The sequence below is a fragment of the Eschrichtius robustus genome, chromosome 10 (genome assembly GCF_028021215.1).
Source record: "Eschrichtius robustus isolate mEscRob2 chromosome 10, mEscRob2.pri, whole genome shotgun sequence".
Lineage (NCBI taxonomy): Eukaryota > Metazoa > Chordata > Mammalia > Artiodactyla > Eschrichtiidae > Eschrichtius > Eschrichtius robustus.
In genome coordinates, this window is record NC_090833.1 from 110,242,409 (window position 1) to 110,819,124 (window position 576,716).

Genomic DNA, 576,716 nt, shown 5'->3' on the forward strand with positions numbered 1-576,716 from the left:
ATACACTACCAAATGTAAAACAGATAGCTAGTGGGAAGCAGCTGCATAGCACAGGGAAATCAGCTCGGTGCTTTGCGACCACCTAGAGGGGTGGGATAGGGAGGGTGGGAGGGAGGCTCAAGAGGGACGGGATATGGGGACATATGTATGCATAGGGCTGATTCACTTTGGTGTACAGCAGAAACTAACACAGTATTGTGAAGCAATTATACTCCAATAAAGATCTATTAAAAAAAAACAATTTGTGGACGTATTTGAAACCTCCATAATAATTAGTATATCTTTTCAGATAACTAACAACACAAGATAGTACAGCCTATGTGCTACCCGAGTGATGCAAGTGGTGAGTGCTATGGGGCAACCTAGGCTCAATGAATAACCCTGTTTCCTTGTGCAATCAGGGAAGGTTGCACAGACAAGATGAGTCGTGAATTGAATGGTGAAGAATAAGGTCGGAAAACCAGAGAGAATCAGGCAGGCATTCCAGTTGGTACAGACAGAGTGAAGAAAAGACACTGTCCTGCTCAGTGCTCTATTTCTGGATCGTTACATAATAGAAGAAATAAACTTCTATTTTGTTTAAACTGATGTATTTTGGGTCTTTGTTATACCAAAGAGGATGCTTAGACTGCATCCTAAAGAACATACATTGTTAGAATCTGTTGGAAAATCAGAGCATAATCACAAAAATAACACTTCAAAGCAGTGCGTGCCCAATGGGGAATATGGACAAAAGAAGACTCTCAGTGTGGAGAAGCTCAGAAGGTTTAGGAGATTCTGAAGAAAACGAAACCTTAGTGATGAAAATGGCATCACTGAAGGCAGGAATATTAATTCTCTCCTAAACCAAGCAACCAAGCAACCAACCAGCCAACCAAGTAACCAACCTCAATGTAACTTTTCTCTCAACTATTCTGGTAAATGAGATAAGAAACCCCTGTTTTATGAAAAAAGGTATTTTTTCTTTTAAAAATTAAAAAAAATTATAATAAAAGTAACACAGCCATGGGAATACTTGAGAACACTGTAATAATATGTACCATTTCAAACCAGAAGTTTAAAGAAAGTGAAAACCAGTCAACCATTACCATGAACAACAACAAAACTGCAAACATTTTTTCAATTTTTTCTAGTCTTTCTTCAGTGGGTGTGCAAGGGGAGGTGTATGCACTATTATATGTGTACTACATACTACACATATACATACTGTAGCTTTGTTGTGGTTTCTTAACATTATGTAAGTACTTCTCCTTGACATGAAAAATTCTTCTGTGTGTGTGTGTGTGTGTGTCACGTGGGATCTTAGTTCCCCGACCAGGGATGGAACCGGCGCCTAGTGCAGTGGAAGCGCAGGGTCTTAACCACTGGACTGCTGGGGAAGTCCCCAAATTCTTCAGTTCTTAATTTCATACAATCAACCACAAAACACAGAAAAAGAAAACACAGACTATTTCCTTTGACAGAAGAACGATCTTACGACCTAGAAGGGACACCTTGTAAAGCTTTCAGGAAAGGCCTGTAGAACCTACTTCGTATAATCTCATAGCAAAACCAAATAAATCGGAAGTAAAAACCGAGGCACACTACCCAGACAGAGCCCGTATTACAAAACAAACACTTTGACCGAGGTTTTAATGTTACCGGTCTGGCCATATTCTACAATACAGTAGTTCTAATCCTCCTGTCCTCAGGTTACAATCCAGACCACATGAGCACAAAGAGGTAACTAAACAACATAGAGAGGTAACTATATCCACCGGGGAGGCTGGCTCAAAGCCTTCTCATTTCCCTGGGTGCTAATCTGAAGTTCCTTCCTTCATGAGACTATCCGCCCACTTTGGCAGAACATTCGTGTAAAACCAAAATTTCACATATGCAACTCCCAAGTCACCCATCTGCCTCCACCCACCTTATTTTGGGGGTTGAAAATCTGTCACAGGAGCAAATGTTACGTCCCATGATTTGAGAGCCAAGAATGATCCAATAGAACCCTTAAGTTCACCTCAACTGCGTTAATGGGTTATCAGTGCCTTGCTCCTATTTTTCCCCCTTGTGTTTATCAGTATATTATTTCTATGTGTGTGTGCATATATATATGTATATATAAAACATTATATTGAATTATCTTCCCTATTCTTAACTTTTTGAAAATTGTGCTTAGTTTTCACTTTGGATAATCATCTTTTTGATAATTTATCATCATAATGGCTCCAGTGGAAACAGATATAGTTACTAGTTTGTAAGGTAGGTAGTCGTACAGCTTACTGGGCACACCGAGCAACTGTTAAGGAGATTGTGAAATGCGAACGAACTTTAAAGTCAAAAGCCGGGCATTATATTTTTGGCCCCTGCCGCTTCACGTACTTTATACCGCCATTGGTACACTTGTCTTCCGCCCGGGAACCTTGCACCGAAGGGGAGCAAGGAAAACTCGCAGGTGCGTCCCCGGACCCGGCCCCACGCCAGGGCGAGAACACGCCCTCGGTCCCGGCCCGCCCGGCCCGAGGCTGAGGTAATCACTCGATTCCGGTGCGGGGGCAGCACAGCCCGCCGCGCACGTGCCCCCGCTGACCCGCCCGCCCGCCGGCCGGCCAGTGCGCCCCGCTCCCGCCGCCCCGCGCCGGCCGCCCACTCCGCAGCGGCGCCTCGGCTCCCGACCGCGCCGGTCCGCCCGGCGGCCCCTTGGCCAGCCACCCGCCCATGCTCGCCGCCACCAGGACGGCCCGCCAGCTCTTCCAGAGCCTCTCCTCCGTCCGGAGAATGGGTAACTCCGCCTCCAACATCGTCAGCCCCCAGGCGGCCCTGCCGGGCCGGAAGGAGGCGATCGCCGTAGCGGGTAAGGACGCGGGCACGCACCGAGGGCGCGGTCGTCGCCGCTATGCACGCGCATCCTCTGGCCGCCGGAAGGGAGCCGGGGGCCAGCCTCGGGAGGGTCGGCAGCCGGGGTTCTGCGCAGGCGCGGAGGGCGCTGGCAGGGGAGGGGGCCAGGGGTAGCTACTCTTTCTTTGTTTGGGTTCTCACCAACTAAAACAACGCGAAACGCGTTGACTGGACCTACTACGGTGGTGTAATTCACCTACAGTGCAAATACCCCGGCGGCTTCAAACTTGGGGCGGGAAAAGCACTGACCCAATTTTCGCCCTTTCCCACGGCGTGCATCCCCTTTCTTTTTGGCACCGGCCGCTGGGATGCTGGCCACTTGCATCGGTGCTGCGGTGTTGTGTTGTCACTGGAAGCAATGGAATGGTACAGAACGATGAATACTGCAGTTTTGAAATTGTTTCTCACTTCACTGTTCTGGTTGTAGGAATTATCCTTAGGCTACCATTATCCTCCAGGACTGCCCGGTTTCCCCCAGTTGGCAGGAGCTGCCCCTGCCCCTGTGCTCCCGGGTTTGCCTGTGTGTGTCAGCCACGCAGAAGAGCTGTGCTTCCCAAACTTAAAAATAATTTTCCAATCTCATACCAATACTTCTGGAGAATATAATAAAATATAATAAAAATAAAATGCTAGAAACCACTCTTAAAAGTTTCGAAAGCTTAACTCTAATTTCTGTCTCAGCCCCTTAGAAGGTCGCAGATAGCACGTGTCCACCAACCTGAGGACCATACTTTGAGAAGTATTACCTTGGTGCATTGCTTCTCACAGTGTAGTCCCAATGATATCTTTTAAATACGCCCTTCCGGTGATACTAATGCACTCGGTAGTTTGTAAACGGCTGCCTTAGAGGTGTTGGAGGACTAAGCGGTGATTAATCTTTTACATATGGCTCGATGCCAAGATAAATCCTGCATTTACAGTTTTCTAGGGATTCTTCCATCTTTCTTTTCCTTAAAGAATTGTTGAGTATATATAGGAGGAGGTCGTTCTGAGGGTCTGTGTATCATACACAATACTCAGTATGAGAATGGAGAAGGTAGAGGTTTTTGGATTTGAGGCAGTTTGGGAACTGGTGCTGTGTGACCTGTTTCTCATTCACCTACATTAGCAGTTCTATTTCCTGTGTCCCACATCACTTCACTCCCAACTCATTGATAGCCTTAAAAAGCTTATTTTTGACTCAAATTCAGAGAATGAGTTTTGAAAAAAAAAAAAATCCCGATTATCTTTAACTGTCTCTAAATTACATAACCCCATTATCTAAACTTTATCTTGAAAGAGAATTCTCTTTTAACAAACTAGGATTCATAAATGGATATTTAAAGGCAATACTTCTCAACGCTGAACTTTCCCAGCTTGTATGAAATTTCCTCTTTACACACTACAGTGTCTGTGGTATGTCCTCCTAGACATCTAAAAACAAACAAACCAAAAACTCCTGATCAGATTTCCAAACTGGTTCAAGGTTAAAACTGACCACAATTTAGTTCTCCTTTATCTTAACCAAAGTCTTCCCACTCAATTCTTTAGTATATAAATGACACTTTTGGTAAAAGATTAACATGACAGAAACAAGCCAACGATTTCTTTTTCTATCCATCTGATAACTCTGACTGCAAAACCTCAGGACTTGGTGCTTGTCCTGGCTCTTCTGCCTTTTTATATAGCCATGCGTACATTGCTGTATCTGGACCAGTGAACTGGTTTTTTTTGGTGTAGGGCCAAGCCTATAAGGCACGTGTCCTTTTTGTTCAGCTGTTGTAACTTCCACCCCTGCAAATACTTAAATTTTAGATTGTGGCCTTTCCTATCTCTACCCCTGGTACTGCTGCCTTGACAGGTTGCCGAAGGTTCTGATTGGCCCAAGAAATGGGCAGTGTTACCTCTTTGGTGGGTTTTCAGTGGCTGTAAGATAGAAGCTTAGGGACTTAATAATATTGTTTTGAAAGTTAAATTCATCTCTACTCTAACCTCCAATCTGTTTAACAGCTTTTCACCTTTCTATATTACCTCTGTTTACGTCTGTTGTTATTTGCACCCTACCCTAAGTTAATTTATAAAGGTAACATGGTTTCAAGAAAAATACTAATGATATTTTTATTTTGTTCTAGAACAGGATGCACTAATTTAAAAAATTCATATGGAAAAATAAGCAGGAATAGTTAATGGTAACTGTAAAAGAAGAACAAAGAGGGACACCTAGCCCTTGCACATAGTAAAAGTGAAGCTTAATAATTTAAACAGTGTGGGACTGGTCCATGAATAGATAGGTCGATAGAAAGATCAGAAATTCTTAAATATGTATGAGAATGTAGCATATGATACAGGTGACATCTCAAATCAGTGGGGAAAAGATGGAATATTCAGTAAATGGTTATGGGACAGCTGAGTAGCCATATGGAAAACAAACAAACAAAAAACCAGAAAAACCCCCACCAAAGTTGGATCTGTACTTCACATCTTAAACCAGGATAAGTTCCAAAAGATATATGTTGATAATAGCTCACTCTTATTGAGTGTTTACTATATGCCGGACACTGTAGTGATTGATTTACATTTACTAATACGTTTAATCTTCACAACAACCTGAGGAGGTGGTAACTGTTACTATCCCCACTTGTAGGTGTGGAAACTGAGGCCTATAGAGTTTAGGTGGCTTATACAAGGTCATATAGCTAATAAGTAGTGGATCTGGGATATGAATATAGGCAGTTTGCCTCTAGGGTTTGTGATCTTAACTACTATATGTACTGTTTTTAGTTAAATGTATAAAATGAAATAATTTAAGGATAAGCAAGGGAGAATTCCTTTAGAAAGGAAAGCCTTTCTAACCATGACTTGAAAATCAGAAGACTTAAAAAACTGATGAATTAGATCACAACAAAATAAAAATCTTCTGCAGGCAAAAATTACCGCAAGCAAATTCAGAAGACAAACTGGGGTAAATATTTGCAACTCGTATCGTAGGTGAGGGACTAATCTCCCTAATATACACGAAGCTTCTAGAAGATAATAAGAAAACAGCAACATCCATTAGAAAAATAGACAAAGGTTATGAGCAGTTTACAGAAAGGGAAGTATAATTGGCTCTTAAACATATAAAAAGATGCTCAGCTTCATTCATAATGAGGAGAATGCAAGTACCATTTTTCATTCTTCAGACTGGCAAAAATCCAGAAATTTGATGATATACTTTGTTGGTAAATCCTTAAGGAAGAAGACACTCTTGTACATAGCTGGCAAGAATGTAAATTGGCTCAACTCTTATGGAAGGCAATTTGGCCATATCTGTCAAAAATTTAAATGCGTATACCTTTTGACCGAGGAATTCAATTCCTGGGAATTTGTCCTACAGATATACTTGCATTCGTGCCAGATGATGACTGTACCAGGTTATTCACTGCAGCTTTGCTTGCAGTAGTCAAAGACTGGAAACAACCCAAACGCCCATCAATAGGGGCTAGTTAAATAAATTATGGTTTGTCCTCACAATGAAATACGCAGCTGTAAAAAAGAACATGGAATACCTATATGAATGGGTATGGAGAGATTGCCAAGATATAGTGTTAGGTGAAAAATGCAAGGTCAGAACAGTGCTATCTGTTAACTTTTGTGTGAACAGGGAGGAAAATATAATAATATTTATGCACAAAGAAACTTTGGAAGGATAGATAAGAAAGTAATGGCCACGGAGAGGGCGATGCAGTGAGCTGATGGTGGAGGGGAGACACAGCTGGGAGACTTGACTCCGTGCTTTTTTTGAACTTTTGGTTCTTATAATGTGACTGCATTATTGAATTAAGTAACTCCACTTTGAAGATGATCTCTTTCTGCTGTTTTTAGTCTAATTGACCACCTTGCTATCATCTTTTTTCATCCCTATTTCAAGTTCTTTTTTTTCCTTCTTTTTAAATTTTGCTCTCTTTTTCATGTCAAGTTCTGTTTTTCTTCCCCAACTTGCTTTTGTAATCAAAATCCACATTTTGGCGTGATTTAAAAATCTAAATTTAGAGGGTGAAATTGGAATAAGTTAATCCAAATCATTTTACATTTCATAAATATTCATTTTTATTGAAGTGTCAATTGTGGTGGCATCATTTATACAAAGAAAAGATCCTTGGGGACAAATTCCTTCCACTATTATGTAGAAGGCATTATGTGTATTTCTTTTATTTTGAGTTATGTACATAGACTTTTAAAAGAAAATCATAGAAAACAAATTTCCTTTTAGAAAAATTTTCACCAGTGTGTGATTAACTTCTAAGTTGTAGGACACAGAGCTATTATCTCTCCTCTTTGCATCCTGTCTAAAGCTCTTTATTTTACCCTCTGTTTCAGAATCCTCAGTACTTCCCTGAAGTCCCTGGGATAAGGGTATTCCATATCTCCCACCATCTGACCGTTACCTTCCCAGCCTTTTTTCCTACTGTGCCCCTATAGAACCCCATCTTCTGGCTAGCATGTGCTTCAGTGTTTTGCCTCTGGAAACGTTCATGTGATTTTACCCAAGTGGGTTCCACACTCTAATCTTTTCATTTAGTCATTCATTAAATGTTTATTAAATGCCTGCTTGGGTAAAATATTGTGTTTTCCATACATCCTTATCCTGCTCTTCCTCAAAACTTGCCCTGCTTGAATTCCATTTCTCTTATAAACCCATCCTTTTCCTCTCCAACCTAAGCAATCCCTTTCTTCTCTACTAGACAAATAATTTTGAACTATTTTATGAATCCTTCTATCAGATCTTGCGTTGCTACTGAGGTGCTTTTTTGCTACCCAAGTTATTAAATCTCTGTCTTATTGTACTAGGGGTGGGTGGGTGTGCAGCCGTTATCACGAGACCTTTAGCGCATCAGTTAGAGGTCCAGCTCCGCCAACAGTCGGCCTGCCAGTGGTCCTCAAGGCAGACAGTGCAGTGAGAGGCCGATCGTGGCCGTTTCCCCGGAGCCCTCCAGGCCCTCCGGACTCGGGGCTGGCGGGTGAGCTGGGGGCTCGGGGACAGGGTGAGGGCTATGTCCCGCAGAGCCCCAGAGCCCTCGCCACGGCTGCCTGCTGGCCGGGCCCAGGCCTTGAGGCAGCAGCGAGCCTCTCCCCCGTCCCCACCTCTGCCACCTAACGGGGGTGGCTGTCTGCATGGGTGGCAGCCCATGGAGGCCTCAGCCACTGGAGTATACGGACACTGCCATCCAGGTAACCGCTTCAGCCAGCTTCAGTCTCTCTGTTCAAGTTTCAAAAATTGGTCCAGCTGAGATCAGTTGTCTACCCCTAGGAGGTGGCCAGAGGTCAGGGTTAAGTTGCAAGGACGTTGCACGGCATTACTTCAGGTCCACCTCTGTGGTGGGGCTATTCTCAAAGAAGGGCAGTTGTCGTGAGCTGGGAATTCACCTGATGGGTATTTGCTACAAGAGGTATTACGTTGATCCTACACAAATGATTCTCTCCAGTTTAAATGCAAAGCCTGAGGGCCGGCTAGATCCTGGGCGCCTTGCCTCCTCAGTGATGACGGCTGGGCAGGGTCTGGGGACCTGGCCCTGAGGGCGACGCCAGCTGAGATCTGCCTCTTTAGCCCGACCTGGGCACTGGCAGGAGGACCCAGACTGGGTGCTGGGCGAACACTCCCGGGCAGGGTAACCGGCCCGCGCAGGGACCCCCTCCTCTTAGCCAGGGCCTGGGCCTCGGAGGGCGGAAGTTGGGCCTTGGGACCTTGCCCTCTCTTGTCAGGGCAGAGAATAACATTTGTTTTGGTGAAGGTTTACAGGAATGTTGTGACCTGACGTGACCCAACCTCAGCAACAAAGGATCTGACACCAAGAAGTTTGCAACAGCTAACCACGCGCCTCCCTCACCTTTCCTATAAAAGGGCTTTGCTGCAAGCGTTCCGGGAGTTCGGGGTTTCTAAAGCATGGGCCGCCTGTCTCCTTGCATGGCCCTGCAGTAAACCTTTCTCTGCTCCAAACTCTGACGTTTTGGTATCGTTTGGCCTCATTGTGCGTCGGGCACACAGACTTGTGTTTGATAACATTATCTCCCCATATGAGTGTGAGCTCCCCGGAAGGATGTCTGTCCAGAGTGGGGAGCCATGTTTCACTCCTTAAAGGGTGGGGCTGGACCATGTTTGATACTTATTTTATCCTGTACTCTGGAGCGCTTCACAAGGGGTCCTGCCTGCCTGCATCAGACACCCAGTAATGTTTTGTGGATATTGGGGGAGAGTGTGGTTAATGCCTGAAAACAAAGACCAAAAAGGTGGTTTTTTTATGTGACCATCGTGTGACCAATGGTGACACAGAGAAGCTAGCAAAAACATAATATGTTTTATCCATGGGGTACATATTCTGAATTTTTTTTCCACTGGTGGTGGTGGATTTGTGCTGATTTCAGAATTCCCTCTCAGTCACTCTTGTGACCAGTGGTAAACTTCTCGACTGGCCAGGATGGATGATGGGAAGCCCCTTGTCTTCAGTCTCTGAGCAGGGACGTGCTAGGGACCTGCAGCGGCGGTGGGGAAAAGGGTGGCATGCTCAGCACAGCCTTTGGGGGGCCCCGTCCTGCTCCCCTCTGGCTCAGGGGACACAGCGAGCCCCTGTATCCGCTGGGGAGGGAGGAGAGTGACGACAGCTGGGTGAGGAACGGGAAGCTGGTTGGGTGAGGAGACTCAGCCTGTGACATGGGCCCCAAGAGAGCCAGCAGCCTCCAGGCCCTCAGCAAGGACCAGAGTGAAGGCCTCTTTGCCGAGCTTGGTCTGGCCCCTTCACAGACCCCAGTGGCCTGGGAGCCATCACCCCTGCTGCCTTGGCAGATGACCAGGCCCCTTCTCATACTACAGCAGCTGGCTGTAGCCCCTGGCATCCTGTGCCAGCTCGGATCTCGAACTCTGGCACTGTACGAAAGACTGAATTCTGCAGAAGATGGTTTCAGGGTGTCAATGTGAGGAAGAAAAGTTGTGGCTCATCCTATTCTTTCATCTTTCTTCCCTCATAAATCTGCAGTTTGTCTGAGAGTGTCAGAATATCTAATGTTTTATGAAATAGTAGCATTAGAGTACAAACTACTTCAGGGCAGGATTTTGTCTTATTCTTTGTGTCTGGAACACAGTAGGTTGACAATAAATATTTGCTGAATGACTGTTGCATATTATGTGTGAGCTCTTTGATGAGCAGGCCCCTCAAAGACATACCTGTGTTATGATACAGAATAGATAGTCAATAGCTGTTTGAATGGGTTCTAGGTACTTTCTCCATAAGCATCTTAGCTGTAGACATCTTTGCTGCAAGCATTTTTTGCTGCAGAACTAATTGGCAGTTTTGCTGTGAAAGATAAAATAACTGGTTGACAATTTTTGGTTTGACAGTTTGGTTTTAACTGGTTGAAATGCGTTAGCATTTCTTCCACTTAGTGACATTATTGATGGCTTTACTGAGCTGACAGATGACAGTGATTTGCCCCAAGAGTAGGTTTTTTAGTTTGTAACGCACTGCATTGGAGGAGGAAGAGGCTGAGGGCCTCAGAGGTGCAGGGTTGAACCCACGTTTCCCATAGAACTTTGGAAAGTCTTATCAATGGACATGTGACAACATGCTAAGAACACACAACAGAGTGGAGGCTTTCACGAGGCAACACAGAGCTCAGTTACAAACACGCATCCTAGTGTTTGGAAACTGATACCTCTCTTAATGAAGGAAGAAATTTTAGTGAAAATTTGTCTGATGCTGAACAAGGAAATGAATCAACAAGCAAGAAGAAAGTATAGAACGCAATGAGTGAAAGACTTGGAAGACGAGTTTTCAGGTATAACCCACAAAGTAAAATCAGTTATTTGAGCAGTATCGCCATGAGTCTACGCTTCTCATGTTTTATTACGTCCTTCTTAGTGTCCCTCTTTTATTTTTCATTATTTTATTATTATTATTATTTTTAAATTAATTAATTAATTAATTTATTTATTTATTTTTGGCTGTGTTGGGTCTTCGTTTCTGTGCGAGGGCTTTCTCTAGTTGCGGCGAGTGGGGGCCACTCTTCATCGCGGTGCGCGGGCCTCTCACCGTCGCGGCCTCTCCTGTTGTGGAGCACAGGCTCCAGACGCGCAGGCTCAGTAGTTGTGGCTCACGGGCCCAGTTGCTCCGCGGCATGTGGGATCCTCCCAGACCAGGGCTCAGACCCGTGTCTCCTGCATCGGCAGGCAGACTCTCAACCACTGCGCCACCAGGGAAGCCCCCTGTTTTTCATTATTATCTTTCAGGGCAAAATTGCCTTACGTCCAATTAGTTAACCCAGTGGAAACGTTTGTGGCAAAAATGCATCAGGCAACGTTGTCTCTGGCAAGAATGCTTATGATGAAAGCACTAGACACGGGTTGAGTAATGGAGAGGAGAGTAGCTCATTGAAGAAGGCAGGAAGGGCGGGAGCCTGGGGACTTGGGATTGCCACTGTTTGCTGGTTTCCGTGTTAATAGTTTTTCCTATCATACCAGCAAACTGTATTACCCAGATAGCATTTCGACAGCCAAATGGAAATGTATGTGATAAGGAGTGGGCCATGTTTGAAGAATGGAGCACCAGTCCACCCTTGGTACGTGATGGCAGCCTCCTTAGCTGTCACCTCTTCCTTCCTGGAGTTCAGGGCATCAGCCCAGGCTCGGCTGCGCAGAGCTGAGTTTTCTCCATGCTGCCCAGACCTTTGGCTACATCACATTTCTAGTAGGCCGTGGGTTTGTCATCATGGGGTAGTTCAGTCATTTTAGCTTGTGTCTATCTCCTCACCAACTTTTTTTTTTTTTAATTTTTATTTATTTATTTTATTTATGGCTGTGTTGGGTCTTCGTTTCTGTACGAGGGCTTTCTCTAATTGCGGCAAGTGGGGGCCACTCTTCGTCGCGGTGCGCGGGCCTCTCACTGTCGCGGCCTCTCTTGTTGCGGAGCACAGGCTCCAGACGCGCAGGCTCAGTAATTGTGGCTCACGGGCCCAGTTGCTCCGCGGCTTGTGGGATCCTCCCAGAGCAGGGCTCAAACCCGTGTCCCCTGCATTGGCAGGCAGACTCTCAACCACTGGGCCACCAGGGAAGCCCCTCTTCACCAACTTTTAAGCTAAGAGATGGTGAGAGGTTGGGAGAGTCTGACATCTGCCTTGTCTTTGAATAAGTGGAATTGGCGTTTGCTGGCATCACCCCTGTTGTTGCCTGCATTTTACTGCTTTACTCTTTGTACCATCTTCTCCTGGCTGGCTGGCTGGCTAGCTTCTTCCCAACCACTCTCATCTGTGCATGGCTCCTGAAAGCTAGATCTCATCTTGCAAAAGTTCCGCTTCCCATTTCCAAATTCTTAGAGGATATGTATGTCCTGCCATAACCCCAAACTCAGTTCTAAGACCAAACTTACCATTTTCCCTTCAAAACACTGGATACATATTTTAATTTCCCCATTTCTGTCGTGGCACTACTCTCCTCCAAACCTTAGGCACATTCATCTTCAATCCTTGCCTCTGTATTTAAACTGGTCCTCTTCCAGTAAGTCTTGATTGTTCCTTGCCTTCTGTATTAGTCAGGGTTTTCCAGAGAAACAGAACAATATATATATAGTATGAGGGCCTGGAGCACATGATTATGGAGGCTGAAAAGTCCAAGATCTGCTGTCTGCAGGCTGGAGGCCCAGGAGAACTGGTGATGTAATTCAGTCCAACCCTGAAAGCTGAGAACCAGGGGAGCCAATGGTGTAAGTTCCAGTCTGAGTCCTAAAGCGCGAGAACAAGGAGCATCCGATGGCAGGAGAAGATGGATGTTCCAGCTCAGACAGAGAGAGTGAATTCACCCTTCTTCCGCCTTTTAGTTCTAATCCGATTGGATTGAATGAGCACCACCCCCCCCCCCCCCATATTGGTGGGATCATCTTCTTTACTCAGTGTACCAACTCAAATGCTAATGTCTTCCGGAAGCACCTTCACAATACACACGGAAATGATGTTTTACCAGCTATCTGGGCATCCTTTAGCCCAGTCAGCTTGGCACAGAAAACTAACCATCACACTTTCCTTGTTCGCTGCTTTCAGTCTTCCCAGTCTGTCGTGAGCACCACTACGAGGCATCTGTTTAAACCTCAGATTTCTGTCACTGCTAAGAAAATAGCAGTAACTGTGTGATCTGGGTGATGACTTTCTTCATCCTGGGGTTAGACACATTCTTTGACTTGCTGCTAATCTCAGTGTTCCTGATCTCTGCTTCCACCGCTGAGGCTGACTCCTACTCTTAGTACCTTCCTCTGGGAAGCTTGCTTTTTTCCTCACAGCCCATCTCAATCTTCCTGGGCCTTTCAAGGCTAATCTCAGTTCTTCCCCTTCCGTGCTGCCTTTTTGGGGACTGTTTCAGCATAGATTGCTCTTAGAACTGGAGGCGGAGCTAGGGCTTTGAGGCCCTGTTTTACACTTTCATTCCAATGTGTCTTCTTAGGGACGTAAAGGTTGAGTTCCTTTAATGTATTTGGAGCTCAGAGATTGCCATTGTTCTCCCTTGCGTTTCCTGAACTTCTAACCTGGTTACGGTGCCCTGTGGGCATGACCAGAGCTCTTGGATTACAATGGTCAGGCTGCTTGGTCTTCTGGTAACTTCCTCTCTGGATGTCCTATCAAAGCGTTCTTCCCATTTGGTGAGATACTTGACTACTTTGATCATGATGCTGTTGAAATAAGCTGAGGCATATTAAAACTTGTAAGAGTCTATTTGAGCAAAAACTGATTCGAATTGGGCAGCATCCAATCTAGCTGAGAGAAAGGGGCTCTGAGGAGCTGTACAAAATGAAAGATCTTTATAGCCAGAAGGAAGCAGGAACAAGGAAGTTGTACTAGGCAGGGTGGTCATGGCAAGCTTACTTTTCTCTAGGGGATGGCAGGAGGTCTGTCAGGCAGATTCAACTAGTGCTCATGAGGCGATTCCTGATTGGTTCTTAAACCATTTCTCTCTCATTTCTGGGAGACCCCAAACTGTAGCCAAGGTAAATCTTGGTTTGGTGACGTGGGGCTTAGCATAAGTGACTTTATTTGGGGTCTATTTTTTGTTTGTTTTTTTGTTTTTAAACAATGCCAAATGCTTGATTTTACCTTGACCAGAAACTGCCATAGCCTCTGAACCAGCTGGGACCTCTTCTGTAAGCTGGATCGCTTCTAAAATGTTGAATAAGGTTATTGCCCTTCACAGAGAAAGACATGGTTCCTTACATTGCTGTAGGACTTCTGTACCATTTCATGAGAGCATATCTACAGAGTTTCTCAGCAGGGTATATTTCTCATCCGCTAGCTTGTTGAATAAGTGTGGTAAATTTACATTATAATAGAGCAAAGACTGGTAATAGTGAAACTGGAAGAAATGTAGAGTTACAATATGTTTTGATGACTATATTATCATTACATTTTTAAGAAATGAGGAATAAAATTCAGAAACATTGAATGTCTTCCCAGAGCATGTATATAAAATGAATTCTTTTGAAAATATTACCATGGTAAGGTAATAACGTTAGTGTTGAATTTTCCTCTGGAACTTTTTCATATTTTAGCTTTAATTTTTTTTTTTTTAATTTGTAGTTTACTCTTAGGTAATTTATAGTTTGCTTAGGTCAAACGCAATGTGAAAAATTAAAAAGCATTGTTCACACGAGGCCAAAAATTATTCTTTGGCCAACTGAAGAGAATTTGATATTTTAACAGACGTACTGCAGTTAGCAGATGAAAAGAAAACCACATTAGGGTTTGCCGAATGAATCAGCCAGCTTTCCAGTAGAGTCCCGGAGAAAACACTGCACGGCTGCAAACCTCCATTTCCTCATCTCTTCTTAAGAACCAATTCTTGAAGAGCTACGTCATCTAGCAGGAAGCCCAATGTAACAACTCCTGCTTGGTCCCTGGGGTTCCTGGCCCACCACTTAGCATTCCTCGCACACCGAGCTGTGTGCACTGGCACGAAGCAGCCACACGGAGCTGCCCGCTCCCCCCACCGAGGCTGCAGCCGGCCTGATAACAGCCCTGCTCACCAGCTCACCAGGGTCTCTCCCTGACAACCGGAGGCAGGTTGCCGGGAAACCACATCCCTCCAAGAGGAGACCCTGCACCCAACTGCCTCTGCATGTAAAAGAGGTTGGAGGAGCCCCTTGCAAATAACTTTATTTTCAGAAATTAAAAAAAATTTTTTTTTTCTTTTTCAGGATTATGCTCATCCTAAGAAGTGCTGTGGATTTATTTTGATAAATGGAATAAAAGGGAATAATTATTTTCTGGTGAAAATTAGGTGTTGGATGAGTAAGATTATATAGCTGTTTGCTGCAGTAGTTTGGGGGAAACATATAGGAATAAGCTATATAAATTTAAATATGAAGTTCCAGGGGCAAGATATGAACCAGGGGATTTACACGAATATGATGGAACTTAAGCTTTAACTATTTTGGTTCATTGAAAGCCCGATGATTATTTTTTTCAGAATAAGGAGATTGATTAAAGAGCTGAAACCTAGGTTTCTTTTTCTGTGTATGTTTGCTTTGGAACTTGTAGGATGGTTGATAAACTAAATTGATATAATTAATAAAATGAAGATTCTCTACTGTTTACTCTCTTAGAAAGGAACCAAGGGGTCTTTGCTCTCAGCCTCTGGTTTCTCTTCCCAGGAAGTCTGGTAATAGGCTATTCTCGCTGGTCCTACCCCCAGTCTTGACATGGCTTCTCTTTGCTTCAGGGCCTTTTTTACTTAAACGTTAAATTTTTATTCATATTTTTGCTCCAAGTTTGATCTGTAAGTTTTTAATCATTTTTATCCTCTTCTCCCAACTTCCCAAGTAACCACTGTCCAAAACCAAGAGAGCATTCTTCAGTGCCTTTCTCCATATCCATAAAATGATATGTAAACACTCACATTATTTATTGTTGGTATTTTATAAAAATGAATCAACTTATATTCTCTGTATCTCACTTTTCTCACTTAATAGTACATTATGGAAATATCTCCAAGTCAGCTGGTGTATCTTAACATATTCTTTTTAACAATATTAATAGGCTTAATTTTTTGGAGCAGTTTAAGGTTTACAGAGAAATTGAGTGAAAAGTACAGAGAGTTCCCATATACACATGCGCCTCCTCCCCAAGTTTCCCCTGTTGTTAACATTTTGCTTTAGATGGTACATGTTACAATTGATGAGCCAATATCAATACATAATTATTAAGTAGTCCATACTTTACATTAGGGTTCATTCTGTGTGTTTTGACAAAATGACAGGTATCCGCCATTACAGTATCATACAGAATAGTTTCGCTGACCTAAAAATCCGCGTGTTCCACCTAGTCTTCCCTCCTCCCTGATGAACCCCTGGCAACCGCTGATCTTTTTACTGTTTCCGTAGTTTTGCCTTTTCAAAAATATCGTATAGTTGGAATCATATAGTATGCAGCCTTTTCAGGTTGGCTTCTTTCACTTAGCAGTAAGCATTTAGGGTTCCTCCATATCTTGATAGCTCATTTCTTTTTAGTGCTGAATAATACTCCGTTGTATGGATTTATCACATTTTGTTTATCCATTCACCAGTTGAAGAGCATCTTGGTTGCTTCCAAGTTTTGGCAGTTATGAATAAAGTTACTGTAAACATTCTTCTATAGGTTTTCATGTGAACATAAGTTTTTAACTCCTTTGGGTGAATACCACGGAGCACAATTGCTGGATCATATGGTAAGAGTATGTTCAGTTTTGTAAGAAGCTGCCAAACTGTGTTCCAAAGTGGACCATTTCACATTCTCATCACCAGTGAATAAGATTCCTGTTGATTCACATCCTTGTCAGTATTTGGTTTAGTCAGTGTTTTAAATTTTAGCCATTCTAAAGGTATGAAGTTGTATTTCATTGTTGTTTTAATTTGCAATTCCTTAATGACATATTGATGGACATCTTTGCACATGCTTATTCATCATCTGTATATCTTCTTTGGTGAAGTATCTGTTTATGTCTTTTGCCTACTTTTTAATTGGATTTTTAATTTTCTTATTGTTGAGTTTTAAGAGTTCTTTTTATATTTTGGATAGCAGTCCTTTATCAGATATGTATTTTGCAAATATTTTCTTCCAGACTGTGGCCTGTCTTCTTATACTCTTGACAGTGTCTTTTGCAGAGCAGACATTTTAAATTTTAATGAAGCCCAGCTTATCAATTTTTTCTTTCATGGATCACATTTTTGGTGTAGTATCTAAAAATTCGTTTCCAAATCTAAGGTCACTGGTATTTTCTCATGTTACTTTCTAGAAGCTTTATAGATTTGCATTTTAAATTTTGAGTTAATTTTTGTGAAAGATGTAAGGTCTGGGTCTAGATTATTATTATTATTATTTTTTTGCATGTGAACGTCCAGTTGTTCAAGCACCATTTTCAAAAGACTATCTTTGTTCCATTGCATTGGCTTTCCTCCCTTGTCAAAGGTCAGTTGACTATATTTGTGATTGTTTCTGGGCTCTTTATTCTGTTCTGTTGATCCATTTGTCTGTTCTTTCACCATTACCACACTGTCTTGATTATGGTAGTGTTATGGTGAGTCTTGAAGTTGGGTAGGATCAGTCCTCTGTCATTATTCTTCTTCAATATTGTGTTGGCAGCTCTGGCTCTTCTGCCTCCATATGAACTTTAGAATCATTTTGTCCATATCCACGAAATAACTTGCTGGGATTTTGATTGGGATAGTGTTGAAACTATAGATCAAGTTGGGAAGACCTGACATCTTGGCAATATTGAGTCTTCCTATCCATGTGCATGGAATATCTCTACATTTATTTAGATATTCTTTGATTTCTTTCATCAGAATTTTGTAGTTTTCCCCATATAGATCTTGTACATATTTTGTTAGATTTAAACCTCAGTATTTAATTTCATTTAGTGCTGATGTAAATGGTATTATGTTTTTAAATTTCAAATTCCAGTTGTTCATTGTTGGCGTATAAGACAACATTTAACTTTAGTGTATTAATGTTATATCCTGTAACCTTACTATAATTGCTTATTAATTCTAGGAGTTTTTTTTTTTTTTTTTTCAATTCATTGAAATTTTTCTACATAGACAGTCATGTCATCTGCAAACAAAGACACCTTTATTTCTTTTTTCCCAATCTGTATACCTTTTATTTCCTTTTCTTATTGCATTAGCTAGTACTTCCAGTATGATGTTGAATAGCAGTGGTGAGAGGGGACATCCTTGCCTTATTCCTGATCTTAGTGGTAAAGCATCTAGTTTCTCACCATTAATTATCATGTTAATGTAGGTTTTTTGTACATGTTCTTTATCAGGTTGGGGAAGTTCCCCACTATGCTTAGTTTGCTGAAATTTAATATGTTGTTTTTAATGGTTGCATAATAGCTCATGGTATGTATGTACCACAGCTTATTAAAATAAACAAAGCTAATCTTTTTATCAGTTATTAAGGGTTTGGCTCCAGTAGCGCTGTAGATATGTTTATTAATCATGGTATGTGATATACATACTGTAAGCACTTACGAATACCTTCCCTGTAAATCTAGCCAAAGGAGATAAAGTTGGTGCCAGGTTATGCAATGCCTCAAAGCCAACGTAAGTAAGGAGTTTGGATCAGAATGGAAAATGGGAAAAATGTAGGTTCTGTGGTTCTCTGGGGGGAAATCAGAGGTTCAGACACACAGATGCTTACTGTCTGTCTATGAAGTATAAGCATCCTGTGGGTCTTGGATGCTTGCTAGTACAATTTGGATTGGTTTCTAGATACAGCTGGGCAGCCAGGTTGTGGAATTGTTTATTCTGAGAACTTAAAGGTCAGTTTGCATCTAGAGTTATGACCTGGTTACATTTAATGAACTGGACTACAAAGTTTTATACCTTTACTATAAACCAGGGGTTGGCAGAATATGGTCTGTGGGTCAAATTTGGCCTATAGTCTGTTTTTTTAAAAATTAAACTTTTTATTTTGAGATAATTATAGATTCACGTACAGTTGTAAAAAATAATACAGAGAGATTCTGTGTACCTTTTACCCAGTTTCCCCAATGGTAACATCTTGGAAATCTGTTGTGCACAATTAAGATATTGACAATGATAGAGTCAATATACAGAACAGTTTTGTCACCACAAGGATCCCCTGTGTTGCCCCTTTATAGCCACTCCCACCTCCTTCCTTCCCTCCCCACCCCCCATCCCTAATACCTGGCAACCACTAATCTATTCTCCATGTCTATAATTTTATCATATCAAGAATGTTATATAAATGGAATCATACAACATGTAACTTTTTGGGGTGGCTTTTTTCAGTCAACATAATTCCCTGGAGGTTTGTTGAAGTTGTTGCATGTGTCAGTGTCAATACTTTGTTCCCTTTTATTGCAGAGTAGTATCCCAGGGTATGAATGTACCACAGTTTGTGTAACCATTCACCCACTGAAAGACATCTGGATTGTTTCCAATTTTTGGCTATTATGAATAAATCTGTTATGAACATTTGTGTGCAGTTTTTTTATGTGAACATAGTTTTCATTTCTCTGCGATCAAGGCCCAAGAGTGCAATTGCTGGATCATATGGTAGTCACATGTTTATTAGTTTTATAAGAAAATGCCAGAATATTTTCCAGAGTGGTTGTACCATTTTACATTCCCATCAGCAGTGTCTGAGTGATTCAGTCTCTTCATCCTTGCCAGCATTTGATGTTGTCACCATTTTTTATTTTAGCCATTCTGATAGGTGTGTAGTGATATCTCGTCATGGTTAAAATTTTTATCTCCCTCAAGGCTAATGACGTTGAACACCTTGTCATGTGCTTTCATGTCATTTGTGTATCCTCTTCAACGAAGTGTCTTTGGTAAAATGTTAGACATTTCTGTTCGGATTATTTGCCCTTTCACTGCTCATTTTTTAAAGTTCTTTATATATTCTAAGTATTAGTTCTTTGTCAGATACGTGGCTTGCAAATATTTTCTCCTAGCCTGTAGCTTATTTTTTAATCTTCTTAGTAGAGCATTTGCAGAGTAAAAGTTTTCAATTTTGATGAGTTCCAATTTTTCAGTTCTTCCTTTTATGGATTGTGCTTTTGGTTTTAAGCCTAAGAACTCTTTGCCTAGCCTGATCCCAAAGATTTTCTCCTATTTTTTTCTGAAAGTTGTATGGTTTTACATTTTACATGTGAGTCTGTGATCCATTTTGAGTTAATTTTTGTTTAAAGTTTGAGATTTAGTTCGAGGTTCCTTTTTGTTTTTTTGGCCTATGGATATCCAATTGCTGAAGCACCATTTGTTGAAATCCTGTGTTCCAAACCTTAGGGGAAAAGCCTTCAGTCTTTCATTGTTAAGTGTGATGTTAGCTGTAGATTTTTTGCAGATGCTCATTATTGTAATTCCCCTCTATTCCTAACTTGCTGAGAGTTTTATTATAAATGAGTCTTCCACCACCCGCTTTTGTAAACAAATTTTTATTGGGACACAGACATGCTTATTGGTTCGTCTGCTGTCTATGTCTGCTTTCACAGTACAATACCGGAACTGAGTATTTGTGACAGGGATCATGTGACCCTCAAAGCCTAAAATATCTGTTATCTGGCCTTTTATAGAAAAGGTTTTCTGACTGCTGCTGTAGTTTCACGACATCTTTCTTTTGGTTCCTCCTATCTCTTGATATTGTAAGATGGTCACAAACTCTTAATTACTCTACACATGCATCTTCAGTTGCCCAAAACTTAGACCCTGAGTTGTTGGCAGTGCCCACCTCAAAAGAAAGCAGAGTATGGATGTGTGTAGATCCGGCTGACTTCCAAAGGGCTTCCCTACCGTAACGTGTCTGTATCTCTATCAGCAGTAGTATTTTGGGTAGGTCTTACCTGGTCACTGCTGTTAACTCCTTACCTTGACCATCCACCTGAACAGATTACTTGCGTTGCGCTGGCCCTTCTCTCCTGCCCAGATTCCCCGACTCTTACCGTATGTTGTCTGCGTTGCTGTGCTTGAGAGTGTTTACACGATGGGATGATCCATGACTTCAGTGGGTCTCGAAAGGGTCCAGTGGACTGTGGCCTGCGAAGCTCAGTGACTCTTTACATTGTAGATGCATATTCATCATGTTTCGCTTTTCTAAGGGAGTTTTAAAGTTTCGACAAGGTGTCGCTTCGGTTGAAAATGAGGACCTGGGTAAACGATGGCCTGAGTCCGTAAGTTAGGAGATAAGCGAATCTGTTCCTTTGATCACTGAAACGTAAACCGCTGTGGTTGTGCACTCACTGATTATTAATCCTGCACCTCTGCATACGCATTTTGGTCAGTTTCCTTCATCTGCTCTCTCTAGAACACGCCTTGACCAATAACATCAATACCTCTGTTTTTTCTCTCCACCAAGCTTCCTTTTACCCATTACCACCTCTGCCCTCAGCAGTGTCTTCTCTTACGCCCCAACACATTTGACCCTCGTCTCTTAGAACCTTGAGCATTTTTTTCTTTACTATTCACTGGGTTTGCAGTCTTATTCTTTGAAGACATCTTATATTGTTGTCGTATTGTTTAACTTTATAATACTGACTTAACTTTATATATTTCTCTATAACAGCATTTTACGTTTAGTGAGGGCTTATTTACTTATTCATATAAGTAGTATACAAATTTGTTTAAGTAGTTTATTTGTATTACAAGCTCTATACCTGTGCATGTTTATGTTACACATTAATTATTAGTTAAATGAATGAAACAATGATTAAGCTAATATTCTGTGTAGTGTTAAGTTTGCAAGTCGTCTGTTCAATAAAATCCTTTTAGTATGGTGCAGGTCAATAGATAGTAATATTAATGAACCTCCATAAATGGATGTTCTGTTTTTAACTTACCTTCCAGCACAAACTATCCCTCTTTAGAAATTTGATCATGACCGCTTGTGAGGACCCAGTGGCTGACTTTCATAATAGTTGTTAGAGGAGAGCCGAGCTCTTAGCTGCTACATTGTGATTTGTGTTTAATATTTATGGCAGAGAAGCCTCTCTGCAAATATGTAAAAATACTGGTGGGTGAAGGAAATGGTTCCCAGTGTGACAGAGGAAATATCTTAAAAAACCTGAAGTCATCTGCACTTTTCCCAAGGTTGTGTTTACATAAAAAAGGCATTGTATTATGTTCTGGAATCAAGAGATGATTTTATGATTCAACAAGTTCCACTAAGAGCTTTTGTAAGGTTATCAGTACCAGCATAACTACTACAGAGTTCACATAGCAATTTTAGTCTCTGGGTTTATTGAGTTAGCAGCATTCCTTTAGTATCATTGATATTTTTCTGCCAAGGGTACCACTTTCCTCTCTTGACTTAATACCAAGATATGGAAACTCATTTACGCTGCGGCGTACGGTGCTGGGAAATGAACGCCTGTTTATTATCTCTCTCTACAGGACCGTTCATGACCATAGGTAGATGTTTGCCACCTCGCTATCAAGAGGCAGTATTCAGAAATGTATTCGTTAGTGAGGGGCGAATTGGTTGGGTGGAAAGCACAGGCATTTAACTTTCGGACAGTGACTCTGAACTTCACTTCATGGGCTTACCAGCTGTGTGACCTTGAACAGATTTGCCCCAGTTTTCTCATTTGTAAAACGGAAACAGCGGCACCTGCCTCAAATGGATGTTTCTGGGAATAGATGAGGTCATGGGGAAAGAGCCAGTGTGATGCCCGGCTCTCGACAGATGCACAGAATGCTTCGTTCGCAGTACCATGTTCCATTGGGGACGTTTAGGGAACAGCTTCCTGCTGTGTCGCTGCCCCTGTCCTGTAACAGTGGCTGGTGGCTGTCTTATCCGCATGCTCACCAAAAGAGCTGCGGTGTGGGTCAGGGAGGCTACCCGGCCACAGGCCCGTCGTGACCCCCAGACTCAACTTCATTTCCTTTCCTGGGCCAGCCTTCCTTCCAGAAGGATTGGCGCTGGATCCACCTGTGAGGCAGGGAGGTTGATCATTACTTAAGGCCATACACCTCTCAGAGGACTTTGGGTGGCCAGCACGGGCGTGCGTGTACCCAGCCTCCACCCCCCACTCCCTGGAGATGCATCCTTCCTGACTGCCCGCTCCGGTCTCTCACAGGTGACCTGCTTTCTGGTTGACGAGCTCCCTGTCAGTAGAAGAGTTCGAGCAGAGCCTGGGTGATCCATTTATTTATTTGGCTGCACCGCACAGCATGTGGGATCTTAATTCCCCGACCAGGGGTCCAACCCATGCCCCCTGCCTTGGAAGTGCAGAGTCTTAACCACTGGACAGCCAGGGAAGTTTATTTTTTTAATTGAAGTACAGTTGATTTACAATGTTGTATTAGTCTCTGGTGTACGGCGTGGGTGACTCTTTATTGGGGTGTTTGTGGAGCGCTTGGCAGCAGTGGCGGCTGCGGTTGTTGCTGTTAAGAGTGCCTCCCAGCTCTGTGTTCCCTCTTGCAGAGGCCAGCGCCTTTCCCCAGGGTGTCTGCACACAGCTGCCCCGAAGTACGCAGCGTCAGCAGGAGAGAGAAGAGGGTCTTGGGATGGAGGGTGGTGGAATCCCAACACTTAAGAGCAGAGGAAGAAGAGCCGCTAAGGATACATTGAAAAGGTTGTTAGAGAAGAGAAAGGAGTACTCAAGAAACTGAGAGGGCAGAGGCTATGGAGAAGACAGGGTCGTCAGCCGTAACCACTGGCTTTGCTGGGAGTGGGGACGGGAGGGCAGGAGCTGGGGACTGGGGTTCGGTGGTCAGGAAGTGGAGACTAGAACGGATTCCATCTTCTCTTTCAGCAAGGTTGGCTGGAGTGGAAAGGAAATAGGGCAACAGTTAAGTTCAAAAGGGAGGTAGTTTTAAAAGATAGGAGTGACTCAAGAATGCATATATTCTTAAGGGGGAAGATATGGGAGGATGTTAGAGAAAAGATGTCCACTTAAATTTGTGCTGCTTTTTGTCATTTTACATGTGGCTTCTTATCTGCTTGACGACCACTCCTCTTTTGTTCTTTTATTTCATGGTTATTTTCCTGCTTCCTCTTCCTTCCTTACTCCCTCCATCCCTCCCTCTTTCCCCCTCTTTTCCTCTCCTCCTCTCTCCCCTTTTGAGACTTGTCTGTTAATGGACTGCTTACAATCCTGTCCTTTTAGGTATCATGAGTACCACGAGGGGTCTGGGGGTGGTGCCTTCTTTTTGTTCATTTAGGAAGAAACTCCTGTTGGCCATTGGGCCCAGCCATCCATCTGCAGCTTTGTGTTAATCCTTCCTAATGCTCTTTTCGTTGTTACTGCATGATTCGCATGTATCAAGCCACGTCTCAGGGCACTGTATTCGCCCTGTGTTGTTACTAAGTTTTTCATTTTCATGCTTAGTTCTTTGAAGGTTTTGGGATGCAAGCCCAACAGTTTTTATCAAGAACAGTGGCACAGGAAATGAAACACACAGAATAGTTTTTTGATTTAGAACTGATACAAGGCCAATGTGGGAAAACTTAGTTACCGCTTTCCAGTATTTTGTAACTGTCCTCTTTAGAGGGGGAGAGGTGAGTGCAATGAAGATGTCTCTGCAGTTTCATTACTTCCTTTCTGTTCCTCTCCTCCCCTTCTCCCTTTCCTCCTTCTCCCCTCCCTCCCTCCTCCTTCCTTCTCCTCCTCCTCTTGTCAGCCAGCATGATATTGAGTGTAATAAGCCATGCTGGAAACAGCAGTGGAAGCCGTAACATGAGAGATGCTGGGTATGGGCAGTCTTTGTAGGCATATGCTACGTACACCTGGTGCCCTGGGTGAGAGTGTATAGATAGGGTGGGTGCTGTATGCTCACCGGGGGTCATCTCCCCCTGCACCCTTGTCTAGGAGCTGCTTCAGCCCCCTTCACAGGGCTCCTGCCAGAGCTAGACTGTCTACTGTGACTGCCCTGGCACTGCTGGTTCCCTGGGGTAGGATCTGACCTTCCCAGGGCTTGGGTGCCTCTCATCTAGGGACAGGAGGTGGAAACTGCAATTATGGAGCTGACCGGGAAGCCCACCCTGCCACAGGGCCCTGGGAGGCTGTAGATTTGCTTCTCCACGGCCTCGCCCACAGACTTTGAGCATTTCCCTCCAGGCATGTGGCATGTATACATTTAGGTTTTGAGAACCAGATGAGTGGTAGAACCTGATTCAGCAATCTGGTCTGGTTCTTCTTCTTCTTCTTCTTTTTTTTTTTCTAGAAAAATAAAGCTCTCTATTAAAGTAGCATCACCAGGTAGAGCATTCCTGGCTAGAAGAGATGGTATTTGTAGAGATCCAAGCTCCTGGTATAAACTGACAGCTTTGTTGTTAAGCCCAACTATTATCGAGTATTGCATCATAAAAGCTTGACCCTTTCTTTTTTCCTACTTCAAGGAAAACTTTTACTAGTCTTCTATTTTTGCATTTCTGAAGTTAATAATCACAGGGTTTATGGCTTATACAGCGACTCCCACGAGCCAGTTAAAGCTTTTCTCGTATGGCCACTTTTGTTCTGCTCACCAAATCCAAGGTGAGAAGCCACTGCAGCCCCTCGGAGTGACCACTGAAGGTAGGCTCATGCTTTTGGGGTTTTGGCTATGCCACTAATGCGCTGTGTAACTTTGGGCAATTTACTTACCTTCTCTGGCCACAGATTGGCTTATCTATAAAAAGGGCTTGGAAGCAAAGTTCCTGGAGGTTCTTTTCTATTCACGCAAAGACTTACAGTGCTTTCTTTGCATTATGCTTACGATTTCCCCGCTTACCTTCAGAATTAATCTCCTTCCTCAGAAGCTTATTAACTCCAGCTCTGGGCCCTGCATCTTTCTTGCATAGCTGTACTTGCATTTTGCCCCTCTTCTCTTCTGTTCTTTTTTCCCCTTGAGGAAAAGGCAGAGAAAGGGAGAGAAAATGGAGCCATGCAACATGGTTGCAAATACAGTTACAATGTCTCCTGATAGCCTCTTTCTCAAGCTAGAGGAAGTTACTTTGGCAACTGTGAATCCATCTCTCTGCCTCCAAACTAACTTTATCCTTCCTTATTTTGGTGGGACAGCTTCTTACAGAGTAAAAAAATCTATATATCTGGTTTTATTCTTGAAAATTCTTAGAGACCAACCTTTTTTCCTATATCTGAATATTTGAAAGTATAGTTGAAGCAAACCCACAGGAGTTTAGAAGTACACCGTGGTTTTCTTAATGAGCAAAGTTCTTCCCACACAGACTACACGTGGACCTTGTTCTTTGCAGACTGTTGGTCCTGTAGTCGCCTGTAACTCTTGTCTCCTAAGTGTGAAATTTGTCTACAGTTTTTCCTTCCAAAGTCTAGTGTCCTCCTAATTACTGTGGCCAGGTCTTTTGCGGTGCCCATGTGGCCAGCCCTTGTCCTATAAACTGTCAGTCTGGAAAGAGAAGTAGTTAATGGGCTGCAGAGGCAGGTTGAGGTTGGGTGCTGGGGAAATGCTTGGGCAAGATGTCACAACACAGATCGAAGCAGAAGTAGCGCTGGGGCAGGATAGGGCCAGGTCAACACTGCAGGAGGTGGCAGACCTAGGTAGGGCTGTGCACAGATCCAGTCTGAGGGCAGTCCCAGGTCACCGTCAGGAAGGGGTTGATCAGGAGGCATCACCGGGGCTAGTCTGAATGAGACCATGTGTAGGGGTCCTCCTTTGAAGCTGCTGGCACCCCTTTGGTGGTCTGAACCTCGCCTAGCTGACTGTATAACTACTTGCATTTGGGGGCCTCCTTCTCTTGACTCAAACCCCAGTTCCAAACCACAGAAGTCCAAAGCCATCCTTAAGAGGCCTCTAAATTCTGGAGTGTGTGTGGGATGCTTGTGTTGTCTTGGTTACCTCTGCCTCCTGGTTCCTGCATCCCCAGGTACTCTCTCTTTTTCACACTGAATTGACCCCTTTAGCGTTATATCTACGGAACCCCACATAGCACAGGTGAGGATGTTGCAGACTTTACTGAAGGTTGGGGCAGAAGCGCTGGAGGAGGGGCTGACTGCATAGGGTAGAGCCAAGGGGTGAAAACCCTGTGCACGGTCCAGCTCCCCAGCGCCTTTGGCCAGCCCTCCAGGCTGCTTCCCAGCGCAGGGCCGAGCCTACACCTTTCTGGTTCCTCTCGCTTCCCCCACTGCTCATTCCTCACTTCTTTTTTTTCTCTTTTTATTAAGATTTTTTTGATGGGGACCATTTTTGAAGTCTTTATTGAATTTGTTACAATACTGCTTCTGTTTTGTGTTTTGGTTTTTTGGCTGCAAGGCATGTGGGATCTTAGCTCTCTGACTAGGGAGCGAACCCGCACCCCCTGCATTGGAAGGCGAAGTCTTAACCACTGGACCACCAGGAAAGTCCCTCATTCCTCACTTCTTTCAGCCTCTTTCTAAGAAAATGTAAATCTTCTCACACGGAACAGATCTAGCGCTTCTCTGTGACGTGGGTTCCAGCTAATATACAGATCTAAGGGTCTCACCTTCTCTTTCAAAAACCGTATCACGTTGTTTTCTCAGAGACCAAGGACTTTTCCCGCATTGATCTGGGATTAAATTTTGTAGTACTGGAGCTTCAACTGGCTGCCAAATGAAGTAGATTTGAGACTGTGGAGAGGGGATGGTAAAGAGCGATTGAGTCTAGAGGGCCCTTCTTCCCACTGAGGGGTATTTGTGAACCTCTTAGTCTTGTGTACATTTTATCAGTCTCCCCACCTCCCTCTGGACAGTAACATCTTTGAAGGCAAGGACTGTTTCCGCTTCATTACCTTATTGCTGTGTCGCCAGCAAGGTGCCTTGAACACAGTAGGTACTCAGTAAATACTTACCAAGCAAATAGATGGGTCAGTGTGGTGCTAATGGATGATTTAAAAAGTTAATAATTTTTTCTCTTAAGGAGTTTATAGTTCAGTCAGGAAGACAAAGATAACATAGATGAGAATAGTTAAGCCATGAACCTTGTGGCACTGATGCGAGGGTGAATTTTTTAAGAATTTGGAAGTGATTACTGTTATTTACATTCTTCGTTGTATATGTTGTATTTATTTATTTATTTTTTAAAAAATTGTTTGTCAAAACAAGTTTTAGGGCGAAGAAGTAACCTTTCAGATTTTTAAAAAGTAACTCAAGTAGAAAAAAATAATTTATATTGCTGATTAGAAAAAAAATAACAAATATATAGCTATCTGCCCTAGTTTAGCTCAATTTAAATTAAAAATAATTAAAGCACAAATAGAAAGCTTTTTAGAAACAATACTTTGTGTCTATCTTGATATTAAGGGAAATTTATATTTTATTTTATTTTATTTTTTATTTTTTTTTTAACATCTTTATTGGAGTATAATTGCTTTACAATGGTGTGTTAGTTTCTGCTTTATAACAAAGTGAATCAGTTATACATATACATATGTTCCCATATCTCTTCCCTCTTGCATCTTCCTCCCTCCCACCCTCCCTATCCCACCCCTCTAGGTGGTCACAAAGCACCGAGCTGATCTCCCTGTGCTATGCGGCTGCTTCCCCCTAGCTATCTATTTTACGTTTGGTAGTGTATATATATGTCAATGCCAGTCTCTCACTTTGTCCCAGCTTACCCTTCCCCCTCCCCATATCCTCAAGTCCATTCTCTAGTAGGTCTGTGTCTTTATTCCCGTCTTGCCACTAGGTTCTTCATGACCTTTTTTTTTTCCCTTAGATTCCATATATATGTGTTAGCATACTGTATTTGATTTTCTCTTTCTGACTTACTTCACTCTGTATGACAGACTCTAACTCCATCCACCTCACTACAAATAACTCAGTTTCGTTTCTTTTTATGGCTGAGTAATAATAAAAAGAAAATTCAGACTCCTATCCAACTTATCACTAATTCAGACACATTTTTTTTTCCAGATTAAAAACAGAAATGTAAATGCATATTTCCAGGGATTTTTAAAGTGCACCAAAGATTATGAATTTCATCTTAGCATCAGCAAATGACGATCGAGTTTTAATAAGGTATTTTGAACTTAGTACATCTAAAACTCAGGTTAGTTTTGTTTTCTGGCTAATTATTCTAATGGGGAGATATTTCCATGGAGGTATTCGGATAAAATATTGTTTTGGGGTGTGTGACACGTTTCCTTGTATTTTTAAAATCTCTTGGGTATTTTAAGGGAAATTTAATCCATCTAATTTTGATCTAATTTACTCAACAATAATGGAGAAATATTTGGTATCCAGAGAAATCTACTGATACTATTAAAGCTTTTCTCCTGGGAAATAAGAAATCATATTTTTTCAAGAGTAAATCACAAACCTACAATGTTGAATTTTTCTACTTTTTAAATGAAGCCTGAGTTTAGCATCAAATCAGTCAGTACAGATCAGTTATTTTTGTTCTTAATTTTTTTAGTCTTTCTTTTTTCATGCATAGAACATTTTCTTCAAGGAGGTTTTCTTTTTTTCTTATTCTGACAATTTTATCTGCTATCTTATTTTTTTTCAAGCAACGCTTTTGGAAGATTTAAGGTAATAAAACAATTTTGAAGTCTGTGGATGACTGGTGTCTGTGTTCAGGATATTTCAGACCTGTCAGAAGCTTGGAAATGCCATTTGAATGTGTTTCTTAATTTTAATTTTAAAACACTTTGTCTGAGAACTAGATACCAGTCCTAAATGCATATTTTGAATTTAAAAGAGGAGGTTTAGGGCAAGGTACAGCCAAATTTCCTACTCTTGAAAGACCTGAAATCCATTTACAAATTAAAAAAAGAGGTCATGATGTCACTGTTACGTTTGGAAGTGAAATGTGGAAGAACTTGGACCGTGTCAGCGTGTGAGAGGGTCTTCGGCGGCAGCCCAAGAACCTGGGGCAGGGTCTGGTGTTTCAGCCACCTGGCCGCTCTGAGACGCTGCTTCTCCAACACCTCTGCCTTCTCTCTGGGCTTGTCCTCACATCCAGGGGTGACTTCTCCTGGTCTCCTATGGACGGTGGTGTCCCCAGCTCTGCTCTTTCCGGGATAGGCTTTGCACCTCTGACTTGGGCCTTAGCCCTGTTTCCCTTCTCCACTGGAAGCCCCTGGCCGGAAGTCTGGGTGGGGGGCCCAGCTCTTGCTCCACAGCCCTCTGCTGCCCTCTGCTGCCCACAGTAAATGGCAATTAAGCCCCCAGGCCCAGCTGGCCCATGGGCTCTGATGCCTGGGCCATTGCAGTAGTCTCCTGGCCTCTCTTTCCTTTAGTTCAGCAAACAAATCATAGCCAGATAAATCTTCCTGAAATATCATTTCACATGAGAATCAGCTCAATTGTAGTGGTTAAGTTCATAGACTGGAGACAGACTGCCTGGGTTCAGTTCCAGCTCTGCCATTTATTTATTTATTTTTTTTAAAAAAATTTATTTTATTTATTTTTGGCTGTGTTGGGTCTTCGTCGCTGCGTGCGGGCTTTCTCTAGTTGTGGCAAGCGGGGGCTACTCTTTGTTGCAGTGTGCAGCCTTATTGCGGTGGCTTCTCTTGTTGCAGAGCACAGGCTCTAGGAGCACGGGCTTCAGTAGTTGTGGCACACGGGCTCAGTAGTTGTGGCTCGCGGGCTCTAGAGTGCAGGTGCAGTAGTTGTAGTGCACGGGCTTAGTTGCTCTGCGGCATGTGGGATCTTCCCAGACCAGGGATCGAACCCGTGTCCCCTGCACTGGCAGGCAGATTCTTAGCCACTGCGCCACTAGGGAAGTCCCTCTGCCATTTATTAACTATGTGACTTTGGGCAAGTTGTATGACCTTGGGCAAGTTAGTTAAGCTCTGTATGGCTCAGTTTCTTAGCCTGAAAAATGGGTTGATAATACCCTTATGAGGTAGTATTATTATTATGAGGGTTAAATGAAATAAAATGAGAAGTGTTTAGAACAGTGTCTGGCATATAGTAAATGCTAAATAAATATTAATTATTGTTATCATCCCCTCTACCCCCACTTCTAAGATTTACTGTAGACCAGCATCTTCCACAATGTGGGACTCCTAACACAGGGTGATATTAAATGGTTCAAGGGTATGGCAGTAAATGACACTGAACCACGGTGAGAAAACTATTCCTTTTTTCAACTCTCTTTCAGCTGTTCTGATTGTATCAAGGTGAAAGTGTCAGTTTGGTGTTTGAATGTTGACTGTTTCTGACCCTTCTCCAGCACTTGTTAATCTTTCTTCTTAAAAGAGATAGGCCTCCAGCTTAGAGACAGCTTCAGGCTTCCGCAATTTAGTAACACCCAATTTTACAGTATTTAGTATGTCTCGCAAATAATGCTGGTTTTCATTGTCGAGTTGTATTATAAAGTCTCCTTTAGAAATGAATCTAGGTAAAATAAGCGGGTTTAAAGAATGTTAAGCCGATAATGCACAAGTCATGCTATAATTTTAAATATGGCAAAAATCATAAACGTGGTGCCCAGATGCCTGAGGTTTGAGGAAACACCATGAGAAGGCACAGGCTTCGGGCTTCATGGTTGTCGGGACCCTTTCTGTTCTCACGGGCCTCTGTTTCAGCCAGACTGCCTCACCGATTGCTGACGCGTCTTGCTCATTCCTGCCTTTGGGTTTTTCCTCAACACTGCCCTCCAGGTTCCACTTTTCTGATTATCATTCATCCTGCAAAGGTTAGTTAAAACTAACCTCCTCTGTAAGGCCTCCCCAACACCTCACTCCCCGTCTCTCTCCTTCCTCCAGACTTCATCACGTTCATTGCCTGTTCCAGGTATTGGGCAGTCATTTTTTGATGTGTGATATCTGTTACGTCCATGTGCATCTTCTGTTTCTGCAACTGCAAGAAAGGGGCTGAGAGCTCCTTCAGGGTGGGGACAGTGTCTTGGTCAGTCTCCCCTTTGGGGCCTAATACAGTGTCTTGGATGCAGAAGATGTTGCTAAACATGTGAATTGTTTGGTGTCTGTATTGAGGTGTCATTTATATACCATAAAATTCACCTGTGCTGAGTGTACAGTTTGATGATTTTTAATAAATTGATACAGTGGTGAAACAGTCAATGCAGTTCAGGTGAAAACACTTCCATTAGCCCCCAAAGTTCTCTCCCGCCCGTTTGCCGTCGTCAATCCCCTCTCCTACCCCAGACCCACACCGCAAACGATCTGCTTTCTGTTTCTATAGGTTGCAAAGTTCTGTCTTTTAAATGTGTTTCATAGATATGGAGTCATGCTATATGTAGTCTTGTCTGGCTTCCTTCCCTTAGTACAATGTTTCTGAGGTTCGTCCGTGTTGTTGCGTGTATTAGTAATTTGTGCCTTTTTATTGTGTGGTAGTGAAAGGTAGACCGCATTTTGTTTATCCGTTCCCCACATGGTGGACTTTTGGATTGTTTCCAGTTTTTGTCTGTTAAGAATAATTCTCCAGTGAATATTCATGTGCAGGTCTTTGTGTGGACGTATGTTTTCTCACCCATAGACTTAGGGGTGGAAATTGCTGGTTCCTGTGGTGAGTATAAGTTGAACTCTTAAAGGAACTGTGAGGCTGTTTACCATTTTACGTTCCCATCACAGTGTATGAGGTTTCGATTTCCAGCATCCTTACCAGCACCTGCTGTAATCTTTTCCCCCTTAGCCTTTCTAGTGGGTGAGGGAGGATGAGTCAAGGATGACTCTTGGATTTTCAGGTTGAGCAGCTGAGCGTTTGGTATTGTCATTTAATGGAGGCTGAGAGAGGAATGAACTTTTCTGAGAAAAATCAAGATTTCTGTTTTGGCCAAGTGGACTTTGAGGTGCCTATTAACCATTCAGAGGGATTGTTAAGTAGGTAGTGGGATGTATGAGGCCACCTGTGTTCATTGGGTCTTCCTGAGTTCCTTAAGTAATGGAACCTGGAATAGTTGCTTCAGTTTTCTGTACTCTAGATATGTGTCTGATGGTCTGGACAAGTCACATAACTAACTTCTTTTGATGTCAGTTTCCTCATCTGTAAAGTAAAATAACACCTGTCTTCCTCCAAAGGTTGGATGAGTGAATGAATTAAGGAATGTGAAAGTGCTTATTATCATGATTAATGCATGATTACCTTTTGTTTATTTCACTTTTGTGTTCATGGTGGCTTCTAACCCCATATTTTGTACATAAGCAAGTGCTCAGTAAATACTGACTTAATTAATCAATGAATGCAGGTAACAACTAAGTGTATAATGTTAGAGAAGGGAGAGAGAGGAGAAATAAGAAAGAAGGAGAAAGAGAGAGGGGAGGAGAGAGGAAAGAGAGAGTGGTTATAATTTAGATTGGCTTTAGGAAGAATGGCCATCACAATTTCACATTCGAACTTTGTAGAAAGGCAATTTATCTTTTATATCATGACACCAGGAAGGAACATGGAAGAGTTAGGATTTGGGGAGATGTTTAAATAATATTTATCACGTAAAGTGTAATATTTTGTAAGTGTCTTATCTTCATACTAGACTTTAAGCTTCTTGAGGGCTGGGGTGATTTGTGATGTGCCTCTGGATTCCCCAGAGCGTTAGCTTACTTCTTCAAGCATAACGTGAACACAACAAATGTGTATAAAATGATTGAGTATACTTTTTAAACTTCTCTCTTCATTCTAACTAGACTGAAATGTATTTGACTTTTGGTTGGTGGGTAGGTGACTCTTCAGCATGTTCTTTCTTTCCCGTGTCTGTAGGATGTTGTGGACATGCTTCTCTCATAGCTGATGGATGACCTGAAATTTTACATACCAGCTGTTTACATACCAGCCCCATGACGGCAGGGGCTCCATGTCCTCAGCACACGCCTGGCACGTAGTCATTGTTCAGATAATGCTTGAGAGAGTTAGTCCTGAGTGGATGACTGTATTCAAGACTTAATGAATAGCTGGGAAGGAAGACCAGATTCATGCTCTTTGGGGTTTCAGATTATAGATCTAAAGATATAAATCTAGGGAGCAAAGGGAAGTAGGTAAATGGTCCAATAACTCAGTTTTCTATCTTGTGGACAAGGTAGATGTAATCGCTATATGGTTAGGCAGTAGCTCCCCATGACTGTCTTACATTTCAGATGACATTAGCTCATACTGTAAATATTCTGAGAGGGCTACAACCTTAGACGTTATTGTTACGTTAGCTCATTAGGGAGTATTTTCCCAGATTGGCTTAAAGTAAAGGATTTAAAATTTTTTTTTAAGGAAAAACTTCTTTGTCAAACAAAATCTGTGTGAACCCCATATACACACATCACAAAAGCAGAACTCCTCTGGTCGATGCAGGGGTGGTGCCCCGGAACCTTGCCTGTTTATCTTTTCTTTGTCCTCTGTGAAAGCCCTGCAGCATCTCCAAGGATCCCTGCAAGGAAGTTTGAAAAACCACAGGTTTAGAGGAAGTCTGTGCATTTTGACCCCCTGTTTCTTCTGCTACCCTCAGTACACTTCTGCTGAGTCTGTAGAAAGACTTAACCATGCTACTATCTGCAACCACTAACTTATAGGTTAGATAAAACTTCTGAGAATCAGTCCCTTCTGACTGTACATTCTATCTGAGAGCTTGAATCAGTAGAAGATTTTGAGGCCACCAGTGAATCAGATAAACAGTACACACATGATCAATATCTCGTGTGGGTGCAGAGAGTAGTGTCCTATTTAAGTGGGTAGCTGGGAGAGGGAACCACAAGGAGGTGGAGGAGAGGCAGGGATTAAAGGGTTGAGTCAGATCATGGGTTAGCACTGAGAAGGCCTTGGTAAGACCTCTGGGATCAGACTGCATGGGAAGAGCTAATGTATAGTGTTTCCTTTATGTAAGGGGCTGAAAGGGTTTTTGAGGGTTTACCATGGGGTATAATCATTTACAACACTCAGAAATACTGGAAAGATGGACTGCACCTTTTTTGCTTATCAAGATATAATTCACATACCATAAAATTCACCATTCTATAGTATATAATTCAGTGGTTTTTAGTATATTTACTAGGTTGTGCAACCATCACCACTAATTCCACAACATGTTCATCGCTCCAAGAGGAAACCTTGTACCTATGAGCAGCCACTCGCTGTTCTTCTCGCTGCCCAGCCCCTGGCAACCACTAGTCTTGTGTCTGTGGATTTGTCTATTCTGGACCTTTCATATAAATAGAAGCATACAATATGTGCACTTTTGTGTCTGGCTTCTTTCACTTAGCATAAATTTTTCAAAGATCATCCATGTTATAGCATGTAATAGTGCTTCATCCCTTTTTATTGCTGAATAATATTCCATTGTATGGATAGAACACATTTTGTTTACCTATTCAACAGTTGATGGACCCTTGGATTGTTTTCACTTTTTGGCTATTATGAATAATGCTGCTATGAACATTTGTGTACAAGTTTTTGTGTAGAAATATGTTTTGATCCACTGTGACAATCTCTGTCTTTTATTGGTGCATGTAGATTATTGATGTGCAAAGTGATTATTGATATAGTTGGATAAATATCTACCATATTTGTTACTATTTTCTATTTGTTGCCTTGTTTTGTGTTCCTGTTTTTGTCTTCTATTCTTTTTCCTGCCTTTTGTGGTTTTAATTGAGCATTTTGTATGATTCAGTTTTCTTGCCTTTATCAGTATATCCGTTATACAACTAGTCCAAATCCACTTTCAAATAACATCATACTCCTTCATGGGTAGTGCAAGTACCTTATAATAACAAAATAATCCTAAATCCTCCTTCCTGTCTCTTGAATCATTGCTGTCATTCATTTCACTTATATTGTACATTAGCATACATCAGCATATATACATATATGTATATACATAAGCATATATAATTGAGTACATTATTGCTATTATTTTGAACTGTTATCTGTTAGATCAGTTAAAAATAAGAACAATATAAGTTTTTATTTGACCTTCACTTGTTCCTTCTTCAGTGCTCTTCCTTTCTTTATGTAGATCCAAATTTCTAATCATGAAAGGTGTTGGGTTTTGTCAGATGCGATATAAGTGGTTTCTGTCCTTTATTAATATAGTATATTACCTTGATTGATTTTTCTCTGTTGAACCAACCTTGTATTCCTGGTGTAATCCTTTTTATGTGTTGCTACATTCAGTTTGTTAGTATTTTGTTCAGAATTTTTCATCTGTATTCATAAGGGATATTGGTCTGTAGTTCTCTTGCAGCATCTTTGTCTGATTTTCTGTATTGTTTTTCTATTCTCTATTTCATTTATTTCCACTCTAGTCTTTATTGTTTCTTCATTGGTTATTTAGGAGCATTATTTAATTTCCATATATTTGTGATTTTCCCAATCTTCTTTTCCTGTTATTGGTTTCTACTTTTATTCCACTGTGGTTGGAGAATTACTTTGTATGATTTCAGTTCCTTTAAATTTATTGAGGCTCGTTTTATGGCCTAACATATTGTCTGTCCTGAAGAGTGTTCTGTGTGCATTTGAGAAGAATGTACATTCTGTTGCTGTTGAGGACAGTATTGTATAGATGTCTGTTAGTTCTAGTTACTTTACAGTGTTGTTCAAGTCTTTTATTTCCTTGCTGAATATCTATCTAGTTATTTTATCCATTATTCAGTTGTGTACTTAAGTCTCTGACTCTTTTTGGAGAATTGTCTATTTGTTGAATTGTCTATTTCTTTAATTATTTCATTTTTTGCTTTATGCATTTTGGGGCTCTTAAGTGTATTTATGTTTATAATGGTTGTATCTTCTTGATTAACTGACCCTTTTTATCATTATAATTGTCCTTATTTTTCTCTAGTAATAATTTTTGTCTTAACATTTATTCTATCTGATCTTAGTGTAACCACTCCAGCTTCCTTTTGGTTGCTATTTGTTTGGTATATATTTTTCCATCCTTTTACTTTCAACCTATTTGTTTCTTTAAATCTAAAGTGTGTCTCTTATAGAGAGCATATAGTTGGATCATTTACTTTTATTCATTCTGCCAGTCTGTGTCTTTTAATTGGAGACTTTAGTTTATTTAAATTTAATTAAATACTAATAAGGTTGGGTTTACTTCTGCCATTTTGCAATTTTCTACATGTCTTTGTCTTTTTTGTTTCCTTGTTCTTCCATTACTGCTTTCTTCTGTGTTAAATAATATTTTTCCATGGTAACAATTTAATTCCCTTGTTGTTTTCTTAGTGATTGCTTTGGGCATTACAGTTAACGTCTTAATTTATAACAATCTAATTCAGATTAATACCAACTTAATTTCAGTAGTATATAAAAACTTTGCTCCTTTGTAGCTCTGTTCCATCCCTCCTTTATCCTCTTGTTACAAATGACATCTTCATACATTATGTGCCCATCACCATAGACTTATAATTATTGCTTTATGCTGTTGTCTTTCAAATTGGATAAAAGAAAAAAAAAGTTACAAACAAAAAACATATTTCTACTGTCTTTAACATTTGCTTCTGTGGTTACCTTTACTTGCGCTCTTTATTTCTTCATGTGGATTTGAGTTGCTGTCTAATCTCCTTTCTTTGCAGCCTGAAGGAAAAGTTCCTTTAGTATTTCTTGTAGGGCAGATCTGCTGGTGATAAACTCTGTTTTTGTTTATCCTGGAATGTCTTAATGTCTCCTTGATTTTTGAAGGAGAGTTTTGCTGACGGAATTCTTGGTGGATGGTTTTTTCCTTTCAGCACTTTGAATGTGTCATCCCACTGCCTTCTGGCCTCCATGGTTTTCAGTGAGCAGTCAGCTGTTAATCTTATGGAGGCTTCCTTGTACTTGAGTCACTTCTAGCTGCTTTCAAGATTCTCTCTTTGTCTTTAGCTTTCAACAGTTTGATGAGAAATTGCAAATCCGCCTTTACCCTGCCCATCAGTCCCTATCTGAAAGGATAGTATGGAACACTTTATTGTTAGTTAGTACTTTAATCATCTGACCCTTGTGATATCTCTGTAGCATTTCTCTCATCTATCAACTTTATGATTTAGTAGCATGTGGTTTCGTTTTTCATTATTATATTTCATAGTTTTATAGAACTTCAGAGTGATATTTATGTGACTGATCCCCATAATTCATTCACCTAACAGATTTGTTGAGCCCCTGAGTGTGAAAGGCTCCATGCAAGACTTTCAGTTTTCTTAGGTAAGTGACAAATGGTCCCGCCTGTGAGGATGACACATTTGGTTGGTAGAGGACACGTACTCAACAAATTATTATACAGTTAGCATGAAGGTGTACTGAGTATAAACAGAGTGTTTTGGCAGCGCAGAGGAGGAAATTACTGATTTTTATATTTGATAGAAGAGCAAACTAAGGATTATATAGATCAAGCAACTTAAGACCTTGAGGTTACGTAAGTTAGAAGGACTGAGCCAAGGACTAGAACCTACTATTCTGGGTTCTTCCTGTGAAACCATGTGTAGAGTTTGGCTAGTCTGTATTTTCAAGCATCAGAGGCAAAAATGATTTCTTAAGTGAAATATCAGAAAATGATTTGGTAGATGTCAGTGCTGTTGGTGCCCAGATTTGGATACCATACCCAAGTTTCCAGTTTTCAAATATATTATTTGATCCACAAAGGACAGGTACATGTGTGAAGCACAGACCAGCTGTTTTGCTTCAAAAGATGTGCATGCTACAAATAAAAATAAACAGTATTTATTTATACTTATTAATTGTACAAGTATGAATTTAGTTAACAAGTGGCTGTGTTGAAACTTGATTTCAAAATATGAAAAGATGCTTAATTTTACTCAGTCCACTCTTTTTTTCCCTTTTAATTGTGTTTTGAAAATAATTCCTTCCCCCCTTCATCTCCAGTAAAATTTTGGATAAGTACAGTTTATATTAGAGTTTCCTTGAGCATAGGAATTGCTGATCAGTCAGAACTCTGCTCTTTTCCCTTAGGATAAAGCATGACTTATTTGGGCATACAGTTTTAATTTCAGTCTGCATGCCTCCTTTTCTGTTCTCCCATGATTCTTTGCCGCAGGGCAAGGGAAAGCAAGCCTTATAAAAAGAAATACAGTGTGTGGTGCTTATTAAAGTTACATACATCTCTTCTCACAGGAGAATTTTAATTTACTGCAGGTTGTGCATATGTCGCATATGGACATTTCTAGGGAACAGATTCCTTATCGCTGAACAGCGAATGGCTTCTAGTACTCCATCATTGCTCCGGGAACATGTTAGTAATGATGATGAAAGGTAGGCTACCATGAAATCCGTAAGGTGATTTGGCAGAAGTCGATGCTGTTGGTGCCAGGATTTGGGTACCGTACCACAGTTTCCTGTTTTCAGATGTATTAATCGATCCGCAAAGGACATCTTTTGGAGACAAGAATTCCGACAGGCTGGCACAGGCTGGACCTCCGCCAAGACTGCTCGGAAGGTTGCCATACTGGGAGCAAAAGAGTGAGGGAGAAAGAGAGAGAGGGAAGGGGGAGAGAGGCAGAGGGAGAGCTGAGGAAAGAAAAAAGGCAAGACTTGGCACAGCACAGTCAAATCAGCTTCTTTTGTCTGCTTTCTCGGCTTGAGCTTCAGGAAAGAAAACCGTCCTGGGGTACAGAAAACTCAGAACTTTTGGGTGTTCAAACTTAGAAGGCTTTTTAAGTCTCTTGGGCTATTTGAAAGTGTTGGCACATACAATGACGTTTAGCCACCAGTATTAAGGGAAATAAAAGCCTTTTTCAAAATGAAGCTTCCACAGTGTCCATGCATTTGGGAAATACTGTATTTGATTTTTTGGCATGTATGATTATACTATGAGAGACAGGATTGACAATATAGAAGATGGCAAAGGCAAATTTCTAATTAGAGAGACTTAATTTTCTACAAAATAAACTTTGTTCATCAGTACAAACCTGCTTTCAAATCCAATCAGACCTCCTTCGGAATGTGTTCAGAACGTAAGTTTTTAGATTTTATTTTATATCGTTTTTTCCCATTTGTAGACATTCACTTTTTAAGGACCCTTTCTAAGATTTTATCAACACAGCCAGGAAGTCAGAGTCAAAGTTGTTTTATCCATGTGTTTAAGAAAACGTTTTCTTAAAGCAACAGCTTTTATTTCTGCTGCTTCATGCTGTCCTAACTACATCCCCCAGCAATGAGTGACAACACCGAAGACCAGAAAGGCAAGCTGAAGACACCAGACTTCGCTTGAAGGGCAAACAAGAAATGTGAGCTTGGTCATTATTTTTGTGTGTGTCTTTGCTCTGAACCAGTTTTTGGAGGTGGGTGGGGAGGTGGGTGGGGAGGTGTATGTGTCTAAAAGATGTGTGCGATTAGGGAATTCTCATTGTGAGAAGGAAATGATAAAAGGTAATTTTTATGATGTTGGCAGAAATGTCTGGGAATGGCAGAGAATAGCAATTTAAATCTTTGGGATAAGAAGTAGTGAGCTGTGTTTGAAATACTTGGAGAAAAATTCTATTGTTTTTAGCTGATTAGATTGTATAATTAAACGATGACTATAGCCTGCCTCTCTCAAAATGTTTTAAGTAGAAGGAAAATCTAGAAAGTTCATCAATTTTCTTTCCAATACTACCTGGTGTTTTACTTAGGTATATGCCTGATATCTAATTTCTCAACAATAAATACTTCCTATTAGGCCTGGTTATGGTTGGATTGTGATAGTTCTGCTCTTAAAAATCAGCATTATTATAGGAGAGGTTCACTGTAAGGCACGTACTTTTGTCGACCACCCTCATTGTCAGTGAGGATTCTGTTTCTAAAGAAGAGAGTTTGAGTGGTAGGATTAGGTTCTGACTTCCTGTAATAATATATTTTCTTTTACATTTTATATACTAAAAGAATACAGGAAGTTCATATATATTCACATAAGCACTAATCATTTTGGACAGTATAAAAGACTGCTTCAGGATCCATGCTTTTGTTTTGAGCATGTAATCATGGATCTGTGAATCCTTTGAGAAAAGAATTTATTTTGTTGTTTATAGCTTGATATTACTGTACGCCTTAGACAATGAATTGTTCTAAATGGTTTTTATGCTATTTTCATGACAACATCAGCAGTTCTGAGGATGGCATTTTAGTATATAAATACGATTTAAAAATATGTGAAATTCATTACAGGTGTTTGCATAGTCCAGCTTAAGTAGTTCCTTCAACTTTTTTACTAATCAACATTTTGATCTTCATTTTATTGAAATCACTCGATGTTCATGTGGGTTGCCAAAATGACAACCTTTGTTTTCTAAGCTTCTTTATACACCACCTCGCTGATGCTCTAAAATGGACGCCAAGACATAAAAGACATGCTGATAGGCACTGGAAGGGATGTTTGCGTGGCTGCGGTCTTCCCTTTTGAACTGATCACAGGATCATTCACGCCTACACTAAAAACCAACGATATAGGAAACAAAAGGAAAGTTCAGTAAATAAGTTTAAATTAGAGCTACATTTTAATACAGACCGTCTTATTACCAATTTATATTTACTTTCATTTACTTCTTAAACGTTTGACATAACCCCTGGTCATTTAGGTTTGCTAAACGTATAACTTCTTTTGTTTATTTAAGACTATTTTCCCTTTAAGGTAAAAGAATTATTTGTTAGAAGTTATTTCATAACTTCTTTACAGCGAACTCAGTAAGAACAAACTTATATCCAGACTATTTTATGTCCAGCTATTTTCTAACAGTATAATTAAAAATGAGTGAATTGAAAAACAAAGATATCAGAACATACCTTAAAAATAATAAATTTTTCGCTACTCGTAAAGTTACACGTTATAGTGTTTATTAGACTTAAGATTTGATAATAAATATTAGCTGTTATACCCAGTAAAGTTTCTTACTAATATATTCTCTGTGGCCTACTTGTTATATATCTTAAAGTGAAAAAAGTCCTGTATTAAGATGCTCTGTGTTATTTGGATATAATAGAGACTCTTTGTATAACCTTTTTTCAAAGGTGTGTTTAAGAAGTGGTGTTGATTACATTGTCAACACGTGCATTTAAAGTTTAATGTAATGTATTCTTCTTTACATTTAGACCTTTCATTTTACAAACACGTTGACATTTAGGTTATAAATTATTTCCAGATTAGTATTAATATTTCAAATCTTATTTTAAAGTGTGTAAATACTAGTGATATGATTGTAAGTGAACTCTATCTCAGCGTTTATTTGTTGTAGTTTGTATTACATCATATTTTGAAGTAGAGTTATTAAGACAGAAATAGATTAATATTTAACTGCTTCTTGATGCCTATTATTAAGTCCCATTTAGATATACCTGAAGATACAAGTGCATAATGCTGTAAACTAATGCAAACCTCTCAGGGGGCTTTAGTCCAACATTTTATAATGATTCACTCATTTATTCATTTATTGAACAAATGTTTATTGAGTACCCACTCAAGTATGCTAATATTTTATTGATTTTGGGTAACAGGGAAGGAAGCCACATACATGGTTGGAAGAGAGAATAGATTTCAAATAGAACCACAGAAGCCTAGGGAGAAAAGAGCACTACTGTAATGAGATTTATCTCAATAGGTTAAAGTATGTTAACTTTTGTCGTACAATATACGTATTGTAGTGTTTGTTTTAAAACAATCAGGAGATTAGTGGTAGGTAGTCAGTACAGCTGTGAGAATTCTGTTTTACCATTATTTAGGTTTTTGCACCTTATTGACCAGAAACCTTCAGTTGTTCAAGTCTTTGATGGACATGTAAAATAAGCAATTCAAATGTTGAGAGGAAGAAATTAAATAGGGAAGATTGAACCACCGGTCACATGCTAGAATTTTATATATGTCCAAGCAGGTGTCATTGAACCTTTGAAGATGTAGCTACAACATAAATAATAGTCGCTTCTTTATGAGGGATTTTTTCCCTTTCCTTTGTTTTCTTTTGTGAGAAAGAGGAAGAAGAGGAGGCCAACCCCACATCCGTAAGCCAGCATGGTCCTTAGAAAGTAAGTTTGCTAGAGGGCGGTGTACTTTAAATGGACCAATCAGTTCACGTTCTGTGTTCTCTAGTGTTTCGTTTTGTTTCAGTTTTTTCCTAAGCTTTGTTCACTAACATAAAGACTCATAGGCATAAAACATCTCGTGACGCTAGACATAGGGGAATATTTAACTTAGTGGTCTAACTTTATGCCACGCAGTTGGTCTCCAGTATGAAGAGAAGGTATAGGTTCATATTCTGAAGAGGAGATAAAAGTCCCACGAGCCAGGGAGCTGAGCTTGGAGGCGTTTGTGGTGGCCACGGCCTGTGTCAGGGCTGGTGGCCGATGGAATGGAGATGAGAAATGTTTCAGCTGCAGGTGTGCGCTGCTGAAGTCATTCTGCGAGTGTTCCCAAAGGCGCTCTGAGCCGGGCACCATGTGGGATGTAGGGGATACAAAGATAGACTCTCTCTGCCCGTAAGGGATTCATGGTCTAGTTGTGGGGAGGGGGAAGATCAGAATAACTGACAACTGTATAGCCCTTCACAGTTTACCAAAGGCTCTCACCCGTTATCTCGTTTAATCCTGGCAACAATGCCCGGCACAGGAGCCGGTGCGTAATGGCCGCCCCAGAAGGATTCGTGGAAGGAATAAGCCAGGTTGTGAACCAGTTAATTGTCTTCTTGAGTCTTATTTGATTAAGAGAATTTTTCCCCTTCATGCTTTTATCTTGAGTCTGTGTTGCTGGTCACAGGTTTAGGGGGGTGAAGTGTAGGGCTGCATTCTTCGTGACCAAGTTAGAATCCCCGTGTTTGCCACTGCAGACAATACAGAACAAGGACTTGACTGGTCACAGCGGCCCTGACCAGTCCTTCCGACCAGCCCTTCCCTCCAGCCAGCCCTCCATCGTCTCTCATTCTCCCGCTCCTAGTTTCCCCGAAGCTCCCAGAACCGTAACTTAGGCCTTGGTGGAGTGGCCTCAGCATGGAACAGACCAGCGTGAGTGTGGGAAGAAGGCTGGGGGCACTGCTGAGTGGCTGGCTTCAGTCCTGTCACTAACTTTACTAGGCGAGTGAGGGTGGATGTGGGGTCTTGGGGTTAGACTGGAATATCAGAAACAGCCAGCTTCGAGGGTGTGTGAGACATGATGAAGGGTTGCTGAGGCCAGTTCATGTTGAACAGCATCTTTCCAGGTCTTTCTCCAGGGGTGTTTTGAGGCCCAGGAGAGGGAGGGGCAGGTCAGGACCATTGTGAACAAGTGTGTACTGCAGGGGTGCGCCCTGTGCCTTGGTCGGCTAGAGGAAGGTACTAAGTCACTGCAGGTGTGAGCAGTAGCCCTGGAGAGAATGGGCATGGGTTGAGTCCAAGCTTGGAGTTGGAATAGCAGGAATGGTAGAAGGTCTGAGGGTTTGGGGTGGGGAGGGCAGCATTCCAGCATTTGATGTTGGGGTCCAGCTGGGGTAGGAGATGTGATTGGAAGAGCTCCAGAGAACATGGTGAAATAGGGAGAGATGAGTATATAGAAATTCTGGTAAAGTGAAAGAAAAGGTTCAGAGAATACTGAAGTTAGTAGTTTATTCTGCAACCCAACAGGTTGTGACTAATAATAATAATACCAACTGCAGATCCTCTCTTAGTTTGGTCATTGGTTGTGTTAAGGTGATTTTATTTCTTTAAAAGCAAGGGTAGAGAAGGAAAAAGTTTACCTGTTTGTGCTCTGTATTCCACAAGGTTATAAGAATTTGAATTCTCTCTTCTATTTTACAGTTACGAATCTCTTGGTCCTGTATAATCAGAATACCCCTAATGTATGGACTTGACGTTTTATGGAAAATATTTTGGTATTATAGTTCGGCTTTTGAGGAATTAGCCCCTCTGTAGTGATGCCATCCTTTTCATCCCATATGTCAAAACCATTTATATCTCTTTTTTCATTAGACACTGTAAGTGATTTTCCCCTCCTTGAGAAGATCAAATTGTTCTCAGACTCAGGACTGCTTTATCCTGGTGCCTTTGAAACAGTCCTTTACCATCATGGGTTAGAGGGAATGGGGTTCAGAGTCTCACCAGCCTCAGGTTGAATTTTTACTCCATTTTATACTTGTTGAACTTTGGTCAAGGTATATAAATTCAGCTTCTTCATGTATAAAACAGGGATCATGCTACCTTCCTCAAAGGCTGTTGGGAGGAGAGAGAAGGAAATATATGCAAAGCTCTTAGTGTAATGTCTGGTACATAGTAAGTACTCAGTAAAGCTTAGATATTGTTATTTTTTTAAATTGTGGTAAAAATACGTAACATAAAATTTACCATCTTAACTATCTTTAAGTGTTCAGTTTGGTGGCATTAAGTATATTCATTTGTTTTTTTTTGTGCTGTCACCACCATAATCCATCCACAGAAATATTTTCCTCTTACAAAACTGATACTCTGTACCTATGAAACAACAACTTCCTGTTCTCCCTCCTCCTAGGTCCCTGGCAACCCCCATTTTACTTTCTGTCTCTATGAATTTGACTTCTTTAGGTACTGCATGTAAGTGGTATCATACTGTATTTGTGACTGGATATTTCACTTAGCATAATGTCCTCAAGGTTCATTCATGCTGTGGCACGTGTCAGAATGTCCTTCCTTTTTAAGGCTGAATAATATTCCATTGTATATATGTACCACATTCTGTTTACCTGTTCGTTTGTCGACGGACACTTGGGTTGTTTCCACCTTTGGCTATTATGAATAGTGCTGCTTTGAGTGTGGGTGTACGAATATCTGTATGAGTCTGTGCTTTCAATTCTTTTGGGTATATACCCAGAAGTGGAATTGCTGGGTCAATAGGCAGTATTAGTCCTCACAGCAGGTTACGCTTTTGAAAAGCTTATTGTAAACTGAAATGCTGTAAGTTGAATTAGAATTTCCAGCATAGATAATGGTAAAATATTAGACTTGACTTAAGAGCTCATGACGTCTAGCTTTTTGAGGAAATAACCCAAACGCCACATTCATCATCTGTAAATTATTTTATAGTATGGAGTTTTGCATGGTGCGTTAATCAGGACAATACTCTAATGACTCACATAAAATAGTATTTGTACGTTATCACGGAATAAAAAGTCATATTTCATTTTTAACACAAAGTATTAACATTACCATTAATGCATTCTTACCATTTCTTTTGTTTTTTAATCGAAGTATAGTTGATTTACAATGTTGTGTTAGTTTTTGGTGTACAGCAAAGTGATTCAGTTATATCTATATATATCTATTCTTTTTCAGATTATTTTCCATTATAGGTTATTACAAGATATTGAATATCGTTCCCTGTGCTATACAGTAGGACCTTGTTGTTGCGTTCTTACCATTTCTTTTTAGAGATCTTTCTTTAGTCATTCTTTTAGGACAAGTCTGCTGGAAACAAGTCTCTTGGTTTTCCTTCATCTGAGAATGTCTTATGTCCCTTTTTTCCTGAAGGATATTTTTGCTGGATATAGAATTCTGGGCTAATAGCTCCCCACCCCCCCCCCCCCCCCCCAGCACTTGAAAAATGTTGTGCCACTTCCTTCTGCTTCTGTGGTTTCTGATGAGAAACTGCTGTCATTCCAGTTGTTTTCCCTTCTAGGTAAAATGTTTCCCTCTTCCTACTTTCACAATCTTTCGCTTTGTCTCTGATTTTCAAAGAGTTTGATTATGATGTGTCTTGGCATGGATTTCTTTGGATTTATCCCACGGTTCACTCAGCTTCTTGAATATGTAGGTTTATGTCTTTTGCCAAAATTTTAAGGTTTTCAGCCATAATTTCTTTTGAGTCCATTTTTAGGCCTGCCTTCTTTCTTCTTTCCTTCCTGGACTTGGATGATATGAATGATAGATTTTTTTGGTTATGGTCCTACAGGTGCTTGACACTGATCATTTTTTTTTCAGTCTGTTCTTTCTTTATTGTTCATATTGGGTAATTTCTATTGTTCGTATCTTCAGGTTCACTGATTCTTTCCTCTGTCACTCTCATTCTGCGATTGAGCCTATCTAGTGAGTTTTAATTTGTATTTTATCTGCCATTTCTTTGCTGAGACTTTCTATTTTTTCATTTGTTTAATGTGCTTGTTGAAACAGTTTTATGATAGCTGCTTTAAAATCCTTGTCAGATAATTCCAGCATCTGTGTCATTTTGGTGCTGGCATCAGTAACTGTCTTTTTCCCGTTTGGGTTGAGATTTTCCTTGTTCTTGGTATGATGAGTGATGGTGATTATACCCTGGATGTTTGGGGTGTTACTTTATAAGACTGTGGATCTTGCTTAAGTCTTCTGTTTTAATAGAACTCCTCTGACTCTCTGGCAGCAGGGAAGAGGAGGCACTCCCTCATTACTATGAGGTTGGGGTGGAAGTCCAGGTTCCTCATTGGCCTTTATTTACAGCCTGGGTGGGAGGGGTACCTTGTTACTGCTAGTGGTGTTGAAGTTCAGGTTCCCCTAGGTGATACTGTTATTTATATTGTTTTGTACTTGGTAAAATAACCTGAACAGTCCCTGAGCTGTGTATTCCTTAAATTCAGCTTATATTGTTGGTGCTACTTATGTTTGATAATTTATTTAATGATATTTAAATTCTCAAATTAGGGACTAGGTCCTCTCTAATCACTAGCTTCCCTAAGATTGGTATGTGTTTACCATGAGCACACTGAATAAAAGATTTTATGTGAAGAAACAAGATTATAGTTTCCAGTTTACTAACTTTGAAAATTTATCTTTAAAAGGAGAGAAAAGCCTGCCTGTGCAAGGTTTCCATTTTTCCTATTAATAACATGCTAGATTTTATCAGACTTCTGTAACTTATTTTTAGAAGAGGTCAGTATATTAGAAATAGAATAAATGGATATGACTGGTGGCTTTAAAAATTTCAGTGGTAAAGTATTTCATTTCATTTACTAACAACATCTGTGGTTTCGGGTAGATAATGCAGATCTTGAGGATGATGCATTTGTCTTTAGAAGAATAGATTTTCAGGGTTCTTAATGGTCACCTGAGGTAGAGTAATGACAGTACTGAAGCCCAGGACTAGATCACTTACTAAGTAGGTGATCTTGGGAAAATCTCCAGAACTATAAAAGGTTGACTTTTCTTCTCAGAAAAATGGATGTCATAATACCTAAATCAAAAAGTTGTTAAGAATATTAAATGAGGCAATATGCCTGAAAGCAATTTAACTGATAGATATTACACAAATATGAAAGATAGTTATCTAGTCAAGCTACTTCAAGCATGTGATTGATGGGTAAAGATAATGTACCTGGTTCTGTATGATTTCTAGCTCTGTGTGCCAGTAGACCATGGGTTACACATATATTTTTAAAATGCTTTAAAAAGTTTTAATTATGAAAACCTTTCAAACACACAGTTAAGTATTTAACAAAAAGAATACCCATGCACTCATTATCCAGAACTAGCAAATGCCATATTTATTTGCTTCAGGTTCTTTTTTTTTTTAAAGAGAATGAAACATTAGGGATATAAGTAAAACCTTATTCTCTCTTCCCTGAAATGGGCGTAGAACATTTCCATGCACATTTTTGTAGTATTATTGAATACATATATACTAAATAATGTACGAGAAATATACTTATATATATATAGCCATAAACAATGTAACTTGTTTTACATAATTTAAAATGTATATAAATGATTTTATACTGTTGCTATCCTTTTGCAAATGAAATTGGATATTTTTGAGATTTATCCATGTTGCTACTGTAGGTCTGATGCTGCAGAGTATTTCGTTTTAGTTTATCCATTCTTCTGTTGATGGGCATTTAATTTTTTGCCTTGTGCTGACTGTGCTATAACCGCCAACTGGCACATGCCTTTTACACACATTTGTGATCTCTAGGGGAATTACCTAGAAATGGAGCTGAGTTGCCAAATATGTCAACTTTACTCAGCATTGCCAAGTTACTCTTCAAAGCATTCATACCAGGTAACATCCCTGCACTAGGGCATCAAAGTTCTCATATCTCTATATCACCAATACTTGGCGGTATCAGACTTTGAAAATTTTATCAATCTAATGTACAAGAAATATTTTGCTGTTACTTTTGTTTGTGTTGCTGATTACTTATGAGATCGAGTATCTTTTTATGCTGACAGTCTAGATTTCCTTTTCTGTACATTCTCTCTTCATACCCTTTGTACATTTTTCTTTTGAGCTGTTTTATTCTTATTAATTTGTAGTCTATTTCATATACCTTTTTGGGGGGGTACATTTTATATACCAAAGTATATACCAATCCTTTATTATATGGGTTAAAAATATCTTCTCAATGTTTGGCTTGATTTTTAATTTTCCTTATGGTGACTTTTTAAAAATTAATTAATTAATTAATTAATTTTTGGCTGCATTGGGTCTTTGTTGCTGCGTGCGGGCTTTCTCTAGTTGCTGCGAGCAGGGCTACTGTTTCTTGCGGTGCGCAGGCTCCTCACTGCGGTGGCTTCCCTTGTTGCGGAGCACGGGCTCTAGGTGCTCGGGCTTCAGTAGTTGTGGCACACGGGCTTAGTTGCTCCGCAGCACGTGGGATCTTCCCGGACCAGGGCTCAAACCCATGTCTCCTGCATTGGCAAGTGGATTCTTAACCACTGCGCCACCAGGGAAGTCCCTATGGTGACTTTTGAAGTAAACTATTGGTATATGTTTGAAAAATTGGAATGCTTTCGGTTTTCATTTTCAAAGATGATTTTGATGATAATATTTACACCCCTTGCTTTTGGACGTGGCAGAGAGGGCTAGTGGGACGAATGTCTCTTTGAATGTTCCAGAATTTTATCCCTTTAATTAATATTTAGAGGATAAAGTTTTTATTTGTGGTGTAGATTTTTGGTCAGTGGAAATCTTTGGGCAGATTCTCAGTTCCTCAGCTCCAGTTCTTGAGTTAGTGACTGCTGGGAAGTTTTATTTTGCTGTTTGCAGAGCCTCCTAGGCCCGCCAGTAAGGTGGGCACGTTCCTGTTGCATCAGCAGCATCACCAAAGAGGAGCTCTCAGACCCTTAGAAAGCATGTTCTGTTGATCTGCTTACACTGATTTCTATACAGTGAATAATCTCGGTGCAATAAGCACTTTCTCCTTTCCCTCACCAGTCCTCTTGCTAACAAAATAACTTAATTGAGAAATTCAAACTGTTGGGGCAAGGGGGATTGAGTTGTGGCTGAGGCTCCTTGTGTATCTTTTGTGGTGCAATCAAGTAGCACTTATTCCCCAACTTTCCATAGCCACCCCGCCTAAACAAAACCCACCTAATCTCCCAAATCGCTTTGCAAAACAAAAGAACACACAGAAGGTCCAGAAACCGGGAGGACTGGGGCGGATGGTGAGTGTTGTGTGTGTGACACGCCCTCTCCTTCCCCTGCTCCTTGAGATTTACAGGGAGCTGTTTGGAGATGATGTGTCTGTTTTAAAATCTGCTTGTGAAAGTGTGCTCCCAGGGCAAGCTTGGTTGTTCAGGCCACGTGGCACCGCTGTCTGTCGGATGGTGGTTCATCCATAACTGAGGGTAAAGTTCTAGGTAGAAGTTAACAGCAATACTGGACTTGCAAATCCAGACCTTAAGGCAAGCATCCCGGCCTGGACTTTTCAGCCTTGCTTTTTTTTTTTTTTTTTTTTCCTTCCAGTTTTATTGAGATATAATTGACACTGTATCAGTTTAAGGTGTACAGCATAATGATGTGACTTACACACACCATGAGATGATTACCGCAGTAGGTTTAGTGAACGTCCGCAATCTCATACAGATACAACATCAAAGAGACAGAAAAAATATTTTTCCCTTGCGATAAGAAGTCTTAGGATTTACTCTCTCAACACCTTTAATGTGTGACATACAGTGGCGTTAATTATATTTAGCATGTTGTACGTCACATCCCCAGTACTTACTTATAACTGGAAGTTTGTGCCTTTTGACCCCCTTCATCCTGTCCCCCTCTCCCCATCGTCCCCCCACACCCACAAATCTGATCTCTTTTTCTATGATTGATTGTTTTTGAAGTATAATTGACCTACAACACTATGTTAGTTTCTGGTGTACAACACAGTGATTCAGTATTTCTATACATTTTAAAGTGATCACCACCAGACTCACCTTTCTTAAGGGCAGTGGCCACGTGCTTTGCTCAATGCATGTTTGCCTTATTACACTTGTGAGCTATTTAGTGCAGTGAATGAGCCTCCCAACAGCACAGAGGGAAGCCAGCTACATGTCCTCTCGTTGGCTAAGCTTTGACATTTCTTCCTTCTCCCACTTACTGAGTTCTTCCCTGGAATCAGCATTTGACACCAGTCACCATCTCTGTGTCACTTCTCCACTGTTTAGAAGTTTGGGGAAAACTTTAATAAAGAATATGTGAAAATAACGACTATCTTTTGTTCAGTTAGAAACTTTGTTTTCTCTACATCTACAGCCTAAGTTACTGCAACGGTGTGAGACACACACACACAGTACACACAGCACACCCGTTTCAGGCGTGCAAATTGAGGCTCAGAGAGGTGAGGTGCAGCGCCTGGCCTAGTTAACGACAACACTAGGGCTCAATCAGGTCTTCTGCCTCCAAATCCCTTGTTCATTCCATTATTTGGCATTTGTTCACTCTGTGATGGGGTCACTAGGCGGAGAGTAAGCTGCTACTATTGTGGTAGCTCTTCCATATACCACTTGGGGCTGTGTACTGAGGTTAGTCCTCTGCCCTTCATTCATTCGTTCATTCAAGCACTCAATTCATCATTCATTTAATATCTGAGTGTCTATGAGAGCTAAGCGATGAGGATACAGTAATGGATAAAACAGAAACAACACCCTCTGCCCTCATGGAGCCTGTAGTAAAGTGGTGAAGAAAGACCACAGACAAGTCAGTTCAATCAAGTGTAATGATGGGTATGACAGGAGAAGAGGGTCCTGTTTAAAAAGTCTTCTTTCCCTCTTCAAATAAAGGGAGAATAATTAATATCCATGTACTTTAAAGAACATGGACCTCTTCAGATGTGAGACTCTTCTGCCTTTTTAAAATATGACATCGAGTATGGAGCCATAAGATGAACAAAGACGTCAGAATTTTAGAATCCTAGAGGTCATTTAGTTTGCCTCCTTGTAGCCAAACCAATGGGAATCTCCTTTCTTAGCCTCCTGAGAAGCAGATCCTAGACTCTCTAGGCTGTAGTTTCCCATGCTAGACAGCACCTAGCACAGAGGTGAATGATGAATTATTCTGTGTGTCTCTGGCTCAGAACCTTCTCCACACTTAATCTCCATCTAGATTCCTTTTAATGCTTCGGAATCACAGATCAGTGTAGATGAACTTTGTTTGGCTATTTCTGGGATATGTGTTAGGAAAAGAAAAAAAAAAAAAAAAGACAACCACAAAAACGCAACTTGCAGTTTAAATAAAGAAAAATGAGTTTTACTTCCAAGAGCGCTTATGCCATTTTCTTAATGCTTATTCTTCTTTGGAGAGCTCATTATTGAACAGAGCGTGACAGTAGTTTACTGAGGTGCATGTGTCGTGTCCGGGCCAGGGGATGAGTTAGAGCACTGATAAAGGCCAGAGCAGTGGGCAGAACTGCACCTGAATTACCCCCAGATAGTTGCCAAGCTATTCTGCTTTTTTAAAGACCTCCAGAGAGCATCCCTAATCGCCTCTAGTTTCCCTTTTCTGTGTTTAATAACCTTCGCTGTCAGGAACGTCTTCCTCCTATTTAACCCAGTTTTCCCTTGCCACAGTTCAATCCCATTTCTCTTGTTGTCCTTGGTGGCGAAAGAATAGCAGGTCGTTATCTTCTGCATAGTATCCTTAATGTTCTTGAAGGGCCTGGGGAAGTTTTCCCTAAGTGGGCACTTCTCCCAGTGAAATAAACATACTCCTGTTTCCCCTCCCCGACCCCCCTTCTCTGGGGTCCTGTTTGGAGGTATAATCTCTGACATGTTGCTCTGAAGTGTCTGGTCCAAAGAGTCACATCAGGCCTGTCTCGAGACATCCGTCGATTCCGTCTTTACTCAAAGAGCAAGATCCTTGTCACCTCCTGGGCTATGCGTTCATTCGACGTGGCTGCGGTCTGTTGTCCCCCCTCCAGATGTGAGGCGTGAAGGGGGCAGAGGCTGAAGTGGACGTGACGAGGAGTTCCCCTCTCTGACTTACACCTAGAGGGAGGGACCAGAATGCTTCTTGCCCCTCCTGGTCCTTCTGATAGTCTATCGATTGTGCCTGCTGGTTTCTCTTTTCCACAAAAATGTTTTATTCTGATTGACATTTTGGTACATTTTGGATTTCCGTTGGCCTCGTCCCGAGAACAATATGGCACGTCAGTAAAGTTGGCATTATCCTGTTACCCGTGCTCTCCTCACTCTTGATTCAGTTTTACAGATGCCGCCAGGGAAGTTGGGACATAAACTTTGCTATGTAAGTGATGAGTGAAGGTGTCTTTCCCATCGGATTCTGTACAGTCCTCATGAGGGGGTGAGATTGATTTTGTATCTCCCCAGCACTCAGCAGAAATGCCCGATGCGTTTTAAACAGACTTCGTGACTCTTGGTTGGTTGTCAAGTGAGTTACTGGGAAATTGCCTTCATTTTGTGTTTTTAGGTTTCTGTCTCCTCACCCCTTCTAACCTAAACATAAAAGCAGCTCCAAGCCTTCGCCCGGCTGCCGGTGCAGGCAGCCTCCCACCTCGGCTGCCAGGCTTTTAGCAGATGAAATAAAAATCTATTTACGGCTGGTCTCTGATGGATTTCCTCCCTACCTGTGGTAGTGCTCTATCAGCAGGTGCACTGAACAGATGGAGAGGGGTTTTCATTTTCGTCAGTTCAATTAGATCAACTCTCTGGGTTCAGACCAGTACACTCCCTCCCTCGCTTAGTTTCTTCTTCTGGGCCTCAAAGTTGTTGAGCATGGCAAAACACGAATTAAGACCAGGAGGTAAAACGCATATAGCGCCTGCCTTTCAGATAAATACTTCGGCAGAGAGACCGCATTTGACATCAGATGAAAGATCGGTTTTAACCCCCTTCTTCCTAGTGCTCAACTTTATCGTTATTTAAGTTAATATTTGGAGTGCTAAAATGCTGGAGTATAAACGCTTTCTTTTTTCTTACGATGTACTTTTGGCATTTGAACTTAACACATTTTGAAATATACTGTTTTTGAGGCAACACTTTGTCTCCGATAGTTCAGTGGATATTACAGAGAATTTTAATGAGAAGCTGAAGTCGCTGATTTTACGAAGCTCATTTGATATTTTATGTCATTGACAGTTGACTTGTCCAGGATAGTGATCCCATGGTAACATGCAGTCCCAAACCAGCCTGAATGTGACCTTACCTAGCTCTGGGCTTTACCATCACCAGTCCGTGGAAGATAGGTCACCACAGTTTCTGGCTTCAACATATCCGTAAGTCCCTTCTACTTACCACGCTGGCCCCTGGTACGTTGTATCATCTCTCGTTCCCAGGATCCTAGATTTCCGTTCATTCCTGGCTCTCAGATGCAAGGCCAGCCTGACTGCCTCGTTCACAGACTTTACCGAGCTCCTGCCCGGGGCTGTGACGTTGCCTGCAACGAGGGCCACATGTCTGCCCCGTTTTGCTCCCTCAGCACCATCAAAACGATGTAGTTAATATCCACTGGAAGCTGGGTTTGAAGCAAGCAAAATTTGGCCTGCTTCAGTGTATTTTTTGTTCAGATTCTAATAGAAGCAGGTTCTCCCTCTCCCCCTCTCCCCCGCCCTCCATTTTATTTTACTCAATTCTTAATTATTTCTGGATGAGTTTTTCAAGGATATGCATTATCCAGATGTGTGGCTCATTCTCTAGGCTCTCTCCCATTTTACTGCTCACTAAGATTCATATCGGAGGGTGTCTGGAGCCAAAAAGAAATTCAGATAAGTCATTCTCACTGTTGGCTAGAAGTGAGGTGAGCAGTTTAGATAGGAGAACTGATATGAACAAGAGCCACCACTTCTCACCCGCATCATTGTCTGATGCGTCCATCTGAAGATTCCCTTTAGTTGTGTTAATATGCGCTCATATTTGGATGATAACTGAAATGTTATCTAGCAAGACCACTTCTCTGATCCTTCCACATCCTTTGCAGAATCTGCGTCAAATGACTGTCTTGGTTTTCACAGTAAAGATCTCACTTTCTCCCTGGCTGGCTGACCCATTGCAATCTTTGGTTATTCTGTTGAGCTGTGCTGCTGTGATCTTTCTTCCTATACTTTCACCTGCTGATACTCCTTTTACCTCTTGGGGTCATACAGAACAGAATCTAATTCCGACACACGGCAGCCTTTCACATCTTTGAAAAATGTCCCTCTGTATGCAACCATTTATATATGACATGATTTAGTTTCATGGCTTTCCTCTAACCTGCTCCGGCTCAGCTACCTCTTTATTATGGAGTGTCCTCAGGAGAGCGACATCTTACCCAGGTGCAGTCTGACAAGTGCCGAGAGATCCGGACCATCGCTGTGCTCGTTAGAGGTTAAGCGAGTCTGATGGCTTCCTATTTGCTTGATTTGACTCAGTAGAGCCTCTTATTCCCCCAGCAGGACAACGGGGTTTCTGCCATACCCAGGGACAGGCGGGATGTTTCTGCTCTGTGACAGATTCACTTTGATCATTTGGGCCTGGCTTCAGTCACTCCTTGGTACCCACTCCGTGGCCGTGTGATTATGGTGCATGAGTGTATGGCGAATGGTGTCGGATGGGTGCTGAATGACAAATTTGGGGCCGTCGTGAATGCTGATGTGGCCTGTGAATGTGGCTCACCCACCTCCCCGCTGGCTCCTTCCCTCACTGCAGTGCCGCACAACTGCCTGTTTCCTCTCCCACAGGACCTCTAATCTTGTCTCCTTTTAAAGACGTTGCGAAAGCCCAAACAGTAGGATGCTAGGCTCTCAACGTATATAAAATAGATCCCCAGATTGACTCCATTTATGATTTTTCCATCTTTTCTCCTGTAGTGAGTAGTGTCGTCATAGGGAGGGACCATCAGACAGGTTTTGGGGGGATTTTTCTTCATAGCATTAATGTAGCATGGCTTATTTCCAAGGGGAAGGGTATGTGGTTGGGTTGGAAGTGTCTGAATGTGGGAATGCTCGGTCTCCCCAGAAGTACCTGGCACGTGGTAGTCACTCAGTATATATTTGTTGAATGAATGAATGCAGGAGCTTTGGTTCCACGCTGTTGCCGCCATTGTTTCAAAAGCTGTTGCGCCACAAGAGTGGCAGAGTTTCCTCATTCGGGGCCTCCTGATGGGTCCCCACCTAATGACTGCACTCGGGTGGCTGTAGCATAAGGGTCTCTCAAATCTCTATTAATATGTCAAACCCCTAAGCTGTCTTAGGTGAAGCCATCTCGCTCTTAGACAAATAGTTGCCTCATGTAGATTCAGTCATACTTAATGTACATCAAATAATATTCCTTCAACAGATATTTTTTGAGTATTTACCGTGTGCCAGAGCTGGGGGGTACAGTGGAGAGCAAAATATTCAGATGTCTGTCCTCAATATAGTGGGAAAACAGACCAAATGTATATTATGTATGTGTCTCTGTGTGTGTGTAATGTACCACTACAAACTGTAAAGGCCAAGTGCAGGGTGCTGTGAGGACATTTTATTTATTAAGCTACTACTATGTGCCAGGCATTTTGCTAAGTACTAAGATTAGACAGAGCACGTATGTAAAAAAGAAAGAGAAATTTAATTAGATGTAGTTTGTCATCAGGAACTCAAAACCTAGCTGCAGAGAAATACAAACAATTATGATACCATGTGAGATGTCCTGTGAGAACTATTATGAGCAAAGAGTTACCCAAACACAGAGGTAGGAGTGACCACTTCTGTTCTGCAGTCAGATTGACATTTGAATTGGATCTTAGATGACGCGTAGAATTGCATCAAGTGTGTGTAGAAACCGGAAAGAAACATTCCAGTCAGGAAGCAGAAGCAGAGACACAGAGACAAAACTACTTGGGGTATCAGGCCTAACACACAGTCGTGTGTGGCTAGAGTATACATTGATGGGTGGAGTTCTAGACAGAGATGGTGTAGTTTGTTGAAGACCTTGCTGTACAAAGTTGGGATCCTTGCCGTGGAGGCAACGTCAGATGCAGAGGATGTAAAAGAACACTATGTGAAATGTTATAATTTGAAAATCTTAGGTTAAATGGATGATTTACTAAGAAAATAGAAATTACCAAAATTGCCTTTAGAATAGGTAGAAGAACATAAGTAGATCAAGAACAAGGAAAGAAATTGAGAAAGCCATTAAGAAATTAGGATCCAATGTGCCATTGGGATCTCACGTGGTTTTAAAAGCAAAGTGTATGAACAGAGAAGGCCTGGGTTATTTAAAATCTTCGAGAACACAGAGAAAGAAGGGAAATGTCCTTGTTCATGTTATTAGACTGGTATAATCTGTTAAGGGCAGTCAAAATAAAAGCCCAAATGAGATATTAGCAGTTTTTAAAGAGAACTTCTTTTAGTTCCTCTATGGAGCCAGTGTTGCGCTCATGCACTGTGTGTTTCACACACATTATCGTATTTAAGCCTCACATTAGTGAGGTGCATAGTCTGTGATTAAAGAGGGGAAACTGAGATTTAGTGAGTGCTCCCTGCCTCTGAGTGTACAGCTTCTTATACCTAACGTTGTGTTGGTTGTCGTTTCTTTCTTGGTCAGATTTGCCAGAAATTAGTCTGCTTTATTTTTCTTCTCGAAGACTCAGTTCTCAGTTTCATTTATTCATCCTAATAGATTTTTTCTTTCTCATTTGCATTTTGACTGTTCTAGAGAACAGTCAAAATTCATTAGTCAGTTCTGACACCTAAGTCCCAGCTTTTATCCACAATCCTAGACTGCCCCTTAATTTAAAAGAATAATTCACCACAATTAGGTAAAGTTTACTCCAGAAACACAAAGAGAGTTCCATATTAGGATAGCTAGCATTTTAATGGATCACATTAATTTGATAGAGAAGAAACTCTGTATGATCCTCCTGGTAGTTTCTCAAAGCCATTCGATTTAATTCAGCATCTACTTTTTCCTTGAAAAAAGAAACAACAGCTCTTTGTAAGTGAGATATAGAAAGTGACTTCTCTCACATGATAGAGGGTATCTACAAAGAGCCATTAGCAGTGCCATTTATTTGTTGGTGAAAAAAAAAAAGCATTCTTAGTAAAGTCACGACAAGATAAAATGCCTGCTATCACCATAGTTATTCAACCATGTTTTAGAAATTGTAGCCAATGCCATTAAACAGTATAAAGAAATAAATGCAAATATTGGAAAGGAAACAAAAACATTATTTTCAGATATAACCATCTGGAAAGCTCATGCAAAGATATTTATTGAGCATCTATTTTTTTATTTTTTATTTTTTTATTTTTAAAGCTATTTTTGGCCACACCACACGGCATGCGGGTCCACCATGTGCTAAGCTCCCTGTCTTGCAAAACTTATGATGTATTGGGGAGGACATTTAATTAAACATACAATTCCAGTATAGTGTTTTAAATTCCACGATGGAGAAGACACAAAGTACTATGGGAACTATCCTGTAGCTGGGGTTATCCGTGCCTTGGGGGATTGGGGAAGTTTTTCTGTTCTTCAGACTTGCCAGTTTATTCCTGCCTTTCACTCCTGCCATTCCCTCTGTCCAAAAGCTCTTTGCCTTGAACTTTTATGGTGGTCCCTTTGAATCACCCAGGTCTCAGCTCAGGTGTCTTCTCAGAGAGGTCACTCCCGACCACCCCGTCTAAAAGCAGCCTCTCACCCACACCAGTCACTCTTTCACATCAGTCTGTTTTGTTTTATTCACAACAGGGTCATCCCCTGCAGTGGTCTCATCTCTTTGGTACTTGTTTATTTCATTTTCCACTCCCAGCAGCTAGGATGTAGGAACATCACACGAGTGTAGGAACCTTGTTGGTCTTGTTCACTGTTGTATCTTCAGCATGGAGAAGTGTATCTTCACCTAGTATTTAGCTTACTAAATATTTGCTGAGTGAATGTGCAGGTAGAGAGGAGGTGTAGACAGCAGATGGTAATTGGCCAAGAGGACAGGGCCTGGGCCAAGTGGGGCTCTGGGTATGCTATGGACTGAATGTTTGTGTCCTTCCAAAACTCATATGTTGAAGCCGAATTCCCAGCGTGATGGGATTAGGAGGTGGTGCCTTCGGGAGGTGACTGGGTCGTGAGGTCGAGGCCTCTCCCCATGCCGTGAGGTCGGGAGGGATGCCATGGGCTGGGTTCCAGGGTTGGGTGGCCTGTCGGCTGGCCTTAACAAGGCCCCAGGTGGACTCCCTCACTGGGTGGGGTGCTGGCTGTGTTCTGCAGTCAGGTGGGGTCACTAGTTAGACTCTGTAGTCACCTCTGAGTGCGCGAGGTCGCAGGCTGTGTATCACAGGGCGGTATCACTGGTTGGACTTCGTGATTGCGCAGGGCTACGGGTTGGGTTCTGCAGCGTTCCTGTTGGGGTAGGGTAGCGGGTTGTGCTCCTGGCTGGCTGGTGCCGCTGGCTGGACTCTGTCTTTAGGCAGGGCTGCAGCAGGGCCCTGCGGTCGGAAGGGGCCTCAGGCTGTGCTGTGCAATCAGGTGGGGATGCAGGCTGTGCCCCAGTGTTGGGTGGGTAGCAGGCTGGACTTGGAGATCGGGGAGATTGCTGGCCATGTTCTGCTGTTGGGCAAGGTCACTGGCTGGCCTTTGTGGTGGGGAGGGGCCTTAGCTGTATCCTTCAGCTGGGTGGGTCTAGGGACTGTGCTCCATGGTCAAGTGGGGCCCCTGTCCAGGCTCCTTAGTCCAGTAGGGCCACAGGCTATGCTTCCCGATGGTGCATTGGCTGGGCTCCCGGCCTGGTAAGGCTGTAAGCTGTGTTAGGCAGTTGAGTAGGTCCATAGGCTGAGTGAGCTCTGCTGCAGGGCAGGGCAGTCACTGTTCAGGCTCCCTGGTTATGCGAGGCCAGAGGCTATACTTAACAATCGGGTGGGGCTGCTGGATTCTGTCCCTGCCTCACTGGGGCTGTAGGATGGGCTCTGTGGCTGCCTAGGTTCTCTGCCCAGGCTTCCTGGTTGGGTGAGAATGGAGGCTGTGTCAGCAGTTGGGCAGGGCTGCAAATTGGCTTCCCTGCCTGGGCGGGGCCGTAGAACAGGCTCCACAGCCAGTCCAGCTTATTGTCTGGTGACCCAAATCAGGTACAACTGCCAAGCAAGCTCCCTGGCCAGATGGGACCATGGCTTGGCCCTGCAGATGGGCAGAGCCGCTGGTTGAGATGTCTGGTTGGGTGCCTCTGTGAGTAGGAATGTGGTCTCCCATGATATGAGGGCTGATGGCACCATCTCTCTCTGGTCTCCAGTGGTCAAGCCCTGCAGATTACCCCAGTGATCCCCCAAGAGGTGAGACCCAAGTGGGCCTCCCAGGAACAGGAAGTGTCCTCCAATGCTGGGGGAGCTGGATGTCCACCTTGGGCTCTCTCTTTACCCCTGGAGAAACTCTAGGCCCAGGGAGCCCTCTGGGTGTGGTGGGTGTGCCAGCCAGTGGGAGGGACAATGTGGTTAGAGTGTAGCTGCACCTCCTACTCTTTTTTTTTTTTTTTTTTAAATTAATTAATTAACTTATTTTTGGCCGTGTTGGGTCTTCGTTGCTGCGCGTGGGCTTTCTCTAGTTGTGGCGAGGGGGGGCTGCTCTTCATTGTGGTGCACGGGCTTCTCACAGCGGTGGCTTCTCTTGTTGCAGAGCACAGGCTCTAGGCACGTGGGCTTCAGTAGTTGTGGTACATGGGCTCAGTAGTTGTGGCTCGTGAGCTCTAGAGCGCAGGCTCAGTAGTTGTGGCGCATGGACTTAGTTGCTCCGCGGCATGTGGGATCTTCCCGGACCAGGGCTCCAACCCGTGTCCCCTGCATTGGCAGGCAGATTCTTAACCACTGCGTCACCAGGGAAGCCCCCTACTACTCTTCTAACGTGGTCCTTCTTAGACTCTGTGGTCCAGGGGGTGCTTCAGCCTCACCCCTGGGTGCTGGGATTTTCACAATGGTGTCTTGTCTATGGTTAGTTGCTAGCTGGTCTTCTTGTGAGGGAGACTGAAGTCAGGAACAACCTGTATCTCCTTCTTGATGACGTTACTCCGGTATTGTTTATTTGTTTTACGTGGGATAGACTTGAGCTGGTTTTAGTGCTGAGGGAGAGGTTGAGGTTGAAGATACAGAAGAGGGGATGGAGGGATAGTCTTTGGAGAACTGGGATACAGAGCACAGGGATTAGCCTGAAAGAAATGCAGAAAACAGCTCTCCCCTGTGATGGGAGGGTAGGAAGAGGGAATTGGTGCAGAAAGTGAGGTTTATAATAAAGGCTTGTTGAAGGGAAGTGGGAAAGTCTTCTTTGTGATGATGTTATCTTCTAAGAGTGAATGGGAGGTGGGAGGGTTGGGTTTGAGTAAAGTAGTGCACAGGCCATTAGAAAGAGAGATCTGACTAGGAAAACATGGAAGTTAGCTGGGTACTCAGTTAAAGGTGGAAGGCCATGAATTTATAGTGACAGCAGTCTGTGGGTTCAGGTGATTCTCCCTAGAAGCGCCTAGCTGCCCATGTATATGCATGTTTTTTCAAAATTATTTTTTGTTATTTTACTGAGATATAATAAAACATATTATAAAATTCACATATTATAAAATTCTCCATTTTATACAATTCTGTGATTTCTTAGCATATTCACAAAGTTGTGCAGCTATCACCAGTATCTAATTACAGAACATTTTTATATCCTGGAAAGCAACCGTGTACCCCTTAGCTGTCATTCCTCATTCTCTGCTCCCCTCAACCCTTGGCAACAACTAGTCTTCCTGTGTCTTTGGATTTGTTTTTTCTCGACTTTTCATTGAAATGGAATCATAAAGTAAGTGGCCTTTGGTATCTGGTTGCTTTTGCTTAGCATAGTGTTTTCAAGGGTCATTCATGTTGCAGCATTTATCAGTACTTAATTCCTTTTTATGGCTGGATCATATTCCATTGAATGGATATAGCACAGTTTATTTATCCATTCATCAATGGATGGACATTTGGATTGTGTCCACTTTTTGGCTATCGTGAATAGTGCTGCTGCAAAGATCCATGGGCAAGTTGTTACATGGACATATGTATTTTCAATGATCTTGGGACTATAATTTGGAGTAGAATTGCTAAGCCACATGGCAACCTATGTTTAATTTTTTGAGGACCTTCTAAGGTCCTCACAGCAGCTGCACCATTTTACATTCCCGCCAGTAACGTACAAGGGTTCCAATTTCTCTACAGCCTTGCCAACACTTGTTACTGTCTATCTTTTTTATTGTAGCCATCCTAGTGGGTGTGAAGTGATATTTCATTTCAAGTGCATGTTGAAGGTGAGCACTTGGATCAACCCATGGCTGGGATTTTTCTAGAAGACTCCATGGAAAAAGAAAGGCTTCATGCTTGAGAGTGATGGCAAGTGGATGGTTGAAGTGATGGGCCAGGGAGCGAATTATAGAAATGTGCAGGGCTTATGGGAAGGAAACTATAAAACTTCACTAAAGAGTGTAAAGGATGCCTTGCCTTAAATTAATAAAAGGCTCAATATTGTAAAGATGTCAGTTCTCTCAAAATGAAATATAATTCCAGCAAAACTGCCAATGAAAATTTTTTGAAGGTTTTACTAAAATAGTTATAAAGTTTAACTGGAACAATAAATGCATGAGAATACCCAAGATATATTCGTAGAAAAAATATGTATTTGGAGGAAAAAAAAGGAACAATAATGACGACTTATATACCAGATGTTAAAACGTATTATAAAGTTAGTGAGCAATGTGGTTTTAGCAATGGAATAAGCCAATGGTTAGGTGGAAAAGAAGAGGAGATCCAAGTTCATATGGGGATTTATTATAAGACAAAGATGACATTGCATCATCAGAAGTGAAAGGATGGTTGATTTCATAAATGGCGTTGGGGCACTATATTAAAAAGGTAAAGTTATGCCCCTATCTCACACATTATAGCCAAATAAATTAGAGATAGATGAAAATTTATGAGAAAAAATGTATCCATTACATAAGAAGATGTATCCAGAACATTAGAAGAGAAACTTCGGCAGTTGTGTGGGGGTTACAGTTTGTGGAATGGTCGGAAGACCAGAGACACAGAGAAGGTCATGTGAGGACCCACAGGGAAGAGGGCCACGTGAAGACACATAGGGAGGATGGACCATGCGGAGGAGACACAATGGAAGGAGGCCATGTGGGGATGGAGGCACAGATTGGCGTGATGCGGCTACAAACTGGGGAGCGCCAAGGATTGCCAGGAGCCACCAGAAGCTAGGAAATCGCAAAGGAAGGATCCTTGCCTACAGCCTTCAGGAGAAGCACGGCCCTGCTGATACCTTGATTGTGAACTTCGGGCCTCCGGAACTGCGAGAGAATAAATGTGTTTGTTTAAGCCACCAAATTTGTGGTAATTTGTTACTGCAGCCCTAGGAAATGAATGCAGTGACTCTCAGATTTGGTTGGACGGAGGGAGTAGTCAGAAACATTACTGAGTTTTCTAAAAGATTAATACCAGAAGCTGTGTTTGATTATTCAGTCCTCCTAAGGAGGCCTCACACATCCACATGATGAATTTGAAGAGTCTGGACTGGTCCCAGAGGGGCAGGAACCTTGTCTTAGTCACCACTGTTTCCTCAGCATTTAGAACGGTTAGAACAGAACATAGCTGACACTCAATGACTCTTTAATGAATGAATTAATAAATGGAAGATATGCAAAAATACAGTGTGTCAATTTTTAGAACAATGAAGACACTGATTTAAAAAAAAAAAAAAATGAGGCTGTGGTGGGACAGTAGGGCCAGAATAGCTGTAGTTCCCATAGATCCTTCACCTTTCTTTAATCTGTGACCCACGGTGACAATAGAAGGAGGAGGTGTCAGTTCAGACGTGGAGCCGCTGCTGTGACCCAGTGCAGCTGAAGTAGTAACCTGGATCTCTGCTGCCATGGCACATGGCTTAAAGCCGTGTGTCCAAGAAGGAAAGAACCATCCTTGCAACCAATGACATTAAAGCCCAAGTTAGATTATAGTATTAATGTACCAAATAATAGTTCATTAATTTCATCTATTGAGTAAAAATGTATTCAGTTGACAAGCAGTTACTGAGCACTTACTGTCTGAGTACTGTGCTAGGCTCTAGGGTACAGAGATCAAAGCTATAGTCCCTGCCCTTAGGTATCTACTGTTTGTTGGGGGCTAGTGGCCAGACAACTAAACACATAATTTTGATAGAGTGTGATAACATGTCATTGTTATAAGCCTGGGATGCCACAGGAGCCTAGAGCAAGGTGTGCCAAGATACAACTAGGCATCTTAGACTTCAAAAAAGATTAAGTTCTATTTGGGCTGTATATGAGGGAAAGGCTTGGACACTGGCAAAACAGTTGGTTCATTTGCCTCGTGGAATAATACGAGAGGTGCTGAAAACACACACCTACCCCAAAGAGCTCTGGCTGAATAATGCCTGAAATTGTACCTTGGACAATTATTTTTTTGTCTTAGGCTTTCCAGGAGTCCTCTTTCAGAACACGGATTCCTCCGTAGGACTTTGTGAGGTATTCTAACCAGGCATTCCTGCTTTGTTGGGAACTGGTTTCCCGAGTTGGTTTTCAAGGGGAGAGCCAGTGACAAAGGATGGAACACAGTGAGTCTAGAGAAAAGGATGAGTCTAGAAAAAGGATGGAGGAGAGGGCTCCCTGGACCCAGAGAGAGCACTGGGCATTTAAGGATTTAAGAACTGCCAGGGAAGAGAGGAGAGAGCGCCTGGAAGGGGCACCAAAGAGAGTCTGGAAAATCCATAGCCTTCCCTTGGGCTGGGTCTGCCTGGCACTCTTTCCCAGCACTCTGGACAGCTGCAGTGTGCATGGAATGGAGAGCGTGGGCTGTTCTGTCCTGTGTGTAAGTGTGAACACATGGCTCTTCTCTTTGGGAATGGAGAAAGAGACTGGCTTTCTGTAAATGTGAGCTTCTATATTCTGGGTATTAGAATGAATCTTAGTTATTGGGATCACGTCTTTTATTAATCCAAGAAAGTGTCTTGTATATATGGATAGCCAAGTAATTTGACAGTGCCGACGTGAATAGAATCAATACCTGTACTCACCCAGTTGTCTTAAGATCGAACAAATACATTTCAGGGTTTTTGGTCGTAGTTGTGACTGTTACTTGCTGGTATTAAAATATTTTAATTTTTGATACCTTGGACTCTCTTTGCTCTGATGAACCAGCTAGAAATGGTGTCAGAAGAAACCTAAATTTTCCCTCTTTTTCAGTTGTGAATGAATCTCTGATTGCTGTGATAAAAGAAAAATCTTGGCTCCCAACTTCCTTGCTTGAATGAACATGAATGTAACATTCCATCTTGATCCGGAGAACCAAAGGCTGAATGTAAACAAACACATGCGGGCACTTCACTCAGGGGAGATGTTTAATTTTCATCAGTCAGGAAAGATGCAGACACCAAATCATAGGTGTTTACAGAATTTTAGTGAAAGTTTCTGGTGATTTTATTTTTACTGGGTTTTAACTGTCCCCCGGGGCTAAGTTGGTTGGCAGATTTGAGCTTTAACTTTAGCTTTTCTTATTCCTCACTCCTGCGTTGGAGTAATGTTTTTATTTCTTTGCCTATATAGCCTTGGCAGGTATAATCTGCCACTGCTGCACATCCTTGATTATAGGAAAGACTTTAGAAATAGTGACTCTTTCGTTCATTTATTCAGCAAACACAGACTGAGTACAAGTTATGTGTAGTGAACTATGGGAAATGCTAAGGGGAAACAAAAGTATGTAAATCCTGGGTCCAACAATGTATAAAGGACCCTGGATGACATAAATAATCACAGAAGACATATCTTCACCTCAAGTGATTTATAATCTCACGGAGGAAATAGTATAGGCCTTAATGTCTCTTCTTTCTTCAGAGACCTTCAGCAGCTCTCCGTTTTCCTCACAATCAAGTCCAGACTCTTCCACCCAGTACTCAAAGTTCTCTGCAACCTCACCCCAAACCGTCTTGATATCCTCACCTCCTACCGCACCTCCCCATACCCTGTGCTTGATCTTTCTGCCCTTTCCCCAGATTCTACGCTCTTCCCTGCTCTTGTGCCTTTGAACCTTCTGTTTTCTTTGCTTAGACTGCCCTTTTTTATTTTCACTAGCTGGTGAACTTCTACACATTCTTTCAAATAGCTCCTCTTGTGAAACTCGTATCTAATTCCCCTCTCTCCCTCCAATGGCAGGGTTGGTCTCTGGGCTTGTGCTAGGACATCTGGGCTGTAGGATCACTTTGTGTAGAAGTCTTTGGCGCCTAGAATATCGGAAGGCAATGATCCTCGGCTTTCCTGGCTCATCCTAGCCTAATTTGGCCCCCTCCAGGAGAATATCAGTCTTTATGAAGGCAGGTTCTAGAGACCCTTGAGGAGAATCCCCCTATTCCTAAGACCCCTTGAATCCCCTGTGGATGTGGAGGACCCAGAGTGTGCCTTGTAGCTCTTGTACATTTGTGTAGGCCCTTGTTCTGCTTCGTTGTAGTTCATGGTTTGTGTCTACACAAGCATTCTATAAGAGCAGATAGTGAATTACAGCTCTTAACTCCATGGAGATCCATTATCCTGGATGTTATTTCAGGTGTGTTTTTGTATCGCTGTATAATTTGTCCATAAAATGCATGTTCTCATAATAAAATATGAATGGGTGTCTGTTGAAGGAAAAGGATTTCTGATGAACAAGGTGATGACAGGACACTATTGGAGCCTGTTATTTAAGTCCTTGTTGGTCACCTTCATTCACATCTAGAGGAGGGGGTGAAGGCCATTTGGCTAATTGTGCTTTCTGTTGCAACCTCAGAGAAAGGTGATTCATCCTGTACTTGGGAGTGGTCTGCAGGGGGCTGAATGATTGAAGTGTAGAGTGACTCTAGCATAGAAAAACAGGCATGGCAAGGTATTTTCATATGTATTTGGTTCTCTGATAAGCACTCGGGTTACTGAGATGATTAATACAAAGCCTTGCCCTTTTGGAGAGAAAAACATTCAAATAAATGTGTGAAAAAGGTGTGGAGTGCTCTCATAGAGGCTTGTGCTTGATTGTTGGAGAGTATGGAGCTGTCAGTGAAGAACAGCCTTAGGGTAGAACAGGAGATGGCGTTGAGGGGAGGACTTCCCAGAATTTGGGCCTTGAGTAGAATACCGAGAACAGTAGAGTCTTGCAGTAATCTCTCTGCGTAGTGGACGAAGGGACTGTCTCGGTCAGAGTCCTGGCAGAAATACAGTCAAGGTGGATAATTGGAGAAAGCTGAATGAAGGTACTATTTACAAATGTGTGGGCAAGATGATTAAAAGCAATCAACAAGGGATGGTAGAGCCCCCCAGGAGCTAGCAGCAACTTTACCGCTCCTAGACCCAAAGGGGCAAGAGGAGGGAACAATTAAGAGGATGGAACTGGGGTTGTTGGAGAGGATCACCCTACAGGAATGTGCCCTTCAGTGCCCTTCAGGAGAGGAACATGGCCACTGCCAAATTCTGGCCTGGCAGGGAGAGACAGCCGGGGGAATACACTCCCAGCAAATCTCTATGCTGTCCAATCTCCCAGCAATGTCTCCCATTGGCCAAACTCAACTAGAAGCCACCAGTCAAGGGAGCCCATTGATGCATAGTTGGTACAGCACATGAACAGGGTAGAGAAGAATGGAGAGTGGTTCTGGAAGAGCAAACAGTATCCAGCAGAGGAACTTATTTGGCACAAATGAAAATAACATTCAGCAACACTGATGGATGGCTCTGCTCACAATTGACACCATGAATTTGTTGTTGTACCAAATAAGAAGGAGATGGACTTTTCAGTGAGCAAGGTGAGCTTTCTCGTCAATTGGAAGAGATTTACACTAAGACCTGTAATCTACCTGTTGGTTTCTGACCCTAGCACTATGGAATGTGTACAGAGGGATAGTGACACAAATGGTTAAGGACCCACCTCTCTATTTATAGCTCAATCACACCAGAAATGCATCTACAACTTTTTGGATGCTTATATATTTTAGTCAGTACTACCTCAGTTCAGTTCAGTTCAGTTCAATTCAATTACATTCAATCCAAAACATTTGCTCGACATCTATAATTTCCTTGAAACCGTGCTAGATCTGCTCAGGACACCAAAATGAGAAGGCATAGAACCTTTCTTCAGGGAGTTAGACTACAGTAGGAGAGATGATTATGTAAACAAATTATATAAATAAAGCATGAGGAATATAAAACAGGACAGTAGAACTCTCTCGACTGATTTCTCCCTAAAAGACTCACTGTATTAATTTATAAGGCTTATTCTCTCTTAAACTATTGTGGCTGATATATTGCTAGACTGAATGCTTTCGGCTGGGTGTCTGTGTCTTCATGTATCTGTACACTTCTGTAATTTGTGTGCTTTACCAAGAGTCTGCTGTGTTTGTTCCCAAACTTTTTTATGTCACTTGTGCTTGTTACTATGTTTATGCAATTTAATTATATATTAGGCAAACCAACAAAATATAAGTGCCAAAAAAGAAGGTTTAGTTTGCGTTAAAATTAAATCAAACATTTTGGGAAAAGTTAATAAAAACTGGTCACTTTAAAAAATGCCATTGAAATAGGTATGGGTAGGATAGCCCCTCGTCTCCTGAACCTGGCAGCGAGACGAACCTGGCCCCTCGTCTCCTGAACCTGGCAGCGAGGATCTCTTGACACAGATAAGTTTGTTGATGATGAGCATGATTAAGATAGTATCTTCTTGGGTTTCTAGATTTTTCTGTGAGGTAGGAGTGGGCAGTGACATGAGGGGGTGGGGGCTTGGGGAGGGTGAGGAAGGTTTGAAATAGATAATGTAGACTGTGGGAGAGGGAGCTCATTGGAGACATATGGAAAGGTGGCACTGATGGTCCGCCTGAGGCTGGAGACCATCGCATTGTCCTGGCACCAACCTAAGTGACCATGTGACCTCCTCCAGTAGTGGCCAGGAGCTGGTGTAGAAGTGGAAAAATAGATGCTTGTAGCCATCCAGGTGTGGGGTCTTGTGGGGCAGTTGTGGCAGAGGTTTAAAGGGAAAAGATGGTTGGACGTCAGGGCAAAGAGTGATGGAAGCTTTTCGTTGGGAGGCGCCATCTTCTAGTAACTCTCAAAAATGACGAACACAAAGGCGTAGAGGAGGGGCACCTGCTCTGTGTTCTCTAGGCTTTTTAGGAGACATGGACTTGTCCCCTGGGCAGCACACAGGTGTGTCTACAGGAAAGGGAATGAGCATTGTTCCAAGAACAGCTGGCCCACAGCTGTTATCATGGCCAAACTGGGAGCGTCTGCCGTGTACCCAGCACACTGTTGTTGGTGGTGTAAACAAACATGTTAAGGGCAAGGTTATTGCCCAGATGTTAATGTACGAGTTGAGCATATTAAGCACCTTCAGAGCCAAGACAGCGTCGTGAAATGCTTGAAGGAAAATGACCAGAAAAAGAAGGAAACCCAAGAGAAAGATACCTGGGTTCAACTAAAACACCAGCCTCCTCCGTCCAGAGAAGCACGGCTTGTGAGAACCGATGGAGAAGAGCCTGAACAGCTGGAACCTGTTCCTCATGAATGCCTAGCGTGATAGGTGTGCATTAAAAAAGACTTCTGAAAAAAAGTGATTTAAAAGATGAATTGTGATGTATATAGTCTTCTTAGGAATGAAGTGGATCCAGAGGATACAGTGAGGCCAAGGGGATGGAAGTCTTGATGAGGTTAGAGAGCACGTGTGATGAGAGGGGATGTTCTGTGAGGCCGTGGTCCGAGGATGGTTCACTGGCGCTTGGGATTGCAGGGATGGAGGACTTTCCGGCTTGGGTGTCGCTGGGGCGCCATGGGTGATGTAACTGAAGCAGTGGTAAAGGTCAGTGGAACTGAAGTCATCTAGGAACGCAGAGGCAAGGGACTTACAATTCGTTCTTTGGAGACAGTTGAGAGCACCTCAAATGATGCCAGGATTTGGGGTGGAGGGGTGGATGGGGAAACAGTTGGCAAAGCCATTGACAGTAGTGGGAGCAGTTCCAAGGAGGCCAGTAGGGAAGAGGCATGAACCCCAAAGGGTTTTTCACTAAGGAGGGGAATGGTGGTTTCACACTTCTGATCTCTACGTGAAAAATCAGGTCTCTTCTTCTATAAGTGAAAAACTTATGCCTGTAATTGGGCAAGGTATCTGCTCCCCTTTGAGCGGGCATCGGCCTGATATATGCGTGCATCTTAACAGAAAATCTGGAAGTGACTTTCGTGCCATATTTGGAACTAAGGCTCACTTCTTGCTCCTGTGATTCTACTTTGATATTAAATAAGTTTTCCTTTATAAGACATCAGTCAGTAAATAGAACAGAATGTATGGTTAAATAATTAAAATTACTTTCATCATTACAATTGTAATATGCCTTGCCATTTCAAACCAAATATCCACTTAGCATTCCTGAAATTTTGCAAGGGATCTATTATTCAAGGGTGCAGAGATGACTTTTTTGGTTGAGTTAAACATTTTTATGGATTAGATATGAATTCAGTAAAAATAATTGAATTAAATTGGATGGCATGAATAATTCATGACGTGTAATTTCACATCAGTTCTAGCGTAAAAATAAGGCTCTTGGTTTATGTGCTGGGAAAATGTATTTTATTATTTAGAAAGGTAGTGAACATTTATTACTTTGGAAGATAATTCACTTTATGATTAAATAGAGATATTAAATTGTAAGATTGAAAGAAAGCATACAATTCGAACTAAGGCTTTGATGCAAGTCACCACTTCCATCTGCTTGACAAAACACTAGTTGCTATGTGTTGGTTGTTAGTGATTTCAGAAGATCTGCCTCCATAGCCTTCTAGATCTTAAGGATAAGTCCAGTAATCATGCCAGAACATTCTAGGGAGTGTAAAGGCTGCCAGGTGTTTCCTTTGAAGAGCAGAGCACAACTTTCTGGCTAGGTCCGTCTTCTGGGGCTGGGCCCTCAGACCCTTGACTACACGGGAGACGTCCCTCTCCTTCGTCCTGCTTCCCTATTTGCAGGCTGAGCACCTCTCCTTTTCTGCCAGGGGAGAGCATGCAGTTGGGCCACTGGGCTGGCTCCTGCTGTGGGTAGAGAGCTGGCCTACTGCGATTTGAATCTGGTACCGCTTGGGGACAGCGTGTTAGAAAACCTGACTGTGGGAACCGTCATTCCCCTTAACGCGGAAAGTCATTAGTTAACGGCATCACTCATTCATTCAAACACATTTGCTGTGTGCGTACTCTGTGTGTAGCCCAGGATACTGGGACATCTGGGTGAACAAAGCTTGGGGAGTTCCTCACAGGGTTGGACGGGGTCGTATTGTGGGGCTGGGGGCCAGGAGTAGGGAGGCACAGATCGAAGTTTCAATAGAAAAGTGAACCTGGATAGTCCAGCACTGGGCCTGAGCCTTGAAGGGGAGTAAGGAGTTAGCTAAGAAGAAGGAGAAGGGAGCGAAGTGGGGGCATCCCAGGAGTGGGAATAACCTGCACAGTGGTACCAGGGAGAGAGGGGATCGGTCTGGACCTGCTGGTGGTTGCTGGAGGGAAGTAGCCCGGGGTGGGGTGGGGGGTGTGGTGGGAGACGAGGCTGGAGAACTTCAGGGCCGGGTCATGAAGGACCTCAGCTACCAGGCTAACGAGCTTGAACTTGGTTCTGAAAGCCAAGGGGGAGCCATTGAGTGACACTGAACGATAGATGCATTCTCTGGGCTTCAAAGTCATCTGAAAGACTCTAATGAAAGTTCTTCCTCCTAAACATTTTTGGCTGTTCAAAATATCATTTGGTCCACAAGGTATTATATCTTATAATAGACGATGCGGTATCTGCCATGATTTAATGATGACCAGATGTTCATTCCCAGAAACTGATACCAATAAGTGTCATTATTTATAGCAATGTCCCATCCTCTATTAGGTTACTAGAGCTTTTTGGCCATTTTTATAGTAAGACAGCCATTATCTCCTTCAAAAGGCCTTTGCCACAACTTGTATGATTTGAGATTAATCAAAGGGTCTGGTTTCCTACAGAACTTGGCCAAATTTGGAGGAAGCCTCTGTGTTTATATATCTTCAAAAGGAAAGAAAGGAAAATCCTGGAAATCATGCTACTTCCATACTAAGAGGACTATCCCCTACGTAGGAATCCCAGGTTCCTGTAATTAACAAATTAACAAATACTGCTGTGAGTGGAGCTGTGTCTTAGGTCGAAGTTGCTGAAGCCAGACAAAACAGAGGAAGATGACAGACAGAATGGGCTCCGTTGCCCAGTGTTTTAGTCACTTTTTCTTTTTTAAATAACTGTATTGTTTTTGTTAAATGATGCATGCTTACTCTGAATGAAGTCAAATAGCACCCCAAAATGCAAAGAACGTAAAAATCACTGAAAAATCCAGTCCCTAGAGATAACCACAGATGATACGTTGGTGAATGTGACTTCCAGACGTTGATCTAGGATTCACAGTGTTGTGTTCTTAGTCACTCACAGTTTGTAAATCCCAGAGTGCTTTGTCCCCTCTGTAGTATATCCATTGTGATTTTCTAGATTTTTTTTTTAAACTCCTCAACTTCAAAATGGAAAACTATTTTCCGTTTTATTTCTTCTCTTTACAGTGCTTGGCTTGTTTTATAAACAAAGAAATAATACACACACACACACACACACACACACACACAGTATGATGACAGGGAAGGATAAACGGAATTGTTTGTAATTATCCTTGATTTGGATAACCCACTTTTAAAAATTTATTTATTTATTTAATTTATTTATTTTTGGCTGTGTTGGGTCTTCGTTGCTGTGCGCAGGCTTTCTTTAGTTGCAGCAAGCGGGACTACTCTTTGTTGCGGTGCATGGGCTTCTCATTGCGGTGGCTTCTCTTGTGGAGCACGGGCTCTAGGCTTGCGGGCTTCAGTAGCTGTGGCTTGTGGGCTCTAGAGCGCAGGCTCAGTAGTTGAGGCACACGAGCTTGGTTGCTCGGCGGCATGTGGGATCTTCCCGGACCATGGGCTCGAACCCATGTCCCCTGAATTGTCAGGCGGATTCTTAACCACTGCGCCACCAGGGAAGCCCCAACCCACTTTTTTATTGTGGTTAAATATACATAATATAAAATTTACTGTTTAAAACATTTTAAGTGTACGGTTCAGTGGCACTAAGTGTGTTCACAATGTTGTACAGCCATCACCACTATCCATTTCTAGAACCTTTTCATCATCCCAAGTAGAAACTATGGCCATTAAACAATAACTCCCCATTTCCCCCACCCCTGAGCCCCTGGTAACCTCTGTGTTACTTTCTGTCTCTGTGAATTTGCCTATTCTAAGTCAAATAGGCAAATAAGAATCAGTGTTTGTAAGTGGAATCATGCAGTGTTTGTCCTTTTGTTTTATTTCATTTAGCATAATGTCTTCAAGGTTCATCCATGTTGTAGGATGTAACAGAATTTTATTCTGAATAATATTCCTTTGTATGTATATACCACATTTCATTGGATAACCAACCCACTTTTTGAATTTGGTTTAGAGTTCACGCTTGTGCTTAGTGGACCTTTACCAGGGTAAATTTGTTTCACAAGAGTAGATGTCACTAGATGTCACCTGGAAGGCATGGCCAGAGGGTGATATATTAAATGCTTATTCTTAGGGAGCCTTCCTGAAGCTTACTATTTAGCATTAAAACAATCAATGCAAATTTGATACTGGGTTTGAGGACACTTGTTATATTTATTGGTAAAAGAGAATTGAGTAAATTAGCAAGTATTTTAGCTAACTTGATTAAAATTCAAAAGGTTGTTAAGTAGAAGACATACATAATTTAAAAATGTCAGAGTTAGAAATTCAGATATGAAAACTGAATATTATTATCTTTATGGTGTTGTTGTAGAAATTCAAATCTTAATGTCAGATTTCTTTAAATCCATTTAATCCATTCAGGAGGAATGGATTTTTATTGCCCACGTGTGGAATGATTTCTCTTTGCATGTGGGCACGCTGCCAGCCTAGTCTTTTCGTCTAGGGCAGTGTCCCTCAAACTGGAGTGAGTCATGGACCCTTCCGTGGACTGAGGTGTGGTGGGGAAGAGGAGGAAATCAGATATATTCTTCCTCTTGATGCATTCTTCAGGAGATCTTTGAGGAATTTCTATTTTAATTCCAATGATAGTAAAACCTTAACATAAATGTATTCAGGATCATGTGGCATTACTGGATTTGCCATTTCTGATTTTTACTGTCTTTTAGTATATCCATCCGTGACTTGTATTAATTTATAATTCTTCTGAGGCATAGCTCTTGAGGCTGGTGTGGTTCCCTTAGCTAGTAGCTGAGCCTTGAAGACTCAGCATTCACCTCTCGGCTTGGCTTTGTTGTCTGTACAAGTACATTTTATGAGGGAAATTCCGCCTCTGGTGATATTCCAAATTTAGGTCAGTCTCCAGAATGGGAAGGGGTTACTGTATCTTATCTTTTTCCTTTAGACAGTGCGAAAGACCCGCTGAAAAGTTCTTTGCTCTCCAACTCTTCCTGTTTATCAGAGATACTGTTCACCACCTCACTTATTCATCCAGCAAATATTTATTAAATGTTTCCTATGCAATGGACATGTTGTAACAAATCAAATCAAAAGCTTTTTATGTTAATTATATTTACATTTATTTTTTTCCAGGACAGGAGTTGAGCAAGACATTCAGGGCTCCTCGGTAAACTTCCATATGCCTTTACTGTCAGCCCTTCTTAGGCAGCAACAATGTATTATTACATGTGCTTTTTCTAAGTCTTAATTTTCTCATTAGTTTGCAGGGGCCTTACACACCCCCAGGGGGAGAAGACTGCACTGTAACATCCCAATTCTATTCTGCGCAACCAGAGGGGCTTTGTGGCTAATTGGCGGGTTCCATCAACCAGAACGTCCTGTGCTTCTAGATTCTGGCTGCCTGAGACTGTACCTGTAAACAGACAGTCAGACACGAATTTGCTGCAGGTTCTTTCCTGCCGTGGACACGCCTTGGCGTTACAGTTACTCTGTCGTTGTTTTAGTGTGATGCTGGCTCGGCATGGCATGGTGGAGGCAGAGATGTGTAGAGGGCAGCCAGCAGGGCTTTGGCATGAACAGGCTGCCTCTCCGGGGAACACTTACTTGGCCTTAAAAGAATTAAAATATACGTCTTTCACGGTAGTTGAGAAAATTAAAGGAAATAATGTATGCGTAAAATGACGAGGTGAAGAAATGGCTGTGGCAGTAACTCAGCACAATCATTTTCCTTTGTTTGCCCGCAAGCCGCTGCCTGTTCCCCCACCCTGAGCACCAAGGAGCAGGACTTGGGGGAGGAGAGGGAGAAAGACCAGCTGAGATTTTTATCACAGAATTAGAACACAGAGTTCACTGGGTAGGACTGTGCACGTCGGAAGGGGTAGAAGTGCCGTTATTTGGAGATTTTAGGTTTTTCTCCCACCGTGCCCCCATTTTTGAGTCCCAGGAAGCTCAAGAAAAGCAAAGACACTGGCTATTAGGCAAAAATAAAGACCCTCTGTATTTGTAAATGGCAGAGTTGAATCTGTGTCCATACCTGCCCTTACCTGTGAAGGCAGCGCACACCTGGCTAGCTCACAGTCACCGGTGACAAATGTCCATTCCACTCTCCACATCTCCCGTTTCTTTATTTCGTTATCTCACTAGTGATCCATACATATGTGTAACCCATGACATAGAATATGTAGTTGCAGTGTGGATTGTAAAGCATGTGTATCCCCATTGGTCCATGCCCCAGCAGCACTCACCTCCCTCAGGAGAAGCCGGGTGACGGGAATGTTGGAGGGTGCCTTTCTGGTCATCACAATGCCTGGGGATGGCTACTGACATTATCGGGGATGCAGGACATTCAGCAGAGGGCAGGCCAGCCCCCCGCACGAGAGGACCATCCTGCCCCAAATGCCACAGCACGCCCTCTGAAAAACACTGTGTGTTTACAGTGTGGGAAGACTCCTCAGCCACTCTGCGAACTAGAGACTGTTTATAATTCTATCACAAAGGATAACCACATTGTCAGGGGAAGTGAGAGAGCCTGTGCCTCGACTGATGTATTACTTGGGTGACAATAGATTGACTACATCTTAATCTCTGCTGTGAAATTCTAGAGATGTTAATTCTGACCTATATGGGAATATTATTTCAGATATTAGGGCGTTGCTCTCACTGTTCTGTTAATATAGATATGGGTGAAATAAGGGTTGTTGCTGTTTGGATTTTTTCCCCCCCAGACATTCTTTCATTGGGAAACCATGAGATAAAAATTGGGTAGGCTTTGTGGACAAGGCATTTGACCAGAAAAATAATCTTAGCGTCACCGTGAACACATACAGAGACGGCACACACAAAGAAACTTTGGAAGGCTCTTTTGATATGACATAGGGAAACCGACAGTGCCAATAATAGCACAGGGCTATATCTCTCACAGTGCTTTTGAAGGCATAGAAAGCAAATGACAATTCCAGCAGTAGCTAAGATATATTTTGCAGTGGCTGGAAAGAAAGTGGCATTCTTATAGGAGTCCAGGAAATTGTCTTTGAGCTTTCGAAGGCACACAGAAAGCTAATGACACCTCAGAGGAATAGCGTTCTCAGGTTTCAGATGCCACAGATGCCAGCGATGCTAGAGCCAGAATATAAACCCTTTCTTATAGGGCCTTTAAGAATCCTCAGTGCGCTTTTATTAGCAGGCTGAGTGTGTATATAGAAATGTTTAATGGTCTGTGGAGCAGACTGAGCTTGTTTTTGCAAACCACAGAACTATAAGAGTTATCCGAAAGGACACCCGTTCTCCTTCCTTCCTTTGTTCCTTTGTTTCTTATTTGTCTCTTTCTCTATATAATAATAGAGCACCTATCATGTGCTGGGTGCCGTGGATACAAAGGTGAATCCAACGTGGATTTCTCTCTGCAGAAGCTTGCCATCTAACATGGGAGAAGTATGTGTGTTAATATCTACCACGCAAGGTAGAAGGCGATAACGATGCAAATAAAGCACAAATTAAATGGAAGTTTAACCACAGAAGAAATTACTTCTGGCTGATAGGATCAAAGAAAGTGACAGAGAGGAAAGAGTGGAAATGGTATTCAACCGTTTTCAAGCATACATAGGATTTGGGCAGGTAGCAGTTAGCTCGCAGGGAGAAAGAAGAGGGTGTTGTAAGGGAGGGCACCCCAACCGGTGGAAGACCACTGCAGAGGTTTGGGCAGGCGTGGTGTGAAATGGGCGGCAGCTAAGGGTTAGGAGGGTCCTGGCATATGCTTCTGACCATTCAGAGAAGGAGCCTGTATTTGCTGCTATTAATGAATGATTTGGAGTTCTGGTTCTCACATTTTGATGTGCCATAGAAATTCCTATGGAACTTGTTAAAAATTCCAGTGCCCGGGGGGGTCCCTCTGCACCTCACCGCTTAGAAGAGCTCAGGGATCCTGCCATCCCTCCTGCCGTGGCCAGCGTGGGCCCCGCAGCCAGCCACTGGAGCCCCTTGCTGTGTGTGTCACCGAGCTGGGACACAGCGCTGGGATGCCAGAGCAGGAGGGAAGTGGAAATTACTTTTTTTTTTAAGAAGTGTAATCCCCCAATCTCCTCTTAAGCAATTACAGTAACGTCTCATATTTTATTTAATTTTCTTTTAATGGAAAAACCAGTTATACTAAATGAAAGCAAATGACTGGTAAAGAAGATCTGAATGACGCCTATAAGCCTTTTATACGATTTTTTTTTTTTTATTGAGGTTTTTGGTCTCCTAATTGATGAATAAAGGGAAGATGGGGGACACTGGCATGTGTTATGTTCTATCAGGGTTCAGAGAGAGTGGAATTATTCCCACCTTGCCAATAAAATTCTCAAGGTTGATTGCTGTTTTTAATTGACCTGAGCGGTGCTTTTCAGTGAAGTGACACTAGTCCTGAGCATTCTGTAAGTAGGGAATTGTACCTGAGGAGGTGAAGTCTCCTTCTTCACAAACAAATCTGGGCTTTCAGGTTGCTTATTTGATGTCAGTGGCGGCAGATCACGCTCCACTGCGGTCCTCCCAGGCCACTGTCTGATGTTTTTGTCAGTGGGTACCCTGTAGCATCTTCGGCCCTAATTGGGCCTCTTGCCCCCAGGCCCAGGGTGTGGCTGTCATGGTGTACGTTGTGTGACCCACCCGAGTATGGAGAGCATTCTGCCAGCCAGTGAGCCCTGCACTCACGTCTGAAGCACCGAGGGCTGCTGTTCCAATAGCTTGAGTTAGAAATCCTCCGCCGTTCAGCCTGTTCCAGCCCACCTCGCCCTGCTGACACGTCCAGACAAGGCACTTCCCTGTACATGTAGAAGCCCAACCACAATCCTGTGAATACGTAATAGTAATAAGCATACTACTTAACTGTTTACCGAGGGCCTGTTGTTTGTCACAGACTGTGCTAGGGTCAGAAAGGTTAAATGGTTTACCCAGGGTCAGAAAGTAAATAGGTGGCAGAGTCAGTCCACTAAGACATGGCTTTTGACTCTCAGTCTGGATGAATCCCACACTTAGGGGAACGAGACCTTGGCCATTTACTCCCCGCCACGTGGGCTAGGATGCCGGAAGTCTCCACAGCAGGCCTGGCCTCACATAAATTGTACTTATAACAGGCGAAACGTGGGATCCTGCCTTGGAGCTGAGTCCTACAGGAGTGCTGTTTAAAAGCGTAGAACCGTCTGGCTCTCGGGGAAGCAAAGCCATACGGGCTGTTTATATTCTGAGAAGATACCCATGATCCCTGGGTCTGTGTCAGCAAGAGCTACGTTTTGAATCCTGTTTTTCACGGACTGTGTGGGGAGGGGGCGAGAGTGGTTGGAGGGGAGGGGATTACTGTTGATTGAGCACTAGCTGCCTGGGGCCGAGTGCTGTACATTCCGACCCGGCTCAGCGTGGCCTCACGACCACTGTATAAGATTCGCAGTATTCACACGTTTTAGAAGTGAGCCCCGGCTTCGGGGCTCCCCACTCAGGGAGGCGCTTCACGTGGTCCACCGCCAGGCCCCGCTTTGCTTGCTCTGGTGCTTCAATGCCAAGGTCCTGGCCATGGGCATGACTGGGTCCTAGGTTTCTCCCCTCTGACTCTCCAGGAAAGATGTGTTAGAGACACACTGTACCAGGGTCAACCGGCCTAGGTTCAGACCTGGGCTTCACTGTTTACTAACCATTCGGCCCTGAACCTATGCAAACCTTAGTTTTATTATCTCTAAAGGAGGAAAAAATACCTAAGTTATAGGATTATCATTGGGCTTCAGTGAGAAAATTGATGTGAAGTAGGATGCCCACGGTCTGGCACATGGTGAGTGCTCAAGAAATGGTGATGGCAGTTATAACTGTGATTCCTTGAGGCTGAGACTATATATCCTGACCCATAAATCCACCTCTTTGGATCCTGTCTGCAAAGAGCATATGTGATGATAAATTATAAAATGTCTTTCCCACGCCATCTGGTTTCCTGCGTTCACTCTTGTACTCTCTCTACCTTCCCGTTGTTTGGTTACAGGTGAGTTTCACAGACGGCCAGATGCAAATCTGTAGCTGTTACCATACAAGAAAACTGGCAAAAGAATAGCTTGCCACTTCCCTGGTGGTCACGAGTTGGAAAACCCAATACAACGCTTTAAATTTTTCAGCATCTCCTGTGTAGTCAGCGTTCAAACTGGAGGTAAATTCTTTTCATGGCCAGATAGTTGGTACAAAAAGGGAGTTAAGAAATTTTTTTTAAATCTTTATATAATTTTTAAAGGTTACTTTCCATTTACAGTTATTACAAACTACTGGCTGTAGTCCCCATGTTGTATAAATCATCCTTGAGCCGATCTTATACCCAGTGATTTGTACCTCCCACTCCTCCACCCCTAGATTGCCCTCCCCTCCCCACTGGTAACCACTAGTTTGTTCTATCTATGAGTCTGCTTCTCAACAAGGGAATTTTAATCGTTACCTGTGCTGGCCTTGCTCTCAAGTACCGGTGACATTGTGACATATCCATGCCTGTGTCACACACTCCAAGTCACTTTCAGGGGTCCTCTGGTTCGAGGACCCTTTTCTAAGAGGCTCATTTTTTTGCACAATCTCTGGTCTAAATTTACACACGGCCCACGGTCATTTCCTGGACAGCGGGTTAGAACTCCGAAGCCGGTGGTCCAGAAAGGGCCCGCTGCTTTAGAGAGGTCTGAGTGAAGTGCGGAGGAGGGAAGGCTTTTCCTGTGGCAGAACAGAGCAGCAAAACCAAGTGTTTGGTTGAAATATGTCTGTGATGAACCCACTTTAATTTTTGTTTAAAAATGTCGTTACATTTTCTGTTCAAATGTTTTACAAGCTGTATTCTGACTACAATGGAGGCTTTCTAAGAAACCAATCCCAAAGAACTCTTGCTGGAATATTCTGTATCCAAGGCAGGCTATAAAAGTTAGAGCTGTTGCTAAGGGAACCAACGGAGGAATTTAAATGTGTACATCTCGCTATTATATTTAAATTTCATGTAACATCTGGCCCGAGCTTTACTTTGAGGTGAAGAGGAAAACGAAGTAGGAATTATAACAGACAAAGACTAACGAGATGGGCACCATCATTTTTTTTAGCACTCTCTACCTTTTGTGTTTATATTTTACTCTTTTAATAAACAATTCGGTTTTTCTTTTTAAAAAGGTCCTAGATGTGCTCTCCCTGGAGAGGTACCCTGCCTTTCAGGCCAAGGCCCTCAACGAAGGCAGTTTCTGTTGCTGGGGGTTGCTTACCTTCAGAGAGAGGCAGAGTGATGAGGAAGAAATAGTTCTCCTGTGTTTTTACCATTGAAGCTGAAATCTCTAGAGTGAGAGAAGAAATTCCACAGTTTACTTGCTGTAATTTTTTTCTTTTTTTTTTTCGCCAGTTCCATTCTACCTAAAATGCTCTTTTGGACTCTTAAAATACTGGATAGAAAGAAGTAATTTTCTTGTGCTGAAAAATAGAGCAATTCCAACAGGTAATATTAATGATTAGTAATACTGAGTTATGACTAATATGCCGGGTATTATCCAGTTGACCCTTGGACAACGCGGGGCTTAGGGGTGCTGACCCTCTATGCGGTTGAATATCCATGTATGACTTTACAGGCGGCCCTCCACATCTGCAGTTCCACATCTGTGGATCCAACCAAGCAAACGCGGACCGTGTAGTGCTGTATTTCTATTTATTTTTTAATTTATTATTTTTAAAAATTTATTAATTTTATTTTATTTATTTATTTTTGGCTGCATTGGTCTTTGTTGCTGTGCGCGGGCTTTCTCTAGTTGCGGCGAGCGGGGGCTACTCTATAAGTTGCGGTGTGCGGGCTTCTCGTTGCGGTGGCTTCTCTTGTTGCGGAGCACGGGCTCTAGAGCATAGGCTCAGTAGTTGTGGCACACGGGCTCAGTAGTTGTGGCTCGCAGGCTCTAGAGTGCAGGCTCAGTAGTTGTGGCACATGGACTTAGTTGCTCCGCGGCATGTGGGATCTTCCTGGACCAGGGCTCGAACCTGTGTCCCCTGCATTGGCAGGCGGATTCTTAACCACTGCACCACCAGGGAAGTCCCCTGTCGTTCTGTTTAGTGGAAAAAGTCCATGTATAAGGGGACCAGCACAGTTCAAACCCGTATTAGGAATTTAATATGTATTATTGCACTTAAGTTTATACTATGATAAGACAGAGGTATGATTCATGATCCCAAGCATATAAAATGCACACCAGCTGCACAGAAGATGACAGCAATGTTCTCCACATCTGTGTGCTCCTATGCTAAAAAATATTTAGACTGAACCATATGAAATTGCTGTTTTGTGAGTAGAAAGTGTCAAATATCGGCAATTTCATGTGGTTCAACACAGCACGAGTTTCCTTGGGTTATATCTGACGTTTCACAGGCATAAAAAACGTGGGGTTTTCCACAAATGTATAACCACGCAGGAAAGAAAAAACTCTTAAAGATTCTGTCTGATAATCACGGATCTGAAGAGCTAGACAGTTCCCAGGGTTTGTGTGGTGGCCCTGCCTGGCTTTACAGAAGTGGGGTCCCGGGAGGTAAGGAGACGTGCCTTGCTGTCAGGGGTGAGTTGGTGCCGAGTGTCAGGCTGGGATGCGGGCCCATGCAGGGTCTGTAACACCTGCTCAGCCTTCCCCTATTGATTCTTAATTACAGGCCATCAAAGCTAACATTGCCGGTAATGTCTCTAACTTAGAAAGAAGTAAACTCCCTGTGGTTGGTTGTACCAGGCACAGGGTTCTAGGCAGTAGGCTGTCCTGTGGCGCAGAAACGAGTGCCGGGGAGGGAGTTCGACATCCTGTGTGGAGGTGACGGAGGATGTCAGCTGACGGTCAGGTGAGGAGGGGGCAGCTAGCCCGGAGCAGGGCCTGTGGGTGCCCTTCTGGGAGCGCCAGCGGGATGGACGGCGTGCACATGAGTGACCAGTGGTGTGTGTTAGCCTGAGAGGAAATCCGCTTCCATCTCAAATCCTTGTTGTACACTGAAGAGGGTATACACTTAGCAACCAAACGCGTCCTCTTTGCTGGGATTCCGGGTATCTCAGTAAATCATCAGTGGTGTCTTCTTCATTTTGACGCCAGCTTTAGGAGATAGCATTTCTGCCTTTATTTCCCACTTTTACTCAAAAGTATATTTTTAAAAAATTCGTTTTCCATACTTGTGTGTAAAGAAATTGTTTTATGGTTTTGTTCAATTTAGGACGTCCGAGGTGCCTGCCATTTTTCATGGCAGTCATCTGAAAGATCCTTTTGACATTCAGAAGTCAAGTGCCTTCTCTGAGAGCCAAAAAAAAATACATACTTGGAATCAGCATTTAAAAAAAAATCCTGTGCCTGTTTCATTATAAGAGGATGGTGGTATACTGGGAAATGAGAGAATTCAGTGAAAACTCATCTTATCGTAAATGAGTTAAGCCATTAGAAAGAATTGACCGTCAGCTTAATAGGAATTAGTCATGTGACATTGGAGCTAACAGTTAATGCAGCGGTTTTCAATCTTCTATAAAGTGGGAAAACTCTTCTCAGTGGACATCTTGGAACCTTATGCTTAACACAGACAGAAGCAGAGTGGCGATTGCAGAGGAGGAGGGAGACCAGAGTCTGGGCAGTGCAGCCCGCCCCTCTCTTCCTTAGGTGATCTCCTCCTCAGAAACTTGCACACCATTGTGCTAATGCATTCATTACCTAGATACAGTAATCCCGGTAAGTAAGCCTAAGTGTTATAATTTTCTAGGCATGTTTTTATACATCATTTTATTTGACTCTGGAGAACAGACAGCGAAGGCCGTCTTATCCCCGTTGTCCCCATTTTTCGTAAAAGGAAATTGATAATCAGAGAGGTTAGTAACAGGTCCAGGGCCAGACAGCTAATATGTAAGGCAGCAGCGTTTGGAATGTAGTTCTTCTGACTCTTAGTTTAGGGCTCATTTCACTGAATCATATAGGGTTGTCCGTGGGCGAAATAAAAATGCGGGCTTTCTTGAATTGGTTAAACTCTTTCTAGAATGTTTTGTTCAGTGGTGGATGGTAAACGGAGGATGTTGAGACTGGGGCGACTGGGCTATAGCCCTTCTCATCGTAGATAGAAGGAAAAGATTGTAAAAATGGACCTCGCTTTGAGAGTTCATTCGTTGGCGTGAACTGCTTTCAGTAAGTGCACGAGATGCTCAGCAAGGAGGGGTTTGAGGCCGGAAGGCTCGGGAGCCGTCACACAGGGTGTGAAAGTCACAGCGAAGGGAGAGAGAGAAGGCAGCCAGGCTTGCACTTCCCGTAGCCCCAGAGATGAGCATTCCTGGCTGAGGGAACACATGCAGCCCACCAATTTTCAAGATACAGCCTTTGTTCCTTTTTCAGGATAAAAATTAAAGGCTGCTTTCATGTTTCCACTTCTCAAATATGTCAGTTTTTTCAATGACAGCCTTTCATTCAATATAGTAGGTAATCTGAATTGTAAGAATATTGTCTATCTCCCCATGGGACCAAATTAAGCTATTTGCATTTTGAATGGAATAAAAGGCTCTAAAAACATTTTTGTTCCCCTCCTGAATCATTTTTGGAAAGAGAGGTTGCTCGCCATTGATCTATTTCATAATACTATCTGGGTAAAAGCCACTTTGCCGAAAACACACCTACCTGAATGGAACGATGCTAGCATAGAATTCAGCCCAAAGGGTGGAAAATTTAACAAGAGAGATTTGGGTTCAACCTGACAGCAGCAGCAGCAGCAGCAGCAGCAGCAAAGTCCCCACAACAACAGAGCTAGTCACCAGGAGCAGGTGGCCTTGTGGTCCCAGGCTTCCCATCCCCGGAAACGCGCAGAGGATGCACGCTGCATCCACAGTCCTGGATCAGTGGCGCGTTAGACCGCTCCGTTCTGTTGCGATCCGAGATTCTGTTATTTTAAAGGTTTTCATTGTGCTATCACTTCAGAATGAGTGCTTTGACTTTCTTGCATTTGAGTAGATGAGGCTGAAGGTTACTTAGGTTTGAGTTTCTTACGTTTCATGAATTTCTCACTTTTGGAATTTTCTCAGAAAGAATCTGAGAACATTATGATGTTAATTGGACCAGGTTTGCTAATATATTTTAAGAGCATGTAATCTGCGAATTAAAAAAAAATTGATCGGAATATTGGATCATGAAACAATAGTCTATATACTCTTTATTTTAAAAATATCATTTTTAAGTCTTGGAATGACACTGGTGTTGATAAATTTGTCCTCCTTGTAAAAAGTAGAGAGGGGCTGCTGAAAGTTGTGAAAAGTGCCTGTATTTTCTACTTATTTGCATAGGTTTTCAAAGACTTTCTATTTTTATTTTTGATTCATTTTCAGATTTCAAGTAGTTTTCCTAAATGTTTAGTTTTGCCTTTATCAGCTTTAGTCCTTAATGGTCTGTAATAAATTCATGTTTCAGCGTACTAAGGGCACAGTATTACAAGCAACAACAAAAAAAGAACAAACAAAAAGCCCCTAAGTGAACTCTTTTGTAATATATGTAATTTTTCAATTTATCTATTTTTTTAGTTTGGATTTTCTTGCCGCAGAGGTAGAGAGCACTTCTTCTGCCGTAAGTCACTGATCCACAGGAAGAATGAATCAAGGTCTACTAAGTAAAGAGAAATTTAATTTCTTTAAGAGAGAAGAGCATTCTACTTCTCTGCCTTAAAAAATAAGAACAGGGAACATAAAACTCTATTTAATAAATGCTAGAGATTAAAATTAAGAGAGATTGAGGATGAAAATAAAGAGGAAAGAGAGGGATCACAGAGAGAAACACGTATACACACACACACACACACACACACAGAGAAACAAAGGTAAAAATGAAGACCTAGAGTGAGAGTCAGAGACAAAATGGAACAGACGCCGAAAGATGAACGTACAGGGACATATACAAGGCTGGTAACCTGGAATCCTTCTTGGAGGCCAGGCAGGCAATGGTGTAACATAACGAGAGGTGTGGCAAATGCGGGGAATTGTGGAGAGCCTGTCCTGCCTTAAAGACACTCAAATCCAACAAAACAAAACATTAGGAAATCCTTCTGTCCCCTGCTGGCCACCAGGTTAGACCCCTGGGTTATGAACACCCGCAGAAATGAGAGCTAACATTTACTGAGGGCCTACTCTGTGCCAGGCCTTATTTCATGTGCCTTACTTTTAATGACTATCATCCTCCTAACATCCTTTGGAGGCGCATGCTACTGCCGTTACTCCCATTTCAAAGGTGAGGAAAGTGAGGCACAAAGAGGTTGGGGACTTACACAGCTGGTACGCAGAGGAGCTAAAGTTTGAACTCAAGGAGTCCGGCTACAGAAAGGGTTGTGTACACAAAGGAAAATCCACACAGACAGAGACGTGCAATGACACTCATATAGGCCCAGCCATCAGCCCTGTGCCTTCACCCAGCCTCATAGAAGTGCAGACTTGGAAATGGCAGAGACAAAGAAAGCATCTCGGAGAACACGCAGGAACCTTCAAGCTAGGCTTTCATGGAATAACATCCCAACCTTCTCACTTTTGCCGTGCACATAATTTGTATCATGATTTTAAAGTGGTAGGCACGGCTGTATACCTCTTAAAGGTATACAGATAAGTGGGGCCAGGGTAAAGGAGTCACCCCCGGCAAATGCCTGCCTTTTAAACAATTTTTATTTTTTTATTTTGTTTTTTGGCTGCGCAATGCAGCGTGTGGAATCGTAGTTCCCTGACCAGGGATCGAACCTGTGCCCCCTGTGGTGGAAGCGTGGCGTCTTAACCACTGGACCGCCAGGGAAGTCCCCCTGCTTTTTTTTTTTTTTAAATTTTCTTTCTTTCTTTCTTTCTTTTTGGCCGTGTTGGGTCTTCGTTTCTGTGCGAGGGCTTCCTCTAGTTGCGGCGAGCGCGGGCCGCTCTTCATCGCGGTGCGCGGGCCTCTCACTGTCGCGGCCTCTCCTGTTGCAGAGCACAAGCTCCAGACGCGCAGGCTCAGTAGTTGTGGCTCACGGGCCCAGTTGCTCCGCGGCATGTGGGATCTTCCCAGACCAGGGCTCGAACCCGTGTCCCCTGCCTTGGCAGGCAGATTCTCAACCACTGCGCCACCAGGGAAGCCCCCCTTGCTTTTTAAATTTAAAAAAAAAAATGTTTTTGATTTGTTTGCCTGTTTTGACTGAGTTTGTTAGAGATGATAAAAACTTGGCAGCGTTTTTTTTTTTTTTGCCAGGTGAAAATGGCGTTCTAGAGGATCATCATGGTTGTGTTGTACCCAGCGTGTGGTACACACTCAATAAGTGTTGAATAATCAAATCACAACGTTTAGCAGTTCTTTGACCACAGCTGCCCTCACAATTTTCAGGATGTATTTACATGCGGTATTTACTAATTATCGCAGAAACTTCTTGAGGTAAGCAAGGTAGATGTTGTTATTCCCATTTTACAGATGAGGAGACCAAGACCCTAAGGGCCAAGAGACTTGACCAAGGCTCACAGCTGGGGAGTGATGTAGCTGGTACCCAAGGGCTCTGCCTCTAAATCCAGGTTCTTTTCACAAGGCTGCACTGCTCTTCAATGATTTAAACTGAAAGCCATGGATAAATCTCGAGGAAAAAGTGTTTTCCTCTAGAGTTGTAGCGTTTCTGAAAAACGTGAAGCTCTGATTTTTTCCCCCTGTCTTGGAAGGGGGAGTAATAAATATCTGAAGTGTTTAAATTTCCTTAACCCCCCTTCAGCCTTTAACCCCCTTTTATTTACTTTTATTTTTTTAAACAGTCTGATTTTATTTTTTATTTTTATTACTATTTTTTATTTAATTTAATTTATTTATTTATTTTTGGTTGTGGTGGGTCTTCGTTGCTGCGTGCCAGCGGCGAGCGGGGGCTACGCTTCATCGCGGTGCGCGGGCTACACTTCATCGCGGTGCGTGGGCTGCTCATTGCGGTCGCTTCTCTTGTTGTGAAGCACGGGCTCTAGGCACGCGGGCTTCAGTAGTTGTGGCACGTGGGCTCAGTAGTTGTGGCTCGCGGGCTCTAGAGCGCAGGCTCAGTAGTTGTGGCGCACGAGCTTAGTTGCTCTGCGGCCTGTGTGATCTTCCCGGACCAGGGCTTGAACCCGTGTCCCCTGCATTGGCAGGCAGATTCTCAACCACTGCGCCACCAGGGAAGTCCCCTTTAACCGCTTTTAAGAGGATGTTTAGGACTATGATTTCTGTTTATTTTTAATGTCTCTCTTTTTATTCCTCTGCAATTGAAAGAGAACATTGAATTTGATGTTTTCATGCTGTAGATTTTTCCTAGGCTGTTTGATAAGATCTGTTTTATAAAGGTTCACCACCAAAATCAATTGTAGTAATAGCCACAAGAGTTTTAAAGTGATATGGACCAATGCAAATTTTTCTATTGCACAGTTTTGAAATTATGTTGAGTAGGCGTTCGAAAGCAGCATTATTTTAAAACTATGTTCTTATTTTTCAAAATCTTGATTGAAAATTAAACATCATTGGGAACAAAGGAGATACTTACCTTCTTTTTCCTGACCCTCACTCTGCTCTTTTATTTGTTCATCTCTCCTGCAAATTCAGAGAACATTGTTATTTGGAGAGGTGAATATCGTACTGGGACATGCTTCAACGCCCCCCAACTCCCTAAATCAAGGAATTAAGCATTATTTTATCAAAAGACTGATATGAAAGGAAGATTCCCTTTGCCGTAATTTTATTTTGTCCTCTCCTTTTCAGGGGAGAGAGGGGCTGCAGCGTGCTTACTTTTTTTTTGCGACATCTCCTGTGCATACATATCTATCCCCATATTATCTGAGACCAACTGAAGAGGGAACGTTTAGGAAAAAGAGAGGAAAGCTAATACAAGTTGAAAGTAAGATGCTTGCATCTTAATTTTAAGAGAACACAGAAAGCCAAATGCTTTCAGAAAAGGGCCCCTTCATGGAGTAATTTGCCTGGTATGGCATCAGTTTGTTGTATAATTTCAGCCCTGTTACTATGGAAACCTGCTTTAGTGTAGCAGTGATTGTTAATCAGGATTTGTCGTTATTCCCCTTTCATCAAGAGGCTCTATATCCTTATGGATTAAATCACAGTTCTCATTGACAATGGCATAGATCAAACATTATTGCCACACATAAAACCCTGGGCCGCTCCCTGTCATTTCCCCCCATTACTGGGAGCCTGCATGCCAGCTGAAGTGTAACTTTTACAAGGGAATCAAGGCTCCTCTTGGCTCCTCTGCTATCTGCCCTCATGACAGAATGCCAAGTAGCTGAGGAAGAGGGCTACTTTCATTTAAACTCACCCTGTGTCGACGGGAAAGGCAAGCACCACGTCATGTCTTTGCAAACCCGAGTCTGCAGACATGCAGACCCAGGCAGGAAGTTGTTTCAGCGTGACCGCCGACTTCTTCAATCCTTTTCCCGTGTTTGCACGTCGTCGTCAGGCACTTAACTGAACTCTTCTTCTTGGAGCAGCCCGCTTTCCCTTTCGTTGCCGTTGATTTTCTGGAGTCCTAGCTGCGGCCTTGCTCTAGGAAGACTGTGTCAGGATGGGGAGGCCAAGCTGCTACCCCAGTTACTATGGCTGTTCTGTGGTAAACACCGGCTGTGGCGTGACCTCTGCCCTTCCCACTGTGGAGAGTTGGGCGATGACATTATCTGGATGGGGAAGTTCACAGCCCTAAGGTAGAGTGCCCGACTTAGGAGTGCCAGGTGGCTACCATCCCTGGGCAAGTCAGCTTGCAGGAATATGGGAATGACAGAGCTCTAGCTACCCGTTGTTCTGGTTTCAGAGCCCTCACCAGCCACTGTGTGCCTTCTGATTGCTAACTGATTTGTTTGGGAGCAAGAACCTTTCAACGGTGCTGGTTCACACGTAGCCCCCGGAGCCAGTCTGCCTGGGTTCCATTTCTGGCCCTCCCATTTACTAGCTGTGTGGCCTCGGTAAGCTTTTTAACCTCTCTGAGCTTCCGTGTGTAAAATGAGGATAATAACAGCACCTCCCCCATGGTCGTGAGGATTAAATAAGCTAATGTTTGCAAGGCGCTCAGACTAGCGACTGGCACGTCATGAGTGCTGAATAGATGTTTGTACATAAATGGAAAAGAAACAACATTGTGCTTATGTGTACTCAAAATATATTCCCGATCAGATTATCCAAATATTAGTAAGGTGTTGAAAACAGGGCTCCCCTCCCCCTCTCCACTCATCCCCCACTTCCCGTGCCCTGCTTTCTCTCTTTCATCTCTGCAATGTGCCCAACCCCCAAGTATAATTCTGATTGGCTAAATTAATTCTGCAGCATCCTGCTGTGAATAATTATGTTGATCCAGTATGTATTCTGATGCCTTTTTTTCCCCCTTAGCCTAAATTATAATGTGACAATTGCAGCTCACAGCTGGCTCATCAGAGGTGGGCAGTTTGGGAATTGGCGCATCTGAATATGCTTCTCTGTTAACCCTCTGCCTTGATTGCTTAAGACAAGACATATGTAAACCCCATGATTATTGCCATTTGTTTGGACTTTGCAAAGGCTCTGCCTTCAAACATAAAGCTGCTAGGTTTGTTTTGGGGGAGGGGGCATATAGACGTCCCCTCCCTCTTTCCCCTCCCCCGCTTTCCCTTTCAGGCAATAAATAGCTGTCAGGCTTATGTCAAGGATGAAATTATAGGTGCACATGAGGCTTTGATTACATTGTTTTGGAGAGATTGCTATTAGCATACTGAAATGAAGTCTAATTTTTCACTGACGGAGCTGAGTCAAAACTCAAGTGACAGAGGCAGGGCAGACAGTGTGAGAGAAGAAAGATCCAGTCTCAGCTCCTGTTCCACATTGGGGGGGGGGGTGGGCTTCTCCTTATGGGACCAAACAATAAACACAAAATAGTTAATATGAAAAACATCTCGTTGGAAAAGTAAGGCTGACTGATCAAGGACGAAATAAGACATTTGGGTTAGATAAGGTTCTCTGTGAAATTACCGTGTGTGATTTTTCAAGTGTATTTAATCCATTTTAAGGCAGCGTTGAGATTATCCAGTCAGCCTGTGTGTTAGCTGAAGAATGTACCGTCTTGATTTTTTATTTTGCTCGCTGCCCGCGTAATTCATTTCCTCCTGCTACAGTCCCCATGCACGCATCCTCTGAACACGAACGCTTATGAGCACCCGATCTGCAGGGTGAGTGCCCTTGCTGTACTTTTGCCATTTTTATCCATTCTGATGATGTGAACACGAGGCTTGTTCATTTTCAAAATCCTTTATTTAAAGAAAAGTTCTTTGCGTGTGGTTTCCCTGAGATGTTTGAAGGACTGGTGCCTCATCTGAGGGTCGATTAATAATTATATGTGTTTTATTATCACTGTCTCTGCTCACTGTGGTGCAAATTTCTTTTTTCTGTTTTATTTATTTGTTTTGAATTTTTGGATTTTATTTATTTATTTTTATACAGCAGGTTCTTATTAGTTATCTATTTTATACACATCAGTGTATACATGTCAATCCCAATCTCCCAATTCATCCCACCACCACTAGCCCCCCTCCACCACTTTCCCCCCTTGGTATCCATACGTTTGTTCTCTACGTCTGTGTCTCTGTTTCTGCCCTGCAAACCAGTTCCTCTGTACCATTTTTCTGGGTTCCCACTGTGGTGCAAATTTAAAAATCACACACACACACATATAAACCATGTGCATGTATGTGTGTGCATATAAAGATTGTGGCATTGTAACTGGAAAGGTTATTCCATACCGTTGTTTCATTATTACTGTTATTAAAGGGAAAGAAATGGAGATTTAGTGTGGATGGGAGAAAGAAGAGGGTGTTCTTCAATTTGAAATCCTGTAACAGCGGAGAAAATGTGTAGACAGACCGTATTTTTATTTATTTGGAATATGTATTTTAAGTGCCCATCAACTGCAAGACACTGCGCTGTAGTTCTTACTTGGGGTTCAGAGGTGGATTAGAAATGGTTCCTGCGGTTCCGGAACATGTGGTCTAGACGGGGGAGAATGCTTTTGCCCACATAGCTCTAGTGGAGCCAAGAATAGTGGGGCTGGAGAGGAAGAACTGAGGTTTGCTTTGCTACCTACTGTTCAGGCGATGCCAAAGTAAATTGAAGAAGAGGAGGAATCAATGACGGTTTAATGGAGGAGATTGTATTAGAAGTACGGGAGGAATTTTAAATAGAGAAACGGAAGAAAAACCTCCCAAGCAGAGTGAAACATGTAAACTGGTGAGAGGTCTGGTTTGGCTGGAGGTTCCCACCCTGGCTATGCTTTTGCGTCACTGGAGAACTAGTAATACTGCCAGAACATGGATGGACCTAGAGATGATCATACTAAGTGAAGTAAGTCAGACAGAGAAAGATAAATATCACATGATATCGCTTATATGTGGAATCTAAAATATGACACAAATGAATTTATTTACAAAACAGAAATAGACTCACAGGCGTAGAAAACAAACTTATGGTTACCAAAGGGGGAAGGGGGGGGGGCAGGGATAAGTTGGGAATTTTGGATTAACAGATATACGCTATTATATATAAAATAGATAGACAAGGGGACTTCCCTGGCGGTCCAGTGGTTAAGACTTTGCCTTCCAACGCTGGGGGTGTGGGTTCCATCCCTGGTCAGGGAGCTAAGATCCTACGTGCCTTGCGGCCAAAAAAACCAAAACATGAAACAGAAGCAATATTGTAACAAATTCAATAAAGACTTTAAAAATGGTCCACACCAAAAAAAAAAAAAAAAAAAATAGACAACTAGAACCTACTGTATAGCACAGGGAACTATATTCAATATCTTGTAATAACCTATAATGGAAAAGAATCTTAAAAAGAATATATGTATGTAAAAAAAAAAAAGACTGCTGCCTGAAATCTATAGAGACAGAAATCTAGAAAGTAGATTAGAGGCTGCCTAGGGCAGGGGGAGCTGGGGGAAATAATAACGGATATGGGGGTTCTTTTCGGGGTGATGAAAATGTCCAAAAATGGTTGGATGGTTGCACAAATCATTAAAAAAAATCGAATTGTGTACTTTAAATGGATCAATTGTATGGTATGTGAATTATAGCTCACTAAAGTTGTTATAAAAAATAACTGCAGCCTGGTTCCCATGCTGGACCAATGAGCTCAGAAACTCGGGCGTGGCGGGTCCTCAGATGACTGTGTCAGGTCCCCCTGGGCTGCAGCATAGGGTAGACAGAGGAGCTAGCCACTGGGGGTGCAGGCTGGAAGGCTGGGTGGGCTTATCTTAGAGAGCCTTGCAGGTCCTGCTGAAAGGTTTGTGTTTCTACCAGCCAAAAGGAACCATTGACAGTTCTGAAGTAGGGCCTTGGTGCCTTTAGACTGTTCTTTAAAAAGCCGCTCACAGATATGCGGAGGATGGTTTCTGGAAGCTGGGAAGCCAGCTGAGGCTATTTTAGCTTGCCAGCAGAGAAGCACAGCAGCCCTCACCTGAGCGAGGTGGGAGAGAGGCTCTGAGGGATACGCAGTTTTCCAGGCTGTGTTTCTGGAGGGACTGGGGAACCAGGCCAGACGAGGAGGTGGAGGTACAGGGAGGGGCAGGTTTGCAAGAGAGGACACGCAGAGCTTTACCTATGCCGGACTGGAGGGAACAGCTGTCCATCCGCAGCAAATGCTCCGCAAAGAGTTGGAAATATGGCTGTGACCCCAGAGAAGAGGCTGGTCACAGAGAGTTGGGAGTCTGCAGACAGGGAGGGGCCTTGGACCATCTGCTTCCACAGTGACTCACTCACCTGGCTGTGGGCAGGAGGACCCAGCCCCTCACCACGGAGGCCTCTCCCTTGGCTGCCTGCGTGTCCTCACAGCGTGGCAGCTGGCTCCCCCCCAGAGTGAGCCACCCACGATCCAACAGGCAACCGAGCGAGGCAGAAGTAAGTCACAGCGTCTTTAGTGACCTGGTCTTGGAAGTGGCGCTCCATCGTTTCTGCAGGAAGCTGTTGTTCACACAGACCAACTGTGATGCGGGGTCGGAGGGGACTGCAGGAGGTGTGAGAACCAGGGGCCGCTGGGAGCCCCCCTGGTCTGGCTACCGCACCCCGATTCCCTGACAGTTGTAGAAGGAACAGCGTGGTCACTGACACTGAAAGCTGTGTGACGAGAAGGTCCCTCAGGTGTCAGGCAGGTACAAGCCCAGTGCGAGGAAGCCTGTGCTTCCTGGGGGCACCCCTATGTGCAGAGGCGGGAAAATAAAATGAACAGGGCCCTGTCTCTCTGGACTGTCGCTCCTGGGAGTTTATTGTCCCCCAACTCTGAAGGGCCAGCAGGGCGGAGCAGAGATTCCGGACCCCAACAGTTGTCCCCAGTGGCCGGCCACGATGCACAACTCCAAACGGAAGAAAAGTAACTTTGGAGAGACTGGAAGAGGAAGTAAGTTCTTCCATTGTCTGAAGTATTGCCACCAGTACCTCTCCGTTTTGCCACATTGCAAAGTGACTGCCACTAAAAACGCTGCCATAGCGGCTGCCAGGAAAGGCTGAGTGAGTGATCCCAGGCCGACGTCAGATCTAAGCCTGGTGAAGTAGGGTGGGAGTGGACAGAATGAATCTTTTCAGCTCTGTGGCATGTTAAGTTTTATCCCATGAAGCTGGAAAGGAGAAGTCTTTTTAGAATAAGGGTTACAGATTTATTTCCGGGGACATAGGGATGAGCTGAGCCTTCTTAAATGGTGTGGCCTCTGATCCTTTAAAATGTATGTGAAAACTTAGCCCTAGTGAAATTCACCTTATTTTTTTTTTTTTTTCTACTTTCTATACATGTTTATTCTACTTCAAGTAACAAAGCTACGAAGTTCCATGTTGAAGTTCACCCTCTTTTAATTTTGGGGTCAGGGCCGAAGAGTTTGTTCCTATTCAGAAATGAAAAGTGTTGCTTTTAAAATTAACAATAGGAATTTGTTTGTATTTAAAAAGTAGTGGGGGGCTTCCCTGGTGGCGCACTGGTTGAGAATCTGCCTGCCAATGCAGGGGCCACGGGTTCGAGCCCCGGTCTGGGAAGATCCCACATGCCGCGGAGCAACTAGGCCCGTGAGCCACAACTACTGAGCCTGCGCGTCTGGAGCCTGTGCTCCACAACAAGAGAGGCCGCGATAGTGAGAGGCCCGCACACCGCGACGAAGAGTGGCCTCCACTTGCCGCAACTAGAGAAAGCCCTCGCACAGAAACGAAGACCCAACACGGTCAAAAATAAATAAGTAAACTCCAATCTCTAAAAAAAAAAAAAAAGGTTGTTAAAAAGTAGTGGGAACTTCCCTGGTGGCGCAGTGGTTAAGATTCCGCCTGCCAATGCAGGGGACACGGGTTCGAGCCCTGGTCCGGGAAGATCCCACATGCTATGGAGCAACTAAGCCCGTGCGCCACAACTACTGAGCCCACGTGCCTCAACTATTGAAGCCCGCACACCTAGAGCCCGTGTTCCACAACAAGAGAAGCCACCGCGATGAGAAGCCCGCGCACCGCAATGAAGAGTGGCCCCCGCTCGCCGCAACTAGAGAAAGCCCGCACACAGCAACGAAGACCCAACACGGCCAAAAATAAATAAATAAATAAAAATTAAAAAAAAAATAGTTGTAGATGGAAAAGGGAGAAAGATAAGAGTGGGTCTCAGAGAGAGGGGACTCTGCGCAGTGAGGAGCCGGGGGCGGGGGCGTCCAGGAGTGCATTCATCTTCAGTAAATTGTTGTTTACACCACCTCTGTCCTGTCTGCCTTCCTAGACCCCCAGGTCCCCTTTGGTCCCTCTCCTCAACGAAAGGAGGTCTCACCTTCACTGCCACATGAACACCTCTCTAGTACTCGCTAATTTCCATTTTTTATAAAGAGACAGGAAGGCTCAGAATCTTTGAGTAGGCTAACATTTTAATACCATTGTTTGGTTTTCATTGTGATGTAGCTATGTGAGACCGGCTTTCTGTTTCTGGTCGTGGTGAGGAATTCTCTTTGGAAGATAAATGTGTATACATCTCAAAAGTGGTTTACGTGACAGGTATCACATAAATAATATTACAGCTGGCAGAAATCATGAAGGTGGCAGTGAAATGACTGAAATTTAGGAAACACCACCTTAGATCCTGTTAGTTTGGCTTCATTCGTTGAGTCACAAACAGGTTGTCCCAGGCGGCTCCAGCTGCCACAACAAAATAACACAGAATGGGAGGCTTAAACACCAAACATTGATTCCTCACAGCTCTGGAGGCTGGGAATTCCAAGGTCAGGGTGCTGGCATGGTCTGGTTCTTGGTGAGGGCCATCTTCTGGTTTGCAGACGGCTACCTTCTCACTGTGTCCTCACATGGTGCAGAGTGAGCGCTGGTCTCCTCCTCTTTAGAAGACACTCATCCCATCCTGGGGGGCCCCACCCTCAGGGCCTCATCTAAACCAAATCACCTCCCAAAGGCCGTACCAACTAATACCATCACACTGGGGGCTGGGGCTTCAACATATGAATTTTGGGGGAACGCAAACATTCAGTTTATAGGACGGGGGTTGCGGTATCTTTGTGTCATGGGAAATGGCACTCTGTAAGAAGCACTGGGGTTGGTGTCATCACATCTTAAGTGTGTGGCTACTGACAGATCATTCAGCCTCACTTTCCATGTCTCTAAAATGGTATCACAACACCTGTTCAGGACTGTTTTGAGGCACAAATGAAGTAACACTTGTGCAGGTTGCATCACTTAAGGCTGGTAAAATGCCCCTCTATTAAACTTGTTTTTTTTCATATATGCAAGATGACTGTTAGAATAAGCTATTTTATATTTTTAGAGAAGTTTGGAAAATATTTTAAAATACATTTTAGATCTAAAATCTAAATCTAAGATGCATTATGGAGTGATATCAAATTGCCATATTTTAGTTTTGTCTTCTTGATTTTCAGATGATACTATTGATACCCAGATCTAACTCCTTTTCGTGTAACTTAAGAAGGAGTTATGGACTCCCTTCCTCCCCCTCCCCCTGGCTTTTTCTATGGTTTGCTTTTCATTCTGGCCAATCATGTTCCCTTCCCCCTCAGTCTTTAACTTTATTAAACTAGGAATTTACTCACGCTTGCTCACTTGTTTTATTTTTATGTTGGAGAAGCAGTGAGTCCGGGATTGGGGTGTTCCTAAAATGTGTTTGTGTGCAACCTGGGCTGCTGTGGCCCGGGAGCGGGCAGGCCACCCTTCCTCTGCTTTGCGGAGGGTGACGGTTGGACACTGGTCTGCACCAGTAAATGGTGTCACTCCTTTCTTCCAGCTCCGTTGCCTTTGAGTTCCCACCCTGTGCTGAGAGAGGGGAGGGATGAAGGCAGAGAAACGGACCCAGGCGCAACTCAGGGCAGTTTCTCTGCTAGTATCTGGCTGCCCCTCGGGAGATGCAGCAACAGCCTCTGCAGTGCTCACGAGGTGGGGGAGCCCCAGACCACCACATAGCTGGGACTGCCAGGTATTTCTGGAACCCAGCGGGCGAAGGTGACAGGGCAGGGTCTCCCAGGAGACCTCAGTCTGTAACAGCAGTTTTGTTGATGGACAGACAGGCAGGCTGTTAAAACTGAGCCCATAGTATTCATGATTGTTTCTCATGAGTTGGGGATTTTTTTTTTTTTTTTGGTAGGGAGAGCAGTTTAAAAGAAAACACTGAGTTTTTTGCCACCTTTCTCTGTTATTTAACTCAGCCCATTGGTAAGTGCTGTAATTTTCTACTGAATGTAGTTAAACCACTATGGGAGGCTTTCCCACTCTTGGATTATGATTACTCTGCTGGGCTGGGGAAAGAGTACCCTAACGATAGAGGAATGCTTTAATACAAACGTTCAGTTTGGTACTGTGGGAATGTCGAGAGCCAACGGAAATGCAGAAAAGCTCTCTGAGTGAGTAATCGGCAAAGAGGGAAAAATGGAGCTCGATGTGGCTTTTAGGATGTCCACGGCTTCTCAAAGCTCTATTCAAATCCAAGTGAGAGGATGACACAGAGATGTTGTTAATTACATCTGTGAAGGAAGTGAAACAGTGCAACCAGCTCAGAGCAAAGACCAAAGCAACTTCAGAGAGAAAATCAGTCTTTCATATTTGTACAAATATGTGTACTTCAATGATAATTACCATAGTCATTGTTTACTATTGCTACACTATATTAATTATCTATTCAATGATAATTAAATACAGAATTCTAAACATCATCCCCAAACAAATTACCTTTTATCAATTGAAACAAACCAATTAAAAATTTCAAAATGCAACCATGTAATCAACAGCTTAATACATGTTAATTATGACCAAAATTTCAATTAATGCGTTAATATATGACCTCAAATCTCCGGGAACAAACAACAAAAAAAGCAGCCTCACATAGCAATTATGGCCCAGTTTGACTGACAGATATCTGTGAGTTTGTTTTTGTGTCTGGCTTGGTAATTTGACTTACATCAAAAAAACCCGCCTGTTCTCTGCTCTATTCTGAAGCCACTGCATAAAAAGCTCGCAGGGTTGGAAAACACAGCTCTCTTCTCTTCAGCCCCTGCATCCTGTCTTCCCGGCACTTGCACTGTCAGTTGTGTCTTTAGAGCATAGTTTCAGCTGCCCCAGGAACCCGCGGAGGGGGTAGCACAGGCTGTGATCTCTTCATTTTGCAGATGAGTAAGGTGTGGAACGGACAGGTTCATGGCACTACCTGAACACGCTGGTGTAGGTGGTGTCAGCGAGCCCTAGCTAGCGTGTTCACGTGTGAGATTGCAGGGCAGAGGGGGGACAAGACGTGGCTGGGAATGCATCGCATGCTGTTTGTTCCTGTTGGGAGCCGCCGTGAGGAAGGTTAGAAGAGGTAGGAATCACGCATGGCAGCTTGTGAGGGTGTCAGGAAGGGCCTCCTGGTAGAGGCTGGTGGATGGAAAGTGTTTGGGACAGGAACAGATGGGGAGTGGAGAACATCCTAGCAGAAGGAAGGATTGGGTCAGGATACAAGTTTGACTGGAGCTTACAATCGTTGGAAGAAAAGCAATGATGAGATAAGTGTGCCTGGGAAGATGAACATATCAATCTTATTTCTTTTTCTGCATGTGCCACTTGATGAGAAGGCCTGAAGTCAAGGATGAGGTCACTTAAAATGTTACCTGGCCTAGGGACTTCCCTGGTGGCACAGTGGTTGAGAATCTGCCTGCCAATGCAGGGCACACGGGTTCGAGCCCTGGTCCGGGAAGATCCCACATGCCGTGGAGCAGCTAAGCCCGTGCACCACAACTACTGAGCCTGCGCTCTAGAGCCCGCGAGCCACAACTACTGAGCCCACGTGCCACAACTACTGAAGCCTGCGTGCCTAGAGCCCGAGCTCTGCAACAAGAGAAGCCAGTGCAATGAGAAACCCGCGCACCGCAACGAAGAGTAGCCCCCGCTCGCCGCAACTAGGGAAAGCTTGTGCGCAGCCATGAAGACCCAACGTCGAAGACCCAATGCAGCCAAAATTAAATAAACAAATAAATAAATTTATTAAAAAAAAAAAAAGTTTACCTGGCCTTTTTATCTGACTTAAAATGTGTTAACACAACTACACAGCATCGGTGTCCCATCATTTGCCCCCTATTTCCTTGGTTTCTTATGACCAATTTATTGTGAGACTATGTTTTATTCAAAAGAAATCTGGGGGTGCTTCTAAAATAGTTCTTTTAGTATGTACATACTTCCACTCTGAAACATGGCTCACTTAACCGCACTGGCAATCTTATTATGTGAAGTTAAATTGTGAGCATATTTTTTTGTGTATTGAAGTGGAAAATCCCCCTGGAAATTCAGCAAATTGGACTTTAGCTTGAATAGGATAGATGAAGAATAGAACTCAGTATGTGTAAATAAATGTATATTTGGGTGTGTATAAAATGTTATATACATACACATACACAAACACATATGCATACATATGTGTATGTAAATAAAAAAAATTAAATTGGATTGAGTCATAAAAGTATAAATATGTCAAATATAAAATCTATTAGAGAAGGAGTTTGTTTTTATGACTCAGAAGGGAGGTGTAATAAAGAAGTATTTTTAAGACCAAGAACTAGTGTGTGTCAATTTCTTTTTGCTCAGTTCCTCGTCTTCTTGACAGGAAGATGAGTCACTGGATTTGAATCATAAGGCTGTAAAGAATGCTGGGGCAAACTTATTTCAGGCTGGATATTTGAGTGGATTGGGGAATCATCAAAACAAATATTTCTCTTCTGTTTTTCAGATTCTGTGCATCTCCTGCTGGGTACAGAAGTATCTTTAAAATAATTAATAAAGAGATCATGCCATCTGTACATTCTATAGGAGGTTGTTAATAATGAGTGGAGGAGCACGAACGCCCACTTTCATAGCAGCATTATGCATTGTGGCCAAACGGTGGCAATGCCCAGGTGTCCGTTGAACAGATCTGTACATACGATGGTATGTTATTCAGTCTGAAAAAGGAGGGACATATTGTTGTATGCTACAACATGGATGAACCGTGAGGACATTATGCTCAGTTAAATAAGCCAGTCACAAAAGGATAGATATTAGATGATTCTCCTTTTATATGAGGTACCCAGAGAAGTCAAATCCATAGAGACAGAAAGTAGAATGAGGGTTGCCAGGGGCTGGGAGGAAGGAGGAATGGGGTGTTATTGTTTATTGGGTACAGAGTTTCAGTTGTGAAGATGAGAAAGTTCTGGTGATGGTTGCACAATAGTGTGAAAGTACTGAATGTCACTGCGCTGCACACTTAAAAATGGTTAAGATGGTACATTTTATGTTGTGTGTAATTTACCGCAATTGAAAAAATGAGTGGAACATTTTATTCAGGACCTGAGAAAGCGGAAGCCTGAGAAGGTGGCGTGGCTAGATGGTTGTCTGGGATGGAAGCACCCATGAGCCACGAGGTGAGGAAAGAAGACACTGGGTCTTTCTTCCAATGAAATCATTCTTTTCACTATGTCTTCCACTTTCATTTCCCTCCTAATAACTCATCCTGGCTTTCACCTCTTCATTTACCCAAACGATCTTACTCCCTCACGTTTAGTCTTCTTTACCCTCAGTGAACACGCACACCAGTATCTTTCTTCTGCTTCAGTCTCCTAGTCTCTTTTTCCCTTTTTAAGGCATGAGACCAACCGTTGGGTAGACATCTAGTAATGATTCTTTTGGCTGAAAGTTACGGTTTTGATGTTGGTCACTTCCCAAAGCGACAGCAGCTGGTCGCACCGGTGAGGATATTGCCCACGGTCACAGAAGCACACGAAATGCATTGGCTGCTTTTCCATACTGAAAAAGTATGGAAACATCCTTGTTGCTAAGCATCCTTGCTAAACATCCTTCTGGAAGAAGCAAGTGAAACAGACTTAGAAAAAATTCGAGAAAGGGCATGAAATTGGTTTTTGAATCTTGTATTCTCAATCGCAATCTAAAATTCATTTTTTTTAGGATCAAGGTTTTAGGATGTTTCTTGTTGATGTCACTAATTAAAAATTAAGTTTAACACCATACAGAAGGAACACAGCAGTGTTGTTTTTTTTGTTTTGTTTTAATGATTTATTTATTTATTTATTTATTTATTTATTTATATTTTTGGCTGTGTTGGGTCCTCGTTTCTGTGCGAGGGCTTTCTCTAGTTGCGGCAAGCGGGGGCCACTCTTCATCGCGGTGCGCGGGCCTCTCACTGTCGCGGCCTCTCTTGTCGCGGAGCACAGGCTCCAGACGCGCAGGCTCAGTAGTTGTGGCTCACGGGCCCAGTTGCTCCGCAGCATGTGGGATCTTCCCAGACCAGGGCTCGAACCCATGTGCCCTGCATTGGCAGGCAGGCTCTCAACCACTGCACCACCAGGGAAGCCCAGCAATGGTGTTTTGACCATTTTCATGTGGGTAGTCAATGCCTTGTAGTCAAAGTTTAAATCAAAACTACTATGGTTTTGGCCTAAGAAATCTGTACTTTCAGAGATAGTCATGGAGGAGACGAAATAATAGTCTGGGATCCTCAACGCATATTATATGTTTTATTTGGTGAAAGTAGAATGCAAGGAAGGATAAGACCTGATCTTGAGGAATGAGAAATGGTCAGAGCCCACTCATTAATTAAATCTGTATGGGTGGGGACACATGCTTTCCAACCTTGCAGAGGAGTAGCTGTGTTACCAAGGTCACAGTAGATGTGGCCACCCAATTAAAAGCACTAGTTACCAAGATGCTACCAAAATGTGCTTCAGTAAGACGTAAACCTCAAGGCTATGTTTGTGTTTTATAGGAACAATAAATTCCCATTTTAAATAGAACAGTTTCACTTATTTCTTGTGAAAGAATGTTAAAGCGGGTCAGACTTATTAACTGTTTGAAGGTCATCTTAAGAAGATTACTTGTGTATTGAAAAGGTTTTTAATTTTTTTCTTGGAAATAGTGATCTATTGTTTCGATGGAAGTTGGATCCATGGTCTTTAAAAGCTCTGTAATGTTGACTCACAAAAGCTTAACATTACCTATTTAAATATCGCAGGTACTGTAAAACTTAATGTGAAAGCTAATTTTCATAGAGTTTGATTCTTATATGTATATATGTATTGGTACTATCTTAAATTCATATTTTGAGAGAACAAGTTAATTTTATGATTAATAGAATCATTGAAAAGATCTTTTTATCCCAAGCTTGCCTAAGAGCCCTATATTTAAAGAATTATACCCACACTGGATGCAGTTTAATGACAAAAGGACTTCTGTTGGTAGGGATATTGATGATGAAATTCTGAAACTGTCATGTGTTTATTTAGGAGAGAGCAAATGAGCAAATGTACTGATGTGCTGGAAACCAGAATTTCTGCTGCAGATGAGGGAGGGACACAAATATGGAGAAGGGGGAATGTAAGGAAGGGGGTCTCATGGTATTGGATTTGAGTTGAAAGTCTCAGTATGAACTCTTGTTAGACAGACAGACGCACACACACACATACACACACACACACACAAACACACACACACACGCACACACAGAGCTGTAGCTACTGAAAGAGCCTAGAAACCATGTCATGCCAGTAGTAATGAGCAACTCTAATGCCTGGGTCTTGGTTTCTAAATCCATATTCCACTGAAAGAAACCACGGGAGAGAATGCAGGCCTGAGACATTTGGTTGTGCCAGAAGCAAGAAAGTGCTAAAAGACTAGTGAGGTCATGTCAAGGGACCAGCTGAAAGGGACTCTCAGGAGCCAAACTTGGGACCGTTTCAGTATCCAAAAATTTTTTGATGGTCCTGGATTCTAACACATTACATTTGTAAAAAACAAACCCATGAGTTAGCAGTGATGAGAGAGGAGCAGGAAGGTGGGAGTAGGGAGAAGCTCTACTTAGAGAGGAAGGTTAGCTAACAAATATAGAAGGGATTATAGAATTGCAAAAATCATCATTTTGTAACACCAGTGTCATCACTGACTCAGGATGGACACTAACGCTGCTGGAAGAAAGGTCGCTGATGTTGAAGAACAGCGTGTTCTCCTGTCCTCCACGGAGCACTGAAGTGGAGAGACTGGCTGTCAGCACCTTGACCAGATGGTCAGGCTTGACATCACACATAGCGAGAGCCCCGATGTGATGGAGTGGGGGGTACACGGCTGCCGCAGGACTGGCCTGGACCCCTTTAACGATTTAATGTCCTGAAGGACAGAGGGAAGTGCAGGAGCTGTTTTCGATCAGGGAGACTGAAGAGAGATAACAGCCAACAGCAGTGAATGAAACTTGGTTGGATTCTGGATCAAACAAACAAAATAGCTATAAAGGACATTTTTGAGGCAACTGGGGAAATTTGAGTATGAACTTTATATTGGATGATGATAGTGAGTGAATATTCACTCTTTAAAAGTTGTGGTTAGATGGGAGAAGGTCCTTGTTTTTGAAGGATGACTGTTGAAGTAAATAGGGTGAAATTTCATGATGTCTTAAGCCCAATTTTGGATAGTTTAGCAAAAGGAAAACATGTGTATATATTCATATCAGAGAGAGAGAGAGAAAAAGACAGAGAGAGAGAGACAGAGACAGAGACAGAGAGAGACAGAGGGGGGCAGGGGGAGAGAGGAGGTTTGCCAGGATGTGAATAGCTGATGAATCTGGGTGAGGATATGTGGGTGTTTAATGTACTGTTGTTTCAGCATTTCTATTCTGTTACTAATGGTGTGACCCGGGGGCCTTAGTCTTCTTGACTATAATCATTGGTTGGTCTAGTTGATATCTCAGTTGGTTCAAGGAATTAAGATAGCATCATGACACTTTCAAAGAATTTTTAAAAAGATCACTGTGGCAGAAATAAGGATTGGGGGCAGGGATGATAAGGAGGGCTTGGGAGGAGAGTCATGGGAGATGGCTGCAGAGAGAGGCGGGGCTAGGTTATTAGGGGTCTGTAAGCCATCTCAGAAGTTCCAACTTAATTATAAGGGCAAGTAAAAGTTCTTGTAGGGTGTGTTTTTTTTTTTCACTTCAGAAATTTGAGAGCAATTCTCTAATATCACCAAATATTAGAGTCAGTGTCAAATTTCCCTCACATTTTCTTCAAATCAGGATCTAAAGAAGGTTCATACACTACAATTGGTGAGCAAGTCTTTCTCTCTCCCGTTCCCTCTCTCCCTCCCTCCTTTTTAATAACAGCTTTATTGAGATATAATTCACATACAGTTCACCTATTTAAAGTGTACAATAGTGGTTTTTAGTATAGTCACACAGTTGTGCAACCATCACCATGGTCAGTTTTAGAACATTTTTCATCACCCCCAAAAGAAACCCTGTACCTGTCAACAGTCATTCCTCATTCCCTCTCAAATCTCCCCCAGCCCTAGGCAAACGCCAGTCTACTTTCTGTCACTATGGATTTGTTTTCTGTGGGCATTTCATATAAATGAAATCATATAATACGTGGTCTTTCGGCTTCTTTCACTTAGCATACATTTTCACAGCTTGTCCATGCAGTAGCATATATCAGTGCTTCGCTCCTCTTATTGCTGAGTGATATTCCTTTGTACGGATATACTGCGTTTTATTTGTCCACTCATCAGTTGATGGACATTTGGGTTGTTTCTACTTTTCGTGTATTATGAATAATACTGCTGCAATCATTCATGTACAGGTTTTTGTGTCTTAAAGTTGTTTTAATTTCTCTTGGGTAAATATCTCAGAATGGAATTGCTGGGTTATGTGGTAACTATGTTTATTAAACTTTTCGAGGCATTGCCGGACTTTTTTTTTTTTTTAAGTCTGCTTACCCCTGCACCATTTTACAGTCCCACCAGCAGCGTGTTCCATCAGCAGAGGGGTCCAATTTCTCCACACCCTCCCCCAACATTTATTATTATCTGTCTTTTTTTTAAAAGCCATCTGGTGGGTGTGAAGTGGTACCTCTCTGCAGTTTTGATTTGCGTTTCGCCGATGGTCCCTCGGAGGGTTTTAAGTGGTGGAGTGACATTATCTGATATGGAAATTAGAATGTTCACTCTCACTGCGTTGTAGAAGATGGGTTAGAGGGGTAGAGGAGATAAGCAGGTGAAGCAAGCCAGGAGACAGACCAAGCTAGTGAAAATGAGGACGGTGGGAAGTGCATGGATTACAGGGCTAAGAAGTACAGGAATTTGGGATTGGTTGGATGTGGGGCTGGGGAATGCTTGCAACTGGATTCTCCTGCCTGGGCAACTGGGTAGAGTGAGATGGCGGCCGCTGATGGCAGGCACAGAGCATGGTGGAGAGGGGAAAGCGGTGGATGGCTTGAGTTTGAGGTTACGGTGGTTACTGTCGGGAGGGCAGATCAGGAGCGCTCTCTGGGCTGGACATATGCACTTGGGAATTGTTGTTTATCAGAAGTAACTCAAGACTTGGGAGTGGATGAGATTGTGAGAATGAGAAGGGGCCAGGGTTTGGACCGAGTGTGTTGTTCTAGAAACACAGAAGGGAAGGGAAGAAACATTTCAAGATGGAGCGAGTGGTCAGTACCCTTCAATGGTCGAATAAAAGAAATAACGATTAGGGCCTTCCCCAGCGGTCCAGTGGTTAAGACTCCGCCTTCCAATGCAAGGGGCGTGGGTTCTATCCCTGGTCGGGGAACTAAGATCCTACAAGCTGCAGGGTGCAGCCAAAATAAAAAAAAAAAAAAAAAAAAGAAATGACAATTAAGAATCCACTGGATTTAGCACCAAGAAAGTTGGTGGGTGTTATTTGAGTGATTAAGGAGAGGGAAGGCGAGGAGGGCCTGGGGTGTTAGTGTAACCACAGCAGGGAGTGTAGTGAGACAAGCCCTTTGGAGAACTTGGCTTTGAATGAAGGAAAAACAGAAGCTGCAGCTGGAAAGAGGTGGGTTAGTTTCTTTTTAAGTTGGGGTTTGTTGGAGAATCAGTTGATAAGCTGATGGGAAGAATCTAGCAATGAGGGAGCCGCTGAAGATACAGGAGAGAGAAGGCACCATCCATTGAGTTGGGCCCAAGGGAAGGGAAGGGGGTGGGTGGCATCCAGCATCCAGGTGTTCTGAGGCAGCAGGAAGGTGCCTTTCATTGTCACAGTTTAACCAGCAACCACAAATGTTTTGCTTTGGCATACATGTAGGCTATACTGGTCGTATAAACTACTAAGTGTTTCAAATGGTGGGTTCTGAGTATGCTGAAAGCTACTGTCTTGACAACTCAGATTAGCTGATTTCCTCTGGTGAAGCAGGTGAATCTCCTATACAAACTAGCTCCATAATCTCAGTGCAACACTATTTAACTAAATCCTTTTTTTTTTTTTTTTTTTACCATGCAACAAAACCTTTATTAACATTTTGAACAAGTTTAGCTATTACTGAAACTATCTTAAACTGGGGCAAATAGCTAGAGTGCAGAGTGGTGCCATCATTGGGCATTATGAATGCAAGACTGAATAATTAACAGCCACCCCTCAGACGGAGGACCAGGTGCAGGGTCGAATCTTTCTGGATGTTGTAATCAGAAAGAGTGCGGCCATCTTCCAGCTGTTTGCCTGCAAAGATGAGCCTCTGCTGGTCAGGGGGGATGCCTTCCTTATCCTGGATCTTGGCCTTCACATTCTCGATGGTGTCACTGGGCTCCACCTCCAGGGTGATGGTCTTGCCGGTCAGGGTCTTCACAAAGATCTGCATTTTGACCTGTGAGCGAATCCGAAGATGCTGCGAATTCAACTACGCCGAGTCACCTCCACCGCAACACAGCAGTACCCAACAATGCCACTCGCCTCTGAACCCTAAATCCTTTTTATAAAAATGGAAGCTGAATAGATGCTCTTCATTAGAAATTGAAATGAAATCTAAAATATGCACTCAAATAGGAGTCTTTCTTTTTTCTACCCCAAAATATTTGTTCTGCCTGGAGCATTTCGAATGAATTTGACAAAATTTGTGATGTATCTACTATATGGTTAAAGAAGTGCAAGGGAAACTGGAGGTGTGAGACCCTTCCCTTACCCTCAAGGAGGGGAGATGTGGAAAGGAGAGCAAGGCATTGTCTGTGCCAGGCCCCAGTCCTTGATGCTGGAGCACAGCAGTGACAAGGACAGGATGCCTGCCTTCAGAGGTCCACAGCATTCTAATGGGAGGGAGGGAGGGAGGGAAAGAGAGAGGAGGAGAGGGGGGGAGGGAGAGATACAATTATGGCTTGGCAACACAGCATCTATCAAAATTCATTATTCATTTAATTAATATTAATTGAGTGTCCACTCTGTTCCAGGTGCTGTTGTATAAGTACTGGGAATCCAGCAGGGAATAAAAGATAAAAAATTCTGCCACCATGGATTTTATATTCATCTGGGATGGGGGCACCAGACTACAAACATTAGGCAAATTATGTATTATGTTGGAAGGTTATAAAACAAGGAAAACCTAAAATCATAAGAGTGGGATTGTGCTGCGGTATAGTTGGGGGGTGGTACAGTTTTAAATAGGATGGTCGGATGAGAAGATGAGGCATTTGAGCAAAGACTTGAAGGTAGTAGGAGAGAGTGTCATGCGGGTATGTAGGGGAAGGGCATTCTAGTCAGAGAGAATGTCAGTGCAAAGGTCCTGAGGCAGGATTATGCCCAGTATGTTCAGGGAACAGTCAGAAGGCCAGTGTGGCTGGAGAGAGTGAGGGAAAGGTAGAGTAGTGGGAGATGAGTTCAAAGAGGAGATGCAAGGAGTTGGGTGGGGGAGGGATGGGGCCTGGTTATGTTGGTTACTGAAGGCCATTGTAAGGATTTTGGTGTCCACTCCGAGATAGGAACTTACTGGAGGGTTTGACCCAAGGAGTGACAGGATATGACTCAATGGCTTAAAAACATCCCCCTGGCTATTGTATTGAGAATTTACTGAACTAGAGATGGCAGAGGTGGTATCAGGGTGACCAGCTGGGAGACTAGAGCAGTCATCCTGGTGAGAGGTGATGGTGGCTTGGGCTGCTGAGGCGAGTACTGGTTGGATTCTGGATTTATTGTGAAGGTACAGCCAATGGGATTTTTTGACAGATTGGTTGTGGGGTTGAGACCCAAGGGAGGAGTCAAGAATGACCCTTGGTTGGTCACCTGATCCAGGGGAAGGAGAGTGGTGGTATTAATGAGTGAGGATGGCGACCGACCTGGAGGTTTGGGTGGAGGGTCGGGCCTGTAAGTTTCCGATGTCTGTTAGAGACCTAAGTGAGGATGCTGAGCCAGGGGTGTGGACTGAGTAGTCGGCCCGTGGGGACGAGGAGTTCAAGGCAAGGTTTGAGCCATAGATACAGACGTGGGGCACACTCCCACCCCTGCAGGCAGGGGGATGTGTCAGTTGCACATGGAACACACACCCTACAGGAAGGCAGTATTAGAAGGATGACAGAGTCAGCTCTTTAGTCCTTTTCCTCCTACTACATCACCAGGTCAGAGACAGTTTCAGGCTGGCACGGGGTCGGATGACCTCTCCATCCTTTCCAGGTCTCAGATGGAAGAATCAGGGAAGGGGCGCGAAACCTTCTGTCCTGGGGTATGTGTGGAGGGACCTTAACTCATTTCTAGAGCCTAGTGATGCTTTCCCCCTTCTAAAAACTGCACAGAAGCGCTATTCTCACTCAATACAGAATACAGTGACAGAACTGCCTTTCCTTCAATTTGTTGAAATTTGTTCCAGGATAACATCTCTGTCAAAGCTTTCTAGTAAGTAGATTTGTGTGTGTGTATGCTGGTGGGGAGACGGGAGAGAGGTTGCCTCGTGTAAGGCAGTGTTTAGTTGGCATTATCTCTTAAAATCTTATTTCCAGAAAAAATCTTGTAAACATGCTGTTTGGATTTAAATGACGGGTGGACCATATTTGAAGAAGAGGTACACTGAGAGAAAACTGCCTCCAAATACTTAACTTTTTTTTTTTTTTTCCTTAGGAGATACAGTCCTAATTTGGAGGATATTAATTCTTAATGGACATTTCGTTGTTAAATTTGGTAGAAAATGCATATAAAGTTTCCCTTGGTTTTCCCCAGGAAGACACCTTTATGACTTGAAATCTTTTAAAACCCTTAGAGACACTAGTCACTATAATGCTGAGCAGGGTGTTGAAATCAACTGCTTTTCTTTTCATTCTTTGCACTTTGTCAGTTGAAAATGTGCGAAGAAGTCCATTTGAAATTCTCTTTGGGCCACTTAATTCAGCTTCATTACAGTGGAAGTGGGATAAAAATAATATCAAACAAACCCAATAGGTGACTAGAAATACAGCTGGAGTGAATCAATGGCTTTATTTTTCCATGTCATGAATTCTGCCAGAGAAGGTCCTTTTTAGCTAAAACTGTAGACCATCTTTTACCTGTGCAGGGTTAGTTAGAGTGGAGGGGCAAATAGATTTTAGTTGTTAAAAGTGTGAATCCAAGAAGTCACTTGAATTCCAAATAAATAAATTTATAAATTCACTTACGTTCTAGAATAAATGGAAGTAATTATGACTGCATTAGTGCAGCATTAATTAACATTGCTAATTCTTTGTATGCAATTATGTCAAATAATAACACTCATAAAATGTAAATATCAAATGAATAAGAGAGGCGCCGCCCTTCTCTTTTTAACGCCACCGTATTACAGCGTCAGATTATGAACGCGAAATATCATCAAGCTTCCAGACACCTACTTTCTAAACACAGGCTGTGTGAATTCTAATGAAGACATGAATTCTGTGGTATAAATTTTCTCTGCCGCCTGGTTCAATGAGGGGCTGCCCAGCAAGCCAATAATTCCATTCCTCAGAGCATTGCTGAGAATATTTATATAATTAAATATCATCTGTTTCCCCATTTAATTCCTGGTGTCTTCTCCCCGCCCCCCCCCCCCCCCGGCTGTTTTTTCGCTGTTTCCTTGGGCAGGAATGGCCGCAGCTCTGATGGATTATCTTCATTAGCTACTTGGGGTGATGAGTCGCCGAGTAACGCTGAACTTGATTTACCGTGTGCGAAAGCCGAACCTCCTGTGGAAGCTCTAAGTAGGGCAGGTTTTATGCAGCCTTAAACTGGGGTATTTGAAGAAGAGAAAAAAAATAAAGTTGTTCTTTTAGGAAACAATTTTGGGATGTACTTTGGTCTCCCGGGACAGCCTCCTTTTATGTGATATCAATAGACTGCTGATGTTGAAAATGCTTTTTGATAAAGAAAAGGTGAATGAAGAGCATCATGTCCTACCGAGGAGAACACAGGGGGCCTGGGCTCTGAATCTGGGGGCGCTGCGGACACGAGACACAGATTCTTGGGTCTTGGGAAGCAGGGGAACTGGACTGGAGACTCTAAGGCCCCTTCCGGCAAGAACCCGGCTCCTGGGCAGGTCACCCAATCTCTCTAAGCCTCAGGCTCCGCATCGTGAAAATGGGGACACACCACTCATTGCAAGTTACTTGTTAGAGGATTGTCGTGAGGATTAAATAGGAGAACGTGCTGAGAGCAGCTGCACAGCGCCCGGCCTCCAGACAGAGGAGTGGTCTGCCGTGGAACAGGGCCCCAGTTATTCCTGTAGCTCTGAGCCAAAGCTCTCATTCGGTTTACATTTTTGGAAAGGGTGCTGGCAGAATTAGGCTTTGGGGGTGTGGTGTGTGATCTTGAGTGCGTCCTGCTATCATTATGGGTATTTAAACACCCACGGGTGCCAACATTGCTTCTCCTTTAATTCATAGGTGTCTGCTTTCTGTGAGGGCCCGGGTTCTGCTGCGAGGCCCCTGCTGCTGGGCTGGGCATGTGCTGGGTGGAGGGATGGGCAGCTGCCAGCGGCCAGCTCCCTGGAAGGGGACGGAGGGGCTTCTGTTGCGGGCCTTGTCCCCCTGTGGTGAAGGGGCATCTGGAAGGGAAATCTGCAGTGAGGATGGTTGGCCTTAAGTACCAAGTGCAAGATAAGACAGACCAAGAGAACAATTTCCTTTTATACCCCCAGGCCTGGACCCAGCAGCCTTAATCTCCCCTGTGGGTTGAGAATACAAGGTATATTCTAGCACGTGAATAATCCATTCCTAACCCTGAGGCTTCCATTGCTCTAGGAAGAGTTGCTCTCTTGGCACTGCTGCCATCTCATTGGCTGCAGGATGTTCCCGTTATTTCCATGGTTGTGCCCTGCGCTTCTTTCCCCAGAGACCTTGGAGAAGGGGAGGGAGATGGAAAGCAATGGGCTGGAGGTGGGATTTTGGGCGCGGGGGGAGGCGGGGCGGGCACAGGGGCTTCTGAAGAACAGAAAAGACGGAATGCAGAATTCAGTAGCCTCCTTGGTCAAGGCCACTTGTAAATGGCAGTAGTGCAAATGGCAAGAAAGATCTCCAGAGAGCCTGGCTGGAACCTGTGTGCGAGCACATGTATACACAGATGCACCCATAAAGTGAAGGTAATAATAGCAGCAAGGGTGGCTTATATTTATTGACCGAGTTCTATGTTTTAGACATTGTTCTAAGTACTTTATATACACCATCTCATTTACTTCTCACAACTCTCTGTGGGTAGGTACTAACATCATTCCCATTTGTAGATGGGGAAAGTGAGGCTCAGAGAGGTGTAGTGACTTGCCCAAGGTCACACAGGTGGGGAACCAGGATTCAAAGGCAGGCACTCTGAGTGGAGCTCTCACTCTCTTAACCACGACTGAAGTGTGAGTCATGAGAGTTCACAGTGTCACGGTGCCTTAGAACCAGGAGACTGGTGTGCTAAGAACCTAGGCTGAATCTTTAGGTGTTACTTAATTTCTCCAATGTAATTTCAGTTTTTTCTTGGATACAATAGTACCCACTTTACAGGGCTGCTGGGAGAAAGAAGCGAGGTCAGGTGTAGGAAACTGCTTAGTATCCTTTTAAGCAACTGCAAGTGCTTGTGCCATTTAAATTGTCATGAGGCTGATGATCCTTGAACCACAGCTGGTTATCCTGCCCTTTACCTTGGGGGGTGAGGTGTTAATGCCTTACGTAGCTGGAGAGACAAATCAGATAAAGCCAGTACGTACCTGGAAGTTGGAAGAAGTGTGAAATCAGTATGGCATTGGGTAGAAACAAAATTCTGTCGCATCCTAGTGTACTCTGAGATCAAAGGACCATCTATTTATTGATAGGAGTGAGACACAGGATGCATAATGTGGGAGCCAGAGGCGTCATCAAGGGGGAAGGTGGGCCTGGGTAAGAACCTTCAGCACATTTCCTGGGGTCTGTGTGCAGCCCTCCTGCCTGGTGTGTGGTCTGCCTGGATCTTGGACGTCTGCAGAGCCCAGAGACTTACTTCCAAGTGGAACCCTGGATGCATGTTAAGGTCACCTGGGGCTGGTATCCGTGTTGCTCCCAGTCTCCTTGCCCCCTAATTGAATCAGGCCCTCTGCCGGAGACACTGGGTCAACCTCGTGTGCTCCTAGTGTTGAGAAGCCCTGGCTGTATACACCTAACGTATGTGAAGAGGACAGGGTTACGCAGAGAAGTCAGTCTCATAATAGCTGCAAAAGAGCGGCAGAGCCAAATTCCTTAACTCCTGGTTATCAAGCCTTTTCCATTCTCCCCTTTCTTCTTCTCTCCTCTCTGTCCTCTTCCAGCATCGCCCTTGCCCCTAAGCCCCCCTCTCTCACGCTAGGAATTAAAATGTTTTGTCTGGAAATAAGCAGACTTAACAAACACGGCCGGGGCTCCTGCTGCAGCTGCGTTCAGTGTATTTGGATGCCAGCAATGCCAGCTTTCACATGGAGATTGGTGTCCAAAGGCACCTGATATCTCTGTGTCCATTTCCATTGTGCTGAACATCACGTGGAAACCAATCAAATAAAGATCTTGGGAATGAAATATTCAACGTACGATGTTATTAACATATAAAAGACTTATGGGCAAATCACTTTTAAGTATGACAAGGCTTCAAAATGTGTTTCATTTGAGTACAGGGAGAAGGATTTTGGGGGGGTTGTTTATCAGCAGTGCCATGAGGAAGGCTTATTTCTTCCCTTTAAATCTGGGTGAATATGCATGTGTGCGCTGCATGATAATAACAGTCACACAGCCAGGAGATTAGCTGAGCTTGTGCTCTAGTGATTCTCTCATGCAAATGCAGAGTGCGAAGAGCGGGCAGGGGAGGTGCGTGCAGCACCCTGTGCTTGTCTACTCCCAACCTTCGTGTTGTGCCCTAGGTGTGTGTCAGCGACATCTGAACGTGGAGCCTTGGCAAAGTTAAAAGCCTACATAGCTGGAACCTTGCATGAATGCTGATCCACTTTCTTTTATTGTGAGATGTACAAACAGAAAGAGTACATGAAATTTAATGAATAATTATGGATACCCATGGAACTACCCCATCCCCCCAAGGAAGAGAATATTGCCAGTGCCCTAGAAGAGCCCCCTATGTCCCCTGGTGTTGTTTAAGAAAACTGGGCATATAGAACGGGCACACAGGTGGCCAGGAATGGAAAAACTCTGTTAGGACTTGGCAATGCCACTTCTTGACCAAAAGATAGTTCCTTTCTTTTCTTTAGAGGATCTTTAGGAGGCAGTAGGAAGTCTGGAACCCAACTGTGAGTTTGAATCTCATCTTTGTGACCTTGGGCAAGACACTTATCCTCCATGTGCCTTAGTTTTCCTGTCTGTAAAATGGGGATAATAAAAGTGCCTATTTCACAGAATTGATGTGAGGATCAAGTGTGTTAATACATGTAAAATGCCTAAAACAGTGTCAGGTACATATATATTTATAGCTACTGCTATTACTCCTTTTGTTAATAGTCTTGGTTCTATATATTTGTGTAATTTTATGGGAATTCTCAGTCTGGCAAATAATATCAGCGTATGTAGATTGCTGTGTTATTCTGGTCTATCCACATCACTGGGGTGATATCATCCCAAGCCAGCTCAGATGTCACTGGGTAGGCCTCAGGCATGTGCATTGTTTCTCCCTCCACTCCTATGCAGAACATTGCAGCTTGGCACAAAAATAATTTCTAAGAGAATTCTAGAGCATGAATGTGATTGTTGGGAAATAGGGAGGAAAAAACTAGATATTGATTGAATAGCTAAACGGTGCCATTTAACCCTAGAGAAAAAAATCCCTGTAAGATAAGGTACTTTTAGTTCATTTTACAATTAGGAAAATGAAATTCAGAGAAATGAAGCAACTTGCTGAACCACATAGCTAGGAAGTGGTTCAGCTGGGATTCGGACACGCGTCTATTTTCAGAGACTTCGGGGGCCTGAAGCTCACTCAGTCCAATCTCCCACCCGTGCAGGAATACTTTCTTCCACATCCCTGCAAAGTGATAATCCAGGCTTTGCTTGAACAAATCATAAATTTAGAAGAGCGTGACATCTTGACTATGCTAAGTATGTATCAGTACACCTGATTTATTGTTTCCAGTCACAGGAAAGGCTAATTGACTTCAAGGCATGTATAGATATTCACGATCAAAAGATGTACAAATTATTTGCTATTAATTACTGTGTGGTATGGGCAGGATGTGAGGTGGAACCGAATACAGGGAATATTGTAAGTATACTTTTGCATTTGTATGATTTTTCTCATAACCTTCTCTCTTGGTGGCAGGAGATAGCTCTCTTATCTGGATGCTCAAATTGAGACATCAGCCGTAACAACCTATTAGGGCTTCAAAGTGCTGTAGAGAAGACAGTGGTGGAATCCTGAGTCTTTGTGGCTATCGCTGGGGACTGATGTATTCCCTCACTTCTTTATTAGCCTAACTGTCCAAAGGAAGAATTTATACAATAGGAAAACTGGCAAGAACCTTATCATATTCATCAACTTGCATTACTATGTAAATCACAGCTCTTTGCCTCAACCGTGGGATGTTAGCAGAAAGATTGATTTAGCTGTGTGTGTACCCTCTGATTTTCATCCATTTCTCAGTTTCCTGTGTTGGTGCCACTTTAGTTTATGAGAGTTTGCTTAATTCAGAAATACCCTATATGAAAATAACTGAAAATGGATCATGAACCTCAATGTAAAACATAAAACCGTCAAATTTCTTGAAGGAAACATTGGAGAAGATCTGTGTGACCTTGAGTTAGGCAAATATTGCTAATTCTTAGGACACAAAAATCACAAACTATAAAAAAAAAAACAAAACCCAAATGCTAAATTGGACTTCATAAAAAGAAATGTGTTCTTCAAAAGAAATTAAGAAAATGAAAAGATAAATCTTGCACATATTTATTCCTAATCACTTCATTTTGTTTGAGGCTGTTATAAGTGATACCTTAAGATTTTTTCACTTTCTAACTTCTCATTGTTAGTACATAAAAATTAACTTGATTTTTATGTATTGATCTTGTATCCTGAGGCCTGTTAAACTCACTTACTAGTTCTAGTAACTTTTTAGCCTATTCCTTGGTATTTTCTATGTAGTCTATCCAGTCTTCTGTGAATAATGATTTCTTCCTTTCCAATCTAAATGCATTTTATTTCTTTTTCTTACCTTATTGCACTGGTTAGGACCTCCAGCAGATGTTGAATAGGAATGGTAGAGTGGATAGCCTCACCTGGTTCTAGATCTTAGGGGAAAATTATTCACCATTAAGAATGATGCTGGCTGTTTGCTTGCTAGCATCTAGCTAGGTTTTCTGCCATATGCTTTTACTTCAGGCATCTCAATGGAGACATTGTAGCCTCCTAACTGACTTTTCCCTGATATCTTTAACATTCTGCTGAAGGGTAGTGAAAGGGAAAGGCTGGACCACATGTAGTCTAGTTAGAAAAAGCTGCTACTTGGGAGTGGGTTTTAATTTGTTTTAGAAATATTTGATCTTTCTTTCCTGTGGACCAGTGCAGGCATACTCCCGTCAGTGTGTCCTTGTTCTTTTCTCCCTCTTCTCACTAGCCCTGAAAAAACTTTGAGAGCTAACATTTTATGAGTGTTATTCCAATTTAAACCTTAGTTTTTGAAAATAGAACTTAAAGAAAATGAACAGTTCTCTACACTTCCTTATATTTGTAATAAGAATTCCTATCAACTTTTAACCCTCTAGTTTCTGTGAGAGAAAACAAGGGCCTTATATATCTTTGTTGATAATACCGTCAAGTAACTGGTATTAATGAGCAAAACTGTAAGAAGAAATATACTTTTAAAAAATAATTAATTCATTTTTGGCTGCGCTGGGCCCTCATTGCTGCACACCAGCTTTCTCTAGTTACGGCCAGCGGGGGCTACTCTTCATTGCGGTGCGCGGGCTTCTCATTGCGGTGGCTTCTCTTGTTGTGGAGCACAGGCTCTAGGTGTGCGGGCTCGGTAGTTGCGGCACATGGGCTTAGTTGCTCCGTGGCATGTGGGATCTTCCCAGACCAGGGCTCGAACCCGTGTCCCCTGCGTTGGCAGGTGGATTCTTAACCACTGCGCCACCAGGGAAGCCCCAAGAAATATACTTTTTAACTTGTCGGCGTTGTTCTTCCCCCAGTGACTAGATTGCTGCACATTTGACAGCACTGGCAGCAACAGCAAACTACTGCTATGGAATCACCCAGTTAATTAAATAAAGATTATATTACTGGGAGAAGCTAAATCATCAGCTCAACCACGTGAAAACACTTTTAAAATAATCTTAAAAATGTCTTCGCAATTTGTTTAGCTTGTAGTAGAATTTGTGCAAAGTATCAATCATTGGAATAGCTTTATAGTTCTGTTAGCAACTACTTGAAATCAGAAAGTATTTTATCTACTGTTTAGATTTTGCCAAAGCATTTCTTTTATAATGTTATTAGGTGTTGATGTGATTCTTATGGGAAGAGACAACACGGTATCTGAAGTCTGAAGTAGGCAACGGAATCAGAGGAATTTAGGTTATGGGACGGGGGTATATAGGTAATGTCCCAAATATAATGATAGTAGTAGTAGTAGTAGTAGTGGTGGTGCCGTAGTAGTAATAATAAAAATAATAATAAAGTTGAGAAACTCCCTCCCAGATTTCCACCTGGACTAGGGAGTACCCTCCAAGGTGGGTGGGGTCAGAGGGATGGAAGTACAGCAGAGCTAGGGACATACATTCTTCCCATGCTAGTGTCTGAGAAGGTGACAGGGACAAAGGCAGTGGGACCTGGGAGGAGGGGTGGCTGGAGTGACAGTCACCCTGCATGGGAGTTGATGCTGGGCTACTGAAGGAGCTCATGGGTTTCAGAATAGCAAAGGAATGACATTTTAGGAGCATTCAGAAGGTGTTGGTTGAGGTTGGAGGGACAGAATAGGCAAGAAGTGGGGCTAGGTGGAAGGCCACAGCTGCTGGACTCATTTCTGGGGTGGACTTTGAAGCCCGAGCAAAAGAGTTCGATTTTGGTCATTTGGTGGGGGTGGGGGGATAGGGAAAGAGGCAAGAGACAAGGATAACACGAAGCTTGTAGCTTGGACCACTGGTTGGATGGTAAAGTATTAACTGAGAGGCAGGGGTTAGGGAGTGTGCCAATTAAAGAACCACTTGATGGAGGGACTAGAGGATGGGCTAAAACTCGGGCTAAGGAGGCAAAAGAAATAGGCCAGTTTGGTACTGGGAATGGACGTTAGAGTGGACTTCTAGAAGAGAAGCTAGGGCCGTGGTGTTACTTGACAGGAAGAACTGGTTCACCAGAGAGGGGAAACCAAGGAGCCTTGGAGGAATAGAGTTGTATTCTACTCAGAGGCAAAGGTTATCAAGCAGCAAGAGACTCTGGATGTCTGCACTCACCTTCTCCTTAAGTGGAATCTTTTGCTCATTAATCAGGCCATACATTTCAAGCACCTATTTCCTGTGCCAGGCATAGTTGCTTTGTTACAAAGATGAATAAAAGAGTCTCCATGTTATGTGTGAGAAGGGGACAGACTGAACAGCTAATTACAAATAGAATATACCAAGTGGAAATTACCCCAACAAAGGTAGGATTAAAGGGAGCTGACATTTGAGTTGGGTCTCTAAAGAGCTTGGAAGGTGAAGGGGAGAGAGGAAGGGGAAAGAAGAACATTCTAGGCAGAAATAAAGAGTATAGAAAGGCCTTTTAAAAGAGCATACTACTTATGCAAATAGGTGAGCGTGGAGGGAGAGTTACTTTTTTCTCTCAGCAAACTCTGTCCCTCATGAGCCCTTTTTCTATGCACAGTCTTCCTTGATACAAACTGTTCTATTTAAAATATTAGTACCTTTGGTTTATGCATATGGTTTTCAGCTTTTCAGAGAGAAGGCAGTAAAATGCCAGGGCACCTCTTGAGCTGAAGGGTCTCTGTGCTTGACTATATGTCGTCTTTGTTCTCTGCCCTGTGGGAGATTAAACATGGTACCAGCAACGCCACACCTGGTACTTTGAAATCAAGAAGTCACTCTGGTGAAGAATCTGAGGGTATAGTTTAGACAAGTTGAAATGGCCACTGTCATAGCTTAACTTGGTCCAGCGAAGAGAGGGGTCAATGTCAGTAGTTGGTGTCGCCTTGTTTCTACACTGGGCCAAGTCGCCTCTCTCTGTCGCTGAACTTGAAAGAGTCACCCCTCGGCCGGGTCCAGGCATTGCCCACAAATGGAGGCTACAACTGCTCTCCAGCATCTCCCTGACACCTCAAACTGAGCCCTCCTTGGGCCCCATGCCCAGGAATCTTTCCGCTTGTCTCTTTTCTGGGCTTGCAGCCAGGCTCAACTTTTCAAGATGCTGTCTTCCAAATCCCGCCTTGATTAACTCAATCTGCAGCCCCTTCTTTGTCACTGTTTTCTTGTCACTCTTTTAGTTTTTCCTGCAGTCATCTGTGTTCATAGTCTGTCCCATTTTAGGCATTTGCATTTGCAAATGACTACATTTCCATCTAACTCACAGGAGGCGGCTTCTGTCTACTGCAGAAAGAGGCACACCTGGACTGCACAGAAAGCTGAGGAACTGGGCGAGTCGTCCCAGGTGCTGTGGGTTTGATTGCCTGGGCTCAACATCCGAGCCGAAGAGGATTAGTCTGGGCAGATTTCCAAGACAGGCGCTAAGATGGAGGACTCCCAGCCCCATGGTCGTCGACGAAAGATTTCATTTCGGGGAAAGGAGTTAGAAGCAGCTGGAGCCCTCTGCACATTACTAAGAGGGATTTGGGTACTTGTTAACGGACATATTGGTGAGGGTGTGGAGAGGTGGAAGTAGAGAGCTTGTGCCCAACCCTGTAAGAGGGGAGAGGGTGTGAGGGAATGCAGATGGCGGAGCTTATGGTGGCAGCCAGAAAAGGGAAAGCAGGCCAAGTAGTCCCAAGTAGTGCATGGGGCGTATGCGTGAGAAAAGAGATGACTAGGAGTGGACTCAGGATGGAGGAAACCCGGATTGACCAGTAGCAACCGATGTGTTCGGCGTTCATGCAGTCATTCTTTCCCACGGCGCTTCCTTCTTGGATCTTATGACCTTGTCCTGGATCTCCTCTTGCCCCCGCTGATCGCTTCTTCTCCGGGCACCTTACCAGCTCACCTCCCCCTCTTGCTCCCTTTCTTGAACTCAGACCCCAGCCCGAAGTCCTGCATTCTTCTCTGTCTTTCAGGCCCCCCATCACCTATGCTCCTAGCTTCAATTATTACCTTTGTGGCCACAGACGCCCAAATCTGTGTCTGCATTCTTGACCTCTCGTTTAATCCTGCTCCCAATCTGCATTGCTTATTGGACATTTCCACTGGCTGCCCCACTGTCATCTCCGACTCAGTGTGCTGTACTCAGACATCTAACGGGAGGAGTCCAATTAAGTGACCTCTAAGATCTCTTCCAGTTCTCAATTTCTGTGGCTTATGTCAAAAAACAAAGTCATCACCTTCACCTCTTTAAATAGCATTTTCTTCTGTTTTCTGGTTTCTGTCAGTAGAGCTAGCGTCCCCAGACTGGTAGACTGATGTTTTCTCTCTCTTCACTGCCTTGTTGATCTTGCATCTAGCTCTTCCCCTTGGGTCCACGTGGTCGCCACCAATTCTGAGCTTTTCCCTAAACATCTGATCTCTGACTCACCTGGTCTTCTGTGATCCACCCTGTTAGCCCCAGCGCCCGTCAACACTGCTTCCACCATCCATGTGACTGGGTCTTGTCTCCTATTTAGCCCTTGGTCCTGCAGCTTTTCCGTACTTATCTGGCTATACTCCAGCCACGCCAGAGTGCCTTCCACACTGCAGAAACAGGCCCTTCTCCTCCGTACCCATGAGATGATGCCACGATGGTCACAGCTCACTTCCTCCTGGAAAGCTTCCCAGCCTATATTGATCATCCCATTTTTTCCTTTGTTCTTCTAGAACTGATGATTTCTACTACACAATTTAACATGAACAATATATGTTCATTGTTTTCTATTTCAAGTATATTGGTCCTGTTTCTCTAACTTGAGCATACACTATTATCAAATCACAGTGATCATTTTTCTTGTCGTCGCCCAAATGCCAAGAATGTGAAATAGGCTCAACAAATGTTGGTTAGTTGACAAGTGATCACTGAGATTCTGGGTTGAAGAAAAATTTTAGTCTAATGAGCTTAAAACTCTGGGTGGGAAGTCTGATGGAATATACCCACCGTTTGGGGATGGTTAAAATGACTGTCTTGAATCTCTCTTCCCCTTTCTCTCCTACGTTTCTCCCATATTCCTGCCAATGGCAGTTGATCTCTTTGTCATCAATCTCATGTCCTTCCCACTCACATTAGTAGATATAATTAGTAGATACTAATTAGCAGAGTAGTATCCTGTAAACCAGATGTTTACAGGATACAGTCTAACTCTTTGTTATGGTATTTAAAACCTTCCACGATCTGGCTTCTGCCTCCCCACTTTCTCCAGCCCGACCTCATACTTCTTGCCCAGCCGTACTTAACGGTGACCCAGCCTCCACGTGGTCTCATCACTGTGCACACGTGGCATCCTCTGCCTGGAACGTTGGTAGCCCCTTTCTTCACCTGGCTTAATGCCTCTCCCTTTCAGGACTCATCTCTGGCAGGCATTCCTTCCAGAATTTTTCCGTGACTCCATCTCCTCTGGGTTAGGTGCTACAGTAGTACCCTGGTGTGGTCCAATTTCACTCTGCATATATTTCTATCAAATGTGTACCACATTGTGTTATACTAGTTGGTATACTGACTTATCTCCCTAATAGTCCTAAAGCTTCTGGCTGGTAGGGATAGTGTCTCATTAATATTTGTATCCCCAGCACCTAGCGCGGAACCTGATTTCTTGAAAAAACTGTTGAATGAATATCTGTTTTAGCTTTTTATGTTGAAGATGTTTGGTACCGTTTAGATCCAGTCCTTGTACTTAGATAAGCATCGTAACTGACGGTTGAAGGTCCTTCAAACCGGTGATGTACTCAAGGAGGCATTTTGCTTTCCCCTTTAGTCTAGGTAGACACAACTCTGTTTTGTACTTTTAATATTTACTTCTGGACTTATCACTCTATCAAGTTTATTTATATTTGATTCATTCCTTACAACTGATGTAGCAGAATGGGATAAGGCAGCAGCATTCCTTCCGTTCCGTTTTATCTCTTATCAGCATTTTGTTCTTCGCGTATAGCTTTGCCTGAGTCATCAGTGTTGGGCTAATGGACTGGAAAGGCACAAGTTGAATGGTAATTACTTACTCTGTTGCTGATAGGCCAGATGAGAATAGGACTTATTAGATCTGTAATAATGGAAATCTGTGTTTAATGCAGATCTTTTAAGCAGTTTGAAACGACCTCAAATCCATCTCTCTTTGCCATATGTTAAAATGTCACATTATGGTTTTAAAATTCAGGAAGAGAACTGAAGTTTCAGAAGAAGGCTGCCTGTGGAAAAGTTCTCAAATCTGTCCTTTCTAAAATCAGAAGGATTTGTTCATCTCAAAGCGAGCCTCCGCAGAGACCAGCCCTGTCTGAGCAGCCCCCCAGGGCAGGGCGGTTCCCGGAAGCAGACGGCCTCGGTTCACGAGGACCCAGGGACAGACAGGGTGGAGGGGAAGCAGATTTAGAGGCCCCTGGGTGGTGCCTGGGGGCCCTCCTAGAGGCATAAGGCTTGACTTCAGAGAATGTACCCAAGTCAAGAGTTCCTTAGCCTCAGTGCTCAAGGTGGGCCCCAGATCTGAATGCTCACGCTTGTGTCATTAGCCCATCTCCTGTTTCAGCTGTGGAAAACTTGAGCATTTCTACCAGTACTGATTTCTTCTTTCTCCCTCTCATGTGAAGAATAAAGACAAGAAGACGTCTGACCCAAGAAACTGCCGCGACAGGTGCTTAGAAATCATAGTCCGTCCTCTTCATTTTGCAGACCCGGAGACCTGATCAGTTACGGCAAACGGCTCACCTGAGGGCCTGGGCCATTAACGCCGCAACAGGGTGGAGGCAGAGTCTAGCCCCTGCCCAGAGGTCCTGCCGTCACTTTTATTTTACTGTTTTTTATAAATTTATTTATTTAATTTATTATTTTTGGCTGCGTTGGGTCTTTGTTGCTGCATGCAGGCTTTCTCTAGTTGCGGCAAGCAGGGGCTACTCTATAAGTTGCGGTGCGCGGGCTTCTCATTGTGGTGGCTTCTGTTTGTTGCGGAGCACGGGCTCTAGGCGCGCGGGCTCAGTAGTGGTGGCTCGTGGGCTCTAGAGCGCAGGCTCAGTAGTTGTGGTGAACGGGCTTAGTGGCTCCGTAGCATGTGGGATCTTCCCGGACCAGGGCTCGATCCTGTCTCCTGCATTGGCAGGCGGATTCTTAACCACTGCACCACCAGGGAAGCCACTGCCATCACTTTTAGAAATGTGTTCCAACAGGGCCTTTGGACCAGCCCAGCAGCTGTGTTTTCAAGTTATTTCCACTAAACTGTATCCTTCTTCTTGACTGGGAAATGGCCCTGCGTAATTTAGCTTCCTCTCTTAGAATAGAGTCTTGTCTGGAGACTTATGAATGGGGGCTGTAACCTCATCGTATTTCATAAATGAAGCAGGGTCTTAAAGGCGTTATTGTTTCTCAACAGAGACCTTAGGAGTGAGAAATGGTTCTGCAGACTGGTCCGGTTTATCATGTGCTGCTTTTCTCTTTGGTTCAGTGAGTCTCATGCCTCTTTGCAAATGGTAGATGTCCTGAGTGGTATCATTATGCTGTTGGAGAACTTGGTGCTGGTAAATTGCGACAAGCATCTATCTCTTCTGGTTTTGAAAACTTCACAGCATTCTCAGACAAAGACAGGTTGATGCTGATTCGTTGGTGAGGGATTGCTTTGGATCCTGTGACTCTAAATTACTATATACTTCAACAGCTTGATAGACCTGATATAACTGGCAAGGTACTCTGATGGATATAGTGGGGGATAAAAAATAGGATTTTCTGAACTCAAGGTGCTCGTACATACTATATTTACTTGTGTACTTTTCTTTTTATTCTTGAATTTTGATACTTTTTGTTGAAAAGTTTTTTTGAGTTCAGTGAGCTTGCTAGGTGCACATTGCTTTACAATTTTTAGCAACTCCTGCTTTGGGAGAAAATGGTCACATTTTAGTACTTACTCTAATGGCTGTAGAAATAACGGTGTGATGTGATATATCAGCATTGACTTAAAAGTTGCTCAAGTGTATTTGCCCCGTGTTTTGGTGACACGTGCACAATTAGGGAAATTTGAGGTCTTTTTTGTAACAAAGTTCTCAGCTTATATCTGATATTTGTTGATGAACTTTTTCCAGCAGTAATCTATGAACAGCCCTGAAATTTCTTAAAACCAGTCTTGGAAAGAAGAAAAGCTATGGATACCTTGGATGCATAGTTGAAAGTTCATGTTATCTGCATAGTATCTTCCTCATTTGTGAGGAGGTCTGTCTATGGCTGAGGTCGATGAGGGTTTTGAAGAACTAGAGGGAGTCTTCTGGGTCCCCAGCTGAGAAAACAGAAATAAAGAGGCAAAGAGACTTCTCCAGAATCACTTAGAACTAGGTCCAGAACCTGGGTCTCCTCACCTCTGGGCCTGTGTCCTTTCCACCACTTCACCCACTTCTTCTATTCCAGAAACATAAACAAATATTTTACATCTGATCACCTCCTAATGAGTACATCTATTCCCGAGACTGGCAAACTTTGTGATTCTATCAGAGCAAGCAATCTTATTTGTAAAGAGGCTGGCTAATTATCCATGACATTTTAACTGTCTGCCTTGTCCTTGAGCTAAGAGTGTGAAAATCAGAAGACTCAGGGGTGTATATACTTAGTTTAACACACTCTGACAGTAAAAACGAAATGAATCTTAGCTGTTCAACAACAATAACATTCCAAGCAGGAAAGTAATTTTAAAAACCTGTTAACTGCATTATTGCTAATTTGGTATCACAGGAACTACCAGAGTTGTAAGTATAGCAATGAAGATATGATAGACATATTTTATCTAAGAAAAATGAAAAAAACATACATTCACTTTGCATAGACATCGATGACAATAATGGTCATTTTAGTAACTCAGGTTTTGTTTCTTCAGTTGAAATTCAAAGTAACCCAGGGGGATAAGAAGGCTATTATGTTGAAGGATTGGGAGCTCTTGATTTTATCAAGGATTGGAACTAAGTTGAGATACTGTGGGACGTTTGACTAGGTAAAGAGGTAGGGGAGATGCCTGCTGTCTGTGACTTGAGGAGAGCAGGATGGCACCAGGATCTGTACCCAGTGCTCAGACGTGCTGCCCAATGAAAAGATTCCTCCATGTAGGCTTCTGTTTCCTGGTAATTCTGCTTTCTGTTTTTAGTAGAAGGACATATGTCTTAGTACTTACCCCTGGTTGCAGGTTTCTGGATGTCCTGTTGATTCAGGGGCATTAGAAAGCGTTAAAATCCCTTCTCCATCCCAAGCTCTGCCTTGGCCATATCCAGTTCACTTTTATGTCTGTGGTGAGTCTGTGCCCCATCCTTTGTCCATTTGTCATGGCTGCCCCCCAGGTCAGCAGTATCTTTGGTTAATTGAAAAAACTATATATTATTTTTAACTCTACAGTATTTTTATTCTATAAAATGATTATTATTTTTTGCCTGTATAGTAATGTGATGATAAGACAGGATCACCATTTATTTTTAAAAATATAGCAACATTTTCAAGTTTGAATCAATCAAATCTTGTAGGAGCTGCAAATGTTTGGATCTGCACACTGAATAGATAGCAAGGACAGAAGCCCAGGTGTTCCACTTCTCTAACTGGGGGACTCTTGGCTCTGGGAGATGGTCTCTTCACCCTTCTGGTAAAGGGATAGGGCTGAGTGGTGTCTGTGGTTACCTTCAGCTCACACAGCCCCCCATTTATAATCACAACGCTCGCTGCATCTGTGCACTTCAGTCATTCTGAAAAGAAAGAAGGTTTTGTCTTGTCTTGGCATATCTATTTTTGTTGAATGGCTGCCTTCAGCCTGGTTCTGGTATGTTCTTGTCTCGCTTTCTTCTGTGTGGACTTTCCTGGTTTCTCGTCCAGGCCCGAATATGCCACCCGGCTGATGGGACACATTAGTTAGTAACATGGGCTTGTTAAATCCTGGTTTCTCATACATGAAATGGAGCTGATGCCGACTTTGTGGGTGGCCGTGAGATATTGGCGGTAGAGCCCTTGGCACAAGGCCTGGTTCCTAGCCAATGCCTGCCTCGTTCCCTGTCCCCTCCCCCAAGGAAAGGTTTCTCTATGCAGAAATATGAACCCCTAAGTTGTGTACATTTAATATGTTTGTTTGGTTCATATCAGATACTGTTTGAAATTATTTTGTAGCTTCCTTCTGTTGAATGCATTGAACAAACGGACAGGAAACCAGATGTTTTCAGAAGACATAGGATCAAGAGTTGTGCTAACTTGCTCTGCGTGCTTCTTTAACACTTCCAAAAATTGCTGGGTTTTCGAGCCTGTCACATCCCTTCTCTTTAGCTGACTTCCTGAACTCAGTCTCTTGTTTGTGACCTCTACCTTTCCATGCTAGTCTTCCGCTATGGGCTTCGCTATCAAACTCACAGTTAATCCAGTAAATATTTATTGAACAGTAGGTGCTGTCCTAGGTACTGGGGATAAGTGAGAATAAGATGGATAATATCGACACCCCCAATAAACTCCATGCAGATGGGAGGAAGGCAGAACATAAACAGAAAGCAAATATACAATTTCTTACAGTGCTAGATGTTACAAAGTAAAATAATGCAGGAGAAGGTATGAGCAGAGAGCAGAGGGGATGCTCTTGTAGAAGGGCTGGTCAGGGAAGGCCTGCCTCTCTGTAGAGGTTGGATTTGAGTAGAAACCTGAGTGAAATGAGTGAGTCAAGCAAATATCTGCGGGAAGAATGTTCCTGGAAAGACCTTGTGAGGGTAACAATCGTGACATGTTCAAAAGACAGCCTGCAGTGTGGCTGGGTAGGGGTGAGCCCTGGGGAGAGGAAATGATGCTGGAAACCAGTCCCGGACAGGTTCCGGGGGGGCTCCGGGCCCAGGTAAAGACTGAAATGTATCCTAGACCTGATGACTAGCCTCCAGAGACTTTGAAGCTGGGGATGATGTGATTGTATTTACATTTCTTTAAGCTGAGATATAACATTGTGTGAGTTTAAAGTGTACAGTATGTTGATTTGATATATTATTGTAATTAGCTAACAACTCTATCATGTCACGTAATTATTATTTTGTGGTGAGAACAATTAAAATCTACTCTCTTGGCAACTTTGAAGTTTATAGCACCGTATTGTTGACTCTAATCTCTATACTGAGCGTTAGATCTCCAGGACTTATTTATCTCCTAGTTGCAAGTCTGTACCCTTAAACAACATTTCTCCAATTCCTCCACCCCGAGCCCCTGATAACCACCAGTTCTACTCTCTGTTTTTATGGCTCAGCTTTTTTAGATTTCACATATAAATGATATCAAAATTGTATTTACATTTAAGACTATTACTGTCTTAGTCAGTTTGGGCTGCTGTAATAAACTACCGTAGACTGGGTGGCTTAAATAACAGACATTTATTCTCCTAGTTCTGGAGGCTGGGAAGTCCAGGATCAGGTGCGGGCAGATTCAGTTCCTGGTGAAGATCTCTTCTTGGCTTACAGATAGCCACCTACCTTCTCATTGTGTCCTCACATGGGAAAGAGAGAGTAAGCTCTGGACTCTTTTCCTCTTCTTATAAGGACACTAATCCCATCACAGGGCCCCCACCCTCATGATCTCATCTAAACCTACTTACCTCCCAAAGGGCCCACCTCCAAGTGCCATCGTACTGGGGATTAAGTCTTCAACATATGAATTTGGCGGGGGTGGGGAACAAACATTCAATCTATAACAACTACACAGTTTGCTCAGTAGAGTATAGACCGGGTGGGAGAGCCCACAGAGAGGGCAAGAGTGGAATTGGCAGGCGTTTTTCTAGCAGAGGAAATTAGATGAACTAGTTGGGTAGTGACGGAGCTGATGAGATGTGGTCATTAAGCCGGTGGGACTTCCTGATGTCAGATAGAGATGGTCTTTCTAGAGCATCCGTGCCCTGGAGGCCTTGCTTCTCTCCTGTGCATCATGCTTTTGCACGGGAATGGCCTTTTTTCCGTGCCCATCTGTCTTGGTCTGACAACGTGATTGGTGTGCATTTTGTGTGGGTGTGGGTAGGGGAGATTAACGTAAGAAAATACTTTCTCTGCTCCTCAAAATATGGATATGTAGGTGAAATGCGGTGTTGCGGTGGGGAGAGGAGATACAGTTCTCTTGGCCCATGACCCCATCTACAACTTCACAGCTCTTTTCTCAGCCCCTACTCCAATTCCAGGTGATCCTTCATATGATGTAGAGAATTCCATAAGAACATCCAAAGTGAGAGGCAGAGATGCAGTCTGTCAAGACCACGGATACAAACAAAGCTATGTGGATTAGTTACCTATTGTTGTGTAATAAATTATCCCCAAACTTAGTAGCTTCGAACAACACACATCTATTATCACACAGTTTCTTTGGGTCGGGAATGTAGACATGGCTTTGCTGCATCTTCTTCTTCAGGGTCTCTCACAAGGCTGCACTCGAGATATTGGCCAAGATTGAGATCTTGTCTGAAGGCTCAACCAGGGATGGATCTGCCTTCAAGCTCACTTATGTGACGTTTGGCAGGATCCGATTCCTCAAGGGTTGTTGGGCTGAGGGCCTCAGTCCCTTGCTGGATGGAGGCTGCCCTCAGCACTTTGCTGTGTTGGTCTCTCCAGCCTGGCAGCTTGCTTCATCAAAGCATGCAGTAGAGAGAGAGTCTTCTAGCAACATGGGAATCACAGTCTTCTGTAACTTAATCACAGAAATGATATCTCCTCAGTGTTGCCGTATTCTATTAGTTAGAAGCAAGTTACTCAGGGAGAAGGGATTTCATAAATCCGTGAAGACCAAGAGGTGAGGATATTTGGGGGCCATCCTAGAGGCTGCCTGCAACAGCTGTATATTGTGGCTTCACTCAGTATATTAGAGCAGAAAGGACCTTAGAGATCATCCTGGACCCTCCTCATTTTTTATAGGTGAGGAACCTGAAACTCAAAGAGGTGAAGTGACTTACCCAAGGCCACAGCGACTCTGAGGTAGAGCTGGGACTTCTGACTTTCAACCCAATGAACTATAAGTGGGCTGTGTTTAAGCTGCCATAAGCTGGCAGATTGTGGCTTTTAAGTTTGCAGTTTCAGCCTCAAGAAGTTTTATCCTTCTGTGCATTTTAAATGCACTGCCACTGCATGGTGACCCCAGGCCTGGATCTGAATGAGATGTAAATGGCCTACCTTGGGCTTTGTTTGAAACTCAAGGCATAGGGGCTCTGCCTAAGCTTATCCAGCTTAATTCCTGTGTTTTCTATGCTTTTTCTCCCCTTTACATCAACATGTCTAAACTATATAACGTAGTTTAGAGGGAGTCTTTAAAACAACATGCTCCATGATCCAATTAGCCATCTCACCTGTTTTTAACATTTCTCTTATAGTCTCATTTAATGCTGTAGAACATCATGTTGAGAACCCTCAATTCTGTAGTTTATCTTGAACCTTAACTCTGTGTTTGCACTTAGCTCTTGAGGCTGCTTGGCTCTCTAAACTTGGCACTGTGTTGGCCCCTTGAGTCTTGGCTGTGAGTGTGTCATTTTAGGCTGTTGTCACACTAGGATGTAGGAGGCGATGGAGACAGGTTAGTTATGCTCAGGGCTAGGATTGCATGAGAACTAACAGAAGACACCTGAGGCACGTCACCTGGAACTTGCAGGGTGAAACGTGAGTGATCGGTCAGGAAGTGGGAGGTTCAGAAAATGGCTGTGGTGCTCCCTGGGATCTACTGATGAGAGCCAGGATCCTACAATAAAGAAGTCAGAGCAGTGCTTGGGAGTCTACTGAAGCATTAGTCACAGCAGACCAAAAGTCTGGGGGCTCGACACAGCAGCAATCAAGGCAGAAATGGTTTAAAGTACAGAAGTTCAGATTGAGTAAAATAACCATGCTGATGAGCGGAGAGCAAGAGCCAGGCCAATTCATAGCAGGGGTATTTGTCCCTTGGCTTTTTTCCCTTTTCTTTACTTTTTATTCTTCAGTGGAAGCTCAGACATAGATGTAGAGGCCTTGTGTCTTTTCTGCTAAGTGGAGAGGAGGAAGGTGTGGCATCAGAGGAGGCAAAACTGAGCCTGGTGCTGTTGGAATTGGTAGTGTTATTGGTGTTGGTGTTGGTGGTGATGGTGGTAGAGGTGGTATTGGTGGTGGTGCTGGTGGTGTTGGTGGTGGAGGTGATGGTGGTGGAGTTGGTGTTGGTGGTGTTGGTGGAGTTTCAGTTTCCTCACTACTCTCTGAAATGATTCCCAACCTCTAGGTCCCACCACTCCCTCCTTAGAGATTTATAGACTCCAAACCTCTTTCCATGAAGTAGAAGGAATCAGTTTCCTGTCCCTGGGAACAGCACACCTTGATAACTACGTTCTCTCTAGATGTGGAAGGTTTGCTTACTATGTTATATTTAGTGAAAATAGCAGAAAAGCCCTTATCTCTTGCCAGGCTGGGATTAAATGGCTTGGTTTACATTGGATTCTAGGGTTTTTGTTTTTTTTTTTTAATACTTCCCTCCCCTTGCCAGTTCTTTTAGAAACTGGCGAGAAAATCTTTAAAGATGAAGACATAATTAAAGAAGTATTGGAATCCTTAGATTTGTCTGCTGCTTTAAGCTTACCATGTCCATCTTCCCATACGTTTTCACCTGACCCACTTAACAACCTTGGCTGGCAGGTAGAGCAGGCATGACCCAAATTTGATGGATGAAGAGATCTAGATTCAGAAAAGTTAGGTGATATGTCAAAGGACATACACAGCTGTAGGCCATACAACTCATAATTGTATGCAGCCAAGATTCCTACCTAGGTCTTCCCGCTCCAAATCCCATGCTCAAATCACACAGAAAATAGCCAGAGTTTATCACCCAGCCTATGAACGAAGAGAAAGCAAGGATGAACCAAGGGAAAGACAGTAAATGATGTTGAATAAAACATGAGAATAACAGTTTGCATACATAGCCTTATGATTTTTATTGCAGGGCTAAAACTTGATTTTTAACTGTTCTTTCCTTGTGCCTTCTGCTTTTTCTAAATATTCCCGACATTTACCATGAAATCCTCTACCTGAAGGCTGCTGTTCTCTCCTGCATGGCCCCTGTTCCCCTCTCATCTCTGGAGATTGGCTGTGCCCTTAGTGAATGGGAATCCCCCTGTGGACAGTTGGTGATTGAGGGGGTACAGCTGGCTGCAAGGGCCGGTTCATCAGAATGCATCATGACCGGGGCCTGCCAGTTATTAGAATTCATTATAAACTATTCAGAGTCCCAGGAATCTCATTTAGTTCTCACTCAGCAGCTGGAACATGCTACCAGCTGTGGATCTAGGGTATCCCCCAAGGACTTTACCTAAGCGTGGGGGACAAATAGGTCAAATGATCTGACGATGACTGGGTGAGGGTAAAGCAGGAAAGCCTGTTTCTACCTTAGAATAGATGTTTTGCAGATGCCATTGAAGGAATTAATTAGAGCTGTGGGCACAGTTTAGCCCTTGGCCTCTGATGGACCAAGGAACACTCCAGAGTGTCCTTGGAGGTTATTGGAGAGAGGGAACAGAGAAGGGAGAGAAGTAAACAAAGGGAGAGTGAAGAGAGTTGTACATGCTACCTTTTCCATCAAGATCTGGCCCCTGATTGCCTTCTCTGTTTCAGCTGCTGTGACACTTTTCACTGAATCCTAGATGATGGCCTGAACTGACCATTCACTTATTCCTCTGGACCTTTGGGCCCTCTGTTCTCTCAATTTCAGACATTTCCTTTCTTCCCCTGTCTTGCACTTGTGGAAACCTGCTCTTTCAAGGCTCAACCCCAGCAGGCCAGGTACTTTCATGTGGATTTTCCCCTCACAATTCCAGACATGATTCCCTCTGATTTTTTTCAAGTAAGGAAATTGAAGCTCAGAGGGGTTATGTGACTTGCTCAAAGGCAACGGTTCTTGTGGGGAGTGGAGTCCTCCGGCCATGGCTTTTCCGCATAATACTGCACTTGTGTCTTACTGGTGCTCCCCTTCTTCTTGATATAATCCTGTACTGGCCCTGACTCAGTGGCGAGGTTAGCCACTTCTGACTTCTGTGCTCCTGGCCCTTCATCATGTAGCCCTTTTCCTGTATATCTACCTCTTCACTAAAGAAGGGTAAAAACCACAACCTCACACGTGGTCCTCGGGTGCTCTGCCTCTTAGAGCTTTGCCCTAGGGCAAGGGTTGGAAAACTTTCCTATGAAGGTGCGAATGGCAAATATTATAGGGTTTGCAGGCCTTACAGTCTCTGTCACAACTACTCCTCTCTGCTATTGCAGAGTGAAAGCAGCCATAAACAGATGAATGAGTGTGGTTGTGTGCCAATAAAACTTTATTTAATGACATTCAGTTTTGAATTTCATATAATTTGCATGTGTCACAAAAATTTTTTCTTCTTGATTGTTTTTCAGTCATTAAAAAAATATAAAAACTACTCTTGGTTCATGGGTCACCCCAAAACACGTGGCAGGCTTTGGCTGGTGGGCCTTAGTTTGCCAACTCTTGTTCTAGAACTAATTGGGTAGCAGTCGTTTACATTTTGGTAATATTGTCACTGTGTCGGTTCTCCCGGAAGCACTGACAGTATAAGCCTTTAACTTCAGGTGAAAGGTTTTGTCACCTCCTAAAGGGATTTTGGGCAGCTGTGGCTATGATGGTGGTGGGGTGGGAGAGGTGATGCCAGGGGGATACCTGCCTCCACATAAAAGAAGGTCAGTCCTGCTGTGCTCCTGTGTCTCCTCAGTGAAAATGGTAGATTTAAATCCTATATGTCGTTTATCTTTGAGCTTGGTATAGAGAAAAAGGTCTTGCTTTGGTTTTTGTAAAAATACCAGGCTTAGATCTTTTTGTGTGAGCTGTCATCAGTCATTGTGATTGTTGATCTTGTAAATTCAGGCTTTTTAGTGCTGGCAGAAGGATTGCTTTTGTTTCTGAACAATTTCATGCAGTGTTTCTTTCAATAGGGACTTGCATTGGATTTCAACTTTAGCTATAGTTTTCATCTCAGCTGGATTTTCAAGACATGGGCAACTGCCGTTATGCTACAGAGGAGTGCTTTGGAATCGTTTTGGTGTCAAAATAAAAAAAAATCATCACCAAGACCAATGTCAAGTGGCTTCCTCTAGGAGTTCTATGGTTTCAGGTCTTACATTCAAATCTTTAATGCATTTTGAGTTGATTTTTGTGTATGGTGTAAAATAAGGGTCCTGTATCATTCTTTTGCATGTGGCTGTCCAGTTTTTCCAATACCATTTACTGAAGATACTATCCTTTACCTAGTATATATGCCTGACTCCTTTGTTATAAATTATTTGACCACATATGTGTGGGTTTATTTCTGGGCTCTTTATTCTGTTTCATTGACCTATGTGTCTGTTTTTATGCCAATATCATACTGTGTTGATTATTAGAGCTTTTTAATGTAGTTCAAAATCAGGACATGTGATGCCTCCAGCTTTGTTCTTCTTATTCAACACTGCTTTGGTTGTTTAGGGTCTTTTGTGGTTTCCATACAAATTTTAGGATCGTTTATTCTATTTCTGTGAAAAATGCCTTTAGAATTTTGTGAGAATTGCATTGAATCTGTAGATTGCTTTGGGTAGTATGGACATTTTAGCAATATTAATTCTTCCATTTCATGATCATGAAATATCTTTCCATTGATTTGTGTCTTCTTCAGTTTCTTTCATCAATATCTTAAAGTTTTCAGTGTATGGATTTTGTTTTGGCTATTTTAAGTCTTTTGATTTTCCATATAAATTTTAGAATTAACTTGTCAATTTCTACAAAAGCTTCCTGAGGTTTTCATCAGCATCATGTTGAACTATAGATTAATTTGAGGAGAATCGACATCTTAAGGATACCAAGTCTTTCAATCCACAACCATGGTCTAGTTCTCCATTTATTTAGATATTATTTAATTCTCTCACTGTTTCATGGTACAGGTGTTATACATATTTTGTTAAAAAATCTACCTAAGTATTTCATGTTATTAGATGCCATTGTAAATAATATTACTTTTTTCATTCTATTTATTTGTGGCAACTATATAGAAATAGTTTATTTTTGATATTGTCCTAGTATTCTATGATCTTGATAAACTTAATTATTAATACAAAGAAGTTTCTTGATAGATACCTTGGGATTTTTTATTTACACAATCACGTTGTTAGCATATACAGATAGTGTTTTCTTTTTTTTTCCTTTTGGTATGCTAGGTGTAGGTTGCTTGTAGATATTCTTTATCAAATTCTCTTCCTAGTTTACTGAGAATTAAAAAAAATCATGAATAGGTGCTGAATTGTGTCAAGTGCTTTTTTAGCTTCTGTTGAGATGATCAATTTTTTTCCTGTTTGTTAATATGATGAATTACATTGATTGCATTTTTTTGAATGTTAAAACAACTTTCAATTCCTTGGATGAACCCCATTTGCCATGATTATTATACTTTTAAAATATAGTCCTGAACTAAATGTTTATTAAACATATTTATTATTTTCGAGCCTATGTTCATAAAGGGAAATTTGTCTATAGTTTTCTTTTTTTATTAAGTTTTTTCATTAATCAATTTATTTATTTATTTATTTATTTAGGCTGCGCCAGGTCTGCCTTGTGGCACGCGGGCTTCTCTAGTTTTGGTGTGCAGGCTCTAGAGCGTGTGGGCTCAGTAGTTGTGGCACGTGGGCTTAGTTGCGGTACGTGGGATCTTAGTTCCCTGACCAGGGATCGAACCTGGGCCCCCTGCATTGGGAGCACAGAGTCTTAACCACTGGACCACCTGGGAAGTCCCTGTCTATAGTTTTCTGTGTCTTTGTCTGGTTTTGTTATCAGGGTAATGCTGGACTCATAAAATCAGCTGTGAAAGTTCCCTTCTCCTCTATTTCTTTTTAAATTTTTTAACCATTAAAAAAAAAATTGAAGTATAGTTAATTTACAATGTTCTGTTAGTTTCAGGTGTACCTTCTCCTCTATTTTTGAAGGAATTTACGTAGGATTGGTATTGTCTCTTCCTTAAATGTATCTAGAATTTCCCAGTGAAACTATATGAGCCTGGAGTTTTCTATTTCAGATTTTTCCATTTCCTTTGTCAGTTTTGGTAATTTCTAGCTTTCGAGGTATGTTACTAATTTATTGCCTCTTAGCTCTGAATACATCATTCTGAATATACTCTGTGATAAAGAAATTTCTGTAGTATTTTTCCTTTACTGTGAGCATGGTGTTAAGCTGTTTCAGTAGAGGGCGCTGGGGAGACTTTGTGGAAGGAGGGAGCCTCTCCCGCTGTTTCTGGTGTGGCCTGGGTTGGCAGGCTGTGTGTGTGGGCCTCTAGTGGCGCCTGCCTCAGCCACCGGCCCAGAACTCAGTCCCTCTGTGACTTTATAGTCTTGGCCTGGTGATAACTTTTCTGCAGCCCTCTTGACAAGGAAACCAGAGCCTCTGTGCTGTCCACGTACTCTGAGTCCCTGCAGATGATCTGAGGTTCCTGCGTGCCCAGGATCCCATTGTGCACTCACGCCACTGGGTTCTGATCGCTTACATTCTGAAAGGTAGCCTGTTGTTTGCCCTGTGTCTCCAGATAAGCTCTGGCCTACAAACCCGTGAACTTCTCTGCTATCCAGTGGCTTAACTGCACCTTCTCCAAGGAAGTTGGAATCCTTCCAAGTCTGTCCTTCCTTAGGTATGTTCAGTCCTCAGATAGCATAGAGTTTCCTTAGATTATATAGTTACTTTTTAATTATGGTTAATATTCTCTATGTTAGACTTCCACTGTTTGACCTACTGTGTGGTTTCCATCTCCTGATTGGACCCAGGCCGCTACACAGGAATTTCTTGTAAGCACTACTTGGGTTGAGACTTTTTGTGATCTGTGGATTTTATCCTCATTTCAAGAAGGGTAGGAGATATTGCTATGTATTCAACTGGTATTTTTCCTCCTCCCCTCACTAACCTCACCCGCCATGTGCTTTAATCTGAGATTTAACTAAAGTGATGGGGTGGGGGAGACCAAGTGTGTGGTGAGTAATATTTCTGTAAGAACTGAAATTCAACAAACAATGAGCCAGGAACATGGTTTCCTATGTCACTGAAATGACTAGCTCAGGCTTGACCCTTCCCGTGTCTCATGGTGGTTAGCAGAGATGTTTGGAATTTCTTTTTTTTTTTTTAATTTTTTGGCTGCACCACACAGCACGTGGGATCCTAGTTCCCCAACCAGGGATTGAACCCGCACCGCCTGCATTGGAAGCGTGGAGTCTTAACCACTGGACCGCCAGGGAAGTCCCTGGAATTTCTTAATGCACAGTAAGGATCCTTCTGTTTTGCTGCTTGGAGTAGAGGTACTATGACCTTAAACTGCTATGGATGAAGTGTCCAAGGCTAATTAAAAACCAGGTTTAATGTCAGCAACAATTTTCATTTTTAGCTTTTATTTTGATTCCCATAGAAAAGGGGAAAAACTGTGTTTCTTATAGGTACCACTATGGGTAAAAATAATCCAGCTGTCTTCTTACTTCCATCTAGTCAAAGAAAAAAGCCCCCCAACTCAAGCAAACAACCAATCAAACAACCAAGCAAACAACCAAGCATAAACCCCATCAAAATACAGAAGATTTTCTCCATTGCAGTTAAGGCCTTTGGCATGAATTTAACTTTAGCTTCCCTGGGAATTTTGGAAAAACGTTTTTTTTCATTGTTTTTTTTTAAGCCCTGTGAGGCAAAGGTATAACTTCCCCAAACAAAACAGCAGGAAAAGCAACTAACAATCCTCTGGATGATGCAAACGAACAAAAATTGCCTGAATTATTGCAGAAGTGCTGAAAGCCTTATTCTGGTATTTTATACACTATTCCTAGACTTTAGGGGTTTAGGAACACCTGTTTTAGCAATCCCAGCACACTAGAGAACAAGTTGGTAGAAAACCAAAATTACATAGAGGTAGTCTCCAAGTTAGAAAGGGATCATCTTCCAGGGGTTGATTTGTAAAGCAGTTAGACTGGAAATACCTTTTTCCTTTATAAAGGTGAAAGTTCTATATAGCTTTATAAAAGATGGTTTGAGTTCCTGCCGTATAATCAGTAGTTGTCCTTTGCTAAAACTTACATTATTTCCCCTTTATTAGAACATGTTATTAGTTATCTACTGCTATATAATCAATTATCCCCAAAGGTAGCAGCTTAGAAGAACAATCATGTATTATCTGGGAGCTGGTGGGTAGGGAATCGGGGCGTGGCTTAGCTGGGTGGCCCTGAAGCCGGGCCCCGTGAAGCTGGAATCAAGATGTCAGCTGTGTTGCGTCTTCTGAAGACTCAACTTCAGGAGGATCTGTGCTCTAGCTCGCTGAGGCCTGCCAACAAGTGAGCTTGAGAGAGCAATCCTTTCCCAGCTGAGCCTTCAGATGAGACTACGGCCCCAGCCAGCACCTTGATTCCAACTTGTAGGAGACCCTGAGCCAGAACTACCCAGCTTTACATCCTCAGCTGTGATGAGACCACTGAATTTAAATTGTACTTAGCATTTGAGCAGTGAGATTTCCTCCTCTTTTGGGAGAAAAAAAGTCTCCTTTCTACAGTGATGAATAAAGTGGAGATTTCTTTCTACGGTCAAGTTAGTAGCTGGACAGGTTGGGGAAGTAGGGAAATGTTTTCTTTTGTCCAGATGTAGCTTACAGCCAACTTGGCTGGTGTGAAAGCGTGTGTTCTCAGTGTTGTAGGGTAGAACTTACAATATATTTTCGCACTGAGACAGTATCTCATAAACGGTGGTTAGAATCCTAGAAAGAGTTATATTTGAGACTCATTATAGGTTGAGTAGGCCCTTGTGGGCTAGCTCACCACCATTTATAACAGCATGTTCATGAGAAAATGGATTCTATATCCCAGATGTCCATCTCTTAAACATGCTTTTGAAATGTGACTCATTTTAAAGTTGGGGACTTGCCTGTATTTCATTAGCTCCTCTCCAGCTACCTTCCACACAATAGTTTACATTTTGAGCTATCAGCCTTTTGGGAAGATAAAGTGGCAGAAAATAGAGATGACTATAATTTACTCTTAGCACTAAGAGCCTGGCAGACCTATCAAGGCATAATTCTACTCAAAATCAGGTTTTCTGCAAGGCCTGCACTGAAGTCCCTTTATAGTTGAGTTATACCAGGTCACAGTCGTCTCCTTTTGTAGAATTCTAGGGTCTGTCTTAATCAGGTCCCTCCACAATCACTCCATAAGATTTAGTACATGAGAATGTACTAAAATGAGAAATATTCTTGGCCTGCTTTATATCCCCACCACCCCCAGCCCATATCTCTACGAAGCTGATGGCCTTCCAGCTGGGAGAGCCCATCATTCAGGCCCTGGGTGGGCTCAGTGGAAGGCTGCTTGCCTTGGCCTCCCACGTGCTTGATATTTTCAGACACGACTCTCATTTTATTCAGCAATGCTCCAGTCAGTCATTAGAGAATTCATCCCGGAATCAGCCCATCACTTGAATATCCAAGGATATGCTTGAGCCCATATTCAAGGAAGATTACCCAATAGGCTGTGCTCTGCCCTCTCTAGTCCCTGTCCCTTCATTAAGTCAGGTGACCAAAAGCATGTTTGAATAGCCACCCTGTCTCCACCGAGCTTCCCTGAGTTAAGATGTTCAGTTTTATGTCACTCTTTCATGGTGGACAAGTATAGAAAACATCATAAAATGACTTTCTGTGCCATTTGTAGAACTGTACTTGAAGATTTTGTCCACCATATTTCCTAATATGAATATGCACTGGGTTGTCAGATGTCCCTTAATCAGCCATGTGACCAAACCTGCTCTCTCAGGACGCCAGTCCTTGGGGGACATCTTCAAAGTGGACGAGCTGCCTGTGCTGTTGCTCTAGTAAGAGCCGGATTCAAGAAAATTACACTGGCTTTTTGGAAATCAGTGGAAGGTTTCATAGTAAAAACTTGATTTATCTTCTTTTTTGAGGGAAATATAGAATGTTTCAACCGCTTTTAAAATTATGAATGGTGAGCATAATTCCTGTTCAGTAAATCTAAAATAGATTTTCAAATATCCTTTTCTTCTGTTGTGGAGAAAAATTACAAGGGAGAGAGAAACAGAAAGGATGAGAGACAGGAGGGACAGAGAAATAATTAAAATACATACCAAATTCCAGAAAGGCAAAGTACTGCTGATGTACCAGTCTGCTTTCCTCCCTCCCTCCCTCCCTGCTTTCTTCCCTTCCTCCCTCCCTTTATCTTTCTCTCTCTGCCTCCTTCCCTCCCTCCTCCCCTCCCTCTCTCTTCTTTCCTGTAAAGTAAAGTCAAACCTAGAAATACCTTTTATTTTTAGGTAAATAATATTTTAATACCATCTAAAATTTGTAATGGTTGATCCTCTTAAAATCCTTTTCCTTTTGAAAGGAGGACAATTAACATACTGCTTGGAGAAGGCAGATCAATTTCAGAGAGGAAATGGAGTGATAACTCTGTCTTGAGGCCTTTTAAGATACTATGAACTACCCAGAATTTTAAAGCCTGGTAGCAGTTCTGCTACTTTGAGATACAAGTGGAATCATCTTGGGTGTTTGTCCTGAGCCTGGATAAAATGTAAGCATCAAGCTGATCTGAGCCCAGGGGCTGCTTGCCCGCCACTGGCCACTCCTGTGTCTCAGCAATGCCCTCAGCCCTGGGAAGAGGCTCTCAGGCTGCAGGGGTAATCACAGGGTAGCAAAGACTGGGGACATTTAAGATGTTTTTTATTTCTATTTTCAAGAAAGTAATGCATCACATGGAAGAAAATTCAAAAGGTAAAAATAGAATATTAAAAAAAGAAATTGTAGCATATTATACACATTATCTTGCCTGTTGATTTTTTCCCCCAATTAACAATGCATCTTGTAGATAGTTCTATGTCTTTACCTGTAGAGTTACCTCATTCTTTATAATGGTGCATATTGTTCCACATTATAGACTATTTTATGTAAAAGGTTGGTGCCAGTCTCTTTACAAACAATCCTGAAATGACTATCTTGGCACATGAACAAAATGTATTGTAGGAGCTAATCAGTGATGAATCTTGTTAATGGTCAGTGTTAATGTTCCATCTCCTTATCAATATTTTATTCCCCTCAGACTCTTCTGTCTCTTTCTCCTTACCACCACCAACAGTAATAACTTAATAAATTGAAAATGTATTGATTTAAATGGAAGCCAAATTGACATCCATGTTTATATCCATGACTGTTCCTCTTTCTTTCTAATTAAAGTCCCGTATTTAGCTGTATCTCCTTCATTTCTAATGTCAAAAGATAATTGAGACAAGTTCCCTGTAAGGCTCGTAACAACATATTCCATTTTTGGTTAGGAGCTTCCACTTAGAAATAAAGTCATAATTCGTTTTCATGAAAGAACAGTCACGGAAAGCAGATAGGTCTGGCCTTAACCCTGGTGCCGGCCTGCGTGGTGTGCTGAGGAGGATCTTGTGGGGGGAAAGACTGGTGTTGGTCTGGGACAGATTGCAAGGGGAGGTCTGGCCCGTCAGGCTCAGCTGAGCAGAGGGCCCCATCATTTATCACTGTCACGGGGGTGGAGACGGGGGTAGGGGAGTCACTGGACCATTCCTGCCCATCGGCGGCCTGACAGCAGACGCGCTTCACTCAACCTCCAGGCAGATGCTGTGCCATCAAGGGGCTCCTTCCTGCTGGAGGCCGCTGACCCGGTCACAAGGAAGGAGGAAGCAGACCACTGCTTGCTACGGCGCTTTGCTCAAGCCCTGCGCCGCTTCCTCTCAGGGTGTGTATACAGTGTGTGTAAGAGCGTAATCAGTGGTCTTAGAGGCATACACGGAGGCTCCAAAGTGTTACTAGACGCTGATGATGGCATGAGAGCATACCTCCGTGGGGCTCATGCTTTAATTACATTTCCAGGACTTGGATGCTCTGCACAGCGCTGGTCATTTTCATACGGGCAAACGCTGTCGTAGACGTGGAGGGGACTAAAGCAGCGCAAGCCGGGGACACCAGGTCTTTGAAGGGCAACGGTTTTTACAACAATACTAAAAAGTATGATCTCTGTGTGATCCTTTATAGATACATTTAACATTCATCTTCAAAATCTAAAATATGTTTTAGGATCAATAGGAAACGTACCTTAGAAATCATTTTGGTGTACAGCCACCTTTATTTATTTACTTATTTATTTTTGGCTGTGCTGGGTCTTTGTTGCTGCACCCCGGCTTTCTCTAGTTGCGGCGAGCAGGGGCTACTCTTCGTTGCAGTGTGCGGGCTTCTCACTGCGGTGGCCTCTCTTGTTGCGGAGCACGGGCTCTAGGCGCGCGGGCTTCAGTAGTTGTGGCATGCGGGCTCTAGAGCGCAGGCTCAGTAGTTGTGGCACACGGGCTTAGTTGCTCGGCGGCATGTGGGATCTTCCCGGACCAGGGCTCTAACCCGTGCCCCCTGCTCTGGAAAGAGGATTCTTAACCACTGCGCCACCAGGGAAGTCCCTACAGCCATAGTTTTTAACACAACTGTTTTCAACACTGTTATTCACGGAGATGTCACATTCATCAAGCTGACATGTGGATTTTAATCCTTCAAGTAACCTTATTTTAAATGGAATTTCTCGTCTCAAGATTGTCTAATTTTGGTAGTCATTAGGAATTACATGTGTTAAGAGGAGGCAGGGAGATTTCATAAAAGTCAGGTGGAAATTTTTCCATCAATTAATATTATATACTTATCACAGATGCCTAAATTAGACATGGTTCTTAAATGTGGTAATTAATAACAGTATTACACGAGTGAAAATGGAATTCTTCTAAAAATGAAATGAATGATGATGGAATGCTTTTCTTGGGATAATGCAGTGTGAATCGGGAACTCATGCTCGTCCGATAATCATGGGGTAACAGGATGTGTTAAAGAGCTGTAGGCAGTGCCGCTAACACAGGAGCCTCCGTAGGTGTACCTGGTCAGCAGCTCTGACAAGTGCGGCAGGCGCATTGCTGGTCAGTGAAGGATGAAGAGAAGGCAGGCGCTGTCTTACTATCTTACTGTATGACCGACAGTAAGCCCGGTGCCTGGCACATAAGCGATGTTCAGTCATTGTTTTCTGAACTGTGATGTTATTTGGATGGAATATGGATCCCTGTGCCTGGACTTGCTGGAGCAGCTGTGTCCCCCCAAGTCCCTCTGTCAGCCTTCTTTCCTCCTTCCCCCACACGCCTGCCTATGGGTTCATGAGCTCCAGAGTCCTGCGCATCTCGGCAACAGTGCCCTCGTCAGGGGATTTAATAGGGCAGTCATGCAGCTGGGTCGAGTTGGTCCTGAAGTCCCTGAGCGTCTCCAGAGCTCTTCACCCAGGGGGCCTCGTGTTAAGGAACAAGCGAGATTTCAAGGTACTCAAAACCCTGGAAAGAAAAGGGTCCTTATGCGATCAAGCAGGAAGTGATCTGCTCATCGGTTTTTCTCATTTAAGAGAGTTTCAGTGGTTTCTCTTGCTCTGTCTCCTTCTCAAAGAAAACAGAGGAATGGGACTCAAAGGAAAACGTTTAGATTTGTACAACTTGAAAATACACCTAATAGGATCTAGATTTCCTCTTTTTTCTTGCTATTCTCCACTTAATTCTATATTATTACTATTTCCTGATGCCGTGGAAGAAACCTTTTTATGATCATACTTTTAAAATTATGAGGTAATGTTGCATCTGAGGACTGTGCCACAATTTACTTCATTATCCCCCTTTTGTTGGGCCATATAGGTTTTTTACAGATTTTCACTATTATAAACAATTCTGCTACAAACATTTTTGGAAACCTTTGCCTCCCTTCTGATTATTTCCGAAGGTAGAAATAATTTAAAAGCTTTTGACATTCTTGACGCATATTGCCAGACTACTTTCCAAATAGATTGTAGCATTCCCACTTCGATGAACAGTATATGAGAAAGCCCATGTCTCTACACCCTCATTGGTACTTGGCGTTGGTTTTGTAATTTTGCCATTTTCACGAATTAAAAATAGTATCTCATTGTGTGGTTGAGCATCTACTCATGTATGTGTTTGTTATTGATATATTTAATTAAAAAATTTTTTTTTCATTTTTTTGATATGTTTAATTTTTTATGTGTAGTCTGTCTTCCTATCATTCTCCACTTTCTCTCTGGCCATGGAATCACTGTCTTTTACAGAATCATGGAAGCCTGCTTGGGAACGTACAGAAATAATTCTGACACTGGTTTCTAGGGCATCTGGTCTACCTCCTGCCGTCTCATTGTGGGCATCCCTGTGGTCACTCTCCTTTACTCTCCTGTGCCGTCTTGTGGGGACACAGCAGGATCATTCTGGGCCAGTTTTTCTTAGGAACAGGAAAGGGCTGGTGTCTGAGGCCTTGTGCACTTGGCGTTGCTGTTCCGGGTTTAGAGTCACACTCGTGGTCTTGTGCCCTGAGCAGACCTCAGAAAACACAGCAGGCACATCACGAAAAGCAAAAATGTCCTCTGCTTGCATAATGCTTTATTTTTAAAACACGCTCTCATCCTCAGCTCACTCTTCTGGCCAGAAATCTCCTCTTAGGATTTCTCTCAATAAGTTTGTTGATTAGATGGATCTCCTTGAGTGTAGGGTCTATGGAGTTTATCTTTCTTCCCACAGCAGCTGGTATCTGGCACGTACTAAACAAGTAACTGCTAGTGGGTCTGAGCCGGAAGCTCCACCGTTTGGAGCTGATGCCTCACCAAACGTGTCCTCACTGGGGCTGAGCCCAGCCTTGCTCTGCCCTGTCCTGCCCCGTCAGTGTGCTGTTCGGGCTCTGCTGCAGGGGGACCCCGGAGGCGCAGGGCTGCCTGAGCCCGAGGAATCACCACCTTCACTGGCCAAGAGCCGGTCTTCAGTTTGTTGTTCCTGGAGCAAAGGGAAAAGGCATTAACTGGAGGAAGGACAGCGGCTGGGGCATAAGGATAAAATCCTCAATGACAGGTGAATTTTTGTTTCCGTGCTACAATCTAAGATGTTCTCATCTGATCTTCCTGCCTTTTCCATCACGTGTTTTTTGCTTTTAGGGCGGCTCCCACTTAGATACACAGTCACCGGTCACCATGGGAGGCAGACAGTGCGGGCTGGCCCTGCTCTCCCCCTGCAGCTCTGGGGGAGCGCTCGCCTCTGGGTGTTCCCAGCAGGGGGCACCTTCGTCTCACTCCCGCCATTGCCTTTGCTGGGGGCGCCTCTCCAGCGGCTCCTAGCCACGACTCCCCCTGCCTCTAGTCGCCTGCCTCACCAATCGGTAGGAAGGACTCCAGCTTCCTTGGACACAGGATGGGTGGAGAGCAGAGGTCGGCCCTCTCCGTAACTTGCCCACCGCCATGGAACTTCCCCCCTCCCCCTCCTCACATACAGAGTACGCCCTGGATTAACATTCACCTTAAAACCCCATAGCCAAAGTAACAGGCGCTGTAAGGAACAAAACTATGATAGAAGCACAGTGCCTCTGGGCAGAGGGGGCCGGACGCATCATCACCTGACCTCTCCCAGTGCACCTGTGCTGCATCTGGGTGACTGGACTGCAGCTGCATCCTCAGGACTCCTGCTGCCCTTTCTTGACAAATCAGCGGTCATCAGTTCATCCTTAGAGCGCTGCGAAGGGCACCTTGGCAGGACCGGGGCCCAGGATGCTTAGTCAGTGTGATCAAAGGACCCTCTGCTGGAGACAGAGCCTCGCCCAAGGCTCGGGCTTGTGGGCCAGATATGAACCCGCCTTAGTTCCAGTCTGACTTGTCCTTGAGACACCAGGGATTTGGGATCTAGAGAAAGAGCCACAAGGAAACAGACAAGGGGAGGGGCTGTGAGACCATGCTTGGTTTTGGGGCCTGACAGGTCTGTGTTACCTTATTCGTGAAATAAATGCACTCTTACTCCAGCCCCAGACTGAACCTAATCGCCACCGATGAGCTTCATGGCGGCGTGAATGACTGATAGTAACACAGGACGAGTATGCGTTGGGTCTTGTGGGGTGACTAACACGACGGGGGGGCAGGCACCACTAGATGGTCTGCAGCTCTGAGGCTTCAGTCCGATATACAGCTGTTCCAGTCCTGGGATGATTCTGCGCCCAGCAGTGGACCTGGACTCCCAGGACAGCAGCAGCAGTTCCTGGGATCTCCAATTAGGTGGTGTCGCCATGGTCACCCAGACTGGAGGGGCTTGGCCCTACAGGAGAATCCTGAGGATCTGGGGGCCCACCCTCCAGTCCCCCACTTCCCTGCCATTTACCTGTAAGTCCCCCCGACAACCTTACCCAGAAGATAGGAATTTTAGCTCTCAGCTTGAGCACAGGACGTGGTGCTAATCACCGGTTGGTTTATGTCTGCATTTGCATTACTGCAGGTGCATTATTGAACTGTTTTATTGTATTTTTCTGAAGGAAGAAAACAGTCATAAAGTCTGAAGTGCATTAGATATTCATAAAACAAAACAAAACAAGAAACAGCGTCAGCATCATCTTCTAAAGCTTTTGAAGTGCCCCCCAAATCCCCTTCAGAATCTCTCCGATAGTTGACTTTGACTCAGTCGTGCTCTAATTAACCTCGCTGCTCCTCGAGCACCGGGCTTTCAAGATAAATGGAAATCTGTTCCTCGTCCTCACATGCCCTTGACTGAGGACACGTCATGGCCATCAGTAGAGGTTGTCCTCCTGGAGCGTGGGGCTTTAGAACATGCTCGCACGGAGCCCAGCCAGCCAGATGGGAGGCATCCAGCCTGCTGTGGCCAGGCAGCAGCTGTCCCTGTCACAGACCCCCTCCTGTTTCCGTGTCATGCTCTGCTGGTAATCAATAGTTAGTGCCCAATCAATGAGTGACTTTTCTGTTTAGTCAGTTTGATTGTTTCTGTGGTGAAATGTGCCACCAATTTTGAAAAAAAAAATTACAAATGCTGATTAGGTTCCCAGGTGAGTCTCCCCACCCCCCAGTCTTATTTGACCTTTAGAATATGTTTAAAGGGTCTCTGGTTCTTTGGCCCCCAAGTCCTGTACTTGCCTCAGCAGAGTTTCAATGGGAACATGCCCTCGGTTTGCAGGACTAGCACTGCCATTGGTTGGTTTTTAACAACTCCCCATTCTGTCCTCATGGAATGGAAGGTAGCACTCAGATTTCCCTCCATTCTTTTATCCGTAAAGCTGTATAGAGTTTTGGAGATTTTCAAAGCGTCTTTTTAAAAATTGCAATGTATTATGTAGAAATGAGAAAGAAAATGGCTTTTCTTTGTACCATCTTTCTGTTTTATTCACTGAGACCAGGAATAACAAAGTGATTTCATCACACATGCCCCCCCCGAAGGAATAAGAGACCCTGTGGGGTGCTAAGTTGAGAAAAGATTTTGTGGTCATATTTGGGGATCATGAAAGTCTGCTGTGATTGATTAATGATGTCTGCCACGGACATGAAGGTGGAGGAGAAGTAAATATGTGCCATGTATTTGTCATTCCTGACTCAGATCTTGTGAAAAACAAAGTTCACATGTAAATGGTAATACTAGCCTAACAGTTAAGTAATGTGTACTGCATGCCAGGCACTGTTCTAAGTGCTTTACATATATTAACTCATTTGATTCTCAAAGCAACCCACAAAGTAGGTACAAATGAGGAAACCCTTACAAATGAGGAAACGGAGGCACAAGGAGGCTAAGTTGCTAAGCCAAGGTCATACAGCTAGGAAGTGGAAGAGCAGAGATTCAGGGTCAGGCAGTTTTGTTCCTTAGCCCTGGATACTGTGCTGTCTCTCCTTGGCTAATGCTGTGTCTTTGCTGTCCAGGGACTGATGTAAGGCTCAGCTGTGGTTCAGGAGAAAATGCAAAATCAAGTTAACAGGGCTTGTTATCTTTGGGCCTCAGGCTCTAGAATGAAAGATAAGACAGAGTCCCGGGGAACTTTGGCACTGAGGAGAGAGTTGCATGTGAATCCTCCTTCCTCTCTGGGTAGCATTTCCAGTCTTTCCACATCCATTTTCTCAGATGAGAGTAGGTGGATGGGAAGGGAAGAGGAGTGGCGTTTAAGGACTAGAACAGAGGAGTTCCCTGATCTCCAGGCCACCTGGCTGTGGAGACTCAGAGTGGCCATTTTCAATGATCATTTTTGTGTAAGGGACACATGTACACATAAAGAGAGATATATGTTTAGCGTATCAAATAATATATCTTTCATAATGGCTGAAGAGAGACTTTTTAGTAGTTTGTTTTCCTTCGTTAATTTAGCAACTATTTATTGAACACCTATGCTGGGTCCCACAGTGTGCTGTAATTGTGGAAACAGTGAGCCAAGATGAGCCCTGCCTTCTCTGAGCTTGTAGTCTACTTGCTGGAATAATGACTAAGTGTAAGGTGCAGCTCTGACTGTAGTAGAGGGAATGAGGGACTGAGGTGGCCAGACCATGTGGGTTTTTGAAGCTGCATTAAAGAGTTCTGACTTTAGCCTAAGAGCAGTGGGAAGCTATGGAAAGTAGGGGAGAGGGTTGGGGACTTTGTGTTATATAATCAGAGTTAAAAGATAATTGTGGCGACACTGAGAAGAATGAATTAGAAAGGGGATGTGGAAGAGCTAGAGGTGCTTGTAGGAGTCCAGGCAAAGAGGCCATAAGAGTTGGGACTAGGGTGGTTTGGATGGTGAAGGGAAGAAGTGGAAGGATTCTAAAGGTATCTGGGAGGCAGAATTAGCCAGATTTGGTGATAGATTAGATATGGGTAGCGAGGGAGAGAGAATGGGCAAGGATGCCTAGAAAGTAGGAGGATGGTGGTCCTATTCCCAGAGGTAGGGATGCTGGAAGAGGGTCAGGTTTGGAGTGGAAGGATATCCTGCTGCATTGGAGGTGCTTTTGAGCTGTCCCAGAGGAGATGTCAAATAGGCCACACTCTTTATGGTAAGTGTGGAGTGTTTCGACTGGACTATACATAAGTCCTGATGGACTGTCCTGGGAAACTAAGTACTGCAGAAAAAATTTTAGAAATCTATAATTTTGTTGACTTTAAAAATCCAAACACACATATTTTCATCTAGGAAATAAGAATCTGACAATGACAAAGAAAATTGATAGAGATAAATATCTTGCATAATCTTCTAGTTATTTTTGTTTTTGCATATTTCTCTGCCAGTCTTTTCCCATAAGCATTCATATTTTTGTTAGTTGTTATTATAGTCTACATTCAGTGTGTAATAGGATTGTTTTCACTTACTGTTATCCCAAATATTTTTTCACATTTCAATATATCTCTCAAATTCTCTATTTAAAATGTTGCATGATATTCCATGCTTGTGATAAATCATGAATTATAATTTTCTAAGCTATTTCTCTGTTTCTGGATATTTAGTTGCTTTAAAGATTTCTTTATTACCAGTAATACTTTAATAAATATTTTTATGTCTACCACCTTTTTTTTTTTCTCTTTAATGCATTTTTCCTTAAATTTTTATGAGTGGGATTAGTGGGTTAGAGTTTGAATGGGTTTACACCTCTTGATATGTGTAAAAGCAAACGTTTTAAAACCTCCGACAGGGGCTTCGGGGTCCTAACTGTAGAACAGAGCTGTGGCCTCCACGTGGAGCCCCGTCACGTTCCTTTGGATTCAGTAACCAATGGTCCTAACCATACTTGAGCACTGTCCAAGGCCCCAGGGCCACCTGTGACCTCTTGCATCTGCTGGTGGTGCCAGTTAGAGCCTCGAGGCTGTGAGGCTTGTTCTCTGGTTCAGCCTGGCTCCTCGCCTTCTCCCAGCTATTCTGTTCTTCAGGTAGTGCCACCATCCCTCAAGAATCCGGGGAAGCCGCTGAACTGACGGTATCCTGAAGGGATCGTCTAGCTAGGCTGAGCCTCGTAAGCCTTCAGGTTCTAACATACTTGCAGTGGTGCTGCGGAGGCTGCCTAGGGTTCCCATGGATTTGGGTGGGGTTCTCAAGACCTTCCATGACCTGGTGCCTGCCTACCAATCCATCCTGAAGCGCCATTGCTTCTCAACATGTCTCCTCTACTGCGCCCAGACTAGACTCTAGTCTGGCCCAGGATGCTGCCTTGGTTGCATCTCCTCCTGGCTCTCACTCGAGTTGCTCCCGCACCCTCTGCCTTTCCAAACCCTGCTCCTCCTTTTAGACTCGACACTAGTTGCAATTCCTCTAGACCCTGGCTCTGCCTTGCAGCTTGCTGTCCCTCTGCTGCAAACTCTTACAGAACCTTTAGTCCCCACTCCAGGACTTAGCACACAATGGTAAGCTTTCCGGTAAAGTTCGCTCTTGAAATTTTTTACCTCTTGAAGATAATTGTACACTCCTCGAGGGCAAGGACCATGTCAGTCTTCCCCTCTAAACGCCTCAGAGCCTAGCTTTGGTGCTGAGCCCTGTGCCAGAGCTCAATAAATCGAATGTGACCCATGAAATCAAAATATAAGTGCACCATGATGCAGTGTCAGAGTGTTTTAGCCATTCTTTTCTGATGTATTTTCAACATAAATGCCCATATTCAAACATTCCTGAGGATCTTCTTAGACTACTCGTAGATGGACCATGCTCAGGTCTTCTCTATCTGGTTGCAGTTTGGGGGTTATAAAAATAAGTTAATGTTGGAAAACCATAAGCTGGTCACTTTTTATTTCGAAGTCCTTGATATGCACTCGGTGGGAAGGATGATTGGTGGAGGTGACGAGGGTGGATGATGAGTAGTAAGAAGCACTGGAATGAAAGGCTGTCTGGTCTTTAAAAGGCAAGCGTCTCTGGCCCCTGGAACAGTGCTTGACTTGTGAAAGGATGTCTTCTGCTATTCTGGTTCTTGAAAAATTGGTCCCAGGCTTACCCTGCTGTCTTTACAGCTCACTTTACTTCTGATCATCAGGAGTCCTCAGGGGAAGCCATCTCAGTGCACCCTGGAATCCCGAGCCCTCCTTGTTCTCCAGGGCCCGGCCCGGCACACAGGGGGCCCTCTGGCCGGGAGTCAGGAGCTTCCAGGCTGGGCTGGCTCTGCTGCCCCCCGACGCCCCCACCCCGCTGCACGGCTCTGCACGTGCTTGGGTCTGGGCGCGCTCACTTGTAAAATGACATGCCTGAATCAGGCCATCTCTAGGCTCCTTTGTAACTGAGATTAAAAACAAAATAGTTGAAACTCTCTTAAGAGGGCGAGCTTGGGTACCGTTGCTAACTAAACATGAGAACTAGGCTCTCTGACACATTTAATGACATGTGTTAGTATGTGTGTAGAACTTTACACTTAACTTGCATTTCTTTCTTTCTTTCTCTTCTTTTTTTTTTTTTTCTTCTAGCCAAACATCATGTCAATGGCAACAGAACAGTTGAACCTTTCCCAGAGGGAACACAGATGGCTCTATTTGGTAAGATAACAACTCTGAAAGAAAACCCAAATTGTGTGCAAAGCCTAGTGCCAAGTTTCTGAGTTTTAGCAAGTGTCCTCAGGGCTTCAAAATCTGGGCTCTTCTAGATATTTACAAGTCGTTGCAGCCAAAAAACTATCAAGTTCTTAGTATATCTGGGATCAGAAAAGCTCATTCTATAGAATTTAGTATGCTTTCCTTTCTCACTTTGCAAATCAAATATCAAACTGTGTATTTACTATTTCTTATGTCCACACTGTGAATTAACCTGATAATTTAGGAGTTGAGTTTTTCTTTTTCAGGAAGGATTTTTTTTCTATATATATGTATATCTTTATTAAAGCTGGGATTCAAGGAGTTTTGAGATGTTATTCCACAAAAATCAATAATCAATCTAATTGAATGGTCTCTTTCTCTTCCATTATGAATTGAGCATATTCCTTTTGTTTGTTTGTTTGCTTCTTCTGGTTCCTTCCCCTTAGCCTTTAGACAGATTCTATGATCTCTTTCATCCTAAAAACCTGAATTCCCCTTTCTTCATGGCCCCCTCCAGCTTCCGTCTTCCCCTGGTCCTGATGGAAGTCTCCTACAAGGGTTTTTGATGTAAAACTGCTTTAGGCATTGAAGTGTCTTTGAGCCAGAAATTAGCCTCCTGACAACACTGTCTCTAAATTAGCATATTCAGGATAAAATGTTTCCCAGAGTTAGTCATCACTGATGATTAACATTTGGAGAGTTATGAAACAGGGACTCACTTCTGCCTAGGTGTTTGTAAATCTTGCTCTGTATGGGCCGTCACCTTTTAAAATGTACTGGTCAGTGATTAGGAGTTATTATGTTCAGAAATTTAAATGGAGAATTTGGTTTTTGAAGAAAAAAGCATCGGTGGTCACTATAAGATGTCTGCTAACTATTTGATTTGTTAACTTTCCTCTGAGAAATTATGTTCAGATGATGCCATTTTACCTAAGTTGTAGGCCTAGCACAGTGTCTGTTACCAGGGGACAACAAATGTCACATCAATGTTCAAAGCGTTTTTCTGATGATTTTTTTTTTGTCTTTCAGATTTGTGAACCCCTAGAAACTAGGTTAGAAACTAGGTTCCATCTCATACTGGGAAAGGTAAAATGAGACTGACCTGTCATAGATTTCCCCCTGTCGTGGTATTGGAGGAAAGCCTCCTTCCCAAAGGACTGATGACATTGTTTGCCACAGAATTGGAAATATCAGTGAATAAAGCTCCGTGGCGAGATTATTATTACTATTATTTTGTCAAAGGTTTGGTTTAGAGTGGCTTTCCTAAAAATCCTAACCCAAGGCCTTCACTGTTTGACTCTGGGCAAGCGACTCCCCCTCCAAGCCTCAGTTTTCTCACCTGTAGAATGGGAAGGCTGACGGGGTGCTCTGAGACCCTTCCCTTGGCTTCCGCATCTTCCATACTTGGGGCTGAAGGCTCATCTGGCCTCAGGCAGCCCTGGGAAGCCCACTGTGAATGGCCAAGGGGTGTGGTTTTAAAGGAAATGAATCCTGTGCATAATTTCTAACAGTGCAGAACTATACAGATGATAAAATAGAATATCTCTTGACATCTAAGGATTTTTGCCTTATTAGAACTGCTGTTTGGCTCTTCCAGATACTTAAATGAAGGCCTCTGTTTTCGTTAAGTGCATGCAAGCATTTTATATTTGTGTTTTCAAAACTGTCCTCACTTGATATGGCTTGTCCACCTGGCCTGCAGTGGAGTGAGGGAGTAGATGGGTTTTGGGGTGAGCTTCTGTCATTTGGGTTGTTTATAGCTGTACTGAAAAAGTCAAACTAAGTGCACCTCTTTGACATATCTTGGGCATTTAATCCTCTCAGCACCTTGTAAGGCTGGTAGGATTACATAATCCCCTTCTCAGAGAGCTCACATGATTTATCACAGGTCCCTCAGCCAGAGATGGTGGAGCTTGAATTTGAGCCCAGGTCTAACTGACCGGAAGTCCGTGCTCTTTTTACCATGTCCCCTGACTCTTGGCCTGGTTACAGGAGTCCTGGGAGAGTCTGGTAGAGTCAGAAATGCCTTTCAGCTGGATCCATGCACAAAAGCATGATTTCCAGCCGAGCCAATTTAGCAAATTGATTTGTGAATTTCTATGCATTCCCAGACTGCTCTGAAGGACTCTCGAGACACAGCTTTTGCCAGGAAAGTACTGCTTGGAGTGACGTCTCCTACTATTTATCGTTTTCCCCCATTTGATTTTAGTAGCAGGTATTAATGTGCAGGAGAATGTCTTACACTGACTTGACTGTGGGATCACCAAAGCAACAGTGGCACTTTCTACTTGTCCAGACTCATTCTTCAGCCTGGGAAGTCAGTATTTTATGCCAAAGGAGTATCACCAGTTTCAATTTCATTATCTATTGGTTAATCATTTGAATGTACCTTACAGAATGCTGTCTAAATAGAAACTTTTAAATTTAATCCACTCTGAAAGTGGCCACTGAACCAACGGCCATTAGCATTGAGCTTAGGGTGGATGACGTAAGGAAGGGTAGAGTGAGGGTCAAGGGCAGGCTCCGTTCTGAAAAATGTATGAATGTGTTATTATACCAAGTGACCAGAGAATATATAGACGGCTCCTTTAAAGCTCCTTCTGGCATGTAATCTTCACAGATTATTTTTAAAACAAAAAGATGTTCATTTTTTCAGGTTTTCTTTCATGGCCCAGTCAGTTTCATCCCTGTCTTGTTTTCCTGTGATCACGGTTCTTCAGCCTTTCTGTTGCCCTTGTCTCTCCTCTGCACTTTAGGACAATGGTAATGAGGGTAATAGGCCTGCTGTCCCGGTGGGCTTCTACTCGTCTGTGTGTGATGCTCTCTTTCAAGTCAGTGGGAGCCCCTTTTTCACAGGCCGGAGAAGCGGAACCGAACATGTTGCAATTACTGAATGTCTTTGTTCCGGGTGGCTGAGTGCCCTATGTCCGCCGTCCCTCTAATCCCACCACAGCCCTGTGAAGTGGGCATCACTGTGCTGTTTTAGAGACGGAGAAACTGAGGCACCCAGAGATGAAAGCAATATGGTCAAGTAGAGGGAATGCTTTCTCTGGCACGAGGACATCCACGTGACACTTGCCAGCATGCTGTGCCTGACCTAGAAAGGTCCTCTCCGGCTTGCGATAACTTCAGGAAGGTGACATCCTGTTGGCGGAGGGTCCCTCCGTCCTCCCAGGGAGCAAGCCTCCGGCCTCTCTGTGGTGTTCGTTCTTAAGCACGGAGCAGCTATTCACTTTATTAAAAGTACTCCGTAGTCAGGAAGATTTATCGTTTCCAAGTAAAATAGACATTTATTAATTGAGGAGAGTGCAGAGAAGTCAGGGGTTGGGGGCTCCAGTCTTAATTGGTGAAGATTTTTAGTACAGTTTGAAAAAATGAAATACAGTTTTTTAAAACTTTCGAGTTCAGTACTTGACCATAATAACACTTATCATCCAAACTAGGATACTTTTGAGAGTGAAAAGGGTGCTGGTAAAAATTATGTTAAAATAATGAGGTACCCACCTGGAGGACTTCAGGCACGTGGGATATAATGTCACTCTCTAATGAGAGTGTATATTATAAGACATTGTGTCAAGAATAATAAATACACATTGAGTAAAGCTGAAATTGAAAAATAATGAACTTAGAGATATAAAATGAAATAAACAAATGAAAAAATTCCAATGCAGTAGACTTACATTATGTACCGTATAGCATCAACACCAGTAGTTACACAACTTCCAGGATTTTACTCAGGAAATATTGTTATATTCTTTCTGAATGACTTGAAATGAACAGTTTATTCATATTTATAAAACCTGGCTGGTAGCATTTCAATAAGAGATGGGGAATTATCTGATTATACCCTTGCAATTCTAATATTGTACTAATACTGTCCAATGATGTAGGGTAATGAACTCTCCATCAGTAGAGGTATTCAAATGAGAGATCGTTCCTACCCAGTTGGGAAGTGGAAGTAAATAGCCTTTAAGATCCTTTCTTCTCAGTTAATGAGAATTTTCTCTGTTTCAGAGTGTTAAACCTTTTTGGAAAAATTACTCCTAACTCTAAATTCTTTGATCGTATCATTTAGAAACCCATATCCAGGCTGTTTAGTGAGAGGTAAAATTCTGCAGTGAGAAACTGTAGTGGTCAGGAATTGATGGATACCAAGCAACCACAGCAGAAGTACCTCTGTGAATTCTTAGGGTCGCTGTAGGTTTTTAGGCTCCTACTAGCCTGATAGCGATGGCTCTGGGAACTCAAACCACTGCAAAACCTGTTCTCTATGTCAGGTTCTCTTGGGCTCTTCAAACAAGAGGGAGCAAAAGACAATCCAAGACATCATGAAAGTGTGCTATGATCTTGTTACACTTCTCTGTTTTGAGCCAGGGGGCCAAGAATTCGCTAGACTCTTTCCTGACTAGCTGTGTGGAAGGACTGATCCCAGAGCAGAGGCCAGGGGCTGTCAGAGGCCATAGGCAGGCCTCACTCTGGGGGACTCACCTTCTGTACCCCAAGGGAGAAGAGATCAGTGTCTGTAAGATGAACCAATCATAAGATATTTCCCCCCCCCCCGACTTGAATTAGAGGTGAATTAGAAACAGCCACAATTACTTTGTCTGCCAGCCAAGAAAACAGCATTGAAAGCAGCAGGCAATACGTCCGACTTCAATGGAAAATATATTGGTGTCTCATTGGCTAGGATCCAACATTATGTTGGTAAATAATCAAATCCCGGTGTGGCATATTTCTCCCTGAACCTTGACTGAAAACTACTGAAGACCATTCTGTGAGCTGTGGAGCTGCAGTCGACTACTCATTCTAGGAAAAAGGCCAGAAAGAATGACTTTGAAATGTGTTTGTAATTAACTAAACAGTCTAAATTCACAAGATCGTTAGAACAGCAGGTTGCTCACTGGCGCGAACTTCTTAAGTGAGGAGGCACTTGGGGAAACAAAAATAGGCCTTCCTTGCATGGTGATCTGAAGCACCTTTAAGGGACAGCAATTGGTCGTCTGGAGACATGTTGCAGGACACATTTCATTTTATGTACCTTTTTTGCATGTGTGATGATCACATTTCCTTTTTGAGTATGGAAAGGTCTGATGATAATATAGGCAAAGGGGAGGAGACTTTCCAGAGCCTGTGTTGAAAATTCCTTTTGGTTTGTGTGGCACTGCTCGGGATGGCCCTGGTCCTGCTCGAGAAGGCACAGGCGTGGTGTTGGAGAGGGTGTCCTGGAGTGGAGAGGGTGACAGCGTGGCAGCAGGAGTGCGGGAGGGGATTTCTGTGCCGAGAGAGGAACTGCACCCCTAGTAGGAAGGAGTGGGTCAAATAGTGTCTGACAAAGTAACACTTGTCTGGAGAGCACGTATCCATCAACCTAAACTACATGGAATGCTTGTAAGAACCAGAAAGTAAGCACGCCCTGCCCACCAAAAGTTGCGGAGAAGTCCCCAGAGAATTCAGAATTCACTGAGGTCTTTGGAGTCAGATAGATCCTGGTGCGTGACTTGAGACAAGTTTCTTGGGCCTTGCTATAAAATGAAATAAGGGAAAATTAAAATATATATAAGAAATGACAAAATAACATACATTAGAATTAGGTGAATATTAGACCAAAGAAAAATATGAGAAGTAAAATATGCAAAGAGGGCATGCTATAATACTATATAATTTATAAAAATTGGCCACAAATGTGGCTCTGTATTTCCTAGCGGCAACATGAAGATCAGTTGGTTGTATGATTGGTTTCAGTTTTTTAGAATTGTGGTAAAATATACATAACATAAAGTTTACCATTTTAACCATTTTTAAGTGCACAGTTCAGTGCACTTAAAAAGTGCATTCACATTGTTATGCATCCATCACCACCATCTGTCTCCTGAACTTTTTGTCTTTCTAAACTGAAATTCTATACCTATTAAATAATAACACTCAATTTCCCCTCCCCACAGACCCTGCAGCCACCGTTTGACTTTCCTTCTTTATGAGTTTGACTACTCTGGGTACCTCATATAAGCAGAATCCTACACTATTTGTCCTTTTGTGACTGGCTTATTTCACTTAGCATAATGGCCTCAAGGTTCATCCAGGCTGTGGCATGTGTCAGAATTTCCTTCCTTTTTAAGGCTGAGTAATATTCCTTTGAGTGCACATACCATATTTAGTTTATCTATTCACCTGTCAACGGACACTTGAGTTGCTTCCACATTTTGGCTATTGTGAATAATAGCGTTATGAACATGAGTGTACAGATATCTCTTTGAGACCCTGCTTTCAGTTCTTTTGGCAAATACATCCCGAAGTGGAATTGCTGGATCATATGATAATTCCTTGTTTCTTTTTTTGAGGAACCCCTGCATACCATTTTCCACAAAGACTGAACCGTTTTACATTCCCGTCAGCAAAGCACAGGGTTCCAATTTCTCCACATTCTTGACCACGCTTGTTATTTTTATTTGTTAATAGCCAGCCTAATGGGTGTGAAGTGGTGATTTTCAGTTTTACTTAATGATCCTGAAAATCTACATGATTGGGGGAACCGTAAAGTTTCTTGATTCTAGAACCAGAAAGAAATTTCTTTCAGGGTACTTATAAGGAGGACACTGTGATGTAAGACAGTCAGCAGTACTGCTGACAGCGCCCTCAGAGTGAGCATTGAGAGGAGATTCATGAGCCCTTGGTCGCACCACTCTTGTCTTTGGGCTCCTGACGTCCACCAGGAACAATTCTGTCCACCTTCCCCCACGGGTGCCACAGTGTGCTTCCCTGGCTTAACCCAGAAAGAAGTTACTTGTATTGTATCTAAAACAATCGATGGACTAGATAACTTTTCGGGAATTTTCTATCAATATTATTTCTTTCAGTGGAGTTTTAAAAAGTATTTATTTTTTCATTCTTTATTGTGAAAAATTTCAACCATACATAAACGTAGACTAATATAGTGAAGCCTCACTAACTCAGTTTCAGCAGTTATCACTCAGGGCTAATGTGTCTCATCTCTAGTCCCATTCACTCTCTCTTCTTCATCCCAGGTTATTTCAAAGTAAATCTCAGATATCAGATCATTTCATCCAGGAATACTTTGGCACATACCTCTTTTTAAGAGCAGTTTTTAAGAAAACATACCACAACGCCATTGTCACACCTAAAAAAATAGTTCCGTGGTATCATCAAATATCCCATGAGTCCATATTTCCACTATCGTCTCATAAATGTTTTTTCAAACCACCTGTTTGAATCAAGGTCCAAATAGAGTCCATACACTGCAATGGGTTGATATAAATAGTCTCTTTTAATCTCTAGGTTCACCTCTCTCTCTTTTTTTTAAAAATAAATTTATTTATTTATTTATTTTTGGCTGTGTTGGGTCTTCGTTGCTTTCTCTAGTCTTGGCAAGTGGGGACTACTTTTTGTTGCGGTGCGTGGGTTTCTCATTGTGGTGGCTTCTCTTGTTGAGGAGCACGGGCTCTAGGCGCATGGGCTTCAGTAGTTGTGGCACGCGGGCTCAGTAATTGTAGCTTGCAGGCTCTAGAGTGCAGGCTCAGTAGTTGTGGTGCATGAGCTTAGTTGCTCCGCGGGCTGTGTGATCTTCCCGGACCAGGGCCCAAACCCGTGTCCCCTGCATTGGCAGGCGGATTCTTAATCACTGCCCCACCAGGGAAGTCCCTCTCTCTCTCTCTCTCTCTATTTTTCCTTATAATTTATTTGTTTAAGAAACTAGATCATTTATTCTGTACCGTCTCCTTCAGTCTGGATTGAATGAACATGCTTGAAAAGCCTCTGTATTTTCTACAAATTGGGAGTTAGAGGCCTGATCTGAATCTATAGGTGGGGTGTGTAAGCCGTCCAGGAGGCATTTAATAACTGGCTCTCTCTCTTTTGGTGAAGTTAGCAGCCCCTAATGATCGTTGCCTTGACCTATTATTTTATTAGAAGCTGCAAGATGGTGACATTTAAATTCTTGCATTTCCATTTATGAACTGGAATATTTCTAAAAAGAGAGGTTTCTCTTTATCAACTATTTGGTTACCTTGACCTCCAGTTGATTAGGAAAGCAGCTTTGTTTTTTTCCTGGGTTTGCCGTTTTGCTCCGTGTATCTGAGCATGGGTTAAATGTATATTCGTGAGTCAGAAGCATATATAAGTATAGTTGCTTAAGTGATGGAAACTTCTTTAATTTGACTGAATGACCATTTTCACTTGGGCATTTAATCAAATTGTTGAAATTTGTAACCATTTGGTCAAACGTTTGAAAATAGAGTCACAGTAGACAGATTGCCTCTACAGATTTGGGTAAAACAAAGAAATAGGCACATAGTCAGGTGACAGAAGGTTATGTCTACAGCAAAGCTGGATCTAAGGGGCAGACATCTTCTCTCCTGTTCTCGCCCCAGATCTTGCGACCAGGGGACGTGCTCCCGTGCGCATTCCAGTCTTGAACTTCAGCAGCCCAGGGTGAAAAAGCAACTCCAGAGAGGGCCTGAGGGCTGGGGGCCGGCTTGCTTCTGGATGTGGCATGCTTTCAGAGTATCAGAATGATGAAAATGGCTCAGCAGCCAAGAAATGACGAAGCCTCAGGAATGCTGCCCACTGCAAAGACGTAACAGCTGGGCTCTTTCACCTGGAGCTCTTTCTCATGCTTTTGGCTTAATATTGTGAATGCGTAGGAGGGTAGCAGGAGACATGTTTATCAGAGTGCGTTTTCTCTGCTTTCCAGTTTTCACAGACAGAATAGGTAAAACTATCTGCGGTTCTCACTGCCAAACATTGTGGGATTCAAGATGGGAAACTATTTACTGGCTCACTTATGTTTTTCTCTCATTTTATTGTCATTATTTATTACTTCATGTGTTTTTTTGTTTGTTTGTTTGTTTTTGGTAAGTTGTCTCAAATTCTTTTGGAATGATGCAGTGTATAAGTAAAGTAAATAAAAGTAAAGTAATTCCTATGAATGCAATTTCTGACGTCCAATACAACGCATAGTTTTTTTAAGGAAATCAAAATCAAACAGTGCCAGTTCTGTTTTTGCCAGGGATGACTGGAAATGTTAGCACTGAAACCCTAGGAAATGAGATTCAGTTGAAGTGACATGTTTGATCCATGCTGAGAAACAATCGTTCAGCTTGGCATGCCTTTGGCCAAAATAGTGTGAGCAATGATGAAAGACCCTGTGAACTTTTCCTAAATTCTTGTGTCTGGAGGAACAGCAAAACCCCCGGTGTCCATATACACCAGGAGCTATTCCACAAAATACCTTTCATTTTCCCCTTGTGTCATCAGTGCCCCAAGACTTAGATAAAGATCGTAGTTGACCAAGACCAAGTTTCCTTGTTGAGCCCAGTGACACTGGGACCAACAGTGGTGCTTGCCAGATGGATATCCTTCTGGTGTACATCCCACCATATATCCTTCCAAGTCTCAGCTGTGATCCCAAGACTCATGATAATATGGAAAGAATTAAATGATAGCTCATGGTAGACCTTATCATGAACAAATGTGGCTTTCCAGATGTGGCTTTCCACAGTCATGCCTACTCAGGAATCAGTGCTGTTTTGTTTGTGGGAAAAAGACATTTTATTTTTTTAGCCACATCTCTGGTCTCCCCTAAAACCCCCTGTGCAGTCCATTGAATCTCGAATGCCTTTCTATGTGATGACCCTTTTCCATTTTCTTAATTTCCATAAGATGGTCACTTGTCAGGTCAAGATGAAAATGTCTGCATGTGGAAGGCTGCATTCATCTTGCTTCTGACCACCCATGTGTCCATTTAGTACTTGGGAGAATTTCTTGTCAACCTCTTTTCCACCAGGCTTCCTTTCGTTGGTGTATGACCTTTGTATAGGCGGCAGTGACATTTGCATTGGGAAGAGCGGAAGAGTTTGTATTCACCTTGTAGGGAACATTAAGGGAGGGTGGATTTGGGGCGGGCCATCTGGGGAAATTTCAGGAATATGATGACACTAGGAGCTTGGAGTGAGACCTGCAAGTGGGCTGTCAGGAATGCATGGGAACTGCTTCCTAGCCTTCCTTTCTTCTGGCTGAATAACTCGTGATTGGCAAGTATGTCCTTTGGCTAGGCCTTACCTTAATAGCTTTGTAGTAGAAATGTGCAAAGGTGGCCTCAGGACGGAGAAGGCCCTGTAGGGACAGGTTCAGCATCCGGCCTTGCTTTCCCACATGGAAAAAATGAGCTGGATTCCCAAGCAAATAGTATGTGCTTTATTCCTGGTGCCAATACAGAGGCCTTCAGTGACCCACACAAACATCTGGAAACAGGTGCACCAGCTGAATGGCAAATAGCTCTCCAATTGCTGTTAATGCATTGGTAACTGGACTGAAATTTCATCCCTGTTTTTTTTCTTCCATGTAGGACATTTTTAATCTACCTAGTAATGAAGTGGCTGTAAAAACAATGCCACCACCAACAGCCAACTTTTACATTTGGGTAGTAAATTTCATATTATAAAGTGTTTTCGTATATATAATTTAATTTTTTTCTTTGTGTTTAATTCTGAGAAGACTGAGGCTCAGAGAGATTAAGCACCTGTCCCAAGGTCAGGCTACTTAGTTAATGGTAGAACTAGGTCTAGCACTCAACTAATTTATTCACTTATTCATCACATGATTTATTGTAGCAGGAGACAAACAGAAAAAATACCTCCCTTCAAGGAACTTACACTCTAGTAGGGTAGGACAGAAAACAAGATAAATAGGTAAAATATTTGTTGTGGGACGTCAGATTGTGATAAGTGCTATTGATTAAAATAAAGCAGGGGAGGAGAAGAGGAAATGCCTGGTTGGGGGTGGGGTGAGGGATTGCAATTTAAAATAAGACAGTCAGGGAGGCATCAATGAAATGGTAATCTTTAAGCAAAGACCTAAAAGAGGCGCTGGAGGTTACTATACAGAGATCTGTGGGAAAAAACATTCTAGGCAGAAGGACCACAAGTGCAAAGGCCCTGAGGCAGGGGTGTGCCTGCCATGAGGCCTGTATGCTGGAGTGTAACAAGCAAGGAGGGAGCAGTAGTCGCTGAGGCCAGAGATGAAGAGGGAGTTAAATCATGAAGGGCCTTTGGTAACTGTGGGGACTTTGGCTTTGACTTTGACTTTGCATGCCAAGGGGAGTCTTTACAGGATTTGGGGCAGAGGAGTAACGTCATATGACCTATTTTTTAAAAGAATCACTTTTGCTGCTGTGTTGAAGATAGAATGTTTAGGATGGTGAGAAAAAAAGCAGGGACGCCATTTAGGAGAGTGTTGCCTCCTAGCCTAGTACTTCTGGCTTGAACACACACTGTCTTTAATTAATAATAATAATAATACTGATGATAAAGCTTAACTTGCACTCGTGTATCTTTCTTAAATGCTATATCTTTATACTTTTAGAATATTTTCTATCCCCATATATTAAGCATTTAAATGGTCCTTTAACATGATACGTTAGCTAAAAACAGATACAAATCCTTTGTAGAGAGTATTTAGATATTATCATTGCTCTACTTATAGATCAATATTACTTGCATTTTTAGATGGAATGGATTGAATTAAACCATTCAGAATCATGTTGAATGTGTGCATTGGATTCCATTCAAAATGGGTTGTTCCACAATACACTGAACAGTTTAGAAGCACTTCAAATTGTACTTCTGGTATATGCAAAGTGTGCAAGGGAGCGCAGGTCAACGGACTGTGGTGATGTGATTTAAAATGTGAAATCAATGCTTAAGATAAGACTAAACACTTATCAATGAAATAAATCAGCATTTACATAAATCTCTTAACTCTTCCAGCTCCCAGAACTCTTGGGATGGAATGTCAGATATTTGTTATCAGCTGAATTTGGGTTTAAATTGTAAGTCAGCAGATTTCTGAAATTGAGTACGCTTCTGAACCTCCAGCTGATAATAATTTTATCTCTAGACAAAACATTTTTTAAAAATTCAGTTGTCTGAAGGGACTGGAGAGCACCCAAATGTTGGATCTCTGGGCAGCACCTGGAGGGAACACAGTTCCTGAAATACGGGAAACAAACTTGGTAAGCACCACATTTAACCAGCTTTTTCCCTGAGGGCACTTCCTAGTTCACAGTTGCTTATTTAAAAGAGAGAGTACAAATAGAAAGTGGCTAGCTTACTAGGCTGAAGGATCAGAGGCTGAGTCTAAGGGCTGCTAGAGTAGCTGTAAATCAATGGGAAACATTCTGTAAGGAAGGAGCAATAGAGGGGGGGAGCCCCAAACTCTCTGTACCAAGTCCCCTCAAACCTGTGGCTGGCTCTGTGCATGTACAGGGTGAGACTCCAAGGAAACCTTGGAGAAAGCAACCGCTAAAAGGCTGAGATTTCAGCAGGTGCTTGGTTCTATGAGAACGCTGGAGTTCAGGTCCTACTAAGTTAGAGAGAACTGTAAACACTTTAGGCTTTTCCTTGGAACTCTAGGAAGGCCATGTCTTAGGAGTAAACCCAGGGTAAAGGGTTACATCTTAGGGCTAAGGGGAAAAAGCAAAATAAACCCATTCTTGTAAAATCTAACACTAAGCTTCCACAGGATCAAGATGACCCAGATTTAATTGCTTGCCAGGAAAAAAGTCAACATTTTTTGGAGAAAAGTTACAAAATTTAGCACGTATCATCCACAGTGTTTAATATGCAATAAAATTATCAGACATGAAGAAACAACAACAAAAAAGATTAATAGTTAAAGAAAAAAAGTCAATAGACGCAGGCCCAGAGAAGAGTCAGATGTTGAAATTAGCAGACAAGGACTTAAAACAGATATTACAAATACGTTAAACAATTTACAGGAAAAGATGGACAGAATGGGGTAATAGAGTAATATAAACTATATTAGAGAAATGTAAACTATAAAAAAAGAAATAGAGTTTCTAGGACTGAAAAATATAGCATCTGAAATTTTTTTAAAAAAGCTATTATTGGATGATCTTAACAGAAAGGACCTTACATTAGAAAACTGATCAGTGAACTTGAAGACAGGTCAATAGAAATTATTCAAACAGAAGGACAGGGAGAAAAAATATTTTTTTAAAAAATGAAGAGAGCCTTGGTGATTATGAGACAATGTCAGTTGGTCTGATATATGTGTCGTTGGAGTATCAGAAGGAGCCCAGAGAGAGATACTGGGGCAGAAATATATATTTGAGGAAATAATAATTTTAAATTTGATGAAATGTTATTTGGAGGTAATCAAGATGAATACCAAATATGGAGGGTCAAAGGCAGGGCTCAAATCAGGACCAAGGAATAAAGAGTTTTGAGTGGGCATAAAGATTAAATAAACGTAGATGACTATACAACAGGGAAGGTCCATTTTGCTCAAAGACCACCCCTGTTTCCACTTCCCACTCCAACTCCTTTTAGAAGGCATTGTTCCTTCTCCTCTGGTTCCATGGTGACAATGTGTTGAGATGGACTTAGACCTAAGTTCAAACCCTAGCTCTGTTTCTCACGAGCAAATCATTACAATCTGCATCCTGGGATCATCATTTATTAAACGAGAATAGTGATAACTTTCTCACAAGGCAGGTCTCAGTGGGATAGGCCATGTACATCTTATAGGGTCGTGCTGGTCATATAGTCGGCACTCAACAGATAGTAATTTCTTTCTTCTGCTAAACCTTTTCTCATTGTGGTTAGCTGGCATCACTACCCACCCAGTTAGCCGGGTTAAGGAAATTATAGTTTATCTTAAGAGCAACAAGAACCATAGAGATGATAGGACCATGGTTGGATTTTAGAGAGATCACTCAGGCTTCAGTGAGAAGAATGGATTAGTATGATGTGTGATAAGATTTGAAAGGACCAAATTGGAGGCTATTGCACACACCCCCTCTTTATATCCTTCCCAAACAGCTGTATTATCTCCTTTTCTGTCACAAGAGACCCTGCTTTGCCCATTAAAACCATAGCCTCAGTCATTACCAGCAAAAATAAAATCTGGTTCCCCTTTCCTCAAGGGCAGGGATGCTCTTCAAAGGGTGAGGGATGATGGTGGCCTGGACCAGAGTGAAGGCAATGAACATGAAGCCCAGTGGACAGATCCAAGAGTCCCCCTGCTAATCTGTCATCATCTTTCTAGGGGATTGGATTACATCCCTGACAGAGATGCTTCTCAAAGTATAGATATGACCACATCATTCCTTTGCTGGGAAATCTTTGTTTTAGAAGGGTAATCTCCACTCCTTAGTTTAGCATTTAAGGCCTTGTAGAACCTATTTCCAATCTATTCAACCAGACTTTTTTTTTTTTTTTATTTTTTTTATTTTTTAAATACAACTTCTCACCCAGCCTGTGGGGGGCCTCATCTTAGTTTTCTAACCACTTCCCACACTTTCACACCTTCAGCTGAAACCCTGCTCATCTTGGAAGCCTCAGCAACTTTTCCTCAGTTTTTCCCCACAACTCCTCTTTGTGCCTATGTTCATCAGATAAGATTTACCACCTTGCATTATGAGTAGATATTGAATTGGTTATCTCCCACTGTCTGCCTGCTTTTTGATGATGGGGACTGTGTCTTATTGTCTTTGGGTTACCAGGGCCAAGTCTCAAATATAGGCCATTAGTATAAATATTTGTTAGATGAATCAATGGATACTACTCTGCACATCTGCAGTGGAAGTGGGAGAAACTTTTTTATATTCTGTTACTTAATTTACACAGAGTTGAGTAAGAGATGTAGAGAGAGACTTTCAGAGGAGGTCTCAGGGGACTTGTGGAAGCTTTTGAGGGATTTAGCAGTCAATGGCCCAGTGCATTTTATAGAGGACGGTTTTTCTCCTCAGTGGTGTACATGTGTCAGCAGCCCAGTTTTCTGGATACCTGCTGGATGAATGACATTCAGGGGGCTCCGAGAGGAGGTGGAGAGGACGGAGGTGCTAGGCAAAAGGAACTAATGTTTATTGACTGTCTGTTGGATGCCAGGCAGTGCTGAAAGGAAGATATTTTCAAGGCAGAAAAAATGGTTGAGAGATAGGAAAGTGAAAGAGGAAGCAGTATATCCATGCCAGAAAGAAAAAAATGTAAATGACAGTGGGACATGCCAGAGGAAAGATGCAAGTTTCCAAATTCCTCAGATTCACTGGACCAGTAGCCTAGGGTATAGTCTATGATGCCATTAGAATTGCCTTGTTGTGTCTGGACCCTGTGGATCTTGCCATGAGATTTGGTGTAACCTAGTGGCCGAGATTCACAGCTTCTGCTACAACAGAAGTCTTCTGGTAACACAAAAGCCTTGGTTTTCACTAACTGCCCTCCCAGCTATACCATACCATTCCTTCTTGATGAAATGGAATGATCCAGGCTGACCTTAGCTTCCCTATGTTTTTCTGCTTCTCCGGAAAGGTAAGAAGAAGGTCATACTGTACATTGTGGTTGCAGATTATTTGGGGGACCTTTCAGGAAGACTTCTTCATCTGGGATTTCTTTTCCGCCTTCACATGTCCTACATTTTCTCTTAGGAGTCAGCTGGAACTGAAGGCATTCTGCTGTGTTAATCAGTACCCACTGGCAAATGTCATGGTCATTTGTTCACTGAAATTCCATCAATCTCTTACCCAATGTAGAAGGGAAAACAAAATTGCAAGTACCTAGAGAAGGCAGGGCCCATGAACAGATATATGTAGGAGATAGAGAAATACTAAAGGATGCTTCCTAGGAAAACTGAATGCTATTTTTTTTCTTAAGGCTTTCTTTTCTTTGCCCAGGTGAGCTGTTGAACGTATTTGTCAGGCCCTGATGAAATGCACAGCTCACTCTAAGCCGGCTTTGTCTTCAGCCTCACGTTCCCGTCCTCGGGAGGAGTTTGCTTCTCCTGCATTGAGGTGCTGCTGTCTGTCAGTCATCGATCATCCTCTAGTCCAGCTAGCAGCCACTTGCTTTCCAGCAGCTATGAGAGCCGTGGTGCTTCCAGTGAGCTGGCTTGGTGAAGCCGGGGCTTTCACAGCGCTGGCGTGGCCACGGTCATCGTGTCCGGGGAACCCACAGCTTCATCAGCCCATACTTGGGGAGCGGTGTGGCTCCGCTGTCCTTGAAGGGGTCCAGACCCACTGGGCACACTCTGAGCAGAGCAGATAGTGAGTGGATTCAGAAATACGTGTAGTGAGGAGCAAATGAAGAAGCTTGTAATCAGCTTACAAGAGCTGTCTTCAGATGATCAGAGGGCTGACAGGTTGTCATGAGGAAGAGGGGCTATGTATGTCCTGTATGACCTTGAGGGAGAGGATCAGAGCGAAGGAGGGAAAACGCTAGGGTTTTGGCTCAATGTAGGAAAAAGCTTCCTAACCATCACTAGATCTGCAGAGGTGGACTGGACTGCTTCAAGGTTGAGGGCAGTTCAGCCATTTACCATGATGCTGAGGGATGTTTTAATACTAGCAGGGCATTTAAGCGAGATGAGAGGTCAGGTCCCTTACAACCTTGGAATTCTGGTTCTTGAATCCTCTTGGTGAATAAAGACCTACTACTCTTCAGAGGCTATTCCTAGGGTAGAGGGTGAAACACAACAACATGTATAAAGAACTTGGAGCTGCCTTAATCACAGTACAGAGGCACAGTGGAGCATATGTGTCTCTATGGGCATGTTTTAAATTTGGGAAGAGACTGCGAAGAATACTTAATAAAATTAAGGCAGCATTAGGAATTGATGTGGACAGAAGGTAATTGTCACTAAACACTGAAAATATCAATCGGATTCTGATTGCTGTATGGTTTCCTTTCTAGCAGAAGGTATTTAAAAATTTTGTAGTTTTCAAGTAAGTTGTGATAAGGAAAGCATCTTGTTGAATTATTTAATATGATGTAGGTTTGCTAAAAAGCAAAGCTAACATAGGAAGTGTATTGCGACTTCATTTACATTTCTACCTCCTGTGTTCATCTTCTTTGGGAGAGTCATGGCGTTTTAGAGCTGAAAATTATCTTCAAATCCCCCTTCTCCTGCCCCCTTCTCTGCTGGACAGCTGACCAGCAGTGATTTACCCCAAGCCACACATAGCCAGGGTCTGTGAATGTGTGTCTGTGGCCAGAGCCTGGCCGCCTCTTGTCTGTCTCAGGTCTTCTGAGTTGCCTTTCTAGAATTCAGCCGAGCATGGTCCCCATCTCTGCCCAGGTTCCACCTTCTGATAAAGGGCTCACACCTGTCCGATTGTGGCTGGAATTTGGGTTTCAGTTTCTTGCCCTGGTGGGAGCTCTCGTCTGGACCAGATGTGACGTCATCAGAGTCATAACATCTGGATGTCATCCCTGTGCCTTTAAAGAGGACAAGGAGCCACAGAAAGGAGTGCCTTGGGAATGTGTTGGGAGTAGTGCACTGTGCCTTTGCTGTTGACTCTCCGTATACTTTATTTATATACAGTAAAATCCCACTACAGAAAATGTAATTCCAGCAGAGTGCTCCATAAAGTCATGCTGTTTTCACGAGATCCACATGAACTGCCTCCTATTTACCAGGTGCCACTGAATTCTCTGTAATGGATAAAGTGATGCAGCAGAATCACCCTTCAATCCTGCATCTGTAATCAGGAGGCTCTTAACTCAGGCTGCTCCACAGTGTCCCACGCAGACCAGCTTCTGAAATTGTTGCTAGGGGTGCAGCATGGCACAGTGGAAAGAACATTGGCTTTGAATCCCAGGCATGCCTGAGTCAGAATCCTAGGTCTGCCTTGGTTCCGTGTCTTTGGGCAAGTGACCTAACCTCTCTGAATCTCCATTTTCTGATCCTTCAAGTGGGGCTAATGCCATCTTCCTGGTAGGGTTATTGAGAGATTCCACGTGCACACAGATACTCGTACAACGTGTGGCTCCCAGCCACACTTGAAAAATGTAAACTCCTTTGTACCTTTCCCTTCCCTTTCTTCCTTTTTCTTCTTATAATGTAAAGGATACCAGGTTATGTATTGTTTGTAGGAAAAATTTTATTTGCTCACCAATCACAATCACAAAGTCACATTTAAAGTTGAGGAGAAGAAGAAAAGAGGAAAACAGATTTCAATTCTTATTATTATTCTCTCCAGAGAGCCCTCAGACCATTCAATGACCAAGCTGGATGTTAGAAGTAACTTAGTTCTACTCATTTTTTCAGATGACACATTGAGGCTTAAGACATCCCTGTGAGTGGTCAAGAGGCACATAACTCGCAGTACGTTCTTTGTGAGTCTGGAGTGACAAAGACTTGGCTGGTGACATTGGGCAGGAAGGAGGCAGTGAGAAGGCAGGAATGTGAAGGGCCGTTAAGCTTTGAAAAAAGTGATGGGCTGAGAAGTAGCTGTTAGCGAAGGGAGGTCTGAGTTGAGTGGTGGTAACCAGAGAGTTATATGCTCAGGAAATGGGGAGACTGGCTCAGAGAAGTTCTGAGAGCTCTGGCAGAATCCAGAGAGGCTGTATATGAGACCACGAGGCTCTCTGTTTCGTTTGAGAGTGGAGGGGATGGCTCTCGGGTTCTCCCACAGGACAGTGTGACGTCTCAGAGACCAAGGGTGACAGGAGAAGCAGCTCTGACCTTGGGTGGACTGAGAGAGGGAGTGTTGAGTGTGTGCACATGTATGTTGGGAGGGGGAAGGTGGAGCAAGCAGGGAAAGTGAGAGAAGAGAATGGAAACGAACACTTATTGAGTACCTACTGTATGCTTGGCACTTTTTCTGTGTTATTCATGAAATCCTTTCAGTGACTCTGTGATTAGTAGTATTTCTATTCCTAGTTTATAGATGAGGAAACTAAGACTTAAAGAGTATAGGGCTACAGCACAAGAATCTAGCCAATATTTTATAATAGCTGTAAATGGATTATAACCTTTAAAAATTGTGAATCACTGTATTGTACACCTATAACCTATATAATATTGTACATCAACTATACTTCAATTAAAAAGAAAAAGAAAAGAAAAAAGAGTATCAGGAGCTTCCCTGAGGCTGAATAGGTAGTAAGTGTTTGAGTGTATAGGCCTGGCTCAAACTGACCGCCTTCGGTGCTTCTGAACCCGTGTCTCCAACAGCTCAGGAATTTGGCAGAGCAAAGAGACAAGTGAAATGAGAACTTTTTTTTTCTTCGTTCAGCACTACATTTTCCCTCCATATAATCATTGGGTTTCCACTTCAGAAGCCTCAAGGAAGATCTGAGCTCTCCATAAACTGGCACTATGGTTTCTAGGAGTACCTCCATTATAAAGTCCACCGTAATTATAAAAGATGGTCCATTAAATTTTCAAAGAATTCCAGTTCAATTCATTAGACACCACCCCCGCCCCCTGCCCCATGCAGCCTAATACGGCAAGGTGCCATGATAGGTGATAGAAGGAAAACCAGGTCCAGAGAGGCGGGCCCTGTGTTCTTAGTTCATGGTGCAGGGAGCCGGCAGTCATCCCATCAGGCAGACCATGTAAACGGCTGAGTGCAGAGGCTTGGACATGCCTTGGGGTTCCAAGAAGAGACACTTTATGTCTGAATGGCGTTCTGGAAAGACTTAGGGAGAAGGTGATATCTGAAATTACTCAGGGCGGGTCGGCAGGGTTTCCAAAGGTGGAGGTGGGTGGAAGATGCAGAGCGCGAGCGGGTAACGTGATGGCCAGCGAGGGTGGAATGGCACAGAGTGTTCTGGTTTGGCTGAGGAAAGGGTATAGATGTTAGAACTTTAATAACTACCTTAATCGTGTTGGTTATAACACACGCGCATTAGAGAAAATTTGGAAAATATATAAAAACACAAAAGGGAGCAACCAGAGGCAACTATTATTCTAATATTTTATTGCATTTCGTTCCAGACTGTGTATCTATCAATCTGTGTGAACATTTAAAAAAAACTTCTTTTTGATTATGACAATTGGAATACATACTTCTTGTGCAGAAATTTGGAAAATACTGGAAGACTATAAAGAAGAAAATAAAAGTCACCTGTAATCTTACTCAGAGTTAATAACCACTATTAACATTTTGATTTATCCCTTGAGTCTGTTTGTCAAAGTGTAAACAGACTAAACAAAACATGAACGTATTCTTCATACAGTTTAATATTTTGCTTTTTCCCCCTTAACATTATTTTGGATATTTTTACATGTAATCAAATAATCTTAGAAAAATGGATACATAGTACTCTACTCCAAATTATGGGTGGACCATCATTTATTAAATACTTTCTCTACTTTTGAATATTTAGGTTGTTTTAAACTTTTTATTATTATAAATAATGCTGTTAAAATATTTCTGGAAAATCAATATTTGCCAATTGAAAAATTTTTCCTACAACTGCTTCATAGGAGTGGAATCATAGGATTAAAAGGTGTTATTAATGCTTAAGACTCTTGCATGTTACCTACTCATGGTTTTAAAGAAGACAAAGGACTCGTTGGAAAGCGTCTATGACGGAAATTGACCTGAAAGCAATGGGTGGGAGTGAGGGAGCAAAGCTGAGGTGGGAGGACAGTTGAAGAGGCAGCAACTGGCCGGAACTAGGGTGGTGATGGGAAAGGGATGAGAATATGAGGGACAGATAACAGGACACCAGGAGACTGTTGAGGCTGAGACAAATAAAAGGGAAGAAAAATGGTGATTCTCACCTTTCCTATTAAGGGTCTGGGAAAATTCCAGTGTAGTTAAAACAGAGACATCAGAAGAAGATGCTGGCTTGGTTGGTTAATTAGGTATTAGGTGTTTTGAATTCAAGGTGTCAGGGAGCCTTCCAGGTGGAGATACCCAGCAGGGAGTTGGAAATGCGTCTTTCTAAAGCTTTCTTAGGTGGATGGTTAGGGGTTAGACCTATGGGTTAAGAGCCATTTCCAAATAGAGGATATGTGGTTTGAACTATATAGAAAAAGGCTGCTTTAAATGCAGAAAAAGGAAAGTGTACCTTACAGCAAGTTAAAACGGGCAAGGTGACTTTGTGAGCTTGAGCTGTCAAACTGCAAAGGAGTTGGGGAGGAGGGGTAGTATGTGATCTCAGAAGTGGGATGGCTGTGTCACACTCGCTCTCCTGTCTACCTTTCCGGGATCCTAGTCATGGAGGTAACCCTGGAAATGATTGCGAACGTGGCTGTGTTCTGAGTAAAGTCTAAAAGTAGGGAAAAGAGCTGGAAGAGAGGGAACATTTGGATAAAATGTGAGAGGAACATGGGTGACTGCACATGTACTGTTGAAAGCCCAGCCTCCTTGTCGGTTTGCAGTCTGATGGGATGGAGCACTCTTCCTAACCCACCTGATGTCTGAAGGCTGTTACTCAGTGACACCTGTCGCAGGCAGAGCGGGAGAAGGGGGCGTGCTAGGGAGCGGAGCATGGAATGTACTAGGGAGCAGAACTTGTTCTAGCCAGTTTATGCAGAGTCCTGTGGCAGGGAAGTAAGACTGCCTTCAAATGTGCCAAAGTTGTAGTGATCAGCTTCTCATTTATTTTTAGAAAAACAGCATTTCAAAAATCACAGATCTTTACTCATCAGGTCAAAAATTGCAGTGTGAATGCAAAGGGCTTTTTGAAAATTTTGAAGTTTCTTTAAAGTTCTTTCTGAAGATTTCAGCTGAGTATCATAAATGCTAAGGGAAAATCAAGTAATTCCCAAAAGTATTAAAAAATCCCATAGCCACAGATAATATTCATGAGAAATGACAGGTAAAAAGTTTGAGTATAAATGCAGGAATCTAAAGGTAACTCTAAATTTTAAAAATCCAGCAGGAGTTTTGGAAAATTTTTATCAAGTAACAAGTTTTAACGATTTTAGTCTGCAGACCGTTGGCATCAGTATCACCTTGGGATAAAATATTCTTTAAAGAACGAGTTGGTTATATTCTGTAAAAGACACCTCTTATGCTCCAGGGCTCCAAGGTTCACCCGTCTCTTGCAGTAGGCCATAAAATAAGTCTCAACAGATTTCAAAAGAACACAATAAAGACCATGTTCTCTAAGTACAATGCATCAAAATGAAAAGCTGGTATAAGAAACAGGCCATATATTAGGGAACTAAATTGTACACCCTTAACTAATCCTTGAGTTAAAAGGAAGTAACTTGGAAATTATAAAATATTTAGAAAAGAATGATGAGGAAAGTACTGCATATTTAAATATGTGGGATGTATTTAAAGCAAAACTTAGAGGAAAATATATAGCCTTAAATACATTTATCAAAAAACAAGAACACTTGAAAATTAAATAAGCTAAGTATTCATATCAAGAAAGTAGGAAAGGAACAGAATAAAAGTAAACTGTACAACAGGATAACCATAAAGAAAGAGCAGACATAGAAGACGAACCAAAAAAATAAAAAGAGGATCTGTGAAAGCCAAGATTTGTCCTGTGATGAAAACGTCTAAAAACAGAAATAGAAACAGGAAAACTTGCATAAACACATAACAATGAGACAGTTAGTTTTTCCTAATCCCTGCCTTCTCCTCTCCAAAGACACAAGGTCTAGGTGGTTCAGAAAGTTTTATTGTAACTCCAAGGAACAAATAAATTTTTCTAATGTAACATTACATAGGAGGAAAAAAAAAAGAAGAAGAAAAGAAATGTTAACCATCCATTTTATGAGGCCAATGTAACCTTGATTCTAATTCTGGACAAGATAGTATAAGGAAAAGAAATTACGACGTATTTTCCTTATGAACATAAATGAAAAAAATTGAAATAACATATTAGGAAAAGTAATTCTTCAATATAAAAATGCATTATGAGTAGGTAAAGTTTACCGAAGGATGGTTCAGAAAAAGTTATAAATGTAATATATTACTTTAAGAGATTACAGAATTTGGAAACCCTATGATCATCTCAAAAGAATGCAAGCATTGTTAACACTCAAATCTCATTCATGGCAAAAAGCTCTTTCTTTACAACTAGGAATGGAAGGAAACTTTCCTAACCTGAAAAAAGAGTATCTGCTGAAAACCTACAGCTAACCTCATCCTTCTTGGAGCATTCTCTCTAACATTAGGATGAGACAAGGCTTCCCACCATCACCCCTGTTTTTCAGCATTGTGTGGAAGGTCCTAGCCGATGCAATAAAATGAGATAAAAGAAGGAGAATAAGAATTGGACAGGGAGATATAAAACTGTTAACATCGGTTAGAATCATCCTTGTCTCTCTGTTTCTCTCAAACCCTGCTTCCGACCTGTCAGGAAATCCTCTTGGTTCTACAAAAAGTATCCCAAATCTGATGCTGACTTGTGACTTCCCCAGCTATTCCCAGGTCTGACCCACCAGTATCTCTCACTCGGGCTATAGCAGTAGTTTCCTGAGCATTCCCTGCTTCTGAGGTTAGTCCACTCCAGTCTGTTCTCAGCAGAGAACAGCCAGAGTGAACCTTGTAAAACATGAGTTATGTCATTCCCCTCTCCTGCCCAGAACTCAAACATGGCTATTCATTTCCCTCAGAGTAAAATCCAAAGTCCTTACAGTAGCCCCCAAGGCCCTACACGAACCGGCTTACCTGATCTATGTCCCGCTGCCTCCCCCTGCTCTCTCCACCCAAGCCATCCTGGCTTCTTTCCTGCCACTTAAGCATAGCAGGCATGTTCTTGGTGCCTTTGTAGTGATGCTTTTCTCTGCCTGGAACACTGCGTACCCCAGATAACTGAATGGGTGACCTCCTTACTGCTTTCAAGTCTTTATTGAAGTCACCATCTCTTTGAGGTCCACCCCAAGACCTTATTTAATATTGCGCCTTCCCCAGCACTCCTGATCCCTCTGACTCTGTTCTACTTTTCTTTTCTTTTTTTTTTTTTAATAGCTCTTTACCTCTTGCTATATCGAGTGCTTATTTATTATTTTTAGTGTATATTATTTGTCTTTTGCCACTAGAGTGTAAGCTCTGTAAGAGGTTAGGATCTTTGTTTTGTTCACTCATGTATTCCATGTGCCGAGAGCACTTCTTGGCACATGGTAGGCAATGAATAAATATTTGTTGAATACGTGAATGAAGGGCAGTGTGTTAGTGCAGGAACAGACAAATGAATGGAATATAACAGCCCAGAAACAGGATCACTCATAATGATGTAGGATAGAGATGACATTAGAGATAAGTGAGGAAGTAATAGATTATTTAATAAATAATAATTTATTTTGGATACTTGGTTATCCATATAGAAAAAAGTAAATTGAATTCCTACTTCATACCCTACACAAAAAATTATTTCCAGATGGATTAGCAACCTAAAATGAAGATCAAAACTTTAAAAGTTCTGAAAATACAGGATACTGTCTTTATGACTTTAATGTATAGAAAGAGTTCTTATGCATTATATACAAAAAGCACAAATTATAAAGGAAAATATAGAGAAATTTAACCACAATTAAAATTTAAAATACTTGCATGACAATAGGCATCATAAATGAAGGTAAAAGGCACATCAGATACAAGATGATATCTGCAAACATAAAATTGACAAAAGAATTAGTGCTCTGAATATATAAAAACTCCAACAAATCAACAAGAAAAATATAATAAGCTAATAGAAAAATGGACAAAAGCAATTTACAAAAGAGAAAACATGAATGGCCAGTATACAATATGAAAAGATGCTTAACCTTACTGGTAATTAGCCAAGTATGTGTTAAAATCACAATGAGGTAAAATTCTGAAACATCTCATTGGCTAAAATTTATATAACTTGTAACACCAAATGTTTTCAAGGCCCAAGAGAGATCTCCTACACTGCTTGTGGGTCAGTTCACCTGGCAAGCTCTTTTTGCTTGCTTGTCCCTGGACGCAAGGAGCCAGAGTGCCTAGGCGACAGCAGCAGCATATAATTCAGTGAACTCTTGCTGTGTCCCCTGATGAACCTGTACCCTTTTGGGGACCAGGACCTCTAACTCTACCTACAGAGCCAAGAGTTCTGGGACAGGAAGTACAAAGTCTCCCAGTGGGTCATTAGGAATGATGGTAAGTGGAGCCAATCCTGTCTTCACCCCTTTTTTCTAATACATGTATTTTTCTTTTTGGGGACACAGTACCCCAGTATCTTTGGGGTCATTGATTCACTGCATATTTAGTGTTCCGAAAGATAGCACTGTACCGTCACAGAGAATTGTCCCTGAACTGGTGCTGCAACTGTGCCTCGGGGATGTTCCAGTGCTTAATCAGAACGGCAGCTTCTGGGTGGTGTGGTATATAATAAGATAGCTGGAAACTGTAGTCATGGGTTCATTGCTGCATCTTTTGTGCTGTAAACCAGGTCTCCTGGTCTGAAACAGTGTTATATGTAACAGTAGTTGGCTGAGATTCTGAAAGCAGGAAAGTGAAACCCACACTTGGAATATGTCTGTTACTGTGAGAACAAACCACCGGCCCTTTCAGCATGGAAGGAACCCAGCGTTTCCCCTTTGCCACCTAGGGGTTCGTTGTTCCCCTTGAGAAATGGTGCTGTACCAGGTGCTGGGAGATGATATTTGGTGATGGCAATAGTGGATAAAACTTGGTAAGCGGGAGTCCACTGTTGTGCCAATGTTGACTCCATCTCTGCCACCATGGCCACTTTGTTCCTGTGCCCATCATGCCAGTACTGGGGTGGACAGTGGAACAGGCTGACCAGGCTGACCAACAAAGCCAGGTCACTTTGTCAGCTTTGTTGTTTAGTGCCTCTTTCTTGCTGGGTGCCCGCTGACTGGCTTTAACATGTGATGCAGATATCTTCATAGCACGTACTCACTCCTATGTCCATCCACATGTTTCTGCCTCAGATTTCCTTGTTCCTGATCTTTCAGTATTTTTGTTTCTGGATTCTCACTAGCAGCCAAGCCATTTTCTAAAGGCTTGATTTCTAAAGTTGGGCTATTTTCCTTCCACATGAAGTGGGTAACTGGTGCACTCACTGTTTGAAGGTCACCAGTTGGGAGGATTTTCCTTTATCACTATTTATTATGGCCACTCCTGAGTGAGACTACATTGTGGCTGCTATGAGTTTTTGGCTTGCATCTGTACATAGTAAGCCAACCATTTATAAACCAAAATCCAGCCTTTTTCTTGTCCTTCAGCTGGTTGGTTGTATAGCATCCCCTTACATCCATAGGTGTGAACTGAGGGAGTGGTTTTGGTGCAACCCTGGTGGACGCTGTGGGAGTCTGGCTACTTATTCCTACAAGACCACCTGGTCCTGTTATGTATGATTCCAGACGCACAGCTTCTGTCTTGTGATGGATTGCTGTTGCACTCTTCTGACGTTATGATTTGGTGGGTCTCACAAGACTTAGATTTTGATGGGCAATTTTAGCCACATGGTCTCATAGCTGGGCACTCTGCAGTAAGCATCACTAGTACCCAAGTGATGGTCTTGAGGTACCTATTCTCATTTAAAGAAATGAGCCTTCTTGGAGAAACGGCTGATTCCAGACATGGGGTAGGAAATATACAAGCCTGGAACATCCTGTCATACCAGATAGCAAGGAAGCAATAAGAGACTATTGAGAGTATTTCAAAAGGGACTCAGGAGACAATTTGAAGAGGCTCTCCCTAGCCAAAGATATGACAGGTAGAGCTTACAAGCTAATTGAAAGGGTGAAACATATCAAATATGTTTAAATAAATGCATTTATAATGATATTTTAAAAACGAATTGGTCGGACTTCCCTGGTGGCACAGTGGTAAAGAATCCGCCTGCCAGTGTAGGGCACATGGGTTCAAGCCCTGGTCTGGGAAGATCCCACATGCCATGAAGCAGCTAAGCCCCTGTGCTACAGCTACTGAACCTGCACTCTAGAGCCCATGAGCCACACCTACTGAGCCCGTGTGCCACACCTACTGAAGCCTGTGCACCTAGAGGCCGTGCTCCACAAGAGAAGCCACTGCAATGAGAAGCCTATGCACTTCAACGAAGAGTAGCCCCCGCTCTCCGCAACTAGAGATAGCCTGTGCACAGCAACAAAGACCCCATGCAGCCATAAATAAAAAAAAAAATCTTAAAAAAAAAAACCGATTGGTCAACCTTGGAGTGGGCAAGTTTATCATCTTGAAGACTGCTAAGTAAATGGACATAATCCAACATTTATCTTCCCTTTATTTTATGAACTGTACCACTGAGTAATAAAATAATAGTTGAGGGGAAGCTTTTCACTATAAAGGTATTTCAACTAATGAATGAAAAAGAAGTGAGAGAATTGAAAATCACCATTTTGCAGCTCTCAAGGAATTAACACATCTAAGCATTGAGCATCAGTAGATGCTAACATCACAAAAAGAGAGACAGCCAGACATTATGTGCTTCCTGATCAAAGAACATGGAAACCAGTCTGTAAAGACTGGAGGAAGTGTTTGCTCCTTCAAATGCACAGACCCTAGAATGTATATATATGTATAACTGAATCACTTTGCTGTACAGCAGAAATTAACACAACATTGTAAATCAACTATACTTCAATAAAATAAAATTTTGAAAAATGCACAGACACTAATGCAAGGCTACATGGATCATGAAGAATCAGGCAAACATGACACCACCAAAAGAAACAAATACAGCTCCAAAGGCAAAGAAACGGAGATCTGTGCTTTGCCTGACAACAAATTCAAATTAATCGTCTTAAAGAAATTGAATGAAATGCAAGAGAACACAGGTAGACAACTAAACAAAATCAAGAAAATGATGCATGAATAAAGTGAAAAGTTTAATAAAGAAATAAAACCATAAAAAGAGCTAAACAGAATTATTGGAGCTGAAGAATACAATGGAATGTTGAAGTTCAGTGGAGAACTTCAACAACAGATTTGTTCATGTAGAAGAATGAATCAGCGAACGCAAAGACAAATCATTTGAAATTAGCTAATTAGAGGAACAAAAAGGACAAAGAATGAAAAAGAGTGAAGAAAGCTTATGCGAATTATGTGATACCCTCAAGTGTTTGAAAATTTCTATCATGGGAGTCCTAGAAGGAGAAGAGAGAGAGAAAGGGGTGAAAAGATTATTTAAAGAAATAACAGCTGATAACTTCGCAAGTCTTGGGAGTGATAATGACATGCAAGTATAGGAAGCTCAAAGGACCACAAGCAGGATCAACCCAAAGAACATTACTCTGAGATACATTGTAATTAAAATGCTAAAAGCCAAAGACAAGGATAGAATTTTGAAAGCAGCAAGAGAAAAATGACTTGTCCTATGCAAGGGGATCTCCATGAGGCTATCAGTGGATTTCTCTGCAGAAACCTTGCAGACCAGTAGGTGGTGGGATGGTATATTCAAAGTGCTGAAAGAAAAATCTGCCAGGTAAGAATACTATACCAAACAAAACTGTCCTTCAGAAATGAAGAAGAGTTAAAGACATTCCCGGATAAACAAAAGCTATGGGAGTTCATCACCACTAGACCTGCCCTACAAGAAATGTTAAGAGAGTTCTTCAAGTCGAAATGAAAGCATGCTAAGTAAACAACGTGAAAATATATAAAAGTATAAAACTGACTGGTAAAGGTAAAAATGCAATCAAATGCAGAACACCCTAATTCTGTAATGGAGGTGTGTAAATCGCTTTAATTCTAGTAGAAAAGTTAAAAACCAATAATATTAAAAATAACTATAGCTGTAGTAACTTATTAAGAGATGAACAATATAAGAAAATGTAAAGTGTGACATCAATAGCATAAAATGTGAGGGAAAGAGAAGTAAAAGTATAGAGTTTTTGTATGTAATCAAAGCTAAGTTATCAGCTTAAAATAGACTATTATATCTATAAGATGTTTAATGTAAGCCTTATGGTAACCACAAAGGAAAAAACCTATAGTAGTTACACAAAAGACAAAGGTATTAAAGAATACCATTACAAAAGACAAATTATAAAGGAAGACAGTAAGAGAGAAAAAAGAAAAAAGGAAGTAAAAACAAAGGCAGTCAGAAAATAATGAGTAAAATGGCAATAGAAAGTTCTTACCTATCAATAATTACTTTAAACATGAATGAACTAAATTCTTCATTCAAAAGACACATAGTGGCTGAATGGATTAAAAAAAAAACAGTATTCAACAATATGCTGCCTATAAGAGACTCACACTAGCTTTAAGTACACACATAGGTAGAAAGCAAAGGGATGGAAAAAGATACTCCATGCAAATGGTAACCAACAGATAACAGGAGTGACTATACTTATATCAGATAAAATAGACTTTCATTCAAAATTGGTCACAAGAGACAAAGAAGGTGACTACACAGTGACAAAGGGATTAATTCATCAAGAGGATATAACAATTGTAAATATATGTATCCAGCATTGGAACATCTAAATATTTAAGGCAAATATTTAACAGAACTGAAGGGAGAAATAGGCAGCAATAAAATAATAGTAGGAGACGTCAATACCCCTCTTTTAACATCCAGTAGATCACCCAGACAGAAAATTAATAAGGAAACAGTAGATCTGAATAACACTAGAAACTAAATATACCTGACAGATATATACAGAATATTCCATCCAACAGCACCAGAATACACATTCTTTGCAAGCACACATGGAATATTCTCCAGGATCGATTATATATTAGGCCACAAAGCAAGCCTTAACAAATTAAAGAAAACTGAAATCACATCTAGTATGTTTTCCAAACACAATGGTATGAAAGTGGAAATAAATAACAGGAGGAAAACTGAAATATTCAAAAGTAGTGGAAATCAAACTATACACTCCTGAGTTAAAGAAGAAATCAAAAGGGAATTCAAGAAAGTATCTTGAGACAAATGAAAATGAAAACACAAATACCAAAACTTATAGGATGCAGTAAAAACATTCCCAAGAGGGAAGCTTATAGTGATTAATGCGTACAGTGAAGAAAAAGAAATAGCTCAAATAAACAACCTTACTTTACACCTTAAGGATTTAGAAAAAGAATAATCTAAGCCCAAAGTTACCAGAAGGAAGGAAATAATAAAGATCACAGCAGAAGTAAATGAAATCAAAACTAGAAAGAAAACAGAAAAAAATCATTGAAACTAAGAGTTGGTTTTTTGAAAAAGATAAACAGAATTGATAAACCTTTAGTTAGACTAACCAAGAATAAAGGAGAGAGGGCTCAAGTAAACAAAACTATAGATGAAAGGGGAGACATTACAACTGATACCACAGAAATACAAAGGATCATAAAAGACTGCTGTGAAAAAGTATACACCAAAAAATTGGATAACCTAGAAGAAATGGATAAGTGCCTAGAAACATACAACCTACCAAGACTGAATCATGAAGACAGAAAATCTGAGCAAACCAATTAAGGAGACTGAGATAGTAATAAAAAAAACCTGCCCCCTCAAAAAGACCCAGGACCAGATATCTTCACTGGCAAATTCTGCCAAACATTTAAAGAAGAATTAACGCTAGTCCTCAAACTCTTCCAAAAAAACTGAAGAGGAGGGGACAGTCTCAAACTAATTTTATGAGGCCGACATTACCCTGATATAAAAGCCAGATAAAGATGCTACAAGAGAAGAAAACTACAAGCCAGGATCACTGAATAATGTAGATGCAAAAATTCTCAACAAAATATTAGCAAACCAAATGCAACAGCACATTGGAAGGATCACACACCATGATCAAGCAGGATTTATCCCCGGGATGCAAGGATGGGTCAACAGCTGCAAATCAGTAAATGAGATATACCACATTAATAGAATGAAGGATAAAAATCATGACTCTCAATAGATGCAGAGAAATCGTTTGCCAAAATTCAACACCCTTTCATGACAAAAGCTCTCAAACAAATTTGAGAGGTATAGGAGAAACATACTTCAATGTAATAAAGGCCAAATATGACAGACCCACAGATAATGTCATAGTCAGTGGTGAAAAGCTGAAAGCTTTTCTGTTGGGATCAGAAACAAGACACTCTCTATACTCCTATTCAACATAATACTGGAAATCTTATCCAGAGCAATTAGGCAAGAAATGGAAATTAAAGGTATCCTATCAGAAAGGAAGAAGTAAAATTGTCTGCCGATGACATGATCCTTATATATAGAATACCCTAAAGACTTCACAAAAAAACTGTTAAAAGTAATCAATGAATTTATTAAAGTTACAGTAATGTTAACATATGAAAATCAGTTGCATTTCCATACAGTAAAAATGAAATATCTGAAAGAGAAATAGAGAAAACAATCTCACTCACAATAGCATCAAAAGCAGTAAAATAATCAGGAATAAATTTACCCAAGGAAGTGACAAATATTTATACTGTAAACTCTAAGACATTGATGAAAGAAATTGAAGAAGACACAAATAAGAGGAGAGATATCTCATGTTCATGGATTGGAAAAATTAATATTGTTAAAATGTCCATACTACCCAAGGCCATTCTATAGATTAAATGTAATTCCACATCAAACCCAATATCAAAATTCCAATGGCAATTTTTACAGAAATAGAAAAAATAATCCTAAAATTTGTGTGGAACCAAAAAAGATCCCAAAGAGCCAAATCAATTTTGAGAAAGAAGAACAAAGCTGAAGGCATCGCACTTCCTGATTTCAAATTGTACTACAAAACTATAGTAATCAAAACAATATGTTACTACAATAAAAACAGACACATAGACCAATGAAATAGAATAGAATAGAATAGAGAGCCCGAAAATAAACTCATGGATATATGGTCAACTAACACGTGACAATGGAGCCAAGAATACTCAGTGGGGAAAAGTCTATTAAATAAATGATGTTGAGAGAAATGTATATTCACATACAAAAAAATGGACCCCTATCTCACACCACTCACAAAAATTAACTTGAAAGGAATTGCAGACTTGAATGTAAAGATCTGAAACCATAGAACTCCTAGAAGGAAACAGAGAGAAAAAAAACTCCTTGACATTGGCCTTGGCAATGATATTTTGGATATGACACCAAAAGCACAAGCAACAAAGCAAAAATAAACAAGTGACATTACATCAAACTAAAAAGCTTATGCACAGCCACAGAAACAGCAGAATGAAGAAGCAATGGAATGGAGAAAATATTTGCAAACCATGTATCAGATAAGGGGTTAATATCCAAAATATATAGGGAACTCATACAATTCAATAACCCCCCCTCAAAAAAAGCCCCTCCAAATTATCTGATTAAAAATGGCAGAGGACCTGAATAGACATTTTTCTAAGAAGACATACAAATGGTCAAGTACATGAAAAGATGCTCAACATCACTGATCATCAGGGAAATGCAAATCAAACCCACAATGAGATATCACTTCACATCTGTTAGTATGGCTACTGCTGAAAAGGCAAAAGATAACAAGGATGGCAAGGATGTGGAGAAAAGAGAACCCTAGTGCACTGTTGGTGGGAATGTAAATAGGTAAAGCCATTATGGAAAACAGAATGGAGGTTCCTCAGAAATTAGAAATAGAACTACTGAATAATCAAGCAATCCCACTTCTGGGTATATATCCAAAGGAAATGAAATCAGTATCTCAAAGAGATATCTGCACTCCCATGTTCATTCCAGCATTATCAGCCATAGCCAAGAGATGGGAACAACCTAAGTGGCTATTAACAGACTAATGGATAAAGATGGTGTGCTATTGATGTGTATATAAATATGTATATGTATGTGTGTGTGTGTGTATATATATATATATATACACACACACACACACACAAACATAATGTAATATTAGCCATAAAAAGCAAAGGAATTCTGTCATTTGTGACAATGTGGGTAGACCTTTAGGGCATTATCCTAAATGAAATAAGTCATACAGAGAAAGACAAATTCTGTATAATTTCACTTACATTGGAAGCTAAAAAAACAGAAAAATTCATAGAACAGAGAGTAGAATGGTGGTTTCCAGAGGTTGTTGGGGGAATTGTTTACAAACTTCCAGTTATAAGATGAGTAAGTTCTGGGGATCTAATATTCATCATGGTGACTATAGTTAATGATACTGTACTTTATAGTTGACAGTTGCTAAGAGAGTAGATTTTAAATATTCTCACTACAAAACATTGTAATTGTGTGAGGTGCTAAATGTGTTAACTAACCTTATTGTTTTAATTATTTCACAGTATATATGTGTGTCAAATATGTGATGACGTTATAAATGTCATATGTCAATTATATAGCAATAAAGCTGGAAAAAAACTTTTAAAAAGTTAAAAAAATTACATAGTACCACCTATAGTTTTGCCAAAGGATGAAATCTGAGGTTGATCACACCTCTGGATCCAGCAGCAAATTTGCAGGAAATATTGAGGATAGAGGAACAAGTTGAATTGCACCACAAGAATACAATTGGCAAAATCCATACTGTGGGAAATTCTGCAGGTCAAGTGGCTCATGTTTTCTTCAATAGATAAATTAAAAGGAAAAGAATGGAGAGGGAACCTGTCAATTGAAAGAACTTTAAAGATATAATCAGATTTTTAAAAATGAGCAAGACCAAAGTATAGTATCAGGATGGATAACTTGAATGATAAAAATATAAAGAAACATAAGGAAGTGAATACTATAAAATTCAGACAGCGGTTAGCTTTAGGGGGAGGAAGGGAGTTGTGACTGGGGTGTAATACAAGGAGGGATTTCTGGGGTGGGTGGCAAAGTTCTAAATCTTGACCTGGGTGGTGGTTAGTAGGCCATTTGAGTAATAATAGACATTGAATTTTGCATCTGTTTTGTGCAGTTTTTCTGTATCTGTTTTACTTTATAATAAAAGGTTAAAATATAAAATATTTAAAATAGTGCACACTACATCTTCTTTGATGATATTCATGTTGTTTACTAGACTACTGTAAATTCTGAGAAATTCTGCCATTAATAAACCTTGCTTTGTTTAAACACACACACACTCGAAGCCAAATAAAAGAATGCTTAGGTTATACTGGAAGCCACTAGATAAAACATCTGATTGCTTCAAGGAGGAGTTTTATTCTTAGAGCTACTGCTTATCCTAAGTTAAGTGCCTTTCTAAAAATTTTTGACATTGGTTATATAACAGTTCCCTGGAGGATTATTTCAGCCACACATGGCCCCCCTTGGAGACCTTTGTCCAGCTGGAGCTAGTTCATTCTGCCTGCTATGGGAGGTCTTATCTTGATCCTTATTAAACATAAAAGGGGGTTAAATATCTCTACCTGCAATAAATTTTTGTTTGGTCATTTTAAGTTTTACATCACGAGGGTGTAGTGAAGACGTAAAAGATACAGACTCTGGGGCCGTCTGTGTGGTACTGTAGACAATGGTCAGGATAGGCTGGTTGCTAAAATAGCTCATTACATACCGTGTGTGGAGAATACTGAAGGCGTGCAGTACTCTTCGGTACCATCACTGTTAGTCTCTGTGAGATACAGAAATATTTTATTCGGTGAACTCCTCAGACTTCTGAACTTCAGGGGCTACGGTGCCTCAGCTTGGCACACCGCACGGCTCCTGGATGCCTTTGTGGCCTTTTATGTTCAGTAATGCTGCCCAGCTCCTTTTCTACCTGTCCTTCTCCAGATGCCCTGTCATCATTCCTGTGATGGTTAATTTTATGTGTCGACTTGACTTGGCTAAGGGATGCCCAGAAAGCTGGTAAAACATCATTTCTGGGTGTGTCTGTGAGCGTTTCTGGAAGAGATTAGCATTTGAGTCAGTACAGTGAGTAGATCAACCTCACCAGTGTGGGTGGGCACCATCCAGTCCACTGAGGGTCTGCACAGAACCAAATGGCAGAGGGAGGGTGAATTCACTCTCTTTGCTTGAGCTGGGACACCCATCTCCTCCTGTCCTTGAGCGTCAGTGCTCCTGGTTATCAGGCCTTCAGACTTAGACTGGGATTCACATCATTGGTTCTCAGGCTTTCAGGTTTGGACTAGAATTATAGTACCACCTTTCCTGGGCCTCCAGCTTGCAGACTCATGGGACTCCTCAGCCTCCATAACTGTGGGAGCCAATTCATCATAATGAATCTCTCTGTATATATATATTTGTATAAATCCTGTTGGTTCTGTTTCTTTGGAGAACACTGAATAATATGATTCCTCATCCCAGGAATGCAGGGAAGTAAAATGAGCAGTGAATCCTTGTTTCAGAGACTTGAGGATAGTCAATTTTTATAAATACTCAGTAAATATTTAGTTATATTCACTAGCAGCAAACAATTCACTTGTAAACAGGAAAAATGGTATCTAGTGGTGTGTAACTTGAACAATGCATATGCTTATGTTTTTCCTTGAATTTTTTTCTTTCCCTTAAAAAATGTATGTATTTTTTGTTCTTAAAGTAATGTAGGGACTTCCCTGGTGGCACAGTGGTTAAGAATCCACCTGCCAACGCAGGGGACACAGGATCGAACCCTGTTCCAGGAAGATCCCTCATGCCACGGAGCAACCCAGCCCGTGCACCACAACTACTGAGCTCACGTGCCACAACTAGTGAAGCCCGCGTGCCTAGAGCCCATGCTCTGCAACAAGAGAAGCCACCGCAATGAGAAGCCTGTGCACCACAATGAAGAGTAGCCCCCGCTCACCTCAACTAGAGAAAGCCCGCACGCAGCAATGAAGACCCAACACAGCCAAAAAAAAAAAAAAAAAAAAATTCCTGGCTTCTGAAAAAATAAATAAAATAAAGTAATGTAAATCTATTACATACAAACTTGAAAAATGAAAAAAAATATTTGTATATTCTCACTGCTGTAATATAATCATGATTATGATTTTATATATTTCTTTCTAGTCTATTTTGGTATGAATTTTTTTCATAGTTTTGTAATAAAAACATGCATATAACTGTGATTTTCCCTTTTAAATTTAGCCTTAGGTAATTATGATATAATTATATACATACTTCCATATTGCATTGTTATCACAATAGTAATTTTTTTACTGCATTAAACTTCATCATTTGGCTCCATCATATTTTTTAACTGTTAACCTACTTTTGGTTAGTATGTTTCCCATCACAGTTGAGCAAATATATTTTTTATAATGTATAACATCGTGCACATTTCTTTTTGGTTGTTGCTCTGAATTCTTAAAGTAGTATATTAACAAGTGTCAAGAATTTCAGTAAACTTCTATCTAATTTTTCTTTTAGCTCTGTCATCGAATCTAGCAAATCTAGTCATTGTTAAAGTAGGAGGAATATATTAATTTGCCAACTGTTGTTCTACCCACGATCTTAATTATATATGACTTAATAAAGCCATGTAAAACTTGAGTGAGGCAGAAATCTTGTTTACATCTAGGAATTGACCACAGAATAGCAGTTGTGGACAGTTTAGAAACTCATGGTAGAAAAATGAAGATTCTTTATTTGGAGCCCAGGAAAAGTAATGCAGCATTTTAGATGTGTGTAAGTACGTGCATCCTTGGGAGGTGGTTCTTAGTTTTCATCATATGTTCAGAGGAATCCAATAACTAACCACTGGTGTGAGCACGATGTTTGCTAGGTGAATGGAATGCCATTTTTGTGAGTTTCTTTATTTGTTGTTCCCTCTTTCCCTGCCTTCCCCTGTCTCTCTTTCCTTATTCATTATGTTCAGTACTCGAACTCAGAAAAAGGTTCTTTTTGGTGAGCAGTGATTTATCCCATGAAAGTTTCTAATGACTTCAAAAATGTAAAAAAACTGAACACATGTGAAATCGTTAATCAAATACTGTGTCAATCTGTTTTGATTTGGGGAAGTTTTCCCATTTAAATCAGTAATTTAGTGTTACCTTCCTTTGTTAGAATTTTTAAAGAAAGCACGACCAGGATGCTGATCATTAAATAAATTTCTACTATTCCTACAACTTACTATGTTTTGACAAGTCCATAATGAACTGAGTGTGGAAATCATTCATCAAATGCAGTTATCCTTTTGCTGTGTTATTTCAAAAGGTATAACTTTACTAACTCCATTAAAATTTGAGGCTTTCTAAGTTTTTGCACAACTAAAGCAAAGAGACATTCTGTGAAAATAACCTTAAATAAAATTCTTTTTAGATGTTAAAAACTCTACTTCTTTAAAAGATAAAATCTTAGTCATTTTTGATTACCAGATGACAGGAACAACTTCTCTTTTCTAGTGTAACAGGGCTTCTGATATGCAATGACCACCTTGTTTTTGATAAAGGACTAATCAGTATCATATTTTTTCTTAGGAATGGGCTGTTTCTGGGGAGCTGAAAGGAAATTCTGGACCCTGAAAGGAGTATATTCAACTCAAGTTGGCTATGCAGGAGGCTACACTCCCAATCCTACTTATGAAGAAGTCTGCTCAGGTAGGAAGAATTTGCTCTATCATATAAGGAACAAGGACGGACTTGTCCCTGTTGGCGGATGACAGGATCTTTAAAACGGAAATAATTTTTTTGTGTGTTTTCTCAGTCTTCTCTTGCCCATTTCTATAAATATACTTGCTGGCCTTTCACTTCATATTTTTAGAAGATAATAGCCTTCCTACAGAATGTGTCATTTAGCTTTTGTTGCAGAAAAATCACCCTGAAACTTAATCGCTAAAGCAATCATTTGTTACCTTATGATTCTGTGGGTCAGCAATTCAGACTAAGCTCAGCCTGGTGGTTCTTCTACTGGTTTCATCTGGGTTCATTCATGTGATTCCAGTCAACTGGTGGGTTGCCTGGGGGCTAGTTGGTCTTTGATGGCTTCGCTCATACATCTGGCAGTTGCTGCTGGCTGTCACTTCCTCTTGCCTGGGGTGATGGGGATGATGGAACGTTTGTCTTCACACACTGGCCTGGGTGAATTCACGTGATGGCGGATGCAGAGATTAGGAGCAGTAAGAGAGGACAAGCACCATTCTGCTAGTACTTTTCAAGTCCCTGAGTCACATTTACTATTGGTCCCACTGGCCAAAGCAGGTCACATGGTCTAGCCCAGAATCTGTGTGGGAGGGACTTCCCAAAGGCAGGTGTACAGGGAGATGTGAAGAAATTGGGACCATCACCACATCAGTCTATCACTTGGGACAAATATGTCATATACCAGACTTGTTTTCTTGAGGGAAAGACACTAAAAATCAGGCTATAATGAAGGGATTGGCAAACTGTGGCTTGCAGGCTAAATCCTGCCTGCTGCCTGTTTATATAAAGTTGTTTTCTTTTTTAAACACAGACATGACTATTTATGTTATCTGTGAATGTTTTCATGCCACAGTTGCAGTTGAGTGGATGCATCCGAGACAGTATGGCCTGTGAAACCTAAGATGTTTATGACCCGGCCCTTTACAGAAAAATATTTGCTGACCGGGATAGGCAGTTGCCTCCATGGCAAATTCTAGCTCAATTACCAGATAACCTTTCTGGAATTTGTTTTGTTTTGTTATTTCTGGCCTTCAAGGATTTCCTTTTACCTTTCTGCCAGCTCTGGTCACATTTAAAACACATTATTTTTCTCTTAAATTTTTTTTTTCATTTTAAATATAAAAATGGTATATACTTAAGGTGTACAGCATGATACTTTGATATACATAGTGAAACGATTACTAATAGTCAAGCTAATTAACATACCCATCTCCTCATGTACTTTTTTTGTGTGGTGAGAGCACCTTTGATCTACTCTCTTAGCAAATTCCAAGTATACAATACAGTATTATTACGTACAGTCACCATGCTGTACCTTGTATCTCTACAGCTAATTCATCTTACATAAATAAACGTTTGTACGCTTTGACCAACATCTCCCCATTTCCTTGGGAACCACCATTCTACTCTCTTGCTTCTGTGAGTTCAATTTTTTTAGACTCCACTTATAAGTGAGACCGTGCAGTATTTTTTTTCTGTGTCTAGTTTATTTCACTTAGCATAGCGTCCTACAGGCTCACTCATGTTGTTGCAAATGGCAGGATTTCCTTCATTTTTTTAGGCTGAATAGTATTCCGTTGTGTATGTGCCACATCTTCTTTATCCCTTCATTGATGGACATTTAGGTTGTTTCATACCTTGGCTATTGTAAATAATGCTGCAGTGCACATGGGAGCACAGATGTCTCTTTAAGATACGGATTTCACTTCCTTTGTGTGTATACCCAGAAGAGAGGTTGCTGGATCGTATGATGGTTCTGTTTTGAATTTCTTGAGGCACATCCATACTGTAAAACACATTTTTTAAAAGAATATTTTATTTACTATCTTAAGAGTTCTTACTAGGGAGAGTTTATCTAATATACAGTCCACCACATTGACAGAAATGGGATTTTTGAAAAATATGTAAATAGTTTTATCGTTGAAAAATAAAGGTTTGCATTGGTGTTATTTGTGGAGGGCCCTCTCAGCTCTTTGAGGGCACTGCGAACGTAGGCAGGGGGGAATTGGAGTTTGGGAGTTTGTTCGATAATGAGCGTGTCGATTTGTTTGCTACAATATGAATTCTGATTTTGAAATGAAATTTGAACTGTGCAACAATGAAAATATCATGAAAATATACATATTCTTCTTTTTCTTGCTTCTGGAGAAGAATTGAAATATTCTGATCGGTGTTGAGAATGTGGAATATCGAACAAATACGTTAATGGTTAATCCATTTTTTTCCTCTGCTTCTGTTTCAAAATTAAACAAATGCTTATGCAGAACTATAAATAGAGAGATTCAAATGAACCCTGGAGATTGCCCAGGTGTATCCTCTTAAGTCTTAGGAATGGAAATGAATAGATTCCTTCCTGTAACTGCAGACATGACTTAATAGCCTAACAGAAAAAGTTGCTAAGAAAACCTCCAGATATCTACTGCTTATACTGTTACTGTCTACCAGCAAAATGTTAATCATCAATTAGAATATCGTGGTTGCTGGTTTGCTCAGACTCTCCGATTCAGTTCTTCACCGTAACAAGAACAACATGATAATTGCCCTTTGTTGAACTCCTACTATGTGCCAGGCACTGTAACAAGCACTTTTTGCATCTTTGCTTTTTTCCATCTAATCTTTCAAACAGCCCCATGAAGGGCCTCAGTTTCTGCTTTTTTACAGGGGGAGTGTTGGGGCTCAGAGAGAATAAGTAACTTACCCAAGGTCATATCTCCCGATCTCATTAGCTCTCAGCTCAAAACTTATGCCATTGACTGTGGTGTAAGTCACCCAGCTGTCATCATGGCCCAGCCATTCTCCATCCACCTATTTATGCTTCCCTCCTCCACACATTCTGTTTCATGTATACTTTTGAATCTGTCGGTATGCTTTTAAATGATTACTGTAAGGAAAATACCAAGCAGTTTTTTTGGGTCTTTCTGATGTTTACAAGGAAAAAGGAAAAAACCCTTTTAAGATACAGTTCATGCAGATATCTCATCTGGCGCGTTAGAGGCCTGTAGCAACAGTGAAGTACAGAAACCACGGAGGTTGGTAAAGAACTCTCTATTTGATGTGAACACTACCTGCTAAGTTAGCGGTGGCATCCGGAAGCATGGTTGTCATGGAAACTTGTTCCTGATTGGAAAAAGATAGTTATAGGGTCTTATCCAGACTCAGAAGGAGAGATGATTTCTTTCCCCAGGCTTTTTTTTTGTTCTGATCATGAAAGGGAAAAACAAAAAGGCAGAGAGAAGCTGTGATAGAAAGATCTCTCTAGCACAGAAGTGGTGGCGACTTCAGATCCCTGGGAATAGTGGGGAAGGAGAACAAACAAGGTCCCCAGCTAATTAAAGATTTTTGACCAAGGAGAGGGATGGGGGAGACAGAAAGCAGGTTATACTGGCTAGGCCTCCCTACTGGGGCCTCGGGTGCTCAAAGCCTTGTTGAACAAGTCAGCCCTGGAGGGGTCTGCCTTGCAAGAAAGAAAAACCCAGGCTCTGCTAAGATGTATAATCGTTGCTGAGGTTTCATGTGAGAGAAATACTAGTCTGTGCTCCAGTATTTGCATTAATTTCCAAATTGCTTACTCGTGTGTTTGCAATTAAGCTTGTAAAACTTTGGTCACAACCAGGAGTCTTTTATAAAGGTATTCCTTTCTTCCTTCCTTCTTGCCTTCCTTCAAGAAAGGAAACCCAAGGACCTGGATTGTGTGGCAACTGCCTTCTCTCACAGAGCAGGACGCCTGAGCCTGAGGTGCCATTGGGTTTTTTGGGGGCAGGTGCCAGAATTATAGGGCTAGCACTCAGGAAGGGGTTCTCAAAACCCACTGGGCTAGCTTTACCACTCCCTTCTACCCTGACCGATCATCTGGGAGATGCTTCCAGAGTCAGAGCTTGTGTCAGAGCTTCCACAAGTATTGTCTTGGCGAACAGATTGGTGATCACAAACCATGGGACCAGAACCGTTGGCTGAAGTTGGTCATGCCTGCTTGCTAGTGGGTCTGCATGTGAATGTGAAAGCAGGTGTGTGTCCAGACAGGCTGCATATTAATGTCTGAATGGTGTTTCTGTGTGGCTACAGATGGGCCAGCAATTGGAGTTGTGCTTAGGCACGTGGAAAAGACATATGACTTCTAGTAACAGCCAGGAGAGGAGGTGGCCCCCACGGTGACATTTATTAACGGCTCACCAAGGGATCTGTTACATGCTGGGTGATCTGTGTGAGTCTAGAGCCTAACACATGTAGGAGACCCATGGGGAAAACAGTTCCTCAAGCATTTGCAAAGTTGCCTTTTGGGAATGAAGTATAAAATAAGCCTGTAATGCATCAGAGCCAAGATAGGCAATCACTTAGAAGAGAGCTTGGCTTCTGGGTCTTTGGGACCTCAGAGTAACCTGACGGAATGCCCTGACGTATGTGAAAGGAAAAGAAGAGAACCTTAGCAGGGAGGCTGGTCAGCCAGGTCCGCCAGGCCGGCCTGGGAAAGGGGAGGTCCTGCTGGCCCCCCACGGGTTGCTCTGTAAGGTTTGGCTGCTGGACAGACTCCCAGAGCCTGACACCATGACACTTTTAAGTTCTATCACTAACTCATCTTGTTCTGATACACACTCTGTAGAAACGTCTCGTCTTTTGTCCTCCTGTGGAGGTTATTTACAGGAAGAGGATGCAAGGAGACCAGGTCAGCCAGACAGTTCTACTTCTCATTTCAAATTCAATGAAATGCTATTCTGAGATGTATATCTCAGTCTATTGTGAGTTTAGTCTACACAGGTCATTCTCTCCATGTTCAGTTAACCTTGGGTTACATTCAGTGTAGAAATGGAACTTGGCCTTCAGAGCTGAGAGTCAGAAGCCTGACTGCCATGATTTTCCAAAGGCTGTGATTGCCTCCTTGCATTTCCCTAGAGTCTCTGCATCCCTCACATGTCCATCATTTCATTTAAACCTGTTTTAAAAGTGACCACCCTCCTATAATAGGCACTTAAACTTCCTTTCCTCAGATTCATCAATTAGTGCTGGAGCCCCAGACTGAGAAACTTGCATCTCTCAGGTATTTTAGGCCTGAATTCTGAGTCCTCTGAGAGCTGCCCACCACCAGCTCCTGCACCAAGAACCCAGTCTCAGCTTGGATGCAGGGTAGCATTGCTCACAGCCACTGTTTGGCTGTTTCTTGTTGTGCCTCAGATCTGTCTCTAAGACATGTGCTGAGAAGTAATTTAAGTCTTAGTGGCCATCATTCTGTTCCTGAAATGATTTCCAAGGATTCATTCATTCACATGGTATTCCTTAACAGCTCAGTGTATGCCTGGCACTGGAGAACCCATAAAAACCTGGAAGGGAACAGCCAGGAAGAGCCTAAATTTCGTGTAGGCTTTCTTAATGAATTAAATTCACCATTGATTGGGAATGTACTGCATGCAAGACATTGTACTAGGTACTTCATATCATTGTATGTGATACCAAGTTGAAAAATGCTAGTACCTGTCTTCCAGAATTCTTTCTCTATAGTTAAATGAAAGCTTGATCTTTCACATTTAAAGAGTTGTGCTGACCCTGGCTTTAGACACACACATACACACACACACACACACACTCACACACTCACACAAACCACACGTTTGTTATGCAAACCAACTGATTAACTGGCATGCTGTTGCTTTCCTACGTTCATTTTAGAAGTAATTGAGCTATTCAGTTTCTTGAATACCCTGATAGAGAATTATTCTTACATTTTATAATAACGACTACACAGATGAAAATATGAAAAGACATTCTGCAATGGATAAGCATTCTGGGTTAATTTCAGTGCATTAGCCTAATACACAAATAACCCCATTTCTGGCAAGAAAACCCAGGATGTTCATTCACTGGGTAATATCTTTTCGTATTTTGCTTACAGATGTTCAGAACAATTCCATGTTTATCAGTCTATTCAAAAGCTTTTAGAAATCTGCACAGCCAAGTGGCACCAAAACCAGAAGCATGAAAGGGACTGTACAACTTTCTCTCATAAGAGAGATTTATACAGTCACCATGGAAAATCTGAGGCCCAGACGCTTTTCTTTATCAACAGAATACTCTGGTGGATTTTCATGCAACGTGTTCGGTAGAAGTCTCGAGCAGGAGCCAGGGCCTGGGAGGAGCAGAGGGTGGGAGGCTCCTGTCACCTTCTGGTGGTGTCCATGCCAAGGCTGTACCACTCTTTGGACTCAGCTGCCTCTCTTGTAAAATGGGGGCAGTGCTGCTTTATGAAGCCCATAGGGTTGTGGTCAGGTTCTTATTTGAAAATAAAATTATTTCATACTGGGAGTAGGAAATCCAGGACATAAACTTTCTATCACTCTAGCTCTTGTGTATATTAAAGATAGAAGTGATGCGTCAAGAAGCATCGCTTGGCAGGGGCCTGGGCTCAGCCCACAGAATGTGCACGCAGCGCAGCAAGCAGAAGCCGTTTTCTTCTTTTCCTCTTCTGTGTTCTCAGTAGGTCATATCCACCCCCCTCTCCAAATGCAAATCCTTATTTCCTCGATGCTTCAGAGCTCTAACAAAGCATTGAATAATTTCCCCACTAATATAAAAAAAAACTCAATATACTTTTTTAGTTTGACAATTTCTGAAGTGTTTGGGTGGATGTGCATGTCTATGTATCTTGCTTGAGATTAATGACCCCATTCTTTTTCAAAGTAGTGATGAGTTCTGTTATTAGCAGATTTTACCAAGCAATGTAAAACTCTTTCTAAATTCCTTGCAGACTACATTAAATCTCTCTTTAGTGCATAGTAAGTCTTATTGTACTCTTTTCAATGTCAGTCAAGGTAAATTACTAAGTTATTGACATATCCCTGAAAATGCCAGAATTCTGGTATTCAGTTCTTGCTATAAGCAATTTGATCACTTTTTGCTCCTCTTATATTAGACATAAAATTAACCTTGAACTTGTAGCAGGCAGGGTGAAAATGCTTACCTCTCTCAAACCACCAGGCAGAAAGCAAGCCCCGAGGTCAGGGGTCCTGTGACTCCTAGTTATAACCTGGGTTCTAGGATCAAGTACAACTTCTCCACGCATCATGCCCTTTTAAGTGAGGATGGCGATCAAGAATTCAGAGTGGAGGTGGCTGTTGAGTTTGAATTAAGATTTTGAGAGATCAATTATCATTTCAGTTAGGCTGGAATTTTTTTTTTAATTGAGTACTGGGGTTTTAAAATAGTTCTTATGTCCGCTGGATGCTCTCAGTGCTGTGTGCTGTAGCCGGGAGCCGAGCTGAGGGTGTGACAGCAGAGCGTGCTGGAGCCTCTCTTGTTAACCAATGTGCTGGCATCTCTCATTTCTCCTGACCTCGGAACCAGAAAGGAAGTCATTCAACCAGCAGGTGTTGTTGCCTTGCCCTCTTTCAGAGCTTCTGCAGGTCTGGTTTCCAGCCTGGGCTGCGGGCCGTGGGGCCTGCAGAGTTGGGAACAGTCTGCAAATTGATTTGTCCACCAGGCAGGTCCTGAAGGTCTGAGAAACCATCTCGCTCACAGCTACGTCGGATTTTCAGTCTGTAAGGGAGATGACATCGTGCAAATGAAAGACACATTCATGCAATCTTACTGAACTCAGAGCAGCTTCTGGTCTTCACCAGTATGCCCTTCATCCCTGGATTCTAGAACCCCAGAACGCCTGTACTTGTGCAGAGGCCTGACAAAATCACGTGATCTCTCGTGCTCACACAGCCGTTGAACCACCATGCTGATGGGTTGTCCAAAGTTCCCAAAGCTGAAACAAAATAGACATGTGTGCCCTTTGCTAGAGATATTTTGAGTTTGCTACAATAATTCAGTACAGCATTAGACATCACAGAGGAGGAAGAAGATATTTCTATAGCTTCAAAGGGCTGACAGCTGGCAAACACCAAAACATGAGGCAGCACAAGACCTCCCTCCTCAGGTGGTGAAGGAAGCATTCATGCCTTTCCTTCCCTGTCGGGTTTAGCGGCCAAAGACTCCAGTATGTCAGTGTCTGTTGTTTGTCATTTAAGAGAAGAGGTGGCAAATGAATTTTGATTCTTTGTGGAGTCTCTGAAGATATTGCACGTTTAGTATATTCTTCATATGTCCTTGATGTTTTCATTTTCTCTAGGTTGTTTAGCTGTTCCATCACCTCTCTCCTTGAGCAACTTAATTCACTGCTGGGAACAGGTGTAGTGGTCAAAGATCAACAGACTGACAGACTCTAAGAAGTTAAATGTGTCAATATTTCAGCATATCTGATGGTAAAATTCGAATAGTCCAATTAAATGAAAAGGAACAATAATAAAAACATTCTTTATACTCATCCAGTGCTAGAAATAAGTTGTTCTTTCATTGTTTCGGGATTATATTCTCAAGGATTTAGGAGGGAGGTGAAGAGGACTTTGCTATAGCAAGCAGTTCTTAAAACATAACTGCAAAAGCAATTGATGAATGTGCCTACGCTGATATTTTCAAATCACATATAATGGAGCCATAATATAGTATGAGAAAAAAACCTTACAGGGGGTTGAGCATCTCTAGGAATTTTATGTGACACTTCGGGTCTTAATTACTTCATAATGACTGGCAATTTTTAAAGCCTGAGAATTAGTTTTCGTTCTTTCTTTTTCCTTTACTCCTTTCTTTCTTTCTTGTCTAAGTTACATTAAAAATAAATATCTGGGTCCATTGCTGTCCCATCTGCCAAGTTGAAACTGCAAGGGACTCGTATGAAAACACAGTCACCCGTCATGTGAGCAAATCACCCAGTAGGAACGGAGCAGCTTTGGAAGAGGTCACTGCTGTGTGCCAGGCCTGCCTCAGATTTGCTTGGGCCTCATCAGCATGCGAATCAGTCACAGGCCACTGAGTCCTCTCAGCTGTGGGCCAGGCTTTGCTTAATAAATCCTGGGCTCTGATGCGTGGAATTGCAGGGTCTGTCGGGGGCGCCGAGGGACAGAGCTGACCTCAGCCTCTTCAGGCTTTGCACATGGGAGCCAGTGCCCCGTCTCGGGCAGAAGCTTTCTGAGGAGGATGCCTGCCCACAACAGGGTCGGGCCCTCTTACTTGTAGCTGTCTCCTTCCTCTTCTTCTTGTCATATTCTCTCCCCACTTCTCCCTCCCTTCCCTGTGTTTCTTCTTCTTTCCTGTGGTTAAGGATACATTGCTTTTCTACTCCAGTGCTATTATAATTACAGTAGTCCTAGAAAATCACAAGAACTGGTGACTTACATGTTGCCCATCTTAGGTTTAGAACAGTTTATAACACAAAACTCTCAACAGATGTTATTATAATTGTAGCTTATATTAATTGCTGGTTTATAAAATCTACAAAACATTTCCAGAGGCTGAGCTCTGTCACAGGCCTGTGCAATAGGGGAGCGTTGTTGCCTCCACTTACAAGGGTGCAAAGCCCTCCGGAGCAGAAAGTTACTCGGGGTGTCACCCACTAGTTAGAGGCCCTAGCCGTCTCTTCTGATGGCATTTCTTTTGAAGAAAACAGAGTTTGTATTTCAGACTGTGTCCTTCTAAGCTTTTTCTTTATGCATTTCCAATAAATGCATTTTCACATGCCTTTCTTGAGCATTTTAGGATACTTCAAAAGATATTAAATTAAGCAATGATGTTCTTGTAGGAATAAACTAGATTTTAGAAAATGGTTTATTAAAAAATGTCTGGTGGTCCAAAACTATTTAGATGAACTTGACCTATAGAAACATGGATTTCTTTTTCTTTTCATTGGATGTATCTTAGAGGTCATCTGTTTCAGTAAGTGTTGAAACTTTTGGTAAGCATTAGAATGTTTTCATCAGATAAAGATTTTGCACAGCAGTCTATTATTAAAACACAGTGTCCAAGGTACTCTGATTAGTGGAGGGGGCTCCCCCTACACTGTCCTCATTCTTCAGGCCAAGGAGGTGCTTCCTTGGGGCTAAGTCTAGAAAGCAGTTGAGGACCAGGGACAACTTCACCCTGGGCTGAAACATACATTGAAAAGGAGAAGACCACCCGACCACATTACACACTAAAGGAGAAGACCTCCCGACCACATTACACACTAAAGGAGAAGACCTCCCGACCACATTACACACTAGGGAGAAGACCTCCCGACCACATTACACACTAAAGGAGAAGACCTCCCGACCACATTACACACTAGGGAGAAGACCTCCCGACCACATTACACACTAAAGGAGAAGACCTCCCGACCACATTACACACTAGGGAGAAGACCTCCCGACCACATTACACACTAGGGAGAAGACCTCCCGACCACATCACACACTTAAGGAGAAGACCTCCCTGACCACTTCACACACTGAAGGAGAAGACCTCCCGACCACATTACACACTGAAGGAGAAGACCTCTCCGACCACTTCATACACTGAAGGAGAAGACCTCCCGACCACTTCAAACACTGAAGGAGAAGACCTCCCGACCACATTACACACTTAAGGAGAAGACCTCTCCGACCACTTCATACACTGAAGGAGAAGACCTCCCGACCACTTCAAACACTGAAGGAGAAGACCTCCCGACCACGTCATACATTTAAGGAGAAGACCTCCCGACCACACTACACACTAAAGGAGAAGACCTCCCGACCACACTACACACTAAAGGAGAAGACCTCCCGACCACTTCATACACTTAAGGAGAAGACCTCCCGACCACGTCATACACTAAAGGAGAAGACCTCCCGACCACTTCATACACTTAAGGAGAAGACCTCCCGACCACGTCATACACTAAAGGAGAAGACCTCCCAACCACGTCACACACTAAAGGAGAAGACCTCCCGACCACATTACACACTGAAGGAGAAGACCTCTCCGACCACTTCATACACTGAAGGAGAAGACCTCCCGACCACTTCAAACACTGAAGGAGAAGACCTCCCGACCACATTACACACTTAAGGAGAAGACCTCTCCAACCACTTCATACACTGAAGGAGAAGACCTCCCGACCACTTCAAACACTGAAGGAGAAGACCTCCCGACCACATTACACACTTAAGGAGAAGACCTACCCGACCACATTACACACTTAAGGAGAAGACCTCCCGACCACGTCATACATTTAAGGAGAAGATCTCCCGACCACACTACACACTAAAGGAGAAGACCTCCCGACCACACTACACACTAAAGGAGAAGACCTCCCGACCACACTACACACTAAAGGAGAAGACCTACCGACCACACTACACACTAAAGGAGAAGACCTCCCAACCACTTCATACACTTAAGGAGAAGACCTCCCGACCACGTCATACACTAAAGGAGAAGACCTCCCGACCACTTCATACACTTAAGGAGAAGACCTCCCGACCACATTACACACTTAAGGAGAAGACCTCCCAACCACGTCATACACTTAAGGAGAAGACCTCCCGACCACATTACACACTAAAGGAGAAAACCTCCCGACCACGTCATGCACTAAAGGAGAAGACCTCCCGACCACACTACACACTTAAGGAGAAGACCTCCCTGACTACGTCATACACTAAAGGAGAAGACCTCCCGACCACTTCATACACTTAAGGAGAAGACCTCCCGACCACATTACACACTTAAGGAGAAGACCTCCCAACCACGTCATACACTTAAGGAGAAGACCTCCCGACCACATTACACACTAAAGGAGAAAACCTCCCGACCACGTCATGCACTAAAGGAGAAGACGTCCCGACCACGTCATACACTAAAGGAGAAGACCTCCCGACCACACTACACACTTAAGGAGAAGACCTCCCGACCAAGTCATACACTAAAGGAGAAGACCTCCCCGACCACTTCATACACTAAAGGAGAAGACCTCCCCGACCACTTCATACACTAAAGGAGAAGACCTCCCCGACCACTTCATACACTAAAGGAGAAGACCTCCCGACCACGTCATACACTGAAGGAGAACTTCCCTCTCTGACCACATTCCACACTTGTGCCTGCTTTAAGGCTGCATACTGGAAGTTACAAAGCCCCCAGGATTGTCAGGGAGACCATCCAGAGATAAAGTGCTGGAAGGCATGAGAATGGGGCCTTTTATTCTCTACCTTCTCAGAGATACACCCAGGCGCCAAGATGTACCCAGGAGCCCTAAGCATAAGCGTTTTTGTGTGAGTTCTGGGTCTCCCATCAGAGGCCCAGAGCCTCCAGTTTCTCCTAATCACTTGTCTCTGTCCATTTTGTTTCCGCTCTGGTGCCTTGAGCATATTTATTTTAAAGCCCTCCCTCCCCTCCTCCTTTCTGGAGGTAAGGAACTGTTGGCTACTGTCATACCCAGGCCCTGTCCCTGAACCTGCCTTGCTGCTGAAGGGTGGGTTGACAAAAAGTCATAGGTGCCTGAACTTGCGTATCTTTGTGCAGAAGAAAAAAAATCTGTCACCGTGTTTAAGGCCCGTGGGGTTGTGTTTGGTAGTTTGAAAGTGCTCCAGGGAAAACCATCTGTCCGCCTGGGAGAGTCAGCTTACATAATGGCTAAGCCACATACTGGGTGTGCAGGTGGGGTCGGCATGGGAAGAAGCTGTCTGTGTTTGGCTCTTCAGTAACATTTTTTAGTTAATAAGCTTTATATTTAGAGGAGTTTTAGGTTCGCAGCAAAATTAAGAGGAAGGTACAGAGATTTCCCATATACCCTCTGCCCCCGTCCCGTGGTCTCTCCTACTATTACCGTCCCCACCAGATGGTACATTTGTTACAGTTGATGACCCTACATTGACACCTCAGTATCACCCAGACTCCATAGTTTGCATTACGGTTCACTCTTGGTGTTGTTCCTTCTATGAGTTTGGACAAATGTACGGTGACACATATCACACGTAGTATATCTTATCTTCCAGTCTCTGACTTTGCCTTTGCAAACTGTGACTGCTACTGTCCTGGGTTTTTCTCTTTGGGTTTGTAGCTTTGCTCTGCTCCCTGGTGTTCCTGACATTGGCGCTTTAGGCTCTGCCTGCCTCACTCTTACCTCACGGATGGGCGGCTCTGTTGCTCATGGTTCCGCTTTGTTATACTCAGGTAACCTCCACACAGAAATTCCAGAAAGGGGGCCTGGACCTGTTTCCCTGAGATGCTGTAAGATACGGAAGTTCCAGAAAAGAAAGACATAACCTCCTTATTTCGATTTGTTTCCAAATTTGGATTGGAGACAAACACTGCGCAGACAAAGTGGACACAATAACTGTAAGATCTGTCAGAATAAATGGCAAAGAAATGGGAGAAATCAGCGACTGTGTGTAGGCGAGTCACTGATGAATGAGGCCCACTCTGTAACTTGGACCAGTTGCAGCAGAATGAAAGCTCCGCTTCTAAGTGAAGAATCACACATGACAAACAAGCAAAAACTACTTAGTGCCACTGTGCCTGGGCCAGTTGTACGGGGCACAGAATTCTGGTTAGTGATGAAAGTGGAGTGAAAAAGCTGCATGTAGCCCAAGATCCATGGAATAGAGAACCAGCAATGTTTCCTTTGCTCCTTAGGGCAGAGGAGGGGAGAGGGAGAACACCTCACAGCGCTAGCTGCACAAGCACGTACGCGAGACAGCTCCTGTGTCGACAGGCACAGATGTGCTGGTCACGTAGCCTGAACTTAGGGCAACAGATGGACAATTCATTGCATGAATTGGATAGCCAGGGACCTCAGTGCCTGCTGGGAAACCCAAGGACGCATCAGCTTGACCTAATGACACCACACTTGGGCAGAGGTAGAACCAGGGTGCCCACCCTCTAAAACGGAAGTGAGTAGCCATTTGCACTGCTGGGGAGAAAAACAAATGAAATTCAGTAAGAATAAAGGAAATCCCATCATCGGTGTGTATGTTTATAAAGCGTTTTTTGTACGAGGACTTACTGTCTCTCATTTGTCTTTGCAAGACCTGACCTTTTCATGTCACTTCCGAATGTTGTAATCATATGACATTCAGAGCCCTGGAAGGGGAAATAATATTTGGGTATTTGATATATATGCAAACTATATTTGAAATAAATTTTCTTAACACTGAATTTTTACTCTAAGCACAAAGTGAAAAATAACTTTCTTGAAAAGAATTACAGAATGTGGTTCGGTTTTCAAAATACAGTATAAGATGTAGAAAAGATGAAGGCCTTCATTTAAAAACCAAATAGTATTGAACTAAAACAAAAAATAATTCTGCGTGACTCCTTTTATGTCACTTTAATCGTGTACACAGTAGCTGTAGTCAGCTCTGATGGTACTAACCTTTTCATTTGATGATAAAATGAATGAATTGGCACATTTTTAAGCTGCTACACACTCAGCACTTTTATATACATTTAGTAGGTGTGCACACTCATGTTAGGGTCTCCGCTGAAGGCATTTAAAAACTCATCACCTACTCTGTGAAAGTCCCTGTGCCAGATACAGTGGGAGGCAGGAGAGATTAGTTGTTGTTTTCATGAAGGTGCACATACATTGTAATAGGGAAGACCCTTTGTATTCTGTTACAAGGTAATCACTAAAGAGATGTTGCCTATAAGCTTAAATTATACATAATGGCCCATCTCTGGGAACCCTGCCTCCCAGGTAATGAGCATTCAGCTAAAATACCTTTGTTTAGCTCACAGGAAACATCCTGACCAGGCCCACCTGTGAATGACTGCAGGGAGGAAGAAATGAACACATCCCCTCTGGAGGCTGATGGGAACCAGGAAATGTTTGACTTTATTCCCTCTGATTTTAGTAGAAAAGAAACCTGAATTCAGGCAAGATGTTTCTTTGGGACCTGAGTCCACCGTCTTCTTGGTCTGCTGGCTTTCCGAATAAAGTCCTATTCCTCTCTATTGACCTGTTGTGCAGCAAGCAGTATGAGCTTGGACTCGGTAACACCATTACTTTTTTAGAAAACAGACTTCAAACTTAGGGATAACTTCAAAGTTTTGACTAAAGAGCTACTCTTCTAGAGGCCAATCCTCTATTAAAATTCACCCTCAAACTATATCTATACCTAGAGTATACTGTTTGCCCTCAGACTATACCTGTGTCATTAAGTCTCTGCTAAACTGGGCTTCCCTCATGTCCAGTAGCTTATGAGAACTCCAGCTGTTAGCCTGTGGCAGCTCACCTTGTGTAATAGTATGCCACTTCCTTAATTGTCCAAAAAATCTTATTGTAGAATGAAACTATTATCAATTATATGCACCTAGTTTAAAATAATTGTAAGATATATTTGATTCTAAGGGTTTTTTTCCCCCAGAAACTCAGCATTGAATCTTTTTCAAAGTTTTCCATTCTGCAACGTTTCCAGATACATTTTAACTTGTTTGTTGGAACTCTGGCTGTCTGGGCTAGAGCCGGAGTTGCCAGGCAAAGCTGCTGCAGGTTGGGCCCAGGTGGGTGCAGCAGGGAGCTGGCTGTCGGGCTGGGCCTGAGCTGCTTGGACAAGCAGTAGTGAACAGGTGGGTAGGCCTAAGGGCATGGCTGGAGTGCTCAGGGTGAAGAGGGAGAAGGGCAGGTGGGGTGAAGGATACCTTCTCTAATACATGGTTACTGAGCTTAGATGACTAATCAGTGAGAAACCTTTAGCCTCGATGGATGGGCCAGGGGTACAATCTTGTATATCAAGTCCAAGGAAATAAAATAACCTGGAATAAAGTCAGAGGCCAAAGGAGAGCATCCTAGGAAGTCAGTTAAATGGATAGATAGGCCGGTGTGTTGAAGAGATTGAAGCGAGAGCCAAACAGGGGAAGTAGGGGTCAAGTCGGCCCTCAGAGGGAGAGAAAGCTTTAAACCCATCTCTGAGTGTGTGCTGCCACCGAGCCGGTGTGAGGGGGTCGTGGGTGAATCAGGGCGGCTGCTAGGATTAGGTCATGACAAACTGAGGGTTTTGCCTTTGATTCAGGAAACAAGAGATGGAGTGCCATTGCTCACTTTTCACCTGTGGCTGATTTGATGCCGAGTCTGAATAGCCTGCTGGTGTTTACCCAGTTAAGTCGTGCATGTAGGAGAGGCCAATCTATATTGCAGAATCAGACCTGAGCTCAGGTGCCAAGTGGCTGGCTGGCGGAGACTTGGCCAAACACAAGGTGGTGGGGAGAGAAGAGAGAGGCAAAGGGTACAGGCTGGTCTGGAGCAGCCACATGGAGTCAAGGTCGATTCTTGACTCTGGGAAGATCACGGTGCACATTGGATGGTGATTTGGACAGGACAGGGACATCACTGGGGTCTTCTAGGCAGGCATCAGCTCAGGGCCCTTCCTCTCAGCCAGGTCTGTAGGCTGACTGAAAGGTCCCGAGGTCGTCACGAACTGTGATGACTGCTGGAACGAGTGACCCATGGCTCAACCAAATTGGCAGAGCTGGAAGGGCCTTTGGAATCATCCCTTTTTACACAGTGGGAAGTAGAAACTCCAGAAGGTTAATGACTTAACCACTGTCAGACAGCTGGCCTGCTGGCCTATAGCAGGGACTTGGTCAGGACCCTGGTCATTTTTTTTTTTTTTTAATATACTAAATTTTTTAGAAACAGTTCTAATGTGATATAATTGACATATGGTAGACTATACATATTTAAAGTATACATTTTGATAAGTTTTAACATTTGTAGACACTGTAAAACCAACTCCACAATCAATATTGAACATATCCATCACCCTCAAAGTTTTCTCATGCACCTTTGTAATTCCTCTTTCCTGCCTTCCTTATCCCCCCTTGCCCCCTGCCACCAGCACCCTAACCCCCATGCCCAGGCAACCTCTGATCTGCTTCCTCAAATTTCTAGATAAATTTGCATTTTGTAGAATTTTATATGGAATCAGACACATATGATTATCATACTTGTCTGGCTTCCTTTATTCAACACAGTCGTTTTGAGATTCGGTGGTTTTTGTATTTATCAAGGGTTTGTTCCTTTGCATTGCTGAATAGTATTCCATTGTGTAGATATACCATCAGTTCACCTGTTGGTTAATATTTGGATTGTTTTCGGTTTGGCTATTACAGATAACACTGCCGTAAACATTCATGTCTAAGTCTTTGTGTGGACATATACCCTTATTTCTTTTGGATAAATACCTAGAAATGGAATGACTCAGTCACAGGGTAGGTATATGTTTAACTTTTTAGAACATTGCCAAGCTGTTTTCCAAAGTGGTTGTACCATTTTACATTCCTTCTGGTTATGTGTGAGAGTTCCAGTTCCTCCACATTTTCACCAACACTTCGTATGGTCAGTCTTTTCAATTTGAGTCATTCTAATAGATGTGCATCGATACAGCTTTGTGCTTTTCACGTGCATTTCTCTAATGACTAAATGATGTTGAGTATTTTTTAAGATTCTTACTTGCCATCTGTATATCTTTCATAAAATTGTCTATTCAAATCTTTCATACATTTTTATTGGATTATTTTCCAATTTTAGAGTTTTGAGAGTTCTTTATATATCACGTTTACAGGTCCTTTATCAGATATATGACTTGCAGATGTTTTCTCTGAGTCTGTGGCTTGTCTTTGCATTCTTTTAACAGTATCTTTTGAAGAGTAGAAGTTTTAAGTTTTGATGAGAGCCAGTTTATCAATTTATTATTTTGTGGATCGTCCTCTTAGGTATGACATCATATCTAAGAAATCTTTGCCTAATCCACATTCACAAAGATTTTCCTATATTTTTTTCTAGAAGTTGTATAGTTTGACATGTACATTTAGGTCTGTTATCCATTTAGAATTAATTTCTGTTTATGGTGCAAGAACCCCACAGTCTTTTGACATATGTGCAATATAGTAAAAGGCACGTGGTCTCTTTATCCACACGTGGTTATAGGAATCTTCTACCAGCACCATCATGTTTAAATGCAAAGGTTAACCATACATTAAACATGTATGACGCTCAAAAAACACCCCACTAAAATACATTGCCCAGTTTTCATAATACATTTAATGAAAGAATAATAAGGTCATTAAGGGCAATCAGTGTTTTGTTATATTCTTGATTATATTCTTGATTATATATATTTCTTGATATGAACATAGTTGGGGTAAGAAGTAAGCTTTTTCCCTTTTAATGGGGACCAACATAGTCCTGGACTCAAGTTTAAAACCTTGACAACAGCAATGATTACCCATTGTTTACCCACCACCCCCTCCTGTTGTGGTGATTATGGCACTTTAGAATTCCTGGAGAGGATGCAGTGCTTAATCACGTAATTATGTCCCAAACAACATGGGCACTCTCTCTGCCATTCATAGGAACAGTGCAAAGAGAAGTTTGTTTGGGTTCTTATTGTGAAGACCCAGCGGGAGGAGAGGCTGCAGTGGCTGAAGAGAGCAGCTCATAGACAGGGAAAGAGTTGAAGACTAAATAGGGCCATGTAGGGATATCGGGGGGTTTTGTCTGTGCTTGTCAGGTACTTATGAGAGGAGGAGGAGTTTTTAGCACCATTCCATCGACCTTAGTATATAAGTGTATGACTCAGGTTCCACGACACAGGATTGGAGCTGGTCATTTCATCTCTGGGGATTCTTTATGGGCCCTAGTGTTCTGCCTTCCACTGTGCTCCTGACCCCAGGGATGTACTTTCTTTCTGAAAAGCAGTAGAGACATACAGAAAGGGGCATTGGAATAGAAGTCAGCAGATGGAGGCGTTTGTGTTCTGACAGTCCCTTACATCTACTGGGGGACCAGGAGTAAGGCGTTTAGCGTCTCCTAACACCGATTTCCTTATCTGCCAAACAAGGAGAAGAGTACCTTTTAGTGGCCTCGTGGGCACGCTGGGAGAATGTGCTCTCTACGTGTACAGCATTACTGTTAGTGGGTGGGCCATGCATTCTTTCATCCTCTCATACAGAAAAAAATTACTTGCACATTTTTTTTTTCTGGAGGCACCATGAGAACTGGCCTTCCCTCCTCCAGGAACCTTCCCTCACCCCAGGCCCAGGCCCCGAGGCTAGACCAGCTCTCCCTCCATCTCCCCGTCCCCCTTAGCAAATTTCCCTCGTTGCACTTACCCTATCACAATGACCGTTTTTCTCCATGCCTGGAGCAGGAGTTTCTTTAAGGGCCAAGACCTCTAATTTATCTTTATAACCCTAGTGCCATTTAATAAATGTTTGTTGAATAAGCAACTAAATGATGGGTAAATCTGAAGATGAGCAGGACATTCCTGCGTTAAAGGAGTTCATCTTGGATGAATGGAGGAGATGGACGTGTATATGAGTACTTGCCTTCCACTGTTCCAACTACAACAAGCAATTCATTTATTCATTTTTAAACCAAATGGGACCACTTCATTCTCATCTAACAGAATAGCTTCTATTGGCACTCTCGACATTCGGGGGGAGAGTATGTGACTGACAGATGTTTTCTAGAAAGAGTAGAAGAGACAAGGGGAGACACTATTCTTTCATTCCAGTCGTCACTCGTCTGTAATATTTCATGTCTGTGGCATCTCCCCCTCCACTCCCTAGATTAGGTTGCCCCACGCCCACGCCGGCCCCCCCCCCCGCACTGTACATTCTCACAACACCATCCTTCTCTTTTCTGACAAATTATTTGTTTACCATGTACCTCGGCAGCTGTCTTATTCACTACCCTAGCCTCATCATCTAGAGCAGTGCCCAGCAAATAGTAAGATCTCTGCAAATTGCTGTTGAATAATTAAATACATGTGCAAACAAGTTCTGCACCGTAAAGAATTTAAAAAAACAACCCTGACCTCAAACATTTTAAGGCCATGAGTTGTTCTTTCAACATCATGGGCTTTCAGTATGGCTCTGTGACCCAGTATCCTTCTGAGCAAGACTACGGGCTGATCTTCTCAACAGGTTACACTAAGCCATTCAGTGGATCTCCAGATACCTCGCTGAGCTGACCTAGTGCATAGAATTATTTCATGTTGTCCTCCTGGAATCCAAGTACAGCTTAGCTTCTTTTCGTTATCACACAACTTTATAACAGAAACCTTTTCCCACCTCTTGGGACCCTTGTCTTTAGCTTTCTGGAAAAGATGCAGCTTGGAATGCAATGGCACAGGCAGAGAAGGCAAACCCCACACGCATTTGCAGGTGCTCTGTGTTTCCTCGCATGGTCATTTGTCTTCAGGTTTGAATGTTTCTCCATCGCCTTTATTGGCAGCTGAAAATAGAGTTCTTGCCAGTGTAGATGCATTGTTACCACAAAATGCAATTTGCTGCCACACGTTGTGTTCAGATAATGGGAAAGAGTAGAATTCATCTAAACAATTGTGCTCAAAGCAGTGATACCACAGAGTGAGCCATGCTTGGTTTTTCTGAATCATTTATATGGTTTCATTGTAAGATATCCCTTTGTCAACTATTTTTCAGTGGGAAAATATAGGCTCAAAGGAATTTCTTTTCTTAAAGAAACAGAACTTAGGACAGAATCAGAAATATGTCATGTTATATAACCATTTATGAAAAAAGAAACATGTTACCAATGATGACAAGATCACTTTTGTCAAGTTGGAACAGCATTGTTAATTCTTTGAGTTTTCTGGATGCATCAGGCGTAGACTTGTGTGGACCACGGGGAAGTGTTACCTGTGGGGAAGCAGGGATACAGTGACAGAAGCATGGAATTTGGAGGCAGAAGACTAGGCTATCAGCTTTGTTGCTCCCACTTGCTCTTTATGCGATCGTGGAAAAATTATCCTCTCACCTACCTTGTGGGTTTGTTATGAGTGTCAAAGAAGATAATGCAGATGTGTAGAGTATTGTTTGAACAGTGAAGGAAAGAAATTTTTTTCATTCCTGTAGAAGTAATATATTCTTGTGTGAACTGGAAAACTTGACATTCAAGTTTCACATTGGAGGTTTGGTCTTTCTTTAATTAGATATTATTAGATGGGAATATATGTATATATGTAGCTGATTCACTTTGTTATAAAGCAGAAACTAACACACCATTGTAAAGCAATTATACTCCAATAAAGATGTTAAAAAATTAGTTATTATCAGAAAAAATTGTTTTGTTATGTATCTATCTTTGGAAGTTTTACTTGTATAGCGGATTCTAAGTAATAAAACATCTGCCTATCAATAGCTATTTTTGCTTCAAGATAATTCACTGAGCTGCAAAATTCTATATAAAAGGCAACATGATATCCTTTGGTAGAGGGCTATGCTTCTATTTGTTTTCCATAGAAAAGACAGCAAGTATGTCTCTCTTTTTTTGAAGAAGAAGAAGACATATAAAAAATAATGTATAACTTACCCGTTGCCTTATTCATGTAATGGAAACTTTAACCCAAGTTTAATTATAAAGAAAATGGTAAAGCGAATTTTGCTAATTAAAGACTGGCAGTTTGAGCGTATCCCAAGCAGGATCCTCCTATGGATGGCTAGAGGAGGGAGGGGATGGCCCAGGGGCTAGCATAGGGTCACTCAAACCACGTCAGACCAACTTTACTTCCAAACACTTGTGAGGGATGCTGTACAGGGAATCGGGTGTCATAAGGGTGGGTGTATTGCAAATTCTCTGATTTTATGAGCATTTTTATGGAATATTGACACAGTGTATGTCATTAGCTCATTCAGGTGTGACTCCATGAAGAAATTAGGAAAAGTTGATTCCATGATCTTTGGGCTTTTTCTTCGGAAGGAAAGAACTGTTCAGTTAGGCTGACGGTATCGCAGTATGGGAATCTGTGCAGCAGAAGATGGGCATCCAAACATTATAGAAAGCCAGGCGTCTTTCCCCACCCCTTGGCTTCACCATCACTGAAACCTTGAGTTGGCAGAGATCTCATTTCATCCTTGGAAGAGGGCTTTATTTTATTTTGAACCCCCAGCTGCCTGGAGCAGTAAATAACTTAAAGCTCATTTATGAGCTCTCTCTCTCTTTTTCTATTCCATAGAAGAATAAAAGGTTTTATATAAAGAACTCAAAACTCAATAATAAGGAAACAAACAACTTTAAAAGAAGTGGGCAAAAGATTTGAATAGACATGTCACCAAAGAAGACATACAGATGGCATATAAAAACATCTAAAGATTCTCAAAAGCATTAGGTGTTAGGGAAATGCAAATTAAAACCGCACTGAGCTACCATTATAACCTATTAGAATGAATAAGTTAACATACTGACAGTACCAAGTACTAGAGAGGATGCAGAGTGACTGGACCTCTCATACATTGCTGGTGGGAATGTAAATGGCACAACCACTTTGGAAAGCCATTTAGAAGTTTCTCATAAGTGTACTGCTGGTTCACAATGTAAATGTAAATGTACATTATGAACCAGAAGTCTCACTCCTGAGTATTCACCCAAAAGAAATGAAAACTTATATTTATACAATAACCTATACAGGAATGTTTATAGCAGCTTTATTCATAATAGTCCCAAATGAGAAACAACTCAAATGCCCATAACAGGTGAATAGGTGAATAAATTGTGGTACATCCATTCAATGGAATACTACTCAGCAGTAAAAAGGAATAAATCACTGATACACACAACAACATGGATGCTGAGTAAAAGAAACTCAGTTATGTTCACTCAGTTATGCTGAGTGAAAGAAACCAGACAAAAAAGAGTGCACACTGTATGATTCAATTTATATAAAACTCTAGAAAATACAAACTAATCTATTGTAACAGAAATGGTTGCATGGGGATGGGGCCAGTGAGGGGTAAGAGGGAAGAATTAGAAAGGTGAACAGGGAAACATCTGGGAGTGATGCTGAACTAAGTTCATTGTCTAGATTGTGGTGATGGTTTTAAGAGTGGATACATATGTTAACACTTCTCATGTACATTTTAAAAATGTGCAATGAACTGTATGTCAATTGTAGTGACCTGTTTCATATATTTTAATTCCCCCAAATTAAAATTAGTTTATCACCAAGTCATCTCTATAGAAGAATTTTGGCTATTAATGCAGAAATAATTGTAGAATTAGAAAGATCACCATTTTGCAATCTCTAATGAAATGCAGGCCTCCCTCTTTTTATTGCTCTTTACTTTATTGTGTTTCGAAGATACTGCATTTTTTTTAAACAATTTGAAGATTTGCGGCAACCCTGCGTCGAGCAAGTCTGTGGGTGACATTTTTCCAACAGCATTTACTTACTTCGTGTCTCTGTCACATTTTGGTAATTCTCACAATATTTCAGACTTTTTCATTATTATTGTTATGGTGATCTATCTTTGATATTACTATTGCGGAAAGATTACAATTCACTGAAGGCTCAGATTATGATTAGCATTTTTTAGCAATAAAGAATTTTTAAAATAAGGTGTGTACATTATTTTTTAGACATAATGCTATTGCACACTTAATAGACTATAGTATAGTGTAAATGTAACTTTCATGTGTACTGGGAAACAAAAAAAATTTTTATGACTCACTTTATTGTGATATTCGCTTTATTGCATTGGTCTGCAGCTGAACCCGCAGTACCTCAGAGGTATACCTGTAGTTTCTTTAGGCAGCGCTCGCCCTGCTGAAACCATTAGGATAAATGTTGCTGGGAACAGGTTAGATGGCTGTCGCCACCTGAATCCACTGATCAATCTTAGCATCACTAAAAATAGAACAGCCACACATCATTATACATCTCCTGTAAGATGAAATACATAGCACCGTCTTGAAGAATTCTTGCTAAAATAGTTGAATTTAAATAAAGTCAAAACCTTAGATCCAACATCCAGTTAATGGGAAATAAAGGGGATAGAGAAACACCTTGCATGACACATACCTTGAGGAAGCAGTAGGGCACATCTGGAATGTAGGATATGCTGAGGACAGCTGACCTGGTTTCTTAAATATGCCCATAAGTTACAAAAGCATTGCCGATTACATAACATTTAAGAGACATATCACTCACGTAGGATGTGTGGGTCATGGATGGAAATTGATTTGAAAACAAAACAACCACTTGAAAAAGACTTTTTTGGGCAGTAGTCAGGGAAATTTGAATATGGACTGGGAATTAGATGATGCTAAGGGGTGACTGTTAATTTTGCTGGATGAGAGTATTGCAGTTTTTGCAGGTATGAACAGAAATATCCTTGTTTTAGCAATTATATATGAAAGTATTTAGGTGTAAAATGATGCAGGAAATTTGCTTTAACATACTACAGAGTAAAGGAAAAAGGAAGGAAGAAAAAAAGAAATTGATGAAGTAAGTATGTTAAAATGTTGGTAATTTTTGCATCCAGAGGGTAGGTGGGCAGGTCGGGTTTATTTTACTGTTATTTTGCTTTTGTGTATGTTTGAAAACTTTCATAATAAAAATTCTTTATAACTATCTTTCTAGGAATTATGAAGACTATAAAATATAAGTAAACAGACACATAATTTTAGGAATAGATTACTGTGTGTTTTACATGCAAGAAACACCTGCCCATAAATTCAATTCAATTAAAAATGGTTTTATCTCCATTAAAAATTTCAGATCTGTCAACTGTCTGTTTGCATTACAAAGGGGATTGTTCCTTTATAAAATAGCTTACCGTGGAATTCCATTACATGATTTAATTTCTGTGAGTCATCTTTTCTAAATCCTCACAACTTAACTATTCTCTTTCTTCAGTCTCTTCTATTTTCCAGTCAAGCATGCTGAATCCTTTCATGGCTCCAAAACTTTATGAAAGCTTGCTTCCCCTATCTGAAATGATTTTTCTTCACTTAAAGCTTATTGTATTTATCAGGGTTCCCCAGAGAAACAGAACCAATAGGGTGGTGGTCTGTCTATCTATCTGTCTGTCTATCTATCTATCTATCTATCTATCTATCTATCTATCTATCTATCTATCTATGTATCATGTATCATCGATCTAAGGAATTTATTATAAGGAATTGGCTCATAGGATTATGATCACTAAGAAGTTCTAAGATTTTCAGTCGGCAGACTGGGTACCCAGGAGAGCTAATGGTGTGAGTTCTAGTCCAAGAGCTGGTAGACTTAAGACCCAGGAGGAATGTGTAGACATTCTTCAAGTCCCAGCTTGAAGGCAGTGAGGCAGGAGGAGTTCCCTCTTACTTAATCTTTTTGTTTACTCAGGTCTTCAGTTGACTGGTTGATGCTGACCCACCTTAGAGAGGGCAATCTACTTTACTCAGTCTACTGGTTCACATGTTAACATCATCCCGAAACACCCTTATGGATACACCCACGTTTGAACAATTATCTGGGCACCCTGTGACCCATTCAAGTTGACACAAAATTAACTGTCACACTTATTCATGCTTTAAGACCTAGCTCAAATACAAATTCTGTAGTAAAGCCTCCACATGTCTGTTTTGTATAGACTTACAAGCCTGTATTTTACTCTTAAGCTGTAAGTTCCTTAATGCAGAGGTTGTGTCTTATTTGTCTTCCAATCGCTAGAGACTAGTCTAGGACCTGGCATAGAACAGGTATCAAATAAGTGTCTGCTGAGTAAATTAATACATGAGTGATTGCATCTGCAGTAGATTTGGGAGAAACTCTACAAGTTAGAAAGTACCAAATTTTAATGTTCTAAGATTAAATATGACTCTAGTAAGATTCATATGGGTTTTAGGATTGATATAAGTAACCATGAAGGATGATGGTCTATTCAAAAGTAGACTAAATAAAAGCAAAATAATCAGTTCATTCTTAAAAACAATTCATGTATAGGTTTGAGATTATAGATATGAACAAGTTATTTATTACTCAACAGAATCTATTTACATTTTGTTTTAGTCTAAGTTTTAGTGAATTATTTTATCAAATTTTATATGAACTCCCAACAAACAAAAGTCCAGGACCTGATGGCTTCACAGGCAAATTCTATCAAACATTTAGAGAAGAGCTAACACCTATCTTTCTGAAACTGTTCCCAAAAATTACAGAGGAAGGAATACTCCCAAACTCATTCTATGAGGCCACCATCACCCTGATACCAAAACCAGACAAAGATACCACAAAAAAAGAAAATTACAGACCAATATCACTGATGAACAAAATCAGTGCAAAAATCCTCAACAAAATACTAGCAATCCGAATCCAACAATACACTAAAAGGATAGTACACCAGGATCAAGTGGGATTTACCCCAGGGATGCAAGGATTTTTCGGTATCCGCAAATCAGTGTGATACACCACGTCAACATATTGCAGAAAAAAAACCATATGATCATCCCAATAGATGCAGAAAAGCTTTTGACAAAATTCAGCACCCATTTATGATAAAAAAAAACTCTCCAGAAAGCGGGCATAGAGAGAACATACCTCAACGTAATAAAGCCCATATATGACAAACCAGCAGCTAACATCATACTCAATGGTGAAAAGCTGAAAGCATTTCCTCTAAGATCAGGAACAAGACAAGGATGTCCACTCTTGCCACTTTTATTCAACATAGTTTTGGAAGTCCTAGCTACAGGAATCAGAGAAGAAAAAAAAAAATAAAAGGAATCCAAATTGGAAAAGAAGAAGCTAAACTGTCACTGTTTGCAGATGACATGATACTATACATAGAAGATCCTAAAGATGCTACCAGAAAACTGCTAGAGCTCATCAGTGAACTTGGTAAAGTCTCAGGTTACAAAATTAATACACAGAAATCTGTTGCATTTCTATACACCACCACCAAAAGATCAGAAAGAGAAATTCAAGGAACAATCCCATTTACCATCACATCAAAAAGAATAAAATACCTAGGAATAAGGAGACAAGAAACCTGTACTCCAAAAACTATAAGATGCTGATGAAAGAAATTGAAGACGACACTAACAGATGGAAAGATATACCATGTTTGTGGACTGGAAGAATCAATATTGTCAAAATGACTATATTACCCAAGGGAATCTGCAGAGTCAGTGCAATCCCTATCAAATTACCAGTGGCATCGTTCACAGAACTAGAACAAAAAATCTTAAAATTTGTGTGGAGACACAAATGACCCCGAATAGCCAAAGCAATCTTGAGAAAGAAAAACGGAGCTGGAGGAACCAGGCTCCCTGATTTCAGACTGTACTACAAAGCTGTAGTCATTGGGACTTCCCTGGTGGTGCAGTGGTTAAGAATCTGCCTGCCAATGCAGGGGACACAGGTTCGAGCTCTGGTCTGGGAAGATCCTACATGCCGCAGAGCAACTAAGCCCATGTGCCACAACTACTGAGCCCGTGTGCCGCAACTACTGAAGCCCACGCACCTCAACTACTGAAGCCCGCGCACCTAGAGTCTGTGCTCCGCGACAAGAGAAGCCACCATGATGAGAAGCCCTCACAGTGCAACAAAGGGTAGCCCCCGCTCGCAGCAACTAGAGAAAGCCCACGTGCAGCAATGAAGACCCGACGCAGCCAAAAATAAATTTTAAAATTAAAAAATAAATAAATAATTAAAAAAAAACTATAGTCATCAAAACAATATGGTACTGGCCTCAAAAATAGAAATGTAGCTCAATGGAACAGGCTACCAAGCCCAGAAATAAACCCACACACACCTACGGCCAATTAATTTACGACAAAGGAGGCAAGACTACACAATGGTGGAAAGACAGTTTCTTTAACAAATGGTGCTGGGAAAACTGAGCAGCTACATGTAAAAAAATGAAATTAGATCATTGTTTAACACCATACACAATAATAAGCTCAAAATGGATTAAAGACCTAAATGTGAGACCGGATACTATAAAACTCCTAGAGGAAAACATAGGCAGAACACTCTCTGACATAAATCGCAGCAGTATCTTTTTTGATCCATCTCCCAGAATAATGGAAATAAAAACAAAAATAAACAAATGGGACCTAATTAAACTCAAAAGTTTTTGCACAGCAAAGGAGACCATAAACAAAACAAAAAGACATCCCACAGATTGGGAGAAAATATTTGCAGATGATGTGACTGATGAGGGATTAGTCTCCAAAATTTACAAACAGCTCATGAGGCTTAATATCATCAAAACAAACAACCCAATCAAAAAATGGGCAGAAGACCTAAATAGACACTTCTCCAAAGAAGACATACAGATGGCCAAGAAGCACATGAAAAGATGTTCAACATCACTAATTATTAGAGAAATGCGAATCAAAACTATAATGAGATATCACCTCACACCAGTCAAAATGGCTATCAAAAAATCCACGAACAATAAATGCTGGAGAGGGTGTGGAGAAAAGGGAACCCTCCTACACTGTTGGTGGGAATGTAAATTGATACAGCCACTATGGAGAACAGTATGGAAGTTCCTTAAAAAATTAAAAATAGAGCTACCATATGACCCTGCAATCCCACTCCTGGGCATATATCCAGAGAAAAACATGGCCCCAAAGGATATGTGCACCCCAATGTTCATTACAGCACTGTTTACAGTGCTTAGCCAAGACATGGAAGCAACCTAAATGTCCATCAACAGAGGAATGGATAAAGAAGGTGTGGTATATATATATATATATACATATATATATATACACAATGGAATACTACTCAGCCACTAAAAAGAATGAAAGAATGCCATTTGCAGCCACATGGATGGACCTAGAGTTTGTCATACTGAGTGAAGTAAGTAAGACAGGAGAAAGAGAAATACCGTGTGATATCCCTTATATGCGGAATCTAAAAAGAAATGATACAAATGAACCTATTTACAAAACAGAAACAGACTCACAGACTTAGAGAATGAACTTGCGGTTACCAGGGGGGAAGGGATAGTCAGGGAGTTTGGGATCGACATGTACACACTGCTGTATTTAAAATGGATAACCAACAAGGACCTACTCTGTAGCACAGGGAACTCTGCTCAATGTTATGTGACAGCCTGGATGGGAGGGGAGTCTGGGGGAGAATGGATACATGTGTATGTGTGGCGGAGTCCCTTTGCTGTGCACCTGAAACTATCGCAAGTTGTTAATCGGCTATACTCCAATATAAAATGAAAAGTTTAAAAAAATTTTATATGAACATGGTTAAAAATCAAAATAAAATGAAAATAAAATATAAAGTAAATAAAAAAAAAATCAAAGCAATATTCCTTTTCCTTATTTTACTCTACCTTAAATCCTGCTCCGCAGAAGTCTGTACTTCATTTTGGCTGTTTCTTCTACTCCATGGGTTAAAATAGTACATTTATACAGGCACACCTTGCTTTATTGCACTTTGCTTTACTGTGCTTCATGGATACTGCATTTTTTACAGATAGAATGTTTGTGGCAACCCTGCGTCAAGCAAGTCTATTGGTGCCATTTTTCCAACAGCTTTTGCTCACATTGTGTCTCTGTGTCACAGTTTGGTAATTCTTGCAATATTTCAGACTTTTTCATTATTATTACATTTGCCGTGGTGATTTGTGATCAGTGATCTTTGATGTTACCGTTGTAATTGTTCTGGGGCACCATGAACCGTGCCCATACAAGATGGCAAACTTAATCAATAAATGTTGTGTGTGTTCTGACTGCTTCACCAACCAAACAATCCCTGTCTCTCTCCCTCTCTTCGGGCCTCCCTATTCTCTGAGACACAACAATATTGAAATTAGGCCAATTAATAATGGTACAGTGACCTTTAAGTGTTAAAGTGAAAGGAAGAGGCAACGGATGAGGCACACTTCACTGTGGTCTTACTTTAAGCAATTGTCACGGCCACCCAGCCTCCAGCACCCACCTCCCTAATCAGCCAGCAGCATCAACATCGAGGCGAGACCCCCCACCAGCAAAAAGATTAAGATGCACTGAAGGCTCAGATGATGGTTAGGGTTTTTTAGGAACAAAGTATTTTTAAATTAAGATGTATACATTGTTTTTTCAGACAATGCTATTGCCCACTTAATACTTAATAGTTAATTATTGCACACTTAATACTGCTGTTTCTTAATTTACCCATTTTATATATTAAATTCTACCCCCCCCCCAGTAGTTGTACAGCATTGGGTAAGTTATCTAACTTTGCAGTGCCTCATTTTCAAGTTTTGTAAAAGGAAGAAAATAATATTATTTCATGTCACAACATTTCTGTAAGGACTGAATGTTACTAAATGTAAAGTACTTGTTATGTAATAAGAATCATGTAACTTTTAACTGTAATGATGATAACAATGATAATTAGTATTATCAGCATCAATAATAGATGGAAACAGCCTTCTTACACCACCTTCCCCCTTCCCACCATCTCATCTTCCCTCATTCTTCCTATATAACTATATCATAATTTTTTAGTAAATCAACAGACACTATTATATTATTATGACTATGTCAGTTTATTCTCAACGGAAGTAGATAATAAAACTGTGTACGTTAGGGTCCGTTTGCCGATAGCACAAACTATTGAAATTACTTTAAGCACAACCTGATAAAGAGGATTGGGGGCTGACAGTATGATCCCAGAGCCAACAGCTGGACTTAGCAGCTTCCTGTCTGCGGATGAACCTGCATGAGCCTTGTGAGAGGAATCTGCTGGGCAGGAGGTGAAGGCTGGAGAGGGCAGCGCCCTGCAGGAGCCTGGTGAGGGGGGCTAGGGGGACCTGGCAGAGGAGACCATTCCTCCTCTAGTGTCCCTCCCGCGCTCCCTAGTGACGAGGCTTAACATCATGGCATCTGGCAGAGGGGGATATTTACAGAGCCCACCTCCTTTATCACAGAGCGGGAAGGAAGGACAAATTTGGAACTGAGGGGTAATGACTTAATAACTGCTACATCTATTAAACCCAGGAGCCTTCTAACATACTATTACGGTTCAATTCCAAAGCTAAGTCAAAGGCTTAGGTGCCTGTGTTGGGAGATGGGGAGCATGTTAGTTGTTTTCAAATAAAGACCTGTCGCATGAAGTAGAATGTCATTATTGTGTGTTGCTCAGAGGGAACAACTAGTGAAAGGTACAGGGAGGCATATTTTGGCAGATTCCCTGAGGAACTCAGACACTTATCTCCAAATGTTACAGTTATCCTGACACTAAGAATGAGGAAACACAGGCTACGGTGATTCTCTGTGAAGTTGTGAGGGTTCAACCAGGGTAGGAGGTGGAGCCAGACTATCTCCAAGGTCTGTTCCGATCTGGAGAAGCCATGAACTTTTCAGGAGTACCTCTGTTACTAAAGTGAGGCGTGCCTGTATGTCTATCCATAAATACCCCCACTTATTTATCTATCTGTGCATTATCCATCCATCTGTCTATCCATCCCTCCTCTTCTGAGTTGTTTAAAACTCAGTGAAGTTATTTCACTCAGTCAAAACTCATTTGGGCCAACATTTATTGGTTTGCTTCTTAGGACTGTTACATTAATATTGGAATTAATTGACATTACATATAAATGCATTATTTTCATTTGGTTTAACTAGTAGAATAATTTTTAATTGCTGTCTTTCTATTCCAGGTGTCCTTTTTCTAAAAGTGTCCTGTAATATGCCAAAAAGACAGGAGTAATCTCAGCAGAATATTACTGTTACCAGAATAAAACCACAAACACCCAAAGCACTAAAATGAGAAAACACAATATATTATACAATAATTCCTCACTGAAGTTTCAGAAACGTAGCCTACAGTTGTCTAAGCAGAGGAGCTGCAACCAAGATCGAGGTCGTTGTTGTCTCCCAGGCCTTATTTCCTTAGTTCAAGCCTGGTCTGAGAGAGTTAATAGCATGATTTTACTGTTTGAAATTGGATGTGTTTTCTTTTCTGACATGTGGGACTTTTAAAGAGTTGGTTTTCTTTTCTGACATGTGGGACTTTTAAAGAGTTGGAGAGCTATGACAGATGAAATCATGAAAAGCTTTACCTTGGTAGGGCCTCTTTGTTGTTGAGTGGTGAAATAAGTAGTAATAATGATAATAGTAATAGCAGTGAGGGACAGAATTAGTATTCAAACCCAGACATTTTGATTCCAGAGTCCCTGCTACTACCGTGCTGTGGCATCTCCTAATACGATGGAAAATGTGTACGTGTGGGTGATGTGGGAAGTTTGGAGTCGGTCAGCTGTGTTGTTTGCAAGCTGTGTAACACCGAGCTGGAATCTTGGTTTGATTCATGAAGAACGTAGGGCCCAGAGAATAAAGTGAATTGCCCAGCATCACACAGCCAGAGTTGCACATCTAGGATTAGAAATTAGATCTCTTAATTCACAACCTAGAACTTGGGTTTTGTTTTTGACCTACTTTTTCATTTTGTTGCATAGAAAATCATTCAGATAATTGCTCAGGAAAATCAAATCCCCCTGCTGCAAACCTGTTCTCAGAGTTCAGCCCCTTCTGGCTGGCAGATACGGGCAGCGTTTCTTTGTTGGTGCCTGTCCAGCCTCTCTGTCCGTGTCTTGGTCAGCCACCACGTCTGTGGAGGAGATAGGAACGTGTGGAGGGTGCCCTCCGCCTTGGTGCTTACGGATGGGCCTTTTTCTAATCGCTCACCCAAAGTAGCGGTCCCTGACTATGCTTCATGCAGCAGCTGTTGGGGGCTCAACGGCTGGGGGCAGAGTCGCAGTGAGTGCACGCCACCCCATCCCGACAGCGAGAGTTGGTTAATCATATACAATCCACCAACAGTGGGCCGCCTTGTAATTGTTACAGGGCCCTTTCAATTTCTTGCAATTTCCTTTGTCTCAGCAGTTTTGGTTGCATCCTGAAAACTGTCAGGCTTCCTTGTTTCTGTAAGGACCTGACAATTCCGGCCTCACAATGCAGCTTAAATTGGACCAGCTGCTGCCTCAATGGAGCAGTCTGCCCATCTCTAAGGCATTAAGCCCAAAATTATTTCGAAAATGGAAGCCTTTGACTTGCTCTGGATTAATGTGATTAAGCAGGGCTTGCTTTAATTTGTAGCCATCTCTTCCTTTATTAATAACATTTCATCAATTGGAGCAGCACGTCTGTATGCGAGACAACAGAAAGTTAGGTTGATTGCAATTTGTAAGAAAAGTCTTTCATGTTTCAGTAGCAACTGATACGAGGCTTCGGTTGTGGGCAGATTTAGATCTGCTTGTTATTCTTAATTTTTTATGGAAACCTAATAAGCAAATGAGCCCTCCCTCCTTCTCTCCCTTTGTCCCGATGCCCCTGAGGTCTACATTTGATTTACAGCTCCCTTTAAGTAATAAAGGAGGGATCTTTTTTTCATCTGAATTGTATCAGCTGGTGAAATCTGGAAGAAATATCCTTCAGGGTTAAGAAAGGTAGAATTAAAAGGGATTTGAGTTTTTTCTCTGTGTAATTGAAAATGTATAACCAGTATGATGATTAAAAATAATCTGTTAGCTTTGCTAAATAACAAAGTATATACCTCATTACTTGAGACCTAGATTTTTATACTAACAGTGGTGGGTGATAGTAGAAGAAATTAAGGGCAATGTTTTAAAGATGTCTTTAATAATTTTTTTAAGCTCAATGAAATCATTCTTGTAAAATGTATCCTGGCCAACTTAAGATGGTCTGAATTCTAGGTCGCATTTCTTGTCCCTATAGTATAATTTAGCTATTCGAAAGTGTAGTTCAAGTATTTTTCTGAGGCTAAGTTTGATCTTCCTTCTATGTTATCAGAGCCAGGGAACCCTGGTGTCTGGGAGTCAGCAAACCTGGAGTTACTCCATTTTTTTCTCGCCAAAAAGCTGTGTTATGTTGGGAAAGTGACTCAACCTCCTTGTGCCTAAGTTTTCTCATATATGAAATTAGGAAATTGAGGAGGAGGCTTTCTAAAATCCTGTCTAGTCCTATTACTCTATAGATCCAATTTCTAAGGTTCCTTCCCCTATTTCAAAAGTAGGATTTACTGAGTCTGATTCCAGTGTAGTCTTTCCCCTTTACAAAGTGTAAAGTATAAATGACCAAATTTACTGATATTTGTGTCAAATATGGTAATTTCTGGAAGTCAAAGAGCCTCCGATAACTCAGTATCATTGCATGTACTTTTTTTAAAATAAATTTATTTATTTTATTTTATTTATTTTGGGCTGTGTTGGGTCTTTGTTGCTGTGCGGGGGCTTTCTCTAGTTGCGGCGAACGGGGGCTACTCTTTGTTGCAGTGCATGGGCTTCTCATTGTGGTGGCTTCTCTTGCTGTGGAGCACGGGCTCTAGGCACGCAGGCTTCAGTAGTTGTGGCTCGCGGGCTCTAGAGCGTAGGCTCAGTAGTTGTGGTGCACAACCTTAGTTGCCCCGCGGCATGTGGGATCTTCCCAGACCAGGGCTCGAACCCGTGTCCCCTGCATTGGCAGGTGGATTCTTAACCATTGTGCCACCAGGGAAGCCCCTGCATGTACTTTTAATTACTTTTTTAAATTACTTTTTTTTAATCTAAACCCCCAGATGTGTTCCTTCCCTGTGGTTTTCATTTCTTACACACATACGTCCAGGTTCTTGTGCCTTAGTCTGGTTTCATTTGAAGGTATATGTCTAAAACAATCTTTATTTTAAAAAACTTTAAAAATGTAAGAGGATTTAATACCTAGAGTCATCTTTCTTGTCAATAAATGGTCATCTTATTTATACTTCTTTGGCTACTTACTGAGATAAATTTTGTTTGCATCAAGAACTCTTTAGATGGGCAATAAAAACTGTGTCAAGGAGTAATACATATTATGCTAGGGCCAAGTTCTAAACCTTTTTGCCATTTTTCCCTCTTATTTTGCCCAATATTTTGCTATCCCTTGTAGCTCAGATGTTCACTGTCTCCTTTAATACTTAGCTATCAATTGAGTCACTCATTTGCTTATTCTTTAGATCTCACTTCCAGAAATGCTTTGTGGTAGTGCCCTGGACTGAAGGAGGCTGGGCCTATGAGCCGGGTACAGCAGGGGGTAGCCTTGGTCTTAGAAGATGTGCTCAGAGCCCCAAAGGAATTCCACAGCACCCCTGCTTTTTGGCCTGGTTATACTGCTATCTATGGGATTAGACTACCGGCTATAACAAACCCCCAAATATACAGTGGCTCAAACACAGTGCAGATTTACTTCTTGTTCATGTAACAACTGACAGTGGGCCTTCCTGGTCAGTGGGCAGCTTTCCTCACGTGGTGATTCAGGGAGCCAGACAGCTTCCTGTCATTTTGTGGCTCTGTTGTCCCCTCTGACCCTGTTGCCATCCACACCTATCAGATGGGCAGAGAGAGCGTGGAGAGGGCACCCCTGCGGCTGAGAGGCCATGGCTCAGAAATGGCACACATCACTCCTGCTCACGTTCTTCGTAGAACTCGAGCACATGGCCACACTGACTGCCAGGAAATGCAGTGAAGGTGGTGGGCTTGTGAAGACAAGGAAGTATGTTTCTGGTGAAGAGCCTGCAGAATCTGCTGCAGTTCTGAGTTACTTTCAGCTCTACCTTCCTGCACTTTTATGGGAACTCCTGCAAGAAAGTGCTGAAATGGTTATCACTTGTGAGTGCAGCTCTTTGTGGAGACTTAGACGTCTCAGGTGGTCTTTTTAAGTTGACTTCAAAGGACCTAAGCATCTCCAAACCCTCTTCTGACTAGTTTGACTTCTGGCTTGGTCTTTGAACTTTATTTGAGCTCTAAGTCTTACTAGTGCCATTTGGGTAACAAACAGGGCAATTATGGTGGCCTTGTTGAGCATGTTTAGTAACCAGAACAGATTTTTGCCTTAAAGTAGAATTAAACATTTTTTTCCTGTGGTGGTTGAGGTTTTTTGTTTTTTTGATTTATAAACATAGGGCATTTAGGCCATTGATTATCTGGGGATCCTGCTGTTGTTTTTCTTCTTATTTCCTACCATAATTTTTTCTAGGCTCTGCTACTAAATGGCTACATGATCTTGGGTATCTTTTTGAGCCACTGTGTCTTCATTAGTAAAAGTGGGGATACTAATTCTCACCTTGATGGATGGGGTGATGATTAAAGAGTGCATTACATGTCTTCCATATAAACCACTCAGTGTAACCCTGTTAAAAGAATTAATTAATATAAAACAGCTGTCTTTCCAGACGTGTGATGGGTAAAAATAGGAAAGAGTATGAGCATTCATTTAGAAATACACACCTTTAGAGGTTGAAGAGATCAGTCACATCAAAGGTACTTCCCACTGAGAACTCAGTTTAAGCATCTCCTCTTTTGGGCAACCTCCCCTGACTTCACACGTTTGGGCTCAGTGCCTCCCCCACCGTGCTCTTACCCCAGCCTGTACATGCCCTCCTATTGAGCACTTGTCCACTCCATCGTTACTGAGGTTTACCTCTCTGACTCTCCCACTACATCAAATGCTTTCTATTTTCTGCTGTACCTCTGGGTCTAGCAAAGTTGAAACACACAAAATTGCCACTTTTTTAGTAAAAAAAAAAAAGGTTGGATATTAGCAATTTCATATGGTTGAACCTAATACATAGGAGGCATGAGATATTTTGTTGGCTGTTGAGTGATGTGTGACACCTGAACGTGGGATCCGTACTACTTTTGAGTCTCATGCTATATTTAGCATCTATTGTGCTATCGTTGACATACAGGCTAATATATGATATAGTCCTTACTGTGTTTCTTTAGCTTTTTTAAGTACTGTCTGTGACTTAGCTTCTCAGGTGAACAAGTTCCTTTCCTTAAGGACAAGCTAGCATTTGGTTTATGGTGTATCTCCCAAAATGCCAAATAGTTGTGGACAAATGGTTGGCACTTAATGTTTTTGGATTTGTCTTGAAATTGCTTGATTTAAATTAGAGTTAAAGAATATAAGACTCCTAATTGAGAAATGTTAAGTGGTTTAACCATCATCCCAGAGTCTTTGACAGAACTAGCATTTGCACTCAGTGGCTAGTCTATTTCCATGATGGCACAGTTTGCCTTAGACTTGTTAAGAATGTCAGGATGATTTGACAGTATGTTTTCTTGCTCTAGGCTTTTTGTGTGTGTGTCATCAAGTTTCATGGGAAGAAACACCAAATTTGGAATCAGACCTGGTTTCAGATCCAGTTATGCCATTTATAGATGTGTGACCTTGGCACAGAAGATTAACTTTTTGCTATTTCGTTTGCTTCATTTGTAAAATGCCTGTTTCACACCATTGTTGTGAGGGTTTAATGAGATCCAATATATGGATTATTTAGGATACTTTTGGTGGCAAATAACAGAAATCTCAACTAAAATTGGCTTAAAAATAGGAACATGTACTCTCTCATAACTAGAAGTCAAGAAGTTCCAGGGTAATTGATTCAGTGGCTCAAAAAAAAATCATCAAGAATTCAGGTTCTTCCTGTCTTTCTACTCTGCCATTCTGAGCTTTGGCAGCGTCCCTCATTGGTCCTGGGTGGCTGCCACAATTTCATGCATCAAGTCCTCAATTTCAGGATCCACTGTCAAGAAAAGGGGGTTAATGCTCCATTTTTGTGTCCTTTTTGTAAGAAGGAGAAGAAGAGTTTCCTAGAAGTGCTTCAGAAGACATCCCCTTAAATCTCTTTAGCTAGAATTGTTTCATGTGCCTGTGCCTAGACCAGTCACTGAAAAGAGGAATGCAATGGCCATAAGGAGTTAGAACAGTCAAAACTTACACCTGGTAAGTCAGAGGGGCCCAGCCTGCCCACAGTTGCCTGACTGCCTGGCTCCTGAACTGACTTGGTATTCGATAAGCAAGACGTAGATAGTTGTTGGATAGACAGCAAACAGTGTGTGCAATACCGTGGGCCAGTGCTTGGCTAACCATAAAATATGATGTAGGTGCAAGTTTAGGATTATAATATTTAACTGGGTGGTTACTGGTGTGTATTTAAAACCCAGATGTGTTCCTTCCCTGTGGTTTTCATTTCATACACACATAAGTCAAGGTTCTTGTTCCTTAATCCTGTTTCATTTGAAGGTATATGTCTAAAAATAATCCCTATAAAAAATAGAACTTTAAGAATGTAACAGGATTTTAATACTTAGGGACATCAATTTGGACAAAACGTGTGCTTTCTGGGATTTTGCAATAAGAATAAACAAGCAGCTGTATAGGTGTTTAGACATTCCATTCAATTACATACAAAAGTAAACACAAAATAAAAATAAGATAAAACCTTTGTTATAAAGACTGGACTCATAAGAGAAGTGTTGCCATAAGATGATCAAATTTCTCTTACTCATTGTTGTAAACTTGGTATAAGATATCGTTGGCTAATGGGAGAATAGCAGATTTTTAAAACACATTTCTAAGTATTTCTATGTACATTTTTACTTTCTGAAAAAAGGAAAAAACCATAAAAAAATCATGACTTTGTTTTACTGCAAAACAACTGTAAAACCAAACCTATAAATCAGACCTATAACTCATACAAGTTAACCCTCTTTGTCAGTCTTTCCCATCACTGAAGAATAAATTATGTGCATTGTTAAAACACACGCATGTTATACAAAAATTCTTTCAACACTTGTTGAGTGCCATCCTGTGGTACTTGTCAGCGTGGGTGCTCTGAGGGGTACAAAGGTCCTTATGACATAACCGTATTGTAATTCAAGAAGCTCATCATCTAGTAGAGCAGAGAAGATAATTCTAATTTAAGGTAGAAAGTGCTCGGGGGCCCCAGAACAGATCCAGGTAGACAGCTCTGAGAACTCGGAAGAGCAAGAGGTACTTTCTGGCTGGGACTCAGAAAGGTGTCATGCAGGAGCTGACAGTGGGCAGATTAAGAGGCCGGGAAAGAAGGTGAGTCCAGATTGAAGTCCCCGAGTGTGTGTGTGAGGAAAGTGTTAGGAAAGAATGGCCCTTGAGTAGAAGTGGAGGGAAAGGCTGGCAGGAAAGGAAGATTGAGGAAAGCTCATATGGCTCACATGCAGCATAAACATAATAGTCTGGCATTGACTAATTCCCCACAGATACTAAAATGTGTTTTAAAATCGTCAAAGGATAATAAAAGTCCATCAGTTGTCTTCCGTTTTCCCAAGTTTTTCCATGAACCCCAGCCTAGTCAGGCTCCCACAGGCCTGTGTGTTTAGAACTCAGTTTAAGGAGCATTCATTGATCATCTGCTGCACAGAAGGCACAGAACTTAGATGCTTGGGGTTCAAAGGCAAAGTGTGATTCAGCTCCTGCCCTTATGAAGATTGGGTCCCAGGGTTTTCCCGTCTGCTAATCCCAGGCTCCACCACCCCTGACCTCTAGGGTTCGTCTGAAACTTCTCCCTTCAAGAAACAGGCTGATTCTTCTACCTTGTTACATGGGGAATAGGAAACAGCTACACTCTCTGGGGATAAGTCATCCAGCCAAACAGTTCAGGGGGACCAGAGCTGCAGAGAACAAGAAGACGTGGAAAGCCACCCTGGCGTGCGGCCTTTGTCAGCCTGTAGCTGGCTTCTTCTCAGTCACTTCTACTGATAGAGTCCTCCGTCTTGTTACCAAGTCCAGGCTTGTACTGCTTGCGGCACGACAGGCCAGTAAATCAAGAGACGAGGTGTTGGAGCAAGGAATTCGACTTTATTTGGAAAGCCAGCAGACCGCGATGATGCTGGACTAGTGTCCCAAAGAACCATCTTACCCAAGTTAGAGTTCAGGCTGCTTTTACTAAAAGGGAAGGGGGGTGTGGTTGGTTGTTGCAGACGTCTTGGTGTCAGAATCTTTTGTTTTTGCATCTCTCAACCTCGGTCAGGTCAGGGTGTTCCTGTAAACCTTCAACAAGACAAATATTATTCTCTGTTCAGCAACTTTTAATCACTATGTGAATGGAAAATTGTTATACCTTTAAAGATCAGAGCCTTGAGAACGGGCTATCCTGTATATTTCAGGTTATAGGCAACATTCTTAACTTGTAGCAAAAGCAATAGAATACAAAGGTTAAAGTAAAAGAAACAGTTCTAACATGGAGTCAGATTTGTTCTTCCCTATTACAATGTCATCTAGGGAAGTAAGCAACAGGAAAGTCAAGTGGAACTGGGTGTTAAATTCTACTCACCAGGGGAGTTCCCTGGTGGCCTAGTGGTTAGGATTTTGGGCTTTCACTGCTGTCGCCCGGGTTCAGTCCCTGGTCGGGGAACTGAGATCTCACAAGCCACACAGTGCGGCCAAAAGAAAAAATAAAAATTCTACTCACCAATGTCAGCAGAGCCCCAGAACCTAGAACAATGCAGGCAGTGCCAAGCCCCCCCCACCCCGGATTCTGTGGGGAGGTTTTAGACCATCTATATAGGACATTCTAGGAAATTGAAAATGCTTTATACCAGCATTAGACAGAGGGGGTTAGAGTTGAGAGAGAGGATTCCTTGGGAGGAGTTGCTGGAGAATGAGGCATCCTCCCCTACCCAATACCTAAGGAAAGCCCGTAAAGTGGATACTTTATTGTTACCTCAAGCCAAGCGAAGGAGGCCTCCAGGAGAGTACCGGGAGAATTTCACATCTGCTCCCGGAATCTGGGAAATGTAAGGATTGCTGTGTAATTGCTGCCCGTGGAGGATACAGGCTAATAAGGCTGCGGCAGGAGCTGCCTGGCCGGCGATGGAAAGAAGACACAGCCAGCCTGGGGTCTAGTGGTGCTCTCTCCATGGTGGGGCGGGCAAAGGTATGTGCTGTCCCGAATTGGACCCCGTGCTAAGGAGGCAGCCTGGGATCTTTTCCAAAGTATCTCTCGCATGAGGACCACGTGGAGGGGCCAGCGGACTCCCACAAAGAAAAACTATGGGGCAGACTGCTGGAAGCCCAGAGGTTAGGGAGCAGGTAGGGCAGCTGTGAGTAGCCAGCTGGAGCAGATGGAGAGAGGCCCTGCCCACCTCCAGAGAACAGTGGCCCGAGGTTCTCAGAGGGGGGATCCCCCAGAAACCCACAAAATTACCCAGTGAGGAAAAGAAACCTTAATTATCCATCTACCACATATAGAGATAACCCCAATAGCAGATGTATTCATTTCCTAGGGCCGCCATAACAAAGTACATCGACTGGCTGGCTTAAACAACAAAAGGCAAAAGGGAATCATGTTTCACTTTTTAGCAGAGACCCTCCAAGAGTCATTGAACAACCTCCAAGCCACCTTTTGGGTTTTATTATTTACAAAGCTTCTGAAGAGTAGCTTTTAATAGAATAGGGAAAAAGAGGTTTGAATCATGGCCTCTGTAATGAAAATGATTATTTTCAGTTCTAGATTGACACAGTATAACTTAAAAAAATTTAGTCGACTAGTAATTAACTCGTGTACTTGTATGCATAATTAAAGTGAAATGCCTAGGAGAGGTGTTTGCGATAACTTGCTCTTAAATGAAAACTAAAAGTTAATATCCATAGTTTCTTTTAATAAAAACAGATATAAGGCTGACGTTCTAGGGATATTATAGGTGTTCCTTTTTAAATAAAATTAAATATATGACCCCTGAAAGGGATTATATAAAGTGAATTTAAATTCCAAAACCTAATAATAAAAGGAACCCATCACTCAAGTTAAGAACTAGAACTTTACCAATAACGTGGATGACTTTAGCATGCCCCTGCCCTTGCCCCCCATTGCACCCCCAGGCCTTCTTTTTAGCATTGCCCACTGTCTGAACAATGGTGTTTATTGTTCCTTTGCTTTTCTTGGTAGTTTTGCCACAAGCTTGTGTATCCAAAAGCAATATATTATTTAGTTTTGCCTGTTTGGACCATTTTATAAGTGGTATCGTACTGTATGGATTCTTGCATGAATTATTTTTCTCAGTCAACAGTTTGTTCCTGAGATTCGTCCATATTGAGCCACACAGCTATAATTCACTGTTTTTCTGCTGATGGTATGTCATTGAATGGCCATGCTGTAATTTATTTTTTCCTTTTCCTATAGATGGCCATTAGGTTGTTTATATTATTTTCCTATTGTAAACAGTGCTGCTTTGTACATCCTTGCATGTCTCCAGGTACCTGTGTGTAAGAGTATCTCTAGGTTCCTTCTGGAATTTTGAATTGTAGAGAACCATAGTTTTTGATTTCCAAAGTAGGATGGGCCTATTTCAAGGTATAAAATTTTTGCTGATTCTGTGAGTATGAAATGGCGTCTTGTGATTTTAATTTGCATTTTGATTACTAATGCGATAGAAGTAATTTTCATATGTTTGTTGACTAATTGTATTTCTCTTCTGTGAAATGCCTATTTAGATCTTTTGCTAATTATCCTATTGAGATTTTTGGCTTTTTCCTTCTTGATTTTAAGGAATTCTTTATATATTTTGGATGCTAATCCTTTGACAGTTATATGTATAACAAATGTTTTTCTTGCCTTTGATGGCTTTTCTTTTTAAAATTCTTTATTGTGTCTTTTGTTGAGAAGTTCTTAATTTTAATGTGGTGGAATTTATTTATCTTTTTCTTCATGGTTTGTGCATTTTGCATCTTGCGTAGATTAACCCAGGATTAACCCAGGATCCCCTCTGTTGGCTTCTAAAAGATAATAAAGGAGTTTCGCCATTTACATTAAAAGTTTTAATGTAAATAGAATTGTTTTTTGTTTATTTTGCAAGGATCTGAATTTAGTTTTGTTTTTATGAATAATCAAGTGTTCGAGGGATCTATAATGTAACCTCTGTCATGTAGTAAGTTTTCATACTTGCATGGGTCTCTTTCTGGGCTCATTGTTTTATTCCTTAGCTCTATTTTTCTGTCACTGCACCAATGCATTGTCTTAATTATTAATTACATCATTGGTAAGACAAGTCTTTTCAACTAGTTTTTGAGGAGAGTCTTGGCTATCCTTAGCTCTTTGTTGAACTTTCATGAGAAATTCCTGGTCATGATTTTGATTACATTTTGAGATAAACCTAAGTTAGCCATGAAGTTTTAGTTTTTTAATATATTGCTGGGTTCACTTTGCTGTTAATTTTGGTTTGGAGTTTGCATCTTGGTTCATGAATGAGATTGGCCTATAATTTTTAGTTTTTTTATACTGTCCTTGTCTACTTTTAGTATCAAGTTATACCAACCTCACAGAATGTGTTAGGCAGTGTTCACCCTTTTTCTACTATTTTAAGAGTTTGTATAACATTTGGATAATCTGTTTCTTGACTATTCTATAGAATTTACCTGTAAAGCCCTCCAGACCTCATGCTTCCCTTTTGGTAGGATTTTTTTTTTTAACTAACAATCCAGATTTTTAAATGGCTATTGAAGAGAATTCAGTCTTTTTCTTTGTGGGTCAGTTTTGGAAAGTTACCTTTTCTAAGCAGTTTATTAGTATGGGGTTATTATAATGTTTTTCTCATCTTTTTAATGTTTGCTACATCAGTAGTTAGGGTCCCATTTTATTTATAATAGAACTTATTTGTGCTTTCTCTTTTTTCTTGATCAATTTTTGGCTTTGTGATCCTTTCTATTAAATGTTTATTTCATGTTTCATTAGCTTATGCTTCCCTCTTTTACTTCCTTTCTTCAAATATCTTTGTATTATTCTGTAGTTCTCTTTTTGACTTGTTACTTTGTTCATTGATATTTTTACTTTTTGCTCCTTCCTTATATAATTGAATTAAAATTATAAATATCCATCAAAGAACCACTTTTGCTGCCTCTCAATAGTTTTGAAAGTAGTGTTTTCTTTATAATTTGGTTTTAAGTATTTAAAATTTTTTATTGTGATTCTTCTTCTTGAATTATTTATTTTCAAAATTACTTTTTGATACTGATATCTATTAGGTCAAAAAAGCATTTGTAACCCTTATACATTGCTGGAGGGAAGGGAAAATGGTGCAGGGAAAATGGTCCCTTTGGAATATAGTCTGGCAGTTCATCAAAAGGTTAAACATAGAGTTACTATATAATCCAGCAGTCCTACTCCTAGATATATACTCAAGAGAAATGACAATGTATGTCCACACAAAAGCTTATGCATGAATGTTTATAGCAGCAGTATTTGGCTATTTATAATAGCAAAAAGTGGAAGCAACTCAAATGCCCATCAGTTGGTGAATGCATAAATAAAATGTGTTATATACATATAATGGAATATTAATTGGCAATAAAAAAGAATGAAATACTGATACTTGCAACAACGTGGCTGACCTTGAAAACATTATCCCAAGTGAAAGAAGCTAGTCACAGAAGACCACATAGTATATGACTCCATGTATTTGAAATGTCCAGAATATAGAAATCTAGAGAGAGAGGAATAAACAGATTAGTGGATTCCTAGGATTGGAGGGGATGGAGGGTTGGGAGGATAAGAGTTAAAGGGTATGGAGTTTCTTTTTAGCATCATGAAAATGCTTTGAAATTGATTGTGGTGATGGGTGCCCAACTCTGTGAATATACTAAAACACATTGAATTGTACACTTTAAATGGTTGAATTGTACAGTATGTGGATTTTTATCTCAATAAAACTGTTACCAAAGAAGGAAGCATTTTCTACTGAAATCACCAATAAATTATAATAGCTCTTAACTAGCGTTTAAATTTGTATGTGCCAGTTCTCATTATCTCTCCTCCCTCTCCATCTCTCCCCTTCCTCCTCCTCCTCCTCTCATTGGAAATGTTAAATAACAAAGTGTAACTTATTTATCAAAGAGGATAAACTTAATGGAAATTAATGAGGAACATAGACATGAACACAATTTTCCAATTTCCACCCCCATGGACGATCGTATACTAAGAGACTGCGATGGTGCAACCTTGAGAATCTGGTGGTGCTGACTGACTAGCACAAAGGCTTAGACTATATGATTTTGAGAAAGCAGAATCTTGAAACAATACAAGTGCAGAGAACATAGGAGCAAGTAGGCTATATGTAACACACCTTAGAAAATGCTGTAGATGAGAAACAGTCTTTAAGAGACGATTTCTGGCATGTGCCACAGGGGAAAATGGTATCAAATCTACACAACGACTGGATTGTATGGAGTGGCTCCTCTGTGGAGGATTTTACTTTATTCTCTGTGCCAGAAACCCTGACCCCCCCGCCTGTCTGTGAAGTAGGAGCCTGCTTTATAAAGGGGCACTGATCAAGAAGATGGCCATTATCGAGCTGGGAGCCAAACATCTGAAGCTTATAACCAAGCACAATGGCCAAGGCTTCTTATCCACGTTTCTAATTATATTTTTTCCTGCTTTTAGATAAAGGGACAAAGAAATCTGGGACTGACTTTTCAGGTTTTTCAGGCTGCTCTGAAGCATTCCTTTTTAAGGTAGAGGGATGTAGTTTTGTTTAATAGCAGTGCTGTGAACGGGGTGTGTTCTCCAAGACTGTCCTCTTGTGTACAATAGCATGTGGATGTCAGAGAGGCATTAGGAGATAAAATAATTCATTTGTTCTTTCTAATGAATAGTAATAATTTATAATTTGTACTAATCAAAAACCTTTCATCCACAAAAACCAATAGGCTTTACAAACATTATCCTCTCACCAACCTCTGAAGTAAGTGTCTGGCAAGTACAATTATCCCTAATTTGCAGAAGGGCCAGGGTACAGAACATAGTGCAGAAATAGTTATTGATGTATCTTCAGCTTGAAATTTATATTTTGAAAGTCACTTTGAACTTATTTTCATTAGTTATTTTGGTGGTCAAGGAATATAATTTATACTAACCTACGTAATGGATATCTATCAGGGTGAAAACTATAAAATGCATGCATCCAGATGTTTTCGATATTAACAAACTTAGAGAAGCGCATACTTTCCAGCCGCTTGGGGGATAGGTGTTCATTCTGTGTCCCATTGGTGTCTAGTCCAGTCGTCTCCGCAGCCCAGTTGTATCTTCGTGATGTGAGGCAGCCATGGTGGCAGCACCTGAGGCTCCAGTTAGAATGAATACAGGAGAAATGTCTTATCCACTGCTTTTCTCGGATGATAATTAGTTAATTAGGAAAATTGGTTAAAGGGAGGGTGAATCATTTTTTTTTTAAAAGGTTTACAGAAACCTAAAATTCTTTCTTAGCTAAACGTACCTTGTACCAACCTTTAGATTCCGGGTCCCTGTCTTCCTTTGGTGGCGGGTCCTCTCCCAGGAGTGCCTGCTTGTCTCTTTTCCCTAGTACAGTAGGGGTGGGGAAGAGTTCACACTCTGGGGCTAGACTCTTCAGTCTGTATTGCGAGCCTGCCTACTACTGGTGTTGTGATCTTGGTCGTGCCATCTAACCCCTGTGCCTAATTGTCCTCATCTTTAAAATGGGTATATTAATAGTACCTCCTTATTGGCTTGTCAGGAGGATTAAACAATATATGTAAACCGCTTAGAACCGTGCCTCATACAGAGCAAGCTATAAGTGTCCGCCATTGTTATTATCAATGATTTCTGATTTTGCCTTCTTTAAAATCAAGTGAGAACTTAAAGACAAGTGTGAAGCAATCTGAGCACAGCATTTAACCGGATTTTAATGCTTTCCTTCCCAATCTTCTTTTTCTTTTTTTCTTTAATTGTGGTAAAATAAATATAACATAAAATTCACCAACTTAATTATTTTTAAGTGTACAGTTCAGCAGTATTCATTCACACTGTTGTGCAACCATCACCACCATCCATCTTCAGGACTCTTTTCATCTTGCAAACCTGAAACTCTGTACCCATTGAACAACAACTCTCCATTCCTCACTTCCCCCTGCCCCAAAAGCCACCCTTCACAATCTTATGTAGTAGTTGTGCCCACACCCAATTTGTTGTACTTTTTTTTGGCCGTGCCACACAGCTTGTGGGATCTTAGTTCCCCGACCAGGGATTGAACTTGGCCCCTCGGCAGTGAGAGCACGGAGCCCTAACCACTGGACCGCCAGGGAATTCCCATAATTTGTTGTATTTTTGAACAACCTCCTTTTATTGAGTTTCCTAAAGCATTCAACTTAATTCTTAACAGAAATGACTCTATTTTCTTCTATATGTGATATTTAATGAAATTTTGTAATTACAGTGTAAGGTACAATTGGTCTAAACAGGGTTGGGAACAAAGGCAACTAACTTGGTAAGTGTGTCCCTACACTGGTGGGAGCAGAAGGGCATGTGTGCCAGAGAGAGCGGGGGGTGTTCTGGTGCTCTGGGCATTAGCACCATGTTTGCCGGAAGGAATGGTGTGGATGAGTCAGTCTGGGCCATTTGATTGGTTTCCCTTCTCTGCACTATGGTGCTTGTCCGTTTTCATCATCTGAAAAACACTCCTCCTCAGCTCTGTGTATCTAAATTGCACCCAGTTTTCAATGTCCAGTTCAGCTGCACCTCCTCTGAGACCTCCCCTGTTCTCTTCCCTTCCAGACTCGGGAAGCTTACCTGTACTTCTCCAGTGGCACCTCGTACCTTCTATCTTGTGTTAGCGTTTGCAGGAGTCCCCCAGGAGCAGGCCCTGTATCACATGTCTGTGGATTTCTCACATCTTCATTTTGTGCTGTGCATGTAGCCATGACTCAGGCTTGCGGTTATTGAGTCACTGCCTTACTGGGATGAGATGGAGAGAATGAGAAGAGGGAACTAAGTCCTAGAGCATTTTATGGTTAACACAGCCCGAGCACTGTGTGTGTGTGTGTGTGTGTGTGTGTGTGTGTGTGTGTGTAAAACCCTTCCAGTGTGCCTTTTTGGCTTGACTGTAACTACTGTAACTACTTTGCAGGCGAGGAAGCTGAGACTCCGAGAAGTTATGTAATTCATTCAATTCAACTAGTCTGACTGCACTGGCATTGCCGTTGGCACAGTGTCTCAGTGCTTCATTGTTGAAACCATTTGGTTTGTTCCATAAGGCACATTTCTGGGCACCTAAAGTAATTACTGGCTGTTGCCAAAGACCTGCTAATCAAGGCTAAAAGATTTCCAATATCAATCAAATTCCAGCCAAATTTGGAGGTATAGGCAGCCATCATTTCGTTGTTACCCTTAGCCCCATGTTTATGTGAAAGAACTTGAGGTTATGGAGCCTTGGCTTAAACCTACTGCGCTTTGTCACCTACTGAGTGACCTTAATTCACCAAATAATTTGACCTCATTGAGTCTCGGTTTTCTCATTTGTAAAATGGACATACGATACACGGAGTTACTCTGAAGACTTAATAGATACCTAATGCATATGAAAGTGTTTCCTGATCTATAAAAGTATTGCCATCATCATCCCACACTTACTGAGTAACCATTCATCTGAAGGTATAAAAAGCCCAGTGCAGAGTTTGGGTTAATGTGGAACAAGCTCCCTTAAGTCCCAAATTAGGACTCTAGTATTAGTTATTATAGGATCCCCTGTGGGACATATGCCCTTTTAATGTGATGTGCTTGGTATTAGTGTCCTGGACTGATCCATTTTTTTGCTCAAGGCCTTGATTCCCTTCATAGGTTAAAATAACTACAGGCAAAGGCATGTGGTCTAGATAAATGCTCCCCATTTTTGTTTTGGATTGCCTGGATGTCTGACAAGTATGAAGTTGCCTCTCAATGAGAGAGGCCTAGGGGTCAAGGGACGCTATTGTAGAGCTTAGTATTAAGAGCAGTGGAGTCACGCTCTCCTCTGAGAAGTCTTCCCTGACTCTCAAGGCTGGCCTTGGTGCTCCTCCCATGTGCTCCTGTGTACCTGAGCACACCCCACTCCTAGCAGTAACTGCTTTATCCCGTACATTCCATTTTACATGTTCCTCTGCCCTCCTGGCCTATGTGCTCCTCTGGCCAGGATCGGTATTATTCATTATTGTATTAGCTGCACCCAAGAGAGCACCCAGAGCCCATGCTAGCTTCTCCACAAACACTTGTTGAGGGAATCCCATCTCTGGTGGTCCTATTTCAAGCCCCATCCAGAACTGGAAATGAGGCAGGAGATATGGTAAGTTGTGTTGCCATTTTGGTTATACTGATGTATTAACTGAATTAATTAGACCACTGTTTCTCAACCTTCCAAAAATTATAGCCACCCTAGGGAGGCTTTTTAGCCATTTCTTTCTTTCTTTTTTTTTTTTTTTGAACATCTTTATTGGAGTATAATTGCTTTACCAATGGTGTGTTAGTTTCTGCTTTATAACAAAGTGAATCAGCTATACATATACATATATCCCCATATCTCCTCCCTCTTGCGTCTCCCTCCCACCCTCCCTATCCCACCCCTCTAGGTGATCACAAAGCACTGAGCTGATCTCCCTGTGCTATGCGGCTGCTTCCCACTAGCTAGCTATTTTATATTTGGTAGTGTATATATGTCAGTGCTACTCTCTCACTTCATCCCACCTTCCCCTTCCCCCTCCCCGTGTCCTCAAGTCCATTCTCTACATCTGCGTCTTTATTCCTGTCCTGCCCCTAGGTTCTTCAGAACCATTTTTTTTTTTCTTTTCAGATTCCATATGTATGTGTTAGCATATGGTATTTGTTTTTCTCTTACTGACTTACTTCACTCTGTATGACAGACTCTAGGTCCATCCACCTCACTACAGATAGTTCAATTTCATTTCTTTTTATGGCTGAGTAATTCCATTGTATATATGTGCCACATCTTCTTTATCCATTCAGCTAAGTGTCTTGATGGACACTTAGGTTGCTTCCATGTACTGGCTATTGGAAATAGTGCTACAATGAACATTGTGGTACGTGTCTCTTTTTGAATTATGGTTTTCTCAGAATATATGCCGAGTAGTGGGATTGCTGGGTCATATGGTGGTCTTTAGTTTTTTAAGTAACCTCCATACTGTTCTCCATAGTGGCTGTATCAATTTACATTCCCACCAACAGTGCAAGAGGGTTTCCTTTCCTCCACTCCCTCTCGAGCATTTACTGTTTGTAGATTTTTTGATGATGGCCATTCTGACTGGTGTGAGGTGATATCTCATTGTAGTTTTGATTTGCATTTCTCTAATGATTAGTGATGTTGAGCATCCTTTCATGTGTTTGTTGGCAATATATATATCTTCTTTGGAGAAATGTCTATTTAGGTCTTCTGCCCATTTTTGGATTGGCTTGTTTGTTTTTTTGATATTGAGCTGCATGAGCTGCTTGCATATTTTGGAGATTAATCATTTGTCAGTTGCTTCATTTGCAAATATTTTCTCCCATTCTGAGGGTCGACTTTTCGTCTTGTTTATGGTTTCCTTTGCTGTGCAAAAGCTTTGAAGTTTCATTAGGTCCCATTTGTTTATTTTTGTTTTTATTTCCATTACTCTAGGAGGTGGATCAAAAAGGGTCTTGCTGTGATTTATGTCATAGAGTGTTCTGCCTATGTGTTCCTCTAAGAGTTTGATAGTGTCTGGCCTTACATTTAGGTCTTTAATCATTTAAAGCTTGTGTTTCTGTATTTATTTTCATTTTGGATGATCTGTCCATTGGTGAAAGTGGGGTGTTAAAGTCTTCTACTATGATTGTGTTACTGTCGATTTCCTCTGTTATGGCTGTCAGCATTTGCCTTATGTTTTGAGGTGCTCCTGTGTTGGATGCATAAATATTTACAATTGTTATATCTTCTTCTTGGATTGATCCATTGCTCATTATGTAGTGTCGTTCTTTATCTCTTGTAATAGTCTTTATTTTAAAGTCTATTTTGTCTGATATGAGAATTGCTACTCCAGCTTTCTTTTGATTTCCATTTTCATGGAATATCTTTTTCCATCCCCTCACTTTCAGTCTGTATGTGTCCCTAAGGTCTGAAGTGGGTGTCTTGTAGACAGCATATATACGGGTCTTGTTTTGGTATCCATTCAGCCAGTCTATGTCTTTTGGTTGGGGCATTTAATCCATTTACATTTAAGGTAGCTTACTGATATGTGTGTTCCTATTACCATTTTCTTAATTGTTTTCAGTTTGTTACTGTAGGTCTTTTCCTTCTCTTGTGTTTCCTACCTAGAGAAGTTCCTTTAGCATTTATTGTAAAGCTGGTTTGGTGGTGCTGAATTCTCTTAGCTTTTGCTTGTCTGTAAAGGTTTTAATTTCTCTGTCGAATCTGAATGACATCCTTGCTGGGTAGAGTAATCTTGGTTTTAGGTTTTTCTCTTTCATCACTTTAAGTATGTCCTGCCACTCCCTTCTGGCTTGCAGAGTTTCTGCTGAAAGATCAGCTGTTAACCTTATGGGGATTCCCTTGTATGTTATTTGTTGTTTTTCCCTTGCTGCTTTTAATATTTTTTCTGTGTATTTAATTTTTGATAGTTTGATTAATATGTGTCTTGGCGTGTTTCTCCTTGGCTTTTTCCTGTATGAGATTCTCTGTGCTTCCTGAACTTGATTGACCATTTCCTTTCCCATAGTAGGGAAGTTTTCAACTGTAATCTCTTCACATATTTTCTCAGTCCCTTTCTTTTTCTCTTCTTCTTCTGGGACCCCTATAATTCGAATGTTGTTGCGTTTAATGTTGTCCCGGAGGTCTCTGAGACTGTTCTCAATTCTTTTCATTCTTTTTTCTTTATTCTGCTCTGCAGTAGTTATTTCCTCTATTTTATCTTCCAGGTCACTTATCCGTTTTCTGCCTCAGTTATTCTGCTATTGATTCCTTCTAGGGAATTTTTAATTTCATTTATTGTGTTGTTCGTCATTGTTTGTTTGTTCTTTAGTTCTTCTAGGTCCTTGTTAAACGTTTCTTGTATTTTCTCCATTCTATTTCCACGATTTTGGATCATCTTTACTATCATTCCTGTGAATTCTTTTTCAGGTAGACTGCCTATTTCCTCTTCATTTGTTTGGTCTGGTGGGTTTTTACCTTGCTCCTTCATCTGCTGTGTATTTCTCTGTCTTCTCATTTTGCTTAACTTACCGTGTTTGGGGTCTCCTTTCTGCAGGCTGCAGGCTCGTAGTTCCTGTTGTTTTTGGTGTCTGCCCCCAGTGGGTAAGGTTGGTTTAGTGGGTTGTGTAGGCTTCCTGGTGGAGAGGACTGGTGCCTGTGTTCTGGTGGATGAGGCTGGATCTTGTCTTACCGGTGAGCAGGACCACATCTGGTGGGGTTTTTTGGGGTGTCTGTGAACTTATTATGATTTTCGGCAACCTCTCTGCTAATGGGTGGGGTTGTGTTCCTGTCTTGCTAGTTGTTCAGCATAGTGTGTCCAGCACTGTAGCTTGCTGGTCGTTGAGTGGATCTGGGTCTTAGCGTTGAGATGGAGATCTCTGAGAGAGCTTTTGCTGTTTGATATTATATGGGATTGGGAGGTCTCCGGTGGACCAATGTCCTGAACTCGGGTCTCCCACCTCAGAGGCTCAGGCCTAACACCTGGCTGGAGCACCAAGACTCTGTCAGCCACCCGGCTCAGAAGAAAAGGGAGAAAAAAAAAAGAAAGAAAAAATAAATAAATAAAATAAAGTTATTAAAATAAAAAATTTAAAAAATTATTAAAAATAAAAAAGTAATAAAAAAAGGAAAGAAAGCAAGAGCAACCAAACCAGAAAACAAATCCACAATGATAACAAGCACTAAAAACTATACTAAAAAAACAAAAATGGACAGACAGAACCCTAGGACAAATGGTAAAAGCAAGGCTATACAGACAAAATCACACAAAGAAGCATACACATACACACTCACAAAAGGAGAAAAAGGAAAAAAATATATATATATATATATAAACGGAAGAGAGCAACCAAGTCAGTTAACAAATCTACCAATGATAATAAGCTCTAAATACTAAACTAAGATAAACATAAAACCAGAAAAAAATTAGATGCAGAAAGCAAACCCCAAGTCTACAGTTGATCCCAAAGTCCACCGCATCAATTTTGCGATGGTTCATTGTCTATTCAGGTATTCCACAGATGCAGGGTACATCAGGTTGATCGTGGAGATTTAATCCGCTGCTCCTGAGGCTGCTGGGAGAGATTTCCCTTTCTCTTCTTTGTTTGCACAGCTCCCGGGGTTCAGCTTTGGATTTGGCCCTGCTTCTGCTTGTAGGTCGCCTGAGGGCATCTGTTCCCCACCCGGACAGGACAGGGTTCAAGTAGCAGCTGATTAGGGGGCTCTGACTCACTCAGGCCATGGGGAGGGAGGGGTACGGAATGCAGGGTGAGCCTGCGGTGGCAGAGGCTGGCGTGACGTTGCAACAGCCTGAGGCGCACGGTGCGTTCTCCCTGGGATGTTGTCCCTGGATCACGGGACCCTGGTAGTGGCGGGCTGCACAGGCTCCTGGAGGGGAGGTGTGGGTAGTGACCTGTGCTTGCACACAGGTGAAGGCCTTTCTTCTAAGGTGAAGAACAAGATGAGGAGGCCCACTCTTGCCACTTTTATTCAAAATTGTATTGGAAGTCCGAACCAGAGCAATCAGACAAGAAAAAGAATAAAAGGTATCCAAGTTAGAAAGGAAGAAGTAAACTGTCACTATTTGTAAATGACATATTCTTATATATAAAATCCTAAAGACTCCCTCAAAAAACTGTTAGAACTGATAAATGAATTCAGTCAAATTGCAAGATAAAAAAATCAATACAGAAAAAGTGTTGCATTTCTATACACTAATAACAAACTATCAGAAACAGAAATAAAGAAAACAATCCCATTTACCATTGCATCAAAAAGAATAAAATACCTAGAGACAAATTTAACCAAGGAAGTGAAAGACTTGTATATTGAAAACTATAAGATATTAATGAAAGAAATTCAAGAAGACACATAAAATAGATAAATGGGAAGATATTTCATGCCCATTGATTGGAAGAAACAAAATTGTTTAACTGTCCATACTGCCCAAAGCAATCTGCAGATTCAGTGCAATCCCTATCAAAATTCCAATGGCATTTTTCAAAGAAATAGAACAAATCATCCTAAAATGTGTATGGAAGCACACACACAAAAAAAAAACCTTGAATACCCACAGCAATCTTGAGAAAGAAGGGAAAAGCTGGAGGCATTTGAGTTCTGATTTCAAACTATATTACAAAGCTATAGCCATTAAAACAGTATGGTATTGACATAAAAACATACACATAGATCAATTGACCAGAACAGAGAGCTCAGAAATAAACCCACACATATATGGTCAATTAATTTATGACAGTGGAGCCAAGAATGTACAGTGGGTAAAGGATGGTCTCTTCAATAAATGGTGTTGGGGAAACTGTACAGCCACAAGCAAAAGAATGAACCTGGACCACTGTCTTATACCATACCCATAAATAAACTCAAAATGGATTAAAGACTTGAACATAACATCTGAAATCATAAAAGTCCTGGAAGTAAACATAGGGGAAAAGCTTCTTGACATCAATTTTGGAAAAGATTTTTTGAACCTGATACCAAAATCAAAAGCAACAAAAGAAAAAATAAATAAGTGGGAATCCACCATACTCAAAAGCTTCTGCACAACAAAGGAAACCATCAACAAAATAAAAAGTCAACCTACTGAATGAGAGAAAATATTTACAAACCATGTATCTGATAAGTGGCTAATATCCAAAACATATTAAAAAACTCTTACAACTCAATAGCATGAAAACAAACAATGTGATTAAAAAATGCTCAGAAGATTTGAATAGACGTTTTCCAAAGAAGACACACAGATGGCCAACAGGTACATGAAAAGATGCTTAATATCCTTAATCATCAGGAAAATACAAATCAAAACCACAGTGAGATACTACCTCACACCTGTTAGAATGACTGTTATCAAAAAGATAAGAAATACAAGTGTTGGCGAGGATGTGGGAAAAGGGAATCCTTGTGCACTGTTCGTGTGAATGTAAATTGTGCAGCCACTGTGAAAAACAGTATGAAGTTTCCTCAAAAAATTAAAAATAGACCTACCATATGATCCAGCGATTCCACTCCTGGCTATTTATCTGAAGAAAATGAAAACATGAGTTGAAAAAGACACATGCACCCTCCTATTTGTTGCAGCATTATTTACAATAGATATAGGAACAACCTAAGTGTCCATTGATGGATGAGTGGATAAAGAAAATGTGGTAGACATATACAATAGAATATCATTCAGCCATTAAAAAGAATATAATCTTGCCATTTGTGACAACATAGGTGGACCTTGAGGGCATTATACTAAGTGAAATAAGTCAGAGAAAGACAAATACCATATGATATCCCTTATATGTGGAATCTAAAACGAAAACAAAAACAAAACAAAACCACAACAAAAAAAAACACCAACAAACAAAATAAGCTCATAGATACAGAGAACAGAATGTTAGTGGCTGCCAGAGGCGGAGGTGGGGTGCGAGAGAAGTGGGTGAAGGGGGTCAATGGTAAACAGAAAAGAAAGAATATTAAAATTTATATACATTTCTAAAACCTTCTAGTGACCAATTATGAATCAATAGTTTTAACTGATATTTTATAATAGTGATACCAAATGCAGACAGACATGAGGTAATATTTAAAGCAATTGCAGGAAAAATCATGTGTTTGAACATATTTGACAATGTAGTGAAAGGATTTTAATGTTTATTTATTCTTAAAGAGAAAGTTATACAGATCTAGTGTTTGGTGAGAAAGAGAGGGAGAGCAGGAGAGCGGGCGCCGAGGGAAAGCAGTACATTCAAGCAGGTAGAGTTATCAGTTTCAATATAAATATCAAAGTGTATGTCTCATGCACTTTCCTCTGAGGAAAAAAAAGCAACTGTAATGTGGTGTGTGTGCAAAATGAATAGGCAATTATTATCTTTGGGTGACTTAAAGTAGCTCTTCTGGAAATTCTGCATAAGCAGTGGGAGTTAGCAATGTTGAGCTTCGTATAGGGGTGCCTTTTCTCATCCATGTTATTATGAGTTGAGTGTAGTTTTAGAATATGGAAAAATTACCTGACTTGATTTTAAAAATGCCTTCTGTTGTCATGATTTCAGGGGTTCTCTAGCTGTCTTTTCACTCTGATTTGGAACACTTTTAGAAAACCTTGGCAGCATACCCAAAGAAACCTATCTTTTCTTGGAGAACAGTCCATATTGTTCTGTTTGTATTAACCCAGATCCTGAATGTTTGAAAGCTTCTGGCTTTGCATAGTGAAGTTCTGTTATGACGGCATATCCTTAGTAGTGTTACCCGTTGCAAGTTTGTATGCCTGACACACAGTGAGGCCAAAAAAACTGGAATGTCGAAGTTTGGAGCAGAGGTAGATTTATTGCAGGGCCGTGCAAGGAGAATGGGGGCTTGTGCCCCCAAAACCCTGAATTCCCTGAAGGGTTTCAGCAAAGCATTTTTAAACGCAAGGTGTGTGTGGGGGCGTGTGGCTGGTTGTTGTAGACTTCTTCCTGTCGGAATCCTTTGTTCTTGCAGCCATCCACATGGGTCAGGTCATGATGTTCCTGTAAATTTCCAACAAGACACATGTTATTCTCTGTTCTGCCACTTTCAATCTCTATATGAATGGAAAAGTGTTAACACCTTTAAAGGTCAGACCCTTGAGAATGGACTATCCTGTATATTTCAGGCTATAGGCAACATTCTTAATTTGTAGCAAAAGCAATAGAATACAAAGGTTAAAGTAAAAGAAGCAGTTCTAACATGGAGTCAGATTTGTTCTTCCCTATTACAATAGTATATGGATATGGAAAGACTAGTTGTGATATCATAGATTTGATTACTACCACTCAGTTCCTTTATGTCTGTTATTTAGGGCTTTCAACCATACTCCAAGATTGATGGGACAGGTGTTAGTTCCCTCATTTTACAGGTGAGGAACTTGTGACTAGGAAAGGTTAACTGGCCGTCTGGCAGATTATGCCCTCAAGTTCAGGTCTTCTGACTTCGGAGTCAAGGCCCAGTTAACTACCCCACGATATCCTACACCTTCAGCCTTCTCAAGAGTCATTGTGGAGAAGTGAGTAGACCCCAAAAGGTACAGCCTGGACCTGTGAGTAGGAAGAGGTAGATTTGACTCAATAAAGACAGGACATTCCAACAACCGCATGGACTACTTCATGAAATCCTGTACAACCTATCACTTGAAATGGTCATTTGGATGTTGCAATGGGGTAAAACACAATATAGCATTTAGCTAGGTGACCTTTTGTGTCCCTTAAAATTCTGAGACTTTGTTAAAACAAAATCTACTGTCTGGTTTCCTCTCCCTTGTTATAGCCATGTATATCAAATGCCCAATTTCACGATTCCCTTTCCTAGCTTTCCATCAGAAGTACCTGTCAAGCTTTGTGAGGATACATATGACCAGGCCTGACCCCAGACCTCCTGTATCAGAATTCCAGCGTGGGGCGGAGTAGGAGGTGTGAGAGTATTTTTCCAAAAGTTGCGCAAGTGATTCTAAGATGTAGGGTTGTGAACCACTCTTCTTGTGTAGCCCACTCATGACAAGGTACAAGTAGGCCTCATTTTGGATTTTTTGGTATAAATTGTCAGCATCAAGGAGTCGTAGCTTCTCAGTGTGCAATACCGTTTTAAATAGTAATCAGGCCATTTAATAACACTGTGTTTGCTCTCTCAGCGGCAAGGATACCACGGTCTCCACTTGGCAGGTTAGTTTTGCTGATATCTCATTATGCCTGCCTACCTCATGGTGGGGTGGGAGTTGGTGCTGGTCTAGGAAATAGACATTGATCATCCCAACCACATAGGTCCTTTAATGTTCTGGAAAAAACAGTTCAAAGGGTGTGAGGGCCAGCCTCAATGACCAGCAGGTTGGATAGAGAAACTAGTGAGCCGCTCACTCCTAGACTAGTTACCTACTAGTTAGCTTTGTAGCAGTAAGAAACATCCAGTAGCATGAAGAATTAATGGTTGTAGGGTATTGTTTTCCTGAGGAATTTTCTTGATAAAGTACTCCACCGTGTTTATAGCACTCCTCTGAGAGAATAATCACTGAAGGCTAAGACACCCCTCCCCCCGCCATGTCTCCCCATGGTGGACCAGAAAAAAATTACAGTTGCTCTAACAGTATTTTTTTCTACTTTTCAATCAATAGGATGCTTTTTAAAGCTTACGTTTTCTCTTTGGACACTTTAAGTGACGATGAGACAAAAGAAAAAAAAAAAGCCAAGATAAAATGACAGTATAGACACTCCTCAAATCCTATAATGAACTCCACAGGGCATCCAATTTTGATGTATTAGGATTTTTTTTTATAATGAGTACATTGTTGGAAATCACATTTTCTATCTGCAGGAGCTGGAGATGAAACTGAGCTGACATCTTACCTCTTTGTAGTTGATTAGCAAGAGGAAAGTAGTGGTTTGAATCTTGTATGGGAAAGGGTGGTACTAGTCATCCACCTTTCCCCTTCAAACACCTGGATCTTTTTCTGTGCTTTTTGATTTGGTTTAATGGTTTGGTCTTGTTGGCTGGAGAAGATGAGGGAAATTGAAGAACAGTTATTATTTAATGAAAAAATAACTATAGCTCACTTCTCCCCTCCATCTTGCCTGTAGGATAAATAAAATAGAGCAGGTCTTTTTCCTCCAAAGCGCAGTTCTTTACCTGTACTCACACCGTAAGCAGTACTGGCGCTGCAAGAGTCTTTTGTTGTCACTGTATTAACATTTGCCACCTTCGAATCCCTAGCACTTAGCACAAGTACTGGAACTTAGTAAGCATTCAGGAAATATTTATGAATTAATGAGTAAATAAAACATCGTGTTGACCCATATAGTAAGGTGTTCAAATTGCATCAGTTGTGTCTAATCCCTTTCTCCAGGTAGTAGCTACGTCTGTTCAAAGATGTATGCTGAGGTTTACATAGAACTCAACGGTTAGGGACAGAGGCAGAGCAGGGCATAGAGGTATGTCTCCATTTAGGGCACTGGTCCTCTGTCAGGTGGGCACGTCTGGGGCTGGCACGGACGCTCATCCAGATGAAGGCTAAGTAAGTGGCAGAAACACTTAGCACAGGACTCCTCTGATCTGAATGTGTTTATTAATGTCACATCATGTGCCTGGTCCTGGGGGATGACAGAGAAGAGCCACTTTCCTGGTTCCTCCTCTCAAGGAGCCCGCTTTGTACGTGGGAAGGCTAAGCAAGCACTTGAAAACAGCCAGCACCCAAGTGTTACACTGTGTGTGGCTGATCCCAAGTGCAGTTAAGAGTCCAGGGGGCTGGGTCAGTGGTGCTTGGTGGAGAAGGATCAGTTTTTTGAGTCCCCTCTGTGTGCTAATTGCTGGGCCCTGTCGGCTACATCCATCATCTCTCTCCATCACAGCGACCCGGTGAGGGACCTCAGGGGACCTGACTCAGTCGAGGAGCCTGAATCTGAGCGCAGTAGATCTGCCGGCATCCCGTCTGCGGTGCTTTCCCCCGTGCATCATGCCTCTTCTCAAGGTCCCGTCCTCAGGCAGGGCTTCCTGGAGGAAGCAGCACCTACGGGGACCTTGAGAGTAGGAGAGGGCTTGGGTTGCAGGTGGCTGGAGGGAGGGCACTGCAGGCTGTATGTGGGCGGGGCAAGAGGGGCTGGGGGCTGATGTGGGGCTGTGGAGTGTCTGGGTCAGGGAGATGGCATGGGGAGATGAGGTTGGCATACCCCAGCTGTGGAGAGAGAGGAACTCCGGAGGGCAGAGGACAACTGTGGGCAGCAGGGACGGGGGTGCGGTGCGCTCTGGCCAAGCCCAGTGCGGAAGCCCCGGCCCCGAGCAGCGGCCCCGTGCCCCTCAGCCTGGGTGGAGCCCGGCCCTCTGGCTCTCGATGGGCAACCTGTTGACTGTGAGGTGTGGCCCAGGGCTGGGCCTTGACCTAGAGAGGGGCGGGCAGGCCTCGAGGTCTCTCACTGCCCTGCGGAGACAGCAGAAGCCCGGCTCACGGCAGAGGGGCACCCATTTGGTGCAGCTTCTGCCCGGGGACCGGGTGCTGTCTCCACGGCCTCCCGCCCTCCGCCCCCGCCATTGCAGCAGCAAGGGCCCCAGCCCCGGCAGGTGTGCACGGTCTCCATCTCTCTCTGCTTTTGTCTTCTGCGTCCCCACCAAGCCCCCTCCCAGAAGGCAGGCTTCCGCTGCCCTGGCTTCCGCTCTTCCTCACACGCTGGGACCACGCAGGTCTCGGCTGCTCGGCTGGGTGGCCCTGGGTCCCCCCCTAGACGAGCCCACCCCCAGGAGCCCCTCGTGGGCTCAAGCTGCCCTTGGTGCAGGCGGCCCTGCTCCTTCTCCTTCTGGAAATCTCCTGGCCTCGGATTTGCCCACCCCGTTGGGGAGGAGCCAGCACTTTATAGAGAGTCTGGAGTGTAGCTCTCACTTCCGGTCTCGCTGGCTCCGCTCAGCGCGCTCGCTGTGGGATGCTGACCGCCCTTCACTGCTGCCCGCCAACCTGCAGTCGCTTGGCTCTGACCAGAGGGAGGTGGCCTCCCGGCGTCCCAGCCCAGGGCGCAGTGGACGCTTCTGTTCATCTCAGTTCGGCAGCTCTGTGCTGTCTCCTGGCTACACCGACTCTGAGGGACAGAGGTTCTCGTAGGAAGGAAATTGTCGACAGCCACAGGGTGGTAGGACACAGCTTCTCCAGGGAGGCAAGATCCCAGCCCCAGCTTCTGCTCCTGGAGCCCTGCTTCTGGAGGTTTCTTTTTACCCAAATTAAGCACCCTCTCATGAAACCCCTGTCCTTTTATTTCTGATTCTAAAGTGGAGACTCACGCTTGAAAAACACAGTGTTTCTCCACCACCCTACACTTCATCAAAAGAGTGACAATCTGGGTCCTTTATGGTGTGGACGAAGGCCGGACCACAGTCCCCATTGGGGCCGGAAGGCGCCGGCTGGGAATGCACCTCAGCACCCGAGTCAGTGGTTGTAGACACTCGACTGATATTTCTATCAGTCGAATGGATAAATAAAATCAGAATTATCCACTTACAGAGAGATATGTGTTTTCTCCTGCAGTTTAGTCCTTATGGGGAGGGGTCCATGCTAAGGAAACATAAAAGGGTGACAACAATAGACGCGTCACATTTGTGTATAGAGAGCTGGCATTTTCCCCAGAACTTTCCCACATATGACCTCGTTTAATCTTTGTGACTCTTCTGTCACAGAGGTTATTTTTTATTCCTATCTGAAATAGTAGGAGACCCTGGATCACAGTCGAAAAAAGTGTTAAACTACTTGTTAGAACTATGGCTTAAGTTACGTCTAGTGATGTTAATTCTCATCTTTTCCCACTCCATCACAGCTGAGTAGAGTATAATTCTAATAATTCAGCTTATAATAAGACATAGAGACTTAGACTCCTGTGTGCCAGGCACAGTTCTGACTCCCCATTTTGCAGGTGAGGAAACCGAGGCATCAAGTGGTAATGTAGATAAAGGGCCTTTGATAGTGGGTGTGGGCCCCCTAGGTAAGGCATGGCTCATAGCCAAGGAGCTGTGATTTGAACCAGCGTTTTCCTCCCTCCCTGGCCCTGCCCAGGTCACTCGGCTGCCAAGTAGCAGAGCCAGAGCACAGCCCAGGCAGCCTGGCCCGAGTATGTGCTTCTCACCAGAGCACAACACTGCCCCCTGCTATCGTCCCCCTGCCTTCCTGTCTCACCAGCTCCTGGCCTCTTTTCCGGTCTCATCTGCTGGGTAGGCCACCTCCCTAGTTTCTCTTCTCCTCCCCAGCCCACCGGTAGTAAAAACTAATCATGCTGACCTGGAAGAGTTGAAGATCGCATTTTCCCCATGGGATGGATGGAACGCCGTCACACAGGACTTAAAGAATTGGCTGATTTGTCTTGGGGTTCTCTTTAAAAACACCTGGTTCTGCGGATGACTTGGCTTCCACAAAGCTCTAGCTGACTCTAGATGTGTGATTTTTCTGCCCCCAGAACACTGCCATGTGTGTCTTCTGGGATGTTTTGCCTTGTAAGGAATGACTGACCATAGCCTACCCCTCTGTGTTCCTTCACCTCCCTCTGGGGTCATGAGATAAAGTGACACGGGGGAAATGCTCAGAGAAGACATTCATCCTTTGCGTTTTTCCTTTCAGGGTATTTTTGAATGACAGTGTTAAAGCACCTATAACACTGCTGTGAACTGTTAACAAGCACATTTGCACATCACATCTATCATGCTATTTGCACGACGTTATGTGAAGAAACAGCTCAAAGTATTTTTAAGATATAGCCTTTTATCTTTGGAAGCACCAGAAACTATTTGCAGATTGGTCTTGGGAATCAAATTAGCCTAACACATGGGTGAGTTCCTGGAGGGGCGGGCATCTCTGTAAGTGGTTCCTGGCCCCTTAATCCTTCTGATCATTTGCACTGTGTATTTTTATACAGGCTCTTGTACTTTGGAGAAATAAAATAAAGAAACTTAAAGGTGAGTTTGACAAGGGCTTCTCCACACTGTTTGTCAATGCAGGTGGATCCTGAATTTTAATGGTAGTAGTTTCTTTTAAACAACCAAACCTCTTTAAACCTCTCCACAAATAATGTCAGTGCGCAGATTATGTCTAAAAGTGTTTGCTGGTGAGTGGAAATCTCTCCTGACCCCATACTGCAACCATGAAAGAAGAGCCTAATCCTGGAAAATAGTCTTGACAGCCTGGATGTCAGTTACCTCCACAGCTGTGTTTTCTCATCTGGGCCACTGCCTGTGTGACATTTTGCTGTCACTTGATGACTTCGGGTGTCTACATTCAGGAGCCCAGCTTGGGGTCATAGAACGAGCCAGACCTTGCACCTCCAGTTGAAACCTGGTCGGCTGCCGCTTACCGGCTGTGGGATGTTATGTGAAAAAACTTGTGGAGAGGCCTTGGTTTCCTCACCTGTAAAATGGGGATGGCATCCCTGTTGTAAAATTGTTGTGAGCAACATCTGTGTGCCCATGTTCATAGCAGCTTTATTCACAATAGCCAAAAGGTGGAAGCAGCCCAGGTGTCCATTGACAGATAAATGGATAAACCAAATGGGGCACATGCAAACAATGGAATGTTATTCAGCCTTAAAAAAGAAGGAAATTCTGACACGTGCTTCAACGTGGGTGAATCTTGAGGACATTCTGCTGATGAAATAAGCCAGTCACAACAGGACAAATACAATATGATTCCACTGACATGAGGTACCTAGAGGAGTCAAATTCACAGAGACAGAAGTAGGATGGCAGTCACCTGGGGCTGGGGGAAGGTAAAATTGGGGAGTTAGTGTTTAGTGGATATGAAGTTTCAATTTTGCAAGATTAAAAAAAGTTCTGGAGATGGATGATGGTGATGCTAGCACAGTGATGTGACTGTACTTAATGCCACTGAATTGTACACTTAAAAATAGTTAAGCTGGTAAGTTTTATGTTGTGTGTATTTTACCTCAGTACAGAAAAATTGGGGAAAAAAATTATGAGCATTGAAGAACACCCAGTAGGTAAAGTGCCTGCCATATTATCAGTGTTCAGTAACTAGCAGCAGCTTTTACTAGGGTTTGGGATTATAACTAATGGTTGTGTGATATCTCATCACGCGGCTGTACCATATTTGTTTCTTTTTTGTTTGCCTTTTGGATTTCTTATAGTACTCCACCACTGTAGCAATGATGGAATGAATTTTCGTATCTGTGTATGTCTTTTCTATTATTTGGGGTTTATATCTTTGAGGTTGATTTCCTGGGTCACTTAATCAAGGTGAATTAATCTTAGTCTTTGAGGCTCTTGCTTCTTATGCCCATGGGGTTTCAGAAGGGTGCTGTCATTTTCAGTGTCACCACCCAAGTAAGGGCGCCAGCCTCACAGTGTCCTCATCAGCACTGGGCACAATTTTAAGCAGTTTTACAAAATGAAGTGAGTAAGAGATGGTGTTTTAATGTTTAATATGCATTTGTTTGCTTTTACTTGATCACTGAAAATGTTGAGAACTTTTCATGCCTGGATCTATATTTATTTTTTCCAATGTGTATTGCCTGTTTACATCTTTTGCCTATATTTCTAGTGTGGTTTCAATGCTTTTCTTATCCAATGTTTTTTTGTCATGTTTGTGACACATTGTTGCCATTTTTAATATTCAGACAGTCTTACTAGTTATGTAGTTAAATCATTCATTTAAACATTTCAAAACACAGAATTATAAGCTTTTAAAGTAGATCAAAAATGGTTTTGCAATAACATGGTTATTATACTTAATGAATCTTCTTCCCATAATTCCCTTATCATTCCTTTCATACCTATTAGCATAAAATCTGTTTAGATGTTAACTTACATGACTATAGTATTTGAATTAAAATTATGTAGGCTGACCAATTAAGAATAAAATATGGGGCTTCCCTGGTGGCGCAGTGGTTGAGAGTCTGCCTGCTAATGCAGCGGACATGGGTTCGAGCCCTGGTCTGGGAAGATCCCACTTGCCACGGAGCAACTAGGCCCGTGAGCCACAACTACTGAGCCTGCGCGTCTGGAGCCTGTGCTCCGCAACAAGAGAGGCCACGATAGTGAGAGGCCCGCGCACTGCGATGAAGAGTGGCCCCCGCTTGCCGCAACTAGAGAAAGCCCTAGCACAGAAACGAAGACCCAACATAGTAATCAATCAATCAATAAATAAATCTTTAAAAAAAAAAAAAAAAGAATAAAATATGAATAACCCAATATAAAGAAGACATAACAAAAATTAGAGAAAATAAAAAATTAAAATTATTAATAAGCATGATATTTTTTACCTCACTAATAATTAAATTCATTAAAAATAAAATGATAGGATACTATCTTCCATCTAAAAATTTGGTAGGGATTAACAACATTGTGATGGTGACTGAGGCTGACCCTCAGATATGCTGCCAATGGGGAGAGAAAATTGGGTCAACTTTAATGAATAGCAGTTTAGCACACGGTATCAAGTATCTTTAAAATGTTCATAAACATTGATTTAGAAAATTCCCTTATATAACTTAGGCTAGAGGCAGCCTCAAAATGTAGAAAAAATATTTACATTCATAGATAAAAATAGGATTCAATACAAATGCCCAATGACAGGGAATGATTGAATAAGTAATAGTACGGCCATCTTTGGAGTGTTATATAGTCACTATAAATGGTATTTCCTAAAAATTTCAGTGATATGGGAAAACACTCAGGATATGCTAGTAAGTGGAAAAAGCAGGGTGCAGTGATTACAATAAAACAAATTGTGTGTCACGGTGCGAGTTTGTGTGTGCATGTATCTCGTACGTATATAGAAAGAAGTGCGTAAAAAGTATTGATAGTACTTATGTGGTAAGAGTGTGGGTGATTTTTCTTTTCTTTTCTATATTTCTGCACATTTTTTAAGCTTCGTATTGTTTGCAAATCATCGTTTCTACAATCAGAAATTTTAACTGCTAAGGAAGACTAAAGATAATAAGTAGATCTCTCTCCTTTTCTGGATTCATGTTCCCTTTGCTCTCTTCGCTTTGATATATTGGACAGAACCCTGGACAAGAAGTCAGAAGGTGTTTTTTCAGGTTATGGTCCAGAAATTTGCTAGCTCTATGACCTTGGGAAAATCTAACTTATATGTACCTGTTTGCCAGTTTGTAAAATGGGGATTTCTACCTTCCCTGCGTGTACAATTGGAGGGTTGTAAGAATTAAGGTGAGATTACCAACATAGGGGAAAACACTTTTGCAAACCAAGATGCAAGTTCAAAGGATTCCCCAGACCGCTGGGAGGTCTGATAATTTGTTAGAAGGACCCACGCAAGTCGAGAGCTGTTGTCCTCACAGTTATAGCTGATTACAGGAAAAGGATACAGATCAAAATCAGCTAAAGGAAGCGTCACATAGGCGGAGTCTGGAAGGGTTCCAGTGCAAAGCCTCTGTGTCATCTCCCATGCAGTCAGGATATGTTACCCTCCTGGCCTCCATGTGTGACGATATGCAGAGTATTGCCAACCAGGAAGCTCTCCCAAGCTTTGGTGTCCAGAATTTTTAATTGGGGCTTCATTACATAGGTATGATTGATTGATTGCCCACATGGTTGAACTCAGGCTCTCGGTCAACCGATACTGTGTTACCCAAAGCCTCCACCCTCAGTCACATGGCTTGTCTTTCCGACATGGCAGCCTCTACCCTAGGACTGTTGGCAGCCCTACCCTGAGATTCAGTGTGGCTAGCCCCACCCTAAGAGCATAGGCGTGGCCTCTCTAAATTAGGACACTCCTATCAGGTATGACCTAGATTACCTACCAGAGCCAAGGCAGAGGCCAGCTACCTGTTTGGGCAAGGCTAAATTCTTTACTACACACAAGGTGACTGAAAGAGATGGAAAACAAATTTAAACATAGAGGTGATGTTAGTATGGAGGGGTCTATTATTTACCGTGTTCTAACACCGTAAAATAAGAGAGGGCATGAATTCCACAGGTACAAGTGGTACTGCAAGTACCCGCTTCCCTGACCCTTAGAACCTGGGGGACCACCTTTGAGAAGGGAGTGTGCTAACAGTGGGGGCCGCAGAGAGGCTTTTGCTACAGTAGTTGTTTACCACAGAGACGAATTAGGCTGAGAAAACACTTACCGTCCTGCTGGGTATATGAACCTGACCCTCGCCTCAGTGTTAACAGCACAGCAAATATGTCTCTCTGTTAACGAATTTATCTAATGTGAACGAGTTTTAAGCCTGTTTTTTTTCTTGGGTTTCTCTATCTGGCACCATCTCCCTCTGTAGTGCAGCTGAGCTTACTACGCACAGAGAAGGGGGGGGGTTGATAAAAATAAATTGGCTCATTCCCCTTTGCAGAGTTTCAAATCTCTAGCACCATGTCAGGTTGGATCCATAAGGTTTTGTAAGAGTGAGATCAGAAAAATGAAAACCCGAGTTTATTTTCTCATGGAATTAAAAAAAAATTAGAGCACAATGAAGAGAAATCATCATCCTCAGGAAACTTGCTCGAGGACAACCGTGTGCTTTTATGGAAAAAGAACCAGCGACAGAGACTTAGGATGAAAGCATTAAAGTACAGTTGTGCTCCCAGCCTGCCTTCAGAGGGAAGAATTTCAGCCTTTGTCTAGTGGTTTTTTGGAAACAAATAACTTGTCATAAATTGATGTTGTCAGTAAATTTGGGTTGTACGTTCTGTTTCTTTTCGAGGCAAAACTGGCCACGCAGAAGTAGTCCGAGTGGTATACCAGCCAGAACGCATCAGCTTTGAGGAGCTGCTCAAGGTCTTCTGGGAGAATCATGACCCGACCCAAGGTAGATGAGTGAGCCAGTATTTAATTATCTTACTAATTACAGCTGGGATAATTAGTGTTTGAGCTGCATGGAAGAGATGAACCTTGAAATCACGCAGGAGCTCAAGAATATGATTGCAGACATTTATTGACGGGAAGGGGAGGGGCTGGGGAGAAAGAGGGCGAGAGAATAAAGGCACAGCCACTGTCTGCGCCCCTCCCCCCTTTACAGCTGTCAGGGGTGGGAAAATTCCCACAGAGAAAGACACCAGACAATAGAGATTCGTTCACCTTTGATTATTGCGTTATTCCTCCTTAGTGCAGTCTTTTGTCTACAAAATTAAAGTGTCTTTCTAGCAGCTCCAAAGTTTTCCTGATTTATGGTTCCTTTATTGCCCTGAATTTATTTAGCCTTTCTCATCTTTTGACATTATCAGCCTTTTTTTTTTTTTTCTTTTAAATGTCTCTGGGTGATTTAGAAAAAAAGAGAGAACATAAAGGTAAAATGCAGTATTCAGTGGTTCTACAATGCTTGGGTTATTTAAATATTTCATTTGTCTTCTTTGGAATTTACTATATGGAGATATTAATATATTTGGGCTGTAATCGGTGGTGGTCAGGAATCTTATTTGAATGCACACACAAGCAAAAATCTCATGTTGGCAAATATCGTTGTAATATTCAATGATGGAGTAATTTCCAGATTTCGTCTTAACAGCCTTACGAGCACTGCTTTGCCAGTGTGATGGTCTGATATTATGAGGCTTATGAACTGGAAAGTCCTGTACGTTCGATGTGATTTTCATTTAGCAATCGGTCTACTTAACGGAAATGTTTTCCCTTTGGTGTCAGATTTTGGGGGAGTGGGGACGCCATGTTGGCTATTTCCTGATGAATGGATGTGTTTTTCCAGATGTGCATTGTGCTTTGGGGTGGGACCTCACCAAGACCCCAGCAGCATAGGTTGGTGAGTCCCGAGTTCTGCTTCCACCTAATGCCAGGGTGCTTTGCCAGAGGGCAAAGGTCAGAGCTAAGGCAAGAACAGCAAAATGATCAACGAGCCAGGGTCAGGCAGGTCCAGGATCCAGGTACATCCAGCAGGGTTGGGAAAAGGCCGGGAAGGAGGCCAGGATGCAGGCTCTCCATGACAGTGAAGTCTGGTTGACATGGGGGGATGGGTCCCTGGTGGGGGAGCAGTGAGGTATGGGGCAGGGGAGGTAGAGAACTGGTAGGGCAGGAGTACTATTATCAGAAGGTTCTGATGCCAGCCCCGTTTGGACTCCTGGACTGTCACATCACATGAGAACGGCAAGCCTAAGGGCTTAGACACGCATGGCTCAAAGGGAAACTGGTGAGCATCATAAGCAAGGGTAGTGACGGCCAGGAACTCATGCCGGGGAAGCCTTGGGTCCAGATGGAGCAGCCATTCAGCCTCTTGGCTCTCAAAGCCGAGGGCCAGGCAGGACGCTGAGGGCTCCAAAGTTCTAAGTGGAGACACCGACACCTATCAGGAGCCCAGGCAAGCCTGAAGTCATGGAGGAGACAGGCTCCCCGCAGGCCCACAAGGCTGGGTATGTGGCCTTGGCCTGGCCACCCGTAATGCCATGTCCTGATACAACCACCTTATGCTTGGCCCCTGCAAAATTTCGAAGAGGGTGAAGTCTGTCATCCACTTCTCCCTCCTTACTTCTCTTAACGTCTTACCCATTTTATCACATCTTTACTGGCACACCTCAGTTATTAGGTCGCTAGTTCTGGCCCCTGAATCTCAGGGGAATTCCACCTTCAAAAGAACTTTAGGAGAACCTCTTGTTCTCCCCATCCCGTGGGTCAGATTTGTCTCAACTTTGCCTCAGTCCTCTTTGGAATTCTTGGTTTACTGTCTGTATTAATTTGCTAAGGCTGCCATCGTAAGGTATCACAGACTGGGAGGCTTAAACAACAGAAATTCATTTTCTCAGAGTCCTGGAGGCTGGGAGTCTGAGTTGAAGGCATTGGCAGGGTTGGTTTCATCTTGGCTTGTCGATGGCTGTCTTTTCCTCATACAGTCTTCCCTCTGTGTGTGTCTGTGTCCTGATCTCCTCTTTGTGTAAGAACACCAGTCAAACTGGATTAGGGCCCACCCAGACTACTTCATTTAATCTTAATCTTTAAAGGCCCTATCTCCAAATGAAGTTACACTCTGAGGTATTGGAGGTTAGGGCTTCAACATGTGAAGTGTGGGGAGAGGTGGCACACCCTTTAGCCCATAACATTGTCCAATAATGTAATAGGTTGATGTGGTGTCCTTCCAGAGGTATTCTTTTTTCCTAACAGGGTGTTCATAGGCTCATAGACTGGAAGAGACTTTAGAGGTCATCTGGTTCAACTCCAGTTTCAATTCTATGAGTCAGAAGATGAAGTCGGTAATGATGGAATGATGGGGGTTACAGACAATGGGACTGGAATGTCGAGTGACCTATTTTTTACTCTGATATTTTGGACAAATTATACATGTAGGAGGAGAGTTTTTCTACCCGCGTGTATATTTGTTTCTGCTTAGAATAGTGCTTCATGTAATATATACAGTCACACATATTAAATCACAAGATATCTAATCTTCCCGCATTATTATTAGAATTACTTTTTTAGGTAGTTCAGTGTAATGGGCCATGGTAACAATCTTTTTCTGCCTTGTAGGGTTTCCTAGGACCCTTCTGGAAATAGGGCCAATGGAGTGATCATATGATCCAGGCCTGATCAATCAGTATCTTTTCCTATTGTCAACAATGTTTGATCCAAAGAACAGGCATGTGACCCAAGCAGAACCAGCTAGAGTCCTTCCCTGGGACTGTCGTATGTTCTCAGTTTGTTGCAGCTGCCGGGGTGGGTGCTCTGTATGGGGAATGACGTGCCCACCCGAGAAGCGAGGGAGGAAGATGAGCAGAGACGCTGAGAGATGAGAGATGTGAGGAGAAAACCCTCAGGAGGCTCTGAGGCCCTGGGACTCCTCATTCCTGCAGCTCCTCCTGCAATTCTGAGCTCGCCTGTGAGCTCTTCAAGCTAGGAGAGCTACTAGGTATTCCCTTCCTTTTTTTAACCTGAGCTAGTTTGTTGGCTTTCTATTACTTCCAACAACAACAAAAACCCTAACTAATCCACTTACTCAATTTAAACAATGACAATTACGCTCGATCATTATATTCAGTAACTGTTAGTTAACCATGTTCATCTGGCTCCATAAATCAGCGGTCTAAAGCCATTTGGATGGTTTTATCATTGACTCAGATACCGAGGGGCAGACACTAGAAATTGTTTCTTCAAGACCTGTTGGTGGTTTGATTGGAGGTTCCTTGGTAATTCAGAATTAGGATTTAGGATTTGGGACATATGGCCTGAGAACATATCAGATGCCTTTTCAATATTTCTGAAGTATTGTGAAAGGCAAGCATTCATTAATGACATTTATCTTGTGTCTGCTCTTTTTGCCAGGTATTCTGCTAAGTGGTGCTAGATCACTAAGTGGTCTGGAATAAGCAGCAGTATCCAACATTTTGTTTAACACACAGGGAAGATACATTTCTATAGGAAGAAAATAGTTAAATCCCAATAAACTGAGATCAAATGAGCATTCACATAAATGTGTATAAGATCACAGACCAAAATGTTAACCTGAAATAATTAAAACAAGTATTGGTTAACGCTGGGAGATTAAAAGCAAAAATGTAAGTTCATAAGAAGTCTGGTATCAATGGATTTAATATTTCCAGGGAACTCTGAAGGTCTAAAACGTGTAATCATGTAATTTTTCTGAGGTAAGAACTTGAAGTCCACTTGCTAAAGGATGGGCATGCAGCAGGAGATAGCTGAGCTGCAGGTGAACTTGGCCATCTGAACACAACTTCTTAATTCTCTACCTGAAGTCACATGGTGACTCTTACCACATTTCACAGTGAAAAGTGGCCCAGAAAAGAAAAGCACCCAGTAGAGCAGGTGGGGGAAGTAGAGGCGTGTAAGACTGAGTACTCTTACTCAGAAAATGGACGTTTGTAAGGACAGAAGCATGTTGGCTTTGGTGGAGACTCTGGTCTGTGAAGCAATAGTCCATTGTAGGTTCTTTTCAGAAACAAGAGTAAGTGATTCCTCCACCTGCGTGAAGAATGCTCTTACCTGTACCAGAATTACTTATCAACAAACAGACAAAACTTAAGTAAAAGTTGAGATGGCATTGATCTTTGACATGATGATAGGCCCGCCCCGGACACACACGATTCTCAACAGCAGTAGGCCTCAAGAGAAACGTATTTTAATTAGCATGTTGAAAGGCTTTACTGCCTTGTTTATAAAGTTAGGAAGGATTTGCAGGGGCCACTAAAAATCTTTAGTTATAATTTACTTCATTTTGTGGGAGAAGCAATCTCCTACAGTGGTATTAGCAAATGCGGGCTTCTTGCTGATGACAAGGGTCTAATATAGTAGAAACAGCAAGGATTGAAGCTTAAGTTCCCTTTCAATTAAATCAGATCTTCACAGTATAGACCAGACAGAGAAAATCCTGCACGTTCTTCCCTGCTTGAGGGTACTAAAGCAGCTCTCACGGCATCTGTCCCAGTGGAAAGGAGGAAATCCCCGTGGTCTGCCATTTTGAAAGGGAGCAGAGCTGGTAAGAGCTATCAGAGAGTGTGGGCTTGGGCTTCCCTGGTGGCGCAGTGGTTGAGAGTCTGCCTGCCAATGCAGGGGACACGGGTTCAAGCCCTGGTCTGGGAAGATCCCACATGCCGCGGAACAGCTAGGCCCGTGAGCCACAACTACTGAGCCTGCGCGTCTGGAGCCTGTGCTCCGCCACAAGAGAGGCCGCGACAGTGAGAGGCCCGCGCACCGCGGTGAAGAGTGGCCCCCGCTTGCCGCAACTAGAGAAAGCCCTCGCGCGGAAACGAAGACCCAACACAGCCATAAATAAATAAATAAATAAATAAATAAATAAATAAATTTAAAAATGGTCCACATCAAAAAAAATCTTTAAAAAAGAAAGTGTGGGCTTTTAACGATATAGGGGGCCCAAGACCCGTGATTCCACAGCCAACAGGCAGTGAGTCCTGAGAGGGGGCTGCTCAATGGATTAGCTTTGGGTGAAGTTTACAGATGACCGGCCAGTAAATGGAATAGTCTTTTCTCTGAATTTACCACGAAACCCCTGCTTTTGCCGAAGCACTCAGATACCACTGTTTAAGCTAATACGTCCTGTTCTGGCTTTGTCTTACTCGTGGGACAAATACAGGTTCCTCCAGGCTCCTTCCTGACCGTGTGGTCCCCAAACTCCCCCGGTCTCCAGACAACACGGCAGAGCCCGACAGTTAGATTTGGGTTCTGGCACCAGATGGACCTCTTCCCAGCCTCACGACCTTGACCAAGATACTTACTCCGTCTGAAACTCTGTTTTCTCATCTACAAAAAAGGGATAGTGATATCTATCCTGCGTACTTCTTGGGTTGTCATAAGAATGCAATGAAATTATGTGAAAATCACTTGAAAACGTCAAGAACCATGTAGGTGGCCGCTTCGTAGTTGTGTTCTTCTCAACACAGCAGTACAACTTCACCAGTTTTATGTAGTTATTTTTATATCCTTGATTTCTGTGGGAAAATATCTACCCTCTGCTTACTAAAGGGTGGGGCTTCTACCCACAAAGGTTCTTTTGTACTTCCTGCTAGTTGAAAAGATTTCAGCATTGTCCGTGTTCTCGTTCTGTGATGAAACTGCTGGCGGTGATGGTGATGAGGTTGGTGGGCAGAAACCGCCTCGTGTTTGCTGCTGGCCCAGTGCTCAGAAGAAGCACATAAGATCCCAGCCTCTCATGCTTGCTCTGTGGCCCTGTACCTAGCATGCTCTGTGCATGAATTCCATCGTTTCGGTCCTCCTCTTCCTGCCGGAGGGGGCAGGGCCCAGACCCTGTACCTTGAGCCAAGCCACAGGCACACAAGTGCACAATGTGGAGACTCAGCTTTGCCTGACTTGATCCCATAAACCTGACTTCTCGATTCCAACCTCTTTCACTCTCCTCGATCCTGGGGAAAGGACAGCACCATTTATGAAGCACCCCTTACGGGCCAGTCTTAGTGCTTAGATGCTTTATACCTATCATTTCATTTAACCCTTACCATAATCTCATGAATTGGGGTTCACTGTCTTCGCTTAACAGAAGAGAAGGAATGAGGTTCCAGAAGACTGACTGTCTTGCTTGATGTTGTTGGCAATATTTGGACACAGCTCTGACTAAAGCCCAAATCTATTTTCTTTCCCCTACACCAGAGGGGTCCATGCTTCTTGACTAGGAAGACCTCTTCTAAAGATAAACATTTTTCAGGATCCCCCATGTGATATAGTTGTGCCCTTAGTAACCTTTTTAAAGCAAATATATGAAAATGCTACTGCAAATTTAATCACTTTAAACTGAATGCCTGTTTTATTAACTAGCACAGTGTCACGTACCTCTGGAAAATGGAAATGCCTACATGCATAATGCATTCCACAGCCTCTAGGCCATGCCTGCTGCACAGTTGGACTTGTGGACCTCTAGTAGTAGCTCCCGGCCTTCCCAGGGGCTGGGACCGCAGGTGGGGAACTGCTCTGGTGAGAGGTGGCCTTTCTGCAGAGGCCTTCTGGCTGTGACTGCGAGCTGACCCCAGTATCAGTTCCCCTACTTCTGAAGGATTGGAATTTTAGCTGGATGTGCAACCACCAATAAAGACTAAATTTCCCAGACTCCTTATGACTAAGGATAGCCACATGTCTGAATTCTGACTGCCAGAGCATGAGTACCAGTGATGGTGTCAAATTCTGGGTTCGGTACACTTAGAGGAAAGGCCATTCTCCTCTTCTTTCTTCCTTCCCGCAAGTTACTTGTGGATGCAGTGATGAACCGTCTTAGACCACAGGGGTGGAGACCTCACCCTTGTCACTGAGGAGCTACAGGATCGAAGGCTCCAGAGTCAGTACCCCAGGCTGGACTCTTTAGGCAAGAACTTCTTTAAGCTATTGTTATTTTGGTTCATTTTAGGCCTTCTCTTCTTTTTTTTTTTTCTTTTTTTTTCTTTCTTACAACAGCTGAACTAATCCTTACTAAAATAGCCTTCAACTGTAAGCTGGTGATGAACTCCCACTCACTCCTCTGAAGATCTTAATTAAAATGCTTCCTTAATTAAAACAGCTTTAATCAAACCTGTTCAGAGTATGGACTCTGGGGTTAGAGGATATGGCTTTAACCAGGCCTGCCACGTACTAGCCATGTGGCCTGGGGAGGTTATGTCACTCACCGCGTCCTTTCTCTCTGTCTCTGCCTGACCACTGGGTCATGGCTCTCATTACTCTCATCTGGCTGTCACAGTCGCCTCCTGACTGGCCTTGCCCCTTTCCCAATCCAGTACCCATAATGATCCGCCAAAAATACGAAACAAAAGTATGTCCCTCTCCTGCCGTTCCTTTGGGCTGATACACACTCTTTACCGTGGCAGCCTGGCCTGGGATCAGCTGACTGGCGCCTCCTGCTCCGGCCTCAGGCCCTGCCGCCCCTCCCCCTCCACACCCTCACCCACTGCATGTCTGCATCGTGGGCTTCATTCACCCCATTCCTGGAAGACACAAGTGCTCCCTTGCTGGGCCCATACCTACGGCTCCATCTGCCCACAGCTGTTGGCGTGATTGGCTCCTTCCTTTCCTTCAGCTTAAAGAGTCATGTCCTCAGAGAAGCCTTCGCTGACCCGCCCTCACTGAAGGAGGCTCTCCAGCCCTCCTCCCGGCTTTTGCCATCACTGCTCTCTCTTTTCTTCCTAACACTTATCACAGGGTGGACTGATTTGTCTGTTTATTGTTTATTAACTGTCTCCTCTTCTAGAAAGTAAGCTTCATATGAAATATTTTTTCATTGAACAAATGAATGAACGAACCTCAGTTTTCCCATCTGTAAAACGGTTCCTCTCCCATCAGCGTCCGTCAAGATGTAGGAAGGAATGTAGTCTGTTGTGCAGAGCCCAGTGCCGGGCACAGAATAAGCATGTCATCTATAATAGCCACCATCCTCATCCTGCCCATGTAAGAGCCATTTCACCAGCTCCCATTTGTTGGCCTTGCTCTCTCTTGAACCCCAGTATTCCTCCATTTTTTTCCCTCTCATTTTCCCCATCTTATGCTTTGAATACGCTTGATCATTTCCTGTGCTTGGTTCACACCCTTTATCCTCAATCAACTGCTCAGCATCCCTTTCCCTCCCACACCCACCCTCCACCCTCCCACGGGGAGCTCCCAGTTGCCCTCAGAAGCTTCATCTGGCTGTCCCCATGGGCCACACTGTCTCTGGTGTTGGTTTCATGGAGCCCTAGGACCACACACCCTGGCTTGCTGCCTCACCCTCAGAGCCAAGAGTAGGGGATTAATGTGGTTCCTCAGCCCGTGGTGGAGACTAGAGACCCCAAGGACTCTTATCCATTCAGTGTCCGTGGACCGCACATCCCCCACCCCCCCACCCCGGACAGCCCCACACTCACTGTGCAGAATCGCTCGAGGTGCGCGGTTCCCAGAGAATCTGCGGTGGGGCTGGTCCGCTCCAACTTTAGCAGGTTTGCTTCATAGCCTCTTTCCAGGTGCACCATAGAGAAGCCAGTGCCTGGTGCTGTCTATCGGGGAATATTAATTGGAGAGAGAAAAATCCTCTTTTCCTTCTGTTTCTCATCAAGTTGGCAATTAAGTGCTGGTGTTCATATATTTGAACTGCCAAATTAATATCTGAACTTCGTTGTGCTGACCCTTTTAAGTTGGTCTTTTAAAATAAGTCACCAGTTTTGAAGGACTATCCTTTTTTTAGCCCACGTACAAGGAATCTATCATCTGCAAATAATTAGACAGTGGGAATTATATTGTATTGCTAATGAGCAGATGTGCATACTTATAGTGGAGGAACAGCTGCACACATACAAAATGCAAAAAAGACCCAAACCCAGCATTATGAATTCTGAAAGAGATTTCATTCTTTTAAGAATTTCAGAAACAGGAAAAAAAAAGAAACAAAGAATTTAACTGATATTTTTCTTTATTAATTGTTCTTTCAGTCGTACTTTTCCTTGCATAACATTATCATATATGTACACAGTATCTTTGCTATTTGCAAATGTGCTATTTGCACTTTCAAATCCCTCTCTCATATAATACTATAGAGCTTATATTTAACATTTTTCCTCTGCCTTTCTAGTGCTTTAAGGGTTTGGTGCCTCCGGACTCAATGACAGACTCCTACCGGGTATTTACTCTGGGCTGAGCATGATGCTAGGTTCTTATGTGCATGTGATCCCATTTGATCCTTAAAGTAACCTGTGAGTAGGTGGTCTTAAACCCATTTTACAGATGAACAGATAGGCCCAGAGAGGTGAAGTGATTTTCCATGAGCCAGTTAGTACTTTATTGTCAGAGCTGGGATTTGGACCTAAGAGTTCAACTTCAAACCTTGTGTTATTTCCATTGTGTGGTATGTGGTCCTACATTGTTACAAGATGCTATCAGCCAACAGAGAACACAACCACACCGTAACTGGAAGCAGCAGCACATTATCCAATGAAGAGTATCTGTCCTAACAAGCTCCTTGTAATACATATTACAATTTTATAATCTGTTAAGGATTTTCAAGATTAAGAAGTTCAAATAGGCTTTTTTTTAGGCTATAAATCAAAATTTATTTGTAATGGATAGTGTGGTAGCAGAGGTTAGGAATGCTAATATCTTTTGGCAGCCTATACCAAGGGCAGGTGTCCAAGAATTTCTTTTGAAAGATGTGATTAGGGTCAGTGAGTTCAAACAGGCTTTTGAAAACTTTCAGCCAGGAAGAATTCCACATATTTGAGATAGGAGAGTTTAGGTCATTTAAACTTTGCTGATCAATTCCTGAAATAATATAAAATCAATAAGAAGAAATGAAGTCAGAAGAATTACATTACTTCACATAAAAGAGTATTAAATTAGATAAGAGAAAAAAATCAGAGCTGATAACATTGGCAGGAACTAGAATTTCCAGGTTCTTAAATGGCAGGCTAGGCTATTCAGATCAACTTCTCATCAAAAGCAACTCAAAATGTTGGGTAAGATATAAAAACATATTAAAAGCATCACATCAAAATCCCGACAAAATGATTAGGAATTACCATGTAAAATTGAAGGGAACAGAGGAATCCAGACTGGTAAGCAGAGGACTAAAACACCTTTGCTCTAGGGAATTTGCCAATTCCAGAAGAGTTGAGTCTTAAGGACCTTATTAAGCATATGGAGACTGTGACCAATGCAATTAAAGCACTCGATCTAATGGACACATATAAAACACTGTACCCTACACCTTCTTAATCACACATGGAAATGTACTAAGCCATAGAGTCTCAATATGTTGCAGAGGGACTAAAATCATAGAGATTATGTTTCTCTTATCATAACGTGGTTATGCTGGAAATCAATAGCAAAAAGATATGTAGAAAATCCTTTTATGTTAGAATAGAAGAAAATTTCTAATTATCTTATGGATCAAAGATAAGCCATAATGGAAATCAGAAAATATTTTGAACTGACTGGTAATTAAAATACTACACTTCAAAACTTATAGGGCATGGCTAAAGCCGTTCTTAGAAGGAAATACAGAGCCTTAAATTCTTACATTAGAGGTGGTGAAAGACAGAGCTCAGCATCCATCTCAAGAACTTAGAAAGTCAACAACAACATAAACCAAACAATGAGGAAGAAAGAAATAATGAAGAACAGAAGTAAATGGAATAGGAAATAAAAAAAGTAGTAGAGAGGATTAAGGAAGCCAGAAATTGATATTTCAAAATGGCTAATAAAATTGATAAAGCATTGGTTAGTTGATCAAGGAAAAAATGAGGTCACAAATACCCATTGTTGGGAAGAAAAAATGGGATATCACTGCAGATAGGCAACTTTACGTCAATACATTTGAAAAGTTAGATAATAAGACAGAGTCCTTAAAAATATAACAAAACTGGGAATTCCCTGGCAGTCCAGTGGGTAGGAGTCGGTGCTTTCACTACCGTGGCCTGTGTTCAATTCCTGGTTGAGGAACTAAGATCCTGCAAGCTGTGTGGCATGGCCAAAAACAAAACGAAACAAAACAAAACTGAATAGACCTATAATCATTAAGAAATTGAATCAGTATTTTAAAAGCTTCTCATAAAAATAACTCAGCTGCAGTTTTTTTGTTGTGTTATTTTTGTGGATCTTTAAAGCTGATTCTGATGTTTATCTGGAAAGGCAAAAGTTTAAGAAAAGCAGAGACACTCTTGCATAAGAACAAGAGGATGGGAGGATTCGTTCTTCCAGATATCAAGATTTATTATAAAGCACATACTACCCAAAGCAATCTACAGATTAAATGCCATCCCTATCAAAATACCTATGATATTTTTCACAGATCTAGAACAAATAATCTTAAAATTTATATGGAAGCACAAAAGACCCCAAATTGCGAGAGCAAGCAATCTGGAGAAAAAAGAACAAACCTGGAGGTATCGTGGTCCCTGACTTCAGACTGTAACACAGAACTACAGGAGTCAAAGCAGCATGGTGCTGGCACAAAAATAGACACATAGTTAAATGGAACAGGATAGAGAGCCCAGAATAAAGCCACGCACCTATGGTCAATTAAGCGGTGAAAAAGGAGACAAGAATGTAGAATGGAGAAAAGACAGTCTTCAGTAAGTGATGCTGGGAACACTGGACAGCTACATGTAGAACAATGAGATTAGAACACTCCCTAACAACACATACAAAAATAAACTCAAAATGGATTAAAGACCTAAATGTAAGACCTGAAACCATATAACTCCTAGAAGAGAGCATAGGCAGAACACTCTTTGACATAAATTGTAGCAATTTTTTTTGATCTGTCTCCTAAGGCAAAAGAAATAAAAGCAAAAATAAACAAATGGAACCTAATTAAACTTAAAAGCTTTTGCACAGTAGAGGAAACCATTGACAGAATGAAGAGACAACCTACTGAATGGGAGAAAATATTTGCAAATGATTTGACTGATAAGGGGTTAATATCTAAAATATATAAACAGCTCATACAACTCAATATTGATAAACAAACAATCCAATTAAAAAATAAGCAGAAGACCTGAATAGACATTTTTCCAAAGAAGGTATACAGGTAACTAACAGGCACATGAAAGATACACAACATTGCTAATTGCTAGAGAAATGCAAATCAAAACTGCAGTGAGGTGCCACCTCACACCTGTCAGAATGACTAACATCAAAAAGTCTACACATAAATGTTGGCTAGGATGTGGAGAAAAGGGAACCCTTGTACACTGTTGATGGGAATGTAAAGTGGTGCAGCCACTATGGAAAACAGTATGGAGGTTCCTCAAAAAACTAAAAATAGAGCTACCGTATGATCCAGCAATTCCACTCTTGTATGTATATCTGAAAAAAATGAAAACACTAACTCAAAAAGATACATGCACCCCAGTGTTCATAGCAATGTTATTTACAATAGCTAAGATACAGAAGCAACCCAAGTGTTCATCAACAGATGAATGGTTAGAGAAGTTGTGGTATATATATATATACAATGGAATATTACTCAGCCGTAAAAATGATATTCTTCCATTTGCGACAATATAGATGGACCTAGAGGGTATTTTATGCTTAGTGAAATAAGTCAGACAGAGAAGGACAAATATTCCGTGTTTTCACCTATGTGTGGAATCTAAAAAATAACACAAACAAATGTATATAACAAAACAAAAACAGACTCACAGATACAGAGAACAAACTAGTGCTTACCAGTGGGGAGAGGGGAGGAGGGGGGCAAGATAGGGGTACGGGATTGAGAGTATAAACTACTATGTATAAAATAAATAAGCAACGAGGATATATTGTACAGTACAGGGCAATATAGTAGTTATTTTGTAATTTTATTTTTTTTAACTTTGGAAAGTTGATATTTCATTTTTAAAAATTTTTTATTAAAGTATAGTTGATTTACAAAGTTGTGTTAGTTTCAGGTGTACAGCAGGTGATTCAGTTATACATATACATATATCCACTCTTTTTAAGATTCTTTTCCCTATAGGTCACTACAGAGAATTGAGTAGAGTTCCCTGAGCTATACAGTAGGTCCTTATTAGTTATATATTTTATATATAGTAGTTTAAATGAAGTATAGTCTATAAAAAATATTGAATCACTATGCTGTACACATGAAATTAATATAATATTATAAATCAACTATTATTCAATAAAAATAAGTTTAAAAAGAAAATCTAAAATATTGTAAGAAGAGTGAAAAAAAAAGTAAATTCCAAGTAGATTACAGACCTAAATGTGAAAACAAAACTACAAAACTTCAAGTAGATAATATCATTATGATCTTGGGTTTGAGAAGCATTTCTTAAACAAGATACATAAAGCACTAACCATAAGGGAAACTATTTGATAAATTTAACTATATTAAAATCACAACTTTGGTTCATCAAAAAACATCATAAAGAAAATGTAAGGATAGGGAGATTATATTTGCCCAAGTATTAATATCCAAGATATATAAAAAGTAGATTTTAAAATTACCTCCAGTAGATTTTTAAAAATGCAGACCACTGAATAGAAAAATGGACAAAGGACTTATAGTGGTGAGGAAACATGAAATGGTAATCTATGCCATTATTAATCAAGGAAATGCAAATTAAGATCAAGTGAGATTTCATTACACACCAAGCATACCGACAAAAAGTGAAAAGTCTGACATTAACAGACTTGAACGAATTGGCAAACATTTAGAGCTCTGAGCACTCTCATGAATTGATACGGGTTTATAAATTAATACACCTACTCTGGGAAATGGTTCAACATCTAGTTAAGTTGAGGACATGAAAAGCCAACAAGCCAACAATTTTATTTCTAGGTATGTACTCAAGAGAAATTTATACATATATAACAGAATGCAAGTCAAGAATGTACTTAGCAGCCCCAAGCTGGTAATGTTCATCAGCAGTAGAATGGATAAATCAGTTATGATCTATTCATACAAAGGGATATTACAAAACAATGAAAATGAAGAAAATAAAAGAATCTCATGAACATAACAGTAAGTGAAAGATTAAAACCACAGAATAACTTCATTGATGTAAATTTCAAAAAAAAAAAAAAAAAATAGGTGATTACTGTTACAGAAATCAGGTGTGGGTGCTACTGGAGAGAGGGAAGGTATTGTCATCAGTAGGGACACATGGAGGGCCTCCAAGGGTGCTGACAGTTCTCTCTTTCTTGACCTGAGTGGTGGTTATATGAGCATTCACTTTATAATAAGTATACTAATATTACATATTGCAACATATTATATATAGTATGATAGCATTAATGTAAATACTTTAATAAACTGCATTTATGTTTTACGAACTTTTGTACATTTATGTATCTTTCTATAATCAGATCTAGAAATTACAAAGGTTAATATATTGATTGCTGTTCCTGTTAATAATATGAACAATGCCCATGATGAAAGAATAACTTTGTCAATGTGTGTGCATATGCGTGCTTGGTACTGATTCAAATGTAAACATCTTATAAATCTCATTTACATGCCTAATGTTCTGTAGGGGAGTACTTTGGCTGACTCATTGCTACAAAACTTTAAGATTTGGATAGGAAATAGTGACATAGAAATTTTAATATTTTGAAAGTTTTCATACATTTTGATGATAATTTGAACATTTCAAGACTCATTATTTGGTCAGACTTGGGAGTTTGTAGCATAAGTGGATATGGAGTCCCAGACATTCTAAGAAAGATATCATAATTTAAAATACTTCCTTTGACTGACCAGAAATAGAATTTCTCTTTCATAAAAGGAAAAACTATACTAAGATAAATTTTTTTTGCCTTTTAGGAAGACATCACCACATCTTTTCAAAATAATTTATCTATGATTATAGAAGTAATGTTTTTTCATTACTGAAACCCTTCCTTTTAGGTACAACGTGAATATTTGACACCTCTGTCATATAGCAATTTTCTTTTATCTCTTTTGAGATGCATTGCCTTAAAAAATAGAAACAATAGTGTGGAAATGGTAGGGAACACAGAATACTTTCTTTCAGAAGAGAGCCATGTAATATCTTTCATAGTTCACTATTTTCTACTTCAGTTTTTTTGCTTAAGTGATATATAATTTACAAATTGAGATAGTAGTGGATAAGAGCACGGCTCTGCAGTTAGCACTGCAGTTAGCACTTTGCAGATCCAGCACTGGCCCAGGGCAGGTGCTCAACCTTTCTCTGAGTGTTATTCAGTGTTTCAACTGTAAAATGAGATGTCATTTAAAATGGACAGAATTAATTTTCAGTCAGGTAATGTGAGATTATTCCATATTAATAAGACGTGTCTCAAACACCTGAGCTAAAGTCCGGGTGTGCCAGGAGGAAGGGTCACATGGGTGATAATAAGAGGTGCCAGCTGTTGCTGTGAGGGATGCAGGTTCATCTACCTGTTGGAGGACTTCAGAGCCCTGTGATGTTTTGCCCCCGTGGAGGCCCTATTCTCCAGCAGGAGGCAGGAGGCCATCCTTGAAGCAACACTCCACCAGTGCCACTCATCTGTGGTGGTCTTCCTGTGCCATCTCTGGGGAGGTGGGGTCAGTTTAAGAAGCAAGGAGTAGAGGTGCTGACTCTGTTCATGTATTTGGAATGTTTGAAGTTCTTTTTTTTCTTGCTTTTAAAAAAATTTTATTTTATTGATGTATAGTTGATTTACAATGCTGTGTTAGTTCCTGGTGTACAGCAAAGCGATTGTTATACATATATATAATAGTTTGCATCTGCTAATCCCAAACTCCCAATCCATCCCTCCCCCACTCCCCCTTGGCAACCACCAGTCTGTTCTCTACGTCTGTGAGTCTGTTTCTGTTTCGTAAATAAGTTCATTTGTGTCATATTTTAGATTCCACATATAAGTGATATCATACGGTATTTGCCTTTCTCTTTCTGACTTACTTCACTTAGTATGATAATCTCTAGGTGCATCCACGTTGCTGCAAATGGCATTATTTCACTCTTTTTCTGTGGCTGAGTAGTATTCCGTTGTACATATGTACTACATCTTCTTTATCCATGGAATGTTTGAAGTTCTGAGTCATTCATTGGTTGTTTCATTATTCATTGAGAGAAATTTTGAAGAAGCAATTAGGAGTGTTCAAAATCTAGTAAACAGAGTTATAACGGCTAAGCCTCTGCTTATGCGAATCTCACAAAGTGAATTAAATACAGTGGAGATGTACCATCCTGAGTGTGACGTTTCAGCATGTAGGCCAGTAGTGGTCTTCCTCTGAGAATGGTGGCCCTTGGGCATGTGTAAGCCAGATGCTGACCACAAGAACTTTGATCTCATTAAGAGATCATTGTAGCAATTTAATAAACTCGTCTAATAATACTTTAATAAACATATCTAATAAGAGTTCATCTAGGAACCTAAACAACTAAAGTGATGGAATGTAAGAAACAACATAGCCCTGGAGGTGGGCAGTAAGGCGGCTTGAATGAGAGCAAAACTAGATGAATAGCTTGAAGCCTTAGGTTAGTTTCCCTAGATGCAGAGCCTGAGACAGGGATTTAGTACATGTGATTTATTGAGGAAAAAGAAAAGAACCTGTAAGGGAGTGAGGAAAGTAGGGTAGGGAAGGGGAAGAAGCTGAGCAAGGATGTGACCTCAGGTAGCCTGACCTTGGCCTGCTCCACAGCGGAGCCGGGAGAGGGGAATTATGGAGGTGTGGTCATATGACTTGTTGCACTCAATGAGATATGAGTGAAAGTATGGCTTGGAACTTCTGGGAAGTCTCTTTAAAGATAGAAGAAGTAGGAAGCAGTGTCCTTCTATTTTTCCTTTTTCTAATCTACAACTTGGATGTGACGGTTGTAGCACCAGAAGGCATCTTAATGTCCTTGAGAATGAGAGCCATCTGCTAAGGATAGTTGTGTAGAAAGAAGAAATCTGAGTCCCTGGTGACCATGTGCCACCCGACCACCACTAGATCACCTAACTCAGTACCTTTCACTTAAAGTGAAAAAGAAATATAATTCTGTCTTGTTTAAGCCACTGTTACCTTTGTTCTCTGTTAACCTGATTGCAGTGCCTAAGTGGTGTGGTGAGATGGGGCTGTACCAATTTTTGAGAGATATGAGGCTTTCTGAGAGATATGGTAAGATATTCTGGTCACCAGGAAACATGTTGTGATAACAACTTTCATGCTTCTTTTTTTCCTGCCCAAGCTATTAAATAAGACGGAAAAAAGGTGCTTTTCTTGCCTTCTCCATAAAATTGAGAACTTTCTCTCCTTCAGACTATATGCATGTTGGTTTTAATTTGTGCTTATGTTCTTCTCTTCTTTGTGGACTTGCAACGTGTAGCTTAAAATGCTATTTTACCAAAAACGGGGAAAAAAAGGTATTGTGTTCTCTAATGCAAATCTCTTAAATTTGGGAGTAAAAAGTGAAACCAAACTGGTAACCAACGAAATAAGCAGGTGCAGATGAAAACAGGAATACCAAAGGCCTCTGATACTCTTTTATAACTGTTGGTTTCCACATATCCTAGAGCTTTCACTTTTCACATGTTGCTTCATTTAGCTGCTTTGAATATGTAGGCTTTTATAAGCAATGATATCAAAAGATGTAGTTCATTAATACACAGCAGTGGGTCTCAGTTTTGCCCCCTAGGGGACATTTGGCAATGTACGGAGATATTTTTGGTTGTCACAACAGGGTGGATTCTGCTGGCATCAGTGGATAAACCCAAGGGATACTGCTACACATCCAGCAATGCGTAGGACCGCCCCTCACGACAAAGAATTACCCAGGCCAAGATGTCAATAGGGCCGAAGTTAAGAAACCCTGATAGGGAATCCGTGGTAGTCATCCTTTTATTTTAACAGTTCAGATGCCCAACGATGTCTTTAAAATCACTTAAATTTCATTTCTAGTATATTAATTAATTTCTTAGCTTTTTCCTCCCTCTTTAAGATAGCCCACGTACTCTTGCCTCCCTCAAATGACCTAGTTAACACTTTCCCTTGCTGATGCTTTATCATCTCCTGGTATGCAAAAGAGTGGCTGAGGTTTATGCTTAACCAAAATCACATGGAAGCAAATTTCAATGTAATTTCCTGGGGTGCCGGAGCTCATGTTCTTCTACTCCACCCTCTTGTCTCCATCCTATTCCTGGGGTGCCTGGATTAAAAAACCAGGAATTGAACACATTTTTATTCTAAATCCAATGGCTACTTGGAAGGAAATTTTACTTTACTTGCCTTCACTTCACTTTTCAAAGGCATCTTACTTTAGCGAATATTAATATGCAGAATAACTGATTAATGTACTGGCTTTCATAACATTTAAAGGAATAATAAACAAGTCGAAACTCTAAGTCTAGTGTGAAAAATATGAAAATGAGTATGTTTCATAGCAGGGAGTTGCAGCATTGTATCACCTTTCTGCATCTGTCACCTTTCTGCCTGATGTTCACTCTGCTCTGAGAATGGAAAATCTGAAAAACGATGCCCTTAGGCTTTGTTCACGGGAAGAAGGGTGAAATATTAGGCTTGCAGTACTGGGAACAATGATAGGATTATGTAGTGAAATGACCCACTATTGCAAGGAACTACCAGTTCATTTATTCAACCTACACAAGCAGAGACAGCCAGGAAACATTTGTTAAGCAGCCCTGAATTAGGGCTCTGCAGAAGATCCAGGTGTTCATACTAGCTTTATCATCACACACCATGAAGTACCGACTCCAGATCAGGGAGGAGGCTGTGGAAAGGGAAAGAAAGACGTTACTGAAGGATTTTACAGAAAACAAAGGTAAAGCTAGGCGACTGCCTGGCTTAAGGCATAAAGGAGACTCAAATGAAACATGGATTACTACAAAATTGAAAGCCTGGGTTGCTAGAAGAATGGTCCAGTCAATGGATAGAGATGAGAATGGTGGGGGACAATGAAAGATAATGAGGTCAAGTTGAGAATCCAGGGACGATGGAGCCTGGATATGTAAACGTCTAACGGGAATGTGGCTCTACATGGCTGATGCCTGGAAGAGAACTTGAATCACAAATTCAGACTTGTAAGTTCACAGCATAGAGAAGGAAGTTTCATTGGAGGACACATGGAAGGGAGGATGATGGACAGAGACCGAGCCCAGGAACATCTGTAGTAAGGAGGATGGTGGGGGGGAAATGGAAAAGCAAAAAGACATAAAGTGGTCGAGAAATAGTGAAATTCTGAGGTGAGCACAGTGTTACAAGGCCAAGGGAAAAAGCATTTAAGGAGGGAAGGCGCTGTGAACACTGTTGGATCAGAGTGATCGAGAAGAATGAAGATAAAAGGGTAAAAAAATAGATAAAATTATTTTTTTTGATTAATCACGGCGATTTAAAAATTTTTGTCACCATCCAGATGCTGTTCATATAAATTTTTAATCTGAATTATTTTACTGAAATAAATTTACAGAGTCCATTTGTTAACAGACTAGAACAAAACAAAAAATACACCCAAAACCTCCACGCAAACCTTAAGGGAATTTTTTCAGTCTGTCTGTCTGTGTCCCCATACCCATTATTTTAACTATAAATGGTTTTTTTTAAATTAGGGTGAGAAGATATTTGGAAAATATTTAGCTCAAAGCCTTCTGTTTATGATCAAGAAGGAGTAATAGGGACTGGATTTACTCTCCCGCTTGAAATAACTAAAAAACTCAGACAAAACAATGAAACAATGGTTCTCACACATTAGACATAAGAAAAGCAAACAAGTCCTACAAATGCCCTACCTTATTTCCTGGAGAAAGTTTCTAGGCTGCAAAGCAAGGAGGAGGAACCCAGGCCAAGTCTCCCAGTCTCCATGGGTTCAGGAGATGGCCCTGGGAGTCCAGGGATGCGCTGAGGAAGGTGGAATTCACAGAACAGAAGAAGGGAGGAGAGAAACACTCAGAGAGTGGGTTCTCTGGGGATCTGCAAAGGGTTCTCTTGAGTAATTGTCTGAGTACTGACCGGCATATGTGTGATTAAACAACCTGAGGCCAGAAAAAGGATCACCTTGAAGAATTAGAGGGAACAATTCCCAGAGCTCACACAGGGTTGGGAATACTGCCCATTCTCATTACCTAGAATGGAAAATATAAAAACTCATTGGACATCAGGTAGAGTACTTCTGAAGGCTTTACCTCATTAGTGGGGCAATTAATGTAGACTAAAAGTTTTTCTGGTCCAAAGTAACCATGCTTGAAAGCAAGAATCAAAAGGATATGTTATTTTTGCAAAGTAACTTAATCTCTCAGAACAAACTGTATGAATACATATGTAGGAATAACAAAATATCCAGCACCCGACAAGATAAAATTCACAATTTCTGGCATTCAACAAGCATGCAAATAAGCAAGAAAATGCTATCTTTAATGAGAAAAATCAATTAATTGAAAATGATATAAACTTGATGCAGATAATGACACTAGCACAGGTTTTAAAGCCATTAAAACTATTCAGTATGTTTAAGAAGCTAGAGGGAAGATTGAACATGTGAAGTAGAAAGACAAAAAATAAAAAAAGGACCCAGTCCATCTTCAAGAAATGAATACTACAATGCCTGAGATTAAAAAATTGAATAATGTCAGAAAAAAATCCAAATTTGATAAAGACTATAAAAGCACTGATCCGCGAAGCTAAATGAACACCAAACACAAGAAACATGAAGGAAAACATCACAACACATCATAATCAAATCAGTAAGATAAGTGATAAACAGAAAATTTTAAAAGCAGCCACAGGAAAGAAAAGATAATTTCATACAGAAGAACAAAGACACGAAGATGGCAGATTTCTCATCAGCAGCAATGCCAGCTAGGAGACGGTGAAGCAATATCTTTAAGTACTGAAAGAAAAAGAATTGTCATACTAGAATTCTTTGCCTGGTGAACACATCTTTCAAAAACAAAGCAGAAGTATTTTTTCAGATGTACAAAAGCTGGATGAATTCATCACCAGCAGACCCAAGCTAGAAGGAAATGTGAAAGGAAGTCCTTCAAACAGAAAGAAAGAAAATGATGCCATTGGGAAATCTGGATCTCCACAAGGAGTAAAGAGTACTAGAAATGTTAACTACATGTTAACTAAATATAAAGATATTTAAAGTTTTAAATATCTTTAAAAGATAAACCACTGCTTAAAGCAAAAATAATAAGTGTATTTTGAGGGTTATAAGATATGTAGAAGTAAAATGTTAGGCAAAAATAACACAAAGTCAAAATATAGGTCAATGCAACAGGATAGAAAGCCCAGAGGTAAACCCAGGCACATATCGTCACCTAATCTATGACAAAGGAGGCCAGAATATACCTGGCCAGAATGCAGCAAAGACAGCCTCTTCAATAAATGGTGCTGGGAAAACTGGACAGCTACATGTAAAAGAATGAAATTAGAACACTCCCTAACACCATATACAAAAATAAACTCAAAATGGATTAAAGACCTAAGTGTTAAGGTGAGACAGTATAAAACTCTTAGAGGAAAACATAGGCAGAACACTCATTGACATAAATCGCAGGAAGATCTTTTTTGACCCACCTCCTAGAGTAATGAGAATAAAAACGAAAGTAAACATATGGGACCTAATTAAACTTAAAAGCTTTTGCACAGCAAAGGAAACCATAAACAAGACCAAAAGACGACCCTCAGAGTGGGAGAAAATATTTGCAAATGAAGCAAGTGACAAAGGGCTAATCTCCAAAATATACAAACAGCTCATGCAGCTCAATATCAGAAAAACAAACAACCCAATCCAAAAATGGGCGGAAGACTTAAATAGACATTTCTCCAAAGAAGACATACAGATGGCCAACAAACACATGAAAAGATGCTCAACATCACTAATTATTAGAGAAATGCAAATCAAAACTACACTGAGATATCACCTCACACCAGTCAGAATGGCCATCATCACAAAATCTACAAAAAATAAATGCTGGAGAGGGAGTGGAAGAAAGGGAACCCTCTCGCACTGTTGGTGGGAATGTAAATTGATACAGCCACTATGGAGAACAGTATGGAGGTTCCTAAAAAACTAAAAGTAGAACTACCATGTGACCTAGCAATCCCACTACTGGGCATACACCCAGAGAAAACCATAATTCAAAAGGACACATGCACCCCAGTGTTCACTGCAGCACTATTTACAGTAGCCAGGACATGGAAACAACCTAAATGTCCATCAGCAGAGGAATGGATAAAGAAGATGTGGTACATATATACAATGGAATATTACTCAGCCATAAAAAGGAACGAAATTGGGTCATTTGTAGAGATGTAGATGGACCTAGAGACTGTCATACAGAGTGAAGTAAGTCAGAAAGAGAAAAACAAATACCAAATATTAATGCATATATGTGGAATCTGAAAAAACTGGTATAGACATTCTTGTTTACAAAGCAGAAATAGAGACACTGAGGTAGAGAACTAACGTATGGATACCGAGGGGGAAGGGGGATGGGATGAACTGGGAGATTGGGATAGACATATATACACTATTGATACTATGCGTAAAATAGATGACTAATGAGAACCTACTATATAGCACAGGGAACTCTGCTCAGTGCTCTGTGGTGACCTAAATGCGAAGGAAATCCAAAAAAGAGGGCATCTATGTATACATATAGCTGATTCACTTTGCTGTACGGTAGAAACTAACACAACATTGTAAAGCAACTCTACTCCAATAAAAATGTAAAAAAAAAAAGAAAGAAAGTAACAGAGGCAGTACAAAGATGTGGTTAAGAGCAGAGTCCTGGAACCAGACTATGGAGAAATAAAAAATAAAAGCACACAATATATACTATTAAAAAAAATAGCTCAAAGTCTGGGAGGAGAGACTACAAAGTGGAAGAAGGATAGTGTTTTCCAAACATGGCGCTGGAACAATTGCATTTGCAGCAAACAACTACAAACTACTGCCACCACAAGAAAACCAAAACAACTTTGATCCATATCTCGCACCATATACAAAACATAAGATGAATAATAGCCCTAAATTTAAAACCTGAAACTATAAAACATCTAGAGGGAAATATAGGAGAAAATCTTTGTGACTTGGGTTAGGTAAAGATTTTTTTTGATACAACACCAAAAACATGATCCATAAAAGAAAACACTGATAATTTGGACTTCATCAAAATTAATTTGTGCTCTTTGAAAGTCATTGTTAAGAGAATGAAAGACAAGCCACAGATGGGGAGAAAATATTTTCAAGTATATATCTGATAAGATATTTGTATCCAGAATATATAGAGAACTCAAAATTCAATAATAAGAGGCAATACAATTTAAAAATGGGAAAAAATTGAACACTTTACCGGAGAAGGTGTACAAATGGCAAATTATCACATGAAAAGATGCTCAACATTATTAGACATTAAGAAGTTCAAACTAAAACCACAATAAGATACTATTACACATATTTTGACAATGGCTAAAATTAAAAGTACTGACCATGACAAGTGTTTGTGTAGATATGACAACTGAGCTTTCATACATTGCTGGTAGGTAATGTAAACTGTTACAACCACTTTGGGAAAAGTTTGGCAGTTTCTTAAAAAGGTAAACGTAAATGTACCAGCCATTCCACTCCCAGGTATTTATCCAGGAGAAATGAAAGCATATGTGCATACAAAGACCTGCACGTGAATAATCACAGTAGCTTTATTTTAATAGCAAGAGGCTGCAAAGAACCCAAATATCCATCAACGGGTCAGTGTATAAACAAATTTGGCATATCCAATCAATGGAACACTGCTCAGCAATAAAAGGAAGCAACTGTTGATACATACAACAGCATGGTTGAGTTACCAAAGAAGAGTACACACGACATGATTCCAATTGTGTAAAACTCTAGAAAAATACAGATGACAGAATGAAGATCCGTGTTTGCCTGGGGCTTTAGGATGGGGGCTGGGAGTGGTGAGAAGGGGAGATTTAAAAGGCGCATGAGGAAACTTTTGTAAGTGTTCATTATCTTGATTGTGGTGATGGTTTCATGGCATATACACGTGTCAAAACTGATCAAATTGTACAGTTTAAATATATACCATTTATGGTATGTCAATTATACCTTAATAAAACTGGTTTTAAAAGGATCTAACCCAAATCCTTACTGATGCTGAATTGAGGCCAGAGAGGTTAAGAGGCATGGATTCTAGATGGATCCATGTTCATCCTAGTGATCACAGCTTGCCTCTCTGCATTCATATCTGTTTGTTGATACATTCTAGACATTTCCTGAGACTGAGATCAGGCTCAGTGGTCTGTGTTTTAGCTGAATCTCTAGCAAGGTTCCTGAACTCAGCTAGATGCTTAGTAGCTCATTTCTTGACAGGAATTTTTAAATTCTTAAGTAGTATGTTGAAAACTTCTCCTCCTCGAATTTCTGCATTAGAAGTCACAAGGGGATGGGGGAGATATGTTTATTGAGCTCCTATGTAAGATACCGAGCAAACCTATGAGGTACGTATCACCATCCCCACTTTTCCAAATGAGGACACTGAAGCTTAGATGGGTCTAGTACCTTGGCTGAGGTTACACAGCAAACGCAGAGATGGAATTAGAATCCAGAACCATCTCATGGCAAAACTCATGCCAGTTTCCCTGCTTCATGCAGCAGACCATAATCAGGATCCATTTTTTCCTAGCAGCTGGCTGTAGAAGAGAAGAATATAGATTCATCCTGGTGGGAGTCACCCGGTCTCTGTAGCCAACATGGGTAGTCCTCTAATGAGGTTGCTCCTTTGAAGTTCCCTAACACAGAGTCAGTAATTTCAGACCATTAGGAATATGTCCTTCCTTGCCCTGATGTTCATTATCAGCTGGTGACTCCTGAAATTTCTTAATTACCTCACAACAGCTCACAGTGTGAACTTCCCTTTAAAATGTCCATGTTCAGGCATATTTCTCATCTCTCTAGTCTGAATATATAAAACAGGGCTAGTACGCAAAGATGAGCCAAAGTTTAGAGGGCCACTGAGCAGGTGAGAACTCATCCATCTTTGCGCTTCATTATAGGTTAAGCATTTCTCTGTTTTCCAGCATTTTCTCTGGCTCCCCTGAGAGAGAGGGAAATCTTAGAGCAGTCTCATGATGGTTTGTCCCTTTCAAATCTTATTTGGAGAAGGTGGATGGAGAAATCTCAAACAGTTGGTGGATGCCAAGAGGGCAGTTCTTTTCAAGAATGCCCCAAAGCCCAGTCCTTATTAATCAGTTTAGAGAGTGTTATGGAAGAATTTTAAGCACAAGATGTTGTTTCTGAGCCGGTTATTCTCTTGTCACCCCCTACAGCAAGTCTATTGCTTACTTTCCTGGGATGTGAAGACAGCCAAATAACGTCAATAATTTATCCTCCTAGTTTTTCCAAAGCCAAGTGGAAGGCACAGCGAACTTTGCAACACATATTGAATCAGTGTGAAAGAGAGCTCTGGATTCGTGACGATTATGCTCACCCAGGGTTCCACGGAATTCTGTGGCTCCCTTGAAGCTGATCTTTCCATACGCCCCTGGTCCCCCGTGTGTCCTGTCAAGACACCCATGCGGCCTCGTGCTCAACCGACCGGCTTCATTTCCTTCCAGGACAATTGGCAGGACCCAGGCTCATCTCCTCACAGCCCTCAGCATAGACCAAGCTTCTTCTTCTTTCTGGGTCTTGGGCTGGGCTGCTCCACTCCCCACCAGATGCATCACACGCACGCTTTGTTCCATTGTCTTCGATTGTTTTGCTGTAACTTCTTGTGCATCAATCTTGAAAAGAGAAAGAGCTTCCGTGTCAGGTAGGTCTTGGTTTAACTCATAAGATGGCATTCACCGTACTAGGATGGGGACCTAGTTGCAAAATGAGACCGTCTTATTTTTGAATCCCAGTATCTAGTACCTTGCCTGATTCAGGGAAAGACGGATGAATGAGTGGAAGGAAGAAAAGAAGGCAGCAAGTCAGAAAGAAGGGCTTTAAAAACTTCGTTTTTCAATCATTTTTATTTGTTTCCGTTTCTTTCTACCACCCGCTCTGCAAGTCTTTCTTCCCCCCTTTTTAGTAACCCGGTGGGTGTGAGCTTGAGAGATACAAGATAATGTTAACAGGCTTGATTTTTCTCAAACTTCACATCAGAGACCAAGCGTCAAGACATTGCATTTGAAAGCGCTTCATGGGTAGGAGCAGGGGAAGGAGAATTCACTCAAAGAATTCTTCCCCTTTCTTGGGTTTGTTTTCCATGGAAATGAAGAACTGGGATGGACATGAGCAGAGTTAAAATTTAACTAGGGAGGTAATTCTGTTAAAAAAAAACGTAATACACTAGAAGTTTAGTTAAAAACTGAACAGTACATTTCTACACACATAAAATGAATTCTGACCCTCTCTTTGGATTATTTATCTGTGAGACCCCTGCTGTGTGAGTATCTGAGATATTAATATAAATAACGCTTTTCTGGGGGAAAAGAGTCACTCCTAAAGCATCTTGTGTGACGTCATTCGTTATTTTTATTTGAAACTAGTTGTTCTGAACTATTCTAAGATTATGAAAAGTTGTAAAAATGAAAGTATTTAACCCCTACATAATTTTTTATAGTCAACAAAGCACTTTACGGGTTCCGTCTCATTTGCTCCTCAAACAAACCTATAGCTTAGGCCCTTATAATCCTTGTTCTACAGAAGAGGTTTGAAGCTCAGAAAGATTAGGAAATTTGCATAAAACATGTCAGTGGCAGAGTCAGACTTAAAAACAAGCTCTTGCAGCTCTAAGTCCTAGGCTTCTGACAAGAGATTTAGTAAACAGGTTTTCCTCACATGTGAGTTACTGTTTTGCGTTCATTATGTAAACCAATAGAGGTTGAAAGAAATGGTGAAAAGTTTAATGATGCTAAACATCTATAAATGCAAGGTATTAAAAATGAGAACAGAAAAGCCCTAGTTCTATGGGTTTCTCAGTCTGTTGAGCGTCAAATCGTATTTCCCAGTGAACCATCTGCTTTCAAATTTGAAGCTTCTATCCACTTAATAAGCCCCTTCATTAGTGAACCGAAAGGTACATGCATTGGAATTAACCAAATACGCACACGTGTACGTGGATATAGATGTATGGTTTTGACTTAAGATATTATACCTTCTCCTCAGGATGAACTGTGATGGAAAAATGCAATCAAAATAACGTTATCCTTGAGTAGACCGGAGAGTTAATGCCTAGTCCAGTGTCACTCAAGACTCAAAGAAATCCGAACACAGGCTTTCATGTTTTCTCTCCATCCCCTAGTGTATCTCTTTAACACTTTCTTGTCTTCCTTCCTGGCCAGTCAGGGGTTTAGCCAGAGTGACCAGGAAGAGAGGGTATTGTTTCTGACATGAAGAACTTTTAGTTTTATTAGAACATCCAAGAAGGGATGTGATTAGAAGGTTGAAGCTGTAAATTCCAAATTGAGAGACTTCTGCCCACAGATGTGACTATTAACTGTGTGGATAGCTCCCATCTTTCCAATGGACGGTTAGTTTGGGTTCGTACAGTGGGAGAGGTGCAGTGAGTCTGGGGTAGGGCTGTGGGTAATGCCCACGAAGTTACTTGTCTTTAAAGCTGTCCACAGTGTGTTGGGGACAGCCCAGACCTGCACAGGAAGACAGCGACAACAGTGGGAGGAGCCACATCAGGATTACAGTGTTCCAGTGAACAGGCGATCAAGTTAGAATGTAGGATCGAGGGATCATGGCTTCAGGGAAGGGCCCATAAATCCCCATCCCTGATTACAGTAGTAGTATGAACTCTAATTGTATAAATAATGCATGGATTATTTTTTAATAGAAATTCATTACCTTATATACTTGCCCAGAATGACAGCCATGTGCATCTTTTCTGCCCAACCACACAATTTTGTGAGGTCTTCCAGATGTTTCTACCCCTTAGGTTGTCACGTCACTGCAAGAGCAGCTCTAAAAAATCGATGTAAACTTAAGGGTTTCATTGTGTAATCCTTATACCAGATGCCTTGTGAAAATATGATCTGTGAAAGAGCCCACTGTTAAACCATATCCTTGGAGTGATTCTTAATTATTCCCACTCTGTTTTCTAAAAAGCCAATTTTTATCTGTAAGCAACAATTTTCCGTGATCCTATGATAATTCAGAGACCTCCAAGTAAACACACAGATATTATGGTCTTCAGCGTACAAGGCGTATGTAATCTTAGTAAAACTTACCGAAAAACATAAATAAATCATACCTGCAGGTTCTCTTTTACTCACATACTAATTTCTCTTTTAAAAAAAGAAAACTTAAATAGATTTAAACAACTACACATGGAGACAGTGTTTTTCGGCATCTTGTTCTGAATGGAGAGGGGTCTGACTACCAAAAATCAGCCATCCGGCAATATTTTTTCTTCATGGAGAATGTTTCTGAAGGAACAATGATGCAACCGTCTTGCCATTATGCAAAGGGATGTTAGGACAAAAGGATGGGAGGTAGTCACACGGGAAAAGCCCTACTTGTAAGGGAAGGAGGGAAAATTGAAAACAAAGAACATTCTGGAATGTATATTTATCCAGTCTCTTACCCTTCACTAGAATGTGAGCTCTGTGAAGGCAGGGTTTTCTTTCATTCATTGCTATATCCTCAGCATCTGAAAAAATACTCAGCATGTATTAGGTGCTTAATAAATAATATTTATCATAATACATACTCTATATTGTAAATAATACCTATAATATATACTGTACACCATAAGACTACCACTATAATACTTAAATGAATATATAACTTAGAAAGAAATGAAATAGATACCCTAATTTGGTATTAATCAATGCTTATTGGAGGCATGGGCTGGTTTATTTTTATTATGTAATATTAAATTAATATTTTGATGTCATTATTGGTATTGGCTCTTTAAGCCACTTAGTTCCTGGTCCCCATGTGACCTTTGTGCATTGAGGAGAGGAGGGGACTCTGAAGGTGGGAGAATGGCGTTTCTAGGAAGTCAGCTAAGCTGGGGGCTCGAAAAGATAGAACTGTTTGTTTTGGAAAGTTGCATCTTTTACTGGAGGAGTTTGGGGGCACTTGTTAAAACTGAAACTGATGCTTGAATGATGCAGTAAACATGTGTGAAGTTCATTTTACAACAGCATGGGGATCTATAGGGGATCTATGGCAGGCCTGTGGCTGTTTAACTTGGGGACTCTATCACTCAGTTAGAAATTGACCAGCATCTACACTTCAGCGGCTGTGACAGGGTGGAAAGTACGCTGGGCTGATTTTAAGTGCTAGGTTTTTCTTTGATTAGGTGCATGACCTTAGGCAAACTCTTTAAACTCGCTGAGCATCAGTCACTTTGTCATTTATTAGGCATCTCCTGTGTGCAAAGCACTAGGCCAGGCACTTCCACGTATATTATTCCATTTCCTTATCTGACAGTCGAGGGACGGTAACACCTGCCACGCAGAATGTCTCATTAGGAGCCAAGGAAACAGTGTGTATCGCAGTGCTTTGCAAGCGATGCATGGTTATGGCTTAAATATCTGCATAGAAAAATGCATATCTGCAGAGCATCGACTGCGATGCAAGGCCTGTGATAAATTTACCTTAAGTTCAAAGATATTTGTTACAATTAAAATAGGCAGGGGCTTCCCTGAGAGTCTGCCTGCTAATGCAGGGGACACGGGTTCGAGCCCTGGTCTGGGAAGATCCCACATGCCTCGGAGCAACTAGGCCCGTGAGCCACAGCTACTGAGCCTGCGCGTCTGGAGCCTGTGCTCCGCAACAAGAGAGGCCGCGATAGTGAGAGGCCCGCGCACCGCGATGAAGAGTGGCCCCCGCTTGCCGCAACTAGAGAAAGCCCTCGCACAGAGACAAAGACCCAACACAGCCAAAAATAAATAAATAAATAAATTTTAAAAAGGTAGCAACAATTAAGACAGAGAAATAGGGGTAGATATAAACTAAATAATTTTTTTAAAAAAGTTAAACAAAAAAATAGGCAAAGCAAAACAGGTACGTTGCATGCTTGTTTAAGGAGAGTGGTGTCAGGATGCAGTTAAAACAAACACTTAGCAGGACATGAGTCATGGAGAATGTGTGGCACTGGCCTCGTTGCCCAGGCCACCCCAGTAATCCTCTGCTTTCTGCTTTCCCAGGCTTGCGCCAAGGCAACGACCACGGCTCTCAGTACCGCTCTGCCATCTACCCGACCTCTGCTGAGCACATGGAGACATCCCTGAGGTCCAAAGAGGACTACCAGAAGGTAGGGTCCCCGCTCCCTCCCGGACCCCACCTGTGGAGGGAGAGTCTGGTTCTTGGCACCTGGCACTGTGTTCTGTTTTCACATGTTTTGGAAATTTCTGTCAGCCTGTTGGAATAGAGCCTTTCCGCTCCATAGAAGAATAGGCCCTTATGCCATTTCTCTTTGAAGTCAACTCCTCCAGATGAATATACAGCTTAACATATAATCTCTCTTGCTCTCTGAGTCTCTCTCTTTTTTTTTCTCTGCCTGTCTTAATCTGCTCAGGCTGCCATAACAAAGTACTACAGACTGGGGCGGCGGGGCGGGGAGGCTTAAACAACGGAAATCTATTGTCTCACAGTTGAGGAGGCTGGGAGTTTAAAATCACGGTGTTGGCAGGGCTGGATCCTTTGGAGGCTGTGAGGGCAGGATCTGCTCCAGGCCTCTCTCCTGGGCTTGTAGACGGCCGTCTTCTCCCTGTGTCTTCACATCATCTGCCTTCTAGGTGTGCCTGTTTCTGTGTCCAAATGAACACCTTTATGACAGCTCCAGTCATATTAGATTGGGGCCTTACCTAATGACCATGTTTAACTTGATTATCTCTGTTAAAGACCCTATCTCTGGGAGGGAGGGAGACGCAAGAGGGAGGAGATATGGGGATATACGTATATGTATAGCTGATTCACTTTGTTATACAGCGGAAACTAACACACCATTGTAAAGCAATTATACTCCAATAAAGATGTTAAAAAAAAAAAAAAAACCGAACCCTATCTCCAGATAAGTTCACATTCTGAGTTTCTGGTAGTTGGAATTCCAACATCTTTTTGGGGACACAGAATTCAACCCATAGTGCTCTCTCTCTTGCTTGTAACAGTAGATTGAATTATAATAAAAATACTTCTCAGAAATATAGACATTACATCATCAAATAATTATTTTTCACCATTAACTTGTATTACATTTAAAAAATCTCCTCTGATAGAGATTTAGTTCTTTTAAAAATAGCTTGAGTTGCTTTAAATTTTAGAACTTAGTGATAATGTTTAAATTTTAATTATCTTTGTATTTTCTAGAGAGTTGGATCCACATTTAACAGTAGAGCCAGGAGCTATGGTAATGCTGATCTATTTTAGAATTATGTAAAAAGTCTGCTACGCAGCCATTCTCAGGAATGTGTGGGTTCTCCACCTATCCCCATGGTGGCAGAGGTGGCAGTGAGGAGGGGGCAGGGACAAGAGTACATCTATTGAGAAAAAGGAGCAGGACATGCAACTCATGGTCAGTTCAACTCCGAAAAGCAGAGAGGGCTAATGGAGATGCTGATAGGACCCCATTTATTCCTTAGCACATCCCCTCCCTCCCTCCAAGGCTGTGAAGTCTGCTTGGATGATAATAGTAGGCAGCCTCGAGGATGGCCCTCAGTGGTTGCTGCCCACGTGGAATCCCCTATCCCTGAGTGTGGACTGGATTTAATGACTCCCTCTGAATGAATGACAGAAGCAATGGGATGTTACCTTTGTGATGAGTTCATTACGAGATTGTGGCTTCCATCCTGGGGGCCCTTTCTGTCTCACTGCCTCTTGGATCACTTGCCCTGGGGGAAGCCAGCTGTCATGTTGTGGGGCAGCCCTGTGTAAAGGCATACATGGCAAAGGGACCAAGGCCTCCAAGAGCCACATGCGTGAGCTTGGAAGCCCCTCAACCCCAGTCAAGCCTTCAGTTGATACTGCAGCCCCAGTTTGATAATTTGCTCACATTGGACCTCAAGCCAGAGGCACCCAGCTGAACCGTGCTGCAGAAACTGCAAGAAAATAAACGTTTTGAACTCATTTGAGCCTGTTTATATTTCCATTCTAAAAAGCTTTTAAGTATAAATTATCCTTTCTCAGATCTCTTTTTATGATGACTTTTCTTTTTTTAATTTGTTTTTTAAATTAAAAAAATGTTTCCATTATAGTTTATCACAGGATATTGAATGTAGTTCCCTGTGCTATGTAATAGGACTTTGTTGTTTATCCAGTCTGTATATAATAGTTTGCATCTGCTAGTCCCAAACTCCCAATCCATCCTTCCCCCACCCCCCACCCCCGTCTCCCTTGGCAACCACAAGCCTGTTCTCCATGTCTGTGAGTCTGTATCTATTTCATAGATAAATTCATTTGTGTTATATTTGAGATTCCACATATAACTGATATCATATGGTATTTGCCTTTCTCTTTCTGACTTACTTCGCTTAGTATGATAATCTCTAGGTCCATCCATGTAGCTGCAAATGGCATTATTTCATTCTTTTTTTATGGCTGAGGAGTATTCCTTTGTATATATGTACCACATCTTCTTTATCCATTCCTTTCCTCTGTCAATGGACATTTAGGTTGTTTCCAGGTCTTGGCTATTGTAAATAGTGCTGCTGTGAACATGGGGGTGCATGTATATGATGACTTTTCTTTCTCTCTTTTTTTTTTTTTTTGAATTTTATTTATTTATTTTTTATGCAGCAGGTTCTTATTAGTTATCACTTTTATACATATTAGTGTATATTTGTCAATCCCAACCTCCCAGTTCATCCCACCACCACCCCTCCCCCATGATGACTTTTCTGATAATGGTAGGCTTACCTGGGCATGTGTGCTGGCACTTCAGCTTGTGACCTCCAGCCTTGAATTGCCTCAGCTGGTATGTCAGCTGCATAAGTTTTTATCAGATGCCTGACACTTAGAAAGCCATGTATCATATTTACCTCAGGCAGACACATAAGGATGAGAGACCTCTGTCACAGGACTCTAGGCCAGAAGTGATGGGAGCTTTGTCTAGGATGGTGGAAGTATGAATGGAATGAAGGGATATTTAGGAAGGAGAACTAATAGAACTTGGGCCTGGACTGGAAGTGGAGACTAGATGAGGGGGAGGAGTCCAGGGTGACTTAGGTTTCTGGCTAGTGATGTTTTGTATGAAGGTATGGAGGAGCAGAGGCAGATTTGTGGGGAGGGTGAGTTAAGTTTGGAAGGGTGGTGTTTAAGGTACCCCTGATATGTGCCTCCACGTGGCTATTAGGAGGAGACATGGGCTGTTCCCACCTTGCAGGGAGGGTTGTTGTGTCTATTAACTGGGTTAATGCTTGTGAAGCACAGGGCGTAGCACATAGTAAGTGCTCAACAAATGGTAGCCATTATTACTGTTGGGATTATCAACTTATATTTGGTAAATGAAGCCTTAGTTGCTGAAACGATCACTTAGAAAAGTGGTGAGTGATGAGAAGAGGAGGCTTAGGACCTGAGGAACACCAGCATTGGAGAGATGGGTAGGGAAGTGCCTACACCAGACAAGATGCTGTGGCAGGCTCCATAGAGAACTGGCCCCATGCAAAACCTGAAAAGTTAGTTCTATTTGATTTAATCTCTTTATATTTAATTATAAAGGCTGTGTTAGTAAGTAATAGTAAAAGTTACATATGATTAATGCTATATATTGCTTTCCTAATGTAATGATTTATAATCTCTTAAGGTACAAACAGTATAATACTTAGAGACTCTGGAAGGATATTAATTTCCCTGCAGAATATCTCAAAATGAGTTGATATTCTGGTGTTCACAATGAAAATTTTAAGTTCACAAGGTCAGTGCCTTCCACGTGATGATGAAGAGGCTAACTTACACCTAAGTTTCTGGTTTCTACCCCAGTATAGTTTCTTATCCTGAGCTTTGAGTGGAACCCACGTTGGTCTTCGATAACAGATACACATATGAAGTAAAATTTAGATATTAAATATTATTTGTTTTCATAATTTCTCCATTATTTTTGTAGATTTGGGGAATGTTAATCTTATATTCTAGACAGTTGTTCTAACCTAGTGCTTTTTGGGTGTTCTGTACCTAAGCATATGGGAATTAAATACATTCCTGCGTATACATGTATACATATTTTTTGCTTGACTTTTAAAGGTAGGGTCTATTTTTAAAATAAGAATATGTATGTCAATTAAAAAATTAAATGAGATTAAAAAAAAAAAAAAAAAAAAAGATTGGGGCCTTCTTGTGCCCCCGGCATCCAGATATCCATTGGTGTTAACATAATCACATAGAACTGCTTTATCACCAACTCAGAGAACAAATACTGTCACGACTCTTTTATACATAAATAAAAACTGGCCCTGGATTCCACTGATAGGTGAGTAGAAAGTCCAGTATTTCTCTCCTGGCAAACTGACTAAAACCTATAGAGTCTTGACTCTAGACCAGAGCCTCCGTACAGCTCTCTACCCAATGGCAGTGGTCTCTCCTGCAGCGTCCGGCAGGAGCCACTAGCCACATAGGGGTGTTGAGCACTTGAAATGTGGCTCATGCAACTGAAGAACCGAACGTTTTATTTTCTTTTAACTGATTTAATTGTGTATTTACATAGCCACATGAGGCCAGCGGCAGCCTGATGCGACAGCACAGCAGTGTAAGGGGTGGGGCGGTGTGTGTGTTGCAGGGGACGGGGCGTCAGTCTGGCTCCCGGGCTGGCAGACCCAGGGTTATAAGTCCTCTGCTCCTGGGCTGGCTCATTGCGAGAGCTCAGGGCTGCTCGGCCGTCGGAGGTGCCGCCTCAGGAACTGCTCTCTCCTCTCCCCTCCTCTCCGGAGAGGCAGAGCATGAGGGTCAAGCGCTCTTCCTCCAGCCACCGCTGGACAGAGCTGAGGACTGAGAGCCATGGCCCTGGGGACCCGTGGCTGAGCTCTGTCAAGTGCAGAGATTTCTTCCTCTCCTGACACAGCCAGTGCCCAAGGGTCCCCACCCGGAAGCTCCGGGTCAGGATTTATCCTTCTGTCCCACCTTGAGCAGTGAGAACTACTGTCCTTTGCCCCCTTTTCCTATCTATGCCATGAGGGGTCAAGCCATTTTCCTTTTCAGGAACCAAAGAACAAGGTGTCTCATGGTGTCACCTACCTTGTTGAGCACTGGCACACAGGTGACCCCTGTGATTTTTGTCTTAGTCTGGGTCCTGTGGAAAGGAGAGCCCGTGAAAAAGGCTTGTATGTGAGGACTTTACTGGCTGCCACGGAGCAGGAGTGAGGGGCAGGGGAGTGGAAGAGAAGAGGATGGAGAAGCAATGTAAGCTGGCCCCTGCCCTCGGTGATGGGGTGTCTGGTCCTTATGAAATGACGGGTCCTTCCCGGGGAAGAAGGGAAGCATCTGTCCGTTGGATGCCACCCCCCATGGGTTCGCTCCGCACTTCTGGGCTGCACACCTGTGGGCTCAGGATACTGTGTCCCGAGGCAGGAGGCAAGAGGCACATGGCACCGGTGTGAGGTGAGACCCTGCATGAGGCTCCTCAGTGTCCATGCAGAGCTGGCCGCTGCAGCAGGGACTGCAGGAGAGAAAGGCGAGGCCGAGGGGATCTGAGCTGGTGCACGAGAGGCGGCTGATGCGACGACGTACAAAGGGTCCTTCACCCATCCCTGCCCGGCCCACGCCAGCCAAGTGGCTACAGTGTCTCCAGGATAATTTACTATGATTTAGTGACTTTCTGGCTCCTCTGTTAGAGCAGAGAATGAAAAACACGAGTCTAATTTTAGCAGGCATCCTGCTACAATCGTGGAATTACGTAATATACAGTTATGTATGTATAGAGTTGATATATCTATATGTACATATAATAATGACGTTGATGATAATAGAACAGCAACAGTACTGAGTACTTACTACATGCTAATTACTGTTTTAAGTACTTTATACAAATGGAGCCATTTCTGTATCTCTGACTATATGTATCAGTATACATACATAGATATAATGGATATGTTTAGATATAGGTATGAATATATCTCTCTGTATCTTTATGTAAAATCGTATGCATTCATGTATTTCTTGTTTCTAGTTTTGAAGCTTGTATCAATTTCTAACTGTCCATGCAATTGGTGTAATTGATAAATACACACCAAAAGAAGGAAAAGAAATCAGCAATTCTCAGTGCTGGTGGGAGGCAGTGTAGTTAGCTTTCCCACCATAAAGAAGTTGATCTGTGCTTTTACATTTACCTTAAAGAGTAACGTGGTTTTTACTAGGTCACTCACTAAGTAGGGAAAGAGTCTCAGATTGATATCTATCACAAGTTGCCTTCACAGGTGAGTGAAGGAGAGGAAGAAGTTGGGAGGTGACTCCTGGAATTGGCTTCCTGGGTTTTCTCTCCAGGATAACCTTGAACAGATTCCTGAAGCAACAGGGGTCTTTAATCTGGGAGAGTCGTTCTTAACAATACTGGATGAGGGTCTAGGACTCCGTAATCTACCTCATTGCAAACATTCGGGTTAAACCTCGGGGAGGTTCTGCAGATGGCTTTCCATCGTTTTATATGTACTGTTTTCTCTGGTAAGAGTTGGCATTTCCGGCCCTGTCACCACATCCTGGGAATTCATCTTGTTTGAGCCCTGGCGGGACCCCTCTGTACTAACTATAACACTGACTGAAGTTACTAATTTAATAGTCTTCACTGGTTTGCCCCCAGTGACCCCCTAGTAACCAGCTTCTTCAGCAACTTCTTTATGCCACATGAAGTTGAGAGTGACAGTATTACTTACCACGGAACAGCCATTTGAACATAAAATTAGCTGATTTTATCACAGGGACCAATTGTTGAGCTAATTAGATGTGCAGGACTGCTGATGAGCCAGAAACCCAAAGTGATTTTCCATCTAAACTGTGGTTTTCTGCAGAGTTGGCTGGGTTGTAGATACCAGGCTCACCAACAGCCCTAGGAAAGGAAGAAAGGCTGAAGAAGTTTGCTAATTTTCATTCAGATTAGAGGAGGCTGGAGAATCTTATAGAGGGGGATCAGAGTGAAACTTCAACTTCACGCTGGGTTCCTTGACCTTGAAAGGGTGGGATTCTGTTCACAGAATCTGACAGCTGCTTCACATCTTTGGCGAGCTGCAGCCTTTGCACAAAATGTGAGGTCTTCTTGCCTTTGGACAAAGACTTCGTAATCTTTTGTTAACAGCATTTTCATATTTTTTCCTCAGAGTTTCACGGTGGAATTCTTTGCTTATGGTATTAATTAGAGGAGACAATTGGATGTATTGTTAATTGTCTTTGGATCATGAGATATAGACAGTTTACCTCTCAAGTGAACCTATGATGACATTTTCTAATATTCCAAATTGAATAGTGGCCTGTGGCAGGGAGGGGGGTTGTTCACTTATGATTTTTATGTCCTGAAAATTTGACTCTTCCTCATTTAGGAATTAAATCTTTTGATCACCAATAGATTATGTTACCTGAAATTTGATAGAGAATTAATAAATCTAAAGATTGTTCTGGCCACATGGCCTACTTCCTTCCCAACTCCTCAAAGCTTCAAGAACAGTAAGCACAAGCTTTCCTCTGGATAACCTCTTTGGGTGAATGTTAAATTACCCACCAGGTGTCAGATATAAATCAGTGCCCTAACATCTGTCTCTGTCTCTCAGCACCCCACCTATCCATCCATCCATCCATATCTTCAGCATAGCTATAGTCTCTATTTGCCATATTTTATCTTAAATTTCAATTATCTAGCAATCTGTCACTGTACTCTATACAGTGTCATTTTTAAAAAAAATACCCAAGTGAAAGATAAAAAACAATATGCAATGATTGGATTACAGCAAGTATTTATTAGAATTGCTTCAGCTTTGATTATTTACTTTGATTAGTGGCTGCCGACATTCCATGGCATTCGCCACATCCTTTCAGTCTCTGTCTAGGTGGCCACGTTGCCTCCTTCCCTTCTATGTATCTAATCTCCCTCTGCCTCTCTCTTACAAGGACCCATGTGATTACATTTAGGGCCCACTGGATAATCCAAGATAATCTCCCCACCTCAAGGCCCTTAATTTAATCACAGCCATACAAAGTAACGTTCACATGTTCCAGGGATTAGGGCACCAGGGGGCACCATTACTCAGCCTACTACAGTCTGCGGATCTGGTTTCCATCCTACCACGGCACTGTCACATGTCCAACCTCAAATAGCGGCTGAAACTGGGAGCTCTTCTTTCCTGGGCTGCTCACCCAGTGGGTGCCCATCTGGCTTCCTCTGGACTCCAGGGCCATCCACAGAACACGCTCAGTATCCCAGAGAGGACAGGGCTTGCTCTCCTCTCTCTTGGGGTCTGTATCTAGTTTTGAAGGGAGGTACAAATTTTCATAAGCTTATCCCCCTTTCAAACATCTCTACCTTCAAAAAAGATCCACCTTCGTCCCCATCCTGCTTACCAAAATAAAGTAGCATACTAAAAATAACAACAGGAAAAAACCCCTAAGAGCTAGATTTGGGGGAGAAAATTATGCGTGTGAGTGAGTAATCAAAATAACGTTTGAGTGGCTGGGGAGGGTGTTCTGGTACTCTCCTGGTGACTTACTACCCGTGGATCCCTGACTTCCACTTCCAGTCTTCATTTTTAAATTACCTGAGTGTGGATAGCAAAATTTCCTCGTAGGCTTGTAATAAGAATTAAATAATATTTTCTATATATGTAAAATACCTCTTGTTACGGACTGAAAAAATATATATATACCTACTATAGCTAGCCTGTAGTATCCACCCAATATGCATTAATCGAAGCTGAGCCCCTTCAGTCTTCCAATCAAGAAAGTAGTTCTAACTATGCCAACTCAACTGAGAGAAATTAAATATAATTAATAAATATCCAGTTATGCTATAATCATCATAATATAACTGGACCTGATAATTCCCTACCAGGAGGTACAGATCGTTTGTGTTTCCTTGTAAGCATCTGTAGGCTGAAAATTTGAAAATTGGTCCTTCCTTCCTTACCTTCCCCCCATCTTCCTCAGTAAATTAATACATTAATTACCTTATCAAATATTAATTGTGTACTGATTAGCTGCCAGACTCGCATTATAGTTGTTTCAAACACAGCTATCTGAAGAAGGATCTCATGAACTTTCTTGTAATAAACTGTGCTACACATGGTCACAAAAGCCCATGTGTCACAAGTGCTCTTTCCTGTAGACCATTTGCTGGGAACTATCCTGACATTAAGTGGGCTGTTTGAGGGCTCCTGGTCATCCTTGTTTCCCCCAAGACCTGGTTCTGTGCTTGGCACCTAGCAGATTGTCAGCAAATATTTGTTGACCCAAACGAAAAAGATGTAGCAGAATAAAGAAGCCCACTGTTACCCCTTGTTACAGACTGAATATTTGTGTCCTCCCAAAATTCATATGTTGAAGCCCTAACTCTCAGTGTGATGGCATTAGGAGCTGGGGCCTTTGGGAGGTGTTTAGGGTTAGATGAGGTTATGAGGGTGGAGCCCCCATGATGGGATTAGTGTCCTTGTAAGAAGAGACACCAGAACCCACTCCCCCCCCCCTCCCCACTCCCCCCTCTCTCCCTCTCTCCCTCTCTCCCCCGACGAGCACACAGAGAAGAGATCACGTGAGCACACAGTGAGATGGTGGCCGTCATGAAAAGAGTCCTCACAATGAAACCTACCCTGCTCTCACCTCCCTGCCTCCAGAACTGTGAGAAATGATTGTCTTTTGTTTAAAGCCACCCAGTCTGTGGTACTTTGTTATGGCAGCCCGGGCTGACTAAGATACCTGGGAGGGGTGGGGAGAACCATAGCCGTGGGTGAGAGCACCTGGGGCCCTGCTCTGCCCTTACTGACCCTGACCTTGCACAAGTCTTTACAGCTCTACTTTCCTGTGTATAAAATGGGGAACATAAGAACAAAAAAATTTTTTATAAATCTTAACAGTTTCCAGTGCTTTGTCCCATATCATATGAGTGGTAAGCCTCACCCCACACAGGGAAGTAGTTCAGGGTCTGTCCTCCTACCTGCCTTAGGAAGAAACCGAAGCTCAGATGGACTTCATTCATGTTTCCAAGATGACCCAGGTAATACATTTAGACAGAGTCATCTGACCCTGAATTCCATATGCTTTCCTCACACACTGTCCTCGGTAATCTGTCAAGCATTTTACGAATATCACGGTTTAATGGGGTGACTCCAGAGACAAGGCTGTTGGCAATGACTTCATCCTGCTTTTCCGGGGGCCCTCAAATCTCAAACCATTGTGGAAATATAGGATCTGAGAACCTTCCTTTCGGTCATGAATAGAGAAAATGGCAGGATTATTCCTCTTTCTTTGTTTACAGGGAAATGGGTAGGTTGCATTCTAGAAATATCCCTTCTCAAGCTATTGTGTTCTCTGTGCTCCGATGTGAAAACCAACGACAGCACTAAAAGACTCACCAACACCAAAAATCATTTATTTGCATCAAAGCCCCCTGAGTAGACGTGGCTAAATGTCAGCTGATATTTTATGGTTTGGGGATTAACCAGCTCTTCCTCGTCGTCTTCTTTTTTAAAAAATTTGTGCTATTGTTTAAAGCATGGAATTATGATTTTTAAATGTCCGTGGAAAAGCCCTGAATAATTCATTCACCTACTTTAGTCAAAGAGAAAAATCCCCCTTTGTCTGCCCAGCGGTAAAGATGAAATTCCTCTTACACCCCTCTTGTAGCTTTGGTTGTCATTACAGGTATTATTATGAACTCTAAATAAGAACTTGTGAAATAAATGTTTTTATAATGCCCCTTTCTGGGAGGCAGGCCTCTATATTTCTATGTATGCAGCCGTACAGACAGATAAATCTTTTAGTTGCATCTGGGTGATTATTTTCATTTCCACTTACTACTGTGTGCTAGACTCCCCTTGTATGAGTACAGATTGCCCTTTCTTGCACTGTATTTAGAAATATCTGCATTACCCCTGGGCATTTGTTCATTAATAGGGGGTGGGGAGAGAAAAAGCTTGTAATAATGGGCTTTACATATTATTAAACTGTGTGCATTAACATTTGGGTCCGAATGAAAAATCTGGTTTGTGTTACTGCCCTCTGGTGGTTGTAGTCTGTTGCTGCAGTGGCAGGGATGTGCGTCCCTGGGGTGGAGTTCTGCCTTTGGTGGCAGCGTCCAGGAGCAATGCAGACTAGGGCATTGCTGAGCCATCAGTCTTTGATTCACAGTCACTGCTTTTCATCCAAGTGCACGGCAAGCACCCTAGGATTCCACTTACTGGCCAGAATAATGATACAAGAAGGCATTCTTGTGAGGACCAAGGAGACATTTTCATTTTAGGGGAGGGGAGGTATACACACAAAATAACCCTGACCCACGTAGGGTGACATTTGAGTGAATTCAAATTCTCCATGGGCCACCCTCCTCCTCATCTTTCAAGGCCAGCGTGGGAAAATGCAGTGGCTCCCTATGTGTGACATATGTACCACTTGTGGTACCCCAGGTGACTTTAGGGTGTATCCAGATGAGCATTTTCAATGTTAATAGTTATGTGTGAATACTTTAATATGTTTTAGGAACAATGCAGTGAGTGTTTGAAGCCCACGATTTCCTGGGCGTTATTGCTTAGGTGATGCCCAGGAGATGGGGCCCACACACAGCTGCTTTCTTTGCAGTGATAACGGCACCGGGTTGATGAGCCATTGGCTGGTGGGGCAAAAGCCCCGTGGTGGTGGGGGGGGCGACTCGGGGCCGCAGCAGCTCAGCCACCTCTCTAGCCTGGGGTTCCTGATTGTTAAATAGGATCATAATGGCTCCTTCTTAGGGTGCTATAGCATTATAAGGTACGGCGTACATGTCAGGCATCTGTCACAGAGTAGGTGCCCTCATCTCCTCACACTGGGGACACTTCTCCGAGCCTTCCTCCCTGTTCGCATCCTGCTTTGCTTGCCACACGCATTCCACCCTTCATCGGCCCCTTGTAAGAGTTTCTGTGTTCTTCTCCCTCTAGATTGTAGGTTGGGCCTGCCCTGTGGAGTGAGCCCATGTGGCTTTGTGCACAAAGCAGGCTCTCTCCACGTGCTTGTGGCAGGAATTAAGTGCAAAATCATTCTAAGTGACGTTTCCCGTCCTCGGACACATTCAGTACATTTCATCTGTCGGATGAGGACAGGGCCTGTACGTGGTCCCTCCTGTCTCCCTGATTCATGTGGTCTCATAACCGGGACCGGATTAGGTCTCTGCCCATTTGCTGCAAACGGGGAGAAAAGGTCTGCAGTGTCTAGTGCCTGCCAGCGCTAATATCGCTCTTATCTTACCAACTGATATATATAAGTTTATGGTCTGCGCCTGCGTGCACATGCTCTACTTGTTAATTTCAGCGGCAGGTAAATGGAAGGCAGTGGGAACATTTTAAATACAGTATTTCAGCTAGGATAGGATCTATTCTGGAGACAACACAAGAGCCTGTGTTGCTCAAGCAGGTAGATTTATAAGGCTTGCCCCGGTTTAGTCTATATAAAATGGCCTTAGGAGTGGTCCGATCAGAGAAATAACCGGGGCGGGGGGTGGGGGGAGGGGAGTAGGAGCCCTTACAGTTCAGGGGCAACCGGAGTGAAACAGGGTTTGTTGTCTGCCTGTGAAATTCCCATGGATTTTGTCTCAGCTCCGTGTGGTTCTAAGTTTCTCCGATTGCCCTCCACAGAGCTTCCCAGCCTGTTCCTAAATGACTGCAGAACGCCTGCTTGCGTGTCCGCAATGGAGGCGATGTTCATTTAAGGCTTCGAGAAATCAGAGCTTTCACGATTGCCATGAAAGCCAGAGAGCCGCAAGAACCTCAGTAGCGGAGATGAAAGGACATGTGTGTGCATGTGTGTTTGGAACTTAAAGGACAGGGAGAAAAAGAAAAGAGATGTTACCGCTCTGCACTTCCTTCAAAATATGCCTGACTCCCTCTGGTGGGACCATTTAACTCCAAATGCGTCCCCCCCATCCCCCTCGGCCCCTGCCACACGCTCCCCGCTCCCACGACATTCATCTTGGCTTCTGTGACATCTGTTCTGGGCACTGCGGAGCCGTCTTCTCGTTGCCATGGCAGCCGGTGGAGAGAGCCCGCCCATTGGCTGCTGGCGGAGAGGAGAAAAAAAGGCCCGCAGTGTCAGGGGTCGTGTGCCTAGTGCCCGCCTGCCACTGTTTTCAGTCAGCTGCTGGCTTGGCCACATTAACAGAGCACGGGGCAGCGGGCAGAGGCCCGCAGGGACCGCCCGCCACAGCTGTGGACATTGCCGGGGGAATGGGGGCCCCCGAGGTCAATGTCATTAGTTTCTCCCTCAAGTGTGAAGTGTGTGAAGGACAAAAGCAGCGCCCGTCAAGAAGAGTGGGCTGCCTTTTCCTTCACCTTGAACTGCTCTGAGCTCTCTTCTCTTTTGTAGTGTTTGGATTTCGTAGGATGACCCTTTCTACTCCCAGCCGTCCCCATAGTGAGAGGGCCTGGGCCCAAGTTAAGCTGTCAGAATAAAAGCCTCTATCAGATTCCATTTACCTTGACCACTACCCTGTCACTCTAAAACGAAAAGAGGACAGCATCCCATTTCAAAATCGGCACCCGAACCTGATTGTTTTTAAAATCATTTTCCTCTTGGAGCCACCTCTGAATTTCACGATGTGATTGGAATCATAGCTGCGGGTTATCACAGTTCTGGCCTCAGAGCTGTAGGTCACTCGCATCCTTACCTCATGGCCGAGTGAATCTATGCCTCCCGTACCTGATCGCACACCTGGCCAATCGGACAGGTAGAGAGAGGTACAGCCATGAAAGCCTCGCTGGCGGAACCCCAGCTGCCTCTCTTGGGCTCCCTCCTCCGGGTGGGTTTTAGGTCCCCGCCGATGAGTGATGGATAGGGTGTCCTGTGCATCAGCTACACCCGGGGCCTTCAGTCTCCAGGGTCCGGCACCAGTTGGGATTTGGCTGTGGATGATGACCTTGCCCCCTGGGCCAACACTGACAGCTCCAGTCAGCACAGTTGAGGCTGGAGAAGGAACTTTCACGAATATTCTCTCATCTGCTCCTCCCATGTGTGGTTCCTGCTTCACAGGAGACTGAAGCTGGTGGTTTCCAAGGTCACACCACTTGTGAATGGGTGAGCCCAGAATGCATACTTCAGTTCCTTGCTTCCAAACTCTGTGCGTGCTTTCTCCATCTGTCACACGGCCGCAGTGGGCCCCTGGATGTTTAATGCCCCCGCAGATTTATATATGGGGAAGGTAGCCTCTGATGAAGGCCATTCCTCCCATCTCTACTCATGCTTTGTCATGCCTGTTTTACACTTGGTAAGAATGTGTCATTGGTGTTTTAATTTGTCGAGATCAGGGGCTGATGGCTTGAGGAATTCTTTTTGTTCCTTGTGGCGGCTGCTTGTGGTTATAATCTGACTGAAAGCACTGTGTACATGTACTTTAACTGAGCAAAATGCTCCCGGCTGATGACAAGGAGGGGGTTTGTGCCAGGACCAGTGGGACAAAGTTAAAAATTATTGTCCCCTCTGCTTCCCTCTCTCAGACTTATTTTGGTCCCTTATTTATTTGGGGATGGTTTGGGCTTTATCAGAATAGAAATTGTAGGGGAATTCCCTGGTAGTCCAGTGGTTAGGACTCCAAGCTTCCACCGCAGGGGGCATGGGTTCGATCCCTGGTTGGGGAACTAAGATCCTGCAAGCTGCGCAGCATGGCCAAAAAAAAAAAAAAATAGAAATGTACCACAAAATCATGATGGAGAAGGTCTGTGTTATTAACGTCTGCCTCTCTGCCATCTTGGCTCATCCCTTTTGGCCTGAATCTGGAAGTTTGAGGATTTACTCGTAAATCTTTGAAAGCACTATGGAACAGAAAAAAAAAAAAAAAAGTCCTGTCACTTCCCTGTCTTTTTGTATGATTATAAGAGAGCTATTGCTTCTGCAAGTTGGTGTAACCAGGACTGTTACACGTTGCCAGTGGTTCACGTACTAGTCTTTCTATCTGTGTGCTGATCAGGCCAGGAAAGTGAACAAACACTGGATCAGGTTGGAAACGAGGCTGAGAGTCCCCCGAGCTTACTCTCAAATCCAGTGTCCTAAGTCACTAGAGGCTATTAAACCTACCAGCAAACTGAGTTCTTCCCTTTCCTCTCTCTTAGACTGGGTACAGCACCCACTTAGGGAAAATTAAGCAAAATTGAGAGCCTTTGCATTTCTAGAAATAGGACCTTAACAAGCATTCAAAAGAATGTGCTTTAGTGGCAAGAATGCTAGAATATTTCACATTGCAACTCAATGATGCTTTTAGCAAAACTTGAGTGAAGTTACTTTGAGTAATATTTTGCCCCAAAAGATAGGATCAAGTGTATGGAGTAAAAATAGAAGGGGGTAGATTTTGACTTACAAAACCTACAAGCAACTGTTCTTCCGATTGCACTTTCCACTTACCCCCAGCTTTCACTGCTAATCCTCCAATTACCATCCTTGATCAGTATTTATGAGGCCATAAGAAAAAATGTAGTGAGAAACAGGTTTAACAGTGAGTTTTCCAGAGAGAAGGTTAAGTAAAAGCCAGAGAGGTTCCTGGTGTCCCATTTAAATACCTGGAAAAGAAATCGGTCTAAATTCCCTGAATTGGTAAGAAATCTCCATGGCCTGTGATCACAATTTACTAGAGACACGCAGGAATAAGACCACTAGACATCATTACTCCTGCTGCCCACTCTACATCGGAAAAATGGCCAGGCTTCCTTTTTTCCCCATTTTCTTATCTGTAATTTTAGACTCATCTATCTGGAGAAATTTCTCTAAGATATTTAGTTCAACATTATTTAGCCACAGGATGTGGATTAATGGTTGTATAAAATGACCCTTAATTTCCTCACTGATTCTCAGAATGTATAACATAACGATGGTGAGAAACTGTAGACTGGGGTTAGAGCTTGATGTTTTCTCAATAGAGATTTATCGGGCACCCACTGTATACCAGGAGACTAAATGACAGCATTTGTTTTTAATCTAAACACTGAACTCTTGACACCTTATGTTCTTTGCATGTTGTATAGAACATCAGTTTCTTACTGGGCAATAAGCTCAATGTACAAAATCCTCCAAATGTAGATCTAATGTTTGTTTTATTTAGGCATTCTCATTTCCTTAAGGAAAGCACCAGACCCCTTGTGCCACAAGGATTCATTAACAAGTTTAGAAACATATTTACCAATACAAACACTTTATTATGAGTTAGCAAGATTCAGTAGGAAAGAAAAATAATTGTGGGAGGAAAAAGAACCTGGTTTCAGGGATATCATTGTGCCAAAGACAGTTGAATGAAACTCTAGTTTATTATTTTTGTACATATTCGCCCAAAGGGTGTTGTTTGGTGTCAGGAATCCACAGAGATTAACACTCAAGCACTTGTGATAGGAAAATGGTATTCAGCAAAGTGCCCTTCTTTCTGCTAAATCAGTTTGTAACGTGGTCCTAAAAAATGCACACATTCTTTGTTATGACAGCATGGCTTTGTGTTTCTTTTGTTTTTTTTTAATTTTCTTTTTTCATTTTTGGGGCACTCTTTATATTAAGCCATTTATTTAATCTTCTTAATAATTCTATAAGGAGAGTACTATTATTATCTCCATTTTGAAGATATGGAAAATGAGGCACAGAGAGGTAAAGCAACCTTCCCGAGGTCAGACAGCTAACAGGTAGCAGTGCCACCCAACCTGGCTTAAAAGTCTATATGGCTTTGTGTTTCTGATGCAAGACTAACAGGACGTAAAAGTAGAGGTAAATTAGGAGCCTAGGAAATCAGGGGTGTTGGGGGTTGATAAAAGGTAAATGAACAGTAGGGATATTCGAAGAGCAGCGGAAGAAAAAGTATCCTTAGGTAGGAGGTAAAGGCAAATAGGATGTGTTGAGGGATCAGGTGGGACTAAGAAAGAAAATCCAGGCCACTGTGTGTACACTGTGTGAAAAAGGAACCTAGGAACATAGACCTGGTTAGAGAAACAGAGCAGAAAGTGAAAGGTGGGCCAGAATCAGTGTTTTCCAGTAGAAAGAAACACGACGTATTTTAGGATTGAGAGAACGCTGGAAAGATCACACAGACCAAAAAATGTCTATCTGAGCAGAGTCTTCAGTGCCCAGCCCTGTCCATATCAATGCCACGAGGTTGTTGAACTAGATTTTGGTGATTGAAAAGAATTTGTATCCCAATCCTATTTACTGTGGAAAAACTGTGAGCCATCACATTGGGAATTATTCAGCCTACTTTACAGAGTTGTGAGGATTATATACGATCACATTTCAATTCAATTCCCAAGCATTTACCAAGTACCTGCGTGTTGCAGGGGAAGGACGTGATGGAAGTCCACATAAATCAAACTCTAAAAGCACGTATGCAGGGCTTCCCTGGTGGCGCAGTGGTTGAGAGTCTGCCTGCCAATGCAGGGGACACGGGTTCGAGCCCTGGTCCGGGAAGATCCCACATGCCGCGGAGCAACTAGGCCCGTGAGCCACAACTACTGAGCCTGCGCGTCTGGAGCCTGTGCTCCGCAACAAGAGAGGCCGCGATAGTGAGAGGCCCGCGCACCGCGATGAAGAGTGGCTCCCGCTTGCCGCAGCTAGAGGAAGCCCTCGCACAGAAACGAAGACCCAACACAGCCCCACAAAAATAATAAATAAATAAATAAATAAATAAATAATATTAAAAAAAAAATCTATAAAAGCATGTATGTAAGAAGAATACATGTGTATGGATAACTGAATCACTTTGCTGTACAGCTGAGACTTTGTGAATCAACTATACTTCAATTAAAAATAAAATAAATAAAATCTAAAAGCACATCTGCCTGACAGCTCAGAGCCTGGGAGAGCATTCTGCATCAGCTTGGCTGCATTTATTGACTGAGTCTCCAGTTAGCTTCAGGTAGAGAGCAAGGCTCATGATGTAATAAAAATACTATTTTTTCCAGGAAAAAAAAGGCAGAGAAGAAAGCCAGCTAGTAGTGCTGGTGTGGAAAAGGCTTTCAAATGTGAAATTACTTATCCAACTAATGATATAGCTGTTTAAAAGCCAAGCTAGAAGTTGACTGTTTGTAGGGCTCTATGAATTCTGGAGTCCCACCCAGACCTACTGAATTAGAATCTTCAGGGGTGGAGCCAAGAATTGTGAAGTTTTTAAAACCCCCCAAGTGATTTTGATGCGCAGCTAGGTTTGGGAAGCTCAGTGTAGTGGATGAGTCCTTAGTCTTGGGCATCCTTAGTCCTTAGTTCTCTGACTTAGGGCTTAGTCTTGGGTGTTTGAGCCTGGATGACTCACTGAACCAGTCAGCTTCAATTTCCTAATCTACAAAATGGATCTAATCATGTGTACCTGGGAAGTTTTATCATATAGAATAAATGAGCCGGCATGTACCAAGCCCCTGGTTTGCAGGAGGGCTTGATCAGTTGTAATCGTCTTCTCTGCTCTGGGGCATCCCGGCACCTTGTCCTCAGTGTATACTGAGATCTTGAGTTGCATCAGCATTGGCATTGGAGGCAAACGACATGCTCAAGAGATTCGACCCTGAACACTCACGTGTTGATGAGGAAGGGCTGGGCCAAGACAGTTGCTGACTGAGGTATGTTGATGACTCATTTTCCACCATTGCATTTCCCCCCTGATGTAAGCTACTCGCTCCCCCCGCCCCGGGTGCCCTCCATCCCACGAGGTGCTCTGCACACAGCTTTCTGTCCCACTCTCCTCCTGTGCCGTGTGAGTTGGCTGGATCTGCTCAACTCAAGGAATTAAAAATGGCTTGTTAGTAATCAGCTGCACCAAAGCAAAGAGCTCTTTTTGTTCTTGAGTTCTGTTCTCTAGTGTTTGAGATTTTAGGCGATTTCGTGTCCATTGTTCTTACAGGCGTGACCTTGAGCAGCGATTCTCAGACTTTTTGGCCTCAGGACCTCTTTAAACTCTTAAAAATTATTGAAGGCCCCAACGAACTTCTGTTTTTGAGGGTTGTATCTATTGATATCTACCATATGAGAAGTTAACACTGAGATTTTGAAAACACAAGCACACATTCCACTAGCCATCAGAGTGATGATGTCATCACGCTTCATGTAGCTTCTGGAAAATTCCACCTCCACTTGTGAGAGAATGGGAGTGAAAGAAGGAAATATATCTTAGTATTATCATGAAATAGTATTTGGCCTTGTGGACCCTGGAGAAAATCTTGGGGTCGGGGGGTGCTCAGGGGTCCCTTGGCCACCCTGAACTGTTGATGGTGAGTACTCAGGGTATGTCGTGTATCAGAGAAGCACAGAAATGAAAGCAGAGGACACTGAACCACTCACTGATACAGCTGGGAAGGTAGCTTCAGGAAGGCCTCAGAGCCCAGTTGCCAAACTGAGCTTATGACGTAGCGCTTCAACCAGTGGGCTTGCCCTGTGTCTCAGGTTAGTGGCTTAGGGCCCAGGCTCGAGTGAAAGGTGGCTGGGTTCCGGTCCCAGCTGTGCTCCGTGTGACCTTGGGCAAATTTCTTAGCTTCTGTGGCCTCAGCGTCCTCACATGTAAAATGTGGATCATAAAAATACTTAACCTCATAGGCTTGCTGAGAAAATTAAACAAGATAATGAATGGAAAGGGACAGGCATCTTGTACAAGCATCCAATGAATATTAGCCATAACTACACTCCCATAGAACCCCCCAACTTGTTCATCCCTTTTATATTGTTCTTTTAGCTTCACAACAATGACTTCTTGGAGGTGTACGTGTGTAATAGGTAGCGGCCAGCACTCCGGGGAATTACTGCAGCTTTTCCCCAGCTCTTGTCTCAGTTGCTCCTCTTTCTGACAGCACCCAGGCTGGCTCAGCAACCGAGCAATGCGAGGGGATTCCAGGCTGCACGGTGAATGCCGTCTCTCTCTGCCTTCCCATCAGGCTTCCCAAGAGCTAAAATCAGATATGATGAGTTTACACGTCAGACCCAACAATCCATGCCGTACATCATGCTGGCGTGATCAGTGTTTTCAAGGTGGTATGAAACTCGTAATGAGCCAACGAATAGTATTATTACAGCTGAATAAACTGAAGCATGATTTATGATGCTTAAAATTTGTTTGTAGCATATGTTTGTCTTTTCTTTTTTACCCCTAAGTGGAATGTGTGTTTCTGTAGCACCATCCATGTTGCCAGTTGCATTCCCAGACCACTTTTTAATTGTCTACTAATCAGTTCATGGGAGAGCTCAGCGATGGTAGGTGACCCAGTTTTCCTTATTTGACAAATGTAAATGTAACGCTTCGTTCCTTGTGGGGGGAGGTCCCTGGTGGCCCTCACATACAAGTCAACAGATTTCTGCTGCAAAAAATGTTAATATTGTTTTTAAACACTGTAGGTGAATATGAAGACTTTACTGACAAACAAAAGATTTTAAAGTGATATCCTATAAATAACTAGTGTGATGTATCCAACCAAATGAGATAATCTCCAAGCCAGCTCAGACCCTGTTCAGCACATATGTGGGTATCAATAATGAATCAAGAAATGAATTCATCCTCAGTCTTTCTGAGTGTCTCTCTGGGAGACACCTCTTGTGGCTCTGTTGGTCGGACCCAAAGGTCTTTGAAGATAGAACACTCTGTAGTCCCAAATGGCAGCATCATGCCTAGAACTGACATGTGATCGTTATCTCTAAGCCATGGGATTGGAGCTTCTTCTTGCTCTTGCTAGGGAGGTAGCATGTATCACCTAAAATGTATTGGCTTTGGATGAGAAGACCTGGGTTCTCATCCTGTCCCTTGTACCTACAGTGTGATTGAGGCCAGTGCCTTTGTCTCTCTGGTCGTCCTTCTTCCCATGTGTACAAAGATGTTTTAACAGCCATCCCCTCTAATGCTGGTCTAGGGAGTGGTGGCTGGTTCCCTCCACCCTCAGGCATGCAAAGCCAGCCATGTCCAGTGGGCTTGAGGGGAGGAGAAAGTTGCAAAAAGTGAGAATCAAAAATCATTAAGCAGCTAGACGAGCTGACCACAGTGATTTTGAGTGAATCTGGAACTTGGCATCTCAGGTTTCCAAGGCAGGAAAGCTCAGTTCAGCAACATGTTCTCCATTCCTGTGTGAAGTGGTGTACTTCAAAGACCTCAGGTCCCCTCTTGGGCCTGTGAATGACTGGCATGGACAGACTTCTTTTTCCTTAGCATATCAGTTTTCTATCACGGAGTGACAAACCACCCCAAAACTTGGTAGTTTAAAGCAAAAAGTGATTTTCTATTTCTCATGACTCTGTGGTTTGGCTTTTGTTGATTTTTTACCTGGGCTCATTCATGTGACTGTGTTTAGTTGGTGGCTGGGCTCAGTTGGGGCAACTGGGATGTCTGGACCTCTTTCTACTTACAGGGACTTTCCTTCTCCAGGAGGTTAGCCCAGGTTGGGCTGCCTCACAGGGTGATGGCAGCATGCTAAGCCCTGGTGTGCAGGTGCTAACCAAGCCTCTGCTGACTTTGCTGATGTTCCATTGGCTAAAGCACATCACGTGTTCAAGCCCAAAGTTGGTGGGTGGGGGGGCACTGCCCAGGAGTAAAGAGGAAGTCTTGGACCAAATGAGCCAAGGGCCCACGTCTTAAAACACACACACACACACACACACTCCCTTTTCCATCTCCCATGCAATGTGGAAATCAAATGTTCTTGGAAGTATCTTGAAAGTGGTACAGAGCTATACAAATGTAATTTATTATTACAAATAATATTTATGGAGAATTCTGGTAAACGTATTTTCAAAAAACTTGTGATGAGATTGTAAACCTATCTATGAAAATATAGCAGAATTAAAAGAAGCACCTTATTCAGAGTCCCATTTCTCTTCTGGTGTTTTAAGTTCACTCTATAGAAGTTTGGCAAGTCAAGGTGTGTTTGTATAAAGTTAAACAGAATAGAAGGGGACTAAAAGGTCAAATCCACCATTGGGCTGGAGCCTTTGTTCAGAACGGAGGTCTTTAGCTAATTCAGGTTTTCCTTTGCTCTAACCATTTGCCAGCCTACTCTGACACAGGGTCATAATTCAGCCCTTCTCTCCTGTCTTCCTTGAGTTTTGTTTATTCGCTTGGTTCGTTGTGTTGTGTTTGGTTCTACATGTGTGTGTGCATTAGGGCAGCTCCAGCGTCACCTCTTACTCAGTGTTCCAAGTTTGCAGAGCCCCCTAAGGGGACCAGGGCATCCGTGGACCCTTTGCTTCTCACATGGCGGGCAAAGACTGAGTGACTCAGTAAATGTAGTCTCTTCCCCACCCATCGCTTTGTTCATTCTCTGAAGACTTGTCCTGACAAGATGGGACTAAAGATTCAGAATCAGTTCTCACCTCTGCATGGATGACTTTACACTCAGCATAAACTTTATATTCCTTCTTGTGGCTTTAAAGGTCTTTCCTCCTATGGCTGCTGAGTCCCCACTTTCCTTCGCCCAACTCCCTTCCGGATTCTGCTGACCCTCCACCCCAGCAGGCGTCCACTGCATTCCAGCCCTACGCAATCATGCACTGTTGTGAAAATAAAGGAAGACCACCAACTGTGAACGAGCCACGGATATTCCTTCTGAATTTACTGTAACGATGGAGGGGGTTGGCCACCATCATTTGTGTTTGGCAGAGACTCGAAGGCAAGCAGGAGTGGGAAGGCTTTAGGTGGAAAAAAGGGAAGGCTTCAGATGTGCCCTGCTTGGAGGCTGTGGGCATGGGGACGCTGCTGGTGGGCTAACTAGTAGTGGGATATCCTACGTGGTTACTTAGGGGGGCATATTTGGCTTTCTCTGGTTAGTCCTAAGTTGGAAGTGGAGGCAAAAATTCATGAAGCTATCAGTTATTAAACAAGTCCTGGCTCTTTGGGGCCAATTGCTACAGGGGTTATTGTTTGGCTTCCTGGGCTGGTTGCAGCAGGTTGTGGACCAGAGTTCTCTTTTTATAGATGGTCTGGACACCGTCCAGCTGTATATTCTGTCTCTCAGCATTCCCCCAACTGAAGGTGCTGGGCTGCTGTTCCTTGTTCTCCTTCCTCACAACCTGTTTCCTGACTCTGTAACTCTGGCTTAAGTCCCCCTCCTATGTGTTTTCATAGCACTGCATTTTTATCATGACACGTATTCCTTTTTATTATGATCGTTACTGGTTTGTTTCCTCTTTCAGTCCAAAAACTCCTTTAGGGCAGGGATTCTGTCTCGTTCGCCTTTGTATCTCCAGTCCCTAGCACAGTCAGCTTATAGTAAATATAAATGTTAATTAAACAAATGATCGACAAATATTGAACACAGCCCAATTTATCTCCCGCTTTCCAACTTCTGGTCCACTTTTCCCACTGTTTCATGGATATTTTCAACTGGATACCCGACTTGCATCTCAAAAGTAACATGTCTGCAACCAAACTTTTGATCTTTCTCCCAAGCCAATTCCTCCACAGGACACCCCCATTCATTAATTCCTACCAGTCTCCTAAACACTCTCCCTTGTCCCTTACAGCTATCAGTCACCAGTGGGTCTCCTTCATCTTTATCTTTTCATTTCTGTCCATTCCTTTTCATTCCCATCTCAACCCTGGTTCTGGCTTGGACTGTTACCTCAGCCTCCGACTGGTCCCTGGGTTCCAGTCTCTGTATTGTTCCGAAGTCCCACTTTGGTTATGCTTCTCTCTTGTGGAAAACCCTTCTGCTGCCTCATACTTCAGAGCCTGGCATTCAGAGCTCTGTACAATATGATCTTAAATGATTCCATCCACCATAGTGCTCACTACTCCTCAACACATACCTGACTTTCTGATTAGCTTGTCCTAATTATCATTTCTAGGACCTCCCTTCCCTTCCCTCCTCTATGCTGCCTTTACCGTCACAGCCTAAATGAGTGACTAAACATTCCCTGCATCTTTCTGATGGCAGTTCTATATCCTGCCCTATATCGCAGTTATCAAAGCAGATGTTTTCTCTCTCTTACTGGGCTAAGCTCATTGAAACACCCACCCTGACCAGTCTTTGCCTTGTATACAGAGTAAGCACAGAATAAATAGTTGTTGAATGAATCAATGATGCATCTCATCTGTGCATCTAGAAGATCCCTCACATAAAATTAGTTCATCCATAGATTGATTTGGGATTGATTAATTTAAACCTACAGTTGAGAGTTCCTTGTAAATCATGGGATCATATAGATAAAGTATCAGAGTAATTGCGTATCTGAACTATCAGCATTTACTCAGTCCTTCCTTTCCTAGTGCTAGTAAATTGCTTTGTATTTGTGTAAGTGCTATGGCCCTCTCCCCAGGAGATTTCTCTTTTTGAGGTCTATACCAGCACCATAGCCAAATGTCTATCTTCCCAAGTTGTATCCAGAGATAACTGGTTTCTCTTTAGTAGAAGTTCAGTTCATACCACCAAGGCATGTAAAATACTGATTTCCTTACTCATTAACACTTTGCAGTTATATGCTGTCCTGGAAAGAGGTATTGGTTGGCAGAATTTGGGACCAACAGGTAGCTGGGATCTGCGAGGTAGTAGGGGAGAGAAGGCCTCTTGAAGCAGAGGCGTGCATAACAAGAGGCCAGCATGGTGGAAAAGAAGGAGATGGCTGCACTGTGGCTTGCACTATCTGAACAAACCACGTAGAATGCCAGCCTAAGAAAGTGGAATGAAAAGAATGCCTACGAGGCATAGAGGGAACTTTCCTCAATATAATAAAGGCCATATATGACAAACCCACAGCCAACATCGTCCTCAGTGGTGAAAAACTGAAACCATTTCCACTAAATTCAGGAGCAAGACAAGGTTGCCCACTCTCACCACTATTATTCAACATAGTTTTGGAAGTTTTAGCCACAGCAATCAGAGAAGAAAAAGAAATAAAAGGAATCCAAATCGGAAAAGAAGAAGTAAAGCTGTCACTGTTTGCAGATGACATGATACTATACATAGAGAATCCTAAAGATGCTACCAGAAAACTACTAGAGCTAATCAATGAATTTGGTAAAGTAGCAGGACACAAAATTAATGCACAGAAATCTCTTGCATTCACACTAATGATGAAAAATCTGAAAGTGAAATTAAGAAAACATTGGCGTTTACCATTGCGACAAAAAGAATAAAATATCTAGGAATAAACCTACCTAAGGAGACAAAAGACCTGTATGCAGAAAATTATAAGACACTGATGAAAGAAATTAAAGATGATATAAATAGACGGAGAGATATACCATGTTCTTGGATTGGAAGAATCAACATTGTGAAAATGACTCTACTACCCAAAGCAATCTACAGATTCAATGCAATCCCTATCAAACTACCACTGGCATTTTTCACAGAACTAGAACAAAAAATTTCACAATTTGTATGGAAACACAATAGACCCCGAATAGCCAAAGCAATCTTGAGAAAGAAAAACGGAGCTGGAGGAATCAGGCTCCCTGACTTCAGACTATATTACAAAGCTACAGTAATCAAGACAGTATGGTACTAGCACAAAAACAGAAATACAGATCAATGGAACAGGATAGAAAGCCCAGAGATAAACCCACGCACATATGGTCACCTTATCTTTGATAAAGGAGGCAAGAATATAGAGTGGAGAAAAGACAGCCTCTTCAATAAGTGGTGCTGGGAAAACTGGACAGCTACATGTAAAAGAATGAAATTAGAACACTCCCTAACACCATACACAAAAATAAACTCAAAATGGATTAAAGACCTAAATGTAAGGGCAGACACTATCAAACTCTTAGAGGAAAACATAGGCAGAACACTCTGTGACATAACTCGCAGCAAGATCCTTTTTGACCCACCTCCTAGAGAAATGGAAATAAAAATAAAAATAAACAAATGGGACCTAATGAAACTTAAAAGCTTTTGCACAGCAAAGGAAACCATAAACAAGACAAAAAGACAACCCTCAGAATGGGAGAAAATATTTGTAAATGAAGCAACTGACAAAGGATTAATCTCCAAAATTTACAAGCAGCTCATGCGCTCAATATCAAAAAAACAAACAAGCCAATCCAAAAATGGGCAGAAGACCTAAATAGACATTTCTCCAAAGAAGATATACAGATTGCCAACAAACACATGAAAGAATGCTCAACATCATTAATCATTAGAGAAATGCAAGTCAAAACTACAGTGAGATATCATCTCACACCAGTCAGAATGGCCATCATCAAAAAATCTACAAACAATAAATGCTGGAGAGGGTGTGGAGAAAAGGGAACCCTCTCGCACTGTTGGTGGGAATGTAAATTGATACAGCCGCTATGGAGAACAGTATGGACGTTCCTTAAAAAACTAAAAATAGAACTACCATACGACCCAGCAATCCCACTACTGGGCATATACCCTGAGAAAACCATAATTCAAAAAGAGTCATGTACCACAATGTTCATTGCAGCTCTATTTACAATAGCCAGGACATAGAAGCAACCTAAGTGTCCATCAACAGATGAATGGATAAAGAAGATGTGGCACATATATACAATGGAATATTACTCATCCATAAAAAGAAACGAAATTGAGTTATTTGTAGTGAGGTGGATGGACCTAGAGTCTGTCATACAGAGTGAAGTAAGTCAGAAAGAGAAAAATAAATACCGTATGCTAACACACATATATGGAATATTAAAAAAAAAAAAAGTTCTAAAGAACCTAGGGGCGAGACGGCAATAAAGACACAGACCTACTAGAGAATGGACTTGAGGATATAGGGAGGGGGAAGGGTAAGCTGGGACAAAGTGAGAGAGTGGCGTGGACATATATACACTACCAAACGTAAAATAGATAGCTAGTGGGAAGCAGCCGCATAGCACAGGGAGATCAGCTCGGTGCTTTGTGACCACCTAGAGTGGTGGGATAGGGAGGGTGGGAAGGAGGGAGACGCAAGAGGGAAGAGATATGGGGACATATGTATATGTATAACTGATTCACTTTGTTATAAAGCAGAAACTAACACACCATTGTAAAGCAATTATACTCCAATAAAGATGTTAAAAAAAAAAAGAATGTGTATGAAATCTGAATAATCATACGCAATACATCTGTTAGTTTTAAAACATGATTAGATAATGAAAATTGTACATGGTAATCATAAATTAAAACAATTACAAATAAAACAGAATACATTTATTGCTTAAATTGCTGAAGTTTATATTTAGAAATTGCTTTTGGTGGCATCAATATTTGCACTGCCGGCGGATTCACCTTTGCTGCCACAGGTTGCAAGGCACCATTTCAGATGGGTTTAATAACATGCACAGTTATTGCATCCTCTGATTCAATGAAATGTTTCCCTGATCCGCTGTGCTCTTCCCCATTCTCCTTGGTTGCATCATCATATGCTTTTATACATACTGTTCCCTCTGCCTAGAATAACTTTATCCCTTCTCCATGTTTTTTTTCATTCTTCAAGATTTAATTAAAACCCAACTCTTCAGCGATGCCACCTCTAACTCCCTTTGACGTTGCCTTCTCCTCTGCAACCACATGGCCTCCTGCACATTTGCACCCATGACCGTGGTGATGTACCTTGAGCGTGTGTCTCTCTCTCCCTCTGACTCCTTGACGATAAGGAGGCCTTGCCTTTGTTGCTGTTGTAAACTCCCACCACGCTATGCCTAGCACAGGGCCTGACACTTACTGGAATCAGCAAGTGTTTATTGAATGAAATTGGACTAATACAGGATTGGGACTCTGTTTAGTTAGAGGACAGCTGTCCTCCATTGCTGCTCACTTGACCCTCTAGCCCCACTGCCCTTAATGTCTGTGGCGGCTCACTCCTGAGTTTTCCGTGTGAGGCCCTTGAACACGAGAATGTTAGAGCCCAGGCGGATCAAGGGGCTCTTCTCATATAACCCCCTTGTCTTAGTCCGTTCAGGCAGCTTTAACAAAATACCACAGGCTAGGCGGCTCACCAGCCACAGACATTTACTGCTCACAGCTCTGGAAGTCCAAGGTCAAGTAGCAACGTGGCCAGACTCACCTCGGGCCCCCTTCCAGGTGGCAGGCTGCTCACGTGTCCTCACGTGGTGGAAGTGCTGAGGGAGCTCTGTCAGCCCTCTTCTGTAAGGGCGCTGGTAATCACATTCCTCCTCACCTCCGGAGGCTCCACCCGCTAACACCGTCACCTTCGGGGTTAGGTTTCCAATATATGAACTTGGGGGTGGAGACAAATATTCAGACCCTAGCAGCCCACATTTTATAGGTACAAACCCCATTAGGTGAAGGGACTAAAGGAAGGTCACAGGTTCCCTACAAGTTGCCGTTTAAGCTTTTGACTTTGTTGAACAAGCTGCCATAGGAAAATTGGAGACCTAGCTTTTCATTTTAGACTTTATGTTAACTAGCTGTACGATTGGGGCACTTCCTCTCTTTTGAAAAAAATCCTTAGTCACAAACCAGTGACTTGTGAGTGGAATTTGGTCTGTAGTCTTCTTTTTTTTTTTTTTTTTTTTTTAAATCTTGAATTTTAATGCTTTTCAAAAGGCATCTGCTTTGCAGTTGGCTGTAGTCTCCGTACTTCCCCGTTGCTCCAGACCAGCACTGTCCCATAGAAATATAATGTAAATCACAAACTGAGTTACATAAGTAATTTAAAGTTTTCTAGGATCCCCATTAAAAGCATTAAGAAGAAACCAGAGAAATTAACTTTAATAGTTTATTTAACCCAATATATCCAAAGTATTTTCATGTCAACATATAATTAATATAAAGTTTATTAGTGAGCTATTTACATTTTTTTCTTCTTCTATGCCTTTGAAAAACTTTGTATTTTCTACTTACAGCGCCTCTCCATTTGAACTAGCCACATACTAAGTGTTCAGTTGCCACCTGTGTCCAGTGGTTGCAGAACTGGACAGTCCAGTTCTAGATCCTTCTCACTTAACTCATTTACTGTCCTTACTGCCTCTGAAGGCATTTGAACCTGAAAGCCCTGGATGAGAGGTTCATATAAGGTTCTTTCTGCTTTGACATCCTGTCATTCTCTTGTCAGGGTGAATTTCTCAGTTAAATTAGTCCAGAACCTCCATAGTTGTGTCACCAAATTAGAACTCAGCAGCAGCTACAGTGTTTGAGCCGGAACCAGAAAGAGCCTGTCAGCTTTGCAGGGTCGGAGTTTTGGCCCCGAGCTGAGTGGGCTTGTAGCTGGTTTCTCCTTTGTTCTGGCCCAGGCACAGCGGCCTGTTGCCATGGCGGGCAGCCCCGAGAGCAAGCCCCAGCATCTCACCCCCTGTAGCAGCGCCCACAGAGGCCTCTGCCTCCACCCACAGCAAGAAGCTTCCCTCACGTGTGCCTTCTGTGGATCTCTGCTGGCTCCAAAGCTCACGTCAGACCCTCTTAGCCATTTGCTGTAGTCAGCCTGGCGGGGAAGGGCTAAGTGGGAGCTTACGGAGCCCGCAGAAGCCTTCTCACTGCCCCTCCTGCCGCTGGCTCCCAACAAGGTGACAAAGAATGTGTTTTTTAAACCACCGCACAAAACTATTATTTCCTGTGAATTCTATGAATTTCCAGCTCCAGAATTGGCTGGAAAGAGAACCTCTTTTAAGCTGCCCAAGCAGGAGAAGGCTGTGAATCAGAAGACATCTTGCCAAAGGCAACTGGAGATGCTTCACTGGAAGTTTATCTCTTAGTAGTGACACTATTTCCAAGCTCATCCATTCAAGTGAAAACCAGTATGCTTTTCCTCCCTGTGCTAATCTGTACCCAGAACACTTCGTAATGAATGATGTTTTTTTTTTTTTCCTTCTAAACAACAGAGAGACTTCTATTTGTAAAGATGATCACTATGAAAAAGTCAAAGGTGTCTGTTCAAACCTGGTACTTGTAAAATATCTTCACAAGGAAGAGTTCTAGATGATTAAACTACTTCCGCATTAAGACAGTACAACCTATAAGAACACTTGTGATATGGATTCAAACTTTGTTTTACATGATTAGATGTCGGTAAGGCCATGCTTCTTAAGCTTGCATCTACGTAGGAATCACCTGGGGATCTTGTTAAAATGAATGCAGATGTGGATTCAGTAGGTCTGGGATGGGGCCTGAGATTGGGCATTTTTAACCAGCTCCCAGGTGAGACCCAGGTTTCAAGGCTGTAAGGACTTTGTCTGGACCTTGGATGAACGGTTCAAGGGAAAAGAATCCGATTATGTGGCTGTTGGTTTTGCTGGGAGAGAGACAAGAACTGAGCTGACTTGGGAAGCTATGACTTGAATGTTTGTGAGCTAAATCGCTAAGATTCGGTAAAATAGCAGGAAATGAGGGGGTTTAGAGAAGGGAGAAAGGGAGCCACACCGAATAGCTTCCTGTTTCCTAATTCATTATTAGGAGTCCACTATTTTGTTTGCTGGTAGTGATGACCAGGAAAATACTCAGCTGAACCAAGTTCTATCCCAGTCGGACAAGATGGAGATCTTGCAGAGTTAATTTAATGAATTTTTTCTGGATCCTAAAGTTGTTGTTATATATAAGAACATGTAGATTAAAAGAACATGTAAAATTGTGTGTGTGTGTGTGTGTGTTTATATGTACCCCATGACAAATGTTTTTGCTATTATGTAAGTGAGAAAAATCTTGTGTTTGGAATGAGTTCCATGTTGTGCTTCGGGACCACAAGTTCAGCTTGGGGCAGGGCAGGTGGGTTGGAGAAGGGGAAGGGGCGGGAGGGCAGGATGGAGCCATCATTCCCAGACAGTTCGTAGCATATTACTTTAATTTTGGTTAAAGCCCAATCTGAGAGCTGGCTTATCAACGTGCAGGAGATTGCAGTTGCAATTTGCTGGTTAGTCTCTGTTCTTTTAATGCTTTCCTGAAGTGCCATTTTGTCTCAGTAAAATGCTCCCTAAAACTACTCAAATATTTTTAGTTGGAGAGTACAAATCAGATTGAGCTGCACATTTCCCTGGTGAGCAAAAGGGATGAGTTTGTGTTCATTAACTCAAGGCCATCTGGTGCAGACACGCAGCAGTCTGTGAATCAAACGTGCATCAAACTCCAGGGATCAGGACCCGCGCCAGACCCAGTGTTTTGGAGAGTCAACAACCAGGGGGAGTAAAAGGGCTCAACTCTCTTTTTCCTTATTTTAAAAATCAGCTCCGCCTTGCAAAATATCAGAGCCACATCGCCTCCTCTTCATTGCCCATCTGAGCTGTCTTTGGAGGGTGCTTCTGCAGTCGAGGTCGTTACCTTCCCCGTCTCCCTTTGGGTGGGGGGAGGAGAACAAGAGCCTTAGTATCCCTCCCTCCACTTTGGGCCAGAACCTCGGCCTGCGCGTGCGCCCACACTCACACTCCTTCTCACTGCGAGACAAAGAATGCGGAAGCGCAGCGATGCTCAAGGTAGTTGGGAGAACTGCCCCTTGCAAATAGCCCATTCCTGGAGGAGAGAGCACGTGCTTCTTGCAGCCTTACTAATAAAAAGCCACTCGGCAGCAGCCAGCTTTCTGTTTAAGCGTGCTCACCGAAATATCAATAAAGGAAATAAATTGCTCCACTGATTTGTTACTGATGCCACCAGACCCCTGAATGGAGTGTTTGGAGAACACTTTCCTCCCATCTGTGTTTCCCGTATTGGAAACTGGGTCCATGTGTTAAAACGAGTGGTCAGTGTCTCCAGCAGAGCAGCACAGATGACTTTCCTGTGATCAGATGCAATCTTCTGGGTAGGGTCTGTTCTTTAATACTTTCCCAAGTACCACCTTTCCAGCTCTGCAGCTCTTTTTCAGGCACCCGTGCGTGTTTGACTGAAGAAGATTAAGTAGAGGGGCTGCCCATCGGGAAGGTATGACGAGCGACTCTTCCTCTCTCAGTCTCTGCATCGGCCAGTGCCCTCCCTTCTATGTTCTAAGATGCCAAGCAGGTGACAGAGTTCCATTTGGAAAATTCTTTTGAGTCCCACACAGGACAATAATAAAAAGAAATAAGTAAGCAGCTATTTTCCCATGTCTTGTGACATGTCTTAGGAAACTGCATTTCAAAAATCATAAAGAAAAATGATGAGACAGAAGACTTTATTTTATTTTTTTCATGGGAATGCTTATATCAGCTTTATTAATTTGAACCATTTTCCAGTCTCTCAATTTTGCTCATATGGTGATTGGTTTATGGAGAATTTCCAAAATAATTAGTGAATACGCATGTCTATTGTGTATTTTCAGTTACATAAACCCACTTTCTGAGGCACCTTCAACCTAAACATCTTTGTCACCTCCTCAGCCCCAGCACAGCCAACCTCTCCCTTGGGGTTTCTGACATACTCAGGCGGAGGTTTATCACACTGTGTGTCTGGTTTGTTTTTTTTTTAGGGTCTAAAAATTATTATTATTTTATTTTATTTTTTAACACCTTTATTGGAGTATAATTGCTTTACAACGTTGTGTTAGTTTCCACTGTATAACAAAGTGAATGAGCTATATGTATACATATATCCCCATATCCCCTCCCTCTTGCATCTCCCTCCACCCTCCCTATCCCACCCCTCTAGGTGGTCACAAAGCACAGAGCTGATCTCCCTGTGCTATGCAGCTGCTTCCCACTAGCTATCTAGTTTACATTTGGTAGAGTATATATGTCAGTGCTACTCTCTCACTTCGTCCCAGCTTACCCTTTCCCCCCTCACACCGTGTCCTCAAGTCCATTCTCTATGTCTGCATCTTTATTCCTGTCCTGCTCCTAGGTTTCATGAGAACCATTTTTTTTAGATTCCATATATATGTGTTAGCATAGGGTATTTGTTTTTCTCTTCCTGACTTACTTCACTCTGTATGACAGACTCTAGGTCCATCCACCTCACTACAAATAATTCAATTTTGCTTCCTTTTATGGCTGACTAATATTCCATTGTATATATGTGCCACATCTTCTTTATCCATTCATCTGTTGATGGACACTTAAGTTGGTTCCATGTCCTAGCTATTGTGAATAGAGCTGCAATGAACATTGTGGTACATGTCTCTTTGAATTATGGTTTTCTCAGGGTATATGTCCAGCAGTGGGATTGCTGGGTCATATGGTAGTTCTATTTTTCGTTTTTTAAGGAACCTCCATACTGTTCTCCATAGTGGCTGTATCAGTTTACATTCCCACCAACAGTGCAAGAGGGTTCCCTTTTTCCTCCACACCCTCTCCAGCATTCATTGTTTGTAGATTTTTTGATGATGGCCATTCTGACCGGTGTGAGGTGATACCTCATTGTGGTTTTGATTGGCATTTCTCTAATGATTAGTGATGTTGAGCATCCTTTCATGTGTTTGTTGGCAATCTGTATATCTTCTTTGGAGAAATGTCTATTTAGGTCTTCTGCCCATTTTTGGATTGGGTTGTTTGTTTTTTTGATATTGAGCTTCATGTGCTGCTTGTATATTTTGGAGATTAATCCTTTGTCATGGATGCAAACAACTTTATATTAATGGAAAGCAGGAAACCCATGTGTAAGAAAATTTGCCCAAGTTCTGTGAGGAAAGCTAAAACTAATTCTTTTTTTCTTTTCAACGGGTTAACTTTTAGAAGTACGTATTGTTCAGTGCAGTGCATTGCAATGCTTCTTATTACAGCCTTACCAGCCCCAGGTGTTGTCATTGTTTTTGATGTTTGCTGATATGATAAGCATAAAGCCACACCTTGTTTTGTTTTGCAAATCTTTGGTTAGCACCAGAGTTTAAATTTATTGGCTTTTTTAAAGCCCCGAATAAAGGTTTTCTTGTACTTAGGAAAGCTCATCTTCTAAAATGCAGAGAAGCTAGCTCAAGGTCCCGTTAAGACATTAATTGAATTATAATGTGTTTCCTTTGGACTTGATCTCTAAGTCGGTGGAATCCACATTGTCTGCATGATCCAAGTGTAGAGCACATCTTTGAGAACACACAAGTGAGGATGAGTGAGAGAATCAGATGAGTTTTTAAGTTTTCCAGAGGAAGAAAATTTAGTTTTAATTGTTTATTGCACAACTAAGGTATGTTTATTGTGGAAAACACAGATAAGCAAAAAGAAGAGAATAAAAATTACCTTTAATAATCATATTTTTAAACATTTTGGTATATATGTTCTGTTCCTTTCTCTATGGGAATAAATGCCTTAAACGATAGAATCTTAGTATACATTCTGTTTTGTTACACGTGTTTTCACTGATCAGTATTTCATGAATATTTTTTTATACCATTACATGTTATTTTCCTATATATTATTTTTGGCTACATAGTTTCCACTGAATGGATATACCACTATTTATTTAACCAATCCAGTATTGTTGGACATTTCACAATCATAAACACTGCTGTGGTGAGCATACTTGTAGTGAAATCTTTTTGTGCATCCATGATTATTCCCCTGGATAAGTACCGGAAGGGGAATTGCTGCATATATGGGCATGCAGACTTTTGTAGCTTTTGACACATGTGTGTCAATAGCACCATGTCCTTTCTGTACTATGGCAGTGTTACAGAAGAAAAGTATTCATGACGTTTGTTGAAGGGGGCCATGGTGGAGGTATAGGGACCACTGCAATGAGGTCTTGCAGTGGGGGAGAGATTGGACTCAACTCCGAATACAGCATGAGCAAATGGGAATTTATAGTCAGGGAACAGAGTGGGGATCAGTGGATGGAAAATTACTGAGAGGAAACATCAGGGGTAAGGGAGGTTCTGGATAAACCAACCTAACAAGATTCTTGCTGAAGGCAAGTCAGGTGATCAGACATCGCCAGGGGGATGAGGAACCTGATCAGGTGTCATGGGTGGTCACGTATTGAGATTGGGAGGTTCTGTTAAACTGACTTAGCAGGAGTCTTGCTAAAGCTGGGTGATGCAGAGATGAACATAGATGTCCGAAAGTCAGGCCTGGTTGGAAAAGAGTTCAGGGGAGTCTGAGTAGAGTTTGGTCAATGAGAGAGTCTGTGTCAGCATTTAGCATGCTCTCTGGTAACGTCTTGTTTATTGCCCTCCTTGTAAATCTCTATTAGTTTTAGGGCAGGACCGTAGGTACCTTGTTCATCAAGCTACAGCACTGAGATACCCTCCCGGCCCCCAGCACCACCTCTGCCTACCCAGCAGCGTTCCTGGCACAGAGCTAATGGCAACTTGCATGGAAGTGCTGAGTATTAATGCACATTTGAAAAGAGGCAATGGCCAAGGATGGATGGAGAGGGAGGGGTGAGAAAGTCATTGTCGGAGACTCCTGGGTTTGGTACAAGCTTTATCAGATAGATGTGGGATCTGCCAAATCCGCCATCAGTTCTTTGATGCTCAGTTTCCTAACAAACGTAAATGAGGTAATTTTAAAAAGATGATCTGTCTGAGGGCATTTCCAGATCTGCAAATTTATGAGTCTTTGATTGTGAGTCATGTGTAAGGGATAGAAAAAGCTGGCTTGAGTCGGGTGAGAAAGATACTGCATTGAAGCTGGAGAATTTTACCTAAGGGATGAAGTCCTTTAGAACAAAAGTGACAGCAGAAGGGCCTGGGCTGCAGCAGGACAGTCATACTTTGGGCTATCAGGGTGACTTGGAAAGAGGTAGCATCTGAAAGTTGAGTGGCTAGAGGCCAGTTTCAGGCTCCCGATGGGCTCCTTCAGAAGGTAGATGATTGGTGGTCCTGGGTGAGGACTTCCAGAAGCAGGTAATGGTCAGAGGTCTAGCCAGGCAGATGGCCTACATCAGGGAGACCCAAGAGTCACAGAAACCCAATTTCTTAGAGACCTGGAGGTGAAAAGGCCTGGCCTTTTCCCCTAGGAACTGGGATCTTGGCAACAGGAAAACTGGTAAGCCAGGCTAGAAACGAGTTTTGAAGAAAGCCATGTTCAAAATGGTCAGGGTGGGACCAGCAGCCTAGACTGCTGAGCTGTTGACCTGAAGCTCCTTAACTTATCTGGGGAGCTGAGATTAAGTGGTCCCAGCTGTGAAGCTTGAGTGATGGAGCCAGGAAATCCGGACATTCCGTACTCTTAACTCTTTAGTTGGCAACCTGATCTCTTGGCTTTTTTCTGGATGCTGCAGAGTTTAAAGCATTCTGAACATTCTTTGAAATTGATCCCTGTTGGAATTTTTTTAAACTTTTTTTCATCTTTCTATTGTGAAATAAAACAGGTACAGAAAGCAATACTAAACAAATCCATAGCTTAGTGAATTTTTATAAGGCAGACACTCTTGTTCCCATGAAGCTCTGCCAGCCACCCTAGAAGCCCCTCCATTGTCCCTCACAATCAGATCCCCTACCCGTCTCAATTTTTATGGCAATCAGTCTCTTGCATTTCTCTGTAGATTTGTCACATTAGTGTGCATTCCTCACTATTAGTTTTTACTATATATATATATAATTGAAGTATAGTTGATGTACAATATTATTTAAGTTTCAGGTGTACAGTATTGTGATTCACAATATTTAAAGGTTATACTCCATTTATAGTTATTATAAAATATTGGCTATAATCCCTCTGTGGTACGATATTTCCTTGTAGCTTATTTTATACATAACGGTTTGTACATTTTAATCCCCTACCCCTATATTGCCCCTCCCCTTTTCCCTCTCCCCACTGGTAACCACTAGTTTGTTCTCTATATCTGTGAGTCTCTTTCTTTTTCGTTATATTCACTAGTTTGTTGTACTTTTTAGATTCCACATGTAAGTGACGTCATACAGTATTTGTCTTCCTCTGTCTGACTTACTTCACTCAGCGTAATACCCTCCAGGTCCATCCATGTTGTTGCAAATGGCAAAATTTCATTCTTGTTTATGGCTGCGTAGTATTCCAGTGTGTGTGTGTGTGTGTGTGTGTGTGTGTGTGTGTGTGTCTCACATCTTCTTCGTCCATTCAAGTGTTGATGGACAGTTAGGTTGCTTCCATATCTTAGCTATTGTAAATAATGCTGCTAACAACATTGGGGTGCATGTATCTTTCTGAATTAGTGTTTTTGTTTTTTTCAGATATATACCCTGCAGTGGAATTGCTGGGTCATATGGTAGTTCTATTTTTATTTTTAATGAGAAACCTCCACACTGTTTTCCACATTCAACACTGCTATTTTTTAGTCTTGCCCGTTTAAAAAAAAGATACATATTTGAAGTCTCTCTTAAAAGCTGCAGCATCCCCTCCATCCCTTTCTTTTCCTTACACTTTTTCTGTGGAAGGACCCAGGAATTCTTAATCTGCAGAGTCCCACAAGCTTCTATACTTGTGGTGCAGTTCAACATTTCCCTCTGTCTTTTGTATTTCCTGCACCCTGGCAGCTGCTTCCAGAGGCTTGACCAGACTCTGGTTCAATCTCTTTGGCAAGGTGATGATGTTGTTTTTCATCAGGAAGCCCATAACACGGGGTTTTCACTTTTTCATGTTAACACTCAGTGATGCTCAATGTCTCGACCCGCCACTTCACCGAGGGCTGCAAAATGGTGTCGTTCTCACTCTATAATTTTGTTTTTACATTAGCTGGGATAATTTTTTAAGGAGAAGCTTCCATTTTTCTACTACTTGGTCACCCAGTGGTACAGTTCTTACAGGAAATGCCAAATAAATATTCAATGCATTTATATATCCAGTTTTCAAGATAATAAATTGGCTTCCTGTCATCTTTAAAATGTAACCAATTAGTTCTTTTAAAATAGTATTATGAACTCATGGATTTACACATATTTGATGGGTTTCAATCCACTGCCAGTTGGAGCTTCTTCAGTTGGCTCCTGGGTCCCTTTGACATGACCTCAGGAAGTTTCTGATCTTCCTTACTATCTGGTACATGAAGATACTCCAGGCTCATGTTGTGTATTTCCTGCACCAGACTTGGAATCAGCCATTTCTCCAAGAAGCCTGGTTTCTGTTAATGGGAAAAGGTATTTCAAGACCACAATCTGGATATTTTGGATGCTTATTCCTACTGGGCTGGTCCTTATTTCTAGCTTCTTCAGCAGACATAGCATACACATGTGTATGTAATATGTGTGTGCTAAAATATTCTGAGTTCAAAGTATTTCAGACTCAGATTCAAAACTATAGAGTTTTTACCTAACAACTTTTGTATTGCATTTGTATCTCCTTTATTGCAAACCAAGAATCCTGGTTCTTAAAAACACAGAATTAGAACATCTCATAATTATTCCAAAAGTCTCCGAATAACAATAATAACAGTACTACCACCATCAATTATGATTACTGAAAATAGCTAAATTTTTAAATCTCCAAATTCTCTTCCCTCCCCCCAACTTTTCTGGTCATATTTGTGTGATCAGATAGCCAATATATACTGTAGTCTATCCCTTTTAACCCTCATTTAGTTTTAGTTCTGTGGGTAAATATATATTTAACACTCACTATCCTTATGTTGATGCCAATTTAGTTATTTTGCTCATCTGAAGCTAATTCTTTAGTAGATTCCTTAGTAAGTTTTCATTTCATGGAAACAGTATTCTCTGAATTTGTTTATGTCGATAACAATTTGTGCTCTTCGTACATGAAGTAAGTTTTGCTGGGTGTAAAATCCTTAACTCAACTTTTTTTCTTTAAATATCATAAATATGGGTATCAGAAGTAAAATAGTACAGTTTCTTCTAGCATAAAGTATTATTATCAAAAAGCATGTGATAATCTAGTTTTCTTTCCCTTATAAGTTATGTATTATAAAAGTTATTTTTCTTTATCGTTAAAGTCCAATAATTTTACAAAGTCATGTCTTGATGTCGATAGTTCTGGGTTGAGAGTTTCAAGTATGTGGTGTGCTCTTTCAATGTGTAGTTTCAAATCTTTTTAAAAAAAATTTCAGGAAAATTGTCTTGAATCATACATTTTAATATTTTTCTATTCCCATGCCTTGGTTTTCTTTTTTAGAGACTGACTCCTATTCTCCACTGGTTGGATCTTCATTTCCTATCTTCAATATTTGTCCCTTTCTTGAGATCATTTTTTATCTTTTTCTTCATTTCTTTTTGATTTTGAAAATTTTTATCCTTTTTACCTTTCATTTCCCTTATGTATTAGTTGTTTTATGTATTAGTTTTGTGTTCCTTCTAGATTACTTTTCATTTCTAAAATAATTTTTTATTGTTATTTCAGATCTTACATCATTTTCTGAAGGCCTTTAGCTGATTTTGAAATAAGGTGCTACAATTTTGATAGTTTTCTGAGCCTATCTCTCTGGTATGTCTTCATTATCTGTAGAGATGCTCTTCTGCTCCTAATTCTTTCTTTCTTTTTTTTTTTTTGTTTTTTGATAATAGCTTTGTATGAAGTTTTACCTGCATACATACCACTACAGAGAGGCTCTTCTCCAAATTCCCCCACCAAACCTCTCTAAGAGGAGGGTAATCTCAGATGGGGGCTCTTGTGCAAAATGTAAATTTTTATATGAATTTGCTTTTCCTGAATTTTTAGGAGGAAGATTGGTTTATTTAGCTTTTCTAACTTAACGGTATTTCCTCTTCTGTTGTTTCACATAGTGTTAAAAAAATATGGCAGCTTTCTTTCTGAGATTTCCTGTTTACGTTTTGATTTCATTCCCAGTAGTGGACTCGCTGGAGGAGTTCACTGAGAGTTTGTAGGGACCAGGCAGCTCCAGCCTCTTCACTTCAGACCTTCAAACATTAAGTCCTTCCATGTCCCTACTATTAGAGTGAGCAAAACTGCCCCCGGTTTTAGCTGCTGTTCTCAGTTATGTGTGCTTTCCAGTGGATTCCTGTTGGATAGTTTGGTGTTTTGTTCTCAAGTCCATCACATGCCCTGTTGCTTCCCTCTCCTTTCTCTAGCACAGATGCCAGTGACACACACGTCTTGTGGCTATTGGTAGTTTTGTCCCTTGGCTTGTCTTTTGGAGGTTCATGGGGATAACTTGTCACTTAGTTTTATTGTAAGCATTGTCTGTGCATTTTTTACTTTGCCTTTAGTTTCTCTGTATGCTTTTTCTGTGAGGCATTGGGAGGACATCACTGCCGCTGCCCTCTTCCTAGAATCCCCCAGCAGGGTTTTAAGCTGATGAAGACAGAGCTCACGGTTGAGTCTCCAGCAGCACTTCACACGTTGTCCTGTGTAAAACATGAACCTGATATATGTTCGTGGAACGAAATGAAACTGTCTACCTCTGGATTAGGATCCCAGCCCACCCACAGTGCTTTTGGTAACACATCCTATTTCCAAAGAGGCTTGCTGTTCATTGGGACGCCAGGGACACAGGGTCTGTGTCTGGTGCTGGGGGAGTTCACCCTCTAGTGGGAGGACAATGTCTCCCTGCTGCCTGTTACATGGAGATAATGAGCTGCAAATGTCAAATTGGCTTTTGGAGTTCACAGCCTGCCACTTTGAACCATGACCAGGGTGGAAAGCAGCTGGGCAAGCTTGTGACTCCCAGTGCCTTTGTCTATTAAAGCACTTTGTATAGCAATAACTTATCTGCTTCTTTGCTTGGGTCCCTAATTAAAGCTGTTTTCAACCCAATAAACAGCCAGACCCCGGCTAATAGAGTTGGACAACTCCTCGGTGGCCTCTGCCTGTGTCCTTTTAGGCTCCGCGGTCCAGGGTTAAGTTCCTGCACCTTCAGCAGGGCCACCCCCTGAAACATTTAATGAGAAGAGTATTGTCTCTTGGAGACATAATTACGAGAGACGATGCAACCATCTCTGAGATAACAGGTCTTTTGCAATGCAATGTGTTGGGGGAAGATTCAGCCCAAGTCAGTGACTGCCTTAGCTGTCATGACTCCTGTTAATAGTGCCACGTTTCTGCTCGGCCGAAGGGCCCTGGGGTCTGCACCGAAGTTCGTTAACCTTTTGTCTGAGAGACTTGTGCTTGGGACTTGTGGCTCTATGTCTTTTTTACCGCTTTTCAGGCTGTAACTACAATTTGGTGGTTGTGGCTGTGGACACAACTGGGGAATAGGTAGGAATCTCCCGTTACTGTATGACCCTTATGTTCTAGATGTTGGGGGCACATGAGCCTAGTTTTGCATTCTATTAGGATTCCTGAAGACTGGAAACTCTGGATGCAAATAAAACTACTGCTGGGAGACACATTTGAGGACTCCTATTTTTTTTTCTGTCTTCTCAGGAGCCCACCTGTCTTCCTCAGAAGTTACATGCGAAAGATTTTCATTTGGCAGTTAGTTTAAGTGTACATGGGAAACCATCTACCTAAAGAAACTCTTAAGAGAATCACTTTGTGAAGTAAACATGACTTTGGGAATGTGAAAAACGTCTCCCTAATTTATGTGTCTTAAAATTTCAACTTTTTAATATCATATTGTCATCTATCAAGGCGAAGCTGTGTTTTATTCTTTTTTTTTCTTCCCACTGCCTCCCCTTTATTTCCTGGGAAGTGAATTAGTTTCCTTGACATGAGATAGATGACTTCATCTCCTATGTCATTGTTTCACTGTGCTCGAATCTTTTGTTTGTGAGGAAACAGAGGAAAAATCTTGGACTCGGAGTGAGAGAGCCTAGTGTTCCCATCCAGCTTTGTCCTAACTTGCTCTGAGACATCGACAAGCTAGTTAACCTCTCTGAGCCTTAGTTTATTCACCTATAAAATGGGTATAAAAAATCCTCACGTGACTTTGTTGCTGCTGGATTAACTGTAATAATATATGTAAAGCACTTGGTACCTGGCACAATATTGATGCCTCCCAAATAATCGTCCTTATTTGGGAACTCTCCTGCCAATGAAAAAGTGACCTCTTGCCCATGAGAAATAGTTTGTGATAACTTGTTCTCACTCCCCCTGCCCACCACGGGTGGACCTTCATCCCTGTACTGTTGAGGATGTGTTTCTCTGTACAAATACATCTATAGCCACTAAAACAAATCAAAAATACCCATTCACAGTGATACATAAGCGAAGAAACCCAAGCCAAACACGTGGGTGTGGATCCTTAGCAATGTGGGAGGTGGCCTGGGGGCGGAGTCACGGCGACATCTCTTGTTTCCGCTCCCACTTCTGAGTTTTTCATGCCTCAGCTGTTTTCTCTTCATACACGTGATGGGCTCTTCTTTACAGACACCACTCTTTGCCAAGCAGTCCCCCATAGACTCAGAGAAGCCCCTTCTCTCTCCTCCCACCACCATTGTGTTCCAAGGGGAGGGTGGTCTCAGACGGGGGCCCTTTTGCAAAATATTGCTTGAGAGACTGGAAAATCACGCTCATGCATGCTGGTCCGGATTTCTCTCCTGGCCTCCCGTCCCTTCGTTTTCCCCTCCTGCTCAGTTTTTAACACAGTTCCCTCCACCAACCTAAGCTGTCCCTGATACCACCCCACCCCTCCTGGTCCCCAGCTCTTTTGTTCTTTGGTCCCTGCCTCCACCCCAGTACACTCAGCTTCACTGCTGCCTAAATGTCATTTTCGAAACCACAGAAGGACATGCTGTTTTTGCAGCATCTCGGGGAAAAAATTTTTTTTGATCCATTTGGTGTTAAGAGCATTCACAAGAAATGTATTCAGGGACCCTCGCCAGCCTCTTTCACTGGCATGGTTCACATTTGGTGGTTGGTGATATAACAAGCACAACACTTTTCCTCCAGAAATGTCCATTCTCCTATCATCTGTATCTCTCTTCCTTAGATTTCTTTGTCTTTCGGCTAAATCTGTATTTGAAGCACCGCAGTTCCTGATTAACTTTCAAGCTGGGGAGCCATCCTGATCCCTTCTCAGGGTCTTGAACCAGGTTCTTGGGAAAACTGGGAACATGGCCAAGTCCGGCTTGCTTCTCTGGGCCGTAACGGAGGGGAAGGCTTGAGACACTTTGCCCCATCTTGACCCACAGGACCAATGCAGAGCGTAAGAGGAATCTGTCAGGCTCCTGTGTCAGGACCTCTCTTCCAGAAGAAAACAGTGCATCTCCTCCGAAAAGTAGGAACTCGAGTTCCCTTTGTTCTTTATCTGTCCGTCCTCCAGGCCCCATCAGTGATGTAGAGTCACACCTTATTATTCCCCTCAGCTGGAAAGTTCTTGAGGGCAGGATCCATGTCTGACTCATCTTCGTGTCCTTCGGTGCCTGGAACTGGGCCTTGTAGGTGGCCCGTGGCTGCTGACAGCAAGAACACACACCCCCAGCCACTCAACCTCGTGTGTGACGAGGAAGCGGGGAGCAGAGCTCACCCGCCCCAGGCTTCTTCCCGGCAACGCTCTGCTGGAGAAAGGGCGCGCACGGGCTCGGAGCATTATTTTGAAACCCAGAGACCCTTTGCTCATTGCTGAAGGTCCAGATGAGCCATTAAGTTATGAACTGGAATTTTAAGGAGCTGTTGTTCTGGCCAGAACACCTGATTGCCACACAGTGAGCAGATTACCCCTACCCGTTTGAGTAATTCACAGCCACTGAGACTGTGGCGCTCTGGATTTAGTGGCTGTCATCCACGGACACCCAAAGTGGGAGGTTTGCTGCCTTTCGGGGTCATCAAGGCCGACTCCTCAAGACTGGAGCGCACCAGAGGACCCTTAGTGCAAGAGTGGTTTGAGAGCTATTGTTAAGTCTCCAAGTCTTACCCTGGCAGATCTCCATCCCAGCTCCTTTCGCGGGGCTCCTGTCCACTTCGGGCACCCCGGGAGAGAGCTGCAGGGAGCCTGTACCAGGTACTTCCCTACTGGCTTTCTAGTCATCGTACGAATTTGGAGGAAATGAGAAATAGTTTTCACACACACACACACACACACACACACACACACGCACACACACCCACCAAGAGTTCTTGTCCTAATGACTTGTTTTGACATTCCACTTGATAGGAGTCTTGACAGTTTGAGGTTTGCAGCCTGAGTGACCTTCTTTAAAAGGACCCTGTGTCTTCCCTGACTTTGAATAGGGCTTCGCTGATGGGTAAATCTGGGCAGAGTTCAGACCCTCTGCAGATGGGCACACCAGACAGCATCCGCACCGCCTAGAATCCAATCGAAGTGCGCAGTAGACACGACCTCCCTCCAACTTTGGGGCAACTCCCTGGATGTAGAAACGCTTGTGTTGTCCATTTCACGTGTGTAGGTCTTTCCTAACTGTGAATCCTAGTCCTTTCTTCCCGAAATATCATGAATTGATCCTGTCTTAAAAATGAGCTTGGAGGTGGGCTCCTTATGTAACGTTGCTCTTGGCATCTCTCCGTTGAAGAACATGTTTGAGCTTCTCTTCATCCGCTTTTTCCTCACCTTTAAATTCCTCATGGAGGCTGAGCTTTGCCAAACAGACAGCTCTGGAGCAAAATTAGAAGCTTTTCCCTGGGCCAGCTTCTAAGGGCCTTCCTGGTTTTCTAAGAAGCAACCAAAAAAAGAAGAAAGAAAGAAAAAAAAGAAGAAGTAGAGACTGGAAGAAGCAAACTTTCAGCTAATTATCATCTTTTTTCCCCTCTGAGCTCAGAGTACTGTTCTTAATTTCCTGACCAGCTTGCGCCCCTCCCCCGCTCCCTCTGAGCATCTGTGTTGGTTTCAAATTGAACTGCATACCTGCTGCTCTGAATTTCCAACATACCATACCAGTTGGTTTGCCAAACAGTGAACTGCCAGCCATCTGCCATCCAAAGTCAGAATTTACATTGTTTCATCTTAAAATAACGCCTCCGGAATAGCAAGCCACTCTGTGCATCAGGTTTTAAAGCTGACAATCAGCCAGAATTAAAAACAAATACCAAATGGGCATAAAAAAAGAACATGGTGGGGAGTTGGGGAGGGGGGCTGGCATTTGACAGAGAGTTTATTTTTCAGCATTTTTACCTGATTTTCCACCAAAATAGCCATGCCATTTAATTTTATCTGCAACAGCAGGAACTACTTATAGACTGAGAGCGTTAACTTTTTACTCGCCTGGCTCTACACGAACAGGATCAGGACTGCAGGGCTGGGGCCGTCGTCCGCATCTCAGGGAGGGCGGATGTCTTCATATCCCCCAGGTGTAGGGGAGGAAGACCTGTCTTAACCTCTTCTCGTGGGGCTTCCTGGTTGCTCAGACAAGAAAGCTAAGATGCATGAAGGGGGACCGCCTGGTCCAGGGCCACACGCTAGTTAATGGTGAACCCAGGGCTCCTGGCTCCCAGGCCTGTCCTCCCGCCCCTCAGCCCCCAACCGCCTTGACCTGTCAGTGCGGATGTGGGGTCCCCTCCACACCCCTTAGTTCCCGCTAGCTGCCTGTAGCAACCCCTTTGTGCCTTATTCCCCTGCTCCTTCAGGACAGACAGGAGAGAAGGGGTTTCTGCGGGACTGGGAACCCCTGGCGACCTGTGATGGTGGCCTTGTGGCAGAGCGACCACTGAATCTGGGTAGCTTTCCAGAGCAGATGGGATCGCAGGAGATTTTTTTTTTAAAAGAGAGAAAGAAAAGAGGTTTCATGTTTCTTTTAGGGAAGCTGTTCCGGGCGAAGGCAGCTTGGGGAAAAGTGTGAAGTTATGAGTGGGCAGAGGAAGCAAAGGGCTCTAAATTTATACCAAAGCCACCTGCCTACAGTTTGGAGCCCTGTGCCACCGGCCTGCCGGCGAGGAGGGCTTGTACCTGAGCCTGGGCTGGGCGGGGCGCTGGGCGAGCCCCGCGCCAGCCTCGTGCAGCCCCTGTGGAACTCTCCTGGGGCCGACCTCGGACATTCCGGGGTCCCCTCATGCAGCCCCTGTGGAATTCTCCCGGGGCCGACCTCGGACATTCTGGGGTCCCGGCGAGCCTCCTGTTCAGCCCGGTCTTGCTGTGAGTGTCAGAGGCGGGGGCTGTGGTCGCAGCTGCGCGTAGGTTTGCTTCGGGGCCAGATGGTGGCATCTCCTCCTGGAAGCCGTCTCTCAACCCTGGCCAGACCCTGGGCCCATCTTCCGTGTCCCCACGGCCCCTGCCTGTAGCTCTGACCGACCTGCCCCATGAGCCATCTCTGTTGCTGGCCCTGGCTGCCCTTCCCGCTAGGCTCCTTGTGATCCGGGCCGTCTCCCCCATCTTTTGGGTCCTGCACACCATTGGTATGTGTTCCACTCACACTCACTTAGCGAGTGAATCAGTGCTTTGCTGGGATAATGCAGAACTTAACTGGTTGTGCTGACTGCTGGACTCAGCCCCATAGTATTTCTGCAGTGAAAGCTGCTTTTGACTTACCCGAATTCTTCCAATTTTGTTGTGTGCCAATTAGCATTGTGGTTACTAGCTACACGTTACTGAGAGTACTCAGGGGCCAGTCACTGCACGAGGTACCCTATATATGTTCTTATCTACTGTGACAATTCAATTTATTAATAACACCCGGATAACTAAGATGAGAGGGGCCTTGTGAGGAAGGTCCGAGAAAGCGGTTCCATTTAGCCTGGGATGAAAACACTGAAGTGAGAGGTGTGAAGGCTGCATAAAAAAAAAAAAAAAAAGATTCCAACGACAGGCTGTCCTTGGAGGGGGGATAGGGTGTGCTGTCTTACTCCTGGGCTCAGGAGCAATGAGGCAGATGCTAGGCCATCAGGAAGGATTTCCAAGCGAGTGGAGCCGCCCATCAGCAGAATTTCCTGCCTACAAAGGAGTGAACACCCTGCCCAGGAAGATCAGGCAGCAGCAGAATGACCGTTTGCCACGAAGCCATAGAAAGAGTGTCTCACTGATATGGAGCTTGCTACACGTGTGCCCTAAAACGTCCATTCCGACTCCCAAATTCCTTAGTTCTGTCTTCTTAGCTTAGTGCATAAAACAATGACGATTGTGAGGATACATTTTTAAAGCTTAAACGCCTTTTTACAGAATGAGTCATTTTAAGGCCTCCTCCCTACTCCTTGCCTTGAAAGTCTAATCAGAAGAAGCCCAATTTTTTAAAAACTTAAAATTTAAAAACAAGATCTAAATGCAGCCCTATCATTTGATTTCCTAAAAGGTGTTTTCCTTTGCAAAATCAGAAGGTGAGGGAGTGACCCCTCCAGGGACTGGAGACGCTGGTGTGCAGGCGTCGTGGCGGGAAGGCTGCGGGTCCCGCTCAGCGGAGGGTTGAAGAGGTACTGCTCAGTCCAAAGCCACTGTAACAGGGCCTCCCCTGCGATGGCTTCTGGGGATGGAACCCTCTAGATGCGAGTTTAAAACCAGCTATCTGCACAAATGCTATTTGCCAAATGCACTGTTTTGTGATACAAGATAAAAGCTCTTTTCTAAAGCAGTTGTGAGACAGTTTGTATCTGACCCTGGGTTAGAGTCGTTACTAAGGGAACCACAGAGAGAGAGAGAGCTGATATTTAAATGAGCTGACATCTCAAGATTCCCTTGGGCAGGAGGCATGTTTCTCCTCTTAGAAAGAACAGAACATGACTGTCTTCCATGTAGTGGAAGGATTCGTGGTGTTTGCTGCCCACAGGTGCTTGTACCTGTCTGTTGCTGCTTTCCCCCTCTGCCTGGGAGATGGAACTGTCAGCTCTGAAGGGCCTTCCAGCTGATCTGATAGCCAGGAAAGCAAAGCAAGGCTTCCCCTCCAGTTGTCTCTGAGCAGCTTAGTAAGATGGTAGAATTCTTGTGGTTATAGGACACAGCTATGCCAACAAGGGACCACATCCCACAGGTGTGTGGAAGCAACGGGCATGAAGTTCAAAGCCAAAAGGGCAAGTGTCAGAATCCAAGCTCAGGATTCTTAGTGAGTTTGAGATGAACTCTGCATTCAGTTCTGGGGGAGAAACAGTTACATTAAGTAGTGACTGAGTAATTAAGGATGAATAGTTAAGGTAAAGATGATAATAGTTTAATACTACTTTATCTTAAATATTAAAAACTAAAGTGGTGTTTTAAATACTGTTGAAATGTGGGTCTTTTTGTAATTTTTTTTTTTTTTTGAGAAAGAAAATCAGGTTCTTCCTCTCAGCTAAGAAATAGTCTATTGTAGACAGACTCTTACATGGATACAGCACGATTATAACACTCCTGCCACCTAATGATGGAGTGCCTTAATTGCAGACCAAGTACCCAAAGAAATGAGCAAACACTAATTTCAAAACTAAAGTACAGCAAACCCAGTGCCACCTATGGAGACCGCTCTCACATGCAGTGTATAATTTATTGTCAGATGCAGTTAAGAGGGGGTCATCTTTTAACATTTGCTTGCCTTTGATTTGTGGTACTTCATGTTCTCAAAGTCCGTCAGAAACAAAGGCAATGTAAAAGAATTACGGGAATTCACAGTATATCAAAATTTGGTTTTGGAATGAAAGCTGTCATTAAAAATGGGGTCTAGATTAAAGTAATTATTAATATGTGCTAGGTTATGGTCATCAATAGTCATCCTATTTGTGCATTATTGATAGGTCAATCATTTCTTCAAGTTAACTAAGGCCCATTATAAATAAATAAATGTTTTTAAAAACAGTCATAGGAAGAAAAACACATACATGAGAATTATTCATCAGGTTTCCAGGTTTAAAATCATCATTATATAACTTGTAGCAGATACAGGAGGAACAGCCATTTGTACATTCTCCTATGTGGTTATGAAACCATGAGTTCATCCTGAAGTATCCACACAGGCAGAGTTCCATCATCTCATCCTTGATGGATATTTGGCACAAATGTTCGCACAAATGTTCTGTTCTTGCTGAAGAAGAAACTTGATGTTGAGCCCTCAGTAAGTGGTAGACAGGGACACCTTTATAAACTTTTGTTTTGTCATTATTTTTGCCTTCTGGTTTAATAACAACCAACATTGGTATCATGTTCTGCAGCTTCAAAATGCTTTCACATGTCATTTTCATTCTCTACCACTAGATAATTAGTGCCTTTCTTTTACAACTGAGGTGACCATTATGTTCATAGAAATCAAATGACTCACCCAAGATCACATAGGCAGTCAGTAGCAAAGGCAGGATGTAAATCTGGATTTTCTGGCTCTAAATTTCATGTTCCTTCTACTCTCTGGCACAGCTTCCCAAGAGAAGAGAAGAATTGTTCTCAAGATGGAATTCTTTGATTCTGTTACATATGGTGGTAGAGCGTCCATGTGGCCAGTCAAGACATAGCAAGTTAGGCAGAGGATCAGCCAATGTCTGAGGCTTCTAAGGAAGGACATTTCACACTGAAACTGTTAGATATGCTCTTCTTTTAATGAAATGTCAGTTCTCATTAATTCATTTATTTACCCAACAATATTACTGTAAGAGTAGCAACCATATTGCCTGCACTGCCAGCACAGAGAATGATGGCCTGGCCCCGTGGCCTGGAGGGACCCACATTGTGATGACCTGTAAATGCCTCTGCCTTGTCCTGAACCCTTTTTCTCTTCACCTGCCATCTCCAGTCCATGTTATGTACCTGGACTACCAGGGTAATGTCCTTGTTTGTCATGGTCAACAGCAAGGAGGGAAACATATTAAAAATGCCTTAAGACTCACAAGATCTTGTAGGTCAGCCTGTGGATTGGTGCATGGATCTGTTCTCCTGCCAAATGTGCCAGGGTTGCCGCGGAGACAAAAAAGCAGCTGTATTTTGTTCTGAGACGTGCTATCACACGCTCGTGGGCACACGCGCCGGCTAGTCATTAGAACACGTGTCTTAAGTATGATCCAAGTCTCCTCTCCATAATTCTCCTTTCCTGACTTTGATCCTTCCTACAAATGAAGATTTCTTTTTCACCATCCTGTGTTGTATCAACCCGGGCGTATCTTAGTCCCCTGGGGACGCTGCCAAGCCATGCTTACCCACTGTACCCCCTCTGCAACCCTGGCTATGAAACAGAACTCTCTGTGTCATGAGGGGTGATTGATTAAACTGAATTCATTGGTTATTTTAGGGTGTATTATTTTGGGACAAGATCAGGAAGGAGATAAATACCAGAAGGTACTTGAACGTCAGAAAGGAGGTCATTTGCCATCTCAACCTTTAGAGGTGGTGCAGATTTAAGACTGGGGAAGCCCATCTATTACGGGAGAAGTCCTCTTCTGTGGCTCTTCTTCATGTTGGACACGGAAAGAGTGTCACCAGCTCCCACACCTCATCTGGCCCGCACCTTGTTCCCCAATTTCCCTGACCCCTCCCATGATGAATTCGAGATTGACACAGGCCTTCCCCAGATGGTCCCTACACTTTGGGAATGGCACGGCTGTTTGTCAGGTTCTCGGCTTTTGCCTGGGCGAAAGTACACAGCAGCAGAGAGCCATATTCTTACCAGTTGGGAAGGGAGAAGAGGCCGGTCCCCTGGCCAGCATAGAGCTTGGACTCCTTTGCGTGGCAGGCGAGGCCGTACACAGTCTGCCAGACTCCCTGTCCCCTGCCAGCCCCCTTTCACTGTACCGTGAGCTTCTTTGCTTTGATACCTCTGGCCTCTGCCCACAGGGTCTCCTCTGCTTTGGAGGGCGCTGCGAGCTACTGTCACGCAGGCTGTGGACCCCACCGCCTCTCACCTCCAGCGCTGCTCCAGGCCTTCTCGCCGGGTGTCGCTGGCCCTGCTAGGCAGTGGCTGCCATCTGAGCCAGAGGGGTCCAATTAAGAATTAAGAAATAGACTATTACAGTCGCAGGCCTCATTGAGCCGGAAGTGTTTAGAGTAATTTTCCAAATGAACTCCATGGAGATTATTTTCACCGTGCTTGCAAATCAGATAGATTCCTCACGCATCTGTAGTGCTCTGTAGTTACAAGATGGCCGTACCTCTACCACTTGAGTTTATTTTGCTCCCTACAAGAATGTTATGAGGTAAGTAGGGCAAATGCTATTTTCCCTATTTCTAGATAACTAAACTGAATCGCAGAGAATCTGACTTAAATACAGCCACTCTGTTCCAGGTGACATGGGTCACTCCCACCTGGGTCTCTCTCTGGATGGGAACAGAGGGAGGAAGGCTACAGTTAGACAAAGCGAAGATGGGAACAACCATGGTGAATACAACTTGAGTGGTGGGAATCAGACTACAGGCTCTACAGTGATTGGCAGGAAAGGTTGGTATAGTCAGGGAATAATAATTAAAATTTTTGTGGGCTTAAAAGTTGAGGTAGAAATCTAAAACTGGCTTTGAAACTCCAATAAAGTTAAAAATAGGATTTCCTATAAAGGTTTAACTCTTTTGCAAGCCCTGTGCTGAGTGAGTGTTTACAAACACGATCTTATTTCATCCCCCATCCGGCCCATGAGACTGTTCCTATTGTTGAGGCGCAGGGGCAAGACAGACACGGTTTATGGACCTCTGGGGACACCAGGAGAGCGGGCAGGTGGCGGGGGGCTGTGGGGATCAAGTGGGAAGCGGTGAGGATGGGCCAGATTAAGACGGGACCTCAGAGCCAGCCGACGCACTTGGACGTGATGGGGTGGGCCGTGCAGCCTCTGGAGGGTTTTGAGCCAGGTGCGGGACCTGAGAAGGGGCTGGATGTAAAGACCACTGAAGCGAAGCCTTGGCTGTGGGGTCCGTGTTGTGGCCACTGGCTTCCAGAATCCAAGAGAAGTCCGTGGACCCGGCCTGAAGGCAGGTGCATGAGTCACCGCCACATTAACATCCTGAGAGGGGGCGGGGCTTGCCCTCTCCCGGCCACTGCACGGCCCGTTCCTGGCTTATACGCAAACTCGGGGACACCCGTGGAGACGTTTTCCCCTGCCATCAGGCTGATTGATGGAGGAATCAAGCTCCTTCTGTTCGGTGTGGTGAGCTGATGGGCTTTTGTTCTCCAGGCCAAATTCCTAGGATCCTTTTGGTCCCAGAACGCTTCGCCTGTGGAGTTTATAATAAGAAAGTACAGAAGTGAACTCACAGAATATAATTTGGGGATTATGGATAGAGATGATATGGGGGAAAATGGTGATTCTCCTAAATCCAGGGCCTTGTGCTGTGGGATCCGTTGGCTGCCTCGGTGGGAGCGGGCAGACCCTGCATGGCCCTGGGCTGTGTTAGAGATGAGAGTAACCACTAATTATGCGAATCCTGCGTGCCAGGCCCCAGGCTGGGTGCCTTACAGGTGTGCCTCACAGAACTCTCTGAGGAAGGTGTTCTGAGTCCGATCTACAGATCAGCACATTAAGTCTCAGAAATCTTGTGTAACCTGCCAAGGCCTTATAGCTAGTAAATGACAAGTAAAATCACAGCGTAGGTCTCTCTGTGTCCTTCCCACTGTACGCTGGAGGAAAACACTTACGCAGATGCAGCTGGCTGGACCAGGGGTCTTTGCTTTGAAACGTTCAGAGAGCTTAACCATTTAGTTTCCATTTTCCCCTCAATTTTGCCTTTGCAATCTCTTGTCCATTTGAATAGATAAGAGACTTTTGCATTTGGCTTGTACGGACATATATTTGCTCCTCCTCTTCCTGCTTTTTCCTCTCTTTCTGGCATCTTCCCTCCCTCCCCCCCCCCCCCATCCCCAATACATTTAGAAAAAGTAAGGCCAGCATCAGCTCTGTCGCAACATGACTTATCGTTAGGCTTAACCTGACCAGGAGTTATTGGCACCAGGCACCACAGATGGACGCCCGGGGTGGATCTTTAGCCCTTGAGGTAGATGATGAAGGAGTCATAGGCGGGGCACTAGCACAGATGTGTTTGCAGAGCTGAATTCACATGCTTATGTTTCTGTCTTAATGCAGCAGTGGGATAACGTTCTGTGGGGCCGGTGGTTCTATGGGTGCGTCAGTAGGAACAGGCTGTGTTTGAAGGCGCAGGGACCGAGAGGGCAGGCGCAGGACCTCGACAGCCCAGCACCAGCGGGGAGTCGAGGATTAACGGGAGATGGCTTAAACCGGGGCTTTGGGTTTTCCAGAATGGCAACCTAATGGTAAATAAGGCGCCAAGCCCGCATCTGTCCCTTTTCCTGCAGAAGGCCACAACACTAACGGGAACAGGGGGACCTACACGGGTATATCCTGCGGGGACCTGCCACCCTGTGGAGACCAATATCAATCTGCGGGGGCGGGGCAAAGCCGAGTCGAAGGACTTGGTACCAACGCCGGGTGATAGTCTTCCCTGTTCTTGTAACTGTGGCTGGCCAGATTTGGCCACTCTGCAGGAGGGAATCTCCCCTCCCTTCTTTGCCCTGGAACGGAATTGTCAGGTCAGTAGAATCAGCATTATGTTGGAGGTTGCTGTGTGGCTTTTCAGATGGGGTGGCTTCCTACCTAATAATGGTGCCCCCTCCCCCCATCAGGTGAAGGGCTTTCTTCTGAAGGGCCCTGGAAAGAGTGTGTCCTCCTGGAACCTGACTTGATTTTGTTCAGCTTTCCATGAATGACTTTTCTTTCTGGGTTGCAGACTTACATTTCTGATGGTCTAAGCAGCTCATTGTTACTTCGTGGACAGATCATCTATTCCTTTAACTGAATCATTTGGCAAACATTAGTGCAACTCATAAAAAGAAGATGACATATTCCTTAGGACGCTAGTGTTTCCGGCGTGTTTTTTGAGGATCCTCTTAGCCTTTGCTTCTACAATCCAACCAGAAACAGCAAAAACCACTTGGACTGCTTAGCTGCAAGGTGTCTTTAGAACTGCCCTCCATTTCCAGCCAAGTGTAGATTAAGAAAGTGCCTAATTAGAGGCAGCATAGCACAAGGTTAATGTCACGGGTTCTGCTGGCATGTTGTCAGGGCTTGAATCTCTGCTCTGCCATTTACTATGTGCTCTTCAGCACGACACGCTCCCTCTCTACCCTGCCTCAGTCTACCAATCTGTAGAATGAGGATAACGAGAGTACCTGCCTCCTAGGGTTTGGTAAATAATAAATAAGTTATCCCATGTAAATCATAGAATAGCACCTGATACATAGTAAGTGCTCAATAAATGTTAGCTATTATTAAGCACCTCAAACCCCAAGGAAACCCTATTTTTAAAGAAGCAGAAGGGGTATGGGGCTCAAGAGGACTGAGTCTAAGCCCAGATTCACACACTGTAAGGCCTCAGGTGAGCCACTCATGCTTCCTGGACATGACTCAGGCTCCTCATCTGTAAAATGGGGCTGCAAAGTTATGTCCTAACCGATCATGGCAGTTCACATTATGAGGCTGTGTGTGGAAGGACCATGGCAATCCGTTGCACTGAAAGCGATGATCACAAGGGTTTTTTTGGGACTAAGTCACAGGTGGACCCAGCCAGAGGGTAAAAACCAAGCCAGTTTGCCTGTGTGATTTTACATTAATTACATGTGGCATTCTTGGCTGGCAAAATCCCAAACCTTAAGGTGGCCTGAATCCCCTTTAAGGAGATTTCTGCCAGCATCTCTGTGGGGCCTCTGATTTGAAGCACAGTTTGACCTATTAGGAGCCAGATCCTTTCCTATTACTAGTAGCCATCTTTTTCCATTAGCAGATATTGATTCTTTGTTTCTTATGGTAGCAGTAACTGGCTTTGTTAGACGGATAGCTTCTCTGTAGCCATAGCCTTCGGGTGGGTGAGAATGGCCGTCCGGGTGAATGAGGTAAGGAGTGCAGGTATTTTTACCCAGAAAATGCACTGTGCACTTCTGACCTTCGGATTTGGTATCTGCCCAGCAAGATGTAGCACCGAAATGTCTCACGGAGACGGCTGGGAGCCTGTGAACTGGGGCTGGGGACAGCAGGCTGCGCGTTTCTTTCAGAATTCTGGGCTGACTGATTTTAGGCTCTGAAATCAGATTTGACCCTCTGCTGGGTCTCTCTGGGCAGCTTTAATTATGGCAAGTTCACAGGGCCAACTCCTGCTGGCAAAACACTTTTTCAAAGGAGGGTCCTGAATGTGGAGGTGCTGGGTGTGAGGGGGCCCTGCGTCTCCCAGGGCCCGCCAGATGGGACCTGCTTTGCACAGACCCCCGGCCCATCAGGGTGAAGCTTCCTGGCGGTGCTGGCACCTGTGGTCCAGGAGGGTCTCGGTGTGAACCTGGGCGGTGGCGGCCGGCTGGGAGCGCTGGCCCCGGCGCGAAGCTTTCATCAGCAGCACCTGCTCGGGGTGAAAGGCTGCAGGTGGCCGGGCTAGCAGATGTCTCTATCAGTGACTGAATGTTGGCAGAGAGACTCTGCTCACTCTTGGGGGCACAGGGCATCACAGGAGAGGAAGAGCTGGGGCCTGGGGGCTGGGAGCCCTGGGTTCTAGTCTCTGCTCTGCCAGGAGCCGCCTGCGTGGCTTCTTCCCTCCGGCCCTTGGTTTCTTCACATATGAAAGCTGGCAGGGGGTCTCTCTGGTGCTCGCCCCCGTGTTCTGGGCTCTAGGGGACCATAGGGATGAGCAGATATGGAAGAGCAACCACCCAGTGAGAGATTCCAGAAACTAGGGGGGCTGGTAGCTAACCCCCCTGGAATAGTCTCTCAGTCTCTGTGAGCCGGGAGGAGCTTTCCAGCCAGGACGTACACCCCAGGGGCCTTGCTGAGTTGGTGACCCTGATGGGGTCAGGGTCAGGATGGGGGTGAGCGGGCTTATAGCATCCATCAGAACATAGACCGGCATCATCTCCTGGGCCAGCTGGAGCCTCGGCACACGGGCTCCTGACATCCTCCTCTCCGTCCCCAAGTTCATACTTCCATAGGGAACCACGCGCTAGCTCAGTGGTTCTCAGAGTGTGGGCCCAGTGGCACCCGCGTCATCTGGGAACTTGTTGAAAATGCGAATTCTCGGGCCCCACCCCAGACCTACTGACTGACTCAGAAACGCTGGGGGGTGGGCCCAGCAATCTGTTTAACAAGCCCTGCTAGTGGTCCGAGGCAGGCTGAGGTCTGAGAACCACTGCACCAGCACAACCCCGTAGCTTGAGAACCAGAGTCTGTCTCTCCCTCTTTTATGTAAAACTATTTTTAATTATTAAGACAAGGCTCCAGCAATACTTGGAAAAATTACTGCAGCCCCACTGCCCCGTCATAGTCACTGTTTTCACCTTTCTGGGCTCCCTTCTGGTCTTTGTTCATCTGGACACATAGTTTTTACACAGATGGCATTGGATAGAGACTTCTTTTTGTAGCACTTCTCTCACTTACACATTATTAGTGCGTTTTCCCCCATCGCTTCATCACCTTCCTACTTGTCATCTTCAGGGACTGCAGAACACTTCCCTTCCGTGACCGGCTTCACACACTTGACTGCCCTGTCCCCAGACATTTGGCGACTTGCCGCTTTTCACCATTGGAGAAGCCTCCTGCCTGTCCAGGGCGAGGTCAGCTTCTGGGATGTTCCACGTGACCCCTGTCAGCCCAACGTCGACCTCCCTGTAAGTCCTCAACCTGAGGCTATCTGGAAAAGATTGCTTAGTGGAAAAAATAAACCAGAGAGACCCCCTAAATCTGCGGTGATGCATCGTGACTGAAACAGCCCCGTCCGCTGAGTTCTGTTAACCGAGCGTCTTCTCATTGCGCTCGCAGGTGGTGTCTGCAGAGGGGGGCACGCTGTGGGCATGGGGGCGGGAGCCTCCCCTGCCCCAGTGGGCTGGATGCCCGTGGCCTCACCCTGTGCCAGGCCTGCTGGCGGTCATTTCCTGAGCATCCTGGTCCCCAGCAGGAAGGCCCCTCCTTCTTTCTCGTGCTGCCTCCACCTCCCCCCACCCTACACCTGTGTGTCTCTCTCTCCTTCCTTCTCCCAGCCTGGCTCAGCCCGGGGAGAGCCTGAGACACACAGCTTGACCAGCATGGCCCCTAGTTTTGACAAGACCACTGACCATTCTTGGGTCATATAAATAACGCTGTATCTTTTGAAATGATTTCGTTGGGGTAAATTCTAGATATGGGCTAAGGGTAATCCATAGGGCATCTTGTGTGTCACTGTCCCTTCCGTTAGTGGCGATATGCATTTGTGCCCTGTCAGTGGCTCTACGTTGCTCTTCATGACCTGGCAAACTAGGGTCTTCCTTATTTGGCTCTTGGGTCACAAACTCAACTCAGGTGCCTCGAAGGGACACACTGATGACATGAATGTTGATTCGGCCAGACCATGGGCGAGAGAGAGGGGCTATAATGAACTGAAAAGACACCCAATCGAAACGCCCTCATGTGCAGTGGGGAGAAAAGGTGGGGAGGAAAAGGGAAAGATAAATGACAGAGGATGCACATGGCTCTTCTCTTCAGCATCACTACCTCACGCACCCCGCACATTCCAGCCACACCCAAATGGGCCGCGCTCACTCTGCCTGCTTGGGGTTTGGCTTGGCCTTGTGGCCTTTTCACAAGCTGTTTCCCTGCCTAGACTGTCTCTTCCCCTTTATTCGTGGATGACTCCTACTCTTGATTTAAGACTCAGCCCGCATGGTCTCCTCCTACAGGAAGCTTTCCCAGGTCAACTGCCACGGGTTAGGAGGAGGCTTGACCTCTGGGTGGGCAGCTGGAGAGGGCGCTCCCTGCACTCTGCATGGGGGGACTGCTACAGGGTGCTAGGCCTTAATTCCCTTTGAGAGCATTGCTACAATTCAGTTTTGAAATTTCTTTCTTTAATAATATCGCAAGGGAGCTATGAAGGATGTGATGCTGTGGCCGCCTTTCCTGTGCAGTTTTCCTGGTTAGCCCATAACTGGTGAAATGCCCTGGGTTCTGGACCCTTTCAGAGACAGTCCAGAATAAGAAAATGCACTCACAATTAGCTTACACTCCTTTCCTTTTCTAGACTAAGGATTATGTTTTTTTTAATCTCTGTGTCTCCAGAAGCCAGTAAGCTGGCACACAATAGGTACTTAGTAATTTTTTTTGGATGGATGAATGGATGGATGGATGGGTAGATGAATGGATGGGTAGATGGATGGATGGGTGGATGGATGGATGGATGGGTAGATGAATGGATGGGTAGATGGATGGATGGGTGGATGGATGGATGGATGGGTAGATGAATGGATGGGTGATGGATGGATGGATGGATGGATGGATGGATGGATGGGTAGATGGGTGGATGGATGGATGGATGGATGGATGGGTAGATGGTTGGATGGATGGGTAGATGAATGGATGGATGAATGGATGGGTGGATGGATTGATGGATGGGTAGATGGGTGGATGGGTGGATGGATGGATGGATGGATGGATGGATGGATGGATGGATGGATGGATGGGTAGATGAATGGATGGATGAATGGATGGATGGATGGATGGATAGATAGGTGGATGGATGGATGGATGAGTGGATGGATGGATGGATGGATGGATGGGTGGGTGGATGGGTGGGTGGATGGGTAGATGTATGTATGGATGGGTAGATGGATGGGTGGATGGGTAGATGTATGGATGGGTGGATGGGTGAATGTTCTATATCTGGATGCCCCATGGCCCCTGGAGGCATGCTTGGGCAGTGTCTCCCCCAGTGGGTCTCCCCTAAGCCTCTCCCTCACTCATCTTCCCCACCTCTGTCCTCCTTCCCTCCCACTTTGCACTCGCCTCTGCTCATCATTTTAGCTTTACCTGGATTTCATTATTTTCTCCCTCCTTCCTTTTCTCTCGGATCCACCCCCTTCCTAACATAAATCAGTCCCTTCCCTACCTTCTCTAGCTGTTTCATCCTGACTAAATAGCCAGGAGGTCTTTTGTTTAGGGCTCATCCCCAGGGACTCAGGAAGGAAGTGGTCTGAGGGTCAGAGTCCCTGGAACATTTCAGAAGAAGAGCTGGGAGGAAGGGGGCAGTGAGGCTTAGATCCTGGAGCTGGGTCTGTCATACTGGCCCCTCCCCAGGGAGTTTCCACCACCTTTCACGCTGGCGTCAGGCCTCTCCAGAGGCCTGCCTGGTGGGGTGGGAACACACATGTGCCCAGCCCCTGTGGTGGAGGCTCTAGGTTTTGGCCCTCTCTCTGCAGTTGCTGGATTAAACCACCAAAGGACGCACTTGCCCCACCCGTCCTGTGATGGTAGGGGTGCTAGATTCTCTCCCATCCACAGTGTCGAAGCAGAGGCAGGGCAGACCCTAAGGGAGCTGATGAGACTCTTGCTTTTCCTTAGAGATCTAGGAACTGTGGCAGGGACCCCTGATGTCAGGGCCATCCCTGGGGGCTGGAAAAATCACCCTGGGTTGGTCTGCTCCCTGCCCCGCCTCAGGCACTGTCACTGTTGTGACCCTAGGGGACCAGAGGTACACCAAGGGCCAACTTGCGGGGGACAAATCACGAATGGGCACCTGGAGAGGTCGAATGTGACTGGAGAATGGTACTGCGAAGCCATTTCGTGCTGTGTGGTGTGGGGTCCTCCTGCCCACTCTACAGGTGAGGAAGCTGAGGCCCGGTGGGGTTAGGTGGCCTGCAGTGCCCGCTGGGCCGGGGCAAGGACTGTCGTGTGTTACTTGGTTGTGGGTCTTTAGTTTTGCCTCAGCAGGTGGGGCCGCCTCCTTGCCCTCCTCCAGCTGCTTCTCCAGCTCGTCGAGCACTGCCAGCAGCTCAGGGGCCTTTGGCCTTGGAGACAGCCCTGCCCACAGGTATCCCCTGCCCCTACCACTGTGCTTCTCGCACTGCGGTCGTTAGGATGCGAGTCCAGGGCCAGAACCTCGTTAATCGTTCTCCCCTGACCCGCGCTGGTTTAGAGGAGATGCCTGTCACCAGAGTCTCCCTTGAACTGCTTTTCATGCCGAGACATGGGTAGCAGCTGGCGGACAGGCTCAGCTTGCCCTGGGAGGGAGGCGCACCTTGAGTGCCCTATTTGCAAAACGACCAGCGGCTGTCATTCTACACCTGCCTCTCATTTGGAGACCTGATCTAAAGCTGTAAAGGTGGTGCCAGGAAAGGGCTTTGCCAAAGCGTCTCATGAAAATCTGGCCAACAGGCCTTTGGGGTCCACTAGCTACAGCTTCACGTGGCAGACACCTCAGCTCTGTTTTCAGATTTGGCAAGTGGCAGAGGTCTTGACTAGGCTGAAGGTCATTCAAGGGCCAGAATGGCATTCCTGGACCCTTCCTTTAAGTGGATGTACCTGCCCAGTCATGGAGGGACAAGGCCGTGCTTGGAAGAGGCCCAGCTCTGCCTCCAAGTGGCTGGTAGTGGGACTGGAATCACCCCGGCAGCCCCGGCCCTATGCTGCCCCGTCCTGACCCGCCGTAGACCCCGCTCTCCGCGCTGCCAGCACGCCCCCTTGTGGATATCAGCTTCCCACCAGTGTCTTCCTCCTTAGAGCTTCTGCCTTCTCCTGGGGTGCTGGATGGGAGAAGAGAGTTCCCGGACCTTCACTTCTTCTCCCTAGAGCTGGGGCAGCGTCCATGAAAGAAAACTAGTTCAGCCACCTGACCTTCGAGGCGGAATATTCGAGGCCTGGTGATTTGCTCGGGTCCGTGGGGCCGGTTGCTGGGAGAGTCAGGACTGTCCAGGGAAGGGCGCTGCCATCTGGAGAGCAAGAAGTCTGCGGGGGAAGGGAGGGGGGTTCAGGCTTCAGTAGGACTGCTGGTGTGAGCCTTCGGTCACGGGGAGCTCAGAATGGCAAGTGGGGTGATGGAGGTCCTGTGACAGAAAGAGGCCCCAGTTCATCTCCACAGGTTCCACTTTAAAACAAAATTGAGGTATATTAAGACAATTAAGAACTGTACATGTTGAAGCTGTATAATTTGATGATTTGATATACATATCCACTGTGAAACGATCACCATGTTTAATCTAATTAATCTCTCTCTTTAGATAGTTGCAACGTTTTTTTAATGGGGACAAACCTTAAGATCTACCCTCTCAGCAACTTGGCTCAATTTTAAAGTGTAGGGGGGTTGGGGGAGTGTTTTGTGGTCTCTTCTTACTCAGGCGGCTTCTGGGCTCGACTGAAGCAATTTCAGTTTGGTTCTTGTGGCTTAAAAGGTCCCTGAAACACTTCAGTGAAATTATAGCTCCTTAATTTAGCTGCCTGTCAGTTATTTTTTTTCCAGGTGGTTTAGGGTTGACAGTGAGTTTGACATTTGTAAAAATGTTTTGGAAAGCATATCAGAGGCCTTGAACTCAAAAAGAATATAAAGTACATTATTCGGAGAAGTGCGATTGGAATTATTCTTCTGGCCACTCCAAGTCCCGTCTCTCTTCTTTCAGCGGTCTTTGCAGACAAAGCCCAGTGATGGGTTGTGAAATTGTAGGCTACTTCTGAGCCTGGCTGCCTTTGTGAATTTCCTTCCGGCTCCCTGTCACCCTCATTTTAGTGACTTCTGCTTTGTTTGCGCACAGCTAAGGAGAAAGCACTTCTATTTTGTTGGTCAGAGCGTTGTAGGATGTTAGAGATGGAAAGAACTTTAGGGACCTTCTTCACCTGCTCACCCCCACTTTTTTCCCAAGGGCTCGGAGGGCATGGGATGTGACCAAGTTCACGTGACGGATGCCTGCTGAGCTGAGGTTCACCCCCAGATCAATGACTCTGGACCACGCTTGCTCCACGAAGCTACATATTAAAATGCTAACCGTGACATTTACCTGCCGCTTTTAGGACAGTTTATGCGCCCAGAGCTTGTACCTTAAATTAGAATATGCCTGGCATATTGGGCTGTGTCACCCTGGAGAACTGTGTGACTACACCTTCTGTGCCCTTATGGATGGAGAGAAGTAGTAGAGCCTGCCTTGAACTTGGAGACTCTCCCTCTACCCCAACCTGCTTGCTCTGCCTCCTTCCCGTCAGTTCAGAAACACTGCCAGGCACCCACCCTGCCAGCGCTTGGAATCCAGAGAATGAAAATTCAGAATTCCTCCCCTCCAAATAATGACAGTTTAATGTGGGAATCATCGCAGTGCCGGTCAGCGTGGAGCCTCTCCACACAGCCCCCGGCAGAACTGCCTTCTTCGTCTAGGTGGGAAGGCAAAGGGTTTTCAGGCCAGAGGTTCTCAACTCTGGCCGCTCATTGGGGTCACCTGTGGAGTTTAAAAAACTCCTCCTGCCCACCCCTCAACCCCATTCTGATGGTTAACTCCAATCTGAGGTAGGGCGCAGGCATGAGAAGTTTTTTTTTTTTTTTTTAGAAGCTTCCAGATGTTTCCAGGATGCAGCCAGGATTGAGAACTGCTAGGTAGAAGGACTCACATTTGAGTCTTATTTGGGAACTGTTAAAAAATAAAGTGAAGGCCTTCCCTGGTGGCGCAGTGGTTAAGAATCTGCCTGCCAATGCAGAGGACACAGGTTCGAGCCCTGGTCCGGGAAGATCCCACATGCTGCGGAGCAACTAATCCCGCGCCCCACAACTACTGAGCCCGAGCTCTAGAGCCTGCGAGTCACAACTACAGAGCCCACGTGCCACAACTACTGAAGCCCGCACGCCTAGAGCCCGCACACCACAACAAAGAGTAGCCCCCGCTCGCCACAACTAGAGAAAGCCTGTGCACAGCAACGAAGACCCAATGCAGCCATAAATAAATAAATTTATTAAAAAATAAAAAAGTGTGACTTGTTAAAGGCAATAAGGAAGATATTATTCGAGGGGGGCCTCTACCATGGGCTTTGCCGTAGGGGAGAGCCGGGGCTTAACTCCCAGACAACAGGACGAGGGGAGACTTCCCACCATGGAGCAGGGTGGGGCTGAGGGGATGGAGATCACTGAGAGGACCTATCCGGGTAAAGCCACCTAGCTGGATTCTTGCTGAAGGCAGGCCGGGGCGATCAGACATCACCTGGGAGACCCCATCAGTTAGGGTTATCCGACGTGGAGGGGCGAGGGTTCTGGTTAAACTGACAGAGCAGGATTCTTGCTACGACTGGACAATGTGGAGACCAACACAGAGGCCCTGAGGTCAGGCCCTGGTTGAGAGAGTTCAGAGGAGCCTGAATAGAGTTTGGTCAAGGAGAGAACCTGTCGCAACGGTGGGAGGCACGTTGCCGTGGAGGGTGTGCCTGGGGGTGGGCAGAGAGTGGGGTGGGAGATGTGACAGGACGGGCTGGACCTTTATGACTGGGGTGGGGCGGGGCAGGGGGTGAGGCGATCAAGTCTGTGATTCTAAAGGATTATTCTCTTGTCGGGAGATTAGGGGGGTGCATTCTGTGTGAGGCGTGTGGCAGCTGAGGTCCTCACTGGACAATCCAGGAGGGCATTTCCAGGAGGCACTGAAATAAAGGTCGGAAGCGGGGCGTGCTGGCAGAGGAGATACAAAGGTAGGAGTTGTTAGCACGTCAAGACTGGTTAAACGGTTTCTGCAGCCAAGGGAGTGAATTGTGAATTTTCTCACCCACCCAGGGGAAGGTGTCCTATAAAATCAGGTCAAGGGCTGAACATCAGCAGTTGTGGAGAGAGCAAAAAAAAGAGGCGCTTGCAAAGGTGACTGAGAGTAAATAGTGACAGAGGAGAACAATGGGGTATCTTGGAAGCCAGGAGAGGAAGGGGGGCCTTCTGGAGACGGTGCCCCTCCCTTCGTTGTAACCCATTCCTTAATGGCCCCGTCCGTGGGAATTTCAGGGAGGGTGGGAGGGACAGACTGTCACGTGTCAACTCTTAAAATTTCAGAGCAAAGGCATCATGCAGGTGTACATGTCTGTATTGTTTCCTACTTATTAAAAGTAATGATAAACTAATGGATATTGAGTTTCCTTTAATTTTCGTATGTTCCATGAGATAAGTATTATCGTCTCCAGTTTGCAAATGGAGAAGTCAGAGCTCAGAGAGATGAAATAACTCCCCAAAGTGGAAGAGACCGTCTCGGTCTGTCTGACTGCAGACTCTCCCGCTGTCTCATGTGATTTTTGCACCAGTTACTTTTCTCTGATTAGACTTTAGGAAGATGTTGAAGGCAGCTAAGGAACTGGGGCAGGGAGGGTCATGGTGATGAAACACGTATACCTAAAGCAGGAAAGGAAAAGACTTCTGTAGGATAATGTTCATTCTGTTTCCCTTGCCCACAACCAGACACTTTTGCCTGAAGTTCAAGGCCATTCCCTAGTAGCCCCCATGCGCATACTAACAGCCTGGGTGTCCGACTCTCCCACGCCTGCTCCCGTGCTCTGCTCACTTTGTCCTTCCCGCCGCAAGCCCAGCTCACCTGCCACCTCTGCTGTGTCCCCTGCTTAGATCCAGTCCCTCTCGCTTCTATATTCCCAAGATTCCCAGCTGGGCCACTTTCAGAATTTCCCAGAGTCTGTGTGACTTGGGGATACTCTATGCCCATGTTGGGTGTCATGCCCAGTTGGGGTCTTGCTGTGAGGAAACGAAGGGGAGGGGGCGTGTCCAGGTGGAGTGGAGGGGGTCCTGGCGTGGTCTTGTGTTGGCAGCCTGTCGTTTCCTTGTGCAAAAGCGGGGGCCTGGCAGTTGTCTGGTGAACGGGTCCATCAGGGGTAGGTGAGCAGCAGCTAGTCTGGCGAGCTGTCAGCTCTGATTAGGCGCATCCGTTAGGGCTCCCTGCCCTTTGGATCTCTCAGCCCAGCTCCTGCCCCTTCTGCCACCCACCCCCGGAGGCCGTCGGCATCCTGGCGGGCACTGGTGACGTCACAGAGGACAAAATGAAAACTGCCAGTTAAACCACATCCTTATACGGCTGATCATTGTCACACGATGCTGTGGGAAACTTTTAGATATTTACCAAGGCAAAGTAATAATTACAACAATAAAATGCCACCTTCCATTTGTTTAGAGAATTATGGCTCTCGTATTGTTTTTGTACATTTTATCTTACTTGAGTCTCCCAAGAGGTGTGGACACACATTAACTCCATTTTAAGTTGAAAAAATGAAGGATATAAAATTACGTTTTAAAAACAACACGAGATGCTGTTTTTAAAGGTGAATTCTACCCATTCTTAAATGGAGCTCATGTTCTGGGGCTTCAGAAAACAAAAACCGAGTGAAGTAGTTCTGGAACTTACTTATCAACATTCTGAGTTCATAGGAGTCAGCTTTTATAAAAATATTAACTTAATTCTGCATTGACTTTTATTTCCCCCTTCAACCTTTAATCAACCCAGCCTGACCCATTTAGATAAGAACTTTATTCGTCATCGTTGTGACAGCAGGAAACCCAGGTTCCAGTCCTGCTCTGACACGGAGGAGGCTTTATGTCCTTAGCAACTTCAGTTCCAATTTCTTCGTCTGAAAATGGGCATCATTCTTTAGATTGGCCCTGTCTGGGGCAAGGCACTAGACTGTCTATGAGGTGTCTTGTACACTGCCTGGAACCCAGCAGACAGTTGTAGGTATCTGTGGCATTCTGGGTGGTTAAACCAAGATCATATCTTTAATGAAAACTCTATTAAAATATTTTTCATCACTCACTGATAATTCTGTGCACATTTTACTAGTAGTAAATCCAATGAATGTGTCAAAGAGGATTTGCTAGAGGTCACGTAAAGCCAGCAGTGACGTGACAGAGATGAGGATGCTGAGGCCAGAAGAGGTGGGTGATTCCCAGAGTCACACCTCCTGCCGTCTGACCCCTGATGAGCCAGGCTCAGAAGCCCGTTCTCCTTCCACCCACCACACCTAACACGTCTGTCACCCGCTGTCCCAGCCTGCCCTGCCCTTGAGTCCAAGAAGAGTAATTCGTGGCCTCATTTGTCTGTGGCTTCACGTGTCCCACGTAGAAGGAAGTGATGGAGCAGTGAGTGGGCAGATGGTGACAGCTTTAAAATACTGCGTTCCACTTCCTAGGGACTTGGGTCACTGGCCTGGTTTTGCCACAGGGCTGGCCATGCAGTGAACATTTCCTAATCTATAGAAACCTCTGAAACATTTCTCTGCATTTCTAAAAGTTGGTGTTTTAGACTCAGTTTTCAGACTTTCGTATTTAAAAGAATTCACTGCATGAACGTAGGGTGCTCAGAAAACAAGGTGAATCACAACCTCTCCTCCTGGCCGTGCAGTGGCAGGTTCACCTCTGTGAAGGTAAGGAGGCCGAGGATGGTCCTCTGCGTGATGATAACAGTTGCCCGAGGCCGTCACAGTGAGGGAGGGGTCATGAGGCTGGCCAGAGCTGAGTGGACGGATGTCTGTCTCCTTCCCTTGTAAATTTCATCAGGCTGACGCCAGGGCTTCCTTCCACGATGAATGATGCTTATACCTCCTGAATCTGTCTGAATTGTGAGTGTGAAGGGATCGTAGAGGCTGACTCCTTCCGTTTACAGCCCGGGAAGCGGCCGGCCAGAGAGGGAAGGAGGCTGCCCTGAGACCACACGGCTGGTCAGAGTCAGAGCCGGGCACTGAGTCCAGCCCAGTGTCCCTCCCTTCTGGACCCTCCCACCTCCAACCTGCTCTCGGTCCTGAGCCCCACATACCACTCTCATCTCCCGCTTCCTTCCTCTCTCTGGGTCTGGCCATGATGCTCTTTTTGTTATCAGTAAATGTGCACAGTAGCCAAGTGTACACTGTAATTAAAAATTAATCTGGTGGCTAAGCGTGTCACTGTGAATACACATCAGCCTTTAATCTGCAGTGTGGCCAGCAGCCATCACTGTACCCCTCGGCCTCAGCTTTTCATCTGTGATGTACGGAGGGTCAAATCAGCTGACCTCAGGGGAACATTCCCATGCTGAAGAAATGTTCTGCAGTTTCTGAGCAGAGTTATACAACGAGAACGGAACCGACCTCAGCTGCCTGTAGCTACCCCTGAGTCCCGGGAGAAGGGATGGGGGGACGATGCAGAGCCCCACCATTCTTTCTGTCCAGGGTATGAGGAGGCGTCAGAGTCCCTTCTGCTTTTAGAGTGGATGCGACACCAGCTTGATGTGTGTGTCCTTGCCACTGGGCGCATTTTTACACCATTTTTCCAACTAACTTGCCATAATGGAGTTTTCAGACTTGAATCCAAAGTTATTACAGCAAATCCTGCTCTGTACCTAAGAGATGTTTCTTGGCTTTTGGTGACAATGGGCCTTGTGGTCTAGGCAGAAGGTCTAGGCACAGTCATTCCGTGCCTGGCACACGTCACCATGATACGTGATGCACTCCTGGGTGCTGTGTGAACAGTGCTATGACAAGACATAGAACGCATAGTTACATATGCACAGAGAGTATATGGAAATACTCTGTGCGTTTGATTACAGCACGGGAATGATAACAACTCGGGACCAGCTAGCATGCAGCTGTCCTGTATGGTTGATGACCTGCATCAGGCAGCGTGACTCCCTAGCTGTCTGGTTAGCCCGTGGTTAGCAAGCATGTGCAGCGACGCACTGACAGGTGAGCATGCCGGTATTGAATCGAGACAGTTTGGAGACTGGCCCCTGGGCATCACGTGTGCCTTTCTACTTGGTCACTATGCGGGCTTCAGGCATTTACATGTATCAGGCTGGCACGAAGGTGCCCCAGGGGCAGTCATGTGGTCTGCAGGCAGCGTGATGGATGCATAGCCATACAGCTGGCCCCTGGGTCTGGTGTGGCGTAAGCTTTCTGCCATCGGTGGTAAAGTCAACGGCAGATGGGAGAGACCCTGAGACCACGTGCCCAGTGTTAATGGTTGAGTTTCTAGGGGGCTGATATGAACTATTAGCTAGATGGCATCTGTGTCTTGTGTATTTATAATAACATTTAAATATTTTACCAGTCTCTTCATCTTCCTTGTTACGATGAGTTTTTCCTCATTGACCTTTCCAAAACCAAAAGCGACCATTCAATGTTTTCATTGTAGAGAAACCAAAGTTAACGCTCTGTATCTGTATTTTGGGCGGCCAGAACCCTGTGGTCCCCACAGATAATAGCTTGCATTTTCAGAGAAGCTATCCCAAAGTATCGGACCCATTACCAACACAGGGGTGTTCAACAATAAATAGAGCTCCCCACTCTATCTATCCCATCCCTTCTTTACCCAGGCCAAAAAGGGGGATTAACGTTGTATTAACTACAAAAATTTGCTTATCACAGTAGGATTCACAAAATGGTTATGTAAGTTTTCTCATTTGAATAGCACATTTTTAGTTCTTAAATCCCTTTTATAAATATCATCTCATCTCTTCTCTGAGCAGCCTTGTTAACGGCGCAGAATTCTCACATCCGTGTTATGGATGGGGAAACCAAGGCTCAGAAGGGCTGTGGGACTTACCCGAAGTCACAGCTCTGGGAGACAGAGCCGATTCCACGGCCAGCTCATTTTCCACCCCTCCCACTGCTCTCAATAATAAACTAGGACCTCTTCTTTCAAATGGCATCAGTTACTTTCTAAATAATGTGGACTGAAGTACAAATGTGGGTTGGCTCATCCAATATCTATCTAATATTGGAGTGGTTATTTGTCAGAATTGGATCCAGAGTCCCTTTCAATATTGTCCATGCTTATTGACTGCAAATCAATGATCTGCAATTACAGACTCAATTCAATTCATACACGGACTGAGTGGCTACCATGTTTAAGACACTGCCTTTAAGCCTGGGATGGGTGGGAGGGTGGTGGGACTAATGAAAAGGATTTCAGCTCAGTCTCTGCTATCCAGCTGCCTTACATTCAAGTGGCAGAAACTAACACACACACACAGCCACCTAGAACAGTGTGATCAGTGTGACATCAAGGGTAAGCTCAGGATGCTCTAGGAACACACCTAAGGGAGCATTGAATTCTAACCCAGGGAACCAGGAAGGCCCTCCAGAGGAAGCATGCTCCAGAGGAATGTGCCTGGAAAGATGAGTAGGATTTCAACCAGGTGTGGAAGTGTGTGTGTGTGTGTGTGTGTGCATGCACACATGCATGCATGCACCTGCACACGTATTTGCAAAGGGCTGTGATGGGTAAGGGAGGAGGAGTAACCTAACCAGGTGTGATTCTGGGAAGTCAGCGTGTCCACGGGGGCAGAACCACGGGATGTATGTAGAATGGGGGTGGGGAGTGGAGGGATTGAAATTGTAAAGTTTGGTTGAGGCCGAAATGTGGAGGAAACATTTAGCCATATTTTTGAGCGGAGGGATGACATGGCCAAGGATGTGTTTTAGGAAGAGCAGTCTGACCGTGGTGAGGTGAAGAGGGCAGGGGAGGCAGGTGCTGAGGGCTGAGGCCAGTGTGAAGGCTCTTGCAGGTCTTGGCAGAGCACGGGCGAGCGCCTCAACCGGGGCCGAGAACGGTCATTGCCGCCACTCCTCTATTTGTAATGAAATGTTGAGAATGTCTGCATGTCCGCTGACCCTGGGTCCACCCTGCCTACCGACATAGCCTTTCGGCAGAGGACAATTTGAATCCCTCCCTGATCCAGCGAAAAAGCATTTGACTACTTTTGAGAGTGTTTCTCAGCCTCTTTTTGCCTTGTATCCCCCAAAATGCCAAAGACTTGAGGTTGTAGATGCCCGATCTTCTGTGGGTCTCAGAGGCATATAATCTGTAGTAAGACTGTAAAGCAGTGCTCCCAAGCACACCACAAAAGCTGGAGTCAGAAGTTGCATTTCACCAAGATTCCTGTTTCTGTCCATCTTCACGGGCCCTCCAAGTGGGGTCCAGCTCACGTGGGCTGCACCTTGTCCACTGTGGATTGTGGTTTCTGTTGGAATAGCCCCCTTGTACTGCCGCTCACTCCCCACCCCCTTCCCACAGTCCCCTGGCTGCACCTTTCAGCTCCCAGGCTGGGTGTCCCCCTCCGAGGCCGGATCCTCCACCTTCTTTTCCTGCAGGGTGTTGGTTTTTCCGCTCGCTAACTGGGACCGTTGGCCCCAACCACCGGTTGAATTACAGGGACAAGCAGGAGATGGTGTTGTTATTGAGGGTCCCGTCCTTGGTACAAGTACTAGGCCTCCCCGGGGAGATGACGCACACGCTCAGCTGGGGCCGCTGTCTTTCAGACCCATCTGTCCTTCACCTGGGAAGTCCTCTCCCCTCCCCACCACTTTTCTCTCTACACATAGAGTGGCAAGGACTCTGAAAGAAGATGCAGTGCTTCAGTGGGAGAAGATGCCACTTTTCAATAACTTCTCACGTTCCTTTATTTGGAGTTTCAGTGCGATAAGAGGCTTTATCACTAAAGGAAAATACTATTTGGAGGAAAAGCAGATAAGCATTCTAGCGCAACTGGGATTAGTTTTTGAAGTTTATGCATTGAGTACTCACGTTGTGATCCCCTGAAAGAGCGACCTGGCTGCTAAACCTTTGGGGAATGACTGTTGGTCATTTCAGATTCCCTAGAGTGACGGACTTCAGGTGTGGGGTGAAGCTAATTTGGGGATTATAACTTTCTAGATGGTGGTGTGTTTCTGACTGTTGAATGCCCTTGTCTCTTTACCCAAAGAAACTGCCATCAGAAGGGTTCCATGACCAGTACCCCCAGGTAGAACCTCGAGGTTGTTCAGTGAATGGCATTGCCCAAGCCTAGGGAATTGCGGATCCAGAGTGTGGCCCTGAAACTCAGGTTCCAACCCCTATGCGGCCAGCACGCCCTGTTTAGTGGGGTCGCCATTGCTTGAGGAGTTGTGTGGCATTTTTCTTCATAGCACCACTTCCATCCTAGATGACTGGCTTGGGAACTTTGGGCAGTCTCCCCATCAAAGTAGCCCAACGGAGATGAGACCTCTTGAGCAAAGCCTTCTCTGACCCTCCCAGCCCAAGTTATTCAGCTGGATGTCGTGCTTTGAGGAGTGACCTTGTGTTCTGATGCCCCAGTCGGCATCTAAACAGTGAATGCCTAGAGCATCCGCCGTGTGCCAGCTTCTATGCTTTTATACCAAGAAATTGGTATAAGGGCTGCTGTCCATCCCCAGACGGCTTGGAGACTATGTCCTGTTCATCCACGGGGTCAAATTTGTGGTTTTACCTTACCAGCCATGTAGGACTCTGTGATGTGCGTGTGTGGTGTGTGTATTCCTCCTTTGTCTCCTGGCTTGACCTTCCCTTAGCATGTCTATTTTCCCTGGTCCTGGTTTATTTTTGTAAGCCACCTCTAATGCTTGGGGAATAAAGTGGAGGTACAAACAAACAAATGGACACATATTTAGAAGCTACTCACCTTTGAATCCTACGCCTCCAAGGTGCTAACATTGACCCTGGTACTTTGTGAGAGTTTAACAAATGTTGCTTGGATTGAGCTCCTTTGAAATAAAAGCAACCAGAGGACAAACTGTTGACCAGCAGAGAGTCCATGGGACTGGGCGGGGGGTGCGAGGAGAGGTGAGAACAGCCCAGGTGGGCAGCGCAGTGGGTTGAGTGCCGTGGAGCGCGTGCGCCATGTCCCCAGAGGACAGGGTCCCATCTTTGGCGTGTCTTCATCAAGGTGGTAGCTAAGGGGGGACCTGACACATAATGGGTAACCTCTGAGTTTGAATTGGAGACTCTCTGCCAGTGAAAATTATTTTTTCTTCTACCGACTTCATGTTCTCTTGCTTTGGATTTCTGTTATTCCACATTGAATATGAAGATGTTTCTGGAGTACTGGATATCTGGATGGAATATAAATGCAAAAGCTTTCTTTGAAGAACATTGTTTTCTCATAGTCTTTAGGACTTTTTAATCCTGTTGTTCTAAATTATCACAAGTGAAAAAAGCAGAAGCAAAGAAGCGAGCCCGTTATAACGACTTAGTGAAAAGCAGAAGTAGGCAGAGACCCTCTGTTCTCTCTCATGTTGATGTGGAAAGCCTTGAACTTGGGCTGTAGCATCAGCATTACAAAAGATAGCGTGGATTCAGCACAAAGTAAAGAAGATTGGCTCTTACTCTGTGGTTTTAATCAGAGAAAATCAACAAATGTGTAATTTTGTGTAAAAAGTCCACTTTGGAGTCTATTAAAATTTAGGTGTCCCCTGTCTAGTTGCCTGTCCACAGTGATAATTTTCATCAACCCCTAACTGGTCTCCACTGACCTTCCCAGCTTTAAGAAACTAAGTTCCTTTCACTCCATCCAGGGATCCCTCATAAAATTTCTGGCAACTGGTAAGCCAGTCAGCCTCTATTTACACAGTTCTAGGGCAACTCATTCCACCGTCAGAGACCTCTGGATGAGGGGTTTTTTCTTTGTAACGAAGTGGCTACATTCTGCCTTTATGGGATCCCACCTGCCGGTCCTGGTCTCGGGTTTAGAGCAGGACAGAGCTGGTCTTCTCCCCTTTTCCAAAAGAGAACTTCCTTTGAGGCCAACAGTGAAGTTCCCCTGGAGCCTCTTTGTTGGGAGCTGAGCACCCTTTTCTCCTTTAAAGGCTCCTCAGAAGGTCCTTGGCCACCGGGGTTGCTTTGGCCGCGAGAAGCTCCGACTTGTCCCTGCGAAGCTAAGAGCCAGGTACCCAGGCCCGGACGGGGAGTTCTGCTGGGATGGCGCTGTTGCCGCTGCATCCTTGCAGGGAGATGCTGCCTGCTGCCAGCAAGTCCTCCACCAGCTGTTTAGCCAAAAATAAGTTCTCAGCTGCTGAGGGCTGATCTTTCCGCTCCCCTTCTTCTCGGAAGCTGAGAGTCCAGCGGTCTGCCAGCTGGAACTGGGGGATTGGGGATTTTTTTTTCAATTCAGCTGAAAGGAAAAGCAGGATGAGGTTTTTCCTTTCTTTTTTAACCTTATTATGTCAAAGGAGTTGTTTTTAAGGGGGAAAAAATGCCACCATTGCTTCTGAATTCGCTTTTAAAATAGCGCTCAAAATGCTAGGGCTGCACGGAGCCTCTCCCCGTTCCCTGGGAGAAGCCCCTGGCGAGAGAGTCGGATGTGGCTTCCGCTGGGGTGGAGGGCCGGCTCTGAGAGAAAGCCTGAGGACTGAGTTCAGCTCAGCAGATCTGCTGCCAACCTTGGGAGTGATGAACTGCCTATTTGCACAGAGGCTGTGAGCAGCTGCCCAAACGGTGGAATTTTCCAAGGGCTGCAAAACTTTAAAGTGGGCACTTGAAGTCATTCCTTTATTTAGCAAATAAGTATTAGCATCTGCTGGGTGCCAGATCCTGTTCTGGGGCTGCAGAGAGGAATAGAAGACAGTCCCTGTCCTCACGTCTCTCACTGTCTAGGGAAGAAACGTGCAAGAGAACAGCCGACTGTGGCATTACTGTGACAGGTGGTCTCCAGGCGTCCTCGTAGTGTTGCAATAGACTCCACTTTGGAGTCTATTAAAATTTAGGTAAATCTTTATGGAGGTGGGGCTGGTGGCGGTGGAGGTTATGTAGATTATTACCGTCGTTGTGGTAGCTAATAAACTACAGAGGGTGTGCAACACGTATGAAGGAACAATGTGAAGTTCTGCTTCAGATGGTCTCGGGGGGACGATCCAGAACTTGTCACAAAGGAGGTGATATTTGAGCTGCTTTGGAACAATAAGGTGGACGGTGGGAGCAAAGACTCTCCTGACAGGAGGAGAGTAACGTGCAAAGGCCTGAGGATTAAAACTGGATACTTAGGGACCAGGAGCAATTCCGGTGTATCTGAGGCAGTGCGTGCGTGTGCGTGCGTGTGCGTGTGTGTGTGTGTGTGTAGGGTGGAGGGGTGATAGACTGCCTTCCTTCCTAGAGGGGGCATCTTTGAGGAACTCTAAGTAGCAGGGACCACGTCAGACTGGCACGTTCCGCGATCACTCTGGAGGAAGTGTTGGGGGCTGGGCTGGCTGGGTGGGCCTCGGGGCGGGAGATGGGTGATGGGTGAAAACTGACGAGAGAGAGAGCCTGGATTAAGGCAGTGGTGGAGAGAACGGAAGAGAGGAGATAAATTTAAGAGACAAGCCAGAGATAAGATTAGGAGGACCTCATGACCTATTCAGTCTGTGTGGGGAGTCGTGGTTATAAACGGTGCGTGGATGAGGGCTGGAGCGTTAAGGTTCCCCCTTGTGTGGCTGGCATTGGAACTGAGAAAGGGAAAACAGGAGTGGGAACAGATGTGGGAGAACGGAGAGAATTATGTTATCCGTGCTGACTTTGAATAGTGCACCTGCTTTTGGGGGCCGTGGCCCGGAGGCAGTAATGACCTGGTTGGAAGATGTAGGGGATGAGCGGTTGTCAGCCTTTCAGGGCAGCCACGATACTGACGTGGCGGCAGAAACGAAAGGGTAAGGGACAGTATTGAAAAGGAAGGCTGGACCCTCACATATACGGTCAATTGATTTTTGGCAAGAGTGTCAAGACCATTCAATGGGGAAAGGACAGTCTTTTCAACAAATGGTGCTGGGAAAACTGGATATCCAGTTTTGTGACTGAACGTAAGGGTAAAAGAATGAAGTTCCCTTACACTGCATATAAAAATTAACTCCAAATGAATCAAAGACCTAACATTCAGAGCTAAAACTATAAAACTCTTAGAAGAAAACAGAGAGGAAAATCTTCATTGGATTTTCAGTGGATTTAGTGCAGATCTACATTGGATTTGGCAATGATTTCTTGGACGTCACAACAAAAGCACAGGCAACAAAAGAAAAATAAATTGGACTTCATCAAGATTTAAAACTTTTGTGCATCAAAAGACACAGTCAAGAAAGTGAAAAGACAACCTACAGAATGGGAAAGAATATCTGCAAATTATATATCTGATAAGGGATTAATATCCAGAATATATTTTTTTTAAAAAACTTCTACGACTCAACAGCAACAAAACAACTCAATTAAAAATGGGCAAAGGACTTGAATAGACATTTCTCCAGAGAAGATATCCAAATGGCCAATCAGCATATGAAAAGATGCTCAAATCATTAGTCATTAGGGAAATGCACATACCACAATGAGATACCACTTCACACCCATTAGGATGGCTATTGTCAAAAAATCAGAAAACAGCAGGTATTGGCAAGGATGTGGAGAAATTGGAACCCTCTCGCATTGCTGGTAGAAATGTAAAATGGTGCAGCCACTGGGGAAAACAGTTTGGTGGTTCCTCAAAAAGTTAAATGTAGAATTAGCATGGATCTAACAATTCCACTCCTAGATATATGCCCAAAAGAATGAAAGTAGGGACCCAAACAGATATTTGTACACACATTTTCATAGCGTCATTCACATAACCAAAAAGTGGAAACAACCCAAGTGTCCATCAACAGATAAATAGATAAACAAAATGTGGTATATACATACAATGGAATATTATTGAGCCTTAAAAAGTAATGAAATGCTAATACATGCTACCACATAGATGAACCTTGAAAATATGCTGAGTGAAATAAGCTAGACATTATGTTAAGTGAAGTAATCCAGTGTGTGATTCCACTTATATGAGCCAGAATAGGCAAATTCATGGGGACAGAAAGTGGGTAGAGGTTACCAGGGGCTGGGAAAGGGGGAAATGGGGAGTTATTGTTTAAAGGGTACAGAGTTTCTGTTTGGGAAGATGGAAAGGTTATGGAAATGGCTAGTGGTGATAGTTATATACAATAATGTGAATGTTCTTAATGTATTGAACACTTAAAAATGCTTAATATGGTGAATATTATGTATATTTTACCATTTAAAAAAAGAAAGTAAGGCAGGACAGGCCCCGAACTTGGGAAGCTCTTTGCTTCGGCTCCCGGAGTCTCCCATCTGAGTGCATTTGGCTGAGGGTCGCTGCCCACTCCCTGTACCATCCTCACCTCCCGGCGCTGTGCTGTGGGTTCACGCCCCACCACGCCTGGGCGTTGGGCTGAGAGGGAGCTGCTCTCAAGCTGGGGGAAGCTCTAGTGAGGTGACCTCTCCTGGAGGGTCCTGTCTCCCACTCCAGCTCCTGCCTGGGAGGGGAGACAGCCCTGCCAGGCGCCTCGCACTGAGGGCAGCGCCAGCGGGCTTCAGCCTCTACAGTTACTGGCTGCTTTCTTCCTCTGCTCACAGCTTCCGAGCACCCACAGTTTTCCCCGGAGAGGAGAGCCCAGAGTCGGTCATCATTCCAAAGCAGCGAACCCTCAGGACCCCACGTGCACTGTCCCACACCCATGACGCTCCCTGGCGGCAGCTGGAAGCGCAGGCACCCAGATCATCCTTCCCAAAGCCGGCTCCTTGCTCATGGGGAGGGTGGGAGAGGGATGGAGGGGTGGTGAAGCAGACCAGCCGCAGAAACACCGTGCCCACAGAGGCGGGAAGAGCCCCTTTCACAGAGGCTTTAGTTGTGGGTTACCAAGCTCTTTTTTTTTTTTTAAATTAATTTATTTATTTATTTATTTTTGGCTGTGTTGGGTCTTCGTTGCTGCATGTGGGCTTTCTCTAGTTGCGGCAAGCGGGGGCCACTCTTCATCGCGGTTCGCGGGCCTCTCACTATCGCAGCCTCTCTTGTTGCGGAGCACAGGCTCTAGACGCGCAGGCTCAGTAGTTGTGGCGCACCGGCCTAGTTGCTCCGCGGCACGTGGGATCTTCCCGGACCAGGGCTCGAACCCGTGTCCCCTGCATTGGCAGGCAGATTCTCAACCACTGCGCCACCAGGGAAGCCCCACCAAGCTCTTTTAAAAAGTATAGCAAAGTGTTACCTTGGGGTGGTATTTGTAGTTACTTTGCTTTGCGCACAGAGTCAGTAGGGAATTTTCCAGACTTGAGGTTTAAACCCAGAGTTGTATTTTCCCTGCACTGCATGGCCCCGACACTGGGGGAGAGCTTGTGCCCTCCTCCCATTTGGGATACGTTGTTTCTGGGAAATCAGAGAGACCACCATGCCTACCTTGGCCCCTGAACCCACGGCCCAAGCATGGACCTCCAAGTTACAGAGTAGCTTCAAGTACTGTTGCCAAAAACCACAAGAGAAAACAGCTTCTGAGCGACCAAAAGAAAAGTCACCAAGTCCCTGCAGTCAAGCCAGGGCCCTCTACCCCGCAGGGCTCTGGTGTTAGGCCTCCGCACGTATAAAGCCAGAGATTCTCGTTTACCAGCCCTTGCAAGTTAGAAGCCGCCCATTCAGATGTCTCGGGACTGGTTTGAGGAAGGCCCTCCGAAGGCACCAGTGAAGCTTCTGGAAGCTTGGCAGCCTGAGCAGAAAGGAACAGCAGCCAGCAGACCAGGGGAAGCCGATGTGAAAATTCCAGAAGGAAGGTGCCTCGCTGTGTGACATCCTGGGAGAAAAATGACGTTGACCAGCCAACCAGAAGTCCCCCTGTGCCGTGCGAGGAGGTGGGACGACGCCTTACACGATTCAGCAGGCTAACCGTGCAGCAGCTGCAGGGAACCAGCCTCTAATAAATGACAGACACTTAAAGACACGGTGGGCAGGGGAGTACATACCTCACTTTGGAGAACTTGTTTATGAAAAGTGATAATATTAAAGGTTTTAATTTCACCTTACTGAAGTCAACTTTGTTTACCTGGAACAAGATGCTTCAGAGGACCCGACCCCAGACCACGTCATCCTCTCGTGCTCGTTCCAACTTCCGGCTCACCTCTGACCCCTTGATGCGGGGGGGACGTCTGGCTGCCCGCGGGGCCAGGAAAGCGGAGTGTCACTGCCCTTTCTCCACAGACAGCGAGGCAGGGACCCTGGCGTGGGAGTCTCGGGCTCCCAGCTCCAGGGGAGAATTGCCCCGGAAGTTTTCCTGCATGCCTTTCTCCTGGGCCCCTGTGACAAGCGACGGTCACGCCCGGTGCCGGGGAGGGAAGGGCATCGCTGTTCCTCCCGCCCTGCCCGCGAGGAAGTGATGAGAGGCGCGGGATTTCATCGCACCCCTTCCGAACTGGCATGGGCTTCAGAGTGAACAGTTGGCATTTCTGCGGGGACAGGCGGCGTGCTCCCTGCAACAGGCCATCGGGGTGGGGCTGCTCCCCTCCCTCACCTACGGGCTGCCACCAGCAGCTGTTCCCGACAGGTGCTCGGGCTCTCCGCGGCAGATGGTGACCAAAACGGACCTGTTGGCAGGGCTTGCTGCACGCCGCCCTCTCACCACACGCTGACGTGTGTACAAACACACGCCTGAGCGCGCGGCCTTGTTCTAGAGGGCCCAGCTTGGGGTTCGGGTGACGCCAGAGGGCTCATTCCAGAGGACACTCTTGGTCCCCGGGGGCCCCCCTTCAGTCGGAGACCCCTCAGTGTTCGGCCACCACGCGGGACGTGGCCTGTGCCCGCCCCCAGGCTCTGCCTTCTCCCTCCTGCGTGTGGCAGCCGCGTGTCTCCTCACTGGGGTGTTTGCCCAGGGTTCTGCCTGCTTCCCCAGGGCGCCCAGCGACGCTTCGGGCTCAGCCTGGATGAGGCCCGCGAAGGCCAAGCTGCGGTGGCCACGGCACAGGACTCCAGAGCAGGGGCTGCGCCCCGCTTTGCTCCCGCCATCTGTATCCCAGAGTGTGGTCCTACGGACATAGGATGGGGACGCCTATGGGGGTCCCAAATGCACCAGGAGCCTCGTCTTCGTAAAATAGCAGGACACGTCTGTGCCCCGGTGCTGGGGACGCGACCAGGCAGCTCACCGTCAGGAGGGAGCCGGAGCGGTGAGCGGTGGGCGCTTCCAAGGGCCCCTTGGCGTCTGAGCGAGAGCCCCCCTCTGACAGACCCGCCCCCGGCCCCGCCCCATGCCCCCCGAGGAGCAGGGCCTCACCAGGGCCGGCACCAGCGTCGCTGCCTGCAGCCTCCAGGAGCCCCCCTGCCCCGTGTTTGGGCTGCTCTTTCCAAACAGCTAACCAGCCAAGGCAACCAGATGAGGGTGACATCTGGCTTGAGACTGTTGCCAGGTCACTACTGTTCCATCCCTGACAGGAAGGAGGTGAGCTCTTTGTGCCAGATTCTTAAAGAGAGAGAGAGAGAATAAAAACGTGTGTTCCGTGCCCCGCATTTCTTTCTTCTCTTTACCCTGACACCTCAGCTGCCACTTTTCTTTCGCTGGAACTTGGACGCCAAGGACCCAATATCCATAACTATTTAGAGCAGACTTTTACCACCTGATGGCGACCAGGGCACTGGAGTGAATGATGTGAACGGGGCTGGAGTGGCGCGATTTGAAGGTGAGCTCTGAGGGAAATACACACACACACACACACACACACACACACACACGCTCATACACGTGTACAGGATGCATCATGAGGGGCAGAGGGTGACAGAGAGGAGCTATTCACAGTGTTTTCCGTGGTTAAGGCTCTCAGCAGCAAGTGCATTTCTAGTGAACTGAAAAGAATCCAAATAATATAATAGAAATGAAGGCCCATGTTCCCTGCGTTTTCACGGTATGGAGAAGAAATGTTAATGATTTTCACTGTATCCAGTTCTTTGTGGAGTGACAGGAACAGCCTGGTGCCTAGGCCAGGCTGGAACTAGAAGCAAGACCCATCCATTTGTGTGGGGCAGGGATAGCACAGAGGGACTGTATGAGCTCAGCCAGGGCAGCTAGAGAAAGTCCAGCTGGCAGGCTGAATGTGGTACCCAACAGTCATGGCAGCTTGTTAGCTGTGTGACCTTGGGCAAGTTCCTTAACCTCTCTGAGCCTCTGTTATCCTTCTGGAAAATGAGACGTTTTGTGAATTTCCAACAAACACCTCTACAAGGTGATATTGTCATTTTTATTTTAGAGATGAGAAAATTGAAGTACAGACAGGATAGGTGACCTGGCCAGGTCATGCAGGTAAGTGGGATAGCCTAACAGGAAGTGAAAGCACAGAAAGGGGAGAGGCGGCGCTGGGGAGCCCAAGAGCAGGCAGTCTAGAACTTACCTCGGGAACATCAGGCAGCAGATCTGAGGCAGCACAGCCCAGGGTGTGTTGGCTCTGTCCCCTCTGCACTGGCAACTATACCTTGCTTACTTATCTTCAAGGCACCCACTTTTCCCTCTTGGCATAAATCAAGCCGATATCTTACTCCCAAACAAACAAAAAAATGTGTTATTTTTCACATGTGAGCTGCGTCTCCCCTGTTCCGTGCTTGTTCCTTTGATTTCTGTGAAGCGTGGCGGGGCGGGGGGGGCGGTTTCTTTATCCCTCTGAAACATGTTGTTTGGACCTACCTTTATGGCGAACTGAGAACGCCTAGAAATACATACAGTTCAAGGAACCAAGGTGAGATTTGTGCTGAGGACGGCCTTGAGTCTTGCCTTGTCAGATGTGACATTTTCTTTGTGTCGTTTGTGCATGTGACAGAGTTTTGTATTTCACAATGTGGAGGTTGACGAAGCACCCCCAGCCTTTCTTCGGCTCCCCTTGGCTCCTGGTCAGGGTTGGGGATAGATTTGAGGGTCATGACGTCAGTCAGCAGGTCCAGATGTGGAGCTATAGCAACGGTCGAGGCAAAGGATGGTGATGGCCCAGCCTGAGAAGTGTCACTGAGGATGGGGTGGACTCGTGCACCATTCAGATTGAAGTGTCAAGGTTTGCTTTATGAATATGATTTGCTGGGAGACATCGGCGAGGAGAGAGTTGACAATGGCCGTGAGATGTATGGCTTGGGGAATAGGTGGCTGGTTGTGTTGTGTACAAAGAGAGGGAGCAGGAGAAGGCGAACAGCTTTGGGAGAGGAAGAAGAATGGCTCCAGTTTGGGCTGTGCCGTGTCTGAAGCTCTGGGAGGGTGCGTGGTAGGATTCAGTAAGGAAGTAAAGAGAAGGGTCTGGATCCCAGGAAATAATGGAGAGTGAGTCATTCTTGGTCTAAACAGCACAATACCCGGAGTGTAGGATGGTTTGTATTTTTATCAAAATTCTTACTTGTTCATTGCATTTCTATTTTATGCCTATTCTGCCTCCTATGATGATTGCATTCTGAATCCGGATCAGATATCAGTACTGGGAGTTTCGTCACAGATCCCTTAAATCTTTAAGCTGCTCTGGCGATGCAGAGATTTTCTGAGCGGATTAACAGGATTGTAAAGAAGAGCCAGTAGACATAAAATTCTTTCTCAGAAGCAGTGGACACACTGACAAGCTTTGTTTCAGGGGTGATCCTGAGATCAGCAGCACAGCAGAAAATCTGTGTTGTCACAAGCAGGGAACTAGTTTAATGACAGGAGTCAAAAGCCAGAGATAAATGGCCACAGCTCTGGGAGGAGAAGTATCAAAACGGAGGTTCTCAGGATCACTAACCCGGACCAGTCTTAATTGACATCCTTCAAGTTTCAACTTGACATCCATCAAGTTTTTAGATGAAGTTAATTTTTTTCCATCATGTTGAAAACAGATAATATAAATATTCCACTGTGGGCAAGGTATATTGTCAGTGGGCCTGAAATACTTTTTAGGTAAAAGGCAGCCACAGTGAGCGGTTAAGAACCAGGGGCTCAGGGGTCGGTCTGCCTGGGTTCGAATCCTGGCTCCCCACCTCCCTGTGCTGAGTCAGAGGGGCTGTCACGAGGATGGCACACGTGATGCACGCAGGGCAGTGCCTGGCACAGAGTAAGGGCTCAAGGGACGTCAGCTCTCAGCTCCTCTTCACCTCTGCTGCTCTCCCTGCACACACATTCTCTTCCTTGCCTGCCAGAAACACGGGATTTTCACGGGGGTCTTAATCAACTTCAGTCAAGATATTTCTTCATAGAGAAAATCAGAGGGAAAGAGATTATCCCCCGAGGACTGTGTCCAGGTTCTCCCCCAGGGGTGCTGCCAGTGCCCTGCACGGCTGTGCAGCTGCGACACCCAGCGCTCGTGCGTGGACCAAGCCCCAGGACTCTGGTGCGGCAAGTCTGGTCCCCAGGCAGCCTCCGAAGTACCGAAAATCTGCATGGCATGTAAAACATGAAGTCACTCATTGGATGTGTCTGGGAAAACAGGAAAGGGTGAAATGAGGCTTCAGTCAGTAGGCTCTGGTTTTCTGACCTTCTCTGGGTGTAATCCCTGCCACTTCCCGCAGTGGGACATTCCAAGGGCTCAAAAAGATCATAACATCTTAAAAAATAACTAACACCATAGGAGCAGGGCTGCTGGAATGGAATATGTAATCTTATCTGTTCCTCAAAACAGCACTGAGAGGGAGGTCACTTATCCCCATTTTGCAGAAGAGATGGCCAGCCCTCAAGGTCACGTGGTTTGGTAGAGCCAGGAATAGAATTCAGACCCGTCTTGTCACTAACATCTATACAAACATGATCTACTTGAGAACCCCTGAGATACTGTAAGGAAGTTTTGATACTTGGGGATACAAAGTACTGCTTTAACTATATAGCGCCGTTGTCTTCATTGTCTTACCTCCGGGTTACACGGGCTCAGATCGCCTTCACCGGAAAATGTGCCGGTTATATGGTGGCGTTACCACATTGAAGTTGTATAATTAGCTTATGTTCCTGCCATCTTCTCTTGAGAGAGTTCCAGTTCTCCCACTGGTTCTGAGCCTTGAAGAAAATTTAAATTATGCTTTGGCAAAGAACACCCATAGCCTATTTCAGATTCCTTCTTTTTTATGTTCCCGTTTCTTTTCTCCCTTCTTCTCTCCCTTCCTTTCTTCTTTCAAAAAAAAAAAAAAAAAAAAACCCTGACTGTACTTCACTACTAAGAAGCTTAAACAACCTGAATAGAGTCTTCATTAATCCAGACCCCTCCGTCTTATCTCCACTCGGGTGTCATTTGTTCCTTTGTGATTGTATTAGCAATTAGAAGAAATGAAGAGGCAAGAGTCCTCCAGTGATGCCTGCTTAGAAGTTGAGATGCAGTTGAAACTAGGAAGCAGCGCAGGTTCGTCACCTACAGCTCCTAGACCGCACACTGAGAGTATCACAGGGAACAGCCTTTTGTGGGCCATCCTCCCATTGACTTTGCACTGTGTCAGCTTTAAGCCTTAGAGGAAACCAACAAAAGCTTCTTTTCTTTCTTTATTTAGCATCATCATATATTCTCTACCATGTGAGGCTGGAAGTGAAAGCATTAAAGCAAAATAGATCTTAAATGCATTTTCTCTTAGAGATTTTATTTTACTTCATAGTCCTATTTTTAGTTTCCTTTGATAATAAAAAAATTCCAATCATTTCATTCTTAGCCCTAGACAATACAGTGCAAGGTTATACATATTGCAGCCCCAGGAAGAATTTCTGCTTGCAAGCTGGCCAGCCTGTTTGCAGTTGACAGATGTAACCTGCTCCAGGGCAGAGGAAGTCTCAAGGGAGGTTTTAATTTCTTAATATTGAAATGAGCACAACTTTTATTGTCTTAATCAGTGAATAAAAAAACAATAAAGTTGCTAAGTCTCATTTTTTAAACTCAGTGTAAGAGGATTTTAAGAAATCACAATTGCCTTTTAAGTTACTGTTGAAAGTTAATTTTCTCTGTGTTCGAGAAGATTCTTGCAGTGGTTCTGCAGATAGACAGTTGTACTGCAATTACGTGAAACATTTTTCTGAGCTGCTCTGTGGACACCACTCCTCGGCAGGGAAAGGGTGTGTGCTAAGATGTGCAGAGTTGGTGTACTTTTGTCTTTGAAGAGAACATGACTTGGCTTTCATCACATTTCATGAGCTCAGAATACAGAAGCATTCGTTTAAAATTGCAGCAGAAATCTTTTAATGCAAAGTGCATTCTTTCACAATATATGCTACTTTAGGCAAGGGACTATATGAGGAATACTTCTGACTATAAATAAAGAAAGGATTTTCTAATGAGAATTAGTGGCCTCTATAAAGTCATAATAAACATGTTTCAACTGTTTGTCTGAACAAATAATTAATTTTATACACAAAAAGCTGATGTATTACGTGCAGTCATTCTTATGTATTTCTCAATTTAATCCAGCTTAAGACCACGTTTCTTAAAAACTGAAGTTCACCAGTTTCTGGGACCATATGCTAGTCAATTCTGGTTCCCTGGTACCTTGTATGGTGCCTTCATAGGGACACAATAAATGTTTCTTGAACTAAATTGAAAAAGAAAATTGCCTAAGATGCTATGTGTGTGTGTGTGTGTGTGTGTGTGTGTGTGTGTGCGCGTAGAAGAGAGATACAGACATTATATACAATATAAAATATGAAACAATATGTTACAGATGTGGAGCCAAGATGCTCATGGGAAACATAGAGTTTCAGGGTAGGGGTTGTGCCTTTGAAATCAAAATGCAACTTTAGAATATATATTCTCAAAACTCAAGAATAACAACAAGTAAATCAATTTAAAAATGGGTAAAAGATCTGAACAGACACTTCACCACAGAAGATATACAGAAGGCAAATAAGAACATTAAAAGATGCTTGACATTATTAGTCATTAGGGAAATGCCAGTTACAACCACACTGAAAGACTGCTACACACCAGTTAGAAGGGCTAAATTAAAAAATAATGGCAATACCGGGTGCCGACAAGATGCGCGCAGTAGGAACTCTCAAACATTGCTGGTGGGAATGCAGAACGCTCCGGAACTTTCTTATCAAGTTCAATGTACATTTGTCACATGCCCCAGCAGTCCCACTCCTAGGGTTTTGCCTAAGAGAATTAAGACTTAGTTCAGACAAGCCCGATACCTGAATGTTCAGAGCAGCTTTATTCATAACAGCCCCAAACTGGAAACAACCCAGATGTCCTTCAGTTGATGAAAGGATGGCCAGACCGCAGTATGTATATACCTGAGAAAGCCCTGCTCTCTCACCTCTGGCTGACCTCAAAGCCCTGCACAGGTAGGGGAATTCCCTGGTGGTCCAGTGGTTAGGACTTGGTGCTTTCACTGCCGGGGGGGGGGGGTGGGGGGCGGCCCGGGTTAGGGTTAGGGTTAGGGTTAGGGTTATGGCTAGGCCCAGGTTCAATCCCTGGTCGGTGAACTAAGATCCCACAAGCCCTGCCGTGCAGCCAAAGAAAAACAAAAAGCCCTGCACAAGTAAAGAGAGAGAGAAAAGGCAGAGTTAAAAACCACTGTAGCATTGAAGCTGTGTTTGCTCCAACACACAGAGGGCCAAAGGGTAGAAGTCTCGTTGCTTCCCGACAGGTAAGGAACCCTGTGCCCAATCATTAGCTGACCAAGCAGAGACACCAGTGACACACATGAAAGGGAGCACACACTTTACAGAACTGGTCCAAAAAGTCAGTGAACAAATGAACAGCAGCTACAGCAACAAACTGAGGGGGAGGGTAGTCTGATTTTCAGTTACCACTATATTATTTAAGATGCCCAGTTTTCAAGAAGAAATTATGGGACAAACAAAGAAACACGGAAGTAAGACTTACTAGACAAAGACTTTAAATCAGCTGTTGTAAATACACTCAAAGAACTAAAGGGAACCACGACTGAAGAATGAAAGGAAAATCTGAGAACAGTGCTCACCGACAAAGAATATCAATAAGGAGATAGAAATTGCATTAAAAAAGAGAACTAAACAGAAATTGCAGAATTAAATATAACTAAATAAAAATTCAAAGGTACGATAACTTAAGCAGAAACAAAATCACTAAAGGTGCTGAGTTGGTGGAAGAAAGAACAAAGTTAGGTTACTTGGAATCAGAATTGTCCAGTCTGAGCAGTGGAAATGAAAAAAAATAGTCACAACTCTGAGACTATTCTAAAAACCACTGAAGTGTCAACTTCAAAAGGCTGAACTTTATGGTATGTGGACTATATCTCAATAAGATAGTTATCTGAAAAAAAAGAAGCACAGTTTAGAAAAGGCTCTGGAACACATGGCTCAGAGAGACAACATGGGTAACAGAAGGGTGACGTCCTAGTTGAATCCTCTCGTTTTACAGTTGGGGAAACGGAGGCGCAGACCCAGACAGGTGAAACAAGCTGCCTAGTGCTTGAGGTGTGATCGACAGGAACTCTTTACCCATTTTACAGTCATGGTGACCAGCCAGCCCAACTGACCGCAGACTTTCCTAGTTCTAACACTGACAGCCCCGCATCCTGAGAAGCCCCTGGTCCTGGGCAAATCAGGACGGTTCAGTTCACACTGGGACAAATATTCTTTCCTGAGGCTCTGAATCCCTGAAATTCATACGTAAATGAGAGATGGTGGTACTCAGAAAAGTTCCTTTGCCTTGCTGAACTCAATGTTCTAAACTTAAGCAGCTGGCATTTTGCTTTGAGTTCTTTTCTATTCAACCTTTCAGAATGAAGGATCTTTCCTTTTAAAGAAATCTGCATTTCATCCACAAGGTGAAAGCCAGTGTCCTTGGCTTCCTTGAAAAGTGACAAGTGGATTCTTTTGTATACTAAACGCTAAGGATATAACAGAAACAGAGGTTGTCGTTAATTGATTTCAGATATGAAAAAGCAGATTATAACCCCTTAGAGATATATTCAGAGGAGAGGGGGAGAGGGAGAGAGATCCATTTCCTGTAAAACTAAAAGCCATGAAAGGAAAACTTGTATAGGAAAAGTCACTTGAATTCCATTTCAAAACCAGCAGACCTCAAAGGCAAGGGAAAGCAGCAGTCCTTGAACATGTGATGGATGTCGGTCACCTCGTGGCTGGAGGAGACGCTGCCGAAGCCAGAGCAAATGGGCAGTGGCACGTTTCAGCCACACAGCTCTGCGCCTCTCCCCCTGGCCTGCAGCTGGGGTGCCCAGCTCAGCCCCCCTCCTTTCCAGGCCAGGGCTGCCACCCAGCCCAGCCTGACACGGGGCTCCTCCTCTCAAGGCACTCAGTAGAAAATGAGGAAGGACCCAGTTCCTCTTGCCCCCAGGAAATGGTGCTTGGAAGTTATAAGGTATGGGGAGGTGAAGGATGACAACTGAGTCGTGGAAAAATGAGCAATAGCCACCTCCTTCCCATCGTCCCCACCTTGGCTCACTTTGCCTTAAAGCCTAAAGCCGTGGCCGCGGCCAAGCAGATGGAACTGAGAGGCATCTGCCGGCTTTGCCTTCCTCTAATCCTGTAGAGTGTTTCCACGTGTCCCTGTGATCGCAGGGCAGTGGATGGACAGAAAGTGTGTAGCTGGGTTACCTTAAATGGGAGGAAACAGAAAAATAGGCCATAAACTTGATGCCTCCAAAGGCCTCTCCCCCCATCCGCTTTCATCTCTTCCTGCTGTTCAGCTGAGCCCCTTTCAGCTTTCGCCCGCTCCCCATCCAGGCCCTTCAGCACCCCTCAAATATGCCTCATGACCCCCTCCCTCCGGGTACTCGGAGCAGACCCATCACTGCCCTCACAGCCACCGTCGTGAGCTTCCAAAATCAGCATCCACCTCCTTCAGGACCCCTCTTCCCAGCTGGACTGGTCTTTCCTTCCTCCACAGCCTCAATGGAGTCTGCACCTCCAGTGTTCCAGCACATTCCCTCTGCCTTCACGTGCAGGTATGACCCGTCTCCTCTAGCAGAATTCTGACCTCCTGATGTTGGACAGTGGTCCTCTGCACTCCCCAGCCTGTGGGCGTGGCTCCCATTTTGCCACCTGTCAGCCATCACTCCTCACCCTCAGGCCATCCCATCCTCATCATGTGACCCAACTCCCTGCCTAAACCATAAACTCCTTGAACGCAGGGAACTTTTCTTCCCCAGTCCGGCCTCACAAGCACCTGCTACGTGTGATTGCTCGCATGCCCGTCATTATTCCTGCTTTAGCGATTGCCTTATTCACCTCTCTATCCCTAATGTCTAGCACAGTACATGGCGCCTAGCAAATGCCCCACCATGGTTGCTGAAATTAGTTAATTAAGTCAAATTGGAGAGTTAAAAAAAACTTATTTGCGGGGAAGTTGCACGACTGGCTCACGTGAGCAGTGCCTGCCTTCCCGGATCTTTCAGCATCACACCCCGCACCAGGGAAAACCCGGGTCTGTAATAGAGGAAATAAAGTATTCCGTGTGGGGACTTGCTCCAGATTGTCACTGCCTCACAGCAGGGCCAGCTGGGAGCAGGGCTGCTGCTGTGGCAGAGGGGGAAGCACGAAGCTCATGCTGGTGCCGGACGGTTTCTTCCCAGGAAGAACGTCAGTCCCTTCCTCTCACATCCTGGTGATCAGAGCAAGTCACACGGGCAACCTGACATCAAGAGGGAGGGCAAGGGATGTCGGTGACCATGAACGCAGCCTGCCATGCTTGTCTGCTAGAGCACAGTTTCTCAAATCCATGCACGTGGATCGCCTGGAGACGGTTTTAAAACTCAGATCGGGATTCAGTAGGTCCGGGAAGGGGGCCAGATTTTGCATTTCGAACAAGCTGCTGGCCCATCGTCCACACTCTGAGGACCAGGGGGAAAGCTTCGAATCCTTACTGGCCAAACCGAACTCCTTCCCTGTCCCCTTCTCTGCAGAGACAGAACTCGGCTCGTAGCTCTATCATTTTGTGTTGCAAACCAAGAAAAACCTCTTTGCCAGTCAGCAGACACTTGTGGTTTACCTCACAGGCAAGGGGGACACAGAGGAGTAAATAATGAAAGTCATTAATAGCTCAGCACAACTGCGGAGTCTGGGGAAGGACAGAGCACAGGATGCTGCAGCTGTTCTAAGAAGCCAGAATCCTTCCATCCAGAGGCCACCATTTGCATAAACAGGTTTGGTAAATGGACCAAATTAGACCTAATTGTGTCACCTCTCTGTCTCCTGTGCCTCCCGTGGTTTCACGGAGCTGGGAAGGGTCAGTGCAGCTCTGACTGGGCCTCATAGAAGCTTCAGCCCCATCGAGCGCCCTCCTCGTCCGTGTCACGTCTCTGTCCCAGGATCTCCTGCTCGCCCTTGGAAGGGCTGACGGCCACTGAGAGGTTGCAGGGGGTGGTGCCCGTGGGCCCAGCGCCTGGAGCTCCTGTTGTCCCAGGGTCCTCCCTGGCACCGGAGGCGGGCAGCCTGTCCACCGCCTCCTTGTGGCTGAAGCTGAACCACTGTGGGCAGTGGCAAACCTGCTCCCCACGCAACTGCAGTTGCGTGGTGCTGAGCTGCCAACACACGTGCCTCTGCTCAGCTCAGAAGAGATGCTGTTTTTCTTTTCGAGTGGTTTTATTTAAAAGCCATGCCAGTCACTTTATATCCTTTCTCCGAAGTTTTGATTGATGGCAATCTGGTCAGCCAGAAGCTGCCAATGGAATAAAACTGCTGACTTGGGCATTGGCATTGGCTGAGCTTATTAAACCTGCACGGGTGTGTGGGGTGTGTGTGTGTGTGTGTGTGTGTGTGTGTGTGTGTGTGTGTGTGTGTGCACGCATGCACGCGCAGGATGGAAACATAGCACGGAATTCGATGGAGTTAGATCTGGAACGAACTGAAGGGCCCTCAGTTCAGAAGGGCAAAGTAGGAACCAAGGAAGGGCTGTGCCTGTATGTGCTCCCTGCTGCCACTAGAGGGCAGAGTGCAGGCCAGCATCAGAGTCTTGGGTCCTGCCGGGAGCCTTTTCCTCTAAAGGAGAGCTGGTTGGCCTTCGGGGCAGCAGTCTCAGGTTGATCTGTTACAAGCCAAACCAAACCCTAATTTCCTGTGGGCTCAGTATCATAAACTGGATTTCAGTTCTAGGACACTACTTTCTTACCATTAAAATATCTTTAAAAAATGATCATAAAATAAAATGGAACACACTTACACTCTACAAATAATTACATAAAAACCGAACACTTAAGGTAAGGCTAATTTCTTTTGGTGGGTGGAGGAGATGGGGTTTGATCAGACTTAATGAGGCTTTAAAAAATACACGTCTGATGAGGGTTGAACTCATCAGGTACCTTCTCCCTTCCTGGTGACTTTCTCATTGTCAACAGAGCCATTTCTCATTGGGCCTTCAAACTGTCTTGAAAATGCTCATTGCCCATTGGACATGCCACCGGCATGTTCCAGCGCCCTAAGAAGGGGGGATGGGCAGTTGCCGTGATGACTTTTTGTGTCCAAAGGTTCTGAATACAGGGCCCACGGGTGGACTCCAAAGGGTCATAGGATACTTTGAAATTATAAGCAAATATTTGATCGTGAGTTTGTGTGGGAAGAATGTCCATAGTGTTTATCAGATCCTCGAGGGAATCCATGACCCGCCCCCCAAGATGTTAAGATCCACTATCATAAATTGGGGTTTCTTTTTTATGGTGATATATTTTCTAAAAAGAGAAGGTGTCCATAGGTCACTCCATCTAACATGGGAGTTGAATGTATATCACTTGGCATTCTCATGTGCACTTGTATTCACATACGTGTGAGGACACACACATGCAAATGTGTGCATACATCCTCACCCACACACGTGTGTACACACACGTGTGCCAGTGTCTCTAGAGCCACCCCCCTCACCCCTCCCTGTCCTGCTCTGTAGAGTTCCAGCTCAAGGTTCCTGGTGGGCTCATACTGACCTTCTGTACCTCAGACACATGTGTGGCAGGACAGGGCAGACTCAGCTCCCTGGGGTCTCACCCATCCTGTATTTCCAAATTCCAGGGACAGCATGTATGTGGGAAGGAGCATGAAATCCAGAGCCAGACAGATCTGGATTCTTCTCCCAGACCCACCACTAACTCTCCAGGCACATGAATTTGAGCGTGATTCTTAACCTCTTTGAGTTTCCTTGTGGCTGGAGTCAGAATAACTATTCCCCCACCCCTACAGGATTCCTAGCATGATGAAATGAGAAAATGAAAGACAGGGCGTCCTAAGCTTGCGTCTGCCCCTTTGGAGGGCCCTGCAAGCCCCTCCTCTGACATCCATCAGAAAATCAATGTGGAGCCTAGCATTTAACATGCAAACTCTGCTTTCCTGACACTTCGAGTAGGTCTTCTGCCGTCTCTTGGAATCAGGTGATACTTGGAAAGTTTGTGGAACTCAGTATTTTGTGGGGGGTCATTTATCCCTCTGAGTGGATGGGAGGCAGGCAATGCCAGCTGTCTATCAGGGGGCCTTAGAGGAGCTCTCTGATTGGCCCTCCGTCTTTACAATGCAGTCATTGATAGGTGGCATCAGTTGAGGTGGGACAAGATAAAGAATAACCGAACCACACGTTTGCAGCAAGTCTTTTTACTGTTGAACTCCTTTTGCACTTCCTTGGAGGAGATTAACGTTAAAACAGCAGGCAACTGATAAAAACAAGCCAGGAAGGATCTGCGTAACTGTCATGGGGTGGGCTTGTCATGCAGCAAGCTGTGTTATTTGACAGCTAAAAAAAAGCGATGAGAAGCAACCAAGTGTCCATTGATGGATGAAGGGGTAAACAAAATGTGATACATACATACAACAGAATATTATTCAGCCTTGAAAAGGAAGGAAATTCTGACACAGGCTACAACATGGATGAACCTCAAGGACATTATGCTGAGTGAAAGAAGCCAGTCACAAAAGGACAAACACTTTAGGATTCCATTTATGAGTACCTAAAATAGTCAGATTTACAGAGACAAAAAGTAAAATGGTGGGTATGAGGAACAGTGGGGAGGGAGGAATGGGGAGTTGTTATTTAATGGGGACAGAATTTTAGTTTTGCAAGATAAAAAGTTCTGCAGACTAGTCACGCAACAATGTGAATGTACAAAACACTACTGAACTGAACACCTGAAAATGGTTAAGATGGAGAATTTGAAGTTATGTGCATTTTCCCACAATTTTAAAGAAAGTCAGTGAGATGACCAAGAAATATGTCACATGTTTTGAGTTCCAGGGATGTGAGCAGGGTGGGGAGAGTATGATCCAAATATAGGTGTCTAGGTCTCTTTTGGATCTTTTGAAATAGTGACCTGTCCCTCTCTAAGGGGAGGGTAGCTCCTTCATCTGGCCACGGTGGTCGTGTAGCAGTGCTGGAAATAGTCAGGGGACAGGTTCTCGTCCTGTCACTGATGAGTGGCTCTGGGCAAGCCTCCTCTCTGCCTGCGCCTTGGTGTCCTGCGCTGAGAAATAAGAGGATAATTCTCCCCTCTTCAGTCAGTGAAAGCCTCGCGTGGACTACGGAGCGTGCGGAGGCCCTTTGGAGACACTGCAGTTCAGGACGAACATAAGGACTTGGGATTGAGGCTGCTTCTCTGCCCTGATACACTTCTCGCCCTACCTGTTGGTGCTCCAGCGCGGCCTGCACTGCTGTGGCCTCCAGGCAACATTCAGGGTGGCCTCAGAGTCTGTCGTTTCCATGCAATACACTGAGTATCCCTGGGCACCTGGAGAATCTCAGCGACGCTAACAGTGAGCTTGTTAGCGGGTTGCAGTAAGCAGAAAGGTCACGTGCTCACTAATTTTATTAAAAGAAAGGCTTCCTGCCGGCAGCCCTGGAAGGGTGGGTTGGGCCCAGGACACTCCCGCTGGCAGAACATCTGTAAGGGAACGGGCTGGCCACCTCCTCCACAGGCTGGGGCTGGAGACACCGCTTGGGAGCTGGGAGCTCTGCCCCAGCTTATTGACCCCCCACCTCTTTTTCCTGCTCCACAGAGATGGGCTGTGCAGCTGTAGAAATAGGGCGTGCCCGCAGGTGGAGATGGAGGCCTGCCTAAGGAGGGCAAGATGGTAGGCTCCTTTCCCCCAGGGTGGGCATTGATGGGAAAGTAGGTCAGGACTACCACGTAGTCAGAATGTGCCAGGATGCTCTGCGCCATCTTGGACTCTCATCATAGCACATTGAGGGAAGTATTGTGCCCATTTTACAGATAGAAAAGCTGCTTCCGGGAAGAAAATGGTAAGAGAATAAAGGCATAGGAGGCTTCCTGGGGCCATCTAAGAAAAGGGTGAGGTAAGAGTCTGTGAGAAAAGCATCTGATCAGTTCCACTAGGCACCCCTCCCACAAGAGAGCCTGAGCCAGGTGTCACACTGATGTGCGTTATTTCACGTTAGACCCCACTTACTTCCTTCTTAAAAATCAGCAAAAAAAGTAAAAATAAAAATAAAATGCAACAAACAAGGAGCTCTAGATAACTGTTTTGGCGTCAACAAGAGTGGAAGGTAGAACAATGAGGGCCGGGGGTGGGGGGCAGTTAGGCCCGGTTAACTCCTCCTCGGGGGCTGGTCCTGGTGAGGAATCGAGCAGAGCAAGCGGGCGTGCAGGGCTGCCTTTCTGAGTGGCAGTGGGTGAACAGCCCTGGAGCCTGGAGTGACGAAGGATGAGTTGGGCCTGGGGTTTGACCAGCGAGAGAGGGTGTTTCCTGGAGGCGTGTGACGGGGGTTTGGGCCATCTGCGGGGGTCACTTTGACCTCACGCTCTGCACTCCGTTTCAAAGGTGGCTCTGTAGAGTCTGAGGGAAGAACACAGAGTCTCCTGGGGCGACGTCAGCCCGGTCTGGAGGCAGGGCCCACTAGCCTGGGGGCCCCCAGGGATGCATCCTGAGAGGTTGGCTGTGCTTGAGGCCAGAGCGTTTGCTGCAGCTGCTTTCAGCTCTTTATCTGCCATGGTTTTCCTATGGGCAGCCCACTCTCATGGGTACAGCTTCCTTTTTATAAGATACCAGGAACCTCTGTGGGTGATGTGATTCATCATTTCTATAATCAGGACTGGCCTGTCATCGGTATGGTCCCTGTCGTGGATGATGGGGGAGGCCACACATGTTCCAGCTCTCCTGACACTCCCTTCCCTCCCACACGAGTGGGCAGGTGAGCGGGAATGGTGCGAGGATCGGGGTAGCCTTCCATCTGCCCTAATTCATGAGGGAAAAGTAAGCTACAAACAACGACACAGCTGTTATCAGTCACAAATTACTTACGGCACCCCCAGTAACTGATTGGGGACCTGGCGTACGGAGATGCTGTAGGAGAAGGGTCTGGAGACTGAGGTGCACCCATCAACACCAGCACAGCTTGGGCATGAGGCCAGATTGACCACTGGACTTTGGGGGCCAGAGGGACCATCTATAACCCGGTCTTCATCGCCCACCTCCTGCTGCTCCGCCATCACCTCAGTCACCCCCGCCCCCAAAGAGTGAAAGGGCTTTTGCAGGAGCTGCAGGTGATGCTGAGGCCATCCGTCTGTGGAAGATGATTGGCCGTCTCTCCACGGACACGGCCGCTGCAAGGTCTAAAGAGTAGACCCGCCCTGGGGAACTGGCCGAGAGTCTGTGACAAGGCAAGTGACGGACAGACTCAGCTTCCTGGTCCCCGAGCTCCTCCTCGCTGCTCCTTCCCAGGTCCCCAAGGAGGTGCTTTGGCTTGAGGCAGCAGCAGGGACACAGGTGGAAACCCGAAGGTTAAGAGGAGCACCAAGAGATCCCCAAGACTCGTTCACTCATTTCTTGTATTGATACATTAAGCACTGAGATGAGGTAGAGAAACAAGACAGTCCATACTGTCAAGGAGCACGCGGTCCAGCACGTGTAACGCCAGAGGGGAGGGGAAGTGGATAATGACGATGCGACGTCTCAAGCGCCATGAGGGGTGGTAGTGTCGTGGGAGCCTAGAAGATGGAGTAACTTCAGCCCTAATGAATCAGGAAAGGTTTTATACAGGTGGGGACGTTTGACCTGTGTCCTGAGAGGCGGGTAGGGGTTTGTGCCATAGAGAAGAGGGAACATTCTAAGGAGGTCGTGTGCAAGGGAACGGAATGTTCAGGAAATATGTAGGGGTCAACACGACCCAAGAAAATCGTACACAGAGAGGGAAAGAAAAGAGCTAGAAAATGGGGAGGGAGTGAGGCTGAGGAGGTGGGGTGGGTGGGACCCAGCAGGAAGAGGGAAGGGCCTGCAGGTTCTCCCAGGGATCAGGGTTTAAGGAGGAGCTCTTACCAGCATCCGGCTCTCCCAGCAGCTCTAGGGGGTGTGTGTGTGTGTGTGTGTGTGTGTGTGTGTGTGTCCCTCCGGATGCCAGTGAGGAAGCAGAGGGCCGGGGCTCTGGGAAGGAGGGAAATAGAGACAAGATAGGGTTTTCGTTTTCCCACTTCCTCTGTTCTACATCCAGTTTCTTTGGGGCGCTTTTGTCCCCTTTCCCCAGTTTCAGAGCGAGGTTGAGGACAGCCCCGTGCTAAGTGAGGCCTCAGCCTGGAGGCTGCTGGCCCAGTGCACGGGGGCGACGTCCACCGCAGAGCAGACGTGGCCAGAATGTCCCAGCCTAATGGGAAGTGCAAGAGGGCAGCGTGTGGGTCTGTCTCCTGCGGGTTTTCATCGCTTTTTAGTCTCGGTTTTTCCTGCCATCTGGTGGTGGAGCCTGGTACTGCACGCCCCCTCCCCACACCTCCCTTCCCGCTGCTCCCGGAAGGATGCTGCCCTGGGGTGGTCGTGGGCAGGGGTCGCTCGGAGCCGGCGTGAGAGGGGGAGGGGAGCCGGGCAATAGCGCCCACTGGCGCCGGCCTCCCTGCCTCGGGGAAAAGAAGCTTCTGGAGACGGCGGCTGCGGCCTCCAGGGCCTCGGGAAGGCCGTCCTTGTTCGTACCAGGAGGATGGCCGTTTGTGAGGGAGACAGATGCGGGCAGGCGGGAGGGCGGCGAGTGGGGAGGAGGCCCGCGGAGAGGACTCGCCGGGATGAGGTCACTCCCGACTCGAAGTCTGACCAGACAGTTAACCAGTCCCGGGTCCTCGTGCTCACGCAGGTTCTGGTTCCGGAAAACATTCCTGGCACTAAACGCCATGTTCATCGCGGTTCATCACAGAAACAGAAAGTGTTGGAGATCTTTTAAGCGGGGCGGGTTTCACAAAGGGAATTTGGTGCTTCCAGAATCATTTGAAAGGCTGTTGGAGTGAAGGTCAGGGAACAGCACCTCTGGATTTCAGGGTGCCCGGAAGTTACAGAAGTGGCTGGACATCATTGCGATGGCTTTGACTGCCCGCAGCACGGGAGTGAATGATTCTCAGGGGCAGCTGTCAGAGCCCCAGGTCTGCTCTCTGCCGTGCTCGTGCCCGTCCCCACAGCTGCACCTGGCCGATAACAGCTTCTCCGTGGATTTACCCGCCAGCTGTCACGTGCCCTTCTCCCGTCAGTGGGATCTAAACCGGGGCGCGGCTGGCGGTGAGATGTGGCAAATGCAGTTTCCCAGCTTGCAGCCAATGCAATAGCAGGGCGAGCCGAGGATGTCAGGGGCCCAGACGCAGTATCGGACACAGACTTTTAAATATGGACGATAATAACAGCATCAATACTTCCTTCAGACGGCTGCTTGTGAGGCTGAAGTCAACCCAGAGCGTGGCATGTGGTAAACCCTCGATAATTGCTCGCTTACAAAAAACTGTCAAAACTGAAGTCAGAATGGCTCCCCATTCTCCTTTCTAACCCTTGTAAGGAAACTGGCCGCCTCTGAGCTGCGGGGTCCAACCCGCCCGCCTTAGTGAGGATCCTTCCTTTACCCCTCCTGGGCCTGCCTGGCGTCAGGTCCGCAGTCAACCTCATTCTGGCTCAGAGGGCTGGGAGGAGATTCAGGAAGAAGGTGAAGGTTCTCAGGGAAAATCAGTGACTCGTGCTGAGTATTAAATTGGATTCCCTGTGCTGTGCCGATTTGAGGACTTCATCTTAAGTGGACCAACGACGGTCAGAGCCTGGTCAGTTCCGTCATGAAAACACAAGTTGGGGCTCAGCCGCGCACCCCTGTCCAAAATGGAATCAGTGAACCCGGGTCGAGTCTCTGTGGCCTTGCGCTCAGATACCCCGAGCAGCCTGTACCGGGAAAGAATTAGGGCACAGCTGAAACCCAAAAGGGAAAGGAAACGGGCTAAGATCCACGGGGAACAGTGACTAGTTCTTCATCCGTCTCCTGCCCCAAATAGCTCCGCTCTCCTCCCCCACTGGTGTTTACATGTGTTCCTTGCCTGGCAGCAGATGCCGCCGGGCCTTAAACTGGGTCACAGAGGGCGGTGAGGAGCCGACCAGGCCCTCAGGCCACGTCCTCCCCTGCCCTCACTGCCCGGAGGCTCCAGGCTGGAGTGGCAGAGCCCGGACCCCAGGTGGCCCCTGCCCTCCAGGGCATCCTGGCAGGGTCCCTGCTGCCCAGAGCCACAGCCGGCGAGGGGGATCCTCCGTCCAGCCTGTGAGGGGGCAGAGGGGTCGGCACTGGGTGCGGCTGCAGCCTCCCCGCCCCCTCCTGCCCTGCCATCCCCTCTCACCGCAGCCGGGCGCGCATCCCCTCAGGGACCCCAGCCGCCCCAGGGCAGCCGGGGAGCCACACGGCCCTGCTGCTTCCCCTGGAAACAGGGTGGCTTCACACAGACCCACAGGGCCCAAACCAGGGCTCCCCACACCCACGGGGGCAGAGGTGGTGTAGAGGGTAGAGCATAGCTTACAGTCAGAACCAAACCCAATCAAACCCAACCCGGATTTCAGACCCCAGCGCCCTGGGGCACACGAAGGGAGATGGTTGCCCAGAATAACCCAGCAGGGAAGTGGCCGAGCCCGGGCCCCAAGGACCACTGCACACCCCCAGCCACGTGTCTGCCCCTCCCATCCTGACCTCCTGGCCCTCCTCCTTCCCAGGATCCCTGCGCTTCGGGTCCTGATGGCGCCTTTCCCTCCACAGGTTCTGTCAGAGCACGGCTTTGGCCTGGTCACCACCGACATCCGGGAGGGACAGACTTTCTACTACGCGGAGGATTACCACCAGCAGTACCTGAGCAAGATCCCCAATGGGTACTGCGGCCTCGGGGGCACCGGAGTGTCCTGCCCGCTGGGTATTAAAAAGTAATTTCTTCCCACATGGTCAGCCCTTGAGGTCACAGCAAAAATGCTTCCAACAAATCGGGCAGTCCTTTTGTGGTTCATTCACATCAGTTGCTTTTTGAAGTACACAAAGGCATTCATAAAAATCTGGTTTATTGAGGTATAATTTACAGGAAGTGCAGTGGCAGGTTGATAACGTGTAATTTATCTTCTAATAAGTTATGGTGGGAGGAGAGGTGTGAAATCTTTTGGATCATTTGGTGTCTGAATGAGAATAATGAATAATCAGTGCTCACCCTTCTTGTGCCTGGGTGCCTGCCACGGATGCTAGGGAACCAAGCTGGGAGGTTGTCGGAGGGGATAGGGCATCCTTTATCTGTGCCCTGTCCCACCTCGCAAGCCCTCCTGCCCTCCAGTGCCTTCAAATCTGCAAACATGTGTAGCCACAATGAGTCGTTCACTGAAAATACTTTGCTCAGCTGATCCTATATTTGTGTAAAGGGCTTTCTCACTCTTTTCGGCCCTCCTCGTGGCAGAGAAAAGATGTGAGTTAGCTTGATGAATTTTAACGCTTTGCTCACAGCTATGAGAAATGCTTGTTCTAATAAAAGTCTACAGTCTAATAATACAAACTGTCTGATATCTCATCTGTCTGTTACTTGTTCAGGTAGGATATTTCTAAGTACTGTAAGATAAATTTTAGAGCTCTCAAAGAGCTTGTGAGGGAAAAAGTCTTAAGAATCATTTTCCCCCAAATGGGAAATCTGATTGAAATCTTTAGAAAACAGGTCCACCTCTAGCTCCTTGCAACTTTAGTAATAATAGCTGTTTTCAACACGCCTATTACAACCATCACATCAGGGGCTATTCTAGAGAACAGACACATGGAATCCCTGCCCTTAAGAGTCTTTATATTCAAGACCAGGGGCGGGGGAAGTACACAATAAACAAGTAAACCCATGAATAAGTAAGATAATTGCTGGTCCTGAGAAATGATAGGAAGATGGTGAATAGGGTAAGATGTTAAGTTGTGTCTGGGTGCTGTGGAGTTGTATTCAGAGCTGTGTTAGCCACGCTGGTCAGGGGAGGTGGTGAAGCGGTGAGGTCCGTGAGGTGGTGACATGTAAGTTGAGAACCGAATGATGTGAATGATGCAAAGGAGAAACGGACACACGAGTTGGGAGAGGAGAGCGGAGCTCTGGGGGCAGGAGATGGACTAAGAAATAAGACATGGTTCCCCCTGGATATAGCCCATTTCTTTCTTTTCCCTCTTGGAATTCTGCTGTGCCCTAAACACGTCAAGAATACTTAAGTGGAGTAGCTATCCCTAATCACTGTCGGCATCCCCACTGTGGTGCTTGAAGGAAAAGCTTTCCAACTACAAGGACCAGGAAGTATAAATGGCCCAAGACAGGGGGGGTTTTGTGGTGTTTGAGAAACAGAAAGGCCAGTGGGGCTGGAATAGTGTGAATGAGGAAGGTATTGGGGAGAAGTATCTCAGAGAGGTAGGAAGAGCCAGACCATGCAGAGTCTTCTAAGGACATGTTAATAGGATTAAGAAATTTTATTCTAATTTATCCCTCCCCCACCCCCTTTCCCTTTGGTAACCGTTAAGTTTGTTCTCTATGTCTGTGAGTCTGTTTCTGTTTTGTAAATAAGTTCATTTGTGCCATATTTTAGATTCCGCATGTAAGTGATATCATATGGTATTTGTCTTTCTCTTTCTGATTTACTTCACTTAGTATGGTCATTTCTAGGCCCATCCATGCTGTTGCAAATGGCATTATTTCATTTTTTTATGGCTGAGTAATATTTTTATATATATATATACATATATATATATATATATATATACACACATACACACACACACACACACACACACACACACAGACCCCCCACACACATCTTCTTTATCTATTCATCAGTTGATGGACATTTAGGTCGCTTCCATGTCTTGGCTATTGTGAATAGTGCTGCTATGAACATAGGGGTGCATGCATCTTTTCGAATTAGAGATTTCTCCAGACATATGCCCAGGAGTGGGATTGCAGGGTCACGTGGTAGTTCTATTTTTAGTTTTTCGAGGAACCTCCATACTGTTTTCCATAGTGGCTGTATCAATTTACACTCCCACCAGCAGTGTGGGAGGCTTCCCTTTTCTCCACACCCTCTCCAGCGTTTGTTATTTGTAAACTTTTTAATGATGGCCATTCTGACTGGTGTGAGGTCATACCCCATTGTAGTTTTGATTTGCATTTCTCTAAGAATTAGTGATGTTGAGCGTCATTTCACGTGCCTGTTGGCCATCTGTATGTCTTCTTTGGAGACGTATCTATTTAGGTCTTCTGCCCATTTTTTGATCGGACCGACAAGGGCGTAATTTCCAAAATACACAAATAGCTCATACGACTCAATAACAACAACAACAACAAAACCAGTAAGCCGTGTGTTTCTTTCGCACCTCATCTCTAGGACATTTCTACGTCAGTGATTTCCTGATCCTGGATCTCAGCACTGTTACTCATGGTCTCTGAGAGCCAAAAGCAGCATTTACTGGGGCTCTGAACCAGGTAGAAGCAAAGGAAGGTAAAGAACAAGGACCTTTCTAGGGACCAAGTCTGCAGGTCTCAGGGATGAGCTTACAAATGAAGGGGAATCGAGGAGCTGGAATGTTTCTCATTGCAGGAGCAAAAGAAATGGAAAATGAAAGAAGCTGTGGAAGATACCTGCTTGTGAGAGAGGAAGAGAATAGGCCTTCTGTTTCAGAGATCCTTGGCATACCCCCGCCCCTGTGGAGAGGTGCACCATCCAAACCTTTGGAGAGGCCGCAAGCTGAAGTTGGTGACCTGCCTCTGAGTCCCAGGGGAACCATAGGCCTTTGAGTGGATCCCAGGTATATTTTAAGCGCTCCTCTAAGTATATGATTATTTCAGGCACAGCTATTTCGTATGAGAATCCCTCCTTGCAACCTGCACCCCACCCTTGACCTTACTCCACAGACTGAGAAGGACACTTGGTTGTGAGGCAATGCAGTGTTTAATCACGGGGATAATAGAAACATCACAAAATACAGTAACAAGATGGCCCAGGGTGATAGAAGCAAACTGTCCCCGGAGTCCGGTTCATGCTTGTAGGGCCTTTTTGACAGCTTGGTCTCCTTCTCAATCCATGACAGATAACTAGACACCTTCGTGTATACTCCAGGCAGTTTCTTCCGGCCACAGCCCACTCCCCAGCTGACAATGCCCAGCTGGTACCATTTGCTTGTGCTGGGTTTTTTCTGGCAAACCAGAGGCCCCCCACTGTCACCCTAGGAGAGAAGAGTTGTTTGGGAGTGGAAGGGATGGTGGCAAGTTGCTCTTACAGCCTATTGAGGGCTGGGCGCCTGGCACGAGGCACAAAGCACTTATGGTGTCATTGGAGGACGGGTGGATGTTTCTACTTTTGGTTCGGCTCTCCAACAACATGCCTATACTCCCAGCTCTGTGACTGTCAGAAAAGGGAGCGAACAGTTTGGTCAAAAGCAATGGTGATGAATGACAATTTGGTCAAAAAGTAAATATCCATCGTCACCATCATCATCATCATCCAGTGACATGCATTCATTCTGATATACCAAGGAGTGGTTTTCTAATCCGTTTTGCCTCTAAGCACTTCTTTGTTTTTCAGAATTCTTTCAGTTTCCCCAGAAAGACCTCATTTTGCTCCTTCTGTGTTGTTCACGATAGCAAAAAGTAAAAACTGAAACCCAGAAGCCATTATGCTTTATACTAGGTCATTGGTTGAAGACAGCAGGCATACAGACTGTATGTACAGAATGCAAAACGTACAAAAATTGTGTCAAAATGTTAGATCGTGGTTCAAAACATCAAATTTTAAACAATTTACAAATTTTAAAGCATCATGAAAGAGATTGCCAAATAAGCACAGGTGGAGCAGACATCATTGACATGAAAATGAAGGAATGCACTACCTTTCGTGCCCCCAAACCTTTTGGACCATTTAAAATTTTCTATTAAAGAATAATGTATCTTCAAAAAAAAAAAGAGAAGAATGTATCTTCATCAAAAAATCAGAAAACTGGGATATGGAAAAAGAACATGAAGAATACCCATAATTCTATAAGTAAATTTATATATAAGCGCACACACACGATTGTGTATAAGAAGAATTTTCAGGTAAGATACAGTTAGCGTTGTTTCTCTGGGGAGTGAACAGGAGAACAATTGTTAAGAGGTAAACTTCCTCTTCACTGTACACCCCTCTATACCCCTGGAATTTTCTTTACTGTGTACTGAAATAAATAAGTGAAATAAACAGCATTTCTAATTTCAACCATGCAGAGGCAACTCTTTAGCCAAATGTAACTTTCCACATCCTCACGTATGCAGATACGTACACGTCATTATTATTTTACAGAAATAGGATCAGGCGGTACATAGTGTCTCACAGCTTACAAAGATCTATTTTTGAAAATATTAAGTAACACATAGAAGAGTCAGAAAGAAGCACCATTTAATAATATGCCAAAAATCTAAATACAAAACAAACAACAACGCCCCCCAAATAGGATATGGGTTTATTTGGTTTTTTTTAAACCAGATTGTTATCATGAACAAATTGCTGTGCCCATCAGCTTCCTTTGAACCAAACTGTTCTTCATCCAGTTCTCTGAAGTCATTGGAAATTCCCATGACCTTTCTTTAAAATGAAGAATTACACTCGCTTCTCTAAGGCTGAGGGGATCTATGTGAAAGATGTACAGTTAAGAATTTAAATTTCTGGAGCCAAACAGACCTTGGTTCAGATCCCAGGGTGAATACTTAGTTGAGAGAATGTGAAATTTTTCTTCAGCGTTTTGAGGCTCGTTTTGGTGCTGGTGATGACTGTACCTTTCCTGCAGGACCACGGTGTGAAGGTAAGCAAATGACACCTATAAAGCACTGTGCCTGGCCCTAATATAGAGCAAGCCTGTACTCACTGGCAGCTCCCACCATTTTTGTGGTTGGTAAACCAGGCACATCTGGGCGGGGCCGTGCTGGGCTGCTGGATTTGGAGCCCTGTCTCTATTGGAACCCAAAAGATGGCTCTCACCCCGAAGTCAGCGCGCCTTGGTTGGAACTCGGGGTCTGTAATTTACCTTGTTGGTGTGTCCTCCGCAAGGCTGTCAGCTTTCCTGGTCCTCCTATTCCCATCTAAAATAGACCTGCTTCCTAGAGCTAGTTTGACGTATTTGTGGAAGCAGTTTGTATGCTACTGAGCACTGAACAGACGTAAGAGATGATGATGGAGAAAACAATATTCGTAGTGTTTACCATGACCCTCCTCTGCGCCATGCTCCTCTAAATGCTTTTGTGCATTGACTCATTTTATCTTCACAGCAGTCCTAAGAGGACTCTTAGTAGTCCCATTTTACAGATGGGGAAATCTGAAAAGGCACAGGCACAGAGGGGACTCCAGGCAGTGAGTAGAGGAGCTGGGAGGGAAGCTAAGGGAGCCCGCAGCCCTAACCGCTGGCCTGCACGGCCTGCCTTTGGTTACAGAGCATCCCTCCCAAATTCACGTCCACCTGGAACCTCAGAATTCGACCTTACTTGGAAATACGATCTGTGCAGATGTAATTAGTTCCATTAAGATGAAGTCCTACGGGATTAGCATGGGCCCTACTCCAATAACTGGTATCCCTATAAGAAGAGAGAGCAGAGGAGACACACGCATACAGGGGGGAAGGCCTGTGAAGATGGAGGCACCGATTGGAGGGCTGCACCTACAGGCTAAGGAGCGCCCAGGGTTGCCCGCAACCACCAGAAGCCAGAAAAGGCAAGGAAGGATCCTCCCCTAGACCCTCCAGAGGGAGCGTAGCCCTGCCGATGCCTTGATTTTGGACTTCTGGCCTCTGGGAGAGAACACGTTTCTGTTGTTTTAATCCACCTCCTATCCAGAGGAGAAAGAGGGCAGCCAGGTAGCCTGGCACTGTTGGCCAGCTTTCTGGGGCAGCCCCTCTCCAGGCCATGGAGAAGCTATGTTACCTGGCAGGTGTCCTTCCCACCTTGAAGGTCGCCGGCGCACAGCATGCTCTTGGTGAGCAGAGGCATCGTGTGGAAGCATGTTTCCCACTCGATCAGCTGGATGTTGACTTTCCGGAGCGCTGTTTCCGTACTTCGCTTAGGAACTGACCCAAAGAAGAAGCAGATGGGGAGAGGACCCTGAGCTCAACGTGGTCCCTTTGGAGGACCCACCCACATCATGTCTTTTCACCTCAACAACAAGGGAACTGCTCTGTGGCCCCGGCAATGACCCAAATTTGGACTGGGTGAGGAGGGGGTAGGAGGGGTGTCCGGGAGACTCTTGAGCCCACCCTCTCTGAATCAAGAGCTCCTAGCACTGGGTCTGTACTGGCTTTTAGCCTCAGTGAACCATTTTCTCACCCTGCCGAGGGTGCCAGGTTCCAGCTAGGGTCCTAAAAAGGAGTTTCATTCAAATCCATGAGGATGTAAAGAGTTCCCACAATGACAAGTTCTGTCCTGGGACCCACGGCACAAAAAGATGGGCTTGAAGCTCGTGTCGGGGTCCCTGAGGAGTTCACTGCCTGTGGGCTCTAGCTGAGCCCAACTCCTAGAATGTCCACTTCCGAAGATGGGGATGTGTTCCTCTTTGTATGTTGCTGAATCCCCGGAGCCTACAACACTGCCTGAATCATAGAGGAGTTTCAAAGAAAATGAGGTAAATGAAGCATGAGGAACTCTTAAGTTAAGAAGGTGGCCTTGTTTTTGAAGCTATTGAAAAGCTTCTAAGGGCAATTCCCAAGGAGGAATCTAACACAGCTCTGAGTTTTGGGACCACGTGGGACTCCATGTAGAGCCATTTGGGTGCCTCCTTGGAAGGGCAGCACCGAGTGGAATGTGACTTTTCCTGCTCTGTTGATTATGGGGAAAGTCACGTTCACCAAGAAGGAAGACAAGAGGACACCATTCTGTGGGCTGGCTGGGCAAACCGGCAGGAGTAGGTTACAGGTTGACTCTAGAAGGACAAATTTACATTCGGTTTATCCCCTCCTCCTTGGCCTGGATCTGCGGTTTTCAGAGATTTTAGCCACAGAGCCCTTTATCACAGGGGGCGGAACTGGCCCCGTCAATTGGAACGGAGCTGCTCTGGCTGACACTGGCGTGGACTTCCCGGGGCCCAGCCCCTTTTCCCGTTGGTATGTCCTTCCACCTTCCTCCAGGTCACCCTGAAGACTGAACACTTCTGCCTGGGTTTTCCCTGAGGCCCTGTTTAGGGTTCCTGTTTCACAATGTGGACCTAAAGCTTGCTCCACGCGCCCAGGGAGGATGTGGCTCCCACGTGGACTGAGCAACAGGGTCATCGTGGGACTTTAACTGAGAACCGGAAGCGCCCAGGTCCACGAGGCAGACCTCCTAAGGCCAGCAGCGCCTCCGGACTTTGCTTCTCATTGCAGACCTCAGCCAAGGTGCCACCCCCACTCCCCGCTGGGCTATAGTAACTTACTAGTAGTGCCCCATCCAGTCACCCAGCAGTTTCTCCATCTCTCTATGTCAGTGACCTCTGAAAGGCAGATGGGTACCTTCTTGACACCCAAGTTCAGTGGGGATTTGAGCAACAGCAAAGCAATGTCATTAATGTAGAACCAGCTGTCAAAATAATAGTGAGTAATTAGCTTGTCCACTTTTATCTTTGTCAAGTTCTCGGTGTCAAGATTTCCTTTACCATGTACGACCTCCAAGGTAGATCTTATTCCAAAACAAAAGAAAGAGAAAATAGGTAAGTGGTGGGAGGGTGAAAGGTGAGCCTTAGGGGAAAATAACTGCGCTCGTGTGAGACTGCGATCCTGAGAGCATCTGCGGCTCTGCACTTGACACGGAGCCAGGGAGGAGGAGGCTGGCCTGAGGGCCCAGCCTGCCCTCTGGCCAACCAGCTCTTGCCCTGATGGCTTTTCGCTTGGGCAAATTCACTTGTAAATTTCATCAGCAAATGTCTGCGAAGCCATACTGTGGCATGAGTAATTGAGGGACTTGACCTTGATTTGCAAGAAAAGCTGACTGGCTGTATCACAGACACCTTGGAAGTTTTGCAAAATTATTTTGTAGACTGGGACTCAGACAGCACCTTCCGCCATGCAGCCAGGCCTGGCACCTTGCCCTCGGGGCCTAATCCTTCTCTGATTTCCCCAACTCCGTGATCTCTGTCAGCCCACTTTCTCCCTGAGTGAGAGCAAATGCTTAGGAAAGGACTCTCCAGGAGTTTGGGCCAGGACTACATGCACTTAGCAAAATGCTGAGAAGCCCAAGGAACATTTGCTCTGCAGTGTACGTCCCACACAGCAAGCTGTGCAACACCCTAGGAGGAGAACGGTTTCTTTCCACCTGCAAAGTGTGATATTTAACACAGGTGTCTACCTCCTGGTATTTTGTTTTATGGCTGATGAACGTGAATAATAGGCACGTCGGGGCAAATATTCTACCACACTGGTTTGAAAAAAAAAATTCTATATGCAACACTTACTTATTTTTGTTTTTGAAGCAATGGGCTGCGGTTAGAACCCACCACTCGCTGAGGATCGATCCCCCACAGAGATGATTCCCACTGTCAAGGATACGCATCTGCCATGGGAAATCTACAGTGTCTGCAGGTACCCCGCCTATGATATCCAAAGCTTCTGACTTCTCAGAACTGTTTATTCTTTGGCCACATTTCACTAAGAGCAGAAAGAAGGAAGAGGGAGGAGAGACCCAGAGCCCAACAGTCAAGGTTGGTTGGCTTGGAAGACACTTAAGTATGATGCCCCTTTCTCACCCCCCCAGCACACAGACAGCAGTGGCTCAGCCAGTTTACTACCAGGTGGGAGATCCACCAAACAAAAACAATACAATAAAACAATGTTGGATCTCTGGAAAATTTTTTAAATACTTAATTAAAATAATAATTTGTGAAAATTTAAGCAAAATTACCAATGATTAGTAGTCAAATTGGATTAATAATTAAAAAGCCCCATATGTTAATCTTTTTGCTATATAATGACAGCCACTTACTGAGCACCTACCATGAGTCAGCCTCTGTATTGTGTGTGTGAAAGACACTTAATAATGCCAGCAAACCTCTGAGCTATGGTTTATTATCCCCATTTCACAGATGAGGAAACAATCTTGGAGAGATCACGTGATTGCTCAAGACCATTCAGCTTACAAGAGACAGATGGGGATTTTTCGGCCAGGTATGTCTGGTTCTAAAGGCCAGTTGTTTATTCATCTTGCTCATAGCTTGCATGGTATGTCTATATTTCGACAAATCATCCACTCAATTCTTTGAGAATCTTATTTGGCTAAAATGATGGTATGCGGTTTGGATGATTTCTCTCTAAGGCGAACATCAAACTGGTTGAGATATTATATCTAAAGCATTGATCATTGACTGTACCCTGGAAGGGAGGCTTTCTGAGTGAGGTGGGAAGAAGGTTTCACCTGGAGAGCTATCTGATTGGTGGGCAGTGGCAGTCTGCCACCCTCTGCGTAGAACAAGATGTTCAAAAGAGAACAAAGAGAAGGAGAAAGCAAGATCTGTTAGCAGTTTCTGCTGACGGTTCGGAGGTGTTGGAGCAGCAGTAGGATACCAAGCCAAGCTGGTACTAACAGATGCCTTTAAAACTTAAATGGGTAAAAAGTCGTCTTACACTTGGGGAAAAAAAGTGCATGACAATGCATGACACAAAACTGAGCAAGAACTAATATTTAATAGATTACAGAATAGAGATTGAAAATTATCTGATCACATCTGAATCCTGGGCATGAACCATCACTACTGCACTCAACAAGGACTAGAAATAAAGTCTTGCAACTCCAGTCAAAAAAAATAATAGATCCCAAACTCGAGGTTGTGAGAGGAGCTTTGACTTGGAAGTTTTTCGTGTGAAAATATCAACCACAAGATGCTGATGAGATGACCTGACTGATAAGCCCTCCACTTCCTAGACTGTAGCATTTGATGGTCGTTGGTCTGGGGGCTCGAGGTGTAAGAATAGCGTTAACAAATGGAGTGTGTTCAGAGGTGAGTAACCAGCATATTGGGAAGCCTTATTATGGGGAACATAGAAGGACGGGCCTTCAGACTTCTGCAGGGTTTTCTTAAAGACGTGGTATCAGACTTGCTCAGATCCAGTGTCAGTGGGTGAAAAGCATATGTTGGCATGAAAAGATCTTATTTACAGTATAAAAATTCTGCCGTACTTTTACATTCCACTTTGTTGGACGTTACACAGAATTGAGGGTGACCCGGACAATCTGGGGCCTGTGGTTAATTTAGGGGAGTCCCTGGGAGTCCAGGGAATTTGTATATTTTTCAGTATAAAAATGCACTTCATAGAACTCTCTATCGTGGAATAGGCTACCTCTAGGTTCTTCAATTTTCGCACCTTAAAATGAGGGGACTCAATAAGATCATCTCTAAGGTTTTTCCCAGTTCTAAAATACTCTACTTTTACAGTTGAAAATGGCGAGGGGGAAACATTTTTACTTAAATTACATTAATATAAAACATAACTATTTTTATTAAAATTCTTATATATAAACATTGAAGCAAACTTTAGCTTCCTTATTCTGAATTTTTCCTTAAGAGGTATGTGATTTTCAGTACAACAGTTTAAATGCTGTATTGATATTGATGTCAGGCTGCCAGTGGTCATGCAGATTGAAACGTGAATGTATTTACATGAAAAGTCTTATGCAAGTCCAAAAGTTCTTCTATATTTTTACATGCTCAATGGCTCAACTTTGTTGAAAATTAGAATTGGGGCTGGCCTGGAAAAATAAGAGACTCATGGTTGTGAATCTTAGGAGAGTTCCTGGGAGCCTAAGGGGTTTATATATATAGTCTGTAGATAAAAAACCAAATGAAGTCTTAGGTCCGCCAGCACTACAGAGCAAACTCCTGGTGGGGGAGTTCAGAGATCTTCCCTTGCAAATCCCACTGGAATGAAATCACTGCAGACTGTAGATTTTTGCCAAGTGACTGGTTGATCCAGACCCAGAGATGTGACCAAACAAATTAAGACAGGGAGGTCTCATCTCAGCTTTTTAGTTGAGTGTTTTCTCTTTGCCTGCACCATCAGGGTGTCTCAGAAATTCTTTTTGCCCCAAAAGACCCTTTCGATATATTGGTCACCATGAGAGAAGGAGAAGCATGACTGGAGAAACCACTCAAGTCTGCAGAAGGCACTGGTTTTAGCCTGGAAATTTCCTAGCTGGCAGGGCAGCTGGTGAAGAGGGAAGGAGTGAGATTGGGAGTCAGAAGTTCTGAGTTGGCCCCATTGGCTAGCTGTGTGACTTGGAGCCACTGATTTAACCTCTCTGTGCCTCAGTATCCTCACCTTCAATACAGAGATAAGTATTAACACAGTCTAATGCCTATCTTTTCATGTCACATCGATTTAGAGGGATGACATTTGGTTTCATTCTAGTTTGGACCAAGGAGAAAGAAGTCTGAGTTTTGCCCGGGACTTTTGGTTCAATCTGGGGTCATCTCTGGGCAACATTTCAGTGGGAGGAAGTACCTGCTGGTCGTCTTCCTGCATCAGTGGCCATTCCTTCTCATACTTTTCTGCCAAATCCACCTCCTCTTCCAAAACTCACGGCTTAACCCTCAGACCACTTCTTTCTCTATGCACTTTGGCTAGAGTATCTCATCCTAGCCAGACTTCAAATATCGTCTTTATATAGGTGCTCTCACGTTTACCCTCTCAAGCCTCTCCACTGAGCTCCCAACCTATTAACCAACTGCCCTACTCAGTATCTCACAAGAACGTCAGAGAGGTGCCTCAAACTTGACGTGGCCCAAACTGAACTATGGAACCTGACCCCACTCCACATCTTTCTTGTAAGCCTTCCACAGTTCTATGGATGGTACCACACCCGTCTGTTTGCCTAGGCAAGAGTTATCCTTGACGTCTCCTCTTTCCCTCACTCCCCACGAGCAGTGCATCGGTCAGTTCCATCAACTTTACCAAACAATGTCCTTCAGCAGCCATCCTCTCCAGCCGCCCTGCTATAAACCCATCCAGGCCATCATCCTGTCCTGCCCGCTAACTCGTCCCCCTCCTTCCCCTCTTGCATCCCCACTCCTACACAGTCTATCCTCTGAAGCAGCCAGAGTGTTTTCTCAAGCACCTCTCATTTCTCACTCTCTGATGGCTTCCCACTGTAACCAGAATAAAATCCAAAGTCTTCACTGTGCCTTTACGAGCCCGTCTTTCTCCAGTGGCCCCTTCCCATTCACTCTGCCCCAACTTTACTGGCCTGCCTGCCTCTAAAACATACCCCGCGCACTCAGTCTCAGGGCCTTTGCACTTGCTGTCACTTCTGCTTGGAAATACGTCTCCTTCTCATCAGGTGGGTCTCAACCCAAGTCTTGTCATCTCAGGAAGGCTTTCCATGACCACCTGTTAGAACGGTCTCAACTCCCACCTGCAGACCTCCCATCGCGTTAGCCTGTTTCATCTGCTTCATACCATTTAACAGGAACTGGAATTAACTTACTTATTTATTCATTTCTCTGTTTAATACTTCCCTCCCCTCACTAGATAGCAAAACTGCTTAAGGGTAGGAATTGAATATGTCCTTCTCTGACATAAAACATCCCTCTCCTAAAACAGCTCCCAGCACGTGATAGAGGTCTGATATCTGTCAACCGGCAAATTGACAGCATAGCACGAGGCTCCATGAATTCTCCGGACTCAGGGAGATGAATCCATAGTAGGTGTTAAGACGCTGCCTTCATTGCAGTTATATTATTTATGTCTTGCATTAGACCAGTTAGGCTCTACATGATCCTTCAGGATGTTTTCAAAGAGAAAGCAGCAGAGAAATTCCTTTTTCTGGTGACACAGGGCCTTAAAGCTGCAGGACACGGCTAGTTAACATCTCCAGATGGACAGCTAGTTACCCCTCTCAAACGGTTTACTTACGTTGGCCCTTCACTCTGGGAAACTCTGGTACCTAACGTAGATGTGAGATACACAAACACACACACATACATACGCATACACGGCTTCTCCACATGTAACTTTAAAGTTGGGAGTGCGTGGGGAGCAATGATCTGAAAGTCTGGTCCAGGGGCCCCGGCATTAGATTCACTGGAGGGGCCTTATTAAAAGTGCAGTTCCTCAGATCCCACCCAGTACTACAGAGTCAGCATCCTAGAACTTGACCTTTTGAACAAGCTCCCCAAGTGATTCTCCCGGCCGCCGAGGAGAGAGAGCCCCGGAGGGGCACGGACCCAAGAACACCGTGAGAGACCTACGTGCCAGGCCGCTGTGAGACCAGGGCAGCAGCAGGGCGACTGGCAACAGAAGCACCGCTCTTCCGTCCCTCCGTCCTGTCATCGGCCCTGGTCTTTGCTCAAGTCGATGGAGGAGCTTCAGGTGAGACTGCGCGTATTCAATTCAGAAGGACCGAGTCAGGGCCTCGCCCTCTGCGCCTGCAGTCGCACAGCCCAGCCTGATGCCCAGGTCACAGTAGGGCACTGGGTGGAGCCAGCACAGTCCAGACGAGGCGGCCAGGGGGCCTCCTGGACCAGGAACTGATGATGCCATGAGCCAGCCCTCTGGGACGTGGAGGCCAGCGTGGAAGCGGGGGCAGAGGCAGTGGAGCGGGAGGGCTCCACACCAGTTGGGCTCCTGCAAATCAGGGCATCTCAGACTCACTAATGCATCAGGAAGAAAGAGCTGAAGGCCTTCCTCAGGAGAAGGGACCTGAGGCTGCTGGTCCAAACAAGTCAGGTGATACAGCGGAGCGAGCACAGACTCAAGAGTCCTCCAGCAGAGAGCTCACATCACCAGTGGGACCTGAACTTTGAGCCTCAGTTTCCTCATCTGTAAAATGGGGATAAGCATAATATTTCCATCAATATATTGTTGGACTAGTGAGATAGTGCGTGTATCTAGGACCTGGCAAACACCAAGCCCATGATTTTAATTCTCTGCCAATTTCATGTCTTCCAGAAAAGGAAGGCACATTGACCAGCCGTTTCCATGACTAGGACGTGCATAAAGTACAGAACCCACGCATAGATGGGCTGCAGGGTGGCTTCTGTTCATATATTTCACCCAGTTGTTCGTCCACTAGGTGACCTGGCACTTTACAGAGCATTTTCTATACGCCAGGCTTGGAGAATGATGCAGGGATAAACAATATTTGTTCTCTGCCTCCTAGAATCTGGGAGAGACATGTGAGCAGAGACACCACCTTAATACACCGGGGCAAGTGTATCACTGGGAGCTGCAGAGGGGCACCCAACCCAGTGTGGGGAGAGCACAGGTGTGTGGTGGGTGGGGGAAGAGGCCACCAGGGAAGGTTCTCTAGAGGAAGAAGTAAGCCCTGTCTGGGCTGAGTCAGTCCACTGAGAGAGATGATGTTAGGGAGGGGCCAGAAGGCATATGTTAACGGGTTGAATGGTGTCCTCCCCAAACTCATCTGTTGACGTCTTAACCTCCGGTACCTCAACGTGTGACCTTATTTGGAAACAGGGTCATTGCTGATGTAATTAATTAAGATGAGGTCATACTGGAACAGGGTTGCCCCAATCCCTTGTGACTGGTGTCCTTACAAGAAGGGAAAATGTGGACACATGAACCCACACAGGGAGAGCGCCATGTGGAGATTGGAGTTATGCTGCCACAAGGCAAGGAGCTGCCAGAAGCTGGGAGAGAGGTCTAGAACAGATCCCTCCCTTCCGAGGGGGCACGGCCCTGCCAACACCTTGACTGTGGACTTCTGGCCTGCAGAACTCCAGGCGATAACTTTCTGTTGTTCTGAACGACCCAGTTTGTGGCACTTTGTTATGGCAGCCCTAGAGAACTAATACAGCATTCTAGGTGGGCAGAAAATGTGTGCAGAGGTCTGGGAACTGTAGGAAGCTTTAAGTTAAACCATATAGAGTTGCTGGTTTAGTAGCTCAAAAATGGTCTAATACTGGCAAATTCGAATAGTTCAAACTACAATGTTGAGTTGGAATAATGTGCAAGATTGAGCAGTAGACAGGCCAATTTATTAAATAAAGTTCGACTCTGAGTACAGTCTTCCCCACTCTACAGCCACAGAAATATGCTCATGAGAAATCACCATGGACGCGACAGGTGTGTGGAGAACAAGTATTATTACTGAAGATTGGCAAGAGCTGTACGTGTACATGTTTTCCAAAATTCTATACATAATGGACTTCCATTTTAGGGGAAATGACTATGGGACTTTTTATTTCCCTAGCTCTTTTAAGGCTTTACAATTTATTTTTAAAGCTCTTGGGGATATCCCATCGGAATAAGCGAAAAGCAGATGAAATATTAGGAAGTTAGTTCATGTTATTGGATGGTGAGTTTTAACATAACAAGCATTTACTACCCATCTCATAGCTATAAGCAAAGCATTAGAATTCATCCACCTAACATATCTTTTCTCTGCCAGGAGGAGGCCTGAAATGGGAGACACAGCCTCCTTATCTCTGTTCTTTAGAAAACAACATGAATTTGAGCTCAGCAGAGAGAAACATTTCATTGCAGCTATAAGTGTTTGCAAACTTTGGGGCCCTGGAGGGCACATGTTCATATAAGGTGGAACAGGGCATAGGTAGAATTCCTAAGGTCACCAGGCTTAACCACGTGGCTTCCATGGCTGGCCCCAGAGTTCTGAACAGGATAACACAGCACATGCATGATCTTCATTCAGATCCCAAAGAACCCCCAAGTCTCCCAGCACATATGTGCATGAATTCACATTTTTATCAAAATACCATTGTATGAAGACACATGTCCACACCAAGACCCGTACACAATGTTTATGGTGTTTTTATCCATGAGTACTAAAAACTAACACCCTACATGTCTGTCAGTTGAGTGGATAGCCGGTGGTCCATCCAGACAACAGCAACAGTCCTCAGCAATAGAAAGGAGCAGACCGCTGACTGCAGACCACATGCTATAACCATGAACCTCCAGGGCCTTCTCTGCTGAGTTGAAGAAGCTGGATAACTGCTACCTTCAGTATGATGCACAGACAGACAAAGATAGCACATCAGTTGTCGCCAGGGGCTGGGACTTGGGGAAGGGGATGGGTTCCAAGGGGCACCGGGGAACTGTCTGGGGTGGTGAAAGGTTCTGTGTCTTGACTGTGGTGGTGGTTACGCAGCCATCTTGCACTTGTCAGAATTCACGGAACCAATACCCCTTAAAAAGGCAATTTACTAAATTTAAATTATATGTCAAAAACCAGACTTTTAAAAAATGCCTTTGTGCACTTCAAAAAGCCACTGTGAACCACAAAAGAATTGCCTGCTTTATTGAAAGTGTTTTTCTTGTGATCTCAAGGGCTGACCACGTGGGGAGAGATTCCTTTTTAATTCTGGCTTAGTCTGCTCAGGCTGCCATAACAAAATACCATAGACTGCTGGCTTACACAACAAAGATTTATTTTCTCACAGTTCTGGAGGCTGAAAGTCCAAGATCAAGGTGACAGCCTACCCGGTTCCCCGTGAGGCCTCTCTTCCCGGTTTGCAGAACGCTGCCTTTTCACTGTGTCCTCTTACGGCCTCAGTGCAGGTTCACGGAGGGAGAGAGACCACTCTGCTATGCCTTCGTGTAAGGACACTAATCCTATAGGATCAGGGCCCCAGGCTATGACCTCATTTAACCTTAATTTCTTCCTTAGTGGCCCCATCAACAAATACAGTCACACTGGGGGACAGGGTTCCAACATGTGAATTCTGGGTCCATAATAAATACCCAGCGGGCAGGACACTCCGGTGCCCCCGAGGCCGCAGTACCCATTGGGGATCTTGCTCAGGTACTGCTGGTGGTAATCCTCCGCGTAGCAGAAAGTCTGTCCCTCCCGGATGTCGGTGGTGATCAGGCCAAAGCCGTGCTCTGACAGAACCTGTGGAGGGACAGGCGCCATCAGGACCCGAAGCGCAGGGATCCTGGGAAGGAGGAGGGCCAGGAGGTCAGGATGGGAGGGGCAGACACGTGGCTGGGGGTGTGCAGTGGTCCTTGGGGCCCGGGCTCGGCCACTTCCCTGCTGGGTTATTCTGGGCAACCATCTCCCTTCGTGTGCCCCAGGGCGCTGGGGTCTGAAATCCGGGTTGGGTTTGATTGGCTTTGGTTCTGACTGTAAGCTATGCTCTACCGTCTACACCACCTCTGCCCCCGTGGGTGTGGGGAGCCCTGGTTTGGGCCCTGTGGGTCTGTGTGAAGCCACCCTGTTTCCAGGGGAAGCAGCAGGGCCGTGTGGCTCCCCGGCTGCCCTGGGGCGGCTGGGGTCCCTGAGGGGATGCGCGCCCGGCTGCGGTGAGGGGGGATGGCAGGGCAGGAGGGGGCGGGGAGGCTGCAGCCGCACCCAGTGCCGACCCCTCTGCCCCCTCACAGGCTGGACGGAGGATCCCCCTCGCCGGCTGTGGCTCTGGGCAGCAGGGACCCTGCCAGGATGCCCTGGAGGGCAGGGGCCACCTGGGGTCCGGGCCCTGCCACTCCAGCCTGGAGCCTCCGGGCAGTGAGGGCAGGGGAGGACGTGGCCTGAGGGCCTGGTCGGCTCCTCACCGCCCTCTGTGACCCAGTTTAAGGCCCGGCGGCATCTGCTGCCAGGCAAGGAACACATGTAAACACCAGTGGGGGAGGAGAGCGGAGCTATTTGGGGCAGGAGACGGATGAAGAACTAGTCACTGTTCCCCGTGGATCTTAGCCCGTTTCCTTTCCCTTTTGGGTTTCAGCTGTGCCCTAATTCTTTCCTGGTACAGGCTGCTCGGGGTATCTGAGCGCAAGGCCACAGAGACTCGACCCGGGTTCACTGATTCCATTTTGGACAGGGGTGCGCGGTGGGACCTCGGACTCGTGTCCCCAGTAAGGGAGCTGCTGTCTGCTGGCGGCCCGCTGGCTCATGGGGATGGAGTCCTCACCTCTGCCAGGAAGGGCGGGTGGGTCTAGTCTTTGAGTCCAGCGTGAATCCACGGCCTGACCTTGTGCTGAGCCCTGTCGTGACTTTCTGAATGTCCATCCAGCCCACTGAGGTGGAAACAAGGAGGCTGATGACCTCAAAACCTCAGGCCCGGGGTGTTTAGGAAGATGACCTTGAGTAGGGGGAGTCGAGAGGGTCCCAGAAGGAAATCGAATTCCACTCGGCAAGTTGAAGTGAAGCTACTTTCATGAAGGGACAGAGAGCTGTGGGCATCGATCGTGAAGTGTCCCAGTGAAGGAGGGCATTTCAGAGACTGGCCACAGCCTTCAGCCACAGGGACAAGAAGAGAAAGTCTAGTTGCTGGAATCCAGTGAGAACGGCAGGTACGGAGGAGAGATCCCGGCAGGAACTGGGTCAAGGAGGGACCCTGCCACTGGCAGCACAGTGGCCCCAGCCAGAAGGGACAGGGAAGAAGTACCCCAACCCCTTCCCTTCCTACCTCGTGCCCGCGGGTGCCTCCCATTGCCCAGGGCAAGCCACGTGACATTTAGGGTCCCCCAGGTGACCAGTGCTCAGGAGCCAGCCTCCCGGGACGCAGGGAAGGACAGCCAGGGCATTTGTCGTGGTAAAATGGGGACAAATGGAAAATCACTGCACAGCATCGTCTAGTGCTCCCTCCCAGAGAATAGAATTGAAAGCTGTGAGCCATTCTTATCTCAGGACGGGTAAAGATAGCCAGCTGCCCAGTAAGGCTTTTCATGGTGATGTGTTGGTCTCAGCCTATTGATAGCCCGGCTGTCAGCTAGGAACGCTGGTGGCACTCGTCCAGACCATATTACTTGCAGCCAGCCCCCGCGGATATCTCCCCCAACGTGTGGCTGGACCAGCCTTTGTGGTTCGTGTTAGGATTGCAGGATGTGCTTCAGCAAAAACCATCAGGGAACTTTGAGGAACAAGATTTATTCCTCACAGGTCCTGGAGGGTACACAGCACACCTGAGGGGCCACACAGCCAGGTTGCAGGGAGAGAGAGAGAGAGAGAGAGAGGTAACAGACCCGGGGATCTGCTTTTATTAGGGTTGAAGGTAGGGTGTCTAGGGTCTCACGAGTTCATTCTTTATTGACTAATTTAAAGCACGCGACCAGGAATTAGGGTGCAGGAAGGAAGAAATAGGTCACTCACGCAGTTATGTAGGTTACCCGGGGCTTTCTGGAAAAGGGACCTTCATGGGTGAGGACCTTCACAAGCCTGATTCCTTATCTGGTTGTTTTGCTAGTGGCTGTGTCATACAGCTGGCAATATGTTTATTCAGGATGGATGTCTTTCAAAATGGATGACTCAGCAACCAAAAACTTAAAATGTCAAGCACTTAAGTTACACATATATAATATACTGTGCTTAGGACTTTGCAGGTGTTATCTCTCTTAATTCTCGTAGTGACTATTTGAGGGATTGCTCGTCTATTTTCCACATTTAGTTTATCAGTGTGCCAGATATTGTATCTTGATGTTTAGCCCCATCTCTGCCTTTCTAAACTGTCCCAAGACTTGTAGTTGCTGAAAGCTGGTCACGTTTCTCAGAGTCCCAGCAGGCTTCAAATTTAGATTCTCAGGCGAGTTTTAGGAGGCAGAAGACAGAAGCATTGTCTGCCCTTAGCACTGTACGCAGGCATGCAGATTTCAGCAGAAGACGGTTGTGAGGTTTTGCCATTAACTTTGGATGTCCTCTGGCAAATTGTTACTCTAATGCTGAAGAGAATAATAAGATCATTAGCAGTGAGTTCCTATGATTCCTGAGGCTTACAGAGCTTCTCGAAGCAAGCAACTGTTTTTCCTGGTCTTTGCACTCAAACCCTTTTAATGGTTCTGTAAGCATCCATCTCTATGTACTATATCCCTTTCAGTTTGAGATACATAAGAGTATTTTCTATCTTCCTGATAGAATCCTGACTGATACAGTTATTTGGTATTGAAAGTGGTTTCAGGAAATACAACTGCAAAGATGGGAATCGAAGATTTCTTGTCAGGCTTGATTTGATTTGAAAGCAGTAATGACCTCGTCACTGGTGGAAAATGCGATTCTGGGAGTCCAGGGTATGCAGTGTCAAAACAGTCTCTCAAATTATTACCTGTCGTTCTTGGAATCCTATTAAAGGAGAACAAGTGGTTTTTGCAATAGAATTTTCTGGTGGAAGAGATGAGTACAAGGGCTACTGTCACCGAATGCAGTGGAACGTTTACCAGAAAAACAGCAACAATAATATAGGAGTTTTACATTTTCAACCCAAAGGCATCATCTAAGGCCCAGAGAAGTTTCTACAACTACCCTAAAAGAATCTCTCATCTACTGTATCAAAAATGAGGCCCAGAGTTCTTCCTGCAGGTAGCAGAATGACTACATAACTTGAATTCACAACTTCTTTAGGTGCTTACATGAAAGGTGATTAATTGGAAAAGAAGGTGACCAAGAAAATTGCAATGGAATATTTGGATGGATTAAGATGAATTAGTGTACTTTAAAACCTCAAATCCCGGGACTTCCCTGGCGGTCCAGTGGTTGGGACTTCGCTTTCCAAGGCAGTGGGTGCGGGTTCGATCCCTGGTCGGGGAACTAAGATCCCCACATGCTGCACAGTGCGGCCAAAAATAAATAAAATGAAATAAAACCTCAAATCCCACTGAGCTTCCGTTCCTATTAGAAGCAGCCCTTCTACCCCTTTCTGGGAAGGCTAGTCTCCGTTTCCATGAAGACTTTATAATGACTTAACTGAAATACTTTCCCAGGGGATGCTGATTCTCCCCATAACCCACCCCTACCACCTCTCAGGGCAGTCGGAACCATAGGTAGAGCCATCACAATAGACTTCATAGGGGATCAGTTCATCTGACCCGGCAGAAGATATTATACACATTAGAAGAACTGCGACATTCTGCTAATGTATGTTTGTAGACACCGGAGGATTATGTGGGAGAAGAGATTCTAAAGGAGTTAAGCAAAGGATAAGGTAAAATGTGATTTGGCCAAATGTATCAATTTGGGTGCACTTAAGAGAAAATCTGTGTTCACATGAATTATCTGGAGCAGCTAGAAATGGCTCTGTTTGTCTAGTCGACAGACTAAAACCCTGGACAAAAATAAATGGCCTACATTAAATGGAATTCTTTTGTAGAACATGAAAGAAGGAATACAAAATCTTGGATAGGAATGTCAGAATGGATTTATTAAGTGTGACCTGCTCACCCATCCCCTGACTCCATCCCTTAAATGAGCCCGGAGGACACCATGTTAAATTAGGCATTGCAAGACCCTGTTGTGGCCGTCGTCTGTAGGCTGAGGATGATGTAACACGTAACCTATCTTGTGGGAGGTTGATTACACTTGACTTCTTCCCTTGTGGAGTAAGCAGTAACTTTTCATCATAGAAATAGGCATTTATTCTGTATATGGATGTGTCTGCCTTGCTCACAAAGCTTCTGCCACCCCACTGAATGGCTAGCTATTCATCATGTGGTTTTCCACTGGGCACAACTTCTGATCAACTGATCTTAATGCAACAGAAGTGAGGCAACATGTTCGCGTCCGTGGGATTCACTGCTCTTACCACGTATCCCAGCACCCGGAAGCAGCACGCCTGCCAGAAAAGAGGAACGGCCTACTGAAGTTTCTGTAACTGAGTCTATTGAGATCGAACAACTTACGAGGTTGAAGTGCTCGTTTACAAAGTGTGGTGCATCTCAAGGGCCAGTATTCAATATAATGTGCTGATTCTCCCATGACCAGAAAACATGGGTTTGTAAATCAAGGGTTAGAAAAGCAACTGGAACAGTAATTGATTCCAATTACTATTCACCTAATGATCTGCTCTAAAAGTATTTTGCTTCTTGTCACAACTTTGAGCTGTGAAGGTTTACGAGTCTTAGTTCCTAAGGGAGGAATGCATTTATTGAGAAACACAGTGGATCTATCGACCTGAGAGTTGAGACTCCATCCTGGCTGCTTGGAGCTCATCAAGCCGTTGAACCAAAAGGCAAAGAAGGAGTTAATGTGTTGACTGAGATGATTGATGCTTCTTTTTTTTAAAAGACTTATTATTTATTTATGTATTTATTTACTTTATTTTTGGCTGCATCGGGTCTTAGTCGCGGCACGCGGGATCTTTCGTTGTGGCGCACGGGCTCTTCGTTGTAGTGTGCGGGCTTCACTCTAGTTGTGGCGCACAGTCTCCAGGGCGCATGGGCTCTGTAGTTTGCGGCACGCGGGCTCTAGTTAAGGCATGCGAGCTCATTAGTTGTGGCATGTGGGCTTAGTTGTCCCGCGTCATGTGGGATCTTTAGTTCCCTGACCAGGGATCGAACCCGCGTCCCCTGCATTGTAAGGCAGATTCTTTACCACTGGACCAACAGGTAAGTCCCTGATTGACGTTTATTATCGAGAGAATAGAGCTATGCTGCAAATAGAGTTTGGACAAGGAGGAATATGTCTGTGGGGGGGGGGGGGGTCCATGCAATCCTCTGGGGATGCTGTTAGTATTTCATTATCCATAGGGAGAAATTAATGGAAAAGTATGGTAACCCAATCTAGGCAAACCACCAAGAGCTCAGAACTGAAAGTTTGGGTCACCCCACCAAGTAAAGAACCACGATCAGCTGAGCTTCATTCAAGTTGGAAGAAGGAATGTACAAATACCAACCTCAGAATCAGCTGTAGACTTGAGAAGTATAGTAGCTATCCAGAAGCATTTTCTCCATTACATTTTTGATTGATATAGTTCATGAAAGAAGCCTTGCTTTGCCTTCCTTTTTTTTTAGTGATTCCTCTGAGAGGGAATGCAAGAAACTAAATCTGAGGGGGAAGACTGCTTTCATAATCTCAAGTGTAAACCATGAATAGGCTTTTCTGATAAAAGCTTGAAAGCCTGAAGAGATAAGAAAGGCAAGCATGTATTCCTTTAAACATTTCAATAAATTTGCAAAAATATTCAGCAGCTATGCACATATTGTTTGTATACTTAAAAATGCAACAATTTTCATGCTTCCAATATTTTTTCCTGAGTGTTTTAAGGATATTTTGTTCTAGACGATTCAAAAGTAAGACTTACACACACACATAATATATATAACAGGAATTCTCCACATGATTAGCATTGTGGACAATCCTAACAGTGTCAAACAATGAGAAGCCAAACCTGATCACATCCGTATCGTAAGGAGAGCCTGGAGAATCACCTATGTCTTTGTTTTCTGCTCAGTGCTTCTGGTAAGTTCAGCAGATGTACAGCCATGACTTGTTTCCAAACATCCAGACCCCCTCACTGGCTCACCACAATTACACGAGTGCTAAGTTCTAAGTATTCAAAGAAAGACTGCAGGTGTCGCTTTACTTCTCTCTGGTCCCTTTACCAAACCCCTACATCACTTATGACATTACTTGTTAATATTCCGCATTCCAAAATGAAAAATGCAGGTACACAAGTTTGCTAAATTTCACTTAACCAAATAAATTTAAAAATAGATAAAATACTTAAATTCCTGCAACACAAAACTTGGTTTTCGTATTCATTAGAACATTTTAGAATTACTCAAACACGAGAATTGAAAATGTGTGTGCTATTTGGAAGAGAACTACTGAATTTATTCTCCAGAAGAAAAAGCACACCTGAAGCATCACATTACAGCAACACCTGAAACATGTTGACAAGTTCTTACCTTCTAAACTTCAACGAAAGCTGCTTGCACAAACTATTTAAAGAATATCTGCCCCTATTAAACAAGCCAGATAGATATCTGATGTATTAAGGAAGTCAGAAGTTGAGTCACTTCATTTCTTTCTGTTGCCTCCAGTTGCTAGAATACTGGCCACTCACATAAATATGTTTAATATATCCAGGTAGATTCCCAGCATCGAATTGATGGGATCACATTTTTGAACTGCATACACTGGTACTACTTCTGCACGCTTGATTACCTTCTGTGTATCATACAGAAGAAACATGCTGAAAAGAACTAATCCACCATAAATTGCCACTGGGTACAGAGTGGCGCCAGCCACAGTGGTAGGTGGAAGAAACACAGATCCTAGTGAGGACACAAAGACGACACCCAGGCCCACGCCCAGGGGTGCTCCCATGTTCAAAAACTTCTCACTGGGTGCGCACATGGCCACAGTGGAGAGGCCTCCCACAATGCCAGCTGTGTACCATGCAGCTCTGACGAGAAGAGGCCCCCCTAATATCGTCAGAGGAGGCGCCACTGCACCCATCACACCAGAATGTAGTAACCAAGCAAGATGCTTTGGGCCTGGGCTGTGGTCATATGATATCGACTGTACCAGCATCCCAGCTCCAATCATGGCTGCAAAGGTTGCACCAATTGTCACCCAAGAGCCTCTCATCATGAATTAACGAGGGCAGGAGTTCTGCTCCCTGCCAGGGCAGACAAAGCTGTTAGGCCAACACTTCCTGCTAAGTACACATAGGTGGAATGAATTCTATCCTTCCCATACTGAGGCCGAATTACAGCTTTTTCAATAGCTCCAATCTCATTAGACATTCCCAAGCCATAGTAGCACAAATCTCCAAGGCCAACAGTAGCCCCTCCAGCAATAAACCATCTTCCCATCTGATCAGTTTTAAGTATTTTTTCCAATGATGGTTCCAAAGCTGCCTCCTTGAGTTCTTGGCTAGTTTTCCCACGCCGAATTCCAATTCTTGTTTTGGTGGCATATCCCCTGCTGGGTGTTAAGAGCCACCGAATTTTTGTGATGGAATTCTTCGCAACAGGGGAGGCCTTGGTGAAAGCTGGGTGGAAAACCCGGGAAGGTAGTGTCCGGAGACACACAAGTCTTGCGGCCAGCATGGTGGTGCACCAGGTTTACCAAGCAGATCTGAAATGCTCAGTCCCTGGTCAACTCAAGCGCGCAGTTCCCCTTCTGGGCCGGCGAAACGCAACTGCACCCACCACCTGTACCCTCCGCCCACCTCTTACTGATAAACCATTTTTTAAATCTGCTTTACGTGAATGATAGTTTGGTGTAGACAATTTAAATATGGTATTATTCCAATATCTTTTGGCTTCCATTGTTGCTGTTGAGAAGTCTGTCAATTCAGTGTTCCTTTATAAGTACACTCTCTCTTGCACGTGCTGATTTTGAGATTTCCTCTCTCTGTTGTTTTGCCATTTCACTAAAATGTGCTTAGAGATATACTTCTATAAATTCTGCTTGGGATTTTTGGTTTCCTGAACTGGAAGATTCATATCTTTCGTCAGTTATGGAAAATACTTGGTCATTAATTTATTGGACATTTCCTTTTCTCCATTATTTCTGTTGTCTCCTTCTAAAACCCCAGTAGTCATATGTTAGATCTTTTCAATCTACCCTCCTTATTTCTTAACTTCCCTTTCACATTTCTCATGTCTTCTTTTAGCATTTTGGGTAATTTGTTCAGATTCATCTACTGGTTTACTGATTATATTTCTTATTTCTATAAAGTCTGTTTGATTCTTTTTCAATTCTGCCTGGTCATCTTTGACGTTATTTTGCTTTCAGTGTCAAGTTTTCAGTTCCCTCTTTTTTGAAATATAATTGTTTATATTTATTATCTAGTAACTTATATGGCTGAAGTGTTTAGATGTATAATCTTCTATTCTTCCTGCACTTTCTCATGATGGCTGTTTCCTATATGAGTTTAGCAATTTTACATTTTGGACTCATGTTTTGCTGAACTTAATCTATGGGAATATGTAGGGAACTATGATTAAAGTTGCCAGAATTAGGAGGAAAACAACAACAGGATACCTAGTTAAATTTGAATTTCAGGTAAACAACTAATATTTTTTGTATAAGTATTTCTCAAATATGTTATGCTGCATATTTATACTAAAACTTTTTTCACTGTTTATTTGAAATTCAAATTTAATTCTATGACATGCATTTTATCTGGCAGCCCTACCTATGCTGGAGATACATGTCTCTAGAGAAGATTTGTTCTTCTTTCTTGAATCTCTTGAGAGATTAAATTAAATTAAATTAAGTTTTCAGTTTGGTGTTTTTGATCTATGTACGTGGTTAACTTTGAACTCTAGACACCTTTGAGGGTAGGGTCATGTTTGCCATTTCTCTAAGGAGAGTTCTTCCCCCTTCTGTTGCTGAGACTAAAACAAAGAATAGTCTCCTTTCATCAGAGGATTTTTTCTCTGAGCCCACGCTTTCTCTGAGACTATAACCCATTAAGTGTCCATTCTTTGTGAATGGTTCTCAGTTCCTACAACCTACCCTCCAAGAGCTCAAGCCCTTGTTCCCTACATCAAGGGTCCCCAACTCCCCAGGCCACAGACCAGTGCCGGTCCTTGGCCTGTTAGGAACCGGGCTGCACAGCAGGAGGTGAGCGGCCGGCAAGTGAGTGAATCTTTATCTGTATTTACAGCCTCTCTCCATGGCTCGCATTACCTCCTGAGCTCTGCCTCCAGTCAGATCAGCGGCAGCATTAGATTCTCATAGGAGCGCGAACCCCACTGTGAACTGCGCATGTGAGGGATCTAGGCTGCACATTCCTTGTGAGAATCTAATGCCTGATGATCTGAGGTGGAGCTGAGGCAGTGATGCTAGTGCTGGGGAGCGGCTGCAAATACAGATTATCATTAGCAGAGAGGTTTGACTGCACAGAGACCATAATAAGTCAATTGCTTGCAGACTCATATCAAAACGCTATCAGTTGACTTCCCTGGTGGCACAGTGGTTAAGAATCCGCCTGCCAATGCAGGGGACGTGGGTTCGAGCCCTGGTCTGGGAAGATCCCACATGTCTCAGAGCAACTAAGCCCATGCGCCACAACTACTGAGCCTGTGCTCTAGAGCTCACGAGCCACAACTACTGAAGCCCACATGCCTAGACACTGTGCTCGGCAGCAAGAGAAGCCACCGCAATGAGAAGCCTGTGCACTGCAACGAAGAGTAGACCCCGCTCTCCGCGACTAGAGAAAGCCCGCGCGCAGCAACGAAGATCCAACGCAGCCAAAAATTTTAAAATATTTTTAAATTTGAAAAACCCATCAGTGAGTGGCAAATGAAAACAAGCTCAGGGCTCCCACTGATTCTGCATTATGATGAGTGGTATAATTATTTCATTATATATTACAATGTAATAATAGAAATAAAGTGCACAATAAATGTAATGCGCTTGAATCATCCCCAAACCATACCCCCTCTGGTCCATGGAAAAATTGTCTTCCACAAAACTGGTCCCTGGTGCCAAAAAGGTTGGGGACCACTGCCCTACATGACCATTAAAACCCAAGAGTCTGGATTTATACCTCTTGTTGGCTTTTTAGTCTGCATAACAACTCTGGACTCTTACTTCTGTTTTGATTTTGATTCCCTAAACATTTCCTTCCCTGTAGGCTCAGGATTTTAAAGGAGCTTCTGGCCTTCTCATCCCACTCCTACATCCTTGTCTGGCCAGCCTGGTGCCTTGGGAAAGGAGCAGAATAATTGGTGACTATGCTTGGTTGGGGAATCACTGTCTCAGAGTTATCTCAGGATGGTGGTCTACATGAGCTTCATCCGATGGTAAACAGTTGGGGAGATGCGATTATAAAACAGCCCAGGAAGGAAGAATCCTAACTTTCTTTCTACAATGCTTCTGGGTACTAAAAAAAAATTGCCATCATTCTCATGTTTTGAAATTCATCTGTGTTCCAGGTTTCTACTAAGGACTTTACATGTGTAATCTCCTTTAATTTAATCCACATAACTTATTTGAGGGCAGCATTACTGTCATGCTACAGATGAGAAAAGGTGCAGCAGAAGAAGGTGAAGGAGCTAGGTCAGAATCACAAAGCTAGAGTAGTGAGGCCAAAGTTCAGACCTGAGTCTTCCAAAGCATCATGCTATCTAGCCCAGGGAAACCTAAATGTGGGCTTTCTGTGGGTTCAAAAGGGAAGGCACATACCATACGTAGGTGGCAGGAGCCAGGGGTCTAAACTCAGGCAGAACTCTGAGCTAGTGAACAGCCAGCCCAGGGACACTTCCCCGTCGAAAGGTAGTGGGATGACTCCACCCAAGAGAATAGACTGTGAGCTCCTTGACCACAGGGGTCTTGACTATCTTGTCAACCACCATATCACCATCACTTAGAACAGCACACGGTAGCCTGGATGTGTACGATGAATGAATACAGTGTGTTGTCTACACAGATGGCAGGCAGGGGAAGAGAAACTTTGTACTGATTTTCCAATACTGGGTGCATAGTCGCAACTAGCAGCCAACCTTTGGATATGGTTAACCTCAGAGGAGAGAGTAGGTGTAGAGCAGATACTTTTCAGTACAAAGCCAATGGGAACACACTTGGTGTAGAGCCCACGGCTTCACAAACCTTGTGCACTAACCCACTAAGCTACCCAGCCCAGACAATATGTTGAGGAGACCTGATGTAAATTAAGACAACGCGTCAGGAACTTACAGAGTTCTCGAGAAGCAACGTGCAGCCGTCATAACCCACCACCGATGTATGACTGAGCCTCCACAGAGGTGTTTCCGAGAGATCTGGATACTCACTTGCCATGGGAACTCACCTTCCTGGACTCCAAACAGTTCATGAACTTGAACCAATGTTGAGTTTGAAAACTTGGGTCTGTAGCCACATGGAACTTCATCTGAAAGGGAAAAGAAAGAGCCATTCGCACATGAGAAGCACTGAGAAATCCTTCTTATCCCGTATTCCCAGCATCTTCCCAGCTAAGACCGGTGATGGAGCTGAGTGAAGTGAGGTGGTGCAGGGGGGATAGACCTCAGACAACACCAGCCAAACACACCTCCTTTACCGTCTGTCCCTCACATTCAGGAAGAGCTGTGAGATCTGGGGAGGTCAGGGTGTAGATCCATCAGAAGCCGTGAAGGTGTTGGTGGCAACGGAGAAGTGCCAAAGGTGTCCCGGGTCCATTCAGGAAACAGGAACCATGCAGGACTGGAACAGGGAAAGCTTAATATCAAGAATTATAAACTACAACAGAGGAGTAACTACGAAGGGTCAAGAGGACTCCAAGAATATCTCAGGGTTAGGGAAGAAAGGAAGGACCAAACCTGGCGGGGGAGTCCCTCCGCAAGGTTGGGATTCACAACTCACTTTGCAGCCCAAGAGAAGGCAGACGTTTGCTAGTCCCCACTGCTACACATGCAGGAAACACCCCTCCAGAGTACAGCTGGGCTAGAGCATCCTTCCTGGGTGCAGGTGGACTGATGGCTGGGGGGCAGGTGCATGGAGGGAGCTGAGGTATGCTATTTACTAACTGTTTTTGTAAAAAGCTATTTAGATATTAGGGATAATAATTCTTTATCTGAAAAAATATGGTAATTACTTTACCCAATTTGTCAATTTCTTTTGTCTTGACATTCAGGAAATTAAAATGTGTTGCTGGGTCGAAACTTTTCCTTTATAAATTTTCCCTTAGGTGCTTAGAAAGCCATTCCCTTTGCTAAAAAAATTATTAGAGGAGTTTCTCTTTAAGGAGTCTGCCCATGCCCATCTGTCATGGTTGCCTTTGACATGGCATAAGAACATCAGTAATCTCTGGAGTCCCTCCGTAGCCAAATCAGCTGTATCATTTGCTCTAATCCTTCTCATCCAATACTTCATAGGAAGAGTTTACCCAGTGGCCTTCTTCGGTTGATTCAGGGTGGAGATTTCTTATCTCATCCCTTGCCCCTGCTTTTCATATTGTCTCTGAATTTTGGAATCCAGACTTGAAATATTACTCAGCCATAAAAAAGAACAAAATAATGCCATTTGCAGCAACATGGATGGACCTAGAGATTGTCATACTGAGTGAAGTAAGTCAGACACAGAAAGACAAATATCATATGATATCGCTTATATGTGGACTCTAAAAAAAGGGGGTATAAATGAACTTATTTACAAAACAGAAGTAGCGTCACGGATGTAGAAAACAAACTTATGGTTACCAGGGGATAAGAGGGGGAGGGATAAACTGGGAGATTGGGATTGACATATACACACTAGTGTATATAAAAGAGATAACTAATAAGAACCTGCTGTGTAGCACAGGGAACTCTACTCAATACTCTGTAATGGCCTATGTGGGAAAAGAATCTAAAAAAATAGAAGAGTGGATATATGTATATGTATAACTGATTCACTTTGCTGTACAGCAGAAACTAACACAACATTTTAAATCAACTAGATTCCAATAAAAATTTTTTTTAAAAATGCAAAAATAGGGCTTCCCCGGTGGCGCAGTGGTTGAGAATCTGCCTGCCAATGCAGGGGACACGGGTTCGAGCCCTGGTCTGGAAAGATCCTACATGCCGCGGAGCAACTGGGCCCGTGAGCCACAATTACTGAGCCTGCGCGTCTGGAGCCTGTGCTCCGCAGCAAGAGAGGCCGCGATAGCGAGAGGCCCGCGCACCGCGATGAAGAGTGGCCCCCGCTTGCCACAACTAGAGAAAGCCCACGCACAGAAACGAAGACACAACACAGCCATAAATAAATTAAAAAAAAAAAACAAAAAACAAAAAAACTTGACCTTTAAAAAAAAAAATGCAAAAATAAATAAATTAAATTAAATACATAAATCAGTTTGAAGGGTCCCTTTCTCTCACCTTTGCCCTTGACCTCCTTCTCTCCTCCCCACCATCTCCCCCACCTCCTCAGAGTTTCTCACATTCTCAGGTGAGCACACACATACGGATACACACCCATCACGTGCTCCAAAGGTCGTTTTGGGTGAATACATGGCAGTATTTCAGCACAGCTCTTCCAGATACCCCAGGCTTGTTTCAGGTTGGCTTCTTACATTGACACTCTGTGGTAGGCATCCTTCTATGTACTCTGGCTGCCACACATACAGCATCTGAGACAAATGTTTGTTCTTATCTTAGGAGATGTAAAGTAAATCAGAATTCAATGCTTGAATCCTTCATCCAGACTTTATTTCAATCCTCTGAGTTTGTTGCCACCACGTTTAGGAACATGTCAGGTAACTGGTTGCAATGGCTGAATTAATGTATTTTGCTCAAATCACTAATGAGAGCTCTACAACTAGGAGCATGTGAACAAATGATCAACATTCGCTTCCTGTCTAATGCTGACAAAATGTTTAAAATGAAATGAAAAGAGTTGGCTGAGTACACTGAGCTTATGACAATAAATTAGGAGATATTTATTTTAGGCGATGTCACTTTCCAGAAACTGGCACTGTCATTTTTTTTTTTTTTTTTTTTTTGCTCCTCCTCTGCTGTCAGAATATTGTACTTCAAGTCAGTTGTTCTTAACATTGCTCTTTTCCCTCAGTTCATCCCCGGGTGAGTGTGGGAATACAGGGAACATAAATTAGCTCTGGCCCATCTTGCCCGCAGATCTTCTCTCCCCCCCACCCCCGCCCCGGAGCTGTCACTTCTTCCACACAGTCCCTGCCACCCCGACATTCCCCTGAACCCAGACCCTGACCCTGGGCAGATTCGGTCCTGGCCGCCATCTTCTCCTGTCTTGGCTTCAGTTCAGCATCTCTTTTTAGGACCTTGGCGATGGTCTTCTTACTATCGTCCTGGGCTCTGGTACCGCACTCTCTTCTCGCTCCACCTTGTACCTTGCACGCGGCTGTCTCAGTTCTCTTTCCAGCACCTCAACATGACCTTGCTCATTTTCTTCTCAACACCCTGGGATGGCCCCTTCCTATGACCCTAAACACAGCAAAGTCCCAATCCTCGGCATGACACGTAGACCCTCAGTGATCTGGCGTGATCTACCTACGTTTCCGGCCTCACTTCCCGCTACTCCCCAATGCCTTGGCTGTGCTGTGAGTCATCCCTAATTATTTTCACATCTGGGGCCACAATGACCTTCTTCTTTGCCTCCATGCCTTTGCAGTTCTTTTCTCTTTGCCTTAGATACATCCTTTATCCACCTGGGAAACTACGTAGCCTTCAACAGTTATTTTCTGCTCTGTGGTCCCAAAGCACCTTGAAAATGCTTCAATAGGGCACTGACCACATTGTGTTAATTACCTGTTGACATGTCTCCCTGACTGGACTAAAAATATGTGGTGGATATAAGCCATATCTTGCCATCTTCGCATTGCTAATATTTAGCACAGTCTTTGAACGTGTTAAGAATTCAATAGATGTTTGTTGAATACATGAGTGAACAAAAATGCTATACATTTCCTAAGTGTTTTGAGCACTTTATAATTTCAGCTTATACAACCTTTTGGAGGAATTCTGTACAAGGATTCACTACCCATGATTTTGTTTAGTATTTTCTGTTATTTATCGCAGTCTTAGCTTTTTAGATCTCCAAGTTGTGCTCTGGACATCTGGTTTAGGGAATCGAATCAGAAAGTCTTAGTTTGGTAGCCATGAACCTTGGAAACATCCTGTACTCTCTTTCTTGAACTGGTTAAACCTGGAATAGTGGTGAAGATCTATCAATTATTCATTCATTCCTTCACTTAAGAAATATTTATTGAAAAGCAACTAGATATATGTACGACCTTAGTAGCAAATTTGGGCTTCAAACCCAGGTCTACTCATTTCTAGTTCAATGCTAGTCCTTCCACATAGACTAGCCGTCAAATCTAGCCCAGCCTCTTCTTCAAGGCGCCTACAGACCTGGTCATTACAACAGTAACAGCTAACACTTTCTGTGGACTAGACACTGTTCTAAGTCCTTTATATTATACATATTAACTCCTTTAATTCTCACTCGTGAGTTGGGTTCTATATATTATTATCTTCATTTCACAGAAGAAGTAACTGCGGCACAGAGAGGTAAAGTAACTTTCTCACGGCCACACAGCTAGGAAGCGCTAGAACCAGGAATTGAAGCCAGGCATTCTGGTTCTAGAATCACTGGAAATTGGCCTTCAGTACACAGTTCTGGCCACTGTAGCACTTGGGATTCTTGTTTCAGGGTTGCTTCTCAGGACACAGCCCTTTGTACTGAAAGATGCAACCTCTCTATTCTAACATACACTTTATATATCTTCCTCACACTAGACTCCATGAGAACTCATTGTTACTTTTCTGCCTTACGAGCATAAAATCCTAGGAGACTTTGCCATCAAGGATTTCCATTGGCTGTGCATTTTCCATGATGCGTCAGCCTGAAACCCATCCCCAATTGTTTTCAGGCCCCGGAATGCATCTCTGTTCCACTTCCCTTATGCAAATGCTCATTTATCATGGCTCCACCACCATTCTGCTGGATTACTCGGCCTCTTTGTTAATATATTTGGATATTTTCAGTAAAACTCAGTGGTTTCAAATAAAATTGGGTTTGTGGTTTGAGTTTTAAGATGTAATATTCCTGTTGCTTTGTTGGAACTGTAAAATAACTGTAAAATAATTTGGAGGAAAGATGGCTTATAAATACATTCGTACATACTCACTCACACAATATACTCACGCAGCAAACTGAGGATGTTCGGACTATGGCCTTATAATTTTATCAGAATGAAAGAAGACACTGAGAAATAATATACACAACCTATTCTAGAGTTCCTCACGGTGCAGAATACTGTAAACAAAGTGAAAAGAAATCCACAGAATCCCACTGCTATCCACAGATCAGAGGGCAAGAGCCTGTGGCCCAGGCAAGAGAAGGCAAGGACAGGGAGCTGCTTCTTTTGAGCTTCTTGACCTCTCCTGGAACAGTCTGGAGATGACAACCAACCATGTGATACTTCCTTCACCCACCTTTGACATGGCTTTTTTTTTTTTGGCTGCACCATGGGGCATGTGGGATCTTAGTTCCCCGGCCAGGGATCGAACCCAAGCCTCCTGCAGTGGAAGCGTGGAGTCTTAACCACTGGACCGCCAGGGAAGTCCCTGGCATGTCTTCTTAATGGTCAGCGGCAACTAAACTTCACAGCAGATACTAGAGCTATCTTTGCAGAGAAAAAAATACATTCCAACTCAGGAAGTAAGAAAGGCGTTGAGTTCCAAGAAGATTACCACAAAGAGGAAAGAACTTCCTGAAATCCAAGGATACCCCTACACATGAAAGGATTTTATTTGAGCTGCTGGAACTTCACCCCCTGCCCTGGCCCCCTTCAGAGGGAAAGCATCCAATAAAATATCTCCAGATCTAGACTGGTCATGATCCCAAGTCCCTCACCACTCTCCTCAGGCAGACTGAACAGATATTATAAATTATCAGTATCCAGCCCTCTGCGTAAAGAGAAAAGATTATGAAAAGGCTTATATAAAAAGGGAAAGGCAGCAATGAGTTTCTATCTATACAGTATAAGGTGGAAGGCAGGTCTGCTGCAACTGGCCCCAAGTTAAAAGCAAACCAGCAAAAATATATAAACACCATGCAAAAGGGCTTCCCTGGTGGCGCAGTGGTTAAGAATCCACCTGCCAATGCAGGGGACACGGGTTCGAGCCCTGGTCTGGGAGGATCCCACATGCCGCCAAGCAGCTGGGCCCGTGCGCCACAACTACTGAGCCTGCGCTCTAGAGCCCGCGAGCCACGGCTGCTGAAGCCCGCGAGCCACAACTACTGAAGCCCGCGCGCCTGGAGCCCGTGCTCCGCAACAAGAGAAGCCACCGCAATGAGAGGCCCGCGCACCGCAGGGAAGAGTGGCCCCCGCTCACCGCAACTGGAGAAAGCCTGCACGCAGCAACGAAGACCCAACGCAGCCATAAATAAATAAATAAATGTTTTAAAACCATGCAAAAAATATTACAAAAAAAGAGAAACAGAATGTACAAAACACACATGAATAATATATTTGTTTAGCTATTACCAGGAGGGAAGAAACAGGTTAGAGGTGTATCATGCAAGGACATTAAAGAAAACGTGGAACACTATGAAATAAGAGAAAAGGACGAAGTAAAAAGGAACTACCAGAGACAAAGAAAAAATAAAGACACATAATAGCATTGAAAAATTAAAGCCAGTTAGATGGACTAGGAAATTTGGACCAACTTTCTTGCTGAGGATAAATAAAAGTGTTAAAATATCACTTGCTTGAAAGCACTAGACAGCAAAGTTAGTGAAGAGTTATGGGCCAATATTTAGGAAGAGAAACAAATTTGTGGGCACAATTTGTGGAGAGTCATCTGACAGGCTGGGCGGTACTTCTGACAGCCTTGCAGGGTGAGGAGGGGGACCCCAGGACCCATCAATGGCGAGGGACCTCATGAATTCCGTGGCTTTAGTTAGGAGTTTAATGGTCTGCACCCTAGAAATAAGGGTGCATCAGAAGTAAACCAGGCTGCACGTAAGTGTACATGTGGAATAATAACCACAAATTTCATCCCTCAAGAGCTGCTATAACATACTAGGCAGTAATATATGGTGCAGAAGCTTCACATACATGACACATGACAATTTGAGTATCATGGATGTGAGGGACAGAGGTGAAGAAGAAAACGTTTTTGGAGTGTATTTTTAACTGTTGACATAATTACATAGATAATAAGTAACAGAGGTAATCTTTTTTTTTTTTTTAAACATCTTTATTGAAGTATAATTGCCTTACAATGGTGTGTTAGCTTCTGCTTTATAACAAAGTGAATCAACAGAGGTAATCTTTATCAACTTCCCCAAAACACACACACACACACACACACACACACACACACACACAAAACCGGAGAGAGAAATGGAAAAGAAATGTGGAGGAGATGCCACAAATAGTGTGATGCTGGGTTCAAACTTCAATGTATCAGTAATAAATTAAATTGAATCGAATTAAATTAAATGTGTTTAAAAAACAAAACTATATTCTTTGCCTCTTGTTATTGTTTTGGGCTTGAAATCTATTTTTTCTGATATGAGTACCCTCACTTTCCTTTTGTTTCCACTTGCATGAAATATCCTTTTCTGTCTCTTCACTTTCAGCCTTTGAGCTGAAATGAGTCTCCTATAGGCGGCACATAGTTGGATCTCGGTTTTATTTTCATTCATCCCACTACTCTGTGATTTTTGATTGGTGAATTCAATCCAGTTATATTTGGAATGTTTATTGATATGTAAGGACTGACTACTGTCATCTTATTGTTTGCCTTCTGGTTATTTTGTATCTTCATTCTTTTTCCCTCGTTTCTATCTACCTTTGTAAAGTGGTAGTTTTCCATGGTGATTTGCTCAGTCTCCCCTTTTTTTATGCTTTGGGATTCTACTTTTGGGACTTTTGCTTTGTGATTACCATGTGGCTTACAAAAACATCTCTTAGATAAAACAGTCCTTTTTATGCTGATAGCTCCTAATCTTCATTTGCCTATAAAGTTTCCACTCTTTTACTCCTTGACTTTTATGTTTTTGATGTCACAATTGACCTTTTTTTGTCTTGTGAATTCGTTGAGAAATGTTAGTACCTATAGTTATGTTTAATGCTCTTTTCCTTTAGCCTTTATACTATAAGTGGTTAACAACCATTCTAATATAGAGTTAGAGTTTTCTAATTCAGACTGTTTTTCACCTTTGCTAGAGTATTGTGTACTTCCGTTTACTTTTATGTCACTAAGTAGCATCTCTTTATTTCAGCGTGAAGAACCTTTAGCATTTCTTGCAAGGCGGGTCTAATGGTGGTGAACTCCCTTAGCTTTTGTTTTTCTGGGAAAACCTTTATTTCACCTTCATATCTAAAGGATAACTTTGGCAGATAAGGTATTCTTTGCTGGCATATTTTATCTTACGACACTTTGACTATGTCACTTCACTCTCTCCAGGCCTGTAGAGTTTCTTCTGAGAAATCCACTGATAACCTAATGGGGGTTCTTTACAGTTACTTTCTTTAAAAAAAAGAAAAAAAGTTAATCTTGAACTCTACCTTATATTGTATACAAAATTTGGAAACAAACAAATTGTAAATCTAAATGTAAAAGATGAAAATAAAACTTTTTGGAAATAGCATACGATAATATCAGCTTGGGATGGGGAAATGTAAATTTAAGAAGTAAAATCATAAACATTTAGGAATAATAACAGCTAACAAATTTTTGGTATTTACAGTGTCTGGCACTGTTCTCTGAGCTTTGTGCATATTTAACCCTCACAATAACCCTAATATGGCCATTTTACAGATGGGGAAACTGAAATGCAGAGATATTTAGAAACTCCTTCTAAGGTCCCATAGCAAGTACTTGGAGGAAAAGTAATTAGAAAGCAGACAGTCTAATTTCAGAGCTTACACTCTGCTACAGGTCTGATAGTGTTTATAATTTTGGAATGAAGAGGTCCTTCTAAGACATCAAATAAAAGCCAAGAACCATAAGTAAAAATATTGCTGAACTTCTAACATAAATTTAAGATTTGTTTAGTCCAAAATAGAGTTGGAAGAGTATTAAAGAATTAGGAGAAAAGATTTTGTGGCACACATAAGAGACAAAGGGCTAATATCATTAAAATCAAAAAGGTTCTGCCAATCGACTTACGATACCCACTCAAATAGAAATGATGGGAAAACTATACGAACAGGTCATTCTCAAAAGGATAAATAGAAAATGTTACTTATTTATAAGGCTGGGAGTTAGGGTAAAGGGTAGCCTTGTGGGCAGATACATTTCAGAAATACCGGATTAAATAAAATTAAACCACTTTCTCACTGTGAGATTTCTCGGAACCTTTAACATGTGGCTTTCCACCGAGACTCCAAGGAAAAGTACTGAAAGGAGCATTTCCAAATTTTGTCTAATCTTAGAGCTTTTTTGCTATGCAGTTTCTAACAGAACGTGCTTTGGAAACTGCTGTGTTAACTCTTCTGCTCCCCACAATAGCCCTTTAAACTTTTCCCACTTTATGAGATTACATAATCTAATAAGGTGCTCTAAATTAATAAGGCCTTTATTCTACCACAACTCTGCTGCTTCTCCCAGAGTATTGAGCCCAGAAAGATCCTTAATGTGTTTACAAGGAGGGCAGTGGAGACTGGAGAAGCAAAAGCATTTGCTAATTGTTGCTCCAAGTCCCCTGTTCTTCCAGAACTCTGGGTCCAGACACTGGGGGGTCATTTTAACTGGCGTGTTCACTGAGCCCAATACATCTTCTTCGATTAATCAGCTGTACTCTCCTCATTTCCTGAGCCATTTGCTCTGACTTAGCACCCCCTTGGGCCTCTAAATCAACTCTATAGGAGTCAGGTAAGAGGTTGCAGGCTTCTGCCCATCCTCCACTCTGGCTTAGACTGGCACAGACCTGGAGCTTCCTGGGCACGTCCCTTGAGCTCCATGAGCAGTGGAATTAGAAGCTGCAGCATTTTCTTTTCATTCCAGTCCAGAATTTCCCAACCTGGGCCTCTAGCCAAAGCTGACAAAATGCCAGCTGCAGCTGCTTCAGTGGGGGCCATCACAAATGCATGGCAGAGCTGGTCCTGGGTGACATCACAGTAAGCCCAGGGTTAGAGAGGAAGCAGGGGACACAGGGCAGCCTGGCTCAGTGGTGTCCGCACAGCCCAGTCCTCCCCTGTCTGCATTCTCTCTACAGCGGGGACTAAAGGGGCACCGTATCAGGCACTCTTGTCTGTACCCACCCCTCCCAGCATAACTCTGAGCCTCTTGAAGAGCCATGTGTTCTAGTGTCTGCTTGGGCATTAAAGAGCTTTGGGTCTTTGGGTGAGTTGTCGTATTCTCTGGAACCAGATCTCAAAGCCTGCTATGACTTGTTAGGAGGCTTGGACTTTATTATGAGGTTAATGGGGAGAGCAGTGGAATCAAAGCAGGTCATACAGACACATGTGCATTAAAAGATTACTCTGGGAGATTATTTTAGAGAGGATAAAACTAGAAAAGAGACTGTCATTTAGGAAGTGGCTCCAATAATACAGATGAAAGATGGTGATGGCCTCAAGTAGGAAAGAGGACACGTAGTTTGCCAAGGCTGCCATAACAAAGTACCACAGTCTAGGCAACTTAACAGAAATTTCCCAGTTCTGGAGGATGAGAAGTCCCAGCTCAAGGTGCCAGCAGTGTTGGTTTCCTCCTGAGGGCCACAGTGGAAGGCTCTGTTCCAGGCCTTTCCCCTTGGCTTCCAGACGGCCACCTCTTGCTGCCTCTTCACATGGTCATCTGTCTGTGCAGGGTACACTCCTGGTGTCTCTTCCTCTTTTTTTTAAGTTTTCTTTTGTTTTTTTTGATGTGGACCATTTTAAAAGTTTTTATTGAATTTGTTACAATATTGCTTCTGTTTTATGTTTTGGTTTTTTTGGTTGCGAGGCATGTGGGATCTTAGTTTCCTGACCAGGGATCAAATCCGCACCCCCTGCATTGGAAGGCGAAGTCTTTACCACTGGACCTACAGGGAAGTCCCTCTTCCTCTTCTTATAAGGATGCCAATCATATTGGATTAGGGCCCCACCCTGAGGACCTCATTTTAACTTAATCAATTCTTTAAAGATCCTATTTCCAAATATGGTTACATTCTGAGGTACTGGGCATTGGGACTTAAACATGAGAATTGTAAGGGAGACACAATTCAGCCCGAAACAGTGGAGTTACCAAGAAACAGATGTAATTGAGAGAGACAGAGGAGGCTGAATATAGAAGTACTGTGATTATTAAGCTACACAGGGTGAGTAGGCAGATACACATACAGTTCTGAAGGTTTGGGGGTGGAAGTAGACACTGGAAAGCCATCAGTCTGTTGAAATCACAGGAGTGGATGAGCTTGTCCACAGAGAATGTGTGGACAGAACAGCAAAAATAGCCTCAGGCTGAGCCCGGAAGAACTGCTGACATTTACGACCATGTCCAGGAAGCAGAGCTGGAAAAGGAGGCTGGAAATTGCCAGAAGTGCTGGAGGAAAATCAGGAGCTGGTGTTGGTGTGGAAAATGGTACTAGAATGTTCCAAAGAGGAGCAGTGCCTCCTGATTAAGGGAAATCCCTCCCTGTGTCCTCTAAATCTCTCAATCCTGCTGAAACTGATAGGTGTTGTTTCCGGGGCTCTCTGAAGAGCCCGGTCCTTTATGTCTCAGTGCAGAAAGAATTCAGCGAGAGGCAAAGTGATAGATAAGAAGTGATTTATTAGAATAGGACGCTTGTGAGGCTTACAAGCGGGTGGGCGAGAAGGTGCCGTGCCCTGAGAACTTAGTGGGCTACAGTTTTGTAATCAAAGGAAAAGTGGGGAGGGTGAAAAGACCACCTTCTTCCTCATTCTTGAGTAGACATCACGCGTCCATCATCAGCTCCTCCTCCAGATTGGGCAGGGGAGTTTTCTTGTCCCTACATAATCAAGCCAGGACTGTCAAAATTATTTCAGGTCTCTGTACAATGAGCACCTTTCCATAAAGTATTGGTTTTTATGTGTGCAGAGAGCATGTCCTAGGGATCATTGACTTACTGAGCTCACTGGGCAGGATGTGAGTCCCATGCCACCATTGTTTTATTGTTTTGGGGCTTCTCTCATGCTTCTGTCGCATGGTTTTGCTGCCAGGCAGGCCTGCTTAGTTTTGCGGTTAAGCAAACCTGCTTTCTTGAGTGATCATTAACTTACAGGGGTCTCCCATACTTTTTTCTTTACTTACAATCCCCTAGTGGGATTAACTATTTAATTGCCTAATTTGTCCCTTTACTCTGTCCCTATCACTCCCACAGGCGCGGGAATCTGATGCTATCAATTACATACTCTCCCCTGCCCCTCTTCACCCTCTTCCACATCTTCCTCACCTCTCTGTTTTAGTCATCCCCATCTTAAAACCTTCTAAATAAACGAGAGCCCCCCAAAATGCCCTCCCTCTGCTCTGACCCCCTTCCTCTCCACCCATACCCCGTCTCTTCTCGTTCACAACATCCCCTGTTGTCCAAAGAATGACTGTTTGGAGGATTGAGTGAAGGATGTACACACTGCCTGAAACAGCTGTTATCTACATGCGAAGGGAACACTCCTGCTTTCCTCTACGCCCACAAAACTTCTGACACCAGGCACTTCCCTGGGGGTCCAGTGGTTAAGACTCCATGCTTCCACTGCAGGCGTCACGGGTTCGATCCCTGTTCAGGGAACTAAGTGCAAGCCGTGCACTGATGGGCGGGGGAAGGAGTCAGGAAGCTCCTGACACCCGATGTGTGGGTTTTTCCACGCCGAGCTCTTCTCCAGTTTCCGGTGGACGCTGCCGGGGTGCCCTACAGTTCAACTCAATTCTGACGCTGCCCGCCTGAGGTCCGTGCAGACCCCACGGGTCACCGGCTCAGCCCCACAAGACCATCCTCACTTCAGATGCCGACTGGAAGCCTAGGTTGTCACCTAGACTTCTAACCAACTGGCTATAGATCAGGGGTTCCCACGACCCCCTCCTCAGGTTTGCTAATTTGCTAGAATGGCTCACAGAATTCAGGAAAGTGCTTTATTTACTACTACAGTTTGTTAAAAGGAGCCAACTCAGGCACAGCCAGACGGAAGAGATGTACAGGGCAGGGTGTGGGGAAGGGGTGGAGGGCTGCCGTGCCCCCTCCAGGCGTGCCATCCCCCGTTCCGCGTGCACACCAACCCGGAAGCACTCAGAACCCTTTCAGTTGGGGTTTTATGGCGGCTTCATTACACAGCCATAATCGGTTAAATCACTTGTCATTGGTGATTAACTCAACCTCCAGCCCCTCTCGCCTCCCCCAGAGCTCAGGGGGTGGGGCTGAAAGTTCCAACCCTCTCATCAGATGGTTGGTCGCCTGGGCAACCAGCCCCCATCCTTGGGGCTTTTCAAAAGTCACCTCGTTAACACAAACTCAGGTGGGGTCGAAAGGGGCTCGTTATGAACAACAAAAGACACTCCTTTCACCTTCACCACTTCCGTGGTGAGCGCCGGGCGGTGGGGATGCGTGGGCACGCCGTTGTACCAGGCGTCTGCCTCCCTGAGCGACTTGCCCTGGTTTGTAAGATAGAGTCAGACTTCCACGGTCGCTGTTCCGCAAACGGCTGTAAATGGAGAAACGATGACGTTCCGGGTGGGCCGTGAAGGCACCGAGGAGGAACGTGATGGAAATGCAAGTGCGTCTTGCCCCCCTCTGGCTTTGCAACTCCACGGGGTGGTGATGATTTGTCCTGCCCAGATGGAAAAGCCCCAGGGACACCCTCGGCTTATCCTTAGATCGTAGACCTGCAGTCACTTGAGTCCCAAACCAGGTTTCAATTTAGGAATTAGAGCATCCAAGCCCTCATCACGCTCCGGGGGGCGCTGAGTCTGACTCTAAATCAAACCTCCTCCGGGCCTGGGTCGGGTTAGAGCCTGGGTCGGGTTAGGGCCTGGGTCCGGTTAGGGCCTGGGTCGGGTTAGGGCCTGGGTCGGGGTAGGGCCTGGGTCGGGTTAGGGCCTGGGCCGGGGTAGGGCCTGGGTCGGGTTAGGGCCTGGGTCTTCTCTCACCTCTGGCTCTGCTCACCCTGCCCCTGCTCAAGCTGCTCTTTTGCTCCTGCCAGGGATCAAAGTCAGGGGAAGGTGTGTAACAGGGAAGAGCCAAATCAGACTACATGTTGGATCTGTTTCTTTTCCTTTAACCTTTGCTTTCCACTGCTTTTGTTCACTAAAAGGATACTGTGTATACATAATGGCCAGCCTCAGGGAACCCTGCGCCTCCGCCTGAACGTTAAACCAAAGTGCCTTTGTTCAGGGAAACACCCAGACCCTGTCCACCTGTGGATGGCTGCAAGAAAGAAGAAATGAACACATCCCCAGGCTTCCCTGGTGGCGCAGTGGTTAAGAATCCGCCTGCCAGCAAAGGAAACCATAAACAAGATGAAAAGACAACCCTCAGAATGGGAGAAAATATTTGCAAATGAAGCAACTGACAAAGGATTAATCTCCAAAATATACAAGCAGCTCATGCAGCTCAATATCAAAAAAACAAACAACCCAATCCAAAAATGGGCAGAAGACCTAAATAGACATTTCTCCAAAGAAGATATACAGATTGCCAACAAACACATGAAAGAATGCTCAACATCATTAATCATTAGAGAAATGCAAATCAAAACTACAATGAGGTATCACCTCACACCAGTCAGAATGGCCATCATCAAAAAATCTACAAACAATAAATGCTGGAGAGGGTGTGGAGAAAAGGGAACCCTCTTGCACTGTTGGTGAGAATGTAGACTGATACAGCCACTATGGAGAACGGTATGGAGGTTCCTTAAAAAACTAAAAATAGAACTACCATATGACCCAGCAATCCCACTACTGGGCATATACCCTGAGAAAACCATAATTCAAAAAGAGTCATGTACCACAATGTTCATTGCAGCACTATTTACAATAGCCAGGACATAGAAGCAACCTAAGTGTCCATCAACAGATGAATGGATAAAGAAGATGTGGCACATATATACAATGAAATATTACTCAGCCATAAAAAGAAACGAAATTGAGTTATTTGTAGTGAGGTGGATGGACCTAGAGTCTGTCATACAGAGTGAAGTAAGAAAGAGAAAAACAAATACCGTATACTAATACATATATATGGAATCTAAAAAGAAAAAACGGTTCTGAAGAACCTAGGGGCAGGGCAGGAATAAAGACGCAGATGTAGAGAATGGACTTGAGGACACGGGGAGGGGGAAGGGTAAGATGTGACAGGGTGAGAGAGTGGCATGGACATATATACACTACCAAATGTAAAATAGATAGCTAGTAGGAAGCAGCCGCATAGCACAGGGAGATCAGCTCGGTGCTTTGTGACCACCTAGAGGGGTGGGATAGGGAGGGTGGGAGGGAGACGCAAGAAGGAAGAGATATGGGGATATATGTATATGTATAGCTGATTCACTTTGTTATAAAGCAGAAACTAACACACGATTGTAAAGCAATTATACTCCAATAAAGATGTTTAAAAAAAGAAAAAAAAAAGAATCCACCTGCCAGTGCAGGGGACACGGGTTCGAGCCCTGGTTCAGGAAGATCCCACATGCCGTGGAGCAACTAAGCCCGTGCGCCACAACTACTGAGCCTGCGCTCTAGAGCCTGCGAGCCACAGCTACTGAGCCCGCGCGCCTAGAGCCCGTGCTCCGCAACAAGAGAAGCCACCACAATGAGAAGCCCGCGGGGCTGGGCGCGACCCTGGCCCTGCTCTCTCCCTTCCATCCCGCCAGGGCTGAGCCTGAGGGGCCGAGGGACAGAGACCTGGACGATACCACGAATCAGCTAATGGGCCACTCCAGTCTAACTGGAGTCAGACTCCAGTCCCCAGCTTCCCAGGGATCCCAGGAAGCCCTCTACCTTTGGCCTAACTGACATTTCTCCAGGCGCTCCAGAAGGATCTGTCCTGGAATAATCTGGAAGCAGCTGTTAAAGTGCTGAGACCTGGCTCCCTGCCCTCCCCAATCCACTGGGTCAGAGTCTGAAGGGTGAAGCCTGGAAATCAACACTGGGGTCGCCAGCTAACATACAGGATGCCAGGTACACTTGAATTTCAGGTAAACAATGAATTTTTTTTTAGTATAAGAATGTCTCAAACATTGCATGGGGTACATGTGTACTAAAAATATTTGTTCTTTATCTGAAATTCAAAATCAGTTGAGCAACCTGTATTTTTTTAACTTTTTTTAAAAATATTTATTTATTACTTATTTGGTTGCGCTGGGTCTTAATTGCAGCAGGCGGGCTCCTTATTTGTGGCACACGAGCTCTTTAGTTGCGGCATGCATGTGGGATCGATTTCCCTGACCAGGGATCAAACCCGGGCTCCTGGCATTGGGAGCTCGGAGTCTTAACCACTGCGCCACCAGGGAGGTCCCAGGCAACCTGTATTTTTATTTGCTAAATCTGGCAACCCGAATCTGTACCAAACAAGCTCCCCGGGCTGCACACCAAAGTTAGAGCTCTGCCGGCTAGGACTGTGGAAAATAAAGTCACCCCGATAAAGCCACCCTGGGGAATTCTGGAGCATCAGGCAGGCAGTGTCCCTGTGCAACCTATGTCACCATGTACCTGCTTTCCTCTTTGGATTTCTATAGATTCCTTACATTCCTAAAGTTTCTCTCCATACTCAGGCCATGTTTGCCCAGTTCCAGGGGGAGCCATTCCCATTGGAGTCTACAGGAATGGCAGCCTCTGGGGCTGTGCACGGGGGCTCTGGCCCCGCCGGTCAGTCCCTCCACCAGCTCAGACATGGTGTGATCCACTGTTATTGTGAAGAAGCTCAGCCAAAAAATGTGGGGCAGCGAATGAGTGCTTTGCAATAGACAGGGCTCACGTCATGTCAATAGGAAGGACACAGACCCAGAAGGAATGCATCTTCCTAGAGATGAGACAGAGATGATTCTGTCCAGATACTTTCATAGAAAATGGGCAGCAGTTTAGGGTGGATGTGCCCGTCAACCATCCTCTATTCTCCCGATCAGACATGGGGCCCAGGCTCCTCCTCCCCTCCACACCCCACCCCCAGAACCCGAGCAAAGAAAGCCGCCAGCATTCAGGGTGTGGGTAACACGTCCAAGGGAGGGAGAGCGCTGAGTCCAAAGGAAGAGCGGAGGGAAAACTCAGAGCTTCCCGGGGCAAAACCGGGACCAGGTGATGCAGTGTGCTTGGGGACATTTCCCTATGCCAGTAGAGAAAGGCTTAGCCCTTGATCAAGGCCAAGGCCCACGAGGTATTATTCAGAACAGGTGGGGAAAGCTGCACACCAGGCCTCGGCCCACCACTCAGGGTTGAACACCTGGATGCTGCTTTCTCCCGATCTTGGAGAAAGTGTAAGTCACACGTCCTGGAATTTCTCCTCCCAGAAGGTAGCTGGAGCCACAGCCTTGGTGTAGTAAAGAGGGCCCACCACCCAAATCATATGATCTTGTCTTGAGCTTCACAGCAACTTTACTGTGAGCATTATTTTTCCTTTTCTGCAGAGGAGAAAACCGAGGACGTGAGGCTGGGCAGAGTAGACAAAGCAAGTCTAGAAAATGACCAGCGGTCACTTTGGGAGCTGAATTAGCACATGATTCACTTCTAACCACTGGGCCTGGCCAGTGGCCAGGAAGGCGTTACTAAGGATGCTTGGGTAGAGTCCACCCAAGTCTGTGCACTAAAAGTGTCCAAAAAAAACCCCCCTAAATAGTAAGGTCCAGATCCCACGGCTAAGCCGCTGACATAAGGGGAAGACTTGGGCTGGGCACTTGCATCTCTGAGTCTGATCTTTCCATCTTTAGAAATGGACAGGGGCCTATCTGGAGATTTGGGGGCCACGTGGAATAAACCCAGAAAGGGTGGGAGCAGGGATTGTTGCCTGCTGGGCTGAATATGCGGGGAGGCCAGGGCCTCTGAACCCAGCCTTCGGGTCCGCGCCTGCGGCCCAGATCAGAGGCCTGAGCAGAGAACCTGGCACCTGGCCTGACGGCCATTCAGGCTGCACAGGCCTCCGGGCCTCCTGGACCACCTCCCTGTTCCCAAGGATCGCACCCGGCAGCCCCTCGCGCAGGCCTTCTGTGCACGTTCACAGGGGACCCCTGACAGAACAGGCCCTGTGGAAGAGCAGGCATCTGAGCCTTAAGAAACACAGGGTGTGAGGGGGCCACAGCAAGTTGCCCACTGAGGACTCGTGAAGCGCAGGCCGTGCCCAGGTCAGGAAGGGAACCTCAGCCAAGTAGGCGTCAGGGATGGGGCCCATCTCGGAGCAGAACGGCCAGAAGAGAAGCCTGCATGACTCTGCGTTCTCAGACCCCCAGCCCATTGTGACATCACCGGCAGGGCTGGCTGTAAGGGGGAGGCCCCGTCAGAGTCATTCCCCTCTGCCCCGGCTTCCGTCACCTCCCAGGCCAACAGTCATGCCCAGGGCCATGCTCCTGTGGTCCCTTTTGCTGCTCATGACCCAGGCCAGGGACGCACATCTGGGTAAGTGGACGCCTGCCCGGGCCCGAGCGGCTCTCCAGGCGGGGCTGGGCGCGACCCTGGCCCTGCTCTCTCCCTTCCATCCCGCCAGGGCTGAGCCTGAGGGGCCGAGGGACAGAGGCCTGGACGATCCCATGAATCAGCTAATGGGCCACTAAGAGGCCGGCTCACAGGAGCTGTGGCTTCCTGTTCCCCACACACCCCTCCTGGAAACCACTTCCCTTGCCCCTTCTCCTGCCCCAGCCCCAAGTTCAACCTGTCTGACCTTAAGTTTTGGTTTTGAAACCCGAGACTTTATCCTTGAATGAATAGTGGAGCGCAGCGAAGCACGGGCCCAGAATGAGCTGAGCATCGGTCCGGAAACTCAGATGCTGAGCAGATTCCCAGGACATCCATGTGCATGAGAGGTGGGGTGGGGGTGGGCCGGGGGTACCTGTGCTCCACGGCAGCTCCTCGCAGCTCCTGATAGGTTGTTTCTCTCTCGTGGGGGGTGGCAGGTGGCTGAAGTGGAAAGGAAGCTGTTACGGGTCAGGTACTTTCCCCCGTTAGATGCCCACACTACCCCAATGGGCTCTCCACTCTTGGCCCCACACGTGGGTAAGGAGCTCCGAGCCTCAGGGAGGTTGAGGATTGGTCCAGAGCCTCACAGCAGGGAAATGGGGGAGCGGGGACTGGCCCCAGTGTGACTCCAGGGCCCGCATTTCCCTCCCTGCCCTCGGCCTCACGGAAAGAACACAGCCCATGTCCCCGGCTTCCCTCATTACGGCCCGGGCTTGGCCGCACAGAGTGAATGGGGGCTGGTGCGTGGTGTGGGCAGAGAATCGGCAAAGCTGGCCTCTCTGCGAGCAGGTCCAAGTGCCCCCGATGGCTCGCATCTCTGCTTACCATTTTGGCACTGCCTCCGTCACTGCTTAGGGCTTTGTGTTCCAGCGTTAGCCTATATGTCTGCATGGTTCCACGCTGGTGATGTGGGTTGTTCTCAAGACCAAGGAAAGGGGGCCGTTGGTGCAAGGTGACATGAGAAATTCTGACAGCTAACGTGGCTTGAGGGTTTACTCTGTGTTGGGCACTTCAACACCCGTTATCTGTTCTGTACGTCTGTGCATCTGTTCTGTAGGGTAAGTATTATCTTCTGCCTATTTGGGGAATAAAGAAAGGGATGATAAACAAGAATAAGTCGTTTACCCTAAATCATTCAGCAGATAAGTAACAGAGCCAGGATTCAGACTCAGGCTTTGCGACTCCAGAGCATATAATGGTGCCCAGACACATGGTAAGACTATATGTGTTTGGTAAATAAAGGAGGAAGTGCAGACCCAAAAGTCCTGGAAAGAGCCTCTATATGTTACTGACAGCTGAAGGCTATGGACACGTATTGATACATTTTCACTCCATTTTTTTTTTTTAACTAAAAATAACCACCACTGGGTCCCTCCAACCCATACTACAAAGTCCTCAAAACCTCTGTTGAGTGGGTATTTGGAAAAGTAGCCTCTAGAAAGAGAGAGGAGAGGGTCTTGGGCTCGTTAGAATCAAGCTCATTCTTTGTTCCAGAACAAGATCACATTCAAGTCAGAAAATACTAAGCGTGTCTCCTCCTCCTCGGGGTGAGGGGTTGGATCTGGACTCGGTCTAGAAGGCAGGTTTCTCTTCCAAACAGGCAGCTGCAGCCTTTGTTCTGAGCCTTCCAGGAAACAGAGCTGTTCTGCCTGGAACAGAATGTTCTAACCTAGAATATCTCAGGGCTTCCTGTAGGTTCAGGCCCTCTCTGGGCCACCCTTCTGGTTTCCTGTGTGTATTAGTTTCCTCTTGCTGCTGTAACAAACTACCACAAACGCAGTGGCTTAAACAACACAAACTTCTTATCTTACAGTTCTGTAGGACAGAACTCCCACGTGGGTCTCCCTGGGCTCAGATCAGGGTGTCAGCAGGACTGCGTTCCTATCGGAAGCTCTAGGGAAGAGCCTGTTAACTTGCCTTTTCCAGCTTCTAGAGATCATCCGTATACCTTGGCTTGTGGCCCCTTCCTCCATCGTCAAAGCCAGCAATATTGCATCTCTCAGTGCCTTTCTTCTGCAGTCACATCTCTCTTCTTCTGCTTCCCTCTACCACTTTGAAGGACCCATGTGATTACATTGGGTCCACTCAGATTATCCAGGACAATCTCCCCATTTTAAGGTCAGCTGATTAGCAACCTTAATTCCATCTGCAAAGTCCCCTTTGCCTTGTAAGGTAACATATTCACGAATTCCAGGGCATGGTCCATTAGGACGTGGACATTTTTTGGCAACAGAGGCATTATTCTGCCAGTCACACCAGGTTGGCCCTGGCCAATTATTTTCCTCTGATTTCTCTCAGATGAGAGCAGAAACAAGCTCGGCAAAGTGACTTGCCTGTCTGGAAAGGAGACAGAGCCAACACTTCCGAACACGTTCCAACAGATGCGAAGCATCTGTTGGCTTACTCGTGTTTCTAAGGGTGCTTTACTGGGCCAGCCTCAGTTTCCCCATCTCTAGAATGGGTATAATGATAGCTACCTATGGGTCTTCTATGGATATTGACTAAGTGTTTCATCGTTTCCCTTCCTTTCTCTTCCATTCTACCAGAATGCGGTGAAAGACCCGTTTTTGAGAGAGGAGCTCAGTTTTCCAGAATCATAGGAGGGATGGAGGCTGAGGTGGGTGAGTTTCCATGGCAGGTGAGTATTCAAGCAAGAAATGAACATTTCTGCGGTGGCGCCATCATCAACGAGTGGTGGATTGTCTCGGCGGCTCACTGCTTTCACTCTGAGATCTCGTAAGTACCGAGTCCATCCCCTTGCTTCTGACAGTGTGCCCCCCTCCCTGGGGAAGCCCCACACGCCCTAGGGAGGAGGAGGCTGTGAACCCAAGGCCGGGTCCACTGTGCCCTCTTTGTTGTCACCCAGAACCAGTAACTGCGGCTTCCCTGAGGTCACAAACTGTCCTCTCCAGGGACATCTGTGGCTTGGTGGAGCCAAAGGGCTTGGTCTGTCTACCTCTCCTAGGACATTCAAGTCCTTTTAGGAGGAAATCCTCCTAATTCTGGAGGTCTGGGTTCCTGGGCCATCCGACAACCTCCCTCCCTCCTCCTTATAGAGCTTTCTCTGCACTCCAGGAGCCTGGTGGAAAATAGAGCATTTACTGATTCCTAATCGTGTGCCAGCGACCCGCTAAGAAACTACGTGCATTAACTTATTTAATCATACAAACAACCCTGAGGCAGGTAGAATGAATAACCCCCTTTTAACTCATTCGATCTTACAGAAACCCTGAGGCAGGTAAAATGAGCATCCTTATTTTATGGAGGAGGAAACTGGTCCAATAAGGTTAGCTGACTCACCCAAGGTACACACCTAGTAGACAGAAACAGGATTTAAATCCGGTTCCAGCACTTGTGCTTTTCCACTCCACCACCTCGAGAAAGTTTGAAGATACACAGAAAGATGAACTTTAAAGGGTTAATCAAAAACCTGGGGAAAGTTTCACCCTGGGGTAACCAAGGAAACTTGTTGCATCTGCTCCCATGGGATACTTAAGGACTGGCTGTTGGAAAGTTCCTGGCCATTCTGCCTGGAGGGAAATTCCTGAATTATTACTGCAGATTCTTTCTGCTTCATCAATGGCAGGTCTGGATTAAATTCTGTTCCTGATTCTTGCATAGGTCTTCAGGTGCATATGTGCAAGAGTTTATTCCTAGGAGAGAAGATATAGAATCATAGGACTTGTGCATCTTCAAGTTTATTAGAAAATCCAAATGATTTTCCAAAGTGGTTGCACCCATTTAAATTTCCGCCAGCGGTGTATAAGCGTTAAAATCATCGCCAATACTTGCTACTTTTTCAGAATTTTTAATTTTTGCTTTTCTGGTGAAAAGCATGAAATACTACTATAATTGTAGTCTTAATTTGCATTTTTCTTACTACTGCTAAGTTGATATTTGCAAGTTTATTGGTATATTTTCTCTTTTGTAAAGTCTGTTTGAGCTTTGACAATTTTTTTTTAATTTGTAGACTCTATACATTCTGAATGTTAAACTTTGGTCAGTTGTGTATGTTGCAAACAAAAAAATTCTGTTCCTGAGTCTAAATTGCTGGTAGACAAATTGATGTGATAATCCCTTCCTGTCTGAGGGCTAGTTTGATCCGTGCCAAGTGGTCTTTTATGGGCTCTTTGGGGGCCCAAAGCTAAGTCCTGTCTTTGCTCCGTGAGGCGGGAGTATCTCATTCACATCTCTGGGATGATTCTGGAGCAGCCACGGAGCTATGGTCGGCCCCAGTGGCTGTTTCACCCTCCTTCTCTACCTTTTTCAAATGCTCACATCTTCTGAGCAACAGCCCCAGTAGGACAAATCCAAGAGGCCCCTAGAGCTCTGTGGGATTTAGGGTTTTCAGGCACAGCAGATTCCGTGCACCCTGTGACTTTCCTTCCCCTCCTATTTCTCCGTCTCTGGTTGCCCGCCACCAGGCCAACAGAACTGAGAGTCGTGCTGGGAACCAATAGTTTAAGCAGCCCATCCCTGGAAATAAAGGGGGTCACAAGCATAATTCTGCACAAGGACTTTCAGAAACTCAACATGGACAATGATATCTCCTTGCTGCTGTTGGACACGCCCATCTCATTCAGCGAACTGAAAGAACCCATCTGCGTGCCCACAGAGCCCGGCCTCGCCAGGTGGCACAAATGCTGGGTGGCAGGATGGGGGCAGACCCAAACTGGTAAGTGACGGCTCAGCATCTCTCGGGAGCACCTGGGGGAAGAGCCACATCACGGGCGTCTGAGGATGGGCCAGTAAACCTAAAGGAGAGGGGAGAGAGGGTGAAAGGGGAGAGGGCTGAGGAAGGAGGGAGGAGAGAGGGGCTTGCGTCGGAGCAAATCCCTGCACACCAGGAACGCACAGAGGCCTGATCTCAGCCTCTTCCAAGTGCGAAGGAAACATCCCCCAAGGCCCCGAGCTGAGATGCCGGGTGTGGTCCTATCCCGCCATCACATGGCAGTCTTGTTTGTTTCATTGACTATAAACCCTCCAGTTGGCCAGGGGCTCTCTGCTTTGCTCTCTCACATCTCCCTGATTCACTCATTGATGTTTCCCACCTGGTTCCTACAGGCATTCAAGACGCCTGCCCTGGCCTAGACTTTAGATGGTCCTGGAGTGTTGCCCAGCCATTCTTAGAAATGAATCTGTTGTTGTTACTTGTTGTTACATTGTTACTTGGCCAAAATAGGAGGAACTGGACTGGGGTAATAAAGGGATTATGAAAGCCCTGCTGGACTGTTCCCAAAGAAAACTCAACAAAATAGGTAGGGGAGGGACGGGAATAGCACAGCGCTAGCTCAGGCCTGAACAAGACTCCAGGTCCTCAGGGATGCTTTGCAACGACCTGGGGTCTAAGAGATGGTAGGTATTTCAGGAGTTTGGTAACTAGAGGGCAACTGGTGTAACACTGATTCAGGGCTCTGGGCAAGACTCAAAATTTAGAAGTGAGGAGAGGCAGGTGGGTGCCTGCACGATTAAAAATACTCAGTGTGGAGAAGTGTTTTGAAATCTCCATGTGGTCAGAGTTAATGAGATGGAGAGAAGTCCAAACAAATTCCTGGAAGCTGGCAGTCCAGGAAGGGCCTTGGCAAACCCCCTGTAAAGACTCTCAACCAACCTAGCTTTGTCTGGGGGACCTGAAAGCTTCTTTCACTGGGAGTGCAAACCCAGTTTCAGCGGCCCTGTGTTAGACGTGTCACACTCACATAACAGAAAGTAGCGAGAGGCAAATATGCTGAAGAGGCAGGATTATGCTGAGAATCGATCGAAAGCCAGTTCTAAGAAGTCAGGTCTGTAGCGCTGTTGGAGCCAAGATGGAAGTCTTCTTGGAGGCAGGAATATGATTTTGAATGGGAGGGATAATTCAAGTAGGCGGGGACTTGTTTGGAAGAGCCTGGGGTGGTGGAGTGAGTAAATTGCAAGGGATTACTGGAAGGACATGGAGAGTGAGGGTCTGTGAAAATGTGAAAAAAAGGTGGATGTGTGGCTGGCGGGACACTGGGCAGATTGGTCTAGGGCACGTCAGCTGCATTATCGGCACTGGGGCTCCTGTCCAGTGACTTTCCTAAAGGGCCTTCTCTATGGGTCAGGTCTCAAACAGCCTATGGAAACAGAGCTGCTGAAAGTGCCCATGACCATCATGGATTGGGAGAAGTGTTTAAAGGAATTTCCAAGACTTACCAAAAATATGCTGTGTGCCGGATACGAGAATGAGACCTACGATGCTTGCCAGGTAACTTGGATGTAGCCCCGCCATCCCCTCGGGCTGCCGATGTAAAGGCATCCTCTCTCCATGGGGAATAGACAATAGAGTTTGGAAAATGTGTGGGAATCAGGCTTAGATATGGGAATGGGACATGGATTCAGGAATACTTACTGTCAGGTCCTTGGAATATCAGTGCTTCCCTGGAAGTCAGTATGCAGCAACCCTGCATAGATATTTCTGGTCTTCTCCAGGTAGGGCCCCAAGACTTTCCATTTCTGAGACTTCTTTAAAAAACAAAAAGCCAAGGAAGATTTGAGATCCGTACAAGGAATTATTTTACTTCATTAATTTTAGCTACGTTTGTTGAGTGCACTAAACCCTGGGATTCAACCATTGATGAGACATGGTTTCTTGCCTAAAGGAGCCCACAGTCTCCTGGGCAGGCAGTTGGGTAAGCAATCGTAGTGTATTGGATAATGCATGTGAGTTTCACTGAAGAAAAGTCTGGTAGCTTAGCTTCTCTTTAATAAAATTAACACAAAAATTTAAAAAGAAAAACATTTTTTGATTGATAGTAGAAGAAACAGGGGAAAAACCCCTCATAAATAAGCTTCCTCTGGCTCTAAGGATGGGAAGGATACATCTTGGGAAGGATCATTCTGGGGAGCCCACTTAGTCCTACTCATTGGCTGGGCAGTGGATCTGGTCACTGGTGTAAAACTGTAAGTGCAGATGTTAAAGGAGTCCCCCACGAGGTGGTGAATATCATGAGGACCACAGAGAGAGACAGAATCAATGTCACACGAGCCCTGTGTTTTCCCCACATTCTGGATAATTTAAAACATTACAAAACAAAACAGAGGATTGGGACTTCTGGTTCTGGGCAAGATGGAGTAGACACATTTCTCTTGATCCCTTCCACTAAATACAGCTAAAAGCACTGGACATTATATTGTGAAACAAAAATAAAGGCTCCGAAATGTGAAGAGAAGATGAAATTGGAAACAAATATCCTAATACTTAAGGAATGACACAGCAGTGAATTCCTTGGGTTTTCTTTTTGCCTCTTATATCCCAGCCTGGATGGTAGTACATTACAGCTCAGCATCTCCTGGGAGCAGCTGGGGGAAAAAACACCATGGGCACGGACAAACTAACAAAACAAAACAAAACAAAACAAGATAGCCTTCCTCTCTTTGGACCAGGAAAAGGGCAACCTAGCAAGGTGGAAACTTTTAAACAATAATCATTCTATTCCAGCAAAACACCAGGAAAAGCCCCACAGCGCTCCTACCCCAGCAACCCAGCAACGAGTGGACAATCTCACCTTCACCCCCTCCCCCTGTCCACTATGGTGGTGTCAGAGGAGGCTGAGTGGAAAGCCAGGACTTTAAGTACAATCTAGTCATAATGAGCCATCCCCTGTCCCCCTCAATGTCAGTGGAGGCCACCTGAGGAGCTTGGGCTCCCACCCAGTGGTAGCCGCACTCCTGCTCCTCCCCTTGGTGTCATCGCTGGCCTGAGTGGCGGGTCAAGACTTCCACCCCAATTCAATGGAAAGGAGTTGGCATCCCCCTTCCCTGACTCCAGTTTCATAAGAGGCCTGTTAAAACAGAAGATTCATATGAGAACCCGAGTCTCATAACCTATTACTCAAGACAGGATCTCTAATAGAATAGAGGGTTTCACTAATATACATGGATTCCATTTATTAATACACAGAGGATAAGGAAAAATAAAGCTAAAAATCTGAGTAAAGAATCTTTTTTAAAAAATTGAGAACCATTAATTCCTGGAATAAATTTCAATTAAAACAAAATGGATCATGCACTTAAATGTAAAACTATAAAATTGTTTAGAAAAAAAAAATAGAAAGTCCTTGGGACATAGAGTAACACCAAAAACACAACTCATAAAAGGAAAAATTGATCAAATGGACCTCATCAAAATTAAAAACTTTTCCTTTATGAAAGACCATATTAAGAGGATGAAAAGACAAGCTACTGATTGGGAGATAATATCCAACAAAGACACTACACCTAGACTATATAAAGAACTCTTGCAGTCAACTGTAGAAAAACGTACTATCCAATTCAAAAATGGGCAAATGACAGGAACAGACATTTCGCTGAAGAGGATATACAGATGGCAAATAAGAAAATGAAACGATGTTCAACATCATTAGCCATCGAGCAAATGCAAATTAAAACCACAATCAGGTATCACTACACATCGCAGAATGGCTAAAATTAAAAACTAAAAAATAGTAACAACACCAAATGCTGATAAGAATGCAGAGAAACTGGATCACTCATACATTGCTTGGGGGAGTTTAAAATAGTCTAATCACTCTGGAAAACAATCTTGTAGTTTCTTTAAAAACTGAACGTGCTCTTGCCATATAACCCAGCAAATGCCATTCTTGGGCGTTTATTCCAGAGAAATGAAGGCTTGTGTTCACACAGAAACCTGTACAGGAGTGTTTATAGCAGATTTACTCATAATAGACCAAAATTGGAAACAAATGTCCTGTAAGACGTGGATAATTAAATACACTAATAATTAAATACACGGCATCTATTCCATGCAATACCACTCAGCTGTTACAAGAAGCAAACTATTGGTACATGCAACCACATGAATGTGTCCAGAGACTCATGCTATGTGCAACAAGCTGACCCCCAAAGGTCCCACACTGTGTGATTCCATTTACATAGCATTCTTTATTAAAAAATTTTTATTGGAGTATAGTTGATTTATAATGTTAGTTTCTGCTGTACAGCAAAGTGAATCAGTTATATATATATATATCTCCACTCTTTTTTAGATTCTTTTCCCATATGGGTCATTACAGAGTATTGAGTAGAGTTCCCTGTGCTATACAGTAGGTCCTTATTAGTTATCTATTTTATATGCAGCAACGTGTATGTGTCAATCCCAATCTCCCAATGTATCCCTCCCCACCACCCCGCTTCCCCCCGGGTAACCATAAGTTTGTTTTCTACATCTGTGACTCTGTTTCTGTTTTGTGCCATTTGTACCATTTTTTTAGATTCCACATATAATCAATATATGATATTTGTGTTTCTCTGTCTGACTTACTTCACTCAGTATGACAATTTCTGGGTCCATCCATGTTGCTGCAAATGGCATTATTTTGTTATTTTTTTATGGCTGAGTAATATTCCATTGTATATATGTACCACATCTTTATCCACTCCTCTGTCAATGGACATTTACATAACATCCTTGAAATGACAAAATTATAGAAAGGGAGAACAGCTTAGTGGTTGCCAGGGCTTAAGGAGGGTTTAGCAGTAGAAGGAAGTGGATATAGCATTAAAAGGGCAACATGAGGGATCCTCGTGATGATGGACATGTTCTGTGTATTGACTGCATCAATATTAATACCCCAATTGTACTATTGTACTATATGTAGTTCTGCAAGATGGTATCATTGGGGGAAACATGTAAAGGGTACATGGGATCTCTCTGTATTATTTCTTTCAACTGCACATGAATCTACAGTTATATCAAACTCAAAAAGCAAAGAGAAGACAAAGCTTCCCAATAGCAATGGTTAAATGAAGATCTCAGATCCTAGCCATGCCACAGACTTAGGGAGTAGCCAGTTCATACTGAAGCAGGAGACAAAGGGCTCCAATATCAATTGAAAAGGGGAAAACAACATTTAATAGTATGATTGGAAAGAGAGAGCATTCCAGGGAGAACTGGGGGGAAATCACAGAGGCTTGAAAAAGTATCTTGTGTTCAGGGAACTTTCAATATTTCAGAAGCCAGTGATAACCAGGGTTGAGTGTGGAGAGGTGAGCAGAGCAGGTCACTAGGGCAGGGTTGCCATGCGTGGGAGACCAGGTGTTGTCCCAGGCTGTCGCCCCCGCTGCTCACCTTCATCAGTATTCACACCTATCCTTTCAATCTTTTCGATTCATCACCATCCCGTATTCAAATGGCCAAAGCCAACTGCGGCAACACTTGAAACAAGTGTCATCTTTGATGACATTTTCTGTCCCCTTTGCTTCAATGGCTGGATCTACCATCTGGAGTCTAGGATTTTTGCTCCAACCCCTCCCCTATCAAAATGTACTTTAATGAAAGCTTCTAAAATTAATCATCTATTACTTGAGTGCTATAAATAAACGTGCTGTTATCGTTTTAAGCCTTTGTTAAGAAAAAACTTGTGAAGTGAAAAGCTTTGCTCTCTGTTTAGAAAGCTTTCTATTGCCGAGAATAAGCTGCCAGTGATCCAGGCAAGGAAAGTTTTCTGAAATTATATAATATTATCATCACTTAAACCCAGGTAAGCCAGGCAGAAAGCCCCCTAGGGTTTAAAAATAATTGCCCTTAAAAATAAAATCACACTTTTAAACTTAGCAAACTTGAATAAAACACATAATCACATAATGAAGGGAAATTATAATTTTATGATGGAAACATTTAAATATGTTCAAAGTAATGGCAATAAGATTATGCTGTCCTTAAAATACAAATTAAAATCAAATCAATTGAATTTTGTGGTTTACTTTTTCCAGCGCTTTTCCTCTTCGTAATCCCCTAAGGTTACACTATGAAAAAACAAAGCCCAACTTAAAAAAAATAAGTGACACCGTGCAGCAAACTATAAAATCAAATATGTCCCAAGCTAGCAATGCAATACTTCTTGTGAAGGACCAGCAAGCATCTGAGAAACAGGCATTGCAATGCTGCACAGTTTTCTTATCTTTCTTCTCAACTCCAGCGGAAATTTTGTCTTATTCATGGCTGGATTCCCAGTGCCTAGCACGGTGCTTGGCATGAAGAACACTCAACAAATGTTTGCCAAAGGGATGAACCTTCCAAGGAAGCTGGAAACTGCCTGTGTCAGTTACAGTAGCCCTAGCGGAGGGGACATCCGAGAGAGACCTTGACGGAGGCTGCCTTGGAGGAGGGTTAAGAGCTGGCAGCCAGGGACTTCCCTGGTGGTCCAGTGGTTAGGACTTCGCCTTCCAGCGCAGGGGGTGTGGGTTCAATCCCTGGTAGGGGAGCTAGGACCCACATGCTTCGCGACCAAAGGACCAAGACATAAAGCAGAAGCAATATTGTAACAAATTCAATAAAGACTTTAAAAATGGTCCACATCAAAAAAAAAAAAAAAGAGACAGAGAGAGAGAGCTGGCAGCCAACTGGGCTGTTGGGCAATTTGGTTATGGGGATGCCAAGCTGACTTGGATATCAACCTGAGCAACTTTCTTTAAAGATCTTATTTTATGGGGGTGGGGAGGGAGCAGTTTTAGGTTCATAGCAAAATTGAGAGGAAGATACAGAGATTTTCCATATACCCCCGTCCTCACACGTGCGTAATCTCCCATGCCATCAGCGTCCCCATCAGAGCGGTACATGTGTTACAACTGATGAACCTACATTGACACATCACAGTGACCCAAAGTCCATAGTTTATGTTAGCGTTCATTCTTGGTGTTGTGCATTCTATGGTCAAGTGTATAATGACATGCGCCATCACGAATACTATCACACAGAGTGTCTTCACGGTCCTGGGCTACTTTGCAGGGTGTTATCTTGAACCCGTCCTCACCCGTGACACTTGCCTGAAAATCTTATTTCACTCCACAGCATCTTAGACCTCTAGAGCCAGAAGGAAATGTGTAAAACTATTTAACTGCAACTGTTTCACAGATGAGAAAACATGGTTATTTTAATCATCGATCATTCTCTTCACTATCTGAATGGATCCGAAGCCGTGTAATAACTTCATAGCTCTTTCACACATATTCAATAATTTCATTCTCTCCACTATCCTGTAAGATGGGCTGGGCAGGTCTCACTCTCCCTGTTTAACAGATGAGAAAACAGGGGATTTAGAATTTAAGTGGTTTTCCTGAGGTCCAGGAGGTAGTGGGGCCAGGCTGGAAACCAGGTCATCTGCTTCTCACCCAAAATGGACAGAAGTGATCACGCCGTGTAAATAACACAGCAGTGAACTTAGGAGGCTCTGTGGTCAGTATGTTTCTAACCAGACAAGTCTCTGGCTACCAGCCTTAGTCTTTGGAAGAAAGTTCCCCTTAGGTGGGCTGTCATCAGTCCCAAGTCCTTGCTAGCTGAGACCAGACCCTCCTTTGAGACATCCTTTCTTTCTTTCCAATTGGAAGAGAAAAAAAATTAAGACTCTATGTGTGAAAGGACATGAATTTACAGCTGTCCCTCTGGTGTCCCAGCAGTCCGAGAAGGGGATCTCTGTTTCCTAAGTATACAAATAATGTTTGTAATACATAAGGCTAAAATAATAATACTAATACATTTCTGGAGCATTTACTACATGGCATTTACCCTATGTCAAGTGATTTATAGATTTTAAAAATGTCATTGCCAGTAATCTTGGCAAGTAGCTGGTATTATCTCCATTTTAACGACACAGAAACTGAGGCTTAGAAGTTACTTGTCCAAGCAGAGTTCTCTCCCTGTTATGTAAGGAAATAACAATCAACATATTAATAGGCTTTTTATAACATTCATGCCATCGTAACATGAAGAAAATGATAAACACAGCACTATGGAAGGAGCTCTTTGAGTGGCAATCCTATTGATTTTGTTCTTGCCCCATGACCTTGAACTAGAACGCGCACAGAGAAAAGCACACAGCCACAAAAACCAGACAAGCGTTAAGGGCAATGTTTTGTACTGGAAAGGGTGGTTTTGGTTTTGGCACCACGCTTGCTGGGTGTCCTTGAGCTCCAACCTCTCTGTTCATTCCGCTCCGTATATCCCTCTGTTTGGCGATGTGTCCCACAGTCAATATAAACTCCCCTTAAACACGCTTTAATCGTTATCTTCCCCTGCACTTTACCCGTGTTAACCATACCCCGTGACCTTGGAACTAGGCCTCACCACCCGTGTGCAATGGCACCAGTCACCGGATCATGTCAATGTCAACGTGTCCCTCTGCCTCCTGACCGTCTTGAGCCCTGGTTCACGTCCTCAGCATTCCCATCTCCTCAACTGGTCCCTCCACCTCCTGCCTAATTCCGTTCCAATCAGTTCCCCCACTCACTCTCCCTGTCAAATTCTTATTCATCCTTCAAACAAAATGCTTTGAAGGCTATCCTGGCAGACCTTTCCCTCGACAGAGTCAATTCCTCCCTTCCCTGTACTGCTTCCATATCTTCTTCCCACTTCTCCTGTTTCATCAAATGCAGTTGATCCTGTTTGTTTGCATTGCTGTCTCCCTCCCTAGACCATCAGGTCTTGTATCCCAAGTGCCTAACCGTTAGTTTTTCCTCCTTGAGGATGTGTTCAGTGGAAGTGAGCAGATCTCTCCTGACTTTCCATTTTCTAATCATAAAATGAGAATCAAAACACCTACCTCACAGAGATGTGAGATGAAGGGGTGGATGAGAAAGAAAAGTCAGGGGACCAACGCTGGGCCTCGTGCATCATGTCCAGGAGGTGTTGACCCTCCTCCTTCCCGTTAGATCCCATTCCCGGTCCTGTTGATGACCGTGGAAAAGGAGGCCATCTCTCCGCTGAGAAAGAAAGATCGCTTGAACAATTAAAGCTCCCCAGAGGGAAAGAACATGTGCTTTGGCATCAGGAAGACCTGGTTCCAACTTTGGCCCCAACACCATGTAACCCTGAGCAAGCCCTTCATCCTCCTTAAGCTTCATTTTCCCTGTAGTAAAATGGACAAAAGGAAGCCATGTACATGTGTGGAACACGGTGGGGACTTGGTACATACTTTCTATATAAATAGATAATCATCTGAGTCATAGACCCATGTGGTTCGACCCTGGAGGGGTCACACAGTCAGAAAAGCTTAGCTCACTTGACCCCTGCAAACACCCACAGCCAGGAATTAAAAAGAGACATCCTTCTCCCTCACGCCTCCGGAAGAACATCAAAGGAGACCCAGGTCACATCCACAGCCCTAACAGCACTCCTCGCGTCCTCTTTTCCTTCCTTCCCTTTACAGCTCTGTCCAGAGCTTCTGATGTAAGACCCGCAGAACTGGTCCCCGCTCTTCCTCAGCCTGGGCGACAGGTCCTCCATGTTCCGGCTCCCTCTCTCCGTGCTGTGCATGGAGTTATTTTCTCGCCAGCCCTCCCCCTCCTCCTCCTCCCTCTCTAGTCCTGTCCCAGCCACTGCCCACACTCTACATACCACGATTCCTGGAGCCAGGCTGAGTGCTGCGCATGCCCCGCGTGCGGCCGGGATAGGGTGGGTGTTGATCTGCAATGATGTGGTTCCCCTTGGCGGCCTGGAGTCGGGAGGTCCATGAACCCTCTTCCACGAGTGAGCTGAGCTCTGCCTCAGATGGATAGTTTCAAATGGGACTCGCTGCTGATCTGTGTTCTCTGTCCACAGGGTGACAGCGGGGGGCCTCTTGTCTGCACCACAGAATCTGGCAAGAAGTGGTTCCAGGTGGGCATCATCAGCTGGGGAAAGAGTTGTGGACGGAAGAACATTCCAGGAATATACACCTTGTTAGAAAACTACCACTCCTGGATCAAGAAGGTGACTGAGTTAGAGGGACGGCCCTTTAGTGCTGAGAAAATGATAGCCTCTCCCGAACAAAAATCAAAGAGCTCTCAGGCTTCAGAATTCCCGGAGCCAGGCAGCCCCAGATTCTGGCTCCTGCTCTGCCTTCTGCCCTACATGTGTTTTAAGCTATTTTTCTACAAATAATAAAATAGATGCTATTCGTTAACCAAGGAGAGTGTGTGAGAATGAGCCACCGGCACAGGCACTGACTACAGATTAGAGGTAAGGGCGAGGAGCTGAGGCTGCTAGCAGAGAGTAGAATCAGAAGCCAGGCAGGCTGGAGCCATGGCTCAGGGGCTGGGCTTTGGGTCCCTGCAATAGTCAGGACTCTTTCCATTGCAGGTGAGTTACCAAGCTCAAACCATCTAAAGCCAAAAAGGGTTGTTTATAGAGGTACATAACAGAAAAACAAAACAAAACAAGAAACAGGAGTGGTATGTTGATTGCCTTCAGGCGTGGCTGAATCCAGGAGCTCAGTAGATGTTAACAGGGATCATTTCTCAAAATGAGCTTCCAAGCAGTGGCTATAATGGCCACTAGTACCTTTAGTTTGTATCCTACCAGCCTAGCAGCTCCAATAGAGAGAGCCCTGTTCTTGATAATTCCAGCAAAAGCCTGTGGTCTTGCTCTCTTGACACACAGGCCCACAGCCCATTGCTGCTCCAATCACTGTGGCCAACAGTGGCACATTTCTAGGCTAGGCCTGAGTCACACGCCCACGCCAGGAACCAGCAAAGGGCCAGCCGTCCAGAACCATGTGCCCTGATTGTGGGTGCAGGTGATGCACCCACACAAAAATCAGGACTCTGGGAACAGATAAAAGGGTCTGGCTACTGGAGATGCCATTTGATGGTGGACATTCTGAGTGACTGACCTCCTGGACAGCCGAATCCCAGGCTCTCAGGAGCTCCCGAAGAAACAAAGAAATAACGTCTAGAGACTGTTGCTTTAAGACCATTGGAAGAGCAGGGTTAGAGTGGGAAAAGGGAGAACTAGGAAGTGTTTTCTCTCACAGTCTCTTTCTGAAGAAGGATCACCACTGCTGTTGGTCATGGACGAGCCCAAGCTTTGCGTTTCCCCAGTTGCCATTGCATCTCGAGTGGGAGCCCAGGGAATCCAATAAGGGCCAAAACCAGAGGGATGAGGCACATGGCAGCCCCGAGTCGTTCAGTGCTTGAGTCGTCTTGAGAGCTCACAGTGTTGCCTGCCATGGGGGATGCAGCGCCCCTCCTCAAGGAGCTTCCTGGCAAATGGTGATACAGCTACGCCCAACCCTTCCACTTGAGTGCTAGAGGGTGTGGGGAATCCTGCAGAGTGCAGGGGGCCATCACCAGGAGCTGGCAGGACCCGGAAGCCTCCTCAGACGGGCTGAACCACGGAGGAGGACCGGCTGAAGGGAAAAGCGAGGTCTTTGCAAGCATGGAAAGAGGGCAAATGAAGGGCAAGCGGGAGATGAGCGACGTCAGCTTGGCTCAAGAATAACCTGCAGTGAGAACTGGTAACAAGCTGAGAGCAGGGAGAAAAGGGAGCAGACCCTTCTCCAAAAGAGGGGAGTCCCAAGACAGAGAATGAAAGTAAGATGATTAAAAAGGGGGGTGGGGCTGAGGAAAAATTAAGGTTGCTCAAGAGAGAGGTGAAAATAAGTTGTCTTAGAATAAACGTAAGCATGGGCACTTTGTTAGTGCTAACGTGGGGAGCTAACATAAAATACCATTTGAAGGATACCTGGGGGAGTGCAATGGTTACTTTTATGTGTTAACTTGGGGGGTGGTTTTGGATGAGATTAACATTTAAATTGGTGAACTTTGAGCAAGCAGATTGTCCTCCATAATGTGGGTGGGCCTCATGCAATTAGTTGAAGTCCTGAATAGAACAAAAAGACCAGCCTCCTCAAGCAAGAGGGCATGTCTCCAGCAGACTGCCTGTGGATTTCATCTGCACTTTTGCCTCTCCTGGGTCTCCACCTGCACCTCAGCTCTCCTGGGTGTTGAGCCTGCCAGCCCACAGTGCAGATTTGAACTTGCCAATCTCCCTAATCACGTGATCCAATTCCTCATAACAAATACACCCACACAGACACACACACACACACACACCGCCTTACACCTTTCTCTGGAGAACTCTGACTAATACAGATTTTAGGACCAAGAGTGGTTCTAGAGAAACAAAATCTTAAAGATGAATTTTCTGAATTGGTGCTGTGATTCCTAGAATTAGCTCTCTAGTCAGATTAGATTGAAAGACACTAACGACTCTATTTCCAGTAGGAAAAAGCACTGACAGTCCATGAAGTGACGGGGCAAGAGAGACAAGCAAAGTATCACCACTGGAAACTCCTGATCCAACACTTGTAAGAAGCTAGGATCTGGGTGACCATGTATATGATACTTTCAAACATTTTTTTTCAAACCGATGAGTATGATGAGATTGGCTGGTTGCTTCTAATGTTAGTGGACATAGTGGGGAAAGAAAAGGATGAGCTCAGGGATTCGAATTCCTAGCTCAAGGGCCCCGTAAATGACCTGAAAGCTTCTATGTCTGCCCTGAAGGAGACCCTTACCCCCCTGTAGCCGCAGGGCTGGGATTGCTGAAAATCAGACCCGCCATCTCCCCCTGTGACTGGCTGAATTACAATGGGAGTTGAACTCCCAGCCTCCCAGGGTGTCTCCTGCCAAAGCGAGGACACGGACTGGGAAGGAATGGGATCCTGCAAGTTGGAATGGGGGTGTGTGGGAAGACCCTGATGGAGCTGGGGAACTTGAACCCTAAATTCTGATGCGTCTCCTCTGCAGCAGTCTCTCTGTCCCCAGGAGAAGCGGCCTCTCCACCCCCGCCCATCCCAGGGTATTAACCCTGCGTTACCTGAGGAAAGGGTAATGACCGCCCCTGAGGCAGCTGACAAGCAAGACACTGCTGGTTCTCCTCAGGGTCAACCCCACCACCCCTCTTGGCTTCTAGACCTATGAGCAGACTCAAGTCCCAGCAGCCCCTACAGGTGAGGTACAAAGTGTGACCCGTGGGGAGGTGCACTACACTCTGCGTTTTCTAACTCCTGCAGATAGAAACCCGGGCCGCACGTGTGGGGATGGGTATTAAGGCTGTGGGATAAATCGTGGAAGGAACGTAAAGTTGGATCAGGCGGCATTTACTGCCACGGGCTCACTAAGCAGGGATTCTGCGTCTAACTTTGCATCTTGGGGAGGAAGAAAGGGCTCTAACAGTTTGCTTCGTTGCTTGGCTGAAATATGGCCAAAAGGAGACCCACAGTGAGTGAATTAGAATTGCCAGACCTGCTTTGGTTTAATGTAGAGAAAGGGATTCCATGACTTAGGGAGACTGGAATGTTAGAGTGAGTTTGTCATATGAAACCTACTCACTCACCCACCCTGGGAAGGTCCAGAAGACATGCCTTTCACCACGACTGTGAGAGATAAATTTGAGAGGGAAGCCCTGGCATCCCTGGCTCTTCTCTGCGGGCCAGACTTCACAGAGGGAACTGCAGTCACGGAATTGGGAAACGTAACCACAATGAGAGTGATTTGATCCGTGGTGGCAGGGACCAGTGGCGGCACTAAAGCCCCGAAGGCAAGGAGGGCGTGGTCCCTGTGATGGACAGCAGGGTCAATGCCGCATTCAGAATGGCCTGAGTCCTGCAGACCCATGGCTGGCTAGTTCGTCATGGGGTTCCTAGAAGTGAAATAGACAGGAAGCCTACTAATTCTTACTTGTTCTGTGTAAGCAGAAAATAGGTCAAGTGAAAAGAGTCTAACTTGAATCATAAAAACAAGAGTCATGGCCCGTTAATTGTCAGACTTGAGCCACTTTATAGACTCAGAACCCCTTGAATGAAGGACCCTAGTACTCTATGGAATATTTATACTGTTAATCATTCTCCCAGCCTTCCCCGAAAGGACCCACAGGCTTTTGCCAACTGTGCATTGGGAAGAGGAAATAATCAGACCTTTTCGGGACTACTGGACGCTGACTCTGAAGTCACTGGTTCCCTTCTCTGTGGAGTAAGAGAGATTATGATGGGAAAGGCCAAGTGGAAGCAACTAGAACTGCCCCTACCTAGGAAAAGAGTCAACCACAAAAGCAGCCCTGCATTCCTGGAGGGATTGCAGAGATTAGTGCAATCATCAAGTACTTAAAAAACCCAGGGGTGGTGATTCCCACCACATCCCCAATTCAGCTCTCCCATCTGGCCTCGGCAGAAGACAGACGGGTCTTTGAGAATGACAGAGGATTATTGTAAGCTTGCCAAGGTGGTGACTCCAATTCCAGCTGCTGTATCAGATGTGATTTCATTGCTTGAGTAAAGTGACACATCTCTTCCAGTATCTGCTATGCAGCTCTTGATCTGAAAGAATGCCTTTTTCTCCATTCCTGTTCGTGAGATCCACCAGAAGCAGTTTGTTCTCTGCTGACAAGGCCAGCATTACACCTTTACTGTCCCACCTCAGGTGGATATCAACTCTCCGGGCCTATGTCATAGTTTAGTTCACAGGGCTCTTGATCACAAGACCCCATTCACTTGCACACGATAGTGCACTGGTGCATTACACTGATGACGTAATGCTGACTGGACCTAGTGAGCAAGAAGTAGCACCTGCTCTAGACTTATTGGTAAGACATTTACATGTCTGGGGGTGGGAAATAAACCCAACAAATTTCAGGGGTCTTCCACCTCGGTGAAATTTCTAGGGGTCCAGTGGGGTGGGGCATGTTGAGTTTTTCCTTCTAACCCTGGCAGGAACTTCATTTTGGCCGCGAGGGAGGAAAGGGAGAGAGTGACAGCAGATCAGAAGCCAGGGAAGGAGGCGAGGGGCGCGGCAGCGAGGCGGCGGCGGAGATGGAGTGGATGGGGGGGGGGAGGGGTAGGTGGGGAAGTGTCCGTGTTTCCTGCCGTCTCTGCCATCCATCATCCTCTCCCGGAGCGGAAATCAATATTCTTCTCTCTTGGTCTCTCCCCAAACGTTCTGAATTTAGAAAAGAAAGAGCAAACCCTGACAAATGCTTATTGTTTTCCAAATATAAATGCCGCACCGCTTCCGCCCCCGCGCAGATGTCACCCCCTCTTCCCGGCTGCCCGGGTGTCGGTGTCGCCGGCCTGGGCGCTCTGCCACGACCGCTGTGGGCACAGATGGAGCCCATGAAGTGGACTGCTGGCCGCCACTCGAGGTCACCTGGTTTCCTAAGAAGCAGATTCTCGGCAATTTCTCGCAGGAGGAGCATTTGCAGCTCAAAGCTCTGCTGGCATTCTTCCCCCGTCCCCTCCCCGCCCCGCACACAGCTCGCTTGTTTGGAAAGTAACTGTGAAACCTTTTACTCCCCCTGTTGCAAAGCACCTTCTGGCCCATCCCTTTTGCCTGTAGAGGTAGCAGGGCAGAGAGGACCACCCCCACTGCTCAGATGCGGAAGCCGAGGCTCAGAGAAGGGAAGGCGTTCACTCGGAACAGTGCTAGGAACTGGGATGCGGGCAGGGGGGGTGATGCCGAAAGCTCAGCTTCTCTGTGCACCGGCGCTGAATCAAATCTCGGAGACAGAGTTTTGGGTGAAGTAGGAAAGAAGAGCTCTATTACTTTGCCAGGCAAAAGGGGACACAGTGGGCTCCTGCATCGAAAAACTATGTGTCCCCACCCAGGAGGGTGTAATGAGGAGTTCTATAACAGTACTTCAAGGGCGGGGTGCTGACAAGATGAGGGGGTGTGCAGGGTCTCAGCTGGTCAGTCTCCTAATCCTGATGAGCTTCTCGGGCCCCTTTAATCTTGCCTCAGGTGGTTCCTTAGCTGCTCCTTCCCTGATTAGCAACTGTTCGAATCTGCCCTTTAGAACTCAGGGAAGGTCATGGAGGCTGGAGTCTTGCTTACAAGAAACGGGGGACAAAAAGAGGCCTCCGTGCCCAGGCCCCACTCAGTTTCAGGGGTAGACATGTTGGAGCCCCCAGGGCACCCCCGGAGCCCAAGTGGCCTGGGTTCTAATTCCACTGCTCCCTTGCTGCTGAAGTCCGGAATGTCTCAGATTCCCTGGCCTCCAGGCTCCCAGAGGAGCGGCTCTGAGCAGGCAGAATACACACCATGCAACCCTCCTTGTTAATAAAGGCTGCCATGTGCATAATGCTTCCTATACGTCAACCTCCCTTGTAAATACTCTTATACATGTTAAGATCTTGTTGCTGAAATCTCGGCTTCTGTACACCAATGCCAAATAGAAATACGGAGACAGAATTTAGGAGGAAAGCAAAAGAATAGCTTTATTTCTTTGCAAGGCAAAGAGGGAACACAGCAGGCTAGCACCTCCAAAAACTGTGCCCCCCTTGGAGAGGGTAGCGAGAAGCTTTACAGTAGTGGTTCAAAGAAGGCGTGATCAGCTTGTGGACATCTTTCTGATTGGTTGGTGGTGAGATAAGTGGGAGCTAGCATCATCAACCTTCTGCTTCCAACTGGCCTGGGGTCTACATGCTCGTGGGAAGCATACCATCGTTAATTGTTAACTTTTCCTACCTGGAGGGGGTATCTGCAAAACAGCTCAAAGGTATTGTTGTGTCCATTGATGGGGAACCAGGACCTTGCCCCAAGGCGGCACTGTTGTTTCTCTTGAGGGTCCCTCCCTTGTCTCCCATCCCTTCCCTTCCCTAATTAACAACTGCTTGAATCTGCCCATTGGGACTCAGGGAAGGTCATGGAGGCTGAATGAAGCCTATTTCCTGTAATCAAAGAAATGGGGGACACAGAAAGGCTTTGTGCCCAGGAGCCCCACGGGGCCCTGCTCAGTGTCAATCCCCCTCAATCCTCAGAGTAACCCTATGAAATAGGTACTACCACTGGACCTTGTTTACAGACTGAGGAAACCAAGGCCCAAGGTCACAGGGCTCTGAGGAGGTGGGGCTGTATTCACACCCAACCAGTCTGGTCTAGATGGAGGTGGACTGAGCCCTTGGGCCACCCGGCCTCTGGACACCGTCCAAGGCAAGGACACTGACCCGCAGGTCTGATACCTGGGTTCAGGTATCACTCACTCTTTGAGGAATTTGGTCAAATTGGTTCAAATTTTGTGTCCTCCTTGGTCAAAGGAATCTCTAGAGAAAGTTCCAGAGTAAAAACCCAGGATTTCTCGTGTGGGCGCACGTAGCGAGAGCACCTCTGCTCTTTATCCTGGATCCTGGAGGAGCAACGGAACAGGGGACGGGGCTCCTCCTTCCCCTCTAGACTGAGGTTCTTCCACGGGGAACGTGGAAGCCATCAGTCAATAAGCCACTCAGCCAACACACACTAATTAAGCACCTACAGTGCCCCTAGGTCCGGGCATATCACTGTGATCAGGTGGGTGTGGTGAATGTCCCTCTGGAGCTTGCACTGTTGTAGGGAAGCCAGCATTGGACAGGAAATGACAGAGAGACAAATCTCACTGAAGGGAAGCCCAGGGCTCGATGTTGCTAACACGCTACAATTCCTGTAGCACTCCAGAAGTCTCTGTGCTTTAAGCTGCTTGCAGTCTGCAGTCATCTCCTGGAGCAAGGCCAACGATGGAGATGGTTAGCTTGGATTGCTGGGCTGAGCAGGGTAATGGGGACATGAGCAAACCTGTGGACAATGAGAGGACTGAATAATCTACATAAGGAAGGGCATGTGGTCACGTGGAGGAGAAAAGATGAAGATGGGGTGCAGGTGTCTAACCTGGAGACCAGGGCTTCCTGCCGCCTTTAGAGATACCTGGTCCCCTACACTTATCCCACGGACAATACAGGATGACAGGCTTTTTACAATAACGTTCAACCAACATTTGATGAGAACAGAGGAAGTGCCGGCACTTGCTAAACAAAGAACAAGATAGACAAGGTCTCTGAGCTACTCACCATCAAAGCTTTGTGTAACGCAAAAAAAAAAAACAAAACAGGGCTGCCTTGAGGCCAGCCTCAGCTGCTGTTGCATTCGGAATAAACACAGATCCCGGTCCAGAAACTCTGAGGTGCATCAGAGGTCTTTACTGGAAGTTTTCTTGAAGAGGTAACACTGGATTCACATCAAAACTTGCCACAAGGCGTCTAGTAGCAGCTCTCTTTCCCAAAATGCACATTTCACAGCAGCTGCTCAAATTCATCCCTCCTCCCTTTCGAATTCCCAGCCTGCCTGGTCTTCGTCCCCACTCCTGCCTGTCCCGTGGGCAAAAGACCTTCCCCACCCTCTTCTCCTCCTCCCGAGTATCTCAGCCCCTCTCTTACGCATTTCACTGGAGATTCTTTCATTTCCTTCAAGTCCACTTTTGCACATGTGTCCCTGGCCAACGTCACAAAAGCCAAATACAGCAATCCAGACTCCCGGTCTGTCTTCCAGGTCTCCTCCTCGTCCACTCTCTGGTTGGGGTATTCATTCCCTCGTTCTTCAGTCCCCAGTCTCTTCTTTCTCCATCCTCTCTCGATCCATAGCTGGGGGACTCACTCAGTGTCCTGCCTTCCACCAGGAATACGTCCCACCTCTAGCAACCTGATTTGCATTTCTCTCAGCAGAATCAACCAGCTCTTCCTTGATGATTCCAGCAAGCCCGGTCCCTTGGCTGTAGTTTCTCCAGATAGTAGGTAGGGAGAGTGGAAATCTCATTTATCCATTTTCTGCTAAACCTTTTCGTTTATCTTTACTCCCAACTCCTAAAACTCAACTGACTACACACACTGTCTTACTCACAAAAAGTACTCCACCTTCACTGGACCTGTTTCTGTTATGGGACCAGCATCATTCCCTTTTGGCCAGACCTGAAACCTTAGAGCTGATGTTCTGCACCTGTGCCCAGGGCGAAGACTCAGACTCATGGATGACCTAATAGAGGGCTGTAAAACTCCTTGAAATTGTATACACTCACAAAACTAAAGACCACAGATTGGGACTGAGAGGAAATATTTGCAACACATATGTCACACAGAGGACTTCTATTCAGAATATATAAAGAATCCGTGCAACTCAACTCAATTTAAAAATGGGCAAAAGATTTAACAGGCACTTTACAAAAGATTTATGAGTGATCAATAGGCACTTGAAAAGATGCTCAACTTTATTAGTTATCAGAGAAATGCAAATTAAAACCACAAGGAGATACCACTATGTATTCACTAGAACAGCTAAAATTTCAGACTGGTAGTACCAAGTGTTGACAAGGATATAGAGCAACTGGATTTCTCATACAAGGCTGATGGAATTGTAAAATGGTACAAGCCATTAAGAAGACAGTTTGGTAATTTCTTAAAAAGTTTCACATATACCTACCTTATGACCCAGCCATTCAATTTCTACATATTTATCCAAGAGAAATGAAAACCCACGTTCACACAGAGACTTTGCTTCGGAATGTTTATAGCAGCATTATTTGTAATAGCAAAAGCTGGAAACAACCCACATGTTTATCATCAACTACTGAAAGGATAAAAATGGTGTGGTATATCCATGCAGTGGAGTACTGTTCAGCAATAAAAGGAGGAAACTACTGATACATGCAACCACAGGGATAAATCTCAAAATCATTATGCTGAGTAAAACAAAGACCAAGAAATGTGCACACTGTATGATTCTACTCGTATAAAATTCTAGAAAATGCAAAGTCATCTATATAGCGACAGAAAGCATATCGGTGGTTGCCTGGGGGTCAGAAGTAAGGGAGAAAGTGGATTTTGAGGGGGCCCACGAAACCTTTTGGGAAAGATGGAAATATTCAGTATTTTAATTGCAATGACAGCTTCCCAGGTGAAGGCATATGTCATAACCCTCCACAGTTGACGCTTCAGATGTGTACAGCCTGTGTTAAATCAAACCTTAGTAGAGCTGTAAGAAAATATGAGTGCTGGATGCCAGTGACTCTTCTGTGTCTAGATTAAGATATTGCCTTCCACGTGCTATGAAAGCTTGGTTAGAACTCTGACCTTGATTTCACTGTGTAAGATGGGCATCTCAGTGGTCCCCAGAGCCAGTGTTGGAGTCCCATAATGAGAGAACCGGAAGAGCCCTTAAAATGATGAAAAACCTGACACCCAAAGAGGGAAGTGACTTGCCTAAGGTCACCCTACAACTTCGTGGCAAAGTCAGGCTTTGAGCTCAGGCACTCTGGTTCGGTCACTGGTCTACAAGTCCTGGGAGGACACCATGGGGCCAGGAGGTCAGCTGTGGTCACCAGCTAAGGGGTCACACAGCCAGAGCCCAGCACGTGCCAGGCACAGAGAGCCCCACAGCGAATGAAACGCCCTGTATGGGCATGAACTCTGTGCCCTGCAGCCTGGCGGCGGTGAGCAGGAAGGGCCGTGGCCTTGGACCCGAGCATTCAGACCATCTGTGGGGAAGGACAGAGCTTGTGGGTTCTTGTTTTAAATTTCTAACTTCTTGCAAACCAATACTTTCATAAAACATAATACAATTAAATTACTAGAAAAATGAACCAAAAAATGAACATATAAAATACAAGCTCAAACTTTTATTATTAGATTCAACCCACATAAAATCACTCGTTAAATTGCTCTGAAGGTTTCTAAGCATTTACTCTCCATTTCTGTACTTATGTCTTCATGGACCAGGAACCAGCAGTGGTCCGTGTTCCACCCTTTGAGAAGTATTTCCCTAAAAGATCCAAACTTTAATTACCAAGAAGTCAGGGGCCCCTGGCTTTCTAAAGTCTAGGAGGATCACATTAAAACACGGGTTAGATTGAAATGTGACACATGAGTCAGCATTTGAATTGAGACTGTACAGACTTATATATTATTCATTGTCTTGAGCAATAAAAACTCACTAAATGCCTAAGTGCCCTCAGGCCCCGGAATAGCTTAATTGGGCAGTATTGCTCTGTGATGTCAAGCACCTGTTTAATTCTGAGTTCTGCAGTTTTACATCAGAAGAGGCCCAGGAAGAGGCATTTTCCATCTTCGGTCCCTGGCTCCTGTCTCTGCTTGAGTGTGTGAAGGGGCCACCCCTCCCCTCCCCATGGAGTATCCTTCCAAGGTGCTGAGCCCAGATCACCCAGGGGTTCAGAAGCTGTGTGAGCAGCTGCCGGCACAGACGAGGAGAGGAAAGGAAGCCTCGTCTGGGGTTGGGAGAGCAGAGCCAGATCCCTGTCACCCACACCAAGGGGGCAGGCCAGGCCTGGGCTCCCCTGTCCTGAGTTGGCCTTGACAGCCGTGGAGGGTCAGATCCAGAATCCCCCTGGCCGAGGCTCAGGGGTTAGGCCCCAGGAACAGGAGCACCTACGCCCCAGGTTCCTGGCCTGTGAAATGGGGGTTTGTCACATGGACTGCCTAGGCCAGCGCTGGGCCGTGATGATGCAGATGAAGTGATGCAAAGCCAGGCCCGGGTAACGCTCAGGAGAACCCAATGCCCATACGGGCTGAAGCTGAGTGACAAGACCTCAGGTTGGGGTGGGCCTTAGTGAGTTCTCACTCCTCTCCCCACCCCTCTCTGGCCTGGACTTGAGTCCCCTTGAAGTTCTCTATATCAACCCCCAAGCTGTTTGGCTTGAATGCCACAATTGACAGGGAACTCACCACCCAAGGTCAGCCCTTCTCAGCTCCGCACAGCTTTGACCCGGAGAACACAGTCCCAGGCTGAGCTGCACTGGCCTCCCCATGGCTCTCACCCCAGCACTGGCTGCAGCTCCTGGGGGCCAGCCCGACTGCCGTGTGCACCCTTGAAGACCAGGCTCCTGGCCTCAGTGAGCCTTGGCTTCTGCAAGCTGCACACCCCAGCTCCCTGTCACACCTCCTGTTTATACTTCTACAATCGGCACCATCCTGTCACTCAGAACACTCCCCCAGGTGAGGTGCCTCCCCAGGTAAGACCCACCCCGCCCTGCTGTTACGGGGTCTCTTTGTAGAGCCTAAGGTGGGCCTTACTCCTGACCTTTTAGAACTGCAGAATGTGTACAGCCTATCTCAGTGCCCCCAGCTACCTTGCTTTTCTCTTCTTGACACCCGAAGACCCCTCCCTGAGTCCCGGGGCCTCTTGGTCCTTCTCTTCCTCCTACGGACCCCCATTCAGCAGGAGCCCTCCTCATTCGGGGGCCACACTCAAGACTAAAGCCTTAAGCTCCCACCTTCCCAGCTCTTCCCTTTCATCCTGAGCGATTCAGCCCCAAAGCCCTGATGTGACTTGGAGTGCTGCTGTGTCCTCAGTTCAGGGACAGGAGGACCGCAGGGTCTCAGGGCTGCATGGGGACAGCGGGGAGGGCGTCCATGGGACAGGCAGCCGGGCGAGGGGTGTGGGAGCCCACGCGGCGGGTAGGGAGGGTGGTCAGAGCCTGGCTGGGGCAACAGCGTGTCCGTGTGGCAGTGTAGGCGACTCGGGAAGTCAGGGTCCAAGCCATCTGGCCCTGGCGAGGGGGCCTGGCATCGAGGAACAGTCTGAAAAATGGCTGGACCAAAATCTTCAAAAGTATCAAGGCCGTCGCTTGTCTTTTTCCCTTTTTTCTGGTTAAAATTCTGAATTTTAATGAAACACACTTGTTTTTTTTTAATTATGAGTTTACTTATGAGTTCTCTATGATCACTATTGCTTTCTGCCATCTTATTCATACCTAATTATAAGTCCAATACCTGGGGGAAAAAAAGTACCAAGGCCGTGATAATCAAAGAAAAACAAAGGAATTGCCCCAGACTGAAGAAGACCAAAGAGAAGTGACAACTCTGGGCAGCGTGTCATTCTGAATGGATCCTTTTGTTATGAAAGGAGTCATTGGGCCAATTGGTCAGACCTCAGCGGGCCTGAGGACTATGTTGATGGTGGTGTATCAGTGTTAGCCTCCTAGTTATAAAGGAGAGTGTCCTTGTTTGTAGAAACACACACTGATAGAAAATCAGGTCAGCAACTTACTCTCAAATGACCAGGCAGGAAAAGGATTTATTATATAACTGTAATTCCTAATTTTCTGTAAGTTTATAATTGCCTGAAATTTGTTTTTTTAAGAAAAGAGGATTTCGGAGCTGGCACTGAATTAGAGATTACCTGATCCTCAGCTCTATTTATGAGACAAGAACGAAGTTGCAGAAAGGTTAAAGTGACTTGACCAAAGTTACACAGCTAGTAGGTATTGGTTCTGGGGCCCAAACCCTCTTTTCATTTCAGGTCTTATGGTTGGATCTAGTCTAAGTCCCTCATTTTACAGGTTAAGAAATTGTGGTCCAGGGTCACAAAGAGATTCACCCCAAAATGAGCTGAACAAATTTCAGGTGTCAAGTTAATTGGGACAAATTTGGAGAGTTTCTTAAGTGTCTGAAATTGAACTCTGGGTGCTTTCCTCCTCTGTCCACTTGCACAGAAAGTTCTCCTAGGTGTTGGCCTGAAGCCATTCCTCTCAGAAAGGAAGTCCTCTGCCACTTGCTCGGGGTTTTAAATGTGTTGCCTGGCAAAGCGGTCATAGTGTACATGAGCAACTTTCCCTGCAGGGGCCTCTATGGTTTCTGGGGTTTTCCTCTTAGTCACTGACAGCCTGGGACCTTGCCCTTCCATGTGCCAGCTGTCAGCGAACCAGCTGGCAGTTCTGAAGAAGCAGAAAAGCATCAAGAGGCCCTCTAAGGAGGGCACAAGCCCGTGGAGAAAGAAGGTGACATGTGTCTGCTAGGGACAAGGGCAGGAGGCGGAGTGCTATGAGCTGAATTGTGTCCCCCAAAATTCATATGTTGAAGTTCTAACCCCCAGTACATCGGAATGTGACTGTATTTAGAATTAGGGCCTTTAAAGAGGTGCTTAAGGTAAAATGTGGTCACTAGGGTGGGCTCTGATCCAATATAACTTGTGTCCTTGTAAGAAGAGGGGATAAGGACACAGACACAGAGAGGGACAACCATGTGAGGACACAGGGAGAAGACGGCCATCGACAAGTCAGGGAGAGAGGCCTCAGGAGAAACCAACCCTGCTGACACCTTGATCTCAGATGTCCAGCCTCCAGAACTGTGAAAAGATAAATTTCTGTTGCTGAAGCCACGCAGTCTGTGGGACTTTGTTACAGCAGCCTAACAGATTAATACAGCAGGGGTGAGGAACGCCGGAAAACAGACTTTCCTACAGACCACAGGCTCTTTGCACAGATCCCTTCTGCCCACACTGTAATGTCACCTTCCCTCCACAACCCCGTCAGGTGATACTCTCCCCATTTGGACCCTAATTGACAAAAGCAGGGAACAGAATGCTCAGTCTGGAGCCAGAAGTCCCAGCACATCCATTCAGGAGCTGTGTGATCTTGGGCAAGTCATTTAACCTTACTGAGCCCCAGTTTCCTTATATAAAAATAGGATTCATAATTTCTGTTTTTAATCTTTCATAGAATTGCCAAGATCAAGTGTAGAAACTGATAGAAACTATAAACAGATTATAAATGTGAGGATTGCTATTAATGACAGCAATACTATAGTGTTCATAATTTTAAAAATATATCTACTGAGCTTCTGTTTCAGTTAGAAAATGCAAACATAATCTCCAGAATTTGCAATCCAGGAGGGAATATGAGAGTTACACACAGAAAGCTGTGTAAAAGTTGGCCCAGAATGAAATACAGTCCACAAAACAGAAATCAATGTTCAGAGAAAGGAAATCATCATGGTCTGGTGTGAATCACTGCTGTTTATTCCTTCATCAAACATTTCTTGGGAGGCTTTGTGTGACAGCCTGTTCTACCAGGGGGGTAGAACTGTGAACAAGACAGCATGCCCTCAGAAAGCCTAGGTTCTTGTGCGGGGACAGACACAATAAACAACAGATGTTTCTGAGTATGACAGGTGGAGACAGTGCAGTGAAAGGAAGGAAGGACGGGGGTGAGGGTGGAAAGGCTGTGTCGGTAGAAGGACGGCTGCTTTATGGGGGTGTCTGGGAGGACCTTGCTGACAGCTCACACCTGTAGGGAGTGAGGGCCAGAACCATGCTGCTACACGGGAAAAGAGCATAGTAGATGCTATCAGGTGCCTTTACAAGTATGGATAGGACTCGGGTTTCTGGGGGAAGGCTTTGGAGGTGCCAGGAGCCCAGCCAACAGGCTTAGTGCGATTGGCCCGGATGGGACTGCGATTCCCAGATACAGCCACCAGGTGGCAGAGTGACTTCAGACAAAAAGTCTACCGAAGAGTCCCGGGAGAAACTTCTTTCTTCCCCCAAATGAGGAGTGCTGGCACAGGTTCGGGATCCCCGGAAGACGAGGGGAGCAGCAGATACAGCTTTGAAGGTTGAGAAGGAAGAGGAGGCTCCTTGCCTGACAGCTGGCTGGAGCTTTCCCGAGCCACTGGATTCCCCGTTCTCCGAACGGCGGCCATCCCCGGATTGGCCCCCACAGGTGGGGCTCTGGGCTCAGCGCAGCCGTAACTGACAGATATTCCTGAGCGATCCTGGCCCCATGGGGCCCCGCTCAGGACTGGGAGCTGGCGAGTGGCTCCCCTCGCTCTGTGGCTGGCTCACTTCGGGGCCTTCTCTTCCCTCTGCCCTAGCGAGCCGGGAATCTCACCCCACCGCTCACCCCGCGCTGGTCCGCAAAGCCTGGGGCGCCTCCTGAGATGAATGCAGGGTGCCTGGGAAGCAGAAGCCCTGGTCTGGCGCAGAGCGGAGCGCCGCCGCCCGAGCCTGCTCACTCCGCCAGCGTGAGGCTTGCATCTGCAGAAAAAACACCTTTTTCCCCGCCGTGCCCCCCACACAGCCCTCCTGGTCATACCTCCATTCAAAACTTTTATGGATGATCTACACATGCCAGGCAGGGTGCTGGGGACCCAGGGGTCTGTGAGACAGACCATTCACAGAGCGGGCTGCAAACTATACCCCGAGGGCTGAATCCAGGCTGCTGCCTGCTTTTGTAAAGTTTTACCGGCGCACAGCCTCGCCCATTTGTGTACATAGTGTCCGCGGCTGCTTTGTGCTATAAAGCAGGGTTGAGTGGCTGCTACAGAGACCATATGGTCCACGACCCTGAGGCATGTGCTAGCTGGCCCTTTATAGAAAACACTTGCTGACCACCCATCTGGAGGGAGAGACAGGGAAGTGAACAGAGGATCGCGTCACTATAAAGGGAGCTGTGATGGAGGCGGGGCCACGATGGAGGCTGGGCCAGGTGAGAGATGAAGTTGAACAGATGAATGGACTGAGGAATGGATAAAGAAGATGCGGTACGTATATTCAATGGAATATTACTCAGCCATTAAAAAGAATGAAATAATGCCATTTGCAGCAACATGGATGGACCTGGAGATTATCATACTAAGTGAAATAAGTCAGACAAAGAAAGACAGATATCATATGATATCGCTTACATGTGGAATCTAAAAAAAAATGATACAAATGAACTTACTTACAAAACATAAACAGATTCACAGACTTAGAGAACGAACTTATGGTTACCAGGGGGAAGTGGGGGGGGGGAGGGATAGTTTGGGATTGACATGTACACACTGCTATATTTAAAACAGATAAACAACAAGGACCTACTGTATAGCACAGGGAACTCTGCTCAATATTCTGTAATCACCTAAGTGGGAAAAGAATTTGAAAAAGAATAGATACATGTATATGTATACCTGAATCACTCTGCTGTCCCACCTGAAACTAATACAACATTGTTAATCAACTATGCTCCAATATAAAATAAAAATTTTAAAAACATAGGGCAAAAAAAAAGAGAGTGCTGTGATGGAGGCGGGGCCGTTGTGGAGGTGGGGCAAGTGAGAGATGAATTTGAGTGGGAAGCTGGGTCGGGGAGTGTCCAGGTGGGCCTGCCTTTTAGGATAGTAGCCATGGGGAGCCACTGAAGGGTCTTGAGCAGGAGTGACAAGATCCCATCCCGGGAACTACTGTGTGGAAAGTGGAGGAGGGGACAAGAGCAGAGCCAAGGGGCCCAGTAAGAGACTGTGGTGGCTGCTTAGGAGGGAGAAGAGAGAAGAGAGAGGGAGCTGTGGGGATGGAGAAAGAGTCGATGCTGGCGGGATTTCGAGTGCGAGGGAGGGAGAGGCAGGGTCAGGGCTGAGTCTGTGTCCAGCCTGCATCCCCGAACTCTGGGATTGCACAAGGGTTCACCAAGCCATGCCAGATGCTGCAGTGGATGAGCCACTTGGATCACCAAGAGAAGCCCCTCCTTCGAAGGTGGGGAAGCAAGGTTGGAGGTTTCGTGACAACGTTCGGAATGCCGGGCGGGAGCCTCCTCATGTTAGTTTCTGCTCTGCGCCCCTTTCTGGTTGAGTGCGTGGTGCGTGGTATCTTCCAGGAGTTTCCTAACGAGTGACATCAGCGTGGACCTCTTAGGATGCCCTGTGTGTGGGACCAGGGCTGTGTGAACTCAGGGAGCCTTGAAAACCCAGCACATCCCGGCCCAAGTCCTCTTGCCAAAAGGGAGAGAAAGGCAGAGGCTGAAGCACGTCTCACACTTTTCCCCCAAGGTGCCCAGGGTGGTGCAGAGGAGCTAACAGACCAGCCCTGGGGGCTGGAGACAAAGGGCTCCACAAGTATGAGGGGTCTCTGAAGCCTCAGGTTTTTTTTAAAAAAATTCAGGTGCTTTTTGCATTCTGTTCCATCATATATCTTTTGTGTCTTGAAGTAGAAGAAAATTTTAAATAACTTACTAACAGTGATGCTCTAAGAAGATGCTTCAGGAGTGTGTTCAGGTTTGCTCTGTAGCTGCTGGTATTTCCGTCTCAGCCAGGTGAGGGTCTGGGGCAGGACGATGAGGACATGACTGAAGCCTGGAGAGACAGGCAGCTTTTTGTGCTGATATCACAGCAAAGGTATAAGGAGGGACAGCAAGGTGATCAGCCCAAAAGCTCCCTGACAGCAGGGACACACTTTTTTACCCCTGAGTCCCTTGAAACCCCTGACACATAGCCTTTACACGTTGTGACTATGCCTCAGATCAATAGAGAGGATTAAGACAGAATGCCCTGGGCCATGAAGCAGCTGAAGCACCGCCAGCTGCTCCCTTCTCTCTGTAATTTCTCTAAACCGCAATTTTCCTACCTGCAAGGTGGAAGGAATGACCCCTTCCTGCCTAGCTGTCAGTCCTGCTGCAATGCAGTAATGCAAAGGCAAGCACTTTAAAAAGTACAAGGCATTTTAGATATCCAAAGAGCACCATTATCCCAGAGAGAAACGCTATAGTAAAACCCTGCCATGAGGCCATAAGCGGGGCAAGGAGGGGGGAGCTGAGAAATCCAAGCCCCTAAAATGCAAAGTTGGGGTGTTGCAAAGTCGAATGAATTGGTGAGCCTTGGGTCTGTGGCAATGTATGGCCTGTCCCAGCACAAGCTCTTGTTTGGCGCCACCTGGTGGCAGCTGTCTGCCCCGCCTTAAATATCAAAGATTCTAGGTCCTGGGACTTTGGCGGGGACTTCCAAGACCTATACAGACTCCAGGACTCCCTTAATTGAAGCCACTTTGTTGGCCCTTATGGAGAAAGTTGGGGTGCAGGGACCTATCCTCTACCTCCCCACTTCTGAATCAGGATCACCTGCAGTTTCAGCCCTATCCTCCCAGCCTGCCTATCCATGAGGATGTTCGATGACAACTGTGCTGTATCTAAATTCCTGTTACCCTGAGCTTTGGCATCTTGGTTTTTTTCTGTATTAACCTCTTCGGAAGAAACGACTTTCCATTTGATACCTGTGTCTTCCACATGATCTATTTCCCAAAGGATGTAATATGTGTGCATTTGTGTTTGTGTGTGTGCATGCACACATTTGTATGGGGTGGAGGGACAGCTTGGGGGAAGGATGTTTGCTCAGTTATCCTGTCTTCTATCACATTCAGACGGCTCTCAGTCAATCAACTACTTCCACTGAGACTCCCCCCCACCAAATCCCACCACCATCAGCCAAAATGGACCAGCCTCCCTCCAGGACTGCTTTGAAATTCCCCACCACTGCCACCTTCCCTTACTGTCTTCTTATTTCAGAGCACACGCAGAAGGTCCTGAAACTGGGGACTTCCCTGGTGGCGCAGTGGTTAAGAATCCACCTGCCAATGCAGGGGACACAGGTTCGATCCCACATGCCGCAGAGCAACTAAGCCTGTGCGCCACAACTACTGAGCCTGCGTGTCACAACTACTGAAGCCCACGTGCCTAGAGCCCGTGCTCTGCAACAAGAGAAACCACCACAATGAGAAGCCTGTGCACCGCAACGAAGAGTAGCCCCCGCTCACTACAACTAGAGAAAGCCCGCACGCAGCAATGAAGACCCAACGCAGCCAAAACTAATTAATTAATTAAAAACTTAAAAAAAAAAAAAGAAGGTCCTGACACTGGTGGGCTTTGAGCAACATCCAATCTCCCCTTCCTTCTGGGAGGGCAGTGGAAGGATATCCTTTAAAAGCAGTCTGTGCTCAACAAGCGGTAAAGGTCACGCTTCATCGCTGAAGGTCAAAAGGCACAGGAAGCAATCCTGCACATGGGGCTTCTTACCGAGCTCCTTCGCGTCTGTCGGCTTTCCTCACAAGACAATGACTTTGTGAGGCAGAAACACCCATGGCTCTAAAACGCACGCCTTCACTCACTCACTCATCTTGTTATGGAATCAGAGGGAGTGCTAAGTGTCTTGCTCTGTGCTGGCAAACACGACAGACAGCACCCCGTTACTGTCTTGAGGCAGCTCAGCGTCTGGTGGGGAGGCAGCGTCCGCGGCAGCACCACAGGTCAACGGATGCAGCAGCAGGAGCACCAGCCACATCAGAGGTGTTCCTGGGGCCACGTGTCTCAGAGGACTGAGGACTGGCTTTCCTGTGATGTGTTTGCCTCGGTACACAAGAGGGGCTGAAGGGGACAGCCGAGGTGATGGGTGGACAGCCGAGCGTCTCCTCATCCTGCAGTGGCCCGGAGGCTCCCACCCCATCCTTTTAGGGGACAAAGCATTGCTTTTAGGGGACAAAGATTGCTTTGTCCTGGGTCAAGTCCCAGACTATCCTCGCTATAAAGCATTCCCCTTTTCTCTCCTTGTGTTTGATGGGAGCCAACAAACCACTTCCAAAAGCAGAATGTTTGCAAAGTCTCCACCTTCCAATGTTCCTGCCCAAAGGGACAGTTAATGAGCAGAGCCATCACACATTTGGAGGACAGCCGTGTGGAGCCACTGGAGGGTGAGACACACTGCAGAAAAGGCTGGAGATTGCTGGGGAAAGGGACTTTCTCCTGTCTTGCAGCAGTCAACCTTAATGTGAATCCTGCAAAGGGAGTTGTTTCACATCATAGGAGAAAACGTATTGGGAGCTACTGGCCGTGAAGAAGCTCATCCTCCTTTTAGTCTAAAGGCTAGGGACCGTCTGATTTAAACCAGAGATCCCATTTCTAGCTTAGTGATGCCCTAAAGTTGGAACTTTTGAGAAATCCCTTTTTTGGGGAGAGTGAAATCACGGGAATGTTGATAAGGGCAAAGCCCCACAGTGGCTGGAGCGACTCCAGGGAACGTCTTCCTGCTTGTATCCATGGAGCATTGGCTTGAAAAAGCAAAGCTGTCTTGCCACTTTGCAAGAACTGAGCCCAGGAAGCTAGTGACCGAGGCCCACGTGGATCCATGCCTTCCATCTGCAAAATCTGTGCTTTTCTTTTTCTTCTACATCGGTCATTTTTCAGGCAGAAAACACATTCCTTGGGTGTAGTCTCAAGTTGAAAGTCTTCGAGGGCTTGTTCTGTCTGAATGAATGGAAAAACCAAGTAAAGCCTATCCACTTTGGTAATCCTTGCACTCTGTGGCAAAAGTAGCCTCAATTTGTTGTTAAAGGCCTCATTTTTCCTGCCTAAACATGAAATTCAGGCAATTACCAGGACAAGGACCAAGTTACACTGCTGAGGAGAATTAGGCGTCTTCTCGATAGTGACACTGTAGGGTAAATTCCGTGACAAGAGTGGGGCTGGGAGTCTGCCTTGGTGAACCCAAGAGTTAATCATGCTGTTTATTAGACTTGTAAGATGTGTGCTGTAAAATCTCACTTAAAATTCCATACGACCCAATGAAGTAGGACCTACTATTTATCTCCACTTGACAGATGAAGGAAATGAGACATGTAGGGGTTTGGATAATTTGTCCCAGGGCACACAGGACAAGTGGTGGACTTCCCATCCCAGCCACACCACGAGGTTGCTGAGGACCCCCAGGAAAATTCGAGCCCTGTGTAGCCAGCCAGGTTTGTTCCAAACTGCACGTGGCCTCCAACCCTAGGGGCCAAGGCCTCTGGCCCTTGCTTCGTGACCTTGGTTGCATGGTCACCCTCTGGCCTGCATGGTGTCTCCTGGAAGGCTTCCTGAGAAAGTGACATTGAAAGTGAGATGGGAGGGAGTTCCCTGGGGGTCTAGTGGTTGGTATCCTGGGCTTTCACTGCTGTGGCCCAGGTTCAATCCCAGGTCAGGGAACTGAGATCCCACAAGCCACGCGGCTTGGCCAAAAAAAAAGAAAAGAAAAAAAAAGGTGAGATGGGAGATGGACCTAGAGATGATCATATTAAGTGAAGTAAGTCAGACAGAGAAAGACAAATATCATATGATATCACTTATATGTGGAATCTAAAAAATAATACAAATGAATCTATATACAAAACAGAAAGAGACTCACAGACAAACTTATGGTTACCAAAGGGGAAGCTGGCAGCGGGGGGAGGATAAATTAGGAATATGGGATTAACAGATACACACCACTATAATAAAATAGATAAGTATCAAGGATTTACTGTAGACCTCAGGGAACTATATTCAGTATCTTATAATAACCTATAGTGGAAAAGAATCTGAAAAAGAATATATATCTATATATAGAGAGAGAGATATTGATATATAACTGAATCACGTTGCTGTACACTTGAAATTAACACAGCATTGTAAATCAATTTAAGAAAAGAGAGAGACAGAAAGTGAGAGGGGAAGGGATGAGTAGGAGAACAAGACGGAAACAGCATTCTGGGCAAAGGGAACAGGACGGTCCAAGACCTCAGCAGGAGGGAATGTCGCAAACCCAGGTGTCTGAAGGAGGGTCAGTGGCTGTGGCACCAGGGCGCAGGGGCGCGTGCGGGTGAGGCAGCTGCAGAGCTGGGCTGGGCAGAGCACGCAGGACGAAGGATGCCGTGGGACAGAGTCTTGCCCTCCTCTTATGGGTCCGGGGAAGCCACCTGTGGGGTTGAACAGCCCGTGATGTGATGGAATTTGCATTTGGGGGCCCCTGTGGGTATAGCAGGGAGGGGCTGGGAGTGGAGCCACGTGGGCGCCTGTGGATCAGTTGGGCGCTGTGATGTGGTCCAGGGAGAGGTCGATGGCCTGGGAGGGTGGGATGGGAGGAGGTGGGAGGAGCTAGTTCGGAGGCCAAACGCATGGGACTTGATGGTGGGCTGGACAGGGTTGGTGGGGCAAAGGAGGACGATTGACCCTGGGACAATGTGGGTTTGAACTGCCCGGGTCCACTTCTCAGTGGATGTTTTTCAAGAGTAAACGCTACGGCACAACGCAGTCCACGGTTGGTTGAGTGGCGGATACGGAGGATCCTTGGATACCGAGAACCGCATCCTTTGTTGTTCAAGGGTCAACCGTAACCTAGATTTCTGCGGGGAGGAGAAGGCAACCCCTCGAGACAGGGAAGGAGAGTCAGCCGGGCCACCTCTGACTTCTGCAAACAGATGAGATGCACACACACAGGGGCGCAGGGTCACCTGGCCAGCCTGTGGCCGCTCCTCAAGACAGCCGGAACTTAACAGACTAACCCCTTCCTACCCTGAGTGACCTCCTGGGTGTTTTAAAGCAAACCCACGCGCCGGAAAGGCCCAGGCCACTGCTGATGTCGCCACTGACCGCTTCCATCCGAGGCTCGCGGTCAACCTCCGCGACCTCTACCATCTCCTTGCCCCCGCCCTTACCCCTCCCCCTCCACCACAACCGTGTGCCCAGCAGGAAATAATACCTGCAAAATACAGGCAGACGCGGGGAGCAGAAAAGCTGACATGTTTGGAGAATTCTGGACTCATCAAATTCTGTTGCAGTCTATCTAAAATCCCATCACCCCCTGGTTGTCTCAGCCTTGAAAGGAAAGGCCAAGAATATGCAGAACCCGTGCTGGGAGATTGGCTCCCCCTGTAGCGATAGGAAACTCATACCCCCATGTAACAACTACGTCCATGTTCTGCCCTCTTTTAATCCCCATCCCTGTTCAGTTACTTACCCTCATTATTATCCACTCATTATCCTCATTTACAGATGAGGAGACTAAGGTCCAAATGATCCCCTGACACTGCCTCCTGGAGATGTCTTGGTTCTTCTCTCCAACCCCTCACCAGCGGGGCCTCTGCATGCTTCCGGCAACTGCCCTGATGCCAGCTGCCTGCCTGGTACTGTGGATGGAGGGTCCCCCTGTCTTCCTGGCGTTTCTCTGATCAGCTGGAGCTGCCTCACTCTGTGCCCCTCCCGCCTACCCTCAGGAAGGAGATCTGGGTTCAGGAACCTTCCCAGACTGGCTTGGCCCTTGGCCGTGAACTTCCTTACTTCCCTCACTATGCCAGGGCCAGAGGGATGGGGCCAGCAGTGAGGCGGGCGTGAGATGACCACTGGGCCTCACGGGGCACCTCTGTGGCACAGAGCATTCCCTACTGACCCTCCCTCCCGGGGGTCTGGCTCCTGCTTCCGTGGGTGCCGACCCCCAACCCCTCCAAGGCCTGGGCTCTCTGCTCTCCCAGCTGGGGGAGGGTGAGACCCGCAGCCCCTCGCTCGGAGCGCAATGCGTGTGTGCCGGAGAGACCCTGAGCCTGCAGCCCTTGGCCGGTTGTCAGCACCCTGCTCACTACAGAAAGTCTTGGCAAGGGGGTGGGTGTCTGAAACACTGCACAGGAGGCAGGCCCAGTGTGACACCGGCTCCCTGGGCCAGGCCTTCTGCTGCCCTCGGGGAGGGCAGAGCGAAAGATTTTCAGAGGGAAGAGCATGTTGATAAGAGGTAGATTCATAATCACGGAAGGTTCCAGGCTGGAGGTATCCTTAAGATTATTTAGTCCAATCTTCATATTTTATAGATGAGGAAACCAAGACCAACAGAGAGAAAAAAATTCATTGAATTTGGGGGGAGGAAGCTGATGTTGGATGGTCACGTTCTCACAAACCCAATGTTCTGAACCCCCACCTCCGACCCTTGCACACGTGTGCCTCTGCAGGGACCGTCCAGAAGGCCGCGTGTTTGGTCTACCCATCTAGACTGGACCCGAGAGAAGCCATCAATCGCCACCCTCCCAAACCTCCCAGCCATTCAGTCTTTCTGGAGAAGTCCCGAGGGTCCTACCAAGTCCCGTCTTACCCCCAGACCAGAAGATTCTTACAAGATACGCTCAAGTTCAAGACCATCCTACAGACTTTGGACTATTTGGGTGGGGTCTCCAGACTTCGCTCAGACTAACCTCAACACGTACCTGCAGTTTCAAGAAGAACGTAAGGACAGCTGCTCAGGGCCAGCCTCTGGCCCCTCCGACCCAGGGGTTCAGGTCCCCGGGCGGCCCTGCTCGTTCGCAGCTCTGCAGACCAACCCTGTTGGCTCTGCCTGCCTGGCCACTCTCTTCCCTCCTTCCCCAGCTTTTTGCTGCTATTCATTTTTTTTTAGTGTCATCTGAGATGTCACTCCCTTCCTCTGGAGTCATCCCCCAGAACTAGTCGGGTGCATGTCCTCCAAGCCCCCATAACTATACGCACCTCGAAGGTGGCTCCCGGTGCCTCGGTTACTGCCTGCGGACTTGCTTGTGTTCGCTGCCAGACCGTCTCCTTCAGAGCCATCATCCTTTCTCCAGCAGCCCCTGGTGGGCACCAGTAGACACGCAGGTGAAGGAACGCGCAAGTGAGTGCGTGAATGCATGAGGTAGTGCAGGCTAAGGCACAGAGATGGGGACTTGAAGTAAGAGGAGCTTCTCTGGGGTCCAGCCAGGCAGGGGAAGAGGCGGGTCCCCCTCACTGGCTGGAATTTCACGCTGCGGCCTTTCACTGGTGGCCAAACCAAGGAGAAGAGCCTCGTCTCCTCGTGGTTAATCACAAGCAACAGCTCCCAAAACGCTGGCAAAGAACCGAAACTAAAACCCGGAGAACCAAAAACCTGCCAAGTCCCCTAGCATACCACGGTGGAAATAGATGTTCATCCTTCCTTTATAGCTGGGCAATTTTCAAGGAGAAAAGAGAGCCCAGACATGGTCTTAGGAGCATGTATTCATCCCCAGGAGGGCTTTGGGGTTCAACAAAGACACAAGGTCCTCCATGAGTGGACCCCAGAACGGGTGAGAGGGCTCAGGTCTGGGGACTCCTGACCCTGCTGCCTCTGGAGGGTTTTGGGATTCCTGGGATTTCAACGGCCTAAACACAGAAGGATGATCAGTTCTGGAACGGGGACCGTGGGGCTCTGGGAGCGAGCCTTGCTGTGCCCAAATGTGTTGGTGTTATGGGCTGGAATAGATCAGAATCTCACAACGCTGCAGCAGGTGCTGTGCATTAAATAAGATTCAAGTAAACCGCATGAAATCTCTGAAGACGCTCACAGGGAGTACACAAACCCATCGTCATGCAGCATTTTCCTCTGCCGCTAGGTGGCAGGCGTCCTCGGTTTGCTGCAACTGCCTGGGAGACTGCCGGTTACCAGGGAGGGAGGACGCTGGTTCAGAGGGTAGCTCAGACCTCAGGCTGCCTGGGCTATGAGTCTAGAAGCTCCCTCAGCTGGGGAAGCCTCTGTGGCTACCCCTGAGCCGCCCCTGCTGCACCAGGAACTTTGTCTCCAGCAGATGCGATATTTATGTTCCTTTCCTGGTTCTCCTGCCTTGACCTTCACTCGAAGCTGGGCTTTCAGTCTGACTTGTGTCCCCGAGTCCCCCAGACCCCAGGGGAAAGAAGTAGTCTCTTTGTCTAAAGCAGACGATATTCCCCTGTCTCTTTTAGGTCACTTGTCCCAAATCCTACAGAAATCTCCCATGTGACCCTCTTTCCTCCTTTCCCTGTCCCTTGCCCCTCGCGTGGCTGCCTGACCCTGTCTATTCTTGGCATGAGCTGTCCTCTCCCGGGGTCCAGAGTCAGCCCTCCCTTTCCCAACAGATCCTGTTGTCAGCATCAGACGTTTCCCGAAGGGTCCCGCAGAATGCTCTGTGTTCAGGCGGGTTTGGGAAACTCCCCTGGCTGCATCTCCACCTTGGGGATATACGACGCGTGTTAGCATAGGAAAGGTCTGGAGAGTCCTGCAGAAAAGGCTACTGTTGGACTGGGAGGACTCAGCCTTCCCTAGACTTTCGTGACCCTGGAAGGCCTTTCTCCATGTAACACTCGTGAATATCCCACAACTGGCGGAGGCCGCCCTCCGACACCCGTGCACAGAGATGGGGGCTGGCGGGCACAAGGGCTGCTCTTTCTTTCCGGCTCTCCCAGCCCAGTCCCCAGCTCCCCTTCACAAGCCCCTGGCCTTGATGTTACCCTTGGTTACTTCTTCATATTTCTGGCCCTGATAACTAACACCATGTAAGTATGTGGGGCTTTCTGGAGGGCCCAGAGTTCAAGCCTGAGCCTGCAGTTCCGAATGAGAAGTTGAAAGTTGATTTAAGCAGTGCCCAATAATTATGAGACCCACTTAAAATGTGTGTGGATTGAGCGAATGAATGAATGATGGAAGAACAAATGAATTCCCTGAATGAATGATGAGCTGGAATCTCCTTCTGATTTATTTCTGTGTATAAGTGGAGACCATGACATTCTTCCTTCAGATCCGTGTGTGTGTGTGTATGTGTGTGTGTGTGTGTGTGTGCAAAAGTCTCTTCTGGTCCAAGGGAGGAACTGTTCCAGGCATCTCTGTGCTGGGCACATACACCACGGTGGCATATTTTAGCAGGTGCCCTGTTCCCTCCAAAGCCCTTGGTCTCTTTGTGCTTTTTCATTTGCCTGCTCACATCCAGGAGAAGGCCTCCCTGGGACCCTTGGCCACTGAATGTGCCGTTTGCATGTCCTAAGTCTTCCCCGCAATAGGGAGGCTGTGCTCAGGACAGCAGGTGCTGGAGTGTCATGGAGAGCAAGTCTCGTACCCTACACGCAGGACACGGGGCCGCTGACCTGCCAGGGGGCGAGCCGCGGGCGGAATCAGGATGCAAGCCTCTGGCTCCTCCACGGTAGAGCTTCATCTGGTTCCAGCCCAGCTTCCTGGCAGAACTACAGGGACGCTGTTAAAACCACTGAGGCCCAGGCCCGGGCGAGAGAGGAGCAGAGAAAGGGCCGCCCCGGGGTGTCCAGACACCCGTGCCTGGATCCTCACGGTCCACACGGGCAAAGGCGAGAGGCGAAGCGCATGTCAGTCCTGGCAGGACGGCTCGGGAGCGTCCAGAACACAAGGGGCGGGAGCCTGGGAGCCCCTGCTGTCCCCTGTCACAGTCGTGCGGCCCTTGTGTCCCCTCTTTGTCCTTTCTGGTGTGGGGCGTGCAGCTCACAGGGAGCTGGTACCATGACTCGCTCTTCTTTCCGCTGTCGCCGTAGGAGATACACCGTCTGACCAGCAGAGGCTCGTCCTACGAGCCAGGTCTTGACCTTGTCTCACGTGTGTGCTGGACGGGCGTCTGACTCTACGGTAGAGGTGAAGCCCAGATGCTTCATTTTCAATTGCGGGTTTTCTTTTTATTATTTTGAAACAATTATCGTTTTTCAGAAAGTTGCAGAACGGTGTCCTGCACCCAGTCCTGTGTCCCCTGCACCCAGTTTCCCCAATGAGAAGACCACGTACAACTGCAGGACAACATCAAAGCCAAGACATTGGTACAACCCGCCAAACTTCAGGTTTCACCCGTTTTACACGCGCTTGTGTGTGCATGTGTGTAGTTCTGTGCAATTTTATCTCATGTGTAGATTTGCGTGGTCACCACCACGATCAAGATACAGAACCGTCCCGTGACCACGCGGCCCCTTCATGCTGCCCCTTGACAGCCTCACCACCACCCCCATTCCCACCCCTGGCAACCCCAATCTATTCTCCACCTCTGTAATTGGGACAGCTCAAGGATGGTGTATAAATGGAATCAGACCGTCGGTAACCCTTGGGGATTGGCTTCTCTATTCAGCATCATTCCCTGGAGAGCCTACCAAGTCGTTGCCTGTGTGGATGATAGTTCATTGCTTTAGGCACTGACTAGTGTCCCACGGTGTGGACGTGCCATGGTTTGCTAAATCATCCACCCATTAAGGGACAGCTGAGTTGTTTCCAGTTTGGGGCTATTATATGTGAAGCTTCTATGAATAGTCTCGTACAGGTTTTCATGTGAACATGTTTTCATGTCTCTGGGATTAATGTCCAAGTGTGCGGTTGCTGGGTCGTTGGTAGTTGCGCGTTCAGTTCTATAAGAAACAACTGCCAAGTTCCTTCCCAGAGTGGCTGCCTGACATCGTGTTTTACCTTCGTCTGACGCTGCTGTGTGTCCGGGGCTGAGAATCGCTGCTCTGGAAGCCAGACTGAGGGTCCCACAAGCGGCAGGAGCGTCAGCCAATGGGTCGAGCTCTTCCCCTCCGTCTCCGCAAGGATAATTCCTGGGGTATCTTCCTGAGTCGTGCCCCAAGGACCAAACGAGCTGTTTCCTCCGCCTTCCTAATGACTTACGTGGGGTCCCCTCAGATATGAGCTCAAGAAGTCGTGTCCACACTGGCATCACACGGGCTTCAGTTAGCGCTGGGAAACGGGTCTGAGTGCAGCTGGCTGGGGAGTCTGGCTGAGCTGGCGGCCGGGACAGCTGTCTCTTTGACCCCTGCCACTCCTCTCTTGGGGGTTTGGAGTTTTTCTAGAGAATGGCGCCCTGAGTCCCACCCTGGAGCTCCCGCAGAGAACCAAAGTCAAGGCAGTTTCTCTCCCGAGGGGGTGTGACTTCTGTGGGCTCCCTTGCATGCTCTGGGTACATCCACCACGTCTGTCCCAGCCGGGGAGGCGGGGGGGGGGGGCTAGGCAGACAGGGCAGTGATTGCACCGGGAGGTCGGCAGGGCTTCCTCCGACCCACTTCCGGAAGGCAGGTAAAAAGCATCTGGGTCATGGACTCCAAGGTGCTTCTCAAGTCCCCCCACCCCACCCAAGATAGAGCTCTTGGCCCTACTTAGGGCTGGGGTCAGGGTTAGGGCTAGGGTCAGGGTCAGGGTCAGGGTTAGGGTAGGACTGCCCTCCTCCCACCCTCCGCGAGCTGTCGGGCAACTGTTGCGTGCGTGGCCCTTGCCTGGGGCTCAGGTGCACTGTCCAAAGGATAGCACCCACAGCTCAGAGGCTGCGTCTGCCCAAGAAACCAAGATGGCAGCATCTCACTCTCCTCTCCTCCCGAAGCCCCCAAACTTCCCCACACAAACCCCATGGCCGCCCCGGTCCCACGCTCACTCCCTCTCCTCCAGAGAGCCCCCTAGTCCTTCTCGGGTCGTCACTGCCCCTCCACGCACACACCCCACCAGCCAGGGGCTATCCAAAGGACAAACCAAAAAAAAAAAAGAGAGAAACAAAAGCAAACAAAAGAATTCCCCTGACCCCCCAATACACACACACACAAAAGAGCAGGCTTGTGGGAAGAGGAAGCTTCACCAGCACCTACCCCTGGGGGTGGCGGGGGCCAGGCTCCCCCCATTGTTCTCTCCCCAGGCTTGTGATGACAATCCCAGCCCGGACAGGTTGCAGCCCCCCTGCCCTGCAGCCAGCATCCCCCTCCTTCCCACCTCGGCCCCTGAGAAAGACGCCTCGAAGCAGCTGTCCTAGGCGCAGAAGTGGTTCCCACAGAAGGAGGAAGTAAGGGCTCACACGGGCCGGGCTTTCCCCTGAGGAAGCAGCGGTGGCTTTTCAGTGACAGACTCCTGCAAGGATGAGGGACAGGGCAGGCCAGGGCCCCAGGGGACCAGGCCAGGAGAGGAGCCGACTTGGAGGAAAGGAGGGCATTGTGAGCCCTTGTTTACGGGCGGCGCGGCCCTGACCTTGCTGCTTGTCAACAGGCCCTCGGGCCCCTCCCCTCCCGCCAGCCTCACGCATTTTTGTGGAATCAGCCCATTCATAATTTTATTTGGGGGTGGTTGTTTTTTTGCGGCCTCCAGCCCCTCCCCCAACTGGCTCACTTTCAGCATTGTAACCCGGATAGAAAGGCAAGATATCCTTCCCCTTTCCTGGAGCCGGCTTCCTACCCTGGCCTTGCAGGCTCCCGATTCTGTTAACCCTTAGAACAGCCGGAGAACGAGGCTCTCCAACAATGACCCCCACACACAAACACACACACGCAGGATGGTATTTGCTGGGGACAGAAACCCAGGGTTCCCAGGAAGGGCTTGGGAGAAAAGCAGTTTGGGATCACAGATTTAGCTGCTGGGACGTGGGGAAGGGCTGCAGAGCAAGAGGATGGAGCGATGGGGACGGGGGCCGTCCTGAAAAGGGCTGACATCTCCCCAGCCACAGGACACATTTTCAAAGGAACAGTGACAAAGCAGGGGGTGTGCAGGAGGGGCTGCAAGCTGACGAAGGCCAGGAGGTAGTGCCTGGAGCGGGGCAGTTAAGTGGAGGTGGGAGATCCGGCCTGGAGAGGACCAGGGAGCCATGCTGCGGGTTCCCTGGCTTATCGGGACATCATGGGGCAGAGGGGGAGGTTTACGTGGAGCAACTTAAAGGGCAGAACTTGGACCAGGATGGAAGCTACTGGAGGCCTAGTTCATGTCAATCAAGGAGGCTCCCCATGTTGGAGGTGGGGTGCGCAGCCCTGGGAAAGCCATGAACCTCTCTCTAGAAGCAGAGCCTAGGCATGGGGATGCCAGTAGATACCCAGGTACCACGGAGACCAGGTGTCATGGGACCGGAAGCGAAGGCTCAGGGCTGCACAGAGATCCCAGGGCAGAGCCAGGACCAGAACCCAGGGCTCTGGACTCTGGGAGTCTGAGCTGAGGCTGGCTGCTTCTGCCGGGGTGAAGCTTTCAGCCGAAAGGTGGTCCCACGGTAGCTTCAAGCTCCTTCTACACCGAGATCAAAACTTGGAGGACGTTTGGCTTCACCCTCTCTGCTTGGTCTTCCTTCCTAGCACCCTGCGTAGTTAGACCCGTTTCTTCCCTGATTTGGTCCCTAGCACCTCACACCTTCTCTCCTTGATCCCCGGCTCCAGCTCAGGAAACCAGGGGCCACCCAGGCTCCCAGCCAGCTTGTTCCCCGCTCTGGAACCACCTCCCTCCTAATTTGCCCCCTCCCACCTGCTGACCCCATACCCTGTGCCTCCGTGAGGCCCCCGTCTAACTTTGTGCCAGCTCACTTGCCCACAGGGAACCTGCCCTGATGGGTGCTAAGGGCTCTGAGGGGTTTCTGCCTCTGCGGCAGTGTATTATTTGCCCCGCCCCCAGAGTTATCTTATCCCAGAGCTTCTGACTTTTAGGTCTCTACTCTGTAGTTGAAGATCTCACTTCCACTCATGTGTTCGGGGGCCAGGGCAGGTGTATAACTTGTCGACCTCGTGAGGTGGGTGGCCTGAAGCCCACCGTGGTCATGCATGGCCTTTTGGCTAGGGTCTCAGTCAGGCCTGCGTGTAAGGGTAATGATATCTGTGACAGTAACAGAAGTGGGCTGAATGGAGGTCAGGTCCCCTCTGGGGAGAGGCACAGTGCTTTGAGAGCAGTGGCCTAGCTGGGAGTGGGACGGATGTACAGGGTTGGGACATTTAGTGATTACTGATGCCCGGAAAGTCTGCTAATCCTGACCCACCGAGGCCCACCGAAGAAACAGCCTTCCTAGGAAGGCCAAGATCCCTGACGGGGAACCAGCCTCTACCCCCAAACTCCCTTGTATATGTGATGCATGTTTATGCCTGTGTGTATGTGTATGCTTGCATGCGTGTTTGTCTGTGTGTATGTGTATGAACGCATGTGTGTGCGCTTGCGCACATGCGTGTGTGTGCATGTACGTGTCCTCATGCACTGCAAGTGGCCGAGTGCCCCGGATGACGTGGGGAAAGGACTTGGGCCCAGCGGGAGGGTGGAAGCTGCAGTTCAGGGCACAAGGTTCTTGGCCACCAAGTGGCCCCAGCACAGCAGGCACCCAGTTTTACCCAGGAGCAGGTGGGGACACCCACTTCTGCCCACTGCCCACCCCTTCTTCAAAGGCTTCCTTTCAGCTCCTTGTGGGTCTGTTTGCTCTTCTCCAAGAGGCCCCTGCTTTAGGGTGACAGGGGCCAAAAGGATTTGAGAGAGGGGGTGTCTTCTGCCCAGGACCAACACAAGGGTTCCTGAGAAGCCCGTATACACGGCACACTGATCTGGAGCCAAAAGGCACGCTCCCGCGAGTTTCTTCGTGTGTTTCTCACAGTGGCATCAGATGTGAAGTGCAAACCTTCCCCATCCTGCAGCCCAGTTGCGAGCACTGGCCATGGGCATGGCAGCCAGAGGGACCAGGGCTGGAATCCTGGCTCAGCCAGTTAACAACTTGGAACTTAGGGCAAAGTCTCTGACCCCCAGTTTCCTGAGATGTAGGATGGGGCTCTCAGCATCTGCTGGGAAACCTTTGCGGTGATGGAGGAGGTAAAGGACATCAAACGTGAAGCACGGTTAGAGTCGGTGTGGCAGCCCTTCCCCTGCCTCCCCTGCCGCCTGGGGTCACAGAGAGCAGAGCTGGGGCTTCGACTAAGGAGCATGTGTCTCCACCCACCCTCTGTCTGTCTCTAGAAATCTCTTTGCTCAGCTGTCCCACCTCAAGGCTGCCTCTCAGCCAACACTGCACAGTCTGGGAATAAGACGAAGTTGAGTAACCAACACCTTTTTCCCACTTTCCACTTCCAGTTGCCCCCAAACTGGCAAAATCCCGGATCAGAACTAAGAAGGCAGAGGCAGGGTCACCTGGACCCTTCTCAGAACCCTTGGTGGCCAAGGTCCCCCAACCTCACAGAACTTCACCTCCCCGGGGGTCTACAGACAGCAACTCAGAGGCCACGAATGGTCCCCCGACCCTGCTTCTCACCCTCTCTGTCCCCTGACATCCGCCCCACATGCATTCATTCCCACGACACTTACACGTCCATTCCCTACTTCCTGAGCCCCGGCCCACGGTGGAGAGCAAGCCCCGCACCCACCTGGTCCTCCCAGAGTTGACGGCTCACACCCACTCCTCTCCCCCAGCTACAAGCATCCGAGAAAAACATGAAGAACAAGAAAGGCCAAGTGCCCACAGTCTGCCCCGTGTCGAGCCCAAAGCCTCCCCGTCATTCCCTAAACACGTCTCCACTCCTGGACTCAGAGTCAGAAGGCAGCTGAGTCAGGATCTAAACCCCCTCCCAGCCGAGGCAGGACCCCTCCTAACAGGAGATGGGAGAGAACTGGACCGCACGCCGGGAGGCAGGTCACCGAGACCCAGAAAAGAAAGTCGTGATGTCCCTCGGCAGACCTATTTCCCATGCTTGAGGCAGCCGTGTGACAAAGACTCTCCTGACCAGACTTTACACAGGTTCCTCTGAGCCCTCTTTTCGACTTGGCCTCAACCTTGGGCTTCTGTCTGTTCTTTCAGAGTCTAGTTTTAGCAAGAGCCCGGCCAAGTCAGTTTAGACAGGATCCTCCACCCTTGGGACCCAATCTCCCTCAACATCCTATCAAATTCCTCAGCCCCCATGACCCCCCAGGTGATATGCCATCACCCAGGCCTGCCTTCAGTGAGAATCACCCTCTTAGGTCATTTTAGCAAGAATCCTGCTACCCTTGATGTCTCCTCTTGGTAATTTCCATCCACTGACCCATCCCACCAAACTGCTGCTTGGCTAGAAATCCCCACTTGTCCTTGTTGTCTTCGAGGTTAAGCCCCATCTCTCTCCCCTATCGCAACAGCCTTGACGCCTATTACAATAGTCTTGAAGTCTTAATATTCTTTCCTTTAACAGGTAATTTTAAAAGCAAGCAAGCAAACACATATCTGTTCTGTTCGGGTGGCTCTGTCGAGTACAAGTGTTTGCTTCTGAGCTTTACCAGCTGCCCGGCTACCCAACTTCTGAGGAGCAATCGTGAGGATTATCAGCAATACACAGAGTCGGGGCCAGGGGGAAGATTCCAGGCTGTTGGATTTCTCTTTCAGGGACTAGAATTTAGAGACAAGGACAGACGTCTTAGCAGCTCCAGGCATCAGCCCTGGCGCTGACCCCCCGGCAGAGTGGGACCCTCACTCCGCTGGAGGCTAGCAAAGCTGACGCCTCTTTATTGATGATCTGACTCAGAAATGGAGCCTGGGCTCACAGCCACCCTCATCCTCTGACGGTCTCCAATCTTTGGCAGGGGCGCTCTCCAAGGGCCTTTGCGGTAGGTACCTTTGGAGCTCTGGTTGCCTCTCGCCCGGGGATGAGCTGGGCTGGTCTTGCCCCTTCTAAACAGAGACTCCCCTCCACGGCCGCATCCAAGAGGAAGATTTGACTCAGCACTGTGTGCTGTTTGTACTCAGCACTTGGGAGCTAAAAGAGACCCTAAATACAGGCAGACCTCAGAGACACTGCGGGTTCGGTTCCAGACCATGGCAATAAAGCGAATATCGCAATAAAGCCAGTCACAAAATTTTTTAGTTTCCCAGTGCATATACAAATTATGTTTATACTGCATTGTGGTCTATTAGGTGTGCAATAGCATTATCTAGAAAAACAATGTCATACCTTAATTTTAAAATACTTTATTGCTAAAAAAAAAAATGCTAACCACCATCTGAGTCTTCAGAGAATCATAATCTTTTGGCAGTCTTAACATCAAAGATCATTGGTCACTGATCACCATCACAGATATAATAATAATGAAAAAGTTTGAAGTATTGTGAGAATTACTAAAATGTGACAGAGACACCACGTGAGCAAAATGGTGCTGATAGACTTTCTCGACACAAGGTTGCCACAAACCTGCAGTTTGTAAAAAAAAAGAAACAAGCAGTGTCTGTGAATAAAGTAAGTTCCGCCTGTATGCGGCCCACTCCCTCCTTTGACAGTTGGGAGCTGAAGCTTTGGGTAAAGCCCCCCACCTAAGGCCAACCAGCCAAGACGTGGGCAGAGCCGGGTTAGAATCTAGCACTAGAGTCTTTCCAATGAGCGGCATCCCACACGATCGTCTCTGAAAACTCAGAAATGGATTTCACAGTTATTTTTCACCTTGGCAGTTGGGAGAAAACTACCCTCTAAAGTTTTCTTTGTGGGAGGAGGAAAAAATAAGAACCTGCAATTCAGCAGGGAGTACAATTTTAAAAATAAGCCTCCCGGGCAGTGCATTTAATGCCCGCCCCATGGGGATGCTGGGCCCATAACTCAGGAGCACAATGGCTTTTCTTGTTGTGAATGAGTGTGAAGAGCCAGCAGAGGAAACAGGAAGCCCCCAATGCAGTCTGAATGGACCTGTGAACAGGCATAATAAAAGTTGTCCTGGATTTCCGTTACTACCAGGTGTTTCCGCCGGGACTTCTATTCATTCAGGCTGGGGATGGCCGAGGTGCCAAATCTTCCCGGTGACCCCGGCCCCCTGCTCCACTGCCCTGACCTCACGCGTCCACGAGGGGCCACCCGGGCCTGGGCTCCTGGGACTGGGTTATGGGTGAGTTTTCACCCCCAGGACCCAAACTCTGTGGCACTGGTTTTAGAGTAAAGGAGAGGGGTGGGAGAGAGGAGGGGGTCCCCAGATTACACCCCCCCCCGCAATGTTTGAAAAGAGAAGCTCATGAGAGGGAACCCAAGGGCACATGGAGACAGGTGGTCACAAGCTACAGGTAACAGACAGAGCGAGGGACTCGGGCCAGGAGCCAGGAGGTCCCACAGCAGGGAGGATTGGGGTTAGAGGCTGAGAAGGACACCCATCAGCAAGGGCGGTGGAGACACCTCCACACAAGGCACAGGCACGTGGGAACAGCCGGAGGCAGGCGCCTGCAGGCCACTCACTTGCCCTGTGACCTCGAGCCTGTCTCTCCCTCCCAAGCCTGCCCCTTGGCTCCCAAATGAGAAGGTTGGATGGCACACGCTGCCCATCTGGGGCTGCCTTCTGTGATCTGAAGTCAGACTGTAAGACAGGAACGCCTCTAACCAGAAGGAAAAGGAGACTGCGGTCTCAGATGCCCACATGACCAGGCGGGGCACAGACGTGTGACGTCGGCGTGGTGTAAGAGTGGACAGTGGGGGCAGGAGTGTGCCAACAGGATGCAGGCTACAGGACACACGCCTGCCCCCCGCCCAGGGAGGACCCCGCCCAGGGCAGCCCTCCTGGCACCAGATGCTGAGGAAGCTGCTGAGATGGCAAGGCTGCCCTTTAACCATCTTAGTCGACCACATTCATAGAGATGCTGCCACAGCAAGGAGGGGCTTTGTCGTTCTGAAATGGGGACGGGGGGATTTATTCCCTTGAGGTAGAAATACATCATAAATGACACAGTTGATGGTTTACAACACACACCATGACAAGAATGGATGGACCAGCCGCGGCCCTGATCCTGCACAGGGAATCAGTCGCTCCTCCCCGATCACAAGTAGGAAGGTCCACCTCCTCCAGGAAGCCTGCCGTGACTGCCCAACCCTGGGGAAAGCTGCCTGGAACCCACGGATAGCTGACCCCATGGGCACCAGAACATATAAGCTGGGATCATTTCTCTTTGGCAACATCACTGTGGCAAGAGGAAGACCCTCCAGCTGGAAACCCTGAGTCCTACCACTTCTAGCCTCTTGGTTCCATCTGCAGGACAGGTTGGTGAGCCACGCAGTAAACACGGACTAGGAACCAACTGGGAACAGAGCAGCCCTCTGGTTGCCAGTGTTTGGAGAGCAAGTTGTGACTGTGGACAGTCCAGGTGTCTGACTGGTATCTTTATTAGTCACCTAAGGCCTTCAGTAATCAGTCATTAGAGTTGTGCATCCGTCACGGCACCCACGATAATGAACCACTTTGGTCCCCCCAGGTGCTGATGATATGGCAATGGTGATGTTGGTGATACATAAATAAGCAGCTTCAGAGTGAATACAGAGCTCTATGCTTCTTGTACCATATGTCTTACTTGGGCTCCAGTAACTATATGATGTAAGAAGGGCGTGTATTATTCTGCAGGGAAGAACACTGAGGCTCATAGAAGCATGTGGGTCGTATGTGCGTCAAAGTTCTCACAACTAGTAAGTGGCAGAGATGATCTTTTCTTTCCCCAGCCAAGAAATGCAGGTCTGCAAAGCGCTGTCTACCATGGCAGCATCAACCCAGGAGATGCTAAGTGGGCCGAATATCGTTGTCCACACTGGGGGAAGCTGCTGGGCTCTGAAACACCCCTGGGACTGGATGACGTCAGCTTTTCTTAAAGCAAACATGGGAACCCTGGTCCTCCTCCACCTCCTTGGGAAGCTGAGCGCGCCCAGGGCCTCTGCCAGACCTCGAAGGATGGTCACGTTGCCTTCCCTTCTCCATCCTTCAGCCTGCACACACGTGCTGGGCACGGGACCACCGGGCACAGAGCAGACCAGAAGTGTGGTAGGAAAAGAGCGCCAAGCTGGAGGCCAAAGTCCGCAGCAGATCGCAAAGCAGCCACATACCAGCTGTGTGGTCCTGGGTCAGCACCTTCCGCTCTGGCACTAGTTCCCTCATCCATAAAGGAGGGAGTTACACTGGATATTCTCTTGCATTCTTCCAGTTTTATCATTGAGGGAGTCTACAATGGCTCCAGTGCTCTTTGGGCCCCGCTTGCACCTTCCAGAAGCCCACCCAGTGGAGGTTGCTAAGATGACATCCTCTTACTTGGAAGAAGAAAAATAGGAGAGCAGGAAGCCGGTGCTGCTCCCGTGGAGAAGCTTTCTCCCGTCTGCTCTTGCTGTCCAAATCTCAGCCACCCCCAGGTCAAGCCTCTGGTGTGAAACAGCCTCTGCCTGGCCTCCCCCTCCCCTACCATCCCCACATCCCTGCTGGCCCCAGCTCCCCCTCCTACTCCCAGGGCACTGCCTGCCTCGCCCTTTCTACTGCCAAAACACATCACCTGCGGTTTTGCAATTTCTAATCTGAGCTCTGACTCTCACTTTCCAGAAAGCTCCACAGGCACAGACTGGGATAGCCCCGCCTTTCACCCCTCCCAGGCTCCCCTAGGCTTGGAACTTACCTTGTGCTGGCTGTGGATTTCTTTCCGATGCTCATGCTTTTTGGAAAGGTGTGGTGTGAAAGGTGGGGAGAGCTGGCAGGTTGGGGTCACCAGGGGTTCATGCAGATGTTGTAATTTTGCACCTGGGTTTCTGACTTGGCTTGTAGTTGCTTCCAGGGCTGAGGTGGCTGAACCAGCAACAAAACAACCAAGCCCGGGGCTGAAAATTCAGTTATGGAATCCAACTGGAGGGAGGATGGGAATATGGTAAGCAGGAAAATCACTGCTTTCATGCCATGGGGGCAGGGGGAAGGCGTAGACAGACAGAAGAAGCACAGCATCTCAGTCAGTTTGGGCTGCTATAACAGATTACCATGGATTTGGTGGCTTAAATAACAAATTTGTTTTTCACTGTTCTAGAGGCTGGGAAGTCCAAGGTCAAGGTGCCAGCAGATCTCACATCTGGTGGGAACCTGCTTCCTGGTTTTCAGATGGCCATCTTCTTGTTGTGTCCTCACATGACAGAGAGCAGAGAGAGAGGAAGCAAGCTCTCTCCTCTCTCTTCTTATAAGGGCACTAATCCTATCATGAAGGTTCCACCCTCATGACCTAATCACCTCCCAAAGGCCCCACCTCCTGATACCATCCCACTTGGGATTAGGATTCCAATATATGAATTTGGGGTGGGCATGAAGAAGCAAATAACTCATTACTATGGTAGAGCTGAGAGAGAGTTCTGGCCTGGCTCCTGCCAGGGCAGACAACAGAGTCCGTAGAAAAAGACCCACAACATCTCTCTCTTTCTCTCTCTCTCTCTCTCTCTTTCTCTCTCTCTCTCCCTCCACCCTGCTCATATTCTCCATAACAGCTATCAAGTTATCACCACCTGAAAAGATCTTGTTTATTATTCCTTCACTGTTTCACTTTCTGCATCTTCTCCTCGAGAGCTTGCCCTTGCTTATTATGTCTGCCACTGTGTTCCTAGAGCCTAGACGGGTACCAGTTGGCACTCAAATGATTTGAGTGATTTCTTCATTAGGAATAAACCCTTGTTATTGTGGACAAAGAATGTCGCCTGCCATATCAGTAAATAAAGGATGTTGTGGCTGTCAAGCCATCAGCCGCTGTGTGCCCCGAGGGGATTCAGGATGGAGAGAAAACAGGATACTGGGCCTAAATAGTTAGGGTGCATATCAGAGGAATGATATCAATGAGCCCAGACTCTTGTATTTTCCCGTACCTAGAAAAGCACTAAATTCATTAACTTGAGATGTCTGGTTTTTCTTTAATTAGCAGTAATCTTTTGATGTTCAACTACCGGGATTTTTTGGCAAAAACTCCTATATATGCTGGCTCCCCCCTTACCTTTTTGGAACAGTCCCTCAGAGCTGTCTGAGAGGCTGTCTCCTGGTCTGAAGTCCTCAGTATGTCCACCGGATAAAACATTATTCTCAACTTTTAGGTTGTGCGTTGTTTTTCAGTTGACGTTATCATTATCCCCAAGTTACAGTTAACGGAAATAGAGGCTCAGAGAAGTTGTTATGTGTCCACGACACACAGCCAGTAACAGGCAAAACCCCATCCCAGGTCTTGGGATCCCTAGTTGAGGAACCATCTCCTGCATCTTGTGACTTGCTTCATTGTGCCTGAAGGCAGTGACAAGCCCAAATCCATGTCTTCTCCTCCTGGAAGCTTTCTCAGCTCTCCTGAGCCCCAAAGAGTCAAGGAAGTTTGCAGCACCCTTGGGGCTTAGTCTGTACCACGAAGCCCTGCAGCTTAGTTACGGGTTCACCATCTCGTTTTCTTCTCTACTTTGGCATCCAGTTCAATCAATATTTGTTGAGGTCAATGCACACAGGTAGGGTGCTGGATAGATTCCACCCAGCTGAGTCCAGCTGCGGTTGGTCACTGACCCTCCCTGAAAGTCAGCACCTGGTCCCCAGCACCATGATCCCAGATAGGCTCAGGGCCTGTGGACAATTGAACCCCATCTCCTGTTCCTTCTATCGGGGCCCCTCCTGCCCAGCAGATTCCTCACACAGGGGGTCCTGGGCTGGTCCACCTTGGGCCTGTTTCCCTTGACAACAAAGCTCCCACTTTTCTGCAGGCCTGAGGCAGAGTCAATGCCTGCTCTAAGGGAGGTGCACAGAGACTTCCTTTCTCCAGGTTGCTCTCTTTCCAGGGAGCAGAGGCTGGAGATTGGTGGCTGAGGTCCCGTCAGGGCCCTGACTTTCGCATGCCAGGTCTGGGAGCGGAACTGGGTGAAAGTTCCCAGCTGAGGGGATGGCCCCTTTCTCCCCCAGCCTCTCCCTGCAGCCTGTTCCGTTTCCCTGGGCACCGGATGCACCCAGACTGTCTACCTGCTGCTTCTCACGGGTATTCCTCCAGAACTCTGTTCTCCTGTGACTGGGCCTGCGTCCTTCCTCACCTCCACCTCCTCTCCTCCACTCACCCGGAAAGTGCGAACCCACTCAGGTCACACAAAAGCCACAATTACTGATACACGTCGAGTCAAGGCTGGGCTCCCATCTGAGGGTCTGTCTCATCCTCCATCAACCAAGGCAGAGTGGCTCCATGGGAACAGCTATCAGGCCTGGGCTCTCACCCAGCTCCCCACGGACAACGGCCAGTGGCTGAAATTCTGTGAGCCCCAATTTGGCCAACTGTCACATAGAAATAGCCATCCGTATCTCAGTCGGTTGTTTCGAGAACTAGTGGGGAAATGCCTGGCTCAAGTGGGCTTTCTAAGTGCAGAGTCTTCTGGGACTTCCCTGGCGGTCCAGTGGTTAAGACTCCGTACTTCCACTGCAGGGGACATGGGTTGGATCCCTGGTCAGGGGACTAAGATCCCACATGCTGGGTGTCGTGGCCAAAAAAAAAAAAAACAGCAGTCTTCTTCTGGAAATGGAAATAGTAATTCCTACCTTGTGAGGCGGGGTGAAGATTACATGGGAAGATGCATACACAGGAGGGTCTCGATAAACGACAGCTACTGTCATCAGTAAAGACAGCAAATGGTAGCTGTTGTCATCAATCAATTCAGTGGTCTTTCTCAAGGGGACCCCGCTCACAAATACCCAAGGGCATGACACTATTCTCTGGGCTTCCTGCCCTCAAGCAGGTGGGGAAGGGGAACTCACAGAGCTTCGGCACCTTGAACTTGTCAACACAGTGCCCCTCACGGGGAGGTGGGGTTCAGGAGAAAGAGCCTTGACTGTGGAGTCTGATGGTTCTGGTTTGAAATCCGTCTTTCACCACTCAAGCGGTGCAACCTTGGGCAAGTTACTTAATCCTGCTGACCCCCTCTTCATTTCCCCATTTTCAAAGCGGGGTCATAAGGAAAGTTTTCACAAAAGAGCCATCATGTGAATTAGTCCTGGAAGGGCGAGTAAGATTGAGAGAAATGGAGAGGAGGAGAGAAGCCGGGGTGGAGGAGGGCTGGGGGGATGAGGAGGGGGAGACGGGGGTGGGACAGCAGCCTCGCTGGTCAGAGGGCAGGGGACCCAGATCACAGAGGTCTTGACCAGCAGCGGGGCAGGACTCTTCCTCTGCAGCGGAAGGGGACCACGGAAGGCTCGAGGGACAAGGAGGTGCCTGCCTTGAGCCTCTTGGCCTGTGTTGGAAGTGACTTCATGACACTGCCAGCACCTGCCCTGGGGGGGTCCGTTCTCGGCAGCCAGAACAGGGAGCCCGGGGTTGTTTCATGCTCCTTCACGCCTCTCTACAGGTGTGCTGGTGTAGCTTAGACGTGAACTTGGCTGCTGGGGTTTTTTCCTCATTACTCCTCTCACATTGTCAATGCCAAGGAAAGCAGAGGAAGGCAGGCGCGGTCACTGAAAGTGTGCCCCTGAGAATGTGCAGGCATGGTGATGGGGAGGGATCAAGTAGACCCCTTAGTCAGGGGAGAAACACGTGATCCGGTCATTCTGAGACTTGGGTGCTGAGGCCCACAGGGCAGGAGAAGGCCGGACCAGAGGTCTGGCTGAGCCAGAAGGCCAGAGGGCTTCCTTGGGGCAAGACCAGGCTGGGCCTAAGACCGTGCAATCGGCCACCCTGTGTGCTAGAAGGAGCCCTGGACCTAGGCTCCAGTGATCCAGACCTCAGCGTCTCTCCTGCTCCCTCGGCTGATGAGCTGTGGAATCGGGGCAAAGTGACGCCTGCACGAGCTTCAGCCTGCCGCTCCGTAGGGTAACAATGCAGCCTCTCAGGAAAAGCACGTGAACGCAGCCAGGCGCCCCCATCGGGGGCACTGCTTTCACACACCTGACCTGAACACCACGGAAAACACCACAGGTCAGAAGGAAATCTAGGATCCAAGGTGTGCGGTCGGCAGAGCAAGGAGGATGGCACAGGCACGGGGTGCAGGCGCCCCCAGCCCCAAGCCCCATAAGGAAAGAAACCTCCACATCACAGTGCTGGCTGTGGTCGACGAGGAGCCTGAAGCTGTGATCCAGCAAATAACCTGGCATTTTGGGGGGGGTGGGGTGGGGTTGGACAGAGAGGCCACGTCCTTATTATTCCATATAATTCAAGGCAGCTGATTTCTCCACCGTGGAGACATGTGGACCATCGTGGGGCCACGCCAACCTCACCTCCTTTGAGAATGGAGGCAGCACAGATTTTCTTTTACTCCCAAGGACTTAGGTTAACGGGAACACGGATTTCAGTCTGAGCTCACCGCCGCTGAACGGTGGTGTCTAATATGAGTTCGAAATGACCAGTTGTAATGAATACAGGCAAACGAAATAAACACTCATCCCTGGCATCACTGGATACAGTGTGGTGTGTACGTGGATTCAGCTTTGAGGAGATCTGATGGGGCCGGCCCTAGGCTTGGAGTCAAAGGATCTGGTCGAACCCTGACTACAGGACTCACTGGGTCCATGGTTCTGGGTAAGGTACTTAGTCCCGTGGGCATTCTTTTTCTCACTTGTAAAATGGGGCAGTGGGAGGCTATGAACGTAGGGAGGTTGTCTACGGTTGAATGGGATATGGCGCTTCATGCAAGGCAAAGTGCTGTAGAAATAGGGAGTGTTGAGCTCTTTGAGTTTCTCAGGTTGATTTCCTTGGCCTGAAGACTGTCTTGCTGAGAGCTGTTATCGTTGGTCTTGTCCCCCCACTGCCCTCCCGCTCTCCCTGGTCGTAGGGAAGAGGAGCTACCAGGAGTGAAGCACGGCAGCAGGTCACGGGCTTCTCCTGGCCCAGACCAGGCCCTGTTCGTGGACAGGATTGGTGGGAGCCTCCAGGGAGCCGGAACCCCTCCCTCCCACTTGTGGGCAGAAAGCAGTCTCTCTGGGACGGAGTCAGGGAGATGCAGTGGGGAGCAGGACACACGTGGAAAGCCAGGGTTCTCACTCCTGCCCCGTCGTTCACCTGTTCTGCGGCCTTGGGCAAGTCACACCCTCTCTCTGAGCCTCTGTTTTTGGCCTGGAATGATCTCTAAGATCCTTGCCAGCTCTGATCGCTGACCTTCAAAAACTCCAAATGTAACCCCTTTGCTGTTAGAGCTCAGAATTTAATGCTACAGCAAGAAAAATAATTGATTAGTTTTTGCCTGCCCCTCTGTCCCACTAAATAATTCCAAGACTCCCCGTCACCCCAGGCTACCTTCTCTGTCCCTCCTGACACTGGAATGTCCAACCTAGGCCCTGGCACTGCTCCACACACCCCTCTGACCTCCAGAGCTGTCTGACCAGCTCTCTCTTCCCAAACAATCAGATTTAGGCATGGGAGAAAGCCCTGGGGTACTCTGATGGCTCCAGATCTCCCTCCCAGGCTATGTCCGCACCGACAGGGGCTCCCGATGCAGTGTCCCCACTCCCAATGCACCCCAACTTTTTGTTTAACCCAAAGAATTGAGTCACATGATGGATACTTCCTTTCAGAAAGAAGTTGGTGGATAAACGAAAGATTCAGGGTCAGCAAGGCCTTCCAGGGCCCTCCAGGTCACACACCTGGGCGATCACCAGTCAGCCTGGTCAGAGACACTGAGTCATTCTCTGTGTTAGTTTGATGACGCCCAGGGCAGGTTAACTAGCTGGACATGTGTTGACTAAGGGCTGATGGGGAGGGTCCCTCGGCAATAGAGCAGTTTTGGGGGGTGGGGGGAGGCGGGCAGAGGATGGTTCTCACTGCACTCAGGTAATTGCCAAGGGGCTGAGCCCAACGCTCAGATACTTTATAAAACAGCCAGTTTTGCTGTGCCTTCTGTAATCCGAAGGCAATGTCATCTGTGCAGCCGTCAGAAGAAACAGAGCAAAGTAGTCTGAACACATCGTTAGGATGGCCCTTTACAGATGGACCAGCTAAGACCCGGCTTCAAGCCCTGGCTTGGACGCGCTCACTCCCACGAGTGACAGGGCAGGAGTAGGATGCCAGTCATGCCGGCAAAGATAGGGGGCCACCTGTCCTGGTGCAGTGCCCAGGGAGGCCTTCGGGGGGCACCCAGGGAGCCAGACACATGGCCCCTGGCCAGCCGCCTATAAATAGCGTTGGGTCTGTATGTGCACACGCCCGGCCGCCGTGTACGGGGCGGCGTGCACAAGCCCAGGGCGCAGTGAATGGGGATTGTTGAGCAGGAGATGGCTTGTATTCATGGGCATTGCTTGGGCTGGCGCCAGCCTCTTTTCTCCAAGCAATCCCATTTTGGCTATTGTGCCGATTATGGCTGATCGTTATCTTGGTTGTTTATCCAGTTGCTGTATAGATTGACTTTCTGAATCTCAGGGTTGGGCTGTTTCCATAACAGGAAGCTGCTTGCTGTCTTACTGTTTAAGAAACTCCAGTCTACACAATAGAATCCCAACAAAACCCTAAACACTCCATTTGCCGGGGGAACCTCATTGAATCCAGCCCTTATTGTTTCTGTTATAGGCTGAATCCTGTATTTACAGTCAGAGGGCTGTGTGTGTGTGTGGGGGGGGGGGTGTGGGGGGGGGGTGTGGGTGGGTGGGTGGGGGTGTGTGCACACGCATGCATGGGATATTAAGCCTGGCTTTTCACTTTCCAGGTTCCCCACCTGAACCTCAGCATAGAGGAAGGTGCCAAGATTCCCCAGATGTAAACCTACTGGAGTTGGAGGAGGGGGGGACGAGCAGGGCCCTGTCCCTGGAGAGTTTCCTCCTGGTTCTCCTGGGGTCTTGCGTTCAGAAGGAAGTTGGCGTTTGTGTTTTCATACCGAGGCACAAACAGTAGAACAAACACTCAAGTCAACATTGACCCAGGCGCCAAGACCCCTATGGAGGAAATAGAAGATCAAAGGGAGGCACTCAGCTCTGTTTCTGTCTGTCACTATTATTTATTATCTTCTGAGGTGGTTCCCAGGCCCAGAGGAGTTTTCAAGAACCCCTCGAGGCACCTGATTAAATATCACGGATTCATCTTTGATTTTATCCAGTCTCCCCTCCCGTCCTCAGCAGCCAAGGAGCTTAGAGATGGAGTCTGAGATCTCCAGGGAGAGCTGCCTCCTTCATGACCAGAGAATCACGTGTTTAGAGCTTGGCTGGGAGCTCTTGGAGGGCACAGGCCTCCTCAGCCAAGTTCCTGGCGGGGGAAGTGCCACCTTGAACTTGTAAGGACCCTATGAGCTTGCCGACCCTTGGGATGTAATTCTGGATGGTGAACAACCCTGGGTCCCTTGGGGTAGGGTCTCCTGGTTATCTTTAAACCTTGAAAATGTAAACACAGATGAGTTTAGGCATCGTGCCTGGCGTAACCAGTGAAGCCAGTGAAACGATTTGTCAAGTCATCGCCAGTGGTTAAGGGAGCGCATGCACAATGGTCCTTTCTTCCACAGAGCATAAGCGCTTTCCTTAATATCGTCCATCCTCATCCTGGGAAGGGGTAGGTGGACCCTGGATTCAGATGTTAAAGCACAGGCTGCAGAGGCTCCAGTAGGTCCCTCAGGGCACGGAGGCCATCTGCATTAGGCAGACACGGCTGGGGACCCTTTCTCGGCTTCATGGTGCAACTGGTCTCCCCAGAAGGAGTCCGGCAGAAGCTTGAGAGAGAGAGACATGGGCTGGTGGGTCCCAGAGGGGGCTGGCAGGTACTGCAGACGTCATCGAGTTAATCCATTTCTTCACTTAACAGGAGACGGGAGAATGAAGATGAGAAAGTCAAGCAAATGTGCCTGGGGTCAAGCTACTGGTTAATGGCAGAGCATCGGGGGAGGCTGCCTGTTCCCGCAGCCCCCAGGGAGGGGGCTCCTCAAAGCCCAGGTGAGAAGGAAGTGGCAGCCATGCCACCCAGAAAGCCCAGGCACCAGGGACTGTGGACACAGGGATTCGTCTCAAACGGCTGTGCCCAGGTTATCCTAGATCACTACCCACATTATCACCTGCAAACGTCTTTAGAAGTTCAGGTTTCCTGGGGGGCGGGGGGAATGAGCCTGTAGACAGAGCCTCCAAGGGAACCATTGCCCTCTGAGCTGTCGTAAAAGTTATTTAGCAGTAGAGGGCGCTGTTTACCTAAAATCCAAGCGTGAGCCTTGGACAAGAGAAAGAATTCTGATGCCCCAAGAGTGGTCATCTAGCTGCCTCTCCTATCTCCTCCAAACCATGTCCAAACCAGCCCAATAGAGGCTCAGGTCATAAGTTCACAAAGAGCTCCCTGTCTTACTCAGAGACTCAGTAGCCGTCCTCCTTGTCCAGAAGCCCTTAAACCAACCTGCACCCATTGTGTTACATTTCCTCTTGTTCTGTTCCACTGACTTTGAACCTCATGTCCATATTGCTTCAGAATGAATTGCTTCCCCAAGATGCCTTCCCTCTATTATTCTTGTTTGCCCAGCATTTGCTACCATGGTAACATCCCTGCGGTGGGACACAGGGTAGGGTTGAGACAGCACAAATTGGGCCTAATATGAATACTGCAGATTAAATTTAACATTGAGAATTCGGGATACAGCTAGATCTTATAAACGGTAAATAAAGAGTGTTTGATTATCTATTGGGCTTACAGGTTAGGAGTCTGGTTCCTATAAATCATAGGCGGAAATCAGTATCACTGTTAGAAAAATGCCTTCAAGACACTTGAAACACTGAAAATGACCGGATGTCCCTAGTGTTATTCTCAAAATTTTAGTCTCATTTGTGGATAATGTTGACTTTATTTGTTTTGAGATTTGGCCTTGGTCTGTATGTGGTGGGAGGTTTACCCTGAAACCAACAAAGGTTAAATCTCGAGGCCCCTCATGGCTAGCCAAGCGCCCTAGCAACCTCTATTCAAACAGTACATGTGTTTGTGAAATTTGCAAATGTAAGCTATTTTAATCACAAATTGGTTAAGACTGTTGTTTGTTTCCACTCTGACTTTCCCTCCATCATACTTGCCATCATACACACACACGCGCACGCGCGTGCACTTTAGTCACTTCTGTGTAATTAAACATTGTCAACCGTCTTGGTGTTGAAATGGCTTCCAGGAACACCCCAATGACCCACCAGTGCCACAAGATGAAGGTGCAAGGCCACAAGTCGTGCATCAGTGGGAGCATGTCTTAGGGCTCCCAGCACTGGAAGTATGTCCCAAGCAGAGGATAAACAAATATACAGAGCCAGAAGCTTGTCTGGATTATTTTCCTGGTTTCCTGATATTCTTGTTTTTCGTCTTTTAAAAATCTGCTCCTTGGGCAAAACTATGGAGAAAGTAAAAAGATCAGTGGTCACCAGAGGTTGGGGGAGGGAGGATTGAGTAGGTGGAGCACAGAGGATTTCTAGGGCAGCGAAACCACTTTATGATACTCTGATGGTGGAGACATATCCCTGGACATTTATCCAAGCCCATAGAGTTTACAGCACAGAGGCTGAACCCTACGGTAAACTAAGGTGATTATGTGGTGTTGATGCAGGGTCATCGACTGTAACCAAAGCTCCGCTGTGGTGGAGGATGTTAATGATGGGGCCACGCATGTGGGGGGCAGGGAATCTCTGTACCACCTTCTCTAGTTTGCTGTGAATCTAGAACGGCACCAAAAAATAGTCTTATAAAAATATGCAAATCGTTGTAATTCACTTACTCATTCCAAATAAGTATTCACTTAGGAGCCTCGTTATTCATGTGCGGTCTGAGAGTCTGTATTTTAAGAAGTCCTCGGAAAACCTGGGTCTGCCCTGTTTGCACATCATAAATCCTTGCAGCTGTATTAGCTCATACTTATAACCATGTCACTTTTCCATGTGGATTATAAATATCTTGATGAAGAAAAAGTATCTACTATTTCCTGTATTCAGTACATAAAGTTAAACTGTTCATTGGCTGGAGTTGATAGAAGCCTCTCATGATCCCCTTTGGCTGTTATCTGTAGGAATTGTGTTACTGGCTCATTGAGTAGCTTGTAGAGAATTCTGTCCTGAGATCTCTGGTCACTTGGAGGTGTCTTGAGCTAAAACAGGGGGGTCACAGGAAGCAAATAATTATCCATGTTAATAGAAGGGAACAGCAAAGAGACTTTAGAACTGCGTTCCTGCTATAGTGAACAAGATGATGGTCATCCCGTTCCCGATGCTCCCACCGCTATTAATGACTCTGAGAGTCATCACCTCACAGACTGAGAGACGTTACCTCTTTTTGTTTCTAGAAGTTACCAAGTTCACTCCTTCTGGAAGGCAAAATTAGTGAACGTTATATCTCGTTTTCTCCAAGATCCTGCTTGCCTAGCATAAAAGAAATGGGGTTGTATCAACAACATAGATTCATGACGGTGAATCTTTCTTCACAGAAAAGCCACAATTCCGATTCTCCCAGAGCAGATACAGAAGAGTGGAAGATGAACTGAGGATGCGGCTTGTCTGGTAATCCTTGCAGGGACCGTCCCTGAAAGAGATGCCTGTCATATCAGCACCTGCCAGCAGAGGGCGAGGCGTCCCAGCTGGTGGGAACGGAGTTGGCCGCCCTGCCCGGGGTTCTTTCCTTGATCCACCCGGATTACCAGGACGGCTCTGCCGACTTCCCCATCTGCACCCACAGCCCTGAGGAGGGGGCTCCACCACAAGAGGCTGCAAAGAGCTCTGGGCCCGAATGTCTGACTCAGGCTGTTCTGGGGGCCTCAGACTTGGGACATCCCTGTGCCCTGGGGAGCCACCTCGAGCCTGCCCGTCTCCTAGAGGATTCTGGAAAAGATGCTGCAGAGAAACTCTAGGGAATGAGAAAGATCCAAAGGAAACCACCCCCCCATTCCCAATCCTGTCTGAACTTCCCAACGACCTCCCTGCAGCATTCTGCACCCCACAAGGGGTCTTATGTAGAGGTGCCAGATAAAATACAGGACACTCAATTCAATTTGAATTTCAGATAAACAAAGAATAATCTTTTAGTATAGGTCTGTCCCAATTATTGCAGGGGACATACTGATATTTTACGAATAATTCTTTATCTGAATTTCAAATTGAGTTGGGTGTCCTTTCTTTTTATTTGCTAAATCTGTACCACGCCAGCTCTCCTGAGACTCCTAGAATATTCTAGCCCAGTGCAGACCAAAAGCGAGCTTCCCTCTCCCTTCCCCCAGCCCCTTCGTCCCGAAAAACTCTGGATAGGATCTGCTTTATTAAGCCTGCTCTAATCTAAACCACTCACTTCACACACTTTCATTTCCTCAGCCTTATTTGGTCCTGTCAAGAAAACAGGCAGGGGACTTCCCTGGCGGTACAGTGGTTAAGACTTCGCCTTCCAATGCAGGGGGGGCAGGTTCGATTCCCTGGTCAGGGAACTAAGATCCCACATGCCTCGTGACCAAAAAACCAAAACATAACACAGAAGCAATATTGTAACAAATTCAATAAAGACTTTAAAAAATGGTCCACATCAAAAAAAAAAAAAAAAAAAAAAAAAAAAGAAGGAAAACAGGCAGGCCTGCACCTGCAGAGAAGGAAACAGAGATGCGGAGATTCTGACTGTGCAGGACCTTGGCCTTGAAGGAGAGACTTGGAGAGGCTGCCGGTACCTGCAGATATCACAGCTGGAAAGGGGGGTGCTCAGAGTCTCCTGCCCCTTCCTCCCAAGCACCGAGAACCAAGATCCCCCCAAAAGCGCACGGCCGTGCGCCACGTAACCCACCACGGGCTCTGGGACAAGCCTGAAGGACCCGACTGTGCCAGCAGGACACCTGGGCTGGCCTCGGCCTCGGCCTCAGTGGCAGTCACGCCTTCCCGTGCAGCCGCTGCAGCGTGGAGGTCGCTGATAACAGGAACAATGGGGCAGAGGAAGAGCGGCAGCGGCGGGACAATGAGGCGGCTGCGGGACTCTCCCAAGCCGGGCGGAATGGAGGAAGGAGCTGCAGGTCCCAGGGGCCAGGCCGGAGGCTGCCGCGTGGTGGGGCTCTGAGGGGGGAGCCCAGGGCCCTGGGAAGGAGCTGCGGGGGCAGCCTCGGCATTGCTCCAACCACCGCCCCCCCCGAGAGACCCCTCTCTCTCTGTGGGCATGGCAGGGGCAGACAGGGAATCATGACCCCAGGGAGGGACCTTCCAGCCTTCCCCAGGCAACGGAGCAAGCATCACACAGCTGGAACAAAGAGTGAGTGGCTCCCGTGATGACCTCAGCTCTGACCCCCGGAGGCCCGTGACCTCTGACTCACTCTGCTGCTCTCTAGCCTGTCCCATGCCCAGCAGGAGGGCTCTTCAACACCCCCAGGCGTGCAGAGCGTCTGGGCGCACACGCAGGACACCCCAGCGGGCCTGCCCATCCCGCAGGTAGATAAGCCGTTGGGGCAGCTGATAGACAGAGACCTTGCGGCTTGGCCAAACGTGAGGCCAAGTTGTCTCGGAGGCTGAGTGCCTGCAGATGCTGACCAAGTCACCCCGAGGGGAAGTGCCTCTGCTCTTAGCCAGGAGTGGCTGCTGAGACATCCCAGATGCCATCGTCGCTTCGTGTATGGCTCATGGCACGTGGTAGGTATGGAGCAAAGTGCGTAGACTGTATGATCAAATCTCCCCAGGCCAGAACTGGAGACCCCAGGAGGAACGGCCCAGGGGATCAATGATGTGCCCTGAGGATATTTGTCTCTTTCCTAAATCCAGACCGAGTCTGCGTCTTTTTATTGATTGCTTAGTCCAGCCTTATACTGAAAAGGACTAACAGCAACCTACGAGATGCAGACAACGTAACAGGATAAAACAAAATAAAGAAGAAAGTTGAGGGGAAAAGAAAACAAGGGAAGAGAGGTTAAGCAGAGCCAGGAGAGAGGGTGACGTCCCTCGCGGGTGAGGGGTGCGGCCACCACCAGGAGGGAGAAGCACCATTGATCACAGGTTGTTTGGGAGGAGCAAAAAAACAACAAACAAAAACACCAAAATGTTACTTCTGATACTAAAACCAAAGACCAAGCCTCGTCCAAAATCCTCCTGGAAAGAACTCAGAGCAGGACACTGGAACCTTCCTGGGCTCCAGGACCCTGCTTCTCAGAGCTTCTCCCAGGGTCAGGCAGGGGCCAGTCATGACAGGCCCTACAAGGAGGACACTGAGACAGGGCCCGTGCACCCTGCCATCGGCTGTTTCAGCTGAATTTTAAGGCAAAATTCTAAGGGGCAGATGCTAGAGGATGGAGAGAAGTGACATAGGGCACCGCCCCCAGGTAGCCTTCCGCTGGCCGGTTTGTCTCCGTTGAACTCTGACTAGGGATGGGGTAGCTCGGAGAAGGTGTTTCTCCTGGGGCCACAGCCGGGAGGGCCCCTGTGTGAGTTCCTGCTTCACCGCAGGCCTCTCTGCTAAGCCGTGGGCCTGGGTGAGGCTGCCGTCCTCTTGCGAATGATGAGACATTCGGGAGGCCCCTCCCCCCTCGCCACCCCAGAGGCTACAAAGTCCAAGGCCCCAGGTCAGACTGGGCCTGGCTTGATGCAAGGTCTGTCTGGTCAAGAGCAGGTGACGGGGCTTTTACCCACCCTAGCCCACCTCCCCAACGCTTCCCCTCGCCAACATCTACACTTGTCGGTGAATCTCATTTCGCCTTAGACACATCATCTGCACTGGGGAAGGGCGGCATCCTTGCTGGCAGGAGACGGGGCCCCTCCTCGAGGGTTACCACCCCCCGCCAACCGCCCGGCCTAGGAGCAGCATGGACGGCAGTGATCAGAGAGGTGTGGGTCACCCCCCAGCACAGCCTTGGGGACGAGTCATGGATCCCAAACACAGCGCTGCCCCCAGTTTAGCAGGATTCCGGCACGTTCTCCAGGTTGGGGCCAGAATACCTTTGCACTGGCCCCCGCTGGTCCAGCGGGGCCGGCTGCCTCTCCACGGGTCAGCTAGGTCCATCCCTGGCGGTTCCTTCATCCACAGAATCGAGCACAGGACCCCGGAGCTCCCTGTTAGGGACTGTTTTGTCAGCACTCAGCATGCAATCAACAAAGGTGACACCAATTACTTGTGTCACAGCTCCTGGAGAAGATAGAGATGTATGAAATCGACGTGGGAGCCATCCATCAAGGCCTGTGGGGGGCCAGGGGTCTGTCACGGTGACGGGGAGTTGAGGGGAGCCAGGGTCTCTCAGGACAGCTGGTTGGCAAAGTGCATTCCATCATCAGAGCTGACGCCTCGGCACGGGGGCTTAGCCAGGGTGACCGACAGACCAGGCCAAAATGCCCACCCTCCCCTATGTGCCTGGGTCTGGTCAAGTTGGACCCTCCCTGGTTCCTAAACCTCTGGGCTTTCAACCTTCTGTCCCCTGCCCTGGAATCTCCCCAGCCCGGCTCCCAACTGCTCCCGTCAAAGCCCCACTCTTTTGTCAAAGTGCTGACCGAATGTGTTCTCTTCTGTGTAACCTTCCCCAGTTTACTCCCTTCCAGTGGAAATGTGCTTTCTCTCCTCTGGCTGAACCCAGGAGCCTCTGTACCCCCTCAGACAAATCATTTCCAACCTGTCCCAAGAATAACTCATTTATTAAATACTCACGATGGCACGTCCACAGTTATCACACCGTTTAATTCTCATAGCCACTTAGACAGGTGGGCATTAGGTCCATTTTGGTAGATGGTAAACTGAGGGTCAGAGACACTAGTAACTTGCCCAGACCACACAGTTGGTAAGTAGGGTGTGGCAGGTGGGCAAACTGTGGGTACAAAGGAAGGCGTGACAGAGTGGTCTGCCGGCGGAGCCTTCGGGCTCTACCGACGTGCCCCTGGGGATCCTGTGCTAGATGGAGCCCTCCCTCAGGACACAGGGAGGCTGAGATGGTCCACACTGGGAAGTCCCAACAGCCGCAAGGAGGATGCTGGTCTTGCAGCAGAAACTGCCCGGGCTCGGGGAGGCCAGCACACGTCTGCTGGCTGTGGAGCCCCACCTCCTTTTTGGCTGCTGGGGCCCGGCTTCCAGTGCCCCCTGCAGAGTCAACTTGGGACGTCACTCTAAGCCTAGGGAATTCGAGTCTTTCTTGTAAAACATGATGCCCAGGGGAGAGCTGCTCACAGCGAGCATGGTTTGCACCAAACCCCAAGATATTCTAGGGAAAGAGACTTTATCCGCAGCGAGGGGCTGTCTTGGCCTAATAGCCGTCCGTCCCCTCGGGCTCTCAGAACCCTGCTCCCGGCCATCACACCCTGAGCTTCTCTCCATGAGAGGCCTTTTACCAGAGGATTTATCAGTCCTCTTCATCTGTCCGTATCAGTTTCCTCATCCATCAAATGGGTACAGCAGACCTTCCGTTGCTTCTTCACTGGGTCATTCTGCAGGCCTAAGGAAACCAGGCTGTGCTTGGTGAAATGTGCCCCTCACGTGTGAGGGGTGGTCTGGTGGATTCCTACTGTCTACTCTGAGGGATTGGGGGTGGACGGGGACAGAACTCCAAGCCGTGGAGAGGTGTATGTCTTAGCCAAGGTCAAAAACGGCTGAGGCCGGCCGCTCGCAGGCCCTAGCCCAGGACTGCTCAAGAGGTTTTGCAGAATGACCGGTATGTGGCCCTGGCTCTCAGATGGGAAGTTCGGGGAGGTAGCTCAGTCCAGCCTCAGAGGTGGAAGGGACTCTCAGAATGCTGCAGGTGAGGACATAGGCCCAGAGGAGGGAAGGGGCTGTTCTAAAGTCACCCAGCTCAGCTCACAACGAAAGAGCCAAGACAGGAGCCCGTTCCCCACGCTGCCCGAGCGTCCCTGTCCCCATCAGGGGGGCCTTCCAGGAGGCAACAAGTAACCAGCACAGAGTTCCTCCTCTGTTTTCAGTGTACGTGTCCTGCATCCAAGAGACCGTTTCACTGTGGCAGTTCGGGATCCACTCAACCCACACGCCCTTCGAAGAACTCACGGAGGGCAGCACGCGGCAGGAAGCTGAGGCCAAATGGGGGCGACACGGCCCATGCCGGAGGCATTCCTGGACCCTCCACCATGTGGTCACACAGCCCCGCACTGCCCCGTGTCACAGGCCGTCAGGCTGCTGGCCCGGCTTCTCTCTGCCTGATTTTCCTCATTCCAGCTCTTGATACCACGGGTGACTCCCAAATTATAAAACACATCCAACGCACCCAAATCTTCGAGCTCACCCCAGCTCCCTGCAGGGGACACCAGGGGTTGGAGAGTGCAGCCATCAGCGCTTTTCTTATTTAAAGTGACCCTGTTGTATTAATTAATTAAGCCTCTGTGGCTTTTCAGAGAGAGAGGGCAGAGAGCTATTCCTACTTAGAGCTGGGGGTGGGGGAAGGTAGGCCAGCTCCACCCCATCCATTAAAAGGAAACGTGGATGCAGAAACATGGGGTCCCAAGGAAGGGATGCCCATTCCTCCACGCTCCTGAATAGAACCCGGGTGGTAAATCCGAAAAGGTTCCACACTCCTATCCTTCCCGGCCCACAGGCTGCCAGGGAGGGGATCCAGAGGTACAGCAGGACATATCGGAAAGGGAACGAAAACAAACAAACAAAAAAACAGCCTAGAAGATGCGGATCGGCTCAGGGAGCAGTGTAATGGGAAGATTTCAGCGTGATATATGGTGTCGGGGATGTTATTAATGGTTTGCTGATTTTTACCTTTAAAACCTTTGGGCAGATTATTTATTATGTCCTTGGCATGCCTATGATCTATGGAGGGGCGCTGATCTGCGAGCACGGCCCCCCACGTCCCCGCTCCCTACAGCTTCTAATTAGGCTGTGAAGCTGCCCTCCCCGAGGGGCAGCCCCGCCTCTGAGGCTCTCCAGCTGCGGAGCCGACTCAGGCCTACAGATCAGGAAACGCAGTTTCCAGGCCTGACTCTGCATTGACTTGCTGTGTGACCTCGGGCCAGGGCAGGATGTCTCTGGACCTCTGCGCTCTTATCTCTCAAGTGACACGGAGCTATAAATGGCAGAGCCAAGATGGAGCGGGTATATGGTCATCCTGGTCTGAAAGTCTCTTGCTTCTAGGACACAGAGAATGGGAAAAGAGCAGTGCTATTTCAGTGGTTCACTGTCACCAGTCCCAGAAGCCAAGAGTCTCTGGGTAAGATGGGAAGTCAGCCTTTCTCATTCTGGCTCATCTGCTGTGGCTCCATGGGGAGGGGATGTCTTGACACTGCAAGGACCTCCAAGAATGACCCTCCGATGCCCCAGGTCCTCCTGCAGCTGCTGGTTAGGGACACAGCCAGGACTTGAAGCCGATCGCAGCAAGGAAAGCCGCCTTGACTGCCGGAGTACAGGGCCTCAGGCAGAAACACCAGACTAGAGAAGACCACACCCCTCGTGCTGGCCTGGACCCCCTCCCCCCAGGAACCCAGGGGTCCTGGTAGTCCCGGCTTCTCTCTGCCTCGTCCAGCGGCTCCCCAGCCCGACAGCAGCCCTCCCCTCTCTTAGATTCTCCGTTACCCCTCCCTGTGTTTTGGGGACCTGGTGGGGCTTTGAGCCAGGGCCAACCTGAGGCCTGGTCCTCCTTGAGCACAGGAAGACACCTGCCCTCACACTGGCCAAAGCTCCAGCCTATGTCTTTGGAAGTTCCTCAGGTGGTCCCAAGATTCCCACTCTCACCCTCCTCCATTCTGAAAAAACTCTTCTACCTTCCAGAAGAGGTGTCTCTCGGGTCATAAGGGCCTCCTTCTCAACTAGGCAGCACTTCTGCGACTCTCAGTTTCCTTCCTGCCCTACATCTACTGCCCACAGACACCCCCCAACAGACCACATGACTCCTTGTGGTTTCTTCTAATTGCTGTCACCCCCATCCTACAGCCCCTGACCCCCAGCCTCAGCTCATGACAAACTTACCCCATCTTGGCTCCCGTCCTTTCTGCCTGGAGAATACCCAGGCCACCACCACCACCCCCAGTCAAAATAGCTCATGAAAACTGGCCTTTCCGCTGCTATGGTCGCTGTTGGGACCACTTCCGCGGCATCTCCCAATTTTCTCAGCCACCGTCTGGGTTTGCTGCTGTCGCCCCACCCCTGGGCACACAGAGCAGGAACACGGCCCTGTTATTTCACTCGTCCATTAGGAGGGCAGCACTGCTGACTGGTGAGCCCCAGGGAGGGGCCACAGCAGGTCTAGGGAGTGGGACACATGGGGGCGGCACTTTCATCTCTGCATCCTCAGCAGCTGGCACGGAGCCTGGCACAGAGCAGCTGCTCATTATAGGTTGGATAAAAGAACTAACAAATGTCAATGGTCCTGGTGTGTAGTGTGCCCTGAAATGCAGGTCCAGGTAATGCGGGGAAACCATATCACAATGAGCCTTTGCTGTTGTGACATGTGACTGCAGTGAATCCATCCGTACAAGTCATTATCTCCATCTGTAAGAGCAGCTTCATAGTAGGGGTGAAGAGTCCTGGACCCAGGAGGGAATAGACTCAGTTTTTCCTGTAGATGTTTTCTCTCCTCACCCTCGTCCCTTAACTTCAGAAGTTTTTGAGGGTCTGATCCTGATATGTATTTGGGAGGGTCAGGTGTGCTTGGAAGGCTGAGATCAAAGAGGGGAAGAGAGATCATTGCTCCTTGATGTCAGAACAAAAGACCTGCAAAGCATTCCATTGATCCCTGGGTCCCCAACATTTTCTGGAGCTGCCTGCCCTGTCGGGGCCTGTCTCTCAAGGGCAAGGAAGAGCTCGCCAAGCTGAAGCAGAACAAAATAAGATGTAGGGCTCAGCCTTTTCCAAGAAAAATGAGTCACTTCCAACTCTCACCCATCCCACCTTTTATCTATTGCACCCAGCGGGCATCTGATCCTAAGGTCTGTCTTTTCCCGGAACTGCTGTGATGATGAAGTTTCAAGAGGTCACCCAGTTCATCCCTTTGCCTTGAGGCAGGTGATCCCAAGCCAGCCTGGAATGTTAGAAGGCCATATCATCCCTTCTCGGATATGATGGGAGAGTCATAACTCAGAAGTGGGATGCTCGTCTACGCCTGGCCCTGTGCCTCTGGGGAAGCTGCTATGCTCCCGATCTTCAGTCTGGTCGGCTGTGAAGTGAAGCAATAGTAATACCCGTGGCCTCTGGGGTAGAACCACCCATCCTTGTGAGGGACTGGCCCCAGGGTGGCCGGGTGTTCAGCATGCTGGGCCCTGCACACCACGTCACAGGTGCTGCCAATCGTTGTGATGGACAAAAACATTCCGTGCTTTTCCCAGGCTGCCCACAGTTGGAAAACCACGAGTTCCTTGTTCTTTATCAGCAACAGGCCAGTGGGGCTGTCAGGGATGCCGCCCAGGAGGACGGGCCCTGGGGTGGGGAGGCGCTGGCCAGGACAAGGTGTGAACCTGGAAGGTTCAGCCCCACAGGCCAAGGGCAGGACGGTGAGGTGGCCAGAGAGGCAGCCCGGCGGAGCTCAGCCTCCCCAGCCAACCTCGGGCAATGGGGGTCCAAGGGCAGGAAGCAGGGCTTGAAGCCCAGCCCAAGGGGTACAAGGTAAGAGGTCTCTCCGGGCCTGGGGCTCAGGCCCTGGCTGCGTGGAAGAGGGAACCCAGGCCCGGGAGAGTCAGGTCTGGGTTCAAATCACGGCTTCGGCATCTACCAGCCAAGCATCCTTGGGAGAATTACCTGTGAACCCGTTTCTTGAGCCAGGAAGCTGCGATAGGTGACCATGTCCATAAAAGCAACTTCCTGACACACATGAGGGGTGCAATAAGGGATCGCAGGTTTTCGCTGGGAGTCCTCAGACCAAAGTAGGAGCAAAGAAAGAGCAAGAGAGGGTGAGGTCCTCTGGGGAGATGAAGGCGAGAGAAGACCAGCGGGCTGAGAATGAGGAGACCCTGGCGTTTTGGGGGGAAAGTGCTGGCCGAGGACGCGGAGCCAGAGCCAGCTGATGGGGGGCATGAGGAGGAGGTGTGTCACTGAGGCAGGGGGCGTCATTAGGATTGCGGGCCACCACCATCTCGAGAGATGATGACCAAGCCAGGCCCCAGTGTTTGGAAAACTCACAACCAGCAGTGATTTTAGGGTCTGGGGTGGGGTGGGGGACGACGAGCTGATATGAGAGGGGGGTTACATGAAAGGGGAGCAAGGAAGGCAGAAGAGGTGAGGGCAGGGCATTCTCCCGACCTGTGGGACCTTCGACTGGTCTCCTCATCAACAAACTGGGTGCCTTGGGCTATGACTGTCCACCCCCCAGCCAGGTCTAAACATTTAACCCAAGAGGACAAGCATGGGGCTCTGTAAATGCCACTAGGAAAGAAGGCACAGGTGGGGTCTGGAGGCATCCCCAGAGGGAGGGTGTGGCGGCAACGGGAAGGCAGAGAGCTGGTCCAGGGGAGGGGCATCACGAGGCAGCCGCCCTCCCGCTGTGTGTGTGTGTCTGGGGTGTGTGTGTGTGTGTGTGTGTGTGTGTCTGGGGTGTGTGTGTGTGTCTGTGGGGTGTGTGTGTGTCTGGGGGTATGTGTATGTGTCTGGGGTGTGTATGTGTGTGTGTCTGGGGTGTGTGTGTGTGTCTGGGTCTGTGTGTGTGTCTGGGGTGTGTGTGTGTGTGTCTGGCGGGTGTGTGTGTGGGGTGTGTGTGTGTGTGCACGCGTGCGTCCGTGTATGTGTGTGTCTGGGAGGACCCCCGGTCCCGGTGGGACGGTCCAGCCATAGAATGCAGGCAACTTTTGGGGGAGGACCATGTGTGCGTGGGCCTCCAGGGGCTTGTTGAAACGCGCATTCCTGGACCCCCTCAGACACATGGAATCAGAATTTCCTGGGTGGAACTGTCCATTTTAATGGTGCTCGCTAGGTGGTTTGCATGTTCACTCAAGTGAAGGAAGCCTCCACCCCGGCCTCTGATTTACGTGGAAGTCTCTCAGGACACATCCCCTTCCCAGCTGTACTCGTACTAAGGGCTGTGCAGACAAAGGACAGGTTACTTCTCCCCTGGCCACCTTAGAAGGGCCCTCCTGGAGACAGCACCTGGGTCGCCGGTTCAGACTCAGAGGCGGGGAGCTGGGGGGGCAAGCAGGGGAGGGGTGCAGGGGTCTGGGTGACAAGGTTGGCTGCTCCTTGCGTTCCTCGGCAGGGCCTCGCTCAGCTCGGGGACAGGAGAATATGAAGTGAGCTCCAGAGAAAGACCTGGGGTCTGCTCTCAGCGTAGCCACTTATCCAGCTTCATGGTTTAGGCAATTCACTTATTCAAGATGGGTGTCCTCTCACCTGGAAAAAGGAAGCTGGGCTAAATCAGTGACGGGCCACCTGGACTGAATGCTACGCACATCTGGGAGCTGGACAAAGCAGCTGTGCTGGAGCCCGATTCCGGGCCAATATATTCAGAATCTCTGGCATGGGACCTGGACATGAGGCTTTAGTTCCCAGCCACTGAAAAACGGTTCCTTTGATCTGAAATCTCTGATCCCCAGCAGAAGGACAGAGGAGGGGGGAGAAGAGCTTGGTTTCTATTCACTCACTTCCGTCTCCCACTTACTTCAAGGTGAGACTCCACTGGCTAAAAATGCTTGCGTTACCACTGATACTAAAAGTACTTTGGCAACTCTTTGAGTTGCAGATGCACCAAGTTTTGATTCGGGGATGGGCTACAGGAAGCCCAACATTTTCAAGAGGTGCTAAATTTCAGAGGCCTGTGCAATGCTGTGTGGTATGGTTGCTGTAGAGAAGAGGGGTGCAGAGGAGATGCCGAAATCCCCACCTTGTCTGATGGCCCTGAAATACTTTATCTCCAAGTCAGAAGAAGACACAGTTTTCCATTAACAGCAAGTTGTTTAATATAAAAGCAGAAATATTGGGTTGGCCGAAAAGTTCGTTCGGGTTTTTCCATAACATCGAACAAACTTTTTGGCCAGCCCAGTATCTGGGGGCTTCAAGAAGATGAGTTTGTAACTAAAAGGAGAATTCTGTGGATAGAAAACTTTTGAGTTCAACTCTTAGCTTTAAAAAACCAGGTTATCTCAAGCTCCCAATGTCTGTACGTAATTAGAACATTACTAAGGACGTAATGCAATTGGTTGAACAAAAAATCCCATCTAATCTACTTTCTTGAGTCTTAACTCTTTTGCAGTAAATTCATTCAACAAAGCTTTGATCACCTTTAGTTAAATGATTTATTTAGGGAACCCAAATCAAAATGAAAAAAATATGATACAGTGGAAAAGGACGTGGACTTCAGAGTCTGAAATATCTGAGATTAAATCCTGGCTTTGCCCCTAACTAACTGCGTGAACTTGGACAGGTTTACGTAAGACTCCTCTGCCTCGGTTACTTCATTTTTGAAATGAGGGTGACTGTCGACTTGCTTACTTCACAGACACGTTGAGAAGACTAAATGAGATCATTCATGTTCATGTGGTACCTGATACATCACAGGCATTGAAAACTTAGCAGTTCTAATTAAAATACTGATATTTTCCCAATGCACATGTAATGAAGTTTCATATGTTATCTCATCTACTTCTCAACCATGCAGTGAGCAAAACATTACTTGGTCCATTTCACAGAGGTTGCAAGTGAGGTGCCATCATTGGAACGTGAGCCTGGTCATGCAACTCCAAGTCCCACACTCTTTCCATTGCCTTCTCTTGACCAGAGGTGGACATGCCATTTTAGTGAAGTGCCGGGTCAGTAGGTGCCAGTGGTGGCTGTCTCTGTCATTTGGGGACACAGCAGATTATGAAACAAAGAGGCTGGAACATCTCTTAGGAAATGACTGAGGACCTCAAGTCACAGAAGAGGTGCACAGTGGACGCTCCATGTCAACTAATAATAATAAGTTCTAGACAATCCTGCATATCACCATATCTAGTCCAAGCTCGCAATGCAATCTGTTTCACTGGGGGATTCTGGCTAAGATACCAGTTCATACATACATATGTGCGTGTGTATATATATATGTTGTGTTAGTTTCTGGTGTACAGCAAAGTGATCCAGTTATACAGATACATATATATATTCTTTTTCATATATACTTTCAATGTAAAAACTTTAAAGACTCACCTCCACAAGAAATTTTAAAAACATGTCAAATTTTATCAAGAACATCTCCAGCATTCAGAAACAGAGCAGAACAGGGACTTCCCTGGTGGCGCAGTGGTTAAGAATCCGCCTGCCAATGCAGGGGACATGGGTTTGAGCCCTGGTCCAGGAAGATCCCACATGCCGCAGAGCAGCTAAGCCCGTGCACCACAACTACCGAGTCTCCGCGCTCTAGAGCCCACGAGCCACAACTACTGAGCCCACGTGCCACAACTACTGAAGCCCACGCGCCTAGAGCCCGTGCTCCACAACAAGAGAAGCCACCGCAATAAGAAGCCCGCGCACCGCAAAGAAGAGTAGCCCTCCCCTCCCAACGCAATTAGAGAAAGCCCGCACGCAGCAACAAAGACCCAATGCAGCCATAAATAAATAAACAAATTAAAAAAAAAAAAGAAACAGAGCAGAACAGGTGACTTTGGGCATGAGGACACAGCCTACACCCAACATTTGCTTTATTTTCTATTACTAATGTATTTATTTTATTTTTTACATGAACATTTAAACAACCAGTGAACAATACCTGTTCTTGTAGCACAGACCTCTGTTTTAATAATTCTGAATACACAAAGTGGTCCTGTATGCTGGTGAGAACCCTTGAAGGAAATTCTGCCCTATCAAGGACCTCCCAATCCAGACAGCCCTAGTCCAAGGCTTGCTGGAGAAGCCTGCCGAGAAAGGGCATTTTTTCAATCTCAAAAATGATAAACAGAATGTTTTTTAAAAATTGTAAAGGACACATGTAAATCAATTCGTTTAAAAAAAGCTAGAATTCCAGCTGAAAATGGGTAAAAAGCATACACGTATAATTTATATGCAAATGGCTTTAAAAAAAAACTAGAGAACTCTTTAATCTCATTAGCAATCAAATATGGCTAAAATAGTTCCACATTAAAATGAGGTACTATTTTTGCCTATAAAATTAGCAAAAGATTTCTCATTTTTAATGACTCTACCAAACACGGTTGAGAATGTGGCGGACCAGGTGATGTAACTTAGTACAACTTAGTAGACCTTTAGAAAAACAATTTGACAGAAGATATCAAGAGCCTTAAAAAAGTCGATATCTTTAGACCCAGTAATTCCATGCCTGGGAATCTATCCTAAGGAAATCATCTGCTGTTCAGGGGGGAAAAAACATAATAATAATAATAATAATAATAATAATAATATATATATAAATATATATATATATATACACACACACACACATATATATATATGGAAAAAATAATGGAAACCATCCAAATGGTCAACAAAAGGGAGATGGTGAAAAAGTACTTTATAGTCTCATATTATTTGGGCATTAAAAACATTATTCAGGTATTAAAAATAGGTTTATGAAGATTTTGAGATTAATGGGGGAAATTCTCATATTATGTTAAAAAAAGAAGTTTAAAAGGATGAGCACAAGTATCAAATAATTAGAAAAATGATGGGAAAGAAATACATCCAACTGCTACCACGAGTCATCCCTGAGGGGTGGGATGATGAGTGACTACTTTTCCTTCTTTCTGCTTTTTTGCATTTTCCAATTTTTTCATTCCAAAAAAAAAAAAAGAATTAAGGGAAGACCCTTGGACTTTGGGGCTGAGAACAAACTTTGTCCAGTGATCCTGAATTTATCCTCTTCTCCCAAATTTTCACATCTGCAGAGTCACCAAATATAGTCAAGACTAGAAAAAAGCACTTCAAAGTCGAGAGACATCAGTGCCCAGGAGAGGCCAAGGAGAGAAATAACTGGAGATCTATAGGCAAAGAACGAGGGAAACACTCACTAGCAAAAAACAAACACACAAACAAAACCTCTCCTGGACCGTTGCCAGGCAGTTCCGTCCTCCTGGGCCCAGCAGGCAAACGCTGGGGCAGCTGACCTCCCGTAATGGGGTAGATCTGAGATGACCCTCTTTCACGCGGTGGGTGGATAGACCGATGGGGCCTTGGAAACCCCAGAATTTAGAACTGGGGCAGTGTGGGGTGGCCATGTCCTTGGCAAGTCCTTGATCTTTGCCCATGTCCCTTATGCATCTCCAGTAGGCTGAGCTCCAGACTCAGGACTGTCTTGCAGCTGGATCCTTAGAAATCTAAGTCGTCCTGGCCAAAGCCATCTGTCCTGTCCATGGGGAGGTTTTTAAGCATCACTTCTGTGGAAGTGAGACTTTTCACTACCTTCTCAGCTTCTAAGTCAGAGCCTCCCTCTTCCCCCTGCTCTGGAGCCGGGCCTCCCTCTTCCCCCTGCTCTGGAGCCGGGCCTCCCTCTGTCCCCTGCTCTGGAGCTGGGCCTCCCTCTTCCCCCTGCTCTGGAGTCAGACCTTCATCTGTTCCTCGCTCTGGCATCCTCGAGCCTGAGGGGGCCCCTTCTTGCTCAGAAGGGGAGCTTTCTGGACATGTGCCTGTGACTTTTGTCTCTGGATCAGGGACGCCCTTGGCCTCGTCTTCAATGCTCCTCGTGTGTCTGTCTGAAGGCTCATCTTCGGAGCTTTTCTGAGAGAGCTGAGAGCAGTTTCCCAGAGATGATGTGCTGGAGGACGAGAGGCCTGACTTCAGGCCTGACCTTTGGCGGGGGGAGTCTGCACCTGGGGCCAGGGACGGCGTGGGCCTGCCCTCCTGGTCTGGGCTGCTGTTTCTAGAAGCCTCGCGCGACTGGCGGTGTCCAGGGCCAAGCTGAGGGCCCGCTTCTCTCTTACACTGATTTCCTCCTCCTGACTCTGGCTGTTGCTCCCCTTCAGCTCCCTGGGCCTCTGCACTTTCGGCACCAGCGTTCTGTCCTCCTGGACTTGGGTCACCTCCTCCCGGGGCTCCACCCGCCCCAGTGTCCTCAGCCCCAGAACCCACCTCCGGGTCTCCTTCCTCCCTGCCCACACCCTGCTCCCCCCGCCCCACCCCGTCCGGGTAGCTGCCTACAAAGGGGTCTGTTTTCCTTTCTCTCTTCCCAGCAGTTGCCCCCTCCTCTGCCCCCCGGGGGGCTTCATCTCTGCTGAGGGTCTCGTCCCCCTCCTCCTCCCCAGGGCCCTGGCCTGATCCCAGCTCAGGGCCTCCATCAGCTTCCTGGACAGGGTCTGTCCCCGAGGGGGCCCTCTCAAGGGGCTCCATCCCCCTCTTCGCAGGGGCCGCCTCTGCTGTCTCCCCGTCCGCACATCTTCCTTTCTTCTTCTGCAGAATTTGCTGCAGGTCAAAGGCCTCTCTGACGGACGCACTGGCTGCCTGCACTGCGTCCCTCGGGGATGCAGGAACCACTTTTTTCCTCACGCAGGTCTCGCAGGGACAGAACTCCTCCTCCTCAGCCTCCTCCCCCGGCCGGGTCCCCAGGGCTCCCCTGAAGGTTGGCACATCCTCCAGGGAGAAGGAGGGGGGCCCCCAGCCCCGCGTGTGTTCGGAGAAAGCTGAGAGGACACTCAGGTCCCGGAGGTGCGGCCTGCACTTCTTGGTCTGCAGGGGCGTCTCGCGGCGGAGGGCTTCCCTGGGTGGCCCCGGCGCCGTGCCCCCCGCCCGGCTCTGCACCTCGCGGAGCTCCTTCTCGATGTCGTCCTGGAGCCGCCGGCCCACGTCCTGCTGCAGCTCGGCCACCATCTGGTCCAGCAGGTCGCTGCTCTCCAGGCCCCAGCGGGCTTGGAGCTCGGCCGTGGCAGTGGCGAGGTGGGCCATGAAGGCCTTCTCCATCTTCTTCAGCAACTTGGACACCCACAGGGGGTCAGGGTCCAGAGGCCTTCTGCGGGCTGTGGAAGTGCCCCTCTCCCCCGCCCCCTGGGTGAGCTTGGCCTGGGCTTGCCCACAGCCTGTCTCAGCTGCTGTGGACAACTTCTCCAAAGAAGGCTCAGCGTTGGGGCCACTTTGACTCCCGCTGGCGTCTGGGTCTCTCTCCCTGAGGCTCCTAGGGCGCTCTGTCGGGCTCTCTGTCTTCCCTGGAGGGCTCAGCGCGGCCGAGGTGGGGTCTCCCTCCTCTTCCTGCAGGCTCTTGTCTTCCCCGGCGCCCGCCCCGTCCTGAGAGCCCGCCCCTGGCAATTCTCGTCCTGTGGTTCCTTCCTCTTCGGGAAACACTTTAGCACCCTCTTCTTGCAGTTCTGCTCTTTCTTTGTCCTCTTTTATTTCCTCTAATTGTACCCCCTCTTCTTGCATCGTGTTTTTAACACCTTGGTCCAGGTCACTGCCCAACATCTGTTCCCCGCTGTTTCTTTCTGCCCTGTCGTCGCTGGAGGCACCACCAGCCTCGGAACCACCCGGCTGTTGGTTTCCCAGATCCTCTGGGTTGCCTGAGATTCTGGAATCAGGCCTCTGGCAGGGGATGCTTGAGGGCAGCTCCATCCTCTCAGGGACCAGGGCGCAGTCCACGGTGCAGGGCCCGTGGCCCTCCCCCGAGCCTCCGGAACCACTGCCGACATCCACACCAGAGGAGGATGTCGGCGTGAGGTCCTCAGTTGCAGCGTGGGACCCAAGGGCCGGCAGGGCCTGGCCCCAGCCTAGCTCCCGGAGGCCCGAGTCCAGCTCTCTGTGCCCACGGCCACTCCCCGGCCACAGGGCCTGGAAGGTGCTCAGGAGCTCCTGGTACCGAGGAGAGTCTGTGAACCTCACTTTGCCAGCGGGAGACCCAAGGTCATCGTCAAAGAAGCGGAGCCTGGCGAGACAGGTGATGAGGGCCTGGGCCGAGTGGCCGAGCCTCCTGCCCACTGAGCTGGACACTTCGGGCACACTGCTGGGTCGGCCTGGCCTGGATCCCATCAGCGCCTTCATGATGTGTACGGAGGAAGAGACCCTGCTGGGAAGCTCGCACTGGCCCATCGCACGGTCCACAGCCGCTCCTTTGCCTTCACCAGCCTCCGCAGGGGCTTCTGAAACCCCACTGCAAGGCAGGCCCTCTCCTGACTTGGGACCGGCACTGCCAGTCACTGGGAGGGCTGCATCTGGTGCTGCTTTCTCACTGGCCGCCCCTTCCAGGGGCAGTTGTCTGGCCGGCGCTGACCCTTCCAGGCCATCCGGGGGATATTTGTCGGCAGGGTCCTCCTTGGGGCCTTCCGGGCTGTGCCCAGCCACGGCTTCGCCCTCGCCCAGCATCTCGTATCTCACGGGCTCCTCCGGGATGTTGCTCAGCCACGCACGGACCACGGCTTCCGGGGAGGCTCGGGGCAGGGCGCCCAGCGTCCTGCAGCCACCTTCCTCTCGCTCCTCCAGGCCGTCTCCTCCACCCGAGACCTTCTCCTGGAACGTTCTCCCGAGCTTGGGACCGCGGTGGGAGCCGCCCCTTCTCGCGGCTCTGACTGCGCTCCCCACGGCCCCTCCCGGAGAGCCAGGGGGCCGAGGGCGCCACATGTCCAGCTTTCCCTCCCCCGCCTCGGCCCCGTCCGGCTCCCCGTCAGCACTGTGGGTGCCCTCGCTGTGGCTGAGGGTCCACAAAGCATGCTTCTTGCCCGAGGGCCGTGGCTTGCGGGGCATGGGACAGTACCTGCTGCACACCAAGCAGGGCTCAGAGAAGGACCCCTGGCCGCCCCAAGACTGGGAGGCTGGCAGCGACTGCGTCTTCCCACCGGGGGGCCCGAGGGCCGGGGATGCGGCCAGGTGGGAGCAGCAGCTGTCCCCGTGCGCTCCCGGCCTCCCTCCCTCGGGCCACCCGACTGGCAGGACCAAGGGCCAGGAAGGCTTGGGACTGTCACCCCCTGCCTTTTCAGCCAGGCCATCAGCTTGGGAGTTGAAAGAGCCAGATGTGTTTGAAGGAGTGGGAGCTGGTGAACACGCCCTGAACTCAGGGTCCCCTTCGGTCTCAGCAGCGGGGGAATTTGAGGGGTGGAAATTGGAAACACAGTCAGAATTGCTCACAGGGGTGATGGGAACGCTGCTGAGCCCTCGCGTGTCCCGGGAATGAAGAGAGGCAGAGAAGGGTGGCCCCGGGTCCCGGGAGGCCCGGCTCCTGGGGCTGCGTGGGCTTTCAGAAGGGCCAGGCGCTGGGCTGTCTGGGCGGGCCCTGCCTCTGCTGCGAGGCCCCAGCACTGGCCTGGACACAGGCAAGCCAAGTGGGCAGTGGGTGTCCTTTGGGGTGTGGTGCTGCCTGGGGCGGCCCCTCTTGGACCCTCGGCTGAGGACAGAAACGCTGGGTAAGGGCAGGGCGCTGGCTCTGCTCTCCTGCTTTCTGCTCCCGCCTGGGGCCGAGGCACAGGCAGAAGGCGGAGAGTGGCCTCCTGCGTCCTCCCCAGAGCCAGCCCGGCCGCCCCGAGCCAAGCACAGCCTCACCCCAGACCCACTCCTGGCCTGGGGGTACCCGGCGCCCTGTCCACCCTCCTCTGCCCGTGGGCCCTCTTTCCTTACAGACGAGGGGCTCACAGCGGGGGAAGCGGGGCCTCCCCCCTGGGCGGCCCCCCAGGAAGTCACGGCCCTGCTCTTCTTGCTGGGGCGGCCCTGGTGCAGCTCACCCCTCTCACTGGACTCCTCGTGAGACCCGCCACTTGCCGAGCAGTCAGGAAAAGCGTCTGCCGGGCCTCGGGTCCCGGGTTTCAGGCAGCCAGGGTGCTCCCTGCGGCCCGGCATTGCTCCCTCGCCTGTGCCCTCACCAGCCCCCGAGGCCAGATGTGGGCCACAGCTGCCCACACCATCCTCCAGGGACCTGGAACGGCAGGAAGAGTTGGTCTCAGAACCTTCAGGGGGTCTGTCACTGGAGGAAGGGCTGGCACTGTCCTTGCTCCTTCTTTTCCTGCTGGCGACCCCTTGGCTCCTGGGGGTTCTGGAGTGGGACTTCTGGGTCAGCCCAGACCTCCTCTGAGAGGCTGTCTGCTCTCCCTGGGGGGCATAAAGGGGGTTCATCCAGATCTCATATCTAGACCCCAGCTGCCACCGGCCTCGGTCAAAGGCTCCCACACCTCCTGCCTCGCAGGGCCCCAGTCCCTGTGCCCCAGGCTCTGAGGGGTCCCTAGGGGGGCCCCTCCACACACAGCCGAGGGGATCTGCCTCCCCCAGGACGGGACCCTCCCCACTGGCCGCTGTGAGACTGCTGGCCCTCCTGACCCTCCTGGACCACAGGAGCAGGTCCTCCCCCAGTAGGTGGAGGCGGACTTTCATCTCCACGGACAAGCTGCCGTCCTCGTTCACGCGCACATTCTTCTCAACGTCTTCACCGGCTACCAACGGGCTGAGCTGGGCAGCTGTGTCCTGAGGGTGCCTGTCAGGAGCAGGGCACATGCAGGCACGATGCAGAGGCACCGAGGGGTCACTGAGCCCAGACCTCTCCGACAGCAAGGAAAACTGCCGTGGCCTGGACCGCGCGTGGATCAAGCTCTGCTTGGCTTTTGGCCCCCAGCTCCCTGGTGCACGATGACAAGCAAGAGAAAAGAAGGAAAGACAGTGAGCTGCCGGGGAGAGCTTCGGGACAGAAGAGTCAAGGCCAGTCACGAGCCTTCCACGGTCTGTATACCCCTGCCACCTCCAAAACCAGCAGTAAGGACAGAAGCCATTCTAGAACGAATATTCACGGAGCTGCCAGGGTGTGAACCAGCAGAGCCCAGCGAGATGAACCTGGAGTCCGAATTCAATCTCAACCCTGCCACTTCCTAGCTGTGTAGTCTTTGGCAGAGCCTCTCTCCTGAGCTGTAAAATAAGAGTAACGGTATCTAACGGGTAGGTTTGTTTTGAGGATGCAAGGCAGTGCATGTAAAGCTTCCTGCAGAGTTGCCGGCACGAGGTAGGTTCTCGACAGGCAGTAGAGTTGATTGCAGAGCATCAGTGCCCGGAGCTAAATCCTAGCTCCGCTCACACCCACCCACGGCACAGGAAGCAAAAATCAATAAGCTGCTGCGGACACACCTGGTTGTAACTGTAAAATGCTTTGCAATTATTAGTGATGATTTATCATCTTAACACTCATCAAGCTTTGGGGTTGATAAATGGTTGCAAGGAAGGACCTGGACACACGATAGCAGGTCCTGGTAGCTAAGCCTGCCCCTCAGTCATGCAAAAGAGAAGAAGAGGGGGTCACTGGGGATAGAAAGACATGATCCCGAGAGATAATGTAGCCCGTGGTACTTTCTCATTTCATCTCCTGAGCTAATGCTTGGCAAGAGGGAGGGGCTGGCAGAGGCTGAGCCTATGGCCGGCAGAAGAGCAGACCTCCTGAGTCCATCTGGGCAGGAGAAGGTTTTGCCCCTCCTGCTCCTCCATAAGCACCAAATGAGACTGGGGGCTCCTCCAGAGGAGGGGCTGTGGCTGATGGGCCTTTGTGCAGCCAACACCCAGCATGAGGCAATCACTGAAACCATTGTTGTCTTTCTCTTAATAGCTTTCCACAAAGGATATTATTTTGTTTACTCGCCAACATTTGCCCATTGTCATTCCAATAATTTTGCTTTTTGGGTTTTTGTTGTTGTTGTTGTTTTTTAATAATGAAGGCTACCTCTGGCACCTGGATGGATGTATGTTTGGCTGTGTAGATTGATGGATGGGTAGATGATCGATGGTTATCACTTGTTTTGGTCTGTTTGGTCCTCACTGTTGCCTAAGAGAGTCATGACTCTTGAAAGATGCAAAGGCCACATATCCATGGTCCACTGCCTCCATAATGTCATGCCCACTGTGGTTCTTAACAAAGTTTATTTTAGATTCTAGAAGCTTAAAGTTCAAGATCTCTTAATCCCTGTTTAAATACCAGACTCCCATCTCTCTTATCCCAGCCAAGTGTTCAACCTAGTTAAGGCTGATGGTGATGAGAAGGAGGAAGAGGCAAGAGAGACCCCCAAACAACTGGGGTGCCCAAGACCTGGAGCCAAAGGCAGGGTTTTTTAGTTATCTAGAAAGGATATCTGCCCAGCCCTACCAAACCACCATCCAGGGCAAATAAGCCTGGGGATCCTGCGGAACCAACTCACCACTTTTGCTCCTTGAAGTCTGTCCAGATAAAGGTTCACTTCCATTTCTTCTGCCATCTTCCATTGCCAGAGGTCTGAAGGGCTCGTGACCGGCACATACCAGCACCGAGGGGCTGTGTAGCAGACCCTTCAGAGAGTCCACCTGGGGAAGCAGAGTGTAGAGTCAGGAGGCGTGGTCTTCAGGACCCGCTTCTGTCCAGCGAGACATGGGTAGAGGGAGACTCCACTGTCGCTGGTCCCTTTCCTGATATTTGCACCTCTCACCCCAGATTTCTGATCCAAGGGAAGGATCCCATTCACTCCTCATTACACCTCCATGACTGGCTGGGGGCTGAGGTCCTCCCACCATGATCTTCTTCTCTACCTACATCCCTCCCTCCACCTGGTACGAGGCCTGTGGTTTAGAGGTTATTCTGGATACTCAGGTGGAAAAGACTTCAAGAAGACTTTGACTTGCTTCCCCGCCCACACTTTCTCCCTCCGGAATGTGTATTTTTTACAGCAACCATAACGGAAGGTCCAGGGCTCCCATATGGAGACCTGATTCACTATCACACTTTTTCCAGGCAGAGTCCTCTCTTGGGTCTGATCTGGGCTTTCCAGTCTAATCTGAGCCCAGGGCCTCTGCTTCTGCCCCTAGTGGAGCAGAGAAGGACAAGGCACAGGTGGCCTTTCTCTCCCAGACTCCTCCAATGGTTCTCTAGGCTCCTGCCCGACCTACCCCTACCCCCCACCATCATGACATCCCGGGCTGGGTCGTGCAGGCAACATCCGTGCTGGATTGCATTCCAGGAAGCAGGTCCCTGCTTTTAGAAAAATCTCACCTGGCCCCAAGGATCCTGCCTATCTGATGATTTGCACAATTTATAGCATTACATCATAATTAGCGATGTTGGGGGATTTCGTTCCATCTTTAAAGTACAGAATCTGTTCTTTTTCGTTTTCTCCAATTAGAAGGGTATGCTTATTAACAAGGAAATGAAAGAAAGGGCTCTTAAGATAGAGGGTATAAAGGTGGGATCGTGACTGAGCTGGAAGAGAATGGTACAGCACTGATGCGACTTTGGGGAGCAGGGGAGTATATCTCGATGGTAGGAGGGATGGTTCCATTGTTAGGTGGGGACACACTGCTGTAGCTGCTGTTATAAATTCAAGTATTGGTCGCATGGTGTATACAGGTGTCAGTAGCTATAGGACTAGACTGTGAGAGTTTACGTGGATTAGATCAGTCAACCTCCATCCTCCAGCCTGCCCATCTTGGGTTACCTTCATGTTCAGCAAAACCCAGAAGGGCAAAAATTACATTCACCAGCCTTCTTGCCAGTTAGGCCGGATGCCGATCGGGTTCCATCAGGTAGGTCAAGCCTGGGAAGGCAAGCGAGGTAGACACTGTCTCTTCTTGCTTCTGGCTGTTGTGTGACTACAAAGCAAGTCTGTGGGCATCGGGAGGCGATGGCGCTCAGGCAGCAGTGGCTGGTGTCCCTGGGCATCAAGATGCAGCTGGGGCAGGTTGCTGACCCAGCTTTATAAGCTTCGGTTCCACTACAGAGGAGTCCTCCTGAGCTCAATCACAGCGGCTTGGAGCAGACTTAGCAGCTTTCTGCAGGACGCTGGGAGCCAATCCTGCGCACCCAACTTGGAGTTCACTCCCGCAGCTTTCCAAAGATTTGAAAGTCCCCCCAATGCCCAGTGTGAAATTGCTTTCTGCTTAAAGCACTTGGAGTCTTTTCTGTTTCCTACACTGAACTCTCACCAAAATAGGTTAAGAGGATTGGGTAAGAAAACAATCGAAGTGCGCAAGGAACAGGTACTAAGCGCTTGCTAAATGATAGCTAAAAATATGAAGAACAATTGCTCGTTTGATTAACTGACTGAATGTCTCCACTCAATTCACCTTTAATTAGTAGCAGGGCAATCAGTGCCTCTTTTAAAGGAATAACTTCCCAGTTCCACCTAAGTGTTTTGAGCTGAGGTCCAGAGAACCTTTTAAGGAAGTGTCAAACCCGACAGCCTACCTTTTTCCCACCGGTTGTGTACACCTGCTTCACGGGGAAGCGCAGCAGATCCGAGGCTCTGCTGAGAAAGGCCGTCAGGTTCCTGGTGTTTCTGTGACTGAGCACCACCGCCTGCTGGTATCGAGGGTCGCCGTTCTTAACCAGCGTGACCCTCCTCGGGGCTCTGAGACTCTTGCAGGAAGAAGCTGTTCCAGGTGCCTCGCAGCAGCCTTCAAAATCCCGTGACTGCTGAGAAGGACTTCTCGCCCGTGGCCGGCCCGGCCCGCTGGGGGTCTTGGGGGGCTTCTTATCGGAGCAGAGGTAGCAGCCGCCGTCTTGCAGCTGCTCCAGGGTGCTGAGGCCGTGCAGGCCCCGGGGCGTGGTGACAGAGCGCACCCCAAAGGAGAGCGGCACGCGCTGAGACAGCTCATCCATCAGGGCCCCGAAGCTCCTGAAGGCGCGTCGGTCAACGGCCAGGCGAACCCCAGCAAACTGGGGATCCCCTCGCTTGAGGAAAGTTATCTTCTTGGCTGGCATGACCTGGGAGACAGAGGGGGTCCGGGCCACAGAAGGCAGGAGGCACTCGCGGTGTCCAGGGGCCTGGGCATCCCTCGGGGTGCTGTTCATGGTGCGGAGGACCAGGCAGCTGAAATGGATCAAAGGAAGAGGAAAGTCAGAGAAGGGGGTCTGTGCATTTCCTCCCCCTCGTTACAGAGGTGCTCCCTGCCCACCCCAAATCTGCTCCTCTCAACCTTGTAGAGGCAGGTTAATCCCTTTTGATGAGTAGAAGGAAGGCCAAAGATTTGGCATGGGAAGATCTGAATTCAAATCCCATCCCTCACCCCCCACTTATTGACTGTGTGACCCAGGAGGCTGATGACATAGTCTGTGTTTTGGTAACATGCAGCCATATTTATCTGCGCAGTGGTCATAAGGATTCAATGAATTTACGCGTACAGAGCAAGCATCAATACACCTTTATTCCTCTCCTTTCTCTTGCTGTTTCTCTTACCCTCTTCTACCACCTTGAACTCCTTTGGATAGTGTAGAGTTTATCTCCTAAGGAGGCTGGTGAATAAGGGGATAAGAACACCGAACAAGTGGTCAGGAGACCCAGGCGCCCTGCCCTCTCTCTCAGAGCAAAGTGTCATGTGTGAACATGGGGGAGTCCAGGCTCTCTGCACTCACATCCTCCAGCAGCCAGGTGGGAGGGCCGAAGCAGAGTCCCTCGTCCCAAACCCTTAGGGTGGAGTGCAGACAAGGAGACTCGTAACTCAAAGAGGATGCCGCCACTTGATGCCGTGCTTTTTTCTCCATTATACAGGGAGCTTTGCTTTAATAGAACAAGGATGCCCCCCCTGCATCCCTCCAAAGTCTTTGGAAGATGAACCGTGCGGGTGAGTACCACAGCCTGCCGCCACCAACGTGGGAGACAGGGCTGCAGGCCAGCTGTGCGGGGTCAAGGCCATTCGTCCAACTGTTCGCTTCTATTCCCGCCATGGTGGAGCCCCATTGCCTCATCTGGGACTCTTGCAAAAGCCAGCTGCAGGCTATTCCTGCCCAGGTCACCACATGGCGCTCTGTTCTGTGCACCGGCCAGCCAAGTTGTCCCGAAACCCTCTCCTCTCGGGACATTTCCAGTGCACCAAGCCCCTCGGGTGGTTTGCAGTGTCCTCAGAAAAAGCCCAGGCCTTTACTGCACGATTCAAGGCCCTCTCCGCCCTGAGTCCCAGCTCCTGCCTTTTCCTGCAGGAATCCTCCATTCTGACCAGGCCGCCTGACTAGGAGGCCCTGCCTGCAGGGCGGCCGCATTCTCTGCGCCCTGCCTCGGCTGTCCTCCTCTGTGGAGGCTTCTCCAGCCCCCCAGTCCGGGGCAAGCCCCATTTTCAGCACGGCTCCCCAATGTTTCCCACACCCTATACCCTTCCTGGCCAACTACCCCAAGGCGTGGGGCACAGAACCTGTACCCCCCGGGGCGCCCAGCCCCCTGCTTGACACAGAGCAGGGGCCCAAGAAGTGCCACCGACTGATGACACCCGTGCTTCACAGAGCCGCCCAGCAGAGCCCAGGCCTGCCAAGCAGCTGCCACACACGCAGTCAGGATCAGATGAGGGGTCTCCCCTGATTACACGGGGTTCAGACTTAGCAGGGCCCTCGTTGCTGTGCACACTGCAGGTGACCGCGGTCTCCCCGGCCGCAGCCATCTCCCCCGCTCACAGCCCAGCCAGCGCCCACATCTCCTTTTTTACCTTTACTCACCATTTATCCCCATTCATCTTCGGGGAAAGAACTCTGCTCTCATTTTTAAAACCTTGGTGCACAAGAGGGCTTATAACCTTCTCTCATCTCTGCACAAACTTTATAATTAGCTTCCTCAGCCTCGTCCCCCCGAGCTAATCCCTCTAAGCTGCTTCCTTAGCCACCCCAGCACCGGTGCACGTCCCCGCAGCTGCGCACTCTTCCTCCGGCGTGCCTTCCCCGAGGGCGCCCTTTCTTCCCACTTGATTTGCAGTTTCACTTTTGACCATGAGCATCCTTCTTGGCCCTAAATGAGGGACTGAGAGGAGAAGGAAGGTCGCAGTGTCCCCTGGAGTCACCACCATGTCCCCCAGCATCACTATGTCCCCAATGTCACCGTGTCCCCCTGTGTCACCATGTCCCAGCATCACTGTGTCCTCCAATGTCTCTGTGACTCCCAGTGTCACCATGTCCCCCAATGTCACCATGTTCCTTGTTGTCACTATGTCCTTATAGTTCCACAAGCATAATGGTGCCAACATCACCACGTCCCCAGCGTGACCATGTCCCCCAGTGTCACCATGTTCCTAACATCACTCTGCTCCCCAGTGTCATGGTGTCTCTCAATATCACCATGTCCTTTATTGTCACCGTGTCCCCATCATCACCATATCCCCCAATGTCACCATGTCTTCCAGTGTCACCATATTTCCCATAATCACCATGTCCCCAACATTACCACACCCCCCTAGCATCACTGCATCCCTCAGTGTTACTGTGTCCTTCAGTGTCAGCGTGTCCCCCAGCGTCACTGTGTCTCCCAGCATCGCCGTGTCCCCCAGCGTCTCCGCTGTCTCCCAGGACGGCTGCTCCTCACAGCCCGCTTCTGAACAGGCAGGGCCTCCCCAGGGCCCTCCCGGCAGCAGCTCTGCAGGGAGGGGAGAGACAGTGAAGGCAAAGCCCATCTGGGCTCCCCCGGGACCCTGGCCAAAGCGTCTCGTGGCAACGACGCGTTCAGTACCCTCAAGTGCTGACGGCCCCTTTCCTCTGACGTTCCTTAGCAAATAACTTCTTTCTGAACTGGAATTCTCAATCTCCAAGTGGATTTTTGAAATAAAAAGAGAAATGTGACCCAAGGGATCTTAAGTCCAAAAGATCAGGCTGAGAGCAGCCGGGCTCCAGCCCGAAGGCTCCTTCCCAGTGTGAGACCAAGCACACGATCCCAGAGAAGTGAGGGAAGCCACGGACCACCCCCTGCTGCTAACGCACCTGCACTCAGGTGACAGACAAGATTCCGCATGTCGCTTCAGGTGGCTCGCTGACGCGCGCACACAGACACACACACGCACACACACACACACACTTATGCAGAGACACAGACACACATACACATGTACAGACACGCATACACACATGCACACACTTGCTTACTTGCATATACACAGATATACACACACGTGCACACACACAGACAAATTAGAAAACACTTAGGACCCAGGAGAAGGAGCTGAAGCAGGAGGGTAGCCTGCTGTGAGGACTGTGCAAGGGGAGGGCACACAGGGCTCCACGCGTCACGCGGCTTCTCGCAGGAAGATGAGGACACCACTTGACCTCCAGCCTCATCAGCAGAAACAAACAGGCTCTGCTTCATCTGCCACCTCCTCCTGCAGCCACAGGGAAGGGAGAAGAAAATCGATTTTCTTTTTTCAAAGAGGCTTAATGAACTTTTGATCCTTTCACCTTCAAAATGACCTGGCTCCCAGACCAGGGTATTCATTCATTTAACCACTCCTTCATTCACGCATTCACGTACCCAACAAAGATTTCTGAGCCTCTATTGTGTGCCAGGCTCTATGCTGGGTCCTGGAAATACAAAGATGACTGAGCCATAGCACCCATCTTCAAAAACGTCATATTCTAGTGTGGCAAGTAGGTACATTATTAAAATGCAGCATAAAACATGTTCTGAGATGATAGAGATAGAGATATATGTACACAGGGTGTGACTGAAAGCAGGTTCAGGGGAATGCAAATCAGGGAAGACTTCCTGAAGGAGGTGACTTGCAGCCTCCTGAGCAGAGACCTAAAGGACAACTTGGGGTTTACCAGAGAAGGAGGAAGTTAGGACCGGCGTGGCAAATAGATACTGCCGTGGTGCCAACTCTGACCTGCGGGGTGGGCTGGAAGGATAGGCAGAGGAGGTGCTGAGGCTTCCTTTGTGCCGCGTCATATGGCAGAGCTGCCACAGCGTCAGGACAGAGAAGGGCCACACGGTGCCTGACCTTCCCATCCTTGCTCTGCTCCTGGCATTCGAGGTGAGGGTGTATGTGCAAAAGTGTGGTGGAAAAAGAAAGCTTGGGTATTCTGGAAGGGCCTTCGACTGATGCACACCGTGCATCTGACAGGCTCTGTTAAGGGGGCTGATGAATGCCCCTCGAGGATGGCACAGCACAGACAGTAAGATCAGCTTTGACCCCAGGAACTGCAATGGCAGAGCCCAGAACCCTTCCCCACTGAAGTCTGAGATGCTGGCAAAAGCAAACTCAGGGGGTTCCTACCTTAGATCCAAGAACAGGTAAGTAAGGAAGAGGGGGATGGTAACTGAGTCTGGCAAAAACAGAGGAGAAGTAAGAAGCAGGCGTCACTGCAGGCTAAGTTTACCTGGACTGCCTCAGTTGCAGCACTGAAGGGCCCCGTGCTGGGACCCCACCCTCCCCTCCACCTCCCATCCCCTGGTAAGTTCCCAGGATCAGATGGGCCTCTTCCTGGCACTGGCCCTGCTGGCAGCGAGGCCGGGATAAGCTGGCAGCCTCATGGAGCTGGATAAAGACGTCACCACCAAGAATGGGAAACCAAGTCCTAAGGACCTGGCCGCACCCCTGGACGTACTAAGGCCTGAAACCAGCACCCAGACTGGAAAACTGGACTCTTCGGATACACGAGCCAACAATTCTCAACTTAGCTTAATGGATTTGAGTTGGAGTTTCTGTCACCTGAAACAGAAAGGGACACGGATCCCCCAAGGCACAGCGCCAGTGAGTGCCCTGTCTGTCCCAGATTCACTTAGGGAGGCCCCTGGGGGCGGGAGGGTGGAGCTCTGAGGCCCCTCCCAGATCCTCTCACCTTGTCCCTGGGGATGGGGTCAACTACCCCTTTCCTGCAAGCCCTGATGGGGGAGGGGGGAGTATAACATAGACCCTCAGAGGTGGGACAGAGGGTTACTGCTCAGCTGATATGCAAAGTCACGTATACCGGGTTTTTCCCTCGTTGCATCCCTCCTTTCAAAATCATGAGGTTTCTCTCCCTAAGCAGGAGTGGGGAGACTTGACCTCTTTAACAAGACGAGATAGGTAGGATACCAGGCCTGGCCCACGGGGAGGGTGCGTGCAGCTCTTCTTTACCACTTGTGAACGAGGTGAGCACGTGCTCAGGGACCCACTTCACAGGAGAGAGAAGACAACCCTTCCCCCAGTAACACTCTCTGTGGGGGAGGGGGTGGACAGCAAGAGAAGGTTCTGGAGGAAGTGGGGAGCCTGGCCCTTCCAGGTGCAAGGAAGTGCTGGGGAGAAGGGCAAAGAGAAGCAGGGGGCAGAGCTGGGGGACAGCACATAGGGTCTGCCTCCCAGCTTGGGGTCACGGTGGGGAGACTGGAGGTGGGAAATATCTAGATAAGGCGAGAGACACTCCAGCAGCAGACAGCGTCTGCCCAGCTGCGCCGTGACTAAACTCTAAAGGAGACCTCCTTTCGGGACCCACACCCCACTCCCACTCGGGGCAGGGCCTCAAGGTGTCCTGGGCAGAGCAGATTGCAGGAGGCTCCGATGTCCAGGTTTCCTAAGCCACCTGGGTTCTAATGGGGGGTGGACAGGGCCAGGCAGGAGAGCAGGGTCTGGCTGTCAAGTGGTGGTGGGTGATCTCAGTCAGCATACAGACTGGGGGGCGAATCACTAGTGCGAAATGGGTTCCAGCCAAAGCCAGGCCCGCAGCACCAAATCCTAGCAATGGTGGGACCGGTTTAGGGCAGCAAAGGATGGGGGAGGGTGCCAGGGGATTTCAGGAGGAAGAAAGCACAGGAGTCATCCCAGCTGTGTGTGGGTAGGGGAGGGAAGCGGAGAAAAACAGATTAAGGGGCAAAAGGAGAAAAAAATAGAATTCTCAGGAAATGCTCGAAAAGGTGGCAGTCCTGGCGGAGGAGTTGGGCAGGATGGGCCTGCAGGCGAGGAAACAGTTTTGTTGGCAGGCCTGCAAGTGGGCTAGGCCAGGGGCTGGGGGCGGAGCAGGCAGCAAGAGTGATGGATTCAGGAAGAGAATAAATAGGGTGAGAGAAGTCTGCAGGCTGGATAGAGGCTGGGCTTTGCAGGAGGAAAACTTCCAGTGGCAAAGACACCAAAGCCGACCTAAGAAGGAGTAAGCAGGAAGGGGTGGGGCGGAGGACGCTGTGGCCGAAAACTTGAAGGTTGACTGATTGATGTTACAAACGAACAGCTGGAAGGAGCAAGGATGGTGTGAACAGCCAATGTCCCTGGAGAAAAACGCTGGCAGCACGTAGCCTCCAGGGAGAACTGCCACCGATCAGAGGCAACTCAGGCCTGCACAGGGTCTTCCAGTGCCCCAGGCTGGGTGGGATCTAGAGCCACTTTCAACACCACCTTTCAGTGACTCGAATTTGCCATTATTTTACGAGCCAAGAAGAAAGAAAGAAAAAAATGGTGACAGACTAAGACAAAGACATGCTATTAATTGCAAGATTGCATCCTGATTTCAGAAATATTAAAACATGGCGGGGGGAGGGGTGCAGGAAACCTGGGTGTATTAAAGTCAGTGAAATACAACAGGAGTCAAGCGTAGGCTGTACGCAGATCCATGATGAAGACCCAGTACTTATTCAAGGTTGGGTTTGATTGATTTCGAGTGATGACAGCATCAGGGCACCACTATGCTGTAACCTGATGGCCAGGTCACGATGACCAGGCGGGTAAGTGTAAGAAAGGAGGAAGTGGGGTGAATTGCCCTTTAAGAAAGGCGACTTGATGGATGGAGACTTCCCAAAGCTGGGGCTGAGGTGGTGAGGGGCAAGGGAAACAGCTCCACACAGCAGAACGCCCTGTGCTTGAGGTTCTGAGTGGTGGATTCAGGAAGAAAATAAACGGAATGTGAGGGAAATTGGGTCTAACAAGAGTAGTACTTTTTCTTTTTGGCTGCATTGGGTTTTTTTTTTGTTGTTTTTTTTTTTTGGTTGGACCAGGTCTTGGTTGTGGCTCATGTGCTCCTTAGTTGCGGCCGGCGGGCTCCTTAGTTGTGGCATGTGAACTCTTAGTTGCAGCATGCACGTGGGATCTAGTTCCCTGACCAGGGATGGAACCCGGGTCCCCTGCATTGGGAGCTCAGAGTCTTGACCACTGTGCCACCAGGGAAGTCCCAAGAGTAGTACTTTTAATTAACAGATGTAAAGCAATCTAGCAACCAATATTGAGATCTACGATGTGCTAGAAATATGGTTAGACACAGAGAATGAGGCTTAGCATGGTGAGACGGGCTCATGCCTCACAGAACTTAAAATCCAGGAAAGAAGACAGAAGCTCTGCACCTGAGTCCTCACCCTTTGGCCTGTGTGTTTCCCTGCTGCTTCCAGGGGACCCCAGGCTCATGAGCCCACCTTGGCTCTGCCAGTAACTAGCTGATGGCTGTGGGCAAGCTACTCGACTTCTTGGAGTTTCAGTTACTTTAATCCTAAAATGAAGGTGCTAAACAAAAAGGCTGCTGAGGTTACACTAGGAGTTTTGCAGGAAAAGATAGCGCATGATGCTGTGTTATAAATGATTACCCTTTAATCTGGATGACCTCTTGAGAAAATATCAAAGGCATTAGTTTTTTAAAATTTCTAGGTAATACCTTACCCTTTCAACATTATGGTAAAACCCTCTTCTAAAAAATGAGCACATTCCCATATGCGCAAAATACCCCCCAGAGATCACAAAGCCCAAGTTATAAACCTTTGATCGAAGTCTGAGGATTTAATGCATAACATGGTGACTGCAGTTGATGACACTGTATTGCATAATTGAAATTTGCTAAGAGAATAGAACTTAAATGTTTGCAACAACAAAACGAAAAGGAAACTTTGATGTAGTCCTTGAAGATGAGGAAACCAAGGAGAGGGAGAACAGTAGCGAGAAAAAACACGGAACTCTGGGCTGACCAGTATATGCAGATGGTGTGACTTAAAAAGAAAGAGATCGTGTTTGTGAATATAAACCCTCTTGTTCAACCTATAGGTCCTGAGGAAAGTTTTGCCAAAGATAGTTCTCTTTCTTTCTGGTGATAATGGAAAGACACACACGACAACATATTCATGGCAACTCAGGAAAGGAGACTTAGCACTGGAAGAACCCTGATATCTGATATTGACACAGGAAGGAAAATCCTTGGAAACTGTCTTTAAAAAAAACCACCAGCATTAGAGTATCTTCCTGTCCTGCCTCTCCCCCACCCCACACTTGCTAATATTCTCTAGACAGCTTATCAACAAGGGAAGTAGGCTAATGAGATGGCTCAGATTTACAGAGCTTAAACTGCAAAGTGGAATGGGCAAAGTGGGATGGCTGAGCTCCTTGAAGGCAGGAAGTGTTCTGGTTGTGGCCCTGCTGTCCCAGGCAATGCTTGGCACATTGTAAGTGCTTGACAAATGTTTGCAGAATAAATGAGGCTTGGGAGGCCATGCAGTGGTAAGGGTGGGGTGAGGAGTACAGTCAGCAAAGACTATGATAATAATAAAATAGGGGCAGGATAGCCCAAGGGAAGAAAGCTTTCTTGACCAGCCATGGGTCAGGGCATGGAGGAAACAAATAAACAACCAAGGGAAGTGCAAATCCAACAGCTGCTGTGGGCTGGGAGGGTCTGAGAAGTGACACACAGGACACACACCCTCAGGCTGCCCAGGGCCCTGAGCAGCTGAGAAAGTAACTAAGGGAGCCTGAGGTCCAACAAACAAACAATCGCAGGTGTAAGAGATGGAATGAAAACCAATAACATGAAAAAGCCAGTGGGAAGGAACTGGGAAGATGCTGAAGACAAGAAAGAAACTAGATTTCTCCGGGGTGACCCTAGAAGGCAGAACCGGGAGTTAGGAATGGCCAGGACTTTCCTAGGACACAGAGGCTGATCTCAGTTCAACTTGGGAAACAACTTTTAAACAAGTGCGGTGATCCTAAGATGACTGCTCTGTCAGAAAGTGCCTTTGGCTGCAAGTAACAGAAGCCCTCCCACAACATGACCTAAACCAGGTAGAAGTTAATTTGTCTCTCACATAAAAGAAGTCTAGAGATAGACACTCTTGAGCTGGTACAGATTCTCCAAAATGTCAACAATGTTCCTGGCACCTTCTTTATTTCTGCCCTGATCACCTTACTGCTGACTTCCCTCTTCAAATTTCCTCACAGTCACAAGATGGCTGCTGTGGGCCCTGCAGTTTGACTGGGATCCATTCAGCCTGACACTAGTGGTCTACCTCCTCAGTCTCTGTGTTGAGCAAGACCACCTATAGCTTCACAGTCAGCCCCTGAGCTTCTGCCTGGTTCTGTCCACACCCCATAGAACGCAGGTGGCTCAGGAAAGCTGAGCATCAGAGCCTTCTCCAATCCATCCTCCAAATATACCTTGATGAGGCCCTGCCCTGAGTGGGAGGGCGATGAGGAGTCTAAAAGGAGGTCTCCTTTAGAGCTTATGTATGGGTCTTGGCTGGACTGAAGCCCTCTGCTGTTGGAGTGTCTCTCTCACCTTCTCTAGATCTCTCCCCCCACCCCCCTGCCCAGTACTCCTCCACTTGACCCCAAGCGGGGAGTGGAGAGTGAAGAGCTGGGAACCAGAGCCCTGTCTTGCTTTGTCCAGCTCTGTGCCCTTCTTCTCTTTGCTACCTACCCACATTCCAGGCAGGAGGGAGGGGGATAGGCCGGGCACTTACTGAGTTAGTCACTTGGAAAGTTGACCCGAAACTTTCCTCCAACAACTTCTGCCCACGTCCCTCGGCAGCACCTGCTTACATGGCCATCGCTACCTGTACAGGGAGTTGGAAGCGGCCGCGGCAGCACCAGACAGCAAAATGAGGGCCGGCAGTGATGACCTCTCTGGGCCGTGGTTGGCATTCAAGTGCAGAAAAGGGAAAGTGGTATAAAATCTGAGGGCCATGAAGGATAGAGAGAAAACTTCAAGACGAATCCTGGAGAACGGAGAGCTTTGCTTTTGCTCTCCGCCGACATTATTTCCCAGGAGAAGAAATTCCCCTTGACGGGGTAGCAGAGTGACTCAGAGAGCAGAGCTCTGAGCTACCAGGCAGGCAGCCTCCAGCACGGGTGTGGCCACTGCCTCGCTCTACCACGGTGGGCAAATCGCCTTCCACCTCTGGGCTTCAGTTTCCCGTCAGTAAAATGACCTCTAAGTTTACTTCCAAACCCCAAATCCACTGTTTCTTAAACAGTCCATTTTCTTAAAAGAGGAGCTCTCCTGGGCGTGATGGTCTGAAACCATACAAGGCATGTGGAGGCGGGTGAGCCTTCAGCAAGGTTGTCTCCTGCACGTACAACAGGAAAAGTGACAGGACAATGGCCCCAGAGAGTCGGGAGCTGGCAAGGCCAGTGGCATCTCCGAAAAAGATAAAAATCCTGGAACTTCCCTGGCGGTCCAGCGGTTAAGACTCCATCTGTGCTCCCACTGCAGCGGGCATGGATTTGATCCCTGGTTGGGGAACTAAGATCCCACATGCCGCGCGATGCGACCCAAGAAAAAGAAGGAAAAAAAAAAAGGTTAATATTCTCCCAGAAATGGCATGTCGTCGATGGAAGTGGCAGTTATCTAACGCCAGTGGGCCAAGCAGGCCACATAGAGGGTCAGAAGAGTCAGATGTTTACCCGACATATGAGAAAATATTAAACATGCCAACAAAAGTCAGGATTCTTGGGATAGAAAAAAAGCCTTTAACAGAAAATGATAGAAGTTGTTTATGATGTAAAACTGGCCAAGATGATAAGCAGAAAAACACTGTAAAAAAAAAGTCCAAAGCATCTCCAAGTATGATGGAGGCATAAGAAGTAAAGGACCATGAATACAAGTGCATGGGGGCCATGTCCTATGGCACAATGAGCCGCTACTTACTGATGGGTCAGTAGCCAGCTTTATACCAAGGGAATCAAAGGTACAGCCCCATCCCTGGCCTCAGGGAGGTTACCATCTAGCTGGGAGGTGAGGATGGGGGGATCCACGTGGCTGGCTTCTGCCTCAGAGCTGCACCCTGGACGTGCAAAGGAGTCACCGGGTGTATTAGTCAGCTCGGGCTGCCATGCAAATCCCACAGGCTGAGTGGCTTCAATAACAGAAACTTATATTCTCACAGTTCTTGAGGCTGGAAATCCAAGATCAAAGAGTTAGGAGGTTGGTTTCTCCTGAGGTCTCTCTTCTTGGCTTGTAGACGGCCGTTTTCTCCCTGTGTCTTTACATGGTCTTCCCTCTGTGGTTCTGTGTCTTAATCTCCTCTTCTTATCTGGACACAGTCATACTGGATTAGTGCCCACCTTAATTAATTACCTCATTAAAAGCCCTGTGTCCAAATACAGTCACATTCTTCAGAATGCACTGGGGGTTAGGGCTTCAGCATATGAGTATAGTGGGGAGTATACAGTTCAGCCCATACCTCCTGGAAAGCGTTTGAAAGTACTGACATCCAGACTCCACCTTCAGAGATTGGGAGACTTGGGTTTGGCCTGAAGCCCAAACTATTTTTTAGTATTTAAAAATGTTTTCAGTTTCTTTCTTTTTTAAAGCTCCCCAGCTGATTCTCAGCCAGTGTTGAATACCACTGAGCTAAAGTAACAGCCGGACACGATTGGATGCCAATTGCGTGCCAACCCACGTGATGATGTGAAGTCTAAGTACAACAGAGGAGTGTCTGGCCGTCACGGCCAGAGGATTTGACAGAGACTTCCCAGTGGGTGGAAGGGATAAGAAGATGTACATTGACAGAGCAGGGCGAGGCCTCCAGCAGCTTTGCAAGTGGGGCCTTGCTTGATGTAGTGAACGCCTGCCTCTCAGGAGGGGTGGCATTGCGTGGTTTGAGGGAGAAGGGGCTGTAAATAAAGCAGCCACCACAATCGGGAGCCATGGAGGGCTTCTGAGCAGGAGCGCGATGTTGTAAACATGGTGATCGCCCAAGATCAACCAGCAGGACGGATTAGAGGGCCTGTGGGCAGTAACGCCCAGGCGGGGATATTGTCATGGCAACAGTACCTACACACACACACACACACACACACACACACACACCCCATGAGGGGAGGGGCGCTTCCTCAGAACACATAGTGAATATGCAACCACAGCTCAGCAAGAGTTCACAAAGCCTAAAGAATTCTTAACTGGACATAAGAAGTCATAGAGTATGTAATCCTTTATGCAGTTCAAAACAGGAATAATGCATCTATGCTGTTACAGGAGAGGACAGAGGTTCTATGTGAGGCAGAGGGCGGGATTAAAGATCAGGAGCTCACCGAGGACGGCTCTGGAGCACTGATGGTGTTCTGCTTCTCTTTTTTTTTTTTTTAATTTTGGTTTGCATTTTATTTTTGTATTGAGGTATAGTTGAATGGCAGTGCTGTGTTGGTGGTGTTCTGACTCTTGATCTGCAGGGTGGTTGTGTTGGCTCACTCACTGATGACCTCATCCAGCTCCCTACCCCTGATTTATACGCTTTTTTGTACGTCGTACGTTATAGTTCAATAAAAATGAAGTTAAATTTAAAGCAAGCTTCATGATATCCCATTAAGAGCTTTACCACACATATGTAACCAATACCCTATGGGTGGGCATTTTCCACTGAGGTTATTATATACAACACTGCAATAAATGCCCTTGTAAACACAAAAATTTTTTTAAAAGAACTCTTAAAGCCCACATATGTAAAGCTCTTTTCAACTTACAAAGTGATTATATGTATAAATATTATATAAGTATATACCTGTAAATTAATATTTATTTATAGAACTATTTTAAAATAATATATAAATATAGTAGCCTTTAAATAATATAAATATATATACATAAGTGTTATCTCACTGCTCCTACAGTGACCTACAAGGAGAGGAGAGGCCAGGAAACCCCACTGAACAACGGAGAAGTCGTGAGTGGACAGAGTTCCAGGGTTTGTCGGTCCCTCGGCCCCGGGTCGTGGATGTGGGTGCCCAGGAAGCCTTCCTCGGTCCTCGGGCTGCAGACTCTGCCTTCTCGTCCCCAGTGAGGCCTCCATACGTTGATGAGGGCTGGTTGAAAGCAAAAGAGGAGCAGCCCATCCTTGATGAAAGGGAGACCAAGGCCGGCCGGCCCTTAAAGGTTCTGTACCCACCGAAGGGAAGATACTGTGACCGCAAGTGTCTGGTTTCAAAAACAGGAAGGGGGAAACCAGCACAGGGCAGATCTGGAATCGTTCCATGGAAGTGGAATGAATAACTCCAAATCCTGCTTTCTCTGGCACTCACGGTGGCCTCCGTGAGCCGGGCAGCTTGCTTCCTCGAGAATGTTTTTGTCATTTTGTCATCATGCCTCTCACAGTGGGGGGCGATGGGGGAGGGGCGTTGGAGGGGCCACCAGAGGCCGGGTCCTGCTGAGGAAGGAAAGGGAGAGAAGATGGGGCAGACCCAGCCCTGGGAGGAGGCCCAGGGGTGCAGGCTGGGGGGCTCTGATTTCACAGTCCTGTCACTGTGTTAGTCAGGGTTCTCTAGAGAAACAGAACCAATGGGATACATACAGATTCACAGAAAGAGATTCATCACGAAGGATTGGAGCACGTGATCAGGGAGGCTGAGAAGTCCCACGGTCTGCCGTCTGCAAGCTGGAGGCCCAGGAGAAACAGGGAGGTCATCAAACTGAGTCCAAAGGCCTGAGAACAAGTTACAAGCCCTAGTAGAGGCTGAAGGCCCAAGAACCAGGAGCACAGGTGTCCAAGGGCAGGCGAAGACGGCTGTCCCAGCGCAAGCAGAGAGAGAATTCTCCTTCCTCTTTTTTATTCTATCCAGGCTCTCGACGGATTGGAAGATTCCTACCCCCATCAGTGAAGACTGTCTTCTTTACTCAGTTGACGATTCAAATGCTAATCTCTTCCAGAAACACCCTCACAGACACAGACTCAGAAATAAAATTTTACCCGCTACCTGAGCACCCCTTAGCCTTATCAAGTTGACACACAAAATTCATCATCCCACACCGGTTCTAACAAGTGACACAGAATAACCTGGGAAAGCCATAGGGTGCAAGAACGAAGTCCCCCGATTAGGTTTAGGTGCAACTGGCCAGCACTCCACTCATGACCCTTCACTGGGATGGAGGCCGAACCTTCTACTTCAGCCTTTTCTCTTCTGGAAAATGGACGGAAGCAGTTTGTGTGTGATGTCTGGAAGCAGAAGAGACAGACCTTGAATCTGGAGCTTGCTGGGCAACCGTCCAACCTTCAAAGCTGCGCTGTTTCCTCCCTGCGCAGTGGGGATAACAGTGTTTACCAGGAAGTCTGAGATGATGTTATGAAGCACCTGGCACATAGTAGGACATCAGTAAAGATTAGGTCTCCCTCTCGGTTTAGCTTATTGGTAAACAGCTCTTGGCTACACGATCCAACTTATTGATGTATGTGATTATCTCCACCCAAGATTCAGGGGAGGGAATGCCCTATCTCAACCCCATTTCCTTTTTCTGCCCTGAACTCCTTCAGCACTTTATCTCTTCCTGTCTCATTCTCATGCTGACTGTATAATTGTCATGTGTGTGCACAGCTTATTTCTCCCGCTATACTAGGAGATGGTTGCGGGTGAGAACTAGGCCATTTATTTTGGGGTCCCCAGTGCGTGGCACACTGCAGCACCTTGAGGTGCTCAGGAAATGTGTGTTGAGTGCCTGAATGAATAAATGCATGAACGTTCATTGGGCAGAATGGCCTATGATTCTCCATCTAAGGTTGATATAGGGTCAGTGAGGTCAATGTTAGGATTTAAAAGCACTTGAGGGACCTTTGATGGTTCTGACACTATTTGGAGCCGAGAATGGCCTTTGAGACTGCTCGGTCCATCCATCAGAGTCATCAGTTTCTACTCACTCCTCCTTGGGCTGAGACTGTGATACAAGAGCAGTACCCCAGCCACTGCCCTTGCTTATCTATTATGTTGGACTGGGCCCCCCCGAGAAGCTCAGGGCCTGGAGCCACTGGACCCCGGGTGCCAATCTGAGAGGGAGGGCCAGCATCTGATGTACCCATCTGTGTCAGTCAGGGTCCCCGTGGGAAACACAAGATGCAGTCAAAGGGTTAGTTGAAGGGAGTTTAGGGAAAACACGTGGGTAGCGTGTCCAACACTCTGTGTCCACCAAGGGACAGAAATGTGCCTAGGAGACAGTACCAGTGGGAAGCCGACTCTGCGCCTATGTCTGCAGGGGCACCGGGAAGAGATAGACCTGCTGGTTCAGTGACAGCTGAAGCTCCACAGCGGCCCCCCAGTGGCCTTGAGTAGAAGAACGCAGACATTGTCAAAGCTATGACCTGACGGGGAAGGGGCAACCAAATATTCCACCCCCTCTCTCCCCTTTCCCTCTGATCTCCTGCTGGTGCCTCTCATTGGCCAAATCCAACCAGAAGCCAGAGGGCCAGGGAGCCTGAGAGGTAATCCAGAGAGGTCAGACTCCTAGGTCAAAGGACTAAGAATAGATCAGGAAGGGCAGATGGAGATTTAACAAGCCAAACACCTCAAAGGAGATCAGCTTCCAGCCAAAGGAAACCCTGGGCAGGGTCACCAGTAACATCCTGGAGACTTTGAGTACATTTTGGCTGCATAAATTCTCTCCACAGCCCTTCTACATGCCAGGCACTGCAGTAACTCTGGGGAGCCATAAGCCTGCCCAGAGGAATTCACAGTCCTGGGAAAGAAGCAAAATGACCTCTTTTTTTATCCTTCTTGAGTCTGTTATCAACCTAGAGCAACAGGTGGGGCTCCAAAGCTCCAGACGGTTGTGACCCGAGTTACCCTGGAAAGTTCTCCAGACCTACATCACGATCTACAGCTACATCAAGATCATATGAACTTCAGTGACCATGAATTCGGGGTGGGTCACTATCTACCAGGCTTTTTCATATTATTGTATATAATCCCCACATAGTCCCATGAGGGATGCAAGAACTAATATCTCTTTCCACCTTCCCTACATTTTTCAGATGGGAAAATGATTGACAGATGAGAGGGGAACCCAGGCTTTACGACCCTAGAAACCCTGCCCTCTCTCTTCACCCCATGAACCAGGGTGTCTGAGGGCCTGATCAGACTCCCAAATTCACCCTGCTCCCCAACTAGTCCTGAGGTGGCCTCGGCCTCCTGAGGCAGAGTAGACAGGGCTCAGAGGGTCAGGCTGGACCACAGCACAGCTGTCTGAACAGAAAGAGAGGTGATGGGTGCATGGGACAGGGTAGAGTCCTCATGCCACGCAGCACCCGCTGGGAGAGAAGCTTCTCTTGGCTCCTCTCTGACACCACCCCAATCGCTCACCTCCTATGTGAGAGCTCAACCACGTGTCTACTCCACTCTTCTGGAAACAGTTCAGAAAACATGCTCTCCCAGGATCCAAGCAGGAGCAGCGACCAGGGCCGGGGGCAAGAGCAGGAAGATGTTCAGCACATGGACCCCAGAACAAGATGCGCCCTACAGGCCAACCTTGTCTTCAACTGGCATCCGCGAGGCTTCTGCAAACACATGAGCTGACCCTCTGTGACTGTGACAAACTTAGGAAGGTCAAATCAAAGAGCGTGAAACAGCCAGAGCGTAGAAGGTGGGTGTTGGGTCCGGTGTTGCTGCATGGGGAGAACTTGGTTTCCATGACTATCCAGGGCCACCCCCAAAGTCACTGGCACTTCTTGGGTACCACTTGCTGGAGCTGAAGGGGGCTCCGGGTTCGGCAGGGCAGCTGGCAGAAGAGTACCAAGTCCCTGGGCTCTTGCTGGATTTGGACACCATCCAAGAGGCTGTGGGACATCCCAACAGGAATCAAGTGTACAGGCATGGTGGCAGTTGCTGTAGTTGAACCCACCAGGTCTGGGGACCCCACCCTACCTGTGGGCAGAGCAAATCCACCTCCGGGCATTATGGCTCTTCCACCTGGTATCAGCCCACCCAACCTCAATGCGGATTCCCCCTCCTCAAGGGAGACTATTAGACATGACCTCTCCAGTCTCCTTGGGACCCTCTTCACCAGGAAATAGGGGCCCACGTCCCTCAGAAATGCAGTACCTGGGGTACAGTTGAGCCTTCTCAGTCACTTTTTTTCCTGAAATGCATCTTGTGAAAGTGTGTAGGGTGATTGTGAGCTTTTTGTCTCCTCTTTGCAACATTAACATGGGCCAATAATCCATGCACAGAACAATTAAATTGAGTGGGGGAAACAAGCAAAGGCTTGAGAGTCAGAAGGCTGGGTCTTCATCCTAATTCTGCCACGGACCAATCCTTGTGCTTGAGGAAGTCACTTTACCTCTCTGGGAAAGTCGGGGAGAAGATGGAGGCCCCTACTTGGAGCACCCGTTTGGCGCTTTCCAAGTAACCCTGGAGCCTCAGTAGCCATGGCTCCGTTACCTCTCCTGCGAGGAGACCCTTCTGGCACCCTGCACCCCACCAAAGCTGATCTCTGGGCCCTCCTCACCTTACACACCTTTCCATCAACACCCACTCTAGAGACCCAATGTTCTTGTATGAGACCAATTCATTCCTTCATTGGGCAATGACTTATTGAAGACCTACTAAGTTCTGGGCCTGTTCAAGAAGGAAGACTAGGTAACTTCTCAGGACAGAGGAGTTCTTTAAGGGTCTGCTCTCCCAGCAACTGTGAAACTGAGACAGGGGAAACCCTTTGATTTAAGCAGCACAAATGGCATCCCATCTCCTTCGCTCTTCTCTTCCCTTCGCCTCCTGGCACAGAGCTGTTGGTCAAGGAGATGGTTGGGGAGGGTGATGGGGTATTTGTGGAGAAGGTGGAGGATGTGGGAGCTCTTTGTACTATTCTTGCAACTTTTCAATAGCTTTGGAACTACTTCAAAATAAATCTTACTTACTTAAAGAGCACGAATAGCGGAGGCTCGGGGTCGGGTGGAGACCAGTGGGTGGAATGCTTAGGGGTAGTAGGCACGAGAAGACCCTACCCCCCCACCCCGGTCAGGCCACCGCACTGACCTGTGGAAAAAACCATTCCCATTGCAGCGGCCGGCACAGGCTGAGAGAACCAGGCTGGGGGAGGGCCTTGGGCTTGTGTCCGGCTTCACCACTAATTCTGTCATTTATTCAACAGCTCTCTGTGGATGACCCGCCTTCTACCAGGTACGGTGTGGAATGCTGTGTGGGTGTGGATGAATTGCTTCCCCTCTCTGGGCCTTGGTTTCCTAAACTCTAAAACGAGTTATTTGGACTCAGTGGTGCTTATGGGTCCTCCTAATGCTCACCCTTTCTGAGTCCATAAGAAAGGCTCTGGGCCATCTCATGTCTGGACCTTGAAAAGGGGTGCTGGGGGCTTTCGGGGTAGGTTAACACTTGCTTTATCCAGCATACAGAAGGCGAAGGGAAGAGAAGCAGGTTTGGAGTCAGCCAGACGCCCTCGATGTTCCAGGGCTACCCTTTAGCATCTGTAAACCTTGAACTTGGACTAATGAATGAACCTGTCTGCACCTGGTCACCTCTCCTGTATGAAGTGGTGACATCAACACGCGCCCTCAGGGTTGTGTTGGGGATTCCCTGAGCCCTCCCTGCGCCGCTCAATGCCTTCCCTCTTCCCCTTCCCCCTCAAATCGCATCTCAGGGCCCTGCCAGCCCCAAGGAGCCTGCTTCGTAATGACCTCTTTGGATGAAAGGCGCTGGGGCAACAGGAAGGACTGTTGTTTTAACTGCTCTGCGTTTCCTCCCTTTGTCTCCAGCATTATAAACAAGCCTATTCCCCAAAGCCACATCTGATAATCCAGCTGCAGGAGGTCAGCGGTCAAGCAATCAGAAATGCTCTTAGCCGGGATTAGGTAATTCAGAGCTGGGCTTGATGCCTGCAGCAGGTTGGAACCAACCCATCCTTGATGACACCAAGGCTGTCTGGGCACAGATGCCCCTTGGGAAGATGCCAGATGCCCAGACAGAGCAGGAGTGACTGGGGCAAGGGTCAGCCTGTCCACAGGGCTCCCTGAGACAGCTCCCAAGCCAGCCCAGCCTCAGGACCTGAGGCCATGACCAAAGGCCCTGCTTGGGGAGGTCCTTTGCAATATACGAAGCACTTTCACCCGCCTCAGCTGATCCTTGCAGCCACCTTGTGAGGGAGATAGACAGGCAGAGCGTTTAGAAGGAAAGAACCTGGGCCCAGAGAAGAGACGGGCCTGCTGAGGGCCCACAGAGCAGGGAAAGAGAGAGCAGAACCCCTGGCTCAGGTTTCTGGACCCAGACAGTCGGAGACATCAGCCTCCCAGGCTTGTCACAGAATCTGTTGAGTGACAGGGCCCTCTTGCCCCTGTGTGGAGCGAGCCCACAATCTGCTTCAGTATTTCTCTAATGCACTGAAAGCAAGCCAATTAGGTGATACATTTAAAGAACACTTACTGTGTGTGATGTTATGTGGGGACCAGAAGACTCCTCTGGCATTAAATGGAGGCATTAAATGGAGGCATTAAATGGAGGAATAAACATATCAATAACAGATATACTCAAAAGAACTCCCCCTTTAGTCAGCCAACCCACTTGATGTGTACTAGTTGCTCTAGTTAATTACAGCCTAGCTGAGCTTTCCGGCAGGGAAAGAGTTAATGGAGCTGTTATTTGTGGTCACTTATCTCCCACATAAGCTCTTATTTCCCTAAATTGGTTGAGACAGGAGAGGAAAGAGAAGGGGGGAAATAGGAAGAGAGAGAGGAAAAATGGATTAGTTTCAAGATCAAAAGATGCTCAGAGATCCAAAAGGAAATACAAGCTCCGGGGGTGGGGGGATTTTCAGGACTCTGTATCCTCTTGATAAGGAACTAGTTCTTGGGATGGCCCCGCCCTCCTGTCTACAGCCCCAGGCCCGGGTCGCCTCTGCAGTGAGAGCAGGTGATGCACTCACTCCTGGAGCTGGTGAGCAGCTTAGACCCCACAGACCCAGACCCGGGAAAAAGCCCTAAATCCATGACAAGAAAGAACAACTAGGAAACACCTGCTTTGTTTCAGGTATGGCTTATGTCGATGACAGGTGTGAACGCAAAAATATTGGCTCAGCTTGCCTGTGCAAAGTAAACACACATTCAAACACATTTCCATTTATCCACAGGCACTTGTGATCCTCACCGAGGCCTAACCTAAGAGTAAAGCAGTGTGGTTAGCCTTGATGATAAAAGTATAAGTGGAGGGATGAAGTAGGGGCTTTCCGTGGATGCTGGGGACTTAAACAGGAATTTGAGACTGTTTCATGTGGGAAAAAAATTGAAGGAAGAACTGCAATAATTCATTGCCTTGATTTTTTTCTCACAAAATTAGATAAAAACTTCTCAAACTGTTCGAGGTTTGGAATTTGGGGGACCAGAGCTGAGGACAAATAAGGGAGTTCACCAGATAGAGGGATGCAGATAAAACCCATTAGCTGCTCAACAGATTGATGGAGGAACTACACATGGGGAGGTGGGGCCAGGCATTCTCACCTCTGCTCTCTGATGGAGCAGGCACGTGTTATTTCTGCTGAGGCTCTTTGATCACCCTTCGTTCTGGTCCTTGTAGCCCCATTACCAGCAGGAAAGGTGATGCAGCAGAGAGAGAGAGAGGGAGAGAGAGAGAGACATTGACAGGACCTACAGATACTTTGTAATCCAGGATTCATGTAATGCAGCCCTATCCTAGGTGTGTCAACCTGTCCCATCTCTTTCCTTTTGCTTCTTGCCAATGTTTTTAATTTATTTAGTAAACCATGCTATTTGAGCATCTCATTGTGAGCCTATTTCATGACCCCTGGGAAAACTTGGCTGAACACTATTTACAGTACCAAAGCATCAAAATATCCCCAGACAACAAATCCAAAAGATGAAGGGCATTTAACTTGGCAAAGACAAAACGAAAAGCATTTCAAGTAGAAGGAATGGCATGGGCAAAGGCCCTGGGGCATTCCCCTCCTTTTAGGGGATGGTATTGGCAGAATGTTGCATGGGCTGTATTTATTGTAAGCTTCTAAATAGTTAGGGTTTTTTTGTTTGTCTTTTGGTTCTACTCTATTCTAGTTAAAAACAAAACAAAAAATAAAGCTACTTTGGAATGATCTGGTCATAGGAAAGAAAGTACTGAAAGTGGAAGGTTCTAGAGTGAAGTTGACGGGGGCCTTGGACAGGTCCAGGATGTAAACCTGCATGACCCAAATGCTTCACTCTGTCCCTTTCGTCTTAACAATGATACTGTTCTGACAGTGAGGCCTCATCTATCTCACATAGTTGGAGAAGGAGCCATTTTACACAAGTCAACTTTGCAGATAACAAAAGTTTACTTTGTAAAGCACTAAGACTTTTTTTTTTCTATGCTGTAAGTCATTCTAAAATTTTTTGGAAGAATTTGTAAGTAGGAAAGAGGTTGTGCCATAATATTAACCTATAAAATAAAATCAACATTTTTCATACAATATGTAGCAGATGCAATGCCACGGCTCGCCAAATCCTGTATCATATTCCTTCTTCCTATGTATGACCACACTTTCTGTCCCCTTGCAGGTAGGTGGGCCACGTGACCAGCTCTCACCAATGAAATGTGGACAAACATGACGCGTGTCATCACTATGCTGAGGCAGTGAATATGGAGGCCTCAGGTTGGGACAGAAGAGCCAATTAGAGCAGCTTTGATCCCTGAGTCACCACTTATAAGACAATAGCCCCAGAAGGTTGTCTGGATTGACAACAATCCTGTGTAAATAAGAAAGAAACGTCATTGGATTAAACCACTGGGATTTGTTACTGCAGCATAACCTAGCATAACCATACTAATACATAATATAATCATGAGAACAACAAAAGTAAAAATATACATTTTTTAAAAAATGCATGGAGAAAACACTCCAAAATGTTTATAAATCTGTTTTTAGATTATGGTACTTACAGGTAATTAAAAAAAAAATTTTTTTTGTATATTTTCAATATTCTATAATGTAATATATTATTTTAAGTGGAAAAAATAATTTTCTTTTAAAAGCCCCAAAAGTTATTGTTGGAGGCATAGACAGATCGATGAATGGAACAGAATAGAGATCTCAAAATTAGACCCACAGAAATATGTCCAACTGATTTTTGACAAAGATGCAAAATGAGAAAGAATAGCTTTTCAACAAATGTGCTGGAGTAACCAGACATCCGTGGTAAAACAAAATTAATTAACTTCCACTTAAACATCATATCTTATACAAAAATTAACTCAAAATGAATCACAGACTTCAATGTGAAACATAAAACAATAAAACTTTTAGAAAAATATAGGAGAAAATTGTCAGAATCTAAGGCTAGAATAAAGTTCTTAGACACATGATCCAGAAAAACAAAACTGATTAAATTGGACCTTATCAAGATCTAAAACTTTTGTTCTGCAAAAGACCCCATTTAGCAGATGAAAAGACAAGCCACGGAGTGGGAGAAATACTTACAAACCACATATCCAACAAAGAAGTAGTATCTAGAATATATAAAGAAATCTCAAGACAAACAGGGCACAAAGGATCCAATTAGAAAATAGACAAAAGACATGGGCAGACGCTCCATCAAAGAGGAGATGTGAATAGCAAATAAGCACATGAAAAGGTATTCAACATCATTAGCCATTGGGAAATGCAAATTAAAATCACAATGAGATATCTTTACCTACCTATCAGAATGGCTAAAATAAAAAACAATGACCTTATCAAATGCTGGTAAGGATGTGGTGGGAATGTAAAATGATTCAGCCACTTCGGAAAACAGTTTGGCAGTTTCTTATAAACTAAACAAGCAACTACCATACGACCCAGCAATTGCACTCTTGCGCATTTATCCCAGAGAAATGAAAACAGGGTCACACAAAAACCTCTATACAAGCGTTCATAGCAGCTTTATTCATAATAGCCAGCCTGGAAACAACCCAGATATTCTTCAGTGAGTGAATGCTTCAATAAACTGTGGTACATCCACACTGTGGAGCGCTACTCAGCAATAAGAAGGAACAAACTATTGATGCACACAGCACATTGTGATGTAAAGTATTACACACTCTATGATGACATTCATATAACAATCTTGAAATGACAAAATCATAGAAATGGAGAAGAGGTGAATGGTTGGTGGGGTTAAGGAGAGAAGAGAGTGTGGCCATAATGGAGTAAAATGAGGGATCCTTGTGGTGATGATAAGTTCTGTGCCTCGACTGCACCAGTGTCAATATCTTGGCTGTGACATTGTACTATAGTTCTATGAGATGCTACCTTTGGGGGAAACTGGGTAATGGGTACGGGAGAGCTCTCTGTATTATTTCTTACACCTGCGTATAGATCTACAGTTAATTCAAAATAAAAGGTTTAATTTTTTTAAAGAACGACAGAGATAAAAATTATTACCATGTGTGGCAGGGTTAAAGATCTATTCTCCCCTTTTTCCTAGTCACTGAAGTCCTATATATTGGAGCTGCGATATATCCAGTTAATAAAACTACATTTCCCAGATTCTTTTTTCAGATGGGAAGGCCCAATGAGTTTTAACCCGAAGTCATTTGGAGGAGCTTCTAGGAAACTTCTTTCAAGGTTGCTAAAACTCTTTTCCCTCACTCCTTTCTCTTTCCAGATTCCAGGAACATGTACAAGATGGCTGGAGCTACAGACACCATTTTACCACCACAATGAAATCCAGGACTAAGGATAAAGGACAGAAGGAGCTTGGATACCAATGGCTGTATCTAAGACACCATACCAGCCCAGGACTGCCTCTGAGTTTCTCACTTAAGAAGAAGAAAAATAATTGGGAATTAGAGAGTGAGGGAGAAGAAGAGAGAATACTGAATTGTACTGGCTAAGATCCAGAGAGAAAATTTTTGAGAAGCTTCTAGGAAAGTCTGGGGGGAAGTGATCAATGAAGATCTGTTGGATGTTTTGTTGTGAAATAACCTCCTTGGGACCTTTAGGGAAGTTTTAGTGAAGACTTGGCTTTTAAAAAATTATTTTTAAAATATCAGAACAGTGTTTCCCTGAGTGTGACAGCATGCTGAGAGGTGCAACCAGGCAGCCCAAGTGTATCTGGGGTACACCCAAATGGCCTACACGCCCAGGGTGTCCTGAGCTGTACCATACTGATGCTCAGTAATGTAAGTGAAAGATAAGAAGAAAGCAGGTGATTTTAGGAGGCACAGGCAGAAGAACATCTGTTCTAGCAAAACTATGATCAACTTTTTAAAAGTACAAAAGGTAATTTTTAAGAGGAAAGTCAGGGAGGTTCTTTTTCTCCTTTTTTTCATGCAGACCTGACCTTCAGTCAAGGTACAATGAAGCTTAGAGCTACACAGGTGCAATCAAATTTTGTTTTTTCTCCCCACTTACTAGTTATGTAATTTTGGGTAAATCAGCCAGTACCCCAAGCCTCAGTTTGCTCATCTGAAAAAGAAAATAAAAATGACCCCTAGTTCTACATGAGAGCATGTATTTGAAAATGCCAGCACACAGTAGGTACTCATGCCAATTCTGTCCCTCTTCTAACCGTTCCTAATCCAACTTCTTCCATAGCATGACCAATCTGCTGCGAGCTACCTGAAAGACTTGAGGATCAGGGATGAGAGACACATTCTTCTTAGCTTCTCAGAAAGGAGGAGGAAGCATTTATACTGATGTCTTGGGGGTGGGGGGTGGGGGGCGAAGCACTGTCTTCCCATATGTTTCTCTTGCCAGGTAACAAAGAGTCTGGAAAAGGCTGGAATGTGGTCTCTCCCGCCTGGGAGAGGAAAGCCAATCCTTGCATCAGGAAAGAGAAGATCCTGGTTCAGCCAACAACCTAATGTGGGTGCTGCAAAAACACTCCTTTCTCGCCCGGGGCTTGCTGACTACCTCTCACCTGGGCAGGTGGTGGTACGAGGCAAAGCCTCCAGTCCCAGGAGTGTGTTGACAGATCCATGGAAATTCAGAGAATGGAAGCAACTGGGATGTTACAAAAAACTGATTTACAAGACCAGAGGAATAAAACTGGATACACTTGTGTGTCATTCTGGCAAACACGGCCAGGGGTGGGTGGAAGGAGGTGGGGAGGTGGTCAGGGAAAGTAGCAGAATGTTCCAGCATCTGTCAACAAGGGCGTGTGTCGCCAGGGACTGGTTTGGGGTGTGAGGAGGCCCTATTGCGTTCGGAGAGCATCCAGCCCACTTCTGCCCGCTGGGGAAGCGTGACTGCTCCTGGCTCTCTTCTCCAGGGGGACTGAAGCTCGATTCAAGGACTCGGCAACTGGCGCCATAGAGAGAGTGCTCAGGACCGGGGCTGGGTGACCCGGATGCTGTCTCCCTGGGGCGGTGAGGACTCAGGGACCTCACATCTCTGGACTTCTTATTTCTTCTCCAAAAAGTGACAAGGTTGGACAAGGTGGTCCCGAAAGAGTCTGCCCATCTTCAAAGTCTGTGATTCTGCAGGAAGCCAGCCGCTCTCCTGAACTGTAGGGAAGCCTATGGCATTCCATCCCTGCCTCCCCCACTGCCCTTAGAAGGTGCACACCAGGCCACACGGGTCTGATTCACCCCTGCTCTCAACTACGCAGAGAGCTGTGATGACTCAGAGCTGACCAGGTCAAGGTGAGGTTACCACATCCGCGAAGAGAGACATGGAACCAGCCCTTTCCCTGTCTAGCTTCTGGCTGGTCCATTCACCTCTCTGGACCTTAGCTTTTTCATCAATAAAACAAAAAACAAGTGCCTGCCTGTTTCACAGGCTTTCCATGAGGATGCCACGAAGCTGGTGATGGTGGGAGCTCTGTGGATGCCAGGGCAGAAGTTCTCACACTTGGCTGTCTCTTAGAATCCACCCAGAGCCCCCTTCAGAGACCCCTACTGAGCTGGCACTTTTCTAACGTTCCCTGCGGGATTCCAGTGTACAGCCAGGGATAGAAACACTTCTCTCCAACTCTGCATAAATATGGGGGCCATTACTGCCAATAGAGATAAAAATTTCAGTCAAGGAATTATTTAGCTTATACAAAACTAACAACCGGTTTGACCCATTTCTGTACTAATGGCTGTTTATGTTAACATTGTTCTACATAACATTGAGTGACCGGATACAGTGCTTGCTTGGATTTCTATAACACTTCAGATTCTTGTGGAAATGAGGAAATAAACAAATAGAAAAAATAAAATCTTAAATTAATCTCTGTAAGGATCTCCAAACCAGTGGTTTCCAATCAGCAGTCTTCAAGACCAAATATGTCCAAACCACCAGAGGTTTCGGTGGAAGTTACAAATTTTCCAAACTCCACTCCATAGAGTGAGTGCAAACTTCTAAGTGGGGAAAGGGTATGAACCACCGTTCCAGGTGGTTCTGAAGCACGGCCAGGTTGGAGAATTCCTGCCAATGTCCTCCAGGATGGGCACATCCTACCAGGACAGAGGGCCTCCTGGAAGGAAGAGGCGGTGCGACCTTGAGCCTTTGGGTTCTGCTTACTGGGCCTTTGTGTTTCCAACTGTGAAATGGGACCCCGTAGATGATGGGCTCTGGTGACGCTTGGAGCCTTAGCCCACAGACGGTTTGCTGTCATGTGAGGGAGCATGGCCCCTGTCACCACAGAGCCAGGTGGAGGACACCAGCGAACTCAGATTCACGCTGTTGCTGGCATGGCTGGCTCCCCCCTCCCTCCCGCCCCTCATCTCACTCAGAAAGCCTGATTCCCTCAGCACCCGGCAGGCCGTCCTGCCCCATCTTCATCCCTTCCCTCAGCAGACACAGACTGAGCCCCAGGCTCGGCCCTGGGCCACCACGGAGAACACGACAGAAGCCTCCCCGGCACCTTGGAGCTTAGGGTCTCGTCTGGGAAACAGGCAAGGGCAGGGCTGTGTCAGGAAAAGCAGACGGTACCACGGGAGCAGCCACTGACGGGCATCAGGCCCAGCAACGTTGCTGAGGGTCTGCCGTGATGGGGACCTCACAGCCTCAGTATCCGTTGGTGGTCGGCTCAGCCTGCCAGCGTGTCCTCAGGACCCACTGTTGTCATCTCCACTTGATGGTGGTGGAAACGGAGGCTCAGAGGTTTAAATTACCTAGAGGCAAGCGACAGCTGAGGGGTGAAGCTGGGTTTGGAGACCAGAAGCAAGGACACCAGTGCTGGTTTTCTGAATGGCTAGGTGCTCTCTGTGCTCTGTTAAGACCTTGTCTTTTATTCACGAGCTATCGAAGGATTTTGCTTACCTTACCAGGACCCTTGGGAGGATGGACCCAGAGAAGAAGTGATGCAAGCCTTAGAAATTTCCCGGGAATTCCAGGTCCTCTGTGCGTGGTAGGAAGGGAGGGAAGGATATGACCTCTGGGTGGGGCGCATCTCCTTGTCCCTCTGGACTCCTCATCCCCTAGGGCGGGGTATAGACGGAAGAAGGCCAGAGCCAGCCCCTCAAACGTCCAGGACCCACGACAGAGCCTCCGTTGCCATCACCTAAGGGTGGGAGGTGTGGACAGAGCCCTGGACTCAGACACAAAGGCTGGAGTTCTGAACCCGCTCAGCTACTCCCTAGCTCCCAGCTAATGACTTAACTGTGTGGTGCCTTACATACAAGGCAAGGAGATACTGCTTGCCTCAGAGTGCTACAGTGAACACAGAAGGATGGGTATTGACACTTTGCATCCATTTTTTTCAATTGACAGCTCTCAGCTGTCACCCCCGCCTTAGAGCTTGCTTCAGTGGAAGACAGCCTCGCCCAAGGCCATAGGCCTCGCAAGGCAGCGCGTATCCAATGACACATCCACTCCCAGATCTGAAGGCCTGTCCTCTTGTCCCAAGTTGGGGCTGCAGTCCCACCTTCAGACTCCCTGTGAAAATGAGCTGAGTCTCCATCAAGACTCCATGGCAACCCAGATCGTACGGTAATCCTACGTTTAATTTTCTTAGGAACTGCTTTACTGTTTTCCGTAGCAGCTGCACCATTTTGCGTTTCCACCAACAGCACACAAGGGTTCCAACCGCTCCACGTCCTCACAAACACGTGTCGTTTTCTGAGGTTTTTCTGCTAGTAGCCATCCTAATGGCTGTTGGTTCAATATAGGTTCCCAGGCCCCTGCTAGACGTGCTGTGTTTCTTAGGTGTCCCAGGCAGGTCTGACCCACAAACAGGTTTGAGAACCACAGCTCTGAAATCCAGTAATCACAGCAACCCGCTCCTGCACGGATCGGATACACATTTCCAAGCTTTCAAAACAAACATCACAAGAAATGGTGGAACAGGCCTGGGACCCTAATGTCCAGAGCCCTGTGTCCTCCGTCTCCTTTGAAGTGGCCTTCAAAGTGGTCTTTGCCAATAAAACGGGAGCTTTGAACCAGCAGAGCAATAAGATCTGTTTGACTTTGCCGTTGGCTCCAACTCTTGTACTGGGTATGAGACTCAGCTAGGACCTCGTTGGGAGAGGTCGTTTCTACTGAGCACAGACAGACAGACACCGCACCACACAGAGGGATCGGACGCAGTCTTCCTCCTTCTTGGCGTCTATCCTCCTCAATCCTGCATGTACCTCCCCTAGGGACCGCCCCCCCGAGGGTCTCCACCACACAGCTTTCCCACCACACTTCACTGAAGCTAGGAGGGGGCTCCAGGCCCAAGGACACCCATCCCGCAGGCCTGAGGGCTCAGGGCAGTGAGGCTGTGCCATCCCCTCCCCTCCCGGCCCTGCTTCCTTTCAGGGCATAGCCATTCCCGAGCCCAGATGGGAGTCTCTCCTTAGAATAAAAGCCCGGTGGGGTCCCCCCTTCCTATAGAGAACTCCTGGATCCGCCACTCTGATGGGTCCACAAAGCTCTTACGGAGAAGGAAGACTGAGATGGGAACCACCCGCAGACACGCCTGTCTCAGAGCCAGCAACCCCTATTCCACATACAAGCCTTCTTCACTCTCCCCACCCCCTCTTGCCGACCAGACCGCTTCAACTGTGGCAGTTCGAGCATCTTTTGTTTTTTTAAAGATTTTTTTTTTTAATGTGGACCATTTTTAAAGTCTTTATTGAATTTGTTACAATATTGCTTCTGTTTTACGTTTTGGTTTTTTTTGGCCACAAGGCATGTGGGATCCTAGCTCCCCGACCAGGGATCGAACCCGTACTCCCTGCATTGGAAGGCAAAGTCTTAACCACTGGACCGCCGGGGAAGTCCCTTGAGCATTTTTCTTAAGCACTTAGGTGTCTGTCAGGCTCCTGCTCTGGTACTAGGCCTACGCTGGATTCAGGAGGAAGCACCACATGCAATAGTAATGCTGTGATGTTGATTTGTAAGTCCCCGGGGTCAAGCACATTGCCTGGGAAAGACCCTGTGGCCGCTGGGTCCACAGGCTGTGGTCTTGCCCTGGCCCTCTAGACTGGGAGGACAGAGGGTTGCATCGTTGCCTCTGCCTCCAGAGAGCTCAGTCCCTCTTGTAAAGGCTCACGAATACCTGTTTAAACAGCTTTTTGAGATTCCGCTGGGGCCCTTTCCTAGCTGTGTCCCCAGCTACAGGAAGCTCTCCCCACGCTGTGTGGTAGATGTGCAAGTCAAGCCCTTATGAATACGGTTTTTGTTGGAAAAAGACACGGAGTGCAGCAGACACTGATTGGGTGACCACATGTTTCATAGGCCTCTTCCCAGACACAGGGGTTGAATATTGACTTGTCTAAGCCAATCATGCAATTCCATTTCCTTGTCATAGGGCATGTGATACAACCTTGGCCAACAAGCGTCTTCTGAGAAAGTTTTTATCCATTAAAAGGAATACAAGTCAGGGATTCATCTCCTCCTGCTTTTGATTGTTGCCAAATGTGGATGTGATGCTTGGCACCACTGCAGCCACCATGTGACCATGAGGAAAAAGCCCAAAGAATTCCAGAGTCTTAACTTGGTCAGGTCATTGAATTAATCAACTTTGAAACCACCCTCCTTCTGGACTTCTTGTCAGATGAGACAACAAACCCCATGTCTGAAAGCTACTTTTAGCAGGAAATTCTGTTTCTTGCGGGCAGAAGCATCCTACCTTGCAACAGTGGCCCAACATGCAGCTTTGAGTGAAAGGGCCCAGGGACACAGGGTAGCAGCAGCCAGGATATCAATCACAAACTGGCATTATCCACATCTAGAACAGTGAACTGCCATATGATCAGCGCTGGCGCACAAGATGAACCCGGTGGCCATCCTGTCATATGATGGATGAGGAAATTGAGGGTTAGGGAAGTTATAAGAACAAGACTCCACAGTTCTCTATATTTCACAAATTGCTTTTATATAGATCATCTCACTTAATCTTTACAAAAATTATTATCCCCATTTTACAGGTGAGTAAGCTAAAGCTGATGGGGAATATTAAACTATTAATAATTATGTTGTGTTCTACAGTTTATAAAGTGCTTTGCACATCATACTTTGTCTAACTATTACCTTTAAATCCAATCTGTAAGGTGGAAGTTTATAGATGAAGAAGCAGGCTCAGAGGGTCAGCTCACTTGGGCAAGCTCCACTAAGCTCCAGGGATGTTCCTCCTACATCAGTGGTTCTCACGGAGCAGGCCCCAGACCAGCAGCCTCAGCGTCAGCAGACAACTTGTTAGAAATGCAAATTATGGGGCTCCACCCAGACTCACTGAATCAGAATCTCCAGGGTGGAGCCCAGCCATCTCTTTTACTAAGACCTCCAGGTGATTCTGATGCACACTCACGTTTGAGAAACGTTTGCTTTGCACCACAACTGTCTCTATGGTGAATGGTCCAAAGTTGCCCTGCCCAGTGAGCCAGGGGTCTCCATCAAGAGCCAAGGGCTCTTTCTAATACAGAAAACTGAGACTAAACCAAAAAAAAGGGAATATGGACCCCGAACCATAAAGATAAAAGCGAAGATCACAACTGTTGTCCTAAGACTATATAATCATGACGCATACACTGTACTATTGAGAGAAGATTGTCCTTCAACCCTGAAGAAAATATCTTAGTATCAATAGGCAGAGGCAGTATTATTATGCACCTCACATAGTAGACTAACAGAACTTAAGAATCCCAACTAGTGGAACGGCCAACAATATATACCCACCCAAAAGAGTTGAACATTCTTCAGAAACAGATCCATAATTTGGTGCGGAGAAGAGATAATAAATACGGATAACTTGCTATGCACCAGCCATTTACAAATGTGATGTCATCTAAGCTCAAACAATCCTTCCTGGTAGGTATAATCCTGCCACGTTATCTTTAAAGAACCTGGGGCTCAGAAAGCTTAAATAACTCGCCCGAGATTCACTCGGTTAATGAGTGGTGAAATCACTATTCAAATGAAGGTCTGGTTTTCTCCAAATTTGGAATTCTTTTGGCTGCTTCACTTTATTATTGATTGTGCTACATCTGGGAGAAAACCTTTCAAAGCAGCTCACACGCAACACCAATGTCTCGTCTGCAAACTTGAGGTTGGCTAGGTCCCCACTGAGGATCTTCTAAGCCCTCTTTGCTTCCACGTGCCCACTCCCACAACTCTCCACCTTGTGCCCCTGCCTCCCGTTCCAGGGGTCAGGGACTGCATCATGACCGTTTCTGTAACCCTCACAGTGATTCCTTCAATGATTCCTTAAAGTACTTTTAGACACTGATATTGGGGGAAGGCCCTGCTCCTTGGGGGATGCTGGCATTAAAAGGAACAATGTCCTCCCAGCGTGACCCCCGTGCTTCTGGCCACTGCCGGACAAATGAACCCATGAACTGAGCCAACATTCTTTGAGTTCCTGTGTGGTTGGCTTGTATCAGCCAAGCACCTCCTCTAAGCCACAGGGTGGTTGCTCAAGAGATATTGTTGACAGATTGATTTACTGACTAATTTATACGGCATATTTATCCAATGACATAGGGATCTTGGAGGGAGTTCAGAGGAAAATAACCAATATGATTAAAGGATTGGAAAATGTGCTTCACAGGGAAAGGTTATAGGGACTGGGGTTGTTTAACTTGGAGCTGAGAAGCTGCTGAGTGCTGCGTGCACACACCATCTTGCTGGAAAGAAGCGACGGCTGGTCACGTCTAACCAAGTCTTTTCCCACCTGGGAACCAGGGCCCAGAGATCAGGGGTACCACGCGGCCAGCCAGAGCAGGGCTGGGTTTCGTCGTTGCTGGTAGCAACGATCTCTCCCCGACGCCAGGTCCCCCCAGCAGCACACGCACACATGCACAAACACAAGGACTCCCGTGCACATACACGCACGTGCAGGCTCACATACCCACCCACCCACCCACCCACCCCACCCCCCCCTCCCCCGCCACACACACACAGACATGCATTTAAGCACCGAGGTGCTGAAAATAGCAACAAGCTCTTCTTTCCCCCCAAGGCTGGCCGAGGCAAGCAGGCCCGTCCCAGGTCTCTGTAACTGATAAGAGGAACTCGGGATGATGTCGACACGTCTAAGAGGGCACACAGGGGACAACATGGGTGGCACTTCTCTGGAGGCTGCCCCAAGCGGGGGTGTTTGCACTGTCTGAGGGGCCCTTCTGGATGAAGGAAGGACCTGATGCCCTCCCAGGGCGCCCTCCACGGTCACACCGCAGAGAGGCAGTGGCTTTTGCCCTTCCCTGTCGCCACAGAGCAGATTCCTGCTCTCTGGAGGGAGCCGTCAGCAGGGGCGTGGGGAAGGTGCAGACCCGAGGCACAGGGACAGTAGTGGCAGTCACGCTGGGCTTGGCCCTCACTGGTCGAGAGCCCTCTGCCCATCACCCTACTCCTCTGGCCTTGGTCTCTTTGTCGGCACACCCAGGACGGGAGGATGGCACTTGTCTCGCCCAGGGATGCACGTGGAAAGAGCAATGAGGAGGAAAGAGGGCAGAGGCAGACCCGGGTTTGGCTTTGTGGCCTTTACGTAACTTGAGCTCTCTGCGCCTCCCTACCTTCTTCTGTAGAAGTGGGCGCAGTCATGCTAGCCTTGAGGTCAGGAAATTCAAAGAAGCAATGCCTGGGCACCCTGACCCACTCCTTCCACTCTCTCTGTCTCCCGGGCTCCTGATCCTCTGAGAAGCAAACGTGCCCTGACTCCCACATGGGGGTTCTCCCCCTGCAGGGGTTGAGGGGCGGCCCCACTTCTCCAGGAGCCCGAGGAGGGTCCTCGGGAGGGATTTCTCCCTCTCTGGCTCCAGCGACTGCACTGTTCCCCCTCCAGGTCCAGGTGGGAGAACCAGACAGGCTATGATACTAACATCCCGTAAATCAACGTGCAGGAACCTGCATCTCAGCAGCGCCGTGTTTCAACATGACCTGCCAGCACACAGCCCAGCAGGAGGGGGAAGAGACCCAGCCTTGCGTCACACGAGCAGCCCACTCAGGACGTCTGTCCCGGAGACTCAGGCAGAAGCGCCTCCCTATTGGCTGTGACTTCCCAGACCCCAGATACTCTGCCCCTCGGGTGACCGACCCTATGGGACACCAACGGCTACCTACTCACCATCCTCCGGGGGGCACAAGGGCACGGCCGGCTCCCCTGAGTCCTCTGAGCCCCGGGGAAACGTCCAGCAGAGGGAAGTCAGGCCAGTGTGGGTGCCTCCCCTCTTCCGGCCGTGGTTCAGCCTCCTGGGGCCACGGGGCTGGTGGCCCTCCTCTGGACCATCCTCACGGCCGCTCTCCTTGACCCGAGAACCCAGAGCCCCAGCCCCACAGAGCAGGCGTCCTGCCTACTCTGAGGCCAGACACCCGGCAGCTCTCCCCAGAAGAGAGCTGGATTATGACAAACCCCGAGAGGATTAGGGGGAAGCCATCTGCAGAGAGAATAATTAGCTTTGTGGGCTACACAGATTTTTCCTGGCCCTCTGCCCAAGGGGGCCACACTCTTCAAGACAGTTAAACGCAGCCCGTGGGTTTGCAGAGGAGCCCTCCACGCACCAGGGTGCACCAGGGTCTTCCCCCTGCCTGATTCCAGCTGCCCGCGTGGGCCACAGGCAGCCTGTGCTGGCAGGGGGCACTGGGGTACCCCACGGGAACACCAGTCCTGAGTAGAGGACACTAGGGGACAAAGATAACTGGCTGGTTGCCATAACCCTGAATAAAGCAGAAAAGGAAATATGACGCTGTCGCGTGAGACAGGAATTAGGTGCATGGAGGCCTGAAAGAACCAGCTGACAATTAAACCCATCCGTCAGCTGTCTTCTCTACCAATGCTGAGCAACCAGTTTCCCCTGGGAGGACCGTCCTTACTAATTTAGACTAAATTGATCATTTTGGCTTTATGTTGGCAACGCTTTGGGGGAAGCCTGGAATTTTCAAATCCACTCTCTCTGAGGCCAGAAAATGATTCTTTCCTAGGATATCGTGTTTAGGTGGTGCAGGGTTGCCTATAGGCAGGGATGAACTATGTGATCTGAAGCCTGGAATTTTCCTCACTGGAAATTAATCAGGTTAATGAGCCACCTGTGGAAACGATTGGGCCCGAGAGTCCTGGGCCACCAAGAGGCAAAGACTTAGCCACTGTACGATCAACATCAATATGCCTGACAAATTCTGCAAACAGAATCATTCAAGGCTTGCTTCTGGCTGACGGATACAGTAATTCAGTCCAAACAACCACATATGAGTGGATGTGGGTTACAGGATGATGGCGATCACTCCCTGAGAAACAGAACCAACAAGATGCATATAGACATGCAGAAAGACACACAGAAAGAGGGTTATAAGGAAGGGTTGGCTCATGCACCTATGGAGGCTGAGAAGTCCCATGATCTGCTGTCTGCCAGCAGGAGAACTGGTGGTGTTGTTTCAGTCTAAGCCTGAAGACCTGAGAACGAGGAGAGCTGACAGAGTAAGTCTTGGTCTGAGACTGAAGACCCAAGAACCGGAAGCACCAATGTCCAAGATGGATGTCTCAGCTCAAACAGAGAGAACACCTTCACCTTTCCTCCACCAGTCTGTTGGGGCCCTCAGCAGACTGGACGGTGCCCACTGCATTGGTGAGGTCAATCTGCTGTCCTCAGTGTACCGATTCAAATGCTCATCTTTTCCAGAAACACCCTCACAGACACACCCAGAAATGATGTTTTACCAGCTATCTGGGCATCTCTTACCCAGTCAAGGTGACACATAAAATTAGCCAACACACTGCACTTTCCCAAGTAATTTTAATAAGTTAAAACAAACACAAGAGTCATTGGCTGAGTTCCAGATTCTTCATGCAAAGTGCAGAATATGGGTGGCACAAAGAAATTTCAGGTGGTGTGTGTTGGCTCACGTTTATTGAGCACCTGAGAAGTGTACAACATTCATTGGTATTCAACAACTGCCAATTCATCTGAACATATGAATAAGCACATAAGGATAGTCCAACCATTCACTGGCTTTTTTTTCCCCCGCAGAGGAACGTGGGAAATCATTGCAAGTAAAAGGAAAATATAATCTGTTCAATGTCCACATTTGGTTCACATACATGAACCAAGTGACCTCTAAGTGGAGTGACCATATAGTTTATCAGCCAAACCAAGACACTTTGGGGATGGAAAGAGGAAATTATCAATTACTTTGGAACAACAGGAGTAAACAAGGACTGTCCCAGGCAATTTGGACCTAGGGCTACTCTACCTAAAAGAACAACGTTGTGTAAATATCTATGATTCCGTGAGTTGTGTGGTCAAATAGATTTTGTCCTACAGAGAACCGATTTAAATTACTCAAAGCTGTAAAAAGGTAACTAGAACTTTTGTGCCTGACCCTCAGAAGCCTTTGTATCAATCAAAGGCTTGATATAGTCGTAAGGGATTCACGACTATATAGGTTTCTAAGATACTTACTATATTCCTACTGCCTCTTTAGCCACTATTTAAGGGGCAAAGAAATCTTAGATAAGCTCACATCAAATTGTAGAGACAAGAGATAAGCAAGCAAAAGCTAACAATCAATCCCAGCGTTTGACAACCATTTGACTGGCCCAAAGCAGAGCATGCCAAGTGAGTATTAGACACAGAAAGTGCTAGAAAGACTACCGTGATTGGAAAGGTTTCACAAAGGAGGATGCCATTCTTGAAACATACAAAAGAGAGGAAATTCTGATCCAGATAAAGCAGTAAATGCATGCATGAATTCACGTGCTCCCCTCCAAGTACATAGCCATGAGAGATAAAACGAAAAAAAAGGAAAACCAAAAAGGTATAGCTAGGCTACAGAAAAAAAAAAAAAGGACAAACATTTCTTTTGCCCCAAATTAGAAGAAAAGCATGAAGCAGTGATTATGCCTGAAACCATAGGTTGGCTGGGCTCACCCACTCTTCCTAGGAAAACAAAGCTATGAAAGGTAATGCTGAGCCCCAAGGTCAGGGTATGACTTTATGACAGTGGATCTCAACTCGTAAAGCAGGGGCTGCCCCCAGGGGACATGTGGCAATGGTTAGAGACATTTTTGCTGGCACAACTGGAGGGGAGGTAGCTACTGGCATCTGGTGGGTTAGGCCAGGACGCTGCCAAACATCCTACAACGTACAGAATAGTCCCCCATGACAAAGAATTACCCAGCCCAACATGCCAGTAGTGCTGGAGTTGAGAAGTGATTGGCTTAATAAGTGGAGCGGGGAGGGGCCTCCTCACTGGTGACTGGGTCTGGGATATCCCCAATATCACTGTAGAACAAGAACTCTAAAAATGTCATGACTGGTTCCGACTGGAGACCAAGAAGCACATGAAGACAGCCATAAAACTACTACACGGGGAGGGGCAGCAGTGAGAGAGGGAGAGAAAACAAAGCAAAAAGAAACCTCCCACCCAAGGTAAACCTGCAAACCAAAATTTAAAAGCATAAGACAAATACAGTGAAAAGAAAGACACAGATGACAAAATCAGCAATTAGAACATGAATTCACTCCAGATGAAACTAATTCCATGAGACAGTCGGACAAAGACTTTAAAATAGACATTATCTGGGCTTCCCGGGTGGCGCAGTGCTTAAGAATCCACCTGCCAATGCAGGGGACACGGGTTCGAGCCTTAGGTCCGGGAAGATCCCACATGCCACGGAGCAACTAAGCCTGTGCACCACAACTGCTGAGCCTGCGCTCTAGAGCCGGCATGCCACAGCTACTGAAGCCCGCGTGCCACAACTACTGAAGTCCATGTGCCTACAGCCCGTGCTCTGCAACAAGAGAAACCACCGCAATGAGAAGCCCGCGCACCGCAGCGAAGAGTAGCCCCTGCTCGCCGCAACTAGAGAAAGCCCATGTGCAGCAACAAAGACCCAACGCAGCCAAAAATAAATAAAATAAACAAATTAAAAAAAACAAAAGCTTAAAAAAAAATAGGCATTATCTGGAGCTAAAGCAGTTGATGAGAGAGCTCCAAAGAAGACAGGCTTTGTAATTACTGTATAGCAGCCACGGATCCTGAAAAGTTAACTAACTTTGCCAAGGTCATTTGGCTGGTATGCAGCAGAGCCAGAATTTGGATCCAGGCAGTTTGGCATCAACCTCCCTGGGTCTCACCCCTGTGCTCTGGTTTCCGTAGAGAGAGCAGCATATGCCCAAGGAAGGAATGATCTTCTTACAGGAGCAGGAAAGAGAGTGAAGTGTCAAAAGGGAACGAGGAGGGAGGAGTGAAGAAGCAGCAGAGTCCAGCATTATGAGAACCAAGAAAAGCACGTTTCAGATGTGAAGGAACAGTAATCCAGTGAAGGCAGTCGAGACGTCAAGGAGAAGAAAGGTGGGGGGACGAGCAGCCCTGGTTGCGGGCAGGCAGCGCAGAAAGCCTCGGTGAACCTCACGAGAGACACCGCGGGTGAGATCGAGGTGGGAAAATAGAGGCTGGGGCTACAGAGAGTTTCTATTAGGGAGTTTGCCAGTGAAAGGCAGGAAAGGAGATGGTGGCCAGAGGGGACAGCCTGAAGGCAGAAGGCACCAGCCAATGAAGGGGAAAGACCGAGGATGCAGGAGGGAGGGGACAGTGAGAGGAGGGGTCACCGCTCGCCAGTGGGACCTGGGACCGGCATGTGAATTCCGCTACAGACCATTCAGACACGCGGGAGAGACCTCCGCGGGTTTCTGTGTCCCCAGAACTGGGACTGCTGCAGCCTCCTGACTGCCATTCCTCCTGTGTGCCCGTCCCCGTCATGCCAGCACCAGACCAAGCTCGGGGCTCTCTGGGCCACCCTCCTTCCCTCATGGGCATTGCACACGCTGCCTCATGTGGCCCTTGAGCTCATTCTTCTTTGCACAGAGGACGCTGCCCTGCCCCATGCATGGTGTTCTCTGAGATCAACAGCTCTGCATCACCCACCTTTTCAGGAGTGAACCCTCCACTTCCTCGCTGCCACTGCAGCCCTGCTCTCCTAACGTCCCCAAGGGACGCCGCGTCACCCCCCCTCGCCCTCCCAGGGACGGGGCTGGTCTTCCACAAAACTGTGGCCTCCAGACCACATTTCTCACCATGGTGCAAAGTCCCTTGTCCCTTTGCGGGGCTCACCACCTGTCCTGTCTGGCCTCGTGCCCTGTCTTCCTCAGTCCCCTTAGGCACCTTTGGTGGAGACTCTCCCTTCCGTTCCGGTCTAGCCACCGTGCCCAGAGACTGGGTCGTCTGTGTGGCACCCAGCCCACAACCTGGCCTCACATCCCCTTGACTCGATCCCCTGTGTTTACACCCCACCTCACCAGCTCACTGCCCAGGCCTCGTCCCTCATTCCGGGCTCAGCTCCGGAAGACTCAGTGCCGTGGGGTGAGGCTTGGCCCCGGCCACCTGGCTCTGGCTCTCCCTCTCTCCCTCCCACTGCCTCTGCTCTTCACCACCCTCAGCAGACCTTAGCCACCCTCCCCGATCCGGTCACCCCTTCCCAGCTCCAGATTGCTTTGCACGCGCCCAGTGTCCACGGGGCACGGCTCCAGCCACTCTCTTGCTGATCAGCCCAGCCACCTCCTTCCTCTTTTTTTCCACCTCCAGGGGCTGGAAGCTTCTGGAGGAATTCACTCTTTCCTATGGATGACTCCAGACCCAAGTCACTGTCTCCACTGACCTCTGACCAGGGCAACAGGATCTGGGCTCTTCGTTCACAGGGTTAACGTCACTCCTCTTGCTGCCTGCCCCTCCCACCAGCATCTCAGCCTCTGCCCCCCCTCCCCCCGCCACAGTCTCCTCTCCAAAAGAGGTCCTCAGGGAAGCTTCAGACCCCACCTAGGCGCATTCACCCGGAGTGGTAAAGGCTTTGACTGAATTATATTTTCCACAGTGCGGGCTCCAGGGACGCAGGGTTACCCTCGCCTCCATCACTCTCCTGCTCTCTACAGCCGGTCTCCCAGACTTCTGCTTATCCCACCAGCCGAACCCCCTCCCTGCCCCCTCCCCCTCGGTGAGGACATCATCTGCGCCCCGTTACTGTAACGTGAAAACCAGACTGGGGTCGCTCTCTTCTCAGAGAAAACGTTAAACAAGCTCCAAGCCCATCTCACGTAGATGGGAAACTCAGCGCCTCTCCCCACATCTCTGGAGGGATTTGGGGGCTAGATCTTTCATCTCGTTGCGCCTGAGTCTCATTTACTGTGGCTGAATTCCCAGTATTGCTGAGTGGCTTTTGAGTTGCTACCTGTCTGTATCCCAGGTTGATCTTGATTTTTCCACAGCCAGCTAGTCATGCATAATAGATGTCTGTGGCCTTGGGAAAGGTAAGGAAAGGCGGTCGGGTTCCTCGCAGCCCAGCGCGGGAGGCCATTCTGAAGTGGCTCTGACACACCCTTTAGTCCTCACTGCCCCCCACTACTGAGGACCTTCCTTGATGACCTCTCCCCAGACCCCAGCTTCCTCCATCGTGTCCTCTGCCCCAACCTCCTGGACCACCCCCCAGATCCCTCACCTCTCCTGCCTCTGAGGTCCTGCCACTCCTTTTTTTTCCAGCCAATGTGCCCTCACCCCAGGCAGAAAGGTTTTGTTGCTGTGGCAGGAGGGGTTGATTGCCCACTCTCTTCCTTGCCAACAGAACCCCACTCTTTGGGATTGAGTGTTGAGAGTCCAGCCACTTTCTATGCAGAGCCATCTAGCGATCATGTGGCCTCTGTCCTCAGCTCCAGTATTCCCCAGGGCCGTCTTCCCACAACCAAAGAGGCGCATTAAAAGCTATTAAAAAAATCCCTCCCCAAGAGGTTACCCCTGGCTCTAAGGCTAACTTCCACATTTCTCTTTCCCACGTTGAAATTAGGGCTGTGTGGTGTGATGTGGTGTGAAATTAGGGTCTCAGCCTTCCGTCAGGACCCCACACCCGCACCTCACCATTTTTTAATCTCATCATCCCCCCACTTCCCCGGGCTTAGGAGAAGAAGGGCTCTCCCAACCTCCCCTGCCCAGCTAACCTACCAGACCCCTCCTCTGTCTGCACCGAGCTGCAGTTCCCGGTTATTCCCACTCTGTCTCTGGCAGGGCCATATCCTCCAGGAAGCTGTTCCCATCTGGACTGGGGTCCCCTCCTCTCTTCCCTCACAGCCCCCTGAGTGCCCTGTCATCCCATTGAGATGGCACTGCTTGTGACTTGGTCTGCTGCTGCCTGAGACTGGGAGCATCTGAGGGCAAGGCGTGTGTCCATCCGTTCAAGAAATACACATGGAGTGTCTGCCGCATGCCAGACACTGTTCTAGGCACAGGGTCCCCATGGTGAGCAGAGCAAAGACCCTGCTGTCATGGAGGTTATGTTCTTGTGGGAGAAGACAATCACGTAGGAACTGATACGTGCCAGGAGGTCATTAAGTGCTGTGAAGGAAAAAGCAGAACCAGAGGCTAGAGAGAGAAGGAGGGGCGGCCCTTGGAGAGGCAGGGTGGGGGAAGCATCTCTGAGGATGTGACCTGTGGTCAAGGCTGGAGTGAAGTGAGCTGGCCAAGCAGGCATCTGGAGGAGAGCCTCCGGGACAGAGACGAGAAAAAGTCTAAAAGCCCTGAGAAGGAGCGTGCCCCGAGGCTTAGAGGGTCCAGCAGTGCGGATAAAGCAAAGGAGAGTGAGTGCGATGGGCTGGGTGAGGGAGTCAGGGCCCGTGTCAGAGCAGAGGTTGGAGGCTGTCTCTGCATCATTTCACACTTTTAGCAGGATGGCTACCCGCCCGTGCTCCATTAACATTCTTTGAGTGAATGAATGAACGAACGCTTAGAATCATGCTGAGGTTTACTAACATGCTGAGGTGTCCTAAAAATGACCTTTGTCCACTGTGTATCTGCCCATCCCTCTAGGGGTCCTTCCCCAGGGAAACAAAAGGTTCCCACCTGTCAAAGGGCTGCACACTCACAAAGGCTAAATCTGCCTTCCGAGAAGTGTCCACAGTAGGGTAGACTCTTCTTTCATCAGGATCATTTGTCCTCAGTGGGGCTCCTTTTATGTTAATGAGCAGACTTCCCGTCCTCCCCAGCCCTGGAAAAATCTCCCAAGATGACTGCCTGACTGTCCCTTTCTCAGGGCCCTGCCAGGAAGTCGGACGTGCAGCTCACACTGGTGACCAGGGGACATATCCTGCAGCCTAAACGCCTCCACTTCCTGGTTCTGGCAAATCGCTTTACTTCTGTGAACAAGAACGCTTCACTGCCTGGTCCATCTCATGACCTGATTTGATCCAACTAGAGGTTCAGAAATTAGTCTCCATACACCGAGAGATTGAGTGTAGCTACACGTAACTCTAAGCCCAAATAACAGTGGCTTAAACAAGATGGGGGTGGTTTTTCATTTCACATCACAAAAAGTCCTGAGGTCAGTATTCAGCGGCTGGTGCAGCCGACCTTGGCTATCATCAGGGCCCCGGGATGGGATTCCCATTCATATGCTTGCAACACGACTGCTGGTGCTCCAGCAATCATCTCTGCATTCCCAACTGGAAGAAAGAAAGGGGCAAAGGGCAAAAGAGCTTTTCAAAGCCTGGAAAACATATGCAGGAGCTGTGTCACATGGCCACTCCAATTTGCAAGGTAGGCAGGGAAATGTTTTTCAGCTGTGTACATTGCTGCCCCTGGGAAAATTGGGCCCCTATTGGTAAGGCTAGGGGAGAATAAATATCAGACAGACCGCAAAGATTATCTGCCAGGATCCACCTCTTGAGCTACCCATCAACCATAAATACCCTTCTTCACATTCACATTCATGTCCACTAAGGGCAATGCCCTCCTTTCCATCATGTATAGATGTGGTCCCTGTGGCCCAAAGTTCTAAGAACTAAAAGTCAGAGTCTGCCCTAGCACAGAAGGTAACTGTCGTAAAAGCTCCCATCAAGTACAGAGAATAATGGGAAGCCCACAGCAGTCATTGGTCCATGGCAATTATGGGAAACTCTGGAACAGAACCAGTGAGGTCTCTTGGCCTTGGCCATGGTCTTTTGTCCTTGGTTAACCAGCCTGGTCAGTTGCTTCACCCTCTCCCTCTGGGAGAATCTCGCTAAAATATTTTCCCCATTGTTCTCCCCTCTGGAAGGCTCTTCCTCATCCATTTTTCCCCCCAGCTGCATCTCAGAACAGTGCTTGGGAGGATAACTTTCCATAGAAATTCACAGCCCTTACATCCCACCTCTTGTTTGGGTCTGGATGCTCAGGAATCGTTTTAGGGATTTAAGAATCATAGGACGTTGCAGGTCAGGTTGGGCTTCCGATGGCAAATGTCTCTCTCAAAACTTAGTTGACTTTGGTTTTAATTGCTTCCAGTCGATTCCATGTGCAAGTAACCGCATGGAACCAAAAATCCTATCAAAACATAATTTTTAGGGCTAAAGCTGCTTGCCTTTTTTTAATTGGCCGCTGTGTAATCCCTTAGCCCTTAAAATATGGCTACTGACTTGAGGTAATTTCTAACAATAAATTCCAGCTGGAAGGCTTAATCCTATCTTTACTACGAGATCACTGCCTTTGCCTGACAGGATAACAGTCTTAGCCCACTGTGGCTGCCATTTTGAATTCGCCACTTATAAATTGTTCGGTTTGAAGTATAGAAGCCGTTGGGTATTTCTTTTTTTGATCCTGCAAGACTCTAAATTGCAGTGCTCTCATTTGTACACTCACGTTCATAGCAGCATTAGTCTCAAAAGCTAAAAGGTGGAAGCAAGCCGTGTCCATTGATAGATGAATGCCAAATATGGTATATACTTACACTGGAATATTATTCTGTCTTAAAAAGGAATGAAATTCTGACACAGGCCACAACATGGATGAACCTTGAGGACATTATGCTAAATGAAATAAGCCAGTCACAAAAGGACAGATACTATAGGATTCCAATGATTTATGAGGTACCTAGAGTAGTCAAAATCATAGAGACAGAAAGTAAAATGGGGGTTTCCAGGGGCTGGGGAGAGGAGAGGTGAGAATGGGAAGTTATTGTTTAACGGGTACATAGTTTCATTTGGGGAAAATGAAAAGTTCTGGAGATGGATGGTGGTGATGGTTGTAGAGAAATGTGAATGTACTTCACGCCACTGAACTGTACACTTAAACATGGTTAAAATGGTAAAATTTATGCTGTATGTATTTTGCCACAATTTAAACAAAATCATCTTAAATAAATACATGAACAAAAATGTGCAGTGCTCACGGCTAACACAGATTATAGATCACAGGCAGAAGGTATATTTCTTAGGAAAGCAGTATTTCCATCCATCTCTGCTTGCAGACTGTCTCGCTCTAATCTGAATTCACCTCTCTCCCTGAACTTTGCTGCCAGCATCTGAATTCTTCTTCCCAAATTCCCTGACGCTACAGCTTGGATGGCAGGTGGTATACATTCCAAGGTATAACAGGAGACAGTGTTAACAAATGTTTTCAAATGCATCACAAGATCCCCAGCTTTTAGTCTGTAAGGTCTGATATATTAATATCTCCCCACCTACTTTATTCATTCAGTCTTGTTCAAATATTAGGTTCTGTTACTTATAGTACTGCACTCCTGGTACCATAGTCTGCAGTTAGGAATTGTGACAGCTGTGAGTACCAGAGACCCAGTTACGGTGGCTTAAACATAAAGGGCTTAATTTTGTTATCTAATGAATAGTCCAGAAGTAGGTAACTGATGATGTCGGTTCAGTGTGTCAAGGTCAAGACCTCTCTGATTCAATTGGCCTTTTAGTCATGGTCCAAGATGCTTCTGAGGTCTCAGCCATGACCTCCAAGTAGGAAGAAAGAAGGAGAAAAAAAAGGCAGATAATGTGTGTTCCAGCTGGGTACCCAGCTCCTCCTAAAACCCTTCTCTGATGTTCCATCTAGAAACTTCTGCTTATACCTTATTGGGAAAAACTTCATCATATGTCCAGTCCTAGCTGAATCAGAAGCTGAGAAATGTAGCTTTCAGCTGAATGCATTGTTGCCCCTTCCCCTGAAACACAAGGGTTCTGATAACAAGGCAAAGGGGAAGAATAAATATTGGCTAATGATCAGCATCTCGGAAACTCTACTGAAGAAACTCAAGTTCTCTCAATACCACAAGGCACCATCTCCCAGCCAATCTGTCAACTGTTCTATTAGACTGCTTTCATCTTTTCCTTGGGCATTCTTAGTAGGTATAAAGTGGGTTTTTTAGGTAGTTTTGTTATTTTGTGTATTTACTCTAAATATATATGCTGTATATATGTGAACAAAAAGCTATGTGTGCCATGTAAGTCCCTATAGGGCAGTATTATCAGTCAGGGGTCTCCAGAGAAACAGAACCAAGAAGATAGATAGATAGATAGATAGATAGATAGATAGATAGATAGATAGATAGATAGATAGATAGATAGATAGATGATAGATAGATAGGTGATAGATGAGCGATAGATAGATAAAGCAATAGGTAGATAGATAGATAGATGATAGGTAGGTGGATAGATAATAGATTGATAGATGATTGATAGATAAATTGATAAATGATTGACAGATAATAGCTAAATAGATAAGTAAGTAGATAGATAGATAGATAGACAGACAGACAGATAGATATGAAGAGATTTGTTTTTAGGAATCGGCTTATGTGATTACCAGGGCTAGTAAGTCCAAAATCTATAGGACAGACTGGCAGCCTAGAAACTCAGGCAGGAGTGGATGATGCAGTCTTAAGGCACAATTTCCTCATTTTCAGCAAACTTTGGTTTTTCTCTTAAGACCTTCAACAACATTTAGATTAACGTTTGATTAAAGAACTGGGTACTGCAGCCCAGCCAAGTCAATACATAAAGCTCACCATCACAGGCAGGTAACATGATGTAGATGAAACGGCACTAATATGTGCTCAGAGGCTTGAGTTCCAGCCCAGACTCTGGTATCTAACTAGTGATGCCCCCTTTGCTCAAGGTCTCATTCCATTATCTGGAAAGTTTAGGGTTTGGACAAAAATACCTCTGTGTTCCCTTCCAGAGGGAGTATTTTTAGATAATGTGACCTTACCATGTACCTTCGTATATTTCTAGCATCCAAACTCATGTCTTAATAGGGGTTCAATTCTGATGATGAAGATGATAAAAAATGTTGACGATGAGAATCAACATCATGGGGTATGGAGATTCCCCCAAAAATTAAAAATAAAACTACCGTATGATCCAGCAATCTCACTTCTGGGTCTGTATCCAGAGGAAATGAAAGCAGGATCTTGAAGAGATATCTGCACCGCTATGTTCATTGCAGCATTATTCACGTCAGCCTAGATACGGAAACAAACTAAGTGTCCATCAGTGGTATGTATATATTGATACAATAGAATATTATTCAGCCATTAGGAAGAAGAAAATCCTGCCATTTGACAACACGGATAGACCTTGAGGACGTTGTGCTGAGTGAGACAAGGCAGCCAGAGAAAGACAAATACTGCATAGTATTTACTTATATGTGGAATCTAAAAAGAAAGTCAAACTCATAGAAACAGAGAGTAGAAAAGTAGTTGCCAGGGACTGGGGAGTGGGAGAAATAGGGAGAGGTTGGTAAAAGGGTACAAACTTTCAGCTAAATGATGAGCAAGGGGACTTCCCTGGTGGTCCAGTGGTTAAGGCTCTGTGCTTCCAATGCAGGGGGGGCATGGGTTCGACCCCTGGTTGGGGAACTAAGATCCCACATGCCGCGCGGTGCAGTCAAAAAAAAAAGGATGAGTAAGGTCTGAGAATCTAATGGTGACTATAAAAAAAAAAACCAATGTCGATGATGATGATGATAAAGGACAAAAAGAAAATATAATGGCCAAATCTGCCCTGAATCATTCAAGGATATACAACATCTCTAGGTTATCGTGTATATTGTAGCCTGAAGCAAGCAGTTAAGTCAGCTCTACTTGGGTGTTAACTAGAGTCTCTGAAGCCTGAATGTCCTGGACTTATCTAGAAAACTCTTGAATTCTGCAGTAGCAATTAGTATGGCCAATTGTTAAGACCGGGTTTCAGCACTAGCTTTGTGATCTTGTGCAAGATACACAATCACTCTAGGCCTCAGTCTCCTCATACGTCAACTGGGAATGATTATCATTATACTGATCTCATGGAATTCTTGCAAGCATTAAAAGAGATAATATATTTAAAGCTCCTGGAATATAACTCCCATTATTTACTAACTAAGAACACTCTTTAGCATTGTTCGGTAATTCTATGAGGTTTTTTGTTTTGTTTTGTTTCTATAACTAAACAGGCCTTTAAGATAGGTAAGCTGAGATACACATATTCATTCCACAAATGGTAAATAGGAAAGGTCATCAAGTTCAAAGCCAAACTATGTGGCTTTTATATGGATCTCAAGGGAGATTTGAGAATGTCCCTTTTAATGAAAGAACATTGGGTGTGGCCAAAATGAGTCAAGTGCCTAGGAAAGTTCTGTCCATAGCCTGTTTCCATTCTGTCAGTATCACTTCGTGATGTTTCCAATCATGCAACTGGCAAACATCTACTGAGTGCCGGCCACCATGCAGGCCATACACCAACCCCCGGGGCCCCAGGGGAGCAAAAGACATTGCCCACGCCTTCATGTGATAAGCAGGCTGGACCAGGAGGCAACTGTTCAGTAGAAAGGTGAAAGGTCACATCATAGGGTCATGACAAAGACAGTCACAGCCATTCAGCAGGCCGTGGAGCATACCGTGGCGCACAGAGTGGTGAGCAAAAGTCGTCAATAAGAGGAAATGCCCTCATGTCTTACAACCTAGAGGAAACAGGCACCAAAACAAATCATCAGAATGGTTAAGTGAACACTTACAACGTGCAAAGTGCTGCCGGTAACGAGTTCAGGGCTACCAGACTTGTCACAGGGACCCAGAAAAGGTTTCCCTGGGAAAGAGACGATTAAGCTGATACCCGAGGCACCAGAAGGATGTAGGCAGAGACAGGGTAGAGGAGCTTCCAGGAAGAGAAGCAGCATATGCAAAGTTCCGGAAGGAGGAGAAGAAAGGGCTGGAGAAGAAAGAAAGACCCCGATCACAGAGGGCCTTGTAAGCCCCATGAAATCTTCGGGGGCTACTCTACAAGCAACCACTGAGGGTTTTGAAGCAAGAAATTGACATAGTCCATTTTTAAGTATCTATGTATCTGTGTGTGCAGAGAGAGGGAACAATATAACCTATATAAAATAAAATTCAGAGATCTTAAGCAAGTCGGTTATACCAGAATAACCAACCCCCCAAAAGAAGATGCAGAACATTATGATCACCCTAGCAAGTTCCCCCTTGCCAATTTCCAGTCCATAAGCAGAGTTTTGTTTGTTTTTGTTTTTGTTTTCTCTGGTGACAGTGTGGAGAATAGTTGTTTGGGGTCTGGGAATGATAGTACCTAGGCAAGAAATGATGGAGGACTATCCTTGGGTCATAGTGATGGGGGTGGAGAGAAGAGAAGGGACCCGAAAATATTTAGGAGGTAAAGTCGGTAGAACTTGGAGTGACTGGGAAGGAGGAGGAGGGGGAGGAGCAGGTAAGGTGACTCTCAGGTTGTTGGTTTGGGCAGCTGGAGGAACACTGAATCAGCCTGGGGGAGAAGAGGGTCCAGAAGACTTTCTAGAAGGGCTGACACACAAGTGGAGCTTTGCAGAATCAGTAAGAGTTAACTAGGTGATCGGGGGTTAGAAGTGCATTTCAGGAAGGGGGCTGGTAAAGGAAAAGCTCAGGGACAATCCTGGGAATGAACACAAATTTGAGCACCTGGATCTAGCCTCGCCTGAAGCACACGCTGAGACACTCTTGTTCTGTGAAACAATAGATTCTCACTTGGTCTAAGCCAGTTTGAGTTTCTGTTGCAACAAAGAGAATTGTGACTTACAGACCACAAGGAGAACATTGAAAGGGATGGGAAAGGAAATGAGAAGGGGCTCTAGGTCTGGGACATCAAGCCCCATCCCAGCTCTGGGACCCCAGACTTAGGAGAGAACTCAAGTAAGGGGCATCACCTGAGAGTCCAGGCATGGCGGCCATCCTGTAGGCCCTACCCCAGCATTGCAGGCTGTGACAGCTCCTGCTGGGCAAGCCTGGACTTGGAGACTCACCTCCTTGGACCACTGCATGAAGATTCCCTCTGGCAACACACCCCAACACACATCAGCCCCGGGGACCCCTGAAAACCTATCAAGCAGCATAGCTTCTCAATCATCCATTTCTGGGGAAAGACATCAGCATACCCCAAGCTGAGACAGAGGATAGTGAACACTTCCATTACCTAAATCTGGAAGAAATACGTCGTTTCTATGGACGAACATCGATGTCATGCACTGTATAAAGTCTCTCAAGAATATGTGGCCTGTGAACCTTGAGGACATTATGTTAAGTGAAAGAAGCTGGTCACACAAGGGCAAACACTGTATGTTCCACTTACATGAGGTCTTAGAGGACTCAGATTCATAGAGACGGGAAGCAGAATGGGATTGTCAGGGGCTGGGGGAGAGGAAAGGGAAACGTAGTGTTTAATGGTGACAGAGTTTCAGTTTGGGGAGTTGGGAAACTTCTGGAGATGGATGGGGGTGATGGTTGCACAGAAATGTCAACGTACTTAATGTCACTGAACTTACACTTAAAAATGGTTTAAAAAAAAGTAAATTTTATGTTATGTATATTTTACCCCAATAAAAGAATTAAATTTTAAAAATAAAAAGAGAGTACATGGGATGACTCTTGAAGACGTTATGCTAAGCAAAATAAGCCAGTCATAGAGCACAAATACTGCATGATTCTATTTTTATGAGATATCTGAAATAGTCAAATCATAGAATCAGAGCATACGACGGTGGTTGTTAGGGGCTGACGGGGGGAGAGGAGGATGGGAAGTTGCTGATCAATGGGCATAAAGTATCAGGTGTGCAGGATGAATAAGTTCTAGAAATCTGCTGTATAGTAGACTGCCTGTAGCTCTATTGTACACTTAAAATGTTTTGAGGGTAAATCTCGTGTTGTGTTCTCACCTTTAGAATTTTTAAAAAGGATACGTAGCCTAGAAAGACAGGAGGTTGTGGACAGAGCCCTGGATCATGGCAACATGTAAGGGACCAACGGAGGCAGGGAAGTCTTCACAGAAGGCAGAGAAGGAACGTGTGGAGAGACATAAGATCATTCAGGAGAGAGTGGCTCGTTAGAAGCCAAGAAATAAACAATTGTTCAACAGAAGCATCAGCCAAGGATGGCAAGGACAGAAAGGGACAGTGGCATAGCAACTACACATTGCAAAGGGGCACACTTGGTCCATTCGTTCCCTCCATGAGATAAACAAGAGTGTGAATGTTGCTGAAGAGGGAATGGGTAAGTTTTCATGAGGAGCCCTAGGGATCCCCTCCCCTTCCCCTTGTCCCTAGTAATCTGCGGGAGTGGAACAAAGTGACCCTAACCCAGGTCCTCCCAGTGGCAGGAGAGGCAGTGAGGGCCCTGAAGTAATATGACCACGAGGACAAGGACGGTGGAGTCACGTGGCCGACGGGAATGATGGCTCTGAGTGGTTGAGGTGGCAGATGCTGGGACCTTCGTGAGCTCTCACGCATGGCCAGGACCCCCCGGGCCAGGCCCGACACCGAAGAGCCTGGGCAGGTACCAGTGGAGGCAACCCCAGGACCAGACAGCTCAGCCACCGACTCCCCCAGAGTCCCGGGCTTTCCCCCCTGAGGCTCCTGGGCACGGAGTCGGGGCTTATGGGCAGGGAGGCAGGGGGAGAGCAGGGCTCGCCCCTCAGGTCCCCAGCTGGGCTTCTGGGACAGAGAAGGGCAAGGCTAAGCAGGACAGCGAGACCAGCTCCCCACAGATCTTGGCATGCGGGTGTTTGGCCACTGCACGGGGACACCTCCCAGAGCTGTTTTCTGCACCCAGCACAAAACAGGGATGCATGCAGCAGGAAGTCGTGATGCCACTGGCCAGTGCAGAAGTGGGGGAAGCCAGATCCTGGTGGGATGAGGAGTCGGTGAGGAGGTGAGGCTGGCAAAAGGAGGCCAGCCTTTCCACAGAGACAGATCCCTACTGTGGGAGGAAGCAGAGGAGCGGGGCTTGGGTTAGAAGGAGAGGGGTGGGACTTGGGTTGGTAGGGTGTGGAGCATGGGGGACCGTGTGTGTGTGTGTGTGTGTGTGTGTGTGTGTGTGTGTACAGCAAAGCCTGAGAAGGCTCACTGCCTGAAGGAGAACAGTTTGTGAGGGGGAGGCTGGAGACAGGAAAGGGTTCCAGGTCGCTGAGCAGGTGTGGGGAGCTGAGACCCAGAGCCAGCTGGAGAGCAGGGGCGGGAGGAAGGAGCCTGGGAGAGGCACCTCAAAGTGGGTCTTCGTGACCTCACAAAGCAGGCACCCTCAGCCCAGCGTTCCTGAAGCTCTGAGTCAGTCCTGGCTAGGTCTCCTAGCAACTGGATGTAGAGGCCATGGCACTCCTGACACCCCAGGGAGTGAAAAAAGTCTTCCAATTTCAGGTGAAGAGAACACGTGACTTTTCAAAGGAAGTGTGCTCAGATTGATCTAAGAGTGAGGTGTGTCCTCCGAGGGACCCCTGGACAGTTCTCCTGTCCCAGCACGCCAGCTCTGAGGCCCGCCCGCCACGGGTGTGTGCCCGGGGGATGCCAGGCCAAAGTCTTCCCAGCCCTTGGAGCTTGGGGCTATTTTCCGGGCCTGCAGTGACAGTCCCTGATGCAGCAGAGCCCGCGTGGAGGGACAGAGGAGGTGGGCATGGAGGCACTGTGCCCACCTTCACTCCAAGGAGGGTCCGGGAGGCCCCAGGGGCTGGTCACAGGGGTGCCACCTTCACCAGGAGCCCCAGGGCCCTGTGAGCCCTCTGGGATTGTACACCAACGTGTGGAGGGAGTGTGTGTGTGATTGTGTGTGTGGTAGAGGGTGGGGTCTGTGTCTCTAGGGCAAAGAAGGGGGCAGATTTTGACGGTTTCTCAGAACCATTTCTGAGGCCGGAAGACATGAGCAAGGTGGGCACCTGCGGAGTGAAGAGAATCCAGCCTGCAGGGCTCAGGCCTCTTAGCTGTCCACAGAGGGGTGTCAGGGCTCTGCTGCAGACCTCAGGCAAGAAGACCCCAGGCCAGCTATGTGCACAGGTCAGCCTCTGACCGGCAGCCTCAAGCTGCTGGGGATGGCCCCTCCCCAGCACCTGTGATTTCACCACCTTCCCTGGATCTTCCAGCCAGCTGTCCCATCAGGTGCCAACCTAGGGATCTAAAAGGGCTGCAGGGGAGGAGAGAGGAGTGACCAGGGGCTGAGACAAGGCTCTGGGCCTTACTCGGGCACCGTCTTCTGTCAGTTCCCCCTCCCCTCACCCCAGGGGAGCTCCTATGTTTGGTGGTTGCCCACTTCATGCCACACCTTTTCTTACCCCCTCCTTGAAAGGCACTTGATTCTCCTACATGTGCTGGTGATCTCTAAGAACCTTTCTGGAAGGGCCAGGCGAACTCTCAAGTAAAATGAATCCTAACCTATAGAGGGGAATAAGATGTACCCTGACCAGTCTCTATCGCCTAGCTTCACCAAGCAAGACACGTTTCTCTGCTAAAGCATTGCATCTCCAAACCTCTTCTTGGCCAGTCATTTACACTTTAGTATGAATTTCATGATCGGATCACCATCTCTGGAGCAGTTAGTTGGGAGTCGTCTCAGAGGAATGTCAAATTTTGTTTGAGGGAAGGGGAAGCAAGGATCATAATAATCCAGGACTTGAGGCCTGCTGGAGGTGTAGAAACCTGGAACTGCAGCAGCTAGCATGAGAATGCCCAGAGGAAGGAGCAGTGCTAGAAAGGTGAGGGAAACCTGACCAGAAATGAAAGATGAACTCTGCCCAAGCATACCCCCATTCTGGGTCACTCTTCAGGATGCTGGAGAGCATATGCTGGGCCCCCAGTAGTGTTTTGCCCAGTGACGTTGGCATCTTGATTCCTCAGTCTCATCCTCCACCCCTCGTATATCATGCCCTGCAGAAACCAGAAGGTCGGGAGCACCTACGGAGACTGCTCAACTGGGAAGAGTTTGACGAGCTCAGAGACTCCCGCAGAAGCATCCTGCTGGACACCCTCTACGAAAGTATCATCTTCGCTGTGGGCAAAGGCTTCCCCTGGGTAGAGGTGGCCCAGGTGGTCAAGTTCACAGAAGAGCTGCTCAAGGAAACCAAAGGTACGGGGCATCCAGGGCAGGAGTCAGCGAGGCTTGGGGAGGGCACACAACCCCAGGAGCTCTCCGAGAAGCCTGGAGCCCCTTCCTCTCTTTCCCTGGCATTTAGCCTCCTCGTATGCTCACAAAGAGGGTCCCTGTCCAGATTTTCTGGAAAGTGGAGCAAACAGAATGTCCTTGCTGAGTCTTATCCCTGATCTCCCTGGTGGAAACTCTCGCACCACGCCAAGCTGTTCACAAAGCAACCAGGGGTGTTTGCTTTTCAGTCAGTCATTTACACTTTAGTATAAACTTCATCATTAGACCCATACCTCTGGGGCAGCTAGTTGAGAGCAGGCTCAGAGGGAAGTTAATTTTTGTTTTAGAAAAGAGGGAAGGAGGGACCATAATTTAGAAATTTTGTTTTGTTTCTGCTTAACATAAATGTGTCACTGTTCTGCTTAAAGCCCTTCATTGACTTTTCACTGTACTCCTGAGAGACTGCAAATTGTTCCCAGCATCAGTTTTTGCTCTGCTGAGTGTCTTGAGGGAATCCTCTACAGGCGTCAGCTTGCTGGCAGGGATGGGGGAACCACAGTCAAGTTATGGAGGGAGCATCTCTCCCACCCCTACCCTGTGTTGGGCTTCAGGAGAGGAGGGTAAACATCTCTCCCCGTGATCCATGGCACAAGGGGATGTGGCCACCTCTGTCCACCCCTTAGGCTCTGAGATGCCGGTTCATCCATTAAACAAATCCATGGCCACCATCGTAGTAATACTCAGCCAAGGATCATCAGTAGGTGCTAAAACCAGTGGGTGAATGCTTGATGGGAAATGGGCTATTTACTCACTTCCCAAGAACCTCCCCACAACAACCTCACTGATTGCAAAGGGGAAAAGAATGCTTTTACAGTGAGGTAGCCTGGCAGACACCTCCTTAATCAAATGATCCATCCGTAAGAGGACACAGAATACTCTGCCGCTTGACGGGATGCAAAAGAATTAGCCAGCCTCCTTCTGTGATGGTTCTAGCAAAGACTCAGAACATGATGTCATAAAAAAAAAAACACTCCCAATTAGGGGCACTACACAAAGTCCCTCTCCTGTAAGCTTCAAAGCATTAAGGTCTTGAGAACCAAGGAAAGATAGAGGAACTGTTCCAAACTGAAAGACACGGAGGCGACGTGGCCACTAAACACAGCAGGTGGTCCCAATTTGGGTCCTTTTGCTGTAAAGAATGTTATTGGGGCAGCTGGAGAAACTTGGGTCTGGTCTGGGGATTGGGCAGTAGTGATGTGTCGAGGGTGCACTCCGGATTCTGGTGGTTGTGGTTATGAGTGTGCTCGTGTGAGGAAATGCACACAAAAGGATCCTGGAGGGTGGGGCATTAGGTGGATCACTTATTCTTTAAGTAGCTTGGGAAATTTTTCTTTGTACTATTTTTTTCTAGCTTCATTGAGATACACTTGACACACAATACTGTATAAGTTTAAGGTATGCAACATGACTTGATAAATGAATATATTGCGAAATAATTACCACAATAAGTTTAACGAGCATCACCTCACCTACTTACAATTTTTTTTCTTGTGATGAGAACTTTTAAGGCCTACTCTCTTGGCAACTTTCAAATATACAATACGGAATTGTTAATTATAATCACCATGCTGTACATCATATCCCCAGGACTTAATTATCTTATAACTGGAAGTTTGTACCTTTGGCCACCTTCACCCATTTTGCCCACATCCCAACCCATGCTTCTGGCAACCACCTAACTCTTCTCTATTTCCATGAGTTCAGTTTTTTTAGATTCCACATATAAGTGAGATCATACAATAGTTGTCTTTCTCTGACTTTTCTCCCATACCATAATGCCCTCAAAGTTCATCATGTGTTCACAAATGGTAGGATTTCCTTCCTTTATGGCTGAATAATATTCCTGTGTGTGTGTGTGTGTGTGTGTACACACACATATACATATACACACACATATATAGTATATATTCACGTTTTCTTTATCCATTCGTCTGTCAATGGATCCAAGGGTTGTTTCCATACCTTGGCTATTGTGAATAATGCTGCAATGAACGTGGGGGTCAGATATCTCTTCAAGAGTGATTTCATTTCCTTTGAATATATACCCAGAAGTGGGTTTGCTGTATCATGTGGTAGTTCTACTTTTAGTTTTTTAAGGAACCTCCATACTGTTCTCCATAGTGGCTGTATCAATTTACATTCCCACCAACAGTGCACAAGGATGCCCTTTTTCCCACATCCTGTCCAGGACTTGTTATCTCTTGTTTTTTTGAGGATACCTATTCTAATAGGTATGAAGTGAGATCTCTTTGTGGTTTTGATTTGCATTCCCTTACGATTAGTGATGTTGAGCACCTTTTCAGGTACCTGCTGGCCATCTGTATGTCTTCTATGGGAAAATGCGTATTCAGATACTTTCCCCATTTTTATTATTTTATTTTTAATATTTTACTATTCGGGTGTTTGCTGCTGAGTTGTATGAGTTCTTGACATATTTTGGATACTAACCCCTTATTGGACAAATGGTTCGCAGATATTTCTTCACATTCTGTAGGATGCCTTTTAATTTTGTTGATCATTTCTTTTGCTGTGCAGAAGCTTTAATGTGATGTAGTCCCACCTGTTGATTTTTGCTTTTGTTGCCTTTACTTTTGGTGTCATACCCCCCCAAAAATCATTGTTAAGATCAACGTCAAGGAGATTTCACTGTTTTCTTCTAGGAGTTTTATGGTTTCAGGCTGTTTTTTTTTCAATAGACTTTATTTTTTAGGGCAGTTTTAAGTTCACAGCAAAATAGAGCAGAAAGTACAGAGATTTCTCACAGAAACCCTGTCTCCACACACTCGCAGCCTCCCCCGTCGTCAATGTCACCCTCCACAGAGCGGGTGCATCTGTTACAGTCCGTGAACCTACGCTGATACACGATTATCACGCGAAGTCCATAGTCTACATTAAGGTTCCTGCTTGGTGTCATGCATTCTAAGGGTTTTGACAAATGTATCATGGTGTGTATCCACCATTAAAATATACAGAATGGTTTCACTACCCTAGAAATTCTCTGTGCTCCACCTCTTCATCCTTCCCTCCCCCTCAATGAGCAGAAAGTAGATCTTTCTACGTCTCTGTAGAATTGCCTTTCCAGGATGTCATATAGTTGGAATCATACAGTCTGTAGCCTTTTCAGACTGACTTCTTTCACAAGTAATATGCATTTTAGTTTCCTACATGTCTTTACAAGGCTTGATAGCTACTTTCTTTTAAGGGCTGAATAATATTCCAATGTCTAGATATAAGGGCTGAATAATTTTCCACTGTCTAGATATATCACAGTTTATGTATCCATTCATCTACTGAAGGATATCTTGGTTACTTCCAACTTTTGGCACTTATGAATAAAGCTGCAAGAAATATCTGTAAGTTTTTGTGTGAACGTACGTTTTCAACTCCTTAGGTAAATAGCAAGGAGGGTAATTGCTGGATCATATGGTAAGAGTATGTTTAGTTTTGTAAGAAAGCACCAAACTGTCTTCCCACGTGGCTGCACCATTTTGCACCCCCACCAGCCATGAATGAGAGTTCCTGTTGCTCTACATCCTTGCCAGGTTTTGGTGTTGTCAGTGTTCTGGATTCTGGCCATTCCAATAGGCATGTTGTGGTCTCTCATTGTTTTAACTTACGTTTCCCTGGTGACATATGATGTGAAGCATCTTTTCATAAGCTTATTTGCCATCTGTATATCTTCTTCTGTGAGATGTCTGTTAAGATTTTTACCCTTTTTCTCAGTCAGGTTTTTTTCTTATTGTCGAATTTTAGGTGTTCTTTGTATATTTTGCATAAGAGTCCTTCATTAGGTGTGTCTTTTGCAAGTATTTTCTCCCAGTCTGTGGCTTGTCTTCTCATTCTCTTGACACTGTCTTTTGCAGAGTGGAACTTCTTAATTTTCATGAAGTCCAGATTATCAATTCTTCTTTCATGTATCATGCTTTGGGTGTTGTATATGAAAAGTCATTGCCAAACCCAAGGTCATCTAGATTTCCTCCTGTTATCTTCTAGACGTTTGATAGTTTTGTATTTTACATTTAGATCTGTGATCCGTTTTGAGTTAATGATTATGAAGGGTGTAAGGTCTGTGTCGATTCTTTTGTTGTTGTTTGTTTACATGTGGATGTCCACTTGCTCTAGCACCACTTGTTGAAGATTGTCTTTACGCCACTGTACTGCCTTCACTCCTTTGTCAAAGATCAGTCACCTATATTTGCATGGGTCTATTTCTGGGCTCTATTCTGCTCCATTGGTCTATTTGTCTATTGTTTTGCCAATATCACACTGCCTTATGTACTTTTGGGGAAACTTTTCTATTTTGAAAAATTTTTTTAGTATGAAAGTTTTGCAATCTATAATTTGAGGTCCTCCACTGGCCTTCTGACCAAGATCGTAAACAGCTGCCAAGCAAACAGGACTCACAATGCCTTGTCCCAGATGCACCCAGAGCTCACCCACCTGTCCTATCAGCAGCACCTGAACGTCCAGTCTCACCACTTTTCGCCACCTCCTCATCCACCACCCTTTCTAACCCACCACCATCTCTTAACCAGTCCACTGCTTTCACATCTTGTATTTCTGCACCCATTCGCCAAACTGCACCATGATTTTTTTCAGACACAAATAAAATCCCATCACTCCTCGGCTTCAAGCCACTCAGTGTTCCTACCACACATATTATGTGCACTTGCACCAGCCTTTTTTTATTTCTTGAGCTGCCCGGGTGCCCTTCCATGTCTCTCCTCCAGGCCAGCGTTCCAACCCAGTGGTCCCAGCCTGAAGGCTTAAGCAAGACATGGCAATGCTCATGGGCTGGTTTCAGGGATCCTTGGGAAATTTCATCCCACCCTAGACACCCCCTGCCCCCTGGGGGCCTTCTTGGCATCCCTCCGGGTCCCGCTCCCCGCTGCTCACAGCAACGCCTGGGTACCAGAGTTCAGCCCTGTTGTTTGAGCTCTGCAGTGGCTCGTGGCCAGAACAAACACTGACGAGCAGGAGAAGAATGGCAGCCCCAAGCAGGTGGGAACTCGGACTCTTTCACGTTTCCATCAGAGCCTTCCACAGGCTGAGCCCTTGAAAAGCAGTTGATGATGATGCAAACCCCGCTTCATGAGGAGATTAGGTTGCACTGGCGCTTTCAGTATTTCTGGCCATCACATACCTTACCAGTGCAGCCTATCTATGCCTGGTAGACTTCAACCTTAGAGTTGCTAGGAGACGTGGTGATTAGGAAACTTAATTCCCTTTACTGCAGGGACACCCCTCAACCAGCCAGCGAGGTTTTCCCAGCCTTTGCTGGCACTCCAAGCGATGGGGAGCTCCCTCCTTCTGAGGCAATTCATTCCTTTATACAACCACTCTCATTATTAGGAATTCCTCCTTATGTCTAGTTACACCCGTCTTCCGCACCTTCTACGCACACGCCCAAAGTCTGTCCTCTAGAAGCAGGGGGCTGGCCCTGCAGATACTGAACGGGCTTCATATACTCTGACCATTATATCTTCACATGTCGACTGGACAGCCCCAAGTGCCTTTTATCATTTTTTTTTTTTAAAGAGAAAGAAGGTTTATTCACAGAGAAACACACTCCAGAGACAGAGTGTGGGCCATCTCGGAAGGTGAGAGAAGGCCCAAGGCACATTAGCTTTTGACTGAAGACACTGGGCAACCTCCCTTGCTCAGAATCTTCCCCTGGACTATTTCCTGTCTTTGTCATTCTTAACGCTGCATCATTTCCATAGACCCCTCCACCCCACCTCCCCACCCCGTCCCCCCTCTCTTTCTGCCCTTCCCCGGGCATCCTTGTGTTTGTCAATATCATTCTTAAAATATGGCATCCAGATCCAACACAATACCACCTGCGATTTGATCAGTGAAGTGATCCGGGATTTTACCATCACCCTTGTCCTGGTTATGATGGTCCTATTCATATAGCCCATGGGTATATTTTCTTCATCAGCATCAACGTCACAATCATATTGGGCAGGCAGTGCACCATCCCTAGCCATTTTCCCAATCCTGCCCTTGCACATGGCAATGTTGAATGCACATGCAGGACTTTACAATCATCCCCACTGATTCCGTCTTGTCAGTGTTGGCCCGTTGTTGGCTTGTGAGATCTTAGTTCCCCAGCCAGGGATTGAACCCGAGCCCTTGGCAGTGAGAGCACAGAATCTTAACCAGCGGACCACCAGGGAATTCCCCTTCTGGCGTCTTTTAACTCTTGATCCTGGGACATCCAGCTTACAAGATTTTCCCGTTACTTTTAAACCAGCTCCAAATTTGTGAAACATGGCTGGTACAAACATCAAGTAGGAAGAAGCTCTTGGGTGGGCTCCCAGTGCCTGAAATTGGACGTGCTGAAGATAGCATCCATCTGGAGGCTCCAAACCTGGAGAGAAGACTCAAATCCTAGTTCAGTCCCTCGCAGGGCATGAGGTCCTGGGCAGCCACACCACCTCTGAGCCTCTAATTACACATCGAGAGAAGGAGAAAAACAAGAGCGCCCACTTCATAGGACCGAGGTTATGACGATGAAGCCCACAGCACAGCGCTTGGTGCCTGGTCAGCGCTCAGTGAGGACCGGCCTTTAGTTTCAGGAGGGACCACAGGGACAAAGACCCAGAGATGCGAGGGGGCGTGATGTGATTCCGAGGTGGCCTGATCGATCAGGTGTGGCTGGCCGGCCGTGCTTTATGCAGATCCCGCTTCACATCAGCCTGCAAACGTCCAGGAGTCACCCCAGCCCCTTCTCAAGAGCAGCAGAGATGGTCCCGAGGCCCTTTCTCCTCAGATGTGTCGCAGGGAGCGGGGCAGGACAACGGGCAGGGAGCAGGGGGCCTGGAGGCAAAGCAAACTGCAGACTCGTCCCCGAAGTGGGGCTGCAAGAAAAGAGGCAGATAAGACGGTCCCGGCTCCACCCCCGGCTAACGGACCCGCTGTGAGTGCCGACTCCAGCTGACTCTGGGCTTGGAGGGTGCAGAGTGTGGGTGCAGCAGGGGAGAGCCACCCGAGAACCCGGCCTCCTGAGCTAGGCCCACGCACCTCAGGCCCCGCCACGGTGCCATCAGGATGACGCCTGCTGCTGCAGGAAGCGGCCAGACTGGCCCGACGTCGCCCCGCAGAGCCACGCCCACACTGCCTCCCACTCACAAGAGCGTGAACAAGCGCATCACTCCTCAGAGGCGGGGGTGGAATTTCAGCGGGCACCTCCTTTCTCCCCCAGATGCTCCTCCTCACCGTGCATCAGCTCCAGGCCCAGCCTGGGCCAGGCTAAAGGCCGCATAGCCGAGCAATCAGGCACCAAACTCTGCAGTCAGTAGACCTGGATTCAAGTCTGCCTCAAACACATTACTGTGCAACCTTGAGAGCAGTACTTTACCTCTCTGTGCCTTCCGTTCCTTACCTCTAAAATAGGGCCATAATAGTTCCAACTCATAGGGCGTTTGGAAAAACTAAAGAGACAGGGTCTGCAGAGTATAATAGAGTGGGAAGCATGTAGGAAATGCTCGGCAAAGGTTAGCTCCCACCAGGCGTGGAGGTGAGGCAGGCCGCACAGCAGAGGCTGGTGGTCCAGCACCAGAGGTTGCTGCACGCTGCCCCCCCCGCCCCGGGGTCTTGTTGTCTGGGCCATTTCTTGTCTCTCCCTCCCCCTGCAGGCAGGACTGCAGATGGGTTCAAGTCATGAGCCTGCAGAATGGAGGTCCAGACTGGCCCCTAATGCAGCTGCCCCGCCCTCAGGCACACTGGTGAGGAGGGCCCAGTGCCCACCAGCATGAGGAGATGGTGTCTCTTCATTCCGCCTGTTAGGGGACCCCGGCCGTCAGGGGCAGGAAGGTCAGATCCCAGAGGAGCTCTGGTCCTTCTCATCTCGTGTCCCGCCTGCCCCTTCCCCCAGGCACATCCCACCCATCACAGGTCGTGGGCCGTGGGATGCAGACAGCCGGGGGTCACACTGGCTGGCCAGCTCACCTTCCAGCTTCTGTTTCGGCTAAAGTCCACAGTGGGCTGTCCCTCTTCTTGGAAGGTAGCTTCTCCAGGGATGAATTTTTTTTGGGGGGGGGGGGTTAATCTAGGGCTAGTGATGGTTGAGTTCTGTTTGCATACTAGGTAACAAAGTTGGCAGACAGCCTTTAAGGAGGGTCATGTTTGCACAACAATGATTCAGAGCTCTGCCAGGACGGCCGCCAGCTCGTCTTATCTCCTGGCCCAATCGAGTCTCAGAACCGGGAGGGAAAGCGTGGCCCATTATTCAAAAGCATAAGCTGATTCCGTGCTGGCAAATGGCTCACCAGAACGTTCTGGTCTCAGTCCTTTAGTTGGCACCTCCTCTGCCAGCCTCTGGGAAGCCCCGGGCAGATCCCATCCTGCTGCGTCCTTGGGGCCCAGGGTGAAGTCACCAGTCTGGACACAGAGGGACAGAAGGCTGCCAGCTCCATCCCGGTAGGAGGAATTCACAGGAAGCGGCAGATCTTGCATACCCTGCCTCGGGTCCCGGGGAGGAGAGGAGAGAGATGCTGGGGCATCTGGGGGCCTCGGGGAGCTGCAGGGATTCAGGGCGCCCGGGGAAGCCCCACGATTCTTATCTCCGACAGGCACATTGCAGCAGGGGAAGGGGGTGGGGAGCAGCCTCCCCCCCCCCCCCCAGGTTTCACTCAAGGCCGGAGGCACCCGAGCCAGCGCAGATGCTCGCCCGGGGCCTGTGACCACCTGCCCAGCATCACTTCAGCCACTTTGCAGCTTCTGCTTCTCATCCTCGACATCTGGCAGGCACTGGCTTCTCTCTGGTGCTGCACCTGGACTTCTGGGCTAGGGAGAACCCCTCTCCTGCTGGCCTAGCCCCCAAATCCTGAGTCTGGGAGGAAGTGGGCCTCAATGACCGGCCCGTGGAGGCACGAGGCGGCCAGGCGAGTGTCCAGTGAAGTGCGTCACGGCACTGGCATCTGCAGTTGCTACCCACGGCCACTCCTGATTCTCCCGGAAATGTCATCCAGGCAGCTGTAGGACGGAAGGCAGCCACCCCAGCCGACCCCGACAGCCCGGGGCTGAAGGGAGGCAGTGACTCCCCCAAGCTCCCTGCCAGCGCACTCCCGGCCATGCCCGGGGCCACCCCGCCAGCCCCCAAGCATCTGCCCACGTTGGCGAGCTTCCAGCCATTCAGGAGCAGCCCCGCAGAGAGCAGGGGCCCTTCTATCTTCCGGAAAGGCTGCCTGTCCAGCGGCTTTCTCCTGGGCAGCCCGAACCCCAAGCCTCTCAGACCAAACCTGGAGGAGGGGCCTTTGGAGGCAACTTTGCTGATGGAGAGTGGACGTTTCCACAGAAGCCGCTGACTGAGATCTTAGAGCATCTCTTGGGGCAAAGGTACAGCTCTCATTCCAGAGATCCCTCCCTGAGCGTATTCGTTTGCTCAGGCTACCATAACCAAGTTCCCCAGACTGAGCAGTTTCAACTACAGAAATGTGTTTTCTCATCGTTCTGGAGGTTGGAAGTCCAAGATTAAGGTGTGAGCAAGGTTGCTTTCTTCCAAGGCCTCTCTCCTTGGCTTGTGGATGGCTGTCTCCTCATTCTGTACTTCACATGGCCTTTCTTCTGTGTGTCTTGTCCTAATCTCTTCTTATAAACGCGTCAGTCATATTGGATTAGGGCCACCCACATGACCTCATTTAACCTTAATCCCCTCTGTAAAGACGCTATCTCCAAGTTCAGTCACATGCTGAGGGGCTGGGGCTTAGGATTTCAGCATATGAATTGGGCGGAGGCGAGGGGGAGTGGGGGGCCCTGTGTTAACACAGCCCCTGACACCGAGTGGGGTCACAGCCCACCAGGTGAGAATGAGCCCGTCAATCGGCCAGAAATCAAAACCGTGCCGTGGAACCTTCCCCAGCCTTCCCCGAGGGTCTATCCCTGCTGCGTAGGGGGGCACAGAGATCCTGGCATTTCCCTATGTAGCGTCTGTAAGCCCCACCGCGACCTTGCATCATGGGCATTATTTCAAAGATGAAGGAACTGAGGCCCAGAGAGTTTAACTAGCTTGCCCCAGGTCAAAGTGGAGTCAGGATTTGAACCCAGGTCTGTCTGACAGCAGAGCACACCCCGTACCCCGCCCTCCCGCCTCCAGCCCTGGCCA

General features: G+C 45.4%; 4 protein-coding genes and 1 pseudogene across 6 annotated transcripts in view; 3 read left to right on the top strand and 2 right to left on the bottom strand.

Annotated features, from left to right (window-relative positions):
• The first annotated feature begins 2,386 nt into the window (after positions 1-2,386).
• MSRA (methionine sulfoxide reductase A) lies at positions 2,387-380,643 on the top strand. Of its 3 annotated transcripts, none has more exons than XM_068553108.1 (6): positions 2,387-2,836; positions 149,400-149,468; positions 186,493-186,612; positions 253,146-253,250; positions 283,443-283,549; positions 379,872-380,643. In XM_068553108.1, exons 1-6 carry the CDS (start codon positions 2,701-2,703, stop codon positions 380,034-380,036), a joined length of 702 nt encoding a protein of 233 aa, XP_068409209.1. In that variant the 5' UTR covers positions 2,387-2,700; the 3' UTR covers positions 380,037-380,643. The 3 variants fall into 3 exon arrangements, with proteins under 3 accessions (XP_068409209.1, XP_068409210.1, XP_068409211.1); XM_068553109.1 differs by lacking the exon at positions 379,872-380,643 and adding an exon at positions 344,323-344,405; XM_068553110.1 differs by lacking the exon at positions 379,872-380,643 and adding an exon at positions 339,161-339,203.
• Positions 380,644-382,508: 1,865 nt separating this feature from the next.
• PRSS55 (serine protease 55) lies at positions 382,509-446,838 on the top strand. The gene is given in 10 exon segments (XM_068553106.1): positions 382,509-382,600; positions 382,700-382,907; positions 388,556-388,664; positions 389,165-389,246; positions 429,320-429,509; positions 431,198-431,448; positions 432,857-432,999; positions 441,349-441,498; positions 446,591-446,800; positions 446,803-446,838. Coding segments are annotated over 8 exon segments (1,086 nt in total). The 5' UTR covers positions 382,509-382,600; positions 382,700-382,907; positions 388,556-388,640.
• LOC137770351 (growth hormone-inducible transmembrane protein pseudogene) lies at positions 403,777-404,892 on the bottom strand (annotated as a pseudogene).
• A 58,037-nt stretch (positions 446,839-504,875) lies between the features above and the next one.
• On the bottom strand, positions 504,876-514,260 carry RP1L1 (RP1 like 1). Its single transcript, XM_068554036.1, has 3 exons — positions 513,655-514,260; positions 511,640-511,781; positions 504,876-510,082 (listed from the first exon to the last, which is right to left on the bottom strand). The coding sequence occupies exons 1-3, from the start codon at positions 514,258-514,260 to the stop codon at positions 504,876-504,878; spliced, it is 5,955 nt and encodes a 1,984-aa protein (XP_068410137.1).
• Positions 514,261-564,768: 50,508 nt separating this feature from the next.
• C10H8orf74 (chromosome 10 C8orf74 homolog) overlaps positions 564,769-576,716 on the top strand; it is a 25,009-nt gene continuing 13,061 nt past the window's right edge. The window contains exons 1-2 of the mRNA XM_068554037.1: positions 564,769-564,837; positions 566,341-566,533. Coding sequence (XP_068410138.1) covers positions 564,790-564,837; positions 566,341-566,533 — 241 coding nt within the window. The 5' untranslated portion in view covers positions 564,769-564,789. The remainder of the gene's footprint in view (positions 564,838-566,340; positions 566,534-576,716) is intronic.

Coding starts and splice junctions, on each gene's coding strand:
- MSRA (XM_068553108.1), top strand. CDS start 2,701: ATGCTCGCCGCCACCAGGACGGCCCGCCAGCTCTTCCAGAGCCTCTCC. Junction 186,613..253,145: donor TTATGAAGAAGTCTGCTCAG/GTAGGAAGAATT, acceptor TTTCTTTTCGAG/GCAAAACTGGCCACGCAGAA. Junction 283,550..379,871: donor CCAAAGAGGACTACCAGAAG/GTAGGGTCCCCG, acceptor TTCCCTCCACAG/GTTCTGTCAGAGCACGGCTT.
- RP1L1 (XM_068554036.1), bottom strand. CDS start 514,260: ATGAACAGCACCCCGAGGGATGCCCAGGCCCCTGGACACCGCGAGTGC. Junction 511,782..513,654: donor ACACAACCGGTGGGAAAAAG/GTAGGCTGTCGG, acceptor CTGCTTCCCCAG/GTGGACTCTCTGAAGGGTCT. Junction 510,083..511,639: donor GACTTCAAGGAGCAAAAGTG/GTGAGTTGGTTC, acceptor ATCGTGCACCAG/GGAGCTGGGGGCCAAAAGCC.